Below are 480,000 nucleotides of genomic sequence, written 5' to 3'. Positions count from 1 at the left end.
GATGGACTGTTGGTTTGACCAGTGTGGTTGGAGAGGTGGCAATTTCACCCTCCAATCCATTGTCACTTTTAGAATTTTATATATTGTAGAGTTAGAAATAAATTTCTTCTTTTTCCCTCTTTTACATTTAATGTGTGTAAGTTATTTTGTGTTGTAGTGTGACAGCTTCCTGGTGCTGGATGAAAGGGACATGGCCCTGTGCTTGGGATGCTTCCTGGGGGTCCCTCAAAAGGCTCTCCTGAGACAGAGACAAGCTCAGGAAGCACCAAAAAAGGGCCCAAGAACAATCTGGGATTTGTAACACCTTCTGTGCAAGATCCAATCTGCAAGGCTGGGTCACTGTGGGAGAGGCACAACTGGGGTTGTACAGAGGAGCCCGAAGTCCTGCCTGTTCCACGGCAGGCAAGCAGGGATTGAGTCCCTGGGGGGCTGTTGCCCTCTCCTGAGCCAGCCCCAGCTGCCAGAGGAGCTGCCCTGGGCTGACTGCTGGGGGTTCTGGGTGCAAATGCCCAGCTCTGGTGCACAGGCACTCGTGTGGGGCAGGGCCTCCTGCCACGGGCTGCCCCGTGGGGCTGTGGCACTGCCACCGTGTCTGGCCATGGGGCCACAGCACAGCCTGTGCTCAGGGTGGTCCCACCCAGCAGCTGGGAAATGCAGACACAGGGACTTTGCTGAGCCAGTTTGTCCCAGCAGGAGCTTTGTGTGTCCCTGCAGGAGGTGCTGGTGCTGTGGGGTCCTTAGGGCTGTTCAGGCTGCCCTGGGCTCGGTGCTTCCTGCGGGTGCCCTGCACAGTTCAGGGTGGAATCTGGGCCATGGAATTCTCTTGCATGGGAAAGTCAGGAAGTTCTGGTGCATGTGACCCATGGGATAGAATCCCATGGACCTGAAAATGAAGAGTGGGGTCTGCCCTGAAGCATCACAGACAGAGAAAAAGGATTCAGACTTTGTGTTGTGGGATGGGAAGGGGAAGTGCCAGGAGCTGCCTGGCTGGTGGGATGAGGCTTTGCTGTTGGAGCCCCATGGATTATTTGGGATCCTGGGGCTGTAGAACATATATGGTTTCCAAGGACTTCGTGCCTGCTCTCTTTGGGATGAGTGCTCTGTGGATGCTCTGCACTCTGCAGCATCCATTTTCTCCCCTGAGTCCTGCTGTAAGTCCGTTCCACATGAGCTAAATCAGCGCCTGACTGTCGGAGCCAGGCTCTGAAGGGACAGCACAGCACTGCTGAATCCCACCTTGCAACCTCCCTGTGGTCTTTGTGTGTGTCCACAGACTTCCCTATCCAAAAATGGGCTTTTGTCATGTGTCCACACACAAGATGTGGACCCCAGAAAGACCCAGTGGTTTCTTGGGACTCATTTCACCTGCTGCACATGGACAGAGATCCAAGCACATGGTCATGTGTTGGCTCCACTGGTGAGCAAGAATTCATTTCCCAGCTGGAGGTGTTTTCTGAGCTACACTGTCATGTCCTGCCCTTCTCCAGTGTCCAGGGAGCTACTCAGGAATGACAGTAGGACTCACCTGCATTCCACTCCAGATTGGGTGGAAGGCAACTCCCAGTGTGTCATTGATCTGACCTTTCTTAGATGTGACTTCAGGTGGGATTCATGCCTGAAGAAGCTGCAGGCTGGACATCCCCAGCTGGTGATGTTTGTGATGTCAGATTTAATCCTCCCAAGGACTGTTGGATGTGCTGCTCCCCAGTGGGCTTTTATAAAACAATTCCTTATGTACCACTTTCAAAGCCAGTTGCAAACACTTCTGCTGTGCCAGGGCCCAGGCACAGTTTGAGGAAGGAGTGATCACAGCTGAAATGCAATTAGACTTTGAAGGGCTGTTGGGTCCACCCAAAGCTGGTTTAGACATTTGAGTTTGGGTGCTTTGCCTTTGTGCTTAATCCTTTAGTGCTCACCCACCCTTCAGCAGCTGGAGCAGAGCAGCAGAGGGTGCTCCTGGAAAGCAGCTCTGAGCCACGTGAAGGGAGTGGCACCTGTCCCTTGTCCCTTTCATGGGCTCACAGTGTTCCCAGCCTATCTGATGGGCTGCAAATCCTCTTTTCATGAGATCCTGGCAGTGGTGGAGGATTATTCCTCAGCCTTGCCTTGAGTAAATACCAAACACAGAGCTGAGCTCGTTCCCCTTTGCCAAGTGTCTGCTTTGAAAAGTCTTCTGAAGGAGATCATGAGGTGCTGCCTCCTTGTCCCCTGTGTGAGGCTGCTCCAGTGCTTGCACACCCCAGTGCTCCCCAGCACTGGGAGTTCAAAGTCCTTTGTTCATCCTGCACTTCAGCTCTCCCCATATGCACTGGGCTCTTGTTCCTGCAGGGTCTGATGGAAAGACCAAATCCTTTGATGCTGTCAGTAGCAATTCCAGGGAGCAGGCTGGGAGTCCCCAAAGGCTGCAGATGCAGCTTCCAATTTGGTCCTGATTAGCAGGAAAAGTCTGGGCTCAACAAAAGCCTTCATATCCATCACCACAGGCTCATCCTCCAAAACAGGAACTTAGAGAGAGATGCTTTTAAAGGGAAAAGGAAAGAGAGAGTTAAAGTTTCCAGGCAATGTGGGCTGCAGTCATCATCCTGAAGCTCAGTCCCAGCACATCCCAGCAGTGAGGAATCCCTGAGGAATGGAAGAAGGCAGCTGGCCTGGGGAAGCAGCAGGAGAAGGAAGTACCAGCAGGTGTTTTTCAAACAGGTGAAGACAGGTGAAGGAAAGGCTTCACAACCTCTTCCAAGTTCAACATAAACGACACTAAACCTGCCAAAAGCATTTGAAGGAACAACCAGCTGGAGTCAGAAGAATGAGCCAAAAAGCCAGAGCATCTCCCAGTAGAGGGGAAGGACCTGCCAGGAGATTGGCGGATCAGTGGGTGTCAGCAGGAGCATTCAGGAAGGAGAGGAGCAGACAAGAGCAGGTATTTACCTTTTCCAGTTTGTGATGCCTGTGAAAAATGGGGGATTCCTACAAGCTGCTATACCAGATACATCAATGACATTCCTGAGGATGAAAGAATGTCTGTGGAATTTTGGGGAGCTAGAGACCAGTAAGGAAAGGGAGGTAAATGTCAGACAAACATCAGCACAGTGAAATGTTAAGTGATGCATGTGGGGTGAAATAATTTTTTCTTTTGTGAGATGGGCATGGAGGTGACTCCATGGATCATTCATGGCCAGCCCATCCCAGTGACAGCTCAACAAAAGCTCAACCTGATATTCCAAGGGAATATTCCAAGGGAATATCAGGTATGGGAAGGGATGGAGCAGAGATCAGGAAGGGCTTTGATGTCCCAACACAAGCCCAGGCTCGCTCACCCTCTGCCCTGTGCCCCCTTCTGGGTGCCTCAGCTCAGGAAGCAAATAATTCCCTTGGGAAGGGTCCAGAGGAGGTCCCTGAGTGCCAGGAGCTGCTGGGTCTGTGTGAGGAACTTCTCTGAGCTGGGCCTGCCCAGCCTGGCCCAGAGAGACTCTGAGGAGGATCCCCTTGGCCTCACCACACCTTTTAAATATCAGAACCACAGAGCTTCAACCACAGCTCAGGTGGGGCAGGTCTAGAGAAACGGAGGGATTTCCCCTGCCACAGCCTTTGGATCCTTTCAGCAGTGACACAAATGACACTAATGGTAATTAACTTTTCCATGGACTGAAGTCATGGCTGTGAAAGCTCTTGGGAGAGAAACCCACTGAGGATAAAATAATGGAATTATAGAAGATCCTGGGCTGGGTGGGACCCACAGGGATTGCTGAGTCCAACCCCAGCCCTGCACAGACACCCCAACAATCCCACCCTGGGCACCCCTGAGAGCATCGTCCAAACACTCCTGGAGCTCTGGCAGCCATTCCCTGGGGAGCCTGGGCAGTGCCAGGCTGGAGGAAATGGGATTTACAGCTTCCTTACTCCTGTTGGATAAGTCAGATCAGTCCAAGCTGATTCCTGCTGCAGTGTAGCAGGTTTTTTTCAGACCTTTCTTCTTTCCTAACACTGGCAAAACAACCAAAATAAAACCATCCAAACCAGAAAGCTTGAAGAAATTTCAGCAATTTTTATTGATTTCAGCTTTTCCAATGAAGCAAATACATACAGTACAGCCAAAACAAAACTCTGAGACATTTTTCTCACATACCTATATCTTACAGAATACACTGTAGAGCTATGGACTGGTAAGGCTGAGTTGGTCTCACACTGGTGTGTGTTCAGAAAGGAATGAAACTGCCTTCGACTTGTCCATGAGGCTTCTGAAATGCTGGGGTGGGATTGTACACACACAAAATAAACAAAGCATTTGTAAGAAAATAAACCAAATAAGCTCTGCTGTGCCCAGGACAATCAGGGTGGTGTTTATTTACACGGCTGAGTGTCCAACTGCTCCTGCTCCTGCTGGCCACACTCCTTCTTCCTCCTCAGGAATTCTCCATCCCTGTGCCACAGACCTGCCCTGTCCCTGTCCCTGTCCTGGGGGTGTGCCCTACCCTGGCTCTTAAAGGAGCAAGGAACAGGAAACCAGCTCATCAGAGAGGAAGTCACAGTTAAAATCATGCCTTAAAAAAATACCTCCCCAGAATGAAAACAATTATACTGGAGGTGAAAACAGCATTAATTTATGTTGGGGAGAACCTCACTGAGCTCCCAGAATAGCTGGTTATGAGCAACACCCGTTACTCCAATGTCTGATTTCCCTTCACTTCTCAGATTTGAGCATCAAAGTCACTTCATTGACTTGGGTGGAGTCTGGTGTCCAGATTTTAAAGAGAGACTGGGAGGAAAATAGAGGGTATCAGAGAATTTCCCAGGGAAGATTCAGCTGCAGAACAGCCCTGGAATGGCAGAATGGTTGTGATTTCTGCAGCCCATGGCTCTCCTGAGTAGGCTCTGCCCTGAGGTTTGCAAGCAGTGACAAACAGCATCCCAAAAACAGCTTAGTGGGAGGAACCTCTCTGGTGTGCCCAGCTCAGGGCAGGGACAACATCCCAGGCAGGTGAGGTTGCTCAGGGCTGTGCCCAGTCATGTTTGGAAGAGCTTTGAGCATGGAGACAAATTTTATTTTTAGCATTTTGTTAGCTTTATAAAAAACCTGTAATAAAAACAACTGTATAAATGTTTTTTGTAATAAAATTTATGTGAATGATGAATCTGTCTCCTGGAGTCCAATACTCACTAATGAAATCTCCAGCACCTGTAAATTTAATTGTGAGCTGATGATCGTAATGCTACGGCTCTTTGTGCCTTGTACAATGACTCAGTAACTGCATTAGGGGAGAAAGCAGCTGCACTGTTTTAAAATAAAGCCTAAATCACAGCCAATTAGAGTGAATTTCCTCAATATTCCATCATTCCATTTTGTAGTTCTGTTTCCCCAGTTAGTTTTCCAGAGAAAAACATTTGCTCCCAGGACTTGTGTAGGACATGTCATTACAGATCAAACCTGAATGCAAAATTGCACAGAACACTTTACACCCAAACTGAACCAACCCCGTGGAAGCTGCAGCCCTTGGGGATATCCTCAGATGGGTCTTGCCCAAAGCATTTCCAACATTTTGCATCTGGGAATCCACATGCAGCAAGGGAACTGCTGGAAGGGCTTTGCCCACAGACTGGGGCTCTTTGCTCTGTTTGAACCCTCCTGGAACACTTCTGTCCTACTGGATTCTCCTGGTTCTGCCTCTCCACTTCAGAGGAGCTTTTTACCCTTTCTCATTTGGCTGCAGCTTGGCACAGAAAGCTCCTGACTGAACGTGGGCAAAGAGTGGCTGCTCAGTAAAGTGCACAAGATGAAGCCACCCTTTGTAGCCCAAGAGGAGAAACAGCTGGAAATGACCTCTCCCTGTGGGCAGGAGCTCCCTGTGCTCCAAAGGGGGACCAGCAAGGGCCACCTGGAACTGCAGCAGAGCAAACCCAAACTTCACAGGGGGTTCTTTAGTGGGTACAGATCACCCCATGGATGTGAACTGAATATCCTGAGTCCCACCAATTTATGAGCCTGACACTTAAATTGAGACTGCTTTTACATCTCCAGGCTCATAATCCATCCTTCCCAAGCACCTCCTGGGCCCCTGATGTTTGAAAAAACAGGGCCCTGTGCCCCTGCACCCTTTGAGGAATAATAACCAGCACAGGCAGCAAAGACAGCCTCAGCTGCTCCTTCCCTGTGAGTCTGAGCTGTGTCCCCTCCATGGGAAGGATATTTTTCTTCTGGAGAGAGGAAGGTTGTGAGAATTGAGTTGCTCTGAAATGAGCTCAGCAGTCCCTCATCACAGCCTCAGCATCACAGGCAGATTAATGCAATTCAAGATCCCAAGAAATAAAACATTTCCAAACCTGACATCACACAAGTGCTCACATTCCTTTGCACATTAGCACCAGTTCTTTACATTGATCAATAAAATCAAAATATGATTAAAGAAGCCACATCTCTCCCTTCTTTCATTCCTGTGGCAGTCAATGATTCCAGGGGGAAAACACTTGGCCTGTCCTGCTCAGCTTCTCAAATGCCACCTTTGTCCAGGTACAGCCTGGAACTGGAATTGCTCTGGTGCTCAGAGTGGATCAGGACCTGGGAATGTTCAAGCTCTGCAGCTGTGTCCCAACTGTCCTCTCACAAACAGCTTCAGGGAAGGGTGATGGAGGCCTGGGAGAGAATCTGCAGGTGTCAATTTGCTTCTTGAGATAAAGAGTTCATGTGACAGGAAAGAAAATGTTAACAATTATCAGAGAAAAATCCCAAGCAGAGAAGAAGCCCTTGTTCATAACTGTTAGGAATAACCAGCCTTGGAAAGAAGAGCATCCTTGTGTGTATCTGTTAATAATGGACAGATGCAAAGGGGGAACTTGACCTAAAATTGACTTTTTTTGTGCTTGTGGATAAAAACACATTGTAACAAATTTTTAGCATGGCAGTATTTGGTGCATGGATAGAGTAGAGTTGGAATAAAATCCTGCAAGGGGTTAAACTGCACAATCACCCTGACTTTGGGTGGAAAACAGGGGACTAAGCTGGAGGAAGATCCTGCTCCCCACGTGTGCTCTGTGTGCTGCCCGAACACACCTCTACATCACACCCAGAGTTACACAGACACACTCTTGGCAAAAAAATAATTATTGACATCGAGAAAGTATATAAAAGTCCCTTCTCCCCCCTAAAAAGAAGAAAATGCTTAAAAATATTAGTGTCATCCACATGAAATCCACGTGTTTGGTTTGCTTTACAGTTGAGTTGAACTCAGAAACTCTCTACATCTTTAACATCCTCAGGAATCGTGAAGTGTTGTTCTTCCTGGACATGAACCAACTCCAAATTCTGAAATGGAAAAAGAAAATAAAACAAAGAAAAAGCAAACCCCCAGATAATTAAAGCATTCAATAGATCTCCTCATTACAGCAAACTCAACTTTTAATCTTTTCTCTGAGTCTGGCTGCAGTTTCTCAGCTGCCCATAGCTCTTCACCCTGGACTTCCACCCTCCTCAGAATCCCAGTGAAAACATCCCAACAGAGCAGGAAGTGAAATCCATTCCTGGGCAGAGGGAAGGAAGGAGCTTTGGCACTGTTTTCTCTTGGTTTGATCACAAGGACCATGCTGGGGCAGGGAGAGAGTAATTCCCTCTGCATAATCTCGGACACTATCCAAGAGACCTCTGGGATTTTCAAAGTGCTTAAAGCTTTTCCCTTTAGTGGGAATCATGAGTGAAAAGTGCCTGATGGGTTAAATCCTCATTTCACACTGAATATAAACCTATAATGATGCCCTGGCAATTCTGCCCATGGTTTCTCTTCCCTGGATTCTCTATTGGGATTTTCAGTTGACAGAATGTGGTTCTCAGTTCTGACCTGAGGCTGACAGGCAGATGAAGGGCTCAAACAATTGCTAAGGCTAACGGCTGAAGCCATGGATGTGCTGGAATTCACTGCACATTACTGGCACTGTCTGGATAACACTGCTCAAAGTTCAGGAATGAGGGCAGTGCCAGGGAGAATCCCAGGAAGAGCCTCACTTGTGAGGCTTTGGAAAAATGCACTGAATCAGTGATTGCTTGGCAAAGGAAGGGAGAGGCACAGTCAAACTCAGCAGTTCTGTCTGTCCTGTGACATCTGTGCTGAGCATCTCCAAAATGCACAGCTGGGCAGTGGGGGCAACATCTGCCCTGGGCCCAGGGACAGCACAGCCTCTGCCCTCTCATAGAAACAGACTGGGCTGGGAAGAATTGGAATGAAAATCTCACAAACATACTTTTGGGATGATCAAAAGTAGCAACAATCTCAAAGGATTCCTGTGCCCCAAAGCCACCACAAGGACCATGTTCTCACCTGCAATCTGAATGTGCATGGAGAGGCTTTAAAATCTTGAGGAGAGGGTCCTGAAGGTCGTTCCAGCTAAAGAGCCCATTGTGTTCTTGTCAAACCCTTGCTAAAAAAGCAGAAACATGAAGTGCAGTGAGTGCATATCAATTTCTACACTGAGAGCAGTTATTGAGCAAAGTGTGCTTCATCCTCAGCCAACCTCCTCTGTCAGCTCTCTGGGTACCTTTGTCACCCTTACTGATGAACTCCACAGAATCACAGAACCATGGGATGGTTTGGGTTAAAGGGACCTTAAAGCTCATCTCATTCCACCCCGTGCCATGGGCAGGGACACTTTCCTCTACACCAGCTTGCTTTTCCTTGCATTGCCTTCCATCAACCCAGAGCTGGAGCTTTCTAGGTTTTTGGAGGAAACTTATTGTATCATTCACTGAGTATTGTTTCATTTAGTTCCTCATCCTGAAAAAAGAGCAGAAGTCTTTGCATGGTGCATGCACCGCCTGCAGACTCCCATCCTCCTCCCCTGACAGGGACCTACGCAATAAATCTGTGTGTGAGCACCAGAGTGACTCAGTCACGCCAAAATGAGCTGGCATGGGCTGTGAGCAGAGCCTGGCACAAAACTACCCCAGCTCCTGTGCAGAGAGCCCTCACTGTCAATATGGGAACAGACTTTGGATGCTCTGCTTTTGCCTCCAGGTGCTCCCCTTTGTAGGAATTCCTCATTCTCTTTAATTTGGCCCTGTACTCTCTGCAGGTGTCGATGCTTTTGAGTTGGAAAAACCCAGCTTGTGCAAAGAAAGCCACTGGGAGCAGGAGCTGGGAGATGGAAGCAGCTGGAGTTGGGGGCTGGAGTTGGGAGCTGGGGGCTGGAGCTGGAGCTGCCTCAGTGCCGGCTCAGTGCCGGTTTGGCTCTGCACTTTCCCAGCTTCTGTTGCAGGGAGTAAAACAAATCCCAAATACTCCTCTTCTCTTGGTTTGAAAGCTTACCCTGACTGCAGTGGGATGTAACCACAGGGCAGGGCTATGGACACAGAAGAAAATGGGAGGAAAGAGGAGGGACCTTGCCAGGCACCTGCTGGGACCCAATGGACTGCAGTGAAGGTAATCCCATAAATGAGCGTGGAACACCCAGCATGTCCCAGCCCAGAGTGAGGGGGCTGTGCTGGGGAGCATTCCAGCACCATCCCCAGGGAGGAAGGTGTCTGACACAGGCATGTCACCATCTGCTTTGTCCCCAGAGTGAGTCCCAGCAGTGGCCCCCTGCCACCTGCTCAGATCCCAGGCAGGTGCCCAAGTGCCCCAGGCTCCTCCTGGGCCCTGCCCTACTCGCTGCTGGATCAGGGCCTTTACCAGCTCCCCACTTGAGCAGGTGAAAAACCCAGGGCTGTTGCTGACTCCCAGAAGCAGGTGTGCTGTCCTTACCTGCTTGAGCACACTCTGGAGCTCCCTGTTGGACCAAAGGTCTGTCAGGAGAAGTCGAGCAGCTTCAGCTGCTTTTGGACAGGAGCTGGGGAGATGAAAGCAACAGGAGGATTATGGCAGGCACAGAGCAGCACCCCACAGACACTGCTGACCACTGGGACAAACCCAGCTCCAACTGGGAGCCTGGCTAGCCCTGAACAGGACTGTCAGTAACACCCTCCTGCTCTCTCAGCAACGTTGTGTGACAACAACTGCCACCAGAGCAGGGCAAATGAAAGAGAGGGGAGGATTTGAGTAGGAAAATGAGACTAAACTGAGCTGAGTCTGAAATTTGAGAGAGGGAAAGAGAAGGGAAATAGTGCCAACCCGTTGCTGGAGTCTGCAGGGACAGCGTGGGTGGATCTCCTGGGAGGGGGCAGAGGAGTGGGCTTGGAGCTGCCTGGAGAGGACAAGGGATGGGAGCCTTTGCAATAACAACATCTGCAAGCAGCCCAGAGCCCTTACTCAGCACAAGGGAACAGATACCTGCTCACGTAACCGCTCGAAACCATGAGTCATCGCAGGACCTTTTATAATTTTGGAACATTTCATCCCCAGATATCCCCTCCCTGCTGGCTCTCACTGCTGCTCCTGATCTCCTGGGCCTCCTTCTGCCTCTGGGAGACTCCTGCTCTGGGATCAGGGCAGCAGCCCCAGCCTGTCCCACCCAGGATGATGGAGAGGAACAGGACCAAGCTCAGGACTCTCCCTATCTGATACAGCTCCACAAAACCCTGTGCCATCAAAAAGAGTCCCCAAAACATTCCTCAAAATAGTCCCCCAAAGCCTACAAGAAATGGGACCAAGAGATATGAGGAACCTGGGACATCAACTCCACACCCAGAGTGTGGGAGGACAGGGATGGAACCACGTCCAGTAAATTTTGAGGCATTTCTCTGACATACAAAGCAGCTGTTACCAAAGAAATGATCGAGTTTAACTTGGTCATAAACTTCAAAGGTGTTGTGCAGCTCCTAGTGTTGTGTGGAGGGCTGGAGGACAGCCAGAAATTCCTAGGCAATGCTTTGGGACAGAAAAACCAGGTTTTATTGCCAAATCTCTTCTGTAGCTATAAGCACACTATGCTCTATCACCAGAATGACAATATTTTAAAACATTTTTTGCCTGAAATGTTGTCTATGGCTGAAAAGCCATTAAATCCCTACAAACCCAAGGGTAGCTGTGATCAGACAGGCAGAGCATGAACTGAACTCTCTCTTTCAAGGATTTGTAGTTTCAAATTTTTTGAAATTTGTCTCTTCTTAAGCCAGAGCAGTTTTCTCTTATTTTTGAAAAAAAAAAAAATACTTCTAATGATGCTAAATATCTACTTTTTGCCACTATATCTCCAGAGAACACCTCAGAAGTTTTGTATCTTCAAGCCAAAATTACCAGCATCAGTACCTGAGTAATTTATGAATTCAGGCAGAAGAAGTTCTGAACTTTTCATTTGAAGAACTGGCACTGACTTTCTTACAGCATTGACTGCTATAATTTAGGTATAAAAAGCTCAATATGAGTTGGTGGAGCTGTGATGCCAACTTCAGTAAGTAAAGCAACATATCCCAAACAAAATAGTGTGAATATAATAGTGGGTAACACAGAGCAGAATATCAAGAACAGCTGATTTCGGGGAAAAATCTCTTAATAACAAATTGCCTGAAAATCAAAGTTGATTATAAGTACTGTCTGTCTTTTACAAATAGAATTATTCATGAAAGATTGTGGAAAGGCAATGAGGGAGATGTCCCCTGGTGGCAGTGGCAGGAGTCATCAAAAAAGCTACAGACTCAACAAAACATAAACAAGATAAAATCAGAAGGAGATGGTGGGGAATGGGGAGAAACAGAATGGGGGTAAAAAAGACAATAATCTTGTCCATAGATATCAAATAATGGGGAGGAATAAACCTTCCTCAAAGGACAAATGTACAAAGAACTTTAGGTGTGTCACTGAGAATGCCAAGGAATTCCCAGAACAAGGATTTCTTCAGGATGTGAAGAGATTATAAAACTGATATCCAGGTGCAATCTTTGGCACAGATGGGAAATTGGAAATGTGTGGATGAGAACTCTCTGGCACAGGGAATAATCAAGGGAAGATCTGAGTTTCTCAAAAGATTAATTTTGGTTAAATGCTGTGGTGCAATTGAACTGCAAAATAAAACTGCAAAAGTGTGACAAGTGAAGGAACAAAGAGAAACAGAAATAAATCCATGGTAAAGATATGAACTGCAAATGAGATGCTCTAAAGGACAAGGATAGATTTTGGGAAAACCTTTGAGCCAGTAGAATTAATGAGGAAAATTTAAATTTAATTAGTGAAATAATGTTGCTTGAAAATGAGCAGAAAAATGTTTTTCAGACAGCTAGAGAAGAAAAATGAAAAGGAAACCAAACACCCCAATAAATCAGGTCCAGTGGTTTGATTTTCAGAAACACCACCAAAAATTGAAGGAAACATTCAATATTTTGACAACTTGGATTAAAAATAATGAAGAGTGAAGGAACCCCATTTGACCACGAACCCCGTGTCATAGAAGAGAGCATCTGCAGGAAACACAGACAATTACTTAATTGGGATGCTCCAGGAAGAAGAAGAAACCACATCCATCAGATAAACTGCTGAACTCTTTCTGCCTTTCAGTCAGAACCCAGCTATGAGAAACATGAGGAGAAAGAAATATGGGCAGGGAGGAGAACATGGGAAAGGGCAAGATCCATAACTCACTGGTCTGGAACCTGGAGTCTCTTTCTAAGCTATGACTCTGAAGTTGTTTGAGCAGGTGGAGCTCCTGGTTTGCAGCTGGTAATGCAGTGAGAGCCCAGCTCAGAAACACAGGGCAGAGGAGACACAGGGAGGGAGCACCCAGACACCAACCCCAGCCTGGGGGTCAGGGAATGTCCACGGGGATCTGAGGCAGATTAACAGAGAAAACTGCAAAATCCTGACAGGGTGCAGGGTGTCCCTGGGTCCTTCCTGGTGACTGGGGCACCCTGAGCCGCCTGTCCCCCCTCTCTGCTGCCTGCGGTGCTGGGAATGACAAGGTTGATGATGTGGGACTCACCACATTCAGAACCACAGTGGGGACCTGGGGGCTTCAGCCAGCCCTCAGAGGTGGAGATTTATTGATTTCCAATGGGGAGGGGGAGGCTCTTTCTGATGTAGGACTGGACAAATCCCACCCTATTTTTTTTTTTTTTTTTGTTTATCTTCACAGGCAACATGTGACATTGGGAAAATTTCACCTTGGGACCCAGCAAGAGCTGGAAGTCTCTCCAATATCTGCTCTACTGGAACAGCCTGAAATAATACAGCTTGGACAAGTAAGATTAGTCTGGGATGGAAATTGTTCTCTTTTTCTTTTTCCGTAAGAATTGAATAGCATGAAAATCTCTGGGGACAAAAATGAATAACAGAGACAAAGGAACAACTCAAGTTTTGGACATTGTAAGAACTGGGGAGTTTCTTGCGAGGATTTTGTGATCCAGGCAGGACTGGAGACATCTCCAGAGTTTGGTAACTCCTCACAGTTCAGTGAGTCACCTCCAAGAAAGCTCATCCCCAGCAGCCAGGGCAATTAAAGTGTTCCCAGCGCGGGTTGTGCAAGGCTGTGCTGGAGCAGCAAATTACTGAGCACAGGTTTGAGAGAGCCACAGTGGGACTTCAGCACGAGTAAATACCATTCAAAACAACGAGGGCTTAGGAGAGGGCTGGGTTTCATGGTAATTGGGCTCGTTGGAGAGTGGAAGCAAGTAAAAGCAGCAAATAGAGCAATGCTCCTTGGCCCAGGCCCAAACTAAACAAGGAGGCCCCGTGTAATGACAGAGAGCGTCTCTGCCATGGAACGAGAGGTGGATTGGAATAACTTTATCAAAGGATGATGAAGGCATGCAAATGGATTGTCACAACAGAAAACAATGGGTTACTTGTCTAAGGCATTTTAAAACAAAGACAGATGGCAGGAGAGATGAAAGCCTAGGAAGGAGAGAACATGGTCAAAGATAATGGAAGTTTAACACCAGTTTGGCCAGAAATGAACACAGAACTTGGCAAGGTTTGACAGGCTTGTGCTCCAGGGAATATGGATAACAAACAAGACAGAATTCCTGCCATCAAACCCCAAACCAAGTCCTAAAATAGAAAGAGGCAAAATATTATGAGATTGCTCAGCTGGCATAAAATACAGGAGTAGACCAGGGAGGTACTTAAAATAATTCCTGTCTAGAGCTGCATCTTGAGGAAGATGATTCAACTAAAAGATGAACAGATTTGCACATAAAAGTTAAGCACAATTCTTGTGTACCTGCAGTGCTGAACCTCAGACCTGACCTTCATGACAAGGTTTGAGGGAAGCCCAGGAGCCAGGAAGTCACTGACATCCCCTCTTCTGAGGGCTGGAATTTTTCATAGATCAGAGAACCCCAGAATAGTTTGAGTTGGAAGGGACCTTAAAGATCATCCAGTCCCACCCCCTGCCATGGGCAGCGACACCTTCCACTAGCCCAGGTTGCTCCAAGCCCCACCCAACCTGGCCGTGGACACTTTGAGGGACGGAGCAGCCACAGCTTCCCTGGACAACCTGTGTCAGGGCCTCCCCACTGTCATGGGGAAGAATTTATTCCTAATATCCAGTATAAATGTCTCCTCTTTTAGTTTGAAACCATTCCCGCTTGTCCTGTCACTATCTGCTTGTGTAAAAAGTCACTTCTCCTCTTTTTCATAAGCTCTGTAAGTACTATTTTTAAAAGACTTTAAGATGTTGGTGCTTCAGTTCTTTTTAGAATTTCCTAAAATTCAACCAGAGTTTCCAGAGGCCTCTTTGTAAATCCACCCTGGGTGGCTCCTGCCTGTTTCCAAGAAACCAGTGCTGAGGATTTCTGCCCACCAACATACCCAGTTCCTTTATTAGGAAGGAATAATGCTCTACTCTGGCTTGGAAGGGTGCTGGGAAGGCTCTGTGGTCGGTCTGGCTCTGTCCCTGCCCCTGCCTTGTGCCCCACACTCACCCGTTCCGGCACAGGCTCACTACATTATTTAGCAAATTGCTGGACAGGTAAGACTTTCCCAAGTGGGGGTTGGACATGATGAGGTTCCTCAGAGTGTAACAAGCTGATGTCATGATCTCCCCATAGCTGCTGGTGTTTCCAGACTGGAACGACAGGAGACGGGACACATCTGGGAGCACCTGGTGAGCTAAAGAGGTGGAGGAATGTTCCAATCAACAATTAAACACAATCTGGCACAAGTGAATGATGCTATTTGTGTTAACACCAAGCAGAGTTATCTCTGCAGGGAGGCACTGGAAGTGTTGGACAGCAATGGCATCATCGTCATCAGTGGATTTTCCCAAGACAAAACAAGGGCTGCAGGCCTTTGGAAGGGCAGTGCTGTTGGCCATGGACACTGAAGTCCAACTCAGTTCCCAAAACACTGTCACCCTCGTGGTCCTGCAGGTTTGTCACTGTCCATAAAGCACAGCACATGTCCCGCAGCCCTGGTGACTGTCCCTGGGGCCAGAGGAAGTGACACTGCCCTGCCAAGTTCTGGAGCATGGCTAAGTCTCATTATGGGGCTTACAAAGAGAGTTGGGCAGCTCCTGCAGAGCTGAAAGCTGGGATCCAGCACAGGGGAAGGACTTACCCATGGTTTTGTGGAGCACAGGATGCCTGGACATGTTGCTCAGCAGAGAGGCCCCGGAGCGGACGACCTCGGAGCTGTTGGACTGGAGCAGCCGAGCGATGCGGGGCAGCCCCTTCTCCTTCAGCCCAATCAACTGGCTCATGGCATTGGACATCTGAGGGACAACAGAGGTGTCCATGACTTACAGTGCCAGGGGGAAACAGCTGGGATGATGGTCAGAACTGGAGGAATGTGACTGTACCATAAAATGAGCACTGTACAATCCTTTCTTCTGCTGCCATAATCCCACTTACTCTGTCAGTTTTATCTCTCTTCCCCACAGTTATGGGAGCCTGGAGAAAAGGAGGCTCTGGGGGGACCTTCTGGCTCTCCTCAACTTCCTGACAGGAGGATGCAGTCAGCAGGGGGTTGGGCTCTGTTCCCACAGAACAAGGGACAGGACAAGGAGAAATGACCTCAAGCTGCCCCAGGGGAGTTTAGATTGGGTACTGGGGAAAATTCTTCATCAAAGCAGTTGCCAAGCAGTGGCACAACTGTCCAGGGCAGTGGTGGATTCACCATCCCTGGGAATGTTCAAAAAGTACGTGCATGGGGCATGTGGGGACATGGGTTAGTGGTGAACATGGGTGAACAGCTGGACTTAGTGATATTAGAGGGCTTTTCCAAGCTTAATGATTCCATTATTCTGGGACATTTGAAAAGTCAGCCTCTCAGGTGCTGTGATGCAGCTGGTTCTGCTGTTCTCTGGAGCCCCAGTGGAGCAGTTGATCACTTAACTGATATTCCAAAGGCTGGAGAAGTTTTGCTTTCATATCCATGTTGCCCTTGCCCTTCACAACCCCCTGGCAGCTGCCTGCCCTGGCCCTTCACAGCTCCCTTCCATGCCACAATGGGCTGGTGGGGAGCAGGAAAAGATAATGGATGCCTTTAAAAACAGTCTGAGGACCAAAAGGCATCTTAGATGTGATCTTGTGCTTGTAAATGTTGAAGATCTCAAGATGCAGCCAGGGCAGATAAGCTCAAGCATATCTCCTGAGTGAACTGCCCTTATTGAAAGAGCTTAAACTGAACTTCTCAGCTGCCCCACCAGAAAGGCTGCTGGAGACACTTGTCCATCAACAGTGAGATGGGAATGGAGAGAAGGGTCTGGAGAACATGTGCCCTGTTCCACATTCCCACCAGCAGGACTGGGGTGTGTACAGCGCAGCTGAAGGATATTCAGAGCCATCCTCTATGAGCTAAAGGATCACAGCAAGCTCCGTAAGCTCATCCCCAAATTCACTTTCCATCAAATGACAGCTCCAGCTCCAGCTCTGAGCTGGAATGAGACCCTTGAGGGGAGGAGCCACTTCTGCACATCCAGACAAATTTCAGCCATTCCATGCCAGGAGGCTGAATTAAGTTGCTCCAGCACTGTCAGAGTGAGGTTTGGTTGTTTGTCCCTTGTGCAATGTTGTTGATTGCTGAAATTTTCTTTTCCCTGGAGCACAAACTCCAGCCCCATTTCCTTGACCAGCTCTACCCATACGTGACAGCCTCTCTCCACCTTCTGGTTCGTGGCACTGCTTAGTTAAATTGCCAAAAGTCAAGGTTCCCAATTATTTAGCATGGAAATCGTTGTGACAAAAGGAGATCAGAGCTGGCAGGTTAATACCATCCCAGAAAGGAAGGCTCCAGGTGAGTCACCCGTGTCTCTGGGTGGGACACGCCCCACACGTGACACGCCTCTCCTACCTATGGAATCATTATCTCTTTATCTCCCCATCCATCTTATTTAAATTGGGATTGATGGAGTTGGGCACAAACAGACAAGTCAAGGGCTGTCCCAGGGGAGGCAGCCTGCGAGGACGTGCCCAGGGCAGTGACGTGGGCCCGCGGAGCCGTGGTTGTGACGCGTCCCTCACGGTGCCACAGCATCACCCAGCCCCTGGCACTGCCACGCTGCCGTGCCCACGGGTCAGGACATCTGTCACAGCTAGTTTACAGGTAGCTCTGAGGCGTGGACAAGCCACAATCCACAGCACAACCCACCCTGTCATTAGAGCCACCTCCCCTTGGAGCGCACGCACGGGCGGTGGCTCAGAGCCCTTCTCCCATCTCTCATCACATCTGGCTACGGGTGCACATCTGGGCTCACCCTCACTGCTGCCCAGGGGGAGGGTGCCAATAGTAGCAGCTGCTGGCAGTGCGACCAGCAGACTGGGGAAACTTGGAAACGCAGTGTATGGGTCTGGGACAGATCCTTGGGATGCTGGTTGTAGCTCCCCATGAGACCCTGAGTTTGGAGTTAGTATCCCACTGGATCAAACACTATGGAAAGACTAGCTGTGGTGTTCTGAGGTTTAAGGAGGACATTTTCCTTTTTCATGGCTGAGAAGTGATGATGATCAGTGACCTTAGAGGTCTTCCCAACCTTACGTACTCTCTGATTCCATGGAAGTGCTGTCACATTTGAGTGAACACATGTGGAGGAGAGGGAAGCTCTTACCAGCCCTCGGCTCGCAGTGAGGTTCTGCAGAGCTCCAGCACAAGCTTCCAGGGTGGCGTCCTTCTTGCTCTGATCCATCAGGGACAGGTAGGTGCGGATGGCATCTGAGTGGTAGAGCCAGCTGGGGCCTTTGGGTTTGAAATCTTCCTCAGGAAGGGGAACCCCGTACTCATCATTCTGCAAAGACATGAGAAACAGGGAGTTCAGATCCTGCTCTTCCTTTGCAGCCCCTGCCTGGGGCTGAACATCACATTCCCAGTCCCTCTGTGGCACATCCTACCTCCATTTTCCCACTCCTGCTGTTGAAGCAGCCTGTGAGAGTTTTGTCCATGTAAACGCTCCGGGCCATGTGGTTGAGCTGGGTGTATTTGTTGGGAACTTCAGCATCCAGGCGGTAGGAGAGGTTGTGCAGGATGCAGATGCAGTTCTCCACAGACTGCATCACCCCCAGAAGACAAATGCAAACATCACATTAGTCAGAAAACTATGGAGCAGCACCAGAGAGGACATGGACTGGGCCATAATCAGCTTTTTAGCACCACAGATGCTCTTTAGCCTGGTTCAGGGAGCAAGGGATAGGAGGGAAGGAGCTGGAATCCTGGAACAGATGTGAAGAGCTGGAATAGATGTGAAGGAAGGATCTCAGTGAGCTGCTGACCCAGAAAACCTTGGGAGGTCTCACTTGCCACAGACAAGTTGGCAAACAGGAAAAGAGAGTGTAAGAGTGGTTGGATCAAACCATGAAATTCCAAATCTTGAAATGCCCCTCTTGCCAGGAGTAACTTCCAATGACTCTCTCTGAGTCACAGCTACAGATCAGGTGACACTTTTTACCAAGAACAGGCTTTAAGCCTCCTCTCCCTGAATACCGGAGTGCCCAATGGGAAGAGCAAGGGAGAATTCTGGCTGGATACCCATAACCAACACAAGAACCCATGGTTACATTTCCAAAGAGCTGTGTTTTGTGTGTGCTGCTGGACAGGGGCTTCCTGCAAAAGCCATCCCCAAAAGAGGGTTTGCTCAATCCAGAGAGAATTCAAAATAACTTTGGTAACTTTGAGGGTTACATCCGAAAGGTGTCTACAAACACTTTTTTGTCCAAGGCAAGTGCTGTTCACATGCAGCCATCAGTCACAGTCAGGGGACTGGCAGAGAGATGCCAGCTCCTGGCTTCCTGCTGAACATGGTGCCAAGCTGGGGATTATACACTTGAGTCCTGCTGGATGGCAAGATGTGGGGGTAAAGAGCAAGAGATGGAGATTAGGATGCTGGAAGGGGGAAGGGAAGGGAAGGGAAGGGAAGGGAAGGGAAGGGAAGGGAAGGGAAGGGAAGGGAAGGGAAGGGAAGGGAAGGGAAGGGAAGGGAAGGGAAGGGAAGGGAAGGGAAGGGAAGGGAAGGGAAGGGAAGGGAAGGGAAGGGAAGGGAAGGGAAGGGAAGGGAAGGGAAGGGAAGGGAAGGGAAGGGAAGGGAAGGGAAGGGAAGGGAAGGGAAGGGAAGGGAAGGGAAGGGAAGGGAAGGGAAGGGAAGGGAAGGGAAGGGAAGGGAAGGGAAGGGAAGGGAAGGGAAGGGAAGGGAAGGGAAGGGAAGGGAAGGGAAGGGAAGGGAAGGGAAGGGAAGGGAAGGGAAGGGAAGGGAAGGGAAGTATTCTGGGGACTCAGGAGCCAAAGTATTTTACTGTTCCTCTGTGCTTGTTAAAATAAAATTTTAAAAGCTCAGCTCTACTTCAGGCCCAGAGGCCCAAGGACTTGCAACCCTCTAACAGATCCCACTGGGACTTGGAAGGACAAGAGCAGCCAGAGAGTCCAGCCACCTCTTGTGTTCATTAGAAAGGGATTTTGAGGCATTCCCAAGGCTGCAATTGTTAACTGTGGGGCTGGACAGCCCAGGGCAGCAGCTGGTACCTTGTCGTCGGGGCGGCTGGAGGCCACGCAGTTCTGGGTGTAAGTCATGACAGAGTCGATCAGGCCAGGGTAATTCCTCATGGTCTGGCGCCCCATGTCTGCAGAGCTCAGGTTCCTGAGGAAGCCATCGAGGAGCACCACAGGGAACAAGGAGGAGAGAGGGTAAGTTGGGCCCTGTTCTGGCTATGGTTGTCACTGAATTTGGAGATTTTTTGGCAGCTTCAGCAAGGCTGAAGAACTGCTCCTGTTTTGAAGGCCTTTGGTGGGACTGCACCAGTGCACAGCTCTCTTGCTGCTCTTTAGGACTGATTTCACCTGGAACATGTCCTGCAAGGAGCTCTGCATAGAAGACACCCTTCTAGGGACAGTCACTAGCAGGAGGTTGCCTCAGAGGCTCTGCATGTGCCACTACACAAACACTGTGTCCTGAGAGGAGTTTCCAAAGGGAAGACTGGCTAAAGACCATCTGGGCTTGTTGTGATCATCAGGAAGGTGCACAGGGTTGTAAGCACAGACCTACCCAGGGTCAGCAGCAACGTCTGTGTGGGAAATGGGCTGGAGATGCTGGAGACAAGCAATGGCTCTTGCCAGAGGGACTGACCCATCTGTGAGGTCGAAATGGGTTCCTGGACACTGGCAGCTGTCAGGACAAGGGAGTTTTTCCAGTAACAGGATATGGATTTTGTTGTTTTGCTCTTTTATTTCTTCCCTATTTTACTGCCTTATAGCTTGTAAATGAAAAACAAAGAGAGGTTGGCAGTGGTTATGAGATATTCACTGCAGGCATTCCAGAACTGGATCTGATGTTCACTGTGATTTGCAGCCTCCTCATTAACATGGATTCATCTGCAATCCAGAAATGCTTGAGCAGCAATGGCTCAGGCCCAGGGCAAACCCAGGGCTGTTCTCATCCCTGTGTTCTGATGTGGCAGGGCAGTGACTCACAGTAGTCCTGGCTCAGCCTTTGGAGCAGGGGCTCTGGATCCAACTCCCAACTTCCCTCACTCTCCCTGCTCCCCAGTCCTGTTCCCTCAGGCCTCTGGAGCTCTCCTTGCTGACCTGCAGCCGCCAGTCTTCCTTGAGATGTTGGGCACTGCTGCCACAGGCTGGGATCAGTCTCAGGAGGCAGAGCTTACCTCCAGTTAAACGCCACAGGGTTTTTACAAGCAGTTGCCATTGTCTTTCCCTCATTTTAGTGGGATATTTAGGTAGGCTGGGATGGCCTTAAAGCAGAGCAGCTCATACCCACTGCACCCCACACATCCCGAGCCACAGCTGCTCGGGGAGCTGCCTTCCAGGACAGGCAAGGAGGGAGCAGCACTCCCTATCTCCCAGACACGGTTCCCAGCCACAGAAGCCGATGGTATCAGGTCTCCAAAGGCCCTGCCATGATCAGCCTCTCGTTTCATAAGCAGCTCCAGCTCCCGCGAGCTGCATGTCTGGGAAGGGCGCGGCCGGCGCTGCCTCCCTCGGGGAGAGCTTCCCTTGATGAAAGCACCTCATTATACAGGGCAGGTTTTTTGCCCCACTTGTTCCCATTGAGACAAGGAGCTCGTACCCAAGTGGAGGAGGAAGGGAGGAGAAACAGCAAGTCAGGGCGAAGTTCCTCTACAAAAGGACTCTGGTTTCCCGTGCACAAAATAAACTAATCTGGGCTCAGTCTGCACCTCCTGTTTCGTAGCTGAGTCTCCAGATGAAATGAGCCAGGAAAAGTCCAGGACAATGGGACTGTTCTGTACTAAAACAGTTATCAAAAGAAGTATGAAAATGCTTGTTTTCCCCACATAGAGAATTCTGTCGTTTTGTCACCTAAATCCTAAATCAGTTTGCTTTCTTTGGAAGCCTCAAAACTCTAAAGGCAAAATCTGTCCAGTTTCCTGGTCTGAGTTAAACACTGATGGGTTTCATTAGTGCACAAAATAACTTCCATTTCTTTTGAGAAGAGACTTAGCAAGAACAAAGCTATTAAAAAGAAAAAGCTACTAGAAAAGTATTTTACATGTTATTTTTTTCTGCACCTTCTCTTAGTCAAGAAAACTTCCTCAAGAAGAATTTTTCATTAACACAGTTGTAATGAGCATGAATTCAGCTCATTGTAAGAGGATTTAGATGGCTTCAGCTTTTGCCCACAGACACAAGCTACAGTCAGTCCCTGCCTGGTGACTCACCTCAAGCACCCTGTGGCATTGAAGAACACTTCTGGGTCAATAATTTCTCGTGTCCTGTTGCAGCTGCCATCAGACCAGCCCGAGAAAGGGATGATAACACAGTCTGTCAGCACGGGCAGAGCCTCCTGTATCAACTCTTCTTTTAGTTCATCAGTGGAGGAGAGGTTCCAGAGCAGTCCTAGGAAGGAGTGGAACACAAGCTCAAGCACAAGGTCATGTGCATTAGGAACTTTGTTTAGGTCAGGGTAATTCCAGGACCAAAATCCTTCTTCCCTTCACCACTCTGAGCTGAGGGTGCAGAGGCTGCCTGAAACCTCAGTCCCTGTCCACCCCTATGGGAGACAGGCAGGATGGGTCCACGTGGAAGTGGGCATTTAAGCATCCTTCCTCCTCCCAGAATTGCTGTTTATTGCTATTAGGTTGCAGGGGGCAGCATCTCTCCAGGACCTTGAAAAGGCTTGCACACAAAACTTGGGACACAGCTGAGGGTGACCTGCACCAAAAATCTCCCATCAACTCCTCAGGCAAAGGTGAGGCACCAAGGAGAGAATCCAGCCAACTCTACCGGGGTTGGCAGCTCCCTTGGCCAGCCCTGGGAACAGCACAGGGGCCAGGGTGCAGGGAAGCGTGGGAATGGCAGGGTGACCATAACTGGGAGGGGATCTGGGGCAGGTGCTTCCCCAATGGGCACTTAGGAAGTGAGGAGTCCTTATGGAACATGGAAGGGCCAGGACCTCCTCTGCTTTCTGATTTAGGTCACCCTTTGGTGCAAGAGGAGCAGAAAACCTCCTCTCTGTGCTAGGGTAGCACCAGGGCTACGGACCCCAGGCAAGGGGAACCTCAGAGCTGAGCAGACTCCGGGTACCTGTGAGCTGTTTCTGAATTTCAGTGTTCCCTGTCCTGCGGAGGAGGCTCACACACTCCCTGATCCCGTTCTGCCGCCGGGTTTCGATCTTGTTGGTGGGGTTCTTGAACACCAGGTTCCGGAGGGCTCCGGCTGCTGCCCGCTGCACGTTCTGGTTCTGGCTGCGGAGCAGCTCCACGAGCTTGGCAATGCCCCCCAGCCGATAGACCTGCACAGGAGAGACACGGGACAGACATGGGACATGAGCATGGAGCATGGGGAGAGACATGGGACAGACATGGGACATGAGCATGGGGAGAGACATGGGACAGATACAGGACATGAGCATGGAGCACCAGGAGAGACATGGGACAGACATGGGACATGAGCATGGGGAGAGACACAGGACAGACATGGGACATGAGCATGGAGCATGGGGAGAGACACGGGACAGACACAGGACATGAGCATGGAGCACCAGGAGAGACATGGGACCGACAGCTGCCAAAAGCACAGCACCAGGACAGACATGGGCCATCAGCACAGGACACAGGACACTGCTGGGACAGGGACACCCACAACTGTCCCAGCAGTGCCAGGGGTTGGACAGCCGATCCTGGGGGAACTGGAGAAGCAGAGCTGCCAGGGAACGAGGGCCAGAGATGACAAGTCTGGTTCAGGCTGTGGTTCATGAGCACAGAGCTCACACACACACAGAGACGGGAGGTTGGAGCCAAAAGCTTGAACTACAGGAGTGGCTGTCTGTGAGTAATGGCCATGGACAGAGTCCTTCACCAAGGGAAATGTGTTCCTGCAAACTTTCACCCACCTCCACAGTCTGCACCGAGTGGAAATGCTGCCTTGTCTATGTGCAGAGGCCATTTATAGCCATCTAATGACATGCTGTGGCCATTTATCTGCATCCTGAGATGACAGGCTGAGCTGAGAGGGATGGTCATGGCCAGTGCCACCACCCTCGAGGTCACCCACAGGCAGTGGAGGGAGCCCAGACCTGCAGGACACCACACACAGCACAAGGAGCTTTGAAGGCGAATCCCTGCAGCTGAGCTCTCCAAGTGCTGAGCGTTCCCGCTCTGGGATGTGCTCTGCCGTGATCCCGCCCGGAGCCCTCCTGCCACAAACGCCCCCTCGGCTGAGGGTTGCTGACAATGGACAATAAATGAGCACCTTTTGGAAGGGAAGGAAAACAAGCGTGTGCTGGGATGAGTCACCGACCTGCTCTGGCACATCTTCCTGGGAAGGATGGGACGGCCCAGTGCTCAGAGAGGGTTTGCAACGGTAACAAAGGGTGTGGCCACCCCACAATCGGCCACCTGAACGTGGGCTGGGCACCTGCACTCATCCAGGCACAGCCAGGGCACAGGGGCACAGCCCCACACTGGGCCAGCGCTTCCAGCGCCACTGTTGTGCCAGGAGAGGGAAAGCCACTTCTGGAGGGTTGGCATCTCAGTAAATCCAGGGTGGGGATAAACTTTGGTGACATCCTTGCCACAGCAGATCCATCCTTCAGTCTGCCCCCTTTGCTGCATGTTGGCAAAGGAAATGAGGAGTAAGAGCATCAGAAAAATAACCTGTGCTATAAGAGCTTCTCTGTGGTCAGGTATCACAGAATCACAGAGGGGCTTGGGTGGGAAAGGACCTTAAAACTCATCTTGTCCCACGCCGTGCCATGGCCAGGGACACCCTCCACTATCCCAGGGTGTTCCAAGCGCTGCCCAATCTGGCCTTGGGCACTTCCAAGATGGGGCATCCACTGCTATGGATGTGCAAAATTATATTTGTACATGATCGCTAATTAGCCCATTGGCACAGGTGGCTGAAATAATCTGGAAAAGGGCTGTGAAAAAGGCTGGCAAAGAGCTGCAGGGTCACTGACCAATGCTCAGCAGAGGTCACAGTGGGATTAAAAGCAGCTTTATCCAGCTCTGACTGCAGTTCTAAGATAGTGAAAGATTGATACAGAACTGGGTGCAAGATTGATGTGGAAGTGGGTGCAGTTGCCCCCAGGAGAGGACACTGGATAGCAGCTTCCACTCTGTCAAACCCCATCACCCTGTGCCACAGCAGCTCGTGGTGGCAACAGGAACAGTCTCCTCTGCTACTCAGAAACTATTCCAGGCATTAAATCCTGATCAACTGCTCTTGTGAGAAAGCGGCCATCAATAGCTGAAAAATCTATTTAATTGATACCTGAGCCTGACTAAAGAGGTATAAAGCACCCTCATGAAAACCAAGGGAACCTATGGATCCTTGGCACTCAGGAAAACCAGTCCCATCCCTCTCTTGTGCCATCAGCCCTAGTGTGGCACTGGAGGAGTCTGCTCACCTCTTGCTTGGCAGACTCATCCTGGAAGCAGGTGTGCTGCAGGTAGTAAGCCCCCATGGCCTGGTACTTGTCATCGGAGGAGCACAGGAGTTGGATGGCCTTCTGGATGGTCATGGTGCCAGCATCAATCTCGTCACCACAGATCCTGAGTCAAAGAGAAATCCAGAACTGGGTGAGTGCTCAGCCAAGACAGCTATGTCAGCACTGGGAGTTATTGGGAAGGACTCAATGATAAAATATTATCACATTGCGACACAGACAACACAGTGCACTTCTAGTGGATTTCTCTGTCTCAAAAAAAGAGATGGGAAAGACACAGTGAGGAGCACTAAGGGTAATAAATTCCAGATCCAGTCTATCTGTCTCGCAAAGGAGACAGAAAATGAAAGCTGGGTTGAGGTGGTGGATATCTGATCATGCCCAAAGTGGAAGTTTAATGAACAGAGACCCAGTTCACTGTTCCCCAAATAAAGGAGTGAGTGGACAGGAGTGAAACCATCCACCAGGTCGTGAGGACAAGGTAAGACAGGCAGGTGGTTTTCTCACAGCGTGGGATTCTTTGATGTGAGAGGTGGTGGAAGCAGAAATATGAGAGCAGTTGATGGTCTTGGGAAGCTGAAGCAGATCCCTCAGGAAAAGGCCTGTCTGGAGTGATGGGATGGACAAATAGGCAGTTTATGAAATGCTAATAATAGCTCTGAGACATCCTGCTCCCAGGGGATGTTCACATTGGCTGTGTGCATGCTCTTTTAAAAGCTGACCACTGTCATCGTCCCTGTTAGAGGTAAAGAATGTGCCTGCAACTCAAGAGGAAGCATATTAATTCCTCTGGCTTGGGGCAGGACTGGAACCTCAGGAGAAATAGAAACATCTGAAGGTTCTCCCACTTGTTTAGAAATGTGCAGGTCCTGCTCTTTTAGCTGGTTCTTATTCAGTACCATCTGTGATGTTATAACCACATAAAATTAGAAAAGGGTCCAAACTTTCAGGGGGGGTCTGAACTACAAAGCTTGTCTGTGCTTCCAGTTATAGAAATTAATGTCATTGAAGGTTCCTGTCTCCTCTCAGCACCCTTGCAGCTGAATCTTGCAGAGGCTGCATGGGGATCTCAGCTCATGGCAGTGGTGGCTGCATTAATTTGCAAAGTCCAGGACTGAGGAGAGTCAACCCCAAACTCCTGTTTGGTTTTACTGTCAGCAGTGATGGGATACAAAGGAGAAAGGCTTCATTAGCAGTGGATGGAATCCAAAAGTGTGAGGGCTTTCCCAGGCCAGTGAAGTCGTGGCTGATGATGTTCCCTGGGACTGATGGGGAGTTTTACCTGGAGGTCAGGAAATCAGTCCCTGACTGAACCACATTTATTTATACACATTTTTGCTACATGTCATACCAGGAGTGACTCTGTAGAGGGGCTGCTCATCTTCAGACAATGCCACAGACCAACAGAACAGTGATTTAAAATAAGTTCTTTAAATGAACCCATTACATTTGAAGTGTTAAATTTCACCACAAGACAGTAGCACTTCCAGGCATGGGATGAACAGACTTGCTTTGACTGCACCAAAGAAATGTAAAGAATAAAGGTCTGGAAAAGACATGTGGTCACCACCAGCAGCACTTCCAGTGAGATAAAACATTCATCCTTATGAATCCAAGGGTTCCCTCCACAGAGCACAGAGCAGGGAATAATATGCATAATTCTACAGGGAATTTCACACAAAAGGCAGCATGAGGGACTCTGGTCTCCACTGCCCTCACTGGCATAAAGTTACACTCAGCCTGCCTCACTCAGTCAAGCACCTGTGGAGTCAGTGGAAAGAAATCAGTGGTTCCAAAAACCACCTTGCCTTTCTGTCTTGGACATTTTTCCTAAGAAAGGAAGCCCTGCCCTCTGGAGACACCACTGCCTCTCTTGGTATGCAGGAATGAAAGACAACAGTCTGGGGTTGGACCTTAAGCATTCCATGTCTAAAGGTGGGTAAACCTCATTCCACTTTTATTTCTACACTGCAATAAAACATCACTTCCTCATAAGACTTTTCATTAGTTTGAACCTCTATCAAAACCTGGCAACAAGGAGCTTCCATTAAACTTGCAACAAGGAGACACAAAACTGGAAAGACTAAGTAAACTAGAAATTGTGGAGTCCCAGAAACCTTTGGGTTGGATCCAGGATGTGATTTTTTCTCAGGTTTTTTTTTTTTTTTTCATGCTCCTGAGATGACTGAGCTGAAAACTGATGGATCCTGCACCAGGGAAGGCTTCTCCTTTGGGAATTAGGACCTGGACTGGAGGTATGGGTAGAGAGGCAGATTGGTAAAAATACCAGGTCAGTGGCCATGTAATCATATTGATCTATTTTGCTTTATAATTATTGAATCAAATGCACTTTTTCTGAGACAGAAGGATGTCCACTTGGTCCAGCTGCTCAAGGAAGGCAATTTTCTTCACATCCACTCTGTAGAGGGACAAATTCTCCTTCAGCTGGGAAAAACTGGGGATGCAGGTGCAGTTCTGTGGGAGAAGATGGGAAAGGTTCTCTTTTCCCTGCTGTCTCCTCAGCAGAAATTCACAGCAGGTCAGCAGTCAGGCTCAGTCACACTGCCCAGGAAGCAGCAGAGATTTCTCCTACCTGAGAATAAAATCACCCTGGCAAAGTCCAGCAAAGGAGAGATTGTTCCTCAGCCAGTCAGGGATATTTCCAACCAGATCCACACTGTGGGAACAATAACATGCTCCAAGACAAACTCTTGGACTGAGCCATCTCCAGCCTGGGCAATGTGACTGGTAGGAAGAGCTCCAAAGGTTGTTCTTCCACAAGAAAGAAGCAGACTAAGAAGAGACCTCAGCTAGAAATTACTCAATGGAGACAAAGAAGATCAGATTCTGGTATGGAAGGCAAACAGATACTGAAGAGGATTGGTATCAGAGAAAGGCAATTTCCCTCATGTTTCATGAGCAGATTGTTTTGTGTTAATTCCCATCTAAGTTTCCGTCCTGCTTGTTAGGGCTACAGGTCCCAGGAGAGGAAGAATTAACAAATTCCATTGTTCATTAATAAAATCAGAGTAGAGACTCTCAAAACAGTGTTCAGCACATGCCAGCATTCTATCCCAAATAAAAACAAACCAAAATGAAGGTGCCTTTCATTGTACTTGGTTCTGCTTCCACTGCGTGGCTTAGCCCTGAAGAATTAATGTTTTGATATTGATCAGCTTTAATTATCTCAAAAGACAAGAGACAGATCAGAAAATACCCTCGGCACCTTTCCTGACTATTCCAACAACTCCTTTCCTGACTATTTCAACAACTCCTGTCTTTCTCTCTGTTTGCAGTACTGCCAGAGAAGCTGAGCTCAGGAGAGAACGGTTGCTGGGGACACACTGTCCCTGAGCTTTAGGCACAGCACAGAGACTGCAGCAGCTCAGCTGGGGCCAGGTCGGTGTCACCAGAGCCAAATGTGGCACTAAGAAATCCCAAAGGGTTGCCCCAGTCTGTACTGTCCCCTGCACAGCTGCCAGCAGAGGCATCCAAGACTCTGCCAGAGCAACTCCAAGATGTTACGGATTCCCAGGTGCCTGGAGACACTTGCTTCCACGTGGTCTCTAATGAGGTGTTTCTGTCTTCTCCACACTCAGAGAACTCCAAAGGGAAGAGCATCCACATCTCCCAATGGGGCCAAAGGTAAGTGTGGGTTTGCAGGTGCCCATTAAAGGCTCCTGATCCAGATCAGCAAACCCTCAGCCAGGGACTGTCTGCAGACACCCAGCTCCCCATTCCATGCTCTCAGAGGAGAAAACCCCCTTCTCCGGGAGTGGGATGAGTCTGGGCTCTCAGCCATGTCTCCAGCTCAGACATCTGGGTTTCCCTGAGAACAGCAAGAGCTGTTGGCTTTGTTAGAGAGTAACTCAGGGATCTGTCTCCGAATTCAGCCCTGTTGGCACTGGGCACCTCAGTTCAGAGAGAGGCATCTCCTGAAGGGGTGTGAGCAGTTCAGACCACTGCAGGGCCACAAACACCACGGCCACCACCTTGCCCTGTCTGTTCCATGAGGCACCTGAAGCACAAAGTACAACAGCTCTTAAGCAGAACTAATACAATGTCAGTCCTTGATGGACACAGATTTCTTGTACCTCAAGTTCCAGCTGGAGGGGCACAAAGACTCCAAATTTCCCAGGAGAATTAAACATCCCATTGTTTGTTACTGCTTCTTACCATTGCTCCCTGATGACCAAGCAGGATGTAGAAACTTTTATCCTGAGTGGGCATAAATAGTATCAATAACATCAATAACATTGCAACATGCAATTTAGCCAAAAGTTAAGTGCCCGCTCAGGGCACCTGGAGCATGCTGCCAGTGCCACCCAGCAGAGGGAATGGTTCAAAGTGGGCAGATGTGGCTGGTCTCCACTAGCTACTGAAATCACCAGTGCTGCAGCTTCTAGGGTGAAATATTGCAGCTCTGGGGGATGTCACGAGATCAGGAAGGAGAAGGGTTCTGTGGAGAACAGGGAGTCCCGGACACCAAGAAAATTCCTCCAGCTCTACCAGACTCCAGAGAGCTGCATTTTGGCAAAATGTGACTGCTGCTCATTGAGAGCAACCTTTGGGCAGGAGCCACTGGAATACCCTGAATGTCTGAGCCCAGGCCAGAGATGCTGAGCTTGGAAATGTTGATCCAGATATGACATAACGATTACCAAGGCTCAGGTCTCTGAGTGAAGAGAAGTATGTCTGGAATCCCAGAATCACTGAGGCTGGAAAAGACCTTTGAGACCATCGGGTCCACCTGTGGCAAATCCTCACCTTGTCACCCAGCCCAGAGCACTCAGTGCCACATCCAGGTGTTCCTTGGGCACCTCTAGGGATGAGGACTCCACCACCTCCCTGGGCACCCCTTCCAATGTTTAACAACCCTTTCTGTGAAGAAATTTTTAAAGAAATGGAACAGACATGTGAAAGTCCCTCTCTGCTCACTGAGGCAGGATCATAACAGGGCAGGTGGAGGAGAATAAACTGCATGAGAAGTTTTAGTGTTCAACCTTCTGATCTGGCAAACAGTGCAGAACTCAGATTTCATCACCAGGACCAACAGCATGGGGTGAGTAAACCCCTGTGTCATGATTTAGTTTATAAGGGAATCATAGAATGGCTTTTCCTGACAAACAGGTCAGTGTTACACTGCTCATCAGGCAGTTGGAGGAAAGGGGCTTTGGTCAGAGCTGCTGCTGTAAGAGGGAGGACTCTGCGGGATATCAGTTATCAGAGACAGCTCTTCCCTGTCTCATACAGACAAAGCCGGTTCAATAAATGGCAGCAGTCACATAATCAAGAGGAGTTGTGGAAATTAAATATCTTTGTCACCAAATGCAGAGGGACTGCTCAGCACAGACAGTTTGACAGTTATTGCACACTCAGAATTTTGATACCTACACACCACTCTTGCCACCTGAGAACACTCAGTGACCCATTTTTCCTCTCACACCAGCCAGGGAGACCAGATCCACAGCACAGGATGATTGAGAGGCACCACTGTGGAGCCAGTCCATGGGCATTACAGAGTTTTTACCACAGACAGACCCAGTGGAGCACAGGTCCACTGTAATCCCTCTCACAGCAGTGGAAATCACCCCATGGATCACTTCAGAATGCATGGAAAGCATCCAGCCCTCCCCTGGCTCTTGCAGGCTACTGGCAAACCTGCAGACAAGACATCCAACACATCCCAAAACAGGAGATCTGCAGCACAAAAACTGAACAGAATTCTCCATGTCACAAAGGCACAAACTGCACCTGGAGAATGACCAGAATGAAAGGACAGAGCCCCAAACTGGGAAGTGGCAGCAGCTGTGACCCAGCTGAGCCCTGTCCCTGCATGTGGAGGTTAATAATGGGGTACCTACAAGCAAAGCTCTCCTTACTCAACATCGGGGGAGCCAAGGGAAGATTGAAATCTCTAGGTGGAGAATCCTCCAGACACAGCAGCCCTACATAGCAAGGAGAGCCCAGATATGTTCCTGACCCACCTCAGGAGCCCCTCCCCAACAAGAGCACACTGAGAGCAAGGCCAACAGTGCCCTGCAAGACACTTCTGAGGGCTAAGAGTCATCCAAAAGAGTCATTTTTCCAAAGAGGACAACTTCGTATGTCTCCAAAGCTTTAAGGACAGCTGCTCTCAGCCTCCTCCCCTCTGAGCACAACTCCTGTACCAGGTGCCCCCTGCACCAGCCCAGCTCTGCAGAGCTTCAGGCAGAGCAGGGGCTGTGCCACAGCCACATCAGATTCACCCAGGGGACACAGCCCCAGCTGAGCCCACAGCTCGAAGCCCAGCTTGGAGCCCAAATTGGAGCCCAAGGTTTCCAGAGCAGAACCAGTTCTGCCAGATGAGCCGTGCCCCAAGCCAGGAGTGTGTAAATGGAGCCACTCCCTAACCAAGGGCAGCCAGAGCTGGAGAGGATCCCTCTAAAAACAGCAGCTCTCCTCTCAGAAAATGCCATCATTCTCCAAGTGACCTCTCCCAAGTCATGACCAAGCCCCTGACCATGGCTTTGGCCAGAGCCTGCCAGGACTAATTGCTCCAATGCTGTGTCCTCCCTAGGAGAAGGCAGCTGCAGCCCTGAGTTCAGGCATTCTGCCATCCCCCCCACTACACTTTTCTGCTCTTCAGTGAGAAATTCCCTAGAACAGATCACTTCCAGTTTGTGTAACATCTCTGGATCCTGTTCCAGAGGATTTACAGAGCTGCTGACAGCAGCAAGCCAAAGCCACCAGTGCTCTGGGCTGGCCAGGGCTACTTTGGCATGTGTCAAACATGGAATAACTGGGCACATGGGCAGCCAAGGGTTCATGATAACATTCTAATGGGGCGGTGATGTTTCTTGGCATCCATGCTCTGGGATACACCCTCCTACTCAATCCCAAAGGAGGGAGGCTTAGTCAGAGTAACCTGCGACATTCAGATGTGGAAAAGGGCACAGTCTGGCTTATGCTGCTGAAAGGGAAGGGGATTTTCTCAGTATCTCCATCATTCCTTGGGGCAACAACTCAACAGTTTCAGGCCTTTGGTGGGAGTTGTGACAAAGTCCATGAGACCTGATAAACAGTTTCACACACATCCTGCAGTGGGAAATTTCTCCTTGGGACCAGGGACCACCAGGAATGAATTCAGGAGCTTTTATGGTTTGTGTGACAAAATTCCCCCTCTGTCAGGGAGTTGTGAGAGCTTCTGGGCTGGTGCAGAGCAAGTCCTGCGTGATGGTGATGCAGCACGGGAAGTGCAGTAGCCCCGCGAACTCTTGTGGAAGCTGCAGCCCCTCCCTCTCCAGCTTTCACTGCAATGTTCTGCAGTTCAAAACATGCAAACCATGGTCTTCCAAGGCTTCCAAGACTATGTTTTGTGCAGACCAAGCCTCTCCCAAGGCTGCAACAGAACATGGTTGGTGCTCCAGAGCTGGAGGTAGCACAGGGCATTGGGGCAGCATTCAGTCACCACCCAAACCAGGTGATTGTCAGTGGGAGCTCTGCTGCACTCACAGGTACATCCTTGTGAGGGTCTGAGCTCGCTGCCTCTGCTTGTAGGCAACATCTACAAGAAGGGATCTGATGCTCAAACATGATGGACCATCCTCCACCCTTATATATTTCCTACTCAAAATGAGACTGGATGCTCTGGACAGGAAAGAATTGAACAGCTTCCACTGGCTCCTCTTTCCTGGTTAGTCAGATTATTCCAATTAGGATATTTATTTCAATTTATGACTCAGTTTTTTTCTGAAACCCAAGTCAGACCTTTTGGACAAATGAAGCCGGAGCTGGGTGGAGAGAAGAGAGGGAAACAGCACTGCTTAACACGCTCTCAGTTCTGCTCTGAGTCAGACCCTCAGGAACTGACTCCTTCCAAGACAGGTTTTTTTTTGGGTAAGTTTTCTGCCAGACTGAAGCAGCAGGACAGCCAGAAGAGACACCCTGACACCAGGCCTTCTGCTCTTCACCTCCCCATCCTCATATCATTGTGGGTTAATGCCACCACAGACACTGAGGGATTGCGTTGCCCAATATCACAGAGCTACAGCAGAGATATCTGCACTGAGCCAATCCTATCAGTTCCCCTCCACAGCCCAGGAAACAAAATAAAGCCCTTAAGAGTGACTCATGTGACCCATTTTGCTGCAGGACGCACTGGTAAGGGCTCTCCAGCAGCTCAGGTGCCCGGCTCTGGTGGACAGAGCTCCCAGCACTGTCCACACTCCCTCAGGGTCAGGGCACTTACTTGGAGCTGGACTGGGCCTGTCCATAGACCCCGTCCTGCTTGCAGCTCATCATGGGCTGGGCATAGACCACGTCGGGCTTGTTGCTCGAGGGGCAGGACAGGGCCCGTGCTGGCACTTTTTTACTGGTCCTGCTGGTCCCCTGCTGGGTGCTGCAGCTGCTGTAGATGCTCTGGCGGTTGAGGGTGGCCTTGTGCTCGGCCCGGCCGCCGCCGTGGGCCTTGCGCAGGGTGCCGCGGGGCGGCTCGCAGTAGAGGTCGGGCTCGCTGCGGCTGCTCTTGATGTTCTGCACGAAGCAGTAGTCGCTGCCGGGCCGGGGGCTGCACAGGGCCTTGCCGTGGGCCCGGCTGGCCCAGCCCTCCATCTGGCTGTAGGAGCTGTAGCGCCGGCTCTCCACGTCCCGCTTCAGCGTCCCGTTGTAGAGCTGCCAAACAGCAAACACAGCGCGTTAGGGCTGAGCTGAGCTCGGCACCGCCAGGCCCACCTGGCTGCCTGTTACCGCTTTCCTGGGCCTCTCGAGCATTTTCGTGCCCAAAATTTATCCGAGGTTATCCAACCTGCAGCCCTTACAAAGGAGCCAAACCCCACCTGGATATCAGGGACACTGAGGGATCAGGATGTGGGATCCACGAGCTTTAAAGTAGAACTAAAAGCTGAAACATGACCCTGGCAATAGAGAAAGTGCTTTATTCCCAACACACAGGGTCTAACCCATCCTGCAATTACACGAGCTCACTGCATATCTCTCACCATCATGGAGCTTGATGTCCCATTCTGACTTTCCAGCAATCCCTGCACTTATTTTTAATTTCCTTACGCTCTTTTCTTTCCCTCCCATCTATTAGTTCCTTAGAAAGGGAGTAAAGGGAGTGAAAAATGAGTAAGAAGGGATTCTTGAATCCTGTTTCTTGTGCCAAGAAACAAGTGGAGACAATGAATATCTGCTTATGAGTTACGAGGCGTGTAGTATCTGCTCAGATAATGGGATGCTCTGGGAACAATGGGGGAATATGCAATAAAAACTGAGATGACTAAGACAGGAAGTAAAAAAGAAAGGATAAAAGATGGTAAAATAAACTATCTACAATTAGCAAAACAAAAAGATGGTTTTAGCTGCCCTGCTGTCAGTTCAAAATCCCTTCACCACTTCATCACAAGTCCTCCAGATTTGCATCAAGTTTGCCACACCAGGATTGAATTCAATCTTCTTCTGCAATGTTAAACCCTTGGGATGTCAGTGCTGGCTTGTGGGAGCTTGCAGGGTAATGTCCAAATGAGAGACAACTCATTCAGGTGTCTACTGCAGAAAGGAAAAGAAATTAAACAGTTTTAGGGCTGTTTGCCCTATTATTGCTGAGTTTGCTCTGCATCCCCTCAGCAGCCTGGCAAGGAGATCTCCAAGACATACAGTAAACAGGGATAAAAAGAACTAAGGAATAAAACTGCCTTCCCCATCTCCCTTTGATTATCCTGAGAAAGTTCATCCATGGTGTCCTGTTGGATCAAAGTGTTTTTTTCTCATCCAACTCTAAGCAGTAGCATTTTGGGTGATGCTTTCTGCAAAGGTCACCCAAGGGTCCCTTTGGCTGGGAGAGAAAAGTCAACACGGGCTCCTAATAATTTCCTTGGAATTGTGAAAAGCCTGTGCCTGGTGTAGTAGTTCATGTCACTGAAAAAGAAATCCGTATTTCCTAACCTAGAAACACTCTATGACAGAGAAATTGGAATCCTCTGCCGGCTCACCCCGAGTCCCTCAGCTCTGCCCTAAGTCCATCCCAGCCCCAGCACACTCAGCATCATTCCTGCCTCCAACACTCTGCAGAATTGTCATTATGTTAATTAATTAAGCCAAATATTTCCATTAACAAACCGATCTTCAGGAATGCAGGGAATCCTCTCGGATGTGTCCCCGAGAGCTGCAGAGGTAACGGCTGAAACCCTTCCCAAGGGGCTCTCTGGCACCACCTGGGTGGGACTAAACCCTTTCATCAGCTCTGCTGATGCCCAGATCACTGTTCTTTGAGTCGTTTTCAGACTTTCAGATGTTCATCTAAACAGGTGAATTGCTGCAAGGGGAGAAAAGGGAAGCAGATTCTCTCTGTGCCTTCTCTGGAGGACACAGAACAAACCTGGTGCTGAGTGGGGCAGGGGCAGGTTCAGAGCCTCCTGCAGAGCTCCCTGCAGAGCTCCCGGGGTTTGGAAGGACAGGTCGCAGGTGAAACGAAGAGCCAGGGTGAGGCACATCACAGTAGACTGTGATGAGTCTTGGGGGCTCTCTGGCAGTGGGACAAGCCCTCTGCTGCCCAGGATAAAATCCAGAATGGCCACATACACAGGCTCTCTCCATCCCAGGTTTGCTTGGGATGCAGCACACACACAGCAACGGCAAAGTGACCTTCCATGGAGTCATGATCTACCATATGTGTCCTTCTGAGGTGATATCATCCTCATTTAAATTCATTTTCCTGGGTTCAGAAACCCTGGGGACAGTGAGGGATGGACAGGGTTGCAGTGGGAAGATGCAGGGTGGACTTTGTGCTCAGTGGAGTTGCTGGCAACAGCTGCAGGACAGAGAGCAGCTTAGATGTGAGCCCTGCTGGTTTTCTTTATGAGTCAGTTTAAGCTGGGATTATTCTGTAGGGCTGTCAGAAGCTTGGCAGAGCTGCGGAGCCCCTGGGCATCTGCTGAAACCGACTCAGGGAGCCTGGAAGAGGAACTCGTTGTTTATCTAAAGCTGGGACTTGCTCTGCAGTGCACTCACTGAGGGGAGGGGGAGTTTGCTGAGACAGAATCATGGGTCCTCGATTTCCTGCTGGGTTTTAGAGTGGCCATAGCATTGTCCTCTTCCTTGGCAGCCCTGAGACGGGTGAAGCTGTTTGCAAAGACACCATTCTGCAACACAGGAGCCCTGGGCTGCAAGTCCGAGCAGGTCCTGGCAGGGCGGGGGAGCCTTTTGCAAACTCATGGGAAAATTGTTCCCGTGTGATGTGAAGCTCATTACCAAAGGCAGTCCACGACTTTTATTGCTGATTCTACCAGATGCTTGGCTGAGCCCATTTTAATATCTTTCAAGTGGCACGGACCTAATTGGTATCTCAGAATTCCTTTTTGCAGCAGGAGCCTGATCCAACGGCTCCAGATCGATGAGGGCTCTCCTGCCAGCTCCAATGGACCTCAGACCTTGAGTCTATGAATCCCTGCATGACTGGGGCTGACCTGATCCCTTCCTGTTCCTGGCAAAGCTCCCCCACACTAAAATCTAAATCCCTGTGTTGGATGCTGACCCAGCTAAGTCAGGGACCGTCACTTCTAGCACTGGAGCAAATGTGGCTGAGGGAATGGAATTCCCTGCAGCCATCAGTGAGACAGGGTGCCCAGCAAGGAGGAAGGGAAGCACTCTGTCTGGAGAGATGCCATCTCTGAGGGGGAAGGTGTCACACAGTCTGTGGTTTAAAGAGCCACCTGACAACAGCTCCCAACTTCTGCTGACGCCACTCCACGTGCAGGGAGCTCTCCCTGTGCAGAAGAGCAGCAGTGAAAGGAAAGAATCAATCTCTGGCCTTCAGACCTCATCAGTGCCCAGATTTCCTAATGCTGTGAATTGCATCTGCCCACTGCCCATGGGTGTGTGCATGGTGTGCCATCCACACCTCTGCCCTTCAGGAGTGTGGGGAAATGCTGGGAAAGACCAGGAAGTCCCTCACAGTGGGGTGGAGACAGAAAGCAGTGATTCCCTCTGCACTGCAGGATCTGGGAAGCATTTTGAAGGGCTCAGGCTGTCACTGAGACTTCTCCCCCCAGGAGCTGAGAAGTCGGGACAGCTTGGAAGGAGACACCTTCCATCATACAACTCCTTGGATTGCCAAGGAGCAGCCCAGAAAACCATCCCTGTCCTGGGCTCATCCCCCAGTGTGGGCTGCAGGGAGGGAGAGGATTCTCCCATCTACTCTGCTCTTGTGACACCCCACCTGGAGTACTCTGCACAGTTCTGGTGCTCCGATCATGAGGACATGGAACTGTTGGAGCAAGCCCAGAGGAAGCCATCCAGCTGATAAGGGCACTAGTGCAATTCTCCAGTGGAGACAGGCTGGGACAGCTGGGAATGTTCAGCCTGGAGAAAAGAAGGTTGTGTGGAGACCTAACAGCACCTTCCAGGATGTGAAGGGGCTACAGAGAAGATAGAGAGGGATCTTTCATCAATAACTGAAGTGACAAGACAAGGAAAATGGCTTCTAACTGCCAGAGGGCAGTGTTAGATGGAATTTTGGGGAGAAATTCTTCCCTGTGAAGGTGGGGAGGCCCTGGCACAGGCTGCCCAGAGAAGCTGTGGCTGCCCCATCCCTGGAAGTGCCCAGGGCCAGGTTGGACAGAGCTTGGAGCCAGCTGGGAGAGTGGAAGGTGTCTCTGCCTATGGTAGAGGGTGGAATGAGATGATCTCGAGGGTCTCTTCCAACCCAAACCCTTCTGCAATCCTATGATTCTGATTCCAGCCATTCCATCAGGCTCTGGCAGTCCCCTGTGGCTTTAGGATGCAGGAGGATGCTCAGGTGCAGCCAGGCCACCTGACATTCTGAATTTTAGCCTCCCCACTGTGAAATGAGTGTGTCTGTATGAGGCCAGGCCTAGGGAGCTGTTCATTCACAGTCAGACAGGGAAGGCAGGGAGGAAGGAAAGGTACTGGAGATGAGCACTGGTGGCACTCCTGCTCCTGTCAGGCCCAGGGAGGAAGTGCTTCCCTCCCTGGCAGCAGCACAGACCTGCCTTTAAATTAATGAGCATTTGTGGATCTCCAGTTCTCAGCCTGCAGTATGTTCTAGGAACAACAAGTAGAATATCCAACACATGAGACAGGTAAATAAATGTCTTTAACCTCTTATTTCAGCTGGAATAAAAGTGGTTCTAGAGAGAAAGTCAAAATGGCATTTTCCCAGCCATCAGCCATGAGTCCTTTTCTGTTTTTTCCTTCCATAAACCCTTTTGCTTGGCAGGAAAAGTCTCTGTCCTCCCCTTAGTTTCCAGAGAAGCAGAAGCATGGAGCAAGGTGCATCAGCCCAGGAATGGTGCCCGCATCCAGCTCTGCCTTCCCACGTCAGAGCCCTCCCAGAGAACTGGGTGGTTCTGATTCCGCATCTGAGGACGCCATCAGTTCATTACCTGCCTGGATTTTTTTCCCTTGCAATTTGTTTGTTTCTAGAGCAGCAGACAGAGAAGTGAGGGCTCCGTATAAACACGTCAGGAGCAGGTTTCTCCCAGGCTGGAGGGCAAAGCACAGGAGATGCAACCTGAGCGGGTCCCACCCTGAGTGCTGGGTGGGGAGAGCTCCTCACGCTCCTTGCGAAACCCTCTGACTGCTGCTCCCTCCATGGCAGGCAGAAAAATTGCAAAACCAGCAAATACATTGTTTATCTATTTCTGAAATGCTCCTTCCCACCTCACCCAGGAGCTGCCTTTCCCTATGATTTTTCATCTCTTTTTTCTCATTCTCCTGAGATTTAGGTCTTGCTGGTTCCATAAGCTCTGGCCAAGGAAGGCAGTGTCCAACTTGCTGTTCCAAAGCCTAAAGCTTTGTGCAAACCTCCCCAGGACACCAGGCTCTGACCAAGCAATGATGTGCAGTAACTCTAAACCTTTGTTTTCTCTGGCAAGTTTATCCAAACCACTCTCTTTTGGGGTTCCTTTAAGCTTGGATGCATTGTCACAACAAACAACAAATTCTGACCTGAAATCCTTAAGGAACAAAGCTCCCACTGACAATGAGAGGTTTTGGCCAAAGAAGCAAAGGCGGGCAGGGACAACAGTGACCACCTCTTGTTCAGGTAATGCTCTTCAGAAAGAAAGCTCTGACACTTTGTCCCACAGAGGATTTTTGGTTACAAATATTCCTACAGTCTCTGGTGCAGAGGGATCACTGGTGTGTGTTTCTCATTAGTGCCATAACAGATGTAATTACTACAGGTAACTGCTTTAATCCAGCACCACCAGACCAGCCAAATATTCCTTGGTCTGGGAGCATGGTTGCTCCTAGATCCCTTGTTAAAGTAACATCTGGGCGCCCCTTGGAAGAGAGACACTGAGGGGCTGGAGCTTGTCCAGCTAAGGGAACAGAGCTGGGGAAGGGACTGGAGCACCAGGAGCAGCTGAGGGAGCTGGAAAGGGGCTCAGCCTGGAGAAAAGGAGACTCAGGGGGGACCTTCTGGCTCTGCACAACTCCCTGACAGGAGGGGACAGCCTGGGGGGAGTCAGGCTCTGCTCCCAGGGAATAGGGACAGGACAAGAGGAAACGGCATCAAGTTGTGCCAGGGGAGTTTCAGGTTGGACATCAGGAGGAATTTCTTCATGGAAATGGTTGTTAAACATTGGAATGGACAGCCCAGGGCAGCAGTGTGGCCCCTGTCCCTGAAGGTGTTCTGGATCCTGCACTGAGTGGTGATGGGTCAAAGGTTGGACTCGATGATCTTAGAGGTCTTGTCCAACCTCAGTGATCCTGTGATTCTGTGAAAGCCCCAGCTCAGCTCTGTGGGGATAAGGATCTGCTGGAGACAGGACACATCTGAGATTCCCTTCCCAGCACATCCAGGGTTTGTTTGCCCTCGCTGGGGGCACTGCTGGGGGGACACATCCACATCATGTGGGGGATTTCCTTCTTGTGGAAGCAGCAGCACGGCAAGCTAGGTGGGCTCTGTACCTTGTCCTGGTCCTGCCTCATCTTGGTCACACTGTGGGACCTGGGAATGCCCCAGTTCCCTGCCAGTGATGGACCTGCCAACCCAGCAGACCCAGGCAAGAGCTGGGAGGGAACTGAGCCTCAGAGGTGCTTGCTGGTGGAACCCCACGTGCTGCCCTCCATGTGTTTGGGATTTGTTGTGCCTCTCCAAAGCTGTACCTACAGCTGGGGTGAGCACCAAGGTCCCTGCAATCCATGGACCACCTGACTGTGGCTGTGGCTTTGCAACACTGCTGGAGAGACTCCATTTTTGGGGTGAACTGAGCTGTCAGAGACAAGGGTGTGGCTCATGCTGAGGCTTCTGCCAGGACTGCACTGCTCTAGGTGCCCAGTCCAGCTTCCTTAACCCTCTCCCAGGTTTTATCTGTCTAAACTGTGGTCACAAATGACCCTCCTGTGGGACCTGAGGTGCTGCTCACACCAGGACACAGTTCCTGAGGCTGGAGGGCTTTGGGAACTGCTGGCCACCCATAGCTCACAGTGGCAGTAGGGTTACAAATGCCTCTAAGGCTTCTCTGAACCTGGGTTGAGGTATCACCCTGACACAGAGGGGTTTGCAGTCACGGATCCTCCTGTTACTGCATCCCAGTGTGGTATCTGAGCAAAGGAATCCCCGAAGGCTGAACGTCCTTGAGAGCTGCACCAGCCCCTGACACATGAGCCACAGAAATGCTGCAGCCAAGAGCAAACCCACTGCCCTCCAAGTGCCCCCTGGAGAGGCCCCACTGGCTCAGTGTTCCTTGCACTGGCAGTGAGAAGGTGCACACTGGGACAGCGATGCTGCAAACCAGGCACCTCACAAGGGGAATTAACAGAAAATAATCTGTAATAATGGGTGAATCACAGAGTTTAATCCAAAGTGTTAGAAACAAAGAATTATGAAGTCATTAAATTAGAAAAGCCCTCTAAGATCAAAGAGTCGCTTCATTAACCCAACACTGCCACATTCACCCTAAACCATGTCCTCAAGAACCACATCCACAAGTTTTTGAACACTACCAGGGCTGGGGACTTCACCACTGCCCTGGGCAGCCTATTCCAAACTGACTGATCCAGAAAGAGCTCTTCCTCCAGATCCATCATTTCTCTTACTCTAATATTTGAACATCAGTCTCACAAGATTGGGAAGAAAACTCAGAAGTGAAAAGTTTGATATTTCCAGGAAGACACAAAACAAGACAAAAAGAGGAAGTCAGGGATAGCAGCTTTTAAGAGCTGTGGGTGGGACAGGACACCTTTAGTGCCACCATCTGAGGCAGTGCCTTAGATGAGGGCACTCCAAGAGCAGTGTCTCAGGTGCAGGTGCTGTGGAGCAACACCTGGACATGGATTTCCTGCTGCACCTTTTTAACTCCAGGGGGACTAGGAGTCAGTCATTCCCCTCAATATTACACTGAGTCACCTCCCTGGAGTATTTGAGTTTGCCTGTGCACCCCAAAGGACTTTGCCACTTTTCAGACACATTCACAGCACCACCTCCAGCTGGAAATAAGTCCAGCAATTTTGCCTTCAAAAACAGATTTGCTTTATCTTTGATTTTACATCTTACAACCCAGGAATTACAAACAGGAAACATTTTTCAGGAAGCCCAGAACCTGCACAGACTTCAAACAGGTCTGTAGACAAAAGCTGAAGTTATCCCAAGCTGGAAGCTGGTGGCGGATGTGTGGAACCTTTAATACTGTCTGGAAAAAGCAGAATGGAGGAAGCTGCTCAGTGTGGTTGGGGAGTCTGGTGTCTGTTGAGCTTTTTAAGCACATTTAGGCTTGAGGTTATGTGTTCCAAAGTGCCAGTGGCACCTGGGACTGCTTGCCTGTGAGTGCAGTCATCTCCCTGTGCACTCATCTCCCTGCTCCATCCAGCTCCAGCGGCAGGAGATAGGGATCCAGGGGGGCTGATTCATCCTGACCTGACAGAACTCCCAGGCAGAGGAGATGAATCACCGCCCCTACCTCTGCCTTTGTTGGCCAGGGGAGGAGTCAGACAACTTGTCAGGACTAAATGGCTGATTCTCAGATAGACTCAGGTAAGACAAAGTTTACTGTGACTCCTTCAGTCCTTTTTGCTAAAGTAACCCAGATCCTGCAGACCTTTATCAAAAATATTTAGAATTAAAGACTTGAATGACACTCAAATTTGGAGAAAGACCTTCCTTCCTCAGTAAGTGCAGAGGAGTCTCTCAGAGAACAGAGCTGCCTAAATCCCCAGTCAGCCTGAAGGGACTGAACTGTTGTGTCCACGGGACTCTGGTGTCTAATGGAGGTCCTGAACTTCATCACCTTCATCACCACCTTCCAGCTGTTCCCCAGAACACCAACACTGCTGACTGAAACCCCCAGCAGCCAGTGGCATTCCCACCTACCCAGCATTTGTCCAGCTGCCATAATGATTGGGAGCAAGATCAGGAACTAACAACAGGAAACAATAACTCTCACATCAGCAGCAGGAGCTGCAGCAGCACCTTACCAGCATGAGCAGAGCCAGGCCTTGGCTTCCTCCCTCTTTAACAAAAACCCCCATCTACAAACCCTTAGAATGGCTGAAACAGAGCAATTTTGCTTGGACAAAGCAAAGCAAACTCCATTCAGGAATCACAATAGGCAAACAGCAACATATCATCAAAACAAAACATCTCAACTGTTTGAGTTGTGAAGCTCAGAGGCTCCACCTCTGCCTCGGGAACTGTCTCAGTTGCACTTTTCTAGTGGCCACAAAAACCCTGCCTGGTTACCATGGCTGGACCCTCTGCAGGGTTCCACCACTGTCTTAGGGATAGAGACAGGACACCTGGATGGATGGACCTGTGCTCTGACCAATTACAGAATACCAGAATGGTTTGGGTTGGAAGGGTCCTCAAAGCCCATTCCACAGGCAGGGACACCTTCCACTAGCCCAGGGTGCCCCAAGCCCTGCCCAACCTGACCTTGGACACTTCCAGGCATGGGGCAGCCACAGCTGCTCTGGGCAACTTGTGCCAGAGCCTCACCAAACTCAGAGGAAAGAATTTCTTCCATCCCTCACAGGGAAGAAAATCCCATCTAAGTCTGCCCTCTGGCAGTGGAAAGCCATTCCCCCTTGTCCTGTCCTTTCATCCCTTGAAATAATCTCTCTTCATCTTTCCTGTAGCTCCTTCAGGTACTACAAGGCCATAGTACAGTCACCCCAAAGATTCTCTTCTCTAAGCTGAACAATCCCAAGTCTCTCAGTGTTTCCTCACAGCAGAATTCTCTATCCCCCTGATCAACTTGGTGCCTCCTCTGAACACACTTTTCCCATCTCGGGACAGGAGTCCCCCTGGCTGGGATTTAACCAGCACAGGAAAGGACACTGAAATGGACCAACAGGCTGGAAAGGAACATTTCAAAGACACTCCAGTGCTCCCAGTTTTCCTACTGAACACCCAGTGCTGCAAACTCAACAAGTGACACCACTGCCTCAAAGCCATCATGCTACAACAAGGCCATTAGGAAAGACCCAGGAAAATCCTCCTGAAGCTGAGGAATGCTGGTGCTCTGAACAAGCAGAGGATCTGGCAACCACCAGGAAAAGCTGCAGCCCTGTCTGTGTGCTTGGAGCCACCAAGACCTTTCCCAGTTCAAGCCTTTGATGGCTGACAGAGAGCTGCTTTACAGTCCCAGAGTTGTTGAAAGGAGTCCTTTGCTTTTCTCATATTCAAATCCCAGATCTGTGAATTGCTCCTTTCTACTTTAGAGCTGATGAGAAGCAGGGAACAGCAGAACACAGGCCTGAAATGGAGGGGCAACATGAGCACAAGTTGTCCCAGTGGAGTGGTTTGGAGCAATTCCCTGTGTACCAGGGGTCTGTCACCAAGGACCAGGAGCTCTGTGGGATGTTCAGCCTCACACTGCACAAAGACAGGTACCATCTCACCTGTGCTTTTTCTGGAAATCTGCAATAATTTTTTTGGAGATCACTGTGGAAGAACTGGACCTACTTTTTTTGCAAGCCAGAGAGTATCTGGGAAGGGTCTGCAGCAGCACTGAGGTTGGGAGCAGCAGCAGTTCTAATGCAAATCCCCTGATCTGCATTCCCCAGGCACATTCGTGTCATTCACATTCGTTTTGGTGCACGGGAACAAAGATGGGAACTCCTGGATGTGCTCCAGACTTGAACTGAGCTGTGATAGTCTGAACCCAACCCTGATCCCTCAGGCAGCTTCCAAACTCTTGTGCCATTGGATATCAACCCAGAGACGCAAACTAAATCTTGTCCACTCTAAAATCCCCACATAAAACAGCTGTGGGGCCCTCAATCCTCCTCCTCCATGCACTGAATCCCTTTCTAGGAGAGCCAGGACCTCTCTCAGGCAAGTTTCTGAAGCACTGTGACCTCCCTACGTGACTGTGAGATGTTCCTCCTGTCCAGGTGAGCTCAGACCATGCCACAATCCCCGACCAAGGAGTGTCTTACCGGGTATCCCCAGCTGCTGTTCCCTGTCTGGGTTTTGGTGTAGTAGCTGCCCCGGGATGTCCCGTAGCCATAACCATCAGCTAAACCATCGTACATGGAACCTGCAAATGGAAAAGGCATAGTCAGCATGAGAAAGCATTCCCAGGAGAAAGCATTCCCAGGACAAAGGATTCACAGGAGAAAGGATTCCCAGCAGGTGACTTTCAGAGCACAAAGCTCTTCTTTAACAGCAAGTTTAGTTACGGAAAAGTGACAGTTATAAATCTCAAGAGGAACATAGGGAATACAGGCAGCAAGGGGAGCCCTTGCACTGCTGGGAACTCCAGCCCTCACACCACAGACCCCCTAAACCATCCCAAGCTTTGCAGCACAAAAAACCAAGTGCCATAAAACCCAAAGCAGAGGAGCAGAAAGGGTCAGAGATGGGGATAGCGTCTGACATCATGGAATCACAGAATCCCAGAATGGTTTGGGTTGGACCTTAAAGCTCATCCAGTTCCACCCTTGCCATGGCAGGGACATCTTCCACTATCCCAGGTTGCTCCAAGCTCCGTCCAACCTGACCTTGGGCACTCCCAGGGATCCAGGGGCAGCCACAGCTGCTCTGGGCAACCTCAGCCAGGGCCTCACCACCCTCACAGGGAGGAATTCTTTTCCAATATCCCATCTAACTCTGCCCTCTGACAGTGGGAAGCCATTCCCCCTTGTCCTGTCCCTCCAGGCCCTTGTAAATAATCTTTCTCCATGTCTTCTGTCAGTTCCTTCAGGTACTGGAAGGCCGCAATTAGGTCACCACAAAGCTTCTCTTCTCTAGGGCTGAGCAATCCCAGTGCTCTCAGCCTTTCCTCACAGGCGAGGAGCTCCTTTCCTCTGATCAACTTGGTGGACTCCTAGCTGTAGTATGAGAGGAACCTGGTGATATTTTGTGCTACATGTCCCGGAATGTCTGGCCATAGAAGACTTGTAGTAAATACAATTTCCCTCTCTGAAGGCAAAACCCACCCCTGACACTTTCACCAGTCCACTCCATGTCTGAATTCTACCAATCCCATCAGCACGAGCAGCCTGAGCAAGGCTTGCTAAAATCAATCAATGGTCCTAACAAACACCACAGATAAAGGATGACCCAGTCTATTTAACACCTGGGGATTTAAAACAGTCAAACACTACAAAACCTCATTGCACTCTTTGAATTCCAGTCTTGGCTCTAGAAGATCACTTAATATGTCTATACTTTCTTTTCCTGAAAATGTATAGAGCTCCATCATTATTTTTGGAATGCTAGAGGAATAAATGAGACTGGATCTCAGATATGTTTTTTAAAGATGCAAATATCTTGGATCAGGAGGAACCCATCAGCCATTTTTCCTATTTCTCAGTGCTTTAACTAGAGTTTGGATTTACCTACCCCAGCCCTTCCAAGAGCTCTCCCAGCAGTCTCTGGCACTACAACCTTTGGATCCCTCCTAAAAGTATTTCATTCAATGCCACGTTCATCACTACAAGACGAATGAAGTGAATCATTCTCTTTCCACAATGGAATTCCCTTAACCCCCTCTGGATGTTTCATAAGAGTTTAGGGTGATTTCAATTTCATTTTCAGAAGTGCTCAATAATTGTGGCATCCCAGGTCCCGTTATGAGGAAGTGCAAACCCTACACTCCAATTAACTTCCAGGGGAAGCTCTGAATGTCTAACAAAGTACAAAATCAGGACTTACCTGTCCTAACTTATGCACCTAAACTGGTGGGTAATGTCAGAAATATCCTAATCTCTGTGATTGTTTGATAAGACTCATCTCTGAGATAAACTGGATAAGCTCGACCACAAAGGCCCTGGAGCCACTCAGGTCTCTTCCAGCCACTGATCCTTGGAATAAACCTTATTTATTGCTCTGCCTGAGGCACCCAGAACCTGTTATGGTGATTTGGTTTGTGGCTAAAAAATCTTGCATTTTCTCAGGAAGATGATTCCTGTGGATGTGGTGTAAATAATGAGATTTGCTCTCTATTGTCAGCCCTGGATGGAGAACAGGCAACAGCCAGGCTGGCTCCCAGCCCTGCCCCTGTGCAGGAAACCACAGGAGCTCCTTTTCCATAGTCTGGGGACTTGCTGGGCACTGCTCCTCACCCAGATCTCCCCAGCCCCGATGCCTCATGCACATAAAGCTGCACAGTGCTTGCAGATAAGGCAAGGAAGTGGCCATGGGAATGCAACGGGAGACTCAGTCATGTCCTTCACCTTGTGCTCCCTCTCCACCCTGGGATTTCCTTTCAACTCCACATCAGGACATCAGTGCTGGGCCTCAGCAGCAGCAAGGCAGTGCTGGAAGTGGTGAGTTTGGGCCAGGTGATTCCCCAGGACACAGAGTTATGTGATAATCATAATTCTGAGCACGAAGGTAAAGCCATTCCATGATAATTTCCTTGGAATTCCTTCTTCACGTCTGCCTCTTGTTCTCTGTAAACATTCTGTAACTGCAGGTGTGAGCACCTGGAGCATTTTCCTGAGTGAGCAGCTGTAAAAAAGGGTTCTGTGCCTGACTTACAGGTCCCTCTGACCAGTCCTGCCTGGGGACCACGCTTTTCCTTTCAGGATCTGCTCCTGCCATGTGTGGTAAGTACACATGGCTGCACTCCAGACTCTGGGGTTAGTGCAAGAAAATACCCAAAGTAAGCCCGTTTAGGCACATCTGTAACTTTCTTCAATAAATTCACGGCTATGTGGCCAAATTCAGGCGATCAGGCAGTTGGTTCAAGTTTATGTTCTCCAGCAGGGGAGGGTTGCCTTCACCTCCCAGAACTTGTACGTAAGAGCTTATAAACACAGAATTACACAGAACCTCAAACATTCAAGGCATTTTGAAGTCACCCTGCTGGTTGGAGAAGATGTTTCTCCTGCCACCACTCAACTGGGATTTATTACTTGGAGAGCTCAGTCTTGAGGCCAGGAAGAACCCGGGGATTTTCTGCTGGAGGTGGCTGAAGAAAACTTGATCTTTGTGCAGGTTTGGACACTTCTCTGCTTGGTTAATCTTGACAGCCAGCTTGACAGCCAGTATCCCTAGCCCACAGAGACAGGAAGGAGATCCCTCTTTTCAAACACCTCAAGAGTAAAGACCACACAATCTGGTCACAGATCCTTGGAATTTGGGATAAACCCAGGCAATCACAAAATACCATTTGGGCCAGGGTGGAAATGCTCCTAGTAGGAGATGCCCCCCTTGTGCTTTTCTCTGGTTATGTCTACAGGTCTGTATCCCAGTTGCTGTCACCCAAGCAGCTGTTTAGGTCCCTGAAGGACCCATGTGCACTTGGGCAAACACACAGAGTCAGTAACACAGAACCAGAGAATCACCAAGGTTGGAAAAATCCTCTAAGATCAAAGAGTCCAACCATTTCCCCAGAACTGCCATGTTCACCACTAACTCATGTCCAAAGTGCCACATCCACACATCTTTTGAACATTTCCAGGGATGGTGACCCCACCACTGCCCTGGGCTGTTGTGCCAGGGCCTGACCACCCTTTCCATGAAGAAATTTTTCCCCATATACAACCTGAACCTCCCCTGGCCCAGCCTGAGGCCGTTCCCTCTCCTCCTGTCCCTGTTCCCTGGGAGCAGAGCCCGACGCCCCCGGCTCTCCCCTCCTGTCAGGGAGTTGTGCAGGGCCACAAGGTCCCCCTGAGCCTCCTTTTCTCCAGGCTGAGCCCCTTTCCAGCTCCCTCAACTCTTCCTCATGACAGAGGACCCTCAACAGCTGGGACAGAGTTGGAAAGATGTGGCAGAACCACACAGATGAAGTGCAGCCTCTCAGTGACCATGTGGGCAGAAAACAACACTGAAGGCTGCTGAGATTCCCCTCTCCCCAAGTTATCATTCCCCCATGACATCTCCTTTAAAACTTCGATACTTTAAAATCTTTTTTATCTTCAGTGAGACTGGAGATAAATTCATGAGGGTTAAATCCAGTTACAGCAGATAGGAAGTGCAAAACCTTGCAGTGCATCTCTGTGAGCCCCCCTTCACTGCTCCCACTGCCCTCATCCCCTTCTCCATCCCCGTTATCCATTATTGCAGAGTAAACTGAGGCTGCCATCAAACTCAGTGTAGCTGTTCTTGATGAATTATTTCCTATCCTCAAAGGCAATGCTCCTCTCTTGCAGCTGGCACTGCTGGCAGGAGGAGAGCTGTGTTCAAAGTGCCATTTTCCCAAAGCCAGCTGGACACACAGAGCCAGTGTGGAGATTGTGGAAAAGGATGTCTGTTAATAAATATTAATCTGTGGCAGGGAAAGGCAAGACAAGAACCAGTCACTGGCAGTGCAGGCTAGGCAAGTTAAATCATAAACTATGCACGGCTTTAAACAATAAGGATGATTAAACATAGGAAAAACACAGGGAGAGCAGAGGCCTGTGGGAGGCACAAAGCAAAGCCTGGGTGCCTTCTAGGAGAGAAGTGTCAGTGAAATCCCAGACATGGAGATTCCTGCAGGAATGACAAAACTCCAGTTCTGCCTTTTGGCCTATGAGCTAATGGGGATTTTTTTGTATCCCAATAATCTAAGATTTGTGGAAGAGTGGAACCTTTCACTGAATCATCTCACGCTGAGGGAAGTTAGAGAAGTCTTCAAAAGAATTTTTTTTCCCCCAAATCTCATCTTCTCTTCACATCAGAGTCCTGATTCCCGCCAAAGCCAGATGAGGTCCCATCAGACCTTGGTGGAATTACTCTCCTCTTAGCCACAGCTGGCACAGAAACTTCTCAATCCCAGCTCAGCCATAGGACAGCTGGATCTGACACTCCTTGGATGTGTCCCCTCAGTGACAAATCACTGGCAGAAGTTTCCTTTAGCCAGAGGACTTTGTAGAGCAGAGCTGATGGCTACAAGGAGCTAGTTCAGCTTGGCCTGGCCTTATCCTCTGCCATGCTACTGAAATTAATTTTCCCTGGAAATGTGCATTACTCACAAATTCAGGGGGAGCCATCTAGTTTGGTATTGCCATGGGGAGAAGGACAGATAAGCCCTAGAGCAGAGCCCACAGACCCAACCCCCAGGGAGGACAGACCTCACATATCCCAGATTCCAATGCCACCCTTGGGAACAGCTGGAGCCGCTGTGCTGAGCCAAGGTCCCACTGGGTTCAGGTGTATTCTGCTGGCAGCAGTTTTCTGCTCGCTGTCCCACCCCAGTGCACACCAGTTTGGGCCCACATTGGCCACCTTGCCCTGTGGGACACCAGATCTCCAAAGTGGCCACAACACCTTGGTCTGCTGGACTCCAAATCACCAACTCATTTATGGTTCCATCCATCACTGGGATAGTGAGGGAGTGTGTGCTCCCTGCAAAGCAACTCCAGTGGTGGGATACAACACCCCCACCCTGCTGTGTGCACGAGGGTTCCATGTCCATGTTCCCCATCCTACACACACCAGGACGCCGTTCCTGTAGCTGGGGGAAGCTCTGGGCCCTGCTCCAGCTCCAGCTCAAACCACAGTTCCAAACACAGCAACAAACCTGGAGCTGGCCCAACACCTGCCCAGCCCCACTCTGGGACTGTCTGGGAGCAGAGGGAACAAAGCACTCAGGCACTTGTCAGGGGGCTTGGGGCATTCCCCAGCTTGTGCTGCCTCTGAGGAGCAACTCTGAGAAATCCCAGGGGATTCAGGGAGCTGAAGCTGGATGAGGGTTTGGACAGGCAGAATCCACGCTTAACCCACATAACCTCTTTGTAGGAAAAACTAATTTTTCTCATCAGGGCTGCCCACCTGATCTCTGGGCAAGAGCAGTAAAACCCAACACCTGAAAGCTGAGCCTGACGCACTCGGACACCAACCAGGAGACAGCCCTGGGAACAAACAGCAGCTTCTCACCCTTCTGGGATTCCATCCAGGAATGCACTGGGATGAATCAGCCCCCAGGACCTTTGCTGGCCAACCACCCCTGATGGGAACTAGGGGTGGGGGGGCCTGGTCCCTGTGCTTGGAGGCAACTCCTGGGAGTGGGATGTGACTCAGCTTCCCTGGGCCACAGAAACCAGAGCTGCACATCTCCACGCAATTCCCATTCTCAGACATTCCCCAAAGTGTCTGGAGGAGGGGTTTAGCTTGGTGAGCAGAAACTGGCAATTTGGGAATGTGCTATTTTTTTTTCCTTTCACAGAGGTTTCACCTGGGCTCCTCTCCAAGCTGGATAATCCCCCTCTGCCTCTCTTCCTTCCTGCCTATGGATCCCTCTGCCCGCTTGCCTCTCCATCCAGAGCCCTTCAGCTCAGCCTGCTGTGTATTTTATTTTGTCAGGTCTGTCACTGTAACACCTTAAGCAATAAACCCTCCAGAGGTGGGAGGAGATTCCCATCTTCCACTCTGGTGGCAGAGGAAAGCTCTCCTGGCCCCAGCCCCCCCTCACCTGTCGGAGTCTGTGTCCACAAAAGCAGAGGAAGCAGGGATTTGTTCCTGGCAGAGCCCACCTGCCCTCATTCTGGAGATGCTCCATTCCCTCTGTTCCAGCAACTGCAATTCCCAGAGCAGGGATGGCTCCCGAGGAAGCACCACCTCCACACTTCCCCCAGCAGCCTACAGCCACCTAGCTTCTCCTGCTAATCCAGCCCCAAACATGTCTCTGGACCATGGCAGCTCACCAGCACAGGATTCAGCCTCACAAAGCAGCTTGAAAGAGCTGCTGGACAAGGCACAGCTCCTGAAGGAGGTATCAGAGCCTGGCCCAGCTCACCCAGGACCCCGCTCCATGCTGCTCACTCCAGACTCAGCTGAATGCTCAGTCCCAGCTGCAGCACCCCAATGGCCCCCAAAGCCTTGGGGTTTCCTCTCCCTGGTGGACTCAGCCAGGCCAGAGCTCTGTGGCTGCTGGAAAAGCGCCTCCAAGAGCCAGGAGGTTTTGCACAGAGGTTGTCACAACCCTCTGCGTTTGCAGCTTCCAGCTGGGGAAGGCTGGGCTTTACCTCCAGATCAGCTTTCTCCAGACACAAGGACGGCAGGAAGAACCATTTGCCGAGCCTTGATCCAAAGAGCAGGGGGTTCCACAGGCACACCTGGCTGCAGGACTCAGCTGATTGTTTCTGTGGCACACACTCAGTGCACAGAGGTGGAGCGGCCGCCTGGACCCCAACACAGGCAAAGTGGAGGGGGCTGTGAAACACCCCCACCAACCAACACAGGGACACTTCTCCCAACTCATCTCCTTCCTACCACTCCCATCGGGGTCCCAGAGACTCCACACTTCTCAGCCTGCAACTGGGAGATGTGCTGGGAGTTCCAGAGGTGAATCCCAAGCTGAGGTTTGTGTCCTGTGTGTGGGCACAGCCTCCTGCTCTGCGCCTGTCCAGCGCTCAGGAGGCAGCAAAGCCGCAGCCCCAGCCCACGGCAGGGTGGAGGAGCACTGTCAGCTTTGCCCATCCACAGGAGGGGGTGGCAGGGAATTCCAGCCATGGGGGCACTTGCAGAGGAAGGATTTGCAAAACCAGACAGCTACTCCAGCTTTAAAGCCAGGGAAAAATTGGTTATAGCACACACTGAAATGTCCAAATGCCTCAGGGATGTGGAGCGGAGCAGCACTCCCAGGGATCAGCTCCAGCCAGGAAGGAGTTGATGCTTCCAGCTCTGTGTCTTGTCCTAAACCGTTCCATCCAGTGCGGGAGATCTTGGCATCACCTGCCTGAGGTGTGCCAGGAGAGAAGCAAAGCAGTCTGTCCCCCCTGCACAAACCCCACCAAAGCGCCCAGAGCACCAGCCCTGCCCCCGAGGCCCCTCGCTGAGGGGCTGAGGGACTTTACCTCGGTTTGAGTGGCCCACGCTTGACGACACCGACGACTTTTGCTTCTGCCTCTTGACAGTCATCATCACCTGCTCCTGGACGCGCTGCTTGCCCGTGCCCTTGGTTTTCAGCTTGTGGTCCGAGGGCAGGGCCAGCGTGGAGCTGGCCTGGTCCTGGAAGCACTCGTAGGCCAGCGCCGTTTTCAGCGGGGAGTGGAGCATGGCTGGAGGCCGCGGGCACGGGGCTGCACTTGGCTCGCACGGACAACACGGGGCCACCGAACACCGTCTGTGCTGGGCTTAGTCCCCCGAAGCCCTCCTTGCCATACGTCCCCTGGCCCAGGGTGTCTCAGCGCTGCTGCTCGCAGCTCGGCTCCCCGGCGTGTGAGCAGTCACACCCTCCGCCAGACTGGATATACAGCCCTGCCCGCACACACCCACGCCTCCCCGCCAGCCCCGGCACCCCCGAGCCGCTGCGGGGCACTCCCGGCCCCGAGCCTGCCCCCGGCCCCTGCCCAGCCCCGCGGGCCGGGGCACGGCGGTGCCGGTGGGCAGGGTGGGCTCGAGGGCTGGGTACGGACACGCTCCCTGAGAGGGGTCGGGGTGAGGCTCTGTGGGTCTGGATAGGAAACGGAGCTCGCCGGGGGCTGGAGCATCTCCCACACGGCTCCTCTCGGGTTCCAGTATTTCCCTCAGTCCAAAGTGCATCAAGCCCAGGTCTCGGTGCCAAGAGATGGCCCTGCCTGCAGGAGCAACGCTGCCCACAACACCCGTGGGGTTGCAAACCCACCCCTCCAAACCCAGGAATGCAGGATTCCTGCGGAACGCCGGCTCCAGGGGTCAGGGAGGGTCCTGACGAGGTCCCCTGGAGGGTCAGGGACATCCCCCCAGAGGGTGTCCCACTTGTCTGAGGGACAGTCCTGTGGAGAAATCATGGCACAATTGGGGCAATCTTTGCACACAGCTTGGGGCAGCAGGGAGGAAAAGAGGAAATTTAGCAAGAAGAGGAGATAAAATGGCTGTGCAAGAAATGACACGCCAGGCCATGAATGGGAGCAGAGAGTTCTCCCTCTGCCAAGCCACACTGCAGCAACTCGTTTGCAGAGAACCGAGCACCTCGCTGCTGGTGTGACCAGTTTCAGGTCACAGCAAGTGCTGACAAAGCTCCTGCCAAGCCACAGGAGGCTGATACAGGAGAAGAGGAGCAGTCCCCATCAGGAGGGAGGCTGAGGAGAGGATGCCCAGGGTAGAGGATTCCTGGGTACTCCAGGACCAGGATTTGGGTGCTTTTGTCAATACTCAGAGGAGCAGAGCCCTTTGTGCTGCCAGATGGATCTGCTGTGGGAGGAAGGATGTCTGGAGTTTCTCTCCAGTGAGAATCAGCAGTGCCCAGGGTCTGACCTGGTGCTTTCACTCCCATCCATCAGGTTTTGTGTTTCCTTGGTGGTTTGTATCCACCTTTCATGTTTTGTAGGAACAAAAGCAGCATCAGAAAGCACAGAGCAGGCTCTTGGGAAAGATGAGCTTTGTGCACTGTCCTTTTCCATGCTCCAGGATGCTCCTCCCATGAAACGTAGGAGTAGAAAGCCAGGTTTTGTCCATATGACACAGGGGTAAAGCAACTGGAGGGTATTTATTTGCCTTTGGTCCCCTCTCCCCACCTTTCTTTATACCTCACCAAGGGATGCAGAGGCTTTACTCTGCTCCATCACCCAACCAGCCAGGACTTTGAGACCATGCCCAGGCAAGGCCAGCCTGGAGGAGGGTGGGTGGTGCCCAGGGCCGGGTGGGTGATGCCCAGTGTGATGAGTGGATGGAGTGAGCAGCTTTCCTGCTACTCCTGAGCATTTCCCAGGTGGGGATCAGGCCGTGCTCTCCCGGTGCAGGCAGGAGCAGTGCAGCAATGCCCGGCTGTTGTTTTCCCCTGCCCCACTTGTCTCTCCTGACAGCTCGATATCGATGCCAAGCGGTGTTTTCGCAAATCAATGACAGGCTGTCAGCGTCAGGTGCCTCCTGCACAACAAAGTGCCAGCTCTCACAAACCTGTAATGTCACTTGGCCCGGGGCGAGGAACAGCCCTGTCCCTGTCCCCGCGGGAGAGCCGCGTGTTTATCGCATCCCGTCACTGCGCTCTGGCATCTCCCGGTTTCATAACTCGCCCAAATTGCTGAGCTGGGCTGCGGAGCTGCGGACAGGGAGCTTAGGGAGGCTTTCAGGAAACAATGGTTTCTTGGGGCGAGTTCGCACGGTTTAGCCCAAGGGAGGGAATCTCCCGGGATTCTGCAGCAGATTCCAAACCCGTATCTGGAAGAGCAAAAGGTGCTTAAACGAAGGTTTTTATTGAAGTTCTGTGCAAACTGCGTTCTGGTATGGGGTTGGGGGTGTCCCTGAGCGGGGCACGGGGAGCATCATCCCAGCCAGTGCAGCGCAGACCGGCGCAGCAGCAGCAGCAGCAGCAGCGCTTTCATCCAGCAGCGCCCCGAGCAAATTCCCTGTCTGCCTTTGTGTCTGGTGCTCACGGGCACAGCGGGCAGGGCTGAAAGGGACGCAAACCCGTGCCGAATCCGGGGCGCGATGGACAGGAGTCGGAGGGTTAATGAAATCAGTGTCATTAAGGACGCGAGCGGTGCTCTGGGGGCTCGGGGGTCCCGGCGCTGCCCGAGCGCGGCGAGCAGCGCACGGCGAGGCTGTGACTCACCCTCCGCACCCACTCCGGGACACGCCCTGTGCATCTGGGCTCTTCAAAGCATTTTTGTGAGAGTTCCTGGGATTCCTGCCAGCTGCCTGATCGCAATCAAAGCGCTCGCTGGCCCAATGCTGCTCCCAGAGAGGCGCAGGTTGCCTGTTCAAACTTGTCGGGCGCTCCTGAGCTGGAAGTGTCTGAGGCGCACTCGAATTCTGCTGGGGGGAATAATTGTCCCCAGCCCTGGTGTCAGGAAGTCCAGCTGTTGGGGGTTAGTTCAACACCGGGAGTTGATCCTTCCTTCGGACAGGTGGTCGCCAGGAGGGGCAGAGGTGCAGATGCTGGGAATTCTTGTATTTCCCAGGATAATGCCGTTTTCTGAGCAGTGACTCATCCTCGCCCCAGCACAGCTGAGATTTTCCAGAGCCTGGCAAGGTTCTGCAGGAGGGAACCTGCTCTTCAGACTTGCACACCTTGGTTTCACTCTGCCTGCCTTGAAAGTGTCTCTTTTGTGGGACCAGAAAACACCATAGGAAGGGGACAGATGGAGAGCTCAGACAGATGGAGAGCTCAGGACACAGCTGGAAGGGAGTATGGAGCTGCCACGGTGAGGAAAGCCAGGCAAAAGCCTGATAAGACTTGTGGCAAGGCTGTTCTTGAGAAAAACCTCCCCTCCACTCCTCACACACGTGTGGCACTGAGACGTTTTTGAGGTGGTGCTGTGGGAGGACAAGAAGGCAACAGTGCCAGGCAGGTCATGGGCTGGCCCTTGGCAAAGCAGGGACACTTCTCCAGCCCCAGAAATATCCCAGTGTGCATGGGAGCTTGGAAAGAAAGGAAATCCCTGGTTTCTTCCCAAAACAAAAGGATGCCTCGGGCAGAGCAGCTGCATCCGGCCAGCTGAAAGCCTGGGCTGCATAAGGGAGATAAAAGAGCCGGGAACATCACTGAGGTTCCCTGACAGAAATGAGCAATGCTGAGTTAGGAAGGGGTTGCCCCTCTGCCTAAAGCAGGGCTGAACCAAGTCAGGACCTGGTTGCTCCAGATGTTGTCCAGTGAAGGTTTGATGGAGATTCCACAGCCTCTCAGGCCTCTCTCCCAGTATTTGACTGTCCTCATGGTGAATTGTTTTTCAGGTATCTAAAAGGAATTTCCCATGTCCCAGCTTGTTCCCGTTGCCTCTCCTCTCCCCATGCACCTCAGAAGGTGTGACTCCACCTTCACAGAATCCCAGAATGGATTGATTGACTTGGAACTGACCTCAAAGCTCATCCCATTCCACCCTCTGCCACAGGCAGGGACACCTTCCACTACCCCAGATTGCTCCAGGCCCTGTCCAACCTGGCCTTAGCCAGGGATGGGGCAGCAGAGCAGTCCCTAATGAGGTAATTTTAATGTAATTACCTGTGTATTCCAACATCAGCAGCTGCAGTGTCTGTAAAGTTCCTTGGTGCCACAGAAGGGGTGAGCCTCCTCTGCAGCCTTGGCAGCTTCCACTGCCCAGCAGGAGCCTTGAGTTTGTAGAAATGGCAAAAAACCACAAGAAGCCCCCAAAACAGCCATGTTTTGCTGTCAGACCTGTCAATTCCCCTCCCCCCCCCCCCCTCAAAGGGGGGTTTGCAGTCCCCTGGATGTTGTGAGTTTGGAGTTTAAAATGGTTCTACTTGGCCAGTTTTGGTTTCATAATGTTCACTCCTTGTTTGTGCATGGAAACTCTAAAGTCCATGGAGTTGTTGGTTAATTTGCTTAAACCCCCATTTCTCCCTTCTCAGTGAAGACTTTTGGTGCCAGAAGAAACCAAACCCAGGGCTGAGTGAGGAGGTGATTCCAGCCTGGAGAAGCAGAGGTTCCCCAAAAGTTCCTCAGAGATTCCCCAGAAGATTCCTCGTCCCTCTGGGGAAGGCCCAGAGCCCTGCAGGGTGTTCTGGGAAAGGACAAGTGACACTGTGCAGCAGCTGCCACAAGGACAATTCAAACTGTCCATAAGGAAAAAGCTTTTCCCATGAGAGCTGTGCAGCCTTGGGATGGGATCTTCTCTGAGAATTCACCGGGGCAAGGACTGGAGTCACTTGAGCTGGCCTTGCACTGAGCCCTGCTTTGAACATGACCTGGGGCTCAGGACCTCCCAGAGTCCTTCCAGCCTTTCCTGATTTCCCTGACCTGAAGGGCACTGACAGTTCCCACACGTGGAGCTCGTTGCGTCCTGCAGGAGACACAAGAGAGGGAGATGTCCCCTGACAGTGACAATTCTTCCTTGGCTTTGGCAGCCTGGAAGCTGAGTGGGACCCAAGCACCACCTGCTTTCCCTGCCCCAGGACAAGGCTGTGTGGGACATCCCTGCACAGATGACTTGATCAGTCTTCTCCATTCCCAACAGAGATGTGAGATGTGTGGCAGGAGGGCAGGTATGTGCTCTGGAGGATCAGCCTCCTCCTCTTCTCCTTGGCTTTGTGCCATGGTCAAACATCAGACCCTGCCTGAGGATCAAATGCCTTCTCTGCTTCTGGCTCCCCTTTGGATTTGCCAGTGAGTGTCACCAGCTCCCTCTGCGGTGCCTGGGGCTGCTGGGATGTGGAGCAGGAGCTCAGCCAAGCGCCTGGGAGGTGGAATAAATCCCTAAAGAAAGGCTGAGGGGAGGTCACACCTGCCCTGTCCCCAGCTCCTCCGGCCAGGGTTCGGAGCCTGGCCAGGCTGTCCCAGCCTGGGGTATCCGTGCTCACTCCCTGGAATGTGGAGCCACAGGGAGAGGGGCTGCACTGGCAGTGCTCAACTTCCCAGAGCAGCCCAACCTCCCCTCACACACAGAAACAGGACTGCAGAAGTTCAGCCTGGTGCTTCAGCACATTTCCAGTCCAGAGGGAATTTTGCAAGGACAGACCTGGCAAAAGGGACTTGCAAAATCAGCACCAACTGTGCAGGAATAACTTGGGTGCTTGGACACCCTCTTGGATGTAAGGGAAGCTCCTTGCTTATCTCTAGCACTGTTCCCTGATGATGGTTCAGGTGCCAGGTCATAAACTCTCTTGGAAAATCTGTGTTTCCCTGTTCAGTCTGAAGGTGAACATGTGGATATTTGTCCACCTTGCAAAGCCAATCCAGCATGGACTGTTCCTGGAAAGTAGGAATGAAACAGAGAACCTCGGCAGGCCATGCTGATTGGCCTCAAATGTGATCTCTACTCTCTGGTGCTGGGTTTCAGTATTAAAATAAAAGATACCCTTCAGTAATCGTGTCAGTAACAGATTTGCATAAACCTCTGTAGTGGTTCAGAGTAGTTTTTATTTAGTAGGGTTTCAATGGTTATTTAGAGAACAGAATGAGCTTCCAGGTTATCCTGTTCATCCTTTCCTGCTGGAATTGTTATCACCAAAGTCCTTCCCTGCAGCCCTCAGTGGGTGCCAAAGGAGTAAATAAAAGTTGGGAGAAGCAGCTCTGCCCCACACTTGGCATCCAGTGCTGTCTTCATCCCCTACTCCTTGGGTTTGCCCCCAGCACCACAGGACCCCTGGGCCTCTGGAGAGGGGTGGGATGGAGGATGAGACCCATGGGTCAGCCCTGCTCTGTGTGTCCCACCTTGTGAGTGATCCCAAAGTGGTGCTGCCACAGCCCTCAGCATCCAGAGCCTTCCTTGGTGGAAGTCTGGTGCTGCTCAGTTGGTCCTGGGAGTAACTTGGCAATGTCTGTGCTCTCTTCTCAACCATCTCTTCTCCTCATTTTTCCAGGGCTCCTCATAGCAGCAGAGGCTCCTCAGGGATTGCAGTGGATGCCACAGGAGGGGGAGGATGGTCCCCATCAGCATAGCCTGGTGCATCCCACAGCAGGGAGGAATCAGGTCCTGCACAGGAATTGGAGCCTTCCCAGTGCAGACAGCAAGGGGGGTGGAGACCCCTGGAGCAGCTGCTTTTCCAGAGGAGGGGAATCATGGGCTCAGTGATACTCGTCTGCCATGGCACGTCCTGCTGGGCAGCAGTGCCTGGCAGTGCTGGGGCCAGGGCACCGTGGCGTGGGGTCTGCCCGATGTCTTCATCTGGCAAGGACTGAGCTGTGCTGGCAGAGGCAGAAAAAACTTCCTGGAATTCAGGAGGGCAGGAGGCCAGGCCTGGAGATGGCATCACTGCAAAGCTGTGACCCCAATGCTCTGCTCCTCCCTGTGACAGGACAAACAAGGCAGTGCCATTTGGCAGCCTGTCATGGGGACACAACCCTGCTGAGGGGCTGGCACGTCCCCGTGGGCAGCTACAAGACCCCAGCCTGAGGGAGAACCAGCACAGGGCACGTGTCTGACCCAGGCACTCAGAGCAGCCTGCCACACTGACCTCCCAGCAGGGCCCACATGCAAGGCCAGGCTCTTGCAGCCACTCTGGGTAATCGGGCCCCAGAACAGGCTGCACCCCCCGACTGTGCCACGAGCACAGCGAGTTCCTCCTTGCACCATGTCCTCCCACATGTCCTCTCTGAGGATGTCACACCCTGCCACGGAGGTGTCACCAGCACCAAGGAAGTCCCTGGGACAGGGCCAGCTCCAAGGATCCTGAGCTGGGCTCTCTGCAGTGTCCTGGGGCTCAATCTGGGTCTTTGTTCCCAGACTCAAACTCCACCTCAGGCTTTGTCCTTGGGCTGCTGGGCCAGGTCTGTAGCAAGGAAGGGCTTTGCCAGCAGTGTCCTCAGTGAGTCTCTGGGTGTGCAGCATCTCCCCCCAGTGCAGCTCCTTCCCAGAACTGGGACAGGAGACAGGGCAGGGGGAGCTCTCCCTGACCAGGGCACAGCCCAGGCAGAGAGGACTGGGAAGAGATGGGAGAGAGCAGCAGCTCCTTGGCCTGTTCTGGAGAGGCTTCTCAAGTGAGATGGGGACACAAGGAGAGGAAAACTGGGTGGGTTGGCCTTGTTCTGGAGGGGAAGCAGAGATCCTTCCTGCTCCATCACCATCCTCCCCTCCCAGGGCACCTCCCTGAGGCCTGCCCTTCCCTGGCAGCTGCACGACCAGTCCTGGTGCCTGTTTCCAGAGTGACCTGCTGACTGTGTCCCTTTTTCCCTGCTGACCACGTCCCTTTTTTCCTGCTGATCACATCCCTTTTCCCTGCTGTCAGGCCTGCACAGCCCTTGGAGCTTTGAGCAGTTCAGAATTGTGATGCTGTTGCTCATCAGAGGTGGGACCTGTTTGTCAGGGGATGTCCAAGGATGTCCAGAGGGGACAATCTGTGTCCTCAGCCATGATGGTGCTGAGTCTGGAGCTGCAGTCAGGCCCCTGCACTGAACTCTGAGGGTGCTCTCCAACGCAGAGCCACTCTGTCCTGCCTGCTGTCCCCCTGTCCCCTACACGTGCCATTTGCCACCAACAGGGGCGGCCAAGGCAGGGAGCCAGGAACGTTCAGCCCATGGAGGTCCAGCTGACAAGGACAAGGCCTTGACCTGCCTTTCAGCCCCAGGGTGCTCAGGACTGGAGAACAGGAGACAAAGGAAAGGCTGGGAGAGCTGGGTTTGCTCAGATTGGAAAAGGGAAAGTTGGGAGAGATCTTTCAGCTCTCTGCAGCCAATTAACAGGAGCTGACAGAGAGGATGGAGCAAGTCCAGAGTCCGTGGAGAAAACCCCAAGGCTGGAGACCCTCTGCTCTGGAGCCAGGCTGGGAGACATGGGGATGTAGACCTGGAGAAGAGAAGGCTCCACCTTAGAGCTCCTTCCCCAGTGCCTAAAGGGTCTCCAGGAGAGCTGGAGAGGGATGTGGGACAGGGGCCTGGAGGAAAAGCCAAGGGGAATGGCTTCCCACTGCCAGAGGGCAGGGTTAGAGGGGATAGTGGGAAAGAATTGTTCCCTGTGAGGGTGGGGAGGCCCTGGCACAGGCTGCTGCTTAGGGGTGGCTGAGAAGGAAATCTTACATTGCTTCTGTAGATCACAGTGCCTTGTGCTCCTCCTGTAATCACACCAGGCTGACATTTGTCCAGTGACTGCTCTGGAGAACCAGGGAGATGGTTTCAGGAGTGATTGAGTAGCAGCTGTCCTGAATGGGTTTTAATCTCTGATTTAACTTGATTTGACAAAATACAATCAAATTTAGAGCCTTCTGGGCAGAAATGGGGTTTAACAAAAGTTTTCCACACGCTTCTACTCCATATTCCATCTGAGGCCTCATGCCCTGCGAATTTCCTGCCCTTGTGGGGAACTGAACAAGAGAGGAAAGAGCCCCTTGCTGCAGCCCAGCAGCAGCTTTGGGAGGAGGGAACCTCCTTGGGAAGAGGAACTTCTTGTTCTTGGCACAGCACAAGGCATCCAAAGCATTTGAATGCCCTGGCTGTGGGAAAGCAAAGAGGACGAATGTGCAACTAGGACACTTTTTCAACATTGGCCAGGATGAGAATTCCTGTCCCAGCAGCTGGGATAAGGAAACCCTGGCCAAGGGGACCCCCACCCAACCCTGAGGTTCTGCCCTGCTCAGCAATATCAGAAGAGTCATCACAACAAGAGGCACAGAGACTGATCTGGGGTCCTTGGCTCATCCATCATCCATCCATGGATGGGCTCCCAGCTGTCCTGCTTTGGGACATCCCTCCTTAGAGCAGGTTGTGCCCACAGATCCTGCTCTCAGATCCTCGTGGTGCCCTGTGACATAATTATTGTTATCAGAGGGGTTTTTCCTGTGTCAGAAATAGCTGGAGGGAAGGTGAGGTGGGTTTTTTATAATACAAGCCCCAGGCTTTGTCCTGGAGAGAGCTGGGTGGAACAGCTCAGAAAAAGCTGGAGAGGGAGCTGGTGGTGGAGGAGCCTGGCCTGGGCTGGAGCTGCTCTCTGAACCCTCCCTGCAGCACAGGGACACCAGGACAGGGGCGTCACACAGGATCCACTGGGGGACAGTTTTCTCCAAGGCCCAGAGAAACCCAAAAGCCCAGGATAGCTGCTGAAACGGCCTAGGCAGCACCACAGCACCTTCCCTGCATGCCTGGCCATTCCCACAGGGAGCCAGAGTGTCCCAAAGGCTCCTTGTGATCCCAGAGTTCCACAGCCAATGTTGCCCTGTGGGCAGGAGGCTGCACCTAAAATCTCCCTGTCCTGGCTGCTGGAGAGGGTTCAAGGGGAGAACAGTTCCTGGACTCTTCCTATCCCTGAAAAGGGGGGTCTGAGGGGGAAGAAAGGAGCTGTTGATGATTTGAGGTAAGTGCCTTTTACCCCATGGAGGTGCTGTTCTGGAGCCTGTAAGGAGGGGTCACAGTGTCCTGCACTGGAGCAGGGAAAGGACCCGGGGACTTTTTGTGCTTCCCTCCCACCCTGGACCGTTCAGATCCTGCCCCTCCCCAAGCACCATGAGCTTCCCTCCAGCAGCCAGGACAGGGGCACCTCACAGCAGAGACAGGGCTGACAGGGACACTGGACACTGCCCTGTGACCAGTTTGGATGTGACCCGCCCTGCCCATGGTCCCTGCTGGCTCCTCACACGTGCCCAGGGCTCAGCTCTCAGGGCAGGGAGGAGTGGCCAGGCTGCCAGGCTGCCCGGGCAGCAGCAGGGCAGTGCTGGCCACAATTCCTGCTGCCCACAGGTCCCGGCACCATCGGTGTGGGACTGACTCACACTTGGGATTGTGCTAAAGGCAATGAGCTGCTCTCTGGGCACTTTTCCAGAAGGTGGCAGGGGGAGGTGGTGCAGCCCTGCTGAGCCAGGTGCCCTCTCCTCAGCCTGGCTCACTCTGGACAAGGCTCCAGGAGCTGTGAGTTCCTGGCTGGACGAGTTCTAAAATCCAGCTCTCAGCTCCTTCTCCCAAACACGTGTCCCTGTAATAGAGGAGTTTATCCTCTGCTGGAATGAAGCAACTCAACCCTCCCCTTGCATTGCTGAGCCTTTCAAGCATCCTTTGATAAGCAGTGTGAGTGCAGCTCCCTGGGCATTGCCACATCCTCCTGGCGTGCTCTGCCCTGCCAAAGCTGAGCTCCAAGCTGGTTATAAATTAGGCACCACGCTCGGCTTTCATCTGCTCCCCAAGCAGCGGGCGGGGGCAGAGGCCACGCCAGGGCAGAGGAGCAGGGCGTGGGCAGGGGAGAGGCAGGACCAGGCTGGGGGCGCAGAACCCCCTCAGCCCCTGCCAGCCCTGCAGCAGATGGGGGAGAAGTGGCTGCTGCAGCCAGCAAAGGAGCTGAGCTCTGGGGACAACAACAGCAGAGAAACCTGGGGTTCCCTGAGCAGTGACAGCAGCAGGAGCAGCACCAGGGAAAGAGGGAGGAGAGGATAGGAAAGGGTCTGGAGAGGAAATCACATGAGAAGTGACTGAGGGCACTTGGTTTGTTCAGCTGGAGAAAAAGAGCTGAGGTCAGACCTCAGCAGGCACTGCAGCTCTGATCTCTGCTCCCTGTGAGCAGGGACAGGACCCCAGGGAACAGCTGGAGCTGTGTCAGGGGAGGGTCAGGCTGGAAATCAGGAAAGGTTCTTCCCCCAGAGGGTGCTGGGCACTGCCCAGGCTCCCCAGGGAATGGGCACGGCCCCGAGGCTGCCAGAGCTCCAGGAGTGTTTGGACAGCGCTGCCAGGGGTGCACAGGGTGGGATTGTTGTGGTGTCTGTACAGGGCAGGGGTTGGACTGGATGGTCCTTGTGGATCAATTCCAACTCAGGAGATTCTGTGATTCTCTGAGGCAGCACCATCCCATCAAAAGGACCACACAAAGAACAGGTGGCTGTACACAGACAAAGAGGGAAGAAAGACAGAGCTGTGGGCACAGGAAAAAAAATGCTGCATGAGCCATCATGACTGGAACCTCCAACTACTCCAAGGCCATCCTGGAGGGAATGCAATTGCCCAGACTGGAGCTTTGGGCCAGGTCAGAGTGAGGCTTCCCCGCAAAGGAGCGATGAAATGAGAGGAAATGTCATGTGCAGGGTAACAGAACTTCCCAGGTCAGAGCCTCTGGGTCTGCCATGCAAATCTGCATCTGCTGCAGAGGCTGAGCCTGCCCAGGGCGAGGAGGAGCCCGAGTCACAGGAAGGATGAGGGAAACCAGCGTGAACCACTGCAAGCAATGGCAGTTTGCTGCTCACAGTGGTTTTGTGCACGTTTCATTTCATAGACTCCCACAATGGTTTGGGTTGGAAGGGACCTTAAACTCATCCCATTCCACCCCCTGCCATGGGCAGGGACACCTTCCACTAGCCCAGGTTTCTCCAGTCTAGCCTTGGACACCTCCGGGGATGGGGCAGCCACAGCTTCTCTGGGCACCCCGTGCCAGGGTCTCACCACCCTCACAGCCAAAAATTCATTCCCAATATCCCATCTAACCCTGCCCTCTGGCAGTGGGAAGCCATTCCCCCTTGTCCCATCCCTCCAGGCCCTTGTGCCAAGGTCCTCTCCAGCTCTCCTGGAGCCCCTTTAGGCACTGGAAGAGGCTCTAAGTTTCTCCCCAAAGCCTTCCTTTCTCCAGGCTGGATAGCTCCAATTTCAGCATGTTCCTTTCTCTCTGAGTTTTCAGATACCTCTGGCCCCCTGGGCAGACCCCCAGTCCTCTGTCAGTGCCAGGGTTGGGCACAGACTGAGAAACCTCAAAAGTCCCTTTATACAGCACAAACAGCAGCTGAGTTGCCCAGATGTGGAGATGGCTTCCTTGTCAAACAGCTCCTTGTAGTGTAACAGGATCTTTTCCATGGATCAAGGTGCCTCCCAGGGCAGCTGTCAGAGCTGCACACACAGCATCACCTTTCACTGAACTGGTGCTGCATCCTTGGACACCAGGAGCTCCACCAGGCACAACAGGGTTCAGTTTAATCCCACACTGTGCCCCCCAGGCTGTGTTCCATGAGGATCCACACACGGGGGGATCCAGCCCCCACTGCATTCCCCAGACATGCCCTCAGCAGGGCAGGGCAGGGCAGGGCAGGGCTGACACCATCCTACTGCATGGCATTGGCTTCCCTTTCATGTCACCAGTTCCAAAATTAGAATTAGGCAGGAAATCGTGGTCTGGTGGACACCTCCACGCAGCTCTGCTCGTGGCTGACAGGTCCACTTCAGGGCTGGACAAGCTCCAGCATCCAGACATGCTCCCTGCAGGAAAAGTGCCTTGGGTGGGAAGTGTTCTGGGAGCTGCAGCTCTGCACCCACTGCCCAAATCTTGAGAGGTTCAGCTGAGCTGGGCCCTGCTGGGCTCCCACCACAGCTGAGCCACTACTGGGACACTGCAGAGGGTTTGGGAACACCCCACACTTGTCCAGATCTCATTGCCTGCAGTGCCAATGGCAGCACTTCCAGCTGGAGCCTTTGGGGTGACTGAGCCAGGTAATGTGAGCTGTCAGGGTCCCCCTCCAGCCTCCACAGAACCCCTGTCCTGTGCAGGAAAGAGAGCCCAGCTCTGAGGGTTCACACCAGGACCCCCAGCCAGAGGGGCACAGGGAAGGCACCCACACCCCCATGGCATCCAAGCCCACAGGAACAGAGAACAAGGACTTGGAATCTGGTAACAGTAGACCTTCCCCCCTTGGGAGCTTCATCCTGCACATGGAGGGCTCCAGGGAGGGAATGGCAGCCAGTGCAGATCCAGGGCCAAGGGCCAGAAAGAAACTCCATCGTGTCCCCATCTTGTCCCCTGCCCATCCTGTCTGGGTGTGCTCATCTCCTGTCACTTCCCATGAGCAAACCGAGCAGGCCTGACCCTGCAGAGGGGGTGCTCCAAACCCTGCCCCCAGCAAGCCATGAAGCAATCCAAGAGCCCACTGGGCTCCCATTCTTCCCCCCCAGGATGGCCACATCCCAAACCAGCTTCCTCCAGCACAAAGCATCCCTCCCTGGCTAGACATTTCCAGTGTGGGTGTTACAGGACACTGGGGCTAGCATCACCTCCCTAAGGAACAGACAGTGCTGTACAATCAGTGCCAAATTCGTCCCTCTCATGTGGCCTAAGCAGCTGCCCCAGGACTGCTCAGGGGCCCTGCTGGGACCAGTGGTATTTAATGTCTTCACCAACGCCACAGGAAGGGATCCCACAGCAGGTTTGCAGCTGCCAGGGCACTCTCAAGTTTACAGCTTTTCCTGCCCGAATCTCCTCAGCCAGGAAAGAAGTCCAGGTGAGTGATGCCAATGGCAGCTCTTAAACGAGGCTCACGGAGGCTCAAGTGTCTCCAGGCTCTGAAGGAGCTGAATTGCAGAGCCTCCCGCACGGAAAAACCCTCTCAGGAAGACGCAGGGAGCTCCGCAGTCCTCCAGCACCACTCCCTGGAGAGGGAGGGATGGGACGGACTGTGCAGCCAGGGAGGAGCTGCTGCAGTGGCTGCGCTCCCTGCTGAGCTCTGCGAGATCCAGAGGCAGCTGGATCCCCTCCTGCAGCACCTGCATCCAGGAGATGGTGCAAAACTCGGCTGCCTTCGCTGCCCAGGGTCAATCCACACCCATCTCGCTCTGCCAGGAGCTTGGGCTGTGGACCCCTGCAGCCACAGAGAAGTTACCCTTCCCAAAGGGAAAAGGACCCAAATTCACCCTCAGGGGCTGCTTGGGGACTGACACCAACACAGCCAGGTCCTGCCAGGGGAGGACTCCACACTTCGGGATGCACCGAAGCTCTCTGGGACAAAAGGCTCCCCAAAGACACGAGCACAGCTCCTGCCCCACTCCTGCTCCCAGCAGAACCAGACCTGCATCCAAACTCCCCCTGAGCAGCTCTGTCTGGAGGGAAGGGACTGGGACACACAGCTGAACAGGGCAAACACAGGGACATGGACATTCCCAGCACATGGAGACCAGGAACCTGCAGAGGGTGAGGAGGCACAGCCTTGGTCACTGCGCCGGATGGCGAAAAGCGTTTCCTAAGCTGGGCCAATGAAGGGAAAATTGACAAGGAAAGAAGGTCCAGTGCATTCCTGAGTGAGATTTCAGCACTCAGAAAACAGCCTGGAAAAGCCTGCTGATTCACGGGCAGACTTGATCTTGCTGCCCAAGTCACCAAAGATGAGATGGAGTCCAAACAAAAGAATTCAGGGGCGTGGGGGAGGCAGAGGAGGATTGGTGCAAATCAGCCACAAGCAATCTCCTGCCCAGGAGGCTCCTGTGAGGAGCTATTTCCTGCCCCAGCAGGATCCACCCTCCCTACTCAGGGGCTGAGGGGGGATTTTGCTGTAACGCTGCTGGAACCTGTTCATCTGCTCATCCACGCCAGGCTGGCACAGCCACTGACCTCAGCAATGGCACCAAACCCAGCCCAGGAACACGGGGGAAGTCCCAGCGTTGGCAGAGGGACAGCTCAGAACATCAGGGCACAGCCTGTCCTGCCCGGGGTGGGAGCCCCAAGCTCAGCTCATCCCTCCCTCCCAGCTCGGGAGCATTCCTCTCCTCGGTGCTCACAAACTCCACTAATGAGGCACTGCTGCTTTCTCATGGGATGGCAATTTTGGGGAGTGGCTCCCAAGGGCTCCCGAGTGCCACCCCCCAGCAGCACCACTGGGACCTTGGTGACAGGAGCCACAGGTCAGGGTTCCTCTAGGACATCCTTTGGCCATTGCCAATAGCTCCTGGAAGGGGGAGCAGCCTCCCAGTCACAGAATCTTAAAAAATTTGGACTGGAAATTATCTTAAAGACCAACCAGTTCCACCTCCCTGCCATGAAGAAATACCTTCCCTTAGACCAGGTGGAAAAGGATGAAAGAAACATTCGAATTAAAAAAAAATATTTTTATTTATGTGTTATTATTAATAACTGCTAAACTGAAATAAGAGCTGGAGCTGCTGGATTGGAGCCAACACACTGGGAAGGTTTTCCAGTTGTTTTGACAGTGAATAAAACAGGGGGACAAAGAGCAGCCAAGGAGATGCTGGCACTCAGGGAGAGACACCAGAACCTGGCAGCCAGTGGAAAAAGGGTCTGTCCACCCTGTCCCACCCTTGGCAGTGCCCACGCCATGCTCTGAGCTGTGCCCACACCACCCAATCCCTTCTCTGGGAGAGCAGGATGGCAGGACAAGTGCCACCTTCTGCAGCCAAGTGTGGCAGATGAAGCCCCTCAGCAGCTGCCAGGGCAGGACCACCCCAAACCCATTATCCCACCCCTGCCACGAAGCCGGGCACCACTGCCCGGGATGTGCTGCTGAAGAGGAGCTGGTCCCAGCCACGTCCTGGTCCTGCTCAAAGGGGGGTTCCCCAGAGTGCAGGGGACACAGACTGTCCCTGCCTGCCCGAGGCAGCGCTGGAAGCGGATCCTCTCTATGGGACACAGCCCCTGTCCCTGTGGGATACACGTGGATGCTCCCAGGCCCTCACCCCATTGCCCTGGGATGTGGGAGCTGCCCTGCTGTGACTGCGCTGCCTTCTCCCCACTGGTTGACAAACTCCAGGCTGGAAAATGAAGCTGCTGGTGCTGGAGGACAGCGGGACCCTTGGAAAGGCCTGACCTCTCTGGGTGAGGAATGAACGCACCCACGGGTGGGGAAAATCCTACCTCTGCTCCCCTCTGCACTGGCCAAAATCTTCACCCTTTTTCCCCAGCAAAGGGGGAATACCCGCTGCCCCCCAGGCTGGACCCAGTGCCCAGGACCGGGAGCATCCCCAAGATTTATCCACACACTGGGTGTGCAGCAGGTCCTGCACAACTGCTCTGGAACCGAAGCCAAGGAGCCGCGCCGTGCCCCGGCCCGTGGGATGCTGCCGCCCGTCGTGTCCCAGTGTAGCGCCCGCGGAACAGCCCTCGCTGTTCCCCTCGGAAGGAATTCCCGCTCCACGATGAATTCCAGGAGATCCCGAGGGTGCTCCGGCCGCTCCAGCGGCAGCGCGGGGCTCTGGGGGAGCTCGGACCGCTCCCGGAGCTGCGAGAGGCCGCGGCAGCGCCGGAAGAAGACCCCGAGGCGCGGCACCAGCCCCGCGGGCACTCGGGGCCGGTGGGGGAATGGCGAGGGCGGAATCCCCGCCCAGGGGACCCCCGGTGCCCCGTGCCCGGCCCCAGCCGTGCTGGGCATTCCCGGCCGTGCTGGGCATTCCCGGCCCGGGACGCTCCCCCCGCGGTCGCGGAGCTCCTCTCGCTGCCGCCCCACGCCCGAACCGCCACCTCTGTCTGTTTTCCCTTCTCTTTACTGTTATTTTCCCGCCCTGTCACCCCTCCCCGGCCGTGCTCGGCTCCCCCGGGCCCGTCTCGTCCCGCGCTGCCGCCGCTCCCTCAGACACCGGCCGGTGCCCGCGCCTCTCCCGAGGCCAGAGCAGCGCTCGCCGTCCGAGCAGCCTCGGGCAGAGCCGCGGGACGCTCCGGAGGCACAGAGCCGGAGCCGAGGGGCGCTCCCGAGGCACAGACCCAGCGCTCGGGGCTCGCCGGTCGCGGGTCCGCGAGAGACAGAGGAGCCGAGGACACCACTCGGCCTGGCCCTGGGCGCTGCCATCTTGGCTCGGGGCGGAGCGGGCCGCCATTGGCTGGGTCGGGGAGGGCCCCGAGGATCGACCAATCACCGACGGCATTGGCGTGATGGACGTGCGGGGCCGGGACCTGCTAGCGGGGCGGGAGAGACCATCTACGGGCGGTACCGGGGGCGCTGGGGCCAGGGAGAGACCATTGCGCGGGGCGGGGGGAGCCCGAGCGGCGGCTCCGGGCTTGAGCCGGGCCCGGCCCGGGGGGAACCCAAAATCCCATCCACGGGCGGTGACACCGTCCGTATTCCAGCGTGCTCCCCGTCCCGTCCAGCCCGGCACAAACATCGGATCACAAAGATCGGCCCTTTCACCCTGGAGGTGATTCCCGGCCGCGGATCCGCCTTCGGCGGGGATCGGAGCTCGCGGGGCAAAGCGGCAGCAGCGGATTTGCTGGAATTGCTGCAGACATCTCAGTAGGACTTGCAGGAATCGCCTGCTCCTGCTGTGCCGGGGCTTCCCGAGGTCCCTCAACTCCAGTTCCGGTTTCCATCAATCTTGGTTCTTGTATTTATCAGTCAAGAAGCGAGTATGCCCTGCAGGTGACATCCCCTGCCTCCAGCCCCGCAGGAGGAGGAGCTGCGGGAGCAATTCCATGAGGGATGACCATGTGCAGCAATCGCATGTGAAACTGCAGCAGACAGGGATCCCGAAACTGACTGGGATTCCTTCTCCAGAATAAACATGGACTCGGGGTAGATTTCACTGAATTGTGGTTTAATTTCATTATCTACTGCTGCTACATCTGAAGCAATGTACATCTGTACATTGTACAAAATGTAATCCCGGGAACATTCCGGCCCCACAGCTGTGTTCGGCTCTGCTCTCTCCTGTCACGAAGTACCCTTGGTGCTCTGGCTGTGACACCCTCCTACAGCCACCAGAACATTTTGCTGTCCAGGCCCAGTGATGGGAGCCCCTGGCCATGGCAGGAGGTCCCTGGGGGTCCCTCGTATTTCTGGGCAGACAGGAAGGATTTTTCCCCTCTTTCTGCTCAAGGCAAAGCCTTCCAGCAGTGCCGTGACCAGGGGCAGTTGGGATGCACAGGTGATGCTGGGGTGATTCAGGACTGACACAGCCTTTGTACGGCACATGCTATGGATTTTGGGAGTTGCTCTGCTCACACAGTGGTTGTAACCTGCCACTCCTTCCCACCCATGCATTTGCACTGGGAGCTTCACCTACCCCATGTCAGGCTAGTCTGAGGTTTCATCTCCTGCCCAGACAAAAGGAGCAGGCAGATGATCTTTTAAACTTAAGATAATCTACTTAGCAGCTACTGGTAGTAGAACATATGCAGAACTGCTTTTGCCAGATTTGGGAAACCTGCAGAGAATCACATGGAATCCAAAGTGATTGTTATGGCTTGAAAAAGCATATGTGAAAGGACTAAAGATCCCTGATGTCCAAAAAGGTCCTTGTTGCAGGTGTAGCAGGATGGTCTCTCCCACCTGTGTTCTCCGTGGAAAGTTTCATTTTGGCCAATTATTTTTCCTCTCATCTTCTGTGTTCCTGAAGCTTCTAAGCTGTGTTTTAAAGGTCTCATAGAAAGCCTGATCATTAAAAAAAAAACAAAAACAAAAACAAAACAGTGCTCTTAAAGCTTTTTTCCCCCAGTATTAATGGCAGTGCAGCACCATGTTCCACATGCAATTACTGGATCTGAAAAATAACACCCTCAGACTGCGAACAACTGACAAGAAATGCACAGCCTTCATATGGACGAGTCCTCACCAAAACCTTCTCATCCTCAGAGCCATGCAGGGATGTTCTCAGCAGGGCCACGCTACAGGGAGGAGTCTGAAAGTGAGAATAAGAGAGAAGCAGCTCAGGGTTGTACTGAGGGAGATCAGAAATAGTCTGAAAAGCTCCCTGGGAGGGGGAGCTGAAATGTTACAGGGCCTGAAAGTCTGCAAGAGGGTGACAGGGTTTAACTGACCCATTTTACCACTCCTGTAATCCTAGCATTTTGCATTTAAAGAATATTTGACTCCAAGTAAAGGATATGTCACTGGGTACAGTCACCAATAATATTTATCCATAAGTATATCCAAGAGTCTATCCCCAGCCAATCCCACTGCCCTTCCATCCACATGAGGATCCCAATGCCTCTGACCATGTCTCCCTCTTTTCTCCCTTTCTGTTGGCTTTGGCCAAATATCAGCTGTTCTCTCAATGCTCCCCTCACATTTGCCAGGGTCTTTATTCTGCAGCTCCTGCACTCAAGAAGAGTCTAACCTTGATATTATCCTACCTAATGAAGACGGGATCATTCCTTTTAAAAAATTTGCTCAAGCTCAGCCAAAACCTCTGGTCATGTAGAAATCAAGTGGTCTTTCCCATTTGCCTTTTCTTCTGCTTCTGTTTGGTACTTGCTCACAAGTACCACGATTAGGAACTCAGTTAAACAGCCCAAATGTACCATTGCATTGTCAGCAGGTGGAGCTGGTTTGGGACCATTTCTGAGGCTCTGGGCAGCAGTGGCAGCCCTGGATCTGCCAGGGAAGCAGCACTGCGTTACCTTTGATGGCGAGGAAGGCTTTGCTGAAGGCACGGCCCACTTCATTGCTGGCTTCCACCATGTACTCCCCCTCATCGTGCTTGGTGACCCCCAGCACCACCAGGGAGCACACTCCAAAGTCGTTGGTGCAGAAGTAGTTGGGATCTCTGGAGAGGTCTCTGCTGTCCTTGTACCATGTGATTTTTGGTGGAGGATGGCCTCCAACAGCACAGCTCATGTGACACTCGCTGCCTGTCACCACCACGTGTGACTTAAGTGGCACCAGGAACCTCGGGTGCTGGTTCTGGTTGACTGCTCTGTATTTCTGTGCTTTCACTCGAAATTCAGCTGTGAAAAACAAACAGCAGCAAACACACACTCAGATACTGCTCCCAGCACTGCAATGTTTGCAGGGGTTTGTTTGTGCAGTGTCTGGAATTCTGCAAATTATCAGAGATCCCATGCACCTATGGATTGTAGCCTCTGCTGCTCCTCAGAATTACCTAATATTTAACTTTGAAGCCAGAAACTTTGGTTTCTACAATACTAAAGCCTTAGATCTTGCTGGGAATTCATTTTGGGGCAAATTGCATGTCATAATGGCTGGGAATGATGGGTCTGTCTGCACAATGTCCCTGCAGAAAGAACAAACCTTCCCTGCCCAGCTGGAAGTCCTTAGGGCATCTCTGTACATTCCTGTTCTGGGCCACTGAATATTCATAGGAGGAGAGACCCATTTGAGGGTGGGGTGTTAGAAGCAATGAAAGAAACAAAACACGACACAGAGAAATACTTGAAAATGTTTTACCTTTTTTTTTCCAGATCCTCCAGGGCTGCACAGTCTCTGATGGATCACTGGCTCCCAGGTCATTTTTTGCCACAACCCTGAAGTAATAATCTCTGCCTGGGACCACCCTGGTGAAGGTGAACTTGTTGTTGTAGATCAGATCCCCCAGCACATGCCACAGGCCCTTCTGGGATTCCCGTTTCAGGACAGTGTAATACAGGTTCTTCTCCCACTGCTCAGATGCTGAGGGGTCCCAGGTCACTGTCACCGTGTTGGGCACGTTCTCCTCCAGCCGGATGGCTCCAGGGGGCTGAGGGATATCTGCCAGGGGAGGGCACACAACGTCACAGCTGTAGGGACAGTGGCACAGAACCCTAAAATCCTGGAGTCTGTTGCATGTCTGGGGCTCAGTGACCATCCTGGTCACTGGAAGGGACAAAATGCCATTCCTTCTCCAGGCACACAAATGCATTTGCTATGAACTGAGCTGCTGCTGCACAACATCTGCACTGGCTGAGGGGTGAGAGGAGGGTGCTACAGCTGAGCTGCTTCTCCTGCTGGGGTCACAGCTGGGAGAGCTGTGCTCAATGTCCTACAGCCTGTGCTGACCTCCCTCATTCACTGTGGAAGGATAGTTTTAGTCAGGGGATTGCTCTGTCCTGCAGACAAGTGAGATCATAAAGTGCCTAGACAATCTCATAGAAAACTGTACCCTGGTTCTCCCTGTGCCTGCACAGACAAACTGCATCAGAGCTCACCCTGCGAAACTCAGTTTGTGGCCTTCTGCCTACTCACAGTAAATCATGGAATCCCAGACTGGTTTGGGTGGGAAGGGACCTAAAATCCCATCCAGTCCCACCCCCTGCCATGGGCAGGGACACCTTCCACTATCCCAGGTGGCTCCAAGCCCTGTCCTACCTGGCCTTGGACACTTCCAGGGATCCAGGGGCAACCACAGCTTCTCTGGGCAACCTGTACCACCCTCACAGGGAGGACTTCCAATATCCCATCTAACCTTGCCCTCTGGCAGTGAAAAGCCATTCCCCCTTGTCCTGTCCCTCCAGGCTCTTGTCCCAGGTCCCTCTCCAGCTCCCTTGGAGCCCCTTTAGGCACTGGAGGGGACTCTAAGATCTCCCCAGAGCCCCCTCTTTTCCAGGTGAACACCTCCAGCTCTCCCAGCCTGGCTCCAGAGCAAAGGGGCTTCAGTCCTTGGAGCATTTCTGTGGCCTTCCCTGGAATTGCTCCAGCAGCTCAAGATGCTTCTGTTGCTGGGCCCCCCTGGGGCTGGAGGCAGCTCTGCAGGTGGGGTGCCACCTGAGGGGGCAGAGGGGCAGAACCCTCCCCTCCCCTGCTGCCCATGCTGAGGGATCTGCCCAGGGCATGTCCAGCTCTCACCCACCAGCACCCCCAAGTGCTTCTCCCAGGGCTGCTCTCAGTCCCTTCGTGCCCCAGCCTGGATTGGCTGGGAGTTGCTGGTAGATCTGTATGGATGGCAGTGAGTTACCTGTAATTTGAACCTGGAAGCTGAAGGTTTCCCTTTTCCCCAGCCCATCCCCAAGCTCCACAGTGTAGGTGCCGCTGTCACTGAGCTCGGCTGCCCTGAGCAGCAGCTGGCTGCTCCCATCCTCGGTGCTCACGGCAGCCCGGCTGGGAAGGGGGAGCCCATCCTTTAACCAGGTCACCAGCGGCTCGGGAGATCCCTGGAAACAACAACGACTCACAGCCACTTGTTTCACCTCCAGACTGTGTCTTATAGCTTTAGTTTCATTCTCTTACCGCAAATATGCACCTCCACAACACAGTAATGTTTAGAAATACAGATCCACGATGGATCTGAGAGCCCTGATCTGTTCTACAGTTTCCTTACAATTTTTTTTTTTCCTTTTTGTCCTTTAGGGATGTAACTGCAGTGAAGTGTTCAGAACTGTGTCAAACAAGCTATGCCAGATCAAGGACAGATAACTCCAGGAGACAGTATTTTCTGCTTTTAAAAAAAGATCTGTTGGTTTTGGAAAGAAAAAACATTCTCTAAGTCTTTATTTCCATTGTGCCATCTTTGGTCTCTTCTCCCAGAGATTAAGAGAAAGGCCAGCAAACACACACACTTCATCACCCTCCTCTGGTATCCCAGACTTCACAGGATCATGGAATCATTTATGTCTGGAAAAGACCTCCAAGACCATTGAGTCCAACCCATGCCCTATCCCCACCTTAAAAGCACTTTACACTTTTTACACAAAAGGTGTTCCTTGGACACCTCCAAGGATGGGGACTCCAAACCTCCCTGGGCAGCCCCTTCCAAAGCCTGACCACGCTTCCCATGAGGAATAGCCTCATGGGAAGTGTTGTTCCAAGCTTACTCCAAAGCTCTGAGATTTCTGTCAGTGCCTGCCAAGTTCTCAAGTCACAGAGCTCAAGTTCTGCTGCTTGGTGAGATAAGCCCAGTGAAGGTGTTGCTGGAAATGGTGCCCCAAGGCCTTCTGAGGGAGTCACAGGGAAATCCCTGATTTGGGAAGTCTGACAGAGCAGTACCAGATGATGATAACATTGCTAAGGCTGGGTGGACAGCACTGAGCCTTGTCTGCAGAGGTTAAGGAATGACCACAATGTCATACAACACCAATGCCAAGACTGACAGCTCAATTCTGGTTTGTGTTTTCCTCACCCTGAAAGTCTACATAGCACAGGCAGGCCAAATTATTTTCCCAGTGGCTTGTAAACAAAATTCCATGACATAAAAACAGTGGCTCAGTTTTCCTGTCTGCTATAAAAACCAGGCAGGGAATTCCTCCAAAGCCCTGAATACCCACCTCAAAGGGAATCTTCACCCGGATGGGATTCCCTGCTTTTATAACCAGGAAGCTTTTCACTGTGTCATCTATCAGTAACCTGGGAGAGACTGGAAGAGACAAAGATTATTCCCAAAAGGTGAATGTTGGTGCAGTCACTGGTGACAATCAGTGTTCCACCCCCTGGTGCCTCTCCCAGCTGGGTGAGGCTGGTGAGGGACTCACAGTGGGAAAAATCTCCCTGGTTCAGTCCCAGACTTTACACCCCTCAAATTTCATTACTATTTATTTATCACCATGACTGAACAAGGAAAAATGATGTAAAAATACATTCACAACAATCTCTGTATTCATGTGATGTCTCAGTCACAAAGAAATTGGCTCTTTGCCACACTTTATCCCATCACAGGGATCATCTTTTCTCTTTAAATAGTGCCTGGAAAAAGGAAATTCCAATGGAAACTTATAAAATATATATGCAGTACAGAGCACAGGACATCCACAGGAAAGCTGCCAGACTTTATCTAAAATAGTATTTTTTAGCATTTAAAATATTTTCCCTTTTCATTCATATACTGCAGCAGTTAGTATTTATCTAAGAATACCAAATACAGTAATGCTAAATTGCATTTAGTGTTTCCAGTATAGAACTGAACACCTGCTTTATATGGATTTATTTGATTTTATTTATTTTAGGTTTTTTATTGATAAATGGGGTCTCCAGGCATATGCCAAAGTAGACTTTTTCACTTAGGATCCAAGTTTAGGAAGCTGAACCCGTCACAGAATTATCTCCTATGTCTGTAATTCTGCAATGTTCCAAAGAGCAGGGAAAAAACACAGCTGCAGATTGTAATTAAAGATGGAAAAGTGAAAGTGGTGAAAACTTTCAAGCTAAACAATTAAAAAGTAAACTAAAGTATCCAAAACCAGCATTAAACATATGATTTAAGAGAACTAAACAAAAATTTAATTTCAGAAGATTGTCTAAAAAATTGAGTGAAAACTCTATGTTTCCCGTGGAAGGGTGCAAGCAGGGTTCTGTCTGGTGACTGTGGTGTGGGCACAGGGGGCAAAATGTAAGTCCAAGGAGAAAATGGAGTTCTGAGGGTTGTTTTATCCAAAGGAGTCTCTAAATGAGCTGAGCACTGTGCACTGCATATCTAATATCGGTTAATATTGAGACTGCCCTGCCGAGGTGAGCAGACAGCCCCGAGGTGAGCAGGAGCAGCGCTGCCCTGTGCGAGGCCGGGCCTGGGGGCAGCTCCTCCCGGTATCCCACAGCCCGGCCGAGCCTGCTCCCGGAGAGCGCCCCGTTCCAGGGGACAGAGCCCGGGGGAGAGCGCCCCGTTCCCGGGGACAGAGCCCGGGGGAGAGCGCCCCGTTCCCGGGGACAGAGCCCCGGGCAGAGTGCCCCGTTCCCGGGGACAGAGCCCGGGGGAGAGCGCCCCGTTCCAGGGGACAGAGCCCGGGGGAGAGCGCCCCGTTCCAGGGGACAGAGCCCGGGGGAGAGCGCCCCGTTCCCGGGGACAGAGCCCCGGGCAGAGTGCCCCGTTCCAGGGGACAGAGCCCGGGGGAGAGCGCCCCGTTCCCGGGGACAGAGCCCCGGGCAGAGTGCCCCGTTCCCGGGGACAGAGCCCCGGGCAGAGTGCCCCGTTCCCGGGGACAGAGCCCGGGGGAGAGCGCCTCGTTCCAGGGGAGAGTGCCCCAGGGAGAGCGCCCCGTTCCCGGGGACAGAGCCCCGGGCAGAGTGCCCCGTTCCCGGGGACAGAGCCCGGGGGAGAGCACCCCGTTCCAGGGGACAGAGCCCGGGGGAGAGTGCCCCGTTCCAGGGGACAGAGCCCCGGGCAGAGTGCCCCGTTCCAGGGGACAGAGCCCCGGGCAGAGTGCCCCGTTCCAGGGGACAGAGCCCCGGGCAGAGTGCCCCGTTCCAGGGGACAGAGCCCCGGGCAGAGTGCCCCGTTCCAGGGGACAGAGCCCCGGGGAGAGTGCCCCGTTCCAGGGGAGAGTGCCCCAGGGAGAGTGCCCCGTTCCCGGAGACAGAGCCCCGGGCAGAGTGCCCCGTTCCAGGGGACAGAGCCCCGGGGAGAGTGCCCCGTTCCAGGGGAGAGTGCCCCAGGGAGAGTGCCCCGTTCCCGGAGACAGAGCCCCGGGCAGAGTGCCCCGTTCCAGGGGACAGAGCCCCGGGAAGAGTGCCGCGTTCCAGGGCAGAGTGCCCCGTTCCAGGGGAGAGCGCCCCGTTCTCGGGGGAGTGCCTCCTGACTCACCCAGGGCAGCAGAAGCTCCAGCACACGCCTCGAGCTCCGAGGCCTCCCCGGGGCCGCCGTCGCCGAGGGCCCTGACGCGCAGGAACAGCTTCTCCCGGGCCTGCAGGCCCTGCACCCTGCACGAGGTGCTCTCTGCAGGGAGGGTGAAGCACTTGGTCCAGCTGAGGCTGTTACAGGGCCTCATCTCCACCTCATAGCCTTTTACATCATTCCCGTCTTGTACTTCAGGTTTGTTCCACGTCAAGGTGACGCTGGTGCTGTCACTGCTGCTCACTTTAAGGTCCTGCACTTGGCCTGGAGATTCTGGACGGAGAAGTTTTATTTAAACTATTTTTCTAGGATTTCTCTTCCCTCTTCAGTCACTGCCTGAGATTCCCCAACATTCTTGCTGTGCACTGGATTTCTACTGTGCTGTCTTGCCCCACCTTGTCCCAGTTCTTCAGAGCTGGATCTGGGCCCTTGCTCCTTCCAGCCCTGCAGTAAATCCACAACATTCCAGAACACTCTGTGGCCCTCCTGAGTGTTCCTCCACACTGCACATTACCCCACACTGGGATCTGCCGAATCTTGACTTGGACATCCTACAGGAAATCCTTCCATTCCTTCCTCCAGCTGATTCTCAGCCATGAAACATTCCCCAATTACTGATCCTTGTCTCCACACACTTTTACAGAGGATTTAAAAACATCTCTCCACGAATACCCTGAAAGCAGAGCACAGGGCAGGGCACTTACTGGTGGGGTCCCGGGCAAAGGCAGGCTCTGAGGGGTCACTGGGCTGTCCTGTGCCAGCAGCATTGACAGCTGCCACACGGAACTCATACTGCACACCCTTCTTGAGGCTGGTCACCTTCAGTTTCTTGTCTGAGGAGAGAGGAGAGAGGAGAGGAAAGGAGAGGTATTGCCTCAGAGGAGCTGTTTCCCATGAGGAAAGGTGACACAACAAAGCTGTGCCTTACTTCATGCAGAATTATGGACTGAAAAACTCTCAGGAGACATAAAAGCTGTCACTGATTACCCTGCCATTCCCTAGCCAAGTGCATGTGATCTTATGGGATGTGTTCATTGTATTCCTTTCAAAATCAAACAGCCCTTGAATCACAGAATCCCAGAATCATTTAGTTGGTAAAGACATCCAAAGTCACCCATCACCACCTTGATACAAAAGGTGTAAGATCCTAAGCAGTTCCTAAACCCAGCTGACATTTTTGCCTTTTCAAATCCACCAGGCTGTTCCAGGAGTCAGAACACCCACCTTTGACAGGCACATTGGTGACTGGCAGCCAGGTCACAGTGCCCTTCTTGCGTTTCTGAACAATGTATCCCATAATTTGGGAAGTGCCGGTTTTACAAGGAGCTTTCCAGGATATGGTGATGGTGTCTCTGCTGGCACTGATGATCTCAGGAGGATCGGGGGCACCAGGGGAAGCTACAAAGAGATGAGGACTTCATTATCAGCAGGTATGTTTTTATGGCAAGATAAACTGGTGTTGTGTGTAATTTCTTCTTCCAGATTCCCCCAGGTATTCCTATGGATGTGCTTTGAAAACCTGGCTGAGACCTGAAGCTGTGGATCCTGTTCCCCACACAAACTGGATCCAGCATGGACCCTGTTCCTGAGTTTGGATTTCACAAAAGACCTGCTGTCATCAGGACTGACAATTCCTCTGCCAGTGGGGTGTGTCATTCCTACATATAAACATTCAGCATCATTCTTGCTTTCAACAACAGGAACTGGTAACAAAATGGATTTTCTTTGCCCTCTGCTAAAGTGTTCAAGATACAGAATCATGGGAATGAGAATGGAGAAAGAAGATAATTAGGACTGAACATTGCTCTCTCTAGTATTGCATCTGTGCTCATGGCAAACCTGTTCTAGTATTTAAACTCCTTGAAGGACAAAACCAATATTCAGTTGTTTGGAGATCAGGGGAAGGCAGTGGTCATGCTGAGAAGGGCTGCACATATAAGTTCTTTTGCCTGTGGAGTTAAGAAAAGGCCTCACATATTCCATTTGCAGCCACACTGGGAAAAATTTCCTTTGATCTTGATGCATTTTGCATTTCCCCCATGAAACTTCCTTTCCAATCCAAAATGGAGCATGACCAAGGAGTAATTACATCTCAGCATCGGCAGAGTGTACAACAAACTGCTGTTCTTGCTGGGCAACTTCCACAGCTTTGTGTGAAGACTGAAGTTGAGATCTGTAGCAACATCCACAATGCAGTGAGTTTCCTCTGATGTCATCTTTGATAATGAATTTCCTAATTTGAATTATGAATTATGAGAAGTTCTCCTCACCTTTACCAGCAGCCTTCACTTCCCCTGACTCCAGCGCATCGCTCACTCCCTCGGCATTCATGGCTCTCACCCTGAAGTAGTAGCTCATCTCTTCCTCCACTTTGCTCATGGTGAAGCTGGTGCAGCTCCTGGGGGTTTCTCCCAGTGTCTCCCAGTCGTTCCTGCCCACCTGCTGCCTCTCCACGAGGTACCTTTGTATTGGTTTGCCCCCATCATCCTTTGGGGGCTTCCACTGGATTGTGATGTTGTTGGCGGAGCTTTCTACAATTTTGATGGGTCCTGCTGGAGGCTGTGGCTTGTCTGGAAAGATGAACAGAGACACAGCCAGCTCCAGACCCAGACCTGCTCCTGGGTTTGGAGCAGACACTGTCCCTTGCTCACCAGCTGGGAGACTGTTCCTGATGAAATGCAGGCACAGTTGTAGGGTGAGGGCTGGGCATGTGTATTGCCTCTTCCAAACTTGTACTCTTCTAACTTTTTATGGAGAAGATGGAAAGCCAGGCCCTTGCTCTCCCTGGGTCAATAGTTCTCATAAGCATTGCACCAGTTCAGCTTGCTAATACAGACAAACTTCATTTCTGGTCTCCCAAAAAAGCCGACATTTATGGGAGGGCTGAATTGGACCTTGATATCCTATTTCAGATTTGCACGTTATGTACATTCACATCTCCCACAGTGTCTGAACATGCAAAACTCAGCTGCTTAGGCCATGAAAAACCAAACTAGGTTTGTGTTCCCTTGTACTAAAGGGCATGAAGCATGTTCAGCAATCTTTCCTTGTACCCTGATTTCGGGGCAATATCCAGAGTCTTGCTCCTCTCGAAATACCCAGTCACTCCAAATAAGGTTGTCACCAGTGTCAATGGATTCCCTGGCTAAGCTTTACAGTGAAAGCCACAGTGAATGTTACAGGATCTTACCTATCACCATGAGCTTTAGGTTGATCTCCAGGACACCACTGTCGTTCTTGAGCCTGACTTTGTAATCCCCACAGTCCCTCCTGTCGCAGCTGGAGATGGACAGCGTGGTGCAGGTGTCTGTCTTGTCCACACGGATCCTGGTGTCATCCCCCAGCTCCATCCTGTCCTTCAGCCACGCCGCCCTGATGGGCCCCCGACCCTCGAATGGGATCCGCAGCTTCACCCCCTCCCCAGCCTTGGCCACTGTGGGGACACTGGTCAAGTTCTTGAGGAGAACTTTGTCCACCTGGGGAGGATCTAAGCAGGTGATACAAGGTCATTAAAAAACACAATTCAAGGAGGATAAGTCTCACCTTGGAGGGAAGGTATCCCCTCCTGGTGCTGCCAGCAATGCTTAGAAGCTCACAACACTTGGATCCAAACCTTTAGTTATACTTTGCTACAGGATAATTATCACAAAATTTTGTGGTATCACACTGTCCTTTCACTAAAGAAAATTTCTCCTAGGCAACAAACTAAACACAAGAATGAAGAGTCTGCCCTGATAAAGTGTTTTGTGCACTGCAAAAATATTTGAGTTGCTGGCAGAAGGGTCACTAGTTAAATTTGCAAATGCAAAATGAACCAACCCGTACAAAAACCATTTCCCATTTATCTTGTAATTCTTTATAATAAATGTATCTCAATAACCAATAACATGTCTCTGAGTAAATATATTACATTTGAAGCCCATCTCATGCTGCCTTGGTGGTTTGAGTAGACTCACCTTCAACAAAAATTGAAGCTTCAGTTTTTACATCTCCACCTTCAAACCTGTATTTCCCAGCATGAATATCTTCAGCCTTGTTAATGATCAGTTTGTGGACAAGACCTTTCTTTTCAAAGACAACTCCATCCATGCTTGTTAACTACAAAGTAAATGACAGAGACCTATCCTTAAAAAAAAAAAAAAAAAAAAAAAAAAAAAAAAAAAAAAAAAAGGAAAAAATGCAATCCAAACTAAAACTGGGCAGACTACAATTTGAAAGGCAGTTGAAAAGACTTACGAATGTCATGCGTATTTAATGACAACATTCTGGTATTCTGTTGCCCAGAGAAGCTGTGGCTGCCCCATCCCTGAAAGTGTCCAAGGCCAGGTTGGATGAGGCTTGGGTCTAGTGGAAGGTGTCTCTGCTCAGGGAAGGGGGTGGACTGGATGATCCGTAAGGTCCCTTCCAACCCAAACCACTTTGGGGTTCTGAGAACCCTTCCAGGGTCCCACTGGACTGCAGGTGACTGTCAGGGGGAAGGATACCTTGACACCACCCTTAGGAAGTAGAGCCAGAGAGCAGAGCATTGCTGCCCAAAGCTCAAGGAACCCACCTTTAGGCCATCCTTAAACCAGGTTCCTGTCACATTGTCCTTGCTGACAGTGCAGGACAGCTCAGCTGGGTCCCCCTTCAGCACTCGCACGGTCGCCAGCTGCTTGTTGAGGTAACAGCGTGGGACTGAACAGGCACAAAGGAAGGGAAAAGGCTAAATCTGTGCTACAGAGAGACACCTAGAGCTGAAAATGCATGTGCACGTGAGGTAAAAAGAGCTTTTAAAAAAATGTCCTCTGGTCAGGTGAGGCTTTTGTGCCACGTCGCTGTGGGCCAGCTGGGTACACTCAGTGCCTGAGGTCCATCCCAACATCAGCTATATCTGAACATCACCTCATGGGCAATGGATTCACCACAAATCATATTATCCAGCTATGGATTTGCTAGTTTATGTCTATGCTAATTGTCTTGGCTCCCTCTACAGCCAGTGGAAAAAAACAGGCTGCTCCAGGGTGTGGATATACTGCTTCATCCTCCTCTTCCTCTGCACTGACCACACATGGGGCTGCCCAACACATCCCCCTAAACAGCCCCAGGCACAGTGTTCTCCACCCTTGTATTCTTCTTTCTCTTCCCAAGTTCTTCTCCATTACTATCATCATTTCCTCTCTAATATATACCCCACTCCTTCCCCTTGAACCCCAATTTTGGTGATTTTACTTCCTTGTTTATATTTATGGTTTAGCAATGATAATTCCTAACTTGTGAACCATCCCATTAGGTCAATATTCCACTCTGATTATACACCTGAAATTTCTCATTCCTACATTTTTCACATCATCATCTTGCTGGTGGAGCTACAGGTCTTACTCAAATGGCTGCAAACACATTACTACCCTCTTATTCTGTGCAACACCTTATTATTCCTGATGTTACAAGAGAAAAGAGCTCTTGACATTATATAATTCCATATAAGCAGGCACAGAATTGTTCCTAGAACTTGGAAAACACAGTTCTTTACAGTAGGTCTTTGAAAAACAAAGTGAAACCTTTAGTTTTGACTTGGAACAGTATCAAAGAAACATGATATTCCTTGAAACTTTATGGAAACTGGTATGTTTGTGAACTGGTCTGTTCCATGATATGTGAAACACAAATGAAGAGATGAGACCTGGTTTAGATCATTTAGACAAAGAAAATAATTTAGACCTTTAAGGCAGTTTGATCAGAGCACACTGTGTAAGATCAAACAGCCAATCAGTGGGAGAATTAGGAACAGATCATGGGACAACCAAATTTCTATAGAGTTGTGTTTATCTAAATCATAAGATCCAATTTCTTTCCAGGATTAGGAATGTGAGTATCAAAATACAAAGACCAGGAGTCATCAGTTAACCACGTACCTTTGAGATCATCCAGGACACTCCGTCTCTTTTGTGCTGTGCTTTCTGTGTTCAGGGAATCATTTGCTTTAAGATCCATGTCAGGTTCCTGGTTTCTCTGGTTTGCTGAAGGAGGTCCACCAAAAGGACCTGACATCTGGCCATAACTCAGTGGACCTTGACCAAACCCTCCTGAACTACTCCCATCAACAGATCTGTCATGGGATTTACTCCCTGCCTCTCCAAAGGCAGAATTTGTGCCATAGAGAGAGCCCAACTGTCTGAAATCTCTGCCCTCTCCCCTGGCTCCTCCTGGACCAGGCAGGGACCCTCTGTCACCAGCTGAACCTTTGTTCCCTGGCCCTCTGACATCACTGGCAGTGCCCTTTCCAGTTTCACCTCTCGAAGATCTGCCAAGATGTGCGTTCAGCCCATATTCACCACCTGGTCCACCAGCAGCTCCCACACCTCCTTTACCATGGACTGAATCCCATTCATCCCCTCCCAACCTCCCAACTCCACCTGCACCAGCTGTGGCTACAGCTGACCCTCTGTCCTCACAATAAGGAGACCCTGCACCCCACAGTGCAGAGCCCTCCCTGGAAAAGCCCTCTCCTCCTGCTCCACCTGCATATCCCAGAGCTCTGCTCAGTGCGGCATCTGTGCCATGGCCAGATCCCATTGCTTCCTCACCTCCAAGAGAAAAATGAGCAGCTCCTGCCACCGCCCCAGCTAGGAGACCATCCTTTCCATAGGGACCCCCAACTCCCCCTGCACCACCAACACCAGCACCTGCTTCAACTGGGAGACCATCCTTTCCATAGGGACCCCCAACTCCCCCTGCACCACCAACACCAGCACCTGCTCCAGCTGGGAGACCATCCTTTCCATAGGGACCCCCAACTCCCACTGCACCACCAACACCAGCACCTGCTCCAACTGGGAGACCATCCTTTCCATAGGGACCCCCAACTCCCCCTGCACCACCAACACCAGCTCCAATTGGGACACCATCCTTTCCATAGGGACACTCAACACCCCCTACACCACCAACACCAGCTCCAACTGGGAGACCATCCTTTCCATAGGGACCCCCAACTCCCCCTGCACCACCAACACCAGCACCTGCTCCAGCTGGGACACCATCCTTTCCATAGGGACCCCCAACTCCCCCTGCACCACCAACACCTGCACCAACTGGGAGACCATCCTTTCCATAGGGACCCCCAACTCCCACTGCACCACCAACACCAGCACCTGCTCCAGCTGGGAGACCATCCTTTCCATAGGGACCCCCAACTCCCCCTGCACCACCAACACCAGCACCTGCTCCAGCTGGGACACCATCCTTTCCATAGGGACCCCCAACTCCCACTGCACCACCAACACCAGCTCCAACTGGGACACCATTCTCTCCATAGGGACCTCCAACTCCCCCTGCATCACCAACACCTGCTCCAGCTGGGACACCATCCTTTCCATAGGGAGCTCCAGTTCCTCTGGCACTCACAGAATCAGCACCACCACCACCTGTTCCAAGTGGCTGACCATCTGGACCATACAAAGCCTCTCCTGCACCACTAACACCAGCTCCAGCTGGGAGACCATCCTTTCCATAGGGAGACCCAAATGCCCCTGCACCAGCCCCACCAGCACCTGCTCCAACTGGGACACCATCCATCCCATAGGAACCCCCAACTCCCCCTGCACCACTAACACCAGCACCTGCTCCAGCTGGGAGACCATCCTTTCCATAGGGAGCTCCAGGTCTCCCTGCACCACCAACACCAAAACCAGCTCCAGCTGGGAGACCATCCTTTCCATAGGGAGATCCAAGTCCCCCTGCACCAACACCACCATCAACACCTGCTCCAATTGGCAGACCATCCTTTCCATAGGGAACTCCAGCTCCCCCTTCACCACCAGCCCTACCAGCACCTACTCCAACTGGGAGACCATCCTTTCCATGGGAACCCCCAACTCCCACTGCACCACCAACACCAGCACCTGCTCCAGCTGGGAGACCATCCTTTCCATAGGGACCCCCAACTCCCCCTGCACCACCAACACCAGCACCTGCTCCAGCTGGGAGACCATCCTTTCCATAGGGACCCCCAACTCCCACTGCACCACCAACACCAGCACCTGTTCCAGCTGGGACACCATCCTTTCCATAGGGAGCTCCAATTCCCCTGGCACTTGCAGAACCAGCACCACCAACACCTGCTCCAAGTGGCCGACCATCTGGACCATACAAAGCCTCTCCAGATTCTCCTGCACCAGCTCCACCAGCTCCAGCTGGGAGGCCTTCTTTTCCATAGGGAGATCCAAGTCCCCCTGTACCACCAGACCCACCAATACCTGCTCCAAGTGGCCGACCATCTGGACCATACAAAGTCTCTCCAAGTCCTCCTAGACCAGCTCCACCAGCTCCAGCTGGGAGACCATCCTTCCCATAGGGAGATCCAAATCCCCCTGCACCAGAACCACCCCCACCAGCACCAACACCAGCTCTAAGTGGCCGACCGTCATACAAAGCCTCCCCAAATCCTCCTGCACCACCAGCACCTGCTCCAGCTGGGAGACCATCCTTTCCATAGGGAGCTCCAAATCCCCCTACACCAGCTACACCAACTCCACCAACATCAGCTCCAACTGGGAGACCATCCTTTCCATAGGGAGCTCCAAACCCCACTGCACCAGCACCACCACCAACACCTGCTCCAAGTGGCCGACCATCTGGACCATACAAAGCCTCTCCAAATCCTGCACCAGCTCCACCAGCCCCAGCTGGGAGACCATCCTTTCCATAGAGATATCCATGTTCCCCTGCACCACCAGCCCCACCAGAACCTGCTCCAATTGGAAGACCATCTTTCCCATAGGGAGCTCCAAGTCCCCCTGCACCAACACCACCAAAACCACCCCCAGCTGGGAGACCATCCTTTCCATAGGGAGACCCAAATCCCCCTGCACCAGCTCCACCAGCACCACCAGCCAGTCCCAGTGCCTGACCATCTGGACCATACAAAGCCTCCATTTCTCCTATGGAATTGCCACCTGTACCAGATGTAGCCCCATCTCCACCTGGAAGGCCTCCTGGCCCATACAATGAGCCAGATCTTCCTGTCTGCCCTAACTGACCACTGGCATGAGGTGTCAGGCCAGCCTTGCCATAGGGAGTCCCTGTTTGTCCCTCTCTGTTTATACCTGCTCCATTCATATCACCCACAGTGGCATGCCCATCCTTGCCATGGTGGAATCTCATTCCTCCTGCCATTCCAGCACCTGCATCATTCCTCCCAGCTCTAGTTCCTGGACCAGTCCTGCTGAACAGATCACCCACACTGGCTCCCACTCCAGCTGAATCAGGATCAAGCCCATCTGGCACAAAACTTCCACCACTGAACCTCCCAGCACCCCCAAAACCCGCTCTGTAACTGGCATCACCTAAATTCCCATCCTTGTCATGCTGAGAGCCCAAACCTTCTCCATCATCCATGTCAATGTTAGCAGCACCCAGCAAACCTTCACCTCTGCCATCCACAGAATTCCATTCACCTGCCCCTCCTACTGCACCACCAGGACCTGCTCTGCCTGACACAGAGTCCATGCCATGGACAGCCTTTAACCCACTTCTGCCCCCGAAGCCTTTTAGTCCAAAGATGCTGCCGTCATTGGCTGCCGAGTCTCCAACTAGACCTGCTCCAGAAAACTGCCCAGACCCCATCTCTCCATTCATGTGGGTTTTGCGTAGCCCTTCTTTTCCCAAAAATCTTTGGCTTCCATCATCAGAATCAATGGAGTGTCCTTGGCCCCTGCCTTGACTGCTGCCTTGACCTGTTCTGTACCAGCCACTTTTCTCCACACCAGAGGATGTGGAAAAGGAAGGACGATCTTCAGCAGCAGCTTGTTCTTGGCGACGAAGCTTCCTCGCCCTTTCATTGTCTGCCATTGTTTCTTTCAGCCACTCAGATGTCTCCCTTCCAATCTTTTCTCCTTCATCCTGTCTCCTCTTTCCTTTGGCATCTGAAGTTGCAGTTTCATGGCAGCAGATTTGCAATTTACAGAAAAAGAAGGGAACAAAATAACAGAAAATCAATAGGACATGCACTGCATCAACAACCAAAGAAAATGTGTTAGCACTTTTTGAATTTCATTTTAGGACACACACACAATACATTTAAATAAATCTAAAATAATTTCAAATCCCGAATTTTCAATGCCATATTCAGACAATGAAATGTTAGTTAAAGACAATTATTTTTCGTTAAAATGCATTGTTTTTTAATGGAAACATGCTCCTTATAACAAACAAACAAACAAACCAAAAATAACAGAAAAAGAAACTTCCAGCATGGCAGATCTGATTTAGAGGGGCTGAGATTGTATGTGGGATTCATTAATTCCATCTGCCTTCACCCTCCAGCTATGGAGGAGTTACAGAATATTCCATGCACAGAGGAACCATCAGTTCCCACCCTGGAATTGGGATTTCACTGCTCTGGAGGCAGCTTGCACATCTGGATAATGGCTGGTTTAGGGATGCCCAACCTGAGGACTAAAGCTTTCAGATCTGTGAATAGCTTAGGATTAATCTGAAATTCAGGCTGTTCTGAGAGCAGGTCACTCACTGCTTTGGTTCTAGGTCAGATATAATTTATCAGAGCTCACAGCTCACTGAAATCCATGGGAAGTTTCTTTGTTTCAGAAACCTACATTGCTTTGGAGAGGCCTTTGTGAGAGAGACCCCTCCTGCTGCTGCAGGAGGATCCCAGAGTCAAAGGGAACCAAAGGAACCACCTTTCATAAGCAAACAAATATAAGCCAGGTGATTATCAATGTGCCTGCACTGTGTTCCCACCTTCCCAGCTTCCTCTGAGCTCCTTCCAGCATGTTTAACTCTAACTGGAAATGAAAAATATTATCTAGCAAGAAGAATGGCATTGATAGTGTAGAACTGAGAGTATCAAAAGCTCCCTGAGCCTCTGCCTGCTGCAACTGTGATCACTGGGACCGCTTCCTCAAAAACATGTGGGTAGATAGGGAGCATTTTTCCAATAACTGATGGAGAATGTGCTACTTCATCATAGCTGTAGAGCAAACAAGCCAATAGGATTTGTCAGGACTAATTAAAAGGGGAAAAGTTGGTCTAATTTGAAGAGGAAAGAGGATCTAACCAGACCTTCATTTTTCCAAACAGGATTTAGAATCATGGAATCACAAAATGGTTTGGATGGGAAGGGACCTTAAGACTCATCTCATTCTAACCCTGCCATGTGCAGGAACACCTTCCACTATCCCAGGTTGCTCCAAACCCTGTCCAGCCTGGCCTCAGACACTTCCAGGGATGGAGCAGCCACAACCTCTCTGGGCAACCTAGGCCAGGGCCTTCCCACCCACACAGCCAAGAATTCCTTCCCAGTATCCCATCCAACCCTGCCCTCTGGCAGTGGGAAGCCATTTCACCTTGTCCTGTCCCTCCATCCCTTTCCCAAAGTCCCTCTGCAGTTCTCCTGGAGGCCTTTAGGTACTGGAAAGGGCTCCAAGCTCTCCCTGGACTCTCGTCTTCTCCACACTGAACACCCCCAGTTTTCTCAGCCATAATTTTGGAATTAGAGGCTCAGCAATGCATTTCCCAGCACAGCAACATCTCCCTCAGCCATCAGGCAGTGAGAAGAATGTTTTGTGCCAGCACACCATGGGAACAACCCGCTGCCAACCACTCACACTCCACGAGGAGCCAGGCGCTGGAGGAGCCCTGTCCCGCGTCGAGCGTGTACAGGCCGCTGTCCGAGGGCCCCACGTTCCTGACAATCAGCTTGTGGGTCAGGCCATCAGGTGTCACAGAGATCTGGTGCTTGTCACTGGCCTGGAGAGGGTGGCTTTTGTGCAGCCACAGGGGTTGGTGGCAGGGCATGCACAGCACACACTGGAACTCGGCGTCCCCGGCCTCGGCACAGCGCACGTCGGAGAGCGGCTGCCGGAACCGCGCCGGGATGGCTGCAGGGAAACCGAGAGCTATGGGAAGGAAGCGGCTGGTTCTGTTCTCCGAGTAAAATTGCTACAGCTGAAGGAGGAAAGAACAGGAAGTTGTGGTGCCTCTGAGCATTGGGTTACTGAGAAAAAGGAAAAACTCAGATGTGCTTCTGTGCCCAGTTCTGCAGAAAGCAGAAAAGTAGATTTTTCTCTTTATTATCTTCTGAGACATTTGTACCTCACAGCACTGATGTGTTGCCAGTCTGTAGCCAGTGATGTGTTCCTGCAGTACAATACTTGGATTGAGTTTGTTGTTACTATTCTGAGGTCACAGAAGCAAACTGTAATATGGAGTAGGTTAAGGAGTGTGCTCACTGCCACCCACAGCCAGACTGGTACTTGAGGTTAGGCCTGCTCCCTTGGACTGCAAATGCAGCACCTAAAGCACTTAATCACCCTCCTGCTCCTTTTCACCTGTACCAGACAAGAAGCCCTTACTGAGCAGCACAAAACCAATCCTCAGTGGTGGTCAGGAGTTACTGAGCTTTGCACCTCCTCCTAGACACACTTTTCCAGCAAAAAAAAGAAACTTTTGTCACAGTTGCACACCACATCCATCAAATTGAATTCCTTACCTTGAGCATCCAGTTCAGTTGAGAAGACAGGGACGTCCTCCACCCTGACCTGGTACACCCCTGCGTCCTCTGGCTGCACATCATTGACAGTGAAGTAGTACCTCCTCCCCACTCTCCGCAGGCAGTGCTTCCTGTACTCATCCCCTGTCCCGTACCGGAGCCGCTCGCCGTCCTGGGCAGGGGAGGGGAGGGGAGGACAGGGGAGGGGAGGAGTGTCCTCACAAAGGCTCAGCCAGTGCCAGGCATTTCAAACAGATCTGGACAGGCTGGTGCTACAATCCCCTTGTTGATATAAATGAGTAACCTCACAGTGCCCAGGGCTCTTTGCAGTACACAGGCACTGTCTGGGCAGTGAATCCTGCACAGAGCAGGGCACCAGGCTCTGAAACTCAGCAAAACAGCAGCTCTTGGCTACCCACATAAGGGTCTAAAGCTTAATTAATACACAGTTCTTGCAGCTACAAAGACAAAGCACGTTATTTTCTAGATTTCAGCATCCTCACAGCTGGATGAGCAGGAGAGTTCACCACTTTCTGTAGCACACTTGGGTTATATTGTCCAAATTGTGGCTCATCAACTTCATGTCATATGTTTGATCCAGAAGATTCATGGTTAGTCTGTCCTCCCCTTCAGGCCATTCTGATTTCCCCTGGATTAAAGCCTCTAACCACAATTTGACTAAAAAGTATCTTTCAGAAAAACACACCCAGCACTGAGCACCTGCAGATTCCATCCATGGGACTGTGGATCTAGAGAGAATGTTTTACATCTCTGAGATCTTCTTTCACAGAGGGAGTTATAGTGCAATAACACACTTGAGAAAGTGAATAAAATTTATATGAAACTGCAGAATTTCTGCAGCTTGAAAGACACTGTTGGGGTGATGGTCTTAACCTGAAGGAGGGTCAGGTCAGATATAAAAAAGTATTTTCCCAGGAGGGTGGGGAGGCCCGGGCACAGGGTGCCCAGAGAAGCTGTGGCTGCCCCATCCCTGGAAGTGTCCAAGGTCAGGCTGGACAGGGCATGAAGCAACCTGGGATAGTGGAAGGTGACCCTGCCCATGGCAGAGGGTGGAATGTTTTAAGGTCCCTTGACCTTTAAAAGGTCCCTTCCAACTCAACTGTTCTATGAATTTCCATGATATCCACAAGGATGTCAGTAACTGACTGCATGCTCTGTACTTGGATCTACAAATCCACAGGGATATTCACCACCAAAGATCACTCCACATTCACCCACATTGCTCCCTAACCAAGCAGGGATCTGCAAAAGACAGACAACTTTAAGGCATTTATTTGCTCTCAGCCACTGCCTAGCAGACAAAGCCTTTTCTGGAGAACACCTGAGGGGCTGCTCTGAGCTGCTGCTGCCCAACTCATTCCACTCACCTTGAGCAGGTAAACGTTGCTGTTGCTGTTTTTCAGCTCCATCTCCAGGCTGAAAGTAGCATTTCCCTCCTTGTCAACTTTGATGTGTTCAAAGTTTTTGAGACTGTGAATTAACTGCAAGGAAATATTGAAGAACCTAGTAAATTATAAAGCTGCCATGACAAAAGTTCTTAAGCTGTTGAATTAATGTGAAATCTACTTTAAAGAGCTACCTCTAACATTTTGTAGTAGAAGTATCTGTAAGTCACAGTTCTGGTACAGAGAGTTGCAGTGTCTGTAAGTTGCCAGTTTCTTCCCGTATATAAATTATTTTTTGTGTGTTGCCTCCTGGTCACTCCCACACTGCCCATCCCAGGCCTCTACATGCCCCTGTATGTGAAGGCCTATTTTTACTCTTGGAGATATAATTTTTAATTTGGGATCCAAATTCTTATCAGAGACAATGGAATACCCCTGTGGTCAGTATCGCCTAATATCTGTGAACTGAGCTTCAAAAAAATCATTAGCATTTTCACCTGCATGAGTAAAGAAGTGGAACTTCTTTAAAATATTGTCATAAATCACTGTCATACAACAAAATTTTCATCTCCAAACCAATTTAGGAAGATACAGCCTGTTTTCAGAAGCTACAATTTGTTAAAAATGAATGGTTTTAATTTATTTACCTTGTCTTGTTCACTCTCTGTGTCCTTCCTCATCTCCTGCAGCTTCCTCAGCATCCCACGGAAGTCAACAATTCCATATTTCATACAGATTTTCTCATAATCTCTCCTATCTGCATGCAGCAACAGCTGCCACACAGCTTCTTTGTCCAGGGGCTTCGGTTTTGGTGCTGCAACCCTGAGAAGCAGGGGGGAACCATTCAGACATTTGCACGGACAAGATGTCCTGCTTTTCTATGCCTAACTCTCTTTCATCTCTCTCCATCATTCCTGTAGTTCACTTGGCCCTGTAGGTGCAGGCAGGAAAGACTGGGACCCTTCCAGAGCAGGTTTTCTGCATCTGTAGTACAAATTAAATGGTGCCAGGGAACCGCTTCCACATTGCTGAATTATTACCAGAGGGTCTGGCACAGTCTGGCCCAGGCCAGGTAACTGCCTAGCACAGTTCAGGATTCTGCACAGAGATCATTATCAGCAGGCAATCCTTAGAGCTTCCCACCTGGGAAGGGAAGGATTCTGCCCTGTGCACCTGGCAGTGCAGCTGGGCAGGGAGCCAGAGCTCAGCCCCTGGGAGCCAGAGCCATCAGTGCATGAAGAGTTGTCCTTTGCACAGGAAGCTACTCCTGAGCTGAGCACAGGGAAGCAGAGAAGCACAGCCTCCCTGTCAGAACCTCATGGTGCAGAGGAAATACCCCTCCAAATGAGGCTGGAACCTTGTGTTTATCTCAGTCCAGCCAGCAGTGCCAAGTTGTTCTGGCCTGTCTCTCCGCAGGGAGTCTCACCACAACTTTGGACACGAGAAGTGTTGCCCTGAAGGTCTTTGGAGCTGTCCCCTACCACCAAGAAACATCTAGAAATGGGAACATGTCTCTTACTTCAGAGCCTTACCTCTTCCTCAGCAGCTTCTTGGAGTCCAGGAGTGTCTTCTTGAGCTCTGTTACAAGAGTGGGGGAAACAACTAACAGTCACATACCCAGCACTGTGAAATACATCTCCCCAGAGAAGATAATGCAGAATAGCCACTGACAACATTTTGGTGACAAGGTAATTTTGCTGAGGTCTCTTCCTCTGGTGTTTCTTTCACACTACCAAAAAACTGTCATGAAACTTAGTCAGTTCTCACTGCCATGCATATCCTTTGAGTGCCAGTGAAGTTCATCTCTCCCTAAGGGGCTTCCCTCTAGAGACCCACTATTTTCAGCCATGTTAACAAGTTTGATCCAGATGTGTTTAACATCCACCCCCAAATCCCTTTTTCCTTTCCTAATGATTCCACAACCACTAATTAGAACAGCCCAAAACTGTGTCTAAAATCATCACTTTAGCAGAAGGTAAAGAGCAAGCAGACAGAGATGACAGAACATTAGAGGCTCATTAATCCTTCTCTTACTCCAGTCTTCACAAGTTGGGTAGCAATAGTGTGCAGACAGAGTATTTTTCTCTCCGCCCCCCAATAATATAATACACATATAAATCTTTAACTTACCATCAGCAGCATGAACAGGAACATATTTTGCCTTCCTCTTAAAGCCAACTGATCATTTATAAGAGAAAACAGAAGGAAAACAAGCCATGGGATGAACAAGATTAGATTAACAGCAGTTAATGAGCCATGATACCACTGTATCTGTTACCAGTGCAAGAGGGAATCCCAGTTTGGATTTCCTTGTCAATCTGACGTTTGGTCCCTGTAAACTCCATCTATAAAGGTGATATTTCTATTGCCATTGACTCTGTGTTTGCTGCAGACTCCACACAGAGGAGGAGAGCATTTTTACCCTATCAATTTTATGGTCTAAGCAGTGGGAGGAAATATCAACATCCTGTTTTAGAGATGGGGAGCCAAGGTGGAAATGGCAACTGCAGATCGGTGCCTTCTAAACTTACTTGAAAGGCACAAAGGTGACATGGACACTTCAGATATAATCCATCTTCTGCTCAAGTGGATTCCAAGAACATCAGTTATGTCGGACCCACCAAGTGCCCATTTCCCTGCACTGACTATAAAGGGAAGCAGGAATGAGATGCAGAGACAGCCACAGAGGGATGGATCCCTCCCAAAGGACTGATTCATTCAATAACATAAAGAAAGGATTGGGGCAGTTCAGCACTAAATCCAGAGTGTCTGATTATGGACCACTGCAGTGAGCACAATTCCACTTTCTTCTCTCTTGCCTTAAAGCTCGCAATGTTAGGGAGCCACCAAAAGATCTTCAGTCTTCAATGAGGGGAATACCAAACCTTCACCCCAAGAATACCCAGACAAAGTCCTGGACACCCAGCCCAGGGAACAGCATAGCCACTGCCTGGGACCACAGGGGCCTGTGGAGCCCAGAGCTGCCAGTCCTACCTTGGATGATCCTGAGGCCAGCAGAGCACGAGGCCTCTCCATAGGCATTAACAGCACAGCAGCGATACAAATCACTGTCATCCAGAACCAGGCTCTTGATCTTCAAAGGGAGAGCACAGAAACTGCTCACAGAAAGGGCTGGGGTTCAGTTCACCTTTAGCTTCTCATAAACCAGCTACTCAATAGCACCTCAGAGGCTTCTTCTGTTCCCAAAGGGCTCTAAAAAGCTTTGTTTGCTTATCTTTGTGTTATCTCGGAGCTGGGGATGTGTAGAATCATGGAACACCCTGAGTTTGAGGGGACTCACAGGATCATCAAGTCCAGCTCCTGGACAGGGCACTCCCAACAATCCTAGCCTGTCCCAGGGAACGCTGTCCAAACACTCCTGGAGCTCTGACAGCCTCGGGGCCGTGCCCATTCCCTGGGGAGCCTGGGCAGTGCCAGCACCCTCTGGGGGAAAAACCTATTCCTGAGATCCAGCCTGAACCTGCCCTGACACAGCTCCAGCCATTCCCTGGGGTCCTGCCCCTGCTCACAGGGAGCAGAGATTGGAGCTGCCCCTCTGCTTCCCCTCATCCCACTGCAGGTTTTTCTTGTCCATTTCTCTCATCTCCACAAATCCTTTCTGAAGTATTTGATCTTTACCTGCAGAATGAATTCATTTGTAGCACTATTGAAGGACATTTCATATTTGGCAGGATCATCCATTCCTTTCCGTGTACGCGACCATTTCACCTCAGGAGCTGGGACACCTTTGACCACAGCTCTGAAAATGGCATTTTTGCCTTTGAAAAGAGACAAGAATTCAGTTATTTAATACAGGCTTGAACATAAGGACTCCCAGGCCTAGCCCCTTATTTTATCAAGAGTGATCCCCAGAGTGAGTAATTTCTGTTATTTTGTGCAGAAGCAGTCTTCAAAAATAACAATAACATCTTCTTTTGCACATCAATAATTCAGGTTTTGTGTGTATTCAATTATAAAAGGTCTTTAAAACATGGCATTACCCTGCCAGATGTGGCTGCTGACATCTCTGATCATCACTGAAATCAGAAGCCCGACAGCAAGTTCAACCCAGACTTGCTTTTTACCCATGAAATGTCCAAATCCCTTCTCATCACACATATTCTCTATCAAATCCCACTGTTTCTCCAATCTTTAACTGGCACCACCTTGCACTCCTAACTGACCAGGCTCTGCTCTTTGAAGAGACAAGGGAGGGAGAAGAGAAGGGGGTTCCTTTCCTTCAGCCCTGCTCCCCAGGAACCTGAGTAGCCAGCAGCCCAGCACAGAAATCTCCAACAGCTTTCCCACTGCCCAGTACAAACCTCTTCTCCAACAGGCTCCAAAACCACAGGGAACACTGGGAAACAAGTCAGAGAAGTGACTTGTGTGGGTTAGTGGGAATAGAAATGGAGGTGAGTTATCCATGGAAACACCTCAGGGTAGAAATGATCACTCTCTCTTATTTTTTAATACCTTGGTCTTCAGGTGGCCAACACTGTTAAAGAATCTCCCTGGAAAGTTTGGCAATATTTCTCACACCTTTCTGCAGTCACCACCACCAAACTTATTTGATGGAACAAGTTCCTGTCAACAGATCCTTATCAAAAGGCCTTTTCCAGCCTTTGAGATTGCAGTACTATCTCTTATTGAAGTCTGATTGCAGTTTGTTGTTCGTGTTACATTTCAGCCACTTTGGCTACACTTTCCCACACTTGCCACCTGTGAGAGACCACCCAGCCAGAAGAATCAGCTTAGCCATGCACTGAACACAGTGGGGTGATGAATTAAAGGCCCTCATGGTGCCTCTACACAGACACAGAATTACAGCGACCAACCTGAATGCACAGTGTGTATGGGAACTGCAAAGAACCTGCAGAAATTGAAGTAACTTCGAAAATTTACACAGGTGAAAATTTAGATAGGTGGAAACTTAGCCAGGGGCCTTGGGTAGTGTGTGAAACGTGCAGGTGGAGGAGGAGGAAGAGGGACCGGTTCCACTAGAGGCCACTGTGCTCCTTCATAAAACCTCAGCGGCTGCTGGAAATCCACAGGTGAGCGTGGAACACCGAAATCCAAGCTGCTGGTTCAGTCCTGGCAGGAAAGAGGAGCTACACGATGTTCTCAGGCCACTCCACACCAACAAAGAAGAAAAAACAAAAGGACTCTCTGCAGCTGCAGAGAGACCTCTGGGAGGCTCTTCACTGATTCTGGTTCTTGGCTCATCAGCCTGCTCTGTGCTCTGTGCAAGATCCTTGTGTTGTTCCTTACAGAATCATCACAGAGCCATGGAATGGCCTGGGTAGGAGGGACCTCAAAGTCCATCTCATTCCACCCCTGCCATGGGCAGGGACACCTTCCACTGTCCCAGGGTGCTCCAAGCCCCATCCAGCCTGGCCTTGGACGCGTGATCCAGGGGCAGCCACAGCTTCTCTGGGCAGCCTGTGCCAGGGCCTCACCACCCTCACTGCCAAGAATTCCTTACCAATATCCCACCTAACCCTTCCCTCTCGCAGTGGGAAACCATTCCCCCCTATCCTGGCACTCCAGGCCCTTGTCCATCTCTCCTGGAGCCCTTTTAGGCACTGGAAGGCGGCTATAGCCTAAACAGCACCTCCAGTCAGCATATGCTACTTTAAAAAGCAGCTGATTTTAGTGCTGAACACAAGTTGTTTCAACAGGAAAACAAAAAACCAACAGCTTTTTCATGTGCTTAATCTTTTGCTGTAAAATCCTTACTGTGAGAGCTTCCTGCAGAATTCACCAGATTTGCTGTACACATAAGAGCCAGATGCTGGTCTTACGTACACATCGTGACAACTCAGGAGACCTGTGTGAGCACTGATGGAATTGTCATCAGTGTAACAAAGACTTTGGCCACACAACACTTTTTTTGTGGTCATTTAAAATCATTTTAGAAACTCACTTGATTTAATCATGGTCATTTTTTCATGTGGGTGGGACATGAAGTCAAACCCCCAGATCTGTGGCTTTGCCTGTTTATCAAGTCTCACCTTCTTGCAATGTCAGACTGAGTGGTTTCTTCTCAAAATCAGGTGTACTGCATCCTTCTGGAACATCATTCACAAACTGAGTGATAACAACTCCTGGGATAGAAGATTTCTTGAAGATTTTTACTAGAAAATCAAGAAAAAACACATTCAATTTACATGTTTGTCCTTCAGAAAGAATCTCTCAGTCTGCATTGCCTTCTGCAGAGCAATAACTGCTCCTGCTCAGCTCCTCTTGGACCACAAAGGTCCCACCCATTCCAGTGCCACAGGCTGTAAATGTGTCCCAAGGCTTGGGCATTAAGGTCTAGGATTTTGTAGTGGCTTTACCAAAGTTTGTGTCCAAGTAGGAAATTCTGCAATCAAAGTCCTAATCCAGGACCACCTCAGCTCATAGCTCCAGTGATGGTTTGGACAGGGAGAGCTTTGCATCAGTTCTTGTTGCAAATACAAAATCTGGCATGAGAAAAGCCAGATCTGCCAAGTCAGATCCTGGTGGCTCAGTCCCTGCCACCTCCAAGCTAGAGAAGCAAGCTGGGGTTATTCCCAGGGGATCCCCAGAGCTGTGTCTGTTCTCTCACCTGTCTGATGGCTGCTCATGATGCTTTGCTCAGCTTTCCGGGGTCAGCACAAACAGATTACAAGTTCTCCTTTGAAAAAGACAAATTCATTATTTACATTTTGCAAGGGAAAGGACAGACCTTAACATTGCTGCCTTTCGTGACACAGTTTGTCCTTCCTCACTTGCCACATCCTTGCAGCCAAGTAGAGGCGGACCTGCCAATCAGCCTGTCATGCCCAGCACAACCTGGGTATGAGGATGAGAAGTAGGGCTGAATGGAAAATGTACACATCCAGCGGCATCCCTCCATGTCACCTGCCTTTCCTCTAAAGACCTCCTCTCGTGTTTCAGGCAAACATTCACCACATGGCACTCACGTGGTGGGTTCTGATGGATGGCAAGAGCAGTTGCTGAGAAGAAAACCACAGAGATGGATGTCTAAACTGGGGCATGGAGCAGAGGTACATCCTGATCTCATTTAGCTTGGTTAAATTAGCAACAGACCTGAGAGCAGACGAGAAGCCTTTAGAAGGGAATGGTGAAGTGTGAGCTTGGCATTAAGGAGTTATTGTTATGGATCATTCAGGGGACCTTCTGCCAAAGGAGTCTCTTTCCCTGTATTTTAAATTGAACAATGTGTAATGTAACACATCCCTGCCTTGCAGCAAGCTGGGAAAGCAAATTCTCTGTCATGTGAGAGATGCTCAGGAACTATAGAGTTACTGCAGCTCTAAAAGAGCAATTGGATTGGATTGCCTGTGGCATTAGTGCTGTGTCTCTGCTTATCCTCTGCACTCCTTCAGTCAACAGAGAGACACAGGAACATGCAACTTCCATCAGTTTTGAAAGGCACAGGGACTTTGGGAGCACACCTACACCAAGCATTCATCCAGCTGAACTCTGTCACCTGGCACCTGATGAAAATATACGGGTGACATCTCCTTGTCACACATTCAACTCCAAGCTGCATTGTCTGGTGAGAATTGGTTTCAGCTAAAGGTAAGAGACAACTTAGTGAGCAAAAATAATTTGTGCTGGATAAACGATAGCCAGGCCAAAGAGAGTGTCACTCACAATACCTCTGGGTCAGCTTCTGAACCAAAATGTGTTTTGCCATTACTCAGCAGCTGCAAAGAGCCACAGATACCTCCCTACAAAAAATCACTGGCTCCACTTTGTCCTTACCACAAATCTTGTTTTGGGGCTCTGCACACACTACAAATCTCAGCAATAATTGACATCTCTGTGAGCCTCCCTGGCTTCAGTGGAAATGCACGGAGACAACAGCACTGGGAGATGGGAAAGGGCTGTGTGAGCACCAGCCAAGCCCTCTCTCCTGTCCCCTCCTGGCCTGATCTGGGTGTCCTCGCTGCTCCCACCAAAACAAGGGGTTTGCATTTCACCTGTGTGCTGCTAGTCTGGTACATCACACAGTTACTTCTGTAAACCCATGGGAGATGCCTTAAAACTTGGGAATGAAGGGAATGAGGAGCTTGTGGGAAGGAAAAGACAAAACTGAACTGAAAAGAAGCTGGTTCCAGGGCACCCTGTCCTGCCCCGGGCAGGGCATTGCACAGTGAATGGCTGAGATTTTGAGAGGCTCTTGATCTCCCTCTTATGGATTTAATTTGTCCTCCACAGTACTGAACCGCATTAACAACAAACATAATCCCCTATTGCCTCTTGTATCTTCCTAAACATGTCACCACTCCTGGAGCTGGAATGTCTGATGCTTACAACACTCAACAAACAGGATGACCTGACACCAGCTTGCAGCAGCTTTCCCCTAAGCTCTGTTTATGTTACACTTGTACTTATTCTTTGCTACTCCCGACTCCTTTCCTCCACGCTGGGCAGTGGAGAGGAGCAGCTACTCTGAATCAGCAATGTGGTACAAACTCAGCTCCAAAGCCTTTCCTTACATCTCCAAATGTTTCGTGTCAGAATGTTTCATTCTCAGCCTGGTGTGACAGTGGACATGTGTTCCCATAACAGAAACTGCTGAGAGAGGGTTAAATTCAAATCTAGTTTGGTAAAACCCCCAAACACTGGCAATATTTGCACAGGCAGTAACAGACCCCATGTCTCAGTGGACGACATGCACTATGTGCACTATGTATAAACTGCTGAGTTTACAGTCTTAAAGATTTCAGAAATTCACTTGGATTAAAAATAAGCTTCTGTGAGTCCTTAAACTCCTGTGAATTCCTGACTTCTGGAGAATGAGAAGGAAGCATGTTAATGCCACACATTGATTGCAGGGTTAAAATAACAGTGTTGGATATGAAGGGAACATTCCTTCAGTGTAATGAATCCAACCACGTTGCATTTTCCAGTGTCTTGTGTATAAAATAACACCCTGGTTGGCACAGAGTCACTAAAACCTACCCCTACTTACTTTTAAAATTTTTACTCCCTTGTTATATGAATAATCATGGCTTTGTTCTGACAGTTCAATCTAGAAAAAGAAATAATGGAATTTTTAAAATGAGACAGCTAAAGCCTTCCAAAATTTGTCATAGTGTAATTAATATCTTCACTCACAGGTGTTTGAAACATTGGTGTCCACATGAGGACGATTTATTCAATGGAATAAATGCTTCCAAGAGGGAGTCACCCCTCCCCAGGTGAATGCTGCTAACACCCCCAGCACAACGGAGCGACACTGGAAGCAGCTCAACATTCTCACTCCTCTGTAAAACACATCCCTGTCATGCAGTAGCCTTGTTCAGGTATCCAGCTGGCCATTCCTCATTCCAGGCAGAAGTCTGTCTGCTTTGCAGCTGCAGGGACATCCCCACTGGAGACAGAGGGAAAGCTTCCGTGGCTTTGAGCACAGAGCTGGAGCAAGCCCTTGGCTACTGACAACATTTCTAATGTTCCAAAATAAAGCAACAAGCCTGGCAGGGTGGGAGGGTGTCCTTCATCCTGTGTGTTCATCAATCTGTCTGGATGAGACAGAGCAAGAGACCATTCCCTGTGAGCCTGACTGGACACCAGTGCTGAGGCCATAAATCAGCTGAGTGAATAAGCAAAACATTTGGGAGTCAGAGGATTTGTAGGGGTATTGGGGGTGTCACGGGGAGTTATTTATGGGCTTCAGACAGTGCAATACACAGACAAGATGTGACATAATTGCTGGCAGACTGGTGAGGAAAATTAGCCAAACCTGTAGGGAAGTGGCACACGGCGAGTGGGTCATGGGGAGAGGATGGGTGCAGAGGCTCAGGATGTGCCACGGGCACTGCACAAGCACAGACACAGCGGGGACAAAGCCATTAGCACAGACTTAAACCAGCGATGGCAAAGTAATCAGCAAGAGGCAGCACTCCCTTTCATAGGAGCATGTATCATGGAACGTGCTGGGCTGGGAGGGACCCACAGGGACTGTCCAACCCCTGCCCTGCACAGACACCCCAACAATACCAGCCTGGGCATCCCTGGGAACATTGTCCAGACACTCCCGAAGCTCCGTCAGCCTCGGGGCTGTGCCCATTCCCTGGGGAGAAGAACCCAGAACTCTGGGGGAAGAACCTTTCCTGATATCCAGCCTAATACTCCTCTCACAAAACTTTTCTCCTTGTAATTCTCTTTGAATTTCTCTTTGTAAATCACAAAAATCAGTGTGGTCCTGACACAGTAAATGTTCTAAACAAAATAGACAATTGTTGGGAGCTCAGTCAAATTCTGGTTGTGCTTTACCATAGATGTCCAGATACTCAGTGAGTATATTTCACCCAAAAGTTCTCTTTTCGCTTTGGGTTGGCTTTCTGTGTTTTTTGTTAACTTGAAGTAATCTTTTGAGCTTGAGTGTTCCCATTTCAGATAAATTTTCAAGGAAAATTTCAAATGCTTTGATTAGAACCACAGAACTGAAGGCCAACAAACTGCAGAAGGGAAACTTCATGAAAACTTCTGAGCAGGTCACAGAGCGGGAATGTCACAAGCTCTCCAGTGATGAATGGAGGTCTTGTGCAGAGTGGGGAGGAATGCCCAAGGATCAGATTTTGTGTGACTTATCCCTTTGGTAAATCTATACCCGACCTGATCTTCTCCTCTGCCTCAGGGATTATGAACACGACCTAAGTGCTTGATCAGGATCCACAGAAACACAAACTAGATACCCTGTACCCATTTATGTATGAAAGTGGCACTGGTACCAAAGGCCAAGAGGAGACACACACCATCCCTATTTTCTAAGGGAGCAAAAGCTATTAAGCCCCACCAGTGAGCAGGAGAGTGAATCCATGTCCCTTTGGAGCAGCAGGGATGGGATGGCAGCAGGAGAACCGGTCAGTCTGTGCCTTCCCGTGGCCACAACACTCCCACAGATTTTTCATAACAGGAACAGACTTTGATACAGGCAGTAGATTTACAGCAAGTATCACAGAGCAAACACAAGTGTCTCACTGGCAGGAAGGAAAGATAACATATCCCTACTCACTGTCCAGGATGAAAACCCATAGGAACCCCAGTATACCTGTGCCACAAGTCCCCTGCCAGCTCCAAGGGACAATGACAGCAGATCTTCAACAGCCTGGCATCTTCCCAGGGAAATCCAGGGAAATCAGTGTACCCTACAGGAGCCCACTACTCCCAGAATGTTTACAACCATTTCCAGACCTACTGCAACACAAACCCACATTCAGTGTGACAACAAAGGTGTCACTTCCCAGTCCCAGCTCTGCATCACCCCCACACAAATCAGCGGTGACGTGGCCAAACTCACCACTCTACAGGCTGAGCTTCTGAGAGGATCCTCTGGAAGTCACTTCTGCGTCTCCAGGCCCACAGTGCCTTTGTTCACTCAGAGCACAGAGCTCTTCATAGCAGTCCAGTGGGTCCCCTGGTCCCAGATATTAGTGACCTGTGGGAAGGAAGATAAGCCCCTTATCCGTCTGGTGTAAATGTCACTAAATGGCAAAAGAAACAGCAAACTGTTGTCCCCCTCGCACCTCTTCACTCTCGCTGAAGGTGAAGCTGTGCCCAGGAGCTGTCGGGTGTCTCCACACTGCGCTGAAGCAGCCCTGGGGGCTCATTATAGCCCCACACTCCCCCAGCCCAGGGGAGGTGCCCTGGAGCCCTTGGCAAGGCCAGCCATGGCCTGGGCCAGCCTGGCCAGATGCGACCATCAGTCAAGGCCATGCTGCATCTCCAATGCAAGACCTTGGGCCTCAAAGAAGGACAAACACTTCTGCAGATCCAAGGAAAGGACAGGCTGTACACCAGGTTATGTGGGACACAACAGAAGATGGGTGTGTCCTACTCAGAAGCCGCGAGTCCTTAGAAGATACCACAATTCCTTAGCAGAGAAGTAAAACCAGTGAATTATTGCATCTGGGTGTGGGTTAACCATGCCTGGGCTTGGCCCTCAGCAGAAGGGTCCCTCAGTCTGTGTTATTCCAAGAGGCCTGAAAGAAATCCAGTTGCTCTAGAATAGCTTCACGGCTACAGCCAAAAAACACACCTCAGTTTGCTCCTTTGCTTCCGCCACAGACACAGGCTGATCCCTTTCCCATGAGCAGCAAACAAGGCCACTTAGTCCTCCAGTGGAAAGTTCCCTGCCCATGGCAGGGAGCATGAATTAGATAGTTTTAAAGTTCTCTTCCAACCCAAAGCACTCTTGGATCCCTGATTTCCATGGACAGGTACCCGGATGTACAAGTTCAGTGCATTGTGACCTCAAATCTTTTGCCTCTGGTCTGCCCTTGAAGACCTTGTAAGCCTTCCTTCCCCTGCTCAGAAAGCTCCCCTAAAGCAGAGAGGCTTTTGCTTAGTTCCTGATGTTCACAGAGATGGCCAGTCTGGGACTGCAAGTACCCTTCTCCCAGCAGCTCAACCTGCAGGCAACAAAACCAGACTGGCCTGAAGGCTGCTTTCACTCACTTCAGCCTGAGAGCCCACAGTCATTGCTTTCCTTTGCACTGGCTGAACCAATTAATACCAAATCTCATGTTCAATTGGAGAGGAACAGCTGGCTCCAGAAGGTGGCAAGAGAAGTGTTTTTACTGTGATGGCCATGGTTCACAGGCTGTCTGTGCTGGCAGAACCAGAAGAAGGTTCTATGAGAAGATGATAATTTTAAAATCTGAGGCTAATGTAAAAGGAACACACAGAAAATCCTTAGTGCCACAGCTTAGACTCCTGTTAGATTGCATCAAGACAGAAGAATCACAAAGAGCACCATTTCCATTAGCCTCAGAAAGAAAATTCTCACCCAGGTATCAAAAATTTCTCCCTTGCAGGGCTGGGAATCACCATTTCAACCAACAATTTAAGAGATAAATGTGAAAAATAAATTCTGGAGTTATTTTCTTCATTCCTTCTTTCTTTTCGACCATTGCTGCTGGTGGCAGTGTTTAAAGCTTCCCAGTACATGAGAAAAGCATGTCAACAGAGGAAAATGGAATTGCTCAAACTGATGCCTGGGCTAAGATACTTCAGTTCTGTATCCCCTGTTACCTTTGCAGTGATATAAAAGTAGAAAGTAGAAGCAATTACAAAGTGAAATATAAACCATTTGAAAGTTGACAAGCCAAGAAAATAAGACAACGATCTGGGGAATCTGGACTGCTGCTGGAACATCCTCTCAGTAGCAGACACTGTTTTCTAGCAATGTGGGACTCCACACCTGCTTTGGACAATGATCATCCCAAAGATGCTCCCTCAGACATCAGTCCTGCTGGTCCAGGACAGCAGTTTGTGGCTTTGCTGACTGGATGCTGCACCTTTAATAAACCCCATTTTCAGACAAGTCTCTAAAGAGAGTAGCACTTTGGGTGAGGCCTAGGAATGCTCCCGCTGGAAGCATTTACCTGCCTCTGATGAAACCTCAATTCAGCTCTCCTCAGCTGCAGCAGAAGCAGAGTTATCCCAGAGCCTGAGCTATCCAGGGCCACAGGGATTTCTGCTGTTCCTCTTCCCTTCTGTTCTCCCTTTCCAGGCATTTGCTCCCCACAGAAAAGTGCCAATGGCATTGAGTCTCCAATCACATTTAGCTGTTGGGTCTCAACTGAGGAATTCCTAATTAGACAGACAGTGGGGTCTAACTGGTCTAGCAAGTCCCAGGAGATCCACAACTGCTCCTGTTCCACTGATCCCACAAACCTGGTCATGCTTTGCCTCATTTCCAGCCCTGGTTTTACAGTTTTCTTGGGGCATCTCCTCTAGAGGGACTGATAATTTAAAACCATCTGCAACAGAGCAACCTCCTCCAAGAGCTTGACCTTCTTCCATTTCACAGCTTGTTTTCCACCCGCCCACCCAAGGCCCTGTTAACCCCTGTGTGCCAGGGCTCAGCCACCCAGTGCCACTGGGAGCCTGCAGAATGTCACGGCGAGGCCAGGACGCTCAGTGGGCACTGCTTTCCCTGCAGAGGGAACATGTCTCCCCCTGAAAGTAAGGCCATTCACCTAAGGAAGGGCAGTGAAGAAACGTCCAGAGGTTGGCAGCTGAAGGACAGTTATTTCAAATTGAATTTAAAACTCTGTTTTAACTGGAAACAAGACTCTTGCAACGTTCTGTTTTCCCTGTAATCCCTTCTTGGAATACTGGTGTCAAGTCTTCCTGCTCCAACCAATGACAACTGGCACAGCTCTTCCTACAGATTTTGGCACCCACATGGCTCAGAACGTGCAAGAACTCAAGAAACCAAGACCTGGCAGGTCCAAAACTCTGTCTGGATTTTCAGTCCATAAAGAAATGACCAAGATCAAAAACCAGGCCAAGACACCCCATTTCCTTGCAGCCTGGTGGACAGTCCTGACTGCTCTAAGGGTAGAGGTGGTGGCAGGGAGGCTTCTTTGGGGCAGAAATATTCACATATGAAATGGGTGAAGATGTGCAAAGCTCAGTGGTCGTGTTCCAAGTCCATCTTGACATAACAGCAATGAGAATCCCATAAACACTATACAAGAAAATGGACGTGGAATATGGAATGAAGTCCCAAATTCAGTGAAAATTATAGTGCAGCCCTCCAATCACCCAAAACACTACACAAAATCAGATGAGTCTGGCAGTGCTGGTCATGCTGGTCATGTGTGAGTACAGGGACATTGTGTGTTCAGATCAGGCCAGGGGCCAGCTGGGTGGCAGAAGAGCATTTTGGTTTTCCCAGGAGAATGTCCTGCAGCAGGATGAGGAACAGTCACACCATGCATGTGAGTGCCCCAGTGAGTCTTCCATACCTACAACATTTGAATTTAAGTAAGTGTGATGTTCCAGTTACTGAGTACTTGCTGCTCTTTTCAGTGGGAGATGCCCATTCCCATTCCAGTCCCTCGACACCAGTTTATCCACGTTGTAGAGTCCAGAAGAAATTGAAGGGACTTGTTTCAAGCTTGAACGTGTGGTGATTTTCCCTCCCCACCTGAGGTGCCAGTATGTCCCTCTGTCACCTGCAAGCTGAGGGCTGGTGTCACTGCACACAGGGCCAGGGTCAGACCCACTGCAGTTCACGGGACTTTCACACAACACAAGGAGATCAGAACCAAGGGAATGAATGCAAGAGGCACCAGTGCTCTGCTTTCACAGTGCAGATCAGCTCCCTCATTCCCACACTACAGAGAATTCCTTCTGTTCTCCTGCTCAGTTCTCTTCTCACTGGTTTAGTGTTTGCATCCATGACTGAAGGGCTTCGCTAGCAGTCTAGAATTTACTTGGAGCCTGGCTGCCTAGAAACACAACATTCCCACTTTTCCCAGTAATAGCTGCTCCATGACTATCTTCCTTGCATGTTCCATTTACTTACCGTTTTCATCCACAAAACAAAATAGTGGGCAACAGACATTTAATAAAGACTCACCAAAGATGGGATTAAACATCAACTTATTACCAGACATATCTCTCCACCAGGACTTTCCATCCCCCTTGAGACACTGAAGAGGACAAGGGTTTAAGCCCATCTGGGCTTTAATAAATGCAGATAACAAGAGGTGCCTGTACAACTTTTATTTGACCCTACACAGCCATTGGGTTTTGCTAAATGTCTCTCTCCAGCTAAAATTAACTCTGTGTGTTGGGAGCACTTCACAGACACCACCCCTCAGGCATGCAGAGGGTTAAAAAAGCATGCATGCATGCAGCATATTAAACAATAAAATGCAACCAGGGATTGAAGGCTTTATCTCTGTCCCCCTCTCTGCCTCAAACCAGAGGCACAGCAAAGCGCTCAGTTCTGAGTTCTTTATGTTATTACAGAATTTATTGTGCCCCAGCCTGCAAGTGGCAACAGACGAAACAAGCCCCTGGCCTGACCAGCTGTTTTAATGTTTCATTCCCTGATGTGCTGGGAAGTTTCATACTGAAATAAATGGTAAGAAATCCTCTCTGGAATCTCAAGAGGCCACAGCATGTGCCACCTTCCCTTGTTGTTGTCTATGTGGGACACCAGAATTAATCTCAACACTGTCCTGGTAGTGCCTGACCTGTGCCGGCACCAGTGAATGTCTGGCACCTACAGAGGTCCCAGGGGACTCACATTTCTAGGAATGCTGCCCCATTCCTTCTGAAGTTTGTTCACTGTCACACTCTCTCTTTATCCAGCACTAAAATATCAGAATAAAATAAGTGTCATCTTAAGCCAGAAAATTGTAAGATCATATTTACAAGAAAATAGATATGCATTAAATGAACCAGCCTAACCTTCTAGAACTAAAAAATGAAGTCATCTTTATAGAGAAAAAAGCTAATATTACAAAAAGAAAGAAGAAACAAAAAAATTACTAACAAACATAACGGTGTCAACCCAATTAAAATAACACAACATCTACCAATTAGATTAAGAAAGAGATGAGTGCTTATCTCATAAACAGAGTAAAACTACCAATCAAAAGATGCATAGACAAAACAGAACTGCCGACTAAACAATACGTGACTGTATAAACCAAGGTAAGAAGTAAATATAAACAACAATATTTAGAAGCACAATAAACAACTTTTACTTAATTCACATTGAATCTTACAAAGTCCTTTGTCTTCTCTCCTCAGAAAATTATGCCAGCATCCAATGGAGAAATAATCAAAATTATAAAATTATAGAATGGTTTGGGTTGGAAGGGACCTTAAAGCTCAGATCGTTCCACTCCCCACCAAGGGGGGAACACCGGGTTGCTTAGACCCCCCTCCAGAAAATGGAAATATAGGGGGAAAAATCCGGAAATACAGAAGCACATGGAAATAGAGAAAAATGGAGTAAGAGAGGGCATTTCTCTTCTTTCATCCTCACTTGTTCCATGAATTCTGTGGTTTCACAGAAGGGTCACTGAGCTCCCCTTTCTGCAGGAATGAACCTCCCAGGGTCTGTCCCCGTGCAGGGTCTGTCCCTGTGCGGGGTCTGTCCCCTGTCGGGGTCTGTCCCTGTACAGGGTCTGTCCCTGTGCGGGGTCTGTCCCCTGTCGGGGTCTGTCCCTGTGCGGGGTCTGTCCCCTCTCGGGGTCTGTCCCTGTGCGGGGTCTGTACCTGTGCGGGGTCTGTCCCTGTGCGGGGTCTGTCCCTGTGCAGGGTCTGTCCCTGTGCGGGGTCTGTCCCCGTGCAGGGTCTGTCCCTGTGCGGGGTCTGTCCCCTCTCGGGGTCTGTCCCTGTGCGGGGTCTGTACCTGTGCGGGGTCTGTCCCTGTGCGGGGTCTGTCCCTGTGCAGGGTCTGTACCTGTGCGGGGTCTGTCCCTGTACAGGGTCTGTCCCTGTGCAGGGTCTGTCCCCTCTCGGGGTCTGTCCCTCAGCAGGGTCTGTCCCCGTGCGGGGTGTCCCCCCACCTCCCCTGCCTTGTGAAGGTGATCCCACGGCGCTCAAACGCAGCAGAGCTCGCAGCAAATACGGCTCCAGGTCCGGAGCAGGTCCCGGCACTCACCTGCGGCTCTCAGCCCGGTGTCCTCCCCAGCCGAGTGCTGTGGCAGCCGCAGCTGCAGCCAGGGCAGGGCCGGGGTCAGTGCGGGTCCCTCCGCTCCGGGCCCGGCTGGAGCCTCCTCAGCCTCTCCGTCCGTGCCGCCTCCCTCCCGCCGCTGTCCCGGCGCGGTGTCGCCGCGGGCGGGGCCGCCTGTCACAGGGCTGTTAGCTTGCGAGACATCCAGGGGATTGGGATTTTTATGGGCACCCGGGCACCTGCCTCCTATTCGTTATTATTTCAGTCCATTCCAGTAATGGTGCTGAGCAAATTTGAGATGAACATAATTCTTCAGCATTTCACAAGTCAGTGGGATGGTGTTTTGTCTGTGGATTGTGTTTCCTCTTCACAGCAACTTGTTACAAACTTTGACACAACTGAAGGGCTCTCGATATTTTAAAGGGAACTGGAGTTCAGCTGGTTTGAATCCCATTCTAGGAATAAGCAGGGTCCCTAACAGAACAGATAAATTGAATTTCAGATAAGAGTGAGTGGCCAAGCATGAGGCTTCTTCACATACATTCCATTTAAAAAATAATTCCTTTAAAAGTCAGATTTGTAAGGGATGGACAGAGCCCTCCAGAGCAGCAGTTCACAGTGTTAATGTGAATTTATCTCACAGTGTTAATGTGAATTTGTAGTGTACAGTGTGAGTCTGCGCTCCTGTTACACAGCCAAGAGCAGCTGCTGTCACCTACAGTCCTTTGTACACCTTTGGAAAAAAAAAAAAACCAGCTTTAATGGGGAATTAGGAACAAACAGGTCAGGGTGGAAATGGAGATCAAACACCTCAGCAAACTTGTAGTAGTAATTCTCTGCTGTGAGAATTTATACAGAGTCACCTGGACTGATGGAGATAAGTCTTGAGAAAAACAAGACAGAGGCTCAAAGTAAAAGACCCCAGGCAGGGAATGAAGAGGTTATGGCACAGTTTCCTCAGCTTGCAGAGGGCAGTGGGCACCCAAGGGTCACCCAAAGGGCTGCAGGTTGCAGATATTCCAGGTGTTTCCTTGCCCCCATTGCCCATCTCAGGGACAGGCACATACTGGGGGAATGCCAGTCACAGTCATTTCAGAGGCCAATACTTCCAGATAGATATGAGCACATCAGTGCTTCTAAAAAGCAGATTAGGATAAAGTTCAGCTTTCTCTGTCTTGTCCTCTTCAAGGAAGCCTGTGGGAGCAGCTGTACCTGGAGCTCTTCCAGCCTGGAAGGTGGGCACACCCCCTGTCCCATGAGACCTGCCTGGAACCACACCAGCCTTAGCCCACACGAGAGGCAAGAACCTAAAGCAAACATCATTTCCAAAGGTTTTGCTTCTATCCAGTGAAAGCAATCCTCCCCCACCAGGCAATGGGCCTGGTTGTGCTCTGAATGAAACTGCAGCTCAGGTGCACCACGCCTTCAAATGCACTCATTCTATGAAGGAACAGCCAAGGCAGGAAGATGAACCAGCAGGAAGACAGCAGGTTTGCCTGTACTTTAATGTACTTTCCAAATGGGAATATAGTTCCCTAATTTTTACTTTAGATTAACCAGATTTTTGAGTTCAGATTCTCAGTCCCTTAATACCACAGAAGCCAGCTGAAATCTGCTCAGGGTTTCCTACCTTGCCCCTCCACAGCTAAACATCTTCCTGTGGAGGAGAGAGCTGGGGCACAAATTGCTGAGCTTGTACTTTAACAGATTTAAGCCAGAAAGTGCAAGTGACACATCCCAAAGGATCACATTTACACACCTTTATGCATCTTTACTGTCAGCAAAACACACAAGGTCCCATTTAATGCGGTAGAAGAGAAAAAAAACATCTCCTTCAAAAAACAGAGAAGTACTGACAACTCAAGAGATGTTGAAATCATTCTGATAGACTTGAAAATATGTCCCAGTTATGAGACCTTAGCACCCCAAAGGGCAGCCTTATGTAATGTGCTTTACTTAGCAATCCTCTGACATGGGCATTCCCAATAAAACAGCGCAAGGATTTGTAAGCCTGAGTATTCCCTTGCCTCTGACAGCCTCATAAAGGTTATTTCCTATCAGACATGTGAGAGTCTCCACTGGAAGCCCACCAAACACTGCGTCTGAGCTGACCTGAGCATTTAAATTCTGATTTCATCCCAAATCAGCAGGTGGTTATTGGTTGTTACAAAATGGCATTTGTCAGGAATGAAAATTCTTTGCCAAAATAAGCCATTCAGTGTTATTTATGACACAGACAGATTCTGTTACTCTCCCATAGGATATTATGCTCAAACACTGTTAACTCAGCCAGCCCTGGCCCTCTCCCCTTTTATGTCTGAATGCAGCCATTAAATTGTCTTTTAGAAGTTGCACTGAGGGCACAAAACCCCCTCACTTCTCCATCAAATGAGGACAAAACACAGAAATGACCGACAAGTGCATGAACACTGAATACTCTGAGTGTTTGCTGTGACAGACTAAACACAAAGTCCCTCCATGCTCTTCTCAAGCTTTGTGCTCAATGTGGAGTCCCAAAGAAGTAGCCATGGACACCAGAGGCAGTTGTACCCACTGTCACAATTGCCACATCCCAGACAGCCTTCTGACCCCCAGCATACTGTGTTGACAGAAGTGTCCTACAGTCAGACACCACAGCATTGTTTGAGATCCAAGCACAAGCTCCACAACAGGAGCTCCATCTGCTCCAGGATGCAGCTGGTGGCAGAGCACCTCTCTGAGGGGACAAAGATCTATTTTTGTTGACATTTGCCACCCCTCAAGCAGCCATCTAGTGTGACACATCACAGTCCCTTCAGACACCTGAGTTTATACAATTCACTGTCCCTTTAAAGGCCACACTCCTGCAGGGAGTACTGGAAGTCTTGGCTGTGGAAAGGCTGATCCAGTGGAGAACCAGCCCAGCAGCTGAGTGATCTGTCCATAGCCAGGAGCTCAGCACACACCTGGACACAAAGTGAAAGATACTGAAATACAGAAACTCTGCCAGGGTAAGTGCAGGGGATCCATCCCCTCCATTACCCTCTCCCAGAGAAGAAAGCCAAACTCCCCTCCCAGCTGTCCTACAGCCTTGGACCAAAGGGCTGGGAGCACCTGTGAGGCAGAGAAGTTATTGTAAGAGCTGGGTGCTGGGGAGCTGTTCCCTGGTGGAAGGGGCAGCCCCAGCAGAGGCAGAACAGGAACCTTACTGACCAGGTAAACTCAACCCAGCACCTGAAGTGGGTGAGCAGAGAGGGAATGGTGACAGGCTCTGTCAGCTGTTCCCATCAACAGTCCTGTGATCATCAAAGGCCAGGGAAGAAGTCAGGTCCAAGGTCAACCTGGGAAGGCCAAACAATAATTCAGGAAAACCTGAAACCTGGTGCAACTGCAGCAAAGCACAGGAAGGGGGTGAAGGCTCAGGCCTGAGTTTAAGCAGAGCCCCTTGGCCACAGGCAGAGGTGTAGGAAGGGACCCCAAGTGAGGTTGCTCAGGGCGATTAGGCCCTAATTTGTGCCCTCACGGCCCTATCCCTGCATTCCAGGAAAACATTTCTATGACACATCAGCTCACCCAAGTCTTGCACAACTGGGGCTCTCAGCACCACACTTCAAACTCAGCTCCCTCCCCTCCCACTCTCTGTAAACTCTCCTGCCCCTGTGGTGGTTCTGCTCTCCTGCTGATTTCCAGGCCTGGATGGTCTCTCCATCCCTCTGCCAGTCTGTGCCCTCAGGAACACTGGTGTGCCCATGTGCCCTCCCTGTCCATGGCTGCAGGGAAGGGCAGGAGCAGAGCCCTGGCAGGGAGCAGGAAGGGAAGGCACCCAGAAATGGACAGACAGTCAAGCAAACAGGGATTTACCTCCCTCTTCCCTCACTCCCCAGTATGTGACAGGAAAAAGTGTAGCATTTAATGAATGTGCCATTCCCTAGTTTGGAACTGAAGAGGAAAATCCTTTTTTTGTTGGGAGTTTCTGTTGTTCTGAGAAATCCAAACTGAGATGTTAATCCCTTCCATGCTCTCTCAGTCTCTAGAAAGAATCTGTGAGATCCCACTGTCTTAACTTTCAAAATCATTGCAAGATTTTTCCCAAGGAATTTAATTTGATATATGCAGTGAATTGATCAATGCTCTCCAGCACAAAAGTCCTCATCCAAGTTCATCCCTGCACATGCAGCTACTACCCTGCTTTCACACTAATGCTGACTTTCTGAAGTGTCACAGGCAGCAATCCTTCTGTTTAGGATCAAAGTTGCAGCAAGGAAGATCTCAGAAGTCTCAGCCAAAGTAGTTCCTTGCTAGGGCTGTGCTGTGAAGCTGAACCAGTGTGAACCCAACCATAGGAGTCTCCTTCTGCCAGTTATTTCTCTGCCCCAGGGATGAGCCAAGCCTAAAACAGGAGATGCCCAGGAAGATCATGGTCAGATGGCCATGTGGCCTGGCCCAAGCAGTGGGAGAAAATGAAGCCACTTCAAGGCTCCTGAAGATGCAAAATTTCAGTTTGGAGCAAGAGGTACCGAGTACCTGGAGCCTTCCCTAACATCACTGGGTTCATCTGGATGCACATCTCTGGGATACATCTTGGTGCTAAGGGGTATCTGTATTTGATCCTGAGTGAATGAAAACATTCTGTGTTAAAATAAATCACCTTCCCCTCCTTTAATGTCTCACACTGACCTTTGTCACCTCATTGCAACGTTATTCTCTTCAACACACCTGAGTTTACAACTGCCTGGGAAAAGCAGAGCCTCTGAGAAGAACAGGCTGATGATCTCGTGTCTGCAGCCCAGTTTACAAACTGTCTCTGGCAGTTTCCAGGAGTTGGTTTTCCTGGATTGCTCTGGTGACCCACAGTCACACACACTCTGTGTTTTCCACCCCCAGGCACGTCCTGCTGTTCCCAGACAGACAGACAGGCAGGCTCTGGGCTGGGGAGGGACAAGTGAGCAGGTCACTTTCCAGGCAAATGGATGGATGGGGAATGGATGGGTGGATGGATGGATCATTGAAAGGAGCAGGATAATGTCAGGGGTGCTGATCCATCCTGGTCAGATGGGAGAAGGGAGGAAAGGAGGGGTGGGTGTCAGAGAGGGATCCTGTGTCAGAACTGTGATGGATGAGGGAGATCTGTGTTCTGGGAAGGGTAGCTGGGGCAGACAATGCCAGTGCCAGGAGCTGAGCAGGAGGAAACCAGACCCACCAAAGGCCCTGATTAACCCTGCATTGAGACAGACCTGGGCTGCTGCTCTGGGGCAAACTGAAGGGCAAGCAAATTGCTCATAGTTTGAGCATTTCCAAATCCAGTATGTCCTTGTCAATCTCTTGGACTGACAGACTCTCAGGTCTCAGTGTCTCAGGTGGCTCAGGGCTGTATGTGACCATGACAGTGAATGGGTCATGCTCTCATTCATGAGCTCTTCAGCTTCATTCAGCTTATTTTCCAGACATCTCTCATTTTACATTCACCACTCACTCCTCTCTTTGCACCCAGGGAGTTCCAGTTTGAAGGCCTAACCAGAGCAAAGTTTCTTTCCCCACAGTGACCACAGAGGGGCTGAGCTGTCCAGGCAGCCCTCAGTGGAGAGGAGAAAGAGAGAAGCCTCACATGTTTATTACCCAAATCAGCTGACCTGTACTCCTCAGTTCCACTACCAGTCTGGACACCCCCTGGCTCCTCAGGCCAGCTGGGTCACACTGACAGTTGCCCAATCCTTGCTGGAAGCAGGAATGCACTGGTGAGATGCTCTCCTGGCCATCCTTCCCACCCCTTTCATGGCAATATTGAGGGACTTGGATCCCACTCCAAGCTGGCAGCAGAGCAGAGAGCGAGCTGCTGATGCAGGAGGGTCAATCCAGCAGAGAACAAGATTCTCAGCAATCCAGAGGAAAACTCTAAGGAGCTCTAAAAAGCAGGGAGCAATCCAATAAACCATTAACTGCTGCTGCTCACCTTCTGCAGGTATATGAAGACAAAATTTCTGGGCTTTGTGCATGTTTGTCTTTCAAAGAACAATTTTAGCTCTCTGTCCAATACATCTACACTAAAAATCCAGCTTTCTCTTCCTGGTATAGTATTTTCCCATTTATCCATCATCTTCTAAGTGGCTATCTGATACTCCAGGTGCCTTTCTTGTCCCCGTTCTCCCTCTTTATTTATCCTGTTGGACAATTTGTGTCTCCTTTGTAGCTTATGAATATACACCTCATTGATAAGGACATTGAGATCTGCAGTTTGTCTTCTCTGGAATGGTTCTGGCCTCCTTCCTGACTCTCTAGGTATGCCTGCAAATATAGCACAAGTGCATCGCTCACTGCTGACCACAGCCTTGAGAAATAAACTTCCTTAAACAACAAGCCACAGCCGTCTGCGGCAGAAGCCAAGACTCGCTGGCCTTGCCACATGCCACAAAGGTCATCAGCCCCAAACTGCCCCAGCAGACAGGACAGAATGCCAGAAGCAAAGGACATATAAATCTAATGCCTGTCAGCTTAACTATGTCAGCTGATTGCTGAGCTCAGCCAGAGGGGGAAAGGAGAAGATTGGCTGCAGTTTAACTTTATAAGTCTCAAGGGATTGGGACCCCTTTCAACACAAGTGGTTTTAGCAATTCCTTAAACATTTCACCCAGGAAAGATTCTTTAACCCTGAGCTCTAGGGTGTATCAGTCAAACCATCCACAGGTCCCAGAGCTGGTCAGAGGATGGCAGGAAAGCTGGGAGTCTCCACAGAGCAGCTGAGGCCTGTAGGATTTATTTATCTGCCGTAATTCTTGAAAAGGGTTTATTATTTGCCACTTTACATTGCCCTAAGCATTGTTTCCAGAGATGCAAGGGCAGAGCATCTACAAGGCTCAGGGTCAAGCAAAGTCACACAGTCACAGAATCATGGAGTCATTTAGGTTTGAAAAGCCCTCAAAGATCATTGAGTCCAACATTCCCCCAGCATTGCCATGTTTACCACTAGACCCTGTCCCCAAGTGTCCACACATTTTTTGGACACTTCCAGGGATGGTGACTCCACCACTGCCCTGGGCAGCTTGGCCAGGTCTGGTGAACCTGAAAGACACCTGGCCTGGCAGGTGACAGAGAGATGCAGCTGGGTCACTGATAGTCACTGAACCATGGAGGTGGCAGTGAACAGGGGCTCTGGAGGTCCCCAGTCCATCCTCCCACTCAGGGCAGGACTATCTGGAACACCTGATTAGAGCAGCCAAGGCTTTTCCATTGAGTCTCAGCAAACACCCCAAACTCTCACAAGGATGGAGATTCCCCCTCTCTCATGACCTGTCCCAGGCCTGCATCAGCTTCCTGGGGAGGCCTTTTCCTCGTGCCCAACCTGAACCTCCTGAGATGGAACTTGTGGCCATTTCCTGTAGCAATTCAATCCTGAAGCACAAAGAAGAGTTTGTCTCTCTGTCCCTTCTGTGACCATGCTTGCTCTGCTGGCCACACATCTCTGGATTTAGCCCAGGGTGCAGAACTTTACGATGGGCACACAGAACTGGTTCATCTTTAAGCTGGCACCCACCCAAGAACACCTCCTGTTCAGGTGGAATGGTTGTGCTAACATTGAGCAGTGAACATGAGATGACAGTGAAGTTTCTGTGTACAAGTACCAGGGCAAAACTGCAGAAACTTGCTTTGTTAAATGTGTGGAAATGGATAAAGGGCTAAAAGGAGGCAACAAAAATTAATACAAGAGAGCTCAAGGTGAAGGTTGGAGTGACAGTGCCTGTCAGCAAAGGCATGACATGAAGAAGGGCAAGCACTGCAGAAAGGAGAACTCCTGAGCTGAAAACCATCCTGACAAATCATGTCCCATAAGGCAGTTTGGAGATGGAAGCTTCTAAACCTCAGCATGCCAGAGTCAGGGATTTAGGATTCCTGGCAACATTTCTCTTCTAATGATTTTGCTTACCAGAAAGTCTGTCATTAAGGCCCTGTGAGGAATTGCTGTCATGCTGCAGTCTGATATCAGCTATTATTAATAATTGGGGAGTCCTGGCTTATGAAAGGAATACATTTGGGTGTGCTCAGAGAAAATCCATGTTGTTTCATCTGCGTTCAGTGGGGAGGAAACCATGAGTGATCAGGTTCCTTTGACCTTGTACAGGTGCTCTGAAGATGCCATTCCTGCCAGGGAATTGGGTCTGTTGCTACACTCAGGGGCCTGACTCTGATCCTCAAGTTTTTTGTCACAGTACAAAGTCAACTTTAAGTATAAGAGCGCAGTTCAGGTGTTCCATCCCTGCACTGGGGCAGATTTTCATCTCTCGGGTCCATTTTCATATCTCTGTTGAAATCTGCTGGTTTCCTTCATTTCTACATTCCATAGCTTCCTGAGGCTTCAGTCCGAGATTGACTTAAGTGGAGATACTCACAAATGAGAGACCCAAGCACAGGGACCTCCACACCAAACACAGATGGAAAAAAATAATTGGTTATTTTTATTTCTACTATGACCTTGATTCCCCAAGGTATTCCCTTCATATCTTCCTCACACCTACAGATTCTGTCATGCTTCTTGTCCTGATGAGTCTGAGAAGGGATGTTTTGCTAGCTTTTATATGCCTTTTCCAACCTGGTGTGTTTGCAAAGCCTGGTTAAGTGATTAAGTAAGAATTGACAAATATCAACGTAGGTAGGACAGTACAAATTCCTTAAGACAAGCAGTGAAAAAATCTAGACCAAAAAAAGAAGATGAAATGGGTTGACTCTGCAGTGCTGAGAGTGAGAATATGTGAAGCCTCCATTTTAAATCATAATGACAGCAAAAATGGTGATGACAAAGCTGACTGGAGAACCGAGGACACAGGAATGGAAATCACCATGAGAGCGTGGATGGAAAACTCTATGTGCAATTCCAGCATGAGCTGGTAACTATTGCTGTTAGGGAAATATCCCAATTTCCAGGAAACATGGCTGCTTGTCCATGTTGAAAACCAAGTTTCTCAAACAGGAAGATGTGTGGAGGTGGCACCATGGGCTGCTCAGGTAGTGGAGGGCAAGTTGTATTAAAATAGAGTGAGTAAGGTTAGTTTGTTCAGCCCAACAAAAGAGGGATGGGTGATAAAAAATATTAAATATCTTACAAAGGTAAATAGCAAAAGAGGACACAAAGTGAGAGAAGGACAAAGAAAATAACTGTCCATAAAGAGGAATATCAGGAGACTTTTAACCACCAGATGTGGTTAGCCCAGCCTCATGGTTGGAATAACAAGGTGGAGTGTCTGACAGAGTTACCATAGATTTATTTTATAATGGGAACTTGGTGTCACAGCTTTCTGCCACTCAAATTCAGAGTCCTTTTCTAAGGTCAGGAGATCTGGGAGGACAAATGGCCCAGAGACACTGAGCTCAGAAACTCTTGGCTGCAGTAAATGCCAGTTGGGGGTGATTTGCTATACAGCTATTTTGGCATTTTGTTGTCCTGACCCTTGGACATTCTCTTTCAATTGCCAGCCGACAGTGAACTGTGTGCACAGCACGATGGCCCCCATGTCCCAGCCCAGCAGCAGGGCCCTGGGGAGAGCTCTGGGTACCCCAGTGCACTCATTTGGGTGAACAAGGCAGTGTCACAGCAGGCTTACAGGCTGCCAACACCCTGCCAGAGAAGCCCTTGGAACAGGAGGTCCCAGTTCTTACCCACTGTAAGACCTCCACGTCGTTTAGACAGAAATCCCAGATGGGTGTTTCATCCAAACAGAAATACATCTTTTGTGTGTGTCTGTTCTCTGCTGTGATGGTTCTTCCATCATTGGTGTGCGGGTGCCTCTGACAGCATTTCATGGGACATGCTGGGGGCTCTGGGGCCTCAGAATCACCACAATTTCCTGGGGTTCGTGACTCCTCTGACTTGTGATGGAGAGTGTGGGAAGCTGTGACCAAGGTGTGTCCCCTCCTCCTCCCTGTACACCCAGCTGACAGCAGAGCCGACAGCAGAGCTCCTGCCCCAGCACCCTGCACCCAGGGGCTGTGTCCCTGCTGCAGACCATAAATTACTCACAGCCAGCTTTAACACCTCCACAGAGTTATGCCCCAAAGCTTTCAGTCCCAGTGGCTCTGGAAGGGGTCAGTGCCTCTGCATGTCCAAGCAGGTGTTGATAATAAGGAAATGCCCCCCCGTGGTGAGAGGAATTTTAGAAGCTGCGAGGAGAGATCGCAGGCACAGGGAGGGCAGTGCAGGTGGCTGCACCAACTGACTGCCCTGGGCACTTGGCCTCAAGGACAGAGCTCTCCTGCAAACAGATCCCTGGCAGAGCCTGTGCCAAACACAACTGCTACAACAGCCTTTGGGCCATGCCTTATGGTTAGGAGCAGTCTGCTGCAGCAAAAATCCCCAGGCTTTCCTGAGGAGGTGGGAAACACACAGCTTTTGTATTGTTTCACTTGAGAAATGAACATTCATGAGGCAAAGGCTAGAAAAATCTTTCTCCAGATTTCAGAACAAAACACACAAGACACAATCATTCTACAGTCCACAGTCCCTTTTGGAGCTACAGAGAGCATACAGAAGCTCTCAGTCCTTTCCCCATGTTTGGTGAGATGCACTGAATAATTTGGTTGTGTTTCAGTGCCACCATTCAGAAAGGAAATTCAACATGGAAACAGCAGAAAGTGAGCCAAATAAAAGTCTCTTCATACTCATAAATGATGTTTTCTCACACTCCATCATTCCCCAGAGGTGAGGAATTGCCTTGCTTTGATTACTCAGGATGAAATAGGTGAAGGAGACCCAGGGTGAGCTGCTAACACGGCTCTGGCACAGCCCCATCACCACCTGCAGCACTTGGCTGTTTGTGCTGACTTCCTGTGAGTACTTGGGGTAATCCCTGAGTTCCCAGCACACCCCTTCCAAATGAAATGTTCCAGCAGAGCCTCTATTCCTGCCAGTGCCAGAATCCACCTCCCTTTCATGCCCCATTCCCTTCACAGGACTGAAGGAAGGGAGCTGGGCAGGGCCTGCTTAATTTGAATATTAGGAAAAATTTCTTCACTGAGAGGGTGATCAAGGCCTGGCACAGCTGCCCAGGGTAGTGGTGGAGTCACCATCCCTGGAAGTATCCAGAAAACAAGTGGATGTGGAGCTTGGAGATGTGGGTTAGTGGTGGCTTGTGCAGAGCTGGGTTAATGGTTGGACTGGATGACCTTGGAGGTCTTTTTTGGCATAAATGATTCTGTGATCCTGTGTCTCATGGTCACAGGACCTCCAGCCTGAGTACTGCTGGTCCTGAGAAGATGCCACTCCTGCTCCTGGCTTTTTGTTTGTACTGACATGGCCATACAGTGCTCTCCAGGTGTCAGGATCTGTGATATTTAAATGATCCTGAGATATTAGAAAGTCTCTGTCTTTCAGCCCCGCTGCCAAAGAAGAAGTCATAATTCGTCTGTGCTGGTTTTCAAGGTTGTTTATTTCTTCTCATCTAAAATATTTTCTCTCTGACCTGCAGCAGGTCTGTCTGGCAGGACAGCGAGCGGGGCTCTGCCCCTCAGTGGGATGTTACAAACATTCTGTACTAGAAACTACGTGTGCCATATTTACAATAACGTGCCAATATCCATCACCCATGTTGAACAGTGTGTCCCCAGCCTAAGCCAACAGAAAAATGCCAACAGCACAGTGAAACATGGAGGGCATGAAGGAGAAGAAAAAGGACAAGGCACGCCCAGTTTCCTCCATCTTTCCCCCTTTGAACCCCTTATCTAGAATCCTAAAATTCTACTTTTGCACCTGTGCCACACTAATTACTACTTATATCAAACACTCAGAGCTTGTAATTCATCCCGTAAGATTGAAAACTCTTTTCCATGGACAGACATCAGAGCCAGTGTCTCTCAGGGCTCTGTACAGGGGGGCTGCTGACCCCCTGCCAGGGTCCCAGAGCTTCCAGGGCAGCCACAGGGATGCCCTGGATTCCCACATCCAGGTCTCCTATTTTCAATGGTGTAGGACAGTTAACTCCATGTTAAAGCTAAGGATTGACCCTGCAGAGGAAACCCTGGAGCTGGGAAGGTGTGATCCCATCCCAGTCTCCCAGAACAGGCCATTGAAGCAGGTCTCTGTTCCTCTGCCCTACAGTCTGTGTGAGGAGGGCCTCCCCTGAACCATCAATTACAGCACACAGTTAGTTCCACTGAGCCAGAGTCTCCCAGCAGAGTCCTGGCAAACTGCCCTTCCTCCCACTTCTCCCTCATTAGGCTGCTCCTCCCTTGCTTGGTCTTTAATTAGCTTGTCATCAGCAACTTGGCCTGGACTGAATACCCTGCATTGTCCCAAATGAAACTGTGTAAGACAGATGGGACACCAAAGCAGCAAGAGAGGAGGGCAAGAAGACTTGCAAAGCCATCAATACGTGTCTGACTGCAGGGACAGGCTTGCCAGGAGCAGCAGTAAGATCTCATCTGGCCTGGACAAACTGGGGGTGTTCAAACTGTAGATTGGCTGGGACCCAGCAACCTCATTTCAGCAAACCCAACATAAATCCAGCACAGGGAGAGACAAACTCCAGCAAAACCAGTGGCCTTAAGGAGTGAAGCTCTTTATTGTGGCATTGAAGTTGTCAGGAAAATTAATCCACAAATACCAGAGGTTTATGTCCAAAGTGGAGACAGAGGAGTCCCGTAACCTTATTTGAAAAAAAGGGAGAGGCCATGGGCATTTCCCCTGGGGCCTCTCAAATTTTTAGAGGACACAGCATCCTAATTTCCCAGCCATATTTCCCTCTCTCTTTCCCCATCATCTGAGGTACTTAAGAGGTACAGACTTCCCAAATTGCCTCATACAGACCCCTTTCTAAAGTATAACCCCCCATTTTCTTTTCCTATGAGATTCATGGTTCCTCCCATTGCTTCTCTCATCTCTCAGTATCTAGCTTTACCCACAGTTTGTTTATAAAGACAGATCCCTCTCATTCCTTTCAAAGTGTTCAACCTACCCACCTGGTTTGGAGCAGCTTCACAAGGAAGTATCACACCCTTGACTCCCTTTTTTCCCTAGTTCAGAAGCCAGCCGGTGGCCTCAGATCCCCTTTTCCCTGCATTCTGCTGGAGGTTTATTCCCTGTGTGCACACACAGAGCTCACAGACACTCCTGGCGCCGCTGCAGAGCCTGGAGCCAGCACACGGGAGGGGACAGGGCAGCAGCAGTGCAGGAGGGGAGAGCAGCCCAGCAAGCTGGCACCTGTTGTCAGGCAGATGCCAAGGCTTGTGTCAGCCTGCTGAAAATGTTTCCCCTTCGACCTTGGCGACCTTTCCCATCACACTTTATGAGGCAGACTGCTCCCATTAAGTGCCACTTGATCCTCTGCTAATGCAGCAGTTATGAAAGGCCCATAGCACTTGTCACTAGGATAAACACCTTCTGAGTGGGAGAAGGGGTACACACACCCTCCCCTCTGCTCCCTCACATCCCTTCCATGTCTGTCCATCACCACTGGCACAGCCCCTGGTTTGGAGCAGGAAAGCTGAGCCTGGCTGCAGCACTGCCCTGCCTCTGCTGCCAGGGCCTGAACGATTACACAGAGAGGGGCTGCTTGGGTTAGTCAGACTTTGCCCTGCAAGAGAGGGATTCAGGACACAGCCCTGGGTGTGTACTGCCCCTTCAATCCTGCAGATCACACAAGCTCAACCAGCTATGATGGGGACAGGTCCTGCTCTGGCCACCCCTGTCCAGTCAGGGCTCACAGCCCTCTGCAGCTTTAGTGTGCTCAGGAAAAAAGGCTCAAGGTGTGCCAGGGAAGGTTGGACATTAGGAGGAATTTCTTCACTGGAAGGATTATTAAACATTGCAAGGGGCTGCCGAGGGAACTTTGAAGTCCTCAACCCTAGGAACAACTGGATGTGGCACTCAGTGCTCTGGGCTGGGTGACAAGGTGGGGGGTCAGGCATAGCTTGGGCTCAATGATGTCAAAGGTATTTTTCAACCTAAATGATTCTGTGATTCAGGCACAGGGGAAGCATAAACACACCTTCCATGCTGAAATGCTCCTTGGTACTGCCCGCAGCCTTCACAGGAGTGGCTTGGCTGTTTGGGTAACCTGAGCAGAATCTCCAAGGGGCTGGCACTAACGGGGGGTAGGTGGACACTACTGCCCTGCAGGACTCTTGCCCAAAGAAAATAAGAGCTTGAGGGCCAGGGCAGCCTGCTCAGAGTACAAACAAGCTGCTGGTACTCTCCTGCCAGCCAGCCCTTCCAGCTCCTCGGCATGCTCACAGGAGTGACCAGCACCAAGGGATTTTGTCAGCCCCTTGAGAAGGGTTACTACATTGATTCTTCTACCCCAGAACAGGACTGGACACACGCAGAATGTGGCTCATCATCCCTGTGGAGAGACCCCCAGAAAAGGGACTGACTTTGGAAGAAATAGCACACATGGGCAGGTTTTAGTGAATTGAAAGGTTTTCAGCATCTACACTGAAATATTTGTCAAAGGAGAAGAAAAAGTAATCAAATGAAGTCCCTTTCTTTTCCAGAAGCTCTGGTGCTCCAGTCCTGGCTCTCTGAACTGTGTCAGAGGTCTCCTGGGTCTCAGGGAGCAAGAGATCTGTCAGCCAGCAGGAGTATCTGAGGTGTTTTCAGTAGCTGTGATGGATGGTGACGGTTGGCAGCACTGCTTGGGCTGTGGGTTACCTGGGGGGGAGTGCTCAAGGTGTGCACATTTGCCTTGTCCCTGTCTGACAAGGGCTGCATGGTCTGAGATTGCTTTGGGGCAAACAGGAGATGAGTCAGCAGAGACACTTTAGTTTTATCTGCTCTGGGTTTGAAATAAATCCCTTCTGGACCAGATATCTACAGAGGGGGGTTCTGCTGGTCACTAATCCCTGTGCAATTCCTTGAATCATGACTGTGTCACAAAACAGAAACACAGAAGGGAAGAAACTTTTGAAGTCTCTAATCCAAGCCCAAACTCTTCAAGAGCTCTACCTGCTCAGGCATTTTTGGCTCTTGTGGGAGCAAACATTAAAAACAGCAGTGGTTTGTAGGATCACAGCTCTCTGCACCAGTAAGAGGTGGATATTGTGAACACTGTGGTGATCCCTGCTCCTGGGACACCCTGCAGAGCTGGGACCACTCCTAGGGACTATCTGGTCATTCCTATATTACCCATCATGAGCATTCCCCAACAAAGAAAGCCTAGGAAGGAGCTGTGAAATCTGCCTATTGCAGCAAGATCAATTTTCAGGAGAATTTCCCCTATTATCTAGGAGGAATAGGGGCAGTGAAAGAGACTCTCTCCACTGTCTTGAAATGTCTCCTGTCTTTCCACAGGAGACATTTCTGCCCATCTGACCTATGGCTGAGTGGCTTCCCCTCCAGCTTTCCCTTGCATGGAAAAGGAAAATTACACAGCTCTGGGAGATCAGACTGTTGAAATAAAAAGGGAGTGAAGTCATCTTAGCCTCAGGAGAAATGTTCTGACTTGTGACTGCCCTCCACGTGGTGATAACGGGGTATAATTTATATGGGTAGAAATCCCTCTTCCCACTCTAACAATGTTTTGTTTGCTTTGTCCTGAATATTGAGCCCACTCGTGCCCTGGAAATGATGGTTCAGAACACATGTGCAGAGTTCCTAACCCTGGGCAATGACAAGAAGTCTCATCAGCTCAAATAAATATCCCTGCCTCACCAGCACAGGCCCTCGTGCTTCAAATGTCTCACTTCCCTACCTGCCAACATTGGAACTCCATAAATAGGGCCAGCTGGGAGGGGAGCTGGGATGTGCACTGCCATCCATGAGATACCTGTGAGGCCAGGCCATGCTTGGAGGGAGCTCAGGGTAAGCAAAAAGCACAGCACCAGGCAGGAGAGGCCTGGCCCCCAAGGCTGGGGCAGCCTGGTGGATCACTGAGCAATCCAGAGCTCCCTCTGGAGCAGGCTGGCTCTGAGCATTTCTCTGCTCTCACAGCACCTTTGCACTGCTCCAACACCTGCAGCAAGGCTCCAGTGGAGACTCCACATCCCCGCAGCAGACTATGTGTGAAATACAAAGCTGTGTTTCGTGTCAGGTAAATAAAGGCAGCATGTGTAGTTGTGGTTATGAAATGTGTGAAACACGGTCATGGGACAGCTATAAGGATGAGTTCTAATAAACAACCGAGGAAAGCAGGGAAGAAGGCTTTTGAACCAATCTTTTGTTTGCAAATAACAATTATAAGTCTTAAGCTGTTTTGTAATAAGAACTTTTGAGTTATAACTTTAGAATGTTGCTTAGTATTAAGGATATTAAATTGTAGTTCTAGAATGTATAAGTCTTAAGCTGTTTTGTAATAAGGACTTTTGAATTATAATCTTATAATGTTGCTTAGTACTAAAGATTTTAAACTGTAGCTTTAGAATGTACAAAGGATTTAAACAGAAAGGGAAGGGACCCTATCTCAAGCTCCTGGAGAAGGAAGATGGACATCAAGATTGCTGATTAGTGACTTCAAAAGGGGAAGCTGGACATCACTACCATAGATTAATGATCCCAGAAAATAGAAGTTGGATCCCACCATCTGGACACACATCCTGGGATGTACACAATAGGGTATAGAAATTGGAAAGGAACCAAACATCACCATCGTAGAGTTACGATCCTGAAGTATAGAATTGTGATGTTAAAGGTAGAAATGGAAACTGTCGAAAGCTCACATAGAAACTGGGAAAAGATTATGAATATGCATGAATATGATTGATAAATACCAGCAAGCCCAACAACCGGTGTGCAGTCGGAGGGGAAAACCCCCACCACTGTACCCAGCGCTGTCTTTGCTCATACATTACCATATTAATTAATAAATTGAATTGCTGCTTGATATATTGGCTGAGTCAAGGGTCACATTCCTAACGTATGGCTCAGGACATGCTCAGAACATCCAGGGTGGTGCTTGCTGACGTTGGTGTCAGTCTTTCCATCCCTGCCAGTGCATTCTGAAGCAGGATGTGACACCTCCTGCCTGCACCCTCCCATAACCCACCAGTATCTGCCAGCGCAGCACCTGCTGGCACAGCAGCTCCCACCCCCTTTCCCAGCACAAAGGCTGCTCTCAGAGGTTTGTGATTCCCAGCACTGTAGGTCCCTCATACTTCCACAGAAAGGGCAAGCACAGCTCTCCACAGATGTTCTTCACTCCTACAGCCATGGGCTGAATCTTGCTCTGCATTCCACCCCCCTCCCTGCATTACACAGCCCTCTGTCACTGAGCCCAGAACAGCAGGGGAAGGAAATGGGACTTTTAGCTCACTCCCACTGCTCCTGAGCCCATCTGTTCCACAGGGCCAGAACCATCCAGCACAGCATCAGCGATGTGGAAGCACTCACTGGTGATGTGACCCACCTGTACAGGTCATTCCTGACAAAAAACACCACTTGGAACCAACTCTTGAAATAATCCTGCCCAAAGAGAAAGCCAACACAGCAGAAATTTAGAGCAGGTTCTGTATCCGGGCCCTCCTTTGTCTTCCCTTCCAAGGAGAAGGCTCTTTGACAAGTTGGGAATAACCTCCATCCAATCAGGGCCTGAATGCTGGAGAAGCTGTTAATTGCCTCTTGAAGTCTTCTGTCAGCAACATTATCCTGTCCTGCCCTGCCCAGCCTGGCCAGGGATTGTCCTGGTCAGTGGCTGCAGTGGGGCACGGAGAAGGGGAAGGTGAAATATGATATGAAAAATAAAACCTACGGCAGCAAGCAGTGCTAATAAAAAAATCGTGAGGGAAGCAGCATTCCAAGGAGGAGGGAATGCTGGGGGAGGAAAAGCACAGACCTCTCTTGACAAAGGTCCAGATAATTTTAAAAGGACCCAAGAAATTATATTTTAATGTCTATTTTTAACCTACACGTGTGCTGAGAGCACTGCCTGCCACACCACTATCTTATTACTTCCCAAATTAGCAGCAAAAAGATTAATTTAGACAGGAGGGAATAATTTTTAACAAAAGCATCGCTGCCTTCTGGGGAAGACGCCTGACCTGAAACAATCATGTCCAGGGAAACCCCACACCACAGACAACCCCTCGGGCTAGGAACCCCACAGCTGGAAACACAACAGTTTGGGGTGGTTCAGCACAGCTGGGTGACTGATGATGATGTCAGATGAGTGTAGCACATCACTTTAATTGGACATAAATACATGTTTGTCACTACAGCTGACAACAAAAGGTGTGGAGATAAAAATGACCAGTGTATTACTGGGAGCCTTTGGCAGTTTCCCACCTGCATGTCTGTGTTTGCTTTTCTGGTTTACATTTTATTTCATCCAAGTAATACAGAAATGAAAGGCTTGTACTCATTCCCTGTCCCTTTTCCAAGGGCTGCAAAAGCCCCTGACAAGCCCCCAGCCCTCTCTGGGCTGAGCCCTATGGGTGACAACCAGTTACTGTAGCTGGAGCTTCCCTGGCTCTCCTCCTCCCTGAGTTCAGCCCTGCAGGAAGAGGCAAAACTCCCACCCATACTGCTGGATCCACGGGGATGACCCATCTGGGGCCCCCAAATTAAAGGCTGATGGCAGAGCTGAGAAAGCACAACATTCAGTTGCACTGAGGGAACCTGCCCACCTAGTTACTTTTTGTGTTCTTTTCTGCGCCAGAGGAAGTGAGCATGTACTTGCACTGAAATTACTTCCTCCAAACACAGCTGAGTCACTTCTGCAAGTCTCTACTAAGGTTTCTGGAGAGCATCCTGCTCCAAGGGGGCAAATACAGGTGGGATCTTATAACCACAGTGCCCCCCCCTAGTCCCACCAAACAGAGAAATTAATCCTGCCGAGGGGTCTCCCCAGGAATTCTTTTATCCTTTCTGAAACAGAGCAGCTGTTTAACAACAACTCAGCATGGCAGGTCAGAAGATTATGAATTCTGTATCCACTTGGGAATTTTTAGGGAAACAAAACCCCACCTGTACAAACTGGAAGAGGCTGAGACGGGGTCCATTACTGCACTGAGCAACCCTTCCAAACCATAGGGTCTTGGCTATAAACTGCCCCAAAGGCAGTGACCTCTATTAGCAAAGACTTCCTTGGTCTCATGTGTAGAATTTTCCCCCATTGTTCCTGCTGTTGGGACATGTGAATGAATCTCTTGTTTTACTTTGTTTGTGTGCATGGCTTTTGCTTTATTTATTAACTGATTTATCTCAAGCCACAACATGTCTTGCTTTCACTCCTCTGACTCTGCCCATCACACTGTGAAGGAGGGAGCGAGTGTGGGGCTGACTTGGCAGCTGGGTTAAACTGGGACACCCACTGGGAAGCAGGAGGAGTCCCTGACCATCAGCCCAGCCCAACAGCTCCAAGTTGGCCGGGTTTAAGGAGCAGTCACAGCATGAGGTGTACTGGGGTGACTGCAGCCCTCCTGCACAACCTTAGAAGGCAAAACCAAGACCCAGAAGGCCTGATGCCAAAAATACACTTAGGCATAATTATTCACTCAATTCCATCCAAAGTTTTGGAGAAACGTATTTTTGGCTGCATCAGGTGTTACAGAAAAGGATGCCAATGGCAGTGATTTTCTGCCAAGTAAGGAGGAGCCAGACTTCCCAGGACACCCACACGGAACAGGAGTGGGTGCAGCACGGAGCAGTCCCCAGAGGCTGCAGCCACTCAGCCTCACAAATAGGATCCATCACAGCCATCCTGATTCTACTCCTTCCCCTCTTCCCTCACATCACACACATGACAGGGGGAGGACAGGAGGGAGGGTGGCACTGGAGTGTCACAGACATCTCTACACCCAAGGAGCCGGAAGCATCCCTGCTGTGGGCAGTGTTTTATTGCCCTGGCCTGGAAGATGAAAGTATTTTGGGTCTGGCTTTGCCAAGTCTCCACCTGCCTCAGTTCCATCAGAGCACAATTCCCTACCCTTTCCCATGGCAGCTCCCTCCCAGGAGGATGAAGCTCTTGTTTGGTTCACAGCAGGACTGCACCACCACACAGGATCCCAGGCTCCAGGGAAGAGCATCGGCTCTTGAAAAATACCCCAGGCCACAGAGGATTCCCTTTTCCCTCTGTTTCCTTGGGAAAGCACGGTGAAATCAGGCAGGGGGAAGCAGTGTGGGCCAGAGCACTGCTCTGGGGTGCAGCCACTCTCTCCTTTAGTCTCAGCACTGCAGAAGGCATGGCTGAACCCAGAGGAGACCCTGATCCTCAGCCATCCTCTTTCAAAGAATCACAGAACCACAGAATCACTGAGGCTGGAAAAGACCCCTGAGATCATTGAGTCTAACTTGTGACCAATGCCCACCTTGCCAACCAAAACCATGGCACTGAGTGTCACTCCAGGCTCTCCTGAAACACCTCCAGGCATGGTGACTCCACCACCTCCCTGGGCACCCCATTCCAATCTAATCACCCCTTCTGTGAAGAAATCCTTCCTAATGTCCAATCTGAGCCTTCCCTGGCATATGGTTTGTGACTGGCAGTGGTCTCCTGTCTAGGGGCAGAAATTATTAAACACAACACAGGTGGAGAAGTAGGAATCCCCCCCTTTGGGGGTCAGCCATGTGTGAGTTGGCTCCCCCTCACCACCCCCCAGCCATCCCATCACCAACTGTGAGTGTCCTCCCCATCACATCTTCATGGCTGCACAGCTGTGACCCATGAGAACCAGCTCCAAATTCCATTGTCCAGAGCTACCCTTCATGGCTGGACATTAATGGCTGTTCTCTGCCCATCCATACCATGGGAGGCCATGCTGGACAGAGGGTCCTGCACAACCCCAGCCTGCATGTGCATGGCCCAAGGACACACACTGACACTGGATCTCCCAGGTTATCAGAGACCAGCCTGCTGGGCAGCCACATCTTCTGTCAGCTCCCACGCACACAGCAGCTGCTCCTGCCTGGGATTGACGCTGTTTGTTCATTAATGTGTGCTCACAAATCTCCATGAGGCTTTTTAAGACCATCAGGTCTTTCAGGGTGAGCGATGCCCTCAAGAACTGACTGTCACAAGCAGCTCTTGTGACCCTCACAAGCTCTTCAGCCACCCTCACAGAGCCCCTCCCACTGCTGTGGTGCCATTTGACTGAGGAAACTGAGGCACGGCACCACAAACCACTTCCGTGGAGCTGGAAGGGAGCTGACAGCATAAAGAGAAGGAGAATTGCCATTGTTTGGTCTGATCACCCATCCTGCATAAGGAAGAGAGTCCCATAGGTTGGCCCAATGGCCAGGTACCCTGGAGTCTTCTCTTGTCAGTTTACAATTCCCAAAGCATTTCATTTCATAGGCAATAGAAAGACCAAATGATCTTGCTGCAGGTGAAGAATGAAATTTCTTCCCCCTGAATTATAGGATGCTTTTTATAATGGCAGGATGTATTTCTAGAATATTTACAAGTCAATGTATCTGTTCACAATTTAAAATAAACTGCCCTTTAAATATGTGCCAGGTGCTGTGACCCCGGCGCTGGGCCGGAAGGAGGTTTGCAGTGTTGTCACCAACACCCGTGTCCAGAGAAAACAAGGACAAGCTGTTCCTGTGTGTCCTCAGCCACTGCTCTTGCTAACAAAAATGCCACCTGTCCTTCAGATTGACACCACGAGTGCCAGCACGGCCTAATTACGTGGGTAAGGGGACAGGAACAGGGCAGGGTATTAACACCTGATGTATTTCCCCTCTTTTACACATTTGTGTTTGTCTCCTATCTCCCATTCCCTCTCCCTCCATGCCACGTGAATTGTGTTTGGCCTCTCTTCCCGGGTCACTGCCCATGGAAGGCTCCTCTGAGGCACCTCTCACCTTAGTGCTGCCAGCAAAGTGGGAGGCAGAAATCAGGAATGAACAGCCCCATGGGGTCACTGGTAGTCCCAAGGTCTCCAAAGCCTCTTCCCAGGCTCTGTGTGAGTCACAGATGCCTACAGGGGGATGTCAGTGGCTAAAATCAACCCATGTTACTGGGAATTCAGGGCAAGATCTCTAGAGGGTTCAGAACCCGTTGCTGGAGAGATTTTTGAAGGGGTCTGTATTCAGCACATACAGAAATTGAAGAAACATCACCACATCTCTTGTGTGTGTGCAGTAGTGAACTTGGGAATGAGGACAAGACTGAGCAACAGGTAGGAAGAAATAAAGCATCAAATCCTGCTCCCTTCAGGCAAACTCACTTTTCCCACTGCTGCTGGGCTTTAAACACAGCAACAGGGATGACATCCAGGAGATAACTGAGCCTGCTGCATCCCAGTTATCTGGGACAGACAAAAAGGCAGCTTTGCCAGGGGGAAAGTCAGCAAGGAAACAGGAAACATTCTCCTGGAAGTGTGTGTGAGATCTCCCACTCATCACTGCAGGAGTGTACACACAACTCACTCTTCCATCCAAGAATTCTGAAACCAGCCTCTTGGAAAAGGCACTCTAACTGAAATGCAACTTTCAAACTCATCCTGTATTGCGTCAGTCTGTTTTTGAGGCACTCACCCAAAAAAATCTGATCCCTGGATGTGGTCTCTCAGCTGCCTAGGCCATTCCTTTACTTCCTCCAAAGGCATTTCCAGTGTCTTGTCCTCAGTCCGGGCTGCTTCCTCTAAGTGTCTTCTGTAACCCCACAAGAAGCCGTGATATGGACCTTTGGGCTGCAAAAGACACAGAAGAACAGATTGCTGTTCTTCTGACAACAGGCATGTCAGAGATAAAAACACCTCCTCACCAGGCAGAGGAAAGTCAGTCAGAGAAAATCCCTGTGGCCATGGGCTTTTAAACCTGAAAAAACTCAGCTGTGTCTCAGCGCTGAGTGTCCCATGAGCAGGCCCAGGGTTCTGCTTGGAAGGGAGAGCTCTGATTTAGCACCAAAGAGCTTCTTTCGCTCAGCAACACTGGAGTAGGAGGAAGGAATTAGAAGTCTTTTGTGCATCTAATACCTGGGATTATTCTCATGGAATGTTTCCTTGGATCAGTCCAGCTGACTTAGACCACTATCCTATACTGCAGTGACAGGGGGTAGAATGCAGCCATGGCAGGGCCAGGATTTTAAACATTACAGCAATGGGGTGAGAAAACTCTTTAGAATATTATTTATGAAACTATGTACAAGAATATGCAATGACAGGATGAGTGTGAATGGCTTCAAACTGAAAGACAGTAGGTTTAGATGAAGTGTTAGAAAAAAATTCTTCCATGTGAGGGTGGTGAGGTCCTGGCACAGGCTGCCCAGAAAAACTTTGGCTGCCCCATCCCTGGAGGTGTCCAAGGCCAGGCTGAATGGGGATTGGAGCAACCTGGGATGGTGGAAGGTATCCCTGCCCAGGGCAGAGGGTGGGATGGGATGAGCTTTGAAGTCCCTCCCAACTGAAACCACCCGATTGTTATAAATTGAGGTGAATAATTTGTTCAGCTTTTCAAGAGTCAATCAGAAATTTATTGATTACAGCAAGCGATGGCAAGCAAACAGCGCTGGGTGCAGACGGGGAGTCAGCGCTCTGCAAACGGCTCACACTGTTTCTTCCTTATAGTTTTTTTATACTCTCTTTCTTCCATGTCCGCTGTATCTCTGGGTGTACTCTGCGCTTGCGCCTTTTGTTGTTAGGGGGTCTTCTTTTACTCTCTGGTGGTCGTTTGAGGAAGGCTCTTTTCTTCTTCGGTGAAAGTCTACGGCTTTGTAATGGTCTTTTCTATATAAGGTTATATGTTATATGCACTTAAGCTTAAGTCTGCTTATTTACACAAGGTTTTCCTTTTGGATTCTTGTTATTTACACAAGGCTTCCCTTTTAGTTTTCTGTTATCTACACAAGGCTTTCCCTTTTTTTCTTGATGAACGAAGAGTCTTTTCTAGCTTATCACACCATGACTTTATGACTCTGTGGAAGCACTTTTACATCAGTAATTCCTATGCCAGGGGCATGGAGCAGTGTGGGACATTTTAAAACCTAGCAGTCTCCACAATTTATACATTCTACAAGCCCTAAAACAAGCAGTCTCAATTATTTACTCATTTCTAGAAAGTTAAAACTGCCAGAGAGACAGAACTATCTGCCAAACAGACATTCACCCTCTACCACCTATTTCTGGCTGAATGTATCTTACCTTATTATTTTCATTTTTATTTTCATCAAGTGAGTAAATTCTGTCAGGACTGGAAACACCCTCCCACAAGGGGTTCTTGGCAGGTGGGTTCAAGAAGGACATCAAGGGGCTGGAGAGAGTCCAGAGCTGGGAACAGAGCTGGGAATGGAGCTGGGGAAGGGACTGGAGCACCAGGAGTGGCTGAGGGAGCTGGGCTGAGGGAAAGTGCTCAGCCTGGAGAAAAGGAGGCTCAGGGGGGGACCTTGTGGCTCTGCACAACTCCCTGACAGGAGGGGACAGCTGGGGTGGGGCTGGGCTCTGCTCCCAGGGAACAGGGACAGGACAGGAGGAAACGGCATGAAGTTTTACCAGGAAAGGCTCAGGTTGGACATCCAGAGGAATTTCTCCATGGAAAGGGTGGTCAGGCATTGGAAGGGACTGCCCAGGGACTCCAGGTGGTGGAGTCCCCATTCCTGGAGGTATCCAAGGAATGCCTGGACATGGCACTGAGTGCTCTGGGCTGGATGACAAGGTGGGGGTCAGGCAGAGGTTGGACTCGATGATCTCAGAGGTCTTTCCCAACCTATTTGATTTTGTGATTCTATTTCTAGAAGTTAAACCAGAGGTTTGGGTCTCTTCTTTTTCCATCAAGGGATTTTTTTTTACCTGAAAATTTAGTTCCTGACTTTATCCAGCAGCACAGACCAGGTAAATCTGAACCAGGTAAAGCAGCAAAGTGCCAGAGAAGCTGGTAAGCCCCTTGAGAGGAAAGCTAATGTCTTTACAAACAATTTGGTGGGTGAGGGTATAGATGTTAACGTCTTTGAAATGGGTCTTCATGTCCCTACTAACTTTGGGCAGCAGGTCTGTTGCAGAGCCCAGACAGCTTGGCTTCTAAAACAGACAAGTGTCAGCACAAGCCTGAACTTTTGAACTTTGGGGGTAAAATAGTAGGTTCAATATGTGGTAGGCGGTTCGGGAAGGCTGTACCTTCCTAGCACCTCAGCCAATGGGCAAAGGAAGAGGCAACATGGGGCCGGGAGTTTGGGATAAAAGGAGGCCGTGCCCTCCAAAACTTGGGGAGAGAAAACCCCGCGGGAGCGTGCCTTGGTGGACTCTCCCTTCGTTCGAGTAAAGTTACAGGACTCCTCTGTCTTCTTTGTGGACATAAACCTCTGGCGTTTGTGGAATTTTCCTGACACCCTCGATTCCTCCAGCTCTGAATGGAACCTCCTGGGAGCTGCCACCGGAGCAAAGCCAAGGCTTGGGGGTATTTGCACACCTGAAGGGTGCAGACACAGAAAGTGGGGCAAACCCGAGGTACTATGAGAACCACATCCAAGGAATGCTCTCTGGGCAAACACCAGGATAGGCACAATGTTCCTCTTGATACAAGAACCAGGCTTATAAAATGAGTCACAAGTCTCAAATACAAGAGGTTCATGGCAAGACCGAAGCCTTTGAAACTGAAGGACCACTGATATCATCTATAACCACAAATCAGCCGAAAACAGAAGGGCAACACTGCGGCCCCCACTATCCCCTGATAGACACAGGACCAGCGTCGGTGTGAGGGGAGAGCAGGGCCATGATGGGAGACTGGGGTGTGAGGAGCGAATGGGGTCTGTGAGGGCAGAGAGGGGCCATTAGGGAGGAGTGGCACCGTGAGGGGACAGCTGGGTGTGAGGGGAGAAGGGGCTGTAAGGGGAGAACGGGGATGTGAGGTGAGAAGGGGCTGAGAAGGAGCGGAGCTATCCCGCGTCTCAGCCGCAGGACGAAGCGGCGCAGCCCCGCGGGCGCTGCCCCGGGAAGCCAGGCGGGAGCGGCCCGGGGCACGTCCGCCGAAGGCCCCTCCGGCAACAGCAGCTGCCGGCACCGGCACCGCGTCCCCTCGGCTCTGCGGGACGCGGGCCGCCCTCAGCACCGGCCGGGCTGCCCGCCCTCCGATTGGCCAGCGGAGCTGTCTGTCACGGGGCGTCACGCTCCATGGCCAAATGGGCACGCGGGGGGGGCCGGGCCGGGGCCTGCGGGGCGGGGCCGCGCTCGGGCTGGAGCGAGGGGCAGGTAAGGGGCAGACAGGGTGGGTACGGCCGGGCTCTGAGGGGCGGCGGGGCCTGGCCCTGGCCCTGGCCCTGGCCCTGGCCCTGGCCCTGGCCCTGCTCTGCTCTGCTCCCCGCACCCGGGCCGGGGCTGTGCGGGACCCGGGGCTCGCGGGGCGGCGGTGGCCTGCACTGCCGGAGGCATCCCGGGAGGCCAGGTGGAACCCGGCGGTGGAAGCCCCTGGAGGCTGAGGGAGCATCCGGGCCTTCGGCGGGAGTTGAGGGGTCCGGCCCTGCCCTGGGTCCGGGTCGGTGTTGGGGGTGGTTCGAGCACAGATCCGCAAAGGGAAATGGGAGGGAGTCTTAGGAGCGCTCCGGGTGATGTTCGCAGAATCATCCCGGAATGGTTTGGGTGGAAGGGAACATAAAGCTCATCCAGTCCCAACTCCTGCTATGGGCAAGGACTCCTTGCACGAGACCAGGCTGCTCCAAGCCCTGTGCAGCCTGGCCTTGGGCACTTCCAGGCATGGGGAGGTTAAAGATGAGGTGATTACTGGGCAATCCCAGGGAGAAGAGGGGGTGGTTGTGTGCAGCCGTGCTCTGCACAGCCTTTTGTGGGGGCTCATCCTGGGAGCTGCCACACTCACTCACAGCCCCCGAGAACTTCACCTCAACCACGCACCCTCTGCTGTTCTTACTGCGCTGGCGGGTTTTGGTCCAGATGCAGCGGCTTTTGGCCACACGGCTGCTGTGGGCTGGGTCGATGGTCTGGAAAAAATAGCTCTAAGGCATCTGTGCATGTGTCCCTTTGCTGTCAAACTTGGGGATAAATATGCCTTAATTGTCCTTTGTATGGTTGAGGGTGTTGAGTAGTTCATGGTGCGTGAACTCTGCCCAGGTTCTAAGTTTTTGTTTATGGTATAATAGATCATGTGTTTTTCCCTCCTATTTAAAAGTGACATTTATGAGTTGTTCAGATATTCTGAACTCAGCTGAGAGGTAAAAACTGAATTCTAGGTACATGCCCTATTGTTGTCTTAAGAATTCAGACAAAAGTCCACACCCACTTAAAATGGGGAACGTGTACTGAGCAGCTCAGATTAGTCCTGTTCCCCAGATCTGTGATGAAGATCTGAACCCCTGATATACAGGGGAGTCTCCCTGGAAAGAACCATTGTTTGAGGGGATTTTTGAAACTGTGGTGCAAAACCTTAATAAATCATGGGATGAGGTCATAAGACTCATTTTGGAGGTCTGGCAGCTTGTTAGAAGTTGCTGGTGTTTTGTTTTGATAAAGAAGAAAGGAACTTGGTGTTTGTAATCCATTATGTGAATTTAAGGTGTTGACATAAGATAAAGCATAGGGTGAAGGAATATTGCAGTGATTTAAATCCCAATGGAATCCGGTCAGGTGGAAAAGTACAAGTACCTGGAGTAGTAAGCTGTGGGATTACCTGGGAGCCGATTGATGAAGGTGTAAATTCCCTTCCCCTTCCTCTGCTGAAACAGCTCTTCCGTGCTGTCCCAAGGTCCCCCAACACCTGCTCCACCTTTCCTCTCTGACGGTGAACGCCAGCCTGACCAAGGCAAACTTGCCTTTTGTGGCACAGGGAATAAATTCATATTCTTTCGGATTCATAGAAGCACATGCCCCTGGAACAATTTTATCCACACACACAGGGGTTGGAAGGAGATAATCTTTAGGGTCCCTTCCAGCCCAAACCATGTAGCAAAAGGTGTTAATGAATTCACCAAGCTACCAGCTTGAAGTAATTTTAAAATCAGGATTTACTGAACCGGTATCTTGAGATAAAGGAGGTTTAGGAATTGGTTTGGAATACTTATGAATATTCCATCCCTTCCCCATAACTCATGGCAGGAAAATACATTATTCCCTTCAGCAGCAAGACTGAGTGTCAGAAGACGAATGATTTACCATTCATGACAGTGCAGCAGGGAGGCCCCAGTGTACTGCTTTAGGTCACTCTTGCTCCTAGTTCTGTGTCTTTTACTGAGCAAAACTGTCAGCACCAAAATATCTGTAGCTGGGCTCCAGAGCAGTAAGAGATGAACAGGAGGTTTTCTGCAAGTCCAGTTGTAAGGAAATCAGCAATACTTTTGCAGGGCTGGGGTAGTTCAGATGTGTGGTTGTACAGGGTGGAAGCTCTTCTGACAGGAGTGTTCTTGGGATCTGTGTTGTTTCCAAGAGTTTCTGGCTGGCATCAGCTGCGATTCAGGAACAAATTTCTTCTTCCTGGGCAAAACAGAGGCAAGCGGGCCAAAAAAAAAATCTCTTGACTACCTCGTTGTGGCAGCTTTCAGCTGAGATGCTCTATCCTGGATGTGAGTTTTGTTCCCTCAGGCTCCCAGGATGTTTGCCCAGAGCTTCCGGAACTGTGGGAACCCCGTGCTGCTGCTGTTGCTGCTGGGCTGTGTCCTGTGTCCCCCAGCACAGGCCAGCAAGGTGGGTGACACCGAGCCGTGTGTGGGGCACAGCAGAGGTGGGGTGTGAGGGGACAGAGCTGTGTCCCCTCCTTCACATGGCTCCTGTGTCCTGCAGAGCTCTGAGGACATTCGCTGCAAGTGCATCTGCCCCCCGTACCGCAACATCAGCGGGCACATCTACAACAAGAATGTGTCCCAGAAGGACTGGTGAGTGAGTGCGAGCAGCCTCAGGGGTCGGTCCATGACAGCCAAGCTCTGGAGTTCCCAGCTGATGCTGAGGAATGGATTCCCTGCCTGTATGTTTACAGAGGGAGCAGCTTTGGTGGGTGATGTTCAACCCAGGCCAGGGGCATTTTTTTAAACAGAAATTGAGGAATCTGGGATGATACATTTACCCACCGCTCTTGGCAGATGTAGTGTGTGCCCTCCAATCCTTTCCACCTGGACTGGATCCCTGCAAAAGGTGCTGGGACAATCTATCCCAGGGATTTTGGGCCAGCTAGGCTGTGAGGGGAGCTCTTAACACCGGATCAGCGTTACCAGCCTGACAGGAAAGCTGGGACACAGACAAAGTCACCCCAGTGTCCTTGCACAGAGCACTGGTTTCACCTTGTGCTGCTGCTGATTGTGGTTTGTTTGTGCTGCAGCAACTGTCTGCACGTGGTGGAGCCCATGCCAGTGCCCGGGAATGACGTGGAGGCCTATTGCCTGCTCTGCGAGTGCAAGTACGAGGAGCGCAGCACCACCACCATCAAGGTACCCGAGCTCAGGCCCCTGCCTGTGTCCTGCCCCCTGCTGTGCCACACAAGCCCAGGGTGACTGCAGTCACTGCCTGTGCCCTGCCCCGTGCCGTGCCACAGCAGCCCCAGTGTTGCCACACTGGTAGGTCCCTGGAGAAGAGCCCAGAAAGTTTTCTTTCAGAAAGAAAACTGTCACAGTGAGTACATGGTGGCAGTGCCAAGGGCTCACTCTCTGAAAGAAGGCTGTAGCCAGGTGGGGGTTGGCCTCTTCTCCCAGGCAGCTAGTGACAGGACAAGAAGACATGGTCTTAAGCTGCACCAGGGGAGGTTTAGGTTGGACATTAGGAAGAATTTCTCCACAAAAAGGGTGTTGGATACTGGAAGGGGCTGCCCAGGGAGTCACTGTCCCTGGAGGTGTTCAGGGAACAACTGGAGGTGGCACTGAGTGCCCTGGGCTGCTAACAAGGTGGGGATTGGTCACAGGTTGGACTCTATGATCTCAGAGATCTTCTCCAACCTCACTCAGTGATTCAGGGATTCTGTGATTCTGTGTCTGAGATGGGCATTCCTGGTAGTGAGGAGCTGTGTGGGAGACCAGTCTTCTTGTGGGGATGTGTGACAAGTGTGACAAGAATGCCAAGCATCTCTGTCCAGGGTCCTATCTTGTTGTCCCTTATGTGCAGAACATGCCCTCAGCTGGTACAGTGAGAGCCTCAGCACAGTTTGTGCAGTGACGGCACAACCTTGGCCTCCTGGCAAGAGCAAGAGACTCTTGTGAGCACAATGAGAACAAGAGATGCCACATCAGAGGCAGCTGCAAAGGACCTTCCTGACCTCTATGGTGCTTCTTATCTACACTGCTTATCCTTTCCCCCTGTGCTGTGCTCAACTGCAGGTGATCATCATCATCTACCTGTCGGTGGTGGGGGCCCTGCTGCTCTACATGGCGTTCCTGGTGCTCGTGGACCCCCTGATCCGCAAACCAGACCCCTACACCCAACCCCTGCACAATGAGGAGGACAGCGAGGTGAGGGGGCAGGGGGTGCAGACAGGGGACAGGAGAATGGGGGACAGGGAAACAATGACCTCCTGCTTGTCTCATCTGATCCAGTGAGGGTCCAGCACTGCTGCTTTGGGGGCACTCACACAGGTGAACATTTAGACTTTGATCTCTGCATGTCATGCAGAAGCACAAGGAATATTCAGAGTTCTGTGTAATGACACCAAGGCAAGCCCTGCCCTCAGAGGCAGAGGGGACTTTGTAGCAGCTGGCCTGAATTTGGTTTGTCCATCTAGAGGGAAAAAAAAGTCAAAGAGATCCTGTTTGTGCAGTGTCCCAGGTGGAGTTTTGTGGTGCTGAGCTTCCAGGGAAGGATGACCTTAAGTGTTGGCAAAAACATCTTCTAGACTCTTAAAACAGTGGCCTATGAGGTGCTGTTTGATCCTGCTCTGGGGCTGGGCCCTGGATTGTATCCAGGCTGTTGTTCCTTGTGCTTCTCCCCAGAGCACAATTTCATTCAAACCCCATCTTCTTGTGGGACACTGGCATACAAACCATGGGCAAAATAATTAAGACACAGTAGCAGAGAAAGAGCCACTCTCTCTCTCCTTCTCTCTTTGTCACACACCAGTTTGGGGGGAGGAAAAATTTCTTGCTGCATAAAATTTGTGCAGTTGCAGCACTGGGTTGGACTGTCCTATTTGTACTTCGTTGTGAGTATAAACTATTTGGCCCAATTCCTTCATACTCTGATGTGAGGAGCAGCTGCTCCAGTGTCCACAGTCCATCCATTGCCTCCCTCTGCTGAAGGAGGTCCTGCAGAAGATGAATTGTATCCCAAAGTCAGGGGTTTGCACCTGGCTCTGCAGCAGTAATTCAGATCCAGATCCAGGTGCACATGGTAAATGCCTGGTGTTAAGTGAAGTTTATCTCACTCCAGTATGCTGGACTAAGTCCTCTGGGATAGGCTTTGTTCCTGTGCCATGATGGATCTCCATCCGTCGTCAGCCTGGTTTTAGTGGGGGGATGTGGTTCACCTTGGCACTGTGGCTCCCGGCAGACTCCAAGAGTGGGTTTCCAGCAGAGCTCTCTGCTTTGTGCAGTTCCTCTGCTGGGGACTTTTATCTGGAGTCTGGGTGATCCCCAAGAGCAAGGACTTGGGGGCTGCTGTTGAGGAGCTCTGAAAAGGAGGTTTTTCATCAGAACAACTCAAAGCTTGAACTGCTCTTTCAGGTGCAGTTTCTCCCTAAGTCAGCTGCCTCCCTCTGTGCTCGGGCTGGGCATTGCCTGGTCTCCAGCCCCATTCCTTTCCTTGCAGGACACTCACTCCCTGGCCACAGGACCCACCCTGGCTGGCGCCAGGGCCAACACAGTGCTGGAGCGGGTGGAGGGGGCGCAGCAGCGCTGGAAGCGGCAGGTGCAGGAGCAGAGGAAGACGGTGTTCGACCGGCACAAGATGCTGAGCTAGGCCCTGCTGCATCAGGACACCCTGGTGTTGGAATGGAACCTCCAACCCTCCCTGATTCACCATCTCCAGAGGGAGCAGCAGCCCCAAAGGCTTCTCTGGTCGTGTCCCCTGCCCCTCCCCTGCCCAGCCATGCTGGCCCCTGGGCTGTGGCTGCCACGTGGAGCTCAGCCGTTCACCAGACTCCATGAGCCCACCCCAGCAGGAACAGGGGCTGGGAACGGAGCGCTGCGAGCCGGCTGAGTCTTCCTGGGATAAAAACAGTGGGAGAATTTTGATGTAGGATAAATTATGTGATGTTTCTCCAGAATGCAGCAGCCACCTCCTCCTCCAGTGTGCACTGGTGGTCCTTGGGCATTGTGGTGCTGAGCCACACAGGAACAGCATAGGAACAAAGGGGAGGGGGTTTCTGCCAGTGTGCACTGCTACTTCTGCTTATCCTGATGTAAATGGAGAGCTTTCCATGCCTCTGGAGTCTGTCCAGGTTTACACCAGCATAACTGAGACTGCAGCTTGCTTCTGGGCATGTGACTATCACAAAACCTGTTAGTACCTACATCAGTAAGAGTCCAACAGGTAAAAAGCTGATTTACATTTCTATCTTTTTGCGCTTTACCAGTAGATAAGAACTTCCTGGGGTGATACCTCTTGATTTGTACCCACACTGGTGATCCTTGGTGTTCTCCCACAGTGGGCAGCAGCATGTGTGTCCAAGAGAACTGGGGCAAAGGCTCTCCTGCAGCACTGGAAACACCTGTCAGGGCCCTGGGAAGTGGACACTTGTGCCACTCAGAACACTCCGAGAGCTCTGACAGGACTTGGGCTGTGTGGAGGAAGCTGCAGTGGTTCTGCCGTGTGTGTATTGATCCCACTGAGAACATTTGGAGTTTATGGTGTAGCACTTCCATATTAAATGCAAAGATCTACTACCTGAGTGGCTTTTTTTCAGGGGAAAAACCCCATTATGCCATGTCTGGGGCTCTCCATCTGCCTCCCAGTGCCCAGCAGGTGCACCTCAAACCAGAGCTGTGGTTATGGCGCTGCAGGAGTGGCACTGCTCCCTGCTGACAGTGACTGTCCTGCTCCAGCAGAGCCAGGCTTGGAACATGGGCAGACCAGAGTCCTGCTTGGCACAGGTTAGTGACTTAACTTCTCTGGGCTATCCCATGGGAATGCTGAGCAGACTGGAATTCTTCTTTTGCAGGAAGCTGAGAAATCGTTGCTAAAATCCTAATTGGAAGTGGTGCCAGTCACTGCCCTGCATGCTGGGGCCCGCAGCTGCTAGTGGAGCATCCAGCCCTCCAAGCTGACCCTGCCAGACAAACCCAAACAGCAGTTTTTGGGATGTACCCCAGTTACCCTTCAGCACCTCACTGGGCTAAAAAGGACCCGGAACTTCACATTATACCAAGGTCACATTTTCCTTGGCTTATCTTTGTTCCCTGGTGCTCAATTCTGGGCCTTCCTCGCCTTTCTAGAAGCACCATCTTGCCTTTCCTTCCCTCTCCGTGTGAGCCCCGCAAAAACATGAAGTGAGGTCCCTGGGAATTGGTTTTTTCCCTTCGAGGGCGGGAACAAGCAGCGCTGGTGGGAGGCGCTGCCCGGGGCCGGGCCGATGGGTCCATCTGGTGGCCGTCGTCCCCGATCGGCACTGGGAAATGGCCGGGCACCAGTGGGAGCTTGCTGCTGCCACGAACCTGCTGAGCCTGCAGGGTAAAGGGTTTGGTGAGCAGCACCCTCAGACCTTCCCCTGACCCCTCCAGGAACAGCTAGGAAATGGGATCAGAGAGGAGGGAGTTAGAAATCGAGAGTTTTGGAAAAAGTTAGAAAACTTAGAGCAGGTAAAGTGTGGAGCGGCTCCAAAAAATACCACTGCCTGATTAATTATTTGGTTTGTTAATTAGCTGATCAGCTTTGTCTGGTACATCATCCTCCCCGGGAAGAAAGGTTTTCTATTGCTCAGCCTTGAACTCCCAAGCCACTTCCCTTTCCTGTGCCCACTCCCTGGCTCATTGGGGCATCCCCCAGCAGGTACATTCTGATGGGCCCCACTCCTAGACACATCCACAGCCCACCACAGTGGTTCCCATCTCTCCAGACATGGGGCAGTGACAGTCAATAACTTAATTTCTTATTCAAAAGGCAGTGTGAAAAATAAAGGACCTCTTAGAACCAAATCCAGCTGCTTTGACATCCTGCCACAGGTGGTGTGCTCAAGTGCCTGCTGTGGTCCAGATGTCGATGCTTTGGATGATGAGCCACTCGCTCTGGTCCTGGGTCACCCGGATCCTCACGCACTCCACGGGCCCAGGCAGAACCCTCTCCAGGCCCCGCTGCTCCAGGGTTCCCTTCTCGAAGGAGCCCACAGGGATGTAGGAGGAGCAGTCCCGGCTGCGGTCCCGGCGCTGGCCCAGCTCCAGCAGCCCTGCGTGCAGGAAATCGCCTGGGCGCTCCACAGAGCCCGTGCGCACCCGGACACGGCTGACATGGGCTGGCTGCTGGAACACGATGGAAAAAGTACTGCCAGCTGCTGGGTCTTTGCCCCAGAAGTACCCCTGTGCCGAGCTGTAGGCCTTGAGGGGCTCGTAGTTCTCAAAGATGGACATGCTGGTGTACAGGGATGCCGGTGGGTTGTCCGGGAGGTCCAAGGCATCAGCCTGGAAATCCTCGTCCTCCAGCCGGTTGACGGTGCCCTGGAAGGAGGAGTAGAGGCCCATGTGCTGGAAGAGGGATGGCTTGAAGCGGATCACATCTTTCTGGGTGAGCAGTTGGCGGAAGTGGACCAGCAGCCAGTCACAGGGCATTTCCTGGTAGAAGAGGAGGAGGAAGTGAGCCAGGCGAGGAAGGTCACTGGAGCGGTAGAGCTTTCCAATGTAGCCCAGCTTGGAGAATTCGAGCGTGGCCCAGTTGGAGCCCTCCTGGGAAGCCAGTGCCCTGCGGATGGCCGTCAGGAAGGACTTGGAGCTCCACACGTCGTCCTCGATCATCAGGTAGTAGGAGGAGAGGTTGGCGGCGAAGGCGAGGAGGAAGGCATAGTCCACGTTCTGCTTGGAGCGGAACCTCACCCGCTCCTCTGCGTCGTTGAAGTTCCTCTTCAGGCCTTCCAGGGTGGGGTAGAACTCGGGGGGAGCGTGGATGAGCAGGAGCCGGCCCAGGAGGATGTGGCGAGCAAACTTCTGGGCGATGGTGGCGGCAACGCGCACGTTCCAGCCAGGATCAGTGTCAGCCAGGTGCACCACCACCACCATCTCCTGCAGCTCCTCCTCCGTGGACTGGCTGAAGAGGGACTGGAGCGTGGCTGGGAGGTAGAAACCTCGCGGCCTCTGCACGGACGCCATTCCCACTGCCAGGAATTCTGCAAGGCAAAGGAAAGGCGTGAACAGGCAGAGGGGTGACCTGGGATCACCACAGTGATGTTCTTCCCTTCAAGACATAATGAAAGGGCTTCAAAAATCTCTTCCAATGGCCAGCCAGCAGGGTCAGTGCTGTTTGTAACCCCATGTCTAAGGCTGGTGGCCCCTTCCTGAAGCTGAAGCCTTCAGCATCTCAGGAGGGGCCCAAAACTGGCCCAAATGGCAGCAAGAGGCAGGCTGAGGAGGCAGGGGCTCCACTGAAGAAATATTCCTGAAAAACACCTTAAAAAAGCCAAAACCAGGCAAGTAACAGTGCAGAGAGAGTCTATAGGGCAGGAATGGCTTATTGGTATGGCTGCACATCCTGGAAGCATTCCTCACTCCACACCTCATGGAGATACACCCACACTGGGATCAGGCACCTTGTGTCCTCCCCAGTGGAGGGCAGCAGCAGTGGCTGCTTTGATTCAGCTTCTCTTGCTGATGGTTGGGGCCAGCACCATTCCTGTGCTGGTTCCAGCACAGCCTCACAGGTTGCCCTGAGCTTCTTCCCACAGGGTTTGCATGGGAATTGCTTCTTGTGCACCTGTCCAAGAGTTTGGCCCACTTCTCCCACACTGTGGGGTTGTCCCAGTGGTCCAGCTCACCATCTCCACTGGAACCGCAACCCCAGGGAGATGGGATATCAGCAACCCCTCAAAGAGAAGTCCAGGAAGCCCAAAACACCTGTGGTCACCCCAGTCCCAAGATGCAGAAACTTGGACCCTGCGTGGAGCATGTCGAGCTTCCACAGCTCCTCTATCCCCAGAGCAAGCAATGAAGGCTGTGCAGGTTGTGGGCAGGTCCCCACCCAAAAAGGTAGGACACAGCCCCACCCTGCCCCAGCAGCAGTCAGGGGCAAGTCCATGCTTGGGGGCAAGGATGTGCAGCTGTGCACACCCAGATGTGCATACCCAGAGGGTCCAGGACCACTCACTTTTACGGGGAGCCGGGGAGCCAGCGAGGAGCTGGTAGGAGATGTTGTGGAGCGCAGAGAGCTCAGCTGTGTCCCTGAGGATGTGCTGGGCTCCCTCCGGCTGCAGCAGCTGCAGGATCGTGTCGGGAGCCAGGCCCCTGAGCTGCACCTGCAGGGGAGCCACAGGCAACAGGTCACACCCCAGAGCACCATGCAGCAAGGGGGGATGACAACAGGGGGACCCAGAAACGAAGGGGAGCCCCTGTCTTGCCCTCCCAACTCCTGGATTCAGGGGGGTCCAGCTGCCCAGGGCAACCCTAGGGAGAGGAGAAGTTGGCGGGGGGGGGGGGGGTGTTGGGGGTGACATGGGGCAGGGAAGGGAGCAGAGCTGAGGTTGGGGTTCATGTGGGACAGGAAAGGATAGAGGATGCATCAGTATCCTCTCCTGTGGGACGTAACTGGTTGATGACTCACCTCCAGGGGATCTTGTTCCTGCCGGCTGCCCCCATGGAGGAGGAGGAAGAGGAGGAGGAAGGAGGCAGCGAACAGAACCGTGAGGGAGCGTTTCAGGGAACATCGCATGGTCCCTGCTGGCTGAGGCCTGGGGAGAGGGGACATGTCAGGGCACAGCCTGGGGAAAGCCACCACCCCCTGGACGGGACAGTGGGACAGCACCTGGATACACCCCTGGGACTGGCCCCCTGCCCTGAGCACCCACAGGTGCACACCTGTGGGCAGCCATGGGGCATCAGGGGACACTTGTGCATTGTCCTCTTTGGGCAGGCAGGGACAGGGACACCCCAACCTCACTAGGACAAAATCAGCCAGGTACAAAATCCCCCCAAACCTGCCCCAGGACACCCCAAGCAGCACCCCAGAGCTGGAAGCAGAAGAAATGCAGTTGACAGGGCCTCAGAAAAAACTTTTGGGTCATGGGGACACCCCACAACCAGTCACCAAAACCCAGGATTTGTCACCAAGCCCTGGGAAACACTCAGGTCTCAAATGGGCCCAGGCTGCTCTTCCAGCACTGTGAGGAGGAAGCAGCTCCCCACCTTCCTCCAGGCAGGCACCAGCTTGCTGTGTCCCAGCCCTGTCCCCTGCTTGGTAGGACAAGAAAAGCGTCCCTGAGGGGACAATGTCACCTTCAAGCAAGTTGCAGTGAACTTGAGATATTGTACCTTGTAGCAGAGGTCTGGCAGGAGGCTAAAAGGCTCCAGTGTTTGTCTGGGTTTTTTCCATTATAAATATGACAGTGCTGCTCTGGAAGAGAAGCAGCTGAGCCTGGGCAAGTGCCCAGCCTGATGGGGCAGACACCCTGAGCCCCATCCAAACTGTTTACAGTGACTTGGCTTCATCAGAGCAGCTTTGAAGGAAAAGCCCTCCTGAGCCTTCCCAAACCAAGGCTGGGCTTCCTGGGACAGCACCCTAGGCACTTTCCTGTCCCAACTACCGCTGTGCAGGGGATGCTCTGAGCACAGAGAGGAGCAAGCACCTCTGGGGCCGCTGCCCTGAAGTGTGTGCTGGGATTCTTTTAAGGAGAACCCTCGTTTTTGTGCCCAGGAGTCCTTTGGAGGGGTTGTCAGATCCCCAAGAGGCTGGTGCCAAGCAGGTGCCCCCGATCGGATCCGCAGGCACTTCGCCCTTGGAGCACTGGCCCCGTCCAAGGACACGGCTCCTCCCTTGGAGATAAACACTTGGAGCCAGAGAGCCGCGCTCCCCGGCAGGGCAGGGCTGACTCGCAGCAGAGACAACCAGCTCCTGCTCAAAATCTCTGTCTAGGCCCCAGCAGAGTGTGGCCTCCTTATCCCTTACAGCTCTGGAGACATGGGGGACCTCACCAGCTCAGGGGGGAGCAGCATTAGGGATCTGTCTGAGCCACAGGGACATCACACCCTGATGCCACCCTGGACGGGGATTTCCAAGCCTGGACCTCTGGGATCTACAACCAGGGCCATGGGGTGAGCTGGGAAGGGCGAGGCTTGGCCACATGCCAGGCTGGGCATTTGGCCACTCTGGGTGGTGGCCAAAGGTTTTTCTGGCTGCTGGGGAATGTCTGGCTGCCAGCGGCCCATCCTGCATGGAAAACAAGATGCTGCTCAGCACCCCCAGCTCTCACAGGCAGCAGCTTCACCCAAGGGGCAGGCAGCCCATGGGGAACAGGGGTCACCGGCACAGAACAGAAGGTAACGAGTGCAGCCCCATAATTAGCCCCCTAACTGGGCTTTGGATTTCTGCCTCCGTGGAGGAACAAAGTAGCCCAAGTAAGTGGGCACAACCGCGGTGCAGCATCCTCCTGCTCCAGCTCAAAGTGCCTCCAGGGAGTATCCCTGTCCCCACGCTCTGCTCCAAGCACCTCATGCACCTTCCTCACAGCCCAGCACCCCACTGCAGATGTCTCCAAAAGGCACCCCACTGTGGGGACGTTGGCCAGGAGGAGCTGAGAGCTGCTTGCTTGGAGCCAAACTGCTCCCCAGCCTCAGTCCAGGGCAGGGGGAAGGAACAGTCCATTCCCAGCCTCAGTCCCACGAGGCTCCGAGGAAGCTCCCGGTGAGCAGGCAGCTCCAGCTGCTTCTGCCGGCACTGGGGAGAGCAGGGCTGGTTGCACAAGGATAAGGGAACAGCCAGGGCTCCCTCCCCACTGCCAGGAGTGCCTTTCCATGGAAACTGAGGCACAGACAAAGGCTGTGTCACCCAGCAGGGTAACACCAGCTCTCCTGCAGCACAGCTCAGTGCCCCGCCCTGAGGGTCTCCGGGATGGAAAGGGCTGGGATGGAACTCAGCACCAGAAATGGGTAGGGGACACTGCAAATTGTGGCAGCACAACGTCCCCCATGGGCAAATTGTGGCCATTCGGAGCTGTGGGGGATGGGGGCTCCCGGGCTCCTGGGAGTCAGGCCAGGGTCTGGCCCCACTGTACGTGAGTGTCTCTGCTCCAGGGGTTGTCCCACAGGGACAAAGGAGGGGAAATGCCCTGTTCTAGTAGCACACGGCTCCGGGGGCCAAAGCTTTCGGTCAGATCAGGTGTCCCACAGCACAGGGGGAGGTCCCTGCAGGGAGGGACACTTAGACCGATCCTGTCCACACCGCTGACAGCTGGGGAGCCCCCAGCCCAGCCCCCTGCCCTCACCCCGGGTCCCCAGACACCCGCTTCCGTGGCTGCAGGAGATGGCTCCTGGCCAGCCCCGCTCTGGACGCACCCGCCGAGGGCAGAGACTCACGGGTGGGCGGCAGCCTCGCTCGCCGGGGTGCTCGGCCCTGGCAACTCCCCCAGGCTGGCCGTATTCTGGATTCTCGCTCGGCAAAGCCCCACCCCGAGTCCTTGCCTGCCTCCCGCAGAGGAGGAGCGTCCGCCGGCGGCCTCAGTCCCAGGAGCTCCGGAGAACTGGCCAGGTCGGTGGGCACACACGTGGGACGGGCCAGGGCCCCCCAGCCCACCGCGGGAACTTCGACAGACTCACGGACGGGCACCCCAGGATGGCATCAGCTGTGTCCCACCGACCCCATCCTCGCAGGCAGCTCCAGTCCCCCGGGCAGCACCAACCCCGCTGGGGGCTCTTGCCAAGCCCCAGCATCCCAAACTCTGGCAGGAACCTGACACTTCACCGAGCCAGGAGCTGGCGACACGGAGCTGGTGAGATGGAGCTGGCACATCTTTTTGCCCATTTATTTTCCAACTCTTGTGCTGAGGTGGCAAAAACCTCTGGGGCTGCAGAGCCAGAATGGCACGCCTGGCACCCTGGGCCAGGGCAGAACCTGGATCCCATCCGGGATGTAGCTCCAGGACACCACAGCTTCCCCACATACTCCAGCTCCTCACTGGAGCATTGGGCATTGCAGCTGGGCTGGGAATGAAGCCCCTTCTGATCCCAGTGAAGCAATGTGGGCCACATAGGGCCCTTCCATGGCCTGGTTTGTTCCCAGCTCCTCCGTCCTCCAAGCCTTTTCTCCCACTGCTTCTCTCCTCCAGACCCAGAACAAGGAACATAGCTCTGGAGCATCCACAAGTCATCAATGGCATCGCTTGTTCCCAGCTTCCAACCAGATCAGCTTCTTCCCACAGCAGCCCAATGGAAAGGAAACCCCTTCCCTTCCCCCTATTTATTCACACAGAAGTGTGGATCCCACATCCCTTCTCTCATTGCTGGCCTGAACCTCTCCTACCTCCAGGGAGACCTCACATGTCTTGCCAAGCTCAGTCTTCTACAAATCCCCCATGACAGCTTCCAGCCCCAGCTGCTCCCCGTGGGAGCACATGGAGCTTGGAACACCTCTGCGAGAGAGAGATAAGGTAGAGCAGGAAGCAGGTGATGGTGCTGGGAAGGCGGAAGAGACGTTCCCAGGCTCGCAGATCTGCTGGCTTTCGCTCTTCCTACAACATTTGGGTTTAAATCCTTACATTCCTATGGTGGGATGGCAGTGGCTCTGTCCCAGTGGGGTCACCCCTCCTGCACTGGAGCAAAGGCAGTCTGGGATTCCCACCTGGGCAGGGGCTGGAGGACTCCAGGAGGGCCAAGGCAGCTGGGATGGTGCAGCCCAGCAGAGCTTTGCTGCTCAGTGGCCCAGGGTGGGAAGGACTGTGGGGCTTGGTGGCAGCTGCAGGAAGGGGAGGGCTTTTCTCACCACAGCTGCCCCTGACCCCCACCCCTGCGCAGGAAGGAAATCTGGTCCTTCCTGCCCCTGCAGAAAGGAAGAGGGGGAGGGCTGTGACACCCAGCACAGCCCTGGGTCCCCAGTGCTCGGGGTGCAGCAGCCCTGCCAATAGGAACAGCCAGCACTGCCAAGGGGAGCAGGAGAGCCACCAAATTCCCTGTTGGTCCCCACAAGCCACTTCAGGGTGTGATGCTAGGGCAGGATTTGACCCTCTCCCTGCCTGGAGCAGGAATGGAATCCAGCTAGGACACAGCTCCTGGTGCCCAGGCAAACATCCTGGGTCCTCTTGCCCTCAAAGCTGGCAAGTGCCGCAAGGCACTCAAAGCAAGTGCCACAAGCCCAGCCTGAACCAGTTCATCCAGTCCTCCCTTTGTGCTATGGAGCAAGTCCCAAATGGTTTTTGGGTGCTGATAAAGGGTCCCTCCACCTGCCCCCTTTGTGAGGGCCACAGCATAGCCTCAGTGCCTGGGAACCAACTAGAGCTTGGCACCAAAGGCTGCTCTCAAACCTCCCTCTGGCCCCAAACCCAAACATGCTCTCCTCACCAAAATATTTGACCAGGGGAAACAGGGAGGTAGCTGAAATGAGGCTAAAAGGCACATTTTTGCTTGCTTTTAAAATAAGCTGAAGAAGAAAGAGAAGGCCCAGCTGCAAAGGCTGCTCTGAGAGGGCCCCATGGCTGCACAGGCACACCCAGCTCAGAGGGCGGGGGAGGACCAGTTCCCCCAGTTGGGGCCGGAGCAGAGAGATTGGGATGGGACAGGCACAAGGGGACTCAGAGCAGGGCCTAGCCCCCTTCCCCCAAGCCCCCAGGCCTCACCTTACCCAGTTCAGCTCCTGTTGGCCATCAGATCCCTGACAAGGATGAGGGTGGTGGCCGAGTCTTCCTTTCTCCCCTAGGAAACCAGAGAGCCAGGCAGGATCTGTTTACAGCCCTTCCATTATTCAGAAGCAGGACAAAGCAAAGGTAGAACAGGGCCTCACACAGCAGGGAGAGCACAGGGAGAGCCACTGTGATGCTCATCTGGGACTCCATTTCAACACCACCGAGGGCCCCTCTGAGCCGTGTCCTACAGAAACAGGTGACACCAAACCACAGCCACTCCTGCCAGTGCACTCACTGCACCCACCCTGGAGGACACTGAAGAGGACTTTTGTGGCAATCATGCTTCAAGAGAGGATGGGCTCAGGGGCCAGGGTGGAAATTGCCTTCTCAGGGCTGAGCTTTGGTGTCACTTCCTCACTGAGCAAACCCCAGCCCAGGGTTCAGGGTCTGATGCTCTGGGTAAGGACCAAGGGGAACACACCTGCAGCTCTACAGAGGCAGAATCCCCCCTCCACAGCATCCCTGCCACTCCCCATCCTCCCAACGTGGATCAGAACATGTTCCCAATCCCTGCCAGCACTGCTGATCAGCACAGCTCCAGCACCATGATCACCGGGAACTTTGTAAAGGAAAAGACTGAGAATTGTTCTTGTACATTTTATACGTTTATGCCTACAAAAAAAAGCCTGGCCTGAGAGGGGCACCTCTGGCTTAGGGGCATCTGTATCTAAATATCCATATTTGAATCCAGCAAGTCTGTTGGTAGCAGGAAACATCCCATCCACCCGCTTCCTGCTGTCACAGCCTGTGCCACCCACTCCAGCTGCACCGCACGGGACCAGCCAGGGAATTCTGAGAATTGCCAAGCACCTTTGCCCCCTGGATTTGCCATATGCCTGATCAGAAGGTATTCCTGCTTTGCCAGATGGCAGGAACACACAGCCCATGGGCTGTCTTGCAGGTCTGCACAGGAGCCAGAGCAGGGCCCGGGCTGCCGTTCCCAGCCCTGCTGAGCCTGAGCAGCTCCCCACAGGTAAGGGCACAGCCTCACACAGACACCAGCCTGCACCAGGCTCCTACCATCAGCCCGAGCCAGGAACCAAACCCCTCTGCTCCCACTCTCCAGACCCTGCATAAACAGCAATCACCAGGCACATAGCCGTGGCATCACCATGAGGGAGTTTTCAGGGAATGTAGCAGGAAACAGCCTGAAGCACAGCCAGAACCAGGCTCTGAGTAAGCAGCCACCTCCCTCCAGGACAACCAGAAATTGCAGCCTGACCATGTTTCACTGCCTGAGCTTCACCACCTGTCCCTGAGTTCAGTGGTGTTTAACCCACAGCAAAAGGAAGATTGTTGTCCCCACTGCCCTGCCCCAGCTTCGCTGGGGATGGAGCCCCTGCAGCTCTTACACAGCTCCAGCCCCAACCCTCTCCTGCACCACAGCCACAACACAGCCCAGGCTCTGCTGTCATGGCAGCCCCCGGAGCACAGGGACAGCACATTTTTCTTGCCCTCTATCTCTAATAAACCAATTTAACTTCAAAACTTACCTGTGGCATCAACAGAAGTTCAGCAGTGGTGGAAAGGGGAACTGTGAGGCAGAAGCTGTCACAAATGTGTTTGAAGTCAACAAGAAAAGCCTCCAACAGAGATCCAAGGTTGGGGCAGATGTCCTTAGTGGTGATTTACAGAGTGGCAAGAAACTCCTTCTGGGCAGCTACACCAGGGCACGTGGGGTCACAGAATCACTGGATATTCTGAGCTAGAAGGGACCTACCGAGAGCTGGAAGACCACCGAGTCCAAACAGAGATGGCAGAACTCCCTCTCCTTCGGGAGCTTCACTGAACATTCTACATGGACAAGTACTGCTCCTCCTGCTTGGGAGCAAATGTAGTGTGCAGTAGGACTGAGGAGCTGATATCTGATAAGCAGCAAAGCTCAGTCCAGGGTCTGTATCTGCACAGCTGCTCCCCTGCCCTGCACCACCTCCTCTGCACCTCCCCAGGGAGCCACGTGTGCAATTAAACCTCCAGTCACATCCCTTCTGGTCAGACCACACTCCTGACAGGCCCAGCCCCTGCACCCCTCACTTCTCAGTCAGCCCAGAGCCACAGATAGTTTCACAGTTGCTTCTTCCTCACAGAAATCAATTTGTTTAGTCAAAAGCCAGATCAGTGGTTGCCTGAGGGCTTTCAACAGAAGACTTGCATGCTGCTCTTTGAACAGACACAGAGTCCTTCATCACTGCTTCAGTTAGTTTATCCCCTCATCTCCCTCCCTGTTTATGTTCTCTGAAAAGCGCCTTCTGGTTTTAAAAGTTTAGATCTTCTTTCCAAAGAAAAACACCAGTGTGGGAACTTGAGTACCTTTACATTCAAGTGAGACCTCTACCTTACAACTCCTCTTTCAAGTAATTCCTTTGTTTGATCACTTATGCCTTTTTCTTTCCTTAATCTGGGATCTGCTGGGCTGGGAATTAAGATTATTGTTGATCATTGCCGTCTTGATCACTGCTTCTCAGACACTGAAAATATCACACCGTGCATGAACACAATCCTGCTGCAGTAAAACAAACATGGATTTTGTTTGTTAATTGTTCCTGGAAAGCAAAAAGGAAAGTTCTTGGAAAGCAAAACCTCCTACTTCTTCCCGAACAAGAGAACACAAGACCACTTTGATTAGCACCAAAAGGATTTTAAATGAACAGTTCCAGGGAGCTCCTTTCAAATCATAAAATGTCAATTTTACATAAAAGTGTGTTTACAAATAGTTTCTGCTTTACACTCAGCTCTGCTCATTACTGACCAGAAGTTATATACATACAAACTAGCTCAGCAGCTTCAACCACTTGCAAGGAGACTGCAGAATTTATTTCAGAAATAAAAATAGGATTTCCTGGTTCCTAGAAATTCTCTTCAGCCTGCCAGATTCAGTCCCCTGTGGGCTCCTGCAGCCTCAGGAGAGCACTAAGCCTTTGGGGAGAAGGGGTACTGTGGGTGCCACCAATCCAGGAGTCTGACACTGTGCACAGGGTCCAGCACCACCTGCACCCCCTGCTCCACGCGCGGCTTCTTCCCGTTGCGCACGGGCGTGTCCTGGAACACCAGGCGCACGCGGTGGTGCCGCATGTCCGTGCTCACCGAGATGGAGAACTGCAAGAGAGGAGACCAGAGCTGCTTCAGAAAGTCACTGTGACCAAGAGAACTCTCAACACGACACTTCTAAACTTTATCAATTCCTCTGAATTGTACAAGGTGTTTCACAGTCACATTCTCAAGGCTACAGCACTGGATCCAAACCACCTGTCTGGCTGGCAGCCCCAAATCATCCTGCTGGAAGGGTTGTAAAAGAGCACTGGAACTGCCTGGGCAGTGGTGGCAGTGTTCAAAAGGCCTGTAGATGTGGCACTTGGGACATGGGTTAGGGGTGAACACAGCAGTGCTGGGACTTGATCTTAAAGGTCTTTTCCAACCTATGACTCTGATTCTAAGTGAACCTAGAAGCAAGTGGCTGTCAGGAGAAGTCTGGAACTCACTGTCCAACTCATAAGTCAGGCCAGACCAAACCTCTCCTGAGTACTGGCCACTTCTGAAACCCTGACTCCCAGTCAGGGACCAAACACACAATCAATGAGTTTGCTCATGTGGGATTTTCCTCTCAGGATTTACTGCCATAAAGAGATATTCCTCCACTTGTACTGCTCCTTGTCTCCTGTACCTGCTGCAGTTCTGGTAACTGATCTGTGGCCAGACACTGCACAACCACAGCTCCTGGCAGATTCTCTACATCCTCTCTATTCACTGCACCCAACAGGGAAGAGCCAACAGAAATGGAGAAGTTAAACTGAGATTCTGAACACTTCCTCTCTTTATTAACCATATGATTCCCAGAACTGGTTTGCTGATAGAGCAGTAGGATTTATACAGCCCAAAATAGGCACTGGGTGGGATTCTTGGGGTTGTTCTGTGCAGGGCCAGGAGTAGGGGACCCTGTGGGTCCCTTCCAGGTGCCCTCTTCATGTCCTTACAGGAACCTCATCTGCAAAGCCTGGCAGCTTTCTCCCACTCACCAAGGTGAAGGTCATGCCCATGACGATTGGCACGAAGATGAAGTTGAAGGTGGTGATCTGCAGCAGGCAGCAATCCTGATCTGGGTTTGTGTGCACTTCCTCATACTGGATTGGGGGCTGGAGACCTTTGAAACACTTGCTCTTAAATCTGGGAGACTTGAAAGAAAAGAGAGGCTGATTTAGCAAAGCAGGAACCTCTGCTGGGTTTGACTGCTCCTCCCCAGTGTGGCCTGGCAGGATCTCTCCTCCTCCCCAGGTATTTGGGCAAAGTGTCACAATAACAACAAAATGCCATCACTCAGGATGGGCAATTTTCAGGACCATTTCTTTAGAGGGGAAAGCTGCACAATTCCCAAGGCTGCCTGAAATTACTGGCTTCTCCCAACACCCACTACTGGAGGCTTTCCCTGGCAGTGCTGGCTGTCTTCAGTTCTCTGAGAAATCTTGGCAATGGCATAACAAGAAGTTTCACATTTTGGTCAACATTTTGACCACTGCAGTCAGACAGTCTGGTTTTTGGTAACAATCAGTAGTGATGATCCACATCTTATAGCAGGGAAAGGATACCAAAGGAGGAAATAAAAATGTTGGATTCTAAATGTCTTGGGAACACAGACTGAAAACTGAGTGTAGTTCCACAACGTGCTTTAGTTTACCATGGGAATGCGTTTGCATTTATTCTCTGAATGGACAAAAAGTTCCCACTTCCCTTCTACCCCCCAGAAAAATAATTTCTGCTTCAAACAAAAGTCACAGCTGATCTGGTTCTTTCATACCTGCTTTTTGAACTTGAAGTTGAATTCCCACATTGCTTCTTGTCTGTTCCCTACAATCTTTTTGCACCAGAAAAGGAGACACTGAAGTGGAAAAAAGAAACACAAAATTATGAAACCCTTAGAAGCACCACTTTAAATAAGTTTATAAGTTTTAACAGATCATAAAGACTTCCAATTGAAAACACAATTACATGGGAGCAATTAGGAGCCACGTATTCCAATTAATTATGTCCAAAGAACAATCTCAGCAGTGTAGATCTCCCAGTTTCAAGTTGGCCAACTCCTCATGCAACACGTAGTCACTGATGTGCCAAACAGCAAAATCCTGATGTGCCATTTGTCCCTTTCCTAGGGCAGGTATGAGTGGTGCAGATTCACCCATTCCCTCCACCCAACAGCAACTCCCATTAAACTGGGTTCCAAACAAGGTTAAAGCAAGGAACAACAGAGAACAGAAGAAGGATTGAGAGGAAAGCATCCTGAGGGAAATACAAAGACAACTACATGAGCTATGAGGTGATGGATGAAGAAGTTCCTAAGCCATTGTAGTGTCAAATGGAGACCGTGACCTTACCATTACCAGCACTGTCATCATTTTGAGTCCAAAACCACTGCCAGGACAGCACAGTCTGACCAACCTTCTGTCTCTTTTCAAAAGAAAATGAGAAACCAGCCTCAAATAGCCTCTGAAGTCACCAGCACTGCCCTCTCATGCAGACATACACCAGGACTGCTCCAATTTCAATTGGTTATCACTGTGTGGGCCACAGGCTCTACCCCAGGAGCTCGTTCTGGAGCAGGAGGCTCAGAAAAACTCCTGTAGGAGGGAAATTCCTGCCTACCAGTCACAGTACAAGCAACCAGCCTTCAACAGCAAGGAAAGAACCTGGCAAATCAGTCCAGCCATCCCACAAAGCTTTTCCACACCACAGATGCCAGCCCACCACAGCTGGTCTTATCTTTCATCAGTATCAGAGGAAAAGGAGGAATAACATGGGTAAAGAGAACTCCCTGTGATCCATACACAGTCTCTCCTGAAGAGAGAAGGCCTGACTGGGTTGCAGGGCAAAGCACACATTTAATTTCATTCCAGGATGGAGTGATCCTAATAAAATGAAGCCAGAGCCAGCCTCCACCACAGGGGCTCTGAAGAGACCAAAGGGGATACAAGACCCTCTACTTCAACTCTGAGTCACATCCATAAACAAGTCCTTAAAAGACCTCTTTTCTCCACAATCTTCGTGAGGTGAACAACAAAGCTCTGTGGAGTAAAGCTCAGAAACATGCATGGAATAACCTCCACCTGGGAGGAAGCAGCCCTCAGGTTTTTTCCAATAAAAACATTTTCCAGATCTTTTAACTCAGATGAGCAGCAGATGCTGCTGAGTTCAACTCCACCATCATTGGCATTCGTAGTTCACCTGCAGAGGCAGCCTGGTCTAGCAACCTGTTTGGTCATGGCAAGTAGTGAAGCACAAAAGGTCAGTACCTCCTAAGGGGCAGAGGATGTCGTCCTCGGGTCAGCCGTCCTGCCCTTCAGACGCGCCGTGCGGCTGCCGCTCCGCCCAAAATAATGGGGTGTCTTTAAAGGGCAAACACCTCTGCTGACACCATAACGGCTCCAGTGTCCCACACAAGCTAGGCTAGGGAAAGAAAAAAGGAAATTAAAGAGGAAAAGCTAGGTTGGATCACACCCGGGGCTGGGCTCTCCTCTAGCCACATGCAGTTTAGGTAGGCATTGCCGTTAGTGTCAGCAACCCACAAAGGTACAACCAAAGCCCAGGAAAGCCAGAACGTGGGGAGGCAGTGCCAGGTCCTCCTCCAAACCCTCTGTGCTGAGGGATTTGTGTGCACAGTCACACAAGTGGAGCTCAGAGTCCTGCAGTGCAGTAGTACAGCAAGACCAGAGTCAGGGTGGCTTGTTCATGCTGCAAGGGGTTAGGTCAAACCTCTACTGCTCTGACAAAGTCTCGTCCCCATTTAATTTCCTTTTTTTAAAAGCTGAACAATGAAAGACTGCACTTAAAGGATTCTCCTCCAACTGTTAGTACAGGAGAAACACTAGCAGTGGGCACCAAAGCCGTTATGATGTCACCAGAAAACCTTCCAAAATGTCAACCCTGCCAGCACCGCCTTGGGATTCCAGCTCCTACAGCCATGAGCAGTGGGAGCTTGGGCTCAGGACTACTGGAATTTCCTGAAAGTGTCTTGCTTTTTCAGTTGGTAAGAATGAAGATCCCCAGCCTGGGGACTCAGGAAGAAAACGAGGAGCTCTGGATGCAGAGATAAGACCGCACACAGAGCCATGTGCTTTTCCCTGTGCTGCAGCACCACCTCCTGTGTGCTGCTGGATGCTCCCTGAGCCTATGACAGCCTGTGACAGGGAGAGGAAGGAAGAAAGGTGGGATGTCGTGTACAGATAGATGAGGCTCCTCTATTTTGCATAGAAAAGAAAGAACAACTCCTCAATGAAACCCACTTCAGTTTGGCTCCAAAAACCTCATTCAACAAGTTTTTGACCTAGGATTTGCAGGGTGGAGAATTCACATCGTTGCTTAAGCTGCTCACAGAGTATCAGCCAGTTGCAAGTTAAAACCAAACAAGAGACACAAAGGCATTTCAGAGTTAATGGTCAACAGCAATAATGATATGCAAGTGCTCCAAGCTGGGATAGCACAGGGAATTACCTGCCCACACCACAGACAAACTCTTCACAGCCCAACACAAGTGCAGCCCAGTCCCAAAGCAGACACTGGCTCTGCACATTTGCCATGCTCACCCCAGCATCACTACCTTGCCTCATCCACACACCAAACCATGGATGACCTGCAGGAAAGCAGGGTGACACAACTCCTGGCATCAGTGTCACTCCTGAGCTCTCCAGAGGCCTGTTACAGAGAGATGTACTCTGACAGACAATGTCAGAATAAAGCAAAACATATAAAAGCTGATCCTATGGAGCCTTGATCAGAGGAAGGGAAGCTGTAAACATCCCTGGCAGTTCTGATATCCAGTGATACCAGAGCCCTTTTGCTGGTTAAGATGGTGTAGTGTAGGACTTAGGCAGAAGTTACTCCAAAGAGTAACTCTACAGGTACAAGTAACCAGCCCACTTTTACAAATCCCACTGAGGATACCCAGTTAGTGACCATCCTCCACCCCAGCTTCACTGGTGACCATCTCCACATGATCTGTTTTTCTTCTAGAAAGAAAAAACCAAACCAAACAGAAACAGCAACACCTCAGACAAATCCCAGTTCCTGAGTGATGCCACTTACTCTGGAATTCTTTAAAGTGCTGGGAGTACTGTCTGGGATGGCGGGGTTCCTGGAGAGGCGGGCGGCGAAGGGCTCGTACATGTGGAACAGGGAGCGGATGACGCAGGCGCGCAGGCAGTGCAGCTTCTCCATGGACTCGGGGCGCAGGCGCAGGGGCAGGTACGCGTCCAGGCTGTAGTGCCTGCAGAACCCACAGGAACGGTGTCAGCTCCAGGGCACACATGGCAGGGACAGAGCCGTGTCAGGGGAAAACTCCACATCTGACTGACCACAGGACTGAGGGCTGTGAGGGGGTTGTGCTGCTGACAGGACACCACATAGCAGCCTCAAAGCCCTGACCTGCATCAGGCAGGCTTCCAGCCCATACATCCTACTTCAATTCCCAATAATTTCTAGTTTGCCCAGAGACCAGCCAGGGATGTAGCTGCAGGCTGCACAAAGGGCTGCAGGTTGCTGCAGGTTCCAAGGGACTCCCAGCTGAGCTGACTGCAGCTCTCAGTACTGCCTGAGCAGCCTGCACACCTGCACTCAAGGGCTCCTAGGGAATGTCACACTAAAAAACAGGGGTGAGGATGACTACAGCTGCTCTCTACTCTGTGCCCCTGCTGCTTGTGCCTCCTGGGCAACAGGTAGAGCCGTGTAAAGAAAATGTTCTCTCCTGAAGGAATATCCCAGTGGCATGTACTGGGACAGAAGGATTTGTATCAAGTGTTGACCACCCCTTTGCCCTCTTTGCTTTCACTTACTCCTGTCACTGTACAGCTCCAAAATTTCCCAAATTACAGGGAGATGGCTGTGATTAGAGCAGGGCAAGTTGTCCATCAATGATGTTTGCCTTTCAGCACCGACCATGCCATGGAGAGGTTGATATATACAAGTGTTGGGCCATGGCAAGCAGAAAAGGACACAAAGCTCTGAGATTTTACAGGGAACATACAGGAATACACAGGTCCATTTCCAGACCCAAAGCAAATATGATATTAGAATCTTATAATGATTTGGTTTGGAAGGGACCTTAAAGCTCAGCTCATTCCACTCCCTGCCACGGGCAGGCACAACTTTCACTATCTCAGGGTGCTCCAACCTGGCTTTGGACACTACTGGGGTTGGGACAGACACATTTTCTCTGGGCAGTCTGTGCCAGGACCTCACCGCCTTCACAATAAGATTTTTTTCCTAACATCCCTGCCATCTGCCCTCAGTTTAAAACCATTACTCCTTGTCCTGTCACCACCCAACCATATAAAAAGTCCCTCTGCCTCCCTTTTATAAGCCCCCTTAAGGTACTGGAAGGCCATAGGGATGTTTTCCCCAAGCCTTCTCTTCTCTAGGCTGAACAATCCCAGCTCTCCTAGCTTGTCTTTGAGGGATAAGAATATTCCACAAGAGAGGCCCACATCACCATGTCAATGTGCAAACACAGGACCCAGGCCTACAGTGAATTATTCCCTTACTTCCAGCTCTGCAGAGAACTGCTCTCTACTGAAATATCCCACAACCAGTTTTAAAACCCTCTAGAGTCTCACCTTCTGTAGAGCCTGGTCCAAAAGGCAGCAGTGCAAGTGACAGTCCAGGCTTTCTTGCAGATCAGAGAGAACCGGACGATGTCCTCGGGGCGGATGTAGGAAGCCAGGAGCAGCCAGATGTCGATGGGATATTCCTCTCCTCCTCCCCCTTCAGCATCTTCTAAAGGCAACGAGGCTGTATTAGTGCAGCAATCTGCACCAACTCCCACCGAGAGACACGTGCTGCACACCTGGCAGCACAGCTGGGCTGCTGACTTACACACACAGGGAAAGCCCCAGACTGCACAGCCTCAGTGGCCCTGCTCCCTGTTCCCATCAGCCACGACACCTCCCCTGTGCCGGACACTGCCGCTGTTATCCCTGCTGCACAAGTGGGCAAAGTGGCAGATTCATAACAGAATTCAGGCTGAAAGGGTTCTCTGGAGGTTTCTAATCCAGCAGCTCAGCTCAAAGCATACAGAATTAGGTCATTTTGTTCAGCATCTTGTCCAAGTGAGTGCTGTGTGCAAGGATGGAAACCACAAAGCCTTTCTGGAGCCTGTTTTGATGCCTGACCCTGGCACAGCTGAAATACCACACTGAAGTTGAGAAATAAAAATTGGATGTCAAATAAAGAGGCAACTTTATGTAAAGGAGGGCCAAGTTCCTGCATTTTTAATGAAAAGGGCACATTCAACAGGTCACTAAAATAGCTTCACACATGAAGACCCCTATCATTGGTACTGCCAGGCTTGTCAGGTCCTTGTTCCAGTGGTCACAATATTTTGGTAGGAGCTCTGTCAGGGAGGGAAATTCTGTTCTGCATCTGGCAATCAGCTTCTTTTCTTAAATCTCTTAATTTCATTGAAACTTCTTGGATGGGAACTTTTAATGCAATTCAGATGGAGAGAATGGCCTGTTCTTCCTCTCAGAGGTGTCAGAACTGCTCAGCCAGAACTGAGGGCTCACACTCCTTTCATTCCTGGAGTGTTTTGTAGTTTACACCACACTTTTTTTTCCACAGACATTGCTCCAACTTTAGGAGTAAAAAGTACTTTTAAAGAATATAAGTAGGTGAACAACACTGAGCATTAGGAAGTTTAGAACAGAGAAGGAAAACACAACTTGTGCACAGTGCTAATAGGAAAAGCTGCTGTGAGGTCTCTGGCATAGAAGAGGTGTCTGGGAACTTGAGGGTGCCAGATCTAACCCCGAGTCAGCAGGTTAATACAAAGGGCAGTTCTTTATCCTCATGTGATACTTGCTAAAGAAAGCTCTGGATGGGATCACTTCCCCACAGCACTTCAGATTTATGGCAGGCACACCCACAATGGGCTGCTACACCCATTTTGCTGGGTCAGCTCTGGCTCAAGAAGCCATCAAACTCCTGCTGAACCCAGAGGGCAGACAGAAGCATCACTGTTCTATCACCATTTTTTCCTCCCTAAACGTGTAGCAGAAACAAGACAAGGCTGTGGTAGAACAGAATATTGTATCCCCAGACTCGTATCTCCAGCCACTCAGATATTATTTTGCCAGGATTCTGAAGAATGCTTTAATAAAAGAGGTTAATCTCTTTTAACTCTCTTCCCAGAGAAAGTGCTGTCCACCCTCAGTCTGTGGTGGATGATCACGTGCTATATAAATTGCTATTAAGCTCAAGAAAGCTGGTTAAAATTTGCTTCTCAACCTGAAAAAGCAACCTGTTACTAGAAACTTCTGCAGGGTTCCCAGTCCAGCAGAGCTGTTTGATGCTTACACTGCATTGTCAATGGATTTCTATGGAGTTGCACATAGCGCAAATGCTGAAGGATACATCTCCCTTGAATTAATGTATTAAGGTGCCACTAGGATCAAATGCACCTCCTTGCTGAAAAAAGAGCCCTTTAAACCCATTTGTAACAAACCACAGTCTTGGAAACACACTGAAAACAGAGCTTGTGTTTTGCCAACAACTGCATCATGGACAGCAGCACTTCAACCCCAAAGCAAACCTGCTGCCACCACCCCATGTTCAGTGAAGCAACACAGCCAGTGGCAAAGTTGCACAACTTTGGAATAGAAGTATTTGTTTTCCAAGGCTGAGGGATATTTGTTAAAAGCAAGGAGCTCTCAGGCTCTGATTTCATGCCCAGGCTCTGCCTCTGTGCAAATACACTCCTGTGACCAGTGCCAGCAGATTTACAAGTGACTGAGCCCTTGGCATTTCTTTGTGCACACATAAATTCCAGAATGCTCCAAGAGCCCCATGACCATCCTGTAAATCCCCAGCATGAGCATCCCCCACTCTGGACATGCAGCAGGAGCCCACAGAGCCCCAGGACAGCAGGTGACCACACCTTTGTGCCTTTTGCTCTTCTTTTTCCTCGAGGCAGCCCTCCCGTTGATGCTCTCCTTGGTATCCATCTCATCACTGCTGTCACAGGACTCTCCTGACACGGAGAGAACTTCCTCAGTAGGGACACAGGAAGCTTCCAAACCACACAGGGATTTTACTGGAGTGAAAAACGACAGTAAGTACAACAGCAGAGAGGAAAAGGTGATCCAAGTTCAGGAGATGCTTCAGTGGAACCACTGCCTTAAAGCTTTCTGGTGAGTGACACCAGCAAGTAAATCCTGAGCTCGAGGATTACGTTGTCAGAGAAAGATTAGCAGGGGTGAGTGAATGGGAAACATAATTATTCAGCTGCTTGTTTTAAATAATGAACAAAGAGGATGATTACCAGCACATTATGCAGATCCCACTGGTTTAGCTGAAGCTATTTACAACTCCAAATAAAACAACGGGCTCTTTCTAAGGGGTAATTGGTTTCCCTAAACAGCAGAGTTGCCTTGCATGGCCATGTTCAGCCTGAAGCCAGCACCTGTTCTGGAACTGTTTTATGAGCATGGAGAAGACTAACTCCCTTTGCAGCAGGACAACTGTCCTGTGGCCGATGACACAATCTACTGGGCCTGGAACTCAGTGTCAAGTGCACAGGAGTTCCACTTACCCTGGAATTTAGTGAAGGAGAAGGCTCTGGCCTAGTGAGGAAAACAGCCAGATGAGTCAGCTGGAGCTTGGGGCTGGTTTTTTCTTGTATCTGGGGACATGTTTAGACATATCCTTGTTCAGAAATATTATTTTTAAAATTCGATCTGTAAACTGAGGGCTCATTATGGCAGAAAAATCCACATGAGAGTCAGTAATGACAGTCTTGGAAAAAGAAAGGTGTGGTCCCACATTGCAGCTGTATGAGGCACTGCCACAGCAGCACAAAGGCTTTGCAAACAGGCTGTGAAATTCATTCAAGAGCTGAATTTCAACCCAGCAAACTGGGTGAAGAATAGAACATTTTCTACTCAGTACAAACTGAAGCCCAGGAAGGTTTTATACATCCCAGTTCCAGTCACTGCAGTCACCAGAGCCACCAAAGAGCGACATGTGCTGTTTGAATCACAGAGTAGCAGAAAGACAAACAACAGTAACAAGAACAAGAAACTGAATATAAACTCGGGTGAAAAATATTCTAATTTCTAACCATCAAAGTTTCATAATGAAAAGAGAGCAGATGGAAAGATAGTCTTCAGACAGGGCTTGATGTTACCCACTGACTAGACACACCTCATTGCTTTGCTAAACCAGTTCTACCTCACTTTGCACAGTTTGTTCTGTAAACTGGATGTTTTCCTGGCACCTGGATGTATTCATGGCAGTTGTTTCCCCCACTGCCCTCTCCACATGACCTTTTATAGGTAAAAAGAGAGTGAAATAGGTGGCAACACAAATGACAGTGAGTTAGGACATCAAATACAGCCAAGCAAGAGAAGACAAAACTGACAGGGACCCTGAGTGGGGTTTAGAAGATACACCCCACTATCCTAAGGAAAAGTCAGCCTCTGAGTCAACAGCACAAGTCCACCGAGCAGTGAATGGCTGCACTGCAATCCTGCAGAGGCACCCTCTCTTCACCTCACTGTTGCAATCCTCCCATTCTGGGCATTAGAATGGGGAAGAAAGAAGCACAGAAAAATTCCTCTTGGGCATAGCTGCCCTGCCCGTGAAGGTGAAGCTCCCATCGGATGCTCACTGTGGGAAACGCCCAGCACGGCTCTGAGCCAGGTTCCTGGAGGGCAGCAAGGCCAAAGGTTGGGGCTCCTGTCCCCGCACGTGGCACCCCGAGACGCACAGATAAGGCTGGTCCCGATAAGGCTGGAGCACAGTCGTGGCTGCACCAGATAAGGCTGGAGCACAGCCCTGGGGCTGGGAAAGGAGAGATCCCGAAAATCCCTGAATCCGGAGGGGAAACCCCTGAGACTGCACTGCAAAGACCTGGGAAAGGGCTGGGCACGGAACTGCCATGCGCTGGAGGCACCAGGATGAGGTGGAGGTGAGCCAGAAACAGCAGGGAAGGGGATAAACTGAATGAAGCAGATGATGCTGGGGGCAAGGAGAACAGAACACCAGCAGTTTGCCAGCGTGATGCTGAAGTGCTGGACTTCGCCTCAAGGAGACAGAACACAGATGGGAGAACAGGAGCGGGACTGGAAGGGCCCCAAACAAATGAGGCCACAAAAGAGGGAGGTGCCCTGATCTTAAAGCTTGAGAAGCAGCAGCTGAAGAGGATGTTCAGGAGCACCACTGCCCCTGACAGGCACTCATGCCAAGTGCATACTGCCTCCAACAATGCAAGATTTCAGCAGCAAACCAAGAGTTTCCCTTTATGAAAAGTTCAGTCATCACTGTCAACACAACATCCACCTCCAAGATGTGTCACCAGCTACATTTAAAAGGCCTAAACATCGCCATTTCTCAAGCAAGTGGAGTGTATTAGCTACGAAAGCTCCCAGACAAGGAGGAAGTAGATAACAAAAATATTGCACTACCTTTCCAGGAAAACTCCTTCTTTACAAAGTTCACCAAAAAACCAGCAACACCCTCCCAAGACCTCCTCGCACCACATGCTTGACAAACCTATCACAACCTTACTCTCCCGGCAAAGAACTTTACCTGCTAATAAAGTTATCTAACTCTAATAAAGTTATCACTACAATTTTATATGTGGTAATAAAGTAATAAAGACTTTTCTAATGTTATTTTCTACCTCAAGCAGGAGATAACACCAAAGCCTTTCCATTTCAGGCACTAACAAAGACTCAGCAGTTCTTGCAGCAGGCTTTCTGCAAAAGCTGCTGTCTAAGTCCTTAACACCTGATTGTCTACAGAGTATCACGGGCTCATTTCCAGCGCTAAAGGACACACGTTTTCTCAGTTTAAGGAAGAAGAGTTTCCCATGTCATGCAAAGCAAAACCTGAAGGCAGCATGGGGAAGGCTGGGGCCCCAGGGCAGACTCACCTTCCTGCTGCACTGCGTTGGCCACAGCTTTCTTCACCCGCCCAGACTTCACGACAGCTGGGTCTGAGTTGGCATAATCTGCCACCGTCACTGCAGAGAGGGGGAAACAGGGGTCAGAAGGATTAGGGATTATGGGGAAGGGACAAAAGGGCTAATAGTCACGATGACTAAAGTGAACAGTTCCCAGAGGAGCAGAGGCTCAAAGAGGAGATGCACAAGCAGGAAAATGAGCCTCAGCAGAGATATGCAAGCCAGAAGTCCCCAGCAAGTCCACTCCAGACCAGCTCAGAGGCCCACGCCCCCGCCCAGCACAGCGCAATTCTCCTTTCTCCCACCACCTCAGCCAGTGATAATCCCATTCTCCCTCACACAGCCCAACTCGAGCCTGGCTGATCCTCTGGTCTCAGGCTCCTCCTCCACAGGCAAAGAGGTCTCATTTCCACACATCCGTCCAGAGCCCCGCTGGGGGATCCCTCCTGGACGCAGCTCTCTGCCTGCACAAACCCGAGAGGGCCAGCTCGCTCCTAGGTGAGACTGGACTGTCCTCTTTCCCTCATCCCCCTCAGCCAGGCCAAATTCAGGCCCTTTAACTACCTCCTCCTCCAGGCCCTAATGCGGGCCCACGCCTCCTCTCCGGCGTGCACCAGCAGGGCCAAGCTCGGCCCGGCTCACCTCAGGCCCGCCTTCCCTCACAGCCCCCGCTCCCCTCATCAGCCGCGGCCTCCCTCAGCCGCGGCCCAGGCCCGGCCCCGCTGGCCCGGCTCGGCTCGGCTCTCACCCCGCTCGGAGCACACGTCGTCGGCGCGAAACTTGAGGCGTTTGCGGGCGCCCCTGCGGGGCATGGCGGCGGCGGCGGGGCGGCCGCGCGGGGCCATGTCCGGCCGGGCCCCGCGGGGACAGCGGGGACAGCGCCACAGCGCCCGCCCCGCGCCGCGTCACCCCCGCGACACCGCGCGCCACTCTGACGTCACCAGCGCGGTGACGTAACCCCCAGACCTCCCAGTGCTGAGGGAACCGCCCCGCAGTGCTCCCAGTAACGGCGAGCCCTGAGGTGATTCCCCCTCCCTCAGTGCTGAGCGTCCCTGAGGGTTTCTCCACCCCCACACAGTCTTATCAGTAACAAGGGGACTTCTGGAGATTCCCTCCCAGTAAAGGCGATCCCCCCTCGTAATGAAGATCTGTGAAGTAATTGCCCCTCCCATAATGGGGGTGTTTGAGGGATTGCCCCCTCCCAGTTCTCCATTAAGAGGGGCCCTGTGGGGCTTCCAGCCTGCGCCAGTCCTCCCACTAATGGGGGATCCTAAGGGAGTTCCGTCCAGTGCGGGGGGTCTGTGAGGTAACTGCCCCCTCCCAGTAACCAGGGCGCTTGAGGGGATCCCTCGCACGCACCAGTCCTCCCAGTACTGAGCGTCGCTGAGGTGGGCGGCACCCCCGTCCTCCCAGTCACAAAGGCCTTAAAGAATGCTGGCTCCCCAGCGCTCCCAGTAACGAGGGCCTCTGAGTAAGTGGGTCCCCAGTTCTCCCAGGAACATGGATCTCTGAGGGAATTGCCCCCACATCCTCCCTGTAAGGACAGCCCCTGAAGTAACTTCGCTCTCCAGTCCTGCCAGTAATGAGGGGCTCTGAGATAATTGCCCTTCCCAGTCATCCCAGTAATGAGGGGCTCTGAGGGGATTCCCCCCATCCTGCCAGTAGGGAGGGTCTCTGAGGCAATTGCCCCCCCAGTAAAAAGGGGTCTGCAGAGATTGCAGTCCCCCCAGTGCTCCCAGTAAGGAGGAACTCTGAGATGATTGCCCTGACGCATGCCCCTGTTGGAAACAATGGAAGATTTAAATAATAATTTTAGTTAATTGTTTTAATTAACTTTTAAATTAATTGCTTTAATCATAACCTATATATAAATTATAAATAGTGCGTGATTTTTAAATTACTCTTTTCCAGCATTTAGCAAAGTTGCCATGAGCCACTTCCATAGGAACACAGATTGGGAAAAGTACTGAAATTGAAGTTTTGATAAACTATGTCTGATATGCTTCAGTGAACAAAGTCTGGGAGAGAAGAACATTTTGGTGAGGTTGGACATCTGGAATGTTGAATTTATGAACCACAAGGACATTTTGCAAAAACCTGAAGATAAAGAAGAGGCGAACAAAGACTCCATCTATGTGTTAAAAGTTCCTACTTTTAGCTAAAGACTAAAAAGATGGGCTAATTAACATAAGAAATGAGAAATCAGTAACTGGTAGAGGATAGAATAATATTAAATGAAAGAAAATTATAAGAGAATTTTGGAATTTAGACCAAACGAAGTTTTGTTTTATTTGTTTGGGGTTTTCTTTCTTTGTTTTTTTTTTTTTTTTTTTTTTTTTTTTTTTTCTTCTAAAAATGTATAAACATGTGAAAAGGTTTTGTATTTCTGTCTGTGTGGAGGCTGGAACTCTGTTGGCCACACACACCCTGGCCAAGGATAAAGTAATGCCACTGACACTAAACAGGCAGCGTTGGCGGGGTTTATGCAGATGATTTCAGAGGATTTGAAGCACTCCCAGGAGACTCCCACTGAGCGGTGCCCAAGCACAGCCCACACCACGGCCTCCCAGTGCCACGCACACCTCTGTGGTGGGAGCGCTGATGGGTGGCCTCCAGCTGCACACTGCATTTGCTAATGTTTAGGGCTGAAATGAGTTCTCGGAGCTTGCTGAAGGAGTGGTGCCACCCCATGGCGGAGGAATTGCTTCCAGGGGATCTGCAAAGGGAAATCGTGATTGGCAGCCCAGGGTCTGATGGAGATTTTGGGGCCTGTGTCCCCTTGAGGGCTTGTGCCCTGATCACAAGGGGATTTGGGCAGTGCCAGGAGCTGGCTGAGAGTCCTGCCCATTCCTGGGATAAGCTGGGCAGGCTGGTGGGATCCTGCTCCCTTCCTTTGGGGTTTACACAGCGACCGAAGAGCCCAGCCCTGCCCCCTTCTCCCTGAATGGCTCTGAACACTCCAGAGGGCTGCATTCCCACTTGTGCCCCTTTCCGACAAAACTTCAGCAGAGGATCAGAACGATAGTGAGATGTTTTCACAGCTGTGGTGTCAGCTCTTGGGCCTCTCCAGAGCAGGATAAAGCATGGGATATGGACAAATCCAAGAAATCCACATTCCTTCTGCTTCCCAGGCATGGCCAGGAGCTGGTATGTCCATAACCTCCCTGCCTGACCCTATTTCTCTCAGCGTTTCTTAAATACACAAAGAGTATTTTATCAGCAAGGAACACATTTGATTGAGAAAACTTCTGATTATCCCAGGCAGGAAAGACCATTCCTTGACAGAAAGGCTACTCCTAATCCTCTGTTCTTAAGGCCATGGATACAGATTAATGTGGATGGCAGTCAATAAACCAGATCCTGGTGCTTCTGTCTGCACCCACCTCTTTACTTGAAAAACGTTTTCCTTGGATTATCCTAGTCATTATTGTTGTTTGAGAACTGTATCACAGTATTATTTTTAAAAAGTGAAGTTTGTCTTGGCTTAGAAAACTCTGGCATGTGGAAAAGAGAAATGTTCTTGGGATTGAAGGCAGTTGTTCCCGAATCTGGCCGGCGGGCGGGCGGATCCAGCACATTCCCTCCTCTGGTGGGTTGGAGACATTTGTGTGAGACCGCCCCAGGGTGCTCCAGCAAAAATCCTGAGGATGAGCTTGATGTCCTTCCTGGAGAGAGGAAGGTACTGCGCTGTGATGATGCTACTGATCCCAGTTGTTCTCAGTGGGGTCGCAGAAAGGAGCTCCTCGTTGGTAGGCTGGGTGAGGACTGCTGAGGGATCCCAAAGGCTGTGCCAGGGGCTGTGCTTCCAAGTTGTGCTTCCCTAAATTAATTGTTTGTGAAGGGTGCCCCTGTTCAGGGTAGGATGATGGAGCAGGGTGGGCTTTTGACTGCTCCCGCTGAAGTTCATGGGTGCCCTCTGTCCCAAATCCCATTTATGATGCTGAAGACATCCTTGAGGGGAGCCCGGGGTGACACATCTCATCCCTCCAGGGCTCAGAACTGAGCCTTGCAGGGTGAGGAGGGGGCTGGGGCAGAGTCTGGGGGTCACTGCCTGGCCCCGTCGCTGCTCCCCAGATGGTGGGGGGGGGGGGACGGGACGGGGCACCCAGGGCTTGGGACACCTCACAGTCCAGGTCTGCTCCTGCCTCCCTCCCTCCGGGGTTGGACAAGACCCCTGGGGAGTCCTGCCCCTGTGGGAATTTATAAACCCCAGAGGTTCCTGCCCCCAGGAGAGTTCTATGCCCATTCCAGGGGGATTCCTGTACCTCCCCCAGGGAGGAACCTTCCCCACAAGAGAGCTTCCTACTCCCACAGGGGCATTTCTGCCCCACCTCAGAGTTTTCTGTCCTCGCGGGGGAATTCCTGCTCCCCAAGGGGGTTTCTGCCCTCAGGGAGAGTTCCCCTGGGGGGATTTCTGTCGCTCCTGAAAGGCTTTGAACGCCTCAAGGGGGGGAGGGGTTCCTCTCCTTTCCAGGGGGATCCTCTCCCCGGGGAGGTTCCCGTCCCCGGGGGGACCCCCGGTCCCGCCCTGACCCCCGACCCCCCGACCCCCTCCCAGGGGGCGTGGCCGCTCGGGGGCGTGGCCAGGCGGGGACGGTGACGCAGTGGGCGGGGCAGGGCGGGGCGGCAGCGGCGGCAGCGGCGGCTTCCAGCGACTTCGGCGGGCGGTGAGTGCGGGCGGGGCCGCGCTGCCCACGGGGGATGCTCGGCCCCGCGCGGGGCCGCCCGGGGGGAGCTCGGCCCCCGTGACCCCCGTGGGGCCGCCCGGGGGGTGCTCGGCCCCCGCGGTGGGGCCGGACCCGGAGGACTCTGCTCGTATTGCCTCCCCCGGGGATGCTCTGCTGCCCCCCGAGAGGATGCTCCCTCCCCCCCCCCCCCCCCACCGTGGGTATGCTCAGCCCCCTCGGTGGGGCTGGGCTCGGCGGGCTCTGCCCTTTTTGCCACCCTCCGGGGATGCTGTGCTCTCCTCTCCCCACCCCCCTACTGGGGATGCTCCCCATTGCCCCCCGGGCGGGGCCGCAGTAGGGATGCTCAGCCCTGCCGTGCCCCGAGGGATGCTCTGCCCCCCCCAGGAAGGGGCTGACTCGCTCCGGGGGTGCTTTGTCTCCCGCCCTGTTACCCCTTGGAGGGGGTGGTGTCTGAGTCAGGGTGTGCTGAGCTCCCTCATTTCCCTTCGGTTGAGTCTGAGCTGGGGGATGTCATTCTCATCTCGAACTGGGTTGGAGGGGGGACTTGCTGTGCCTCGGCTTTACCCTCAGACCGAGCTAGGGTTGCTCCCATCAGTCCACTGGCCCCGCACCGAGAGCCGGGGAGATGTGCTGCCCCATCCCCACTGGGTGTGCAGGCAGGGGAGTGAAGGGTGGGCACATCCCCCGAGGCCGCCTGGTATGGGGGGCAGGGAGGGGGCAGTGATTCCTTAACCCAGGAGAGGGGGCCTTGATTTTCAGCTGCTCTCTGCCCCTGGCAGCCCCCCATATGCTCCCAAACTGTCCCTTTGCATCCCCTCCCCCAGATATCACCTTACACCGAGGGCAGGGCAGGAATGCTGGTGAGCCTGGTCCTACTATGGCCTTCTCCTGGTCGGTTCTCTGATTTCCCAGCACTGTCTCCTCCCGCCTTCCTCGGTGCTGCCTCCAGCCCTGGAGCATCCACCCAGTGCCGAGCTCTGTGTCAGCCCCACTGAGCATCTGCCTGGCTCCGAGCTCTGGGCTGGATGGGCTCGTGGGGATGCTGCCACACACACACTCCTGGAGCTCAGCACCAGGTAAATCCCTTCCAAGGGCCAGCTTGGAACTGGGAAGATGCTCATGGATCTGGTTCAGCCTAAACATTGGCCTGTGTGCTCAGGGCCGGACCAGCAAAGCATCCAGCCAGCCTGGCTAGCTCCAGCTGTGCCCACACTGGTTCTCAGCCTCTGTTCACGGGGCTGCTGCAAGCTGCCTCCAGACAGCACTGTTTGCTCCTGAATAGCCAGCCTTGAAGGGCTTGTTTATCCCCTCAATTGCATCATTAGAGCAGAAATTGGCTTAGGGAGCTGGGTTTTGTTAAAGCTGTGCAAACCCTTCTGGGGAGGCCCTGGTTTTGGCCAAGTCAGGATTGGCAAAGTGCTCAATTTAGCTCATTTGCCACCATCTGCTGGATGCTGAAATGAGGTTCTCCTGGTGGGTTTAATACTACCAAGCCACTGTGTGAGCAGGAGCTGGTCCAGAGGCAAGCATGAGCTAGAGTTTGGGACCTGGATGAATGTGCCTGTGTGGTTTGGGAGTTTCTTGGTTGTGGTGCTGCCCACACAGCAGAAGGTGGAAAGCTGGGTGTCTTTGTGTCTCTGATGGTCTGAGAGTCTCAGGCACCTGTGCTCTTGGGGACATCACGGTGTGCTGCTCCCTGCATGTGCTGGTTGGGGAACAGGACTGATCTCTAGGGACTTCCCTGGAGATTTGTCAGGGAGCCATCAGCACAGGTCCATGCTGCCATCTCCCTGGCACCCTGTGGTGCTCAGGTGCCTTCCCAGCTTCAGTGCTTGCTCCTCCTGCAGCTCTTTCCCAGGAGTCAGACCAGAGGCTGTCTGGGACCAGTGTCACCAGCAGGAGGGCAGGGGTGCCTCTGAACTGGCAGGTTCCTGAGACACCAGTGGTGGGAGTGATGGACAGATCCAGCTTTCTGAAGTGGCCAGCTTGGCAGATGTGTGTTTAAACATCTCATCCCTGTGCAGTTTGTGTCTTTGTGGTGAGTGGGTCTTGCTCTGTACCAGTCCAGCTGTGCTTGGCAGCAGCTCCAGTGGAGATGCAGAGGGACTGGACATGCTGGAGATTTGGGTTCCTGCCTGTCTCAGCTGTCTCAGAAGACACCTGGGATAAAACCCCCACTGAAACCCTTCTCATCTGCATCTTTGGAGGGACATTTTTGCAAGTCTTGTCCTTTGGGGCAGCTCCTGCTGGGGGCTGGGAATGAGGACAGGGATGAGGAGGAGGCTGAGTGAGTGTGAGTTGGTGGGTGAGATTGTGGAGGTCCTGAGTCAGTGCTGGAAAAGAGCCTGACACTTTGCTGGAGCTGGAAGTTCACACTGGAGCTGGGAGAGGCATTCTTGGAGCCTCAGAGGGAGCTGAACTCAAACTGGGGCCCAACTGGGAGTACCTCTGCAGGGCTCCACTCTGGAGAGTCGAGAGACGTCTCTCCACATGGAGAGACGTTGACATGAGAGTCCATCCTCTGCCTGGGGAGTGCCATTTCAGGGTTTCCAGCAAAGCAGAAAGATACTGTATTCTTTATCTAACCTTGAAACCTTAATTCACAATTAATTTCCTCCTGAAGAATGCTTTGGTGAGCCAGAGGTTTCCAGATGGCTCCCAAAACTGAGCTGTGAGGTCTCTGAATATTAACTGGAAGAGAAGGTTGTTTGATCCATTGCCCAGCTGCCCTCCCAGAGAGGTGTGACTGACAGCGCCTTCCTTACGGATGATTTCTGGGATGTTCCAAGCACCAGGTGTGGGATGACAGACCTTACCCAGGCTGAGGGCTCTGCTGTGGGCCCTGCAGGTGGGTCCAAGCCTTGGCCAGGCTCCTGGGGGATGTGGTTGGGAGTTTCCAGTGCTTAAAGGCTCTGTGAGCAGACGAAAGGCTTGGAGGTGGGTGCCCATGTGGGTGTGCTCACACAGGCTGGCATTTGGGAGGGAGGAGGGAAAATATCACATGGAACAACTGCAGTGTTGGGGGACAGGTCTGTGCTTGGGCCCATCTGGAGCAGAAGTTTTGGAAAATGATTCTAGGCTCTTTGCTAAAAAAGGTTGTGCTGCTATAATTGCATTTTATTTCTGTTCGTTGTGTGGTCAAGAAGGTTGAAACCCTTGTGGGGACAGGGTAAAAGCCTTGAGTTCATTTGTAGGGTGAGGATGTCCTGAGGAATCAGGCTGAGAAAGCTGGGGCAGTTCAGCCTGGAGAGGAGGAGGTTGTGTGGAGACCCCACAGCCCCTTCCAGGGTGTGAAGAGGCCACAAGGAAGCTGGAGAGGAACTCTGCATAAGGAAATGGAGTGACAGGACAAGAGGGTTCACACTGAAAGAAGAGAGATTTAGATTAGATATTGGGAAGGAATATCTGTGAGGGTGGTGAGTCCCTGGCACACCACCTGGTTCCCCAGAGAAGTTGTGGCTGCCCCTGAATCCCTGGAAGTGTCCGTGTCCAGACTGGACAGGGCTTGGTTAGTAGGGGTCAGTAGGAGGTGTCTCTGCCCATGGCAGGGGGTTGGAATGAGCTGAGCTTTAAGGTCCCTTCCAGCCCAAGCCATGCTGTGATTCTGTGGTTTTATGAATGAAGTAGCCGCTCATCTCTCTCATTTTTGTGCAAAACCTGCTGCCCCTCAGCCCTGGGCAGCACTGGCAGCGCAGTGATTCCCATCCCACAGGAGGATCTGGGTGTCAAAGCTTCTCCAAAAGCCATTGGCCAGGAGGGGACTGACCCTGTGTCCTCCCCGTTGCTCTTCCGTAGCTGAATCTTCACCCTGATGTTTTAAGCAGCTCGTGGGTTGCTGTCTCCAGCTCTGTAATCCTGCAGGACTGACAAGGCTGGAATTTATCTGAAATGCAGATTTTTTTTTTTTTTTCCTGCTCCTGGTTTTCAGTTCCTCAGTTCCTGCCATGCTTCTCTTGGCAAGCACGAGGAGGTGCCGGCTGGGTGGCTGCCTTTAATTGCATCCAAACATTAAAAAAAGAAGAAAACAAGTGGCAGATGAGAGCTCGTTTCCCCATCCTCCTGTCCGTGTCGAGCGGTTTCCAGGAGAGGGCAGTTCCCGGGGATTTTGCTGCATGGTGCCTCTTCCCTGCAGCTCCTGCCCTGTCCAGCCCCTCGTGTCGGTGGTCCCGGAGGCAGAGCCGTGCCAGGGAATGCGGGGGCCCGGGCCGGCTCCTCCGGGGTGCGGTGAGGCGTTGTCAGCAGGGCCGAGTGCTTGAAATAGCGGGCGCGGGGCTGTGCGGCAGGGAGGGAAGGAAGGAGGCTCCTCCTGCCTGGACTCCACATCCCGCCTTCCAGAGAGGGCAGCATCCCTCGCCAGGACAGGATGACACGGCAGGGAATGGGTCTCCTCCCGGAATTGCTGCCCATGCGGCAGGTGCATGCATTTAAACTTCTCATTTCCACCCTTTCCTGGTGGAAATTCCTGGTGGAATTTTCTCTGCAATTCCAGATTCATCATGATGTGATGTGCTGGGACAAGGCAAACACTGCAGCTGTAGGGTGCCTGGGGGGTCCATAGCCCAGAGGAAGGAGCTGGGCTGAACATGGGATGCCTGGAGCCTGGGAGAAGGGGATGTGTAGCCCCAGCCCAACTCTCACCTTTTCAGAGACTCATTAGTGCAGAGCATCCTCACATGAATTTTCTCCTGCCACAGCCTGGCCTTTCTGGTTCCAGAGGTGGAAAGGTGTTTATAGCCTCGATGTGGCATCAACACAGGTCTCATAAAGCTGATCTCAGGCTCTTGATCATGAGTTAAATGGGCTTGGTGGTGATGCCTAGAGCTGCTCCCCATGCAGACATTCTCAGTGCCAGGGGCTGTGGGCACAGAGGGGAAAGATGGGCTTGTACAAAATCCATAATCCGCTTAATCTGCCCTGTAATTCAGTGTCTGGCAGCTGTAACTAAGTAGATCTGGGCTTCTTTCAAGTATCTCCCCCAAACTGTTTTCCAGGAAGGAGTCAAAAAATGCCCAGAGGTTATTTTTGGCTGTGGCTGATTTATTCACATGCTGATCAGCCAGGAGAGGAGTTATTCTGGTCCCACACTGCCCCACATAACACCAAGTGCCGTGTGCGGGTGTGGTTTCCCTGGGAGACATTGGGGGATGACACTCCTGTTTGCAGATGGAGCTCTCAGGAACCACCTTGGACGCTCCGTGTCCTGTGAGCCCACTCGGCGTCCTCAAATAAGGCCAGAGCCAGGGGACACGGGCTCTGTGCCCTCTCATCCTCTGTCCCTGGGGACAGACCTGAGCTCTGTGTCCTGGTGTGGTGGAAGGCTCTGTGCCTTACAATTCCTGCTCCATCCTGAGGAGTACCCAGCTCAGTTGGGGTCTCCCTGGGTGACAGCTGCATTTGGGGACTGCAGGGAGCTGTTTCAGGGCTCTTTTGGGCATGGTGTTGTTTCAAGGCTCAGGAAGGGCTGCTGTGTTTGGGACGGTTTCTCTGCAGGATGTAGTGGCTCTGGTGCTCCTGGATTTTTCCCTCCTGTGTTTGCTTTCCCTGGCATGCTGTGAAGCTGAGCTCCTACTCTTGGGAAGGGGTGGTGGGAGTGAAGTGTGAGGGTGGCACAGCCAAATCCTGCTTTTCTCCTGTATCTGCAGAAGGGAATGTTTTTCTGGGGCATTCCAGTGTGGCCACAGCTGGTTTCTGGCCATGGATTGGGATCTGCCAGGGTGGGAATCACTGGGACATAGTGCTGCTGGAGCCTTTGCCATCCCATCCCAGTGTGCTGGTGACGTGTCTCCCACAAGGCTGAGGATGGAATCACTCTTGGCTGTGTCCCTGTGCAGAGATGCTGGGAGCAGCAGAAGTCCTGTCCCTCCAGGTGGCTGTGGGACTGGAGCATCATTGAAGGCAATGTCCAGCCTGGGTGGGCAAAGGGGACCCAGTCCCCAATCTCCTGCAGCCAGGGCTGTATCTGCCAGCACTTTGGGCTAAGGCAGGCTGGGGACGGTTGAGGAGGCCATGTGGGGGTAGAGGAGCAGAAATCTGAAGCCTCTGAAGGATCCATGGGGGTGTTGACCAACCCAAATTTTCAAGCTTTGCTGCTTGGACAACTTGGCTGTGCTAGAGAGTGGATGTGTGGAAATTCTGGAGATTCCCATGTGCCTGTCAGAGCTGCTGTCCATGTTCCTCCCCAGCATCGCAGCACCTGGAAGCCGATGTGCCTTTACTGGGACATGGGATGGAGTCTTGGGTCACTGCCAGCATCCCTTGGAGAGCCTCCTCCCAGAACCCTTCTGGGGGCTTGGGCTCTTCATGCACCATGTGCTCGATAATATGGCTTTACTCATTTTAACCCATCAGGTTTTAATTAGAGCCAGAAGGCTCATCTCTCCTGACCTGAGCTGTCTTTCCTTTCTTGGATCCAGAAAGGGTTTGCTTTGCTGCTGTTAGTTATCTGACATCCAGATGTGCCACCCAGAGAGCAGCTTGTGTTTGATGGAGAGAGAATCTTCTCCCCAGCATCAAAACCTGGATGATAATCACTTGATTACAGCCAACACTTTGGGCTGCCATATTAAAAAAAGAGCATTTTTTCCTCCTTTTGATCATCTGCTTCTAGTTAGTTTAGTTAGCAGACTTTCACAGTGGCCATTTTTGGAGTTGGCAGCCAGAGTATCCCTGCAAGCAGAAATGGCTTTTGTTACGTGTGTCCTTCGTGTTTACACGTTTATAGAGAAATTTTGTCTCCTGAACTGAGGCTGCCGTGAGCCCCAGCACTGCTGATCAGTGCCTGGCTCTCTGAGAGCACCGGTGTCGCTTTCAAATCACACATTGTCAATAAATCTCATTCCAAGTGCCCTGCAGCAAATGGCATCAGCCTGCACGGGGAGAGCTCTCCCACACGTCCTCCCGCTGCCTAAAAATACCAGCGCTTGAATTCTCCAATGCTTGGCTATTGCACAGCCTCCATTCCTGCCTGAGATGCTGCTCATGGCTCGGTGCAGGACATCTGCTGCGCTCCCAAGGGTCACACTCTGCCCTCCAGATCTGGCCTTCAGGTAATGCAGCAGCTGCATCAATCTGGGGGTAAATGAACATTTATTACCTTTACTCTCCATGCTGTGAGGTGTGTTTGTGATCAAGGATGTGGGGTCCAGGAGGGAAATGATGGCACCTTCTCTGGTGGCCACTGAGGGCCCATCTTATTGAGGAAAGGATGAGTTTTGGGAACTTCATGTAGCATCAAGCAAATTACCCTCAAAACCCTCTGTTAACTCTGTGTGTGTGTCCTGGGATTCTGTTCCATCCTCTTTGTAAATAAACAATTTACCTTTTCACATCTGGCTTTGAGATGTGGGATACAGAAAAGGTGGCAAACTGTTTTGCTTTGAGAGCCAAGTCTCTGTTCAGTGGGTGAATGCAGAGGGCTTGCTGGCATTTCCAGTTCACACAGGGCACTGGGCAGACTGGTGTGCAGGCAGCAGGCTCTTGTCTCCAGCAGCTTTCAGCCTCCTGACCCTGCTGGCTTGTGGTAGAGCAGGGAGAGCTCATCACTTGAACTATGAATGAAGCCAAGGCTGATGTCACGTGCTGTGATTTTTGAGGGGGAAGTGACAAAGTGGCTTTGTGGCACCAACAGGGATTTGGGAGCAGAGCTGGGTGTGATGGATGTGCAAACTGAAGTTCAGCACAGCTGGGAGGTGCTGAGCTGTAAAACAGGAGTGATATTCTAAAGGGATGTGTTTATTTAGGAGACCTTGGAGTGAAGATATTTGGATTTTCCTGTCTCCATCTCCATGTGATCACCCTGTTTGCTGCTGGGAAGTTCATGAGGGAGCTGGAATCCAGCAGTGTAGGAGCAGGGGCTCGAGGAACACATTGACAGGGCTGGCTGCTCCCTGGGAGCTGTACACCCCGCTGCAATGTGGTCAGCCCATGGACACAGGCATTGATAGTTCCCCCACTCTTGCAAAGAAAAGAATGTTTATTTTCGAGGCTGGAAAGGTAAGGAAACCAGTCACCTTGTCTGCAAGCCCCACCAGCTAGCAGACACTGGCTGCTTGATTTCTTCCTTTCTCTAATGCAACTCCAAAGAAATCCAACCACTGGAGATGCCAGGGAGGGGCTATCACTGCCCTGGCCTGGGGACAAATGCAGTGACCCATCAGGAAGATCCACCCTGGTCTGTCAGACCAAGGTGTGTCAGGTCCTCCATCACTCAGTGCCTGGACTTTCTCCTTCCAAGGACTCTTGATTCCTCGTGGGCTGCCCTGAGGTGCCTCAAATTGCCAAAACCCTGGTGTGGGGAAGGAAGAAGAAGAATCTTCCCATGCTGCTGCCTGCACCTGGAGCTTTCTCTCTTTTCTCTTGGGGCAGGTGGAGAGGAGAGTGACATTGGTCAGCTCCTGTGTGGTCAGTCTTAAGCTGGACATTTGTCTGAATGTGTTCTCCCACAAGTGTGAGAATTTGCAGGATTTATCCCCAAATCATAGAATCAAAGACTCATAGAATCATTAAGGTTGTAAAAGACTTCAAAGATCATCAAGTACAACTTTTGACTTAATACCACCGTGGCCACTAAACCATGATCAGAAGTTTGTGAGCACCCAGTTTAACCAGTCCCTGAGGCAGCTGGGACCTCACGGTTTCCTTTTGCCCCTGTCTGTCCCCCCTGGCATGAATTGAGGCTTATCACTCTGACGCAGCTGCTGAGTGCACTTGGTGGTACCCAAAACTTCTGTAAATATGAGAGGACTTCCAGGCCCAGGACAGGTGCTGATGACACCAGTAACCAGAGCAGGCTGGCAGGGGAGAGCTGGTGGTGGGAGGAGAATGCTGAAGGTGATGGTGGCAGCTGGGATGGCTTTACTGCCTCTATATTTTCCTCTGAAGGTGACGATCTGGGTTTGGAAAAGTCCAACCTCTGAGCAGGCACAGCTCCCAACTCCCTGCTGCCCTCGACCTTACTCCGGCAGCAGATGTGTGAGGTTTGACTCTCACTTCTTGCGTCCCAAAAAGTGAATCTTGTCAGATTCGGAGGACTCTGGCCACACCGTGAGTGTGAATGTGGGGCAGAGCGAGGCTGGGCTGGGGGAGCCGGGGCCGTGCCCGGGGTTCTGCCGCGGGGAGGATGGAGCCGTGTGTCCACAAACGCAGCTCTTGGGAGGCGCCGGAGGGAGACGCCAGGAGAGGAGGATGCCGCCGGGAATGCGAGCGGCTCCTGCTCCAGAATTCCCGGCACGGCAGCTGCGGCAGTGCCGGAGGGACCAGCGGGGTGGGAGCAGGGACGGGCTTTGTGTCCGCGCCGGGAGAGCGGGGGCAGCGCGGCTGCGGCCCGAGCGCTCGGCGGGGATGGAGTTGCCGTGGCTGGGAGCGGGAGCGGGCGGTCCCGCAGTGCTGCGTGACGGTGACGGTGACGGTGACACAGCCCCGACACTCCCCTCCCTGCCGGCAGCGCCGGAGCCGTGCGAGGCCGCGGGCGGATGGTCCCCGGGGGCTCACAGCGGTGGGTGTCCGCTCCTGGGCGATGCCAGTTGCTTTTCCACTCGGGATGCTGGCGGCTGCATTCCCGGCCGTGCTGCTGGCACCGCAGGTGCCCCGGGGAAGCAGGAGTATCCCTGTTCCTGTCCTCGCACAGCAGAGAAGAGGTGACAGGAGGGCGGCATCAGCGCCTCTGGATGGATATTTCAAAATCCGGGGGTATTGAGCTGTGTCTCTTTGGGACTCGCTCGTCGGGGGTGGGGGATATCCCAGGGCTGCTGTCACCTGCAGTGCCGTCACCATCCTGACAGGCACGGCCTCTCAGGACCCCAAATTTCTCACAGGTCACCCCAGGCACAGCTCTGGAGGCCAGCCCACCTAGTCACCAGTGTGGCTTTCAAGAGCCATTCTTGGGTGGTTGCTCCCCCACTTGTTCTCTGTCTGTTCAGCTTCCCTCATCATATCCCTGTTCTCATCAGTCATTATTTCTCTCCAAGTGAAGGCTTTTTAATAACAGCTGACATTTCAGCCATTTTTGAGTAATTTCCTTTCTTCTACTCCAATTTTCTTCATCTTCTTCATAACTAAGAAGCCTTTCTTTGTCCTTGGCCAGAGGGGATGTGTCTGTTATTGCCTCTGTTATCATATTCCAGGAGGTTTGATAGGGTTAATGAAAATCCTTCTGGTTTTTTTGTGTCACTTCCACTCCCATCTTCTTTAGTCTGGTTTCTTAAGGAAATTAAACCAAAAGCCTTGTTCCATCATGACCTTTACTCTCCCCCTGCTTGCTCTTAAGTGTGTTGGTCTCTGATGGGCTGGAGAGCTCGGAATGCTCAAATGTTTGTGATGGTGTTGGAGAGGACAGAGCCAGGGGACACCCCAGAGGGTCATGGGGCACGAGGGCAGTGGTGGAGGACTGGGGCTCATTGCCCAGAGAACAGGGCTGTGAATCCAGCCAGGGATATGAGGGACAGCAGGGCTGTATCCCCCAGCCCATGAGCTGGGGATAACAGGCCACAGCACCAGGCTATTTGTGCTGCACAGCAGCTTTTCCTGAGCTCAGGAAGGGATTCAGAGGAGGATCCAGCCTCACAAAGACAGAGTTAGGCTGGGATTTGGGAGGCCTAGGCTGTGTTTGCAGGTGCAGACTCACACGTGGCTGTGCTCGAGGGCTTTTCCTGCAGCAGCAGGAGCTGCAGCTGCTTTAAGCTGGTCTCCTGGAGTGTAAACTGCAGTGACAGGGGAGCCAGAAGAGATTTTCTGCTCCTGCCTATGCTACAGCAGGGAGAGGCAGCTTTCCCAGTGCTACAGCAGGGAGAGAGCTTTCCCAGTGGCTGCTGCAAAATCTGGTTCCTTTGGTAGTAGTGTGGGTATTGTAGTGATGTGGGTATTGTGGCAGTGCTGGCGAGGGAAATCTTGGGGGTCCTCGGAGAAGCATGATGTGGAGTCAGGAGCTCGGGTGTGTCGGTGGAAAAGGACCAAGGTGCTTGTTGGGGTGTCCTTGGAGCTTGTTTTCCTTTTCAGCAAGGGATGGGGCACCTCTTGAGTGTGTCCTCTCCTGTCCCAGCCCAGCCTGGGGACAGGGATCGCCCCTTCCAGCTCAGAATATTCTGTGAGTCTGTGCCAGGCTGGGGAGGAGAGTTTGCTTGGAATTTGTGCAGCCTGGAGATGCTCTGCCCACACTTCACTGTGAGGGAGCAACGTGTCAGCCTGGCAGTTCAGCTAGGGACTCCTCTCCTGTGCAGGTGAGTCCCTGCTCCTTGGCACCAAATCTGCTGTGGAGTTGCGCTCTGAAGGTTTCCCCCTTCCTTCACTTTGCATTTATCTCTGGTGTTTATTTTGGCAGCCTGTTCTGCTGATTTCTCTTCAACCAGCATCCCTCAGGCCTGGGGCCTGGCTTAGTCCCCGGCCCTTGCCCAGTCCCACTGCTGGAGGAGATTGGACTTGCCATTCCCACCTCCTGGTCCCTGTTCCCTGCCTGATCCCACCTCCCTTGTGATCCCTCCCAAGGTGAGGAGCTTCCTGAGTGACACCCAGCACAAGGGCACTTGTAGTCTGGCAGTGGGTCCTTACCAGGTCCCCACAGGGTCCCTTCTGCTGTGGGATCCCCAAACTTCTGATGTCATTAGAGGGGGATGCACAGAGCTGGCTCCATGTCTCAGCTCATCCCACGTCCTTTTCACTTTGCTTGTGCTCTGCTGAGCACAAAGGCCTGGTGGGAAGACAGGGCCGTGGTCACACATGATGCAGCTCTTTGGGCATGGTTTGGAGCAAGGTTTCCTGTCCAGCTGTGAGAGAGACCTGGATAAACAGAGGAGAGGGGCTTGGCAGGGACCCCTGCTTATACAGGTGCTTGCATGGTTCCTCTTTCCAAGAAGCATTTCAAACTTTCTTTGTTCTCTCCAGCCTCTCTTGTGATGGTGGTGAGCTGGGCTCTGTAATTGAGGAGATCTGAATAATCCACTGAGGAAGCTGCTAATTTGAAGATATGTCTGTAATAATTAAATCATTATCTGGAGGGAAGAGAGAGCAGATACCAAAACGGGGCTAATTAAAATCCAAACCCAGGATGACTTGGGCTCTGGGCCAGAGCAGAGCAGAGTCTTTTGGGGATGTCTTCATGTGTAATTGCTTTTCAGAGCATCAGTCCCCTCCAGAAAACCCATCTGTTTCCCCTCAGGAGACTCAGATTGGCCCAGAAACCCTCTTGCCTTGCCCTGTACCATGTTCCCCAGACCAGACACAGCTGGAGGAGGCCACACACTTTGCAAAGGGCAGAGGAGATGGTGAGACCCAGTTTGGGAGAGTGTTTGGTTCTTGAGCTTCAGGAACTAGATTCCACCTTATCTCTGGAACATTTAGGCCCTTATCTCATTTCAGGCCTCAGAACTGGCTGATGCTCTTCAGAAATCTCTGAGAGCAAGGAGGAAGGTGGGCTTGGACCCATCCCTGCTCTATGCATGGAAGGATTTGGACATGCAAAGGTGCCAGAGGGACCCAGTGCCTGGGGGGAAGGTGGCTTTGGCTGTAGGGAGAGATGAATCCTGTTCAGGTTCACTCTGCATCTGGGGTGGGAGCACCCTGGAGAGGCTGTATGGCCTGGAAGGATGCAGAGCACTGCTGGATGTGAGCCCAGCCCTGGAGCTCCCTGTCAGCTCTGAGCAGGTCCAGGCAGGTGAAGGTGGCTCTTCTGAGCTGAAAGATGGTGACCAACAACTGTGGTTTTGATGTTGGAGGGGAGAAAGGGCCTTTGGACAGCACCTCATGCTGTGCCAGGAGGGTGGGAGATCTGCAGGGTGGGTATTTATGTACATTCCCAGAGCTTCTGGGAGTGCTTTGCCTGTGAAGCCCAGAGTCCACCACGTTTTCAGAGTCAACCATGTTCTTCAGCAGGGCCAAACACTTTGCAAAGGGCAAGGCACAAAAATCCCACTTCCAGTTACATACCAGTTGGATGCAGGGTAAATCCCATCCTTGTGAGTGCCTGCGCTGGCTGCATTCCTGCACCAGGGAGGTGTTGCTGCTGTGTCTGCCTGGGCTGAAGGTCCTCTCGTGGTGGTGGCAGGGTAGAACCTAGCAGCAATCATCACTCAGGTGAGCTGGCCTGGAATCGCTGTATTTCGTCAGGGAAGCGATTGTTGCTGTCCAAACCAGGCACCTTCCAGAGCTGGTGAAGATAAATTGGTGCATTCACCCAGAGGAGATAAGGTCAGGGGGCTCTGTCTATCAGGTGTTCACATGTGAGCATCACTCAGTGAATGTCCCTGCATCAGCACGACAGGTGAAGGTCACCTCAGGTGGGCTGGTGCCTGCAGGCAGCTCTGAACTTGGGGAGGGAGGAGGAGGGCACAGGAGGCTGGGCAGGGAGCCACTTCTGCTTGGGTGAGCATCCCACCAGGCCTGACACAGGCTGGGTTTTCTGCCTGTGCTGCCCTGGGGGGGGCTGCAGCTCTGCAGCAGCACAGCCTGGCACTGCTGAGTGCTGGGGCTCAGGGAGAGCCTGAACCCCCCCAGCCACTGCTGCTGGGGCTGGGTTCTGCCTGCTGCCACATCTGCAGGAGCAGGCACTGGGGGGTGTGCAGGGTCCACAACTGTGTTGTAAAAGAGCCAGAAATTTAAAGATGTCTGCAGAAATGGCCACTAAACCCTCTGGAAAGCCTTGGCTCAGCTGCTGTTCTTGGGTTGTGTGTGGAGAGATTCCAAGCCCCACATGTGTCCTTTTGCCTTGTGAGCTTTGATATGCTCTTGGCTTTTAATAGAGAGCACACAACATCCTCAGCTCAGACAGCAGATGCTTTTCAAGGCATTGGGACATCCCCTTTCCTTCATTCCCCCCCAAGGGAGTTTAAGGCGTCCCGGCCCCCATGTTTTTGAGTTGTGCACAGGAGCAGAGGGACCAGGTAGGAAACCATCCCACCTGCAACTCTTCCCACCAGCGGTGCACCCGTGTAATCCCCCACATTTCATTCCTTTGAAAGCCTGCTGAACTGCAGATGTGTCCCTCCTCTCCTGGTGATGTCTCATGGACTGGCCAAATCCTGCCCTAACCTCCTGAGGTGGTTCAGGGGATTGTTCCTGGTGCTGGGTTGGACAGGGATTGGAGCAACCTGGGATAGTGGAAGGTGTCCCTTGGCAAGGGGTGGAACAGGATGGGCTTACAGGTCCCTTCCAACCCAAACCAGTCTGGGATCCTGTGAACTCAGTGTATGCAGGAGCCCCCAAAGTCCTGGGGGTGGCAGAGTGCTGTTCCCAGGGGCTTTGGGCCAAAGGGTGAAATGGGTTCAGTGTTTTTTGGGTGCCCTTTGGGGGTGGTGGATGGAAGCAGGGGTGAGGCTCGATGATGCCAAGGTTAGGGCTCTGCTTTGGGTGAGCTGGGATGGCCATGGGAGCCTGTGGGTAGCACAGTGAGGACAAGGGCAGAGCTCCTGGGGCCCCGTGCCAGGCAGGGCAGTGCCTGGGGACACCGAGGACACTGCATTAGCTGGACTCCATGGAGCTGAGTGGAGCTCACATTTTGAGAGGGAGCAAGTTAGAGATGGAGTGGAACTAGTGCCCGCTGCTGCATTTGGAGATGATGTGTGCCCAGATGAGGGCTCTGCTGCCATGGGGGAGGGCTGCTGCCCCTCTGCAAACCACCACACTCCCCACACTTTCTGGAGCAATTTGGTATTGCTTCCCTCGATTTGAAGCTTTCTCTGTTTTCTCCAATCCCCAAACAAGGGCAGCAGTGGTGGGACATGGTGTTTCCTCTGGTCTCTCCCTCTGCTCCTTCCATGCTGGGTGAAGCCTTCAGGGGCTCTGCTTAGAGCTCCCTGCTGGATCCAACAATGCTCATCACATTCATCCAAACCTTGAATTATTCTCCCTGATCTTTTCCAGTACTTGGGATTTCTGGATCCCTTATATCTTCCTTGTGGCCTGTATCCAGGAGGAATGAGCTCCAGATGGAGTTTTCCTTGGCAGGCTATTTTTGAGGTGCTTTTTGTGGTTCTTCTGATGCTTAATAAGGGCTGAGCTAATCCTACAATTCTCCTAAGGAGGAACAACTTGAATTTTCCTTCTAAAGCACAGCATCTTCAGGCCCTCCGCCTTGCTGGTGCCATCCCTGTGTCAGGAGTTGGGATGTGCAGGGCAGAGACTCCCTCAGAAAGTCCTTCTTGCATGAAACAAGGCTTAAAATGCCAGACAGGAGTAGGATGAGTCCTTCCTGCAGTGCTGTGGCTTTGGCTGTGCCAGGTGTACTGGGTGTGCTAGGTGGCCTTTGGCTGGGGCTCATTTTGGGAGCTCACTTTGCACCTGAAGGGTGTGGGTTGAAGATGTGACCCTGCTCCATGTGGATTTAGACAGAGCAGACAGGGCTCCAGTGCCTGAGCCTTGCCCCCAGCCACCCTGCAATGTCACTGTCCTCAGATGTCCCCACAGGGCTGTTCCTGCCATGTCCTGTGGCTGTCGGGAGCTGGCACTGCCCTGGGCCCTCCCAGCACGGGCACCGTGGGAACGGCACCGGGGCCATTCCAGCCTGGACTGGAGGCTGCTTATCTCCATCTCTGCCTGCTCCTTGCTGGGATTCATCCACCCATTCCAAACCAGTGGGGGACAGCCAAGGTGCCAAAGGAGCCCAGCTTGGCAAGGGAGGGCTGTGGTTGTCCACGGTGTGAGCATGCTTGGGAGGAAGAGCAGGTTTCAGTCAGGCAGGGATTTAACCCCACAGTCCTGCCTTGTCCTGCATGGAGCTGAGCACCCACATGTCCCAGTAGGGGTGGAGGTGCTTGTGGTAAATGCTGTGAGGTTTCCTTGCCAAACGTTGCAGAGCTGTCCCGGTGCTGGATCTGCTCATCCTCAAAGCCCGAGTGTCCAGAACTGAGAATCCCACTGATGTCCCACTGCCTGCCACTGCATCTGGGCAAAAGCTCTTTGGAAACTAGCTCTGCTATCAGCAAAGGGATTAAGTAATTGCTAAAGTCGCTTAGCACAGGCAAGGAGCAACAGAAGGGATGAAAACAAGGGGGAATCTTGCCCACCCCCCATCACCTGAGTTACTGAAACCATCCCAGTCACCTCTGGCTGCAGTCATCCAGTGCCCAAGCCATGATGCCACCACTCTTCTGGAACATGATGGACTAAAACCTTCCATGCTTTGGGAGGATGGAGGAAAGGGGAGCCCTGCCTGGATTGTCTGCAGGTAGCATGGGGAGCACAAGGGGAACTTGAGGCACAGTCTTACTGCTGTTGTCTCTACTTGTGTGCTGGGGTGGTTGGTGGTGAATTGCTCTGGAGGCCTCCCCAGGGCCAGGGTCATGCTCCAGGACCATTGGTGTTCCCTTGCAGGTTGTGGTGCCTGCAAAACCCCAAAGTGTGATGCAGGGATATGTTCCTGAGCCTGCTGTGGTCCAACCTGAGGCCAGCAGCACTGGACGCATCCCTGCTCTGTCCGTTGTGGCTCTGAACACCCTCTAACACTTCCCAAATTTCACTGAAAGCCCCATCTGCCTCTTCCCTGACTCCAAACTCCCTCCCTGGGCTCTTCCTCAACCCTACTTATAATTTAGATTGATGAAGGGTGGTTGGCCAGGTTGGACAGGGCTTGGAGCATCCCAGTCTCATGAATGGTGTCCCTGCCCGTGGCAGGAGGTGGAACTGGTTGAGCTTTCAAAGTCCTTTCCAAAGTGAATCATTCCATGATTCTGTGGTGGCTGGAGACCTGCTCGAGTGGGGCAGGGAGTGGGATTTCACTGTGGGCATCAGGGAGCCCCCTTTCCCTTTCCACCAGTCACAGAGTTGGTGGCTGAATTTTACACTGGGATTTGGGCAGATGTGCAGCTGATGTGTGGGACTGGTTACCACTGCTCAGGCTTGGGGCAGGGAGGGCCTGCTGAGGGTGTGGAAGAGATTCCAGTGGGATGGATGGTGTGGGGGAAACCCTGGATCTTGGGCAAACCAGGCACGGAAGCTCCTCAGATGCACGTGGGGTTTGCCCCGGGGTTTCTCTACCAGCAGCAGCCTCCCCTGTGCCCTGGGCTGGGCATGGGCTGGGTGTGGGTGCCAGGGCCTGGGTGAGTGGAGAGGCTCCTCTACAGCATTTGGCAGGGCTCGGGGGCACCCGTGGCACAGATTTCCTCAGCCCCCCTTGGAGCTGGTGACTCTTCCCTCGTCGCTGAATAAGTTAGCACCACAAGTGCTCACGGGGTGTGACTAAAGCAGGGCAGGCGCTGGTTTGGCAGCGAGGGGGAGGCCCCCGGCTCCAGCCCGGCAGGCTCCCAGATGAGATAACTCCTCAGCAGAAGTGTCATGGGGGCGGGAGGGATGTACCTGTGGCAAAACCTCTAGTGAAATCATGGAAAATCACCAGCCATTCCTCTGTGTCTCAGCAAGGATTGAGGCTGTGCCCTGCTTGTGGGGAGAGTGAGGCACAAAGCCTCACTTTCCCAAAGGTAAGGGGACTTTGCAGTGATGCTCCCTCTGTGACAAGCACAGGATTTTGTCTCAGTGGTTGTGGATCACTTCCCTGTGCTTTGTTCTCTGTCAGAGGAGTCTGCATCCACCTTGGGCTGGAAACCAGCCCGATTGCTGGGATGGATCCCAGTGCTGCGTTCCCTGGCAGAGTCAGGGGCTGGTTCACCTCGATCTGCTGCTTCTGTAGGGAATGCATTTCCTTCTGCTGCTGTTTAAAGTAACCTTCCTTGAGAGAGAAATCAAAGACTCTCAACACTTCAACACGAGGAAGAACTTCTTTCCATGGAGGAGAGCAGAGCACCAGAACAGCTGCCTGGGGAGGGTGTGGAGTGTCCCTCCCTGGAGACATTGCAAACTCACCTGCCTGTGTCCCTGTGGCACCTGCTTGGGGTTTGACCCTGCCTTGAGAGGGCATTGGATTAAACGATCTTCAGAGGTCCCTTCCAGCCCCAACTATTCTGGGCTTCTGGGATTCTGTGACTTCAGCCTAACAGAGCAAAGGACAGGGGCTTTGGTTGCAAAGTTATGGAACAAAAGGATGGATGAGCCATGTGACACACAGCAGAGCAGCAACTGGAAAAGGAAATGACTGTAACCAGAATTGTGGCTTTTTTGGTGTTGGTTTGGTGGCTGCTGAAACCCTTCCTTGTCCCTGTGGATGGATCTGAGTGCAGACCACATCCCGGAAGAGGGATGTGAGCTTGGTCTCATGGATCAGGTGCCTCCGTCTCCTCCCTTCCAGGGCACATGGTGGTTTTCCAACCTCTTGTGCACCAAAGGAATTGGGATTTCTCCAGGATTTCCACAGTCCTGTCTTTCAGTGATGCTACTGGGTGACTGCAGTGGGGTGTGATTCCAGGATTGGGGGTTTGGTTTCTGTTTTTACTGGTTTGGGTGAACCCCTCATGCCAGCTGGGGCAGCTGTGCCAGAGAGTGAATTCCAGTTTGTGTTCCAGCACCACAGTCTCGTGCTCCTCCAGAACACTCCCTGTGCTTCCATACGTGCTCCTGGGATCCTCAGGGCTTCAGCAGCATCCTCAGACCTGTGGTCCTCCTTGGAATACCCTGAGATCCCGCCTCTCTCTGTGGCCCACTTTGGAAACAGGGAAACTGAGTCAGGACCCCTGACACAACCCCCACAGCACGTCCAAGGTGACAAAGTCCTGTAGATTCCGTTAGGTGTCTGTGTGACTGTGTTTGGGTGCCAGCCCTGGGAGTTCAGCTCCCTCCTCCCCGCCAGGACCCAGCACAAATTTCAGCTCCACGTCTGACAAGGTTTTGCTGAGGAACAATTGTGTCTCTGCACAATGAGGAGCAGGTGGCTGTCTGAAAATACCCTCTGGAAGTGGTGTGTAATGCCTCCCCTCCCACTGAGAAGTATAAATACCAATGCAATGCTAGCATTTACTGCTCCCTGCAAAGAAACTCAGATCTGGACATTTTTCCTTGTGGATTCTTCTCTGGTTTAGCAACTTGAGTGAGCAAGGGTTGAGGTGGGAACTGCTTCATGGGTTTGGAGCAAGTCTTTGGGGCAGAAGATATTGGGAGTAGCTGCCTTTTATTGCTTGCAATGTCCCCTGTACCCACCCTTTAGGGGCACCCAGGGCTTCCCAACACCTGAGACAGCTCCAAGCCCTGGAGATGCTGCCTGAATGTCCTGTTCTGCCACTGCTGCATCTCCAACAAGGGACAAGTTGGACATTGTCTGTTGGGGGCAAAGGACACACTGCTGCAGGTGTGGGGACCCCAGGAGACCTCCCAGACCTGGATGAGAGAGGAGGCACCGTCACGTCTTTTCTCAGGTCTCCACCACGTTCCCAGCCCCGATCTCGGCAAATCCATCTCACCTTTTGGAATGGGAATCCAATCCTCTGCTGAAAAATGGCACCTTATTTCCAGCCAGAATGCCTCATTTCCCTTGTTATCCCTGGGTGTCCTGGCCACGGGCAGCCCCTGGCACCAGGCAGGGACCATCTGTGCAGTTCCCTGCTGGCGGCGGGGCTGCGTTAGGGAATTTGGGAGCACTGTCACCATACGGGCCCCATGGAAAACTGGACCTTGTCCTTCTCAGGGGACTGGAGGTCCCAAGAGGCCACAGTGTATCCTGGGAATAAATGAGGGGACCTGGGAAAAAGGCTGGGATGAGGCTGTATCTTTTCCCAACCTCTAATTACCACATCTCTCACTGAGGGTAGGAGAAATGGGCTCTGTGGCTTGGTAGAGATGGTGAGGATGTTCCCACTCTGCCATCTCACTGCTCAGAGTCACTACTGACCTTCCCTGGGGTAGGCAAGGGTGGATTGGTGGCCCAACATGTCCTGGCTGCTTCCAAGTGGTGTCTGACTTCAGTGAGGGTGGCAGGACTTGTGCTGGGATGTGGCTCTGTCTGCAGGGGCAGTGTTTGGGATGAGCTTGCTGGGAATGCCAGGATGTGATACTTGCAGCCTGTCCTGGGGTCACAATTCCTGAAAGGTAAAAGTAACAGCAAAAGGGCATCAAACTCTGGTCCCTCCTGGATCTGTCAGAGAGGGGTCAGTGTGGGAGGTCAGTGTGGGTGCTGGACCCTGAATTTGGCCAGTTGGGCAGAGGGGGGGCTGTTCCTGTGCCACGGAGCTGGGAGTGAGGGGTGCTGGTGTGGGCTCTGCCACCCCAACTCTGTGCTTCCAAGGCCAAGCTGGGCAGCTGAGGTGGATTTTCCAGGAGCAGAAGAATCAGAGTGACATTTTTATGGGATGATCAATCTCTGAGAGCTTGTTGCCTCCAAGGAGTGCATTCAAGCCTCTTCGCCAGCTGCCTGCTGGGTGATGGTCCTGCTGACAGAGCCACCGAGGCTTTTCTCCTCCTCTTGTCAGGGCTGGGATGTGAGTGGAGAGGAAACACGAGGCTGTCTCTATCCTCCATGTGTGGGTAAAGCTGTGGGTGCTTCTCGCCCTCGGTGGGAAGGGAAAGCCAGGGTGCTCCCTGGGACCCAGCATCCCACGGGCATTCTGACTCACTGCTGAGCTGTGCTGAGCAAATCGTCAGCTCCAGGGCAAAACCCCTTCTGCTCCCCATCAGCTGCTCCGCGTCCAGGCACCTTCGTGAGGAAGTGGCCTTTCTAACATGGTGTTGTTTTCCATCCCAAAAAGGGGGGAAAGCATCGTTTTGGGGTGGAGGGGGGAGGGATAGTAAAGCTAGCACGTTTTCCCTGGCAAGAAACCTGCTCCCAGCAAGCCTGTGCCTGGCAGCCCCACGGGACTAAAAATACCCAGCAAGGGCTGGAGCTGTGCAGTGTGTGTTTGCTCAGCTCCCAGCTGTCTCCTCACAGTCTCTACCCGATGATTATCCCAGCACTTAAGGCCCTCTAAAGCCAGGCAGGAGCGTTTAGGGAGTTCTCCCAGAGACTGTGAAAGGCTGAGATTTACAGGCACTAATTGGGAGCGAACTCAGGCCCTTCTGACCTCCAGCAGCAAAGAGCTGCTCTGGGTGTGCCCTTGCTGCTGCTGCAGTCACAGCAGAGTGTGGGGGGTGTCTGGGCTGTCACCCACGTGGACATCCCCAAGGTCCTTCAGCGTGACCGCTGGCATGGGTGGGTTTGCCTGGAACCTGCAAAGCTTTGCTGGGCGGGGACAGACCCTGGGTCTGCCCCCTCCAGCTGGGCTTCCCGGGAGAGGCACCTGGGAATGGGTGAGATTCTCTTGCTTTTGGAGAATGGAGAAAAGCCCAAGGTTTGAGGTGGGACAGAAATGAGGGGAGTTGGTCCTGGAAAGGAACTTCCTGCACGTTCCTGCTGACATGCACATCCCTGGCTCCATGGATGTTGCTGTATCCCTGTCCCTGTGTGCACATCCCTGCACGCTCATCTCTGCTTGTTGCTTACTGAACTCACTTCCTGCTCCACGGGCCTTGACGACAGCAGGGATCAAACCTCAAACCCAGCCTGGTCCTGGCTCCTTCACGTGCCATCCTAAAGAAACCCTTTGCATCTGCCCTGCCTCTGGCTGTTGGCCCTTCCCAGAGCCTGGGCTACTCCTGGGATTCGTGGTGTTGCTGTGAAAGCTGCAGTGGTTGAATCCAGAAATGATCACTCACAAATCCATGGGATAGGAAAGTTCCTGTGGTTGTTAGAGGAATGGATCCATAATGGGCATGCTGGAGGCAGCTCAGTGTCTGTCCATGGATGTGGACCATCCCACGAGAGTGCAGGGAATTTTCCACTCTTGGATTTTGCCATGGTTCCAGCCAGGATGGGCACATGGGGCTGGACTGTGTCCAGAGCCACACTCGGAGGTGGCAGAGCATCCCCCTGGATTCCCTACCAGGGACCCTCTGGCAGAGGGATTCTCACAGTGCCACAGCATCCTGGGAGGCACAGAGAGCCCCAAGAGCCCTGGGCTGGCTGTCCCCACCTGCCTGGCGGTGTCAGGCCAGGCCAAGGGGGCTTTGGCTGCTCTCTGTAGTGGTGGAAAGTCTCACCCTGCTCATAGGGCTGCTCCAGCTGCAGGGGTTTGTAGCAGCTCCTGCCTTACACCTCTGTGTCCTTGGTGGTCCAGGATGAGGGGGGAATGTGACTTCCCTCAGTGGAGACACCCCCAAACCCTGGGCACAGAGGAGCTTTGGGTCACCAAAGTTGCTTGTCCAGGAGAGTTTGATGCTTCACTGAGCATCCTCAGGGACAGGGCACAGAGGCTTTTGGGGACCAGTGGAATGGGATGAGTCCATCCTGGACCAGCATCAGTGCTGTGTAAGATCCCTGTGATTCTGTGATCCCCCTCCCCAGGCTGAGGACTGGCTGTGCTCGTCTCCCCATCTCCCTGCACAAGCACACAGGAATAACAGGATGTGACTGTGGGCAGGAGCAGGTTTGCAGAACAACCTGTGCATGAGCTCAACCATGGGGGAAGCAGAAAGAAAATCAGCTCTTGGATGTAAATCTGTGCCTCTTCCTGCACTGTGTGGGTCCAGCCCCATGGGGGTGTGGGAAGCTGCCATGGCCCTGCTGGAATTGGCATCTGCACAGTCTCCTCATGGTGAGGGTGTCTCTCCTTTGCAGCTGGGATAAATTTCCATCCCATCATTGCTCTGGTCAGATTTATGTCTTGGTCATTCCCTGCAGCATTTCCCTTCCCTGAGGGCTTGCAGGGCTCTTCCCTCGTGCCTTGATTAATATCTCTTAATTCATCTGCCAATTTCTCCCAATTCCCCACCAGCAGCTGGCTGGGGCCATGCCCATGGGGCTCATTTTGCCATTCAAGTCGTGCTCAGGAACTGCCAGACTTTGCCCAGCCTGGTTGTTCCTTCTCCGTGCTCACCCCTCAGGCAGAGGCACAGCAGAGGAGGGGGCATGCAAGTCACCTCACTTAGGCTTTGCACCCAGATTAACAGGGCTTAGCCCTGGGTTAGGACTGGTTTCTGCTCCTCTTGGCCCTGCATCTCCCTGGAGTCTGGGACCTCTTAACCCTAGGAAAGGTGACAGGGAGCCACATGCCTGTGGGTACCCCTGGGGGCTGTTCATTAGGGGCCATAGAACTGGAAAGCATTTTCCCTGCTTAATTATAGGGATGAGGCTCGTGTCCAACTCAACCCAAGGAGAGCAGGGGCTGGAATGGTCCCTCACTCTGTGCCTTTTGCTCCACCAGCCTTGTTTTTGTGGGATGGGATATCCTCAGTGCATTTATCCCATGAATCCACAGTTACCCTGGTCATCCACATCCCAACAGCCAGGATGGAGTGTGAACAACTCCCAAAGCTTCAGGACAGTGTTACACATCCACAACAGGTTTTATCCCACTTGAGGATCCAATCTGTGAAGGGAGGGGAGAACACCAGCTGTGGGACAGCCCTGTCCTATGTCCCCTGAGAGCTGGCTCTCAGCACCACACAGGATGCACAGTGAGGGGCTGCTGCTTTTGCCAGAGCCTCTCTATTTTTAGAGAATTTTTTGTGTCAAACTTCCCCTCAGCTGATGAGCCAATGTCATCCAAAGAGCAGAGTTCTGATTCCCCTGTCCTGGCAGTGTCTGGTGTGACAAAGGCACCTCTTCACAAGTGTCACCTTTCATCAGGGCAGGTCCCTGCAGTGCCTTTGAGCTGTAGGGCACAAGAGCTTTCATCCCAGCCCAAAGGGCCAGAACAGGCTGCTCTGGCCCATGCCGGTGTGCAGGTCCTTTTTATCTGTGTGTGTGGGGAGAGCTTGAAGGGGAAGTGACACAGAATCACAGCTGATTTGGGCTGGAAGGGACCTTAAAGCTCATCCAGTCCCACCCCCTGTCACCGGCAGGGACACCTGCCACTATTCCAGCTTGCTCCAAGGCTTGTCCAACCTGGCCTTGGAAGCTTCCAGGGATGGGGCAGCCACAGCTTCAGATGCATCCACAGACTCAGAATATTCAGACCTATCCTTGAGCGGGGCCTGCCCCAGAAGCACCACTAGACCAGCATTCCTCACCCTGGACCTGCCACATTGTGTTTTGCTGCTCAGCTCGAGCCCTGCCCATGGTTGTCCCCTGGCACAGATGGTGACTGGGGTGGGCAGGTCCCCACAGTGGCTGGGGTGGCAGTGTCACACTCACCCTTGCTGCTGGGGACCCTCACCCGGCTGCAGAGGGCTGAAGTTCCCCCAGAGGACTGTGAATCCCCTTGTCTGGGATGGTTTAGGGAAGGTGGGGCTGTGGGTTCCAGCATCACCCCTGGGCTGGGTTCTCAGCTTGCTTTAATCCAGCCTTTAGATTGCCCAAATGTCAGCTCTGCCTCTCCCCTCCAACCTCTCATCTGTGCTGCTTGTGCTTGGGCAGGAATTTGAGGATGCTGCTGCCTCCATCCCCTGGGAGAGCTTTGACCAAGGGAAGATGTGCTGGAGTTCAGCTGTCATTGAACAGCTGGGCCCAGCACATCTGTCTAGAGGAGGGAGGAACATTAATCCAATCATTCAACTCATTTGTTGCTTTGACTTCCTGCCAGGTTTGGGCCAAACTCAGCTTGGAGCCTGATTTTCTGCAAATTCCTTGATGCTGGGGAACAGTGGGGCCACAGGGGCCCTGGGCAGCCAGGAGTTCCACAGAGGGCATGGGATCCTGGCCCAGGATGTGTGAATGCCAAAGACAGTTGCAGGATTTTGGGTGCCAGGGTTGCTGTTTCCTGCAGCTTGGTACCATCCTGGATTTGGTGTAGTGGGCACAGGAGGTACAGCCTGGCACAGCCCATTCATGTGGGTGCTGATCCCACCTGGTGCAACTCTGGAGGGTTTGATGGGGGGCAGAGGGGGCTGGGCAGGTCTCTGGGCATTTTGGGGGCAGCAGAAGGGATCTGATCTCTGTCCTCTCTGCTGCAGGTCACTGCTGGGTGTTTGAAGAACTGTGATGCTCAACGGAGACACGCTTCCACATCAGCAGTGACACCTCATCCAGCTTTAGGGAAAACAGCCCATCCTCACCAGAGCCCCCCTCAGCATGCCCAGGCAGCCCAAACATTCCCCAGACCCTCCCTGTGCTGCTCTTGGCTTGGGCTCTCCATTGGGACAAATCCTCAAGGATCGTTTTGTCCCGCTCTGAACAGCCCGTGGGTCACGGACGCTGCAGCCCCTTGGAAAGGCATCAGGGAGGTGACACGCAGGACCCCAGAGAGGTGACACACGGGACCCCGGAGAGGTGACACACGGGACCCCAGAGAGGACACACAGGACCCCAGAGGTGACACACGGGACCCAGGAGAGGATACACGGGACCCAGGAGAGGTGACACACGGGACCCCAGAGAGGACACACGGGACCCAGGAGAGGTGGCAGCAGGAGCCGGCAGTGACAGCAGCGGGTGGAGCACTGGTGACTGCAAGGACCCTGTTGGTGCCCAGGACATTCCTGCACCCTGCTGGAGTGATGCCAGCTGCTGCTTAGCACGAGGAGGAAGGGATGGGGAGTCCCCCTCCTTGAACACCCCACTGTCCCCTCCCGTGCTGGCTCCCTGGCCCCCGGGAGCCCGCAGTGATGTGACCTGTGCTCAGCACACCCCCAGCCCCGCCAGGACTCTCCCCCAGCCAGCCCAGCCATGATGTGCGAGGTGATGCCCACCATCAGCGAGGGGGACCCGCTGGGCCCCCCACAGGGCTCGGAGGCGGACGCTGACTTCGAGCAGCTGATGGTGAACATGCTGGACGAGAGGGACAAGCTGCTGGACACGCTGCGGGAGACACGAGAGACGCTCGCTGTCACCCAGAGCCGCCTGCAGGAGACGCTCCGGGAGCGGGACCAGCTCCAGAGGCAGCTGAACTCGGCACTCCCACAGGTGAGGACCTGGCCTGGCATGAGCAGAGCCTGCCCTGAGGCACACGAGGGGGATTGGATGTGAGGTTTAGCTCGTGGCCCTGGGATTGGTGTGGCAGTGGTGATGCTGCCGCGAGTGTTGCACTTCATGTCAACAGTAAATCCTGTCGGTTCTCTCAGGCCAAGCCACAGCCAGCTTGGACATCTCCCCTTCTCCTCTGTACCCTTGCTGGTGTCTGAGGAGGGGTAGGAGTGCAATTCCCCTGTCCACAGGGGAATGGATTTGGAGAAGAGGCAAAACCTCCCCAAGGACACCCCAGGGTGAGAGCAAGGCAGGTGCAGAGCCTCCACTTCTCATGGGGACAGTCAGTCCGTGGGGGACAGCACCTGGGGAGCAGATCGCTCATTTTGGGCAGCAGATCTGGCTGGCTGCCTCCAGTCGACTTCTTGGGATGTCAGGAAGTGCTGAGCCCACACTGGCACTTTAGATGGGGACATTAACCATTAACCATCCATCACTCTCCTTCCCCACTGTGCAGAGCAGCCCCACTGCTGTCCCTTCCCTCGCCAGGGGGGCTCCTTTCCATCAGCCCCATTGCCCAGTGGGGCAATGGGACTTCTATGTCTCAATCTTGGTCCTGAGAGGAGACACTGGAACCAGAGCTGGTGCAGGGTGGGGACTGGGACATCTCAGGGAGCAGAGGGGCAGAGGCCAGCAAGGCTGCCAGAGGTCTGTGCTCAGTGAGCAGCCCAGGGCTTGGGGCATCAGGGCTTGCCTTGGGGCTTCTGCTGGTGCTCTGCTCTTGTGCTCCTGCAGGACCCTCTCCAGGTACTCCAGAGGCCTGGTCTTGATTTCCACAAAGATATTCAGGCTAGAAGAGGGTGAGGTGGATGAGTCCAGTGTCACAGGGCTGTGCAGGATGAGTCTGAGCTGCCCACCATCCCTTTGGGGTCTTTTGGGATAGCACAGTGTCCCAGGGCACAGACTTGGGGTAACAGGGATTTTGGGGGGCTGTTGCTTGCTCCACTGTGGGTATGGTGTGGAAGGAGCCCAAGAGCCAAGGGAAACAGGAGACTTCAAATGTTGCATCTGTTCTAATTCTGCAGTGCTGAAACCTGAGATCCTCCTTGCCTGGGTGGTGGGGTTTGGAGCCCCTTGGAGAGATGGGAAATGGGTCAAAACTGGTGGCACGAGCTAGGACAGAGCTTGGGCTGTTGGCTGGCCAGCTCTCTGCATCCCTGCCTTGTCTGGACAGAGGAAAACAGCTTGGGAACAGGTGCTCCATACGCAGAGCTGAGCTGGTCCTGGCTCTGCCCAAGATGCTGAGAGCAAAACACCCAACAGTGCTTCTCAGGAGCTCCTGGGGTCCCTATGGATGAGTCTGCCTTCCTGAGAGAGTTGCTGAGACGTTCTCAGGTGTGGGGTGCATCCAGTCTCACCAACCCCTCCCTGTGCTGAGGGCTCAGTCCCTCTGCTCCCGCTCTGGAGAGAGCAAGCCGGGTCACCCTGTCGCTGTGCCCGCCCCACCACAGCATCCCGGATTAAGGGATGCGCGGATTTAGCCTCTGCTCCCGCTCCAGGGACGGGCCCTCGGAGCCCCGCGGGTGCTCGGAGCAATCTGGGTCAGCACACAGGGACGCGCTGGCAGCGCTGGGCCCGCGCCCCACTGTGTGCCCCGCTGGGGCCGCCTCGGGCCCCTCCGGCCCCGGGATGTGACTGGGGCGGATCCCATGGGGAATTCCCCGGGAAGCTCCCGCGGTCCCTGCGCGGGTGGGGGGCTCCGCACCCGGGCACGGTGACCCCCGGCGCCCCCCGTGCTCTCCCCCGGCCATGAGGGCTCGGCATGAACACGGGAAGCAAATCCAGAGGCGCTCACCTGCCCAATGGGATTAATCCCAGCATGTGCATGTACCAGGTAAGTGGGACCGGGACAGGCGGGTCTCTCCCCAGGGCACTGGGCAGCATCCCATAGGTCTGTCCCATCCTCTTCCTCCTTCTCTGTGAGCTCTTTCACCCAGGAGCTTCCTGCAGTGTCTCAGACCCCATTGGGAATGGGATGCAAGCTGGATTTCTGAGAGAACCCCTTTTCTGAGGGCAGGATTGGGCACCCAGGCTCATCAGTAGTGTCCCCTGGGTGCAGCCAGGCTGGGGGATGCTCTGTCTGGTGAGGCTGGGGTGGGTGGCAGCTAGGGACGTGGCACTCTGCACCCCCTCAGGGCACAGTGGCAGCTGGATGCTGCTGTGTCAGCATGGGATCCAAAGGGACAGGCTGGGAATGTGCATCTGGGGCAGGCAGGGGATGTGCCTGTCCAGGGCAAGCCCCTTTGCAGGGATGCTGCAGGGATGCTGCTGCCTGTAGCTCCCATTCCCCCTTGCCTGTGCTGCATGGCTGAGCCATCCCCACCCCCAATCCATGGGGGCATCCCTCAGCCCCCAAAAGGCAGAACTCCAGGGCGATTTTCTGGGGAGACTAAGCTGCCTTAATGCTTCTTACATGATTTATTTATTCATGTGAGAGTGCTGAATGTGACTTAATCGGGCTGAAAGCTCCAGCTCCAGCCCCCCTGTTCTGCAGGGAATTCATGGCCGAGGACCGAGCCCTGAGCAGGTTCTGGGTGCCCTCAGCCGTTCCCCAAGGCCCTGGCTTTGCTCCCAGCCCCTCAGCTCAGTTTCTCCTGGGGGCAGGTGCCACGAGGGGATGTGACACTCAGGGCTCCTGGTGTATCCAGATGTGTTCCCAGTTCCAGATCCTGTGTGGGATGTAGCTCCTCTCTGTCCTGCCATGGCTTGGAGGTTTGGCAGGAGTCCCTGTCCCCAGCTGTGTCAGGGGAAGAACACACTCCCAGATTTCAACAGGGCTGAGGGCTGTGGGCTGCCAATGGCCGTACAAACCTCCTGCAGTTCCTCCTTCCATGGAGCTCTGCTGCACCTTTGCTGCCTTTTGGGCTGCCTGGAGAGCTGAGATCTGGCCTTTTTGGGGTGAGCAGACCCCCTAAAACTGCCCAAACTCCCTGGAGGTCCCCCAGGAGCTGGGGCAGGTCCTGACATCAAACAATCACATTTAACTTCAAAGTATATCTTGAGTTAACTTGCAAAGACCAGCAGGTAAATGGAAACCTCAGGAGCCCCAGGTGGGAGAAAACACTCAGCAGGTAAGACCCTTAAAACATCTCCAGATTTTGGGAAGGTTGGAGGGATCTGGCAGCTGTGTGGAACCACTGGAGCTGGTTGTGCTCCGACAAGACAAGGATGCTGAGATGCTGGATTCCTGCTTGCCTGGTTGCACAATGCTCCTCCCTGAGCAATCCCAGGTGGAAATACACATCCTGATGAAGGGAGGACACTGATTCCCCATGGATGCTCTTGCAGAGCCCCAGTGTTGTATCTAGGAGGTCCGGGAGGTGCCAGTGTCCAGCGCTGGGGGTGGGTGATGGTTGAAGCCCTGGGTTTACCCAGCAGGATTTAATCTGTGTAATCCCATGCTACAACTGCTGGGGTTGTGTTTATCCCCTCGTCTCTGATTTGGGGCTTTCTCTTCATTCTGCTCCACTCCTGGGACAGAAGGAGAAGTGGGGTGATGGGGCTGCCACACGGGCAGACGATGGATGGGACTCTCCCTCTCGTGCCGAGTCAGCAGCACTGATTTCCCAGCATGGGCGTCCTTCCCACCCATCTCCTGCCGCTCGTCAGGAGCAATCTTCTCTCCAATTAGGGGCTTTAAAATGCCGTTGATCCTACAGCTGGAACCCGTTTGTCCCCAGGCTCGGGTGTGTTGGAGCAGCAGCCGTGCTCCTGCCACAAACAGGGAATTTGGTTGGCTGTGGTGTGATCCCTCTGCATCCCTGTCTGTGCTGCAGACGGCACTGAGAGAGACACAAGGGGGCCCTGGGCTGAGGACTTTGGGATTTCAGCTTTTCCGTGCTACAGGCCTTGGAGCCTTCTCCCCCTGGGCTTCCTAAGCCTCACCGTGCTTTTCCAGCCATCTCATGCTGCTGGTTCCTGGCCTCCCTCCAGCTCTTCCCTGTGCCTTCTCCCCTGATGCAGCCAAGGAGGAAAACCCCAAACCCCCAACATGCCTGGTGATGACTAAAGATCTGAGTCCCAGTCCACAGCATCCCACTTCAACACCTTGTGTGGTGCTCCAGGTCTCCCTCCCTGCACCGAAAAACAGCATCTCTACATCCTGCTCCTTCCCTCCATCCTGCTTCCTCTCACCCCAGGACTTGGGGCCAAGCCCAGTCAGTCACAAGGTGGAGGTTTGGTTTTAATCCAAACTGGCCCCTTCCTGAACTGCTGGGCTTGCAGGGCTCCCGGGTACTCCCAGGCTGTGTCTCACTGTCCACCCTTGGACTGGAGATCAGGCACCTCTCCTTCACTTTCTAATCTGTTTATAGGTGTCCCTGCTTAGTCCCGGAGCTTATCAGAGCTGGGCAGGCGCCTCTGCCTTGCCTGGGAGACTCCTGGCCATGGTCAGGGCAGAGGAAAATCATCTGGATCCTCTTTACCTCCACCTCGCAGGGATGGAGGGCCATGTGGAGGGGCCTCCACACCTGTGGAGGGGGGTGGAGGCTGCACTCCACAGTGCGACACTGCAGCCGTGAGCTGGGGACAGCTTGTCACGGTCCCCAACTAGCCTGGTGCCCACCAGTGCCCCCAGAGCGAGGTGGCAGCGTTGGCATCTGGCACAGCCAGGGCTGAGGGAGGCGGCTGCAAGCTGGAGTGATTTATTCCTATTTTTTATTCCCAAGGCATCATACTCCAGCCCTGTGTACTTGGCTGACCTCGCTGCTGGCCTGACTCGCCGCAGGGCTGTTGCTATTTTTGATGTAAATGTTCATTTTTGCAGCCTTCCCCTGAGGGGGGACAGTGACCGAGGGCTCTTTGATTTGCCACGGGGTGCTCCAGGCCTGGCACAGGATGTGGGACACAGGGCACAGGATGCAGCCAGCACTCCTGTCGGGATGGAGGGCTTGGAGAGGAGCACCCTAGGGAAGGGCTGGCAGGAGCTCTGTGCTGTGCCCACCCCTGGCTGTGACCTGCTGACCGCCTGTGCGCCGGGCTAGCCGCAGCAGGGGCTGCCTCTCTCTCCAGAGGATTTGCTTCCTTTTAATCCCCTCTTTCGGGATGAAATCCTGATTGCAGGAGCATCTGTACAGCCTGGCCAACGAGGGAATGCAGGGAGAGGAGGCTGGGTGCTGGTGATGTCTGTCCCCAGCACTGGCCATCCCTGTCTTCTTGCTGCCTCCAATGCCTTGTCCCACTCCAGTGGGAAGAACATCCATGTCCCCTTCCAGCCGCAGGGCAGAAGAGAGCCTTTGGATTCGCAGGGTCCTGCCCTGGTGCTGGAAAAGCACAGAGCTGATGAGTCCCCCACATTTACAGCTGGGGCTGCTGGAAGACATTCCCGGGGCCATCCTGGCTGCCAGGATGCTTTTCCCAAGCTCCTGGAGCCCTGCTGCCTGTCTCTTGGCGTGTTGAGGGACTGGGGGACTGACAGATCCTTAAATCTGTGGCGATGCACGGGTATTGTAAAATGTAAGTGATCCCAGTGGGAAGAAATTATGATGTCCAACTCCAGTTCAGAAGGCTGGATGATTTCTTTATTATAACTATGCTATAATACATTAATATACTATATAAAGGAAGATACTAACATTACATACCTACTTTTCTATCTACCATATCTAACTAACTCACAACTCGTGACCCTCGCTGAGAGTCCAGACAGGTGGATTGGATTGGATTGGCCATCAGGCTCAAACAATCCTCACCAGAATCCAACCAAGCAATCACCCCAGGTAAACAATTCTCCAAACACATTCCACATGGGAAAAACAAGGAGCAGAAATAGAAATAGTTTTCTCTTTCTTTCTCTCTGTGCACCTCTATGAAAAATCCTGAGAGAGAGAGAAATGTGCTGCCACACACGGGCGCCTCTCTGGCACATCTCCCTGCTGCTTTCTGCTCGCCGGCATTCCCAGCCCGGCTCTAATCCGCAGGGATGCTCGGGAGCTGCTGGCAGCGCTTGCATAACCCACGGAACGCGCACGTGTGCCTGTGGCCGGGCTGCGCCCAGCCTGAGCCTGCCGGCTCCCAGCGGGATCCCAGCGGGATCCCAGCGCCAGGCAGAGCACGGCTCCGGGAGGGGCTGGGCTGGCACAGCGGGATCCCCGTGGAGCTGGATCTGCCGAGGGTTCCCTGTGCTCTGGGGGCTGTGGGATGGTCCCAAAGCAAGTATGGGATGGGACATGGCAGGGGTTAGTGATGAGGTTTGGGCTGTTGTGACAGATTTCGGGGAGAACTGGTGGGGAGAAGGGTGATCTCAGGGCTGGAGGGATACCTGGGGAAAGGATGGGGTCAGGGGTGATCCCAGATTGCAGTGGTCCCTAAGAAGGGATGGGAAGAGGGAAAACTGAAGGGCTGGAGTGGTCACTGGGGAATGGATGGGGCAGGAAGGGGTCTGGGAAGGAACAGGGCACCTCAGGCCCTGGGGCAATGCCAGGGCAGGGATGTCAGAGCAGAGATGTGGAGCAGGGGTGTGAGGTGGCAGCTGCCTGAGGCAGGTGACAGGCAGGAAAGCAGCTGTTTATGGGGACAGTGATTCTTTCCCTTTCCCCTCACTGTGACCTGCTCAGATCCTGTCCTACTGTGGAGGTCTCAACTGCACCAGTGGCACCACCATCCCCACCAATCCCAGGCTACAAACCCCACCAGTGGGACAGGTTTGGCAGGGGAGGGAGAGGGAAAACCTGGCTGGGGCAAACAGATGTAAAAGCTCTGGATTTCTTGGAGCTTCTGCTGTCACAGGAGGTTTCACTTGGAGGTGAGCAGAGCATTTGGTTCAGCCTAAGCCTCAATGCTTTGCTTCAATTTGAAAGGGTTTTATTTGGTAAACCTGAAAATTAAAGTGAAAAAGAATTTCATGCTGTAAAGCAGCTCTCAGCCCCCTCTAGAAATTTGGTTTGTTAAAGCTCCATCAAATCCTTCTTGGCTTCTTCTGAAATCCTTTGCCTTTTAAAATTCTTTCCAACAACACTGAACATGGTGTGAATTCATGGCACGTTCCCGCATTTGCATTTCTCACCCTAAGAAATCCCAGCTGCAAAACCTCACTTAGGCCTGGCACCACTGAAGAGACACTGGGAGCAATGGGAGGTGCTCCTGGGCTCACCCAGGTGCCTGGGTTTCATTTTTTCTGGGAAAGGGAGCCCTCCTGTATCCGAGGGACTTCAAAATGAGTTTCCCTTCCCCTCCAACACAGCCACAAGTGTGATTGTGGTTTTCATCCCGTCTTGAGGGATGTGCTGGGTGTGCAGCATTCCTTTGGCATTGCTCTGGGCATGGCTCTTCCTTGCTGGCTGTCACATCCCTGGAGGAAGCGGTGGCAGCAGAAAGAGCTGGCACCTGGCCTATCTCCTGGTGTGCCCCACCCCTCCCAGCTGGGACTCGGGACCTGGGGGTGCCCCATATGCAGCTTGCTGGGGCTTCACATGCTAGACTGAGGCAGCAACCTCTTTCTTTTGGAAGGAAGTTTTGGATGATTCCGGGTCCTGAGGCCATGGCAGAGGCTGGCTGAGGGCCAAGGGATTCATCCTGACTGGCTGTGGCTTTGTGGTGAGTTTTAGCCTGATGGGATGCTCCAAGGTGGGAGCTGCATCCAGGGGACAGTGGGAATGGGAACCTGCTGGTGGTCTTGACTGGGATGCTTTAAATGCCATCGACCACTTCTGCAGCTGTAGAGCAGTTTCTTGTGTCTTTGGACATCAAACCAAGCGGGATAAATCTTGAGCTTCTGTGTTCTCCTTGTCTAGAGCATGAGGGAAGTCAGGAATAAATCCCCTCCTGGCCTGGCTGGGCCTCTCCACTGGTTTCTCCACATTCCCCACAGTGCTACCCTGGTTGGGTCGGGATGGGAGATGCTGTGCTGGAGGTCCAGCAGTGGGGCTGGAATGCTGACTCCATCCCATCCTCTGTCCCTGCTCTCTGCAGGAGTTCGCGACGCTGACGCGGGAGCTCAGCGCCTGCCGGGAGCAGCTCCTGGAGAGGGAGGAGGAGATCTCAGAGCTGAAAGCCGAGCGCAACAACACCCGGGTAAGCCTGGAGACCCTCTGGCAGGCCCTCAGTCCTGGGACTGTGGGACCCCAGGGGCTGCTGGGCCCATCCTGGCAGTGACAGCCCCTCTCTCGTCCCCCTGCAGCTCCTGCTGGAGCACCTGGAGTGCCTGGTGTCACGGCATGAGCGCTCCCTCAGGATGACCGTGGTCAAGCGGCAGGCCCAGTCGCCATCTGGGGTGTCCAGTGAGGTCGAGGTGCTCAAGGCACTCAAGTCACTCTTTGAGCATCACAAGGCACTGGATGAAAAGGTGGGAAAGCTGCTGGGACCTCTCCTGCTCAGAGCTCTTTCTCCCAGCCCTCCACTCCCTCCCTGCTACTTTTTGTTGTTAAGGTGACATGGGGGCCCTCAGCAGGAAATTCTTGGATATCCCAAACCTGCAATGAGGAGCTGCTAGGGCTGCCCAGTGTGTCCTCTGGGTTTGAGGCTGCTGGGGACAGGGAACTCTCCCAGGTCACTCTTGGGGTGGTGGCATTTGACACCCTGGGTCAGTCTTCACTGTTCCTCCTCATTCATTCACCTCAAGCATCTCCTTCCTCTGCTAGGAGACTTCTCCAGGCTATTCTTGCCCTAGATCTCCAAGAATTGGCCCAGCTTGTTGTCTCCAACACAATTTCACACCCCCCCCGCCCCCCCTGTGATGGGCTGGATGATCCTGAACCTGTGAATCCACCTAAGCCTGGCTGTCAGCCCAACAAACAGGCCTGGGAGCATGCCTAAATCCTGGGCACCCTCATCCTGGATAAATAACAGCCTTTCCCATTGTTTCACTCACCTGCAGGTGAGGGAGCGCCTGCGAGCAGCCTTGGAGCGAGTGGCCACCTTGGAGGAGCAGCTTGTGGATGCCCATCGGCAGGTAAGAGGTACCTGGGCACCTGCTGGGCTGGGAATGCTCCCCATTACCTTTGGGAGTTCATGTGGTATTTGCATTTGGTCAGGTTTGATGTAAGGCTTTTGTTCTAAAATTGCTGTTTATTTGAAGGTTTGTCTGTATATAAGGAACCTTGCAAAGATTCTGAAAACCGTTTGTCTCGCAGGTGACATTTCCCTGTTGTTTGCTGTTTGGAATTCATGTCACTGACAAAACCAGTCTGAATCTGAATCATTCCAGGGGGCTGAGGGTGACGTGGGATTTGCCCTGATTTGGCAGAGACCCAAACCACACTGCTTCAAGCACCTCATCTTGCATCCCCCTTCTTCTTCCCTGCTGGAGTCCTGGGGTTGGGACTTCGCTGTCCCCAACCTCCAGCCATTGTCATCTCAGAATCCCAGACTCATTTGGGTGGGAAGGAACCTTAAAACTCATCCAGTCCCACCCCCTGCCATGGGCAGGTACACCTTCCACTATCCCAGGGTACCCCAAGCTCTCTCCAACCTGGCTTTGAACACTTCCAGTTCAAGGATAAAGTGTTCTTGAAGAGACATGAACTCTGTTTTCCTTCCTGGAGTTTGTGCCCAGCCACTACTCCCAAAAGGAAAGAGACATTCCTACAGCCTCTGCCAGACAAATTTTGCTCCTCTTTCCAGTTCCCAGGATAAGTCTCATGATATTTCCCAGACCCCTCTCCTTTTAGGGACCATTCCCCATCCTCCCCTATCAGAGCAGGACACAGTGCCAGTGTTTATCCCCTACTCCTGCTGCACTGGGTTCAGAATCTGTCTGGCTGTAAACCAGTGAAATGATCTGGGAAGGAGCCCTGGGATCCAGGGCTCACCAGGAAAACCTCCCTCAGTGCTGAGCCTTCCCAGCACCTCTGTCTTCCTCTCTCTTAGAATCATGGAATCATTAAAGCTGGAAAAGCCTCCAATATTTGACCAAACATCCCCATGCCCACTGAGCTCTATTGTGAAGTTCCATGTCCACTTGTTTTTTGAACACTTCCAATGATGGTGACTCCATCACTGCCCTGGGTAGTTGTGCCAGGGCCTGACCACCCTTTCAGGGAAAAGTTTTTTCCTGATGTCCAACCTGACCCTCCCCTGGCACAGCTTGAGGCGATTTCTTCTTGTCCTGTCCCTTTGTTCCCTGGGAGCAGAGCCTGACTGCCCCCCACCCCGGCTGCCCCCTCCTGTCAGGGAGTTGTACAGAGCCAGAAGGGCCCCCCTGAGCCTCCTTTTCTCCAGGCTGAGCCCCCCCCCCCAGGCCCCTCAGCAACTCCTGGTTCTCCAGACCCTTCTCCAGCTCTTTCCCTTCCCTAAACACTCTCCAGCCCCTCGGTGTCCTTCCTGAACTGAGAGGCCCAGAGCTGCCCCCTGGATTCCAGGTGTGACCCCAGCAGTGCCAGCTCAGGGCTGTTCCTCACCCGCTCCTTCTGGTCCCCCCCAGCCACAAGCAGGACTCTGGCAGGAAGCTGGTGCAGCCCTGGCTGCAGCAGGACTGGCCTCGCCTGCTGCTGTGCCCCACTGCTGAGTCCCTGTTCCCATGCAGGTGGCAGCCCTGCAGCAAGGCTCCAGCCGGGAGCCTGCGGCGGGCGAGCGCGATGAGAGGGAGCCCAAGGAGCCAGCACCAAAGCTTCCATGGAAGGTGAGAGCCCAGGAAACCCCTGCTCTGACCATGCTCAGTGAGGCTGTCATTTCTCCCCCCTGGTGCTGGCTCCAGGGTTCTGAGAACAGTTTTCCCTCTCCTCTGGGTCCAGCCCCATGGGAAATGCCCTTCCTCGTGGATACAGGCCATTTCTGAGCACTGAATTGGTGCTTGAGTGCTCCAAGGAGTTCTACTTCCCAGAGATCACAGAATGGTTTGTACGGGAAGAGACCTTAAAGGCCATCTTGTTCCAACCCCCACCATGGGCAGGGACACCTTCTACCAGATGCTCTGGGAAGCCCTCAGCCGTCCCTATTCCATCATTCCTGTAAGAAGCCCCATCCCTGGCTTCTGTGGAGGCTGTTGATGGCAGTCCCAGAGCCCCCTATCTCCACTTGCATCCTCACCGAGTCCCTGCAGGGCCACATTCCCACTTAGAGTAGCTGCAGGCAGTGCCACAGCCTGGGAGCTTTGGAGCATCCTGAGATCCACCTCCCTCTCTGGTGCCTTGCAGCGTCTCTCCAATGGCTCCGTCCACCCAGACGACGAGGCCGGGCGGGTGGTGGAGCTGCAGGAGCTCCTGGAGAAGCAGAATTTTGAAGTGGTCCAGGCCAAGGAGCGAATCTCTGCCTTGGCTGCCAGCGTGGCTGAGCTGGAGGAGGATCTGGGCACTGCCAGGAAGGATCTGATCAAGTCTGAGGAGATGAGCAGCAAGTACCAGAGAGATCTCCGAGAGGTGAGTCCCTATCCCGCTGCACTGCCCAGCCTGGGGCAGAGACCTCACAGCTGCTTCCACTGGGCTGGGAAGGGGTTGGAACTCCCGTTGTGTGCAGGATGTTCTCCAAAAGAGGCCACTGCCTTTGGGAAATTGTCCCCAAGTCCACCAGCAGGATTTCCCTGAAGTTACAGACAGGCTCTCAGGTGTGCTGCACACCTGGGGCAGTGACCTGTGTCCTCTCTAGAAGGTTTTCCTGTGATTGTTTGACTCTCCCTTGATCACTGTCCCATTCTGCTGTCCCTCATCCCTGTATCAAGGGGGGTTTTCCCACCCCTTAGCCTTGGGGTGTCCCAGGCTTGAAGGAGCTGGATGGCCCTGCTATTCCCAAAATGCTGTCACAGAGCAGGATGTGACAGCCCCATCGCTTCCCCAGGCCCTGGCACAGAAGGAGGACATGGAGGAGAGGATCACCACGCTGGAGAAACGGTACCTGGCGGCCCAACGAGAGGCCACCTCCATCCACGACCTCAATGACAAACTGGAGAATGAGTTGGCCAACAAGGAGTCCCTGCACCGCCAGGTACTGAAACCGGGCCCTGAGTGTCCCCTCGCCCCGGGGACCTGGGGGGCAGAAGGGGCTGCCGGGGGGGACGTGCCAGGCAGTCATCCTGCTGTCCCTCAGTGCGAGGAGAAGGCACGGCACCTGCAGGAGCTGCTGGAGCTGGCGGAGCAGAAGCTGCAGCAGACAATGAGAAAGGCAGAGACGCTGCCCGAGGTGGAAGCAGAGCTGGCCCAGCGCATTGCTGCGCTCACCAAGGCAAGAGGCAGGGGTGGGGCTGGGGCTGGAGGGGCCGGACTGGAGCTGGAGGGGACGTCAGAGACCGGAGGGAACGGGAGGGAAGGGATTGAGACGGAGGGCAGTGCTGGGATCAGGGGAGGAGCTGGCTCTGGCCGCCCCCTGCAGCGATGGAGCCCCTGACAGCCCAAGGCATCCCATTCTCCTTCCCAGCTGTGGCCTCTCTGTCCCCTGCCGTCCCCACTGCTGCAGGGACAAGGCACTGCCTTTAAAGGACACCTCAATGTGTCCTGCACATGAGGGCTTTGCTCCCGTCCCTTGGCCCCTTTCTCCAAGGCGGGGATGGCCCTGTCGGTGTGGATGCCCTTTGGCTTGGGTGAGACCACTCTAAGATGAGGAGAAAGAGGAAGCACCACGCTGGATTTTGGAGGGTGCAGGCCTGGAGGGAGGAATGGATGCGCCCATCCCTGCCCTTCCTGGGTTCTGGAATGGTGTTTAGTCCCTCCAAGCTCCTGTCACTGTGCCAGCAGGGCTGGTTTGGGCTCACAGGGAGCCCTGGCAGGGCTGCAGGCAGTGGGAGAGAGCCCTGCATCCCAGGAAGGACTCAGATGCAGAGATGGACACCAGGATGCAGCAGGGCCCTCATGGCTTTGGGGAGCACCATCTGAGAAGGCTGCTCTGCTTTTCCCAGGCAGAAGAGAGGCACGGGAGCATCGAGGAGCACCTCCGGCAGCTGGAGACTCAGCTGGAGGAGAAGAACCAGGAGCTGGCCAGGGTAAGTCCTGATCCTTGCCTTGGTGCCTGGGTACCTGGGCACACCTGGATTGCAGTTTTGGAGCAGGCTGGGAGAACAGCCTGGTTAATCCTTTCCCATCCAGGATCACTTAAACTTGAGCCACACAGGAGCTCATGGCAGCCTGCTGTGATTTCCCCTCTCCCAGGCATCCAAGGCTTGCTGTTAATATTCCACACCCACTCCTCTCAGCATCACACCTGGGGCAAGCTGGGACCTGAAAGGGTGGAAGGGGAGGTTTCAGCAGCTCTTCCCCCGAGCCTGAATCAGCAACATGAAAAGAGCAGGGAAGCTGAACTGCTGTACCCTGGGCTGCACAGTCTGTTCTTCAGCTTCTGTGCTTCTCAGCCGGGGCTGGCTGTCCATGCAGGAGGCTGTGATGCCCATTTCTCAGGTCACCCAGGTGACATTACAGATGTGGCCCCATCTGTGATGGGGAAGCCCCCAGATGTTTTGCCTTAAGACAGATATTTGAAAATCCAGAGGTTCAGTATCCAGTGGGGTCTGGAAGGTGCCCCCAGTGTGGGTATTCCTGGCACATACACAGGAGAAGCTTTCTTGAAGGGCAGGCAGGCATGGCCTCCTTAAATCCTTTTGTCTCCTGTTCACCCCTGGCTGGGAGGTGGCAGAGAGCAGCAGAGCCACCACAGAGGGTCCAATCAGTGCTGTGAGAGGTGGGCCTGGGGTGCCAGGTCTGACACTGCAGCAGGCACAGGATGGCAGGAGGGCACTGAGCCCCTCTGGATGTGACACGGATGTCACTGTGTCTGTTCCAGGCCCGCCAGCGGGAGAAGATGAACGAGGAGCACAACAAGCGGCTCTCAGACACCGTGGATCGGCTGCTGAGCGAGTCCAACGAGCGGCTGCAGCTGCACCTTAAGGAGAGGATGGCAGCCTTGGAGGAGAAGGTACTGCCTGGGGCAGGGGTTCTCTGGGTTGAGGGGTCTGCAGCCCCTCTGTGCCTCATCCAGCCATGGCCTAGGGCTGGAAGTGCCTGTGCAGGGCTGGAGAAATGGTAACATGCAAGACATGGCTGTGCTGGGGCTGGTGGAGCACGGGGAACTGCTCTGGTCACCTCACCCAGGGAGACCCTCCCTCCCCACCACCTCCCCCCTCCCACAGCAGCAGGATTTGTCCTGCTCCATTCCCTCACCACCCTGTGTCTCTGCTGGTGATGCCACCTGTGCCCAGCTGTCAGAGCAAATCCCAACTGCATTTTTGCAGGAAAAAACGCAGTGTTCATCCGATCCCAGTGCCCATCCCCTCCACGTGCTGCCTTAAAACTTTCCTGCCCCCAGGTGCAGACTGATTTCCCTTCTCCAAGCCAGGGCAGTGTCCATGAACATCTCCCACCTGACTCCAGGGGAACTGGGTTTCCTTGGAGGAACTGGCTGGAGCTGTGGCTGCCTCAGTGTGAATGGAATTAACTGGGAGCAGCTGGCTCCAAGCAAGGATCCACCCAGAGTGCCACTGGGAGGTCAGGCCTAGGTGATTCAGCGCTCTCGGGGTTCCTGCCCTCAGCAATTCAGAGCACACAGGTGCATCACCCACCTGATGCCTCCAGGGCTGGCTCTGCCCCCACCCCCGTTGCTCTGCTCCTCCTGTCCTCGACCAAATGTGGTTATGCCAGCATGTCCAGTTGTTCAGCAGATTTGTCTGGATAAAGAGCAGGACTCAACCTGCGGGGATGAGTCCAAATCCCACCCCAGCCAGCAACAGGGACCGGAGTGTGACACATTTTGAAGGGCATTGCCTGCTCCCCAGTCTGGTGCCAGCACTTGCCCACCCTGAGAGTTTATCCACGTCTTTCATGCACAAAAAAGATCCTGTTTGGCTGCCAGCACTTAGCAAAAACGAGCACTGGTTCAGGCAGTTACAAACTCACCAGGGGGTTTAGACAGATAGTAGGAAAAAAAAAAATTGAAGGAAGTAATTATAGCATTGGAATAGACTGCCCAGGACAGTGGTGGAGTCACCATCCCTGGAAGAGTTCCAAAAACATGGATGTGACACTTGGGGTCATGGTTAACTATGAACACAGCAGTGCTGGGGGGAATGGTTGGGCTCAATCTTAGAGGGCTTTCCAATTTTAACAATTCCATGATTCTGTGATTCTATAAACACATCTCCTTTCCCCCCTGCCTACTCCCTAGCTTAGGTGTAAGGGACATTTTCCCTTTGATCTAGCTGCTTGAGGAGTTGTTCTTCTCTCAAACATATTTCCTAATCTTCAAGCCCTGTCCACCAAATCCCTCATCGCCCTCCATGGCCATGTCCAGCCCCAGAGCGGGGCAGGAGTTGAGCTGTGGCCACGCTGCCTGAGAGGCAGGAGCTTTGCAGAGGAGACCTGTGCACAGGGAGGTGAGGAATAGCCCAGGGAGCCTTTTCCAGGTGTTCACTACACAGGGATTCCACACTGGCCATTCCTGGGAGGCCACACGGCCGTTTCCTAAATGGTCTCTCTTTTTCTTTCCTGTTTTTGTTCCCTTTTATTTTAATTTTGGTTTTTCTTAAAGAATACATTGTTACAAGAGCTGGAAAATACCCAAAAGCAGATAGAGGAACACCAGCATGACAAGGTAAATGCGGCTGCAGGGACCTGACCCAGTGATGGCATTGCCTCACTCCCAACCCCCGGCTAGGGGCACTTGCTTCTCCAAAAATGCTCCAGTTTGGGGGGAGCTGGGATCCCAGAGCACCCTGCAGCAGGAGGCCACACACTCACCCAGGCAGCAGCTGGATGGAAGCTGCCACCCCCCTCCCCAGAGAGCCCCGGGTCAGTTCCCTACCATCCATGTTCCTGTCACACTCCTCCATCCCTGACCCACTGGGTGCAGTGGTAAGACCAGGCTGGCTTCACCCGTGCCTAGGGGAGGGCTCAGGCAGCCACATCCCCTCAGCCCTGAGGCTTTCTCAGACTGGGGGGGATGTGCTCTGTGCCTAGCTTGCAGAGGCCCCGTAGGTCTTCACACCCTGCGCTCAGATAAAGCATCTCAGTAGCATCTGCATGAGCCCCTAGTGGCCTTGCTAGAAAGCTGGAGGGACGTGGCTTTTTGGAGCAATGGGAGCTTGTGGGATGTGCTGCATGTCTCATGCATGGTTTGGGGGATCAGGGGAGCTACTTTTCCCCTTGCCTGCAGGGAGGATGTGTGCTTATTTATTGTGCTTCCCAGCCATTGCTGCTCAGGTCTGGGCAGGGAAAATCTCGAGGACTCACATGACACTGCTGGCACTTTTCCCACCCTGGTTCAGCCTGTTTGTCCCCCATACTGGATCCTGCTGTGCCTGGGAGATCCCTTCTCCCCTCCCTCCCTGTCCATCTGCAGTCTCCCCCTGGCATCTCCCAGCACTGGGTGCAGGCACAGCTTCCCCGTGGGGATGGGGCTGGGAGCAGGAGGGACAGGGCCAGCAGCAGGTTTGGCTGGAGGGTCCCTCACTGCCAGTCCCTTGCCAAGGGAACACACACATGCAGTCTGGAGAACAGCCAGAGCATCCAAGTGGGACCTGTTTTCCTTCATCTCCCAAAGCAGCACACCTGTCTGTCCAGTGTCTGTCTGTCCTGATCCTCCCTCCCCAGCACCCTCATTCCCTGTGCCTGCATGAGCTTTACTGATGTGTCCAAGATGCTTTAAACCTGGGGTAGGGATCTGTAAAGGGAATGTAAACCTGGTAGTAGCCAAGGATGTGGATTGCCCCACACCTGGCAGCTCTCCAGAGCAAACCCAACCCTTGCCTGTCTCATCCCCCCACACAGCGGCGTTTGTCCGACGAGATCGACAAGCTGAGGCTGGAGGTGGATCAGCTCAAGACCAGGAGTGGAACGTTTGTGGAGAGTGTGCACACCAGGTAAGTGCCAGGGCAAACCCCTGCAGCCCTGGCTTTGGGGCAGTTTGCTCTGGAGGCCCCAAAGTGGTGCTGGCATTGGGTGTTTCTGGTGCCCCCAAGCTTCAGTGCTGGGCTGCAGGGTCCTCACAGCAGGGTCAGCTCCAGCTGTGGTGTCCCACCATGGATCTGTCCTGGGGTGGGACATGGACTCTTGAGAACAGCCCAGCCCAACTGAAAATGGCCCCAAATTTGCTCTTGTTTTTCTGCACAAGTGGCTTAGGACTTATTTTGCTCTGAAAGCTGGATATTCACCAAAGGACTTTTCCCCTGTGGAGTACAGGGGACAGGCTGGGGCAAAAGGAGGAATTGCTTTGGAGCTGTTGCAGGCAAAGGAGAATGAAGCCCCTCTTTCTCCAATGCAATGGTCCTCTCACACCCTTTCATTTAAAGTCAGCTGGGACATGGGGATGTCCCAGCCCAGGGCACCAGGAGCAGAGGTGAGTCCATCGGGTCTCAGCCTCCAGCACTGACCAGGATAGTCAGAGCTGCTCCAGGAAAACGGAGGTGGAAAAGGAGGGTGACAGCACAACAACCCCACCTGGGACACCACACTCTGCCCTGAGCACTTCCAGCGTGGGTTCAAGGCATCAAGGGGTCAGTGGGAGCAACCAGTGAAGAAAATTCCCCTCTTAGCAAGGCTGGAAAAGATGGGGAGGAGCTGGTATAACCAGCCTTGGACCTGTCAGCAGAAAGGAGAAGAAGGCCTGGAGACCCTGTGTCTGTCATGGATAGAAAAAATGGGGAGGGTGAGGAGGAACCTGTGAGGATGAAGGAGAGCTGAGTGCTGGAGCAGAGTCTGGAGCATGTGTGGCACCTCTTGGCATGGGTCTGTAAGAGCAGGATGGACAATTCAGTGATTTTTTATATTTCTCAGGTGAAAAATCAGCAGAAATCTTGAGTTGCAGAATGATCCCCCAGCTGAAATGTCAGCTTTTGTCTAAAGTGTTTTTATCTGGTTTTAGCTGGGCAGCAGCTTGTCAGCAGCTCTGAAATCCCTGGAACTTGGGTTGTGCCTTTGTCTGACACACCAGGCCGGCCCAGCCATGCTGCTCATGGTGCTGATTTTGTCTCCAGGCCTGTATCTGCCTGACCTCCAGGCCTGACCTGATTCTGTATCCAGGCCTTCAAACCAGGCCCACCATGGTGGAAAACCATGATCTGCCTGGGGCTGCTGCTTTTGTCATCTTAAATTCACCTTAAACTAAACAAACCTCAAGTCTCCGGTGGCACTGTATGTGGGGAGTAATCATGCTGTGCCCAGGACTGTGCCTTGCTCAGCTCCAGGTCTTCAGGGCCAAGAGGAACAACCAGGCAAAGTGGAGACATGGAATGAGCACAAGTGGCTCAAAGTGTCCTCCTGTCAAGCTGCTGCCTTGCTCTGCCTGGAATGGGACTGGTCCCAAGCACCAGCCCTGGCAAGGAGGAGGAGGGTGAAGAAGTCCCAGCTGGTTCCTGCTGGGAGGTCCCAACAATACTCATGTCCTCACACCTGGAAGATGTTTCAGGTGGAATTTTATTCATTGAAATCACAGAATCATTAAGGTTGAAAAAGTCCTCCAAGGTCATCAAGTCCAACCTTCACCCAAATACCAGCATTTCCACTAAATCACATCACAAAGTGCCTCATCTACCATTTTTGAACACTTCCAGGGGTGGGAACTCCACCACTGCCCTGGGCAGCCTGGTGCCAGGGCCTGACCACTCTTTCCAGTAAAATTTTTCCCAATATCCAACCTGAACCTTCTCTTGAGGCAATTTCCCCTCATCCTGTCACTCACTGCCTGGGAAAAGAGACCAACCCTCATCAGGGTATTTTCTCATAAAAATGTTGGAATAAATATAAAAAGGACAAGAGCTCCCTGGCTGGCTCCTGCTGGGAACAGGTGGATGGGGAAGACACAAGCTGTGTTGGGCCATTCCAGCTGCTCTGGAGAGGGAGGGGCAGGAGGGGCCTGTTCAGCCCTGGCTGCACAGCAGCCCCCCAGTGCACGGGCTTTTGGGCAGAACTGGCTGGATGTCCCGATGGGTGCACAGAGAAGGGGGAGAGAGCAGCAGGGGATGGCCCAGGGCTGAGCTTCTGACAGTCTGGGAAAATTGGGAGTTTCCTGAGGTCAGAGATCATCAGAGGCTGCAGATTCCTCAGAAGGGGCAGCTCCAATCTCTGATCTCTGTGAGCAGGGACAGGACCCAGGGAGCAACTGGGGCTGTGCCAGGGGAGGGTCAGGCTGGATATCAGGAAAGGCTCTTCCCCAGAGGGTGTTGGCACTGCCCAGGCTCCCCAGGGAATGGGCACGGCCCCGAGGCTGCCAGAGCTCCAGGAGTGTTTGGACAGGGGTGCACAGGGTGGGATTGTTGGGGTGTCTGTGCGGGGCCAGGAGCTGGACTTGATGGTTGTGGGTCCCTTCCAGCTCAGGAGATTCTGTGATTCAATGATTCTGTGAGTGATTCTGTGAGTGCATTTCCAGGTCCCCTGTGGGGGAATGGGGCACCTTTTTCCAGAGCCTGGTTTTGCATCCTTTCATACCGAACAGGCAAACATCGCTGGGATGGGCATCCTGCAGTGGTCTCCTCCTCTTCCTCCTGCTCCTCTGCCTCCTCTGTCCCAAGAAGCCTGGGCTGCAAGGGGAGCATCCTGAGGGTGAGGGTGTCCTGCAGAGAGCAATGTCCCCCACAGGGCTCTTTCTTCCCAGGTCCCACATGGGCAGTGCCACTGACCTGCGCTTCCCACTGGGAGCTGTGGTCCACGCCCCGGCCGAGCCCTTCGGAGCAGCTCCGGGGCTGCCCCGGGCACAGAAGGGACGATTCAGTGCCCGGAGAGAGGAGCCAGCCAAGGTAAACCCTGTGCACCCCAGCGCTAGGGTCTGCTCCTGCCCTGCATCCTGGGGTTAGGCTCAGATCTGGAGACATGGGGCAGTTTCCTTCCCCTGGTGCATGGATGGGGGAACATCGAAAGGGTTTATCGATGGGGTCCCATTGAGATAGAATTCCTGCATGGAGATCACGAGTCTGGCTTTTGGAGACATGGGAATGCTGTGTAGGACTGTGGCCCTTGTTCCCCTAGGACTGGGAGCAGGCCCAGGCAGGTGGGGTCCTGGCCACGGGGCCTCACGCCTTCGACAGCGACCCCGACATCTCCGATGTGGACGAGGATGACCGCGAGACACTGTTCAGCTCCATGGATGTGCTCTCTCCTGGTGGGCACTCAGATGCCCAGACATTGGCCATGATGCTTCAGGAGCAGCTGGATGCCATCAACGAAGAGATCAGGTATGACTATGGCCAAAACCCACCACTGCCTTGTGCAGAAATGGCTCCAGGGGGACAACAAATAGCTAGGAGGCTCTGCTGGCCTAAAATTGGGGCATTGGTGTGGCCCCAGGACATCCAGCCACAGGGCTTGGTCCTTCCTGCCATGTCTCCCTGTCCCCCGGCTGCACCAGTGCTGGCTCAGAGGGTCATTATTTCAAACGATCATTATTTCATAAAAAGTCCTCCATGGACATTAAAAGGAATCAGGGTGTGTCTCAGCTCTGGTTTTCATGGATCCTGATGGATCTTGCTGCCATTCCTGGAGACTGGGGGTTGAGGCAGAGGACCAAGATGCATTTCCCCAGGAGAGAGGTCCTGTGTCCCTGGGAAGGTGGGGAGCCAGGAGCCCTGAGCCCTGCTGGTCCCCCAGGATGATCCAGGAGGAGAAGGAGTCCACGGAGCTCCGTGCAGAGGAGCTGGAGACGCGGGTCACGAGCGGCAGCATGGAGGGCCTGAACCTCACCCAGCTGTGCAAGAGGGCCTCCATCCCCACCTCGCTGACGGCCCTGTCCCTGGCCAGCTCGTCCCCGCCACTCAGCGGCCGCTCCACACCCAAGCTCAGCTCCCGCAGCGCTGCGCAGGACCTGGACCGCATGGGGATCATGACGTTGGTGAGGAGCCGGGAGGGGCCAGGGCTGCCGGGGCTCCGGCTGTGAGGTGGGAGCGATGCCCGGTGTCCACACGGGCCTGTGGGGGGTGTGGGACAACGGGGTGCCCGTGTTTGCTGTCTCCAGGCTGGCAGCCTGGCCCCGGGACTGCTCTGGGGGGGTGCTCCATTAACTGCCCCCCTTTCTGTGTCTCTCTCGCTTTCCCCCTTGCAATCAGCCCAGCGACTTGAGGAAGCACCGGAGGAAACTGCTAGTGAGTGGCTCCCATCCCGTTGGTTTTTGTCCAAGCCCTTTTTCCAGCCTGCTCCTGGCTTTGTCCACACCAGGTCAGGGTGCAGCAGGCGCGGGATGGAGCTGGGGACCCCAGGGATTCAGCAGGAGGATCATGGGGATCCCAAAAGGTGCTTGGACATGTTCCCGCTGGCAGCCTGGGGGGTCTGGCAGGACATGGGGAGGTTCAGAAAGCCACTGGGTCCTCAAACGTTGTGTCCCCTCTGGCAACAGGGTGTCCTTGGGACATTCCCATCTGTGCTCCTCAGAGCCCTCTGATGAGGGCCAGCAGCTTCTGTCCCCACACCCTGACCTGGACCATGGGGCTGCATCCTCTCACCCCCCATTCCCAGGATCTCAGCCATACTGCCACATCCTCCCCATCTGCTTGGGCATCTGGAACCATTGCCAGAGCTCTCATTCAGGCCATTCCTGGAGCGTGGCAAAGCCCCAGGGCTCTGGTGGCTCTTTTGGCCATGCCTCCATGGAGCAAGAGAGAGGCAGGCAGCAGGGCAAGGATGGAGCTGGGGTCTGGCCTCCCACCCTCACGGCCTCTCTGTTTGTTCAGTCGCCCGCAGCTCGGGACGAGAGCCGGGAGGACAAAACCACCATCAAGTGTGAGACATCCCCGCCGTCTTCACCCAGGACACTGCGGCTGGAGAAGCTGGGCCACCCTGCTCTGAGTCAGGAGGATGGCAAGAGGTGTGTGGAGACCCTTGGCATCCCTGTTGGTTTGAGGATATACCTGGGGCACACGTGGGATCGGTGGCCTGGGGCTTGCCATGTGCCCTGCTCAAGAATAACCTAAAGGCTTTGCTCTTCCTCTCCCTCTTCCATCCCCAGCTCACTGGAGGACCAGGCTAGCAATCCCAGCAGCAGCCAGGACTCCTTGCACAAGGGCTCCAAGAGGAAGGGGATCAAATCCTCCATTGGGCGCCTGTTTGGGAAGAAAGAGAAGGGCCGTTTTAACCAGCTGAGCAGAGAAGGGGCCACGGGACAGGGTCCGTGAGCAGCCCTGTCCCTGTCTGTGCCAGGCCCTCCAGGCCCTCTGGCTGTGCCTGCCATTGGGGTGCTGTTGGGGTGACAGGGAGGGGCAGGGACACCCCTGCTGGTTTGGGGTTGCTGGGGCCATGGCAGCTTCAGGGAAGTTGGAGCTTGGAGTTTTCTCCCCTTGGTCTTTCTGGCCTAAGCATGGTGTCACATTGATGCTCTGTCAGAGCTGGGGTGTGGACAGTGACCTTCCTGTCACTCTGTCTTCATCTTCAGTGTCCCCAAATCTACTGCCCTCCCCATGGATTTTGCAGAGCCCTTTGGGAGGAGCTGCTTTTTCACTCCTAAATCCTTTACTACTTCCATGTTGAGCATTGTTGGACTCAATGATCTTTCTGGATCCCTTCCAGAAGGGACTGTTCTGTGATTTTGGGATTCTGGGATTTGAAAATAGGAGGGATGGCAGGAGGGGGGTCTGCTTGGGCTTCCCAGGGATGCAGGGGGGCCATGGGGGTGAGTTGCAAAGGGACACTGTCACCTCCTGTGCTGTCACTGCGTGTCCCCCTGACATGGAGATGGTGACAATGCCCACACTGGCCCTGTGGGAGGTCACACTGACCTGGGGACATGCCACTGACCTGAGGGACTTGCTTGCCCAACAGTGCTACTGACTGATGTGGAGGCGGGCATCCAGGACCCCCTGGGACTGGGCAAGCTGGGGGCTCAGGCCGAGAAGGATCGGCGCCTACGAAAGAAGTGAGTGAACCTCCTTCCCTACCCCAGCAAGAAACTGATTTGCTGGGAAGCCATGGCACAGGACTAGGAATAGCTGGGAAATCATCTCATCTTCACCCTCCCTTGGGCTTTGTTACTTCCTTCACGGCTTTGTATGCAGCTGCTTCCTGCTGCTCAGGGTGTGTTCCCTTCAAAGAACTCTCCCTTCCACACAAATCCTCCATAAATCTCTCTTCTGCTTCTGTTCCTGCCAGGCATGAACTCCTGGAAGAGGCTCGGAGGAAAGGATTGCCCTTTGCCCACTGGGATGGCCCCACTGTTGTGTCCTGGCTGGAGGTGCGTGCCCATGGATTGTCCCTGTGCTGTCCCCACGGGTCTGTGTGTGCCACCATGTCCCACCATGCTTGGTCCATGCGCATGGCTGGGGCCTGCAAATCCTGGGAGAGCAGAGGAGATCCCTGCATCCCTTACAAGGCCTGTGGAATTGTGGTTTGAGTAGAGCTTTGGGTTTGAGCATAAGTCTGATAAGGAGTGGCTGAGGGAGCTGGGAGGGCTCAGCCTGGAGAAAAGGAGGCTCAGGGGGACCTCGTGGCTCTGCACAACTCCTGACAGGAGGGGAGAGCCGGGGGCGTCGGGCTCTGCTCCCAGGGAACAGGGACAGGAGAAGAGAGAACGGCCTCAGCCTGGGCCAGGGGAGGTTCAGATTGGATACTGGGAAAAAGTTCTTCAGGGAAAGGATGGTTGGGCCATGGCACAACTGCCCAGGGCAGTGGTGGGGTCACCATCCCTGGAAGTGTTTGAAAGATGTGTGGATGTGGCACTTGGGACATGGGTAAGTGGTGAATGTAGCAGTGCTGGGGGAATGGTTGGAGCTGATCTTAGAGGGCTTTCCTAACCTATGAAAATCTCCATGGGTGCTCCCTCCCTGTGCTGTGCCCATCAGGCACAGGGATGCTGGGCCACCCACAGGCCACCTCTGCAAGGTACAACCAAACCAAGAGTCCCACATGGACATTCGGCTTCGATATTGGGCTCTAGAGAGGGTGGCCTTGCCCCTGGCATTGGAGCCAGGCTGGCAGTGCCAGGCAGTCACTGCTGTCCCTGTCCCCAGCTCTGGGTGGGGATGCCAGCCTGGTACGTGGCCGCGTGCCGGGCCAACGTCAAGAGCGGGGCCATCATGTCGGCCCTGTCGGACACCGAGATCCAGCGGGAGATCGGCATCAGCAACGCCCTGCACCGCCTCAAGCTGCGCCTGGCCATCCAGGAGATGGTGTCCCTCACCAGCCCCTCAGCACCGCCCACGTCCCGCACGGTGAGTCTCCCTGTGCACCCCCAGACCTTCCATGGGCCAGACAGCGTGCTCCTTGCCCTCCTTGCCCTCAGGGCCACTCTGGCAAACATGGCCATGGAGGGGGTGATGTCCCCTCGTGGACTGGTCAAACCACTGGACACTCATCTCCCAGCACAAAAGGGGGATTCCCAGCTGGAAGCATGAAGCTCTTTCCAGTTTTAAGACTCCTGCCACTCACATGGGGTTGTCAGCAGGAGGCCAATCCTGCAAAGAGTAGAATTCAGGGCCTGGCTGCCCTGGAGAGGATAAAACTCCATCCAAAGACCAGAAATCCAAATGTTCCTGATGTACAGGGCCAGCTTGGTTGCACACAGCCTCTTTCCCACTCATTTCAACACAAACTTTTTCCATCTGAAATTCCTGGGGCAACTCAGAGTAACTGCAGATCCCTACCCTTGGTAGGATGGAGGGATTGTGTCTTTTGCTGGTCCCCAAAGGCCTTGAGGGGTTAATGGTGGCCAAGTAATGCCAAGACACATCTGTAGACTTGCAGCTGGCAGAAGGAAGGCTGCTATGTCCCCCTCAGATGACTGTGTTTGGGGTCACAGCTGATGGGGACAGGCCTGCAGGTTCCTTGAGCACCACACTAAAGTGGAAAGGGAGATGAATGAAGGTCCTTGGTCTGCTCTCTGTGTCTGCATGGACAGTCCAGGGTCCCCTTGGGCAGTGGGGTGTCACCAGATTGAGCTGCAAGGATGTGGGGTGTCCCCAGGCAGCTCCAAGCACGCAGTGGTCTGATCCTCCACCTGAGCCAAGCTTGGTTCCAGCATAGTCGGTGCTGACAGAGGCTGGACATGAGCCCAAGTGTGCTCAGGTGGGCAGAACGGCCAAGGGCACCTGGGCTGTCCCAGCACTGTGGTGGCAGCAGGCCCAGGGCAGTCTCCATCCCCTGTGCTGGCACTGCTGGGGTCACACCTGGAAACCTGGGGGAGTTCTGGGCACTTCATGACAACAGAGACCTGGAGGTGCTGGAACCTGTCCAAGGAAGGGAATGGAGCTGGGGAAGTGTCTGCAGCACCAGGAGTGGGTGAGGGAGCTGAGGGGCTCAGCCTGGAGAAAAGGAGGCTCAGGGGGGACCTTGTGGCTCTGCACAACTCCTGACAGGAGGGGACAGCTGAGGGAGGGGGTCGAGCTCTGCTCCCAGGGAAGAAGGGACAAGAGGAAACGGCCTCAACTGTGCCAGGGGAGGTTCAGGTTGGATACTGGGGAAAAATTCTTCAGTGAAAGGATGGTCAGGCCATGGCACAACTGCCCAGGGCAATGGTGGGGTCACCTTCCTTGGAAGTGTTCAAAAATGAGTGGATGTTGCACTTGAGAACGTGGTTTAGTGCTGAACACGGTGGTGGTGCTGGCTTGGGGGTTGGACTTGATGATATTTCAGCCTTAATAATTCTGTGATTCCATGACACCATGGTGGTTGTGAACTGAGGCCATGTTTCTGTGGTGGTCTGCTCTGACCCCTCTGCTCTTTTCCCTGCAGTCCTCTGGAAATGTCTGGGTCACCCATGAGGAGATGGAGAACATGGCAACTTCCACCAAGACGGTGAGGCTGGGCAGCCCCCAGGGTGTTGGGGGAAGCCCCCAGGGTGTCAGGGTCCGAGCAGCTCCAGGTGTGTTAACCCAGAGGGAAGGGGATCCCTCACACATCAGCTCTTGTACAGCACCCTGCAGCTCTTTAGAAACCCTCTTTCAACCTTTAATGTCTCAGCAATTCTAAAACCCCATCAGATTTTTTCCCCTTGTGTATATCACTGGGTTTCCAGAGCAGGCTGGCTGTTTGGGAATTAAAGACAAAACCCAGGAGTGATCTCAAGACACATGAGATCCCCGAGTCATTCTGCACCCAAGTCATGGTCTAATCCCCCACTGACCTCAGCACACCCAAATATTGTCCCCACCATGTGTCCCTGCCACTGGCTGACAGCTTGGGGTCCCTTGCAGGGATGTGTCCATGCTCCCAAAAGCTCTGGCTCCTTTGGAGAGATGGAGCCACACTCCCCTGTCTGTAACCTGATCACTGATTTGTGTGGGAATTGTGTCCAAGGCCAGGTTGGCACACCCTGGGATAGTGGAAGGTGTCCCTGCCCATGTCAGGGGTGGAATAGGATGAACTCTATGGTCATTTCCAATCCAAACAAGTTTGGGGTTCTCTGAAATAGGCATTTTATTGAAGCTTTTGTTGAGGAGCAGGGATGTGCCACTGTCCCTTAGCAGGTTCTGTGAGACTGAGGAAAACCAGCATAAGTTGGCAAAGGAGAAAATAGCCACAAAATCGGCAAAATTGGCTTGGGCAGCCCCCTGTGGGTCGTGACAGATGTACTGAAGCTTAATTCTCTTTCATCCATCTGACATGGGGGGACCTAAGAACTCTCTATGTTTCCCAGGGAAGATGAATGAGCCCCAGGGTCGGTGCCATCTCCAGCCCAAGCCTCATCATGTTTTCTTCTCCTCCTTCTCCTTCTCCTTCTCCTCCTTCTCCTTCTCCTCCTTCTCCTTCTCCTTCTCCTTCTCCTTCTCCTTCTCCTTCTCCTTCTCCTTCTCCTTCTCCTTCTCCTTCTCCTTCTCCTTCTCCTTCTCCTTCTCCTTCTCCTTCTCCTTCTCCTTCTCCTTCTCCTTTTCTCCTTCTCCTTCTCCTTCTCCTTCTCCTCCTCCTCCTCCTCCTCCTCCTTCCTCCTTCCTCCTTCCTCCTTCCTCCTTCCTCCTTCTCCATCCTGTATTTTTGGTTAGAGATGGGGTGGGAACCAGGCCCAGCAGGGTCGGGATGTCCCCAGCACCCTGGGGACAGGCTGAGGTCCCCAAGCCATAAGAGTGAGCCCTGTCTCCTCCGTGTCCCTCTGTGCTGAGGGGTGCCATGCTCAGGGTGTGTGGCAGGCCCTGTCCCTGTGCAGGACCACCAGGAACTGACTCCACTGTCCTTTCTGTTGACATGCTGCGTGTGTCACACTTAGGACACAGAGGAAGGAAGCTGGGCACAGGTGAGGTCCCTGGGCCACTCTTGTCTGTGGGCGGTGCATGGGGTGCTCAGGGGGGAGCTGGACATCCCAGGGGATGTTTGGGGCACTGATGTTCACCAAGGCCTTGGAGGCTTTACCTGCACCCCGTGGCTGCTCCTCTGGGCCATCTCTCAGGTACAGGATGTCCTCCTGGGCCCTTCTGTGCTCCAGGCAGTGGCTGTTCCTGGGACCTCTGTGAGATCCAGAGTCTGTGTTAACCCCCACCTGTGTGACCACCCTGCATGCAGGCAGGATTCAAGCTGCACCTGTTTGCTTTTCACCTATTTTGTAGCCCCAAGTCCATACAGATTATTTTTATGAGCCAAAAAGGTGGGAGGAAAGAGTCCTGCTTAGATCCATCTCTTCTGGTTTTATCCCTCTCAAATGTTTTACTTTCCTTCTGGTGGATTTTAATTCATTTTTGGACCCAAAATCAGTTTGCAGTGGAAGTGAATGGGGTTTTTTTTCCCAAAATGGACCTTTTTTTTTTTTTTGTTTTGTTTTGAAGTCATATAATAGAGATTCTTCAAGCAGAGATTCTTAAAAATGAATTGGGAATGCACTGGAATCTATTTCTCAGTTGTTCTGTCCTTTCAATGAGTGTGCTTTTTTCGGAGGCAGCTGCTCATAAAGTCCAGTTATCTCTTGCCATTGCTTTTGGCTATGCTTTATCTCCTGGGGGGACATGAGCAGGACACAGGCCATGGCCAACAGGACTGTTCCCTCCAGCTCCTTCAGTATCACCCAGGGCTGACTCCTCTGGCCTGGCTTAAGCCTCAGGGCAGTGACCCTCCTGGGCTGTCACTGACCTCCTGGGATTCTGCAGCTCCACCAAGCCCTGGGTTCTCCCCAGCTTCTCCATGTGCTTCTCTGCAGACATTGGCCTATGGGGACATGAACCACGAGTGGATTGGGAATGAGTGGCTGCCCAGCCTGGGTCTGCCCCAGTACCGCAGCTACTTCATGGAATGCCTGGTGGACGCGCGCATGCTGGACCACCTCACCAAGAAGGACCTGAGGGTGCACCTGAAGATGGTGGACAGCTTCCACCGGTGAGTCCAGGCCCTCAGAGCTCCCCGGCGTGCACATGGAGCAGAGGAGGGGGGAATTTGAGGGATTCTCCCCTGTCTTGGGCAGCCCTGGGTGGCTCTTCCAGGCTGACCTCACTGCCCTGAGCTGGGGCAGCTCTTATGGGTAGAAGTTCTTCTTCACCTCACTCCCTGCTGCAGAATTGCAGAGGACCAGGCTTTCCCCTGGCTGTGAAGCCATCCATGGGCAAAACTTCAGGCTCATCCCACCTGGTGCTCCACTGCTGTCTGCCAGCAGCCCAGTGGGAGAAGGTGTGTGCCATCCAAGCCATGGCTCCAACACCAGGATCCAGCCCTGCCATGGGGTTCTCACTGCCCACCCTGGCCCATGGGCTTACCAGGGTCACCTCTAGGGGTGAGACCTTCAGCCTGGAGCAGCCCCCATGGGCTGGTTCCCCCTTCCCTCTCCAGCCACCAAGTGTGAGCATCGTTTGGATTTGTACACTCTCAGGCAGCTGGAATGGGCTCAAACTGATGGAGTGGGGAATTGCCATGGAAGGGAGGGACATTCCCCATTTTCCAGCTTTGGGTTCTGTCTGTCCCGACCCATCCCTGGCCTGAAGCATCCTTTGGGCATGTGGGGAGCACACAGAGAGGGGGGGGTCCCTACCCAAGTCCCTCCAAGCCACATGTCCTGGAGGGCTGGGTGACCCCTTGTGTCCCCTCGTGTTGCAGCACCAGCCTCCAGTACGGCATCATGTGCCTCAAGAGGCTCAACTACGACCGCAAAGAGCTCGAGAGGAGGCGAGAGGAGACCCAGCATGAAATCAAAGGTCAGCACCCCCAGTCCAGCTCCAGTACAGGAGAGAAACCTCCCAGGAGATATCCAGGGCTGGTCTCTCTTCTATCTCTTGTTTTTAACCCATTGTTTCTGAGCCCCCAGTGCTGTTTTCCTGAGGCACCTTTCTGCTGCTCCAAGTACCTTTATCAGCTGACCCCAGGCAGGCATGAGGAGGGAGGAGGGGAAGGCAAAGTTGCAGCCTGAGCATCCCATGATCTTCTCTGCCCATTTCACTGCTCAGAACATTCCCAGCTTGCTCAGCCTCCCCTTCCTCGTCACTGTCATGAGATTCCCTGCTCATCTGGCTGCTGCTTGGATTACATCTCATTATTGATAATGCTCCTAATTACATCAGCAGCCATGGGTTCTTAGGATTAATTTTCACAGTTGTTTTCCACCTGTTATTTCAGCTTTGAGCTTGGTAAACTGAAATGAGCTGGTTTTGGCTCCCGGTTTTGCTGCTGGCTTGGGAAGGAGAGTCCCAGGATCATCCTGGAGCAAAGGGAAAGGGCCTCAGGACATCCCCAGACCTCCTCAGAGCCACGAGTGTGGTGTGAGGTGGCTCTGAGCCGTGCCCTTGCTGTCGTGCAGATGTGTTGGTGTGGACCAATGACCAGGTCATTCACTGGATCCAGTCCATCGGGCTGCGCGAGTACGGGAACAACCTGGTGGAGAGTGGTGTGCACGGGGCCCTGCTGGCCCTCGACGAAAACTTTGACCACAACAGCCTGGCCCTTGTGCTGCAGATCCCCACCCAGAACACCCAGGTAGGAGCAGCATCCTTGGGGGATTTTGGAGGAGAGTGGCTGGGTGTGGGACAAGGCTGTGGTGTGACCACACCTGTGTCACCAACTCAGCTCTACCTTTAAAAGCAGAGCTCTGCTATGGCATGGAGGCTCTTTCTGTCACACTCAGGCTTTCCTAGAATGAAAGTTTGGGCTGGAAGCACATTCCCCACTGATGGGGGATCATAATTTTTTGGTTAATTGCAGGCTCGACAAGTGCTGGAGAGGGAGTTCAACAACCTGCTCGCCTTGGGCACGGACCGGAGGCTGGATGATGTGAGTGCCAAACCTCTCCATGTCCTGTGTGACTGGGGAAGGAGTTGGGGGTGTTGGTGGATGAGAAGCTCAACGTGCCCCAGCCCCGTGCTCTGGCAGCCCACAACCCCCACTCTGTGCTGGGCTGATCCCCCAGCGTGGGCAGCAGGGCAAGGGGGATTCTGCCCCTGTGCTCAGGTGAGACCCCACCTGCAGAGCTGCCTCCAGCCCCGAGCTCCAATATCAGAAGGACATGGAGCTGCTGGAGCAAGTCCAGAGGAAGTGCTCTGAGGGCTGGAGCTCTGCCATGAGTCCACCATCCCTTGGAGTCTTTACTGGGACTTTTGTGTTGATGTCTTCAAGGCATCTTTGCAGGCAGGCTGCAAAGATGATCTGTCTCTTCTCTACAGGCTGCTGTAGAGAAGAGACAGATGAGCTGGGAAGGATAAAGCCAATGCCATGGGATCCCAGCAAGATGTCCTATGTCCTTGGCCAAATTTGATCCCACACTTTTCTAGAGCTGGTCACCAAGGACAGGCGTGCCCTTGTTAGCTGGTGTCTCACAGGGCCAGGAGGTGCTGCTGGCACTGACCCCGGGCCCGTCACACGCTGTTCCCTGCAGGGCGATGACAAAACCTTCCGTCGGACACCGTCCTGGCGCAAACGCTTCCGCCCACGGGACGTGCACAGCATCAACCTCCTCAGCGGCTCTGCTGAGACCCTCCCCGCCGGCTTCCGTGTCACCAGCCTCGTGCCACTGCCCCCTCCAGCTGCTCCAGCCAAGAAAATGCCCCCGGAAGGTGGGTCAGCCCTTCTCCAGAGGGTCCTCTCCCACCCCTGCTCAGAGTCTTAGGGAATGTGGGGAAGGATGTGCCACCAGGAAAGGAATGGGATGGGGGAGGGAGAGGGAGAAGAAGAAGAAGAAGAAGAAGAAGAAGAAGAAGAAGAAGAAGAAGAAGAAGAAGAAGAAGAAGAAGAAGAAGAAGAAGAAGAAGAAGAAGAAGAAGAAGAAGAAGAAGAAGGAGGAGGATGAAGAGGAGAAGAAGGAGAAGGAGAAGGAGAAGGGGAAGGGGGAGAGGGAGAGAGAGACGCAGAGGGAGAGGCTTGCTGGTCACCCAAGATTCTCGATCCATATGATCCTGGAGCTGTGGCCTGCTGGAAATGCTTTTTCTGGAAGGATTACTTCAGATCTGTGTGTGAGTTCTTGGTTATGAACTACAAGAACCAGTTAGGGGCCAGGATTGAGGCATGAAGTGGGATATGTCACCCAGGGGCTGCCCAGATGCAGGAGCCCAGTTTTCTCCATTCTGCCTTTTGGGAACCACCCCCAAAGGGATGTATTAACGGGCTTCATTTGCCTGAGCTCTCCCAGGGCTGGCAGGACCTGCTGGGACACCCTGCCTGCCCGTGCTGCTGGCTGTCCTGGTTTATGTCCCAGGATCTGCCCCCACCACACAACTCCTTCCTTCAAGGTGTCTTGGTCCCTTCCAAAGCTGTAGGGAGGCAGAAGCTCCAGCCAGGTCACCCTGATTTGTCTCCTGGACCAGGCACCCTGGTCTCACTATCCCAAGGCAGCAGCTGCTCCCCACTGGAGCAAAGCCAGCTTCAGCAGGCTCAGAAATGAGGGTGGGAATGAGAATTAAAAAGCTGTGTACTTATCTTCCAACTCCAAACCTCAGTCTCAGCTCTTTTCCTGCCTCCAGTTTTGCTCAGATGTCCCAGCTTTCCATCCAGCAGTTTGGGTCAAGCTTCTGTTTGACCTTTTCCACCCCATCCCTGGAAGCTGCAGTTCCCACCTGGCTGAAGACAGTGAAACCTAGGACAGAATCCCACCCAGACGGGGAGCAGGGTGCTCGCTGCCCAGCAGTGGGGATGGCAAGTGGCAATTTCCCAAATACCTTGGAGCCTCAGGAGCACCTGAGCTGGTCAAACATGGCTCTTCCTCCGACCCTCTTCTTCACATAGCTGCAGTTCATAGTTGCTGCTCAATAAACACAGGATTAGGGGAAGCTGGGGGCTAATTGGAGCAGTTACTAATTGCTTTGCTCTTTGGTTCCCTTCCAGTCAGTGCCTCCGGGTCCCCAAGGCTGGAGACCTCCACGGTCCGGACGTACTCGTGCTGAGGATCAGCAAGATGGGAGCCAGGCCCTGGGTGAGTCCGAGGCCCTGGAGCTGGCTGGGGACCAAGGGCAGAGCAGGAGCCCCAGCAGCAGCCAGGCAGGGGGCTGCCCTCACCAGGGTTTGCCTGGCCATGGTGTGTAGCTGCGCATTTGGGGGAACCCTCCAGGGTGTCCCCAGGAGGCCCCCCAAGCTGTGAGTTGGCTGGTAGCAGCAGGCAGGCAAGGGGACTCCACACGGCTTCTGAGGGTGCTCATTAGATGAGGGTTAATTGGGGTCCTACCCCCGGGAGCAGCATGGTTTCTGAGGGACAGGGGGAAAGAGGGAGTGAGGGGGAAAGGGGAGGGGGAGAGAGGGGCCAAGAGAGCACCGGCCACGAGAGCCGGCTCAGAGAGAGAGCCCCGTCCCCCCGGCACACTTAACAGGGAGATTCAAAGTGGGCACGGAATAAGATTGGGCCAATGGGATTACAGACACATGATACTTCAAGGGGGGATCACAGGCTTGGAATAAACTGTACATTTTCAAGGGGTGAGACAGAGCATACCATTTGACTAAAATATAACACCACAATGGTGAACCAGGGAGACCACAGTGGTGGGGGAGCTGCTGCTGCCCCAGGCTCACAGAGATGATGCAGGAGGGATGCTCAGCATCCCACCACGTGTGGTTTGTCTGCTCTTGGACAGTTCCACTGGGGATCCCAGGATGCCATTCCCACTTGAGCGAGGGAAGGATAGTCAAGCACTTCAGGGAGGCTCCTGCTGTGCCCTGGGCCATGATTGCCCAGTGCCAGGAGGATCCAATGCTGATTCCATCTGGGTTTGTTGGCCAAGTGGGTGCACGGGTGGAGCTGAGCCAGCATCCTCACAGGGCCTTTCCCACTTTGCTCCTCAGCAAATCCCAATGTCTGTACGCCACATGCTGGCTGCCTTCCAGGACAAGAGCCCAGCCTGTGCCTGTTCCTCGGCCCTGACCCACAGACTGTCACTGCTGTGGACTGATAAGATCTGTCCCTCCTGCTCATGCACCCCCTGCTTCCCCTGGCTCCCGTGGCTCCCGCCGTGGCCTGTCCCCCACTTCTCCTGTGCTGGCTGGGCCATGGATGTGCTCCGGATGCCGTCCTGGCATGGTGCAGTCTGGGAAGCAGCACAGACACCCCCAAAGCATCTGCGATGTTTGGAAGCCTCTCTCCTGCCTGGTTCATGTTGCCAATCTGCCATGGGGCTGCACTCACTCGCCTGAGCCCTGGGCGTCAGGGATGCTGCTGCCCACAGAACTTGAAGCCAAGGAAGATTCAGGCTCGTGAAAATCCTCCCTTCAGGGTGGCCGGGCAAGGAGCTGCCCTTGGTGGAGCCGGGGCAGTGCCAGGGCTGGTGCTGGGTGGGATGAAGGGGCCCAGCGTGAGGTGAGGAGGGCGGTGTCTGCCCAGGGCTGGGTGGGCAAGGTGCTGATTTTGGTGCTGTCAGGTGCCCTGTTCGGGGGGGCTGTGCCTGGGACCGCCCCACACGGCTCATGGGGACAGTGTCTGGCACCCACAGGAGAGGGGACCCTCCTTGGGTGCCTGGGGAGACAATGGGAGCCCCCTCCACCCCTGGGATGTGCCCACCCTTCCTCTCTGGGTGCAGAGGAGATGCTCTCCCCTCCTGCCTCCTGGCAGGGGTCAATCCAGGAGGCTCTTATCTCTTCCCATTTCTTCCATAGGGTAGGATCTCTTTGTCTCCTCATGCCACGTTTGCCTTGTGTGGCCCCTATTTCTGATGTGATATTTATTGATGGCTGGAATGACCTTATACTTATCATGTGCTGTCTGGAAGTGCAATATCTGAGAGACTCTACAGTCACAACGTCTTTTTGGTGTATCATTTGCCTAATACAGTACTAAATATTTTTTTATTTTGAAGAGTCAGTGAGCCCTTTATATCAATGCCCTATTTCTTTTGTCATATTACTGGTACTGCATGGACTCCAAACCCTCGATCGGGTCAGGAAAGGATGTATGTGTGTTCCAATAAACAGGATTTTAAAACAGTGCTGGCTTTGACCCTTCTTTGTAGAGCCCAAATTAAAAATATCATTAATCTCTAGCTCCCTCAAGATCTTTGGGGTGCAAGGCTGAACCCCAGTTAAACACCAGTGAAATACTAGTCAGTGTAGGGCTAATTGAAGTGTGGCACATCCAGTTCCCAGCTGAGTGAATGTGCTGAGGTCTGTCGCCCTGGTTATCAAGAGTTTTCTAAAGCCTTCTGAGTTTACATTCTTGTAGAGAAGTTTCTCACACAACTTTCTGTAAATAACCTATTGTTTTGCATTCTTTCATAGAGGCGGAGAAATTTGATGTACAGGTAGTTTGTCCAGTGTCGTTGGAGAGGTGGCACATTCACCCTCCAATTCACTGGCATCTTTTGAGAACTATAAAAGATTGGAGTCAGAAAAAATAAATTAGTCTCTTCATCGTGACCAAGGCTGTGGTGCGTCGTTTTTGCTTGTGTCATTTGGTGACATAGGTCCGGCTGGATTTACTGATATGAAAATCTCCAACCTGGATTTGGGGATTGTGGAACTGGGGAGACCTACACAGGGCAGGACAACAGTAAAGGAAACCCCAAGCTGTCCAAACAAGAATGCCTTTATTTAAAAAAGAATCCAAATAAGTTAGCAAAAATAATAATTAAAAAAAACCTAAATGGCAACTGCACACAGCGTTCAGTAGAAAAGACAGGTGGGCTCCGGGTCAGCACCACCGGACACCGGCTGGAGAGAGACCTTGGTCAAGGAGCATCTGGAAAACTCAGCAAAGCGAACCCAGCACACACATTGGCCCTAAACCTGCCCGTTCCTGGCTGGGCAGTGGAGCAGGGCCTGGCCCTGGGAAGCCCCTGCAGGGCCTGTGGCCGCTGCCCCATCCCACCTCTGCCTGTTCTCGCAGCCCGGCAGGAGCGCTCCACAAGGAATGGGAAGGAAGCCGAGTGGTGTCAGCCGTGCAGCCCACAACACTGGAGGGGTGGATGTGATTTCCAGCGGCTGGACCCTTCTGGCATCTCATTCCCACCCCGTTACCATTTCCAGGAGCCGCCGGGGTTTGCATCAGCTCAGTTTTGACCCCGCTCCTCCGGGAACGTCACAGCCACATCCTCCACAGCAATGCTTTCCACGATGGAGGACAGCGAGTGCAGGTCGCGCTCCTCGGCTGCCTCATCAGCCAGGAGGTGATCTGGGGAGACAGAGGAGTGAGGACACTGCTGGGAATGGGATCTGGGGAGACAGAGGGGTAAGGACAGTGCTGGGAATGGGATCTGTGGGAGCAAGGTATGAGGACACTGCTGGGAATGGGGACTATGTGTTGGAGATGGCTCCTGGTTCTGTTCAGGGGGATGTAGGCTACTGGTGACCATGGCTGAGGGTGGACTTGATGATCTATTGCATCCATAACAATTTGTTGATTCTTTTCTATGTTTTTATGACTCCATGATCCTCTACAAGGCCAGAGTGACCTAGGGACCTGCTGCCAGCCCCCACCCTGGGGAAGGATGAGAGAGCAACAGGCAGTGGAACTTTTGGATCCTTTATAGGTTTTAATCTCCACTGGAAAATTAGATTTAGTTTATGCCTTCTGGGGAAAATAACAGGTGAATTTGGCAGGGGTGGGATAATGGCAAGCATGGGAAAAAAGATCAGCAGCTGCTGAGGGGGTGTAGGGAGGGAAGGGGGGCTGAGGCAGCGCTGGCCAGCCATGCCCAGCCATGCCCAGCCATGCCAAGCCAAGGGATGGCAACAGATGAAACCCTTGCTGGGGATGAAGCCACCAGGTCCCCAGGCTGCTGCAGCCCAATTTCTCAGCTCCCAAGGATTGGTGTTTTGGTAAAATCAGGGCTCAGAGAACCCTGAATTGCTGCGAATTGAGCCAAGGAGATGCTGTAGGATGTCTGAGCTCATCACTCTGCATCAGTGGGATGGGGAGAGAAGGGCAAGGTTCCTTCTGACCTTTGCTCCAAGCATCTCCTGCCTGGGGAGGGGGTTGGCTCAGCAATGCAATGCTCTGCTCCAGGCCAGCGGTGTCCCCGCTGTTCCAACTCCTTGCAGAGCCCAGCGAGGCCGTGGAATGCCCCAGGGAGGGGAGGAGGGCGTTACCTGCAGGGTTGGTGCCGAACTCCAGCTGGCTGCTCCACTCGGGGCTGCAGGAGGAGCTGCCGGACCCGCAGTCGCTGGCTGCCTGCAGGAGCCCAGAGCAACCATCTGTCACCTCCTCTGGCACAGCCAAACCCCACCAGCATCCCCAAAAACACCCGGGGGGCCCATCCCACAGCATGACACCCGTGTGGAGGGGGGCATGTCCCTCCCCACCTGGAGGAGCCAACAGCATGCAGGGTCCCCAGGACCCATCAGGGCCAGGTGCTTCCTTAACCATAAAGGCTGGAAAACCTCCTTTTTTTGGGACACTGGCCACAGAGGAATGGGGCTCCCCGTTCACTGCAGGTAAAAAGGTGTCTCTTTCCCCACTGATTATGAAAAAGGGCTGGAGATGAACAAATGTCCTTGGGCAAACACCTTTTTACTGAGAATCACTTAATTGGGCTCGTAAAAAATGATACATGGGCTGGATGCCCTCAGGCCATCCTGAGGGAGGGGATTGGGAAAAGCTTTTGGCAGTTTGATTTGTGGATTTGGGGCTGAGTGGTTTTGGAGAAAAGAGCTGACAGCATGAATAATGAGAGCATTATTCAGCACAGCTCAGAATTCACTTTTTTTGGAGTGTATCTTTATCTGGGAGTGGGTGTCAGCTCAGGTAAAATGCCAAATGTGATTTATATGAGCAACCCCACAGACCCAACTCTTTGTAGCAGACTAGAATGGCACTTGGGCTCTACAAGCTCATGGCAGCACGGGATAGTTAATTAACACTTGGACTTATTTCCCATTAAAGCAGGAAATTCTTACAGATACAATATTTTTCCCCCAAAATATTGGCTTTTGCATCAATATGTGAACCCCTGGCTACACCTGGGAGAAGGGGCAGCTCAGAACAGAAGTGACAAAGGGACAGCTCAGCACAGTTTTGGGCACTCTTGCAAATCCAAGTGGATTCTGGGAAGTGGATATTGGATTCTGGTATCCAAGTGGATTTTGGCATTAAAGTGGATACTGGGAAGTCCCACAAATATGTAGGATGGAGCCTAAATAATTTTTCATTCCTTTATTCAGTGTTAAATTGGACTACCTGGATACCTACTGGTTTGGTCCTTAAATCCCTTAGTATGGAAGGAGATGTGGAATTCCCTCTTCTGGGCCTTTGATAAAGTCCTTCCATATCTGTATCTGTATCTGTATCTGTATCTCTATCTCTATCTCTATCTGTATTTATCTGTATCTATCTGCATCTATATCTATATGGATATCTATCTATCTATCTATCTATCTATCTATCTATCTATCTATCTATCTCTATCTATATCTCCATATATCTATATGTCATATTTATATCCATATCTACATTACCTATTTCTGTATTTATATAATCCATATCTACATTATCCATATCTCCAAAATCTGTATCTACAGATATACCTGTATGTCATTTATATATTATATATCTGTAGATAATCTGTATAATTTTTAACACTGTCTATATTATCTATACATATTTATATAATCTATCTCTATAATTTGTATCTCTATAGCTATCATATCCATATAAATTTCATCTCTAATTTATCTGTATGATCTCTAGATCTATAGAACCCATATCATCAAAGCCTGTACCAATACATACCCCTACATCTATCTATTCCATCTGCATCGATCATTTCTCCCTAGACCTGTAGCTGTAGTTTCAGCTCTCTGTGCATTCACAGATCCAAACCTCAGAGCAGCAGGGAAGCACATATGCAGCCATCCACAGGAACCAGGGGGCACATGAAAATACCTCTCAAAAACTTGGTTAAATGACCAAACTCTTGTACAGTGACAGGTCCTGGTTCTCTGGGGGTGGTGGCAAAACACAGCTTCTGACTATCCTCAGCCAGTGCCCAAATCAGCCCCTTTGGCCCTAGAAACCACAGGTGTCCCTATGCCATCCCTCTCATCCCTTCTTCTGCCTGGGTGTGAACAGGGAGTGTTAATTTTATTTTTTATTTTATGCTTTATATTTGTTTGTCTATTTCATATTTGTATTTCTATTTTTATATTTAGTATTTAATATTATTAATTTAATATGTTATGTTATGTTATGTTATGTTATATTTTCATTTAGTTTAGTTCTATGTTGTTTACTTCATTTTCACCATTCCCACCGCTCCCCAGCCCAGGCCCACGTGTCGTTCACATGCACGGCCCCAGTGCGGCCGTTCACAGGGACAGTGGCCTCTTTCCCGCCGGGACGTGAGCACTCGGCAGGGTTGGATCACTGTCTCCGTGCCCCCATGCAGGACACACTCACACATCCACCAGTGTCCCAAGATGGCAGTGTCTGCCTTGCCACAGAGCTGGGGTCCTGTCCCCTCCCAGCAGTGCCCCAGTGCAGCGCCTCTGCTTGGGATTACCCCCACAGGGCATCACTCCCATAGTGTTGCATCGCTCTGGGGAATGGTCCCCCCCCCCCCCCCCCCCCCCGAGACCCCTGTAGCTGTAACCATGTTAGTTTAACCCTTCCTTCCTTTATGGACCCAATTGGCTGGAAGTCAATTGGCTCTTCCTGAACAGGTGTCTAGATAATGCCCTGTTCCTTCCTTGTTCACTCTCTTTCCCTCTTCCTCCCCTGGAAACCTCCAGGAATAAACGTCTTGGGCCACATCGGGGGTTAGAGCCTCTTTTGGAATCTTTTGCCTTAACCCTGAAATATTTCCTTCAAACCTCTCTCAGATCTGGGCTAGTCTTGTAACTCCAGGGGGCTGCAGGGGAGGCTATTTCACCATAGAACAATGTCCCCATAGAGAATCACTCCCCTATGGCATCAGCCCCATAGGCCTTTAACCCTGAAATGGCATCAACCCCTTCAAGCATCATCCCACAGCGCATCACCCATGTAGAATGGACACCCCAGAATGACATCACCCCCATAGAACGTCATTCCCATATGGCATCAACCCCATAGAGTGTCACCCCCATAGGGCATAACTTCCATAGGGCATTGTCCCCATAGAACATCTCTGCCATAGAATGGCACCCCAAAATGACCCCACATCAGGCATCACCCCCATAGAGCATCACTCCTAAATGGCATCCCCCTATAGAGCATCGTCCCATAGAGTATCACCCCATAGAAAGTCACCTTCATTGTCCCCCCAGAGCATCAGTCCCATGTGGCCCTTCTCCCATGGAGTGTCACCCCGAAATGGCATCACCCCCACACATCACCCCACGGGGCACCGCCTCCCGCAGCTGCTCCCAGCGCGGGCTGGGGAGCCGGGGACAGCCGGGGGCACTCACGGCGGGCTGGGGCCGGAAGCGCAGGTCCCGCTGCTCCCGCTCCTGCTGGTTGAGGGAGCTGAGCAGGCTCTGGAGACGCTCGATGTACTGGATGGCGCTGCGCAGTATCTCCACCTTGGGCAGCCGCTGGTTGGGGTTCAGGAGAGTGCTGCGCTTCAGAGCCTCGAACGCCTCGTTCACCTTCTTGAGCCGCCGCTTCTCCCGCAGCGTGGCCGCGCGCCGCCGGTCCATGGACACCGATTTCCTCTTGCACACCTTGCAGGCCCAGGGCAGGCACTGCCCGGGACAGTGCTCGGCCAGCGCCTCCTTGTCCTCCAGAGCCGCCCTGCCCTCGGCACACAGGGCGGCCTCGGCGCGCTCGGGGAACGCCGCGGGCTCGTAGGCCTGCAAGCGGGAGCCCAGAAAGTTTTCCCCTTCGTAAAACCTCTGCTCCGGGAAGAAATACGGGTTGGTCTCGAAGAGCTCCATGGGCGGCTCGGGGACGTGTGCGCGGCTCGGGGACGGCTGCTCCCTCTCCCCGCGCCAACTGCTGGGTGCCATTTAAACCCCGGCGCTGGCATTAAATCACGGCGATAAATATAGAAAACCCAAAGGAAACCTGAGCCCACCCTAAGCTGCTGCCTCACATCAAAACTTGTCCGTCTGATTCTATGTGCTCTCCCCACGGGGATTACAGTGCCCGGCCTGGGGGGGCTGGGGGGCTGGCACGGCGGGGGGGCAGCTCGGTTGGACCCGAACAAGGGCTTTGTGTGAGCCCCGAGGTGCCACTGGGGACGGCGGGCGGCTGCCAGCTCCCCCCCGGCATTCCGGCGTCATCTGGTCCCTTCAGTTACAGCTGGGCTGGGGGAGCCGTGGTGGCCTCGTGGCCAGTCTGCCTGACCAGGGCAGCCCCATCCCTTCACGCTGACCCCCTGGATCCCGCGGTATCCCAAATCCGTGCCTTCCCTGCGGTGGGACTCAACACCAGCACAGCATCATCCTCTTCGCAGCCCTACCCACCTCCCAATCCCACTCTGCTCCATATTCCCCATGGTCCCGTCCTACTGGTCCATGTTACACTGCTCCCACTTCTGCTGAAGCCTCGGGAAAGCCTTGGAATCCAGTCCCGGGAGGGATATCCCAATGCAGGGAGCACACCGGGCTCCAGTCCCGTCTCTGTGGACATCCCTCTCCGTGCTCACCCGCCCCGGCCCCAGCTGCCGTGCCTACTGCCTGTCCCTCAGGAACAGAGCAGGCAGGAGCAGGCAGGACAGAGCCAAAGCCCAACCTTTCCTCTGCTGTGGGTGCCCAGTCAAGTTCCTTATCACACTTGTGTCACAAAATCCACGTTTGTGGCTAGTCCTGTGCACCAAACCCAAAGGACACCTTCTCCCACGTGTGTCCAGGTTCCAGCAGAGCCAGGCTCAACCCTCTCCCAGCTGGCACTGCCTCATCCCACCTGCTCTCCTGTGCTGGCCTGTGTACCTGTGGATAACCAAAGCCCCAGATGCCATCCTGGTGCACACCTCTCCCAGAAAAGACGCATTGCTCATGCATTCCTGATAGGGAAACTGAGGCACACCCAGCATCAGCAGCATGAGGGAGATTTTAACTCATCCCCATCCCTTCCCTGCTGACTCCAATGGCTTGGCTACATCTCTCCAGCTTTGTCTTTAATTCAGCGGGGATTTTTTTCCATCTGGAACATCACAAACCATCTCCCATCTCCTCCTATTCCTGCTCCAGGCCAGATTCCAGCTGAGGGATCGGTCAGTGGAAAGAATGTCAGCAAAGTGCAGGGCCAACCCTGCTGGGATTTTCCTTCTCCAAATTCCCCCTCCTTGGAGAGGCTGTGCTGTGGCACATTCATTGTGCCCACTATCAGCACCCTTACTCACTTGGGATTGATTTCTGGCCTCGTTGGAATCTGTCATGATGCTCTTCTCTCCTTGTTGTGATTTCTTTGTGGCCAGGAGCTTTCCAACACCTCCTCACCCCAATTCCTGCTCTCCCGGGGTCCCAGCCCTGTGGATTTGCTGTCCCCATGGTTTTAATATCTGTGAAAGGCTGCACTAAGGAAAGCAGGACCTGCAGCCTTGAGGTTCACCCTCGGCACAGCCCCTGTGCTCCCCACAGTCAAACTCCAAAATACTCAAGAAGGAAAGAAATCAGAGCATCAGCTTGGCCCTTGCCTAAAGAAAAAGCACTAAAAGGGTTGGGAAGAGGCAGGATTCATCCCTCAGGTGTGCAGAGGTGCCCATGGCAGGAGTGAAGGCTTTAGGAGTGGATAACCTGAGCCTGAAGTCTTCACGTCAGCCCCACACCATCAACTCCATCAGCTTGATGGGGACCTTTATCAGTGGCACTTGGTGGACACGACCCCAGTGAGCCTCCTGAGCTGCAGCCGCATCCCTGGGTGAGAGGTGTCAGGACCCCCTGGTATAAATGGGCATTTTGGAACTGCAGGAGCATGTTTGGAGGGTGAGACACAGTGGTGACATAACCACTCCAGGGGCACGTGGCTGACCCGCACAGGAGAGCGGTCAAGCATTTGTCAGTTCATAAACAGGGGCAGCACTGGAGGGGCAGCGCCGGCCACATGTCCCCAGCTGGAGAAGTGGCACAAACCAGCCCCAACCAAGGCCACTGTGTACCCGTGGCTGAGCGGGCAGGGGAGACAGAAGGCAGCTTAAAGAGGTGGGGAGGAAAGGGCACTCAGTGCCAGTGGGGTGGACACTGGGAAGAGGGATCCCACTGGCAGCTGTGCTGCCGCAGCAGCTGCACTCACTCCAGCTCCATTTGGGGGTCTCATCCAGTGATGTGGGAGCAGGGATAATGCTGTGCCCACCCAGCTGAAGCTCTGCAGCTCCTTCAGCCCCTCCATGCCATGGATGATCCCTCCTGAACACGGAGGAGAGACACGGTGGGGTGGGGTCTGGGGTCTGTAGGTCCAGCAGTCTCATCCCAGTGAATATCAAATCAAGGATAATGAATCCCATTGGGCAAGTAGCCATCATCAAGGCTACTCCCCCAGCCCGTGTCTGGGCTACAGGGAGCTTGCCATCATGGCCACCTCACCCCGCAGGGGCACCTGCTGGGGGACGGGCGAGTGTGGCTTTTCCCGGTCCCGTGGGTGCCCACGGCGGCCGAGGCTGCAACCCGGGTAATTCGGAGCCGAGGGGGGATTAGGGCTCTGCTGCCGGCTGTCAGGTTATGCCGTGATGGATGGTGGCGGCTGGGAGGCAGCACAAAGTGACGCTGTGTGAGCCCCGGGCAGAACGTGCTGTGATCCGTCACGGGGTGACCTTTCCCCGGCCGGTGGGGGCCTCGCGGGGACGGCTCACCCCGACACAGCTGGCGGGGAGGGCAGCCATGAGCCCAGAGCTAAAAATACCCGTCCATTGAGAAAATCCCAGAGAGGAGGGTTTGTCCTTGTTCCTCCAGGGCAGCTTCCCAAGCCGGTGGCCAGGACCACGGAGCCGGGTCATGGAGAGACACCCAGGGGCTGCCTCGGCTGTTTTGCTTTCCCACCACGTCTGATGGTCTGGATTTGCTGAGTTTTGGGGATACACGTGAGCGTGTTGCAACCTGGGGAGTGTTCCTCCCAGTGCACAGAGCCTTAACCAATGCATGTCCCTGTTCCCTGCTCGGAGTTACAGGGAACACACGGGTTGCACATCCCGTGCCTGGGGCACGGAGCTGCGCCGTGCCTGAGCTGAAGAAGCAATGGTGGGGATGGTGCCAGCCGGCTCCCACCGGAAAGGGCAGAGATACCTGGGTTTGCGGGCTGGTGAAGAGATTTGGATGCCCCAAGCAGCATCTACAACCTGGGGTGCTGGGACCATCACATTGTTGGGGAGAAAGGGGGAAAGCCGGGGCTCAGCAGATATCATCCCTCTGGGATTTCAGCACAGGAAAGGGGACTCACCAAAACGCGACTTCCTGTCGGACCCACCCTCCCACCCCCACTGGGCGCCCCACCAGGCACCCCACCGTCCCACATCCCCTCTCGCTTTCCAGGCTCATCGACATCCCTTCCTGCCGCTGTGACAAGTCGTAACATATTTGGGAGCAGCTGCAGGCGGTGGGGAGATGCTTGGCCCTGTCCCCACGCTCGGCCGAGGAATGTGGAGCAGACCTCTCCTCCGACACCCGGGATTTCCGACGTGCCTGCCCGCTGGAGATTTGGGATGGCGACAGCTGCTCGGCCGGGATGGGGCTCGGCAGATCCTCCCCATTCAGCCCAAGACTTTGCACACCCACGTCTCGTGCTGCTGGGGATTTGGGGTTAGTTTGGGGTCCAGCCCATGGGGAGCAATGGGGGATGATGTCCTGCTTTCTGTCCCGGCAGGGATGGCAGCAGTGGTGACAGCACCAGCAGACAATCCCTCCCTCACCCGTAAGTGTCAACTCGTCCAGTTTCAGTTCCCTGGTGGGACAGGGAGCTCCTGCAGCTCTTGAGTCCCCATGGGGCTCAGCACCCTTGGTGGCCCCTCACTCTCCAGCACTCTAGGTGCCCCAGTTTCCCCATCAGGAAATCAGGGATCATGATGGAGGTCTAAAATCTGTCTGGAGAACAGTTTCATTTTTGTTATTAACTGTCTTTGTCGATCCCTCACCTCCCTCCCAGGTCAAACCTACAGAGAGGAGCTGGTGGCTGAGTAGCCCCACTGGATCCCAGTTTGGGGACAATATTGGTTGCCCCAACATAAACAGTGCCAAGCCACTGGGCCCTGTCTATGGATTTCAGTGGGTGACCTGCTGCGATCACCCTGTGTGCCCTGACCCACCAGGATCCCCATCTAGGGACAAAACCAGGTACCCTGACCCACGAGTCTGCTCGTTCCCAGTCCAGGGACCACACTGGGTGCCCTGGCCTCCCTCCTTGCCTACACTGATCAGGGGATGCTCTGCCCCACTGCAGCACTAAACCTCCTGTGTTTCTGCCCCTCCATGGCCTCCCTTGTTCCGTAACCCCACGGCCTGGACATGACCCTTCCCCTTCACAGTCCCTGGCCCCAGATTACAGCTGGAGGAGGGATTCATCCAGCAGGACCCCCACTAATGTACTCCACAGGGGGGTTTCCCTTCTGGACCCCCCCTGACCCCATGCCCCCTGCCACCCCTGCAGGGTGGCACCGTCCGGGCTGTCCCCACGTGTCACCGAGGGAGGAGCAGAGAGAACTTGGTTTGTCAACAAGGGGTTGTTTTCCCTCGAGTGGGACACTGTGGCAGGAGCAAGCTGCAGGACATGTGGGGGTTCGGAGGAAGACCCATGAATGTGAGGGATTCAGCAGTGACATGTGGTGGCTGTTTGACCCCAAGAGGGAACAGCTGTCCAGGCAGGGGAGGGTGTGAGGCCCAGGGACAGGACTGGGGACAGCAGTGTCCCTTGGCAGGGACAGCAGCATCCCTCAGCAGGGACAGCCCTGACATGGGGTGCCTGGAACCACCAGGGAGGGCGGGGAGGGATCTGCGTGACTGGCAGCCAGGTGTCCTGGGTGGGTGACCATCAGCTTGTCCCTGGGGTGGGCATGTTCCATTCCCTCCATGGCCTGACTGGTGCTGATGCTGCAGGACCAAGGTGTGGTGAATGGAGGAAAAAAGAGCTTGTGATGCTCATGTCAAGCTTTCAAAAACCAGTGACTCCTGTATTTTTCTGCTCCCACCCCACGTGACAGCAAATTTTGGCACAAGGAGGGGTGACACCCACCCTCCTCTCCCCACCATGAAGGGCACCCTGTGGTAACTCAGAGAGACAGGGAGGGAGGGTAGTGACGATTTTGTGGCTTTAGCGTGGGATTCCCCGGGGGACAAGGGTCAGCAGACTCCCCTCCTTGACATGCCAGCAGTGATGCCAGACGTGCCGGTCCCCAGGGAGGGGCCCCCAGCCCTTCCGGAGGGGCCCCACCCTGAAAATTCCCCTGGCCGGGGCAGAGCTTTCCGTTCCTCGTTCCTCCCCTTCCCCGATTTCCCCCCTCTCCGGGAGGCCGAGCCTCAGTAAACCCCGACCCCCACTCGCATTCCCAGCTGTTGCCGCTCCAGGGGCTGGAGGAGAATCCTGGCCCGGGGCCGGGCAGAGCTGCACCCCATGGGGGTCCTGGGCCCGGGGATGTCCCGCTCCCAAAGAGCCGATGGAGCTGGAGCACAGGCGGGGGGAGGAGAGCCGGGAGGATGAGAAGGGGCTGGGAGGGGTGAGAAGGCCTGCTGGGTTTTGGTGTAGGGAACAGAAACGCGGTAGGTGTTTTTGGGGTGCTCCCCGTGCCCCATTTCAGGGGATCAAGCTCCTCCCAGCCCATTTCAGCCACTGAGGAAATGCCACCCCTGGCTGCCTGCTAGGGAAAATGCCTTGAAAGGCAAATTTGTGGACCCATGAGGTTGTGACCGAGGATAAACCCTCTCTTCCTTGGTCAGGTCGCCCGAGGGTCCCGTGGGACCTGGGAGGGTCAAGGTCTATGGCTCCGTGCAGGAGGAGCGGCAGAAAGAGGGAGGAGGGATGCAGGAGGGATGGAGGAGGAATGAAGGAGGGATAGCAGAGGTATGGCAGAGGGATGCAGGAGGGATGGCAGAGGGATGCAGGAGTCATCAGCCACCGCAGCTGGACGGGAGAGGGCACCAACAGCCCGGTTATCCACAGATGAGTCCGGATTTAGGGATGCACACCTCGAGCCAGAGCCCAAAAGCATCTCAGACCTCTTTGAATCCCTCTTTTTTAGGGGGAACCCGCCCTTCTCCCCCAGGATCCAGGGTGGGGCCCCTGGCGGCTGAGAGGGGGGATTGGGATTTGGAAACCGTGGGGTGTTTCCCTTGTATCCAGATCCAGTTCTCCAGCAGGGATGATTCCAGCTATTTATTTCCGACCCCTCCATGGGAGAAAATCTCGAGGTTTGTTTTTTCCCGCGGCGTAATGACCCCAACAGGTGCTTTTCCTGCCTGATGCCTGAAAATAACTCCCAGGGTTTGGCTTCCTGTGGTTCCTGCTCTAGTCCCAGTTCCCTCGTTCATCTTTTGGGCCAAAACATCTTAATCCAGGAAGGGGAGGCTCCAGGAAAGTGGAGGGACTCCCCGGAAACATTTTCCTTTGTGTTTTCCTGCTCATTTGTGGATGAAATTGTCCTGGAGAAGGAATTTTTGGGCTCAGCTGAAGCAGACACATTTGCCCCTAAATCTGTTTTGGGGAGCAGCTGGCTTTCATCCCATAGGGGGGGACAGGAGTGTGATTTGGGGGGGTTCCCTTCTCTATTTCTTCTGCAGCAGAAATATAAAATAATATTAATAATATTAATAATAAATGATCAACTTTAATAATTATTTAATATAATATTTAACTTTTATTCTTATGTTATTATTATTATTAATAATAATAATATTAATATCTTTTTATATTTATTCTCTTTCTGCTCTGTCACTCACGGGATGCTCTTTCCCAGTGCCCATGTCCCATCTGGTCCCTTTGGCTCCATGGATTTAAGTGCTTTTGGGAAGTGCAATGGGTAGGGTAGGGAGGAGCCCCTCAGCCACCAGAGTTCACATTGGTCTCTGCCCTTTCAAGAGCATTTATTTAGGGATGTGAAACTGGAAACCCCAGTTGCCCCTGGGGTTGGGGCAATTTTTCCCAGTTTGGGGCAATCTTTCCCAATTTCCCAGTTTCCAGTGCCTGGGTACATTTTAATCCCAGGGGACCCCTAGAGGTGCAATGTGGGCCACTGCAGAACACATGGAAGGGGCCACTGGTCCACCCACAGTGCAACATCCCAGCTTCTGCCTTTCTGTAATATTTTGGGAAGGGTGAGCTGGTGTGGGTGTCATGGGGACACATCGGGAGGCTCCTTCCCTGCTCCATCCCCCCCTGCCCAGCCTGGACGGCAAACACTGCTCCAGCCAAAGCTTTTCGTGGAAAGGGCTGCTTCTGTGGTGAGGAGAGGAAATTTGGGGTTACTGCCTTCACCACGCCTGTCTGGGGTCTCTGCCCTTCAGCCTGGTGCTTTTCCCAGCCTTTCCCAGCAAGGGATATGTGGTGCCTGCATTCCCCCCCCTCCACCCTCTGCTCCCCCAGAGCTCGGAGAGAATCTGGGCGATGTCAGCCCCCAAAACTGCAGCCGCCCAGCTGGCACCCCTGTGCAGCACTGATGGACCCCTCTTCTCCCTCCTCTCCAACCTCCGGAGCCGTGCGGCACCGCTGTGTCAGCAGGTCCGAGGCATCACCGAGTGACCTCCCGGGCACAAATTCCTCCGGGGCTCCGCAGTGTGAGGCTGGGTGACGCCCCCGGGGCCTGCCCGCGATCCCCCGAGCCTTGCCGGGGAAGGGGGACAGGCAGCAGAAGCCTCCGCGTCCAGCGGAGCTGTTGCGCTCCGAGCGCCCGGCTGTGGGAACGTCTCCCCGATCGTCCCGCGGCTGCTGGGAGCACTGCGGAATGTCACAAGTCCCGCTGCAGTGTCACTGTCCTGGACAAGCCATTCCCCGGGGATGGGCTGAGACGCTGCTTTGGCCGGCGCTCGGACTGCTCCAGCGGTGTTTGTGCTGCTCTAGGGCCACGGGGGAAACGATTACAGCTGGAAAAGGAGAAGTGGAACAGGGCAGGAGGCGGATCCCCTGTGCTGATAAGAAAATTTCCACGTCTTCCATAGGAATCTGCAGGTTTAGGCATGTGGGAAGGGTTTGAACAGCTTTTCCTACAACACAGAGAACATGCTCAGTGAATAGCTGTCCTGAATTAATTTCTGGATATAAAAGAATTCACCTTAAATTGGTTGGAAGGCAATAATTTGGGCAGCAGCAGGGTGCCAGGCTCAGAGGCTGCAGGGGCTGGGTGGAAGAAGAGCTTTCCTCTTGGAGGGTGGTGAGATGGTTACAGTCTGCGAGAGCCTGAGTGGGGAAAAAGCTCCCTCACCAAACCCGAGAGCTGTAAGTGACAGCTGGAAGCTAAAAGCAGGGAATTTAAAAATAGAATTATGGGACAAAATGCTAAAGTGAGAGATATGGGCTTGGGGAGCAGCAACCGTGGTTTCGTTTTTGCCACCTCTCCCTCCTCACTCAGAGCCACCGATCCAGCCCAGCCTGGTCCTCCTTGGACATTTCCCGCTGTGGCTGTCACTCCTTCATCCCGGTTTTCTCCTTCACCCCAAATCCTCATTTTCCACCACCCCTATGGTGTCCCCAGATGTCCCCAGGCCATCACAGGCCCAGGTTTGGGGGTGGCCCTGGGCTCTTCCAGCCACAACACCCACTCAGCTCTTCATCCCCTCCCCAGTATTTCCCCAAAGATCAATCAGAAAATTATTTTACCATCTCTGAGATGGGAAGTGGTTCCCCTCATTCAGCCCTTGTAGCGAACCAGAACTCACATTTTTCCTTTTACATTTTTGTCCCTCACAGTCTTTTTTTTTTTTTTTTCCTTTCTTGAGCAGTCACTGTTTCATGCCAGTCTTTGCCCCAGAAGGATCTGTCATCACTGCTGGGTGTTCCAGAGCCCTCACAGCACCGGGTCCCTCCTCCCTCCTCACGGCACAACGGGCTGGAGGCAGCAGGCACCGTCCTGCCTTTCCACAGGCTGCTGCAACTGAAAGCAGAGGCCAAACAGCGCTGGGTTTGTTCCAGGGGTGGCTCTGGAGAGAGGGCAAAGGGTTTGAACCGTCCTCGAAACTGCTTGGCGGGGTTGGAAAGGTTTAACCCCCTCCTGCCCCACAGAGATGGCTGGAAGCCGTGGCAGGAATGGCTCCTGGCCCTCAGCCTGGCTCAATAACACTCCCGGGGCTCCCTGGGGGATAAAATAACCCCGGTGTGGTGAGGAAGAGGCAGCAGTGCCGAGGCAAAGGGCCTGGATCAGGGTGTGGGGGCAGACCTTGGGACAGACCTCTGCCCTGTCCTGCTGCCCTGCAGGGACAGCGCTGGCTTGGATCAGTTTTCTCTTCCACCCAGTGATGCCTCAGCAATTCCTCCCTGACAGGACAGCACAAAAGCCTGGTTATATCCTGTTGTGCCAAGGCACAGTGACCCAGCTGCCTGTGGGCAGCAGCTGGCTGGCATCTGGCAGGGATCCAAGTGGGGCCTGACCCATTTGGCTACTGCGGGAATCTGCAGCATTGTGGGTGTGGCATCTCCCTGGAACTGGGAGCACCTCCTTATGCCAGCACAGGGCTGATGGATCACAGGCACCTCTCAGGACTCAGTTTCTCCCTCGGCACATGGGCAGCACTGCCAGCCCCCTTCCCAACCTGCTCTGAGTGACAGGGGTGGGATGTGCTCAGTGGGAACAGGCAGTCCACAGGGAAACAGCCTTTCCTTCATCCACTCTCCGGGATTTCCCCATTTAAGTTATTTTCTGGGGTATTTCTGTGCTGTGTCATTGCTGCTGAGCATCTCCTGCCAGTCCCAGATAGGGATGCACCACCCTACAGAAGTCTGGGGCTCCTTCCTCCCCAGATGGCTTCCCAGGGCTGTGTATCCCATTAAATGGGAGAGAAACTGAGCACAAGTCATAGACCAGTCGTGTCCTGAGTGAGGTCCCCAGGGCTCTGTGTCACTGGCACACACAGAGTGGTGGCCCCAGCCTATAGGGTGAGCATCACTCCAAAACATCTCAGCACAGTGGAGGTCTCCTTGGTAAAGCTCCGGGATTTCCCTTTGTTTGCTGCTTCTCTCTTTGCCTTGTGCCATCCTATGTGGACCCACCAGACCGTGGCACTCAGGAGGTCACTTGTCCTAATTAATGTCTCTCAGAGCCATCAGCCCTCCAAGCACACATCCTTGTGCTGCTGGCACCAGCCACACTCCTAATTAAATTTCCTAGTTAAGAGGCCCCTTTCCATGACCAGAAATGCTGTGGGATGGTCACCATGATGGAAGACGTGGAGAAATCCTCAACTTCTCCTGCCCCTATCACCCAGAATGGCACCATGGAGCTGCTCTTTGTGTAGCTAAACTAAGACAGGAGGGGGAAGCTCACGCCCCAGAGAAAAGCTGAAGAAAGATGGGCAGCAATGAGCTCCCCACGCCCTGACTTGTCTCCCTGGAAAAGCATTTCTTGGCTGCTGCCAAACCCTGGGGGTTCAGTCAGGGTTCGGTCTCATCAACCGGCCCCAACATGCCACAGCCTCGGGTGCATCCCACTGGCATCAAGCCAGACACCAACCATCCCCTCCTGCCATGGCCACAGGCTGCTTCTGTCCCCAGCTCACAGGAGCTGGTTCAGGAAGCCACACCATGTCCCTTGTTTGTCCCACTTCATCCCATCTCTCCCTGTGTGCCAAGGGTATTTATCCGTAGCAGCATCATCCAACACTTTGGGATCTTCACAATCCATTGCAGCTCTCGGGACATTTTCTCCTTAAAACCCCCAGAAAGAGCCTGGAAGACCTGAATAACTTTCCCAGTGTTTGATGCTCAACAGAAAATTCTTTCTCATGGTTTTTTAAGGAATCCCTGACACTCTTCGGACACACGCCCAGCTTGTTGTCAGGAGAATGAACTGATGATACCTGTCTGTCAGGAATGGGCTCTGTATCAATTTGGTCATCCAACCTCTGCAGCCTTTGCCCATGCCCTGGAACACTTTGCTTGGGCTGGTGAGAGAGCTCAGACCCCCTCTGGCAGGTTCACAGCCAGCAGATCATTTCTGTCATTACACGGGGGATTTTAGGGGTGCTGCTAAAACTGAGCATTCAGGGAAACGAATCCAGGGAGGGAGAACAAACTGCAAATCCACGAAGGAAAAGGAGTGGTTTTAATCTCTGTTTGGGAGATTTGCATACAATTAGGCCGGGCCCTGCCTGCGTTTGCTTCCGCATTGCACTCCCGTGAGGAACCTGCTGGTTTTCCTGCCCTGCTCCCAGCCAGAGGTTGATTGCAAGGACACTCCCCCTGGGAAGGTGGTGGGCGAGGGGTTTTGGGCTCTCTGGGAATGTCCTTTTCACTCTCAGTAGCCCATCCTGAGCACCCCCATCCCACCCCCTACCTCTGGATTTATGCTCAGCCATATGGGGCATCACTTTTCCCTGCAGTGGAGGAGGTGTGAGGAGATGCTGCAGGATGCCAACGCTCCATAAATAGTGCTGTGTTTACAGGAGCCTGCGAGCCTCGGTTTATTTTCCTCTCTGCACAGCAAACAGATCATTCAGACCAATCTAAGCTCACCTCGCCCTGCTGCTGGCACAGCCCAGTGCCCAGAGGTGGCACAATGCCACAGTCCCCAGACAGCCCTAGGAGGCTGGGACCCCCAGGTCTTTGCTGGCCACTTGGCCAAGGGGGAGAGCAGGCACCCCATGGGACAGCAGCTGGTGGAAAATCAGCCCGGGATTGGGATGGCAGCCTCAAGGGGCAGATCCAAGGGCTGGGACATCTCTCACGAGGCAGAGCAGAGCAGGGGACAACTCCAGTCCCGAGTCTCACCGGACGAGGGAGAAAGGACGGGGAGAGGTGCAGATGGGGGTCGGGAGAGTCTCCTTGCCTCAAGTCTGAGGTCCTGTTCCTTGCAGCATTTGGATAAACCAGCCACACTTCTGGGAAGTGATTTATGCAAGATGAGCTTTGCAGGTGCCTGGTGCACATCCGGAGGTCCCTGGAGGGATTGGGTGGTTCAACTTCATCAGTGAGATCGAGCCCCCAGACCCATTTTCCCTATACTGCCCGGCCCGGAGAGGGGAACTGGGGCATGACCATATTCCCCCAAACTTCTCCTAGAACCATAAAGAGTGTCTGGTCCAGTCTCAGCAGCAGTCCGGGGACACCATTCCTCCACACGACTTGTGTGGACAGACCCTTCCCCTGTCCCAGGGACAGCCCCTCCCCAGCCGGGCAATGCAGTTCGGAGGATGAAAAGTGTTTTCGGGGTCTCGCCCCCCGCCCACCCCAGCAGTGATTTTGGGTGAGGCAGTGCCAGCCAGAGCCCGGGTGAGCACTAAAGCTCCTTGAGACCCTTCGGGTCTGACTCGGGGTCCCGACGCCGTCCTGGGGCACAGTCCCGACCAGTGCTGCCCGTGCCGGGGACGGGCCGGGTCCTCGCCCACCCCAGCTCAGGCTCTGCCTCCGCCCTCCCCGTCCCGGTCCTCTGCTCACACCCGACCTCCAAAACCGGTTTTAGCGTTAAATCCGGAGCCCGACTGGTGGCGGCAGCGTTGGGGCTGGGACTGGCTCCGCTGCTCCCCCCCCTGCCGCCTCTCCCCGCTCCACCCGGTGCTGCCACCTCCGCCCGGCCCCTCGCACCCCCCACCCCTCGCACCCCTTCCCGGTGCCGGCGAGCCCCGAATCGGGTCAGTCGCTCTTTAAAGGCTGGAAGGCGGCACCATGTGATGCTTCGGCTCGGGCGGGGAGGGGGCAGCGCCAGCGGGAGCCGAGCGGTGTCGGGCACCGGGGACCAAGCGCAGCCCCGGCGGCCGCAGGGTCCCCCCGGCCGCCCCCAGCATGAGCCCCGCCTTGCCCTGCGAGGAGACAGCGCTGGCTCTCTGGGGGTGAGGGCACCCCAAAACAAGCCCTGGATTTGTAGGACAAGGTGAGAGGGGTCGGGGCCGGGCGGCGGCTGCCGGGACTCGGGATTCGGGCGGCTACAAGAAGCAGCGCAGAGCAGGGAGGGGATCCAGCGAGGGGACAGAGAGAGCCCCGAAAGGCTCCGACAGAGGGCCCCGGGGTGGCCCGAGGGGCGGGGGACTCCGCCGCGCTCCCAGGACTGACCGGCGGCTCCCGCTCCTTCTTCAGCGCCGAGAGCGGTCGCGCTGCGGGATGGAGGTGGGTGCGGGTGGATGTGGGTGCGGGATGGAGATGGGTGCGGGATGAGCTCGGGGGGGGGGGGGGGGGGGGGGGGAGCCCGGAGCCCCGGGGGACGGCACAGACGGGAGAGGGATTTTTCCCACCCCCTCGCACAGGCTCTGTCCCGCTCGCAGCTCAGTCAGCGATGCCACTCTCTCATCGCCTCCCTGTGCGTTTGCAGGTGACCGAGGAACCCCACGGGAGCAGGGAGGACCAGAGCATCATGGCACACCCCATCTCAGCCTTCCAGGCTGCCTACATCTCCATCGAAGTGCTGATCGCTTTGGTGTCCGTGCCGGGCAATATCCTGGTCATCTGGGCTGTGAAGATGAACCAGGCACTGCGGGATGCCACCTTCTGCTTCATCGTCTCGCTGGCAGTGGCCGACGTGGCCGTGGGGGCTCTGGTCATCCCTCTAGCCATCATCATCAACATCGGACCCCAGACGGAGTTTTACACCTGCCTTATGGTGGCCTGTCCCGTCCTCATCCTCACGGAGAGCTCCATCCTGGCGCTTCTGGCCATCGCTGTGGATCGGTACCTGCGGGTGAAAATCCCTGTCAGGTAGGAAAACGCGTTGGAACCAGCTCTGCTGTGGAGGTTAAAAGGGAGTGAGGAAACGTCTAATTCTTGGAGAAGCACTGGGAGAAAGGACTTTCCTCCACGCTGCCATCCCAGACACATCTGGCTGCAGCAGAAATCAGGGGGGTGTGGAGCTGGGTGTCCTGGAGCCTCCAGCAGCTTCTTTTGGGGGCTCAGGGGGCGCTGGGTGTGCAGGCAGAGATCACATTGTGGCAGCTAGCTGGCAGTGAGGGACAGCCACGGGATGCCCGTGGCCAGGACAAAGTGTGTCCCCACACATGGGACAGCCCCAGCCGGGTGCTCCAGGAGGAAAGCGGATGACAGGTTTGGCTTTCACCCCAGCTTTTCCCTTGCCATGGGGAGCACAGGGGTGGCTTGCTGTGGGACACAGCTTTGGCAGTTTGAGGAACCAGAGGTGGCAGCCTGGCACGTTTCATGGGGCAGCCTCACCCAGGAGAGAGTCCTGCTATGAGGTGCCCCACAAATAACTCCTTTTCCCTTTTTGCCCCTTCTGTATCTGTTGCCATTCCGAGCCCAGAGCAAGTGCCTCCTGGCGTAAAGGAGGGGACACTTTAATTGAGCACTTTAATCGAGCACTTTATTCGAACTCTGACGCTCCAGGAGGAGATAGTTAACTCTTTATGCCCCGCTCCCTTCCCATTGGGGCCATGCTGGGCTGGGGAAGCATTTCTGGGGTGCCACAGTAGGACTGGGGGCTGTGAGCGGGGCTAGAAGGGGACATGACACCCGACCTCGGTGCCCCTGAGCAGAGCCAGGCTCAGCCCCTCGCTGTGAGTCCCCCTCGCTCTGTGGGGATGCCTTTGCCAGCCTCGTCGGCCCCGCAAGGCTTCGGAAGTGGGAGCATTGCTGGAAAACAGCCCAGCCCAGCTGAGCACTTGGGTCACCCCATTACCCCTTTGCAGTTGAGGCAGTTCTGGAGGGGTCCCAGACCCTTCATCAGCACAAACACCCCAGAAAGGCACCAACCCCCTTGTGTTGGTGCAGCCCAGACTCCAGCAGGTGTAGGACCCTTCCTGGGGCAGGAATTGCCTTCCCATACAGGCAGACAGGGACAGGAGGCACCCCAGGTGTTGGGGATCACCTGGCTGCTCTAGAGTGCTCGGTGTTCCCAGATCCATGGGATCAGGCCAGAGATGTGCTTTTTTGGGCTTTTCCCCCAGCCACCACCAGCAGAGGCTGCTTGAGAAGGAGTGTAAGACAGAGGAGGGGGTGCAGGATAAATCCACAATCCCTGCCCATCCCCTCCCTGCCACACATGATTTTCACAGACTGTTCCCGACTTCCTCCCTAGGTGTGATTTTCCCAATCACTGTCTCCTAGCCCGCCAGTGTCACCAGAGTGATTCCTACTGCTCTTGGAGCTTTTTTTGGGCTTCACACATCCCCTGCCTGTGGGGAAGGCTCTGGTGTGGGAGTTCTGCAGCTACACAGGAGCAGCACAGCCTGTCAGGCATTTTCTTAACAAACCAGTCCATTTTTAACTCCTTGTCTGCCTCTGAGCATCAGATGGGCCTTTCAGGGGAGATTCCTGCCCTGATCCCAGGAGCTTTCCTGGGAGCAATATTAATATTATGCTGTACACAGTTTGGGTGGGTTTTTCTTATGCAATTTCAACCCTGAATTTTGCGATCCCATTGTGTGCCAAGCACTCAGCAGCATGAGATTTTCTTCTGTCTTTTCAGAGCCTATTTTAATATTGAAAAGCTTTGTAACCTCATCAACTTAATAGATGCACTCAAGTATCTCAGAGGTCTTTCCCAAACTTAAAGATCCTACAACTTCATGAATTCCTGGCAGTTGGTATTTGTGGAGACTTTAGGAGATGTAGTGCCCTGTATATAGCACACAGGACAGGAAACACAACTAAGGAATATTTCCTGAATCTGAAATGCCTCGAGTTTCTCCCAGTCTGTTGCAGGATGCTAAGGATGACAGTGACAGCATCTTCGCAGTGCTCATGACTCTTGTGGTGTCATTCCTGACTGTGACACTGAACCCAGCAGTGGCAAAGTGGGTGCTGAGAGCCTGGAGCACCGGGCAGGACTCAGGGCTCTGGGAAAACACGTGTGGCCACAGTGCCTGGGAGAGCTCTGGGAGAGCTCCAAGCATCCCTGGAGGGCTGCAGGCAATGATGGCAGCCAGAACCGAGCAGAGATTTGCAGGCAGGTGGGGAGGCAGGTGGGTAATATCTGCCTCAGGCTCATCCCTAGGGCAGCGAGGACACTGAGCAGGGACATCCCCTCCAGCACAGGCACGGGCAGTGTGCTCACTGCAGCCCATCCCTGTGCCAAGGGCATTCCTCAGACAAGCCTGGCACAGGGTGGATCCTCACCAGTGTGACCCACATGAGGCTGAGGGGGTCTTGTGGGCATCCCAACATTCCAGCCTTGCCCCCCAGCCACAGGCAGCCCTGGCACTGCCGAGGCTCAGGGAGAGGGAAATGCATTTCACAGAATCACAGAATCCCTGAAAGGTTTGTGTGTGAAGGGGCTGTACCCTGCCGTGGGCTGGGACACCTTCTACTAGCCCAGGTTGCTCCAAGCCCCTTCCAGCCCGGCCTTGGACTCTTTCAGGGATGGGGCAGCCACAGCTTCTCTGGACAACCTGTGCCTTCCTCACAGGGAAGAATGGCAGGGAATGGGGAGCATGGTGCATGGCAGCCTGGTTCCAGCTCCAGGCTCCCCATGGACACCCTGACCCTTGGGCTGCGAGTTTGGAAACTTGGTAGCCTCAGGGGTGGGTTTCTCCTGGAAGAAATGGTGCCCTGAGACATTTGGGATGTCTCTACATGGCAGTGGGAGATGCAAAAGCAGCATCCAATGCTCCATCGCTCCAGTGGACACTTCCCATGGACACAGACATGAGCCACTCCTGCAAGGCAGAGGCAGATTTTATCAGATGAAGAGGGGTCTTGCTTGGATTTGAGTTGGCACCTCCTGTTCTTCCTTCTTTACCCAGCATGGTCAAGGGACTGGGATATCCCACCAAACCCTCTGCATTTGCTCCAACCCCTGGGTATGATCCGTCCTGGCTGCTGGGCCCTGAGTGATGCTGCCTCCCCCACGAGGGGCCTTTCCTTGATTTTGGAGGGATGCAAGAGCATCACTTGGGCTGAGCAGGCTAGAGCAGAGGGTCCCCCACTTCCCAACCCCCACAGGAACAGCTGAAAACCACCTAAAATAGATTTCCTGGTGGAAAACTCCCCCTCCCCTCTCACATCCTTCCTCCCTGCCCGGCAGCCAGGCAGGACCCCCAGCCTGTGATCCCCCCATCCGGGCACAGCGGGGTCCCTCAGCCCAGCCCAAACTTCCCTCTCACAGCCGTGCTTGGGGAAAATGAAACTAGTTCAAAGGGAGGGGAAGCAGCCAGCTGGGGGTGTCTGGCAGGAACCGGCCCCTCGGTATCCCAGTGGAGGCAGGATGCTGGAGGAGACAGTGCCAGAGGGATGTTTGGGGAGATGGTGCCGGAGGGATGTTCTGGGGGATGGTGCCAGAGGGATGTTTGGGGGGATGCAGCTCCTTCAGCACCAGCCTCTGTTGCCCTGGGGGCCCTGTCTCTTCTCTGTGTTTTGGGCCTTTTGGAAAGGGCCATAGCAAAAGGAGCTGCTGTCCTTGGGATGTGCCAAACCACCCCTTGGCTGGGGATGCTGAATGTGTGGATGCAGCCCAAGCCTATCTTGGAATGTCCCTGGGGGTCCTCACCTTGTGACCTCACCCCAAACCCTTTGAAACGTGCCAGGAAGGGAAAACCTCAGGAATCTGATGTTTGCAGGAGCCCTCAGTCTGGAATCTCTCTGCCCACAGCCAGGACCTCCACCCTCTGCGCCTGGGCCTCAGCACTGGGGTATGCTCCTAGCCCTGCCCTTCCCACCCTGCAGCATCCCAAGGAGCATCCCACCAGGGAGAGCTGCCTTTGGTGCTGCTGAAGGTTTGGAATGCACACCTGTGAGGCTGCAGAGCCACAGATCAGAATGGTTGGAACTCTCTAGGAAATGGGGGGCAGGAGGCTGGAGCACAGCAGGGGGAGAGCCCAGGGTAAAAGCAGTGTCAGGAGGTGGCTCTGTGGACAGCGCTGGCATTGACTGGTGGTTCAGAGTGCCCTGTCTGGAATGAGATAAAACAGCTCAGGGATGGCAGGAACATCCCTCAGCCCTGAACTGCAGTGCCTGCAAGGCAGTAAGTGAGGGGGATGTGCACGGGACCTGTGAGCTCCTGGATGGACATGGAGAGGGAAAGGGGAAGTGACCCCCTGGACTCCCTGTTTTCCAGGCTCCTGCCTGAGCTCAGGCTCTTCCTGGGATTGTAGCGCTCTTTCCCCTTCTCTCCAGTCCTGCCAAGGGCCACAGGCATGGGGCCAGCTAGGACTAGGTCATGGTAAGCCTGGGAAGTCTTGTTGCCCTCAGCCAGCTGGGTGCTGGAGCAGGACATATCTGAGATGGGTTTTCCCCATTCCAGGTGTCCCAGAGAAGCTGTGGCTGCACCATCCCTGGAAGTGTCCAAGGACAAGTAGGATGGGGTTTGGAGCAACCTGGGATAGTGAAAGGTGTCCCTGCCCATGAGTGGAATGAGATGGGCTTTAAGGTGTCTTCCAACCAAACTATTCCATGATTCCTTCACCAAGAGTTCATGGAGAGTCTTGGCAGGGGAGCGATGGGCACCTGCACTTAGTGCCAGGAAACATTCCTGTCCAGCCAGGCCAGTGAACAAGCCAAACCACAGCTCTTCCAAGGCCTGTTTTACATTCAGAGGAATTTCAAAAGCATCCAGGTGACTCAGAGCTCTCACCCTGGAGCTCATCTATTTTCTTTCAACCTCCACTAATCAGTGAAAAGATGCCATCCATCCATACAGGCCCAGTGTCTGAGAAAGCATATTTCATTTCCAAGGAGAATAGTTCCATTTTCCCTAACCTGGAGGAATTTCGGGGAGTGGTAGGTCTTTGCAGTCACCTCTTTTGTTTCTTCCCTTGCTGCCCTCGTCCAGGTATATTTTTAGGAAGTGAGAGTGATCTGTGGAGATCTTCATTCCATGGAACAGGCAGCTCTGAACCAGGGATGGAGATTAAAATGCAGGAATTACAGTCCAGGGAGGTTTCTGCAGACTTGAGGCTGTTCCCAAGCCGCAGTTTCCAGCACACTGCACCAGCTCAGCATGTGGGTGCTACATCAGAGCCAGCATTTCCCACCGAGCTCTGCTCCAACCAGATCCGGCTGCATGGACGAGCTGTGCCAGTGCAGCACCAGGAGATCAATTCCAGTACTCCAAAATCCCAGAGCCCTTGAGATGGGCAGGGATTTACCAGCAGGTTATGTTAGTTTGAGATCCTGGTAAAGACCTGGAAATACCCAGGTGAGCTGGTTTTCAGCCCTACTCTCTGATCCACAGAATAATTTTCAGCCATGAACAGGCTAAGTCAGGGATCAAAGCCACCAGGGCTCTTTCCTCAGTGAGGAGATGCCTGGATTAGGCTCACTGGGAGCTCACACAGCTGCTGCAGCAGCGCCACGAGATCTTCGCTGGCAGACGCAAAATCAGGTCACTCCCAAAAGCTCCAGACACCGCCGTGTGGCTGCAGGGAGGCAGGTGGGGCTGCCTGCAGCATTTCCAGCTCCTGGAATGGCAGGAAAAATGCTGGGGCTTGGGGGTGTCAACTTGGGATGCAGTGAGGGGCTGAGTGTGGGATGCTCCATCCTCAGTAGGGCAGAGGGAAGGGGAGGAGAGCCCTGAATCCTGTGCGGGGATGCTCAGAGCCTGATATTCAGAGTTATTCCCAAATTCTCTGAATTAAAAGGGCAAGAGGAAATGAATGGCCTCAAGAGACCCTGTATGGGCTTCCTGAGCAGCAGGACCCTGTCCCCTCCTGGTCCTTGTGTACCCCAGCAGGGCGAGGTGTGGTCCCTGTGCCGGTTAATCGCTCTGACCCCAATAGCAGTGTCACATCTGTCCCTTAACAGAGCTCACATCTGCCAGGGCTGTGCTGCAGGGCCATGAATGAAAACCTACTCCTTCCTGCTGCAGCGCCCCAAACCCTCCTCTGGGAATGTTTTCATTGGGCTTTTAGGCTCTTTCTATTGATTTTCAGGGTAAGGAATTGACTCTTGGCAATGTCTCACCAGTAAATTTGAGGGCATGTTCCCAGTAAGGGCACGTCTGCAGATGGGGAAACTGAGGCACTGAGCTGCACCACAGCTGGCTCAGATGAAGGATAGAGGCTGAGAACAGGGAAAGTGTTGAAGCTGAGATTTGTTGGGACAACATGGCCTCTCTGTTCCTGCACTGGAGTCCTGCCATGACTGTGCCCAGGGCTCTGGAGCTAGGTCCTCCAGGATCCAGTCCCAGCCCTACTGATCGCTGCAGGAGTAATTCCATGAAATTAAATTGTTTCACAGCCCAGGGTGCACCACAGCGTGGGTTTGTAGCCATTTGTGGTATTAAAATAGACTGAATGTGTCTTCAATGGGCCAGGTTGGCACAACTGTAGGACAGGACAAGGAGCAATGGGTTTAAACTGAAAAAACAGAAATTTAGGTTCAATACTGGGAAGGAATTCTTCCCCATCAGAGTGGTGAGGCCCTGGCACAGGTTGCCCAGAGAAGCTGTGGCTGCCCCATGCCTGGAAGTGTCCAAGGCCAGGTTGGACAGGGCTTGGAGCACCCTGGGCTAGTCAAGGTGTCCCTGTCCATGGCAGGGGGTGGAATGGGATGAGCTTTAAGGTCTCTTCCCACCCAAACCACTCTGGGATTCTGTGAGTCTATGGCTCCCCATGAACTCGTCCTACAGGGAGCAGACACCGAACCAGGTGGGGATATGTGGATGGAAGCCAGCAAGGCTCTGCCACCTCCATGGCCATGGTTCAGGTGTGGTACCATCAGTCCAAGAGGATCTACTCTGCCAAGCTGGTGGGACACAGCCAGACTGTGTTCCCTCATCCCATGGCAGCAGAAAGGGTCCATGATGTCCCCATTGAGCAGAAAGTGAGTCACACCCACAGCCAGGACCACCCAGGCATGGTGGGACAGACAGCAGGTCCCTCACTGGAGCTGAGAGCTGTTCCTGTGTCCAGGATACAGACCTATGGATGAGCTGCAGGGCCCCAGAACTGCCTGGGAACACCCAGACACACTGTCACACTTCCAGGACATGGTTTTCCCTTTCCTGGAGTGACTGGGCTGTGTCCCAGGGCACTGGGTTGGTGGCAGTGACGGTGCTGTCCCTCTGGGCGGTGTGTCCAAGGGCCCTGTGCAGCTGCTGGCACAGAGACAAGGCAAACACCCGTGGAGGGAGAGGCTCTGCCAAAGCAAAAGCTGCTGATTCAGCTGCCCTGGCCCCTGCCAGCCCAGCCTGGCCCTGCAGGCTGGGTGTTGGGGTGAGTCAGGCCCAGCTCACCATGCTCTGTGCTGAGCTGGCTCAGGGCAAGCAGGAGCCCTTGGATGGGGTCCTGGGTCTTCCCCCACCCCCGAGATACAGGAATGTGACTCCATCCAGGGGAGGTGCCATTATCACCTGACCTTTACCAAGACAGTCCCACCTCTGGTCTCACCTTCGCTCCACGTCAGCCAGAGCAGGTGACAGAGCAGGAATAAGTGACTCACAGGGGGTGCAGAGAAACTCAGACACCGCTCTGGGACGCAGGCTGGGGGTGCAGAGGGGCTCAGATGCTCCTCTTGACCTGGAGCCTTTCCCATTGACCGGCTCTGGGGTCTGGGCTGGTCTCCGTGTCCTTGCCCAGCCCTTGGCACAGACATGTGGCCTCTGTCTTGCTCTTGTTGGATGTGTCCCATGTGACCACCAACAGCCAAACCACCCTCAGCTCCTCTTACACCCCCAGGTCAATCACACCAGGGTTTTTTAGTCCATTCATGGTGTCATAAAAGGGACAGATTGGCTCTGCTGACCAGGAAGGGAATTTTGGCCATGAGCTCAGGTGGGAGACAGCTGGGACAAAGCCCACCAGCCTCCACTTCCAAACTCGGATCTGGAGGGACCACTGTGAGGCCAGACCCAATGAAATCTCCTGTCTGGCATACCTCAGAGCAGCTTGTACCGAGCACCAGTGGCTGTTGGCTGTGGGGACCTGCTCTGAGGGGACCTGTCTGGGTGGCCTGGGACATGCAGGTCCATGGGTCTCCAAGGCAGAACAGGCAGGGCTGGACAAAGGATCAGGGATGGGGACAATGGAGCTCCTGCATCCAAATGACTGTGCTTGAAATCAGCCTGACAGCAGGGAATGGCTCATCCAAGGAGTCACAGTGGTGCATTGGCAGGTCTGTGTCCTGGGGTGGAGGCAGCGGGGAGAGAAAGGTCATAGCAACACAAAGAAGGATGGAAAAAGGAGGAAAATGCGTAGGAGGCACCACAGTGAAAGAACCTGGGAGATGAGTTTCATTGTGACACGCACTGGAGTCATTTCAGACTGGACAGGGACTGGTGGGCTGGAAGAAAATCTCTGTCTGGAAGGACAGGGAAAAGCCCTGAAGGATCTTGTCCACAGGGGTGTGAGGAAAGCCCAGACACAGCTCAGGGAGGGTTGTGGTCTCTGCAGACAGCAGGACATGGAGCATGGAGGTGACCACAGGAGAACTGGGAGGGATGGTGACAGCTCAAGAAGCTCATCCCCTTGGGGATAACAGCACTGTCTCAGCCTGGGGAAATGACAGCCAGCACAGCTGAGCTGATGGAAACAGCATTAGATTATCCTGGAGACAAAGGAATGATTTTTCACAGTGATCCTGCCAAAGCAGCAGGATGGACACAGGAGATGAGTCGGCAGAGCCCAGCTCTGGGGCTGCCAGTGGGTTGGGAGGAGTGTCCCAAGGGGCTGGTCCTTTTGGGATACCTCTCACCCAAGAGAGGTACTGAGGTACCCAAGAGAGGCCTGAACTTTCAAGGCCATGGAATGGGAAAGGTGCTGTCCCAGTGGCTGCCTGGGCTCCTGGCAGGGAGTTCCTGCTCTGGAAGCGCAGCCACCCAGCTGCTGGGGTGCCCAGTGGCAAGAAAGAACAATCAACGCTCTCTAAGGCAGCCACAAAAAGCCCACAGAGCCAGCGGGCTGTCTTGCAGAGTAGCAATAAGCTGAGCAGCCTAGCCACTCCCATGGCACCTCTGGCCCTGCGTGGAGATGCCATTCCCAAGGGTGGCTGGATGGGCAGGGCAGGGGGAAAGGGAGACATCACTGGTGATGCCACCAGCATGAGAGGATGAAATAACCCTGAAAGACTGAGATCCTCCTCCACACAGAGTCCTGTGGGCTCAGGGCTGGTGGGCAATGGGGACAAACAGGGGAGGGAGGGCTGCATTTGGTGATGTAGGGAAGAGCAGAGCAGGATCAGACATTGGAAAGATTTGGGGCATCTGGGTTTGCCCTTCTCTGCACTGTGGGACCCAACACCTCCCCTTTGCACCCTCACCCTCTCACTGCATTTCCCATTGTTCCCTCATCCCTTCCTTGCCTGGGCTTTGCCCCCAGCACTGAGCAGGCAACTGTGACCAGCAGCTGCCACAGTCTTGGGTGGTTTGGTTGGGTTTTTGTCCAGTACTGAAGCCTCTGATCACAAAAAGGAGCTGAAGGAGGACAAGGGATTTCTCCCCCAGCCTCTTTCCTGTGTGTCCCTCGTCAGCCTCCCTGTGTGCTGTCCCTGGCACCGGCCCTGGTTCTCTTGCACACAGATCCCAGGTACCAGCCACGCCCAGCAGGACTGTGGGGACACAGAGATGACATCCCTCTGTCCCACTCCCTGCCTGGGCTGGCAATATCACCTCTCCATCATTCCTCTAAGGAAGGCACAGAATGCTGGGACATTGCTGCCACGCTGTTTATCCACCTTCTCCAGGCCATTTCTCTCCCTGCAGCCAGAGATGGGGATGATTTTCTTTGGCCTCCTTCAAAGAAGGGAAGTGCCAGCTCCTGGCACCAGGGATGTTTTCTCATTCAGATTGGTCCATCTTGGCAGATCACAGCTCCCCTCTGCGACTCAGTCTCCCCATCTGTTCACAGAGGGAGTGATGCTCTCTCTCTGACAGCAGCGAGGGGCTGATGCCGAGAAATGCTGTCTCAGACATGCCAGAATTAGCACAGTCCTACAGATTAAATTATTCCTCTTTTTTTTTTTTCTGCTCTGGTAACAACACTCAGTGCCTTTACCTGTGGAATACACAAATGAAACACTCATTTCTCTCGGTGTGAAGGCTCCATTCTCCACTGAGTGCTCTCAACTGGGAGAGCCAAGGGCCTGGGTCCAGATGGACCTGGCAAAGCTTGAGCAGAGCCAGCATGGGTGCAGCTCAGATGGGTCTAATCTCAGGGAGCTCATTCCCCACATTCAGCACTGCTGGGACACATATTCTTTATGGGCTCAATGGGGTTTGTCTGCCCTGAGAAGCTGAAAGTGCTCCAATAGCAGAAGACCTGGAGTCCCAGAATCCTGGAGATGCTGTGGTCAAATTTTCTTGGGTTGAGGATGGAGCAGCCACTGACACCCCTTTTCTCCAGGGGATCATGGAATCATAGAATGGTTTGGATTGGAAGGGTCCTTAAAGAGCATCTCATTCCACCCCCTGTTGACCCATTTGTGAGGATCTTCCACACTCCAGCCCTGCTCCCCACCCACAGGCAGCCCTGGCCCTGCTGAGGCTCGGGGAGAGGGAAATGCATTTCATAGAGTGCCAGAATCCCAGACAGGTTTGAGTGGGAAGGAACCTCAAAACTCACTCAGTCTCACCCCTGCCATGACACCTTCCACTATCCCAGGTTGCTCCAAGTCCTATCCAACCTCTATCTTGAACACTTAGAGGCATGGGGCAGCCACAGTTTCTCTGGGCAACCTGTGCCAGGGCCTCTCCACCCTCACAGGGAACAATTCTGTCCCAATATCTGATCTAACCCTGCTCTCTGGCAGTGGGAAGCCATTCCCCCGTGTCCTGTCCCTCCATCCTTTGTCCCAGGTCCCTCTTCATCTCTCTTGGGGCCCCTTCAGGCACTGGAAGGGGCTCTGAGGTCTCCCTGCAGCCTTCTCTTCTCGAGGTGAACACCCTCAGCTCTCCCAGCCTGGCTCCAGAGCAGAGGGGCTCCAGCCCTTGGAGCAGCTCCATGGCCTCCATCCTGCCTGGTCTGTGTGTCCCCATCTCCATGGCCTGAGCCAGCCAGGCTGCCTTGGCAGCCTCGGGCTGTGTCTGCCCATTGCTCCTGGCCTGGAATTCAGACCAGAGTAATTAGGAACATGCACAGGCTGTAATTTAGGCCCAGCTGAGGCATTTCACTGCAGTACCTGATCTTGGGTCTCAGATCTCTCCACCATCCTGATGGAAATACTGAGCTGCTGCCTCCCAGGGAACAAGGCCCCTCAATTTTCTTCCAAGGGAATAAATAATCTTCTAATCTATGTGAGAAAACAGAGTGCAAATAAACTTCAGAGTTGCTTTGCATTTGCACTTTTTATTTGTTTTCCTGGTGACCGATTCTCAGATTCTCACCACATTTAATTGTGGTGTTAACTGGAGCTTTCATTTCCAAAGTGGCATTTCATTTGACTGACAGAGATAAGGATTCACTGTTCAGACTCATTCCAAGATAAACAACTCAATGGCTTTACACACATGTCCTCTATTACTTCTTCCATCTTTATGGTGTGTGGAGGGGGTAATTACACAGGTTTTACTTCAGCTTTGTGGGGAGTTGTGTTTGGACAGAAGTTGGAAGCCAACTGTAGCCCAAATTGGTACCTCCAAAATTATTTCCACCAGTTGAAACTACATATAACCAACTCATTAAAAAAAAAAACCAACAAACAAAAAAAACACCAAAAAAACCACCTTAAATGAATCCAGCTGCTTTTGCATTTGAAATTGATCTTTTAATCAGGGGAAATATGCATTGGACAGAAGGTGCTGGACTGGTTGTTTTGGGTTACTGTGTCCTCTGAGGTTTAGAAACAGTAGATCTCATCAGCACTACTAATTCTCCTCTAGGCACTGGGTGGAGAAAACAACCTCCCTCGTTTTGGGAACCTCCAGCCAATTTTTCAGTCTTGAATGTCCTAATCTTTGAACTGGGTTAAGTGCAAGAAAGGAAATGTTCCCTTTGCAGTGACAAATCGTGCTATGAGGATCCTAATCCAATAACAAGTTGCAGCCTAAGGAACTGAGGAGTTTAGTTGTTGACTGCAAAATCAGGAGTCAGGTTAGCAAGAGAAGTGTAAAATCCAAGAAATTAAAAGGCAGCCAATACCAATCTCTTTTTCCAACTGTAATTTAGGATATCTCTTTTTTTTTTTTTTCTGATGAGTCCTTCTGCATTGGAGAGATAAAGACCCACCTCAGCCCTGCTCTGAGGCTTTCTTGGTGCCTCTTAATCAAGATTCTATCTCCAGTTTCCTGCCTCCCATTTATCTGGGGAGCAGATCTTAATGTCCTGTTGAATGCAAATACAACAACAGCAGCTCTCAGGACCCCCCTCATTTCCCTTCTCCTTGGGGTCCCTGATCTGCTCCTACCTTTTGAGGTTTTCCAGACTCCCCTGGCTGGGGCCCTCCCCTGGACACCCAGCTGGCCTTTGGTAGCAGTGTGGTGGTGACAGGCAGGGAAGGGTGGTGGCACCGGGCACTTCCTCAGCTGGCACCTCCCTCCCAGCACAGCCATTTTCCCTCTGCAGCTCAGTGTTTTGTGGGATGGACTCTGAGCCACAGAGGCTCTGGAGCCCAGTCATATCAGGTACTTTATATCTGCTGTCCCATTTCCATTTCTCAGAGCCACATTTGTCACATTTGGCATTTAAAGTGGGTTTTAGAGCTACTTTCTTTCTTTGTCCTCCCCTCTTCCCCTCCCTCCTAAATTTTGAGGGCTGACTTTCAAAGTCCTCGTTTCAAAGAGATTCTTTTGCATAGAGAACCAAAATATGCAATGCATAGAAAAGTCAAGTGCAATACAAGTAATAATTAAAAACCCACTGCTTTTATCCAGCCAAGCCCTGGATTTGCACTGAAGATTGGCAAAAGCTGACTTTTATCCTTTCTCCTTTGTACTCAGGGAATACCTCACCCTCACTTATCCAATCCCACAGATACTCTGCTGAATTGGGTCTGGACAATCAGCTCCTGGCTAATTCCTACGGCAGGGGCAGGGCTGTTGTGTGGCACCCCTGGCCAAATCCACAGGGCGATGGCCCAGCATGGCAAGGGAAGATGACCTGAGAGTCCTGGCCAAGGAGGTTGATATCCCACCACAGCACTGGGTGAGAAACACCTCCAGCACTGCCACAGAATCATGGAATGGTTTAGGTGGGAAGGGACCTAAAAGTCTATCCTGTTCCATCCCCTGCCATGGGCAGGGGCACCTTCCCTAGGCCAGGCTGCTCTAAGCCCCATCCAGCCTGGCCAGAGAGGGATGCACATGGGGATGAGTGGCTCCACCTGAAATTGTCTTCTGCTGGAGGTGGGGTTGCTCCCGCAGCAGAGGGGCTCATCCCTGTGATGCAGTTGTGTGGGAGCCACCGTCCAAGGCGATGCTCACACAGCAAATACCTATTTTTGACAACAAAACTGTTTAGACACTAAAAATGTCCAGGAAATATATTGCACAGGGGCAGCACCGGAGACAAGTCCATGGTGCTCATCACACTGTCCTGCAGCTTTCACAACCTCACCCTCATCTCCTGGGGACCAAGCTGTCCTTCTCTGTGTTCTAATTCCCAGAGTCCTGGGTCTATAAAAGAATCTCAGCTTCTGCTTCTTCTTTTTTCCTTTCTTTTTTTTTTTTTTTTTTAAAGCACCACTTCTCGTACTTTGCTTTGCTGAAAATGTTGTTGCCTGAAAGCAGCAGCCAAAAGACAAGAACACCACATTTTTTCAGAGAACATCAGCAGTTCTGAGATTCTGCAGCTCGTTTCATGATTGTGCAGCCATTGCCAATAGTGTTAAATCACTCTTACCTACTTCAGGGTCCTGGAGGAAGAAGCCAGAGGCTCAGGAAAATTCAGGGGTCCTGGAGGGCCCTGACCACACAAAGCTGGGAGGGAGTCCCAGAGCTGCCTGGGTGCAAAACTATGGCTCAGTGGGACTTGTGCCCCGCTGACCAGGGCCATTGGGTGCATCCTCACACTGTCACACAGCAGCAGGAGGGTGATACGTCCAGAGCAGGGCCACCCACTCAACACCCTTGGATGGACTTGGTGCTGCCCATGGCATCAGGGGTCTCACAGCTCCTTTTTGGGGCATGAAGGGTCTGTCTGGGGTTGGAGGGTAGTGCTCACTCATGGACACAAACTAAATTGTTATTTCCCTCAAGCTTTGGATGGCCTGGGCATCCCAGCTCCCTGCTTAACCACCACAAACACATTTGGGGTGAGGGGCTGAGCACAGGGTGAGTGGTCCTTGCTGAGAATCTGCTTGTGCAGTGACAGAGTCCACATCAGGGTGCAGCCTCAGGCTGAAAACCAAGCTCAGTTTGGAAACAAGACTAGTTTTCTGAGCAGAAAGGATTGATATTGGCTGTTGGGGTGAGGGTGCTGCTGGAGGATGCAGGAAAATCCTCTCTGAGCAGAGTGCGCAACTCGCATTCCTTCACCTTCCTTGGACAGCAGCTGCATCTCCTCCACACCAGGGCAGAACATGAAGGAAGGATGCTTCAGTGTGAGGTCTCTGTGCTTTCCATCTTCCCTCCCAGAGATTTCCAGCCTTCCCCCTTCCCCTGCAGCATCTGGTCACAGTGGGAGCCACTGGGATACCCCAGGGGGGCTGTCGGTACTGGTCCGTGGTGGAACCGCTGTCATATCAGGTACCAGTTCCTCACCCCCCACCTCTGAGCTGAGGACAGCTGGGCAAGAGATCTGAGAGGAGCTCTGCAGTTACTGGAAGGCTGTGGTTTGCTCCCAAAGCTGTGACTCATTGCCAGAGCTGGGGCAGTACAGCGGCACAAACACCCGGAGGGAGGTGTGGGTCCAGCTCCAGCAGGGCCGGGAGCAGGCCCAGGAGGGCGTGGGGAGCTCAGCCAGCCCGGTGGGAAGTTGTGGCTGCTCCCAGGGACCAGAGGTGTGATAGGCTAAATCTCCTTGGCTCTGCAGGAAAAGATGTAATCCTGTCACTGGAAGCTGAAATGTGCCGGGTTTAGCTCAGAACCAGCTGGGCACTGTAGGGGTGTGTGGGGATATGGGGGAGCAGGGAAACCTCCTGAGGCTCTGGGGGGTGCGCACACAGGAGGTGCCAAGCTCAGGGTGGGCTGATCTCTGGGGTGTGCTGTGCTTTGAGGTTTGGTCCTTTTGAGACGGGTGGCATCAGGGGAGTGGCAGAACTGGGGGGACGTGGCCAGGCTCTGTGCTGATACAGGCACTGCTGGAGCTGGGGGTCACCTTTTCCCACACCTGTAACCACCTTGTGGATGGACATCCCCAATGGACCCTCATTTTGGTACTGCCAGTCTGGGCTGAAGATAACCTGGCATGGCCAGGCTGCCCCATGGAGGCATCATTCCCACTTCCAACCATTTCTGCACATAAAGCTCTTTTCTACCTTATTTCCTCAGCTTCATGTGAGGATGTTTGTGTCCCTGGGGCTGCTTTTGGATGTGCCCACATCCCTCTGCAGTCCTCAAGAATTCCAGGATGCCTCCAAGATCCTGAGAGATGTGGCAGGGCAGGCTGAACCCACATCAAGACGGAGGCTCCAGCACCAACAAACACCACAACAAGGCAGCAGCATTTCCCCAGTCCCTCTTTGGAGCCCAGGACATCTACAAATGCTCCAGGTCTCTCCACAACCTCCTCTGACAAAGCTTAAAGCATGAAATCCCATTTTTGTGTTGTTCTCTTGCCATTTGCTGGAGCTGTGACCAGCTCCATCTTCTCCCACCACTGAACGAAGCCCTCACCAAAGCCCTCCATGTTTCAGTGTGTGGGGACCAATCAGTTTTGGCAGCATGAATTTGTTCTCCTCAGCCTCATAATCACCCTCACCCACATCCATTAGAGAATTACTGGCTATTAGAGGTGATTGCAAACATCCAGAGGTCTTGCCAGACACTTTGCCTGGCTGCAGTTGTTTGTGCTTTGCAGGCACTTGTTGCAGAATGATTCCTACACAGAGTTGCTTTTTGGGATGGTAAAACCAAACCCTGAACACGGATGGACCAGGATGGTCAGCAGTGTGATGCACACATCCACCCTTTCTCATGCTTTTGGGGTTTCTCCTGGTGGCTTTGGGGGAGGTTTGCATCAAGAAGCCTCCTGCTGTGGAGCCATCTCCTCGTGCTGCAGTGGAGGAGACTCAGAGCGTTTCAGGAGCAGAGATCCTCAAAGAAGACGCTTCTCATGCCCAGGTCCTCTCTGGGGAGGCAGGAGTGGCTGCAGCTCCAGGTCACCATGTGTGGGCCGAGCTGCCAGTTTAGGAAGGTGCCAGCTGCTCCCAGTGCTGGACCAAGCAGGAGAGGCACCATACAATGAGAAACTCCTTCCCTGTCTCTCAGTGGGGTGGTCCTAGCTGGGCTTGGGTGCCTTGCAGGGCCGAGTAACAGCCAAGAGTGCTCCAGTGACAGCCATGACCTCTGGAATCACAGCTCAGAGCACACAGGGGCAGAGGTGTGGGTGGGAGGACCCAACAACCATGGGGAACATCCATCCCTAGACTCCTTCTCACCTTTGGACCTCTTATGGCCTCCTCTCCTTGCAGCACATGGCCCAGGGAGCACCAGGCACCCATGGCCCCTGGGCTGTCCCAGTGCCAGCTCCAGACTGGGGGAACTGGTGGTAATAGGAGCAGGGCAGCCCTGACCTGGGCTCAGTGGTTGCCAGAGAGGTTCCAGGTGGAGGTTCGGGATGCAGCCCCACCCATGTGAGTGGTAGGTAAAAGATGCCTGTTGCCATTGGTGCCTCTCCTGCCCTGGGAACCCTCCAAAAGTGACACCTGTAGGAAAGCGACCACTGTCCTCATCCAACTGTCCCTCACCCCGAGCAGACAGGCATGGGCGAGGTACCAGGAAGAGATTTTCCTCCTCAGCTCCTTTCAAATCAGGTCCCCAAGGCACAGTCTAAGGACAGGATTCTGTGTCCCTCCCACCATGTTTCCCACTCCCTCTTGTCCCAGGGATCTTCTGGCACTTCTCAGGTTTCTCCCACAGCTCAAATCTCTTGCAGACCGACCAGCCAAAGGTGCTGGGAAGGGACACACACAGGGCCCTCCAGGTCCCTTTGGAGCACTGGGAAGTGGCTCTGTGGTAGGATGAAGGTGTCAGGCTGGAAATGCTGTGCTGATGGAGACTGCTGGGCTACTTTGGTACAGGACGGAGGCTCCAGCACCAACAAACACCAATGTCCTTGCTGGATGTGCTCTTCTGGCTTGTCTGAAAGACCAGACCATTTTTTAATGCCTTTACTTGCCAGCTGGGTTTTGACAAGCAATCAGTCTGGGATCTGGGGATCAGGACAGTCCCTTGTGTATCCTAAGGGGATGCTGATAGGACCAGTCTCTCCATTCCAAGCATTTCTAGGAACAAACTGTAATGTCCATCCAAATACCAGCTTTGACTGGTATTGATTGACCCCTATCCCTCCCAGGGCCACCACTCACGTAGTGACACACCCACTTATGGCCACAAACCCACATTTGCTACTATTCTGTGATTTTATAAAGAAGGAATCAGCCTTTCACTTCCAGGATCATAGGTGACAAAGGCTGTACAATCAGAGTCCCTTCTGCAGCACTTCCCACTTTGTGTGAGTACCCAGGAACCCCCTTGTCCCAGCCCTGAGCTGTGGCTGACCTCACCCTTGCAGAACCCAGACACCACTTTGCATTTCTCAGGTTCTCATTTCGGAGCACCTTTGAACACCAACAATCTGTGTTTTCCCACCCAGCAGCCTCCAAGACACTGAAAGATCTGAAGGGAAGATACAGCCGGAGAAAGGAGCAGGAATCCAAATCCTCTGAGATCAAAGCACTTTTGTCTAGAGACTTTCAATTAGATCAGGACATGGTCTGGCTGCTTTTACTTGCTGTGTTCATCGTGCAGATGAGCTTCATGTCAGCTTGGCCTCCTTTCTCCCTGCCACATTGGCTCCAGCTTCTTTTCATTAGTAATGGTCTGTCTTCATTAGTGAATTAATTCCCCAGGAATTGCACTGCAATAAACTCTCCAGAGCAAAGACCAGCAAAGCCACATCTTGGCACTGGCTGGACAACAGCAAGTGTTTTGTGGAGAGAAAAACTAATCACAGAACTACTAAAAACCTCCACATTTTATTCAAACCAGGCCTAGAGTCTTTGAAGCATTTTCAAACAAAACAAGAGATGTTTGGTGAGTATCGGGTTTGGATTGACCTCTGGGTTGGGATCTTGGAAATGAGCCCTCATCTCTCTCTTAGGGACAGACCCCAAGGCAAAGGTTAAATCCATGAAAGCAATGAATGCTCTGTTCTCCAGGTGCTTTCAGACATGCCCTGATATCTGAAATGGTCACAGGGCCTTTGCCCACCCAGGGCTGGGCAGCTCCAGAGCAGGGCCTGAGCTGAGCTGGGCTCCCTGGGCTGCAGCAGAGAGGGTTGCGGAGGTCTGGGCACATCAAGATGTGGCAGAAGAAGTTGAATTTAGTCTGGGAATAAGGACCAAAGGGAAAGGAGGGTGGATGGTGTCTTCAGAATGATGGCCAGGGATTATTACAAAGGTCTGGAGGGACATGACAAGGGGGAATGGCTTCTCACTTGGAGGGCAGGGTTAGGTGGGATATTGGGAAGGAACTGTTCCCTGTGAGGGTGGTGATGCTCTGGCACAGGTTGCCCAGAGCAGCTGTGGCTGCCCTATGCCTGGAAGTGTCCAAGGTCAGGCTGGATGGGGCTTGGGGCACCCTGGGACAGTGGAAGGTGTCCCTGCCCATGGCAGGGGTGGAAGGAGATAGGATTTAAATCCCTTCCCTACCAAACCATTCTAGGATCCTATGATCTTCATGAGTAAAAAGGCCTCAGTGTCTGCTCCATCCTCATCCTCTCCTGGAGACAGCATCTTGCCCTGGAGAGCTGTTCCCTGTCTCCCTGTCAGCTCTGTGCAGCCCCTGGGGACAATTTGTCGGCCTCCGTCTCCACCCATCACCTATTCCCTTCCCCTGGGGAGCAAACAGCTCTATCAATAATTGCCATTTTGCCTCTTGGCATTATCTTCCAAACCCTCAAAGGCAATTTTGTTCCATACCACAGTTCCTGCCCATCCCATCTCATGATGAGTCTGGATGGTCGTTGGTCCTTTCTCCTAGACTTTGCATCCAGGAGGGCTTGGGTCAATGCCCATCTGTGTGGGGAAGGAATGGGTCAAAAACCACCACTCAGGGAGAGCAAGGGGAATATCTACCAATTATAGGCAGGCTCAAACCCCCATGGGCAGAGGAAACAAACCCAAAGTGGATGAGGATGGGGGTGATGATTACCATGGATGTTTTAGTCACAGCTGTTAATAAAAATAACAGCAGTAATAAAATTGCAATGATGCTGGTAATTGCTCTGGTGCTGATGAGAATAATAAGATTATTTATTAACTATGAGCCATTATCAGCATTTTCTAGTGCTTCTACCTCCCAGACCATCCCAAACTCCAGACCTATCATATTAATGCAAAATGAGACAAATGAGAAAATATTTTCTTTATGGCATAATCAAGAATAATGCTGGGAACAGCAAGGTCTATCCCTGTCCCTCTGCTAACTGTCCTCCCACCATGTGGCAGGAGTTGAGAATTAGGCAGGATCTTGCATTTTCACCATTTACAGAATCACAGAATCAATTAGGTTGGAAAAGGCCTCTGAGACCATCAATTCCAACCTGTAAGTATCCCCACCTTGTCATCCAGCCCAGAGCACTGAGGGCCACATCCAGGCATTCCTTGGACACCTACAAGGAAAATAAAATGTAAAAGGAATTAAGTTGGACTTGTGGCCTTTGGACCGGCTGATCCCCATGAGAGCTCCATGAGAGCTCCAGTGGATGGATGGACCTGGTGGGCTGGAGGGAGGAGGAGCTTGGAGCAATTTATTAGATTTTGTCATTCTCCATGTGGGGCTGAGGGAGACAGTGGACACAGGTCCCTGGGAGCACATTTCCTGCAGCTGCCTCTGCCCTTGGCTTGTTGCTCGAAGAAGAAAATGTGGCTGTTTTCTATGGGTTTTTGGTTCACCCACTTTTCTATGACCGTGTCACACACAGGCTGGAGGAGAATGTCCAGGTTTCCCCAGGCTGCTTCTGCAGGTGCACCCTCACACCTTGTGGGGCAAAGTGCAGGCAGGAGCAGGGAGAGCCAGGTCCTGCTCCCAAACAGTGTCAGACCAGTCACTGCAGCAAGGGGTAAAGATGGATATGGACCATGGCAGAGAGACACACGTGCAGGAAGGAGGGATGGATATGGACCACGGAGAGAGATGCGTGTGCAGTGAGGAAAGATGGACCTCGTGTCTGGGTGGTGGCTGCAAGCCCTGGGATTGTGTCTGGGGACTGTGGTGACACTGCTGCTGCTCAGCAGCTTTGTCTGTTGGGCAATGGCTCCCACACAGCTCTGCAGGTCAGGGAGCACCAGAATGGGAGCATGTCCAGCAAAATCAGTAGAAGACCCCAGAAATTCCCAGGAGGGAGAAATGGGACACAGCTTACAGGGGTTGCAAAGAGGGAAGGAGCTGGGGCAGGGGGATGGTGCTGCTTGCTGTTTCTGGTGTCACCCCCCAAGCTGTTCAAGCCTGGGGAGGTGGCAGTGGGGTGTCAGAGCTGGAGGGCACATCAGCCCCCCTCAAAGGACCTGCAACCAGACGTGGGGTGCAGGGGTCAGAACACAGCCTCATGGGAGTCTCTGGCATCCGTCTGCCACCCCCCACTCCCTTGGACTCTCCTCGCTGTTCCCTTCACTTGACCCCCAGTGCTGGTTCTTTCCCACCACCCCTTGCCCTCCCTGTGCCCCAGTTCTCCCTGCCCCGAGCCTTTCTCAGGGTCTCCTGCCCTCTCTCCTCCCCACAAGGAATAAATCACCCTCCAAAACCAGCCTTGACTCTCAGAGGAAACAGCTGCCCGCACTGTCACCTCTTTCCCACGGGATCTGGCTGCCACCAGGATGTTGTGAAGCTTTTCCCAGAGCACAGGAGGTTCATTCAGGAAAGCTGTCGGGGACCAATGGCTATGGACCCTCTGGACTCACAGGGATGATGTCCTCTCCTCCAGCCTGTGCCACTCCAAGTTCCCACCTTGATGCCTTGCCCATGAGAGGGATCTTGAGAAGGGAGAGTGGGTTTGGGTCCTTGGCTGTATAAAAAAGGCCCAAAATCATCAATTTCCATCACAGGTAAAGGCTGCAGATGTGCAGCAGCAGGTTTGGGAAACCAGGTTTGCCAGCCACCTCCACATGGTCCCCATGGTTGAGTTAACACCAGCAGCACTGAGACACCCAGCAAACAATGAGGAAAACATTCTTTATTCAATCCCCTTTGATGGAAAGCAATAACTCTTGGGCTGAGAATCTTCTCAGTCTCCAAAGAAAAGCTTTCTGGAGAGCCAGGGGAAAAATCAATCCAGCAGACTGCACTTCCCGCTTGCAGAGCTCTGGAGAGATGAGCCTGGCCCCGGTGGCTCCCCAGGGGCATCAGGGAGGGAGCAGAGCCTAGCCAGAACACAGCTCTCCTCCTCCTCCTCCTCCTCCTCCTCCTCCTCCTCCCACCCCTGGCATCAGCCCATCAAGAAAGAGGGTTTCATCAATCCAAGCACATTAGGAGAGGAACAGGCTGTGCCCAAAGCTTCCCCAGGGGTCCATTAGCACCCGCAGATCCTTCCTCCACCCCAGCACATCCCAGGGGATGCTTTTGCTGGCAATTTCCTCCCCAGGCACAGGGCCTGGGACAGTGAGCTGGCCAGGTTGGTGCATGGCAGGAGGAGAGGGCGACCTGCTGCTCTGGGTGCAGGTGCTTGCATGGGAGCTGGACTCCAGAGCATATGAGCTCCCTCCAAGTCATGAGGGTTGGACACTCAGGCACATTCCAGGTGCTAATGCATTCCCTGGCTTGGCATCATCCCCCAGAGCTCATGGATTGTGTCTGGGGTTTCTGCCATCCCAGGGCACAGGCAGGGAAACCAGTCTGTGAACACAATTTTCAGAGCAGGGGAGGGAAGGAGGAACATCCTCCTATCTCAGCACAGGCACTGCCACCACACCTGTAGCTATGCAACCCCCAACAGAGCATCCCACCCATGTCTAACTCCTTCCTGTGGCTGTTGTCTCTCCCACAGGTATAAGAGCATGGTGACACCACGGCGGGCAGCCGTGGCCATCGCCTGCTGTTGGATAGTCTCTTTTCTGGTGGGACTTACCCCCATGTTTGGGTGGAACAACCTCAACAAGATGCGAAGGACTCAGGAGCTGAACAGCAGCTACACGGAGTTTGTCATCACGTGCCAGTTTGAGACAGTCATCAGCATGGAGTACATGGTGTACTTCAACTTCTTCGTCTGGGTCCTGCCTCCCCTGCTGCTGATGCTGCTCATCTACCTGGAGGTCTTCAACCTCATCCGCAAGCAGCTCAACAAGAAGGTGTCCTCCAGCTCCAACGACCCCCAGAAGTACTATGGCAAGGAGCTGAAGATCGCCAAGTCCTTGGCGCTGGTTCTCTTCCTGTTTGCGCTCAGCTGGCTGCCTCTGCACGTCCTCAACTGCATCACCCTCTTCTGCCCGTCCTGCCAGACCCCACACATCCTCACCTACATCGCCATCTTCCTCACCCATGGCAACTCGGCCATGAACCCCATCGTCTACGCCTTCCGCATCAAGAAGTTCCGGACAGCCTTCCTGCAGATCTGGAACCAGTACTTCTGCTGCAAAACCAACAAAAACGCCACCAGCACCACCACAGCCGAGACAGGCAACTAGGAGGGCAGAGAGGGGCATCTGTGCCCACCCAGTCCCCACCCGGACACCGTTCCTGCTGTCTCAGGAAGGGGTAGCAAAGACCTGATAGGTTCTGAGTTCAGCAGCCCCCTGCAGTCCCACAGCCACCCCAGGGGGTTATTTATCCATGAGCATTGTACTGTTTGGATATTGTAGCCTGCACTGATCCTTTCTGGTTTAGGATTTTTTCTTCCTGATTGTTTTTGTTTTTCATTTTTTAGGCATTGCCAAGTATTTAAGGAGCAATTGTACAGACAAATGCGCAGTTTATCTTCATGCAAATAAAGTGATCCAAACCACCCAGGAGGTGCCCTGCCATTGATGGAGACCCTCATCTCCATGGTGTTGGTGGTGCTGGGGGCACCTCACACTCTGGCCCCATGTTCATGGGGGTACCAGGGCACTGGGACAAAGGGGTGCCCTATGGGAGTGAAGATGCTGAGAACCAGGAGAGTCCAGGGCACTGGGATTTCTGAAGAAATTAAGTTTGAAAGCCCTTTTTTTCCCCTCTGTAACCAGGGAGAGGTGAGCTGAGCTGAGCTGAGACATGGGAAGAGATAGGAAAAGTCTTCCCATGGCATTACCAGCACCCATAGGGTGGTGAACCCACTACCCCACAGAGCAAAGGGTCAGTCTCCAGCTCTCAGTACTACCAGAGAGGTAGGCAGAGGTGGGTGTTGGTGAAACCCTTAAGCATTATCCCAGAGAACTCTGCAGAAATTGCTTTCGCTTCCCCGATGGCTCCCCATGGGTCCCAGCAGCACCCACCACTCCTGCGAGCTGCAGGAGTGTGTCCTCTCCACTTGTCTTCTCTCTCCCTTTACTCTGGTTTTGAGTCATTTTCACTCCTTTCTCCTGGCTGTTTTCTGTGAAAAGCAGTAGCAAATCTCTCCCAGGCTGTTCATCTCACACCTCCCATGTTGTTCCCTCTCACCCTCTCTGTGCAGCCAAACTCTTTAGACCCAAACATTGTGGGTTCATGCAGTCACCTCCACAGCCCAGGAGGCAGAGGGGAACACGGACCCCTCGAGGAGCAAGTGGGGGACAGCTACAGGCCACCATGTGGGTGCTGAGGGCACTTTGCCACCACTGGAGTTTAGCTGTGGATAGATTTGAGGAGGGGTTGGCTGGAGATGGACTATCCCTCATCCAGCCCTGGTCCCTCTGGATGCTGGAAGTGCCAGTCCCTCCTCCAGGGCTGAAGCAGTGGTGGAAAAATTTGATTTGGATTCTTTTCTTATCAGCATCCCTTGTTCACCAGGCTCCCATTGGAAACAAGGTCCTACGGCCCTGGCCCTGCCCCAGCAGGGTCGTGCTCCTCAGAGGGGACGTCAGCAATGAGCAAAGTGACTGCAGCAAGTTCCCACAGAGACTGGGGGTGCAGAGAGGAGAAGGACCTTGGATGGGTGAGATTTATGGGTGATTTTTAGCAATGTTGGGAGTGTGCAGCACAGGCATTGGGGCAGCCAGGAGTCCCTTCTTCACTGCTGCAGCCAGCTCTGTTTAGCTCGGAGGGATAAGGAGGACAGCAAGGAAGAGAGATGAAAGGCTTAGCCACCCACATTTTGCAGGGGCCTTGATGTATTTCCAGGCTCCTGGCTCAGACAACACTCGTAAAAATAGGAGCAGAGCAGGAAAAAAATGGCAAGGACAGGAGAAAATCCTTCCCCTAGTCCTCATCAGAGCAGAGGGGTCCTGAACACCCTCCCAACCCTCCCATGGTGTAGATGGTGCTGTGCTGGTGCTGAGCCCTTGGGAACAGCAATTCCCCACGGACTTCAGCCCACACCCCCCTCCCAGGCATCACCAGGTGCCCTGGGGCGAGCGCTGAACCTCTCACATGAGGGTGAGGCTTTGGCTCACCTCATTTGCCCAATGGCTCCTCTGCCCAGTGCAGTGACTCCCGTGCCCTCACTTTGCCACGTCCTGTGCCAGCTCTGGCCAGAGCCAGCATCTCCTGGAAAGGGCAGAGGGAAGAGCCTCAGGTCTCATGGAGCACCAATATCAGTGGTACCTGAGGATGCTGCAACCCCAGGTTAGTGAGGACAAGAGAGGGCCCCAGGCCGAGGCCATGGTCCCTTGGCTCCGCAGCACCTTGCCTTCAGATTCATGCTGCTGTTTGCCCAGCTCTGACTCCCACTTAGATCTTATTTCTGCTGCTTTTCTGGAATTGACCCTTTGGCCTGATCCTTGCTAAGGTAACCAGGAACCTGGCAACTGGGATGCTCATAAATTAAAGGGCATGTGAATGGTTGCTTCATTAAAAATAGCATCCAGTGGATTTTTCCACTCTGTGCTCTCCAGACCTGTCCCAGGGAGCCCTCACTAAAAGTGGATGTTGACACCCACCTCCATCCTCTGTGGGGTTACAAACACAGTCTGTGCTCTGTAGGACTGAAATAAGGGCCTAGAAAAGGCACAGCATGCAGCATGACAGAGTCCTGGAGATCAGCTCACAGTCTGCTTCCAGACCCTGTCCCTGAAAGAATCCCACTGGCCAAGGCCACGTGCCCAGGTACCAGGGACACCAAGGGGGACAGGACACCCCCAGCAGGGTCTAGGGCTTGGGTGTGAGCATGCTAGGGAAAACAAGCTCTGCACTTGCCAGCTGGGACTGCAACCTCTGCTCGGTGGCATTACCACCAGTACCAACCACCTCAAAAATCCATCCTGACCAGCAGTGGGATAAAATTAATCTGACAATGCCCTCTGATGGTGGAAACAACCCTGGTGTGGACAGTGCTGCACCATTACTGAGCCTCATGGGACCAGTAACATTCCCTGGACTTCATCTTGGGCTGTAGGTGCCTGAGGACAGATGGAGACAAAGCAGAGGTGCTGCAGGAGAGATGGTGCAGAGAGGGGTCTGATTAATCACAGGCACTGCCCAGTTTTGCTCTCCATGGCACCAAGGGCAGGATGGGCTCTGATCTGTGGATGCCAGGCTGGATTTGCATCTACACTGGCAATGCCAGGACCAGCCAGGACATGGGCTGGATGTGGGCCTGGCCCCATGACAGAGCTGCCACGGAGCTGGGAGAGCTCCTACCCTCGTGCCCTCGTGAGGGGGGAGGTCGTGCTGGTGGAGAGATCACCCCACGCCGCTGATCCCAGGTAACCTTGTGTTCCATGGGTCCCTCTGGGCTCTGGTAACACCCAGTGTCTGCCCTGAGCTGGCCCAGAGCTCAAGTGATAACTCACCCTGCACATGAGCCACCAGCTCACAGGGACAAGTGCCCTCCTCTGGATAACACATCAACACATCCTGTACCCACCATGGGGAGGTGGCAGTTCCTGGCTGGATCACTGCCTCACTGGTGTGGATAAAACAACTGTGCTTCAATAAAGAAGCACTAACATGCTGCAACACTGATGTGGCATTTCTTTTTCCCCAGCCAGAATCATTCCCCTGCTCCAGAAGGAAATCTTTCTGCATTCTCTTTCTCCTTGTTGGGCTCCTTTTGGTTCAGTAATCTCTCTATGTGTTTCACAAAGCTGGTCCTTCCTTTCCAAGCTGAAAACCCATCTCCTCCACCCTTGGTTGGGTGGGATCCTACATGACCCCAACAGCAGCCCTGGCACCTCTCCACAAGCCCCCACCCAAGCCAACCCCACAATAAGCAGGACAGAGGGCTTTGGTGGCTTTTATTAGGACCAAAGCCCCTCAGCTGGGTTTGTTTTATTGTCACAGCTAATGACAGGTTCAGAGAGGGCCATGCCATGGCAGGCTGAGGTGCAGCCCCCAAAGCACTGCCAGGGAGGGGCAGCACAGCAGGCAGCAGAGACCATGGCCAGGGGCATCAGCACCTGCCCCGCTGCTGCCTGGCACCTGCGGGATCCACCTGGGAAAAGGAGCGAGATCCGAGTCCTGCAAGGGCACCAAGAGAGCCCTGGTCAGGGGTGGGTGGGAAGCACGTCCCTGCCACAGCTCTAATGCAAGACAAACCCAGCCACATTTACAGCCCTCCCTCCACCTTGCCAAGGGACAGGCTTCCCTCAGGTTCATCATCCCATCCCACCCATGCATCTCCAGCCATGGGACAAGGAAGACCTGAGCAGGTCACAAAGGCTAATCCAGGACACTCAGCCCACTCCAGCCCCCTGAAGTGATCCACCTTCCCTCCATCCTGGTGCCCCATCCCAGACCTACCTTGCTCTTTGTCTTGTCCTCCGATCTGTCCTCACTTGGGCACTGTAGGAGAGCACAGGAGACAAAAACCCCTTGAACTCCTCTTGTCTTACTCCCCTTTTGACTCCCAAAAGTGCTGTGTGCTCACCCCAATGTGCACTTGCACATCCCAATCCTGCACACCCCATCCCTGTACACACCTACTCCAAGCAATCCCACACTCCACCATCACTGCCTGCTCCTGGCCAGTGTCCCCTGAGATCCCAGCCTGGGTGACTCCCAGGTGCTCTGTGTCCCCAGCTCATCCTCCTTGGCCAACTGGGCTGATCCCCCAGCATGGGCAGCAGGGCAGGGGGGATTCTGCCCCTGTGCTCAGGTGAGACCCCACCTGCAGAGCTGCCTCCAGCCCTGGGGTTCCAGCACAGCAAGGATGTGGAGCTGCTGGAGTGAGCCCAGAGGAGGCCATGGAGCTGCTCCAAGGTCTGAAGCCCCTCTGCTCTGGAGCCAGGCTGGGAGAGCTGGGGGTGTTCATGTGGAGAAGGGAAGGCTCTGGGGAAGACCTCAGAGCCCCTTCCAGTGCCTAAAGGGGCTCCAGGAGAGCTGGAGAGGGACTTTGGACAAGGATCTGGAGTGACAGAACAAGGGGAATGGCTTCCTATTGCCAAACAGCAGAGATAGATGGGGTATGGGGAAGAAATTGTTCCCTGTTGAGGGTGGGGAGGTCCTGACACAGGTTACCCAGAGAAGCTGTGGCTGCTCCTGGATCCCTGGAAATGTCCAAGGCCAGGCTGGATGGAGCTTGAGCAATCTGGGATAGTGGAAGGTGTTCCTGCTCATGGCAGGGGGTGGGATTGGGTGAGCTTTGAGATCCCTTTCCACCCAGACCATTGTTCTGTTGAGAGCCCCTGCACAGCTGCACTGAGGATGTGCCTGTGGGGCCACGGGACTGGGGCAGCTGGGTCAGCACTCCTGGAGGGTCCAGCAGCAGCTCCCACAAAGCTGAGCACTGACCCTGTACCATGTACCCCATCCCACACCAACAGCCCCTAGAGCTTCCACAGGGACTGGGGTGCTGGGGTTGCCAGATTGGAACCCTGCCTGCATGGGAAGTGGGGCAGAGCTTGTCTGGGGGTAGCAGTGTGCTTGGAAGCCACAGGAGGGGAAATATAAGGACACCTGGCCAGCACAGGAACACGCAGAGGGTGTGTGGGCATTGATCCTCCCATGGGCCAAGGAGGGGCTGTGGGAGCAACACGGGGCAGGTCTGCTCTGGATGCTCTGCTGAGTCAGGGAAATGTGAGTGGGAAGCATGGGTAGGATGCTAAGACCTAAATCAGAGCAGCCCAGATGCAGGGGAGGAGGTTCACACACACCCCCCCATGCCTAGGACAAGAGCAGGGGCAGCCAGTGCTGGGCCAGGCCTCTAGCAGCTCCTCTGGCTCTGCCATTTCTGGTTTCCTCCCCATTTTTTTCCCCATGAATAAGGAAAAGTGATTTCGAGATGCTTCAAGACCATAAACCCAAGAAGCCCAAAGGTGCAGCTCCACAGGGCTGCCCAGTGTCCTCAGACTCCCTCACAACCAGGATCAACACAAAACAGGGACAAACCTCAGCACTGGGAAAGTGGGACCTGGAAAAGGCAGGCAAGGGTTCCTGCTGCTCCTTCCCCATAAGCCATTCTCACCTTTCACATCCAGTCTGCAGTCTACTGAAGCTTCCCCCAGGGGGTTCACAGCCTTGCAGGTGTAGACACCCCCGTCAAAAGGGCCAGGCTTGCGGATTTCCAGGGAGCACACACCCTGATCAATCAATGCTATGTATTTGGGATCTTCCCGGATCTCCATCTGATTTTTCAACCAGATGATTTTGGGCTGAAAGTTTAAAGCAGGGAGAGAAATGAGAAATCTAATTGTCCCCAAAATGCAGCCACCTCTCTCTGCCTTTGCCTTGGCCCTGCCCAAAGCTTGTGGCCACGGTGGGATTCACAGTCAGAAGTATTTTGAAGATCCAAATCTCCCATTTGTGAGCACTAAGCACTGCTCTACCCTTCCTCCCCCAGCACAGAGGAAGCAGGACATGACTTGATTTAAGACCAGTCACTCATCTCCATGCAGAAACACCCCAAATGTGCCACAGTTTGACTCAGAGGGCAGCTTCAGCCCCTTAACCTCAGCCAACCCTAATCCAACAGCACCAACCATGTCCCATACACCTCCAGCCACCCTGCAAAAAACCCCACTGGTGTCCCCAGGCCAAGGTTATACTGTCCATGGAGGAGCCACTGACCTGGGGGAAGCCCCGGACGGAGCAGAAGAGGTGAGTGCTGTAGCCCCGTGTAGTCGTTCGGTCTGTCAGGGGCTGTGTGAACTTTGGAGGCTCCATCATGTCCCGCTGGGGGATCTTCTCTGGCTGGTAAGTGGTTTCTAAGGAAATAATTAATTCTAGCTGAGGCAGACCTCAGGCTCCCAGGCTGACCAACACAGGAATTCAGCACAAGCTACCCCAAACCACTTCTGTTCCCTCTTGCAAGAAGCCAGATGTCACCTGGCCTGACCCAAGGACCTGGCCCTCAGTTCAGAGCAGCCCTGTTTCCTCAACCAATCATGACATGGTAGTGCCCAGGCCCTGCAAGGAACAGGGGGATGCTAACCCCACTGTGACACATCCTGTGTGCAGCAGGTCAGACCCAGGCCAGGCACACTCTGAACCTCCCAGTCCATCCCCAAATCTCATCCGCAGAAATAAGAGTTGTAGGGAAGCTCTGCAGATGGCAGAGACTCTAGGTCACTGTGTGCTACCAGGGAGCAGGACAGAAAGAGATGGAGGGAGAGCAGGGCTGGTTGGAGATTTGGCCCTGAGCTGTGGGCACAAAGCCAAGGCTGTTCTGCCCCTTCCCAGCTCCTGCTTCCATCTCATCCCAGGGATGTCCATGCCTTGGTTCCTCTCAGGGGGCTGACCATGGCACAAGCTTTCCCCAGAGGAGAAATGAGGTGCAGAGAGGGGGCAGGGGACCTCTGGACCCTGGGGGTGCTCAGCCTCACCCCTGCTGGTCTTGTCCTGGGGACCAGCCCAGCAGCATCAACACAGCTCCAAGGAAGCCCCAGGGGCCCACTGGTCAGGACCACTCTTGGATACCACCCTCCCCAGCCCCTCAGCCAGGGACATGTCCCCACTTGTCTTCTCGATGTAGGCCACCCCAGAGGCTACAGCAGCGCTGTCGCTGAGCCCACAGATGTTCTCGGAGAACACTCGGAAGGAGTAGGTGTTGCCAATGATGAGGTCGGAGATGGTGCAGCTGGTGCGGGTGCAGCGCTCCAGCACCGTGAACCATTTCTGGAAGGAAAAAAAGGAGGAAAAAAGAGAGCAGTGAGGAATGACAGGCTGTGACAAGGATGGAGAAGGCGTGGGGTGGGGCAGGGAGTGCACCAGTCCCTCTCCCATCAGGGCATCACCAGCAGCAGGAGTGCCCAGGCTCACCCCACTCTTCTTGTCTGACTTCTGCACCCTGTAGCCCTTGATCTCAGAGTTCCCATTGTCCGCAGGGGGGGTCCACTCCAGGGCCACATTAAAGCCCCATACATCCACCAGCTTCAGGTTCTGGGGAGGGCTGGGTGGCTCTGCAAACACAAACGCCCTCAGGGTGACATCCCAGTTTGCTCCCCCCCCCCATTCTGTACCTTGACCATCCCTTGACTTTGCTTTTAATCTCTTCTCACCCTGATGCAGCACACAAAGGATGAGAAGCTGTGAGGGGCAAGGCTAGCAGAAACTCTGCATCCCCAACCAGAGAAGTTCACATGCATGATCCTGTTGAGGATCCCACTGGAACAGGGACTCCAGAGCCCCTTGCCTTGTTGCTCATCTCATCCCACCCAAAACAAGACCTACCCAACTAAGGAGGAGAAATGAGCCCCAGAGTGATCCTGGAGGGTCCCATCCTCAGCTTACCAACCACCTGAATGTCCAGGGTAGCCTTGTCCTCGGCTCCGTTGATCTGCACGGTGAGCTCGTACTTGCCCGAGTCGCCGCGCTGGGCCTGGCGGATGTAGAAGATGGTGTCCCGAGCCGTGTTGCGGATGTTGATGCGGTTGGTGTCCAGGGGCTGCCCTCCCTTGGTCCAGCTCACCTCGGGCTGCGGCTTTCCCTGGAGCAAAAGGCAGGTCAGGAGCCACTTGGGCACATGGTCCCAGCAGGTCCTGCTGGGAAGGATGGGTGGCAGAGCCACCCCGCTGTGTCCAGCGAGTGCCACGTCTCCCATCCAGTAGCCCCTGGAAAAGAAGCTACAGCTGATTCCTGTCAGAGTCACTAATGGGAAGCCATCAGGCTCCAGGGATGAGGTAGGAACATGCTGGCTCCCCAAGGTCCTCATATGGAGCAAGCCCAGCTGTACTTGCCAGGGCACAGCTGTGCTCTCATGGCCCAGGTGCTGAGCCCAGGCTCCAGCTTAGCACAAGGGCTTGAACTCAGCATACAGGGAAAATTCATGTCTGGAGCACAGCCAGCACAGAGTCCAAACTGTCTGTGAGACATGGCATGCACAAGCCCCTCAGCTCAGGGACCTCTCACTCCCTCTGCTTGCCCAACACGGTTCAGAGCCAGCTGCCACGGTGGAGATGCTCTGGTGATGTCCCAGACATGATGAGAGAGATAGCTGAGGAAACGACCTCCAGGCTAGCCCACCAGTGTCAGCATTGCTCCACCATCACACAGCCCTGGGGCTGCTCTCCTCCAAAGGCAGCTGGTCCCTTCTAGGGACCCCAGGGCTGTGCTGTGGGGTCCCAAGGCATGTGGCCAGATCCTGGCCAGGAGCATGAGCTGAACTGGACTTATCATCTGAGCCAGTCCATATCCTGATGTGTTTGGGGTTGTCCCACTGCAGCATCATCAACAAAGATGTAGCAGGGGGAAAATGGGATCTGGGCAGGAAGAGGAGAGAGATTCCCACCCCATCACCCACCCTTGGCCCATAAGACACAGCCACCAGGCCAAGTCAGAGCACAGCTGGACCCATAAGCTAACCTGCAGGAGGTAATCTGGAGTGAAATGCTCAGCGGATGAAAGCCCAAATCACCCACGTACCTGAAAGGGGATCATGATGTTCACAGCATCCCCCACACGCCTGATGTAAGTCTCCCGCAGGTGCCGAGGCATGCGGATCTTCGGGAGCTCTGGGGACGGAATTCACATTGGGAGACAAGGAACTCCCATTCTTCAGCTGGCTGACCCTCCCCATACACACCCCTGCTTGGCCACCAAGAAAATGCACCTTCTCCCTCTCATCTCCTGGACAGTTCTGCTCCCCTGCAGGGCTGTGCTGGCCTATCCCATTGCCTGCACCCCGGAGTGATAGCCATCCCTGAGATCCCAAGTCACAACCCAAGGGCAGCATTCTGATGGATCATTCACCCCTCTTCATTACTGCCCGCCACGGAGACAGCCTGGCCTCAACCAGAAGAGCCACAACTTATATTGTAACAAGGCAGGGAACAGCATCTTCCAGTTGGGAAATGTTTCTCCCCCTGACTTTCCGGAGGCACACAGCCCAGCTTTCAGCAAGGACAAGGCTTGACCTCCACCTTCCCTGTGCAGTCCAGGCCTCTGAGACACCAAGGAGGTGCCTGGTGATACCAGAGTCGTGGAAGCCTAAGGCTCATGACAAAGGCAAACATCCCCAAGGAAACATAACAAAGACAAGCAAAATCCCCACTGGATAATGTTCATGGAGCATGTCCCCTTCCCAGGGTGGAACAGAAGCTGTACAACTCTGCTGGCTCAGTGATACCCAGGGATCCCTCTGGAGCCCCTCGTGAAGGAGCTGGGAGTCTGTGCCCGGGTTAAATGTGCACGAGCTTAACCCTGGGGAGAGGGCCTGGCCAGAATAAGCCAGGCCTGAGCCAAACAGCTGTGAGGGCTGGGCAGGGAGGCCCGGCAGTCCCAGCTGGCCCTCCCTGACAGCTGAGACGCTCCCTGCTCTGCTCGTGCTGTGATTCCTGCAGGGATCCATCCCCTGTGCTGCCACTTGGGCTCATCAGTCTCAGCAGGGCAGGGAAACCGGAGCTCGGGGAGGAATGTTAATTCATAGACGTTTTCCCCAGCTCTCCAGTGCCTCTCTCAGAGGGACTGGGCTGGCCAAGGTCAGTGGCCCCCCAGTGACAAAGTGCCATGGTGAGGAAGGCCTTTTTTCCTGCCCTTGTTCCCTGCAAACTGTGACTCCCATACTGATCCTTCATCTGGTTTCTCCTTGTCTCTCTCCACCTCTCAAGCCCACTCATCCCACCTGTTGTTAATGCTGTCCCATTGCTGCTATTTAAAATCCCCTGGGGTGCTATAAATGAACTGATGAGATGAACAAAATGCAGGCCTAGAGAAAATGTGAAGGCCAGAAGGCAACAGATGGGGAGGGGAGGAGAAGGGAGAAGAGAAAGGAGAAGGGAAGGGAAGAGGGAAGGGAAGGGGAAGGGGAAGGGGAAGGGGAAGGGGAAGGGAAAGGGAAAGGGAAAGGGAAAGGGAAAGGGAAAGGGAAAGGGAAAGGGAAAGGGAAAGGGAAAGGGAAAGGGAAAGGGAAAGGGAAAGGGAAAGGGAAATGAAGGAGCAAGACCCAGTAGATCAAGTTGTGTGGGGGTCTCTCAGCGTTTTGGGTTTTACACCTGTACATGTGCCTGGGACAAAGCTCAGGCAGCAGGTACAGGGCGTAAAAAGCACAAGCTGTGCATTTGGCATCTCATGCCAGTCCCTCACACCCCAATTTTCCCAGTTCTATGAGGTTTGGTGGGATGGTTTTGAGATCTGAGGTGAACAGGAGCAGCCACCACCCCAAAGCCAAATTCACCTCCTCTGAGCACACTGAGAAGATGGACCCTGCAGGACCCTTTCCATGGGCTGATAGTCTTCTCCAAGCCTTTTCCTACGAAAAGCTGGTGGTTCCTGGAATAACTTTTGTTAGTATTACTATTTTTAAGCAGCTGAAAAATCTGATGTGTTGAATAACAAGAAAACTTGAGCATTAATAATTCCTCCTAGAGGGAAAATGACTCCGTATTTGCTGTTTGGCGAGTGCAAACAGGCCCTGCCCTCCTGCATCAGGCTCTGCACACTGGCAGCACCCCGAGAGGAATCTGAGTCTTGCTAAGCATGGGAGCAACTCATTCATTAGCGAGTTCAGCATGATTAAAGTTCCCATGCTCCAGACAACCAGCTCTTGACTTCCCTGAGCTAAATAAACAAAGCTGTCCAATGTGTGCTGTGGCATATTCAGGATATGACACCGCCAAGGGGAGGAGAAGTGCTCAGGGGGAGGTGGATTCTGAGCTCTTGCCATTAAATGGGAATGTGCCTCTGCCTTTTGAGTCCTTCACCCCCAGATTTTCAACATCAGCAAGATTGGAGAGGTCAGGAAACTTGTGCCAAGGGAATTGGACACAGTCACTGAGAATAATATCTGTCAAAGGCTGGATGGGACCTGTGAGAGGCTGCTCATGCTGCAGGGATAGACAGAGATTTCACACAGAAATGGTGCCCTCAGGAGCAGTACTCACGGAGGATCTCCCTGATGAGCACTGGCTGCTCCAGAGTGGCCGGGACGCTGGTTCCGCTGGCACTGACAGCTGTCACCCGCACGTGGATCTTGTCCCCGGAGCTGAGGTTTGGGACGGTGTAGCGGGTGGAAAGAAAAGGCTCCTGGTTCACAGTTTTCCAGTCTGAACCTGCAACAGACCCAGCACAGCACTTTGGATGTGCCATGGATAGACAGACACACCCTGAGCAGCAGGATCAAGGCCCAGAAGGTGAGACCCAGAGCCAAAGAATCCTTTCCTTGGAAATGGGGAAGGATTTGGGGCACCAGCAGAAAAAGGAACTTTGGTGGGGAGGCTGGCCATCCCTGCCAAGGAGTGTGGGGTATGAAGTGCTGGCAGGAGCTCAGCACTGGAGCGTGAGGACATTTGGAAGCAAGAAAAGGCATCGGGCCAGAGAACATCCCTGCTGACCAGGTGCATTTCTGAAACGAAAGATCCCTGGAGCTCCCTGCCAGCCACTCTGCTCCTCTCACTGCCCCAGGACAACACTGCGGCTCACCAAGGCCTCCACAAACCCCTCCACACTGAGCAAGGTCTGCTTAGGACCTGCCCCTGGCCGGATAGACCTCTCCAAGTGTTCTTCCTGCTTGTAAGGGATGTCTCAAACTCAACCTGGAGCCCAGCTCTCCCCCAGCCCCAGCTAACCTGGTTTTACCATGTGCCAAACCTCTCAAGATGTTTCTCACTTAGAAAATAAACTGCCCCAGTCCCCCAGGGAGTGGGTGTGCCAGGTGGGCAATGAGAGTGACCCACATATGCCAGGGTGTGCCAACCTCCATGTGCACCTTCAGAACAAGAAGGTTTTCTTGTCAGTGCCATTGGAACAGCCAAATCCCACCAGATCCTCTTTCCCTTCACCACTGGCATTGCTCGAATCAGCCCTCACTCAAATCTCACAATATTTTAGCCAACTGGAGTCTTATACCAGCCCAAATACAGCAGTCCTGTGGCCCCTGGGTGATGACAGAGGGACTGGAGTTCTCCTGTCCTCCAGCAGACCCAAAGCAAGCCAGACTGAGCCCTTAGGGTGGCTGTCAGACAGATCCCTCCAGGAATGGCTGCATCTTTCCTTGTCCCATGCAAGGGCCTCCTCACGCATCCCACCCAGTCGTGGTAACCTCTCCACCTGCAGCCCAGCAATGGAAGCTTCCCACAGCCAAGAATGTGTCCATCATGTGTGTCACAAGCTAAACAACTGAGGATCAAGTTCCCTGAGGTCCATGGGCCATCTGGGTCTCCCAAACCACTCCAGCCCAGCCTCCCCTTGCAGATCCCCCCAGCCACACAGACCCTTCACTCTCACCCCAAAGCCCAGCAGAGCTTCGAGAGTGCCCAAAACACAAACCTCATCCACTCGCCTCATTCCACCTCCCAGCAATACAACTGGACAACCATGGACAATTGCTGGACAGCTGCTGCCACCTCCCAGCCCACCTCCATCCACCACAGCCACCTTCCTTCCAGACAGAATCAAGTCTGCTGATACATGCCCAGGACCCTTCCCTTCCTCATCCTCCCATTTTATCCCCATTCCTTCCATGCTTCATTTTAAGCAAACATGGGAGGGTTGAACTTTTTCCTCCTGTTTTCTTGAAATACCATCCCATCCCCGAGTCTCTGCAGATCTGGAGTTCATCAGAGACCATCCCCAGAGGTTGTTGGTCTCTGCTCCCCCCTAGAGCTAGACACAGCAGTGACTCTAAACCTGCTCCAAGCCCCTTCTAAAGCCATCACTACTGTCTGAAGGCAATGGGATTCCCTGTTCCTTCGTGGAAAAGAAATAACCATTCACGTTTGGGCAAAGAAAGGGAATTATTGCTGGGGGAAATGCTCTGCTGGGTTCCATCCAGCTCCATCCCATCCCACAGCCGTGTACCATCTCTCCATGCTCGCGAAGCAGGAAAGACCAAACCTACTTCCATCTTTGCAGATCTCCACCACATATCCATCCAGGCTTGCCCGGCCCGTCTGCTCCGGGGCTTTCCAGGTCAGCGTGAATGAGTTTTCACTCACTTCTTCCACAGCCAAGGACAAGGGGCAGCTGGGTGGCTCTGTAACAAACCCACAGTGGTGACGGCAGGGCTCGAGTACCGGGGCTCTTGGAGGGCAATCACTCAACCTCCAGGTCTGTCTTCAGTCCACCTAATCCCCAGCCCTATCCCACTGCAAAAATATCCTTGATGACTTCATCCTCCCATCCCTTCTCCCCGGCACATGGCCTCTACAAGCCTTACTTATGTCCCCTCCCCACTCCAGTGTTCCCCACTCACCTTCCTTTGGTTTCTCCGGTTTAGGTTCAGGGGCTGGGGCTGGGGGTTCAGCTGGGGGAGCTGGGGAACCTTCTGCAGGCACTGGAGTCGCTTCTGCTTCAGCTTCCGTGGGGATGGGAGCAGGTTCATCTGTGGGGGCTGGGGGCTGCTCCGGGGGATGCTCAGGGGCTGGGGGCTCTTCAGTAGCTGGGACTGGGGCTGGGGCTGCTTCTTCCTTTGGGGCTGCTCCTTCCTTCGGGGCTGCTTCTTCCTTCGGGGCTGCTCCTTCCTTCGGGGCTGGCCCTGCCTTTTTCTTGGCCGCTGCTGGAGCTGGTTTTTTGGCTGGAGGTGCAGTTTTGCCGGTCATTGCTGGCAAGGGGATGTTCTGGGGTCTCTGCTCCGGGGTCTCTGCTCTGTTTTGATGTTCCTGCTCCAGACAAAAGATCTCTCCTCTGGATCTGGGGTCTGGCCTCTGAGGTTGGGGTCCTGGCTCAGGACCAGCGGTCTCCACTCAGGACCAATGGTCTCTGCTCCAGGACGGCTGTGCTGGGAGGGGGGAACCAGGTCACTGAGCCAGAACAGGGGCTGGGTGACTTTTATAGGCTTTGGCTGGCACTTGTCACCTCCCTGCAAACCAATCTGCCTGCGCAGGCGGGACTGCCAGGAATAGCCACCCAGGACCTGCACATTCAGCAGCCCCAGCTGCCCCCTCCTATGGGATGGCAGCACATGGGCCCGGCCCCCCCAGCGGCCCCCTTGGGCTCACTCAGGACTGGGTAGGCCAGGGCCAGGTCACCTTTCTTTGGGGACATGGCTCCTGTCCCCAGCACCAGCACCCCTCTGGCTAAGGGCTTCCCCCCTCCACTGCCACCTCCTCAGCCATCCACTCCCTCCCAGTCCCCACAGATTCTCCCTGAACCCTCTCATCCCCCTTGCCTTCCTTAGCCCCTGCATTAACATCAGACTCGCCCCCCCAAGCCCTCTCTGTTAATCCTGCATTGACCCCCCCCAACCCATCTGCTGCCCCTCAGATCCTCCCACAGTCCCTGTGACCCCCGACCCCTCTGGTTCCTCTGTCCTTCTTCAGCCTCATACCTAATTCCACTGGGTTGGAAGAGGTTGGAAGACAACCTTTGAGTCACCTGGACCAACCCAGCTGCCCATACCCCTAACCCACATTTCTGGGGAAGATAAATCACTCCCCAGCCCCATGCCACGTTCTCCAGCCTTTGTTCTGCTCAATCAACCATCCTTGTCCATGGAGACAAGGTGTGTCATGTCACCCCAGAACTCGTGACCAGTCACCCTACTGTTACCCCCAAACTCAGATTCACCCCAAATCCCCCTAGTGACCCAGGAAAGCCCCATTAATTCTCTGGGTCATAAACCACCGAACCTCTCCTTGCTCCTGTTCCCTTCCTTGCCCTTATGCTGTGCATGAGACACTACTAGAAGTGTCTCTGTATCCCTAACCTTCCTGCAATTAGAGTTGAAAGAGTGTTTTTCCCATTTTCCAGCTAATTCCCTGTGTCCAGGGATGCTGCTCTGAAGTAGCCAAGCAAGCCTTGCTCTCCTGGGTGCTGGTCCACGGACTCACAGTTCTGTGGTCCCCAGGAAACATCTCCAGACATGGACGTCAGGGTCAAGAGGCATCTCTGAGACAGCCAGAGCATGAGGCATGTTCCCTGCCAGGGCCAGATCATCCCAGCTTTGCTAACAAGGGGCTGGCTTTCCAGGTGGGGGGAGCTGTGGTCACCCAGGAATGGGAGGGAGAGAAAGAAGAGCAAGCCCCATTGGCCAGGCTGGTCTTTAAATGCATGGTGACATCCCAAAAAAGAGCCTGAGGGGTGCACCCCAGCTGGAGCAGCATGACTCTTCTGCTCCAGGAGGGATATTTTTTTGTCTTCTGGTTATTTGGCAGCAGGACAAAGCCAGGATATCTTGAGATAATGTTGGTGCCTCAGGGAGGTCTGTTTGCCCCAAACTATGTGATAACCCAGATGTTCCTTGATTATTCCCCAATGAGGAGGAATATGAGTAATGAAAGTTCCACATTACCCAAAATCCCCTTGGAATGCCTGAGAGATGAGATCCTTGAGGCAGGAGAGAGTGATATGGGGCTCCCAGGCATTTGTGCTGCCTGCATTGATGGGTACTGGCAGTTCCTTTTCTGCCCAGAGCACCTTGGAGTGGTTCAAAATTGCCAAGTTGGTCATGAACTAGAAAATTCCTAGCAACTGCTCTAGCCAGAGAGAGGACAAGTCCTGCTGCCCAGCACAGCAAGGAAGGGCTGGAGAGGTTTCTCCATACCTTGGCCCACCAGGATTTCATTATGCCTTGGATGATCTTGGCCCCCTCCTTGACTCCTCCACTTGACCCCTCCACATGGGCCATGCCTTGATGACTCTTTCCATCAGCTCACAGGTGGCCAGTTCCAGACTCCCACAAACATCTGCTCAGGCATCTTCCCTGTATCTTTCTCAATCACAGTGTCTAATCTAAAAAAACCCACTTCACTGCAAAAAAAAAGGGCTTGTTTTGATTACATGTTACGAGAAGCAATTTAAAGAGCTCAGAAAGAAAAATAAATCAATACCAAAAATCCAGTTCATAGGGAAATGAGCACTCAGATTTCTCTCTAATTTCAATTTGGGGGAATGCAGCTGAAAATTAAATACTTTCCTCAGGAAAAATAAAGAACATCAATGCAATAATTTCACTTGAAGTTCTCAATTTGAAAGAAACTTGGGGTCTGTCAACCTGCTCCATGACGTTTGGATGCTTTTGCTCTGTTGACTCAGGGGGTGTCTAACAGGTTACAAGCAGATGAATCAAAGTGGTTTATCACCCACTCTTATCTGGGCCACATTACTAGAGTTTAATGGCATCTTGTTTATTCACATGTTGGGCAAGTGCTGGGTGTTGAGCAAACCCCAGCAGGGAAACACTGAGGAGCTGCTGCTGTGGATGGCAAAGGCACCACAGGAGGTTCTCTCAGTTCAAAGGGTTTCCCACAGGCTCCAGAGGTGGGAGTCGACCTTTCCTTATCCACCACGATGGCTTCACTTGTGGATTCACAATGGGGATGGAGAAACTGCTGCCAGGAGGTGGTTTCACCTCAGGACAGGAGTGGGCTACCCCAGCCCCCAGTATTGGGTGAGGGAGCTCAAATTACTCTGGTGATGGAAATGAAAATCACACAGAGGGGGCTGTTCCTGCAGACAGCTGGGAGGGTTGAATATTAAAAATTTAGTGATAATTTAAATATCAGCACATTTTGCCTGAAACTCTAAGTATTTCAGGATTTAGCTGAAATACAGGTTATCCATGTTTTCCAATGAAAAAAAAAATCTCTTCCAACAAAAACTGGTACTTTTATAAATTGGTTTTGACCCACATTTCCAGCCCACTGAGTCACTGATACATTTCCTTACTTATTTTCCAAGTGAGTATAGGTCTAAATATAGGAAATATCATTTATGCCGGAAAGGATCTGATCCTCCTCATGCCACTGTTATTCCAAATCCCCCTGATGATGCAGCACAGCGGTCGATCATTTTCCAGCTGTGGTTGTTTGACAGGATCCCATTGCAAAGAGTTGAATTTGTTCCCCCAAAACATCAGATCAGCCCAACCACGCAGACTCCCAGCTCAGGAAACCAGAGACCTTGCCAGATGGAATGGGGGAAGCCTCGGGGATACCTTCCCCACTATGACAGCTGATGTGTCGATGCAGGGAGATAGAAGATGCCTCCGACAGCTGGGGCAAATCATGGAGGCTTCCAGAGATTAGGACCATCCCCTAAATAGGCTCCAGGGTTAGACAGGAGGTGGTGAGACCTTCCCACTTGCACATTGTAAAGCAAAGGGAAGATGCCAAAGGCCTGGAATAAACAAGGAGCTTGTCATGTAGAAAGGGCTCCCTGGAGCTGTCACATCTTCTGTGCTCGTCCCCTCCTGTCCCTGTCCCCATGAACATCTCTGGAGGTCCTGGTGGGCTCTTTTCTCCCCAGCAAGACTGTGAAAGCAGCGGGTGGATGTCACACCATGGGCATGGCATCATCGAGTCCTTGGCACAGCCATGGGTGGCAGAGGATAGAGTGCCAGTGGATCAGAATGGGTGTCCACAAGGAGAGCCACCCAGAGCCTGTATCAGGGGATAGCCGGGACTGACAGGGTCCCCACTGCCAACCCCAGTGAGCTAAATTCAAAGTCACCCAACAGGACAGAGAAGGAACCATGCCCATGTCCCCCAACCCTGCACACATCGTGTGGACTGTGAGTCCATGGGAGACATCAGAGAAGGCCAGAAAAATGCCTAAATCCTCTGAATTTCAGCAGAAAGGAGGTGTTCAAGCCCCTTCAGGGACGCAGTTGCTGGTGGTTATTGGAGCTGATTCCTGTGTGGGTCTGTGCCCTCCTTTCAACTGCTGTTCCTGCCTTTGCTTGTCCCCTTTCCAGGGTTAATTCAGATCTCCAGAAAACCAGGGAGCTCATCTGTAAAGCACACAGTGCTCAACCACAAATGCCAGCAGGGTGTTTAGGTAGGCAGGCCCAGTGCCCTACCTGCCACCTCCCATATCCCACATCCCTGCTCCTGGCTCCAGCTCCGGCTCCCAGCAGCATTTCCAGCCTTGCTGTCACTGTGATATTCACAGAGCACTGAGTCAAGCAGCAGGGGCAGGCAGCAGGTGGGCTGGGACCAGGCTAGATTTCCATTTGTCTGTCACACACAAGTGGATACTTACTTCATCCCAAAGCAATGACTGCAGGCAGGGGGTCCAGGCCTGAGCTGGAACACGGCCCAAGTTCCTCTCCCAAAGCCCCCCAGGAAAGGGCCTGTCTAGGTGTTACCCTGGGAAAAGAATTTTAAGCAACTGTTGCTTTAAAATATCCTTGTCTGGTCCAGAAAAGTCAACCAGGTAATAAAGAGACATCAACAGGAGCATCTCTGAGGTGCTGAGGGGCATTTCTTGCCTGATGGACATCCTTTGGTGGGCACTGGTACAGGGTTCTAACAGCCACTGGCTCCAGAGGTGTCCCTATCTCTGGGTGCAGCCCAGCTCACCCCAGCAGCACTCAGCAGCACCAGTTTGATTCACTGACTCTCCAGGAACCCTTTCTTCAGGGTAAAAGTTGTTCAGCCCTGACACAAGCTGCCCAGGGCAGTGGTGGAGTCCCCAGCCCTGGAAGGGTTCAAAAGCCATGTGGATGTGGCAGCTGAGGACATGGGCCAGTGGTGGCCTTGGCAGTGCTGGGTTAAGGGTTGGACTCGATGACCTTAAGGGTCTTTTCCAACCTAACTGATTGTCTAATTCCATGATCAGTCAGGGTTCACTCACCTCCAGGTCCCCCAACATCAGCTCATGGAGCAGCAGGGGCGATGCCCACACCTGCACTCTCCCTGCTGGGATCAGGAGCTCCCAGATGCAGGCAGGGGATGCAAACACCCAAAACCACCTTTTGGGCTGTTATTTTGGGGCTGTAATGGGATCATTCTCCTCCAAGATGGATGGGGTAGAAAAATAGGAAAACCCATGCAGAGATGTCCTGATTTTGCCCCGTGACTTGCTGGGAGCTGAGCCAGGGAGCTCCATGTTCCCTCCAGCCTGCAACAGCACTGCAGTGGAAAAACCATCACAGAGAGGCATCAGCTGCTGCCCACAGCCAAAATGGTTTCCCCAGGGCCACCTGTGGGACCACCACAATTACAGTCACAGTACGAGGGGACAGCACAGCCTGAGCAGGAGGTGCAGGGCAGGAGCTCCAGGGCAGTGACCTGCAGCAGCTGCACCCAGGGCCAGCTGGGCCTGAGCGTGCCGGGCCAGCAGGAACCCTCACGCACCTTGGCACCACAGCTGCCACCTGCAGTGTGCCCAGGAGCAATGCCAGTCCTGGGACTCTGCTCTGCCTGGGGTGGGTTTTTTCCAGCCCTGCCCTACTTCTGTGGCTGCCAGCAGGAGCTCACCTAGGACAGAGAGCCTGCAGGGACAGGGCTGTGTCAGCCCCGGCCTCTTCAGTCTGCCCAGAGTCACCTCTACCAAGGCTTGGGGACAGCAGCTGGAGATGCCAATAAGGCTCTGTCACCACCTGCCCTGGCTGGCCCTGCCCTGTGTGAGGGAGAAGCTGCAATTAGCAGCTCAGGTTTTCCTTCGTCATTAAGACTCAGAGCTCAGGAAGGCCTGAATTGTTTCAAAGCCCCTTTGCTGGTTTATTCTGAGCATTTGTATCCAGGGACCAGAGCCATACCAGCTGTTTCTCCCCCCTGAGCAAGGAGCTGGGAGGCTCTGCAGGAGAATGGGGAGGGAACAGCTCAGCCCCAGGCCCCGCCAGCACCAAGGGCAAATTTCAGTATGGATTAGGACCAGTGGGGAACTCAGTGTTTGCTCTGCACAAAGACAGGCACCACTTCTCAGAGCCTGCTTTGCTCCTCTCCTCGCCTGCAGTCCCAGGCAGGACCAGGCACTGCCACTCCCCAGGAGGGTGTCCAGCTCTGCCCTAAGGACTTTGAGAGACTGAAACCCCTGCCAGGGTGCACCATGACATTGGCCAGTAACAACCCAGAGTTAGACACTCATTTGACCTTCAGCATCTCCTTCATCAGGTCCCTATTCCTCCATCAAGGACTTAAGGCCACCTTGAATGTCTTCAAGGTCATTGCTCCTACCTAGTCCCTCTTGTAGGACCAACATTGGTGTTTCTACTTCCCCTCCCAGCTCTTCCCATATTTTCTCACACCCAACACCTCCTTTCCTTGCCTTACATGCTTTCACTGGCATCCTCACCTTCCCTGTGCTCTCCTCATCCCCTCCTCCCCCCGCTCCCTTAACCCACTCCTGGTCCCTGCAGGACTCTGCCAAGCTCCATCCTGGAGCATCCCTGTTCAGCTGAGAGCAGGTAGGACCAGCAGGATGTCCTGCAGCCAGACCGGCCCCAGCCCTGGGGACACTGCTGGTATTGGGACCAGCCATGTCTCAGATGGGGCAGTGATATCCCAAGGAAGTCCTTGCACCTTGCCATGTCTAAGGTGTTTGGGAAAGGCTGCACCTTCCCAGGATTCTTGGAAGCAAATGGGATCTGCTCCCTTGTTGGGACAGCATGTCTTGGGCCCACCCCACAACCCTCTCTAACCCAAAGACCTTTATTTGAGAACTTCCCTACTGTTTCACAGAATTACAGAATAATGAGGTTGGAAGAGACCTCTAAGGTCATCAAGTCCAACCTATGCCTTAACACCTCAACTAAACTATAGCACCAAGTGCCACATCCAATCTTTTTCTAAACACATCCAGAGATGGTGATTCTACCACCTCCCTGGGAAGACAATTCCAGTACTTTATTATTCTTTTGGTGAATTTTTTTTTCCTAATATCCAAACTGTACCTTTCCTGACCTAGCTTGAGACTGTGTCCTCTGGTTCTGTCTGGTGAAAGAGACCAACCCCACCTGTCTACAACCTCCCTTCAGGAAGTTGTAGGGAGTGATAAGGTCACCCATGAGTCTCCTTTTCTTCAGGCTAAACAACCCCAGCTCCCTCAGTCGTTTCTCACAGGGTTTGTATTCCAAGCCCCTCACCGGCCTCATTGCCTCCTCTGGACGCACTCAAGCGTCTCAACATCCTTCCCAAACTGAGGGGCCAGAACTGGACACAGCACTCAGGGTGCCAAATGCTCACCAGTGCCGAGTACAGGGGAAGAATGACCTCCCTGCTCCTGCTGGTCACACAACTCCTAATGCAGGCCAGGATGCCATTCTTGGCCACCAGGGCACACTGCTGGCTCACGTTCAGCCGCCTGTTGACCAGCACCCCCAGGTCCCTTTCTGCCTGGGCACTGTCCCCAGCCTATAGCAGTGCAGGGGGTTATTGTGGCCAAAGTGCAGGACTGGGCACTTGGACTTATTAAACTTCATCCTGTTGGACTCTGCCCATCCATGCAACCATTCCAGGTCTCCCTGCAGAGCCCTCCTACCTTCCAATAGATCAACACAAGCTCCCAGCTTAGTGCCGTCTGCAAATTTACTCATGAAGGACTCAATGCCCTCATCCATGTTGTCTACAAAAATATTGAATAGAACTGGCCCCAGCACAGAGCCCTGAGGGACACCCCTGGTGACTGTCCCCAGCTGGATGCAGCACTGCTCACCACCAGCCGGCCATCCAGCCAGTTCTGAACCCAGCACAGAGTGCTCCTGTCCCAGCCGTGGGCTGCAGCTTTTCCAGGAGTGTGCTGTGGGAGACAGTGACAAAGGCCTTGCTGAAGTCTAAATAGACAACATCCACAGCCTGTTTCCCCCTCCCAGGAAAGTTTGCTGGGTCGGAGGGGCTATGAGAGGGTTTGGAGCATCCCCAAATCCCAGTGACTTCCACCAGGTCCCAGTAAACTGGGAATGCACGCCAGTTTGGGTTGTCCAACAGGTCCCAGCTGCATCCTTTCCCTACCGCCACCAGGGAGCATCATGGGGATATTCAATCCCACTGTCCCTGTGCTGGGTGCCGCCAAAATCCTCCAGATAGTGAAATCCTCCCAGCCAAGCTTTGGAAATGCCTGGTCCTTGGAGTCCCTGGTATACCCAGAGCCAGCTGTGGCCCAGCCCTGTTCTAGATGCAGGGGCTTGCACCCAGGAGCTGCTCCCTGCCCTGATCAGCACAGCCTGACAGGCCCGTGCCATCCCTGGGGCAAGCATTTCCCCAAAACACCTCCAGTGCAGCTGGGCCTAGACATGGTACTCAGAGAACAATAGGGGCTTGATCTGTTGATCCAATAATCTGCAAAGAAACAGCCATGGAAGATGCTACAATCTCATCCTCCTTGTCCATGAGCAGGTCAGTGCCAAAGGGACACTTGGATATTTGCAGGAAAAGGCCAAAACCTCCAGCTGGACATGACCAAGGACAGTGAGAGCCAGGGGTGAAGCTGGAGGTGGCATTGGCTCTTACCCATCTCCTGGGGGTTAGGAGGTGGCAGAGACCCCAAGGGATCCAGAGACAAGAGGAAGATATGGGGGGGTCTTCTACCTCCCAAGTGCAGACTCTTAAGAAGGAGGAGAAATTCTCAGTCACACAAAATCTGAGAGCAGCCCTGGGAGGAGAGCTTGGGTTGTTGGTGCTCAGTGTGCCCCAGCTGTGTGTGCTGGGTCTCAGAAACCTCCCAAGCCAACTGGGCTGATCCTCCAGTGTGGGCAGCAGGGCAGGGGGGATTCTGCCCCTGTGCTCAGGTGAGACCCCACTTGCAGAGCTGCCTCCAGCCCTGGGGTTCCAGCACAGCAAGGAGCTGGAACTGCTGGAGCAATTCCAAGGAAGGCCACGGAGCTGTTCCAAGGTCTGGAGCCCCTCTGCTCTGGAGCCAGGTTGTGAGAGCTGGGGGTGTTCACCTGGAGAAGAGGGGGCTCTGGAAAGAACCCTAGAGCCCCTTCCAGTGCCTAAAGGGGCTCCAGGAGAGCTGGAGAGGGACTTGGGACAAGGATCTGGAGGGACAGGACAAGGGGAATGGCTTCCCACTGCCAGAGGGCAGGGATAGGTGGGATATTGAGAAAGAATAGGGATTCCACCTGTGAGGGTGGTGAGGACCTGGCCCATGTTACCCAGAGAACCTGTTGCTGCTCCATCCCTGGAAGTGTCCAAGGCCAGTTTGGACATGGCTTGGAGCAACCTGGGATAGTGGAAGGTATCACTGCCTATGGCAGGGGGTGGGAATGGGATGAGCTTTGAGGTCTCTTCCCTCTCAAACTAGTCTGGGATTCCACAGCACAGTGAGCAAGGTGCAGGGACCCACCCCTTGCTCTGTGACACAGCTGACATGCCGAGGGAGCCCATCCTTTTTGCAGGCTGGAAATGCCCTGGGATCCCACTGGGCAGTGGTGGCTGGAGGTGTCATTCCTGCCCAGTACCTGTAAAGCCCTTGGGATCTCTTGGGGTGCTCTAATATTGCAAGAATGCCAAACGACGTGCAGGGCTGTCACCCGCCCCGGCTGGCACTGAAGGTGAGAAGCTGATTTATTTTCACAACCTGCAAAGCCCTGGGGAGGTGGACATGGCCAGGCTCGGCACCAGAGATGGCTTGTTTCTGTCCCTGGAACTGTGACTTCAAAGTAAAGCATTGGGACTCTCCAAAAGTTCACATCTTCCTGCAAGTCAGGCCATGACCCAGTCCCATCCCACCACCTGCACAAGGAAAAACACCTTTGCTGGTCCCTTTTTTAATGCTGCTTGTGGCCGTGGTCAGCTCTTCTCATGGGGTGCAGGAGAAGCTGTGCTGTCCTTTTGCACCCCAGCACAGCAACCAGGAGGGATGGGGGGGGGACAAGGAGGGAGCTGCCAGGACCAGTTATCTGATCCCAGCAGCTCCAGTGTAAACTTAGCATGGCCTTTAGGAAAGTACTTGCTGTGGCAAAACACGCAGTAAATCACTGCTCTGAGTGCCAACAATATTTTGAGATTAGCAAATCTTAAAGCTCACTTTAGGGTCGTGGGTTGGAGCCCTGCCAGTGTAACCAGGGGGGGGTCTTCCTCACCTCACACCCTCCAGCTCCCAGGGATTGCACCAAGCTGCAAATCCTTGCTTTTTGAAGAAGATGGGATAAAGTCCAGGGTCAGCAGTGGATGTGGGGTCCTACAACCCACTCCTGTGGATTCTCACCCTTTGCCTTTTCCCTTTCAGACTACCTTGGAAAATCCCAAATTTCTTCCCTTATTTTGTCAAACAAACCCAGCTCCCATTAGCTGCCCCGACCCTTTCCAGCATCATCCTGTGTTCCCTGGGACAAGTCACCGTGATCTCCAGCACCATCGCCCTACTCCTCCCTCCCCAGTGTCCCCAGGGCTCCCAGCACCCCAGCACTGCTTCAGGGTAAGAAGTGCCCAGGATTTAAAAGCCACATAGGAGGTGGGACCCTGGTGCTTCCAGACATACCACAAATTGTCCAAGCTCAGCTGAGGGCTCATTCTGCCTGTGAGACAAAAAGAAGGGAGAAGCCCTTGGAACTGAGCAGGAAAAGGGGCATCAAGTACTTGGGAGCCCCAACGAGGTGCATTCCAATGGAAAATCACCACAGGCTTTGCATCCTGCAGGAAATTGACCCCTGAAACACCTTCCCAATGAAAAAAATATTCTGGAGATGGCATTTTAACCCAGGATAAATCACTGGGTCATCACTGGAGGTCCTAGGGAAATCCCAGGCTATCCCTGAGAGTTCTGTGGCTCGACCCTTTCCAGGCCATTTTGTAATTTGGATGCAGCTGTATGTGTTGAGAATGCCATGGAGGAAACCACTTCAACCCAGAGCAGTATTCCATCAAAGTTCTGGAGGAATGTGGGACTGAAATCCCGATTGCTGCTGTTCTTCCATCCACGCTGTTTGAGTGAACACCCTGATTTATTTCAGGCTTAGAGCTCCTGTCACTGAGTTCTCAAAAAGATTTGTGTTGGCCACAGGTCATTCCTGTTTGTATCAGAGAGAGCAGAAAAAGTTGCTTGTCAGAAGGACCTTGCCAGTGTAGCTGAGCTTCTGTTCCTTGTGGAAATATTACAGAATAAAAAGCTGCCAAGGTCAAGTGCAACAGCAACACAGGCTGATATTAAAAATAATGTTCCTGCTTATTGGCATTGTGGGACAGCTCCCACCTGTGATGCTGTATGGAATTGTCCCCAGAGTGCAGGGAAAATAATTCAGCAAAAGCAGCACAGAGCTGTGTTAGGGAAGGGCCAGGCTGGATATCAGGAAAGGTTCTTCCCCCAGAGGGTGCCCAGGCTCCCCAGGGAATGGGCACAGCCCCGAGGCTGCCAGAGCTCCAGGAGTGTTTGGACAGCGCTCTCAGGGGCACACAGGGTGGGATTGTTGGGGTGTCTGTGCAGGGCTGGGGTTGGAGTGGATGGTCCCTGAGAGTGCCTCCCAACTCAGGGGTTCCTGTGATTCTGTGATCTGTGGTTGCCCATGTGCCAACAGCAATGCCAGCCCAGCTGGAAGCCTGTAAGCTGAGATGTCCACTGGCCAGAAAACAGCCTTGGAGCACTTGCCCTGCACTGTATTTGCAGAGGGGCTGCAGCCCAGCATGAGCCTTCCCTGCCCACCCAGCACTGTGCAAGCCCCTCTGCCCAACACCACGCCCATGAAATTCCAAAGGTGGATTGAAATATTTGGGGTTAAAACCATGAGGTGCAAGGCAAAGTGGCCAGATTGTCCTTGTTTTCCAGTGCCTGGGAGCTTTGGAGCCTCCACTGCAATCACCATGGAAAAATTGGGCCCAAATCTTTTTCCATGCAAAAATGGGCCATTTTTGGGTGTGTGACTTTGACATGGGGGTCTCTGCACCCCCACAATTGTAACATGGAGGGCTTTGGGCAGATAAGGGAAGTGCCTTACTAAGAATTGTGATTTTGGTGTACTGTGAGGGCTGACATCTCTTTTCCTTGCCCAGTCTTTGTTCCTGGTCGTGGCTTGAAGTGTCCCAGCTGAGGCCCCAGCAGGTCCCTCTGCACCCACAGGGAAGAAGAGCTGGCAGAGGATGTTCCATGGCACCCCGTTTTGGGGTGCTGGAAGGGACCATGGAGCACGGAATAGGGCAGAGAGCTAAGCATCTGTGGCAGGAACAATGCAAACGAGTGTGCTGAGCCCACACATCCTCAGTCCGAGCACAAACGTCCCGGGAACCAGAAAACCGGGGGGAAAGGTCCCCTCTCGCAGAGAGATTTCTTTGCTCTAATGCCGCCATCCAGTGGGAGAAACTCCCTGACACGGGAAAGGCTGGAAAAGAGGGCATTGGGTTCCCCGCCATCCTCGGGCTGCCCTCGGTGGCCTCCCGGCCAGGGATGCTGTGACTTCACTCCATCCTCCGTTCCTAAGCCCCGATCCCAGCCTGGGTGCAAAATGGAAACAGCTCACGCGGCACCTGAGCTCCTCCGGCTCCCAGAGAGGGGACGGGGAAGGAAGGAAGATGCACCGGGGTCAGGCGAGGGCTGCAAGCCCAGAGGAGGAGGAGGAAGCTGAGGTGCAAGCAAGGTCCCAGCGATGAGGCCACCCCGGTCCCAGGGCGATGCGGGGCACGCTCCCAACGCTCCCCTCCCGCTCCCGCGGGATATTTGCAGTCTGAGCGCACCGTGCCTGCAGAAAGCCGAATTTCAGCGCGTATTCAGCAGCACCGGGACTTCAAGGAGGGAAAAGCAGCCAAACACAAAACTCTCTGGGGTTGCTCAGGGAAGCGAAATGACTTTGGCAGCGGCGACAGAGCAGCGCGACGGCGAGCGGGGGAAGCGCGGTGGCCAGCGGCCCCCAGGATCCCACAATGCGCCCGTTTGTTGTCCCCATGGGCGGCCGGATTCCCGCAGAAAGGAACTTTCAGTGGAAATATTCAAAAGTTCAACCTCTCTCAGCAACGCAAGGTTTGCTGGATTGTGCAATGGCACAAAGGGACAGTGTTTCCTCAGGAGCGGGAGGTTCTGTGGCTGGAACACGGCACTTTTACTCCCGCACAGAAGCCGCCTGAGCAGAATTACGGCGTTATCGAGGCGGGATCGCAGTCAGAGACTTGCCTTAAAGAGAGAAAGCAGGAAAAAAAATTCTGCTTATGGGTATAAAATCAAAGAATTTCGGGGGTTTTCTTCTGTCTGAAAGTAGCAGCTGTTTTCCTGAGGTGGCGCCAGTTTCCAGGAAGCAGGCGTATTCCTCCGAAATCGAGGGGAAAACCCCTAACTTTTTCTTTTCCCTTTGTGCCAAGAGGAAATTTGTCCTGGGAACGAGCCCTGTGCACAAACAAACACACTGTCCTCTCCTTCGAGAAGCACAAATGCTTTCCTACCCACTCAAAATTACACAGAAAAATGACTCCTGGACCAGCAATTCCCTGATAAGCCCAAGGAGGAGGCAGCATCCTGGTTGAATCAGAGGCACGTGTCCCGATGCGGATGAATTTTGGAAGCATCCACCACCTCTGCAAGCTGGCAAAGGCCATTCCTGGCGGCTGCAAACCCATCCTCGAGTTCCAGCCCACACTTGGGAAAGGGAGAGGAATGGGAGAAGTTGCAAAATAAAAGAGATGAGGACATTTGGTGCAGGGAATCTGCTCTGCAGCTGCAAACAATGTCACGCTGGCACTGGGGCTGAGAACTGTGCACAGCTCATCACACCTGGAGTCTGATAACCTGTAGCTGTGCCCAAGGTCCCTCTGTAGGTTTAATTAGGATCATAGAAGATATCCATTACTTCAGTTTTCGGATCAGAGATTTGTTTGGTTTGGAATGGATCTTAGTTACTGCAACTTAGTAACTGCAACTTAGTTAAGCATTACCCAAAAACAGCAGAGGAAATACTGGTGAACAGGCTGAGAATGGGAAAGGGGGATTTTTCTTTTAAAGATATCATTTGTTTTTAAGGGACTTTCCCTGCTGGTGTGTGCAGAGCAGTGAAACCACCCAGCAAAGCCGAGCAGCTCTGCAGTGTCCCGGCATGCCTGAGACAGGGAAACCCCTGGATAGAAGCACCAGGACACTGCTCTTCCTTCCTGCAACAAAGGCGAATGGCAACTGGCCTCCAGCCCCAGACCTGGACGAAGCACCTCTCAGTTTCTCTGGGACGGAGCATAAACCTCTGACGGGTGAAGAAACACCAGCCCGAGATAAAGCACACCCCAGCCGGTGTGCCTGAGCGGTCAGGACAAGCTCGCAGCCCACGGCATGGGAATAAAGCACAGTGGAGTCACCAGAGCGGGTGATGGGCTGACTCCGCACCACACTGCAAAGCGAGAGACACCAAAACATCTCTACCCTGGAGGGGATGGGTCAGTGCCATCCCACCCCACAGAGGCTGTGCTGGGCAGCGGTCCTGGCACTGGTGGGGTCCCGGGGAGAAAAGGGCTTGGAGGAGGCCAGAAGGCTGGAGCAGCGTTTGGGCAATGCTGTAGCACTGGGGAATGAGTGTTCTGTCCCCTGTGATGTAGGGCAAACCTTGTCCCAAGTGTCCACACCCTGATTCCCACCCTGTGCCCAGTCGCACCCTGTGTCTGAGCCTAGGCCGTCTCCCCACTAAGATGCCCAGACCCGTCTGAGGGAATGCTCAGCTCCCTCTGTGTCCGGTGCTCCGGGTGTCCTCATGCCCAGTTCTCCTGGATGCCCCATGTCTGGTTCCTCCTGGCATCCTTGTAACTCGGGGTGTTCCCACCTCCCCCATTCCCGCTGCCTCCACGACCGTCGTGCCCGCTCAGTCTCAGATCCCAGTGCCCCCTGTACCCCCGTTCCCGGTGCTCCTGCTCTTCTGCAACCAGGTCTTCCCGCCTCCCCCATTCCCGATGCTCCCAGGACCCCCGCATCCAGGTTCCTCCCAGCTCCTCCGTGCCTGGTCTCCCGACTCCTCCTCCCCAATGCTCCCAAGGACTCCCATTCCCGGTTCTTCCCTTACCCCTATGTCCTGTACTCCCGGATCCCCCATCCCCAGTTCCTCCTGGCATCCTCGGCTCCCTGCTCCCTTCATTCCCGATGCTCCCGGGGCCCCCATGCCCGTTTCTCCCGGTTTCCCGGGCTACCCCGTACCCCAGTGCGCCCTCTCCCCGGACGAGTCCTCCGTGCCCGGCCGGTGCCAGGTGTTGCCCGGTTCCCCGCTCCTCCTCCTCTCCGCCCCGTGCCGTCCCTCCTCCCCCGGGAAAGCGAAAGCGCGGCGGGCGGAAGCCGAGCCCTCCTCGCCGGGCCGGGCCGGGCCGGGGCCGCACCGGGACCACCATGGCTTCCCTCGGCAGCTTCTTGCGACGGAGCCTGCGGCGCGCCGGCCGCAGAGGTGAGGGGCGGGAGGGGCTCCGGGAGGTGCCGGTGTCGGTGTCAGTTTCGGTGTTTGGACAGGTCCATCCCCGGTGCCGACGGCTGCCGGCGGAGCGGGAACGTTCCCGGGCAGGGCAGCGCGACTGCGCCGGGCGCAACCGGCGGCAGCGGCTCGGTCCCTCCAGCCCTGCCCGTTCTCACCCCGCCCCACGGAGCCGAGCTCGGGCCGGCTGCCCCGGACTCACCGCATCTCTTGCTCCGTTCTCGGGGGTTCAGCCCATCCCGGGGGTTCAGCCCATCCCGAGAGCTGCACCCCATCTCCCGGGAGCCCACCCCTTCCCAACTGAGCCAGCCCCAGCCCCAGGGGCGGTCCCACAGATCCCCTATCTCCCCACATCCCCACTAAGGCATCGCAGGGCATGCGGGCGCGTGGCATCTGGGACACCCCTGAGGGTATCCATGGGGGGACCCACGAAGAGACGGTGCCCCTCAGGACAGTTGGGTGTTGCAGAGCCTTCAGAAGGCGATGCAGAAATTGGTTCTTTGGGATTTGTGATCTTTTCCGAGATACCGAAAGGATCACCAGAGTTTTCTGGCTGCCGTATCTCCAGGCAGAACAAAGCAGGTTGGAGCAGTCTGTGGACTGGGGGGGCTTACTGCGCTCCCCTCCCCGTCTGTTTTGTGCTGGCTCCGCATGAGCTCGATGTTGCCCGAGGTTTCATAAAGCCAAAGCCATTTCCTCTCCGCTGGGGCAGGTGGGCAGCTGGGCGGCACGGGAAGCTGAGCTCCCCTGCAAACCAGGTCGGGAAACCTTGGCACACCAGAGGTCGGGAGTTTTCCGGGAGGAAAGAAACCGGTTGTGCCACAGGCAGAGTGGGGCTGAGCGATAAGAAAAGCCCGCGGCAGCCTTTGCCCTCTCCGTGCCCGGTGGATGGAAGGGTGAAGATCCACGTCACCGGCAGCCACTTTCCATCCGGGAGTTGCGAGAGCACCCCTGGCCACCCGTCTCCTTCCCTTCCTCGCAGGGGGTGCTCTCACTGCTGGGGGGCTGGGGGTGCTGGGGGTGCTCCCCGAATCTTCCTGACACGGGCTATGGGAGAGTCATTGGCTCCTGTGACCCTGACTTATGTTCCTGGGAGAGGAGGCGCTGTGACCCCTGCCGGTTTGGGGCAGCGCTGGGATCTCTGATGCCACACTCAACCTGCCTGACAGTTCACTCCACACCTCTCTGGAGCTCATAGTCCAGCCCAGGAATGGGGAGTTGTGGTCTTGGAGGGATTTAGGCTCTGCCAGTGAGGGATTTGCAGCCAGACCTGGCACTGCCAGGGGATCCACACTTCCACGTAAGAGGCAGATCTGTAGCCTGGCAAGGCCAGGCTCTCCAGAGCAGCAGGTTTGGCTTGTTTGCTTGTAAACCCCATGGACAAAATGCAAATGCAGTCCGTGCTGGAAAGCAGATCTGTTGTTCTCTGAAATGCAGAATTGGACTGGATAGGCAGGATTTAACTGCACTTTCATCTTGCCCTGGTGATGGGAAAACAGCCAATGCCAGTGTCCAGCATGGATGGGAGACATCAGCAGCCCTCCCATGACACAGCCTTCTTCCCTGGGGTCCCCCCAACAACAACCCCTTGCCTGGGTCAGAGGTAGGAGCAGACCAAAGCCATTGCTGGAGCATCCCAAGGAAGAGCAGGAGAAGCAATGCACATCTTGTCAACTTTTCCCTGGCCTGGAGCACCTCATTGGGCAGGTCCAGGATGATCCCCAGTGAGGATAAACCAGAGGTATCCTCAGCCAGGTCTCATCCTTCACTGCCACAAAGCGTCCTCTTCGGGATGAATTTCGCCTTGCCAAAGAGGAAGGACTTTGTACGTGGAGGTGGGGTAGCCCCAGGGTGCATGAAGGGGTGGCTTTGAGCATCCCCCCACCCCGAGCTGGGAAAGGAATTTCCAGTCCCTGGGAAGGAACATCCTGTGATGGGACCATGAGTGCCACCTCCTCCTATGAGCCTTCTGCTCCCATCAGCTCCCAGTGACCTGAAACAAAGACTCGAGAGGTGTTTCCAAACTAAAGGAGATAGCTCTGGAGCTGGAGGGACATGTGGGCAGGGTGTCCCCCAGCACTGCTTTTGGAGGAGGATGCCATACATGGAGAAGGATAATGGGAATAGCTGATCACAGCCATGCCTTGCCCTAACCATCTGTGGCACAACTAGAAGAGCCCAGGGACAAAGTCTGGGATCTGAGGACAAACTGCAAGAGCCAATGATCTCATCCAGCCACATATTTATTTTCCTTGCTATTCCTAAAAGAGCAGCTCAACTTTTCTGCTCCAGTTCCCTACCATAATCAGATATGGGACAGTTTCTGTGTCAAGAACAAGGAATAAAGGGAGGCACAAGTGGCCTCTGGGAGAGGGAAGAGCTGTGGCATGGCCTGGCTGCAGTCTCTGTCCAGCATTTAACTCATCTCCTTTCCAGCCCTCGGATCTCACTGTCCCACTGTGGTCATCCCAGAGCCCTTGGAGATGCTGGATGGGGCTCTTTCCACTCCTGTTCCTGGTTGTTCAGGGTGTGACAGCTGATGCTTCCCAGCTGCCCTCCCCAACCAGCCCAACAAGAACTGGGGTGTAATCTCCAGGAACTGCTTTGCTTTGGTTTAGGGAAAACCCTCAAGTAGCTCATTTGCAATCAGCAGTTCCCAGGACACCTGACAGGGAGAGGTTGGGATTCATCTGATTGGAGCTTTAGGAGGTGCTCAAACAAGATCTGGGCTGTTTTTTTGCTGTTTACTTTCCCTAAGAGAATAAAATTAACTGCTATAAACACATTCCCACACCTCCCTGCAGATGTTTAATGCAGAGCCCATCTGCTCTCCCTCATTCCATGTGCCCACTTTGCTCTGAGCATCCTTCTGCCCTCACTGGGCTGGGGCAAAGGAAGGCTGGGAGTGTCTTAGGATTTTCCCTAGAAGACTCATAAAAGCCATTTCTCTTTCCTTTCCATGTCCCCAGCTGTTCATTTTTGGGGACCAAAAGTCCTGGGCACCAGGACCTGGTTCCCTTCAGCCAGTTCACATGTAACTCTGCAAGTCCTCCCTTGCTCTCAGGACACCTCACACCTTTCATTGCACTCTGACTGGATTTTTTTTTTTTTTTGCGATCTTTTTGGCTTCAGAAGGAAAAAATGGGGCCTCTGCTGCAGAAAACACCCCCCCACGGGTACCACAGGGGAAGCAGGGGGAGCGGAGCTCTGTCTTCTACTCTGCTGGACAGTTCTTCTTTGAGTACCTGGTGGTGGTGTCACTGAAGAAGATGCCAGATGGACATTATGAACCCAAAATAACCTACCAGTTCCCCAAGGTATTTAGTCCTGTGTTTCTGATAAGATTTGTTTTCCACATTTAGAGGAGAAAGGGGTGTTGTGCCTTCCCCATCATTAAAGCTGTGGAAGGAGAAAGGTGCACCATGTTCTTGAGTCCCAGTCCCAGACCCCAGGGCTTTGCGTGCCCTGGGTTTGGGTTACTGGGACCATCTGTCCCTCCCCATGATCCCAGGGCCACAAACCCCAGGAGGACGCTCCAGGGGCTGTCCCTGGCCTCCTGTCCCAAAAAGGGAAACTACAGTGGGGAAATCACATCTCAGGGAGGTGGCACAGGAAGAGATCACAGTTTGCAGAGGGTCCCTCTGCTTTGCCTCACTATCCATGGGATGAAAGTCAAAATTTGGATTTTTGGGAGGTGCTTGTCCAGACATGTGCAGGCCCCTTCTGCATCATTCAGAGCTGGGGGTCGCTTTAGGACAGACCTCATTCCACTGAATCCCACCCCGTTCCTGGTGACGATGGGGACCCTTCATCTCCCTTACTCTTGACATCGCTTCCATCCAGCGTGAGAACTTGCTGAAGGGCCAGAAGGAGGAGGAGGAACGTCTCCTCCAAGCCATCCCCCTCTTCTGCTTCCCTGACGGCAACAACTGGGCACCTATCACCGAGTTCACCAGGTACCTGCCCCACTGCAGGCTCTGGGCTGGGGTCCCCACCCCTGTTGGACTCTTGAGGGCTGGAAGGACCAGCCCAGCCCAGCCCAACCCATTCCAGCTCATCCCAGCCCCACGTTTTCTCTCCTTGCAGCGAAACCTTTTCTTTTGTCCTGACAAACGTGGATGGCAGCAGGAAGATCGGCTACTGCAGGCGGCTGCTGGTGAGCCCTCCCCACCCCACACTCATCGGAGCTGTCACCCCCTCCCCACACTGGGACACGTCACCTCCTGCCAGGCCCAGAGTTCAGCTCTTGGGGACGTGCCTCAGAAAGCCACCGGCCTTGACCACAGTGATGATGAGCAGCAAGAGGGTACCCAAAGGGGGTTTTTAAAGCTCTCTGCTGAGGCATAAGTCAGACGTTGGATGGAGAAACAATGAGTGTTCACAAAGCCTGTGGATGTGGTGCTTGGGGATACAGTTTAGGGGTGAATGTGGTGGTGCTGGGCTACTTTTGGACTTGGAGATCTTGGAGGGCTTTTCCAAACTTAACGGTTCTGTGATTCCTCACTGGCTTCCACAGCTTCCCTGGTGCCTTTCCCATGTCTGCAGTGGTCAGGATGGCTGCAAATCCCACTTGGGATCAGGATGTGAATGTCAATGCAGCCATCCAGGTACCATGGAGCTAGGAGCCCTCAGCCCCATCCCCAAAAACTGCAGTGGCTCTTTCTCAACTCATGGGTTTGACCAGCTCAGGGGCTCTGAGATGCAATGGTCTTCCCTGGCTGCTGCTTTAAACAGGGACATAAATCCAGGAGGACATCCCTGTGCCACAGCCTGGGCAACAGCTGGATCCACCACCCCTTCATCCTGGTGAACCTTCCCATTTCAGCATCCAGGGGTGAGCTCGGGCTGTTGGAACTGGATGTCTTGGAGGGCTGAAAGTGCAGAGAGCAAACAGATCCAGGATAGTTCAGTTGGAAAGGGGAAAAAAAAAGCCAAAGAACTCATCCTGATGGCCCCTGTTGTAGCAGGAGACAGGATTAACCCCAAGGTTGGTGGGGCAGGATGTCTTGGAGAATGTGTGCCTGGGTGGGAGGAGAGTTTGCAAATATGCCAAAGGACTTTGCACCAAAACAATTAACAGGCACCCAAATCACCTTCTCTGGGCACCCTCTGCTTTTCCAACATCAGCTGCATCATTGGCCTTGGTCCTAGCTTTGAAAATCTCCCAGTGAGTGACTGGGAATTTGAGGGGAGCAAGTGAGGATCCCTTTGGAGAGTGTGGAGCTGGTGCAGGGGGCTGGGAGATGCTCATATCCTTTTCCCACATTCTTCCAGCCATCTGGGCGTGGTGTCCGACTCCCTGAGGTTTTCTGCATCATCAGCTGCCTGGGCTGCTTTGGGCTCTTCTCCAAGGTAGGGACATGGTGGCTCTGGCCCAGTGGTGGCCCTGGTGACTGCTCCTTTATCTGCTGGGGATTCCCAGCTCACATCTTTCTCACCCAGATCCTGGACGAGGTGGAGAAGAGGCGCCAGATCTCCATGGCAGTGATCTACCCCTTCATGCAGGGCCTTCGGGAATCGCCCTTCCCATCTCCAGGGAAAACTGTCACCATCAAAAGCTTCATCCCCGAGTCGGGCACAGAGGTTGGTGGGGGACCCGGGGCACCTCCTGTTCTACATCTGGGAACATCCTCCACCCCTGCAGCACCCAGGGGTGCTGACCATAGCAGAGCAGGGTGGGTCAGACTGCCAGGGGCCTCATTGCTTGGGAATATGGGTGTTACCTCTCTCCTGATCCAGGAGGAGAGCAGTGAGGATGAGGATGGAGCCCATCCCTTGGGGATGCTGCTCCATCTTTGCAACCTCTGCAGCTCCCCCAGCCTGAAGCTGGAACTGCTGCACAAAAAGCTCTCCATACGCTGTGTTGGGACTTGCCTCGCCCTGATGCCAGAGCAGGATGTTGTGCCAGGGGCTGGGAGCTGCTCCTGCTCCTGAGCCAGCGTCAGCTCCTCCGGAAGGCTGGGGAGCACAGTGGTGTAAGGGCTGTCATGGGCTGCAAATTTTTTCCCAAAAGAGGTGGTCAGGCACTAGCACTGCCTGTCCAGCACAGTGCTGGAATCACCATCCCTAGAAGTGTTAAAAAAACACGTGAATGTCGCACTTGGGGATGGGGGTTAGTGGTGAACATGGAGTTCATGATCTTAGAGGGCTTTTCCAGCCCTGATGATTCCATGATTGCATGATTATACTCTTCTCCACACCACTGTACTCAACTCCCAGTCTTGATTCCTGCCTGGTTTAGCCCCTCAGGCAAGTGCAGGTGTATGACAAGCCCAGTCTTTTCCTGTAGAGAAAATATCTGATCCAGGCATGGATGAGATGATCTCATTGTGCCCACACACAGTCCAGACTTGCACGGGCATAGCTTTTTAATTTGCTTTTTCTTTCTCTTGTGGCAAAGCCAAGCTGGAAAAATAGGTAGGATCCACTCTGGCACTGGGCAAAATATCCTCAGTGCTGAGCATCCATCCCATGGATGTGCCAGGGAGGGCCTGAAAGCAGAATCCCTGCTCTCTAGAGCAATTTAGCAGCTGGTGATCTAAGCGATTTCTTAATCCAGGGAGCTTGTGTAAGACATTGCAGGTTGCTCAATGCTCTGTCCCAGGGCCATGGTTGGAAGCACAGCCTGGGCTGCCAGAGGGAGGAGGAATGAGGATGTTCTTCAAAAGAGCACTCTGGGGCTCTGGGCAGGGTCTGGAGCAAGGAGATCACTGAGACCAGGAGAGGAGGGGAAATAAATCCTGGGTACTGCATGGGCTGAGGTGGGGATGGGGCAGGACTTATGCTGGAAAGGGGCTGTGGAGCCCAGCCAAGCCTGATGCTGCTGGCTGGGAAGATGCTGCTTTGGTGGAAAAGCATGTGGAGAAGGGGATTTTCTTCCTGAAGGATGGGGAGAAGGGCCAAGGTCATGAGCTGCACAGTCCTGTTAACCTTTCAGTACTCACCGTGTCTGGCTGCCATGGGGATTGATGGAATTGGGAGACTTGTGGGCAAATGCAGCTGAGTAGCCAGCCTGCCTTGCAAATATCTATTAGATCCCTCACTTTTGGGGCATCTTAGCCAGGAATTGCCAGGCTGACCCTGCCAGAGACACTTTAGAGGGAGGTTTTGTGGCAGTTGTAGGAATCGTGCCCTCCCCACTCCTCCCTTTCCTGGCAGCTCACAGATGACCTCTCAGACACTGAGATGGGACATGTCCCTGCCACTCCCTGCCAGGGACTTGGGAGCACTGGAGAAAAAAGCATTTGGGTTAAAACCCAGTGCCTATACAAAGAGCCCCACAGTGCACATTACTGATGGCTTCCCTGAGCTCTCAGTGCTGCACAGGCTGAATCTCCTGGCAGGATGAAATGGGGTTTGCCCATGTACATGGACACAGTGCAGATGCTGCAAACGCTGGGTCATTAATTGCTCCCAAATCACCTTCTCAGGAAGCCAGGGCAAGATGGGGGGAGTGTTGCCCCTCCTAAGCTGGGGTTCTGTGGCTCTTCCTTGGCAGCTCATCGAGCTCACACGGCCTGTGGATGCCCACCTGGAGCACGTGGAGTTCCAGCCTCTGCTCCAGCGACTCAGCCCTCACCTCATCCTGCACATCTTCGCCTCCGCCATGTTGGAGCGACGGCTCATTTTCCTGGCTGAGGAACTGAGGTGAGTCCTGATCTCTTTATTATAAAAATGCCCATAAAAAATGCCCTTAAAGTGGCACAGGACACAGCAGAGCTTGAGGTGGGATGTTCCCTCCCTCCTGCCGTGATATCACTTCTGGCTGCCTGTTCCACAGTGTCCTGTCTCAGTGTATCCACGCCGTGGCTGCTCTCCTGTACCCCTTCACCTGGGCTCACACCTACATCCCTGTGGTCCCTGAGTGCCTGCTGGACACTGTGTGCTGCCCCACACCCTTCATGGTTGGCATCCAGATGCGGCACCTGGAGCAGGTCCTGGAGCAGCCAATGGAGGAGGTATTTCATCTGGAGGGGAGGGCAGCTGGATGGAGCCATCAGTTAATCTGTGTCCCCAGGTTTGGCTTGGCCCTGGGGCCAGAGGCTCTGATTGTGCCCTTTTCCTATCCAGGGAGGCTGGAAATTAGGGTGTCCTCCATGTCCCCTCCTGTTGGCACCTGGAGCGATACCTCCACATTCCCCTGGGATTTCCTGCGGCTCCAGGAGCTGCTGTTGGGGTCATCCCAGTCTTGAAGCAGAGGAAAGCTGTGTGGGGACAAGCCACCAAACCTGCAGCAAAAATTGTCCTTGTGGGAAATGCCCTGGTCCCCCTGCTGAGGTCCCTCCTGCAGACAGGGGCTGATCCCTCTCCTGCCACCCTCATGGGCTAGTGACACACCAGTCGCATCCCAAAATGGGTGGGAGGAAGCCCAGGTGCCTTGGCAGGGCTAAACCTGCTCACTCCCTGCTCTCTTTCAGGCTCTGATAGTTGATCTCTGTGAAGGGAAGATCATCCGGGCGGTAGGTCCTTCCTGTGTGGCTGTGGGGCTGGGGGTGGCCTGGATAACCCCTGGATAACCCCTGGATAACCCCTTTTCTCCTTTGGTGTCAGCTACCTGGCAGCTTCCACGTTTTTAAACGGCTTCAAACTGTCAGAGGGCAGGGTTAGATGGGATTTTGGGAAGGAATTGTTCCCTGTGAGGGTGGTGAAGCCCTGGCCCAGATTACCCACAGAAGCTGTGGCTGCTCCTGGATCCCTGAAAGTGCCCAAGGCTAAGCTGGAAAGAGCTTGGAGCAATGTAGTCTCATGGAAAATGTCCCTGCCCATGGCAGGGGGTGGAATGGGATGAGCTTTAAGGTCCCTTCTAGCCCAAACCAATCTGGGATTTCATGGTTCAGTGATTTTGGGGGCAGAGCCATCTTGAGTGGCACCCTCCCAGGGGGAACATCCCATGTGGGGGTGTCTACAGCCACTGCTCCTGGCTTTTGAGCCAGAATAGCAGGGTCCATGCACTGGATATCCCACACCCACATCTTTGCAGGACATTGTGATGGTGATTAATTAACGAGCTTTGAAAGCCCCCCTCAGCTGGATTCCCTCCAGTGCTTCACAGCCCCATTGCCTTCCAGGTGGGGGATGAGGAGGAGATCCTGCCTGGAAAGCTGCAGAACGAGATGCTGCTATCTCTGAACAGGCACAACAACAACAACAACGAGCACAGTAAGGATGTCTGTGATGGTAAAAGAGCCCTGATCTGCCCTCTCCATGGCTAGAAACTTCAGCCAAGGGATTTTCCTAAAGTCACCTGGTCTGAGGTGCTTCTCCCCCTTTTTTCAGGGGTAATCCCTTGGGGTTTCCTCTGTCCTTTGAAACACGAGAGCAGGAACATTTAATTCTGCTGGAAAAATGAATTTTTGCTAATAATTAGAACATTAAGATGCTGCCACCCTGGAAAGCAACACCCTGGAAAACCAGGGTTCCCTCAGCAAAATTAGTCTGATCCTTGATTAGTGGCAGAGGAAGGCTCTAAGCAATTCCTTGGGATGCAAACACAGACTAGGTTAAAATAAGCCCATCCTGTCTGTGTTCAGAGGTCTCATCCCCACCTCTCGTGCTCCGTGTCCCCTTTAGCCTCGGAGCAGCTGAATGCCCTGGTGTCGGAAGCCTTCGTGCACTTCTTTGTGCGGCTGGTCGGGCACTACGGCTCCCACATCAAGTGGAGCAGGAGCGGCTCCGGCAGCTTCCAGGAGCGAGCCTTCTGCAAGGCCATCGCCTCCAAGAGCTGCCGCAGATTCCTGAAAAAGTTTGTGAAGACGAACATGTTTTCCCTATTTATTGAGGAAGCGGAGAAGAGCAGGATCCCACAGGAAGGTAATGGTCCCATTTCTCGTTCCTTCCCCTGGCGGGTGAGCTCTGTGGAACCCTGGGCTGGTTGGTTTAGGGGCAGAGATGCCTCATGCGGTGAGGGATGAGATGCAGCCCAAGCTGAGGGTGCTCAGGTCACTGAGCAGATCCTGTTTGCTCTCAGTGGCCTCATCTCTCCATACCTGTCAAGCAAAAAAAAAAAAAAAAAAAAATCCTCATTTGTGACTCCCCATCCCTGGAAGTGTCTAAGGCCACTTTGGATGGAGCTTGGAGGCTTGGAGCAAACTGGTCTAGTGGAAGGCATCCCTGCCCAGGGCAGAGTTTGGAACTGGATGGGCTTTAAGGTCCCTTCCAACTCAAAGCAGTGTGGAATTCTGGACTCTAATGATTCATTTTAGATCTTGTCACTCACCTGGAGCTGGGCCCGGCTCACTGGGAGCTCTGTGTTGAGGCAAACAAGCAACAGCAGCACATACATTTGGCTTGGGCACAGCAGCAACTGCCAGGAGCCTGACTTGCTCAGCCCCTAACTCTGTGGCAGCAGGGCTGGTCTTTCCCCCTTCCCAGGGATTTACAGGGCACAGGGCAGAGCTGAGCCTCCTCCCAGCCTGGGACACGGACAAATGGGCAGTGGAGGTGGAGGGAACCACCCAAAAACTGTATTGCAGGAGACATCCTGGGCTGGGATCTGCCACCCTGCCTGGGAGACTCCTGCTGGCACTGCCTCAGGTGTTGCTTCTCTGCCCTTTCATTTGAGACTTTATAGGGCAAACCTGGGGAGAAAGAGAGGGATAGCATAATCCCTGTTCTCTTATTGTATTCGCAGTCTATTATCACTATTCTGGCTTTTTGCTGGGTCTGCTGCTTTCTCCTTTCCTTGCTGGTGGTAAACACAAAACTGAACAGGAGTGAACACACAGGTTAAAACCTCTGGCTAGCCCAGCATAATAAAGCCTATTTTGATTGAGAGGAATGGGTGGCATTGCAACCACCCCCATTTCATAGATTTATAGAATCCTAAAAGTCCAACAAATTGGGTTGGAGGGACCTTTAAAGGGCATCTCGTTCCACCCCCTGCCATAGGCAGGGACACATTCCACAATCCCAGGTTGTTCCAAGCCCCATCCAAACTGCCTTGGACACTTCATTTCCACATTTCCCCTGTGTCCTCTGTGGGTGCAGGTGTCCATAACCCAGGACAGTTTGGGACACAAACACTTCTCAGGATTCAGGATGGGCAGCCCTGTATCCCCCATTCCAAACACCAGCACCTTGCCCATGACCTTTTTTCCTCCACAGCATATTTCCAGCAGAAGATAATAGACTACCATGAACAGAAGAAGCACAGAAGGGACTCCTGAAGTCCAGCGTGGGAGCAGGGGAACAGGACTGGGATTGACAAATCCTTGCCAGCAGCACCATACTGGACTCTGTTCCTGCCCACCTGGGACTCCTGAGCAGCCTGGGCAGCACTGAGCACCCTTTCTTTCTCAGGGCATCATTGCACTGGAAAACTCTTTGCACAGAAGTAGTGCCAGGCTGGGATTTCTTTCCCGGTCGTGGTCGCTCCAGGGACAGACTGTGACTCCCAGTGCTTGGCCCTGCATGGTTCTTGTCCCCCCAACACCTCACAGAGAGGGAGGGCAGCCAGGGCTGGCTGCAGGACAACAGGGCTTTAGAGTAATTATTAGAAGGGAGGAAAAAAAAGGGATGAGTAGGAAATAGCGTTACTTCTCATTAAAACAAACCAGGGATTTGTAAATAAGGAACGTCCCATTGCACAGTTCCTGAGGTTTTGTTATTAACAACTGGTTTATATTGTTTTATTGAGCCATTGTTGAACACCAGCAGGAGTGGGGGCAGGGGGGTGGTGTTAGTGGTTTCCTCTCTCGCAGGTGCTTCATCACTGGTGCCACATAGAGCCAAGTTTGGCTTTCTACGGAAACAAAAATACTCATTTCCAGCAGGTTATTTATTTGTGCTGGAGCAAACTGTGAGGGCCACATGGCTGTGGGGTGTCAAGGGGAAACAGCTGATCAACTGCTTCAGGGAGGGAGGAAGAATTTGTTCCATCCCAGAGTAAAACGTGTCACCATCCTCCTTGGGTCTGGTCTTGGTGCCAACTTCTCTTAAAACCTTGCAATTCCTCTCTGAAATGTGAGGCCAGCAGCAGATTAAAGCTAAATGACAGTTCTCCTTTTGGAGTACACTCACCCAGGACATAAATATTGCAGCAGGGAAGCTGGGCTGGGGCTGCAGATCTGACTGGTCCCATCCACAGAAACCCAACCCAGGTACTTCTCCCAGCACAGGCTGGGAATGAAGGCAGAGCTTTATTCTTCTCCTCTCTGGGACATTACAGCGAGGCTGTCACATCACTTGGTACCCACCAGGCATCAAAATATCAAAAATATCCTGGAATCATGGAATCTCAGCCTGTTTTGGGATGGAAGGGATGTTCATGATCACCTAATTCCACCCTCTGCCATGGGCAGGGACACCTTCCACTAGCCCAGGTTGTTCCAAGCCCTGTCCAACCTGGCCTTGGACACTTCCAGGAATCCAGGGGCAGCCACAGCTTCTCTGCTGTGCCAGGGCCTCCCCACCCTCACAGGGAACAATTTCTCCCCAATATCCCATCTAACCCTGCCCTCTGCCAGGGGGAATCCATTCCCCCTTGTCCTGTCACTCCAGGCCCTTGTCCACAGTCTCTCTGTGTCTTTCTTGTGGTTTCTTCAGGTTCCGAAAGCACACAATTAGGTCATCCCAAAGCTTCTCTTCTCCAGACTGAACACCAATTCTCAGCCTCTCCTCACAGCAGAGCTGCTTCATCCCTCTGACCACCTTGCTGCCTCCTCCCCTGGCTCCAAATCCAGTTTAACACAACTTCTGCAGTGCTACTGGAAGCCCCAGTAGGAGATTTTGCACAAGAACTGAAATCCACCAGGCTGCCAGTTGGCTTTTATTCTCAGAGCTGGGCAACATCCACCCAAACAAGAGAGATAAAGGATATTTATTTTCGAACCCTTTGTCCAGTGGGACAACCCACCCAGGCACCAATGTGACAGAAACACAGCTGGACATAGGGCACAAACAGCAGTGAAAATCTCCAGCCCTGCTGGAAGAAAATAGTCAATTTGTTGTTCAGCCTCCATGTGTGTTTGGAAGGAGAATGGGAATTATTTGTTAGGAAAAAAAGGGGATTTTTTGGCACTGGGGGCGTCTTCTCTGGCTCCACAAGATCCCCCTTCATGGATAGAGAGAATACAGGGTTAACTACAGGAAATTAAAGGTTAGTGGTATTTTTCTGGTTTTTTGTTGTTTTTTTTTTTTTTATCATATTTATTTTTCAAAGTTCAACTGACAGCAGAAAATGGTGTGGAAAATCAAGGGCACATATCACGAACAATCTCTTTGGAAACAGCCACTTGCCTCACCCTTCTCCTGCTTGTTCATTATGTTGTGAGGAGATGCCAAACCTTTTGGTTATGAAGCCAAACACCATCTCATTGAGAAATTGGGAAGCGGTCATCGTTTTGGGAGTAGTTCTTTTGGAAACAATTGCAAATCACCCAAGGGGCTGGACTGTGTGATTGCTTAATTCCTCCTGGAGAAAAAACTGACAGAAAGTTATTCCTCAGCTGCTGAAAACAGACACACAAAAACACATCCTTAAATCAAAAAATATATAAATTTTCAAATGCAGCCAGTGCTCCAGCTGCCAGGCTAGGGTGAACTTCAGCTTCAAAAGGGCCGGAGCTGCCTTAGAATCATCCAGTCCCAGAATGGTTCAAGTTGGAAGAGATGTTAATGATCACCCAGTCCACCCTCTGCCCTGGGCAGGGACACCTTCCACCATCCCAGGTTGCTCCAAGCCCCATTCAGCCTGGCCTTGGACACTTCCAGGGATCCAGCGGCAGCCACAGCTTCTCTGGGCAATCTGTGCCAGGGCGTCAGCACCCTCACAGGGAAGAGTTTCTTCCTAACATCCCATCTAAAAGTCTCCTATTTTAGTTTAAATCCATTCCTTCCTTGTCATACCACTGTTTCCTTGTGTAAAAATTCACTCTTCTTTTTTTATAGGTATTTGTTGACTTCTGGCTTTAATACCCTCCCTTTAATGCCCAGACAGACTGCTGGGGACACACTAGGAAGGCTCAGTTAGAGCTGCTGGGAGCAGGGACACTGGGGCTGGGTCACATTGCAGCACATCAGCATAACCCACAGTGTATTTTTAAATCCTCCTTCCTGCTCGAGATTTGCCCATCACTTGATCCAAGCCTACAACAGTAAATAAAACAGCGCCAAGAAATGTTTCCCTGAATTGGAAAGAGCTGCTCTGGCAGCTCATTTATTCTGCTAAATTGTTAACATAGTTCCCAGCAGAGCACTAGCCAACTCACACCATCCAAACAACTTGGGGCCCGGCTGGCAGGCAGCTCAGCCCCCGCTGCTGATTTGGGACTCAATCCCTGCTATGCAGCTGCTCTAGGAAAGATAATTTCATGCTCTGGTATGTGTCACCCTCTGCCAGTGGCCTTGGTGCCAGCAAACAGTCCTGGGAGGGTTCACCCTGCCGGAGCCAGCACAGGGGTGACAGCCCAGTGTTTCCCACCGCTCCAGGGCAGGAACAGCCCCTGCTCCCACACTACTCCCAGCCCACCTGGCCATAACCGCTGAACTGCTGTAGTCCTCACTCTCTAGAAATGATTAAACTCCTCTGCAGCTCCATTCCACACTCACAGTTAGGTCACAGTAGCACTAGAGGTACTGGGGCAAGCTGAGTAGGATGGGAAGAGGAGGGAAATAGTGCTTTGAAACAAAGCTGATGCTTTGATGACACAGAAAGAGGCCCTGAGGTGTCCTGACCTGCCCCTTTCCTGTGTTAAACCCCTTATCAGAGGAACTCCTTACACAATTCTTAAAGAGCCAACACAACACCTAGTGGAAATTTCCAGCCTCTCTTTACAAACTGAGAGGAAAACCTACAGAGCAGAACTGTGTTGATGTAGCAGGGCGTGTTCTCATTCCCAGGTGCTGCTGCTGCTGCATTTCTCCCTCCTGAGCGTCTTCTTGACACAACAGAAAGTGAAAGGGCCCCATCATGAGATCAGGCTGAGCCCACAAATCCCCTGTCCCCCTTCTCAACCCTACAAGCACATCTGAGGTGACTCATGGCCACCTCAAAGCAGCAGTGGAAAGGTTGTTTATTCCATTATCTGTCACCATACCCAGAGCTATAGCAGCACTTTAGAGGGCTTGGATTGCCAGCAATGACTGTTCCCTGATAACACTGAAACTATATCAGCAGAGAAATTGAATATTTTCTTGGCTGGGGGCATCCAAACTTCCAGGGAGTTTCTGAGAAAAGCTCAGAAAAAGGTGCCCTATTGCATTTCCTGAACAGCAACAGGCCTTAGCTTTGCACATGGAAGGCTGGTCCTGCACAGCCTTTTAAAGGCTTTGGTTCTTCTCCAGTCTCAAGTATTAGTAACAAATTCTTTGGAGTGGCCTAATCTTAAACCCCTGAGGACTGAGAGCAGGAATCTCCTTGTTTACATGGGTAAGTGGGCACAGAGGTGTTTGGGCAAAGGTTGGACCTGATGAACCACCAGACTGATTCTGATTCAAGGACACCACTCACACTCCAGGGAGGGACTTTGCAAGCAACAGTTCTGCACCCACTTCATGCTGGCGAAAGGAAACACGTATTTGTAAAGGGCATGTTCAAACCCTTCCAGGCTCTTCCCTTGCAGACTCACCTGCTGCCCTTGAAGGACAGTAGCAGAGGCTACGTTGCCCAGATCAACCCCTTCCCCAGCTCACTGCTGTTAAAACTCAGTGAGTTCCCTGAATTCCACTTATATCTAAAAATGTCATTCTAGAACTGTCACCTCATACATGGAGATGCTCCTGGCACCAAGGTAGTTGGAGCAGAGCTCCAGGACACTTGGGAGCTGCCCCAGGGGCATCAGGATGCAGGAATCAAACCTCCTCTCTGGCTCCAGCCTGGCAGGGACCCTGATGGGACCCCCAACAGAGGGCCAGGTCCCCAAAGAACTCTCAGCTGCACTTGCCATAAAACTGCTGCTTACAGGATTAAAATTGGGAGTGCAAGGGTGGAGTGGGGAGGCTTTATAGGAGTCTCCTCCTCATCCTGAGCATGTTCCTGATCCCCCAGTGCCCCCAGGCTGACACATGACCTCCACGTCACTTGCTGATATGGTGCCACCCCATGGGAAGGAACCAACCAAGACTCTTCCAAGCACAGAAGCCACAAGACTGGGCACTTCCCTGTGCCAAGGCTAAGCCAAAGGACTTGGCACCTCTGCTCCACTTCCTAGCACAGCCCACTAAACCAGAGCCACCTTTCTCCATGACCCCTCCAAGTCCTGTCCCTGCCAGGACACAAGCAAGCTCAATCTCTCAGTTCACAGCAGCCAGACACTGAGCACTGCCCAGGGAGAGGGCACAAGGTTTTCATACCTCTCTAAGCACTGCAGGAACTGAGTTTTCTCTCCACTTCCTGAGCACATTTTCTTATCACTGGGGTATCACAGGAAATCCAAGTCAGCGCTTCCAGGAGCTGAGGGAGGTTTTGATTTATTCGTACTGAGGTGTGAGGTTTTTTGGTTTGGTTTTTTTTCTTACCATGAGCTCTGTTTAATTCCTTCAGAGCCATGTCATTGTCCACAGGCACTGCCTTGGCCTGGGCTCCCAGCACAGAGGATTTCCTTCCCACCTTCAGAGAGATGCTCCATGGGGTTGGGATTTCAGACATGGGATCCCAGCATTCCAGCTCTGTCCCCAGCTGCTTCCCCACAGCCAAGGCAGATCCTGCTCGGAGTCACTCCCTGCTCGGTACTTCAGCCCCTCTGCTCGGGACCGGAGTTCCCATCAGTGCCAGGGCCTGTGGCACCACGTGAACTTCATTAACATGCAATTAAACCCTTCATTAATCTTAGTGTCCCTCATGCAGTTCACCACAGTTAAAATGGTATGAAAACAATGACAGAAAAAAGAAACCCAAACTTACTGCACTATATGGCAGGCAAAGTTCTCAGAGATCCTGGAATGACATGATCCACATAAAAGCACTGGAAAACTACTCTCTAAGCCACAGGCATTCACAAGTCTGAGCACGACAGAGCAACACATACATCTCAAGACAACTGTTGCTCTCAGAATTCTTATTTATTAAGAGCAGAAAGGAAATTTTGCTTAAGTTTTATACATAAAAAAGTAAACAGTAATTTTTTTTTTCTTATAGTCTTTTCTACTGAAGAAAATTGAGAAATAAGTTGTCTTTTTAGATAATGTTTATTTAAAAAAATAAAATTAATTGACAAAGATACCACACTATTTTGCATGCCGGGCACCCCTTGGCTCGCAGGACCCTGTTCAGCATGAAACCGCTTTGTCAGCAATGCACGAGCAAAAACCACCCCAGCCTGGCTCCCACCTGGCAGCTGCTGCAGCCACACAACTTAGTGAGATATCTCTGGGTTTTTACCAGCTCAGGTCTTTAGTAAATAAATTCCAAGTGGACACTAAACAAGTATTTCACTAAGAGATGATGAAATATTAAAATTAAAAGCAAGTCAGATTTCAGCTGTAATTATACTACATTAGAAACTTCAGTTGGTGGGGATCCATTCACCATATAGAGATTAATTTGTAATCAAGGTAATTACAAAGACAGAGCATTTTCTTCCTGCATGCTTTCCCGGGCTTGGAACCAACAGAGTTGACTACATGGAAAGTTGACTAGGGTGTACTTGGAATTCACTCTCTCAGGCAGGAGACTAGTTAAGGAGTGTTACTGATAACAAAGAAGAAAAGTTATACAACATTGATTATTATAAATTACTTTGTTCTTATCTGCTTTTAGCCTTAGTCTCCTACAAGTCTTCATCCATTCCTGTAGAAACCCAACTCCTTCTCCATTCCCCTCTAGCAGCTCCCATCCCTAGTGGTGGTTCGAGTGCGTGGGGCAGCCCTTGATGCGGAACACGTGGATGTGCAGGTGGGCAGCGATCTGGTTGCACACACTGACACAGTATCGGAGCAGGTCAAACAGGGACAGGATCTGCACAGGAAAAAATCATCCACAGTTATACCCACATGTTACTTATGTGCCACACAGGGTGTAACAGCCCACACTCCACAACCATAGCCCTGCGGTCCATTGAGCTGAATCTCCAACACCAGGAATAACCACGGAATCCCAGACTGGCTTGGGATGGAAAGACCTTAGAGCCCATCCAGCTCCACCCCTGCCATGGGCAGAGACACCTTCCACTACACCAGGTGGCTCCAAGCTCTGTCCAACCTGGCCTTGGACACTTCCAGGGATGGGGCGTCACTCCCTAAAGAATTTCTAGGAATGCTGGGCTTTCTTCCAGCCTAAGACAAGACAGACTCTTAACTGTACAATCAGAAAGTGGAGAAGAGTTACAGAGCTACAGAGATACTGTGAAATGCCCCATTAACTCTGAATGGTGATAACCACACACACGTCTTTTCCCATCACCTCAACACAATTTTACTGAAAGGTTAACACTGTTTTTGTACATTAAACTTGTGCATTTGATAAGTTGAACTTAGGATGTTTATCCAAATGGGTGCTGGAGTCATGACAGACATTCCAGAGCTTAAGCCACAGCCAGAGCACCCTGGCATTGCCCATCACAGAGACCCTGCTAACAAGGCAGCAACAATCATCTGCAAAATATTCTAATTTAAGCTTTGAATATTCACTGCATTGCTCTGAAATTTTAAACTATCACAGTCATCAAGATCATCGAGTCCCACCATCACCCCCAGAGCCACCATAATCACTCTTAACCCATGTGACCAGGTGCCACATTCAGACACCTCTTGAACACTTCTAGGTATGGTGACTCCATCACTACCCTGGGAAATTTATTCCAATGCCTGATTAATTCTTTCGGATTTTTTTTTTTCAAATATCCAATCTCAACTTCCTTGGCCCAGCTTAAAGCCGTTTCCTCTTTTCCTTGTGCCCTGACAGCAGAGCCTGACCTCCCCTGGCTGCACCCTCCTGTCAGGGAGTTGTGCAAAGCCAGAACTTTCCTCCAGGCTGAGCCCCTACAACTCCCCCAGCTGCTCCAGGTGCTCCAGACCCTTCCCCAGCTCTGTTCCCTTCCCTGGACACACCCCAGCCCCTCAATGTCTCTCTTGCAGGAGGGGCCCAGAGCTGCCCCCAGGACTGGAGCTACCCCAGCAGTGCCAGCACAGAGAACCACGCTGGGCCTTCTGGACACAGCATGGCTGTGACAGTCCAGGTGCTGTTGCCCACCTGGACACACCTGGGTTCATGTCCAGCCACTGTCACCAGCACTACCAGATCTTTTCCCAGCTTTCCAGCCACTCTTCTCCCAGCCTGGAGTGTTTCATGGGGCTGTTGTGACCCGAGGACAAGACCTGGCACTTGGCCTGGCTGACCCTCCCACCGCTGGCCTTGGCCATGGATCTAGCCTGTCCAGATCCCTCCAGAAGATCTACGTCCCCCCCTACCTGGTGTCCTCTGCAAACTGACTTAGAGTGCCTCGATTCCGTCACCCAGACCATCTCTAAAGACAGTGCCCAGGACTGTCCCAACACCAAAGCAGGGACACTGTGACCCTGCTCAGATCTGCAACAGGTTCAAATCCACCCCTCCTCCAGGGCACAACTGGGCATGGGCACAGCCAACACAATGAATTAGTGGCTGAGCTAATTAATAAAATGAGCTTGGACTCACCAGGGCAATCCAGAGGACAATATACTCATCAATAAAGCTGTTAAAATACTGGTCAAGGAACAGCAATGCTGGGCCTATGAATGCTGTGTCATACAGATACATCTCACTCTTGGTCATGTGGGCAACCTGCAGTAAAAAAAAGAAGTTCCAGAAATAAACATATGCCAGCCAAGGCATAGTGATTTCAGAACATACAAAGCCAAAACCATACAGTTCAAGCCACATTACTGCAAAATACCAAATACTCAAGTGGCAGCAACAATATTGCTTGAACCACGGTGCTCCACAGTTACAGAGATGCAAAGTTTGCAGAGAGGCATCTTCTATTAGGGCAGAGAATGTAGCACAGGAAAAAAAACTATCAAGTTTTCCAGCTCACCTCTTCCTCCTCCCAGAAACTAAACAGTGAAATGGAAGCAGACTGTTAATGTTTAAAGTTGAGCCTGGAACCAAAAACTCACAGCTGCTGGAGCTGGAAAACTCAAGGACATTTGCTGTTCCTCTCTCTCCACCTCTTTTTCTCCCATTCCATAAGGATCACCACCTCTCTCTGGTTACAATTTGATAAACATTTTTGGTGTTCAAGTGTGCCCTTCTCACGTCCTACGTGCACAGAACCCACAGAACTCCATCCTCACTGCACAGCACAGCTGGGATGGGACTGAGCACCAAAGCAAGCCTGGTAAGAAAGAAACTCTTCTTCCACTGTGAGCTTAAACTCTTCTTCCAATATGAATTTAAACTCTTCCACCATGAGTTAAGTCCAGCATGATCCAGCTCACAGTAGCACAACAGAGATCGGCAGAACTAGGATGGCCTTTGAGGCAGGAGCTGTTTAACCCTCATTTATTGACACCTTTGCCCTTGATTCAACCTGTTAATTATTTTAACCCCTATTTTCCTCCAATTCCTCAGGAAGTGTTCCAAACCTCAGCAGCTCCATCACCTCCTCTCCTTCTGCCAAACTTTCCTTCCCTTTGCATCTGAGGGGAATTCCAGCCACCTCTGTTCCAGCCCAACTCTTCACATGTGCACAAATACATTGCAAATGTGTGAATTAACAGCTGGGGAAGGGAGAGAAACAGCTCTGCGCTGTCTGGTGCTGCCTGTGCAACCACAGCATCAACTCCACATTTCCACTGCCCTTTCAAACAGAAAAAGACTCTGCTGCACCTCCAGGCTACTTAAAGGCAAAGCACGAGTATCTCTTCAGTGCACAAACAAGTGCAAGTTACTCAGTGGAATACCCAGAGAGCTCCATAATCTACAAAAAGTTCTCCTGCAACAAGACTCGGGAAGGTTATGGCACACTCACCACCAGTTTATTTGTGATCTTGGCAGACACAAAGCCAAAAGTCAGGATGTAGAGGCAGGGGTGCCTCTCAAAGAGCTGCACAGCAGATTTCTTGTAGATCATTGCAGCCAAGGCGATCACTGAGCCAATATGGAGAAAAGGTGAGAGGACACTTGTTCCCTGTGGTGAGATTAAAGCATGAGGTTAATAAAATGTGCACATTGCAAAGAAACCTCAAAGAGCTGCTCATGTGGTGTGCAATGAAGGGTTAAAAATAAAATCACATTAGAAACATATTTCTAAATGCTGGTGGTAAAAGGTACAAAACATAGTGAAACTTGAGCATGCAGCAGCTGAGAATGTGGTGGAAACTTTCTGGCGCTCGGGAAAGAAATCAGATTTTAGGCAGCAAGAACACTGCAACAGAAGGTGCTTGTGCAGACACCTCCACTTGTTCTTTTATGTTGGTAATATAAATAATATAGATCTTTCAGAAGGATCTAACTCAGAATCTTCTTGAAAAATTTCTTTCTGAATGGATTTTTGCACAGGATTTTTCTATGAACTCTTCAGTGAGGGGTGTATTTGTATAACTTCGTTTCTCTCATTAATTCAAAAACAAATATCAAAGTACAACGAGTATTTTTAATCAAAAAATTTAAAGCTTTTACTCCTAAATCTACAATTCTTACACACACAATATTAACTTGTTTTTCCCAAGCCAGCAAGGAGCTGAAGCTCCATCTTTTCCATGGAGGAGGGATTCTGTTAAATAGAAACTGGCTGAAGAGCCTCTGTGCTGAGGAGGGACTGGCAGCCCAAGGTACTCACTGCTATAGTGGATCCATTTTTGCCAACTCCACCCGTGAAGATCACACCAAAGTAGTTTGTACAGGAGAATATGGTTCCTGCCACAGTACAAAGAGCTGGGAATATTTTCACCTGAATATTCAGTATTGGAATCTTAATGGAAGAGAGACAAGAAGTTAAAATAGGCACAAACTCAAATTTGGGTTAACATTTCAGGTGCATTCAAACACTCCACTTTTCAACACAACACTTGCTCTTCTCTCTCTGCTATACAGAGATTGACATTTCTACAGAGAAAAATTTATTTTCCAAAAGCTTCCATGAAGCTTCCCAGAAGGCCAGACTTATGTTCAGTTACCAGACAAGAGATACCAAAAGCAGAGAAATGGACAGAAACTAAGAACTTGCTCTAAATCATCCCAGGGGAGAGAATCATCACCTTTCCTGAACCTGCAGTCAAGATCAAACTGCGCAGAACAAGAGTCACTTAGGGATGGTCAGATAAACCCTTCCAAGTACTGGGTCCAAGATCAGACAAGTCAGATCAGAGTCAGTGACCCGGGAGAGGAAGGATAAGGTTGCTAAAGAAGGGGAGAACGAGCACAGGCAGTTTCGAAAGTTTCCTTCGTTCTTTAACAGTTATGTTTCAAGCAGAACAGGAAAAACTAGAAATGAAGAATAGTCCAAAGTAAACCACAGGAAATATATTATGGGAGCAAGTGTATAGAGATAACTACCCAAAACTTCCCAACTGTATCTATTCAACTACTAAAAGCTCTTTATTCGGGAACTGAAGTCATGGCACTCAACTGAGTAAATGCTTGGCTCCCCAATGAGTCTGGCCAGAACAGTAGGCCAAAGGAGGTCAAGTTGCTCTATTTTTCTTTAATTACACTCTCAGAGTAGCTTTCAGCAGGTAAATCATGGAATATTATGAGTTAGAAGGGACGCATCAGGAGCATCCAGTCCAACCCCTGTTCCTACACAGCCCAACAATCCAACCCTATGCCTGAGAGCATTGTCCAAACCCTACTAGAGCTTGAAGATCGTTCTTGAAGATCCTAAGTTTTCTATTCCATTCAACAACTGAATCTCTTCATCTTTCCAGGGCATGATTAAGAGGCAGATGAGCTTTAACCCTTCATGCCTTGTTCAGCCCACTCCCCAAATCCCGCCCAGTTTCATGACACTCAAATGTATTTCTCCCTTGCTAAGGTTACCCTGCTAAAGCAAAAAAAAAAAAAAAAAAAAAAAAAAAGACATTTCTTACAAGATTGTAGAGAAAGAATAAAGACAAGTAAAAAGTAATGTCAGGAGGCTCAGGACTCCTCAAGCTCTTCTAAAAACAGGTACCTGTGCTGGCCTCTGCCTCAGAACTTTGGTATTTAAAGAATGGGGTGGATTGAAGCAAACTCCATTACAGGAGTCAAAAGACTTTAAGGTTGACATTTCCCCAAGACAAAGGAAGTTGGCTGGGAAAAACACCCTGTGAACTCCCAGCTACCACTAGAACACTGGAGAAGGATGCTCAGGGAAGGAGAAGATAAGGCCACACTGTTGTAACACCGAGTTTGACCAATTTTGGGTTCTTGACACCCTCCTTTTGGCCTCCACAGCAGCTGCATCAGTGCAAAATATGCCTGAAGAAAAAATTACTGAGAAACAGCCACATACAGAAATTTGGCAGAGGAAAGCCAGGAATGGATTAAAAAGTCAGCAACTGCTGAATTTCTCTGTGTACAAAATGAGATCAACAAAGCCAAAAGTGGGAAGCACTCCAAACCAAACCATTCCATGATTCCAGATTTTGTTTGGGAAGAGCCCAGGCATGGCAATAACCAAGTGGCAGCAGGCAATGGATGAAGTTGGGAGCGGTTGCCAGAGCCAGCATTAAAGCAAGTCTGGAATGTTTTGCCAGAAAATTACTGCCAGGATTCCAGAGTAAATTTCATCAGTTGTGTGCAGAATGAATTGGGATTTAAAAAATAAAATTATGAGGAAATAGGCCAGAGCAGAGCCCAGCTAAGAGCTCATGGAAGCAGCAGGGAGGGAGCATGTAAGAGACCACACGAAGAGACATGGAGCCGCTTCCTCCAGGAACTCCTGTCACCAATCCCACAAATATCACAGCCAGCTGGGCAACTGGAACCCTGGAGTCCTTCTCACAGGGCTGGATCCCAGCTGGAGTTTGGAGCTGTCCAGATATACTGCAGTCACATCTGCCCAAGGAACAACTTCCAGAAGGCTGAATTCCAGCTTCATATTCCCAAAGTGTTTGTGCTTTTTCATATTCCAGACCCTACGAGAGAAAACTCCAGCAATTGCAGCACCTTTCTTGCTTCAAGCAGGAAAATCAACTCCAAATATACAATCTACTAAACAAGTTACCCTAAGCTTCCTTGCTTTACTCACATGCCCCAAATGATCCAAGCTGAGCCATACTCAGCATCCCAAAGGAATTACTCAGCTCCAGGAGCATGGGGAGCAGCATTTAAGAAGCTTTGAAGAGAATTTACACTGCCAGAAAGGAGGGAGCCAGGATGGGCACACAGTTTATGGAATAAAAGAAAGGTAATGAAAGCAACAATTGCCAAAATTCACAGCTCTGCATTTTGCCTGTTCAGAGTGTTTTGCTTTTCCCTTGAAAAGTGGAATGTTTGAGTACACAACCACATCTACTCTATATTTCCCCCAAACAGAAGCAAATAGAAAATACCAAACCACCAATTTTGCAGTCACATCAAGTATTAAAGGATTAGAGAGTGCTGGGTGAGAAGGGGTTGTGTGATTTATTTTGCTCTGCAAGCAGTAAGTAACATTTATCTCTAAATGAACACAAAATCTCACTCACTGAGTTAAACAGAATTGTCATGGGAGACCTGATTAAGGTTGTTCCCTGGAGAAATGCTCCGTTAAACCAACTAAAATAGTTTAATATTTTTGAGAGCTGCCTTAGGCAAATGCTGCTGCAACTCAGAACTTCTGATAGATTTCAAGATTTTGCTGAAAAGGGTTATTTTAAAGGCTGTTTTAGAGTTATTTAAGCTATTTACTAACAAGAGATCCGTTTCTAAGCTCATACAAACATTACTGAACTGTGCCAGAGGTTGTTGTAGCAGCAGTTTTTCCCCCTCTTTTTTTTTTTTTTTTTTCCTTAAAGGAAACCAAGAACAGGAATCAAGAAATTCTCTTGGTAACACAGAATATTAAAGTATAGCTGCATGGGGAGGTTGGCCACACTAGTATTTCTGGAAAACTTGGCACCAATAAGGTGACATGTAGCCTCATTTTTATTTTCTAATCAGTCCTACCCACCCTCATTCCCTATAGATGGTATTTACTTTGAATTAATTAAGGGCTTTGGGGTTTTAAGCCTGAAAGCAAGCCGCAAATCAGGATGGCCACAATTAGCTCATTTGGGATCTTCTCCACATACTGTGGTTTCATTGCTCCCATTACATAGAGCACATTATAAATTCATCCATTTGGGGTGAAGCTTTTCAGGGACTTTTGACCATCTCTTGGTGCTACTGAAATCAAGATTTATTTCTCCTTAAGAATTGCATTTATCAAATACAGAGAGAAGATCAATAACCAGGATGGAAAACTAGGAAAACCTTTCACGACATCAATGCTTTGGATTTTATTTCCAGTAAATTTATATATTTTTAACTTATGTATGCACATACATGGTTTTCTGTGGACAATGCCACTTTGATAGCTCAGTGTGGCTTCACTAATACTTACTATTGTATTACTATTATTATAATTATCATTATTATTAAACTGTCAGCTGACATGGCCTGGTGAGCCTATATCAACATATCTGTATTACATATAGATATATACATAGATACAAATAAAAGATCTGCAGCCAGGCTGTGCCAGCAGCTCATTTAACCAGAATCATCTTGGTTTAAAAGGAAATGCCTGACAAGTAGGGGTTGTCTCCTTACACAAATCAAGAGTCATCAGCCACATTCAGGCCAAATTATCTACTGATGGCTCCCAACTGCTCTCCAAGAGTTCCCCCAAATCCTCATCCCAGTTTAATATTCCTCCACTTTTTGTTGCATGAAATTCATTCAGGTTTTGGCCAGGATTTCACCAAAGGTTTAAGTTCATGCAATGTTTCATAGCTTTTTACCTGGATGCACAGGGTATAAAATAACCTTGTTCTAATGACTCTGGTACAGCCAGAATCCATAGTTAATTCCGTGGGATCTGAATTCAAAAATCTGTTTCCATTTATAAGGAAAAGTGAAACCTTCCTGCAGAAGTGAAACTGTCTCAAGATGCACAGGAGTCCTTCAATGACCATGGGACAAAGGATAAAATAAGAACACGAGCAAAATTACCAGAGATTGCCAAAAAGGTGGTCCTCCAATCACTGCCAGTAAATGCATGATTATTATGAAGATTTGTACTTCAGTCACATCAATTCTGATTAGGTATAAAAAGCCAAAAAAAAAAAAAAAAAAAAAGCAAAATTATTCAAAGCAATTTCAAGTCAGTTATTCGCAAGCTCAGCAGCACAACTCTGTCATGCACAGTATAAAGGTTGAGGAAAAGCAGAAAAACTCAAATAATTTAGAATGCAAAAATGTATTTAGTTTTATTGTTCAAATTAAGAGCAATGTTGTGCTATAATTTTGTTTTACTTCACAGTGCAGTAACAGAAATCCATTTTATCAACCAGAAACATTGGAACTCTTCGCTGCCCAGTGGCAGCTGCAGAAATAAATATTCAGTTTTAACCTTGTCCACCAAAAAAAAAAAAGAATTTAGTACAGATGATAAAATTCTAAAAATGTATTTTTAACCCCTATTATATTCCCTACCCTATCTTAATATGAATATGCTCTGAATAGCATCAAGCTTTGAAAAGAAACACAAATCTCTAAAGGGTTGATGGAAATGGTGCAGTGGCAGCAAGAAGAGAAACCACTTCTGGTTCCAGCAGAGCCAGGACGTGCTGCAGGAAGAATGGGAGAAAACAGGGAATTTGTCGCTTTGTTTGAAAGAGCATGTAAAAGTCTTAGAGGTAGAAAGAGGGGAAAACAGGTGTACAAATGAACATCTGAAACAGGAGTATATAAAAATACAAGTGAAATGAAGAAGATGGACTTGCTGCTGGGATATATATATATGGGGTTTAAATACACTATATATGTTATAAATAGGTATACACATTCTATACATCTACATATATGCATATAGATCTATGTTACATATAAAAATATGTTATATATAACATATCTATTATAGCCACATAATAGTATCTTGCCCTGAAGTGCTACATCAAAAATAATCCTTCAAGTCAGTTTGAAACATTTCTGGCTTATCTATGTTTCCAATTAGATAGTTCTACCTAAAAGACTTCAAATCCCTTCCTGCACACACAGGCTTTGCTGTGACAAAACCCTGCTGATATCACCTGCACAGGGAAGAAGCATTATGGGGTGGGCTTTCCTCTGTCTGCCTTAAATGAGCTGCAAGACCATGGAATTGATTTTAGTATCAGCTCAGTGTTTCTCCGTAGACTTTGTTTCAGTTTGGGAGTGGATCCTGTCATTTGAGGATCTCCAGTCTGGCCAGCAGCAGAGCCATACGCACAAGGGATAATTCCAAGGCTGCACCTAAATCCCATGGCAGACATCCCCCATGGCAGGGGTTGGAACGAAATGAGTTTTAAGATCCTTTCCACCCCAACCCATTTCATGATTCTTTGCTTTGCCAATTTGCTTTCCACTACACAAAACTGGAGATGGAACATCCAGGAAATAACCTTCAGAGCCCTCCTATATTCAATTTGCTCAATAACAATCCTGCAAGGCAATCACAACTGGCTGGGGAAAAAATTAACTTCCACTGAGGAAAGAATGCTCTAAAAGATCTGTTTTCAGTCCTGATACAAACAAATGGAGCCGCTGAGGTACTTTGCAATAAAAAAAATAAAAATGCTCAGCAGAGATACACAAACCAACTGATTTAATGCAAATTGCTTCCTCCCAGCCCTTGGAGTCAGCATGGAAATGTGTTCTCAGTGTGTCCAGCCAAGAAAGGACTGGATCAGCTCCATTTCAGGAGCGCAGGAATGTGTTTTAGCCCATTTCACTACTTCTGTCAATCTCCTAAAGAACAGAAAGAAACTGAGAAAGTTCACAGAAACAGTGACTAATAAGTCATGGAGTTAACTCCAATTTACAACTTTCCTCGGATAGGAAACCAGGTTTCTTTTGGCAGCAGAAATCTTGTGCACAATAATGTAATGTCATGTATGGAAACCCAAGTTACTCTGTCAGACAAACCTTTGCACAAGACTGAGAGCCCAACAAATAAATGGGGAGCAGTGCCTGGATTGAGGTTAGGGAAACAGTTTTATCTTTACACAGCCATGGCACAACCTTCACTCCCCTGCCCAGGGCTCTGCCCTGCTAACTCAAACAGAAACAGCATCAGGCAGCCAAGGATATTTGTTAAAAACTCACCCCTGACTTACAGTAAGAATCTCCTGTTGTAGAACAAATACAAGTCTTAACTTCAGTTCCACCTTAATATTCTGTACTTTTAATACCAAATGGCTCCTTAAAACAGAAGACAAAAGCATTAAGACCTACTGAGGAGAAACTAAACACCATAACTATCACCTAAACAAAGCATAAATTCTTAATCCCAAGGAGGAAAAAGGCCTGGGAACATCCCATGCTTGTTAAAACCACTGTCAGATGACTTAAAATGATAGGCTTGATATCAGTAAGGCACATGCCTGATGTTGGAATTATTCAGTGAATTTTTTTTGAAGGATGTCAAGTGGCTTCTGGACAGAAATCTAAGAATACAGAAATCCACAGGCAGCTCCTCTAAGCTGGACCACAGAAGGGAACAACATCTGGAAGCACAAGGTGGTGAAAGGGGCACACTGATCCTCTCTGGGTTTAACCTGAATTCAAGATAATTGTGCAACCACAGCATGAACCAGATACATCTATGATGCTGCTATATGGAGCAGACATCCCAAGTTCCTTAAAATCCGGCCACTTTCTTCCCCCAAAAGCAGCTACTCAGCCCTACGTTCTCTCTCGTGCCAGCACCATCTCCACCATCAGTAGGGTCAGGAGAGTGGCTTGGCTAAAACAATCCAACCAAAAAGGAAGAAATTCCTGTCCCAATTCCCAGCCCATCAGCTTTCCTGGTGTTTTTTTCATGACCTCGGAAATGCTGGGAGCCCCGAGGAAAGGGCAGGGAAGGTCTGCTCAGCCCCTGGAAGCCACACAACCCAACACTGAGCCAGTGGGACTTGACAGCTCCAGAGAGGGGAGGAATAAATAGGAATGACAGACAAGTGGATTGCTACCAGCCCCTAAAGTAAAAAAGAAGTGAAAAAATGCCATTATAAACCAAACCAACAATAGTTTTGTCAAGACAGACGTGAGCAAAGCAATATCCGCACTGCCTGAAAAGCATTAACACATCAGGTGATCCAGAGGACATTCCTAAATTATTAACTTCAATTTATGCATTGTATCCAGGTAAAGTAAGCTAGCAATCAAAAAAATCTATAAATTGCCTAGGTTTAAAATAGCACTTTTAAACTCTGGTAGAGCTGGGAAGTACCAAATAAATGGGAAGGCAAAAGCAGGGCTGCAGGAAAGCACTTGCTCCACTTGGAGGAATGTTGGAACCCAGGGCACAGGGAATATTTCTCTGCCTGTCCTGAGAAGTCCTGATCCCCAGGAGAACACTGCTTTTAACCTTCCTCCATGGAGAAAGCTTCCAAGACTTTGGGATGAATTGGAATCTATGAGTGTGTGAAATAGATAGAGGTGTAGTTTATCACAGGGTGAAAAACTTAAAGAGTTTTAGGTTTTTAGTACGGAGGTAGACAGGAGACGAGAGAGAAGATTCTGGGTGTTGTTGGATCTCCTTCTTGTTCTTCATCTACTCCATTTTCTGCAGTGTTGGGAGCACAGGGTGATTAGTTAAAAAGAACTGCAATGCAGATGTTGTGTAGACAGAAAAATAATTAGCCATTGGTAGAAAGGTAGAAATAAAATATGTTCTAAGAGTTAATTGGACAGAATAGCTTTAAAAGACCTTGAATCTCGGTGTCTTGTGACTTTTGGTGCCTTCTCTTTGTAAGGTAAGTCTAAGATGTAGACGGCGTGCAGAACTTCTCATAAGAGAAAAATAAACAATAACCTGAAGACTGAAAAACCAAGAGTCCCGCCCGTCTCTCATTCCTAGCACAGAACTTTTTATGGGTCTCCCATCAGGGGGACCCCATGAGGGAGATTTCTACAGAGGGAGGCTGACCAATGCCTTTCTTTTTGAGGGAAAATACATCCTACTTGCTTTAGTGAATGGGGAATTTATTTGCAAAGCAGGGTGATAATGTTCCTGCTTAGATATAACATCATTAGTACCGTATTTTATTCTACATCAAGTTCCATTGCATATTCAAGTGACTCTCCCATGGTAAACATTAGAGAAAACACAAATTTGGAGCAATGGATCATGTATCAAATTATAGTAAAAAACTAAGGGAAAAAAAGCAGAAAATAGGGAAAGGCCTTTGTTCCTGCAAACTGCCTCACTTAATTACTATAATCACATTTAATTACATATAAGCAGGTACCACACACAGAGCTGTAAGAAAGCAAAACTTTTTCAAAGCAAGAAGGGAATCAGCCAGTTCAAAGTTTCTATTTTCAACTTCTGTTTGTATTTATTTAAATACTACAGTGGAAATCCTAAGAAAAAACATATGGTAAGAGCAAGCAGCGTGAATTCTGCAAGCAGAATTCTGAACTGGGATATTTTTATTATGTGGGTTATTTTCAGGCATCACTGGAGCCACACTTCCCCCCAACCTGACAGCTTTGCTGCCTGATGTTTCCTGACAACTGAGTCATGTCAGTGCTGCCCAGACACTGACACTGTGCACATTGTGTGGAAGATCATTAAGCCCCACGAAATGAAGAAAATAAAACAAACCCTTTTCCCAAGACATTCCCACACTACAACAGATGGACGGAAAGTTATTGTACAAGTTCAGCGGACACGAAGAATCAAGTTCTAAAAATCTCTTCTTCAAATAAACCAGGGGCTTTTTCATCTTCTATAAAATAAACAGAAGACCCTGTATTGAGGTTTAAGATCAGCAGGAACATCCAGGCAAAGAACAAGAACAAAGAGCTGATGCTGACAACAGAGCAAAAAACCCAGACTCAATATTTGACAAACTAAAATGCTCAGACAGAACATCCAGTGGCAAGGTTGGGGAGAACACTCACAATAATGCTGAGATGTACTGATTCTGCAGCAAAGTGATGTTAGGGAAGAATAAAAACCAGCAGCACTGTAGAAGGCAGGGACAGGGTCAGGCAATATCAGCACTGCAGTGAGGGTGACTACAGGCTGAAAGCCAGAACACCTAAGGATTTTATTCAAATGAACTCAGAGAAGCATAAAAGTTGAGAGTGTTTAAATGCACATTTCAACCCTCACTCCCTATCTGCCTAAATTCACAAGACAGGAAAGTTCCTGCAGAGCTTCCAGGGGCAGCTGCAATTCCTGTGGTGACACTGCCATCCATGGATTCTCCTGCACACACTGCAGTGTTTTCCTCTATTGATCCTCCTTTCCCAGTTGTGACAATTTGAAATGCAGATTATTTGCCAGTCTTCAAACTTGTACAGTCTTCCCAGATAAGAGAAGATCCAGAGAACCCCAGCATGGTTTGAGCTAGAAGGAATCTCAAAGCTCATCCCATTCCACCCCCTGCCATGTGCAGGGGCACCTTCCAGGTTGCTCCAAGCCCTGTCCAGCCTGGCCTCAGACACTTTCAGGGATGGAGCAGCCACAACCTATCTGGGCAGCCTGAGCCAGGGCCTCATCACCCTCACAGGGAGGAATTCCTTCCCACTATCCCATCTATCTCTGCCCTCTGGCACTGGGAAGCCATTCTGCCTTGTCCTGGCACTACATCCCTTGTCCAAAGTCCCTTTCCAGCTCTTCAGGCATAAGAAGAGGCTCTAAGGTCTCCCTGGATTCTTCCCTTTTACAGGTTGAACATCCCCAGCTCTCCCATCCTTTCCTCATAGGAGGTTTCCATCCCTCTAATCACTTCTGTGGCCAAATATTGTCAGGAACATTATTATTTTAACATTTTGTTTTCTATAAAATGCTGAGCGATCTCCAGACTGAATCATCTTTATTTGCAATTCCTCTATATTGTTGTGCTAAACTGTACTAAAAGAGCCCAATTCTGGTCTTTGAAAAATCACCAAGGCAAAATGTTCCAAAGTCACGTTCCATCAGTACAAGAACTGCTGGGTGACACTGCAGAGCTACAGGGAGAGGGAGGCAGGGCTGGTACTCTGGCACTTCAAGTGCAAATGCACGGAATAATGGAGTAAACCTATTTTGATTCCCAAAATATTTTTATTTTCCAGCTTTTTAAGCCTTCAGGTTCTTCTAAATCATTTCCCATTGGCTACAGGGATAAGTAAACTTCATTAACAATTTAAGACATTTCCCCCTCCTTGGTGAACATAAAACTTTCCTGCCCAGCAAGTACAAGGTTTAGCTGTGCTGCAAGAATTTGAAGCTACTCACTTCATACTGTCCCAACTCCTGTAGCATTTTCAAGACAAGATTATATTATTATATTTTCTCAGTACAAATGTTTGTCACATGAAACAGCCAGAGTATGAATATACATTTTCTGTAGCTTACCCATCTGAGATGTGCAATACTGACCTAAAAATCTGTTCTGCCTGACATCTGAGTGTGTAAATAAGTCATTATGCTTGGTGTGTCTGAGTAAACCACTTGGAAGCAGCAGCATCTTCAGTTATGAGTTAAGACTAAAACTAAAGATGCCAGAAGGCATCTGAAATCACTCATGCAAGAATTTAAATATATTTAAAAGTCTATCCTGTAACTCAGTGCCTAAAACTGGATTAAAATAAGTGTGTGAGGAGACCTGTCACAGGCAACACCTGGGGTTCTGCCTCAGGAGCCAGTGACAAGAGCCTGAGGGACAGGAAAAGGGGGAAGTGCTTTCCCAGTTCCAGAGGGCAGAGACAGATGAGACATTGGGAATAAGTTCCTCCTTGTGCAGGTGGTGAGGCCCTGGCCCAGGCTGCCCAGAGAAGCTGTGGCTGCCCCATGCCTAGAAGTGTCCAAGGCCAGGCTGGACACTGGGGCTTGGAGCAACCTGGGATGGTGGAAGGTGTCGCTGCCCATGGCAGGGGGTGGAATGGGATGAGCTTTAGGGTCCCTCTAAACCAAACCATCCCGGGATTCTATGAAAATGCCCTGCCTGGCCCATCCCCTCACACTCTCATCCCCAGCTGGCTGTAAAACCAGTATCACCAGTATCTCCTGGGATGGCAAAGGCCTCATTTGCAGGGAGGGCTGCAGATGGACATCTTCAGCAGCTCCAGGTCCTCTGCACCTGCCCTTCCTCTCTCTTCCACCCCATGGTAAATTGTCCTACTCCAGTTCAAACAATTTCCTTTCATCACCCAATCTGAGTTATTTCCACCCCACAAACATCACACCAGGGAGTGATTTCAGAACTCTGAGTGCTTCAGAACTATGTGACTTTACAATTTTTTCCACCCTAAGTGACTCCTTGGTTAGTTGATATCACAGGCTAAAATCTTGATTTAAGCTCTTCCTTCCTTTACAATACTGTTTGCTAAATTACCATTTCCTGACACTATTTCCAGCCTTTCATAGATTATGAGCAAAGTATTTTAAAAATTAAGTCACTGATGTCATCTGATTCCCTTTAGAGCCACCCAGTCCCAAGGTCAGCTGGAGACACGTCAGGATTTACCAGAGTGCTGATGGTGCTGCATCTAAAGCAGAGCTGGTAATTCATCTTCCTAAATAACCTCCTGAAAACAGAGATTTTGCTGAGCTACTACATGAAAAAACAAAAAAAGAACTATTAGAAAATAATTATCATCAATACAGGTTTAACAAAGGCTATGCAAACCAACCACCAAAAAAATAACCTCACTTTGGTTTAACATCTGATGTACTTCTAAGAAAGAGATCAAAAAACTATTCTTATAGCCTCAAATATTTCAAGGAAAAGTCCAGGCTAAAAATTCATCAACAATAATCATAATCTATGATATATTTCAAGGAATCCAATTAATTCACTTTTAATGACAACATTTTATTGGGAGGGGACCTCACCCACATATAATGTATCAGCAAAAAAAAAAAAAAAAAGAGGTGAAATAAGGAAGAGAAAGTCCTTTTTAAGGCTAGCAAACGAGAGGGGAGAAGGACTTATTTAACACAGACATAAGGAAAAGCATTTTAAAAATAAAGACAAGCTGGAAAGGAAGTTACTTCTTCATGAAGCTACAAACACAGGGATCAAGCTGCACAGCTTAAACCAGACATTTTCAACCAGACTTTTTAAGTTATTACACAAGACACAGTTCCCTGAAAGAGCCAAGAAATTCTCCTTTTTTTGGTGGAAAGGTATTGAAATGGCAGCAACAAAAGAAGCTTTTTTAAAAAGTAGTTCCAACAACATTATTTTACACCCACACTTAGAGCTGCTTCCACAGCCCTGCCTGGCTTTTAGGTGAAGCCAAAACTGTGATAAAAAGAAAAGTTTGATTTAAACTTCTGTTGAACAGGCAGGTTTTGCTTTGGTTTCAAAAACAATTAGATGCTTTCAAAAAACATTTGTTTCCAGTTAAATCAAATTTTTCCTACTCGTTAAATATTTTTCCTCCTCGTGTTAAATATGAAAACACTGGTGAAATCCCCTGTAGGAGCTGCTTTTCACAGAGCAGTGCATGACAAAGGTGCTGCCCTGCTCAGTCCATGCCACTGCCAAGCCAAGGCTTTACCGTGTAATTCCAGAATGAGGGCCCCAGCGTTCCCGTGAGGAGCTGGATGGCTACTGTGCAGAGCATGGACTCTGTCACATCAAATCTACATGCGAGGGAGAGAAACAGTTCAGAACATTGTCCTGAGCATTCCTCTGAAGGGGAACCATTAGACATCCTCAGTCACGCTAAAGGACAAAATCCAGGGTCGGGATGATTCAAAGGGCAATTCAGGGTAGGGTAACAACCACAAAATCCAGGAGTATTAACGAATTAACAAAACCATTCTAACCCACATAGTATTTTACACATTTAAATCTTCATTCAGAACTTCTGCAATTTAGTTTTACCGTATCACTCCAACACATGAGAAAAAACAATCATTTGGTGTGTGCATGAGGGAATAAATTAAATTCCTCGCTCTGAGTCATGGTGAATAAAACCCATAACCAAGCACAATCCAGGACTCTCATCTCCTGACCTCATGCTCGTGTCTGCAAACGACACTGAATATATGAATTCTTTAGCTGAAGATGCTCCTGCATGTTTCAGTGGAGCAGAAATGCAGATTGTATTTCAGTTTGACACCTCTGAGGGAAAGGAAGAAGTTTCACCTCCCTCCTCATGCAGCTCCTTGGTAAATAATGCTCCAAGAAGTGAGCTCTGGACCCCTGCTCAGGGATGATCACACTCCATTCCGTATCTATTTATTTCTCACCCCTGACAGAAAGGGATGAAAAAATATGCTGGAGCAAACAGAGCCACAGAAACCACCCTTTCTCCTAGTACAGTGCCATAAATCTGCATTTTACCATAACAAAAAGATTTTTTAAATAGGATCAAATTAAAAAAAACAAACCATCTAGTTTAAAAAGAAAATAACTCAGCAGCAGCAGCTGCATCAGCCAGAACACAGATCCTGTTTATGGCTGTGCTTATCAGTGTGTGCTGGAACAGACACCCACCATGCCAAGGGATTTTAAATGGGCAGCACAGAAAGGTCATTGCGGCCCCAGTGCAGGGCTCAGGTGCAGTGATGATATGCAGACACCAGGCCTGAGGAGAGGGGCCACTGAAGTTCGGCCTGATAAACATTTTCAGTTTAATTATCACAGCACATAACACAGTAAATAACTGGGAGAGGTAATAGTTGGTATTTTAGGGAATACAAGAAGAGAATCCCCATGTCCAACCCCCACAGCCACTTTGGTGCTTCAAAACAGCTGCAGTTTCTATTCCTTTTTTCCTATGTTATTTTAGGTGATATTTGTAATTCAGACATGGATCCATTTTTTAAACATCATCTGGGAAGTTTAAGAAGGGGCATTGACCTTGGCATGTGCTTCACTCCATGGAGATGCTGGCACTGACAATCCCTATGCCCGCTCTGCTGGGAACCCTGTCAGGCTCCTGAGTCTGGAGGCAATTAACACATGGGGGATTAGTGCTGCATCCAGAATATTCCCTTGTCAGTGCTAATTTATTGAGTGTATTCCATGGGCAATTCTTAAAAGACCATGTTTGACTAAAGAAATCATTAGACAATTGAAGAGCCACCACTGGCTCAGGGCTCAGAGACAGCTGTGGTCAGTCCCTTCCTTGTGCTAACAGGGAACCCAAACTGAATTCAAATGGAGAGATACCCTGAGAAAATGATCCAACGACAACAGGAAACAGACACTTACTCTGGAGATGGCCCTGAAATCAAGTAAATCATTAGCAACAAAGCTGATCTAATACAGCTTTTTAAGGCTGTGTGAAACTATGGTGGAGGTTTATGCACCATGCTCCTCTTCCTCTCCCAACACACAAAACTCCATGAAAAAGTCTCAAATCACAGCAGACAAGAAAAACACCCCTGCCTCATCAGAAAACAGAAGTTATGGGACTGGAAAACTTACAGGGATCCATCTACCAGTTAATACTCTGGTCTGGAAAATGATGATTCTTCCATCTGTCCTGCCCATATCTACTGAGCGTGCAAGTGGGATTACTAAGGCTGAGCAATGAACTGGGAATCTGAGCAGGAGACAAAGGACTGTTTTTCTAAGGGAACCACAGCAGCAAGAAAAGAATGTTCAAAATCAGAACACAAGAGAAAGAAAGGCTGAGAGTCACATGCCAGAAGTGCAAGTGCTTTGTTATAAAGTAATTAGAGATTTATCCTAACTCATTCCAATCCAGCAGTTTCACTTGGATGCAATGAAATACAATAGTGTGAATAAAGCAAACTGTACAGAAAAAATGAGAACATGAATTAGAATTATTTCCAGCACCAGGAAATTCACGTTAAAGGGAAAAATAATATTAAAAATGGGCCATAAGCCCCCTTCCTTGTTATTATACACATCCAGGATGTAAATTTTTCCTCCTGCTGCTCACAGAGGTACACAGAAGTTGCACAGGTCAGGCAGTAGCCATATGCTTGTTACGTTGCAGTTCATTATTTCACAGAGCAGTGAGGACTCCAAGGATTTATCAGAACAATCAGGAGCAGCATCTCCACACATGACCAATGGGATCGTGGCTGAAAATGCTGTTGAAGGACTTGTGGGAGGGAAGAGGAGGAGGATGTGGAAACCACCCTCACCTTTTCCGTGAGCCCTCATCAGCTGCACAGGTTTCTGTGACGCTGCCAGTGTGACTGAGAGAGCAGGAGGTGCAGGTTACCAGCACCAAACTTCACACCCACCACAAAGACACTTCAACACATCCTGCTTGCAAGTACAGAGAGCCCAACACCTCCTGACATTCCTTAGCCTCAGACTCTCCTCTGTAAATAACCTGGGTGTAAAAGTTCTCCAAGAAATGTTGGAAAGTTTTAAGCTCTACAATCATGGGAATGAATGCCTTATCTCAGAGTGGAGATCCTGAGGCTGTTCCCAGGAGCAAGAACTCAGTGTGCTAAAGTTTGACTTGGAAGGTTTCCATCCCTGTATTTCAGTATTTGGTGTGTGGTGTCTACGCAAGATAGAACATCAACTCCTCCTCTGCTGAGGCTGAAGAGGAAGATTGGTTTAGCTTTCTGAAACCTCCCATTTCCTCACCTCTCCTTTGGACCTTAGTGGCAGCAGTGGTGATAGAGCTCAGGTGAACCAACCCATTATCCCACAGGCTCTTGGGCCTGTACAGCTGCTCCGGAGTCACTGAACAGGAATGTTTTCCCAAATTCTCCAACTGTCATCAAGAAAGGCTGTTTTGTTCAGCAGCCTGAATTATTTTGCTTTCTCTGGGGATTATTATTCACACAGCAAAGTAACCATTTTTAACTTTTCAGTTACATGAAAGGCGGTAAAAACTGATTCTTCCTCTCATATTTATGATATTCCTTTGTGAAGCCTCCTTGGAAACTAATTTCCATCTCATTGTGTCTATATTTACACACATATATAATTCCTACCATCACCAACTTACAGTATTTTCATTAAAAAAGGTTGTAATAAACCAGATAATGCAGTAACTTGTAGGAGAAATGCTGGAGACCATGGTACAGCAGCCCCCTCATGTCTCTGGATGGACCCTTGAGTGTTCAGTGCCCACTGGGTTTTTTCAATAAGATTCAGCACCTCCAGCACTTCCATCATGAACAAATGCACCAGGACTTTACCTGAGCAGTTTGTGTCTCATGTCTCTTAAGGGAACAACCAGGTTGGACAAGGGGGAATGGCTTCCCACTGCCAAAGGACAGGGTTAGATGGGATATTGAGAAGACATTCTTCCCTGTGAGGGTGGTGAGGCCCTGGCACAGGTTGCCCAGAAAAGCTGTGGCTGCCCCTGGATCCCTGGAAGTGTCCAAGGCCAGGCTGGACACTGGGGCTTGGAGCAACCTGGGATAGTGGAAGGTGTCCCTGGCCAAGGCAGGGGGTAGAACAGGATGAGTTTAATGTCCCTTCCCACTCAAACCAGTTCCATGGTTCTGTGATTCTGAGCTGTGCTGCAGAATCCAGCTCTGACAGGGATAGATGGCCCCCTGCATGTGGGACAGCCCCTGCAGTCAGGCTGTGCTCTGACCTTGAGCAGCTGGAACATCCTGAGCCTGCACACACTTGATTCTCTCCTCCTGCACTTCCTGCACGCACCAGGACCACTACTGAATCCAAGTGGGATAACCCTGGATTGGGGAAGAACCAGGTGATCACACCTGGGCTCCAGAAAACATCAAGAAAATCCTTTCAGGTTTTGTGCACCATACTCCCTAATGATCTGTTTTCTGCAGCATGTTCCTGAAATACCTCACATCTGCTTCCACAAGGACACATGGAAGTCCATCACAGCTTGCCAGTTTGATTTTTGGGATATGCAGGAAAAAAATGATCTGTTTCCAAAGCAGAGGTGCCCCAGTGATGGCACAGCTGCCCCAATACATGACTCAGCTCATCCTGTGCTGCAGCACAGCAAATCCACAACCCAGACAAACCAGCTCCTGTGCTGGAAACCAGGTCAGGAGAGCCAAGTCATTATTTGGGCTGCTTCAATACTAAGTGTCTCTCTGCCATTCAAAATCACCTTTCTCTTTTTCAAATGTGCTGAGTATTCCTGTTCTTCTGTAAGATCATCCCCAGATCAGGTGTTTTAAGTAAAACTTCTGCATTTAACTCTATCCCTGCTGTTCCCTGCTGCCTTTGCACTGCTGATATTGTTACAGTGACTTTCCTGGAGCCTGCCCCACTTGCCTTGAGACACTTCCTGCCTCCTCCTGGGGAATTTTTAAGCAATACTGACCTCTAGCTATTTGAGCTGTTCAATCAACACCAATTGCTTTTTGAAGAGTAAAGTGGTTGCCAGGATCTAATGGAATTATGTGATCATTTGAAGATGGAGACAGGTCACAGAACTTTATTGACTGAACTGATTATTCTAAATCCTGGAGTAGCACAGGGACACCCCCACAGCTGTTAGGGAGAAGATAACCTACACAGTTGAGGGATTCAGTAATTGGGCCCAACTGAACAAAGTTTTCCTCCTCCACCTGTAGAATCTGTAGAAATCTCACAGAATGGATCCCACTTCCTCCTCCCTCAGGGGAACTGATCCTGCCCTGCAATCTGACATGCTCTGCTCAGCTTCAGGGACTTGTCAAGGTTGGTGCAGTGACACCAGAGACAATCATGGAATTGTTAAGGTTGGAAAAGCCCTCCAGGATCAACAAGCCCAGCCTGACTGATCCCCACCTTGTCAACAGCCCCGAGCGCTGCATCCAGCTGTTCCTTGGGAAGGGATGAGGACTCCAGACCTCCCTGGGCAGCCCCTTCCAATGCCTGACCACCCCTTCCTAGGAAGAAATTCCTCCTGATGTCCAACCTGACCCTTCCCTGGTGCAGGGTCAGGTTGGACATCAGGAGGAATTTGCAGCTTGAGGCCATTTCCTCTTGTCCTGTCCTTTATTCCCTGGCAGCAGAGCCTGACCCCCGTCCAGGCTGCCCCCTCCTGTCAGTTGTGCAGAGCCAGAAGGTCCCCCCTGAGCCTCCTTTTCTCCAGGCTGAGCCCTCCCAGCTCCCTCAGCTGCTCCTGGAGCTGCAATCCCTTCCCCATACACAAAGTACACACTGTTCCACAAGCACACACTTTGTTTGATACACTAATTTCCCTGTTTTTTTAAAGATGGACTTTTCCAGCAAGACAGGCTGATTCTATAACTCAACATTTTAGGCCTGTGTCAAAGAAGAGAAATACAATCTCTCCCTTTAGCACCCTCTGCTCTTCTCCAAGCCATTTCATTATCAAGTTCTCCTGCACTGAAATACCATTTCTTGGATGTATCACAAACAGAGTAAGTGATAACCAGCTGTCTACTCTTTCCTGCTGCTTCAGAATTAAGGCAAGTCAAAAACACCGTCACATTCCCTAAAACATCACTACTACACCCTCTCTCTCAGGATTTTTGAGAGCCACAACATATGGGATACAGACAGGAAAAAGCTTCTGTGTGTAAGGATCTTTTTGACTTCTTTGAACAGCTGTCTCTGATCCCACTTATTCAGGATTAAGGATATCTAAGTCTGTGCACTGCAGTGAATCTGAAAGGGTTGATAAAATACCTTTTTTTCAGTTTTAGATTAGTGAAATGAAAGCTTCATAAAAAAAGTGTCAAACAGTGAGAATCTGTTAACTGGATAAATAGTCTCATGGTTTATGCATTAAAATGAACATCGGCTTATGACAGTCTATTAACCTTGTGACAGAGGGCAAACGAAGGAACAAATATGTTTACTACACAGTGCTGTGTTATCTAAATTAATGATACACACATTTAGGTGCTTATTGCCTTATCTGAATTAGCTACATATTAATGGTCACCACATTCTTATATTATTATAAGGCCAGGCAGAAAAATTAAATTTACTGAAAAATGCCTCCAAAATACAAACTCCTCCTAAAGGAATGTCCCAGTCAACACCAGCACTGACCCAAACACTTCTCTGCAGCACAGCAGCAGTTTGGGGAGGTTGATACTTCCATCTGTAAAGTCAAGCACATGTCAAGGTCAGGCTTTTGTGTTCTTTGATCAATATCCAGAAATCTTTGATTATCAGGGCGCTGTAAAGTTCAAAGGGAGCTAAAAGCATTCAGACTTCTGGTACAGCATGAAAGTGAGACCCCTAAAACAGGAAACTCTTTGAGCCACATGTCTTATTTTAAAGATTTAAATACCAGAATGGGATCGTTTCAGTCAATATGCTTTAGCGTAGTCACAGTTGGAACAGAAGTCTAGATTTTCTTCCTCTAACAGACATTTAAAACTGATCATTTAAAACCATCTTAAATTTTTGAGCAGAAATACAGAAGTTTCTCAAGAGCATCTGCATTATTGAAACAGTATCCTGCCAATAAAAGTTGTCATATACAAGAGGCCCACAGTTGTACTGTTTAGGCAGTATCTGGGTACCTATAGATAGATTATAGACCACAAATAACAGTTTTTAGACATCTGTATGTAGTTGTTTTAGAATTGTTTCAAAACCCCACAAACTAAGGGCAAATTTCAGTTTCCAGATACAAAAAAAAAAAAAAAAAAAAATTCTCCAGTGCATTTATTTGAAATGTGTTTACTCTGTGAATGCAAACACAGAATAAATTCTCAACATAGAATACATTTATTTTCCCATTAAGGTTAGAGAATCCCACAGCTCACCAAGCCCTTGTGTTGCACCTCCCACCCAGCCTCATCCAGCAGGAAACAGGATTTCTGCTCCAGACCTTCTTGGCACTGCAATTTTGGTTCCATTTATTGACAGAACCGTGATCTGCACTAACCAAAGGGGATTCCAATCTTTAAACTGGAGGCACAATGGCAATTAATACAGTATATTTTAAGGATTATGGTTAATATTAACGAATAACTACACATCACAATCAAGCAGTATCAAGACAGAGTTTAACGAATGCTAAAGCCAGACTGCCACCATCTGACCAAAGCATTCCAGTCTTGGGATAAAATAGCAGGTACTTTCCATTACTTATTTAGCTTTACATCACAACAAAAGCTCTAATTAACTAACAGGCCAAAATTATATTTTTACCATTCCTAACACAGGCTAAGGGACATTCACTATTAATTACAGAGCCAACACCTGCCAGAAGCTCTAAGTGTGTCACTATGGATAAAAACAATTTGCTACTGCTCTGAGGAGCTGCACTATGGCCACACAAGTTGCAATTCAGGAGAACAGGGTGCCTTTCCCTTTTTCTCAGCCAAGTACTTACATGCCAAAGCGCAGTGTCCCCGAGACATACGTCTGCCAGTGCGCGCAGTAAAACATGAATGTCCCAGCAAAACAACAAAAGAACATCCAGTCAGGGTTGGTGCCCAGCTGCACAGCAATACAAGTTCCCAAAACCACAAAGACTGCAGGAGAAAATCAGTCACAGAGTGAAAAGGGTGGATGTGTGTAAGCATCCTCACCAGAAGCAAAGCTAACAACAGGGCCCAGAGGAGGGACAGTGGGAAGGTTATCCTGGCATGGTTATTTCAAACACATAAGAGATTAACGCTTCCACTTAAAAATATACAGGCTGCACAACATAGATTTCAATCCATAGCAGTAATTAGAAGTCATCAATATTAAGGGTTTCTAAGTCTCCTACATTTTTATTCCCTGTGATGCCTAATGTCATTAAGGGACTTGAGCAATTTCAGTAGCTGCAGCCTCCAGCAAGTTTTGGGGTTTTCTTCTGCATTTGCCAGACATTTTTCCCTGTCTTCTGAATTTTTCTGATGGCATTAAGAAAATTGAAGGTCTGGATACATTCAGGATGCATAACATATCTAAGCTTTCCCCTCCACCCTTTCCATATACAACTCTGAAAAAGAATTCCTAAAATTTAAAGCCCAAGAATTTAAGGAACCCAAAACACACAATCAGGAGTTGGACTCAATCTTGTGGAACCCTTCCAACTCAAGATATTCTACGATTTTATGATATTTTTGCAATGGGGTTAAACTTCAGGCTGGCTCAATGAACTTCACCTACCCAGGAACTGACCTGGATGATTCAAATCTTAAACTCTGACTTGCTGAGTCCCACTTAGACAGGCTTAGACCTGTCTTGGTATCACTCTGTATCAAGTCAATATGAAATAATACAGCACATTATTATGACAATTTCTTACAGGAAATATTTTAGAACCAAGACTCTGCTAAAGCATCATATAGAAGTCCTGGCTCAGGTTGAATTAGTCACATGCTTAGTTTTGTTTTCAATGTAATACAAGAGAAGGCATTCAGCTGATTCAGAGCACTCTTCTATGGAAAGAAAGGTGACTTTCTTGGTTGAAAGTGATACATTCAACACTATCAGTTGTCCTTTCTTCAGTAAAGAAGCTTTTTATTGTATTGCAGATTTGATCCCTGAAACAGAGTAATTTAATCCTCCTACTTCAATTAAAAATGACAACAATACCTGTGGACAATGAATCACAGCCATGATCAAAAAGCTCTCCTAACGGAGTGCTGCTATTTGTCCTTCTTGCTTGTTTTCCATCTATAGCATCCAGGGACTGGTAGATGAAAAGGCCACAAGCACAAGCAATGTATGCCCAGGGAGGTGCCTAAGAGAGAAAGGCAATCACAATAAGGTTTAAAATAATCTTCAAAAAAGAGAAAGCCAGCTCTTCCACAGCCTGACAAATCAGTTTTCTCTTTGCACGTATGTCCTCCTCTCCCAGGGACCTTTCTGCAGCTGGTCCTTGCAAGGACAGACAGAATGGGTTGTTACATGTGGAATGTAAATAAACCAGTGACAGATTAATAGCTACAGCCCCTGCTCTAAAGTAGGAAGTTGCACTGTACAGCTGGAAAAATTGTAATACTACATTTGCAAAGCAGAGCACAACAAAGTCCTCGTTAAATACATGCAAGTTGTCCCAGTGATTTCAGGAACTTGGGAACTTTTAGCCCCCAACTTTGTCACAAACACTTCACCAGTGTTCATCTTCACCACTCCTCCACCAGTTGAGAGCTGTGTCACTGCCAGTGCCCAGACTTTGAGTCCAAGAACATTTCTGGAGCTCTGCAGCACAGCCCCTCCACCACCAACTGTTCCCTCCAGTACGAGGCACCAGCAGCTTTGCCAAATCTACCTTAAGAATCCTTAATGGCCACATCCATGATAACAATTTCTACTCTGACAGAAACACAAACAATGCCAAAGCCCTGCTAGAGCAAAGATTACAATCCAAGCTTTTTTATGCCTTTTGAAGCATAAGCCATTAAGAACACAAAAGCCAGGGAGTTGCCATTACTCCATCTCCATTTACACATCCATAAATCAGATATTATTGGCTATTTTGCAATCTTCACATTTGACACACTTTATAGAAGTGAGCATTTATGAGCAGCTTCATTTTACAGACCACACCAAGAAAAACCAAATGCAGTTTAATCAAGCTGACCTGCCTCTCATAAAGCCCTAGAGTCCAGCTGGTTTTGGCCAACCCAACTATGACTAATTTGTAGCACATCAACTTAAATATATTTCCTTCTACAACTTGCATTGCTCCTGCCATTCACCAAAACACTTCATTCTGCTCCAAAAGCTGCCACTGTGATGTGCTTTCAGTGCTGTCTGTACAAACAGCAAAAGGTGAGAAAGGGGAAATGTGTCATCCAAGAGCAGAGCACCACTTTTAGCCAAGGTTCTGATGCCATACAATCCCCTCCCATTTTTATCCCTCATGTACAGATTTTATCTGCCACAGTTAAGTTAAATTGCATCACCCTGAAGGTTTCTCTATAAACTTAAAAATCAATCTGCTGGCTCTCATTTCTTAAAAGCTCCTTTCATGAGCAGTGTAGGTGTTTCCATCTTAGACCTATTTATATCCAAGTAAGATTTCACAGCTCTCTCCTTATCCAGGGAATTTTTTTTTTTTTTTTTTTTTTTTTTTTTTAGCTCAAGTACCATTCCATCAGTCAGCACTTTTCCAGCTGGGTTCTCCCAGCTAAGCAGGAAGTATTTGCATCTCCTTTACCCTCTGGCTGCACAAGGCACTGAGCTACAGCTCTGCCCTGGCTGCACCTTTCAGCAACAGGAAGGGAGGAGTCACTCTTGAAAGAAAGCGGAACTAAGGCTGAGCTACAAGGAGGAGACAATTTACATCAGAAATCAATAGTGGTTTGGGGGGAGGAGGAGAAATTCTGCTCCTGGAGTTTCAGAGCCCCATTTTCTTCCCCACACAGTTCCTTGACACTTAAAAAGCACCTCCCTGGTCATACTGTGCCATGTAGCAAATCAGATCAGGCCAAAAGCTGCCTCAGCACTAAGTTATTTTCCAGTTCAAGTGAGGAGAAAATCTCATTCACCTCACACAAAGTACTTCTCAAACTGTTAAACACCAAACAGTGCTTTCATACAGCAGCCTGCAGCTAACACTGAATTTCTGATGCTCTGAGTGCAGCTTCCTGGGCACTTCAGGAGTTTAGTTACCAACCAAGATACAACTGTTCTCCAATTTTTAAATTCTCCTCTGGTTTAGTGACCCAAACCAGCTCTGGGTTCCTGAGAGCTGAAGTCTCTCTATCAGACTGGATTGAGCCCCCATGTAACCCTGCTCAGAAACAAACAAAAGTTAAACCAACCCACACCACAATGCCACAGCCTGGAAAAGGCTGTGCACAGCTGCTCCAAGTATTCCCTGCTCAAACTGAATAGTCACTGTTTATCTTACACCTGCCAAATTCCACAGGTTATTGTGAAACAATCTATTTCAAAAGATTTCTAGGAGAGGCAAACATCCCTTTCCCATGTTATACGTGGCGCAGGGATGCAGTGCTGACTGTGCCAACTACGTGAGATTTTGGAGTATGGTGGGGAACAAACTGTGTCCTGCTGGATTCCCAACCTCAGCTGGGAGACTTGGTTAGGAAGGAGTTAGATGTTTTAAAAGCTGGAACTCTTGAGACATTCCCAGCCCTTTGGTATGTAACACATTTCTATACCAAGTAACTCCCTTTCTCAGTGCACACACATAAAAGCAGCTTTCAAGATTCAACATTCAAGTGAAAACTCTTCCAGTGTACAAAAATGAGTCTCCAAGTGCCTTATGAGGTAACTGGTGATAGAGGGAAGTTGAAATGCTTCAAAAAGACTTTTGTACCCCAGAAATCAGGTTAAAACAGTTCTGCTCAGGGCAGGTGAGGAGCTTTTAGAGCATTCAGAACAAAGAATAAAACCACTGACTTTTATCTGGCCCCCTCACACCATGGCCACAGCTCAGGAACACAACTGCACCACGCTGTGCCAAAGTCCTGACTGAGCTGCCAGGACACAGAACCTGTGGGGCCCAGGAAGGTGTCCCTGTGGCTCACTAAGCTGGGTTTGGTCGCACCAGCTTTGATATCTTAGTGGCACTACTCTAGAGCTCAGTGCCTTGGCTCTGGTGCAGCCCCAGCATGTCCAACCCACCCAGCTCGTGTGGCAACTCTGGTCGCAGAGCCGAGGGGCAGTCACCCTGCTCCGGTCACAGAAAGTAAACAGGTACCAACTCCTCCTGCCACACAGCTGCAGACTCACTGCTCCAGCTCCTGGCAGGGCTGAGCTCTGTGCAGCAGGTCCCTCATGGTTGCTTTGGGGTCAGATCCTGCTCCATATGGGTGTGCTGGCCCCAGGAACCATTGTCTCACTCCAGCATCCACACGTGCTCTCTCCGCATGCCAGTGTCACAGAGAGGCACAAACATTTACAGAGAACAGGTCACAAGGATGAGGACTGCAGGCTGAACAGCAAGAACCAGCTCTCCCCAAAGCGACAACCCACCCAAAACCAGTGACAGCAGCCAAAACAAAGAATGTCAGGAGTCCATAACTCACCTGCTCTGTAGCTGTTGGGCAGTAACATACTAATAGCAGAGTTGTAAATATATTTATTAACAGTCCGATGATGGTGATCAGGTTGGGGGCAATCCAGGCTGGAACTCTTCCAACTAACCATTCCCAGTAGCCCTGCATGAGGGGCTCAAGCAGGGACCGTCCGGCACTCTGGTATTTGTGCTCCTCTAACCGTTTGAGCTGGTGCTTGGACAGGGGCGGCGTGGGCAGCTGCACCAGTTTGCTGAGCACGCAGGCAGCACTGGGGCCGTGGCCACAGCCTGCAGGGCCCTCCAGGTGCGACTCCCCACATCGCCTCTTGACGCTCCGGTGCCCACTCATGGGTTGGGTGGCCTAGGAATTGTCTTGGGCAGGCAGCAGCTGGGCTGGAGAACCATAAGATCCTGCAACACAAAGGGGCGAGACACACACAGATGAGATTTTAGGATATCAAAAGTTTCCAGCTGCTGCCCTAAAGAGCATTTCATTTGCCATCAGCAAAGCAAGATTATTTCATAGGACTACTCCTTTGAAAGAGAAAGTTATTTGGAGAATTGCTGACAGAACGACAAGAAACAAGTGCTCCAAATGCAGCTGTAAAACCCTGCAGCCACCAGCTGAAATTCCAGCAGCAGCAGAAACTCCCAGCTCCAGCAGAGTTGTGTTACAGACTGGGGCACAGCCAGACCCCTTACACCTCTCCCAGGAGAGCAGGTGACACTACTCAGGTTATCAACTGACAGCAGCAAAAACTTTACTCATACTGAAAAGTGTTAGGTTAAATTGGTTTGTCTCCACAGTGATGCGGGACAACCACTTAAAAACAGTCATGCACATTTTTTTTCAGATTTCTGTTCCTTGTTTCAGTTTTGCTATAGCTTTTTCCTCTCTAAATTTAACCCAGCTCATTGTCTGTTCAACTCTCAAGATATACAAAAAAAACATGCAGGAGCTGGAGAGCTTTAGGTGGCCAGAGACAGCATGAAGCAGCTGTGAAAAGAAAGAGTCAGGAACAACTTTTCCAGCACAAACAAGAACCCTCACAATGGTCCATCTCCCTTGAAAGCAGGTGACCAGAGACATGCAACTCTCCAGAAGAAGTAGAGAAACAGTAGAGAAAGGGGATTAAAAATAAGAGTTTGCTGTTCATCTGTAGGAGACAATCATGAAAAAAAATAAGAAAACCCTGTGGAAGTCCAGCAAATAAAGCAGAGAAAAAAAGACAGAGAGCTCTAAAACCATCTGCACTGCACGGCTAGAGAAAACTGCAAATCAAAGGTCATCACTGGCCTAAGAACAAGTGATCTGAGCTCCACTCTCCACACCCTCAGCAAGGCAAATTCCAGCAGTGAAAAGCCACCTCAGGCAGCCCCGTCAGAGGGAGAAGAAGAGAAAGTGGCAGGGCCTTCGCTGTGTTCGATAAGCTCGGGAGGAAGCAGAGCTGCACCTCTCCAATCGCCAGGAGACCAGAATTAGTCACCGCCGAGGTCCCTGTGGGCGTTGCCCTGGATGACCAGAAAAATTACCCTAGTGCATTAAACAGGGCTTTTCCCTCATCCTGAGGGGACGAACCGGGGGAAAAACAGCCCAGGAGCGCTTCCTCCTCCAAAACAAACGCCCGGCGCGGCTGCCGTGGGACTCCCACCGGGCCTGGCAAACACCCGGCCGAGGAGGGGCCCAGGGCATCCCCGGCCCCGCAGACGCTTCGCCCCCGCCCACGGCGCAGCCCCGGGTCCCCCCGGACCCCGGCCCGGCCCGGCCCGGCCCCACCTCGGGGCCCTCCCCGCGCCCTCCGGCCCCCGCCCGGCCGGGGCTCCGCGCCGCCGCCGGGGCAGCCCCAGCGCTACCTCCGCTCCCCGCACCGGGCGGCGCTCCTTTTACGCCCCTTTTGCGACGGCCGGAAAGGAGGCGGTGGCAGCGCGCGCCGGGGGCGGGGCCGGGGCAGAGCGAGGACGGCGCGGGAGCGGCTGAGGTGAAGGGGGTGGGGGGGGGGGAAAGGGGACCCAAACACCAAACCCACGTCGCTCTCAGCCCTGCCACCCCCTCAGAGAAGCCACAACCTCCCCTTCGCCCCTCCTGCCCTCTTTGTCACCCCCTAGCGACCATCCCTCGGTCTCCCTGTCACTCCTCTTAGCGGCTGCTCGGTGCTCCTGTCACTCCCTGTTACCCTCTCCGAGATCCTCTGTCACCGCCTCAGGGACCCCCCTTCATCCCCCTCAGCGACCTTCCGGTGTCCCTGTCACCGTGTCAGAGACCCCCTTGGAAGCCCCGTGTCATCCCCTCAGAGATCCTCCCATCCTCAGTGACGCCATGGCCTCTCTGTCAGCCCTCACTACCCCCTCAGTGATCCCCCAGTGTCCCCTGACCCCCTCCATGTCACCCCCACCCCACCGGCTGCCCCCACCGGCTGCCCTGCAGTCCCCACTGCCCTTCGGGACCCCCAGGAACCTCAGCTGTCCTCTCTCCCTCTCCTGACAAATCCCCCTCATCCCCTTTGTGCCCCCCTGTCAGCCCACCACCGTCCCTGCTGCCCCCCCCACCACATCCCCAGTGAGCCCCCATCACTTCCAGTAACTCCTCTGCCCCAAGGACCCCACTGAGCCCCTCTGCCCCTTCATCTCTCTGCCTTCAGCCCCCCCGTTCTCCCCTTCATTCCCTTTTCCTCCTTTCCCAAACCTCCCTCCGTCCTGGTTCCTTTTCCCTTTCCTCTCTGATTGCCCCCAGCACCCCCACTCCCCGTGTGACCTTGCAGTGACTCCAGTCCCAGCTGTCCCGTGGGAATCTCCCGGTGGCTCTGCTCCGAGGACTCAGGTGTTTGTAGCTGACACTGTGGTCAGGCAGGTGGGATTAGCCAGTTCTCTGGGTTCTTCCCTGACTCAGAGCTCCTGGATCAACCGGAGCGCCCAGCCACTGTAACAATGTGCTGGGTGTCCCAAGCAGGCTTGGGGACATCCTGTGTCACAGTGTCCTGGGCCTGGCACTGTTTGGGTTGGCTCCAGGCCATGCTGTGTCTTCTCAGCCAGGGAACAGGAGCAGGGCCAGAACATGGAGACCCCCTGGAAGCTGCTCCACAGGGCTGAAAGATTTCATGGCAACTTTTTTAGTGTCTGTACTGAGAAAACACTCAAAATGGGTCAGCTGTCATTACCCTGCAGCAGGGACAGCAGAGGTAACACATTTCCTACCTCCTTACGTCAGTGCTTTGAGGATCAGTGACCTTTACCCATGTCTTATCAGCCGGACCTGACCTGTGCAGGCTGTTCAGACACAGCCTCTGTTTGTTTAGGAAGGCACAGACAAATTCCTCTGTCCTTCTCTCAGCACTGTCCACAGGACAATTTGCTGGAGACAAAAGGAAAAAAGGAAGTGTCCCTTGGTAGGGCTTTATCTCTGCCTGTCTGGCTGACACAGCAGGGAAGAGGCAGGTTGACAACCCAGGGATCATCAGTAATTCAGGAATTTCCCTTTTCCCCACGTAATTCAACCATCTTTGCAGCTTTGTCATTCCAGGTAACATGAACTTCCTGCCCTTGATGGTCTTGTCCACCTTTCATTTTCCTTTGGAGATTCTATCCACACGCTCCCTTGGGTAGGGCGTGGCTGCATTCTTGCACTGGGAGAAACACTTCGGAGAGGGTTAAAATCTCCTTGCCTTTTGAAACACTTTCTTCACTTGCTCTTGATATTGGAAACAATCTGTGATAGTCAAACTGGAGCTTAAAAAAAAAAAAAACCCTTAAAACTCCAAAGTGCCTGAAGACCAGGATAAATATTTAAGAAAATTATAGTTATATGGAAAATTGAGGCTGGCCAATGCTGTTGTATAATCTGCTTGCAAAGGAGCTTATGAAAAAAACAAGGAGTTTGAGTGTTTTCCTTCTCCCTGTTGAAAACAATGGGATAGGACGAGGTGTTAAGAAAAATTTATCTCAGGACCTTGCATCTGGCGCACATGGCAATTCCTTTCTGCCTCCTCGTGTTTGGAGGTGCCTCTTTCTGTGCCCAGGCAGAGCTTGGGAGTTGGCAGGGATGCAGGGCAGCCGCACAGCAGGAAGTTGGGACAGCCTGGAGTACACCATGCCCTTACTGTGCCCAGGGATTTGCAGAGTGAAGCCTGTGTGGAAGATGTACAGTCTGCCCCCAGAACAGTGGGAAAACTGACTTGATTCCACTGTAAAATATTTAATGAGGAGAGAAATGTAGGGAGATAAGAACTCAGGGTAGATCTTGACTGACATAAGAGAATGTAAAGGAAGAGAAATTTATAAAGCTGTTTTTAGTGTAAGGAGAGTTAGTGAGGGGGTTTCTGCTGGGGAAGGCAAGAGGGGCAGAGCCCAACTGGTGCTGTCAGGATGATCCTCCTGGGGGGCTGCAGATTTCTCCTGAGGGACAGCTCTGATCTCTGCTCTCTGTGAGCAGGGACAGGACTCAAGGGAATGGCTGGAGCTGTGTCAGGCTGGACATCAGGGAAAGGTTCTTCCCCCAGAGGGTGCTGGGCTGCCAGAGCTGCAGGAGTGTTTGGACAGCGCTGCCAGGGATGCCCAGGGTGGGATTGTTGGGGTGTCTGTGCAGGGCAGGGTTTGGATGTGATCCTTGTGGGTCACTTCCAGCTCAGGAGATTCCGCCAGCCTGCACATACACTCTCAGTAAGAAGCTGTGCCTCAGCAGTGCTCTGTGGTGTGACTGAAGGTGCTCTTTGTGCCAGACCACATGAAAATGATGATAAATCATGTGCAGGGCTCAGCCCTGGGCTCAGTGACAGCTCAGGGTAGACAGATTCCCAGTCCTAACAGAGTGAGGGCTCCTCTGCTGCCCAGCTTGCTTTGGAGCAGTGCTGATGAGCTGCCTGTGTGGACACATTTATTTTGTAGTAAGGGCAATATGCAGGGAGAAATTGGATAGCTGTTCTGCTTTACTAAGCTTGTCCTAGCCCAGGTAGATTAGTCTGCACAGGCACATAAATATCCTCAGCAGTTAGAGAATCTGCATCGTCTCTGAGCTTCATCCCCACAGAGCTTCAGCCCCTCTGCATCCCCAAGGCAGTGCCTCAAACCTGTGGGAGGAGAAGTCAGGAGTTATGGAATGTCTGATTAAATGGACAGGCAGCATCCGTGGCTGAGGCCAACAGTGGGACAGTCAACAAGACCAATGCCAGGTTCTGCCCTTGGGTTACAACAATCCCATGGAATACTCCAAGCTGGGGAAGGAGTGGCTGGAAAGCTGATGCTGGTAACAGTGGCTGGACATGAGCCCAGGTGGGAAAGTAGGCCAATGGCACCTGGACTGTCACAGCCATGCTGTGTCCAGAAGGCCCAGCGTGGTTCCCTGTGCTGGCACTGCTGGGGTAGCTCCAGTCCTGGGGGCAGCTCTGGGCCCCTCCTGGCAAGAGAGACATTGAAGGGCTGGGGTGTGTCCAGGGAAAGGAACAGAGCTGGGGAAGGGTCTGGAGCACCGGGAGCAGCTGGGGGGCTCAGGCTGGAGAAAAGGAGGCTCAAGGGTGACCTTCTGGCTCTGCACAACTCCCTGACAGGAGGGTGCAGCCAGGGGAGGTTGGGCTCTGCTCCCAGGCAACAGGGGCCAGGGCAAGAGCAAACGGCTTCAAGCTGCACCGGGGAAGTTCAGGTTGGAAACTGAGAAAAGTTTCTTCCTGGAATATGTTGTCCAGCACTGGCATAGGCTGTCCAAGGCAGAGGTGGAGTCACCATCCCTGAAGGCATTTAAAATCTGTGGATGTGGCACCTGGGGATGTGGTTTAGTTGTGCCTTGGCAGTGCCAGAGGAAGAGTTAGACTTGATCATCTTAGAGGCCTTTTCCAACTTAAATGGTCCTGTGATACTCAGGTTGCTCCAGCCCCTCTCCAGACATGTATTTAGCGTTGCACCAGCAGGACATTGGGATATGTGTCCACAATGAAATGGGAAGTCTCCATGTTCTGTTCCCTTTCTTAGGTGAAAGCCATGGTTGTAGGCACTGATTATAGTTGCATTCACTTCATCTCTTGAAAGCTCTTCATTTCAAGTTAAATGGTTGTGTAAAAAACTCCTAAAATCAAAGAGCCTTAAACACCATTTTCATTTCATTTCTACCTCCCCACTACACACAAGCTTCACTCCTTAAACCACTTGGAATGAAGGAAAATCACGCTGGGGCAAGCCAACAGTCTAATCTGTGTCCAGTCAGCAGCAGTGACTAACAGAAGGTGCTAAGAAGAATAAACGTGGCAAGAGGTACCTCACATCTTGCTTATTTTCCTTTATATCTCAGAGTCAGAAAAATGAAGCGAACGTGGAGCTTCAGCAGAAAAATGACCTTGGATTCCCCTTAAGTGACATGTCCTCTGATGCCCTTGTTCTCAGGTATGTAGAATGTGGTTGGTTGGTTCGTTGGTTGGTTGGTTTGTTTGCAGGGGAAAGTATGTTAGTTCAGAAATAAAATTAAGGCACTATGAATATTTAAATGTGAAATGAAAAGTATATTCAGACTGGAATGCTGGGAATTACATGCCCAGGAGCATAACATTTATAACAGAGAATGTCATGCAAAATCCACATTTCTCTTTCAAATTCCCAATTTACTCATACTAGAGATGGGATTGTGAAGTTACAGTCATTACTGCTTGCAGTCTTAAAAATCATGATCAGATGGCAGACTTTATATTTAGCTTAAAAATGGGCAAGAGATCAGGCAACTTGAATTCTGTCAATCTGTTCTTATTCACTACATATCCTTAAACACCTTTACCTGTCACCAACCAGCTTTCTCACAAGCAGCTGAACCTTCACCTCTACAAGGCTGTAGTTGTCCATTCTATGCAAGAGTTGTGAAGGTTGACCAGCTCTGATCTCTTGCAAGATTCACCTGCTTTTGTTTCAACTTTTTTCTCGCCATGAGACTTTCTAGTCTTGGTGCTTCCTCTTTCTTCCTTTTCTCTTCCTCCTTTCTTTCAGCCTCTCCACCCCAGGCCATGCCCTTCTAAAACCTCTCAGTACTTCCTTCTAATTTGTTTCAACATTCTTTTGTTTTTCTCACATACAGATCTTTGCCTGGATGCCCTTGGATGTGCATTTTCCATTATTTGCTCTTCACCTTTGTCCTTTTCCATTTTCCATTTACAGTCTCCAGTTTTTAACTAAACATTTTTTCTCCTCTTCTCTCCAGTGACCATCAGGAAACACTTTTTATCTGTGAGGGTGACTGGCACTGGTTATCCCAGGCTCCCCAGAAAGGTTGTGGTATCTCCATCCCTGGGGTGTCCTCCTGCATTACTGGCTCTGGTGGCCCTGCTTGAGCAGGGAGATGGTCCAGGTGACTTCCAGAGCTCCTTTCCCCCCTCAGCCATTCTGGGAGGCTGAAATAACTCTGGTTGTGTTTGAAGCTAGTAGCAAATTACTTTGCTTTTGCAGCAAGAGTAGGGAGGAGTCATAGATCTCTCTGTGTGAGCTCACTAGAGCTAAGAGCCGTTCTTGCTCTTAGAGAACTGGGTTGAGACACAGATTTGCTGTCAGGGTGGGATTTAGGGAACTGGACAGTGTGAGTACAGAGTCATAATTTCACTGCACTGCACACGGATCTTTTCCTCCCACCTGTAAAACAGCAACTGCTGTGAGCAACCCTTGAGTTTGAGGGCTGTGGTTGGTAGCAATGAACTCAGATAGCTGAGAGGTCGTGAAGCCAGGCTGGATGGAGCTCATCAAGCTGCTCTAGTGAAAGGTGCCCCTGCCCTGTTAATATGGGTATTGTTATTATTGATATTACAATCCATGGGAAAGTTCTGATTCACTCTCCACAAAAGAATTGGGTTTATCTTCTCAAAACTTCACCGGTGATATCTTCTAAAAGTTATCTTTACAACATAGAATAAATAGATCTAAATGTTACTTCAGTTTTGATTTAATCTAAATTATGAAGGGTTTTTATATTTTCACTGACATTTCATCCTAAACATTAATAAATTTAAAAAACAAACGAATTTTTAAAAATTGTTGCAGAATGGCAAAGTCATTTTCTGTCCCACTCTGTGAGGTACCTCAGCACAAGCTTCTCCTTGGCAATACCCAAATCTAGACAGGATGGGAGGAAGAGATGTGGGGAAATGGAGCTGTTTGCTCAACATTAACACAGTGAGCCCAGGAAACCCCCCAGTGCTTTGAGAGAGCCCATCAGCACATTATGGAGGGACAACAAAATGAGACTGTGAAGCAAAGAGGATTCAGAGTAGAAAATAAAACCTATGTGTGTGCAACTAATGGCAGGGTTAGATGGGATACTGGGATATTCCTCCCTGTGAGGGTGGTGAGGCCCTGGTAGAGGTTGTCCAGAAAAGCTGTGGCTGCCCCATCCTTGGAAGTGTCCAAGGCCAGGTTGGACAGAGCTTGGAGCAACCTGGGATAGTGGAAGGTGTCGCTGCCCATGGCAGGGGGTGGAACAAGATGGGATTTAAAGTCCCTTCCAGCCCTGGGACTCTATAACAGATGTTAAGTCACAGAGTCTGACAGGGAATAATTGAGGGCAGGTATTAAAGTAATTTTGGGTCATTTCCTCCACATCTACCCAGCTAAGTGTTAATAGAAGCTGGAGGCTCCACCACAGCCACCATCAGTTGCAGTGTCAGTGCAGGGACACGTTTTCTGTCAGCTCACTCTACTGACCTGGTGTTGTGACACAAGGCTGAGAAGAAAATGTTACTCACAGTGACCCACATGACCCTTTTCTGGCAGCAAAAAATCCAAGTCACGTAGTAAAATGACAGTACTGGTTTCTAATGATGCTCTTAAGAATTTCAGAATTAACATTTCCAGATGTAATTCTGCTTATTTATGAATTCTTCTGTGAAGTCAGTGTTCACTTTGGGTTTGCAGGAGAGGACCGAAAGCAATATCAAACTGCTGTATGGGAAGCAGCCTGCCTCAAGGAAAGCAAAACTTCAGAGTCCTTGTAGTAAAATCCTAGATAACCTTTGAGAATCTCAGCAAACCTTTCAGAACTCTCAGTAAACACTTGAGAACTCAGTAAATTTGAGAATCTCAGTAAACATTTGAGAACTCTTAGTAAACCTTTGCATTTGGTTTTTCACAGTGTCTGGAGGCAGAAGTCAGCCCTGAAATGTGGTGGTTCCAGCAAGGCCTCTCCTTCCTGCCCGTGGCGCTGGTTGTGTGGTCAGCAGCATCGTTTGTGTTTTCCTACATTACTGCAATTGTCCTGCACCACGTTGACCCTTTGATGCCCTACATCAGGTCAGTGATGTCCAACCTGTGTCAGAGCACTGAACTGACGCCACTCCTGTGAGTTCTTCCCAACTCCAGACTTAAATAGCAGTTCTTACCCAAGAGCTCCAGTTCTAAAGTTACTCTTTATAGGCATTGTATATATAGTTATAGGTGATATTAAACTGACAGAGGGGAAATTCAGGTTAAATGTTAGGAAGAAATTCCTTCCCTGTGAGCGTGGTGAATCTAGCACAAGTTGCTCAGAGATGCTGTTGCTGCCCCATGCCTGGAAGTGTCCAAGGCCAGGTTGGATGGGGCTTGGAGCACCCTGGGATGGTGGAACATGTCCCTGGTTGGCATGAGATAGTTGAGATGAACTTTAAGGTCCTTCCCAACCTCCTTCTGGGATTTATGTGTTACTCTATTTAAAGGTGTCTGGTTTTGTGCAAAACTCTAAGTTTTGGCTCTGTGAACATACACTTAAAAATGATGATGAACTGGGGGTGCCTCACCACATCCCTGCTCAGAGTGAAGCCACTTGCTGCCACCAGGTTTGTTGCACCAGAAAATCCATACTAAAATCTACATTGCCAACTTTATATTATCAAGGCTGATATATATAACTCAAGCTTTGCTCTTTCAGTTTTCCATGTTCTTCATTTTTCCAGTTTTAATCCTTTTTATTCACCTTTTATGGCATCAAGATCGATATGAAAGGAACAGTTACTCTGAGCATGATCATTCCCTGCTCCAAGGCAAGCTTGTCTTTACCATGGTGATTTCTACAGCTCTAAAACCAGCACAGCATAGTTTGAGTAATGAAAAATTCAGTGAAAATCATCTGGGAGGCACTTTTTTTACATGTCCTTTGTAGACTGAAATAAGTAAAGTTGTGTTGGAAGTATTTTTAATATAAATAATATAGGATATGTATCACTCCATTTATCTTTTCCAGTGATACAGGGACAATACCACCTGAAAGATGCTTATTTGGGATCATGTTAAATGTTTCAACCTTCTTGGGTGAGTACAGAAAACTGTCCTTGGTGAGCTGCAGGCAGTTCTGTAATGCAACAGCTTTAAAAAAGTTCACTTCTTTCTCCAGATCATTAAACAGCACAGAATTCTTACTCAAAAACTAAATACTGAGCAATAAATCTCACTTCTCTTAAGAGATTCAAAATGTGTATTCAGGGATGTTATCCATGAATTGCCAGTATGCGATTGTGGATTCCAGAAGGACAAAAAATGCATTCAAAAAAACAAACAGAAAAGTAAAAGCAATAAAAATGCAAATTCAAGGCAGTCACCTTACCTGTACTACAACAATGGAGGGAGGGAAAACAACCTAATATGACTTTTAAATGAAATAGCTCCAAAAAATCTAATAATTTTATTTGTTTGTCATTATATTATTTCAATTTTCATTTCCAGCCTTTCAGCTTTCCTATTTCACTGTGCCCTAAAAAAATAATTGTATTTTAAAAGTTGCCTCCGTCACTCAGCATCTTCCCAGGTAAACAAGGCCACTGCTCCCCAGCAGGAATCTTATGCCTGTGGCTGTCTTTGCAGGGATGGCCACCATGTACGTCCGGTACAAACAAGTGTCTGCCCTGAGCCCAGAAAAACCCAAGATCCTCAGGCTGAATAAGCTGGGCCTCACACTGGGATGGATGAGCTGCTTTGGACTCTGCATTATTGCAAATTTCCAGGTTTGTGCGCCACGTGCATTGCTCTGCCCCTGCCAGAGCTGTGTCTGTTCTGAGATACCTGCTGTCATACCTGATAAACTGTGGATTTACAGAAACTGCCAAACTGCTTTTTTGTGAAATTCTCTACAGAGAACGGTTAAAAAATATAAGGTTTGACTTTTAATTTGTTAGTTATTCCTTATTTGCTTTGGGATTTGTGAGCAGCTGTTCATGACATTTCAAAACATTCATAACCACCAAGATTGCAGAAGCCCCACTTGGATCTCCTTCCAGCAGGTTGAAAACCTGAGGTCCAGATTGAAAGCCTGCAACTGGGGCTCAGGAGAATCAGGTATCAAATAGTATAAAAGGTATCAAAAACTTGTTACAACTAGAAGCAAAGCCAACAAAACCACCCAACCTCACAAGCCGAGCTCTGAAAAACCTGCCCTCTTGGGTAGACTGTCCTTCAAACCTTCTCAAATTCTTGAAAATTCTGCAACATTAATTCTTCTGATTTTCTCCATCCCAGGTCTCTATCTTTTCTTCTCCCCAATACTTTCCACTCCAAAAACCCCAAATCTGATATTCTCACCCATCACACCATGAGCAAGTCCCCATCGTTGGCTTTATTTGCCAGGTGATTGTATAATTGCCAGCCTTATCACATTAATTTCCTGATGGATTTTGGGGCTCTGTTGTGGTGCCTGTAGCCACCACAGGCTGCAGTGTCACCTTGGGCTCCTGCTGGATTAGGAACAGGGAAAACCAAAGAGGAAAAGCTCCTGGAAAGCTCCACCTTTTCCCTAGCACAGCTCCTAAAGTGCTTCAGCAGCCCCTGTCTTCGAAACCTCAGCACTCTCATTCTAGACATTTTTTCTTTTGGAGGCCTCAATCTATTTACTATTTTCTAGACCCCTCAGAGGTCCCAGCCTCCCATTCCACCAAGAAGAATCCTCCAGGCTCTGCTCAACTCCATGATTTCCCTCCACTGCCCTCAAGAAAGAGTTTTTCTACGTTCTTTGCATTTCACAACAGTCAAAACCCAGGAGGTGCATGTTAATTTGGTAACAGTTTGTGTATCGTTTAATCTTGAGCAAAACAAAAGTTGGAAGTGATGCTCTTGCATATTGCCCTGCAATCCACTGGTGACTGAAGACCCCAAAGTGTAAAAATAAAGAATTTCTCTCTGCTGACACCTCCCTGCACAGTACATGATTTTGGAGCACACACTTTTGCAACCTGTATATTTCTTAAATAGAAATTCTCATTGTGGATGCAGCTCTTACAATTTGTTTGTGCACAGAAGGTGCACAACGAAAAGCTTGGTCTTAAGAGTTACTCAGTAAGATACACAGAGAACCTCATGTTTTAGGGAAGGAAACATCTGCACGATTAAGGTGCAGGGAGGCCGCCAGGCCTTGGCTTGTGCAACAGGTCAGATGACACTTTTTGTTCCCTGTCTCTGGCTCATGTGCTAAGCTGGGGATGAGAGGAAAGGGCTGAACACACGTGGGTTTTCATACACATATATTTTAAAAACAATTTTTTTGTTGGGTTGGATTTTTTGGAATATCTTCTGGTTTTAGTTATTTTTGCTATTTGACACTTGGTTCTCGTGGTGGTGTTTTTAAGTATTGCTGCTTGATTGAACCCTGTTCCCTCAGAGTATTCCAAGATACTAATTTGATAAACAATCGTTATTCAAACCAGAATTCATTCAGAGAAATGCAAAACCTCATTATTTTTAATCCAAAATTAGATGCTAGTATTGTGTTGTATCTGTCCTGTATTACATAATCTTTCATAGATGCCCAGGTTCCTGGGGTAGAAATGTTGTCACTCCCACTCCCTGCCCACCTGCAGGGATTCTCTCACCCAGTTCCTGTGATATTGTCCATTTATGAGAAGAGCTCTCACAAATTCCTGTACTGAAGGTTCAGCTGTGACCTGTAACATCACCACAAGAACTTAACAAAAATAGAAATTCCAGAGGCTGGCAGGTTCTGCCTTCCAGAAATCTTCCAATGGGGTTTCCAAAAAAAGTCTCCTGAGGACTGGCACAGTCCAGAACTGCTTAGCTCAGAATGGGAGAAGGTCACTGAGGGGTGGATGCCAGAGGTTTACAGAAGAAAATGAAACCAGGTTTTCACAGGCAGCACTTTCTTTCCCTAGAAATGCATCCTGTACTACATCCACGTGCTGGGAGCCTGCCTGACCTTTGGGGTGGGGTCCATTTACATGCTGGTTCAGACCATCCTGTCCTACCTGATGCAGCCAGAACTTCACAGCAAAGACATCTTCTGGGCCCGCCTGGCCGTGTTCCTGTGGAGCTGTTCCAGCATCTTGAGCAGTATCCTTTGCCTGGGCAGTGGCACCAAAACCCAGCAGTCTCCACAGGATTTACGCCTACTTGAACTGAACCACCACCATGTGCCACAAGAGGCCTGTCATCCTTGATTGTTCACCCTATAGAGTGCCCTGTTCTGTATTCCAGCCTGGGAATTTCAGGGAAAATTGTTAATCCCTTTAGTACTTTTAATATTCCCCCCTGGATATTAAAAAAAAAAAAAAAAAAAGGTAAGAGGGACAGTTACTACCCTTTCTCCTCCCCTTACCTACTGCACACCAGAGACTGAAAACAGGAAAAATAAGAGGTCTGACTAAATTAAGAAATATGGGGCCAAAGGGAAGTGTCCTTAAGGGATGGGTGGTTTCAATGGGGGGAAAAAAACAGGTAAGAAATAAAAGTGTGTTCCTGAGGACAAAAATGGTGCAGTGTGTTAGATTAGGATACAACTGAAAAAGAAACAGAATGTAGCACAAGAGGAAAACAGACCATGTGGAGCAGGGCTGTGCCAGCTGGCTCTAGAACAGGGATGATGTGCTGGCACTTGCCAGGGAGACAAGTCTGGAGCACATTTCAAGGGTGAGCTGGGTGGGGGGACTTTGACCTCTGATCTCCTCCCTGCCCATCCTGCAGTTCAAAAGACAAGATATTTCTGACTGGCATTCCCTACCACCTTCCCTCAGCATCAGAGTTCATCACCCCCTTTAGCTCTGTATTCCAAGTGCTGGAAGCAGCTGTGGGGTTTAGAGAAAGAGAGAAGCACAGAATGGTTTGTGTTGAAGGGACCTTCTAGTGCTGCCCTGTCTCAGTGGGAATCCATTCTGGAACATTTATCCATATATTTATATAACAAATGTGGGCAAACTCACTCAGAAATAGAGGCCTTTTTCCTCTCCCAAATCATTGAAACAGTCAGGAGACTGCACCAGAATAGTTCCCCTTCTCACCACAATGGACTTGGAAATTGGATTTGAAAATTAAACTAAGTTTTTGTGTCAAATAGGACAATAACACCAAACTTCCTGAATTCTAGAGACACAAGTTGCAAAACCCATTGCTTAAACACTATCCCATCTGCAGCTGTATCCAGGCCACTGATTTAATCCCCACCAATCCCACATATTTGCAGGCTGGCAGCCAATAGCAACACTAAACTGTATGTCCCATTTCACAAGGTTGGAGCATCTTGCTGGGCTCCCATCCCTGCTGCTGCAGGATTATAGAATCTGAAGGAGTCAGAGGAGCAGGGACAGTGGGGCACAGGCTTGTTATCCATCATGAAGGACCTTCACCTGCTGAGGGGCCTTGGCAGACAGCAAGGAAATCCTCTGAGAAACTTGGAGAATTTTTGTATTTAACAGAAATTTTTAGTATTAGCAACCAAGATTTTCAGTTTTGAATAGGGAGGAACCAAATGGGTGAAACTAAAATATGTTCTATGAACAATATGATCTGCTGCAAGTTACGTTCCTCTTACAGATGCCAAAAGCCCACAAACCTCAGATTTGTAGAGGTTTTTGTGCCAATGTAGACTAACCAAAATTATAGGGAAGTTGTAGAAGTAATGATGTGTACATATATAACAATGAAAGAGGAAGAAAAGGGAATTTATTGTTCTAAATTAACAGCTTATAATATCATAAGGGAAAGATGGGGAAAGGGAGAAGTCTGTGGCCTTGGGTTAAATGTTGTAATAGGTACTGGAAGACAGAAGGAAATGTATTTTGTGTCAGCTCTGGGGTCACAGCAGTGCCCATTCCCTGTGCCAGCACTGCTAGGGCAGCTCTGGTCCTGGGGACAGCTCTGGGCCCCTCCTGACAAGAGAGACACTGAGGAGCTGGAGCACATCCAGGGAGGGGAAATGGAGCTGGGAAGGGGTCTGGGGCACCAGGAGCAGCTGAGGGAGCAGCGGGGGGGCTCAGCCTGGAGAAAAGGAGGCTCAGGGGGGACCTTCTGGCTCTGCACAGCTCCTGACAGGAGGGGACAGCCAGGATGGGGTTGTGCTCTGCTGCTGGGGAGCAAGGGCCAGGACAAGAGGAAACAGCCTCAAGCTGTGTCAAGGGAGGTTCAGGTTGGATATGAGGGAAAATTTCTTCATAGAAAGGGTGGTCAGGCACTGGCACAGCTGCCCAGGGCAGTGGTGGAGTCACCATCCCTGGAGAGATTTAAAAGGCATGTGGATGTGGCACTTGGAGATGTGGGTTTGTGGTGGCCTTGGCCTTGGGGAACAATTGGACTCAACCTCAGAGGTCTTTTCCAACCTAAATAATTATCTGAATCTATGAAAATACCCCTGGTCCTGTGGTGGAGTGTAACAGCAGAACTGCCAGCCCAGAGCAAGGCAGTTGATGACCCACTGTAATGGGGGGGCAGGGAGGGGAATGGGAACCAGTTATTTTTATATCACAATGATTAAATTCTTCCCACTGCAGCAGGAACTCAGGCAGATAACAAACAGCTCCTAGAGCTGCCCAATTCAATTAAGCAGAAAATTGGGTGTCTGTAGTCCAATCAGTAACCAGAGCTGCTAAACCACTCACATCCATTTTGAAATAAGCTTTGGAAGTCTGGGTTCTTAAGGCCATGTTTGTGCTAGGAAGTCCAGTCTTGTTCACTACCAAAATTAATTTTTCACATCAGGAGGCTCTTCATGTTTAATCTCATTAACCACTGACAAATTTAATATCTTAATCCTATGAAAATCAGGTTGTCTATAAATTAATGATCTGAGTTTCATTTGTTGTGTAGCAGGAGCACTTTTTTGGGTACCTTCCCCCTGTAAGATGTTGAAGTGACATCAAACACTCCAGAAGGATCTAGGTCTTGGATTAAATGGGGGATCATTGTCAGATGGCGTGAAATCCAAAGCACTTCTCAAACCTTGACTAGGAGGGAAATAGAAAAGCCAAATATCCTCTTTGCTGCAGGTGATACAGAATTCCAACCTGTGGCCCACAGCAAGAATGCAAGGTAGTTGAGACATTGACAAGCCATCAGAGAAAGAGATCCAGACTCTTATTAGGGTGGGAAATACCAGTAAAAATAAATTAAAATGCTCAGTAAGTGTGCACATCTGATCATAGCTTAAACACTTCCACGAGAGCGCTTTGTTTGATCAGAGGAATAACAAGAGGCAGCACACAGAGAACAGAAATAATGGGTTTAGGTTCAAATTAACCCTTTCATGTGACAATAACCAGTGGGCTGGGACAAGCTATGGGTTGAAGGGCACAATGTGAATGGTCCATGGCACCATTACTGCTCCTCTGGCTGAGACCTCATAGCCTCAGCTCAACACAGTCTGCAACTTCCATGTTCCTCATTCTTGGCTTTGAATCTTCCTTAACCTCTTCCTTCAGTGTTTGTGTCCTCAGTTGTGTTGTACAGTGGATTGTATGGACAGAACCTGGTGCAGAAGCTGCACTGGGACCCTCAGGAAAGAGTAAGTGAGTGGGGGGGGGGGGGGGGGGGCCGGAAATGGAGACCAAATCCAGCTGGATTTGGAGGGACAGGTGGGAACTTCCTGCAGGTCACAGCACAGACTGGGATGGGAGAGGAGAGAGCTGTGCCAGCCGAACCAGCCAGCAGATCCTTGGAATTGTGGGATCCCAGACTGGTTTGGGTTGGGGGGACATTAAAGCCCATCCAGTTCCACCCCCTGCCATGGGCAGGGACACCTCCCATTATCCCAGCTTGCTCCAAGCCCCGTCCAACCTGGCCTTGGACTTCCAGGGATGGGGCAGCCACAGCTGCTCTGGGCAACCTGTGCCAGCACTTGCTGAAGTACTGATTGCACAAAACTGTTGGATGTTCAAGTGTAACTCTAAATTAATCCCTCCTGCATCTTGAGGAGGGCCTTGAACCTCTCTGCTCATTGTTAGTTGAGCTCTGGATTGAGCCTTCAGGTTTTGTAGGTGCATATTAAATTCCAAGTGGGCATCATCCCAGTTGGAGCAGGTGTTTTCCTGGTCATTCTCATTCTTCAGCACTTCATTCGTGGAGATTCCAGATACAATAAGGGATTTTGGTCTCTAGTGGGAATAGTTCTGGATGTAAGATCTCACATGGGATGTCACAAGTCACAAGCCATCCTTGTGCCACTGCAGGTTCCAGGGCAGTTTTCACATGGATTTTTTCCCCTCTGTAACATAGGGCTACACCCCCCACATCATCAGCACCGTCTCTGAGTGGTCGTTGGCATTCTCCTTCCTCAGCTTCTTCCTCACCTACATCCGTGACTTCCAGGTAAAATGAAGTTAACATTCTCTGTTTCTGAATAGCCCAGTGTGGTGCAGCAGGGCAGCCTTAGATTTTATGGGATCATGGAATCGTTTTGGTTGGAGAAGACCTTTAAGGTGATGGAGTCCAGCCATTAACCTGGCATGGATCAGTCACCAGGGCTGGAGACCCATGAGCAGCTCTAAGTGACCCCCACAGAGTCTGTCCCTGCTGTGTCCCTGCTGTGTTACCACAGCTCCAGCATCAGTCTGGCTTTAACTAGCCTTGACTCGCCCCGACTGACTTCACTTCCAGTCCTGTCACAACCACAGGGGCCTTTTCCTCCAGGACAAGGCAAATGATGGAGCCAGTCCAGAGCACAGCTAGGAGCCAGGCACATGGTTCTGAGCTGATCTGTTGGTATTCACAAAAAATCTTTGGCGTTTCCTCTGGCCACTGAACTTCCCAGTGCCAAGGCAGTGAAGGAGCCACTCACAGGGACTCCCTTTGCTTTCCCTCCACAGAAAATCTCCCTGCGAGCCGTGGTCAGCCTGCAGGGCCAGACCCTGCACGAGAGCCCAGGGAGCTTCAGGGCAGAGGAGCAGGCACTGCTCATAGCAGGGAGCATCTGATGGATGTAGAGAACTCAGGAATTTATAAGCAATAACAGCTGCTATTTCTAAACATTAATTTTATATTAAAAAAAGTATGAAGTGATTGTCTTGTACTTGACATCAAGGGCTTTGCACAGCTTTGCAAATGTTACCAGTACTGTGAATGAGTCTGTGACATTTCTACATTTTCCAATGTCATGAAGGATTAAATGAAGGTTATTAATGAGTTGTGTCTCCTTGTCTCTTCCTCCACACCCAGTTTGACCTCCCTCACCCTCCTCTCTCCAGTGCTCCTCAGGCCAAATCCTTTTGGATGGCAGAGTCTCCAGCCTCACCTCTGCTCCCCTTGGGCCCAGGGGGCTGATCTATGCCCTGTAGTTTGGGCCAGATGGGATGGACCCCAAAGCCACCCCATCCTCTGAGCAGCCCATAGGGAAAAACCTCTTCACACCACAGCCTGCTCTGGAGATCAAGAGGCAGCTGAGCAGCTCCCTCCTGCTGGAAGGGCAGCCCTGTGCTGGCTCTGGAGAGGAGTGACAGGGAGCAGCAGGAACCACATAGCCATGGAATCCCAGAAGGGTTTGGCTCAGAAGGGACCTTAAAGCCCATCCCATTCCATCCCCTGCCATGCACAAGGACACCTTCCAGCTTGTTCCAGGCCCTGTCCAACCTGGCCTTCCTTCCCTCCCTCTCCCTGGCAGTTGTTGGAGCTGACAGGCAGGTTGACCCAGGAGTTCTCATGCCAAGCATCCCTGTTAGACAGGTGGAAGAGTTGGCCAAGGCAGCCCATGTCCTGTTCCCTCCCGACCAAGAGCTGTCCCCTAAACACCCCAGAGTGTGACCCCCTGTTCCTGTGCTCTCGACATCCCTGGTGCTCCCTGAGAGCCTCCAACCTAAGCCAGCTGCTCCTTCCTCCAGCTGCTTCCAGCAGCTCCCAGAGTGCTGACAGCCTTTATCCCAACCCTGTGGAGTGTCTGTGTGCTCCAAAGGCTGAGCTCCACGAGCCTCTAAGTGCCAGACACACCAGCTGCTTCCAGGGTCAATCCATAGGGACAATCTCCTACACTCATGCCCAGGTCAAGCCAGAAGCCTTAAAAACAAGTATCTCAAATTCTACCAAAGTACAGCAGATTGAGGGGGATATCTGATTGCACACAGACCTACCAAGTACCTCCACAGCTGCCTCTGAGCCCTGCTTGGCAGGAATAGCTCAGTTCCCTTCCCAAGTTACTGCTCAAGGCTTGTACATGTGTTCCAGCACATTTCCTCCCACACCAGAAGCCCTTACGTTGGCACCTTCCCTTCCTGAAGGAGCAGACAAAGCACCTGGAAAGAAATTAATCTAAGCTGGAAGCCTCCTGAAAACCCCAGCAGTTCCCTGAGTAGCTTCTTTCTTCCAGATTTAAATGGGATGTCTCCATCCCTGTTACTGCATCTCCAGCCTGGTTCAGCCAGAGTTCAGACAATCCACAGGGTGGAAACATTTGGGGCCAAAAGATGCCATACTACTGAGGGCAGTGGGGTGAGAGGACAGGTGGGTGTGATTCACATGGAGTCATGGAGAACCCTGGGCTCCATGGCCTGGGAAGATTTCTCAAGTATTGTATTTTACCTGCTGATGAATCCTTAGGGACCTCAGCCGCCGTGGAGAGCTGCACTCTTGGCTACAAACTTACTAAGCAGGGAATAGGTAAACCCCAGATCCTGATTAACTGCTCCAATGTACAAAACGTGATGTTTCAGCTGAGAGAATCCTTTGCTTCCCCCAAGGCTCATTAGACAAATGGTTTAAGCAAGAGGTGGTACCAACAGTGATGGGATCCCTGTGGAGAAGGAGGGAGAGAGCTCTTTGCCTGATATGATGGGAGGAGAAAAAAAAAACCCAATTGATGCATTCATGTAGCTCTCAAGGAGGCTCTAGAAGGCATCTGCCTGCTCACAGGGCTTTCCTTGCCTCCCCTTCACTGCTTTCTCCATGGATCCCTGTGAAACACAGAGGTTGATCCTGACAACAGACATCCAACCTGCTGCTCCCAGAAGCAATTCCTGGCCCCAGAGAGCAGGAATTTCTCTGTAACTTAATGTCACTGTCATAAGCCAGCCAGGGAAGACTGAGTTTAGGTTGGACAACAGGAAAAATTTCTTCCCCAAAAGGGTTGTCCAGCCCTGGCACAGCTGCCCATGATAGTGGTGGAGTCACCAGTCCTGGAGGGATTTAAAAAAAACACGTGCATGTGGCACTTAGGGGATATGATCAATGGAGGCCTGGGCAGTGCTGGGAAAAATTTGACTCCATGATCTCAGAGGGCTTTTTCAACCTCAAAGATTATGATTTTACTGCCCAAACCAGTACATTCCTGGGTTTAAACCCCCTAAACCTCCCTCACTGCTCTCCTATCAGCCCAGCACCACGTGCTGGGATTCCTGCTCAGCTGCAGATCCATGGAAATTCAGTCTCAGAGCATCCAACTCTTCTCTGTTTAACAACCTCCTCAATGCCAGGAAAACTTTTCCTGCTGTCTTGCCCTTTGCCAAGAGGCAGATGAGCAGCAATGAGGAGCAGCTCCCTGCTCCCAGCTGCTCCAGAGTTACCCCCAGTGAATCCTTGCCTTTTTCCCCTTCTTTGCAGTCCCACCAACAGTTCATGATCCAGGGTCTGGGTTGGGTCCCACCTCCCATAGAGTCATCATGGTTGAAAAAGACCTTCAAGATCATCCATCGAAGTCCATCTCATACTGCCACTGTAACCCCATAACACCTAAATCACATCACCCAGCGAGATCCAGACACCCTTTAAACAACTCCAGGGATGGTGCCTCCACCAGCTCCCTGAGCAGCCCCTTCCAATGCCTGACCAGCCAAGCACTGAACACACTGCCAGGGTCCATTAATACACCTGAATTTCCCTGACCAGCCTCCTGGGACCTCCTCACACACTCATGGCCCATGAGCTCCACATGAGCCCAAGCTTGAGCATTCAGCCCTGGCCTGGGCTGTTGTGGGTGGCCCTGGTTCAGCTCTGCCCCAGGATTTATTCTGTGGACAGTCCTCAAATCTCGATTGATAGAATCCTGCGATGGTTTGGGTGGGAAGGGACATTAAAGATCATCTCATTCCACCACTGTGTCATGGGTAGGGGCACCTTCCACTATCCCAGGTTGCTCCAAGCCCTGTCCAACCTGACCTTGGACACTTTCAGGCATGGGGCAACCACAGCTTCTCTGGGCAGCCTGGGCCAGGGCCTCACCACCCTCACAGGAAACAATTCCTTCCCAATATCTGATCTAACCCTTCCCTCTAGCAGTGGGAAGCCATTCCCCCTTGTCTTGTCCAAAGTCCCTCTCCAGCTCTCCTGGAGCCCCTTTAGGCACTGGAAGGGGCTCTAAGGTCTCCTTTGAACCTTCTCTTCCCCTGGAGCGTCTCTCTCCAGGCTAAACATTCCCAGCTCTCCCAGCCTGGCTCCAGAGCAGAGGGACTCCAGCCTTCTGAGCATCTCCATGGCCTCCTCTGAACTTGCTCCAGCAGCTCAACATCCTTCTGCTGCTGTTGGGTCCCAGGGGTGGAGGCAGCTCTGCAGGTGGTGTCTCACCTGACTGGGGCAGAAGGGCAGAACCCCCCTCCGTTGCTGCCCACACTGGGGGATCAGCCAATGGCTTGGGGAGTTCCTGGGCTGAGGCATATCGAGGGCTCACCCACTGACACCCCCAGGTCATTCTCCCAGGGCTGCTCCATCTGCTCACCCCCAGCCAGGATCCATCCCAGAGTCACCCTGACCCAGCTACGGCACCTGGAACTTGGCCACTTCTGAGCTTGTCCAGGTCCCTCTCAATGACTCTCTCTCTCGGGGGTGTCCCTGCCCCCTCAGCTCAGTGTCACCTACAAACCTGCTCAGGGTGCCCTAGATCCCTTCATTTGTCATTAATGAAGATATTACATAACACTGGTCCCAGTACAGACCCGAGGGACACTACTGATCCCAGTACAGATCCGTGAGGGACACCACTGTCATTAATGTCCACTGGGACTCTGAGCCATTGACCAAACTGCCTGGATGTGACCATCCAATTCCTTATCCACCTGACAGTCCACCTGTTAAATCCATCTCTCCAAAGTAGAGAAGGATACTGGGGGAGAACCATGTCAAATGGTTACAGAAGTCTAGATAAATTACATCGGTCAGTTTTCTCTCATCACTGATGGAGTGACTCCTATTGAACTTCTCATCCACCAACACCCCCAGGTCCTTCTCTTCAGGGCTGCTTCATTCATCCCCCAGCCTAGAGTTGTGCTGGAGGTCACCCCAACCCAGGGGCAAGATCTCGTCCTTGGCCTTGTTGAATTTCATGAGGTTCACACGATCCCACTTCTCCAGCCCATCCAGGTCCCTCTGGATGCCCTATCCCTTTCCTCCAGCATGTCACCCCACCAAACATCTCACTGTCAGCACCATGTTGAGGGTGCCTCAATCCCACTTGTCCATGTCATTGACAAAGACAGCACTGGTCCCAACACTGACCCTTGGGGCACCATTTGTCACTGGTCTGCACTCAGACATACTTGTCTACAGCTGCAGACCACAACCCTTTGAGTGCCACCATCCAGCCAGTTCCTTATCCAGTGAGTGTTCCACCCATCAGATGGAACATCAGATGGTACATCAGATGTCTCTCCAGTTTTGAGACAAGGCTGTCCTGCAGGACAGTGTCAAATGCTTTGCACAGTCCAGGTAGAAGATGCCAGTTGCTCTGCTGCACCTATCAGCACTGTCACCTTGTCATACAAGGCCACCAAATTTATCAGGCACAATTTGCCTTCAGAGCAGCCATGTTGGTTGTCACCAATCACCTTTTATTTTCCATGTGCCTTAGCACAGTTTCCAGAAGGATCTTCTCCATGATCTTGCACACAGACTGTGTGTGACTGATTGGCCTGTAGTGTACTGCATCTGCCTTACTTCTCTTTTGAAAAATGGGGTCAAATTTCCAATTTTCCAGTCAGTGGGAACTTCACTGAACTGCCAGAACTTCTCAAATGTGATGGAGAATGGCTTAGGAACTTCCTCTGCCAGTTCCCTCAGGATCCATAGATGCATCTCATCAGGTCCCACAGACCTGGGCACTTTCATATTCCTTAAATACTCCTTTACTGAAGTATTTAAGATACTCCAGTAGAAGATACTTTATCTTCTCAAGCCCAGAGAAAGGAACAGAGCTGGTGAAGAGTATGGAGCATAAGTCCTCTTAGGAATGGACGAGAGAGCTGGGGGGCTCAGCCTGGAGAAAAGGAGGCTCAGGGGGATCCTCTAGCTCTCCACAACTCCCTGACAGGAGGGGGCAGCCAGGGGAGGTCAGGCTCTACTCTTAGGAACAAGGACAGGACATGAGGAAATGGCATCAAGTTGTACCAGGAAAGTCTCAGGTTGGACATCAGGAGGAATTTCTTCCTGGAAGGGGTGGTCAGGCATTGAAGGGTCTTCCCAGGGAGATGATGCAGTTGTCATACCTGGAGGTGTCCAAGGAATGCCTGAATGTGGCACTCAGTGCTCTGGGCTGAGTGGCAAGATGGTTATCGGTCACAGGTTGGACAGGTTGATTACACAGGTTTGACTTGATGACCTTGGAGGGCTTTTCCAACCTTAAAGGTTCTGGAATTCCATGGTTCTCCTAGTGTGGATGGTTCTCCCAGTCCCTGCCCTTGCCCCTGCAACTCTGGCGGGGTGACTGGGTCACTTCCCAGTGAAGACTGGGGCACAAACACTGAGAAGCTCAGACTTCTCCATGTCCTGGGTAAGCAGGTGTCCCATTTCCTTCTGGAGAAGGCCCACATTTTCCCCAGTCTTCCTTTTATCACCAGTGTACCTATAGAAGCTTTTCTGTTGTCCTTGATGTCCCTGGCCAGACTTAATTCTACCAGGGTTTCAGGTTTCCTAACCTGATCCCTGGCTGCTCAGACAATCTCTCTGTATTCCTCCTAGGCTGCCTGTCTTTGCTTCCACACTCTTTGAGTTGGTCCAGGAGCTCCTTGTTCACCCTCACAGGCCTCCTGGAGTTTTTGTTAAAATTCCTCGTGCTTGGGATGTGTCACTCCTGAGCTTGGAGGTGATTACTTAAATATGAACAAGATCTCCTGGACCCCTCTTCCCTCCAGGGCTTTATCCCATGAGACTCAACCAAGGAGATCTCTGAAGAGGCATCCTCAATCCCAGGGCTCACTGTGCCCTCGTTGTTGCCCTGAGGATCCTGAATCCACCATTCTGTTCGCTCAGCCCAGGCTGCCCTTGAGCTTCTCATTCCCTACCAAGTTGTCCTTGTTGGTGAGCACAAGGTCCAGCACAGCTCTTCTCCTTGCTGGCTCCTCTCTCACTTGGAGAAGTTTATCCTCAATGCATTCCAGAACCTCCTGGATCAATTATGCTCTCCTGTGTTGTGAACGTGACACTGCTATTGTCTGTCCAGAGCTTCATCTGATGGGTGTTCTTCGTACAGCCCCTTAAAAGCCACCCCCAGGTGGCTTCCTGGGCTGCACCTGGCAACAGCCAGATCTGGGTGAGTGTTGGGCTTGGCTACGTCAGATTTATGGTCGGACTTGATGATCTTGAGGGCCTTTTCCAATCTAAATGATCCAATGATTCTATGTCTAGGACAGACCTCTGTGGAGGTTTGTGCCTCACATAGAAATTCTGGGGCTGCTGTGGTGGGTCTCCAGTACAGGAGACAGGCACAGGAACAGTTCTGGCCAGGGACTCCAAGGCACCAGGTTTGGCTCATGTTGGCAACTTGCCCAGCACCGTCTTCACTTCCTGATCTGTTCTGTCCGGCACTCACTGCCACCTCTGCTTTTGGACTCTGGAATTTCTAAAAGGTCTTCCACTGATTCTTGCCAGGAATTTGCTTGAAGTTGTAATTCATATCCTAAATCCATGGATTTTGTATGTACTTAGCACAGCAATCCTGGTGTGTAACACTTTCCCACCAGCCTGGGCTGCATTCAGGGATGTCACCAGTCACCTTCACTCCTAGGGTGACAGCCAGCATTTCCAGAACTCTTGTTCTTGTCACAGATTCTTCATAAATCGCGGGAGTTCAAGGATGAACAGGGCAGCAAAATCCAACTCGTGCTGCACATGGTGAGTCTGGATGAGGAGCAGCTCCAACAGCTTCAAGGTCCTTGGCTGTCAGAAGCCCCTTTGCTCCTCTTGGCACAACTTTCCCCCATCGGCACATCAAGAGGCTTCTCTTGGCTCTCAGTGATCCCTGCAACCTTGCACTGGTGTTGTTCCAAGGAAGAGCTCTCTCTTCCATACTTGGTTTCTGAACTGCATCAGGTGTTTTCCATCACTATACATAGGCCATTCACCTTCTTGCATCAAATCCTGGTCACGTTTCTTCAAAATTTTGCAGTGAGGATTCTTCTCCAAACTTTATTGTCTCTACAAAAAAACTCAGGCAAATGGACTACTTTGTTAGGGTAAAAGAGGTTCTGGGAGAAAGAAGATGGTGCATTGTAGAATGTCAATGCTGGAATCCTCAAGTGAAACAAGAGGATAAGAGCACTCTGCTTCATTAATTTTTTTGGAGATAATTGGAAAATAAAGGAAAGACATTTGTTAGAGAACAGTAAGTGAGCAAAGCCTGTTGGAAGAGTATCTACCAGGTGACTGCAGCACCAGACACATGACACAAGGCTGCCTCCATCTCCTTCCCAAGTCCCATTTCATCCTTTCAGGTGGGATGGAGTCGATGTCCTTCACAGTAGCCCCATGTCATGCTGTGTTTGGGATTTTGAGGAGACTGCTGATCATGCACCCATGTTTTGAGGAGGGCTCCCACGACATCCAGATTTTCTCCTTCTCTTGCTGTGCACACCCTAGCAGGCTTGGGATGGACAGGAATTTGGGGATGGACAAGAAACTGGGAAGCGACACAGCCAGGACAGTCTTCCCAGACTGATCAAAGGGATATTCCATACTACAGGAGGCCGTGCTCAGCAAATAAAAGCTTTATAAAAGCAGGAGGATGGAAGGACATTTCTGGTCACAGTATTTGTCTTCCAGGCGAATACTGTGCACACGGAGACCCCAAAAATGGCCAATCTTCTGCCTGCTGAAAGGCCGTGGTGACTGAATTCCTGATTTTACTTTCTGTGCAAGCGGCTTTTGCTTGACCTGTTAAACTCCTTTATCTCCACCCACAATTCCATTTTCCATTCTTCCGTTTTCCCACATGCCACAGGAGGGGAGCGAGTGGAGCAGGTGGGTGTCTGAGAGTTGGCCAAAGTCAATTCTGTCCCAAAACACCCATTCCATACACAGTAAGCCCATGGATACCACACTACCATCCTGACTTGCTTGTTCCACCACACTTCCCTCCTACCAAGTAATCTCAATCACTGCAGAGTTTATTTCCATTATTCACCTTCCCTCCTCACCCACCACTGCGTATCTGGTCCATGACCTTGGTCTAGCTTAAGCTCTCCTTGTTCCTGGAAGTGTCGCAGGCCAGGCTGGATGGGGCTTGGAGCAGCCTGGGATAGTGGAAGGTGTTCCTGCCCATGGCAGGGGGTAGAATGAGATCAGCTTTAAGATCCCTTACACCCCAAAGCCTTCTCTGATTCTGTGATTCTTCAGAGCAGGAACTTTATTTTCCTTCTCTTGTAAAAACCTCTCCGGCCTCTCCAATCCACTGGAATTTTTCCCACTGTGAAAACTTAAATAAATAAGTAATACGGGACTAAACTCTCCAAGAAACATCCATCCTCCACTAAAAACCTATAGATAAACTGGGCATCCATGGGATAAGCAATGAAAACCTTGCAGATGAAAATTTAATTAAAATTAAACAAAGAATAAATATAAAATTAAGGACAGTAAAAAAAAGCCTTCCATGAACGCAAATCTGCAGTGGAGTTCTGCCAGGATTGGTGATGTTTAACATAATATAAACAGACAGGAACAAAACAATAACAAACTCTGCTGGCAAAAAAAGTTATTAACTGGTGAAATGGAAACTGAAATACTGCAGAAGGAATCTGCAAGGATCAAAGACATGGACAACAGAGGACAAGGAAAGGTGTCCCTACACATACAACAGAGCACGGTGGGGAAATAAAAAGTTCTACAAAAATTAGGCTGCAAAGACAGTCTGAGAGCACATCCCCTCCTACAAGGCAAACTAAGGTACCATAACTGAAGGCAGCAAGAGACATGTTCAAACAACAACAAATTAAAAGACACCCACTGAGGATTGTTAAAGATACCATCCAGGGATAAAGAAGTCTTTTAGCTTCAAGAAATTATTATTAACAGAATTCTGTTTAAAGAAAAATACATTCCAGCCTTCCAAAACAAGCCAACGACCAAATTTCCACATTGCACAGCTGGCCATGGCCTTATAAAGGCTCACAATAATGACAGAGAGAGCCATGAATCCAAACAACTGTCACAGGGCTCCTCCTGCCTCTGTCTTCACATCTGCAAGAGGTTTCCTATAAATATCTGCACTGTTACTGTCTACCGTCTAATTCCCAGATTCTTTAAATAGCATTTATTAACCACTGACTGTTGACCTCTTCTGAAAATTAACAGTTCTCAGGAACTCATCAAAGTTCTCATGCACATGAGAAAAACAAACAAAAAAGTATCTACAACTAGGGTTTGCAATTTGCATTGGGGCTCTAAGAGCCAGGCCGTGGAATTCGAAAGGGGAAAGTTTATTTGCTGAGACTAATACAGAACCCCCTCCATTCAAAATATGGGGAATATGCTGGTAAAAATGCCCTTTGTCTGTGCTCTTGGATCATGTCCCAGAAGTAGAATTTAATGGTCCAAGTCTCTTATTTCTGGCCTTTAACAAAAACCGACACTTCTCTAAATACACACATACTTCATCTAGTTCTTCCATCTACCAGAAATATTCCTTTAAGCATGGGATTTCCTCTTGAAGTCACTGAAGAGGTGATGCACGAGGTTGGGATCCCCAGTGCAGGGGTCTCAGCTCTGCTGCATTTCCCGGCGCATTTCCTCCAGCGCTGCGTTCTGCTGCCGCAGGGCCTGCTTCAGTCGCTTGATTTTTTCATCCCGTATTGTCTCATCCAGGTCCGGGGGAGCCATTGGGAAAGCATCATCTCGGAAAGAACCTTCCAGAATGGAAGTATCCTCTTCAGAAGTCACTAAAACTGAAATCCCCGGGTGGGTAGTGTCACTGTACTGGGGGAATGTGTCTTGCTCCGAGTGCCTCTCTTGGGACACTCCAAAAAACCCAGTGGGAATACTTGGCTGTGGTGAGGCTGGTGCAGGTGAAACACTCCTGTTAAGTGCACTGGAACTTGAGCTGGTGATTTCTAAACTGGGACTTGTGTCTGATTTGATCGAAGTTCTCCTCCTCTTGCCACTGTCCAACAAAGGTGAGGATTTTATTTTCCTTTTCCTAATCAAATCCTCTTCCAGATCCACAATTATCTGCACAGTTAGAAACAGACAAAATTCACTTCTGTTAAACTCAGCAACAGTTACATTATAACACCAAGTTGTCTAAGCACAAATTACAAGTTATTTGTTGCAAGCTTGGAACTGCCTGGAAGAAGTTTCTTTCAGCAAAGAACAAACATATTTTTGTGTTTGACGTTTTTCTAGCAAAGATTTCCAGTTAACAATTCCAGACACTGAAATCCTTCCTTAGTCAATGCTGCATGTCTGCCTTTCCTGGCCACGTCCATCATCTCCTGTGGCTGTTTAAGTTAACACTACTGCAGGACAAGAACTTCCTAATTTGATGGGAAAATTCAGTGTAGAAGAATTCTTCATGTCTACATTTCCAAAACCTCAATCTGAGGAGTAATGTCCTTTATCAGACTAAATTCCTCATAGATCTTTTATTATTTGAATCATGGAATCACATCCTAGTTTGAGTTCCGAGACCTTGTGACCATTATGACCATTATGAACATTGAGACTTTATGAACATTATGACCATTCCATTCCACCCCCTGCCATGGGCAAGCATACCTTCCATGAGGCCAGGTTGCTCCAAGCTCCATCCAAGCTGGCCTTGGACACTTCTAAGGGATGGGTTAATGCTAATGTTAAGAGCAGCCATGGATCTGCTCAATTATTATCACAAAATTAGTAAACCCGAGAAAGTCTTTGACTGAGTTGAGTAGAATCACATAGAAGAAAATGAGGCTGAATGGAAATACTTAGATGGATAAGATCCTTTCCATGCATTAACATGGAAATTCTTTCTTCCAGAAGTACTCAAGCAATGACAAAGTTTGTAACAACACTTGCAATTCTAAAGATTGGACAGATCCAAAATAAATTTCTTTTAATTTCAAGTAAACCCATTCTTCTGCCTGTACCCACTGCACTGCTAGACAAACATAACCATCTGCAGAGGCTTAAATATGAATAAGGATCCCCAGGTCAGGTCCCTATTCCAACAAGGACCATCACCATAATAGTAGGGGGAGTCTTCTCAAAAGCATTTGTTGTTCAAGTTTCCTCCAGCAGAACCCAAAATTGAGAATAAAAATTCCTAGAAGGTGCTTGAGTCACAGAAATCTCAAGCAAGTTCTAGGAACAATTCTCATAAAAATCCCAACAACTCCTGACTCTCCCGGTGAATCTAGAGGTGGGAGGCTCCAAACACCCCCAGCTCTGTACTGACTAAACATAGGCTGCCTTCTGAGTGTGCTTAGCACTGAAAAATCCCAGGTACCTTTTCTTCTTTAACATATTCTTGATGATGACTCATTACTTCCACATCCAATAAGGATGAACTGCAAGACTCATTTTTCCTTTCCAAGCTGTCACTGGAACAAACCCTTTCTTCTGGATTCTCACAGAAGACCCTTAATGGTACTCTCGTAAGGTAAACTCTCTCCTCCTTAAAGAGACCAAATTTTTTCCTTAATTCCAAGTATTGTCTCCAGTGTGGGTGCTCTTGGTGTTTGATTTGAATAATCTTTTCCGGTGAATCCATCTTTACACATTTGATCTGAAATACAGGAACAGTGAAAGAGCCATCAATCACTCTCTCACTACATATATCTATAAATAGATAACATATATTAATATACAAAAAGTAGGTACTAGAAAGACAGGTGAACATTTATTTTGTCTGCCATTCTCCAAGAGCTACATTTAACACAGGTAACATTTGACAAAGATAAGCCGATTTTGATAAATTATATGCGAATTATCGTAAGTCTAACACTCGTTATTTAACACACCAAGTACATTGTAGAACATCCTGAAAATGTCCAGGCCAACCAGAAACCACAGAAATAAAAGAAGCAACAAGAGAATCACTTGTTCTACCCTTTCAAAGTACCAAAGAAAGAGAAGGGGAGAGCAGGTAGTGTCTACTACTCTGCAGTCCAGGGCTTTGCAAATTTAGGGACAAGAACACCAAATTTGCTGAGCTATTTCTCACCAAGGTTAAAGCAAATGCAAATGCTGAGACTCGGCATCACACAGCACTGAAGAAAATAAATGATATTTCAACCATTTTTCAGGTGACAAACAATCAAAAAACTAAGTCTTAGAATCTGTTGCAACAATTAAATGTCTAAAATTTGCAAAAATACACTTAGCTGACACTTCTGTTCTTCCTGGACAACACAAATGATTTTTGGATTTTTCTCTTTGAAGACCTCTGGAGCTACTAAAAACAAGACCCCCACTCCTTTGTGGGGAGTTTGGGGATTGGAGGCTTACAACTTTTAACGTATTTTCAACATCATGACCTTAAAATATGTCAATGCAGCCATTAAGGATCTCAAGAGTTCCTTCTGCCTGGCATGGACCCAGGAAGGAAGGAGGTGGACCCTCCCCACCAGGGCAGGGGAGGAAGGAAACACAGCTCCTGCCCATGGCTGTCAGAGTGAGCGGAAGCTGGAGCTGACAGTGCCGCACCAGAGCTGTCTCTGGAGGACAAATTCTGCTCTTCCAACTTATTTGCCTCTTGTGAAGCCACAGACTTGTCCTTCTCTACCCTATATCACCCCTACAGCCCTAAGGTTGTGCTGTAAGCATGCGGCATCAATATCTAAGAGCTCAAACCATGAACAGCCTCCCTGGAGTTCAGTTATTGCTGACCATTTATCTTGGGAGGAAATCAAAAGCCACATTTCCTCTGCCCCTTTTTTTTCTATGAATTTCTCAATTGCACAGTGCAAAATTATTGGGGAAAAGGCATTTATTGACTAGAACCAACCTTAGAGCAGCATTTCCAGGATACCTGGTTTCTAAAATGTGTGAACTCATCAAGAGTCATTTTATCCACCTAAAACCAGGACCACAGAACCACTGACCAGACACTGAGCAGCATGTTTATGATTTATTACCTTTGGCCAGTCTTCACTGACAGCACATTCCTGCTTAGCCTGAGGTAACACAGCCCCTGCTGCTCTTGGGGAATGACTCATGTCTTTGCCATTTTGCCACACACTTTCCTGCATCCCTACTGGTGGAACTGAGATCACTTCACTGCAAGAAATGCTCTTGGTGAAGGGCAAACTCTGTCTCTGGATTACAGTGGGATCCTGCTGATTAGCATTTGGTGTCAGCAGAGCTGCAGGTGTGGATTTTAAGTCATTTCTTAAGCTAACTGATGATGAATTTTTGGAAACTGTACATGGTTTTGGGTCTTTCTGAGACAGCACCACTCCTTTGCTTTTTGACAACACCAGATTCACCACTTTACTGGTTATTTTATTGACTTCAGTAGAATCAATTTGCTTGGGTGTCTCCTTTTTAAGTAAAGCATCAGAAGAGGAAGATGTCTGTTTGTCAGCCTGGGCTGACAGAACATCAGAGCCTCTTTTGGTCAATAAATAGACTTTCCCATTGTACATGACCAGAGCATTATCTTTTAAAGGTGTGATTTTGGTTTGGCTTCCACCAGGACCATTAGAACAGAGTGGCAAAATATTTGCAGGGTTAACTTCTACATTCTTCGTGTCTGACAAAGTTTTCAGGATCTTGGAAGCCACATTATTTGAAGACTTTACAGGGATAAGACAAGCTGCTGAGAGCGAGGCAGTTTCTTGCACAATCCATTTCATGGGAGACTGCTGGCACTGCTGCCCCTCGGATGTGACTGGCTCGGGAGAAGAATCAGATCCCTTTTGGGCAGCTGTCACTATCAGTGTCTTTGAAACTTCCGTGGCAGGTTTGGGACAAAAGCTCTGCAAGCGCTTGGGCAGGACTTGGGAGGTTTTCACTGTGTTCACGGGTGACACGTAAATCACCGTCGGTGTTTTTGTACTGTCAGCCCCTCCAGACACATTGGTGGCTGCAGCTGCCAGGATTTTTTGCTGTATTGCAGGTGGCAAAAGAGATGCTGGGACAGATTTCACTTCTGCATCAGCTGGAATCTGCAGGTGGTGTCCGGAGGGCAGCACTGGAGACTTGACAGTCACTGGGAGGGGTTTGGTGTTCACCACCATGTAGGTTGTGCTGTTCTGGTGAGAGGAGCTTGTGATGGCCACGTTCTGCAAGGACACTCCATCCATGGACACAGAGCTGCTCTGGGCATTAGCAGGTGCACTTGGAATCAAGCTTTCCTTTTCAGAACCTGCCCTAGCACTTTCCTGCTCGTCTAATGTCCTCGTAAGAATAATCTTTCCAGGATTAGAAGGCTGAAAAATCGGTATCTTAACAGATGAAGGTGCAGCAGTATTGCCAATCTGTGTCTTAAAAGTAAGATGGACTGGGCTAGAAACATCTGCGTTAGAATTATTTGGCATGGCTGGAGACTGAACTATTGGCACAAAGCTTCCAGAAGTTTTAGAAATGGGAAGCAATTTCAGAAGGTTTTTTCCATCTGGTCCCGTTGTCTGAATGACTCGGTACATACAGCCTGCAATGCTTAACAAAGAAAAAGGAAAAGAGAGAAAAATGAAAGGCAGTGTAAGTGAATAAGCATAGGTACTTTAATTCACGAGCATCAGTGAACTCTACACCCAGGGCTGAAGCAGATTAACTCCTGTAAATGCCTGAGCTAATCTGCAGGAGCTTCCTACTGACCTACCCAGGTTTCCATTTCAGACCACCTCAGACTGTCCGAAAATAGTGTGCAACTTCAACACTCCAGAGTAGCAAGAAATGGCATCTTTTTCAGATTAAATGTAAGTTAAAAGACCCCAGGAAACACCTCACATTACCTCTGCTTCTCCTCATGGGGCCTTTCAATTTGAAAATGAAACCACTACCTCGCGATTTCCCAGAGAAGCCATATTTTTCCCTTTCCCTTTCCCTTTCCCTTTCCCTTTCCCTTTCCCTGTTACTATTCATATCCTTCCTGAGTGCTATGAACTATGAATTTCAGGAACATTTCAGGAAAATACAGGCAGAGTAGTTGCATGGCAAGATGGAAGCAGGAATTACTTCAGATACAACAAAGGAATTTGGAAGCAGATGTGTTTATCTTGTGGAACAGGTGGCTTCTGTGCCTCCATCGCACCTGCCTGGCCATTCTTGAGGCAGATACAGACCACAGAGGTGGTTCATCCTCAAAGAGATGGAAAACCCTCAAATACTACTGGGTTATAAACATTTTTGAGAACAGAAGTCTAAGTCTGGGAAGGAAAAGGCTTCGAAACCAAGGAGGAACACATGGAAACAGCACTAGGGACATCTCAAAGAGAAAACAGAGATTTCTTGCAGGTAAGGTAAGAACTCACTAAGAGACTGACAGATCTTGTCAAAATACAAGTTAGTTGTGACTGTTCCAAATGCCAAGGTTTTCTGAGTCCATGGCAAGACAAAGAACCTTTTCCACTCCAGGGGAGTTTGCCCAAAACAGGCTCTTCTGCAAAGAGCTGGACTATGAGAACAATCTACTGCCCAAAGCACTGCAGAGACACGTGGGCAAACAGAGCTGCCCTCACTGGAATGAAAAGACCAAATCACTGGAAGTTATTTCCTGACAGCAGATCCAGAGTGATCAAAAGGCAGAGTTGCCAACTTCACCTGGAGTCACCAAGAGCACCAGCTCCATCCCATTGACCTCCTACGTCAATAAATGCCTTGGGAAGACGAACATGGGAGTAGTTCCCAGTCCCATCCCAATGACATCAGTGCTGTGTTCTGCTTTCTGTCAGGTAGTTTTGAAACCAGCATTTTTTCTGTCTTTTCAGGCTTCTGACTCAGCTTAGAGCAGTGCCTTGGAGAGCTCTGTCCTGCATCCCACCACTGTGTCTGTTCAGGAGTCAGCCAACCTTTGCCTTTTCCCATCAAGTGGGAAGTCACAGGAATGCTCTTCACTCCCAAAGCTGGGCAGCTGCTGCTGGGGGTCCCATTCCCCTGGGGACTGACACAAATAGCCCACTACTGTCTGCCCAACACACAAAGGCATCAGAGACACAGAGCTTTCCTTGCTGTGACCTTGGATTTAACTCCCACACCTAGTATTTTGGTACAATGCCTCATTTCTGGACACAATGTGTGAAAATTGAGATTTTTACATGAGGTATCAGTGCAGTGGACAGGAAATTCTGCAGTACTTTTGTTTTTAAGGTATTGAAAATTAAAATATGGGCAATATATCACACAGTTCCTAATGGAAGCAGTCATTAAAGGGCTTAGGCGCAAAATGGAATTGGATGCTTTGGAATCAGAAATGAGACTTGAGATGGACTAGCACTGACAGGTAACAATCCGACAAAAAACAGTTTTGCTCGAATGAAGAGGAAGTAGAAATATTTGTGTGTTTGAACATAATTAAAGCAGAGAAAAAAGACTTCTGGAGAACTTTAAACCTTCTAGCACTACTGACAATGCAAATGAGGTACAGCAGCAGCTCCAGGACAACATTTTGTCTGTTCTGTGCTTTGAATCTCTCAACACTTCTTTCATAACTTCATGATCTACAGCCACAATTTGCTTCTATATATAAGAAGTAAAGGCAAATTCAGAAGGATTTTTTCAGCAAGTCCCACAAACATGGAAGTGCTGAACAGAGAAACAGGCACTTACCTGCACCCCCTACTAACTATGGCTGCAAACTGGCACCAAGAAGAAACCTCCAAAGAGGCTTGTTCCTCCACCTGTCAAAGCAAGGGGACACTTCTAACTTTTGGGCAAGAGGAGGGGGAGCAGATCAGAGGGAGAGGAAGCAAGAAAAACAGGGAGAGATGAGTTGACGATGTATTTGCATCAATGTGTTCCTCTGCCAGTTTCCAGCGCTCACCTCCTCATTCCACCTGGAATCACCATTCACCACCAGCTCAATGGACTTAAAAACTGGTTTTGACTGTGCTACAAACAGGAACTTTAAAAGTAGACTGGGAGAAAAAGCACCAATAAACGTATGAGTAAAAAAACTCATTTGCCTGAATTTCAGATCATTCTGCTTTTAATGATTACAGAAGGCAACTGTAGCTTTTTATCTCCATGAAAAAGAGCAAGGCACCCCAAAATCATAATTGTCTAGGAAAAAACATTCTTTAACTTGAAACAAATATCAGGTATTTACATGTTTGGAGAATGACAAAAAGCTAAAGGATAGGCAAGAGAGAAGGAAAGATCAGTAAGATATTGAGAAGTGGAATTCACACATATTTACTCAAACGACAGAGGAGAGAAAGAATCACGGCAAATCTTTTTAGCTCTCTAAGTTGAAAAGGCTTCATTGCAACAATTTCACATCATAAAGCTTTTCCCAGGTGAAGTTTCATGTTACCAGAATAAAATAAAGTACTGTCCCCATACATTTTTGAGTGATGAAGAGGAGAGTTAGAACTTGTTTTGCTTCAGTCTTCAAGGTCATTGCTTCCTTGAATTAATGAATTTTTAAGAATGTCTTAAGCAGAATGAAAAAAACTCCCTCAGTATCCCCTTTTTAGGGTGTCAAATTAATTTGGTTAAAGAACAGGTTAATTTCTTTTCCTAGGAAAAAAAAAAATCTGTATCATTCCAGGTTGTCCTTGGGGACTTCTCCCATAGTTATTGAAGTAAGTTTTCTTTCTCCTCTTCATCCTCCTTTGCTTCCAACCCCATAAGAATATATCTCCTCAAGTCTCATATACGAACACTCAGAAATAATTGTCTTGTTATGATACTTTAGAAAGGCCTAAGGCAGATCCATGAACAAACCTTGAGGGAAATAAGCTCACAGAAGACCAAAAAAAAATGGCAGACTGGAAAAAATCTTATTTAACATCACCAGAGAAATTATCAAAATCAATAAAAACAATCAAATAAAATTCTGTGACATTCACAGAGGGACCTTCAACCAGATCACATTTTTTTGACCCAAAAAGAAGATTTCTTTTGGAGAACAGTCTATGTGTGACAACATCGACACCTCCCTATGGATGTGGCATTAAGGAAGGCAAGAAAGCAGAAAGAACAGAAAGAAACTGGGAGATTTATTTCTTTACTTACTTATTTCAAAACAGAAAAAATAAAAAGAATAATCTACATTTCCTTCAGTTCACCAGAATTCCTGTTTTCTTGACCAGACACACCAGTTTTATTGTCCAAACTTCTCTCTCTGTTCATTACTATCAGTAAGCAGCACAAAAGACAAAATACTGAGTATTCAAACTTCACCTTCTGTCCTTTATGCATGCATTAATAAAACCACCCTTGGAATATTTTCAGGAAATAGAATATTATTTCTGCCAAATAAATTCATTCACCAAATCCAGTACAAACACCAGCACATGATTCCCACAGAAATCCTGACAGTGCCATTAAAAAATGCATCAGTGGACACCAAAGACACAGACTGGTTCAGTTTTCCTGAAAAGTTGTCAGAAGGAGCAATGAGCTACTTTTCCATCTGCCTTCACTCCCAACTGTTCCTAGATGAAAGGCACAACTTTCATGTACAAATGTGAATAAATAACCAGGGACTATGGGCCACTCCAGAGAACCAAAAGAATTTATTTTAATGGGTTCAGTTGGATCCAGGAAGTGGCAAAGTACCTATTTCTTGTCAACTGGAAACATGCACCTGGGGACAAAGTAAAATTAATTGATGATTGTAGTTGATACATATTTATTTGATACAGCTGCATTCATTCCATGGATTATATGAAAACTGTAATAAAATAATAATAGTAATGATGATAATAAATATATAGTAACATATAATCTAGATAATATACAATAACCATAATTATTATCATTATCATCATCTAAAGGAAATCAAGAAATTGATGTTGAATTTGGAGGAATTCTGACCAGAATTTCAGTTCAAGTCATCTCATGATGTGAGGTTTTATCCTAAATCAGAAATTTTCCATAATGGCAGATAAAAACCTTTCTGTTTGACAGCAATTGTTTCTGGGAACTCTTTTCATCCACTGTGTAATATTCCCTGGAGTAGAGGTAATTGTGGATGTGCAAACTGCCAGGAAACACCCCCTGTGCTCGATCATCAACCACAGCTCTCCTGATCCATGACCAAATCCTCCTCCACCACAAAACCTCTGGTAGAATCTGTGACCATCACGAACACCCAAGGTGGATCCCACGGCAGCCTCGGGATTCAGAAATCACCCAGAACTCATCCCTGAACACACAAAGCACCCTGATAACTCCTGAGAGACAAGGAAAGGCATCAGGAGCCAAACCATGGCTGGAGCCGCTGGGCCTGCTGAGCTCGGCAGCAGTCTTGAGCAGTGAAACTGACCCAGAGAGCCCAGGGAAGGGAACGGAGCTGCGGAAGGGACTGGAGCACCAGGAGCGGCTGAGGGAGCTGGGAGGGCTCAGCCTGGAGAAAAGGAGGCTCAGGGGGGCCCTTCTGGCTCTGCACAACTCCTGACAGGAGGGGACAGCCGGGGGGGTCGGGCTCTGCTCCAGGGAACAGAGACAGGAGGAGAGGGAACGACCTCAGGCTGGGCCAGGGCAGGCTCAGCTTGGATACTGGGGAAAATTTCTTCAAGGGAAGGGTGGCCAAGCATTGGAAAAGACTCCTCGAGGTGCAGTCACTATCCGTGGAAGTGTTAAAAAAATGAGTGGATGAGGCACTTGGGTACGTGGGTTTGTGGTGAATGCGGCAGTGCTGGGGGAATGGTTGGACTCATTGATCTTTAAGAGCTTTTCCAACGGAAATAATTCCGCGAAAGGTTCAATTCCTCTCACATCCCCACTCCCCCTTTCCCGGCTACCTCCAGCACACACCACCCTCACTTCGATGTGGCCGCAGTGACAACAAACACCAAGAGCCCCCGACAGCAAAACACAACCAAAACACAATCAAAACACAACCAAAACACAACCAAAACACAAGTGGCGTCAAGCCGGAGACGGCACCGCACGCGGGACGGAGTTGGAAGTGCCCCTGGCCGCTCCGCTCCGCCTGGAATGGGAACGGGAAAAGGAGAGAAGGAAGGAAGGGAAGAAGGAAAAGGACAAGGAAAGGATGCGATAGAGAGGGATAAGAAAAAGATGAGAAAGGAAGGGAGAATAAAGGAATGGAGTGAAAGAGAACGAACAGGACACCGCCCCCCGCCCGTCCCACCGGGGACGCCACTGTCCCCGCCCTCCCGTTTCCGGCCACGGGTCCCGGCAGGGCGGCGAGCGGAGGGACCGTACCTGGCGGGGCGTCCCTGCGAGCCGGACCCCCGGGCCCGCCCGTCCTCACAGCTGCGGCCGCCGCTCAGGGCTCCGCGACACGGCGGGGCGGCCCCGCCGCGGCTCCGCATGCGCGTCACTTCCGCTCGCCCCGCCCCTGCCGCCGCCGCTTCCGGGACCCCGCTTCCGGGAAGGGGCGCCGCCCGGCGGCCACGAACGGCACCGCGGGGGTGGCGCTTCCGGTGCGGGCGGAAACGGCGGGGCGGGGCCGGGGGGCGGCACCGGCACCGCCGGCCCGGGCGGGCCTGAGCCACGGCCGGCCGCGGGACAGCGCCACTGAGCGCAGGCGGGCGTTTACATGCGCAATTTGCATATGCAAATCTGTGTTATCATGTATGCAAGGACAGGTGTCTGTCGGAGAGAGTGGGGTGAATATATTACACACATGAGAAGCGTTGTGTGCTGCCGGTGAGCTTTATATGTAATATATGTTATGTAATATACAAAATTAATAATAAAATATAATAGGTCATCTAATATAATAATGATATAGTTGTATAATTATAATTAATTGTGGTAAAATAATGAATTGAAATAAAAGTCATAAATAATGAAATTTATAATCAAATAGAATGAAAATGTATCATTATTATATTTTTGTAAAATATATCATTATTATATTTTTATCATTTATTATACATTATTGTATATTTATAATATATTATTATATATCATTATTATATTTTTGTATTTTACAGATGCTATGAAAAGGGGCATCTGAGGCTGCACAGACTACAAATATACATGTGTACATAAAAGGAGACTGTGTGAGGCTGTGATACATATACATCTATACATATATGTAGATATATGTAATATATAATTAAAGATAATGTTGTAATATAGCAACATGTATGGTACCCAACAGAAAACAATACCATGACACTGTGGGATGTAACAGTAAATATAAGTACAAATAATACACTACATAACACATGTCAGATATAAAATACCCTGTGCATTTTGTTATATGTTCTGGGTTATTACAGTTACATAAAGAAATGAAAAAGTGCCTGGGAGTGGGTGCATTCGCAGAGTATAAATGTCTGTGTATAAAATGGTGAGAGAGTGAAAATAACACAAATCACACCATATATTGTTGAGTGCTCTATGGTGTAACATTAGGATAAAAGGAGACTGTATAACACATGGGCCTATAGATAAGAATGTATGTGTATGAATACATGTACTAAAGGTGTTTATATATTATGTAAATATTAGATATATAAGACATATTTATTATACATGTTATGTTATGTATATTATATTATATTATATTATATTATATTATATTATATTATATTATATTATATTATATTATATTAGTGAAATTTGTCAGGTTGACAAGGTGGGAATTGGTCACGGGTTGGACTCGATGGTCCTGGAGGGCTTTTCCAACCTCAACGATTCCATGACTTGCAGTGTCAGACTCTCTACGCCACGGAAGGGAAGAGTTTCAAAATCACCTGCTAGAATTTACTTCCACCAACTATAAATTGCCAAGGTGACACGAAATGCTGGCGGCACATTTGGCTGTTCTCCACAGGCGGAGGAGCAGCTTTGGCAGCCGTGTCCCTCCCTCTGTGTCGCCAGGCTCGTTCTCCTTCCTTGGCAGGGGTGAGCCCTGTGGCTTGGATGCTGAACCAGGACCACGTCAGCCCGCACCCCAACTCCCCAGAGCTGCTTCCCCACCCTACAGCCAACACACTGACAGTCACCAGTGGGGCCAAACATGGTGCTCCATGTCACATTATCCATGAAGACAGGCCAGGATGGATGGGCTTGGAGCACCCTGGGATAGTGCAGTATGTCCCTGCCCATGGCAGGGGGTGGGACAGGATGAGCTTTCAAGTCCCTCCCAAACCAAACCAGTCTGGGGTTCTGGGATTCTGAGATGTTACAAAACTGCTTGAGACATTCTTGTCACTGATTTTCATGTTGCTCCTTGGGAACAGACTGAAAGACCCTTTCATATTCCTCTCTCTTGCCCCATGGCCAGGATCACAGAATCCCAGAATCACTTAGGTTGAAAAAGACTTCCAAGACCATCAAATCCAACCCGTGACCAGTCACCAGCTGAACAAGACCACTGAGTGCCACAAGCAGTCAATCCTTGAAAATGTCCAAAGACAATGACTCTACCACCAATGCATCCCCCATTTCCCCCCTCCACCCCAAGCAAGAGAATGAGTCAAAACTCTTTGGATTTGTGAATGTCTAGATTGTGGTAACAATGGGCTGTTGGGGTAATACAGGAGAAGGTGGGTGTGTCATGAAGGAACCACATCCATCCCACAAAGTACCCACACTGGAGCAGGAGAAATGCAAGGAAGAATGAGCAGCAGAGGGGAGTTTTTATACACTGACCACATCCCCCATTCCCCATCCCCAAGCACTGCCCAGGCTAGAGAGAAAGAGAGGAGTTGGGGATGTGAAGCTGAGCCTAGGGAAAAAAATGATTTAAATCTTGTCTTGGTTTCTCAACATCCAAACATATTTTAATTTGCAATATACTAAATTATTTTTTCCAACATCAAGTGTTTGCCCATGACAATTATTGGTGTCACGTGGGTATTATAGGAATTTGGCAGAAAATAATCCTCCTCTGTCCCAAATAGTCCTCAGAGGGGCTGGGAACAGCTGGGTTAAATTTCCGATCATCACCAATTGGGCAACACAATTTGTTGTCCTGTTCAATAAGGACTTTAATAATCACAGAGTCACAAACAGTAGGAATTATTGAAACAACAGAAATGCAGGTTTGGAATTGCCACTGATAAATGCACCAGCACCAATAGAATGATGATGATGATGATGATGATGATGGTGATGATGATGATGAACAACAACAACCATACTAATAATGATGTGCTAACATGGTTAATAATAATTGTATGCAAAATGTTTCCAAGAAGGCATCCCCAGCTGGGAGGGGCGAGACCAGAGTCACCCACTGATTCTCTCTAAGGTCTTCCTCCTCACTAGGGTAATATACACCCAACCCAATAATCCTCCTCCTATTTTATGTATGGCATGATCCAGGCAAGAGTTGAGTTATAAAGTCATCCACAGAATCTTGGAATCATTCAGGTTGGAAAAGACCCCCAAGACCATTGACTCCAACCTGTGAATGGTCTCCACCTTATCAGCCAGATCAGAGCACTGAGTGCCACATCCAGGTATTCTTTGGACACCTCCAGGGATGGAGACTCCAAACCTCCCTGGGCAGTCCCTTCTAATGCCTGACCACCCTTTCCAGGAAGAAATTCCTCCTGATGTCCAACTTGAACCTCCACTGGCACATCTTGAGGCTCAAGACACAGAGGTTTAGACCATCTTCTGATCTCTGTGGTTCCTGATACACCTAAAAAGTTATAATCTTTAGAATTACTATTCCTTTATAAACTAAGACTGAGTTTGGAACCTGCCATGAAACCAGTGGTGGGCTTACACAGAAAGAGGTGTCATGAGGACACTTGAGAACAGTGTCTGGCATGTGACACCAGGCAAAGGTGCCATGACCAGTCACAGTCTGTCCATGTCACCACTCTGAGATGATCCTGCACTGATCCAACCCCTGGGCTGCATCAAGAGGTTACCTGGGGAAACACCCCACCATTTCAGCCCAGGAGGGAGCCTTTATGGGTGCTTCTTGGCCAGCAACTTGGTCAATGGGATTTGCTTATGCCCAAACTCATGTTTGCGAACCTCCTTCCATTTTTCTACAACACCTGTAATCCTAGACACAGCCCAGAATCACTGAATCATGGAATCATTTTGGTTGGAGAAGCCCTCTAAGATCATTAACTCATCACTGCCAAAGCCACCATTAAACTATATCCCCTGAACACCTCCAGGGATGGTGATTCTACCTGTGCCCTGGGCAACCTGAGCCAAAGCCTGACCACCCTTTCCATGAAGAAATTTTTCCCAATATCCAAACTAAACCTCCCCTGGCACAGCTGGAGGCTGTTTCCTTTTGTCCTGTCCCTGTTCCCTGGGAGCAGAGCCTGACCCCACCTGGCTTCCCCCTCCTGTCAGGGAGTTGTGCAGAGCCAGAAGGTTCCCCCGAGCCTCCTTTTTCATCAGGTCCCCTGAGAATATCAGGCACAGGCATGATTTGCCTAAGACATTGTGACTGTCACAACAGGAAAGGTGTGATCAGAGAAGGTCCTGTGGAGCTGAGCCAACTCCCAGAGACTCATGCTCAGTCCCCCTTCTCAAGGAGGACTCAAAGGGTTGGCTGTGCATTTGTGAACAAAACAGAACAAAAAAATCTAATTTACATAAGAGACTGCACTGGGTTAGCTATGAAGAGAAGTGGATTGGGCTCCCTCATTCTCTTTTTCCTCTCTTTCACTTTCACTTTGTCTCACAAGCCCAGCTCCAGGAACAAGGTGGGATCTAAGCACTAGTGAGACTCTGCTCTTGTTCTCTTCCTCCCCCTTTTCTGTCTTTATTTCACAGAACCACAGAATGTCTTGCATTGAAAAGGACCCACAAGGAGAGTCCAATCCCTGCCCTGCACAGACACCCCAACAATCCCACCCTGGGCATCCCTGGCAGCGCTGTCCAAACACTCCTGGAGCTCTGACAGCCCTGGGGCAGTGCCCATTCCCTGGGGAGCCTGGGCAGTGCCAGCACCCTCTGGGGGAAGAACCTTTCCCTGATACGCAATCTAAACCTCCACTGACATTCCAGGATCCAGCCATTCCCTCTGGTCCTGTCCCTGGTCACCACAGAGAAGAGGTCAGTGTTTGCCTCCTCCCTTCACATGGAAATTGTAACTGTGATTAGTCTCCTGTCAGTCTCCTCCAGCTGAACAGAGCAGGTGCCTCACCTGCTCCTCATATGTCTTCCCCTCAAAGCTCTTTACCATCTTTGTTTCCCTCGTTTGGATGCTCTCCAACAGCTCAATGTCTTTTTTATCTTGTGGTGGCCAAAACTGCCCCCAGCACTCAAGGTGACGACACCTCAGCCCAGAGCAGAGCAGGATAATCCCCTCCATGTCCAGCCATCAATGCTGGGCCTGATGCCTCCCAGGACAGGGATGTCCCTCCTGGCTGCCAGGGCACTGCTGGCTCAGATCCAACTGGCCATTGACCAGGACCCCTGGGTCCCTTTCCAAGCGCAGCTTTCCAGCCTCTCATTCCCCATTCTGTCTGTACATCCAGGTTTGCCCCATCCCAGGTGCAGAATCCAGCACTTTCCCTTGTTTAACTTCATACGTTTGGTGATTGCCCACCTATAATTTGTTGAGTTCTCTCTGCAGGGCCTCCCTGCCTTCAGGGGAGTCAACAGCTCCTTCCCAGATTTGTATCATCTGTGAACTTGCTCACTATCCCTTCCAGTCCTGCATCCAAGTAATTTATGAAGGTGTTGAAGAGCACAGAGCTAAGGGTGGAGACCTGTAGAACCCCATTAGTAACAGGTCCCTGTGGATGCCAGTCTGGTCAGGGAGAGAGAAATGGCAATCATTTCTCACAGTGGCTTGTGAGAATTTTTAGGGAATTGTAGGAATGTGATAACTTGTTAGTATAAACAATCTGCAGGTGGTGTCTTTCCATCTTTCCACCTTGTTTTTCTGTTCTTCTAAAGGACAGTGTGTGAGAAAGATGTTTTTATTAACTAGCCAATCAAGTAGAATGTATCGTATCAATCTGTGTAAGCCAGAGAATCCTTTGTATTAAAGCTTCTTTTTCCCTCTTGCAATTCGGTCTCTCGTCTGTTCTTGTGTCATACTTGGAGCAAAGGTGACAGGTCCCCAGTTAATCGATGTTACCTCAGTAATTGTTACCCTTTGTGCCTGGCCCGTGAGCCAGTTGCTCACCCATTCCATGACGTTTTTATCCAGCTGTGGGCTGGACATTTTGTCCAGAAGGATCCTGGGAGAGACAGTATTGAAAGCTTTATTGAAATCCAAAAAGATTCCATCCACTGGCTTTCCTGAGTCAACCAGGTGGGTCACCTTGTCATGAAAGGAAATCACGTTTGCTAAGCAGGACCTTCCTTTCATGAAGCCACTCTGGCTGTGACCAGTGACTCAGTTGTCCTTCAGGTGCATTTTCCATACCTTCCACAGTAACCTTCTCCATAACTTTACCAGGCACTGAAGTGACACTGGCAGGTCTGTAGTTTTCAGGGTGCTCTGGAGTTGCTCCCTTGCTTTGCCTGGGCAAAGCATGGTTTTTACATTCCATCCTGTGCTCTGTATGGAAGTTTGATGTGGGAGTTGGCAGATTGAGTAGTGGTACTGTGGCTTGTGAGCCAGCTCCTCTGAGGATTTTGTTGTGGGAGTTGACAACTCATTGAAGAGAACTGCACAAAATTAAGGGCTTGTAGCCACCACTACTGTGAAAGTGCATTGTAAATATTCAAGAGCTTGTTAGTCAACACCTTTGGAGTCTATACTCTAGACTCAACTGGCTGGTTGCTGGAGTTGAGGCAACAGTACAATAAAAGCACAAGTGCTCCCTGACCTTTGTTCGGCCTGATGAGGATTTACAATGAACCAACCAATGGGTCATGACATTCCGTAGCTCCCTCAGCTGCTCCTGGTTCTCCAGATCCTTCCCCAGCTCCATTCCCTCCCCTGGACATGCTCCAGCCCCTCGATGTTTCTCCTTCCAGGAGGGGCCCACAACTGGACACAGCTTTACAGGTGCCTCACCAGAGCACCTCATTCTACTCAGTCAAAAGCTTTTTCTCTTATTTCCTTATTTTCCCACCTGGATCCTAATCCTAAAAAATGAGCGAGGTTAGGTGTCTGACTGAACTGGAAATACAGCATCCGGCATGTTCTGGATGTCACCAGTCCAGGACAGACAGGTAAAGGCTTTGAGAATAAGTTTTTGCTATTTCCCAGGATCACTGTCTGCCAGCAATATTTACTGCTTATCCTTTTAGCAAGAGAATGCCAGCTGGTCTCTTGGAAAATTCAAATTCATTCAGATTTGGGTAATTTTTGCTAAGTCTTTCAACTCCCTTTGAACTGGTGAAGTCCACCAGCCTCTGGAGGTCAATCTTTGCCTTCCTCATTTATGACATGCCAGGCTAACAATTCCTCTCAGGTTTTTTTCATGGTCAGAAATTTTCCTCATGTTGAATTCAAACACGTTGAGCAAGGTCTAACTCAGCTTCCTCTAAATTACCAACCACAGAGCCACAGGCTTCAAACAAACATTCTGGGGAAAAAATATTTCAGCTGACTGTCTCCTCTCCTGCCTGTTCATTTGGCATCATTTAGGTTTGACTTTGAGGTCTGGTGTCTGCAGAGACTTGTGTGCAGAGCTGATTAGCTATTTATTTGACAGATGTTGGTCCAGTCTGCTCTCAAAAGGATTGTTTGGCTACTTGGTCTGCCATTTCAGCTGGAAAAGCAGCCAGACAGATGCATCCACTGCCTGTCAATAGGGATGCTGTGAATACTTGCTCTTGTCAAACTCAGTTCCACTGAGATATCACAAGATGTAAAATTGAGCTGTAACAGAACTAGTGCCAAAATTCATCTGGAGTCTTGAAAACACCAAATGGTGCTGAGTTAGACGTTACCACGTGCTCCCCATTGAATATGTGCTATGTCAATTATAAACTGGTTTACAGTTATTAGTGCACTATTTAGGACTGAGTCAACAAAGCCATACCTGTCCTACAAGGGCAGGGCTCCACCTCTTTGAGGACATATCTGAATTCATATTTTCCACCACATAAAGCAAATTTGTATACATGAAGTTGTAAGACTGGCTAAATTCACTGCCAGTTTTGCAGCTTGAAAAGGTAGAGTTGGCATTAGACACACAAAAACCTCATTTAGGATATTTAAACTATAAAAACTGGCAGAGGACAAGGTTACATGGGATATTGGGAAGACATTCTCCCCTGTGAGAGTGGTGAGGCCCTGGCACAGGTTGCCCAGAGCAGCTGTGGCTGCCCCTGGATCCCTGGAAGTGTCCAAGGCCAGGTAGGACAGGGCTTGGAGCAACCCAGGATAGTGGAAGGTGTCCCTGCCATGGAAGGAGGTGGAAACTATATGGGCTTTAATGTCCCTTCCCACCCAAACCAGGCTGAGATTAGTTGATCCCATAATTTTAATTAAAATTGGACTTTATGAGGGTTCACAAGAATTTTACCTTCCACTTCTGATTTCTACACATTAAGCAAATGAATGCTTGAAATTCTATTCAAGGCACACCAAATCCTGGGTCATAGTGCTTATTTTGTTCAAGATATTTCTTTGTCCAATTCCACTCAACCACAAAGAATTAAAATTCAAAACTCATCCCAAGTCTGAAATGCCAATGGGCTATTTGAGGATCCAACACCATCATGTTTGAAGTTTCAGGATTAAGGAAAACCAGCTGAGTAAAAAAAGGTAAGTTGCAATTTTGACAGGACTATTTGGACAATGAAAAAAATTAATTGTGGGCAAAAGTCCCATACCTTGGCTCCACTGCCTCCCACAGGTGTTTACTGCACAGAGGAGGGTAATTATTGTTCCTGTTAATGAACCAAATAAAATAAGGAGTAAATTACTTGGAATTCAAAATCTCATTTTTAAAGTGATATCTCACTTAACCATGTAACGTAATGGAAAACATTAGGATACAGATTTCTGTGGTCTTAGAGTTTAGATATGGGAAAGGATTTAGATTTAGCTCAGACAGCACATTTTTTAGATACAAAAACTCAGAAGATTTTATTTTAAAACTATAATAAACTTACACGAAAGATTAATACCCGGAACTTCTCTCATCAGCAGAAACCTGAGAAAACATAGTTTAGTTATCCAGAAAAACCCAATCAGTCTAAAACTCAGCTATTTCTCCCATAAACATCCATCCTAAACAAGACAGTGTTGACTGGAGGACAGGCAGGTTGTCCTTCCCTCTCTCCAGCTGATGAAGGTTCAAGGGCAGCACCAGAGGAACCAGCCTTGTTCAGCTGAAGTTGTGACTCAGTACGCTAGGTTTGCAGTGAACAGGTTTATTCTGAAAAGGATCATCCATCGGAGGCCTGGAGAGGTGGTTCTGGTTCGAGGGTCAGCTATGGCCTAGAGTCAACCATCTCCCTGGTGGCTCTTTGCTGCATCACTCCCAGCCAGGGAGGGCAGTTTGATGTCCTGCTCTGCAGAAGGGAAGGTGTTGGGACACAAATGCTCCAGCACTGGAAGTACAGCAACACCAGGGCTGGTCAGAGCACAGCAGACTTCGTGCCCTGGGTGGACTATATGGAGGTGAGGGATGGGATTTCACTCTTCTGTCACTCCTGGCAAAGTTCCAGTTGTCACCATCCAGGAGCAAGCCCTCAGGGATAAGGTTACATAGTTGTTCCTGTCTTCAGCCTGTGATTTCAGTCCTTCGACACAGCCAGTGGAATTGGTTGAACTGGTGAATGTTTTTAATCACAGAATCAAAATATTTTGAGTTAGAAAGGACCTGTCGAGTCCAATTCCTATTTCTGCACAGGACAACCCTAAGAATCCCACATGTTCCTGAGAGCAAAGGGATTTCCAGCAAAGGAAGAACCAGTCAGGTGGAGATGCAGCTGGGGCAGATGGAGCAGGGCCATCATGGCATATCCCATCCTTAGGGACACCAAGGTTGGATACAGAGGTGCTGTGGAGCCAGTGCCACTCCAAAAGCTCTGCTGTCACCATCATGTGTGACATGTCAGGATGCAGAGAGAGCCTGGCTGCAGCTGTCCAGGGAGCAGCTGCTTTGGTCACCTTCCTGTGCCAAAGGAATTGGAGGAAGAGAATCATAGAATATCCTGAGCTGGAAAGGACCCACAAGGATCATCCAGTCCAATCCCTGCCCTGCACAGACACCCCAACAATCCCACCCTGGGCACCCCTGGCAGCGCTGTCCAAACACTCCTGCAGCTCTGACAGCCTCGGGGCCGTGCCCATTCCCTGGGGAGCCTGGGCAGTGCCCAGCACCCTCTGGGAGAAGAACCTTTCCTGATATCCAGCCTGACCCTCCCCTGGCACAGCTCCAGCCATTCCCTTGGGTCCTGTCCCTGGTCACAGAGAGCACAGATCAGAGCTGTCCTTCAGGAGAAATCTGCAGCCCCCCAGGAGCTCTGTGCTGTTATGGGAAGTGAAGGTTTCCTGAACAGCCAGGAAGGCAGATAGCTCATCAACTCCACTGCTGGCAAAACACTAAAGCAGCTCTGAAAATGCTGAGTTGGGCAGGGCTTGGAGCAACCTGTCTAGTGGGAGGTGTCCTTGACCATGGCAAGGGGTGGAATGGAGTGAGCTTTAAGGTTCCTTCCAATCCAAACCAGTCTGGGATTCCATTAAAGGCTCCTTGGAGCATAAATGACCCAGAAAAGGTGACTTAATTGTCTCACTCTCATTTCTGCCAACAGTGACTCAAAGCAAAGAAAATGAGATCAGAAAAGACACTTAAAGCCCTAAATGAAAACTTTACAAGGTAAGTCTCATAATGAAGCAAAAACAAGAAAGAATATCACCCAGGCATAGAGAGAAGCTTTGGGCATGTGGGTGAAGAGGTGAAGAAGACAAGGGGGGGCAGGAGTGGTCAGAAAAAAGAAGAAAAATCAAAGGAAATCAACACCATCAGACACATTTCCCTCCTATAATTACAGCACCTAAGGTGACCCAAATCCAGCTGGAGTGGCTTTGAATCATGCCAGGAATGCCCAGCAAAGATGCCATCACTTGTCTCCACACCCCAGAATTCAGAGAGCTGCATCAGGTGCATTTTTGTGGGTCAGTATCTGAACAATTCCACATCAAATCCTGCTGCATCCAAAGTCAGATTGCCTCAGCAGAGAAAAAGGTGCAGAGACAGATAACACTCTGTTGTTGCAGTCAAGTAGAAAAATTATAAAAGGAAAGGCCTCATAAAATCAGGCCTGCTCTGTTAGACCAATGGCTGGCCTGTTATTTCTTCTAAGTGCAGCTAGCACTTTTTAAGTTCCCATGTGAAAACAATCTTGGTGTGAACAGTTCATTAACATAACAATCTATTCCTGGGTGAAAAATAACTAGCACCTCCATAAACATTAAATCTATCCCATGAGAATCAGTGAAGAAAATATGTAAACCATTTAAGAATAGAGAAATTTCATGGACAAGAAAAGTACCTTTTACTAATCAATAGAGTAATTGGCAAGAAAGCTACTAACCAATTAAAGTCGCACACGAGGTCTGTAAAAACTGTATAAAATGAGATGTGTGAATAAAGAATTGTCTTTTTCCTGCATGAAGAAATGGAGTCTTGCCTGATTAATTCTGATACTCTGCCAGTAATTCATTCTAACAGAGCAAGTCTCTTGGCCATGAGGTCACAAACCAGCTCAGTCCTTCCAAGTGGCTGCTGGGGAAAAGGACCTGGGGGTTTTTTTCTGGCCATGGTGTGTCCAGCAGGACCATCTAGTGACTCTCCCCCTGCATTGGTGAGGCCCCACCTCCAACCCTGGGGTCAGTTCCTGGGGACAGTTTTAAGGCCCTCCCCCCAAGAAAGACCTTGAGGCATGTCCTAGGGAAGGGAAATGGAGCTGGGGAAGGGTCTGGAGCACCAGGAGCAGCTGAGGGAGCTGGGGGAGCTGGAGAAAAGGAGGCTCAGAGAGGACCCTCTGGCTCTCCACAGCTCCCTGACTGGAGGGAGCAGCCAGCGGATCTCAGGCTCTGCTCCCAGGGAACAGGGACAGGACAAGAAGGTTCAGCACTGAAAATACAAGACTTTACAAGTTGCCCCAGGGGAGATTTAGGTTGGATATTATGAAAAATTTCTTTCTGGAAAGGGTGGTCAGGCCATGGCAAGGGTTGCCTGGGGCAGTGGTGGAGTCACCACTCATTGAAGTGTTCAAAAAGTGTGTGGATGTGGCATCTGGGAACATGGGTTAGGGGTGTAGATGGCAGTGCTGGGGGAACATTTGGACTTGGTGATCCTAGAGGGCTTTTCCAACCTCAAGGATTCTGTGATTCCATGATTTTGCTTCTTTCAGAAACTTCTCCAATGCTACTTTGTCAGCCAGAAGCAGAGGTCAGACTCCAACTGCACTTGCCGTTTCTTGCTCAAACACAGCTCCTACTCTCACAACAGCTCCTTTGCAGGCCAAGTCCTGCTCCTTCCAACCACAGACCAGACCATGAAACTGCTTTGCAACAACAGAAGTCCCAAAGAGGCCTTGAAAGATTGGTGAGGCCCTGGAACAGGTTGCCCAGAGAAGCTGTGGCTGCCCCATGCCTGGATATGTCCAAGGCCAGGTTGGACGAGGCTTGGAGTAACCTGGGCTAGTGGAAGGTGCCCCTGCCCACGGCAGGGGCTGGGACAGGATGAGCTTTAATGTCTCTTCCCACCCAAACCAGTCTGGGATTCCACAGTTCTGCTGTACTACACAGCCCCAGAACTCACTGAAGCTCAGATAGAAACTGCTACTTCAAGGTAGAAACATTCAGGAAAAAAGCCCAGCCCCTTTAGGGCTTGAAGGCAAAGGCTTGTGCCTTGAAACACAAGGCAAGAGCCAGATCTGCATTCCTGGAGCCCCTGCACTGGGGCCAGGCTGCAGACACAGAATCACAGAATAAACCAGGTTGGAAAAGACCTTTGAGATCACTGAGTCCAATCTGTGACCTAACATTACCTTACCAACTAAGCCATGGCACTGAGTGCCTCATCAAGTCTTTTTTTAAACACCTCCAGGGACAGTGAATCCACCACTTGCCTGGGCAGCCCATTCCAGTGCTGAACCACTCTTTCTGTGAATATTTTTTTTTCTAGTATCTAGTTTAAACTTCCCCTGGTGCAGCTTCAGGCTGTGACCTCTCATCCTGTCACTGGTCACCCGAGAGCAGAGACCAACCCCCATCTGGCTACAACCACCTTTCAGGGTTATCACTAGAGAGTGATAAGGTCCCCCCTGAATCTCCTTTTCTCCAGGCTAAACAACCCCAGCTCCCTCAGTCGTTCTTCACAGGGCTTGTGTTCCAAGCCCCAAGGGCCTTGTTGCCCTCCTTTGGACACATTCAAGGATCTCAACGTCCTTCCCAAACAGAGGGGCCAGAACTGGACACAGCATTCAAGGTGTGGCCTCACCAGTGCCGAGTACAGGGGAAGGATGACCTCCATGCTCCTGCTGGCCACACTATTCCTGATGCCATTTGCCTTCTTGGCCACCAGGGCACACTGCTGGCTCACGTTCAGCCACCTGTTGACCAGCACCCCCAGCTCCCTTTCTGCCTAGGCACTGTCCAGCCACACCATCCCCAGCCTATAGCATTGCAGGGGGTTATTGTGGCCAAAATGCAGGACTTGGCACTTGGACTTATTAAACTTCATCTTACTATCCTCTGCCCATCAATCCAACAGTTCCAGGTCTCTCTGCAGAACCCTCCTACCCACAAGCAGATCAACACATACTCCCAGCTTGGTGTCATCTGCAAATTTACTGATGGTGGACTCAATCCCCTCATTCAGATCATCAATGAAGAGATTAAATAGAACTGGCCCCAGCACAGAGCCCTGAGGGACACCAGTAGTGACTGTCCCCAGCTGGATGCAGCACTGCTCACCACCACTCTCTGGGCCAGCCATCCAGCCAGTTCTGAACCCAGCACAGAGCGCTCTTGGCCCAGACATGGGCTGCAGCTTTTCCAGGAGCGTGCTGTGGGAGACTGTTGCACTGTTCTTTTGAGTGTTTTAAAGTTCTTCTAAAAGTTTCTTATGCCTTCTGATGTTTACATATTTCTACTGAATTTTCTCACACTGTTCATATAAACAATGATTGTTTTGCATTCTTCTTTGTGGGTGGACAGAACTGATAAACTGTTAGTTTGACCAGTGTGGTTGGAGAGGTGGCAGTTTCACCATCCAACCCACTGTCAATTTTGCTATTGTATATATTACAGAGTCAGAAAATAAAATCTCTAAGTTCTTTTCTCTCCCCCTTTATATCTAGCATCCGTGAGTTATTTCGTGTCATGGTGTAACAGGAGACAGGGGGGGCTTTGCCAAAGTCCAGGTAGACACATCCACAGCCTTCCTCGCATCCACCAGGTGGATCACCTGGTCATAGGAGATCAGGTTGGTCAGGCAGGACCTGACCCTACTAAACCCATGCTGGCTGGGTCTGATCCTCCAGCCATCTTGTAGGTGCCAGGTGATAGTACCCAAGGTGATCTGTTTCATAATCCTACTGGGCACTGATGTCAGGCTGACAGACCTGGAGTTTCCCAGATGCTCCTTCCAGCCCTTCTTGTGGATGGGCGCAATCCCTTCAGGGATGCCATAAATCCCTTCAGGCACAGGAAGGAGCCCAGAGACAGAGGGGAGGAATGCCAGGAGGCTGTGGAGCAGCAGATCTCCACAGAGAAACAAGCACCACCGTAGTATTCTACCTTTCATAAAGGGGGATGCAGAAGGCCTTTCCTTCTGGTCATCCCTGCAAGTCATTAGGTTTGCTGGAGGGCTGAAGTGTCAGGGAATATGGGCATCTCCAGGAGCTTGATGCAGGCTTGGAGTAGCAGGAACGTCCTTGCAGCTTTGTATTTACACCACACTGTCCTGCTGCCAGCATGGTCTGCCCTGACAGGTCCTGCAGGTCTCCAGCAGCATTGAAAGATCCCGCAGTTTACAGCCTCCACCTGGTGCTCATGGCTCCTGAACTGCTCCTGCACTAGATCCTGGGATGCTTCCAAGGAGTTGGGATTGCTGCTGGAGCTGTTGTGCCACCAGGTTTCCTGAGAGGACTGATGGATATCAATTGTGATAACAGATTGCTCCAGAGCCCTTGCATTGTTCATGTCAGAAATAAATTTTATTTCTTTCCAAACCCAGAATACTACCTGCAGCCATGAAAACCCCACTGCAGTTCCCCACTCCCAAACTCCAATCACAACTGACTAATCCAGCCTTGTCAAACTTCACAACAATACATTTCAGTGGGAGGAGAAATTTTTCCATGTGGTACATGATAGAGTTAATCTCTGCCCTGCAGTTCTAGCTAGCCAAGGAAGAGAATATGGTGACAAAGTTATATAATTAGCCCTAATTTAGTGAGATATTTTCAACCTTATCCTTAAAACGCATAGCAATTCCTACTTATGACTTAGAAAACTACACACAAGGTACAAGAGGCTGCACTCTGCTCTGTCTCTCCAAACTGGGGACTACAATCATAAACTGGGAACTTAGAATAAATAATCTGAACATCTCTAAGTCTGTCTCTACAAGGCAAGCACATCAAGGTCCTAATACTAATGTGCAACCACATTAATGTGCACATGGTCTTCTGACATTATTTGTCACAAAATCTATTTATACAGGTGCATGAAACACATGGATTTGAAGGATGCTGCAGCAGCAGGACCTGCCACAACCAAGCGCCTCTTGCATTCACCCAACAGCTTCAACAAATGGTCCAGAAGCCACTCAAAGATAAACAATTCCATCCAAAATAACTGCACTAAAACTACTCAGGATCCAGCACGTCTTCTGAGGTCAGGTCACAAGCAAGAGGCACCATTAGCAGGGCAAAGTATGGAGGACAGTGGTTTGGCCAGCTCAGCTGGCCCCCAGCTCTCCTCTCTTGCCCTTTTTGGTACCCAGCAGGTGACCCCTGAGGGAATTTTGGTTTATTCTGTCATTCGGGCCACTTTTCCTTTCAAAATGTTTTCTTCGGAATGGTCACGTTTTACCTTTATTTCCATGGGGTCATCTGCATCATCTACAGGAAGAAATAAAGAAGGATTAAAGTTTGCAAAGTCTTCTCTAACTTCAGTCAGGTGAAGATACAAAGTATCAGAAAATGCTTCTGTTCATAGGCAACAAGAATCATGAAATCCCAGGATGGTTTGGGTTGCAAGGGGTCTTAAAGCTCATTTCATTCCACCTCGTGCCATGGGCAGGGACATCTTCCAGACTGCTCCAAGTCCCATCCTACTCCTTAGCCCTTACTCTATTCCAGTATCTGCTCCCCTGTATGAGCAGGTTTTCATACTGAGATGGGCGTTGGGATAACGCTTGGAGTCAGGGACTCTCAAAATTTTGGCTTTCCCAACGTTCCCAACATTTAGTTCCTGGTACCACAGGGTTGCTGGAAGAACTGCCAGCATACAGTGGTTATACCTGTTCTATTCCAGTGTGCAACCTCCTGGACACATTAATAGGTATCTATTCCAAGGTTTGGAACAATTAATTTCCTCAGATCAGAGGGATGAAGGAAGGAATAGTTAAGGTTCCCCTCAGCTGCTGCATGTTGGGTTTCTATAATATAGAGAGGCTGCTGTGGCCCACCATTAAATAAAAAGGTATTTTGTCACTTAAATTCCATTATGGAGCCATGCTGGGAGAGCTGGGAATGTTCAGCCTGGAGAAGAGAAGGCTCCAAGGAGACTTGACAGACCCTTCCTAAAGGGGGTTCAAGAGAGCTGGAGAGGGACATGAGACAAGGGCTTGGAGGGACTGGACAAGAGGGAATGGCTTCCCATTGCCAGAGGACAGAGTGAGGTGGGACATTGGGAAGGAATTCTTCCCTGTGAGGGTGGCGAGGCCCTGGCACGGAGTGGTCAGAGAAGCTGTGGCTGCCCCTGGATCCCTGGAAGTGTCCAAGGCCAGGTAGGACAGGGTTTCGAAAAACCTGGGATAGTGCAAGGTGTTCCTGCCAATGGCAAGACGTGGAAACTGGATGAGATTTAATGTCCCTTCCCACCCAAAACCAGGCTGAGATTCCACGTTTTACTGTAAAGGATTCCTCTGAGCTCAGCACAGGCCCTGGGATTTCAATTTTAAGAGCACAGGTGCCATAAGCGACAGTAAGACCGGAAATACCTAAATAATTAAGTACTTCAGGCTCGGCACAGTTTGAGTGTTCTAGCCTTACCTGATAACTACCTGTTTGTTATACACAGGGTTAAGCAATGCAGAAAACCATGCCAAAAGGTAAATTTCTTGGAACAACACACCTCTCCAGAGCTTTGTGCTCAGTGGGAATCTCAATTTCTGCTATGGCATAGGGCAGATCATGGTACCAAGGAAAAACAAGAATGTTCTGGTTTACAAGAGGCATGGGCAGAGCTGCAGAGATTTCTGCACTTTGGAGACACATGCAGCCAGGCTGGGGCTGGGGAGTCAGGGCAGGTGGAGAAGATCTGGTTTTGGGAAGGCATTTCTAGAGCAGGCAGGAGGATGCTCCAAGGGGAGAGGAAAGGAAGAAAAGGCTCACACTCTTGTTCTTGCACTTGGGACATTTTAACAGAAACCAGAAGAGTTGCACATGATGTTTTTATCCAATGTGGAAAAGCATCCTGGAAAAGCACCCAAAGCCAAGCCCCGGAGCCCTGGGTTCTTGAGGACAGCCTGTGTGTCACAGCACAGGGAATGTGGGAGCTGCAGCACCTCTCACCTCTCGTGAGCTGGACTGTTCTGTGCTGCTCCTCTCTGACCTGTTTCATCAACTGCAGGTTGTGGTCACTGGCTTCCTTGTGGTTCACCATGGGGAAGGGGTAATCCTGACCTGGGTAATGTAACATATATTATGGAATAATTCATGCTTATGTAAAATATACATGAAATAAGTTCTGCCTGTACAAAAAGATTCTTAAAGTTTTAAAAGACCACAAGCCACAGCTGGAGAAAGACTGCGAAACCACAGATGGCAGCAGAAAGAAAGACCAGATTTACAAAAGAAAAAGTGTGGCTCCATCCGGGACAATCCAGGAGACACCCAAGCAACAAATTCTCAAGAAGAGAAGTATCTACGATCAGGATATTCAGGGTCGTGCATCCCAATACCAGGTTCCTGTGACTCATAACTCATCGTTTCCCAGAAACAGCTTTGTCCAGCCCAGCACAGAGAACAGGAGACGCCATGAATACGTGAAGCAAAGAAAAGGAGAACCTCTGCCCCAGGCGGAAAAAACTGTATAAAGCTAACCAGACATAGACAACATTCATGAACAGAGGGGATCCGAAGCAGTAGAGTTCAGATCAGTGTTCACCCAGCGCCAGTCCCGGGCTCGGCGCTGTCCCTTTGATTGTGGCTATCAGAGACTGAATCTCAGTCGTGAAATAAAAATCTATTTTTTAATTATTAATTCGGCTTTATAATTTTATTACCTAACAGTAATGTGGAGACAGAGCCTTTTCCACACTTGGCAAGTACATTTTCCCTGGATTTTAAATACTTCCAGCATTTCTTAAATGGAAGTGCCTAATTCTTTCCATCAAAGAGAAGAGCTCCCACTTTGACCTAAGAGCCTTCAAAGATGTGTTAGAGCAGGAGTAAAAGCACAAGATGTTCTGATACTTTTTAAAGCAGCCAAGCATCCAAGATGGGAAAATTCAAAGGCAAAAGTGTGGAGTGATCCAAGAGTTTTAGGACATAAAGTTGAGGCAAAAATATGTACTGTGAAATGAGACTCCAATGAAAAAACGTTAATGGAGAATGAACAGAAGGAAGGCTGTTGGATTCATCCATTTTCAGAAGATAAATGGCTTATGTTGGAAGTGCGATGCTTCCATCTCATACACATTTATTTTGGATAGTTAGCAGCAGAAAAATCCTTAGCAAAGAATGTGAATGAATTACCTATGATACATCCTGCTTGCTTCTGCTCCTCTTCAGATGCTGTCCAGGGCTCGTAGATGTACTTGGAGGGAAAGTTCTTTAGTATGGGCAAGTATTTCCTACAAAACAGGGATAATAGGGGGGTTTATAATCCTGTAGGCAAATATTCATACATTCAGAGAAGTGAAAACCAACCTGTGCTGTGTTGATATTGATATTACAATCTGTGGGAAATCACTCTCCATAAAAAAAATCGGGTTTATGTTCTCAAACCTCCATAGGTGATAGGTTCCAAAAGTTAACTTCACAGCATAGAATAAATGGGGTGATTTAACCCGTACTTCAGTTTTGATTTCCTCCAAAATACGCTTTTAACATTTTCACTGATATTTCATCCTAAACATTAATAAATTTAAAACACAAACTAATTTTTAAAAATTGTTGCAGAATGGCAAAGTCATTTTCTGTCCCACTCTGTGAGGTACCTCAGCACAGGCTTCTCCTTGGCAATACCCAAATCTAGATAGGATGGGAGGAAGAGATGTGAGGAAATGGAGCTGTATTGGGGGTTAGGTTTTCTTTCATTTCCTCTAGTTGTGGAATTTTTTCCCATTGAGTTGCTAAGAAGCACTGATGGCTGTGTGCTTGAGACTTTAGGGAGGGGAAACTCCTCTGATTTTGGGGAATTTCTCTGGGAGGGACAGAGACACAGTGAGAATAGAAGCAGGTAAAGGAGAGGGGCTGGGGCAATTGTGGATCTCTCGCTCAATCTGGGCTTTGGAAGATGGTCAGACCTGTGGCCTGGGAAAAGGAATTTGCTCCTACTGCCACAACCCAGCTGGGAGCTGTTTTTCTTCTGCTGCTGGGCTCCGCACTCCTGTGCCCTACTGGGAAGTCCCACAGTTCCAGCTACTGTCGCAGAGCACATCTCGCCCACCATGCTGGGACTTTTTGCTCATGCCTGCTGTTCCAGCTCAGTGTTTCTCAGAGCCCTGCTGGGCCTGGCTGCCCCAGGCTTCGTGAAGCGAAGCCGCTCCGCCGTCCCTGCCCGGCCCGCCCCACAGCGCCCCCTGCAGCCGCGCGGGGATCACAGCACCTGCCCTGCCCACCGGGAGCCACCAGCGCCCCTGCCGGCTGTGCCCAGAACTGCACCGCAGGGAAAGTGCCGCGGCCGAAAGGCTGGGACTGGGCTCCTGCTTCTGCTATTGTTAATGGGCAGTTGTGGTTGTTTGTTTGCCTTGCTTCACATACAAGTAAAGAACTGCTATTCCTATTCTCATATCTTTTTGCCGTAGAGCCCCTTAATTTCAAAATTATAATAATTCAGAGCAAGGGGGTTCATATTCTCCATTATAAGGGAGGTTCCTGCCTTCCTTAGCAGACATCTGTCTATCAAACCAAGACAAGCTGTTTGCTCAACATTAACATAGTGAGCCCAGTGCTTTCAAAAAGCCCATCAGCACATTATGGAGAGACAACAAAATGAGACTGTGAAGCAAAGAGGACTCAGAGTGGAAAATAAAACCTATGGGTATGCAACTAAAGAATGGCAGGGTTAGATGGGATATTCCTCCCTGTGAGGGTGATGAGGCCCTGGCACAGGTTGCCCAGAGAAGCTGTGGCTGCCCCATCCTTGCAATTGTCCAAGGCCAGGCTTGGAGAAACCTTAGGATAGTGGAAAGTGTCCCTGACCATGGCAGGGAGTGGAACTGGATGAGGTTTAAGCTCCCTTCCAAGCACATCCCAAAATTCTATGAAAAGCAAGAAACAAAGCGCAGACTGGAGCAGGGAAGCTGTGGGAAGTTCTACTCAAATCCTTTAGAAAGAGCAGCCAGCCTAGTGATCAAACATGGTGCTGGAGGCAACAAGTGCTCACAAATGAACACAAGCCGTGCTCAGCCATTGCTTGGAATGACAGATCTCTCTCTGCTTCTCCATGACTCAGTTTCCTCAAGTGTTCAATAAAACCATTGCTATGAGTCCTGTTTAACAGGTGTGTGTGTTTGATCCAGTTCGTCAGTTCCTGCTGTCAGAGGAGCTTGAGAAGCTCTCAGGGTGATGGTGGGGTAGGTGTCCCCTGACCTGATGTAGTTGCCCTGGGGGTCTGTGCGCTTGCCGAAGCGGATGGGGCAGAAGATACGTGTGTACTGGTGGAAGAAGGCGCTGGCTGACAGCCACATCCAGTTCCCAGCGTTGATGCTGTAGTCAGCATCTAAAAGCAGCTCTTCAAACACCTGCACATCAGGGATGGGAAGAGAGAGAGAAACACCCCTGAAATGGCTATATTGCAAAAACTAGACAAAACCAGGCTGGGAGGTTGCTGCTGGAAGCATAGCACTGTGGGGCTTGGGCTGCCGCCTCACAGGCACACCAAGAATACTCTTGTCTTAAGTTGGAAATGGGGAGTGTATTCTGTTCCTATTGATGGGCCAGTTATCTTCTGTCAATTGGGCAGTTTTCTTTATTTCTTCCACAACCCATCCTCCCTCCAGGGAGATACCTTTCTGTTAATGGGCCACTGAGCCTCTCTACATGACTGACAAAAATTACATCATTCTATTGAGAGGAAGAGCCAAGCATTCCTAACTGATATTATCTGAGATCTGGAAGACCACAGGCAGGATTCTCCACTGGATTTCCCAGAGGAAGACCAGGCCCATCTATACCACCACTGGATCTTCAGAGGAAAACTCCACCCTTCTACAGGCTCACCGATTCAACAGAACTACACCTGTCACTGCAGGAGGGCTGCAGCCACCATTTAACCAGACTGCTACCAACACCCTGACCCGCAGGGTGTCAGGTCATATTCTGGCTCTGTCAGCGTTGTTTTGTAGTACTGCGTTGTTTGTTTTATTTTTATTTTCTTCCCTAATAAAGAACTGTTAGTCCTGCTCCCATACCTTTGCCTGAGAGCCCACTTAATTTCAAAATTATAATAATTCAGAGGGAGGAGGTTTACATCTTCCATTTCAGGGGAGGCTCCTGCCTTCCTTAACAGACACCTGTATTTTCAAACCAAGACAGCTCTCCACAGACAGAAGGAAGACAGAGCAACCCAAAAACTCTGGGTTTGGAACCTTCTACAGACTGAGCATGTCTCCACTAGTATCCTCGTTATCTGAAAATCACGAGGATTTTCAGATATATTCCCTCCGCTATGGGGAAGGGAATGAACTCTCATCACAAAGAAAGAAATTCCATAAATCCTGAGATCTGCAGGAAGGGGCAGAACTAAACACTGCTCTGTAGAACCCTCCACTGCTAGACTCAGGCTGTGCAAGGTTTCTCAGGGCCAGGCAGAACAGAGGAAAATAAAAGCAGTAGTGAACCTTCATTCCCTCTTCCCAGCTGATCCAAAGGTCCCCCCGTGTCAGGAAGCAGGCGACAGCATGCCGAGCCAGGTGATGGATCCAGCCTTCCTGGCGCAGCTGGGTCATAATGGCATCGATCCATGGGAACCCTGTCTGTGCCTGCAGCAGAACAGAAACATCAGCTCTCCCCTCATACACTGCTTTCACAGAATTACAGAATGGTTTCAGTGGGAAAGGATATTAAAGCCCATTCCACCCTCTGCCACGGGCAGGGACACCTTCCACTAGCCCAGGTTGCTCCAAGCCCTGTCCAACCTGGCCTTGGGCATTCCCACAGATCCAGGGGCAGCCACAGCTTCTCTAGGGAACCTGTGCCAGGGCCTCATTACCCTCACAGAAGAACTTTGTCCCAATATACCTTCTAACCCTGCCCTCTGTCAGTTGGAAGCCATTCCCCTTGTCCTTTGACTCCATCCCTTGTCCCAAGTTCCTCTCCAGCTCTCCTGGAGCCATTTTAGGCAGCAGAAGGGTCTCTAAGTTCTTCCTGGCGCCTTCTTTTCCCCAGGCTGAACATTCCCAGTTCTCACAGCTTGTCACACCACTGCACAATGCATTCAAACTGCCAGCAGGGACCAATCAAGGGAAGGGGAAAGCCCCAAGCTCCAATGCAGCTGCTGAGGTGGCCATGCACCTCATTACCGTTTTCCATTTGTGGAGCCTCTCTGCATCCTTGTACCAGCAAATCTGGAGGCAGATGGGGTTCCCAGCCATCTGGGTGAAGTTGGGGGTTGCTGATGCTACTGTATAGAAGAATTCCCTCCACAACAGCTGCCCTTGGAGCGACACTGGGGGCAGAGAGTGGTGCTTTGCCTGCAAAAGACACAAGGTGGCAGCTTCAGTTCATACATAGCATTGCTGCCTCACTCATTTTGTGACTGTCAGGCCTATAAAATAAAGATTAATCTGACTACAATACTGGTTTCAAGGCACTTTAGTGTTCAAGTCAAGGAAATCAAATATCTGAGGCAATGCTGTCTGGCCCAAAGCAAAGCCAAACTGCCAGACTTCAGTGTTACCTCAAACATACTCCATCTACATTCCAAAACAGTGTCACACTGGGATTTCTTACACCAAGCATGTGTTTATTAATGTGTTAGCTGAATTCAGGTGGCTCAGCCATGTCTCAAATGGTAATCTTAGGATGAATGTAAAGGAGGTTGGTTTTCTTGGTCTGGTTTCAAGCTCACTTTTTCTTAAGAATCAAACAAGATTTCAGAAAGTAGTTTTTATTTATGCGACAATTAAAATTTGTCTAAGACAAAAACAGTTGATTCCCAGAAACAAAATTGTATAAACCAATCAAAAACTTCCCTTAACCACCAGACAAACTAAATCTTTGAAACTTAGGAAGGTTTTCCTGGACTTCCCTGCTGATCCCAGGTCTGCTTGCTCCCTATTCATAGAACCATAATTTGGGTTGGAAGGGACCTTAAAGCCTATTTCACTCCACCCTCTGCCATGGGCAGGGACATCTTCCAATAACCCAGGTTGCTCCAAGCCCCATCCAACCTGGCCTTGGACACTTCCAGGCATGGAGCAGCCACAGCTTCTCTGGACACCCTGTGCCAGGGCCTCACCACCCTCACAGGGAAGAATTTCTTCACAACATCTAATCCAAACAGGCTCTCTAAGTTTGAAGCCATTCCCTCTTGCCCTGTCACTGCAGTTCCTGATGAAAATATGAATTTAGAATATGAATATCCTGTTTCTAAAACTTAATTGGGAAGAGCTGCAGACATTCACAGGTGTTTCACGCAACATGAAGCCACTCCACAGACTTCATGGGACACAGTGAGAAGACATTAACAAAGCAGCATTTTTTGATACACCAAGTCTCTACCAAGATGAGTGTTAAATCCTGCCTCCCATGCCACACATGGCCCGGTTTTGGTTTTGCTTACTTAGGACCAATTATTTGCTTACCTGAGCATAAATATTTGACAACCTATAAAAAAATGTCCGAACTGACAGACAGCCCATACTGAAATATGGGCTCAGGCCTGTGGTGCTTGGAAGCAGCGAGTTTGGGATTGTCCTTGGTTTAGTAAAACTTGTCACCCAGCCCTGAAATGAAAACAGAAATCTGGGTTCAGGCAGCACAAGATCACACATGGCCAGTAATAAACAGAGGAAAGCTCTTGGAACTGGCTTCATTATCACAGGGGCTTGTTTGATGTCATGCCTGGAAAACACTTCCGCTTCCCAGAAATCAAGGAGAACAAAACCCGTGCCCAAGCTGCCACCCCCTCCAAGCCAAGCTGGGCAGTGATCTCAGCCCACCTCGACCCACCACCATCCCCCTGTGTTCCCTCAGGGCTGACCTGGTCAGTCAAGTGTTGCTCCAGGCGCTGCAGTCCTTCAGTCTCCCCTCCTCTCCAAGGAGAAAGGCTCTCTGGGGAAATCTTCAAATCCACAGGGAGAGGCACCCTGTAACACTCAGCCAGACCTGGCTCAGGGGCCCTACATCTCCTGAGGTGAGAGAGAAAACTCTTTGAAAGGAGCAACCGGAGCCAGGAGAAAGAGGCACTCCCTGTCCATGCACATACCAAGTATCATCTATCACAGTCCAACCAGAGCAGAGAGAATGAAAGCACAGCAAGAAATCCCAGGCTGTACTCTCCTGGGGGAGAAGAGTTCATTCTGCAATTGCTCCAGGGAATTCTAGCCTGAACTGGGGAAGAGGAACAGCCCCACCAAGTTACAGTGCTCAGAGCAGTCAGCTGCACCCGCAGCCCAGACCCCTTTTAGCTCCCATGCCCTACACAAGGCTCAGAGGCAGCTCCTCTCCAGTTCCTCCCAGCTGTCACATCCATCCCAAGGAGGGAACCAAGAGCCTCCTGGGACCCTAAACACAATTATACTGCTGCTTCCAAATGCCACTCCAGCTCCTGTGCCTCTGAGGAGAGGCCACTCTGAAGTCACAGAATCCCAGACTGGTTTGGGTTGGAAGGGACATTAAAGCCCATCAAGTTCCACATCCTGCCATGGGCAGGGACACCTTCCACTAGCCCAGATTGCTCCAAGCCCCAGCCAACGTGGCCTTGGACACTTCCAGGCATGGGGCAGCCACAGCTTCTCTGGACAACCTGTGCCAGGGCATCACCACTGGAGGATTTCTTCCCAAGATCTAATCTGAACCTTCTCTCTTTCAGTTTCATAGGGAAAGAGGCAGATCAGCTTCCTGGGCCACCCTGGCTACTCGTTCCTAACCAAGTTGGGGCCCCTCAAGCCCACAGCCCTCAGCAGCCTCCGCAGATCTCTTCAGCCTCAGTTGCTGAGGCTTCCCAAGGCCTCTGCCCCACATATGGCTAGAAAAGCATCAGTTTGTTTTTCTTCCCTCCTGTGAAACACAGATGAAGAGGCTTAAGAAGTGCTGGTGGCACAGAGACTTCCCAAAACCCATGAATGAACTCGGACATCAACAGATCTTTGTACTTACCTGGACAAACCTGAGCTCAGCCCTGCTGCAGACACCTACAGAGGTGGGGCCAGTGCAGCTCTCAGAGCACTGACATAGCTCAGGCCTGCTGGGAAGCATGTGAACCACTTATCTCTCATCAGCATTAATATTAAAAGTCCAAACAAAAAATCAGGCAAGAAAACGAAAAAAAAAAAAAAACAGTGCTAGAAAAAAATACAGGAACTTATATATCCCAGTACTTACAGGAGTCTTGTCATCAGACTATCTGAGGACAACATTCAGGAAGTAACAGGACTCCCCCAAGATGGGAAGATCCAAGCCTGGGTTGGTGACACTGAGCTGAGGCCATGCAGGAGGCACCTGACATTGAATCCCAAGCACTGGCAGTCCCATTCCAGCTGTCTTCTGCCCCACTCTTACCTCCCTTTGGATCACTGACCTCTCCTCATGGAGAGCTAAACACAAGACATCCTTGACTCTGAGCTTCTTCTCAAGTCCTGGGAGACATGAGCTCAGTCTCTCTTTCCCATATAGCAGAGGGGAGCAGAGATTTAAAGCCAGGAGGGAACAGTAGAATCATTCAATCGAACTTCCTGCATAAAACAAACTATCGTGGTTCATCCAATACCTGTCCAAAATCTTGAGAGGAATGCAGAGCATGCCTCTGAGTAAATTCCCCAGGCTTTCCTCTGTAGGAGTTTGCCAGTTCTTAAAAGCTTTTCTCAAGGTGTGTCTTGGGTTACAAGATGTGGCTGGGGGTGTGTATTCTATTGCCATCTGTTAGAGGTGGGGCAGTTATCTTCTGTTAATTGGGCCACCTGTTAAAACCAAGTGGGGCAGTTTTCTTTATCTCTTCACACCCTCCCTCTGGGAAATATCTTCTGTTAACGAGCCATTGAGTGTCACTGCGTGACTGATACAATTCCATCATCCCATTGGGAGATGCCCCACCCAGAGGGAGGAGCCAAGCATTCCTACCTGGATATAATCTGAGAATTGGAACACCAGCCTTTTCCCCACTGGATTCTAAGAGGAGCAGCTTTCTTCTCCACTGGATTCCCAGAGGAAGACGAGGCCCATCTACACCACCACTGGCCCTTCAGGGCAAAACTCCACCCTTCTGCACTGCTCCAACAGAACCACACCTGTCACTCCAGGAGCACTGCAGCCACCATTTAATAGGACTGTTACCAACACCCTGACCCACAGGGTTTCATGACATATTCTGACTCTATCAGTGTGTTGGGGTTTTTTTTTTGGTACTACTGCATTTGTATTTTTAATTTTCCTATTAAAGAACTGTTATTCCTATTCCCGTATCTTTGCCTGAGAGCCCCTTAATTTCAAAATTATAATAATTTGGAGGGAGGGGGTTTATATTTTCCATTTCAGGGGGGGCTGCTGCCTTCCTTAGCAGACACCTGTCCTTTCAAACCAAGACAAAGTATCTTGCAAAGCTGAAGACTTTTATGGAATCACAAAATCATTAATGTTGGAAAAAACCTTTAAGTTATTGAATCCAACTATTATTTTGTGAGGTGTCCCACATGGTGAGAAATCTGCACATATATCAAAAGAGATGAGTATCAGACCATTCCACCATCTGCTTTCCCTTCCCAACAACAGTCACATCCCCTGTATATAGATTCAATAACCCTCCATACACAGAAATAAAACAAGAAAACATCTAAAATGCCTCATTATCATTTGGGCCTGGCTCTTCTTTTGGGCAGAGAAAGAGGACCAGGAATTCCCACTCACAGGCTGGTACTTACTGGAAGTCTTCAGCTGTGAGGTTTCGGACAGGCACCTCAGGATCACCAAGCAGAGAGAGAATGTGAAGGAACCTCTTGTAAGTTAATGGGGGACTTCCACCATTTAGGTCCAAAATCCTTAAAAAAAAAAAAAAAACAAAAAAACCACAAGATCTCACATAACAGAAACCAGGGAAGAAGTTGGAACTGCCAGTGGACAGGAAGGTGACATCACAGGCTGTAACAACTCCATTAGTGCAACTGAATGTAGAAATTACAGATTTTACAAGTAAAACTCCCCTGGGTACTTCTATCCCAAGAGCACTTTCTCAGGACCTTAGACAACAAAACTGGGATCAGGATTCTAGCCATGGCTTCACCTGCACAGCCACACACAGCCAGGACACACAGGGCAGGGCGTGGGACATCTCTGGTGTCACAAAAAACAGGTTCAGGACAGTAAATAACTGTCCTCTCTGAGCAATCACCTGTGCAAACAGTTTGAATTCAAGACAGCAAGTTACACACATCCATTCATTTACATAATTCAGGGGTTTTGCAAAATTGGAGTGTTAGGGCTGGTTTAGTTGTTACTGTTTTCCTTCTTACTGATTTCAGTATCTTCAGTCATTCAACACTGAGTAACCTCTGAGGGCCTCTGATCCAAGTGTATTCAGACAGCAGTGAAAGTTGACTTGAAAGATTTTGAAAAAATCTGACAGAAAAACTCTTTACCATATTTAATAGAACTTTTACAAGTCCTACTAAATGTGTTAGAGACTTTCTTCCACTCTGTTTAAAAGAGTAAGTTTTTAGGTGAATTAAACTGCACAAAAGGAAAAAGTTAAGCAGCTGTTTGGGCTGAAATCCTAAAACCTGTGCACAGTCTGTTCTGTTTCTTCCAAGAGAGCAACACACAAAATTCCCCCAGCAAACAGCATCATGTTCACCTCAGAGAGTTCAATTTCCTCCAAAGGAAAAACCAAGACTTTTCTCTTCTAAAATGACCTCCCTGGAGACACTTGTAGATTTGGAGCAGTCACGTACCGCTGGGTATTGTACAGGCTGTGGCTCACCAGGGAGAGCACCTCAAAGCCCAGCTCTGCCCCCAGGCGCTGGATGTTGGCCTCCATCTCCTTGTAAAATGGCTCCATCTCTGCATCCAGTGTCACTTGCGTGATATTCCACTTCTGGATGTGATCCCTAAGAACAACCTCATACTCCCCTTGAATAACCAGCAAGCAGGAGCCCAGCTGGCCCAAGTTTTTGTGGAGATCCTCAAGGGACTGGAGCAGGAAATTCCAGCGCAGGGCCCCAATGTGCATGGAGGAGGTCAGGAATGCTCTGTCCAGGATGTACACAGGGTACAGGGCCTCTGAGGACTCCAGGGCAGCCAGCAGCACTGGGTTGTCGTGGAGCCGGAGCTCCTTCCGGAAAAGGTGAATGGTGCGATGCAGCATCCTGGCTACAGGAGGAAGGGAACCCTTGGCTTTCAGGATACCAAATCCCTATAAAGAACAAGGTCAATTAACAATTAGAAATAAGAGCTCAAAAAAAAAAAAAATCCTTTGCAGGTTTTACCAGAAACTTCTTGCTTTGGTAAGTTTTCATGAGAGAGAAATGCAGGAATCTCTCCAAGACCAAACCTCTCCTCTGGCCCCACCATTCAGCAGTAGGCTCACCATCCAGCTCCACAGAGAATGGTCTCTGCCCCAAATAAGTCAATCAAATCCTTAAATTAAATCCCTCTATGAAATTACATCCCAATAACACTCACCAGAAGGAAGGAATCAAAACAGATGGAGCAGCCAGGGCTGCATTTAGTGCAGAAACACTTTTTAACCCCACAGATGTCAGCAAACCCTCTGAAAGTCATCAGCTGATTTCAAGGAGGTCCACAGGAGCAATCAGCTCATCAGAGACCTGATACAATACTCCCTCTGTCAGGCAATTTTAGTAGGAGACATCTGAATTTATGGATTTCACAGAATACCAGACTGGTTTGGGTTGGAAGGGACATTAAAGCCCATCCAGCTCCACCTCCTGCCATGGGCAGGGACACCTTCATCTGTCCCAGGTTGCTCCAAGCTCCGGCCAACCTGGCCTTGGACACTTCCACACATGGGGCAACCACAGCTTCTCTGAGCAACCTGTGCTAAAGCCTTACCACCCTCACAGGGAACAATTCCTTCCAATATCCCATCTCACCCTGCCCTCTGGCAGTGCAAAGCCATTCCCCCTCGTCTTGTTCCTCCAGACCCTCGTCCAAAGTCCCTCTCTAGTTCTCCTGAAGCCCCTTTAGGCACTAGAAGGGGCTCTGAGGTCTCCCCTTTTCTTTTCTAGGCTGGACATCCCAGCTCTCCCAGCCTGCCTCCAGAGCAGAGCTGGGTGTGATAATGACACAAAATTACTCTTGATTCATACATTTATTTCCCACTTCAGCTGAGTTCAAAGGGTTAGCAGGAGTGCTGACCTTGGGTCTTAGGATGAAGCATCACAGGGTACAGTTTGGGAAGCAGCTCCCAAGCTCCGGCTGCCCTATTGAGGACAATGGACCCAGCAGATGCCGGGAAGCAAAGGAGGAGCCCAGCTGCCACCTTGTGCCTGCACCAAGCCCAGCAGCACCTCCTAAACTCACTTTCCCATGTGCAATTGGAAAAGTTCAATGCCCACCTCCCAGGTGGGTCCCCACCTGTTGCTAATTTTGAGCCTTACCCCCAGAAGAGAAGAGATTAGAGATTAGCAAAGAACCAAACAACAATCCCTAATCTAGCTCAGCTCTTCCAGCCAAACAGCTCCACTCACCCCCTCACAATGGCTGTACCAGGCAACTCAGCCCTTGTCCCTGCTCAAGCCACATCCAGCAGCTTTTCCATAAATCTGATTTGCTCCGTTCCCAAACACATGCACCAGCAGCACCCAGACAGGCCCACTTTGTTACAACTCCCCAGTAAGTAACAAGCACGGGCTGCAGCCCAGTGCAGGGCTGGGCTGTGTGGCGTGCTCTGCCCTGCACCCCAGCTCAGCACTGCCCTGCACCCACTTCCTGGGAGAACCGGAAAAACAAGGTGACTCCGCTGCTCAGGGGAGCACCCAGATGGCATTTTTGAGTACTAAACCATGCAAAGTGTGCTGGAAGAGTCCCCTGCATTCTTTGCACCAGCTAGCCTCACTGAGGGACTGCCCCAAACAGGGAGTCCAAGGCCCCCATAGCCTTACAGCCTTTGGGGCTGTCCCAAGCCCTGTGGCCCCACACGGTCTGCAGGGTCACCCCAAATCCAGGGCCCTGCAGCACCCTGATGTCTGTAGGATCATGCTCACCCCCATGCCCCTTGGTCTCACACACTTGGAACTGCTCTAAGCACAGTGCCCCACACAGCCCATGGGATGGCCCCAAGATATGTCCCCAGGCGGGTCCCATCTCATCCCATCCCTTCCAGTCATGGCATCCCTGCAGGAGCAGTGGGAAGCAGGACCACACAACATCAGGGACTGGGCACAGGGCAGGCAGGCCCCAGGCCAGGGTCTGGGTGGGCTGTAGGGTCTGAGTTAACAGCAGCTCTGGGGATCCCACTAAAGGGGACTGGGGGAATCAGAGTTGGGGGAACAAGTATTTCATTAAAACAAGCTGGGAGGAGCAGGGGCTCCATTAAAAGGGGCTGAAGCTCACTAGGGAGGGCAGGAGCCTCAAGCCAAAGAGGTGTCAAAGCTGGGTGAGGAGCTGGGATCCCCTACTGGGTGGGAAGGAATGGGGAGGGGGATCACTTGTGCAGGCCATGGGTGGTGTCAGAAAGAAACTGAGCTCTTGGACAGTCCTGTTGTGTCACAAGGAAAGGAAAGAAGGCAGAGCAGGTGCTGTCTGTCATTGACATCATGTTGGGATTTACTCTTCCACCTCTGCATGAACCAGTGGCTCGAGCCTGTTCACTCAGCAAGGCTGGGCAGAGTCCCTGCCACATCCAGATCACATCTGTTCCCCAAAAATCAACCAGGCAGGCAGAAAATACACCTCACACAGGATTCATCCCTGCACTTCGGGACAGGTACATCAAGACAGAAAGCAGGGAAATCCAGGCCTTACCTTGAGAGTTGCACAGCTGATGCTCCAGGGTCTTTACAACACATCACCCCAAAAAGAGGAGGTCACAGTCACTGATCCCAGCTCTCCTGCTGCTGAGCATTTCTCTCCACAGGCAGGAATGTGCTGGAGGGATGCAAAGGCTGTCAGTGGCGCTATCCAAAACCTACCATCCTGCTCCTACAGGCATCCAGAAATGAGTTGCCCAGTTTTAAACACCCCTAAATACCATAAATATCTGCACTGAGCTGGATTCTGCATCAAAGATGGTCTAAGCCACTCAAACTTTCGTGTAATTCCCAAGAGCAAAGGAGGAGGATTGCAGGCAGCTCCTCTCTGGTCCCACTGGCCCTTGGAGCTGGCAGAGACAAGATGGGGCAGGGACAGACCAAGGCCTAGGAACTGGGAAGAGAAATTTGTAGCAGTTTCCTCTGTGGACACTCTTCACTCTTCAAGGGGCATTGTCAAATGCCCCTTGACTATATCTTGGCTGCTTCAGAAGCAAAAGTGAAACAGATAAACACAAGTTTCAGACACCTGGAGAGAGCAACCTCACACCTGCTCTCTCAAACCACAGGCTGGGCTTGGGAAGTGGAATAATTATCACTGTTGTTTAATGTTATTCTGATTTGACAGGCTTGAGAACAATTCTTAATTGGGATCTAAGAATTAATTTTTTGCATAAATCTGGTTCCATAATTCCACTCTCCACGCTGAGCCAGACCTGAGGCTACTGTTCATTCCAACCTCTAGGTTCCTTCCCGTTTGAATACTTTAGGTGAAAAAGAAGGTACTGGATACAGCTTTGATGCAAAAAAATGGCACATTGAGTCAGAGGAGGAAATAAGTCCCAAACACACCGAAGTGTACGGGCTTGACTGGGGCTTCTCCTGCAACAGGTCGAGAACCACACCCAGGAGTCTGTACCCATGGGGGATGGGGCGGAGGCAGGACGGGCTGAGGCTCCAGGCCCGGGCCCCTCAGACGGACGGGGAAGCGGCGAGGAGGCAAAGGGGGACGCCGGCCCCTACGCCAGCCCTGCCGCAGCTGGGGGCGAACGGGCCAGCTTGGACTTCCACCTCCTCCCTGGGGGGCTCCCTGAGCCCACCTTTACCTCCTTCCCCACGGCCCGTGGTGGCGGCGGGCGCGGCACCGGTTCCTCGCGCCACGGGGCAGGTTACACAACGCCGGCTGGGACGGGTGGGTTATGTAAGGACCGCTCCCAGCGGAGGCCTGCCCGCTGTCCGCGGATGTTTAACGCGGTTCCGGGTGGCAGAGTCCCAGGGCTGGAGAATCCCAGAGCCGGGGGGCCCGGCTGAGCCTGGAGGGTCCCGCAGCTACTCCGGCCCCACCACCGCCTCAGCGTCAGGCCACGCCCCGCGCGCGCTTCAGTTAGAGGCGGGGCTTGGGTTCCCGCCCGCAGCGCTCACGCAATGGCAGCGCCCCAAGTGAATTGAGTGGGCGGGGCTGAGCGCCAGGACAGCTCAATCAGCGCCCGAGCGGCGGGCTAGGGGGCGGGGCTGCCCGCCAGGAGCCCGCCCGTTGCCCGGTGACAGCGGAAGTCCAGCCCCCGCCGCGCGCCGCCTCACGGCTCTGTGCGGCGGGAGCCCGGGGCTTGGCCGTTGCGCAGGAGCGTTAATTAGTTAGAGTGAGGCGGTAATTAGTAAGCAGAGAGGGTGGAGGTCGTTCCGAAGGGATTGTGTGGGGGATCTTGGAGGGGTGAGGGTGCTGGTGGCCGTTCCCATCCTTGGGGAGCCCAGCTCTTGTCCGTGTGCGGGGGTAATTAGGCTGATGGAGGGGGGGTGAAACGCTTCTTCACTAGGGATAGTCAGGCTAGAGGTGCAGCGAAAGTGAGGGGTGCTCGGGCGAGGGAGTCTGTGGGATGTTAATGCTGCCTGAGGGAAAGGATAATCCCTGGAGGGGGCAGTTAGACCTCGGGGGGTGTCCCCCGTCCACAGGCTGTGGTGGGTTATCGAGCCAGGTTCCTCTCGGGGTGGACTGGCAGGTGTGCCTATGTCCCTGTCCGTGCGGACTGGGGGGCGGAGCCCTGCTTTGGGAGTGTTAGGGGCATGGGCTGGGCCCATCCCTGAAGCAGCTTTCAGGTCTCTTCCTGCACAGGAAGGTGGAGATGGAGCTTTTGGGTAGGAAGGGGCACTGATGGGGGCCCCAGTAGGGCAGTGGGTACCTTAACCATGAAAGGACACAGGTGGTCCCAGGGCAAAAGTTACAGGCCCATAAGGGGTTTGGAGCCTGGTTATGGCCTCCCAGTTTATTAGGGTTTGTTCAACCCCAGGGTTTATTAGACTCAGCTGGGAATGGAGGGGGTGGGATGGATTATAAAGGGTCTCATACCCCTACCCCAGCTGGGTGTAAGAGTAGCTCCAGGAACTGGCTCAGCCTCTCTGTGATTCTGGTATCACATGAGGATAACAGCTCAAAACCCAGGTCCTTAGCCAAAAAAAATATCTCAATTTAAGGGGCTATTTTTAAAAATCCAGGTTTGTCAGGAATAGAATTTGGTCTCGGAGCTCCAGCACCATGCAGAGAGCTTCACGGCTGACAAGGGAGCTCTCGCTCCTGGCTACAGAGCCACCTCCAGGCATCACTTGCTGGCAGAATGAGCGGCTGGATGACCTACGGGCACGTACGTACCTTGGGGGTTCCCAAAGGCAGGGCTGGGTTGCAGTTTGCTGCTAGGTCTGTGCATGCTTTGGGATTTACAGGCTCTGTGGAAATGTTGGATTGTAGTTTCCTTTAAACATAGCTTGGCCTGTGCCTTGGCTGGTCTGCCCTTAGTTTTGATTGCTGTGGGGTGGAACTGGTCTTAGATAAGATGATATTTTTTTATTCCTGGATTCTCCCCCGTGAGGGTGGTAAGGCCCTGGCACAGGTTGCCTAAAGAAGCTGTGGTTGTCCCATCCCTGGGAGTGTCCAGGTTAGATGAGGCTTGGAGCAACCTGGGATAATGAAAGGGGTTCCTGGAGCTGGGTGGACTTTAAGGTCCCTCCTAATCCTTAACATTCTGTGATTCTATCACGTGGGCAGCTCTGTAACTGTGGGAGGTATGTGGGGACTGCTGGACAACAAGATGATCTTGAAGGTCCCTTCCAACCCAAACCATTCTATAATTCTGATTTTGAATGTAATTCTTGTATTTTCATCTTGCTCCTAAAGAAATTTTAGGAGGTGTGGACACACCATATGAGAAAGGAATATTCAACCTGGAAATCATAGTTCCTGAAAGGTAAGTGGGCAATAAACTTAATTAAGATTAATTAAGAAGGAGTTCTCCCCTGTGAGGGTGGAGAGGTCCTGGCACAGGTTGCCCAGAGAAGCTGTGGCTGCCCCATGCCTGGAAGTGTCCAAGGCCAGGTTGGCCAGGGCTTGGAGCATCTTGGGCTAGTGGAAGGTGTCTCTGCCCATGGCAGGGGGTGGAGCAAAATGTGCTTTAAGGTCCCTTCTAATATAAACCAGGCTGATTCTCTGATTAAATAGTTGGTGTAGTCCTGCTTTAAGTATGAGTAAACTGATGTAAGGTATTTGCTGTAAATACTAACATATATTTCCTTTATCTTCTCAACAAGGAATTGAGACCCTCTTTTTAAGGAATGCAATTTTTCTAGTAGCTGATACCTAATTTGTATTGAACATCAAAGCTGTGTGATTAAAAACCTAAAAATGCAAATATAAGACTTTTGCCTCATCATACTGTCTCAAAGCTTTCTGGAAAGAGCTTGTTCATCAGTACGAAGTTTCTTATGTTCTTCCCCTTGTGGAAGGCTATCCAGGGAAGTGTTAGTCAGACACAGCTGGAAGCAGCAAAAGCAGAGCATTGCCTCTGAAGATTTGTGGGGAAGGGTGTTATGTAGGCTGGGAGGAGGAAATTATGGCATTGATTGGGTGACAAAACAACTGGTCCTATAGATATAACAATAACTTTTGTTTTTTAATGCTTGTGCCTTCAGGTACCCATTTGAGCCACCAAAGATTCGCTTCCTGACCCCCATCTACCATCCCAACATCGACTCTGCTGGAAGGATTTGCCTGGATGTTCTTAAGTTACCACCAAAGGTAAGATAGTGCTTGGGTGTGGGTAAGTGAGCCTGGGCAGGATAATGAACTTCTTATCTGCTTCTTGAAAAAGCCTGATTGAATGTCTGTTTGCTCCTGACTTATTTACAGGGAGCAGCGAATGAAGTTTTGAGTGGCATCCTCTTTGTTTAGAGCCAGAACGTGATGTTTTTTGTTCCATAGAAGTTTCCAAGGCTTTAAAGATTGGAGTCAAAAGACTATGTCTGAAAATGAGTTGCCCCAACACAGCAGAGATGTGCAGGGTACAGCCCATAGAATTATGTAATCTCCTGAATTGGAAGGATCATCAGGGCCATGAGCTGGATTTGCACAGGACAAGCCCAAAGTCCCACCATGTGCCTAGGACCTTTATCCAAATGCTCCTTGAGCTCTGGCAGCCTTGGAGCCATGACCACTGCCGTGGTTGTCACTTGGGCTTCCTTGGAGCCTTGTATTGAGAGTGGGTCTGGTGTGTTGCATGGGGCATTAGGTGCTGGAAGTCCCAAGGCAGGTTGTGTTGAAATGCTGTGGCTTCTGAGGTGTCTCTGGGCTGCCGTGTGCTGGTTTCTTTCTCCAAGCTGCTGCTCTGTCCTGTTTCCTTACAGGGTGCATGGAGGCCTTCCCTGAACATCTCCACCCTGCTGACCTCCATCCAGCTGCTGATGGCAGAGCCCAACCCTGACGATCCTCTCATGGCCAATATTGTACGTGAGCTCCCTCTCTCCTGGCCATGGACACAGGTGGGGAGGGAGTGGGGGGCTGGACTTAGGCTCAACTTCTGCTTCACTCACTCTGGATTGACACACTAGGAGCATGGCCTGACCTGGATCGGCTGGGGCATCCCTGGGCTTCCCTGAGGCAGCTGAGGCCAGAAGAGATGGTCAAGGTCTTGTCTTTAAGCCATTATCTTCAGTGCAAATGGCAGCATGAGTTCTTCAAGCAAGCTAAATGAATTTTACACTTCATGCTTGTTGCAATTCTAGTCTGGTTTAGGAGTCCTAAAGCCAGACTTGGTCCCAGCCTCTCGGTGACATGTATTCAGTCAAATCTGTCTTTGTCTTGCTCTTCCCATTTAGTCCTCAGAGTACAAGTACAACAAGCAACTGTTCCTGCTCAACGCCAGGAAGTGGACCGAGAAATATGCAGGGCAGCTGAGGGTAAGGACCACGCTCTGCTCAGTTGGTATAGCTCCCTCTTGGTCTACAGTCCTTTTGTCTCAGTTTCCCTTTCACAGTTGCTTTGTTCTTTCCTTCCTCCCCTTCTGCTCTGTGTTTTGGGTCTGTATTTTCTTTATATTTTTTAAGCTCATTACTTTCTCTCCTTCCAGTTAAATGTGCTCATTCACTAATAACTGCCATGCTGCTCAAGGAGGAGGAAGGACAGATGGATAAACCCTTCCCAAGGATCCTATAGCCCTATTCTCCCTCAGCTCTGTTCCCTGTCCTCCTGTGCCTGATGCCCACCTGTGCCTTTTCTCCACCTGCTCATCCATTCACTGACTGGTCTCCCTATTCCCTGATGGAGTTCAGCCTTCCTCCCATCATCCTTCCTTTCTTTCTGCCTCCTTTCCTCTCTGTCACCTCACCAATGAGTCTCATAAAAATAAAATCACACTTAAGCAGATCAAAGCCTCTGCCCAAAAATCAGTTACCTTTGGGCCTTTTTCCTTCCCTAGGTGCCTTCCCTCCCTTGCACCTGATTGGGGTAGCCTCTTTGCGGGATGGGGATATTTTCCCTGCAGGAGCCGTGCTCACTGCTCCAGCTCTGAATGCATGTGCAAGTTAACTGTGGTTGTCAGGAGGGCATAGAGTGAAGCCATCCCTGCAACAACACACAGAGCCCTGGAGCGACCTGGCTTATCTATGTATGTTCTACTGCTCTGCTCAGCCATTATCTTTCTCTCCTGTTATTCTCCTTCCTAAAAAACCCAGCAGTGGGAGCAGAATAACAACGGTTCACTGCGTAAGAGCCAGAGTACAGTCGGCTCTGACCTTGGTGGAGCACAGGGCAATCCAATGGCTGTAAAATTAAATTATTCACAGCTCTTTTATTTCTTGCGTCATCACAGGTTTCCAAGCCTTTGGAAGAGAAAATCATCCAAAGTGAAACAAACACCAGCATTGAATCGACCACGCAGAAAAGAAAAGGGGTTGACATCAGTAGGAAGGAGAAGAAATCCTGCCCAGATTCCTGAGGGGTTTTTGTTCTCTTTGGGCTGTCACTGTCCCCTTCCCCTCACACATGTACATGGAGAGAGTCTGCCTTTTAGGGGCTGCACCAGCTTTGGATTTCTGTTTCCTTGGGGTTTTATTTTTCTGTGAAAAGTTCCATTATATTAATAAAATAAATGCTTTAATTTATTTAATTTTTTATTTAATTTATTTAATTTTTCACACCACTTTTCCATTTTGTTGAGTGGAGGTTTTGGAATATTCAAAAGGAAAGGTGAGTTGATGTGGCACAGCATGGTTTTTGGTAGCAAGAGAGGGCCACAGAAGTAGCTTCTGTGAGAAGCTTCCACCCTTTCTCACAGAGCCAATCTCTGATGGCTCTGAAGATGCACATGCTGCTGGCCCAGTTAGAGAGGCTGGTAATGCCTCTGTGATGACACTTAAGAAGAAAATCAAAACAGCACACAGGGCCAGTTTTTCTACAGTGGTGGGGAGGCACTGCCATGCTGGTGTGGCCTGTGGTGAGCCTTGCCTGCCTGGCCACCCCTAACCAACCACTGCAGACAGAAGTGCCGGGGCAGTGTCTTCTCCTTCCCGATGCCCTCTCTGCATGAGGAGAGGTGTTAAATGATGCCAGCACTGTGGTGGCCACTGCCCACGCAATGACAGCAGGGCCAACTGGCCAGCAAGGGAAACAGGGTAAGCAATTCCCTGACATGGAACTTCTCTGCGCTGCAGGATCTTGCAAGAATTAGAGGGACTTATTGGCTAGAGTACCTACAAGCAGCAGTTTTTCTTCTAGTCAGAGAAGAGGAGGAAGTGAGAACATGTGAGAGAAAGCAACATGCCAGCACCAAAGTCAGTGGAGGAGGAGGTGCTCCAAGCGTCGGAGCCAAGATTCCTCTGCAAGCCATGGTGAGGACCATGGTGAAACAAACTGTTCCCCTGTAATGCATGAAGTCCACAGGGGATGCAGAAATTCACTTACAGCCCATGAGAAAAGGGCTCACGCTGGAGCGGGTTGCCAGAGAAAGCTACAATCCAGTGGGAGACCCGAATAGAGAGAGAGGGCCCTTGCTTCCAGACTAGAGCAGCCTATCACTAAAAGATTACATGCCTTATGGGTAAGTGACCCACAACACAGCTGTTTTGGGAAGACTTTGCCTGTGGGAGGGACCTCACAGCATAGCAGAGAAAAAAACTCTGCTCCTTGAGCGAACAGAATATGATCTCGAGTGATAAACTGACCAAAACCCACACACCCTGTCTCCCTACACTGTTGGTGGGAAAGAAGGAGGGGCTGGGGGAGAAAAAATATGTTTTAAAGGCTTCTTTTACTTCTCATTCTCCTCTTTTAACTCTGTTAATAATAAATATACTTTATACCTTTAATTTTGAACCTGTTTTGCCCTTAGTGGTTTTTTTTTCTCCCAATCTTTATCTCAATTCATGAGCCCTTCATTTTTTTCCCTCACCTCTGCCCAACTGTAGCAGGAGAGGGTAAGCAAACAACTTTTGTGCCTGGTGTTTGGCCAGGGTCAAACCATGAGAAAAGGAAAACTGGAACCACTGCTTCAGCTTCCAATTTCCAATTTTCAGAGACATGGGAACAGCACCAAGTAGTTCACTTTCTATTTTTACAACCAACAGAGCAGGAGCTGAGCAGCAGACAGCTCAGAACCAGCTGGTGGGAATCCTTTCCCAGGAAAGGCTTAGTTTTCCATGTAATCTCAAGGGCTAAGTCATTAAACTCAAGTCTTACAACTCTGGCTCTCCAGAGCAGTCTGTTAGGTTCCAGCTGGACCATTTAGGATAACCTGGATGGTGTCTTGGCTCTGTTGTGACTCTAAGAGGTGGCCAGTGACAAGAACCAGCTCACAGCAGGTGAGGAAGAGCCCAAAGGATCCCAAAGAGATCTGGGAGAATGGATGTGGAAGAGCAAGATGTCAGCGATGTGATGTGTAGGGGGAAGAGTGCAAGAGGACTGGACTAAGGAGGACGATTCTTCGTGCTTCCACAAAGTCAAGGGCTGACAGCAGATTGCAGTCGGAGCAAGTCAGGTGCTTGGACTCTTGCTCTGCAGGTTCCTTGCTGGGAATTTAACCCATGTCCTGTCCCTGCTCCCAGAAAAACGAGTCAGGCCCATCTCTGGAGCAGAGACAGGACTCAGTGAGGTTCCCAATGCCTGGGAAGCAATGAAGCTCAGTGTCTCAGATTGAAGAAAAGCAAAATGTATTCTATTTGCCATCTGTATGGCAGTTGTCTTGTGTTAAGTGGGCAGTTGTTCCTTATCTCTTCCACAATCAATCCTCCCTCTGGGGAGACATCTGCTGATAATGGGCTATTGAGTGTCACTGCATGATTGATAAGAACTATAACATCCTGTCCTAGGGTGACGTTATGGTGCTTGTATCCCCAGTCGTGTGTTCTGTTTATGCCTGATATTATGTTCTGTGCCTTCAGGACTGACTCTGAAAAGTGAAGGATTGTTTTGTCTTGTTATCAGCCGGCTCACCTCCCCCCGTGGTCTGTGTCTAAGAGAGGCTAGGGCTTGCTTGCTTGCTTGCTGGCTTGCTTACTTTCACTTTGCCCTTGCTTTTGCTCATTAGTTAATTTAGCTAGGCAGTCCAATTTTTACCCTGGACTGTTTTTTTTTTTCCCCTTTCCCTTTCCTGAATATCATCTGAACCTGCTCTGGACCTGGACCTGGGAAACACCAAGAAACACCGAGAATCTGCATTTTGTGACCTGCAGCCGCCATCCCCAGCGCCGGAGACTGATAGCTGGGCAACCACTCCCAGGAGAGACTTTCTGAATTTGTCATCTCTTCAGAGCGGTGAAAGAGATTTTATCATCTGGTGTTGTTTTTTTTTTTGTTTTTGTTGTTTTTTTGTTGTTGTTTTTTTTTTTTTTTATTGGGCAGTGTTTTGCTTGCTGAATAAACAGGTTTTTTTCCACTTCTCTCTAAGGAAATTCTTCCCAAACCAGGTGGGGGAGGGGCCGTGGGGGGTTTGCTTTCTGGGGGTTCCCCCTGGAGGTTTTCTCCCAAATTTGCCCTAAACTAGGACACATCCCATTGTGAGATGCTCTGCCCCGAGGGAAAAGTCAAGTATTCCTACCTGGATATAATCCTGAGATTCTGGCCCATGAGCACAGCTTTTTCTGTGTTGGATTTTCCCAGAGGAACAGCTGCCTCTTCCACTGACTCTTCAGAGGAAGACTGCACCCTTTTTCTACAGGATTGCTATTCCTACAGAACCACACCTAACTCTCCAGAGGACTGCAGCCACAATTCCAATTGGACTGCTACCAACAACCTGACCAACAGGGTTTCAGGTTGTATTCTGACTCTGTCAGTGCTGTTTTGGTTCACTGCATTGTTTATTTTATCTTTTAATTTTCTTCCCTAATAAAGAACTGTTATTCCTGCTCCCATATTTTTGCCTGGGAACCCCCCTTAATTTCAAATTTATAACAATTGGGAGGGAAGGGGTCTACATTTTTCCCTTTCAGGGGAGACTCCTGCCTTCCTTAGCAGACACCTGTCTTTCCAAACCAAGACACTCAGTGATGTTATGAATAAGGTGTAGTGATTGGCTCACACAAATGAGGAGGAGTTATTAAGTATGGTGGGAAGAAGTCCTGTCAAGGTTTACAGTTCTTTTGACATGTACTTTTGTTGTTCCGGTTTGGTTTTGAACCATTGTCTGTTCACACTATCACACCAGAAGCTGTTTTAATTCTAGTTACAATGTCTTTTATAAATTTCTTATCTAATCAGTTACTTCCACGAAGCTCACTCATAAACCAATCATTAATTGCTATTTTTATACAATTTTGCCACAATATGTCTATTTTTACCCAATCATATAACTCTACAGAAACTTATTGCTCTATCTTCTACTTTTTACTAACTCAATAACAAGTTCCATTACTAGACTTTAAAATTTTCTACTATCTTGCTTAACATATTTATTTGCTTACATGAGGCATATTTCTACTTGCTTAAAACATATTTCTGCTTAAACTGTAAATCTTTATTCTTACTTTTGTCTGTTTCACTTTTTTATTCTAAACTTTCAAGCCTTCTCCAAGATCTTAGGTCAAACACCTTCTCTATCTCCAGGCTTGTATATTCGAGGCTTTGGGCGTTCTCTGTGCTTGCATTTCCCACATCTCCCCCTTTCTGTTGAACCACAAATACTTCCTTAATAGCTTTATCAAACATCTGCCGCATACATTGAAGCAAGCAAGGCACCATTATTAGCCAACTACTATGTCAATTTATATATATATATATATATATATATATATATATATATATATATATATATATGCCTATTTTTAGAGGTTCTTTCAGCCAAGGTGCGAAACTCCATCTATTGAACAGATCATCTAACCAAGTTTTATCATTAACCGTAATTTTAGATACACCTTCTTTCAATTGCTGTATGCTTTTATGGATGGATTCTGAATGATCAGACAGATTCATACAACACATTCCATCAAAATCTTTGCATCCGTGACCATGTGCCAATAAGAGAAAACCAACTGCCCTGTCTTGCAGAGTTGCATGTCTTATGCATATGACATCTGCTAACAAACCACTTAACGCAAGAGAAGTAGCATTGGTTTGTGACAGGTTTCTCCTTGAGCCAGGTCTTATGAGCTCTCAGAGAACCTATCACACCGAGATAGCTCAGCTGCTTTGAATGACATAAAATTAGCAGGATGGCTTCTGAGGTAGTGTTGGAAACAGAAAAAGTTTTAATAAAAGGCAAAATAACAAAGCTCTTTCAGAGAAAAACCAAGCCAGGGGCAAGAGGTTCTTCCTCCTGCTGAAACACTCCACAAAACCGATTATTTCTTTTGTTTTCTTCTTTATCTAGTGAATTACCTAGGTGGGACCTTTTGGCCTCTGTCCAATTGGGCAGCCCTAGGTTTGAGGTGATGTCCCAAAGGTCCTCTGAGGTGTCTTTTTACCAAATTGAGGAGAGAAAATTCTGGGCTTTTTGCCTTTTTAAGCAAAGAATAATTTGGTCACTCGGTCAACAGGAGGCACAGTCCTACAGGTTTGTTTGCTTAGCCAACAGCCTATTCAATCTGTTTGCTTTAACACTACTGCAGAGGCAAGTTGAGATAAAAGTACAGATGCTGAAAACCTTTTTCCAAAACTCCAAGGTTCAAAATCATCTTTACAATCTGATTCATATTGATGAATAAACCTCTTACCTCTGCATCTATGGTCAGTGATCATTTTAAAACTCGGTGTTAACAAACTAAGTCTCCCCAAGCTACATGGGCCACCTATGATGTGTGATGGAATGGCAGGTCAGGCTCTGTCTCCACAGATAAGAAACATCCTTTGTGGCAGCTGTAAAGGTGTGTCAATAGACCTTTGTACTGGAGAAGTATAATTACACCAGGAAGTCTGGTTCATATGCACTTAGTGACAGGGAGAAACATCTTTAATCAACCATGACTCTTTCCCTGTATAGCTGAGCTTAATACAAAAATCCATTTTTACTAAGCCAAGGAGATCAATCTCCTGAGGCTCTAAGGATGTTCGAGAAAGTTGTCCTGCCCAATAATTCCAAGCGTCTGCAGGGTTGTGATCCCAATCCCACATGCTGCCAGCACTTTCACCTCTTAAGATACTATTCGTGTTTTCTCCTTTATTGTCCATGTGTCCGCAGGCAGCCCTACTAAGCAAGTGGAAAATTGATTTTCTGGGGTTGTAGTGGCTAAGCATATGGTGTCTAAGCCTGATGCATTAGCTAAAGTCAACCAAACATTTGTTTTGGGTTGATTAATGGTCAAAGTTGTGCTACTAAAAGCAAACAAAATAAAAATACATAAGCGTAACATTTTATTTAGCTCCATATTCCCACAGTTAAAACAGTTGCTTTCTTGCTTACTTTTAACTTTCCTCGTGGTTTTCTTACTAGCTGTGTTTTTACATCACCCTGTGGGATAATAGCTATGTTCCCATTATCTTCCTGTAGCTGTTTCTTTGGTTTCCCCCTCTTTTTCTTCTGGTCTTTGGTAGATGAAACAGGATTCCCTGGCTCCTCGTTGCTCATATATGCACTCTCTATTGCTAGATGTAGTCTCTGTTCCACTGACATCTGCGTGCTTATTTCTTTATTTGTGGGGTTGTCAGCGTGTTTTTGCATGATACGGCTTTACATTCTTCTCTGGAATCCACTCTACCTGTCAAAACACAAGCATACCCTTTGCCCACATTATTAAAGGAAATGGACCCACAATTAGTCCTGTTTCTAATTAAAACTAAAGGATTTTCTTACAACTTTGCCTGTGTGCTATTGGAAAAATGCAAAAAAATTAGTGGGTCTGGTTCTGCAAAAGAGCTGTTTAAAAAATTAAAAACATAAAGGTTTATTCAATCTGTGGTGTTGCCTGTGTTACTCCTCCTTTTTGTTTATCTAAGATATGTTTCAAAGTGTGATGTGTTCTTTCAATAATAGCTTGAGCTGTGGGAGAGTAGGGAATACCAAAGTATGATGAACACCCCAATCCATAAAAAATGTGGCAAAATTTTGAGCTGTATATGCAGGACTATTGTCTGGTTTTATTTCTTGAGGTATGCCTAAGGAAGCCAATGCTTGCAAAAAATGTTGACAAGCATGATTAGCAGTTTCTCCTGTGTGTAATGAGGCAAAAACTGCACCTGAAAAAGTGTCCGCTGACATGTGGATGCTTTTAAATTTCCCAAAAGATGGATATTTGGTGATATCTGTCTGTCATAATTGCAAGCTTTGCAACCTTTGTGGGTTGGCAGTTCCTGTGGACATGGGAGGTTGCACAAGTTTATGATCAGGGCAAGCATTTATAATAGCTTTTGCTTGATCTTTAGAAATACAAAACATTCACATAAGTGCTTGTGTATTTTTATGAAAAAAAAGGCATGACTCAATTTTGCTTGTTCAAAATTATTGGGTAAGGTATTTGCAACGACCATTGTTAATTTATCTGCTCTTGCATTTCTTTCTGCTAAAAGTCCTGGAAGGGAAGAATGTGCCCCAATATGGGAAACAAAATATTTGTTAGTTCTCTGTTGTAAAATTTAGTAAAGCCATGTGAGATAATGATACAAGTTATCATTATTAACATCTTTTAAAACCGATCCTTCTATTCTTCTAACCATAGTAGCAACATAAACAGAATCTATAATGAAATTAAACAAACATCTGAATAATCTAGCAATGCAATTTGTAAGTCTTCTGAATTTTGTAAAGCCCAATCAAAATATTCTTTTTTCAAAGAAGGTAAATCACAACAAAATCTTGGCCTGCTGTAGTTAACAATCTTGCTCTGGCTCTGATTATGATCTGAGCCGTCATTTCTAATGTGGTAAAAAAATTTTAGGGACCTGTAAGGTAAAGAAATCCACTCTATTATCAACAAAGGATCTTTTTCAAAAGTGTCCCATTGAAATATAAGACCATACAGCTGCATTTTCTCTCCTAATACTGCAAGAAAAAAGGGTTGTGATATTGCACAATGGTGTGCTTGTCTTTGTTGAATAGCTTCAGTCACCTTTTCAAGGGCTTTTTGAGCTTCAGATGTAAAAATTCTAGGAGATTTAAACAGTCTCCTCTTAATTAATCAAAAAGTGGTGCAAATTCATCATTAGTAACCCCTAAGACAGGTCTAATGCAATTGATTTCTCTTAAAAGTTGCTGTAAATCTTGCAAAGTATTAACACTGGTCTGAAGTTGTATTTTTTGTGGCCTAATTGACTGTTCTGTTATTTTCCATCCTAAATACTTCAGTGGTGAGGATTCTTTTCTCTTTGATGTAGAAATTTTTTGTCCAGCATTTTGACCTTCTGTGATAACACAGTCACTAACTTCTTCCATCTCCATTTGTGTTGGTGCTGCAATAAGCAAATCATCCACATATTGTAAAGTCATTGCTTGAGGATGCTTCTGTCAAGCTGGAGACAAGGCTCGTGCTACAAACCATTGGCAAATAGTAGGTGAATTCTTCATCCCTTGAGGGAGAACTACCCAGTTCTTTGCAAAGGCTCTTGTCTATTGATGCTTGGATCTGAAAAGGCTAAAAGAGGAGCATCTTCTGGATGAAGTGGAATATTGAAAAAACAATCTTTTAGATTGACGATAACAAGACGCCAATCTCTCAAGATCATTTAAAGAGAAGGAAGTCCAGGTTGTAGAGGTCCCATGTCTTCTATAATTTCATTAATTCTTCTAAGCTCATGAAGCAATCTTCAAGAGTCAGAGATTTTCTTGTGTATGACAAAAACCAGTGAATTCCAGGGGCTGTTTGTTGGTTTGATGTGGCCCTTTTGCAATTGTTCATCTACTAATTTTTTAAGAGCACTAAGTTTCTTATCTTCTAGGGGCCATGGGTCCACCCAAACAGGATCGTTGGTTTTCCATGACAGCTTTAGAGTGGCAAGTGCTGTTGTGGACCCATCAAAAACCCACTTATATTTTTGTTCTCCACTGGGATAGCAGATCTCTTCCCCACACTATGATGGGTTTTTGCATGATGAAGGGACATATGGCTGCTGTTTTCCTTTCAGGCCCTGTAACAGTAATCATATGTTCACTCTGTAATCGTATTTTGGCACCCCCAATCCCTGTGAGTGAGACCAGAGGTGTTATTAACTTCCAATCTCTCGGCCAAAACACATGAGATGTAACTGTGACATCTGCGTCGGTGTCTTGCAAGCCTGTAATTGTAATTGTCTGTTTATTATGCATCAGTAGCAGGTCATCTGTGGTTGATCACAGCCGATGCGCTTTATCCAAAAGACATCAGTCTCCGTGTCAGAGCTTTCAGGTGGTGACTGCTGGCATTTTGTTAACCAAACTCACTCAGCCAGGTTAGCTGGTTATGCATTAGCTGTTGCGATTGGAATCTTTTCTGGAATTACTGATAGTGGTTGGTATGCTTGAGTTAAGACTGTAAGTTCTTCATTACAGTTAGCTGAAACAATGGTTGTATAAACAAGTCCTAGAAATCAGTTTCTATCTTTCCCCATAATTAAAAAATCTTGTGTTTTCTGTGGTGTGCCAGTAACTCCTGTGGGAACTGCATATGAATCTCATTCATAAAAAGTGTTAATTTGGAAGTTGCCAGTTTGGATTGTGCCCCTGGGGGAAACAACTTGGGGTTGCTTGCAAAATGACTGATAATTTTGCAAATGGTATCTGGCCAAAGTCTCCAGTTTGATTCACCCTTACAAAGTTTTCGGGTTGTTGGGCTGCCACTACTTGTGTGGTCACCTAGTGGTGCAGCGCGTTCACTTTTGAGTTTCCCGACAAAGGCTTCCCAGAAACATCAAACTTCAAGTGGCATTGACTTGCATAGTGTCTTCTTTTCCTGCACTTAGGGCAAAGAGTAAGTGGTTTTGTGCTTTCTGCGGGCTCTGGGCAGCTTTTCATTACATGTCCAGGCTTTCCACTCAGAAACATACTTTTTAAACAGTCTCTGCTTGCATTACTGCCTTAAAAGTATTCTGCTGAGGTGTTAAGGGCAGTGAGGGTTTTTATAAGTTTCTGTTCTATCACTTCTGCCTGTGCTGCAAAGGCTTTTTCAAGTCTCTCTCCTAAAATGTCTGCTTGTATTGTAGCTATATGCTGTGGACTACCTATTTTACTACAAGCTTCAATCTTCTGAGGAAGGTCTGGCTGTATATGAGGCAAGGCATTAATAATCTTTTTACATTCTTCATTAGCATTTGCAAAGGCAAGATTATGAAGCATACATGGAAGGACTAAATCATTGTCACATTGCCTTTCAATGGCCTTTGTTAAGTGATCTATGAAGGTGGTGAACGGCTCAGACATTCCTTACGTTCTTTGTGTGTAGACCCTTTCAGGGCTCCCTGCCAGCTGAACTGGCAGGATAGCTCTGCGAGCAGCATCTTTAATGTCAACAAGCACACCCCTAGGTAATTCAACTTCTTGATCCTCTGCTCTGTCGTGAGGTGGATCTCCAGCCAGATGGGCAATTGTAAGAGCAGCATTTGCACCTCCTGCATAGTTTTCTATCAGCCTATTAAGAAGCCTTCTCCACTTTAAATCCCACAAAACATATTGCGACTCCATTAGAATCATGGATGAGACATAGTGACAATCATAAGGTGTTAAATCATAATTACCATAAATGCGTTTCAACAACTGTTTAAAATACGGTGAGCCTAAGCTACTGTCTTTAATAGTTTTTGCAAGTCTTTAATCTTGTCACATGTCATTGGCTCCCACCTTGAATTTATGTTCTGCCTGCTGTACCTCGATGGTGTAGCTAGGAGCTAGTCATACACTAAGCCAATTTTTTTTTCTTTTATTGCTTTGCACCATATTTCTGCCCAATCAGTCAATTTTAAATTGTTTTTTGAAAAATCCTTTGATTTGGAAAGGACTGGGGACTCTCTAGGGTCAGGAGGAAACAAGTCACATTTTAAATCTGGGTCCATGGGACTGGTGTCTAGCAGATCAATTTCTTCTTCAGAAACATAATAATTTTTGGGCTCATGCACCCCCATAATCTGTTTAGAAGTTCCAAACTCCTTCTCATCTTTCCCTTCCTCTGTGGTGTTAGAAGCAGCATAATTGAAGCTGCAGCTGCAGGCGCAGGCACAGCCACTGCTGGGGCAGCAGGAGCAGAGGCAGGAGGGGAACCCAGCCGAGGCAGGGGTGTGGCTGAGCAGGCACAGCCACCGTGGGTGGCAGTGGGCTCTGTGGAACTGAGGGAGTTACTAAAGGTGCGGCTGGACTAGACTACTTGCTAAATATGTCAGTAAGTACACGACACACTGGGAGCAACTTAGCAGCCGTAAATTCTCAATGGAAGATTGCATCATAGAGTTTACTCCAACAGCATCCCAAAGAGACATAGTGAAAGTAGACTCAAGATCTGCATTCGCAAAATATTTTTGTACCCAGCTTAAAAGGTCTTCAAGTTCTTCCTTAGGTATGGCACAGGAATTAGATCTTATCAGGGTTTTTAAAAAGGTATAAACAGCTCTCTGTTCTTTGGACATCTCTTGTCCTGTTCCCCAGAGCTCACCTGTGCTCTCTTCACAGGTGATCCAAGTCAAGCTCAGGCTGGTCTTGGTCCAGCAAGCACGGTTATTCTGCTGCCTCTCAGCAGCTGATTAGAGCTCAACTCACCCTCATCTCAAGTGTACATATTCCACAGAATCTGCTTCCTTTCAGCAGCCTTTTAATCGTCCTCTGGGGCTGTCCCAAACTGGGACAAAAAGTCTTCTTCCTCACACAGTGGGCAGCAATTGTTAGGGATACAGAGTTCAAGGGGTCGACGGATGATGCAATTAAAAGATGGTTTATTGCAAAATCAGTCTGATGGAAGGGTGAGACCATAAGGTTGTTACACCCAACACCATCACACCAGAAGTGTTTTAATTCTAGTTACAATGTCTTTTATAAATTTCTTATCTAATCAGTTACTTCCACGAAGCTAACTTGCATCTTCATAAACCAATCATTTATTGCTATTTTTAATACAATTTTGCCACAATGTGTCTAGTTTTACCCAATCATATAACTCTACAGAAACTTATTGCTCTATCTTCTACGTTTTACTAACTCAATAACAAGTTCCATTACTAGACTTTAAAATTTTCTACTATCTTGCTTAACATATTTATTTGCTTACATAAGGCATATTTCTACTTGCTTAAAACATATTTCTGCTTAAACTGTAAATCTTTATTCTTACTTTTGTCTGTTACACTTTTTTATTCTAAACCTTCAAGCCTTCTCCAAGATCTTAGGTCAAACACTGTATCCATCTCTATCTCCAAGCTTGTGTATTCGAGGCTTTGGGGATTCTCTGTGCTTGCATTTCCCACAGCAGGGTAACATCTCACCACCTGTCAAGATGCAAGAGGGACTCCACCAACGAGAGGCACAAAGGACTAACTGACAGACCTTGGGAGGAGCCAAATCTACTTATAAGAATGAGGTCATGGACCCTAGGAGGAGCCAAGTATATATATGGGCAAAGGCATGGACTGTGGGAAGCGCTGGGAGGGCATAGAAGGACTGCATATGAATATTAATGTGGCTGATGCAACCTTGACTATATAAAAGGCAAAGGTGCCATTTTGTGAGCTGAGCCTCTGGTGAGCAGAGAGAGTGTAACTATGCTCCTAGCGCTGTCTCCTCTTTGCTTTATAACTTTAACAGGTTCTAATTAAATCTTATTTACTCATTCCTGCCCAGGGTCTGAGTCATTTATACAGTGACGAGCTGATCTCTGCTGAGTGAGGAAAGGCTGTGTCCTCAGCTGCTCCCAAAGCCCTGGGCATGTCCCTGTCCCACTCAGTCGAAGTTGTAGTAAAGGCAGAAGGCGAAGAACATGGCAAAGATCTGGAATGATGGAGGTGGGAAAGGGTCAGCCCCATAGCAGGGCCGGGCCAGGCCAGGCCTGGCTGCAGTTGGAAGCACAGAGGGGCAGGGGGATTTCTGGCCATCACTGTGCCCCTTGAGGGGCCTGGGCCAGCTCTCCTGGTGCTGCACAGGGACACCAGGGTGAGGAGATCCAGGAGGAGTAAAACAAACCCTTCCTTGTTCCTTCACCTGCCCTATCTGCAGCGGAGAGCAGGCTCTGTACCCCGAGACAGACCTGAGCCCATTTGTTCTCTCCTTGCCCACTGAGCAACCCCCCTGCCACAAAGAGTGGACATTCTGCCTGCCCTGTCCCCGGCCCCCCTCATTACCTCAATGCCTAGTACAGCTAAGCTGCAGGTCCCAGGGAGGGAGATGTACCTCTGCAGGGTCTTGCCGAAGGTAGAGAAGCAGCCCTGGGGCAGAGAGAGGAGGGAGAGGCTCTCTCATGTTCCCCATGGCCACAGAGAGCCCAGAGGGGGACTGGGTTGCAGGGGGATATGAGGGATCCCTTGTGGGGCAGGACGAGACTTTGGGAACCATTGGACTGTTGAACCACAACCAGTCAATGTCCCTGGTTTCTGTCCCTTATGCTCCGCTCCATGAGCCTCGGAAGGGCTGAGGCTGGGACAGGTACACAGACACAGCAGAGTTGTGCCGTACCTGCTCATGGATGTAGCCAGGGCTTCTGTCCTGGCACTGCTCCCAGCCCAGGAGCTCTCCCACCTGCAGAAGCCCATTCCGGGCACAGCATGCTCGTGGCCATGGCATGCCTGGGTGCAGCTCTTTGAAGAGGGAGCCATTCCCAAAGTCTTCGGGTCCTAAAACACCACAGCACGAGAACTGGAACAGAAAGGAAACATCATCACTGTGGTCACCCTTGGTGGATCCTGTGCATCCCCCAGGAGCCTCCCAGCTGCTCACCGTGACCATGAGGGTGTTCCAGGCTGTGGAGAACACGTCAGCACCCTCGTCCCCACCATAGTTTCTCTGCAGCTCAGACAGGAAGTGCTCGGGCTGGACCTGTGGAATTGGTGCCAGAGCTGGGACTGTTCCTTTCCCGCTCTGCTCAGGCCTAGCTCCTTTTGAGAAGAATTGGGCACCTAATGGACCCCCCCCCACACACCTGCTCTGCAGTTTGTATTGTGATGGTGGTGATGGAGGTGAGGGGAAAGGTGTCCCTACACCAGCCCCAGTTGCCTGGTGGACTCAAGAGCCATGACCATGGCATGACAGAGGGAGGCTGGTGACACTGGGGATGGTGCCGGTACCTGTTTCCAGTGCACCAGGAAGAGAACGGCCCCAATGAGCTGCGTGAGGAAGACGAGGCTGACGAGGATGAAGAACTGGAAGGCAGCAGGTGAAGGAGTCAGAAACCAGCCTGATCCCATCAGCAACTTGCTCACGTTATCCCTGCCCTCCTCTGCACCAGCCCTGCCTGTACCCTCTGTCCCTGAGACCAGGGACGTGTGTACAGCTCCTGGGGACAGAAGCCACATCTCTGACCACTGTGGCTGCAAGGCAGGGGTTAAAAATGAGCAGTGACTGCAAGGGACTGGGGATGCTGAAGAAATGGGCGTCTTGGTGCTCAAAGAGGCGTTTTCCTGCCCCTTACGAGCAGTGGGGTCATCCTGGAAATGCCACGTGAGAAAAGCCAGTGGCTTCAGAGAGAATTGGCCCTACTTGGTGGCTTTATAAATCATCTGGGCTCTAAACTGAGACTCACGAGGAGGGGAGTGGATGGAAGGACATGTTGAGGATGAGGAGCACCAGCTCCTTGCTCCTCCAGGAACACCTGCATCCCCCACCACCATCCAGCCCATGACTCCTGCCTCCAGTGGCCCCTGGCCATATCCTGCAGCCCCTTCTCACCCATCTTCCCTCCCTCACCAGCAGTAGGAGTGGGCGGCTCCGGCGCAGGGCCCCACAGCAGCCCAGGAAGCCCAGCAGGGACAGGGCGATGCCCACGACCAGCAGCAGCCACGCGCCTGCGCTCAGCACGGCCCTGGCAGCCACGATGTCTTGGAAACCAGCTGGGTCCACGGCCACCCAGATTCCCATGCCTGCCAGGCACGTTCCCCCAGCCTGCAGGGCGAGGTCAGGAGATGATCATGGGCTCAGGCGATGTCCAAGGCTTGGTCCCCTCCCTGGGAATGGGTGTCACCCACCCCTGAGCCAGACAGAAATGTCATCCCATGTGGATGGGGGATGCTTCAACCCTTGATTCCCTCCCTGGGACCAGTGTCACCCACCCCTGAGCCAGCTGGGTTATCGGTCCCCAGGAACAGGTTCCCTCCACCCCTGCACCCCACAGGCCCCAGGGGGACTCACAAACACCAGCACGTTGAAGATGAACATCAGGTACTTCACGCAGCTCAAGACACCCATAGGGACACCGGAAGGGGGGACACAGCAGTATTTGTCCCTACAGAGAGGAGAGCAGAACCCTGGCCACAGCCAGCCCTGACTTGTCCTGGACCCCTTGGCTCCAGCAGAATGTGGGGGGCTGCAGCTTCCCAAAATTCCCAGATCATTTTCTATCCCCACCATCTCGCATGACACCCCAAAAAGCCCCAGACCTGTGTCCTCTCCAAATTTGTGTCCCCTCCCAACCACATGTCCCCTTCAAGCCCCATGTCTCCAGTCCTTTGTTCGTCTAAACCCTGTCTCCCCTCCAAATCTTGTGTCCCTTACAAACCCATGTCCCCTACAGACCTCGTGTCCCCACCAAATCGCGTGTCCCCTACAAATTCCATGTCCCCTCCAAACCCATGTCTTCTCTAAACTCTGTGTTCCTTTCAGCCCCCACACCACTCACCCTGCAGGGATAGTGGGCGACCCAGGTACCTCCGGCCTTCCCTGGTGCTGCCAGCACCTATGTAACATCACGAAGGTCAGAAAATCTCTCCCCCCTTGCGACTCCAGCAGTCCCCAAGAAATCTCTTCCAGCAGCAAGGCCATGAATGATTGATGGGGAACAGGATCCACCATTGTGCAGCCGGCGGCTGGGAGTCTCCTGCTCTTGTCAGCCAAGGAAATTAAACCTGTGGGCAGGGAAAGACGAGCCACCCCACCAGGCCGGGGGTGACCTCGGCCATTGATAATTGCTGTGGCCATTCGGGAAAGCCCTCAATGGCCACACGCGGGCAGGCAGGGGGTGCTGCAAGGGCTATTGGCTGTTGGGACACAGGGCCATCCCAGATGGATGACAGAGTCTGTCGCCTCTTGTTGTCCACTTTAGGAGCTCTCTAAACACAGAGTCACGTTAGAAAGGAAACATTATTTATTCTGCACCAGGTACAAAGAGGAGGTTTCCACAAATCAAGAACACCGAGGGATAAAATGTTAAAAACAGTAAAATTTACGTGAACCCGCATATTTAAAGCATATTCTTCGCCTGCCTAATGCGTGCTTGTTTTGGTGATGTGCCTTTACTCAATGCTCGAAACACAAAGTTCTTCATTAAAGCATGTTCTGTTGGAGAAATTGAATGACGGCGGTGACGTTTGCAAAGGCGGCAGGATTGATGCTGGGGCGGGTACCTCCGCTGGAGGGCGCTGTCGGTGTCACCGCAGCCCCAGCGGCTCGGGGCGCTGTCTCCCCGCGCTACCCCCGGGGCGCCAGCAGGGGGCAACCGAGCGCGCGGCCACAAAGCTGCGCCGCGCGGCCTGAGCGGCTTCCGCCGGCACCCCAGCGAGGCGGCTCGGCCAATCGCAGCGGCCGGCGGCCGTTGGGGCGGGAGAAAAGAGAGACAGACAGTGGTCTTGACCAATCATAGGACGCCCTTCTGCGGGGCGGAGCCCTGGTGGGGGCGCGGCCCCGAGGCCGGAACCAGCGCTGTGCGTTCCCGTTCCCTTAGCGTTGCTTCCGGTGCCGCCGCCGCCGCCCGCGGGATGTAGCGGCCGGTGAGGGACGGGTGGGGGAGCGGGGCGTCCGCTGTGTCCAGCCCCCCGGGGAGAGCCCTGCCGCCGGCCCCCTCGGCCCCGGTAACTCTGTGCTTCTTCCCCCTCCAGCGCGGCGGCAGAAGGACGCGGAGGGACCTTCACCGGCTGTCTCGGAGCCGCACGCACCCGCCGCCCCGATGGCGTCCCGCAAGGCCCCTGCCGGGGCGGGCAGCGGGCTTGTGGCCGCCAGCCGAGACCGGGACCGGGAGCGGGAGCGGGAACGGGCGCACCTGGAGCTCGCCGAGCTGGGGCCGCTCCTTGAAGAGAAGGGGGACCAGGGACCCACCGGCGCGGCCAGCGTGAGCCCCTCCGAGACCCCTGGGCGGGAGGGATCCAGAGCCTGACTCAGTCTCCCCGCTCAGTCTTCGCGGATTGTCCCGGGAGTCTGCCCGTTATCCCATTAATAGCTAGAGGAGTACGGTTCTGTATTGTTCCTCGGGCTGGTCTGTGTTCCGAGCCGGCCTAAACTCTGCTCCTGCCCAGCAGGCATGGAGCGGGATAGTCCTTCACAGGGATGGCACCGGGATCGCTGTGTCTGTACCGGGTGTTTCCAGTGCCCCAGCATTTCCACAGGGCCGGGAATCACCTCCCCAAACCCCTTCCCGGCTGAGGAGAGCGGGAGCTGTGCCAGGACCCAGAGCGTTTCTGAGCCTCTGCTCGGGTGGGCTGGCTCGGGTGTCCTGGCTGGGCCAAGCGGCCGTTCCAGCTTTGGTTGTAGGGATGAAAATCCCTGGTGCTAATCCCACTTTTCGACAGGATAAATCTGGGATTAGCATGCTCAGGATGGGTCAGGCAGCAGCATGTTGCATAAACGAGGGTGAGCAGTGGGTCTTGCCCGTTGCATCAGAGGGATGAAGCCCCAGGTGCTCTCAGAAGGGCAGGGGTGATTCCTCTCCTGGGGGCTGGAGCAATTCCCTCCTGGCTCTTCTCGCTGCAGGCCGAGGACCCACCATGCCCAGTGGCCCGCGAGGAGGAGGAGGAGGTGGTACGGGTGCTGACCCTGCCTCTGCAGGCTCACCATGCCATGGAGAAGATGGAAGAGTTCGTGTACAAGGTACCAGAGCCTTTGGCGATCCCCCAGTCTTGATTTTGGAGCAGATTCCCCAATTCCCGGGTTTGGGGTGACAGGATGTGTCCATGTAAAGCTCCACATGGCTGCAGCTGGCTCCAGCTCTGCTGGGCTGCTCCCAGCAGCATCCCCAGGAACGGTGTGGGAGGGGATGGCTTGGATGGGGGTTGGCCCAGCCATGGAGGATGAGAACCTGGGAGCAATTCAGATGTTCCCACGGGCCTGGGCGGGGCCCAGGAGTCCAAGTGCCGGCCGGGGTGTCACCTTGTGCCCGCAGTCACTGTGGCTTCTGCGCAAGAAGCTCCTGTGCAAGAATTCCCTGATCAAACAGGAATTCCCACCACAGGGACCAGTCTGTGGGTGTGGAGGGGTTAAAGCTAAGGGTATTAATCACCCCTGACTTCCTGGGCGGTCCTTGTGGGAACTGAGATGGGGGTAAAATCACTCCTTGGGGCAACTGAGAATCACTCCCTGGGAAGTTATGGAGAGCAAAGGGCAGGATGTGGGTGAACGGCTTACAGGGTCCCACAGGGCACCTGATGTCGAAGAAGCCAAACTTCCTCTCCCTGAGGAGCATCCCAGGGCTGGGCTGTTCCCCATGGATTTGGGGCTCTGGGCTGCCCTGATCCCCCTGGTGTGTTGCAGGTGTGGGAAGGACGCTGGCGTGTGATCCCATACGACGTCCTGCCCGACTGGCTCAAGGACAACGATTACCTCCTGCATGGACACCGGCCCCCCATGCCCTCCTTCCGCGCCTGCTTCCGGAGCATTTTCCGGATACACACCGAGACAGGCAACATCTGGACACACCTGCTGGGTGATTGTGGGGAAGGGGGAGCCCCGGGGCTGGAGGTACTCAGACCCTGCAGTAGGGTCAGAACGGGCTTGGTGACGGGTCCTCTCCATGCCCAGGGCTCCCTGTGCAGATCCTGTGCATGCACGAGGATCAGACATAGAGTGCCTGGAGCCCCTTGGGAGAGAGGGACCAGGGCTGGGCTCAGCCACTGCAGGAGTAGGACAAGGAGATGTGTCCTGGGCAACACAGGGGAGCCTCAGGATGTTCCTCTGAAATATTTGAGTCCAGAGGAGGCCACAGAGATGGTCTGAGGGCTGGAGCTCTTCTGCTCTGGAGCTGGGCTGGAAATGCTGGGAATACTTTTCCTGGAGAAGAGAAAGCTCCAGGGATCCCTCAGAGCCCCTTCCAGTAGCTAAAAGGGCTCAAGGAGAGCTGGAGAAGGACTTTGGACAAGGGCCTGGAGTCACAGGACAAGGGAGAATGGCTTCCCACTGCCAGAGGGCAGGGTTAAATGGGAGAGTGGAAGAAATTCTTCCCTATGAAAGTGATGAGGCCCTGGCCCAGGTTTCCCAGAGAAGCTGTGGCTGCCCCATGCCTGGAGGTGTCCACAGCCAGGTTGGATGTGGCTTGGAGAAACCTGGATAGTGAAAGGTGTCCCTGCCCATGGCAGGGGGTGGAATGTGGTGAGCTTTAAGGTCCCTTCCCACCTAAACCATTCTGTGATTCCATGACACTGTGAAACAGCAGCTCAGCAGGTCTTTGCCCTGTGCCTGCCCTTTCCCTTGACCCCAGCCCTTCTTGTTTGCACTAACAAAGGCCTCAGCCAAGGACCCACTGTGGGTTACTGAGCACCCCTGGGATACATCCAGGGCCTCCAGGAGCTGTTCTTACCCTGGCTCTGCTGAAATCCCCCACTGTCCCCCTTACTTTCCTCTCCATGTGTTCCTGCAGGGTTTGTTCTGTTCCTCTGCCTGGGGATCCTGACCATGCTGCGGCCCAACATGTACTTTATGGCTCCTCTCCAAGAAAAAGTGGTGTTCGGGATGTTCTTCCTGGGAGCAGTGCTGTGCCTCAGCTTCTCCTGGCTTTTCCACACTGTCTACTGTCACTCAGAGAAGGTCTCGCGGACTTTTTCAAAGTGAGTCAGCATGTGGTTGTGTGGTCTGCTGGAAGGTGTTGGCTTTTTGCAGGACTTCCTCTTGGAAAGGACTGTGTTCCCAAATGTTTTATCCCTGGAGGAAGGGACAATCCAGCATGGAACTGAGGGGAGCCATAACAGGGTTCTGGAGGGTTCTGCCTGAGCACCTTAAACGTGCCAGGTCAGGGGCCTCAGGTGCATGATAAAGATCCTGAGACCCTGCAGCTCCCAAGGGAACAGGATCCTGGCTCCCAAGGGAATGGCCTCTGTGTTCCCAAGGGAACAGGCTCTATGCCCCTTTCAGTAGTGAATTGAGGAGGGGTCTTGCTCTCACTGGGCAGCTGGGGGCCACGGCCAGTTTGGCAGGTTCCAGTTTACTGGATGCTTTTAAAAATTTCTGTTTTGGATCTAGTTTGGACTGAAGCCAAATGGAAAGAACAAACACAAACAGGATTCCGAGCAGAGTGGGAAGGCTGGTCAGTGGTTTGTGCCTGTTCCTGGGCTGCTCCCAGGGTCAAGCTCCCATCAGCCTTCATAGTGAGGCTCTCAAGTGACATTCTGCTCCCATATGGCTGTTAAAGGCATTCATTTGGGTGCTGCTTGCTGGGAATCCTGCCCATCCTCTTTGCACAACCGCCAGAGATCCCATGGGACCCTGTGTCCAGAACAAAACCAACAGGAATGCCCTTGTGTTCCTGGGAAGGCAATGGGGGCAGTTCAGCGGCTATGTTTCTGTGGTGTGATGAGTAGAGAATCACAGATATATATGTGCGCAGGGATTTGTTCCCAGTGGTCTGAGCTCCAGCCTCCTCCTGTCCCTCCCCAGCATTCCCACTGTGCTCAGGCCCTTTCTCCTGTTGCACCTGCCCTGATGGGACCCCAGCACACCTCTCCTGCCCAGTGACTCCACTCAGGTGCAGGCTGGAGAGTTCCCATACATGGAGGGGGTGGATTTTGGGGCTCACCTGTGGCTCTCTGTCATTGCACCCTGCCTGCAGGTTGGATTATTCAGGAATTGCACTGCTGATCATGGGGAGCTTCGTCCCGTGGCTCTACTACTCCTTCTACTGCTCCCCACAGCCAAGACTCATCTACCTCTCCATCGTCTGTGTCTTGGGTATCTCTGCCATCATTGTGGCACAGTGGGACCGATTTGCTACCCCCAAGCACAGGCAGACCAGAGCAGGTAGGAGCTCCCTCCTCCTCTGAGTCTTAGGAGGCACTTTGGGCAGATCCCATTTGAGAGAAGCTCTGGGCACCTGCAGGATTCATTCTCCTTGAGCAGCACAGCACTTCAGGGAGTGGCCTCCTGCCTTCTCTTGCTGTGCTGGGGATTCATTTCCTGAGCAGAGCCTGAGGTTTGGAGTTTAAAAATAGCCTTGGGCGGGCTGGGGCTGTGCCTTTTCTGCCTTCTCTGGGAAGCATTTTAGCAGCAGGAACCTGCAGCTGGGGTGGAGGAGGAAGGCATTCCTGAGCTCTTCCCTGCTGGGGACAAGCTGGCTGGTCCCTGCCTACCTAGGGGTGGAGTGGGGGGCTGCTTCTAGCCCCACACCCCGGTTTACTCCAATTTTAATGGCAGGTCCCATCAGCCTTGCTGAGCACCAGGAGATGCCTCCCTCCCCAGCTCCCAGGAGTTCTGAAGCAAATGTATCTCAGAACACTGTCCTGGCTACATGAGTGAGGAAAGACCATACTGAGACAGTGGTCACCTGAGAGCCCTGAGATGAGGGCAGGGGACAGGCAGGACTCACGTTCCCATGGCTCCTCCCCACTGTATCTTGTGCCCCCAGCATGAGCAGGATCCAGCCAAGTGCCACCCAGAGCCTCTCCAGGCCAGTGCCACTTGTTCTCTGCCAACTCATCAGAGGCCAGAGTTGAACATTTCGGCTGCTGCTGAGCTCCTTCCTCAGGAGCTGCAAGAAATTACTTTATTGGAAGGGCTGGCTGTGTTCCTGCTGCAATCCAAAAGGCTGGCACCTTCCAAAATGTCCATTCCTGTAGCCAGGAGCTGGAGCTGCTGCAGCCCCACATAAGAAACACTGGGCAGGTTCTACCCAGTGAGCACAGGGGCAGTTTTACCTGGGATGTGGAGCTGTGGGTCCCTCATTTTGTGAAGGATAAATGCCATGAGGATTGGAGAAGTTTAAGTGTTTGGACGACGCTTTCAGGTACCGAGTGAGATTGTTTGGGGGTCTCCAGTGCAGGGCCAAGAGTGTGACACAATGATCCTTATGGGTCCTTTCCAGCTTGAGATATTTTATGAATTCAGTGAAGAAAAGCTGCTTCCCTAGCACAGGATGAGGGATCAAGGGGAGTTTGTGGGAGGAGCGGCTCCCACTCCACATTTGAGCTCTTTTCCCTGACCTCCTCTCTGGGCTGCAGGCGTGTTCCTGGGGCTGGGACTGAGCGGGGTTGTGCCCACCATGCACTTCACCATTGCCGAGGGCTTTGTGAAGGCCACCACGGTGGGGCAGATGGGCTGGTTCTTCCTCATGGCTGTGATGTACATCACCGGCGCTGGGCTCTACGCTGCCCGCATTCCTGAGCGCTTTTTCCCGGGCAAGTTCGACATCTGGGTGAGTGTGGGAGTGAACAGGTTGTCTGGGGGCAGCTCTGGGGTCAGGGGAGGGGGCATTGAGGGCTGGAGGCTGGGGGTGTACGCCTGTGCCTCAGCACATGCTGGCAGGCAGACCTCGAACAGGTTCTGCGTGTGGGCAGGGCAGGGCAAAGTACAGGGTGGAAATCACTGCTGGGTGCAACAGAGCGGGGAGCAGAGCACAGAGGACAGTCCTGGAGCAGCAAGGAGGAAGAGGAAGAGGAGGTGTTGACAATGTTGCTGTCCCCTTCGGTGTGGTCTAAAGGCTTTTTTTGTTTCCCTGCAGTTCCAGTCTCATCAGATCTTCCACGTGCTGGTAGTGGCTGCAGCCTTTGTCCACTTCTATGGGGTGTCCAACCTGCAGGAATTTCGCTACGGCCTGGAAGGGGGGTGCACAGATGACTCTCTCCTCTGAGAGCGCCTGGTTTTAGTACAAGCTTCCTAAGTGCTTTTTAAACTCTTGTCTTTGCTAAAATCAAAGGAAGACTCAAAACCATTTGGGGTTGTTGGTTTGTTGGGTTTTTTTTTTAAAGAAACAAAATAAGAAATTGATAAATCCTTTAGCAAAGTTGTTGACCAAATCCTCACTCCCTTCCCCACGCACTGGCTGGGGCTGCAGGGGGGCTCCCAACTCCTCCAGACAAGTGTTTTAGCTGCACCGGGATCACCTGCTGCTCTGACAGCATGGGGAACAGCTCCCTGCTCCCACACAGCCGAGCACATCCCGCTCCTCACGCACCAGGAGTTCTGCATATCCCCCGCAGCAGTGCCTGGCTGGGGCAGCCCCAGGCATGGGCACACACTCATGTAATTTAAAGTTTTAATTGTCCTTTTTGTTTTGTTATGTTTTCCTTGACAAAGTAATGTAAACATAAAAGAAAGAATATTTAATATTTAATACTAAGCTTTAAGACAATGCGCTGCCACCGCACTCCTTGGCTCCCTCACTGTCGGGAGGAGGGAGGAAGGACAGTGTTGTAGGGAATGTAGAGCTGCTGTAGCTGATTGAAATAAAAAGGTCAATAGTTCAGTGTCACTGCTGTGTCTGTGTCCATTTTTGATGTGGGGGAGAGAAGGCTCCAGGCACCCCAGGAGCAGGGCAGGAGTGCCCTGGGGCAGTGGGATCTCTCCAGCTGCAGTGGACTCTGGACTGGCTGGAATAAAACAGGAAACTGGGATGTTGTGGTGATGACAGGGCAGGAAACATGGCCCTGGTTGGTGACAGCTCCGGGACTGTGACTTCCCTTGGGGCTCAGTAGGGCAGGAGAGGTGTCACAGCCTGTCTAGAGTGGGGGCAGTGCGGGACTATGCCCCAGCTGGAGGCTTCTCCTGGTGCACAGGGGACAGTGATTATCAGGGGGTTTGGAGGGGCAGAGGTCAGCACAGTAAAGCCCAGCTCGGGCAGCTGAAGGCCATTGCCTGACCCAGGGGTGAAGGAGTGTAGGCAGAGAAACTACTGCCTCTGTGCCACCTGTCCCTGCCATCCCCCAGAGGTGAGGGTGTCCTTTTGCTCTGCTGTTTGGATGTGGCCCAGCTTTGGAAATCCCCCAGGCTTCTGTATACTGTATCAGGAACTGCCAGCAAGCAATGGCATCAATGAGTTAATTAACGAGTTACAACAGAAAACCTCACTGGATGTGATTTTGTAACTGCTGGCAAGAGGGAAGGGGCTTCCAGAGCTGGAATTTAAGGACAAAACCACAGAGCAGATGTGGTAACTCTGCTCAGGCCAAGATCTGAGATGAAAAACAGGAGGCTGGGCTGGCAGCAGGTGCAATGCTTCCCCCTCCAGCCCCATAACCTAAATCCAACAGGGAAGAAGCTACATTCTAGCTGTGTTCACTGCAGGTGCGACATCCCAGAGGAGACTCCAAGACTTTCACTCCAGTCTGTGTCAAAAGGATGACAAGACTCCATTTGGTCCTTGTCTCAAACCTCCTTGTATTCTACCAGACAAGTGTAACATTACAGCAATGGAATATATCAGGAATAAATAGATTTTCTTTTCTAAAAGTTCTCCTGAGCAGTTTGACATTGAGAAATGCTGCAGGTCCTCCTGGCACAGTGTGTAAGGGACAACCACTGGTGTAAGTAAAAACCCCCTCCACATCCTCCAGGTGGGACCACTCAGGAACAGGGAAGGGAGAGAAAGAGGAGGAGGAGGAGGAGGAAGAAGAAGAGGAGGACGAGGAGGTGGTCGGGGACCATCATTGATACTGTCGGTAGTCGCTGAACGGGGGTGGCTGGAGCTGGGATGGATCCTCTGACAATTGTGGGCCTGGAGGAGGGACAGGGGAAAAGGCAAATAAATACAAAAATGCAGGAGATTCTTCCTATTAACAGAATTCACAGCTGGTTTGTTTATATAAATCCCTCTTAAAATGAATCATAAACCCTGGAATTGTTTGAGTTTCATAAAAAGTTTCAAAAGTTGCATAGAATCAAAGACTAGTTGGGCTTGGAAAAGACCTTAAAGCTTATCCATTTCTACCCCCTGCCATGTCCCCATGGCAGGGACACCTTCCACTAGCCCAGGTTGCTCCAAGCCATGTCCAACCTGGCCTTGGACACTTCCAGGGATGGGGCAGCCACAGCTTCTCTGGAAAACCTGAGCCAGGGCCTCACCACCATCACAGGGAAGAATTTCTTCCCAAGATCCCATCTCACTCTGCCTTCTGGCAGTGGGTAGCCATTCCCCCTTGTCCTGCCCCTCCATGACCTTGTCCAAAACCCCTCTTCAGCTCTCTTTTAGGAAACGTACGCTGTTCAAGCTGCTCCAAAGACACACCACTTCTCTCCAAGTTTCATAGAAGAATCACGGAGTTGTGGAACAATTTGGGTTGTCAAAGCTGGTGGGTGAGTCCACCAGGGGAGGGACAATGTTAGATCTATTGTTTGCAAATAGAGATGGGTTGGTGGGAGATGTGGTGGTTGGAGGCTTCTTGGGGCACAGTGATCATGAAATTATAAAATTTTCAATATTTGGTGAATTCAAGAGGAACATTAATAAGACTTTACATTGGACTTTCGGAGGGCAGACTTTGGCCTATTCAGGAGACTTATTCAGAGAGTTCCTTGGGAAGTAGTCCTTAAAAATAAAGGAGTTCAGGAAGGGTGGGCATGCTTCAAAATGGAGATCTTCAGGGCACAGGAACAGACTGTCCCTGTGTGTCAAAAGATGAATTGACGAGACAAATGTCCAGCCTGGATGGGCAAGGAGGTTTTGGAGAAACTCAGGAATAAAAAAAGAATGTATTATCTTTGGAAGGAGGATCTGGTTTCTCAGGTAGTATTTAAGGGGGCTGCTAGAGTATGTAGAAGAAAAAATTTGGAACGCTAAAGCTCAGTTTTAACTTAAAATGGCAACTTTTGTAAAGGATAACAAAAAATGTTTTTATAAATATATTAATGGTAAAAGGAAGAGTAAGACCAACCTTTGTTCTTTATTAGATGCAGAAGGGAACTTTGTTACTGCAGATGAGGAGAAGGCAGAGGTGCTTAACGCCTTTTTTGTCTCAGTTTTTAGTGAGAAAATGATTTGCCTTCAGGATAACTGTCCTCTTGGCTTGCTTGATGATATCAGGAAGCAGAATGGTCCCCCCATTATCCAAGAGGAGGCAGTCAGAGAACTGCTGAGCTACTTGGATATTCATAAATCCATAGGACCAGATGGGATCCACCCCAGGGTGATGAGGGAGCTGGCAGATGAGCTTGCAAAGCCGCTCTCCATCATTTACCAACAGTCCTGGCTGACTGGTGAGGTTTTAGATGACTGGAAGCTGGCCAATGTGACACCCATTCATAAAAAGGGTGGGAAGGAGGATCCTGGCAATTATAGGCCGGTTAGCCTGACCTCTCTACCAGGTAAGGTTATGGAACAGTTTATACTGAGTGCTATCACACAGCACCTACAGGACGGCCAGGGTATCAGACCCAGCCAGCATGGGTTTAGGAAGGGTAGGTCACGTTTGACCAACCTGATCTCCTTTTATGACCAGGTGAACCGACTGCTGGATGCAGGAAAGGCTGTTGATGTTGTGTACCTGGACTTCAGCAAGGCCTTTGTCACTGTCTCCCACAGCACACTCCTGGAAAAGCTGCAGCCCACGGCTGGGACAGGAGCACTCTGTGCTGGGTTCAGAACTGGCTGGATGGCCGGCTGGTGGTGAGCAGTGCTGCATCCAGCTGGGGACAGTCACCAGGGGTGTCCCTCAGGGCTCTGTGCTGGGGCCAGTTCTGTTCAGTATCTTTATTGATGATATGGATGAGGGAATTGAGTGTTTCATTAGTAAATCTGTGGACGACACTAAGGTAGGATCATGTGTCCATCTGTTGGAAGGTAGGAGGGCTCTGCAGGGAGACCTGGAACGGTTGAATGGATGGGCTGAGTCTAACAGGATGAAGTTTAATTAAAGTCCAAGTGCCAAATCCTGCACTTTGGCCACAATAACCCCCTGTACTGCTATAGGCTGGGGACAGTGCCCAGGCAGAAAGGGACCTGGGGGTGCTGGTCAACAGGCGGCTGAACGTGAGCCAGCAGTGTGCCCTGGTGGCCAAGAATGGCATCCTGGCCTGCATTAGGAGTTGTGTGACCAGCAGGAGCAGGGAGGTCATTCTTCCCCTGTACTCGGCACTGGTGAGCATTTGGCACCCTGAGTGCTGTGTCCAGTTCTGGCCCCTCAGTTTGGGAAGGATGTTGAGACGCTTGAGTGCGTCCAGAGGAGGCAATGAGGCCGGTGAGGGGCTTGGAATACAAACCCTGTGAGAAACGACTGAGGGAGCTGGGGTTGTTTAGCCTGAAGAAAAGGAGACTCAGATGTGACCTTATTACTCCCTACTACTTCCTGAAAGGTGGCTGTAGTCAGATGGGGGTCGGTCTTTTTCACCAGGCAGCAACTGACAGAACCAGAGGACACAGTCTCAAGCTGCATCAGGGGAAATAAAGTTTTTTACAGAAAGGGTGATAAAGTTCTGGAATGGCGTGCCTGAGGAGGTGGCGGAAGAAAAGACTGGATGTGGCACTTAGTGCCATGGTTTAGTTGAGGTGTTGGGGCTGGGACGGACTCAATAATCTTTAAGGTAGCTTCCAACCTGGTCATTCTGTGAATTCTGTAACCTTAAAGCTCATCTTGCCCCACCCTCTGCAGGGACACCTTGCACTAGACAGAAGTTTCTAACAGGGAAATGGACCAGAGGAGGAAGAGGAAAACCTTTCCAGTCATCTAAAGGAGCTGGAAACTTGCACATTAGTGCCTTTGAGGTGACCTTGGCTCCTCTGGAAAGGTTTAACCACAGTGACTTGCCCAACAATAAAGCAACCAGTGAAATGGAACAAGTGTAGAGTCAGCTTCCTGATCCACTGCCTGCTGCTGGAGGGAGCAACACAGCTTCAGTGGGACAATACAGAGAGAGAACTAATTGTCATGGACAGATGATACACTTTCTCCAAGGCAGATTAATTTTCAAGCATCTTTATAAAACAGAAATTGTCATAGTTTAGGTTGGATGAAGAATATTGGTGAACAAACCCAGGAGAAGATTCACATGGGATTCACCTGCTACTCATCCAACACTAGTGGTTTGTGTTCTTCCCAAAATAAGGTGGAGCATTTCTCCTATGAGGAAAGGCTGGAAGAGCTGGCAATGTTAAACCTGGAGAGCAGAAGGCTTAGAGCCCCTTCCAGTGCCTAAAGGGGTTCCAAGAGAGCTAGAGAGGGACTTCAGAAAAGGGCCTGGAATCACAGAACAAGGGAGAATGGCTTCCCACTGCCAGAGGGTAGGGATAGATGGGATATTGGAACAGAATTCTTCCCTGTGGAAGTGATGAAGCCCTGGCCCAGGCTGCCCAGAGAAGTTGTGGCTGCCCCATCCCTGCAGTGTCCAAGCCCTGGAGACAGCCCACACAGACCCTGACCTGCCAGAACTAGCCCACTTTTGCACAATTTGCTGCCTGCCATTACCTCAAACCATTGTCTCACCCCTGAGTAAAACCCTTCTGCCACCATGTGCATGGCAGAAGCCAGGGACAGCAGGGACATCCCTGCTCTCAGCCATGTCACCTCCAGTCTCCCAGCGAGAAGCAGCTGGTGATAATCTCATGTCATCAGCACCTGCAGCTCCTCCTTGGCTTTCCACAGCCTCAGGAGCTGGCAGGGCAGTGCAGATTCACTCTAGGATAATATGACTGCCAGGGGCACATCAGCAAAGCAAATCCTTGTGACACATCATCTGCTGGCTCCTTACCATTTGGGAATTGTGTGGAGGCAAATCTTGTCAGCAGAATTCCAGCTCCTTCGATTAGGGCCAGGAGAATTCCTCCCATGGCAGCAGATCCGACCATGGCAACAGGGCCATCTGGAAATGAAAAGCACAAACCAACACTTAATTTCTTTGCTACATGTTAGAATCCATTGAATCCCAGGATGGTTTGGGCTGGAAGAGACCCTGAAGATCATTTCGTTTCACCACCTGCCATGGGGAGGGACACCTTCCACTATCCCAGGTTGCTTCAAGCCCCGTCCAACCCGGCCTTAGACACTTCTAGGAATGGGACAGCCACAGCTGCTCTGGGTAACTTGTGTCAGGGCCTCACCAGCCTCTTTGTGCCTTAATCTCTCCTAAAGCAGACTCAGAGCAGTAATTTTGTGTCCATTAAGCTGCATTAAAGGATAATTGCTGGGCAACTTCCCCCACCCTCTCTTCAAGGAACACCGGGAACATTTGGGAGCCTGATTATTACTTTCCTAAGCACAAGAGAAAAGTTTCAGATTGTTTTTCGGCATCTGAGACAGCAAATTCCTATTTGGGTGTCACAGACTGTTGCTTTGCTATAACAATGAGAACTGTACATTTAGAGAATAGGAGATTTTCAACTGATATCCCCAGTTTCTTACTTCTTGCAGCTAAAATGGCTCCAGTCAGGGCTCCACTCGTGATGGAATTCCAGGGATCTTCCTTCCCTCTCATTCTGACCATACTGCAGTCAATCATGGAGAAGAGACCTCCCCAGACAGCAAAGCTCCCTGTTCCAAATCAAACCAAAGCCACTTTGGAGAGAGCAGAGAAGCCAGTTGTGCTGCACAACAGATGCTGTGGTGTTACTGTACTCTGTTTCAGACATGAAGTAAATTCAAACTCATAAAGAGCCAAATACAGGTTAAAATCAATACAGGGAAATTTCCAACTTCACATGTCATCATCCCCCTCTCCCCCCATTTTATATATCATCTCACTAATCTACACTTAACTACAGAAAAATTATCAAACTGTGATTATAATGGAACTTTCATCCTAACAAAGTCAGATTAGCTAAGGGAACTTTCAGATTTATCCCTTTTTAACATACTTCCTTACCGACAATGATGCAGAGTCATGTCACACCTCAAACCTCACCCAACCCTGCTCCTGTGGCCTCAGGAGCTCGGCATCCTACAGCACATGCATGGACACCCCTAAGTTCTATTTTTTCATCCAAGCTGGATCACTTCTTGTAATGTGTTAGTTTTATCTTAACCCCCTCCACACCATGAAGAGGCTCCAGGGAGCTCTGCTTTTTAAGATATGACCAGTTATTACCGCTGGCTTATCACTCCAGGAACATAGACTGTTTCCTCCCCAACCAAACTCATTTTGGATATATCAGAACTGTATTTACCTGCTGCTTGGGACAACAAACCTGCTGAGACTCAGCGCAGGTGTCGGTGAATGAATAAAGGCACCATGTTACATTCCCAAACTCTGTTATCTAACAACAGTCAATTCTGTGCAACAAAACCCCAAAATTCATTACCTCCCAGTTGTGGAGCTCTGGTTTTAATAGCCGTCAAACTGCCCCGCAGCCGGTGGTTTACACCCTAAAATAAGAGAATTCAGTTAAAATAGAACAGTGAAATCTTACAGCCAAGCTGAGCCTATATTGCAAAAACCTGCCACAGGCCCAACACATTTCTGAGCCCCCTCAGCAGCTGTAAGGAGCTGAGACAAAGTGCATTTTACACCTACTTCACTATTTATCACTCCCATACAATATTCCTGTCAGGTACAGATGGAAATTACAGTCACCAGGCAGGAAACAATTTGGGTTCACAGTCTGAGTGGGACTGACGGAGGCATTACAGTAACATTTTAGCAGGATAAGCAGTGATTTTTCACATGCATAATTTTTTCTTCCTATCTGCTGGGCAATGCCCACTAGCTATCCTGTGTTTAGTCATTCCTGCAGGTGCAATTGTAGGTGTCTTTGTAGTCAAGAGAAGCAAAGTCATGCTGAGCCTTCCACAGTCCAATACTCAACATGTCACTCAGGACCCCACAGAACAATTACACATTCTCCCACACTTTAACACAGTTTAAAGAATATCCACCAAGTTTATTTTTGTTACAATCACTCAGAAGTGGGGATAGATATATTTAGCAAGTCTTAAGCAAAATTAAGACTCTAATTAAGCATATAGTCCTTTGCAAGTGAAGTGTCTGAAGGATCTGACTAGTTTGGAAACAGTTATTTATTAAACCCACCTCAAACCAACAGTTTATTGACAGAGTAACATCAAGAACACCTTATCTATGAAGTCAGAGAAATTTTAAAACTAACGTTCAAGAAGCAATTGAATCTTAATTTATCAATGTCTCTGCAATGTGTTTATAGCCATAATTTTGCAGCAGATATCTCAAATGTGAAAATCGACTTGTATCACCAAAACTTCACTTCCATGTTTACTCACTCCTGCATTGAAACCAAATCTGAGCATTAAAAAATAGAGTTAATAAAAATGGCAATGATTAAAAAGAGATTAATGAAAAAAATATATACCCTTTAATATAAATCTGAAGGAGAAAAAGATTCTTTCTTTGAGTTGTTCCATGTTTTAAAAGAAAGGGAAAGGCCAGGAGAGGAAGGAGAGCCTAGGCTTCATGTCCCTCCATTCAGACAGAACTACAGGCAGATGGATCTTTCCTGCTGCACTTCCCCTCCTGAGGGAAATGTTCATCAGTGAGGGAGGAACAAGCGACCAGTGTCCCACTGCAGCCACCAGAGCAAACAGGGAAGCAGCAATTTTATCCCAAAAGATGAACCCCCACAGATCTTGAGCCAGGACAGATTCTCATGGTCTGGATTAACAATGTAGAGGTCTTTAATCAGCCCTGCTCCCTGCACAGGATTCTCCTTCCCCTTCACTGCCACACTCCCTGGTGAAGGACAGTGGAGGCAAGACTGCAGTCAATGCATCTTCAGAGGATTTTACTCACCACTGGGGAATTTCGGAAGCCTTTGATAGCCTGGAAAATGCCCCCTCCTATGGCTCCCATGGTGAAGGCCCCTCCACAGTCATCCACTATCCTCCAGGGACTGGAAAGAAAAATAGGGATGAAAATATTAAATCCCATCATGTTAAACCATGTAAGTGAGTGGGATAGATCCAGCACTTCAGCACTGGTATAACTGGGGTGAAGATTGAACCTGATGGCTATATCATCTCACATCCAGCTAACTGAGCAGGCAGCAACAAAAAAATCAAGAATATTACAGCAAAACAGACTCAACCTTTGCCAGTGTCTCCCGGCCCACTTCCCCAGAGTGGGAAGTACCAAATATACTGAAATGCCTGAACTCTTCACACAAGGCAGAGAGACATACTTCCATCATGGAAAACTCCTGCAGAATTCCAGCTCTGCCCTACACTATTTACATAGTGTAAATAGCTTTAAATTCCCTGATCTCATTCTTCTCTTGACCTACAAAGAATTGAGGTGCAGCTCCCAGTTGGCACAAAACACTTTTTCTTGAATCACTCATCCTTTTCATTAGTTCTGCTTATTTAAGTGAGACTTCAAAGTCAACTTTGCTGAGCTGGAAAGGTTTTTCCTGATGCATCCTGGATCTTTGAAGTCCATTCAAACAAAAGAGAGATCCCCTCAGAAGTATAGCACCCACAATTCCTACTCCAACACCACAGAGCATCCAGGAAAACCTTGCATAGAAGCACCTTCCTGCAGCATAGGCTGTCAGTACCTGCCAAGGGACCCTTAATTATGGGTTCAGAACCTCTGCCAAAAACTGGAGCCTTGCAACCCTAAACCAAACTCCTGAATTAGTTGAGTTTTAAGATGCTATTAACTTCTGTTGTCACTGTGGGTAATTTCAGAGCACAGAATAACAAAGTTGTTTGGTTTCTTTCATCTTGTATCTAGATTTTCCAGCCAAGCACTCAGGTGATTTAACTCCTACACTGTCAATCATCAGAAAATGCAAAAATCAGCCTACAACAGCATGCAGGTCACAAATCTGAGCACCATGGCAAGCTCAGTGTTTCTGTCAGGCAGGAGCATCAATGAGCACTTCCAATTTCACTCATAATGTCATGTTTCTGTTCCTGAGGATCCCCTACAGCTTCCAGCTCCTGCACATGAGGACATCAACCCTGACCTGCCACTTCCCCACCTTACAGATCTCCTCTAGTGAGGGATGACAAACCCCCCTCACTGTGCTGCAGGCTTTGCCACAAGGCGTTTCTTCCTGAAGAAAGTATCTCTAATTTTCAGTCCCTCCCCGAGTGTTCTCCCAGGCTCCTCATGTTCACAACCTACTTCCAAACCTCTTCCTCCGCAGCCAGCCCTGCCCCTGCAAAGAGAACTCCAGCATGTCACACTCAATGCTGGCTTTGCTTTTGCACCTTGGATCGCTGGGTTGTTCCCAAGGCATCAGAACCCCACCCAAGTGTCACCACTGAGTGTCCCCAGTGACAGCTACATCCAGGTCCCAAACCCACGTGGCCTCAGGAAGCAGGGGGGTGTATTTTATCCTTCATCACCTCCTGTTTGTCTGCCATGCTTGCATATGGTCTCATCTTATCTCATTCAACCCCCTAACTGCATTCAATAATTCAACAGTTTATTTTCCTTCCACTTTTTCCTGCAGGAAAAAACCTTTTCCCAGGAAAAGGTTCCAGGCACACTCTTGTCCAAGATGCCAAGACGAAAAGCAGCTCACATAGTTTTTCTCGGGGATTTTTGTTGTTTTATTCTTACATCTCCTGTGCAGATTTTTATCTCCTCTGCTATGAATAAAACACCCCAACCCTCTTCCTTTGTTGACTCTCTGAGAGTGATCTCATTAAAAGGCTTTTTGGAAATCTAAATGGCTTATGTAAAGTGGGCTTCCCTTATCCACAAAGTTAAGAAATTCCAATATACAAATCATGGCTGCTTTTTTCTTGAAGCCTTGTTAATGAGATGCCAGTCATGGAATGCTTCCCTCTTTAACCTCATTAACTGTTACCTTCAGGGTTCCTAATTTTCCTTTTAACTACTCTCGAAACTTTTCTGAGCACCTTTTAAATGAGAGAACATCTTTGATCCCAGCATAGCCAGCATGTGTCAGCTCTCCAAACTCCCTCAGAGCTGATGGAAAATGCCCCCAGCCCTGGCACTGCCTGATCTCATAAAGAATTGGAGAAGAAAAGAGATTATTCCATTGTTAATCTGGCACTTATCTACAAGCATAACATTACTGTTAATTGCTTCCCTAACTCGGAGGGGAGCCCAGGCTATAGGGAAATGACGTGGGGATAAAGTTGGGTTCCTGCTCCTGATGGCATCAGTAATTTCTCAAAGATGAGGAGAGCTGAGGGCAAGACTTCACTTTTCCCAGGGCTACGGGACAGCCACACACCAGCTCTGGCTGCCTGGGAGAGGGGTGAGTCCTCCCTCCAAGCCCCACGGCATCCTGCAGCTCTCCTGAAGGTTGGAAAACCACTGGAATCAGAGGCCACCACACTTTAAATGAATAAAGGGGCCTTTTCTCTGTGCCAATGGTTTTTAGGGAACCAGCCTGACTGCAGGATAGCAGCTGCCAGGGGCTGGATAACAGGAGGACCACAGGGTGACCAGCAGCCAAGGGGACAGAACAATGGGGGACACCAACAGCCCCACATGGCTTGGCAGCAAAACATCCCAGCTGCACAGCATTAAGGACACAGCTTCATGCTGTGCCTGGGGAGGGTCAGGAGGATATCACAAGGAATTTCTCAACAGAAAGGACTGTCAGGCATTGGAAGGAACTGCCCAGGGAGATGGTGGAATCCCCATCCCTGGAGGTGTTCAAGGAATGACTGGACATGGCACTCAGTGCTCTAGTCTGGTTGACAAGGTGGGGTCACAGATTGACAATGGGTCACAGGTTGGACTTGATGGTCTGAGAGGTCTTTTCCAATCTAAGTAATTCTGGGATTACCTGGAGCCCACAGCAATCTATTATTAAATAGTATTTACTTTGCTCACGTCCCAGATGTTACACTTTAAAAAGGCAGGGGTGATGTTTATGGACAAACTTAATACCTGTCAGCAGAGCAATCTGCAAAGTTTGGGAAAAGCCTCATGAACAGTCGCAGGTCTCTGTCTGCAAAGGTGAGCAGAATCTCAGACTGGTTTGGGCTGGAAGAGACCTTGAAGCTCATCCTATTCCTTCCTCTGCCATGGCAAGGACATCTTCCAACATTCCAGGTTGCTCCAAGCCCCAGTGTCCAACCTGGCCTTGGGCACTGCCAGGGATAGGCCAGCCACAGCTTCTCTGGGCAACCTGGGCCAAAGCCTCATGACACAGGGAAGAATTTTTTCCCCACTATCCCATCTAATCTTGCCCTCTGGCAGTGGGAAGCCATTCCCCTCTGTCCTGCCTGCGACTCCAGGCCCTTGTCCCAAGTCCCTCTCCATGATGAGAAACTCTGCCCATGATTCAGTAACCCTGCACCTGAGCTTGCACTTAATCCTTTTACTACTACACCTACAACCCTTGACTTGCAACCAATGTGGCTGTGTAAGTCTACAAAGACGGTGCTGAACTGTGACAGTGCTGAACTGTGACAGTGCTGAACCGTGGCAGGATTCAGACATTGCCAGCTTGGCATGGAGGGGGCCAGGCTAGGCTTATGGAAGTGGAGAGAGAGAAGGGCAGGGCCATGCGAGGCGTGAGGGGAGCCTGGGGTGGGAGGGAGGCAAGGATGAGGGAGGACTTGGGGGTTGAGGGGAGGTTGAAGATGAATTAAGAGTGAGAGAAGGCTGAGGTGGGGTGTGGGGGAGGCTGAGAGTGAGGTGGGCTGTAGATGAAAGGACGGCTGAGATGGGAGGCTGAAGATGGTAGCACTGAGAATCGGGGAGGATTGGAGGGGCTGTACATCGCGGGGAGACAAGAGGCGAGCAGAGAATGAGGGACGATTGAGAATGGATAATCTGAGATGAGATGTGGAGCAGAGGGGGAGGGGGGAAGCCTGTCGGGGATGAGGAAGTGACCGAGAATGTGAGCAGCTGAGGATAAGGGGGAATTGAAGACAGGGAAGCCGATGATGGGGGGCTGAGAATGAGGAGGCACTAAGGATAAGGGAAGGCTGGAAGGGAAGCTGAGGATGAGGGACAGAGGCAAGGTTGTGAGTAAGAGGTTGCTAAAGGACCGAACGTGGGACCATCGGTGCAGCGCCCGCCGCCCCTGGAGGCGCATGAGCAGGTCGCAGGGCCCTGCCGGCTCCTCGCCACTCCGGGAGGCCGCGCGAGGCTCGGTAGCGGAGGGGTTTGGCTGCCCAGGCTCCGAACGGGCCCCGCGGAGCGGCCTCCGCCGCCTCCCTCAGGGGGCCCCACCAAGGTCAACCCCGCCCCCCCGACGGGGAGCGGCCCCGGGGCGCGTCCGCACCGCTCCCCCGCCCCTTCCCGGCGCTCGTAGATCCCGATCCCGATCCCGATCCCGATCCCGATCCCGATCCCGATCCCGATCCCGATCCCGATCCCCTCACCAGGGCTCGCGAGCGTACTCCTCCATCTTGTCCCGGCCCCACCACCTCCCCGCACGCGATTGGCTGCGGCGGCCCCGCGCCGGCCAATGGCAGCGGAGGGCGGGACGAGGCGCGGAGTAGGGAGGTATCTGCGAGTGCGCCATGCCCTGGCCCCGCCCCCGGCGCTGATTGACAGGCGCAGTGACGGTGCGGATGTTGCCCAGGCGTGAGGGGAGAAATCTCGGAGCGAGGGATGCGTTGGGTGAGATGGACCTTAAATTCCATCCAGTGCCACGCCCCGCTATGGGCAATGACACTTTCTGCTATTCCAGGGCGCTTCAAGCTCCGGCCATCCTGACCTTGGACATTTCCAGGCATGGGGCAGCCACAGCTTCTCTGGGCTATGTGGGCCAGGGTCTCGCCATCCTCACAGGGAGAGGAATTCCTTCCCAATACCCCATCTAACCCTTTGTCAGTGGGAAGCTCTTTGTCCTGTCACTCCAGGCCTTTGTCCAAAGTCTCTCTCCAGCTCTTTTAAAAACAGTACCTGTGCAAGTTGCTCCAAGGACAAACCACTCTGCTCCAAATTTAATGGAATCATGGAGTAGTTTGGGTTTGAAGGGACCTTAAATCTCATCCCATTCCACCCCCTACCATGGGCAGGGACATCTTCCACTAGACCAGGTTGCTCCAGGCCTGTCCAACCTGGCCTAGAACATCAGGGTCCAAGCCCATGTCATTCCTGATGCTGCTGGGCTGACCTCACATGTCCCAGGGGATATTCTCTTGGTCCTGCGTGTAGCTGGGAGCTGGGACTTGACACCCCTGTCACCAGGTCAGTTTCCTGGGCAGGCAGAGGTGGAATCCAGAGAACAGTGTCTGTGCCGGCAGAAAATTCCCAGGCAGCTTGCAAAGCTCTCGGCACAAGATGAGGGTGTTCCCTCTTGTCCCATCACTTGTTCCCTGGAACCAGAGCTCTACCCCCACCTGGCTCCACCCTCCTGTCAGGGCTCTGTGGGGCCAGAGGAGGTCCCCCCTCAGCCTCCTTTTCTGGTCTGGAGCCTTGCCCAACCCAGTGGTTTGCAGCCAATCTAAGTTGTACATTGCTTATTCTTTTTCACACTGAATTTAACAGTACACACTCTGCTCTCCTGTAAGGGCAGGAAATCATTCAGTAGCAAAAACTGAATGCAAAACAGGTTGTTCTCCAGTGACTTAATTGTTTTAATAAATAATGGTCTGAAGCACCATGAAGGAGCTAGAATGCTCCACCTGCTGTGTTGGGTTTTGATGCTTTAAAAGACTCCTACTGTTTCACGAACAGGTGTGTTTGGCCTTATTTAAGGTGGGGGAGTAGAGGTCATGCAATTTTGGAAATTCCTGGGAATCTCCAGGTATTGTGGTATTGTGGTTTCTGCTTTGGCCAAGAAGGGGAGATGGGAAAACTAGGAAACATTGGCCTCTCTCAGCCACTGGAGCAACTCTCCCTACTCCTGTGTCCTCTGGCACTGCTGTGACTTCATCCCACTGTGCAGGGCAGTGGTGGGCAACACCTCCAATCCTGACATCAGTTCTGGGCCCCTCAGTTCAGGAAGGACATTGAGGGGCTGGAGCGTGTTCAGGGAAGAGAACAGAGCTGGGGAAGGGGCTGGAGCATCAGGAGCAGCTGAGGGAGCTGGGAGGGCTCAGCCTGGAGAAAAGGAGGCTCAGGGAGGACCTGCTGTCTCTGCACAACTCCCTGACAGGAGAGGAGAGCTGGGACGGAGTGGGGAGGAAGGGAGGTGTCAGGCATCAGGCTTTGCTGCCAGGGGACAAGGGACAGGTCAAGAGGAAACAGCCTTAAGCTGGGCCAGGGGAGGTTCAGTTTGGATACTGGGGAAAATTTCTTCCTGGAAAGGTTGGTCAGGCACTGGCACAGCAGCCCAGGACAGTGGTGTAATCACCATCTTGGAGGGATTTAAAAAACATATGGGTGTGGCACTTGGGGACATGGTCTTGTCATGGCCTTGGCAGTGCTGGGGGAACTTACAGGGCTTTTCCAAATTCAACAATTCTATTATGTTGTGACTGATCTGACCCTTCTCAAGGTGGCAATCCTTTGCTGTAGCCTTTATTCTTTCCCCTAATAAATGGTAGATTAATTAAATCAGGCCGAATGGGGATTCTGGTCCCACCTTTCACAAGCTGTAGGAGAGTTGGTGAAACATGGTGAGTCCATGAGGTGCAGGAGCTTCTGCATCACCCAAGGGACCTGGTGCCGCTCTCGGTTAGTCTCATGGAAGATATCCAAGGGATTTCTGGGATTTCTGAGTTTCCCCACAGCCAGGATTTGGTTAGTTTCCCAAAATATATTGCCTTCTCCACTCTTGCTGTCGTGTAAGCATGTATCTGGAGAAGAGGTTTTTGGATAAAGATGCATTGGGTTTGGGAGAGAAGTGGTTTCTCTCACTGGCCACAAGACACCCACTGCCTGTTGTGGCCAGGTGGGGAAATGGCACTCTTCAGTGAACACCTTAGAAAATGATAAAAAGATCACTTTTCAACCTCTCCTTCTGCGGGCTCTGAAGAAAAGAGAAAGAAAACAGACTAGAGAAATCCATTCAAAGTCCAGTTGTCCTTTATCAGCTAATAGGGAAGAATAAAGGAAGATGGATGGTCCCAGGTGACGATGAGAGAGATGGGGGCACAGAAAGCTCTCTCAGCTTTGTCGGAGATTGTAAATATGCCTGGAAAAGCTGCTTAATATGACTCTGTCTCTGTCCCTCCTCTCTAATGGCTCATTGTAGTGCTTCAAATCCAGTGTTTTGGAAATAATCATTAGTGTCCTCAAGGTGTGGTTTGCTATGGAGATGGGACCCCAATAAATCCAGGACTAATGTATTCAGAGCTGACAACAGCTCCTGTGTGCCAAGCCACACAGCATCCCAGTGCTCTGAACCACACAAGGCCTGGACTATTTCTCTGATGAGGAGAGACTGCAGGAGCTGGCCCTGGTGAGTCCAGAGAACACTGAGAGGGGATCCCATCAATCCAGACAAATATCTCCAAGGGGTGTCAGAGAATAGTGCCAGACTCTTTTCAGTGGTGCCCAGTGACAGGATGAGAAGCAATGGCCATAAACTAAACCCCAAGAAGTTCCACCTCAACATGAGGAAGAACTTCTTTGTGTGGAGGAGGGCAGAGCACTGGGACAGCTGCCCAGGGAGAGTGTGAAGTCTCCTCTGGAGATACTCCAAACCCACCTGGAAGTGTTCCTGTGTCACCAGGTGACCCTGCCTGGGCAAGGGGGCCAGACTGGATGATCTCCAGAGGTCCCTTCCAACCCCAACAATTCTGGGGTTCTGGGATTCTGTACATCATTATTCCGCACTGTGGTGGCTGGAACCAGCTTCGGAGCATGGCCCAAGGGTCCGCAAACACATCCCCAGTCCCAGTTGTTGGTAGCCCATGAAGGACCAGTCAGTGCAGACATATCCAGAACTTCTCTAATTCTTGGCTGAAAACACAAATTTTTTTTTCTGCTGTTTTCTTTCTATAGCCCCAAGAACTTTGTGGAATATGGTCTAACAGAACTGTGCCAATATCCCAGTTAAAAAGGACTGTGTGACAGCCAACATAAATCTCAGTGAGACTATCCACTCTGAACCATGCCAAGTTTGGGGTGACCCCTGCTTGTCTCCCTGATTTTCTGCTAATGTAGGAATATTTCCCCACAAAATATGCTCTGTGCTACCTCTGCCCAGCTCTGCAGTGCAGGGGAAGAGTGTGCAGCAGTTGTGGATAGGAGATCAAGAAAGGATGGGTGATACTTCAGGAGAAACTTGGAATCTCCCAGGCCACATTCATAGCTTCTTAGGGAATTTGCTGTGCAGTACCTCTCATCACAAGAATCAAGGCTCAGGAATGACAAAATAGAGACTTTATCAAGGTGTTGATAGTGATTATACTCTGTTGAAAACCAATTTACAACATGGGAAAGTTTGCAACAATTTATGACGAAGGAAAGGCAGACAGAGAAAATTCCAGATTTCCCTTTTAAGTAGAAGGATTCTTTCTCTGGCTTAGCATTGCAGATTGTCCCTGGGGCTGTCTACATGTCCTGTCCCTGGAGCCAGGGGTGGCATACCTGGGAATGCTTGGATTGTTCCAAGAAGAGGCCGACACAAAGGTGTGATTTCTCACTACCTTTTTGTTGTGTGCTTTCCATTTGGGAAATTAGCTTCCAGTTTGTTGCTCACCTCTTATAAGTGCTTGATGACTGAGCACAACAATACCATAGAAATACTGGAGGGTTGGACATTTCTAGAATAGCACAATGGACTTGTATAGGTTGGAAAAGCCTTCTAAGATGATCAAGTCCAACTATTGCCCCAGGACTACCACTAACCCAGTAAATTCCTCCAAGGGATGGGGACTCCACCACTGCCCTGGGCAGCTGTGCCAGGACTGAGCAATCCTTTCAGGGAAGAAATTTCCTCAATATCCAACCTAAACCTCTGCTGGTGCAACTTGAGGCCATTTCCTTTTGTCCTGTCTCTTGTTCCCTGGCAGAAGAGCCTGACACCCACCTTGGTCCACCCTCCTGTCAGTTAATTTCTTCCACCTCCAGACTCTGCAACTCAAATTTCCCTTCCAAAACACACAGTGTCAGAACATTTCCAGGCTTCTCTCCTGAAAAGGGACCAGATAGGACCTTAGAGAGATTCAGGCCTGTATTAAGGTGTAACAAACAAGACACTCATTTGGCTTCTTCAGGCAAAGATGGCACCAAATGGACACCAAAGACTAAATTCACTGTGGTTTCTGTTGCCCTCAGCACTGTCACAGCTGTAGCAGCATTGGGGAAGGAGAGTTAAAGAAGATGGAAAGGAACTTTTCATCAGGAACTGGAGGGACAGAACAAGGAGGAATGGCTTCCCACTGCCAGAGGGCGGGGTTACATGGGATACTGGGAGGAAACTGTTCCCTGCGAGAGTGGTACAGGTTACCCAGAGAAGCTGTGGCTGCCTCTGGATCCCTGGAAGTGTCCAAGGTCAGGCTGGATGGGGCTTGGAGCAACCTGGGATAGTGGAAGGTGTCCCTGCCTATAGTAGGGGCTGGAACACGGTGAGCTTTAAGGTCCTTTCCAACCCAAACCATTCCGTGATTTTGTGTCTGAGGCCAGCTGGGGAAGAGAATGGCTGTGTCCCTCCTAGTGCAAGCAAGCACCAAGACCCCCTGGTTGCAGGATCAGGGAAACAGAAGTGAGGGAGATGGAATTCACCACAGCAACGTTTAGGTTTGTGCACATGGAAACTAAAACAAACAATTTCTTCTACAATCTAGAAAAAAATCTCGGCATGTGAATCAGTGCTGCTGAATCATAGGAAGAATATAAGCAGGACTTGGGCACTGCAGCGCTGGAGATAAAGGAAATTCTGGAATGCACCAAGAATGTACGTTTCCTGTCAGGATGGGAAATGTCTAGTTTGTCACTAGGAGACTCACCTGGAGCACCCGGTGCCTGTGTGCAGGGTAGGATCTGGCCAGGAAGACAGGCGGAGGAAGTGATTACACTGAGGAAAATCCTAGGGGAGCTTGTTTTGTCAAAAACACCAAAGGGCTCCTTGCTTGGATAAGCAGAGAGAGGCCTGGGAGCAGGCAGTAAATATTAGGAGGATTGTAAAGGATGAAGAAAACCAGGATGAAGCTGGCAAGATAACAAATGGGTACAAAATGCCGGACATGGGGTAAAGCTGCCTGTAAACTTGGAGAGAAAAGCCTGTATCCTGTCCCTGTGGGAGAACTCCCATGTGCCAGTTAAGCTTCTGTACGGATTAGGGAAATGGAAAGTTGATGCTGCCAGCCAAAGCCCAGGCTTAGGGCACTGCCTGGAGCAGGAGCAGGGGAGACTCAGGAATTCCATCTGTGCAGAAGAAGGGATGTCTTTGGGGCTTGGCGAGGGAAAGTGGGAGTGTTGTGAGGAAGAGCAGCTGCGGGAACAGCCCATCAGGGTCTGAGGGTCGGTAGGAGCTCTGACAGTCCCCGGAGGGTCAGGTCTGCAGAGCCGGGAGCACTCGCTACCTGCTGTCTCCATCCCCCGATGGAATCAGTCTGCCTCAACACCACCAGCTCCAGCTCTTTCCTGTGAGGCTGAGCGCCTCGGCTAACAGCACCAATCCCAGACTGCAGCAGGATAAAGAGGAAAACTTCCTCTGGAGTGGGTGCTTCCTTGCCGATTTTAGCCAAGAGCTGTCACTGTCACAGAAGAGGCTCTCCCCATCCCTTCGTAGCCACACTGCCCACTTTAGTAGCCCCCCAGCTTCCATGACACAGGCTGGGGCTGCCTCCTTCACAACCCCCCCCCCCCCCCCCCCCCCATTCCCGGCGTGCCGGCTCGTGCATTTTTCCCTGTTTTCTCATTAGGTTGGCCCATTGCCTTTAAAAGGCGAAATGCTTCGGACTAAATTTGGTCATGTAGCTCTGCACGGTTCCCTGGAATGTCCTCGGGTTTCAGGCTCCTCTGATAGCACCATTCCCCGCCTCCCGCCGGGCTCCATTGGCTTCGCAGCGCCCGAACCGCAACTGGATCCTGTTATTGGCCAACTCTTGGACCGAGGGGTGTCCCTTCTGGATAAACACCGTATCTCGGGCTGGAGAGCTGCTGAGATTTAACACTTCAGCACCTGCTGCCGCTCGGGAAGCAGCCTTGGAGCTTCGGCTTCTTTTTTTCCTCCTGCTTTGGGTACCACACAACCGCCACCGTGTCTCGACAGCGAGCCAAGATGTCCAAAGTGGCCAAATACCGGCGACAAGTTAGTGAAGATCCAGATATAGACAATTTATTGTCTACTTTGTCTCCAGAGGAGATGGAGGAGCTGGAAAAGGAGCTGGATGCGGTGGATGCAGACGGGAGCATCCCTGTGGAGCGCAGTCAGACAAACCAATCAGAAAACTCCTCACTTGGCCCACAAAACTGTGACACGGCACTCAACCACCACGACAAGGACACCAGGAGGCTCCTGCAGCGGGAGCACTCGATAGACGTAAGTCACATCCCCCACTGCTGCTGCGGGAAAAGTGGGAACACACCTCAAACCCCCCCTCCCCCAAGCTGAGTGAGGGACGAGATGGAAAACACAAAACCCGAGAAAGGCGTGCGCTTGCTGAGGAGGAATAGCTGTCCTGGAGAGACTAGTGAGCTGGTCCTGGCACTCCGAGAGGGAATAGGGTATCCCATAAAATCCTGGTGTTACTAGCAAAGCCACAACCTGTACTGGTATTCACAGGAGGCTGCTGGAGAGGCCAGTGCAGTGACAGCGATGCCATGGGCTGCCTTTTTTCTTTTTTTTTTTTTTTTTTTTCTTTTTCCCCTCCTCCTTTGGAGATCTCTTGGTCCTTTCAGTTCTTCTTATGCAAAAGGTTAAACAGTCTCTGGTTCTTGTGGAATAAAAATGTTCCCTGCTCTGTGGAAATCACACCAAGAAGCAGGTTTTACCTGTGCCATTTGTTTTGCATTTATTGTTCACTTAAAATTCCTTCTATTAGTTTGATTTGGGTACATTTATCTCCCTTTTCACCTGGCAAATCCTTTAAGAGTTTGCTTGGAGCTCAACAGCTTCATGTCAGTCGTTCTCTTTGTGTTGTGCCTTAGTGGGAGCCAGTCCTACTTTTTTGTAACATTTATTAACCTCACTACTAAGAATATTTGGTATGTGCTTTGTGCGTGGAAGCCTGAGAAGTATCTGGTTTCCCTAGTTTTCATAGCAGGCTGAGGCAAAAAATGAAAGACAGCGATTCTTCATCAGTTGATCCATGTGGTCATGGGCTGGTTTCATGTCGCAGGCAGGATTAACATCTGCTGTGCTGGGGCAGGGCTGGAGAATGTTGGCAGCACCAGCAGTGCCAAGTATGATGTGGCACTGCTCTGCTCTGACTCTGATTCCAGATCTATTCCAGGTCACCCAGCTGTAGCCTGGGTCTTCCAGCTGGGTAATCAATCTGTAACTACCCCAGGGCACTTGGAAATTTCTCTTTCTGAATATTTATATAGGAGGATCCTCTCCTGACGGTGGCCTAGGCACCCTTATTCGCTTCTAAATATTGGGATGAGTGGGAATGGAAATTGCACCAGTAGGAAAAATAACTGAAGCTTGATTTTGGAGAGCTGGACAAGGGGTTAAATTGTTCCTTCCCACCCCTGTCCTGGGCAGCCTAGGAACTTGCTCTGGCTCTGAGGATAAGGAACAACTTTCACCTTCTATATGTGGTGCTTGACATGGTCTGGGGGACAATGAGTGCTTGCTCCTCATCACAAGGGCTCTGCCTTGATTTCCTCACCAGTGGAAAATTTCCCTATGGTGGGGAAGTGCAGGTGCTGCAGGACAAACCTGCCTGGAGAGGGAAATGCTTTTATGTAGGACCAGTCATCCCAGTGACCACTGTTTTGCAGGTGATCCCAAGAGGTGACACTAAAAAATCTACTTTTTTGGGTGGGGGAACATTTGGGTTTGACATCACTTGTGTTGCTGTTTCAGTGTTAACTGTTGGAATATGAGGGGTTGATTGGGAATTGGCATAGGGAAGTGTCCATGACCAGGAGGAAATTTGTGAGTTTTGTTAAAAAGAGACCTGGGAAATTGCCTGGTTTAACATAGTGTTGTTTGGAAATACCTGAGAGTGTATGTGCAGTGGGAGAAGACTTGGGATGTGGAAAGGGATGGCCTGGGGAGGAGAGACACCTGGGTGAGGGTGTAGGGCTCTGGCTAGAGGGGAGGGCAGCACAGGGGTCCTGGAAAATCTGCTGCTTTCTGAGTTAAGGAGGTTCAGGCTGTGGAAGACAAAGCAAATTGGCGACCGGTCAAGTTTTTCAGTGAAAATGGCCCAGTTTGATTGTATTACAGTAACTAGATAGGGCAGGACTGACTTTCTTCTATTTCAATCCCTGGAGGCCAAGGAAAAAAGTATATCCTACACCCCTCCCTCCCTGCCATTGTTAGGATCTGGGATTAGGACCTAGAAAATGCCAGTTTACAGTGCTGCCACATCAGATCACGCTGGTGGTGGGGTAGGGCTGTCTTCTGCCATGGGGCCCAAGGATGGGGTGGAATGGGATGAGATCATCAGACCACAGGAACAGTCACAAAAACAGTGCAGGAAGCCGATGGTCCCCTCTATCCAAGGAAGCCCCGGGGCTATGTTTTGCTGAAGGATGGAATGAGAACACGGAGCCATCCAGAGCACCCCAGGCAGGTGCTGAACTCTCCCCCAACTGCTCAGAGCTCTGAGGTCTCCGATGACAAATCCCTCTCATGTGTCAGCAGATTTCATGTTGTGCCAGCCAGCACAGGCATGGTGGCTGCACTCCCACGGGGCTGGCATTCCCCCAGGGTGTGCAGGCATCACGCCATACATGTCCATCCCAGCCCCTCTCATCCACAGCTCCCAGTATTCTGAAGCAAATCCAGAGGAGGTCACAGGGATGCTCTTAGGGCTGGACCTTCTCTGATCTGGAGCCAGACTGGAGAAGAGAAGGCTCCAAGGAGATATCCTGAAGAGACATCACAAACACAGGATAACATCTTCTAGATGTTCACAGGTAATTCCCACTGGAATTGCCTCCCATTCCTTCCCTGACCTTGTGCCTATGCTTCACCACCCCCCTTCCACCCCCTGCCCTGCTCACACATTTGCTTCTGGCTTGCAAAGGTTTCTCTTGATGCCTTAAATTAGGAATGCCAGGCACTGTGTCTGTGATGTCTCTTCAGTAGGGAGGGACAGGAGGGCAGATTCTTGTCCTTGAACTACACAGAGTTTATCTATCCATAGTTCATGGAATCATGGAATGGTTTGGAGGGAAAAGGACCTTAAGTTTCATCCCATCCCACCCTCTGCCCTGGGCAGGGACACCTTCCAGTATCCCAGGCTGCTGCAAGCCCCATCCAACCTGGCCTTGGACACTCCCAGGCATGGGGCAGCCACAGCTTCTCTGGGAAACCTGTGCCAGGGCCTCACCACTCTCACAGGGAAGAATGTCTTCCCCGTATCCCATCTAGCCCTGCCCTCTGGCAGTGAAAAGCCATTTTCCCTTGTCTTGCCTGACAGTCCAGGCTCTTGTCCCAAGTCCCTCTCCAGTTCTCCTGGAGCCCCTTTAGGCACTGGAAGGGGCTCTGAGGTCTCCTTGGAGCCTTCTCTGCTCCAGGTGAACACCCCCAGCTCTCCCAGTCTGTCTCCAGATAAGAGGGGCTCCAGCCCTCAGAGCATCTCTGTGGCCTCCTCTGGACTTGCTTCAGAAGTTACATGTCCTTCTTATGTCCTCCCTGCTGTTCTTCCATACCTCCTGATGGGAATCTCTGTTGTGGGACATTGTGTGTTAGCTGGGATGTGCAGGAATCCCTCCAAAGTGCAAAGTAAGGTATTTTAAAGGGAAAGGTTGAGTTTCTGCCCATCTCACTGTTCTTGCTGTCATTGCCCTGTTCTTGGACTGGTTCCAGGCACCCACATTGCCACCTAAATATTGGGAGAAGTGGATATATTTAGAAATATTGTTAGCTACATAATAACACATCTTCTTAGTGATGAAAAGGGCAAACTAGGGTAACTAGGAAGCAGATTATAAACAGCCCAAAATAGACTAAGCTTTGCCCCAACCTTTCCACACTGGGAAGCCAAATTCCCATCTTGGTAATGCAGTAATAAATTAATCTTAATTTTGTCTTGCTAATGAGTGGAAGTATAACCCAGCTCAAGGGTGGGGCTTGGACCAGTGCCCCTCTCTGGATGTACTCAACAAGGTCCATGTGTCACGGAGGCTGGTCATGAGTAGATAAAGGAAGAGATTATTTCTATTAGCTCATGGCTCTCTACTGTCACAGGCAAAGACATAACAAGAAAAATTCCAGTTAGAAACATGCTGTAAAGTTGGTGCTGTGGTATTAAACTGCCAGAGGGCAGGGCTAGATGGGATATGGGGAAGATATTCTTCCCTGTGAGGGTGGTGAGGCCCTGGCACAGGTTTCCCAGAGCAGCTGTGGCTGCCCCATGCCTGGGAGTGTCCAAGGCCAGGTTGGACAGGGCTTGGAGCAGCCTGGGATGGTGGAAGGTGTCCCTGCCCAGAGCAGGGAGTGGAACAGGATGATCTTTAAGGTCCCTTTCCACGCAAACCAGTCTAGGATTCCATGAGTTACCTGGGGCACAAGTGACTTGCTGTCACTTGAAATCCTTGTATGATGCCTGGGATTTCTGTCCAGAAGAGGAAAAGCTGCGTGTGCCAGGGCACAGGGGCTCTGTGCAGCTGTCCCTGTGGGATGGGTTTCTCTGAGAACTGAGCTGTGTGAGGAAATGGCACCTGTGGGACCTTGTCCAGTTCCTCTGTTGCTGGTGACATCTATAAAAACCATGTGTCTGTGCAGAGAGCACAGTTATACCCTCCCTGAGAACACCCCATCCATAGGGTCTCTTCCATGATGGTCTTTAAGGGAATGATCTTTAAAGCCCCTTCCAAGCATAACCATTCCATAATTCCGTGATCTTTCCCACTGGCATTTGTTTAGCCCTAAACACTCTCAGGGAACCTCTGCCAGATGGGACCTAGATGAGAAGAGCTATCCCATGGGAAGGATCTCCATGTGAACCAGACATGGACAGGTGCCTTGTTGTAGGAATCCTCCTTAGCAGTTGCCAAGTCCACAACAGGAAGTTTTACTTTCCAAAGCATTCCACAAAATCCACCTGCAGCTGTTCTTGGCTTTCCTTGGATTCTCACCTGCCCCCCCCCCCACCCCCCATGCCCTGGTGACTTCCAAAACACCAAGCACCTGATGGCAGAGGCAGCCCCTCCTTGTGATTTCCCTTCTCTAGCATCACCATCTTCCCTGGGAATGGATGCAGCCTTCTTCCCTCAGCTCACATAATCATGGAATATCCTGAGTTGGAAGGGACCCACAACGATCACTGAGTCTAGTTCCTAGCCCTGCACAGGACAATCCCAAAATCCCACCCACATGTGCCTCAGAGAGTTGTCCAAATGCTCTTTGAAGCTCACCTGTAAGGGGAGGACACCTGCATGTCCCGATCCCATCAGAGTTCCCAGTCCTGCCTCCCAACAGGGCTTGTTTTGATTTGATTGCATGCAGCTTCAAGCAGGGATGGCTGGGAAGTGCAGGGAAGTTGCATGAGGGAGCATTATCCTGCTTGTAGAGGGGAATCATTCCAGGGCCACAAACCCAATTTTTTATGAAGATACTCATGTCGTGAGTCTCTCTTTCCATGGAAGCCCAGGGACCAGCTTCCTTGAGGAGAAGACTCTGAACAGTGAATGCTGGATGTCAGGGCAGTTTTGCACAGCCAGGGCCAGATGTGCACAGTGCAGATGGTGCCTGTATTTTTATCTCATGAAGGCTGAACTCCTTTCACACAGGAGAAGCTGAGGTGGTTCAGTTATATTCCACCACCTTTTCACTTCCTGTCGGATATCCCACTCCTCAAGTGCACTCCTCTGCAGGCAAGACCTCCTCCTGTTCCAGGTCCATGCATCCTTATCCTTGCAGGCTCCTGGGAATGTCTCCATGTCCCCAAGCTCTCTTCTGGGAGGCTGGACAGGCTCCTTATGGCCTGGTCTGGATGCAGAGGAAAAAGCAGTGACCTCAGAGGGCTTATTTAATCCAAATTCTGTGTATCTGAAGGATGCTGGTGCCAGAGGACAGCAGGTCCTCGAGAAGGATATGTTTTTACAAGACCTTGGGAAGGTCTTGTAAAAAGCCCTGCCTTCCTTTCTAACTCTCTCAGGCTTGGAACTTGCTGCTGGGTGATTTTTAATCCAGTTACCTGATTTCCCTATAGGGAAAGTAGAGATCCTCAGCAGTGAGCCCTTCTTTAACACCATGAGCAAACAAGCCAGGATTTAAATTTTTTATTAATGCTCAAAGCTTGTAATCTTTTCATTAAAATATCTGGAAGAAAAAACAAGCTCTTTATTTAACTTGCTGGTTCAGACTCGAGGGAATTTGCAAACAAGGGTACAGCAGGGGTTATATCATTCCTTGAGCATCTTCCCAGTTTGTCTTAACACATGTGTACTGAAAATCTGCTCTGCTGTTTATCAGCCAGTTCTGTTGACTGCCAAGACCGTTCCTCCTCCCTTACAAGAGTCTTCACTAATTCCCAGCTCTTGCCTTTTTTTTAGTCATGTCCTGACCTGGTCTCTTTTCCCTCATCAGAGAATCTTTATGATTGGAAAAGACCACTAAGATCAGCAAGTTCAAAGAATCCCAGAATCCCAGACTGGTTTGGGTAGAAAGGGACATTGAAGCCCATCCCATTCCACCCAGCCCTGCCATGGGCAGGGTCACCTTCCACTATCCCAGGATGCTCCAAGCCCCATCCAGTCTGGCCTTGGACACTTCCAGGGATGGAACAGCCACAGCTGTTCTATGCCAGGGCAACCTGTGCCAGGGTCTCATCACTCTCACAGGAGAGAACAGACCATAATATATTGTTCTGAACAGCTTCTGGCCTCCAAAAAAGGTGAAAAGGGTGGGTGACACTGGGACATCCATCCAGAGGCTTCTCCAGTGGCTTCCAGCCCATGGAATGAGGAGTGGGCAAAGCTGTGGGTACTTCCACTAGCACACAGAGAGGAATAGACCTGGCAGCTTCCTGGGCTTTGCGTTCCTCCATGGATGATAGCCAGGAATATCCAAACAAGTCACACATTTGGAAAGAAACCAAAGATATTGAGCTGTTCCTATTTGGTCCTTAAAGGAGGCCACAGATGGTCCCTCCAGCTGCTCAAGTCACTCTCCAACTCCCTGACAGGAGGGAGCAGCCAGGTAGGGGTCAGGCTCTGCTCCCAGAGTTCAAGTTGGACATCACAAGGAATTTCTCCATGGAAAGAGTGGTCATGTATTGGACAGGACAAGACTGCCCAGGGCAGTGGTGGAGTCCCCTTTCCTGGAGTGCCTGGATGTGGCACTCAGTGCTCTGGGCTGGGTTACAAGGTGGGGGGATCGGTCACAGATCGGACTAGATGATCTCAGAGGCCTTTTCCAACCAAAATGATTCTGTAGTTCTGTGAAGTCCAGGAGATCTCTTTCATTGCTCAGAAATGAAAACTGTTGTCTGTGTTCTGGTGTTTCATTCTGAGTTTCTGAAAAAGTCCCAACTCTGTCACAAGAGGGATGAGCAGCAGCAGCAGGAACTGTTACCTGCAGCAGATGATAAAACAACCCTCCAAGATTAACACAGAAGCAAGAACAATCCCATGACAACTCCCAGAAGGATCTGCATTGTGGAGAACAGCTGAAAAATGCAGATCCTTCTAGGATCGGGCATATTTGAGCTGCATTCCTAAAAAAATGCTGTGAGAAAGACCTTCACAGCTGGATCAGTGTTTTTGTGATGCCCTTGGGGGCAGAAGCTTTGCTTTCCTTGTTTTTCCTTTTGTGACCAGGGTGAGTTGCAGCACAAAGTGTTCCCTGTGAAGCAGAGCTCACGCTGAAGGCACACACAAGTCTGAGAGATCCACGGTCCATCTAAGGGCACAAGCAGGGAAAAAACCCCAAGGATTTCTAGTTAATTGGGGGAAAAAAGAGTAAAAATCTGAGTTCTATATTTACATAAAGCACAACTGGGATGCAGATAAATCCATGGAAGTGTTTGGAGTGTTTAGCTTATATGGGCTGAGCTGCCCAGGAGGTTTAATATGTGTTTATGTTGAGCTGATAAATAGACATGGAGGAGGCGAAGAGCTGGGTCTATTATGTGCCCCTCTCTTTCGCAGCATTATGACATCACTTGTGTGCTAAAACCATCTCAGTGACTCAGCTTCCAGCAGGACGCTGGGATTAACCGGTCATATTGCTCCATCCCACACTTTGCTGTGTGGGAATTGTGGCAGGATGGAGCAAGAGGATCTCAGTGTCAGGGCATATGTTTTCAAGTCAAGGTGTGGCTGGCAGGGTGGTGGGGGGCAGACACACCATGGAGGGTCAAGAGTCCTGCTCTGTCCTTTCCTCTGCCCAGAATGTGGAGCAAACAGGGATGAAAACAGAAAGGAATTGGAGCTGTGGAAACAACAAGAGCCTGTCCCATCCATGGTGTGGCAGCAGGACCAATGCAGTGCCCATCCCCTGTGCTGGCACTACTGGTGTCACACCTTCAATCCCAGGAACACTTTTGGTCTGCTCCGGACAAGAAAGTCTTTGAGGGGCTGGAGCATGACCAGAGAAGGGAGCAGAGCTGAGGAAGAGTCTGGAGCCCCAGGAGTAGCTGAAGGAGCTAGGGGGGCTCAGCCTGGAGAAAAGGAGGCTCAGGGGAGATGTTCTAGCTCTGCACAACTGCCTGACAGGAGGCTGCAGCCATGTGGGAGTCAGGCTCTGCTCCCAGGAAACAAGGGGCAGGGGGAGAGGAAACAGTCTCAAGTTGTGCCAGGAAAGGTTCAGGTTGGAAATTGGGGAAAATTTCCTGCATGGAAAGGATTGTAAAGCACTGGCATGGGCTGTCCAGGGCAGAGGTGGAGTCATCATCCCTGGAGGGATTTAAGAGTTGTGTGGATGTGGCTCTTGTGGACATGGGTTAGTGGTGAACATAGCAGTGCTGGGGGAATGGTTGGACTTGATGAGCTTAGAGGGCTTTTCCAGTCATAGTGATTCCATTATTCTGTGATTTCCTGAAACACAACTGGAGAGGAGCCAGCCCAGGTCATAGAGGTGTCCTGTGCAGCCCCTTGACCATGTGTTGAACAGCCCAGGGCTTATGCACAGTATTTGGGTCAGGATTTATGCTGCATGCTGCTGAGGACTCCAAGGGGTCTGTCCTCCTGACAGGGGCACCATGGCATATGTTGGACATGCCCAGCACAGGAATGAGCATCTGCACAGCCATGGCAGCCTCTGCCAAGGAAAGTGATTTGCCATTTTCTTCCTTACAGGGAATTCCCCAGTTCCCAAGACCCAGACAGAGATGGTGACCCCTGGCATGCCTGGCTGTATGCCTACTAAGTGCTCTGTCCTGGGATGCAGCTCCCATGTGGTGCCAGAGCCTGAAGAGCTGGTGCTCCTGTTTCCCACAAACTGTTTAAGGGAATGACCAGCAAAACTGGTCTGATTTTCCAGGTAGGCACCTGGAGCTTGGCTCATCTCACCTGCTTCAAGGACCTGGAATCATCTTCCAGCACCAGGTGCCCACTGCCAAGGGGTGTCTGTGATGGTTCCACGGGCTGCTGGATGGGATCCATTGGATACCTGCACCAGCAAGGGGCCTGGAGATATGCCCATTTGTTGCCAGGAAGCTGGGAGCAGTGTCCTGCTCCTTGACCATCCAGCACTTATGACACAGAGGATGGAGATAGGATTAAGACTTGCTCAGGCTGAATTGCAATTCTCCTGTTCCTAAAAATATGATGAATGCTTTTTGTAGGCTTCCCACAAAGTGCACTGGGCAGAAATCCAGCCTAGAGGTGTTCGTAGTGTTAATTGCTGGCATTCCCTGCCCTTTTCAAGCCCTGATGAAGAGGAGACAACCAGGGAGAAGGTCTCACCTTGGGAATATCCAGTCAGCCATGTCAGTACCAGGAGAAGGGCTGGGAATACAGCAAATAGAAGAGAAAAACCTTGGCTTCTAAAACCTGATTTTTTTAGATGAGAAAAAGTTTCCATTTGCATAGTATTGAGTGGCTTTACAGCTTTCTGGAAAATGGCTGTGTCTCCATGGAAGGGCTGCAGCTCTTCTGTTAAAGGAAACCAAGTTAAAACATTTTTCACCTTAATTTAGGGGGAAAAAAAAGAAAAAACAAAAACAAAAACAAAAACAAAAACAAACCAAAACAAAACCAAAAACAAAAACAAAAGCAAAAACAAAAACAAAACCAAAACAAAACCAAAAAACCAAACCAAACCAAACCAAACCAAAACAAAACAAAAAAACACCAAAAAAACCACGCAAAATCAGGGCCAGAAGCTGCCCAGTCTCTGGAGAACAGCTCTGCATCTCAGAAAGAGGACTTTTTAAAAACATTGGCCTGAGACATGCAAAGACACAGTGATATTTGGGGTCAGAGAGGTCTGGGCAGAAGGGAAGGGGAAAAGCTGAGTTCCTTGTTAAAATGACAGGATAATATGTGAGGCAGGACAGGGTAGTTGCTTACATCTCTCTGGGCTTTAGCACACAGAGCATGGCCAGGGGTCATGTGTGTCCCAGTGCTGAAAGCTGAGGTCCTTTCAACCTTCCTTCCTGCCAAAAGAGTCCAAATGTGCCAAGAGAAACTCTTGGCTGTCTGATCCTCTCAAGGAGTCCCAGGGATGTGAGCAGGGTTTCCCACAAAACTTTCCATGATATTTGTTCTGAGCTGAGGAGCAGGAGGGTTGTCCAGGATGTCCCAGAGTCAGCAGAAGCCTCGTAGTCCTGCTTCCTTTGCAGGTCTCTGGCAATCCAGGTTCAGCAACTCCCAGACTCAGCCAAGGACACAGCATTCTTTCCGGGAATGGCCTTGGCTCTGAGTTGTCCCTAGGCTACTCAAAACTGGCTGAGGAGTGGAGGAAAAGAGCTTGGGCAGCTTGTTGTGGTTTGGCTTGACTCTAGCAATCCACTCCAGGAGCAGGTACCCAAGTACCAGGAACATCAAACAACCTGAAACCCCCCTGCTTTTGCCCCCAGCCACCTCGATGGCTTCTCCATGCAGTGAGAGTCTCAGAGAACATCCCTGTCTCCAGGGAGCTCTCACAGGGCTCGAGCTCAGCCTCCTCAGCCCCAGGGTCACACTGTGGAGTGGAGGAATGCTGGTGCCTCGCTCATGGGCTCTGGCTGGGATTTGGGATAGGTGGGTGGGACAGAGGGAACATAGGAGTCCTCAGAGTCTGGCAGGTAGGCAGGTGTCTCCAGAGAGTGATGCCCAAAGTTAGAGCTGTGGATTCAATCCTTGAATCTTGTGGTAGCTTTGGAGACTTTATAGGGCTTGGCAGCAGCGCTATAAAGGGCTGTAGGACAGACTGAAACCCCCCAGGCAATGAAAGAAGATTGGCTGTTAGTCATGGATCCATAATTATCCCTAAATCTGCTTGTCCAAGTAACTCAACCCAGTTTTCTTCCCTTGCCAGTCTGGTCTGGGACCCCCACAGCTGACCAAGAGATTTTGGTGAATTGTCTGTCTCTGTCTCAGAGGTCTCACCTCATCCCTGGGCTTCCCCACTTCCCCATTTTTCCACCACCAAAAGCCACTCAGGATTTGTGTGGAACCAATGGAATTGTGCTGTTGTTGTCTAAGCCATGTCATGCCAAGAGATGAACTAGAAAATGTCACATAGGCTGCAAGAGGAATTTATTATCCCAACAGAGGCTGGGAGAGAGGAACAACCCTTCGGCCTGGGCGTTATTCCCAAATCTGCAGCTCTGGAGGGGTTGCAGTTGCTTTGCAAGGAGCTTGGTTCTGGTGGGGCAATCTTTGTTGGTGGCCAAATCCACGTGCCAGACAGCCAACATGGCCCTGCCTGGGGAGCTGCTGGAAAGAAGGGAGGCAGTGGGTCCCCAGAGAAGGGTTGTGGTGGGCTCCAGTGCATGTGCAGAAACCACTACCAGCCACCTTGGAGCTGACCCTAGATTTCCCAAGAGTACAGATGATTGGGATGGACCCAATCCTGGCTCAAGCTTCCCCTGTCATGCTCCTGAGGTTCTCATATCATCACGGGATGATGTCTCACACTCAGCTTCCAGAGGCCTCTGGAGTTGCAGGTGACATTAGAGACCGAGCCAGTGTCGTGGTTGCAGGTTGAGTTGAGTTCACTGTTCCTGGAGCCATGTTAACAGGAGCTGCAAGTGCAGGTTTGGCCTGAGATTTTTTACTGATGTGCCCCTTTCCTCATGGGGACCAGCATGATTCATGTCCCCAGCAGTCACCCACACAGAGGAGCCTGTGGACTCTTGAATCATGGAATGGTCTGGGTGGGAAGGGACCTTAAAGATCATCTTCCAACCCTGCCGTGGGATACATTCCACTGTCCCAGGTTGCTCCAAGCTATGTCCAACCTGGCCTTGGACACTTCCAGGGATGGGGCAGCCACAGCTTCTCTGGGCAACCTAGGCCAGGGCCTCCCCACCC

At 51.1% G+C, this 480,000-nt stretch overlaps 19 protein-coding genes and 3 long non-coding RNA genes across 49 annotated transcripts in view; 11 read left to right on the top strand and 11 right to left on the bottom strand.

Annotated features, from left to right (window-relative positions):
• Positions 1 to 4,022: 4,022 nt before the first annotated feature.
• On the bottom strand, positions 4,023 to 52,646 carry PKP1 (plakophilin 1). The gene is made up of 14 exons (XM_053998300.1): positions 52,363 to 52,646; positions 44,572 to 44,672; positions 33,419 to 33,840; positions 25,150 to 25,294; positions 22,824 to 23,031; positions 21,959 to 22,136; positions 19,791 to 19,905; positions 18,170 to 18,325; positions 17,890 to 18,066; positions 15,402 to 15,555; positions 14,768 to 14,954; positions 9,720 to 9,804; positions 8,301 to 8,400; positions 4,023 to 7,294 (listed from the first exon to the last, which is right to left on the bottom strand). Exons 1-13 carry the CDS (start codon positions 52,562 to 52,564, stop codon positions 8,329 to 8,331), a joined length of 2,202 nt encoding a protein of 733 aa, XP_053854275.1. The 5' UTR covers positions 52,565 to 52,646; the 3' UTR covers positions 4,023 to 7,294; positions 8,301 to 8,328.
• A 17,161-nt stretch (positions 52,647 to 69,807) lies between these two features.
• Positions 69,808 to 110,831, bottom strand: IGFN1 (immunoglobulin like and fibronectin type III domain containing 1). Its single transcript, XM_053997889.1, has 26 exons — positions 110,822 to 110,831; positions 110,693 to 110,719; positions 109,051 to 109,254; positions 97,646 to 97,768; positions 95,274 to 95,413; positions 94,629 to 94,728; positions 93,765 to 93,812; positions 93,167 to 93,212; positions 92,282 to 92,456; positions 91,617 to 91,730; positions 90,229 to 90,400; positions 89,345 to 89,617; positions 86,963 to 87,643; positions 83,636 to 86,887; positions 82,294 to 82,418; positions 81,698 to 81,839; positions 80,932 to 81,228; positions 80,012 to 80,311; positions 78,966 to 79,139; positions 78,446 to 78,574; positions 77,712 to 78,014; positions 75,466 to 75,554; positions 74,160 to 74,355; positions 72,677 to 72,976; positions 71,890 to 72,216; positions 69,808 to 71,168 (listed from the first exon to the last, which is right to left on the bottom strand). The coding sequence occupies exons 1-26, from the start codon at positions 110,829 to 110,831 to the stop codon at positions 71,155 to 71,157; spliced, it is 7,761 nt and encodes a 2,586-aa protein (XP_053853864.1). The 3' UTR covers positions 69,808 to 71,154.
• A 571-nt stretch (positions 110,832 to 111,402) lies between these two features.
• LOC128818736 (uncharacterized) lies at positions 111,403 to 113,704 on the top strand. Of its 2 annotated transcripts, none has more exons than XR_008440541.1 (2): positions 111,403 to 112,052; positions 113,286 to 113,704. It is a non-coding gene; the product is annotated as an uncharacterized LOC128818736 (long non-coding RNA). The 2 variants fall into 2 exon arrangements; XR_008440542.1 differs by having other exon boundaries at positions 113,069 to 113,704.
• A 21,313-nt stretch (positions 113,705 to 135,017) lies between these two features.
• Positions 135,018 to 141,632, top strand: TMEM9 (transmembrane protein 9). 2 transcript variants are annotated; one of them, XM_053998460.1, is made up of 6 exons: positions 135,018 to 135,078; positions 137,416 to 137,517; positions 137,614 to 137,705; positions 138,146 to 138,254; positions 139,134 to 139,265; positions 140,557 to 141,632. In XM_053998460.1, the coding sequence occupies exons 2-6, from the start codon at positions 137,425 to 137,427 to the stop codon at positions 140,704 to 140,706; spliced, it is 576 nt and encodes a 191-aa protein (XP_053854435.1). In that variant the 5' UTR covers positions 135,018 to 135,078; positions 137,416 to 137,424; the 3' UTR covers positions 140,707 to 141,632. The 2 variants fall into 2 exon arrangements, with proteins under 2 accessions (XP_053854435.1, XP_053854436.1); XM_053998461.1 differs by lacking the exon at positions 135,018 to 135,078 and adding an exon at positions 135,338 to 135,361.
• Positions 141,626 to 153,230, bottom strand: LOC128818814 (alpha-1,6-mannosyl-glycoprotein 4-beta-N-acetylglucosaminyltransferase-like). Of its 4 annotated transcripts, none has more exons than XM_053998453.1 (4): positions 152,044 to 153,230; positions 145,486 to 145,612; positions 145,033 to 145,180; positions 141,626 to 144,058 (listed from the first exon to the last, which is right to left on the bottom strand). In XM_053998453.1, the coding sequence occupies exons 2-4, from the start codon at positions 145,591 to 145,593 to the stop codon at positions 142,917 to 142,919; spliced, it is 1,398 nt and encodes a 465-aa protein (XP_053854428.1). In that variant the 5' UTR covers positions 145,594 to 145,612; positions 152,044 to 153,230; the 3' UTR covers positions 141,626 to 142,916. The 4 variants fall into 4 exon arrangements, with proteins under 4 accessions (XP_053854428.1, XP_053854429.1, XP_053854427.1 ...); XM_053998454.1 differs by lacking the exon at positions 152,044 to 153,230 and adding an exon at positions 149,494 to 149,785; XM_053998452.1 differs by lacking the exon at positions 152,044 to 153,230 and having other exon boundaries at positions 145,486 to 145,646.
• Positions 153,231 to 153,333: 103 nt separating this feature from the next.
• TMEM183A (transmembrane protein 183A) lies at positions 153,334 to 166,390 on the bottom strand. 3 transcript variants are annotated; one of them, XM_053998456.1, is made up of 8 exons: positions 166,237 to 166,389; positions 165,459 to 165,548; positions 162,462 to 162,617; positions 160,144 to 160,303; positions 158,618 to 158,798; positions 155,340 to 155,420; positions 154,564 to 154,719; positions 153,334 to 153,646 (listed from the first exon to the last, which is right to left on the bottom strand). In XM_053998456.1, exons 1-8 carry the CDS (start codon positions 166,331 to 166,333, stop codon positions 153,461 to 153,463), a joined length of 1,107 nt encoding a protein of 368 aa, XP_053854431.1. In that variant the 5' UTR covers positions 166,334 to 166,389; the 3' UTR covers positions 153,334 to 153,460. The 3 variants fall into 3 exon arrangements, with proteins under 3 accessions (XP_053854431.1, XP_053854432.1, XP_053854433.1); XM_053998457.1 differs by having other exon boundaries at positions 160,144 to 160,300; XM_053998458.1 differs by lacking the exon at positions 162,462 to 162,617 and having other exon boundaries at positions 166,237 to 166,390.
• A 566-nt stretch (positions 166,391 to 166,956) lies between these two features.
• LOC128818817 (uncharacterized) lies at positions 166,957 to 167,754 on the top strand. The gene is made up of 2 exons (XR_008440559.1): positions 166,957 to 167,024; positions 167,400 to 167,754. It is a non-coding gene; the product is annotated as an uncharacterized LOC128818817 (long non-coding RNA).
• A 2,378-nt stretch (positions 167,755 to 170,132) lies between these two features.
• Positions 170,133 to 229,975, top strand: PPFIA4 (PTPRF interacting protein alpha 4). 4 transcript variants are annotated; one of them, XM_053998287.1, is made up of 31 exons: positions 170,133 to 170,155; positions 194,906 to 195,854; positions 203,823 to 203,924; positions 204,031 to 204,195; positions 204,727 to 204,801; positions 206,374 to 206,469; positions 206,984 to 207,205; positions 207,621 to 207,767; positions 207,870 to 208,004; positions 208,675 to 208,758; positions 209,553 to 209,684; positions 211,293 to 211,355; positions 212,531 to 212,622; positions 215,352 to 215,493; positions 215,723 to 215,928; positions 216,341 to 216,581; positions 216,796 to 216,831; positions 217,417 to 217,550; positions 217,692 to 217,849; positions 218,501 to 218,594; positions 218,828 to 218,909; positions 219,685 to 219,885; positions 221,405 to 221,467; positions 222,873 to 222,899; positions 223,794 to 223,969; positions 224,681 to 224,778; positions 225,378 to 225,553; positions 225,779 to 225,847; positions 226,449 to 226,626; positions 227,891 to 227,978; positions 228,842 to 229,975. In XM_053998287.1, exons 2-30 carry the CDS (start codon positions 195,618 to 195,620, stop codon positions 227,947 to 227,949), a joined length of 3,690 nt encoding a protein of 1,229 aa, XP_053854262.1. In that variant the 5' UTR covers positions 170,133 to 170,155; positions 194,906 to 195,617; the 3' UTR covers positions 227,950 to 227,978; positions 228,842 to 229,975. The 4 variants fall into 4 exon arrangements, with proteins under 4 accessions (XP_053854262.1, XP_053854265.1, XP_053854264.1 ...); XM_053998288.1 differs by lacking the exon at positions 170,133 to 170,155 and adding an exon at positions 172,882 to 173,024; XM_053998290.1 differs by lacking the exon at positions 211,293 to 211,355.
• A 1,061-nt stretch (positions 229,976 to 231,036) lies between these two features.
• Positions 231,037 to 235,837, bottom strand: MYOG (myogenin). Its single transcript, XM_053998347.1, has 3 exons — positions 235,366 to 235,837; positions 232,076 to 232,153; positions 231,037 to 231,158 (listed from the first exon to the last, which is right to left on the bottom strand). The coding sequence occupies exons 1-3, from the start codon at positions 235,835 to 235,837 to the stop codon at positions 231,037 to 231,039; spliced, it is 672 nt and encodes a 223-aa protein (XP_053854322.1).
• Positions 235,838 to 248,715: 12,878 nt separating this feature from the next.
• ADORA1 (adenosine A1 receptor) lies at positions 248,716 to 272,871 on the top strand. The gene is made up of 3 exons (XM_053998193.1): positions 248,716 to 248,835; positions 249,271 to 249,653; positions 271,916 to 272,871. Exons 2-3 carry the CDS (start codon positions 249,313 to 249,315, stop codon positions 272,550 to 272,552), a joined length of 978 nt encoding a protein of 325 aa, XP_053854168.1. The 5' UTR covers positions 248,716 to 248,835; positions 249,271 to 249,312; the 3' UTR covers positions 272,553 to 272,871.
• A 3,368-nt stretch (positions 272,872 to 276,239) lies between these two features.
• Positions 276,240 to 302,572, bottom strand: MYBPH (myosin binding protein H). The gene is made up of 12 exons (XM_053998349.1): positions 302,508 to 302,572; positions 286,544 to 287,068; positions 286,190 to 286,324; positions 284,235 to 284,402; positions 281,779 to 281,867; positions 280,648 to 280,843; positions 280,177 to 280,316; positions 279,873 to 280,032; positions 278,986 to 279,122; positions 278,384 to 278,570; positions 276,721 to 276,762; positions 276,240 to 276,438 (listed from the first exon to the last, which is right to left on the bottom strand). The coding sequence occupies exons 2-11, from the start codon at positions 286,887 to 286,889 to the stop codon at positions 276,752 to 276,754; spliced, it is 1,569 nt and encodes a 522-aa protein (XP_053854324.1). The 5' UTR covers positions 286,890 to 287,068; positions 302,508 to 302,572; the 3' UTR covers positions 276,240 to 276,438; positions 276,721 to 276,751.
• Positions 301,604 to 316,195, top strand: DENND2D (DENN domain containing 2D). Its single transcript, XM_053998348.1, is given in 17 exon segments — positions 301,604 to 301,685; positions 301,688 to 301,752; positions 301,754 to 301,910; positions 301,913 to 302,022; positions 302,025 to 302,221; positions 302,223 to 302,281; positions 305,438 to 305,622; positions 306,149 to 306,261; positions 306,392 to 306,461; positions 307,580 to 307,657; positions 307,748 to 307,888; positions 309,804 to 309,952; positions 310,086 to 310,263; positions 310,723 to 310,764; positions 311,374 to 311,464; positions 311,876 to 312,115; positions 313,409 to 316,195. Coding segments are annotated over 17 exon segments (2,019 nt in total). The 3' UTR covers positions 313,471 to 316,195.
• A 3,215-nt stretch (positions 316,196 to 319,410) lies between these two features.
• On the bottom strand, positions 319,411 to 351,984 carry CEPT1 (choline/ethanolamine phosphotransferase 1). 7 transcript variants are annotated; one of them, XM_053997879.1, is made up of 9 exons: positions 351,898 to 351,984; positions 349,156 to 349,556; positions 345,749 to 345,896; positions 344,553 to 344,694; positions 328,338 to 328,422; positions 324,001 to 324,132; positions 323,191 to 323,349; positions 321,876 to 322,001; positions 319,411 to 320,198 (listed from the first exon to the last, which is right to left on the bottom strand). In XM_053997879.1, exons 2-9 carry the CDS (start codon positions 349,492 to 349,494, stop codon positions 320,079 to 320,081), a joined length of 1,251 nt encoding a protein of 416 aa, XP_053853854.1. In that variant the 5' UTR covers positions 349,495 to 349,556; positions 351,898 to 351,984; the 3' UTR covers positions 319,411 to 320,078. The 7 variants fall into 7 exon arrangements, with proteins under 7 accessions (XP_053853854.1, XP_053853852.1, XP_053853853.1 ...); XM_053997877.1 differs by lacking the exons at positions 328,338 to 328,422; positions 351,898 to 351,984 and adding exons at positions 336,870 to 336,954; positions 351,320 to 351,474; XM_053997878.1 differs by lacking the exon at positions 351,898 to 351,984 and adding an exon at positions 351,000 to 351,050.
• DRAM2 (DNA damage regulated autophagy modulator 2) lies at positions 351,049 to 367,457 on the top strand. Of its 4 annotated transcripts, none has more exons than XM_053997884.1 (9): positions 351,049 to 351,124; positions 355,417 to 355,508; positions 358,228 to 358,385; positions 359,314 to 359,381; positions 359,931 to 360,070; positions 362,225 to 362,402; positions 365,759 to 365,841; positions 366,552 to 366,644; positions 367,142 to 367,457. In XM_053997884.1, exons 3-9 carry the CDS (start codon positions 358,255 to 358,257, stop codon positions 367,247 to 367,249), a joined length of 801 nt encoding a protein of 266 aa, XP_053853859.1. In that variant the 5' UTR covers positions 351,049 to 351,124; positions 355,417 to 355,508; positions 358,228 to 358,254; the 3' UTR covers positions 367,250 to 367,457. The 4 variants fall into 4 exon arrangements, with proteins under 4 accessions (XP_053853859.1, XP_053853860.1, XP_053853861.1 ...); XM_053997885.1 differs by lacking the exon at positions 351,049 to 351,124 and adding an exon at positions 351,874 to 351,963; XM_053997886.1 differs by lacking the exon at positions 351,049 to 351,124 and adding an exon at positions 351,906 to 351,993.
• An 8,579-nt stretch (positions 367,458 to 376,036) lies between these two features.
• On the bottom strand, positions 376,037 to 387,884 carry LRIF1 (ligand dependent nuclear receptor interacting factor 1). Of its 2 annotated transcripts, XM_053998124.1 has the most exons (5): positions 387,780 to 387,835; positions 384,210 to 384,280; positions 380,576 to 382,100; positions 378,946 to 379,224; positions 376,037 to 377,687 (listed from the first exon to the last, which is right to left on the bottom strand). In XM_053998124.1, the coding sequence occupies exons 3-5, from the start codon at positions 382,085 to 382,087 to the stop codon at positions 377,220 to 377,222; spliced, it is 2,259 nt and encodes a 752-aa protein (XP_053854099.1). In that variant the 5' UTR covers positions 382,088 to 382,100; positions 384,210 to 384,280; positions 387,780 to 387,835; the 3' UTR covers positions 376,037 to 377,219. The 2 variants fall into 2 exon arrangements, with proteins under 2 accessions (XP_053854099.1, XP_053854100.1); XM_053998125.1 differs by lacking the exon at positions 384,210 to 384,280 and having other exon boundaries at positions 387,780 to 387,884.
• Positions 387,885 to 388,040: 156 nt separating this feature from the next.
• Positions 388,041 to 389,053, top strand: LOC128818761 (uncharacterized). Its single transcript, XR_008440545.1, has 2 exons — positions 388,041 to 388,226; positions 388,517 to 389,053. It is a non-coding gene; the product is annotated as an uncharacterized LOC128818761 (long non-coding RNA).
• Positions 389,054 to 402,580: 13,527 nt separating this feature from the next.
• On the bottom strand, positions 402,581 to 420,434 carry LOC128818512 (cryptochrome-1-like). Of its 4 annotated transcripts, XM_053997913.1 has the most exons (12): positions 420,094 to 420,434; positions 418,983 to 419,105; positions 415,949 to 416,409; positions 414,923 to 415,039; positions 412,048 to 412,195; positions 411,650 to 411,790; positions 410,366 to 410,536; positions 409,685 to 409,825; positions 408,435 to 408,586; positions 406,374 to 406,471; positions 405,189 to 405,299; positions 402,581 to 403,511 (listed from the first exon to the last, which is right to left on the bottom strand). In XM_053997913.1, exons 3-12 carry the CDS (start codon positions 416,359 to 416,361, stop codon positions 403,420 to 403,422), a joined length of 1,584 nt encoding a protein of 527 aa, XP_053853888.1. In that variant the 5' UTR covers positions 416,362 to 416,409; positions 418,983 to 419,105; positions 420,094 to 420,434; the 3' UTR covers positions 402,581 to 403,419. The 4 variants fall into 4 exon arrangements, with proteins under 4 accessions (XP_053853888.1, XP_053853891.1, XP_053853892.1 ...); XM_053997916.1 differs by lacking the exon at positions 405,189 to 405,299; XM_053997917.1 differs by lacking the exon at positions 409,685 to 409,825.
• A 108-nt stretch (positions 420,435 to 420,542) lies between these two features.
• Positions 420,543 to 425,410, top strand: UBE2T (ubiquitin conjugating enzyme E2 T). Of its 4 annotated transcripts, none has more exons than XM_053997932.1 (7): positions 420,543 to 420,627; positions 421,478 to 421,623; positions 422,154 to 422,223; positions 422,945 to 423,050; positions 423,656 to 423,754; positions 424,127 to 424,207; positions 425,119 to 425,410. In XM_053997932.1, exons 2-7 carry the CDS (start codon positions 421,518 to 421,520, stop codon positions 425,242 to 425,244), a joined length of 588 nt encoding a protein of 195 aa, XP_053853907.1. In that variant the 5' UTR covers positions 420,543 to 420,627; positions 421,478 to 421,517; the 3' UTR covers positions 425,245 to 425,410. The 4 variants fall into 4 exon arrangements, with proteins under 4 accessions (XP_053853907.1, XP_053853906.1, XP_053853904.1 ...); XM_053997931.1 differs by having other exon boundaries at positions 420,552 to 420,635; XM_053997929.1 differs by having other exon boundaries at positions 420,553 to 420,642.
• Positions 425,411 to 438,797: 13,387 nt separating this feature from the next.
• LOC128818521 (tetraspanin-18-like) lies at positions 438,798 to 441,186 on the bottom strand. The gene is made up of 3 exons (XM_053997933.1): positions 439,960 to 441,186; positions 439,519 to 439,713; positions 438,798 to 438,974 (listed from the first exon to the last, which is right to left on the bottom strand). The coding sequence occupies exons 1-3, from the start codon at positions 440,176 to 440,178 to the stop codon at positions 438,810 to 438,812; spliced, it is 579 nt and encodes a 192-aa protein (XP_053853908.1). The 5' UTR covers positions 440,179 to 441,186; the 3' UTR covers positions 438,798 to 438,809.
• Positions 441,187 to 441,427: 241 nt separating this feature from the next.
• On the top strand, positions 441,428 to 448,207 carry ADIPOR1 (adiponectin receptor 1). Of its 2 annotated transcripts, XM_053997922.1 has the most exons (8): positions 441,428 to 441,533; positions 441,642 to 441,871; positions 442,510 to 442,626; positions 443,287 to 443,458; positions 444,389 to 444,575; positions 445,574 to 445,761; positions 446,958 to 447,151; positions 447,458 to 448,207. In XM_053997922.1, exons 2-8 carry the CDS (start codon positions 441,710 to 441,712, stop codon positions 447,584 to 447,586), a joined length of 1,149 nt encoding a protein of 382 aa, XP_053853897.1. In that variant the 5' UTR covers positions 441,428 to 441,533; positions 441,642 to 441,709; the 3' UTR covers positions 447,587 to 448,207. The 2 variants fall into 2 exon arrangements, with proteins under 2 accessions (XP_053853897.1, XP_053853899.1); XM_053997924.1 differs by lacking the exon at positions 446,958 to 447,151.
• Positions 448,038 to 461,060, bottom strand: TIMM17A (translocase of inner mitochondrial membrane 17A). The gene is made up of 6 exons (XM_053997934.1): positions 460,953 to 461,060; positions 456,421 to 456,520; positions 454,961 to 455,024; positions 454,065 to 454,193; positions 453,415 to 453,525; positions 448,038 to 449,449 (listed from the first exon to the last, which is right to left on the bottom strand). The coding sequence occupies exons 1-6, from the start codon at positions 460,976 to 460,978 to the stop codon at positions 449,379 to 449,381; spliced, it is 501 nt and encodes a 166-aa protein (XP_053853909.1). The 5' UTR covers positions 460,979 to 461,060; the 3' UTR covers positions 448,038 to 449,378.
• Positions 461,061 to 467,609: 6,549 nt separating this feature from the next.
• Positions 467,610 to 480,000, top strand: part of LMOD1 (leiomodin 1) — a 22,135-nt gene continuing 9,744 nt past the window's right edge. Inside the window, exon 1 of the mRNA XM_053997912.1 lies at positions 467,610 to 467,956. Within this exon, the coding sequence (XP_053853887.1) occupies positions 467,696 to 467,956 (261 nt within the window). The 5' untranslated portion in view covers positions 467,610 to 467,695. The remainder of the gene's footprint in view (positions 467,957 to 480,000) is intronic.

This window comes from Vidua macroura, chromosome 24, assembly GCF_024509145.1.
Source record: "Vidua macroura isolate BioBank_ID:100142 chromosome 24, ASM2450914v1, whole genome shotgun sequence".
In the NCBI taxonomy this organism is placed as follows: domain Eukaryota; kingdom Metazoa; phylum Chordata; class Aves; order Passeriformes; family Viduidae; genus Vidua; species Vidua macroura.
The sequence above is the reverse complement of the archived record's forward strand: the minus strand, read 5'-3'. Positions and strand labels throughout refer to the sequence as shown.

Coding starts and splice junctions, on each gene's coding strand:
- PPFIA4 (XM_053998287.1), top strand. CDS start 195,618: ATGATGTGCGAGGTGATGCCCACCATCAGCGAGGGGGACCCGCTGGGC. Junction 204,196..204,726: donor ACAAGGCACTGGATGAAAAG/GTGGGAAAGCTG, acceptor ACTCACCTGCAG/GTGAGGGAGCGCCTGCGAGC. Junction 225,848..226,448: donor CGGACCGGAGGCTGGATGAT/GTGAGTGCCAAA, acceptor TGTTCCCTGCAG/GGCGATGACAAAACCTTCCG.
- TMEM183A (XM_053998456.1), bottom strand. CDS start 166,333: ATGGCCCCGCGCGGCCGCCCCGCCGCCGCCGCCATGCCCCGCAGGGGC. Junction 160,304..162,461: donor GAAGAGCAAAAGGCACAAAG/GTGTGGTCACCT, acceptor CGTTGCCTTTAG/AAGATGCTGAAGGGGGAGGA. Junction 153,647..154,563: donor TGGGCATGACCTTCACCTTG/GTGAGTGGGAGA, acceptor CCTCTCTTGCAG/TTCTCCATCTCGGTGAGCAC.
- CEPT1 (XM_053997879.1), bottom strand. CDS start 349,494: ATGAGTGGGCACCGGAGCGTCAAGAGGCGATGTGGGGAGTCGCACCTG. Junction 324,133..328,337: donor CACCTTTTTGGCAATCTCTG/GTAATTTTGCTC, acceptor TCTTCCATTAAG/ATTCCAATACTGAATATTCA. Junction 320,199..321,875: donor TTGTCCTCTGGATTGCCCTG/GTGAGTCCAAGC, acceptor TTTCCTGTGCAG/ATCCTGTCCCTGTTTGACCT.
- MYBPH (XM_053998349.1), bottom strand. CDS start 286,889: ATGACCGGCAAAACTGCACCTCCAGCCAAAAAACCAGCTCCAGCAGCG. Junction 280,317..280,647: donor CCTGGACATTCAGGTGGTTG/GTAAGCTGAGGA, acceptor TTGTGTTTGCAG/AGCCACCCAGCCCTCCCCAG. Junction 278,571..278,985: donor CCGTCCGGGGCTTCCCCCAG/GTCAGTGGCTCC, acceptor TTAAACTTTCAG/CCCAAAATCATCTGGTTGAA.
- PKP1 (XM_053998300.1), bottom strand. CDS start 52,564: ATGCTCCACTCCCCGCTGAAAACGGCGCTGGCCTACGAGTGCTTCCAG. Junction 22,137..22,823: donor AATTCAGAAACAGCTCACAG/GTACCCGGAGTC, acceptor ACTCCTTCCTAG/GACTGCTCTGGAACCTCTCC. Junction 19,906..21,958: donor AATGCCACAGGGTGCTTGAG/GTGAGTCACCAG, acceptor TGGCTTCCTCAG/GAACCTGAGCTCTGCAGACA.
- ADORA1 (XM_053998193.1), top strand. CDS start 249,313: ATGGCACACCCCATCTCAGCCTTCCAGGCTGCCTACATCTCCATCGAA. Junction 249,654..271,915: donor CGGGTGAAAATCCCTGTCAG/GTAGGAAAACGC, acceptor TCTCTCCCACAG/GTATAAGAGCATGGTGACAC.
- TMEM9 (XM_053998460.1), top strand. CDS start 137,425: ATGTTTGCCCAGAGCTTCCGGAACTGTGGGAACCCCGTGCTGCTGCTG. Junction 137,706..138,145: donor AATGTGTCCCAGAAGGACTG/GTGAGTGAGTGC, acceptor TTTGTGCTGCAG/CAACTGTCTGCACGTGGTGG. Junction 139,266..140,556: donor ACAATGAGGAGGACAGCGAG/GTGAGGGGGCAG, acceptor CTTTCCTTGCAG/GACACTCACTCCCTGGCCAC.
- ADIPOR1 (XM_053997922.1), top strand. CDS start 441,710: ATGGCGTCCCGCAAGGCCCCTGCCGGGGCGGGCAGCGGGCTTGTGGCC. Junction 445,762..446,957: donor GCACAGGCAGACCAGAGCAG/GTAGGAGCTCCC, acceptor TCTGGGCTGCAG/GCGTGTTCCTGGGGCTGGGA. Junction 447,152..447,457: donor CGGGCAAGTTCGACATCTGG/GTGAGTGTGGGA, acceptor GTTTCCCTGCAG/TTCCAGTCTCATCAGATCTT.
- TIMM17A (XM_053997934.1), bottom strand. CDS start 460,978: ATGGAGGAGTACGCTCGCGAGCCCTG. Junction 456,521..460,952: donor GAGTACGCTCGCGAGCCCTG/GTGAGGGGATCG, acceptor TTTTCTTTCCAG/TCCCTGGAGGATAGTGGATG. Junction 455,025..456,420: donor GCTTCCGAAATTCCCCAGTG/GTGAGTAAAATC, acceptor CTCTTATTTTAG/GGTGTAAACCACCGGCTGCG.
- LOC128818512 (XM_053997913.1), bottom strand. CDS start 416,361: ATGCTGCATCGCACCATTCACCTTTTCCGGAAGGAGCTCCGGCTCCAC. Junction 410,537..411,649: donor TGTCAAATATTTATGCTCAG/GTAAGCAAATAA, acceptor TGTCTTTTGCAG/GCAAAGCACCACTCTCTGCC. Junction 406,472..408,434: donor CCCCAGGGCAACTACATCAG/GTCAGGGGACAC, acceptor CCTGTTTTGTAG/GAAATACTTGCCCATACTAA.
- IGFN1 (XM_053997889.1), bottom strand. Junction 86,888..86,962: donor TTCAGCTGGAGTGGGAGCCA/GTGTGGGTGATC, acceptor CTGGAATGGCAG/GAGGAATGAGATTCCACCAT. Junction 82,419..83,635: donor TGTCCTGGATGATCTCAAAG/GTACGTGGTTAA, acceptor GTGCCTGTTCAG/TCCCACGCTGTTACCTCAAC.
- UBE2T (XM_053997932.1), top strand. CDS start 421,518: ATGCAGAGAGCTTCACGGCTGACAAGGGAGCTCTCGCTCCTGGCTACA. Junction 423,051..423,655: donor TTCTTAAGTTACCACCAAAG/GTAAGATAGTGC, acceptor GTTTCCTTACAG/GGTGCATGGAGGCCTTCCCT. Junction 424,208..425,118: donor AATATGCAGGGCAGCTGAGG/GTAAGGACCACG, acceptor GCGTCATCACAG/GTTTCCAAGCCTTTGGAAGA.
- LRIF1 (XM_053998125.1), bottom strand. CDS start 382,087: ATGTACCGAGTCATTCAGACAACGGGACCAGATGGAAAAAACCTTCTG. Junction 379,225..380,575: donor TCAGTGAAGACTGGCCAAAG/GTAATAAATCAT, acceptor CCTGTATTTCAG/ATCAAATGTGTAAAGATGGA. Junction 377,688..378,945: donor AATATGTTAAAGAAGAAAAG/GTACCTGGGATT, acceptor CTAACTGTGCAG/ATAATTGTGGATCTGGAAGA.
- LOC128818521 (XM_053997933.1), bottom strand. CDS start 440,178: ATGGTGGGGATAGAAAATGATCTGGGAATTTTGGGAAGCTGCAGCCCC. Junction 439,714..439,959: donor TCTTCAACGTGCTGGTGTTT/GTGAGTCCCCCT, acceptor CTCGCCCTGCAG/GCTGGGGGAACGTGCCTGGC. Junction 438,975..439,518: donor GCCGCCCACTCCTACTGCTG/GTGAGGGAGGGA, acceptor GCTGCCTTCCAG/TTCTTCATCCTCGTCAGCCT.
- DRAM2 (XM_053997884.1), top strand. CDS start 358,255: ATGTGGTGGTTCCAGCAAGGCCTCTCCTTCCTGCCCGTGGCGCTGGTT. Junction 358,386..359,313: donor CCTTTGATGCCCTACATCAG/GTCAGTGATGTC, acceptor TATCTTTTCCAG/TGATACAGGGACAATACCAC. Junction 360,071..362,224: donor GCATTATTGCAAATTTCCAG/GTTTGTGCGCCA, acceptor TTCTTTCCCTAG/AAATGCATCCTGTACTACAT.
- MYOG (XM_053998347.1), bottom strand. CDS start 235,837: ATGGAGCTCTTCGAGACCAACCCGTATTTCTTCCCGGAGCAGAGGTTT. Junction 232,154..235,365: donor CCGGCCCCAGCCCGCCGTGA/GTGCCCCCGGCT, acceptor TCCTGCAGGCAG/CCAGCGACTGCGGGTCCGGC. Junction 231,159..232,075: donor GTTCGGCACCAACCCTGCAG/GTAACGCCCTCC, acceptor CTGTCTCCCCAG/ATCACCTCCTGGCTGATGAG.
- LOC128818814 (XM_053998452.1), bottom strand. CDS start 145,629: ATGTCCCCTCTCCCCAGGCCTCAGCCAGCAGGGACCATGCGATGTTCC. Junction 145,181..145,485: donor AGGAACAAGATCCCCTGGAG/GTGAGTCATCAA, acceptor GCTCCCCTGCAG/GTGCAGCTCAGGGGCCTGGC. Junction 144,059..145,032: donor CTCCCCGGCTCCCCGTAAAA/GTGAGTGGTCCT, acceptor TTTGCCTTGCAG/AATTCCTGGCAGTGGGAATG.